Raw genomic sequence first — 576716 nt, forward strand, 5'->3', positions numbered from 1 at the left:
GCACCCAAAAAACTTCTTACCTCTGTTATGGATTTGGGAGTAGGCCACTTCACAATAGCCTCAATCTTAGCAGGATCAATTCTCAAAGCACCTCCTCCTACTAGTGTCCCAAATAAACCAAGGAAGTCTTTCCAAATTCACACTTTGACATTTTAAGAAATAACTGATTATTCTTCAAAACATCAAGTACTTTCCTAACATGCATGACATGATCTTCTCTAGACTTGCTGAAAATTAAGATGTCATCTAAGTAGACAATAACGAAATCATCAAGAAAAGGACGCAAGACATCATCCATTACCCGCATGAAAGTTGCAGGTGCATTGCACAAACCAAACGGCATCACAAGCCACTCAAAGAGTCCTTGTTTGGTTTTAAAGGCTGTCTTCCAAATGTCACTTTCTTCAATTCTTACTTGATGATATCCACTGTGCAAGTCTAACTTAGTGAAATATCGAGCATCTTTCAGCTGGTCTAGCAAATCATCTATCCTTGGGAGTGGGTCACGATTCTTTACCGTTATCTTGTTCAAGGCTCTGAAATCAACATACATACGCCAAGTGCCATCTTTATTTGGAATCAGTACAATAGGTGACCCACATGGTGAAGTACTTGGCCTTATGAAACCCTTGTCCAACAAGTCCTTGATTTGCTTCTTTATTTCAACATTCTCCATAATAGACATGCGGTACATGCCTATGTTTGGAAGAGGACAATCTGGATGCAAATGGATTTCATGTTGAATCTCCCTCTTAGGAGGCAAACCTGTTGGCTCCTGAAACATCTCATGATATGCATCAACTACATCATACAATTCTGACTTAAGTTTTGGATCACAATTGTCAAATGACTCATGATTCACATCAACCTTGGGCTTAATCATAAGAAGAACAAAATTCTTACTTGAATTGACCAGCCTTTTTACCTGTCCTGCATTCACCATCGCTATATTTGTCTTCTTGCGATGAGCTCTAACAATGAACTCCTTGCCATCTTTGAAAAGATGATATTTGTTTTCATGGCGATGAAAGATAGCTTTCTTGTTAAACAAGTAAGGACTTCCCAAAACAATTCCTTCTATATCAAAAGGTACCACATCAAGTTCAACTGTGTCAATAAAATGTGCAGTAATTTCAAAGCGCAATGTGCACTTTCTTGAAACTTGTAAATTTCCATCCTTGCAAATCCATCCAAGTGGATATGGTTTTGGATGTGGAACGGTCTCAAGTTTAAGCTACTTGACCAAGTCCTCTGATATAAGGTTTGCTTGTGACCCACTATCAAAAAGTGTGTCAATTTTAGTATGTTTTGAAATCACCCTCACATGAAATAGTTCAATTCTTTCTTCCTCATTAGGAGCTTGTACATGACAGTTTGAGGTACTAGTGCTGGCTTGAGTTTCAATTTCTTTTCCCTTCAAGTTTTTCAAACCCATGGCTGCAATTTTGGTTTCATCACCTGAATCATCCCCTAAATCCTGTGGTGTAGATGTAGTAGTAGCAGTTTTCTGTTTCCCTTTGGATTTGTTAGATTGAGGTATTTTTTTCAAGATTGTAATTTCCAACAGTTTTTCTCCTCATGGCCTGATTTAGAACAGTGTTTACAGATCACTTTCTCACTCTCCTATTTGACAGATGCATTCTTTTTGCCCTTTCCCTTGGAGGTTTTCTCTTTGTTTTTCCCCTTGGGGGGCTTGTTTCTACCCTCTTCAAATGTGTTTTTTCCCCTTGCCTCTAAATGTGTAGCTTGGACACAAACCTCATCCAGGCTAGTAGGTGTGTCTAAGGTAGCTATGCAAGCCACCAATATATTTCATCAAGGTTTCCTGGGTCTGTAAATCTACCCCTAACAAGAGAGCTCTTCTCCTGAATTCTTGGGTGTAGTCTTAGACACTCTGACCCTTAAGTTGTCTGAAATTTTTCCAGTTCATAATGGCTTTCTGCATGTGAGCAAGAGGATAAAACTGTTTTTTAATGGCTAACAGAAATTCAGGCCATGTTAAGGTAACCTTACCAAATTTCTTGATCTCCTCTTTAGTCTTGGCCTCCCACCAGACCAATGCTGCTCCATCCATTCTCAAAGAAGCCAACTAAATCTTGGTGGCATCCTCATGCATATTTTGGATCCTCAAGTAAACTTCCAACTGCCTAATCCAGTTGTCAAGCTTTTCTGCATTCACTTCACCATTAAACATAGGTAATTCGAATTTTACATCAAGCTTCAAAAAAGGACTTTTTCCAGAGGATCTATGCTTATGCACAGAAGAAGAAGACGAGGATGAAGAGGAAGAAGGTGACGATGGGGGTGGTGGATCACCATTACCTCCATGTCCTTTCTTGGAATGATCGTCATCCTTCTTACCCCCTGAAGAGCCCTCTCCTTCATGTGGATGTTTGGACCCTTCTCCAGCCAATTTCTCATTTCTTTCTTGGTACAATATCCTCACCATTTTAGTGAGGTCCAAGAAAGCCTTTCTGAAGACTCTTTCTTCTTCTTTTGGATCCATGTCTGCAGGAATTTCTCCTTCATGTTCAGACATTCTTGAAGCTTATGCTGAGACTCTTGAGGGTGAAATTGAAGGTGGAGGTGATGGCTCTCTAGCCTTCCTTGACTGAGGATTCTCTCGTTCTCTAGTCAACTGTCCTTCCCCTATTTTAAGTTTCAACCTGGTAAGCATCAATACTTGCAAGACAGTTGGAAGATCTTTGCACAAAAACAATCAAAAGACAACTACACCAGAGATTGATTGAAAGAGCATTTATCTGCTTTGCAATTGTATAACAAGAGCATTTCGAAGGCTTCCTGGCTCATTTCAGGCTTTGTCTATAGTTTATTTGACTGCTTTTGATACAAAGAAACAACAACATAGCTCTGATACCAACTTGATCTGAATTAGAAACTACTTGTAAATGGTTTGCAAGGTATTCAATTCAGAAATATACATGTTTAAAAGATGTCCATGTCTTGCAGAAAAGAAACAAATGAAATTTTCAGCTGTTCATGACCCATTTAAGTATAGCAGATTTATTTCCTTTTACTGTTTAACACACTAAAACGAATTTGTTCTGCAAAATAAATCAACCACAGATGCAAAAGAAGTTGATGAAGCAATTCACCCCTTCTGGGCTACGTCTGCTGGGTCCAAGGCTCCCAAATGGGCTTGTCCTTGTTTTAATTAAATTCTCAAGTTGAATATACAGCTGAATAGAAGCATCTACAGGTGGAATAGATGGTAAAAACGGATTCAGAACACTTGAATCCTTCAGGATTGACTACTGGTTCACCTCCAATGGATACCTGCAACCCTATACAGTTCTCCCAATACTGGGCCCTAGTGGCTCCTAGAACTTCCATGGCTCCAAAACCTCTGCAAATGACCTTAGATGGCTGTAATACCTACACCAATGGCTTCAGAAGGTCGAAAATACCTAAAAAAAAAAAAAAAAATCGTCCAAAACCGCCTTTCCTAGCCAAAGTTATGGCCCATTAAAGATTCCCTCCAGTGTAGCCTAAAAAAACTCCAGCTAACTATAGTTGGGGCCAGTTAGCTCCGCCAATTATGGCGGGACCACCCAAATTTGGTGGTCCGCCAAAAATCCGGCCAACTGGACTGTCAGTTAACTCCGCATTCAACGCGCATGTGACCGCAAATCTCGGCTGGTGGTTTGCGTTGGAGTTTGTGCTGGCGGTTAAGGAAGGAGCCCACGGTCCAAGGGCGGAGGTCACGTGGTATGGGGGCTGGCCTTAGGGGCTGGCCCCCTTCATTTCCCACCCAAACCAAATTTTAAACTCATATAGAGTTGCCGCTGCTTTTCAAACAAGACCTGCAGTGGTGGCGCGTTGGTAAGGCTTTGTATTTGTTGAGAGCAGGTCATGGGTTCAAACCACAACCCAACCAAAATTTTAACATGCGCACATACCTTGCTAACGTCACCTCCTGCCACGTGGAAAGCTGTGATTGGCTGCCCAAAAAGGAATATTCCCTAGAATATTCTGTGGAATATTCTTTTTTAATTTTTTTTGAAAAATTCAAAATTTCAATGTTACTGAGAAATTCTTCTTTTTGCCATAACTTTCTCATACAGTGACCGTTTTTCTAACCGTTTATGGCACCAGAATCAGGAGGACGAGAACTTTCCAGTCGTTCAACTTTGAACTAGTTCTGAGCATTTTAAATTTTGAGCATTTTACGACACTTAGGACATGAGCACCTGATCACCTTCGACCGAAAGATTTTCTGTGGTGTTCGACATCAACTCATGTATTCACACCACGTGAATTGTACTGCAGTACCTTGAGGGTCATCATCATTATCGGTGATTCCTCTCGCACCTGTTAACAGCTTACATCATTGGCTAGTAATCAGGTGATGTCTTTCCATGTTCAACATCAGAACATCTTTTCACATGGATCGACTTGTACTTCGGGCGAAGATTGAACGAGTTTGAAGACCCCGGATCTAGTTTCATCCATCTGGGCTGCGATATATTTAGGAAAATAAAGACATCAAATGTACATCATTGCTGCACAGATAATCATCCAAGCTAAGGGATGATGGCTCTACCAGAATCATCAGTCTACCACACAGACGATTGTCTGTCCTATGTACATGAAAATGAATTTATAAAGTTGAGCATGGGAATGCCCGCCTCAGCTAGATCATGAAAATATTATGAAGATAATGTATTGTATTGTATCTTATTACAGGTCACCCGACATCAGAAGATTTACGACCTCATGCTTTAGGGGGCAACTGTTATAGACATATTTGGGCACTGCAACCCCAATCACATATGTCCATAAACCAAGGGCTTCTAAACCCCTAAAAGTTTTGTTTCATACCCTAAAGGAACAAGGTCAGCTGATTACATCATTTCCCAGAAGTTATCCCTGAAAAACTGCTCAGAACTAGTCAAAACTGGACCGTATAGACTTCTCCATGCTGAGGGTGTGATGCATCTCACCTGCTACACACAAAGGGTGCGATGCATACTCGAAAGCCCTTCTATAGGGTGCGATGAGCGAGAGAAAACAAATGGCAAGGGTAGTTTACTAGGTGGAAACTCAAAGAATCTTCTAGACACTGCTCATATGACACTTGCCTCTCTGAATTCACCCAGGGATGAGTAAGAGATCATGAAATCTCCAAGTGGAACCAAGAACTATCAGTGAAATGACACTAATCAAAATCCTAGAAGCTGACTCACTCTCCTGCAAACACCTATATATGGATCCCTTATCCTAGAGATCCAGAGGCTAGAATTTTGTAATTTGTAAGGAAGTGCTATTGGTGTCTCTTTGAGACATTGTATTGTTGGGTGATCTTGCTTTTTTATGAGGTGAAGAGGGCTTTGATGCTGGGAGGATGATGCCGGATTAGACAACTTGGTTGTAATCCTCTCTTCTACTACTTCTATCAATAATGCTATTTGAGTTTTCCTCCATATACTTATATATCTTTGAATCTTGTATTTGTATATGCATTTGTATGGTTAATGTATATCTGATCCTATATTGATTATGGTTATAGATCTCTATGCTTTGATGGTATTTGTTTCTTTGACTCTACAGGTGTTCTTTGAAGTGGGACAGGTGAGAAAGGAGTGGTGAAATCTCTATCAAGAGAGAGAGGAAACAAGCAAGGAGACTAGCGAAAGACTGAGGTTGGTACTCTCTGCTTCTCTCTCATCTATCTCTCATAAAGGAAAACACAAGTAACTTTGGTTTGTTTGCTTCTAAGATAGCTACCCGTCTTAGTGGGACTAGCAGCTCTAAATAGACACTAGTTTTCCCGATAATAGCGGGAGCACTAGTTGGATGTGGAATTTAATTCCTCATCCAAGGAGTGCCCATGTTGCATACTTTTGATGGAGTCTGCTACAAGAAAAATGAGAAATATATGAAAAACACAATTGCAATCATGTTTTCCATATATTTCTCATTTTTCTTGTAGTAGACTCCATCGAAAGTATGAAACATGGGCACTCCTTGGATAAGGAATTAAATTATGCATCCAACAAGTGCCCCCGCTCGAAATTTGAGTAAAGTCGTAGGGAGATAAGTTGAAAATACAAGTTGAAAAATATGTTTTTTTGTAAATCTTTTTACCTTTTTACTCCAAAAATGATGAATCATCTCCCATGGTTTACATCATCATATTGAATTCTATTGGTTCTTATAAAGTTTACTTTGGTTGTACATTTTTGTTTTGAGGACCATTTTTTACCTCAAAATTTATATAATGATTGGTTCAAACAATTTGGAACCAATGACCACAAGTTATGCAATTCAGATGACTTCTTCTATTATATCCATACTTTGTAACCTCTTATTTCATGGAAATATAACTATTGGAATTGAATAAGAAATAAATAGAACTCAACGCTTCAGTGTGTATCATTCTAATCATCATTGTTGGCAATTTTAAGGCTTGAGCCTTGGGGCTACACGATTGGTTCATAGGCACAATATGTCCCAAATGCAAAGCTTGAGATGAAGGTCCTTTGCCAGTATATAAATAAAATTTCCTCCTTTCACATATGCATCAAAAACCTTGTCAAATTTCTTGTTGAACAAGGAATACACAGAAAACATTTTACTAAGTTTCTCACCTCTTTTGCAACTACTTCCCATGGAGCCATGATCTAGTTTTTGTCCTATGTGTTCTCATTTTTCCTTGATAACTTAGTATGCATTCATGTTTTTATAGATTGTCCAGATTCTTTGTAGAAGATAAAAATTCCCTAAATACCCTGATCAATGTTATGTTCAAACATATGCCCTCTGTGGCCTTGGCATCAATGAAAAACTTCTCAACAAAACCTATAATGAGATAAGCCAAAATACAATTAAAAAAATATAGTTTTCTTCTTTTCCATCCAAAATATTTTCCCCTAGGGATGACATCATCATCTTGAATCATATTGGTTCTTTTAAAGTTAATTTGTTAGTATATTTAAGGCCCTTATTTAACCTGAAAATTCCCCTAATGTCATGCTCTCAAAAGTAACACTCCTTACCGAATGTGTTATGGCCACATTCCTCTGGTAAGGCATCTTAGCATCTTTGGTTCCCCTTGTTATACTTTGATTCCTAGGGAAAAATTAAGCAATATTGATGTAAGGAGTAAAAAATGCATCTTCTTCGGGTCTTCAAATACCATCAAGGCATATCATCTTTACGATGAGGTAAACAAGAAGTTTATTATGTCTAGAGATGTGCTTTTTCTTGAATCTTCCAAGACTAACAAAATTGTTGAGCGGTGGCTTCACTGTTTGGATAGATTCAATCATGAAAAAAATTATCATAAATTTGATAACAAGATTCCACATCTTGAATAGGGAATACCTATCTTAGATCAATCTATGGAATCTCCTTCTGAAGCATTATCTCCCCCTCATAAAGTTTCAATCACTTCTTCACATTGAGAAAACCCTTTATGTGATGTGATTGAGAGGATTGGAAGACTAAATCTTGATGTAGCACCATCTCAATCAATAGATCAACTTGGACCATCACATAAAGGTCCCCCAAAATGGCTCACCAAAATACTTGAAAGTGGCCATCTCAATTAGGTAAAAAAGATAGGAACTAGAGGTTCCACCATACAAGATGAAGGTGATGTAGATAATTCTGATTCAATTGAAGTAGATGATATGGATGTTTCATATAATTGCAAATTGAATTTATCTACTAAATTTGAACCATCTTCCTTTAAAGAAGTTTCTTCTCGTGATGAGTGGAAAGAATCAATGTAGAGGGAGTATTATGCTCTCATAAAGAATGGAACACGGAAGTTGGTGGACCCTCCATTTGGAACCAAACTTATTGGCTACAAGTGGTTCTACAAGAACAAGTATAAAATAGATGGCTCACTTGACAAGAAAAAAGTAAGGCTCGTGGAAAAAGGATTTGCATAGAAATAAGGTGTTGATTATAAATGTACTTTTTCCCTATAGAAAAATGGGCCACCATCTAGACTCTCTTTTCCTTGGTAGCACAGAATGGATGGAAAGTTCATCAAATGGATGTGAAGATTTCTTTATTGAATGGAGACTTGAAATAAATTGTCTTTATGGCTCTAACATGATGTTTTTTTGGTAAAGAGAAGAGAACAAAAGGTATGTAAACTTATCAAACCCTTATATGGCCTAAAGCAAGCAATGTGAGCTTGGTATGAAAAGATAATTGGGCATCTTTTGAAATTGAATTTCAAACACTTCAATATTGATTATGCAACTTTGTTTGTTAATAAAGTTGGAAAAGTTGTTGTATATCTTGTGGTTTATGTAGATGATCTATTAAGAATAGGGAATAATGAAAACTATATACTATCCATAAAGAAAGAATTGAAGAAGGGCTTTGAGATGAAAATTTTGGGACACCTTCACTTCTACTTGGGCATTGAAGTGACCCAACATCCAAAGTATATATTCCGGTCTCAAAAGAAGTAATGTGGAGAATTTTTGAGCATATTTGGCATGGTTGAATTTTATCGTTTATCTACTCTGATGGAAATAATCTGAAGCTCATATCAAAAGAATGGAATGATTTTGAGGATGCAACCAAGTACACACAGCTTGTGGGAAGTCTTATCTACCTTACCACTACTAGACCATATATTTCATTGGTTGTCATAATTCTTTCTAGATTTACACAAAATCCTTGTGAAGGCCATTGGGTTGCTGCAAAAAGAGTTCTAAAGTACTTGAAATGAACTCAAGAATTTGGACTCTAATATGCATAGGTGGATGACTTCAACTTGATTGGATATTATGATTTTGACTTTGACAGAGACAAAGAAAATGGAGTATCTACTTCAGGATATCTTTGTTGGAAAAATAACTAGGTTTGGTCTTAAATGTCTTTCTATTCATGTAAATATATATATATCTATATCTATAGATATATATATATATATATATATATATATATATATATATATATATATATATATATATATATATATATATATATATATATAGATATATATATATAGATAGATATATATATAGATATAGATATATTATGTTATATGTACAAGAAGAAAGAAAAAATATTTTTTTCAAGCATGGGTTTCATGCTTCTTTTGATTGGTCAACTAGGTTAAGCATGTTCTTCATGCTTCTAGGGTTTGTCATTGTCATGAGTCAAGAGAGTCAATATTAATTTGTATAAGGCCCATTTGGACATGTTGTAACATGTAAAGAAATTTATTTTTAAGTCTACAAAGTCAAGGAATCCTCCAAGATCATGTTGGCCTAAGTCAGGAACAAGTCAAAATTGTCATGGTAAAGTCGGCCTAAAATGGGCATGTTCAAAAGTGTATATATAGTAGAAGAGTTTGGCTCATTATGATATGAATGAAGAAGATCCGAAGTTTGATAAGGAATCATCTACAAGAAGTGAAAGTCAAGAAGAGAAGGAAAAATCAGAGTGAAAGAAAAAGATTATGAAATCAAGTCATCTCTGCCTACCCGCACAAGAAGTTAGGGTTTTTTCTGGACAAATTGCAAGGGTCAAATGTCATAGGTTAAATTGCAAACCTAAACTACAAGATCGAGAATTTGACTAGAACAACTTGTGAAGAGCTTATTAAGACTTTGACTAGAGGGTCGATTTGATGCTTGGAGGGAGTTTTGACTTGGGTGTTTAGCTCTTGGAGGTCTCATCTTGATTTGATTATATAAGAAGGAGATTGTTAAGGTTTTCCCCAACTTATGGAATTTTCCCTGGTGTGGAGCCTATATTTTGTGTCTATCGTCTCTTGTGATCTTTATTTTGATAATTTCTTGATGAAAAGAAACATAAATAATCTAATAAGAAGCCAACAAAGTTCACAAGTAACTATCAAGTAAGAAGAATCAAGATTAATCTTGATTCTTTATCTACCTTGATTTTCTAACATGGTATCAGAGCTAAGGTTGAAAGAATGAGGCTAGAAGATCACAAATTCATTGGCATAAATGTAGATACCTTTACAACAATTTAAAAAATGATGAAAAATATGCAAATCTCTGTGACAACATTATATGAGTTTCTTTGGAGCTGAACATACGAATTCTGTGGCATATAATCTAGGATCGGATGCGAGGTTTTATGATTAAAGGAATGAAAAGTTCATGCAACTTACAGGGAGCACTTAATCCTAGGTGCTTCAATTGATACAAGTAACAGTGGTATAACTGATCCGAGATTCTTGTCACATATGCTGGTTTTAGTACAAATTTATGAAAGGCACTATAATGAGAGTTTGAATATCCTGATCAAAATTTGAATAGTGCAAATCTCAAAAATAATTTGAAGATGTCTATAGCATGCATGTCCAGGATAATACAAGCCACTATGAAGACATTAGAAAGATGTACCTAGAATAAAACACCCTTGATCTGAGTTATTTTGGAAGATGATACAAGTTTATGTTAATCCAAGGTTTTGTATAGAAATACGAATTCTCTCCAAAGCATGACAGATTACCAACGTGATACAAACTCCCTTCTCAAACCGTAATGCAAAGGCTGCAATGTGTGATATAACTAACTGATATTTTTCAATGACACAAGTTTATATTGACGGATATAACAAGTATTGTGATGTTATGATGAATCCAACTTTTTGTGACATCTCCTCCAAAGTTTGGCAGTAATACAAATTCTCCTTAAAAACTCTCAAGAAGATCGAGCAGATGTAAGAAGAATTTGAAAATGTAGTCCAAGTGAAGGATGCCATCATCTAATTCATTCCAATATAATCGTTCTAGAAAACTTTAGCCAAGGAAGATTGAGTTCTCAAGGAGATAGTTGAGTTTTGTAATCTAGCCATACTCATGGACAACTTGCTCTTGTAATTAAACAACCTAGAGATCATCTTAATCGAGAGATCTAGTTGAGATATAGTCCTTGTAAAGGCTGTAGTAGGCCTAGTAGGGCTACAAGTATAAAATGTTCACAGGCCCATATTTTTCAAATGAAATTTGAGCACAGGACCTAGGAGAAGACGATCATAGGATAAGAGAAGCTAGACAACCAATTTTGAAGGGATGAGTTAGAAAAGTTGATGACAAAGTTTATTAGCATGATTATGGACATACTTATGGGTAAGATATCTCAAAAATAAGGTCGTTCATGTCCCTTGTAGGAGGGATGAACTAAGATATTGGGTTGATGATTCTAATAGACACAACGAAGAAGGGAGGTGCCAATTCTAAGAGAAATGATACCCTAAATAATGCTAGAAAAAAGGATACAAGGCATGTAGTAAGGCATAAACACGACAATTTTTTTTGTAGAAGACCTTGGGATAGCAAATAAGGGGACCAATAAGTTATATGTGACTAAGGTGACCAATGGAGACTCGAACTTGTGGGCTACAGAGGACTGTGATTTAGGCTGAAATTTTTAGTCAAACTTGTGATTAGAATGGTGAATCCTTAGGAGATGTGTTGAGTTCCCAAAGGAGGTAATTTTATGATCTTATATTTATTAAATTTCTAAGTGGGGAAGACTGCTCATAAGGGGTTTTAATAAGAAGTGTAGATTCTTTTTAAATTATGATTTGATGTAATCATTATTGTGTGAACTTCCTAGTGTGCTCGAGTTATTATGATTTTATATATCAAGTCACTATTGAATGAGTTAAATTTGTAAGCCTTAGAAGGATGTTGTAAGGGCAGTTTATGTAAGCTCTAGGTATGACATTATTGGAGAAACCAAGAGATAATAAGAGGGTTGAGTGTAAAAATCCTAATGATAGTGAAGCAGTTCACCATCAAGAGAGTTGTGTTAAAATGACCTTATGATAAAAGTCTTGAAAATTAGTGCCTTGAGGACTATCATTTTGAAGCAACAATAAGAAAATTAGAGGAATAAGGATAGATCTAGAAGACCCTATGAACAATATTGTCTAGAGCAGCAAAATTATTATTGAAGGAAAGGATTGCAAATCCTAGTTATGTGATTTAGAGCAAAATATCAGAGATAAGAGGGAAGCTAGATGAAAACCCTAAGAGATGGCTATTTTTGAAGAGCATGATAGTAGCTAGAGGGAAAAATTATGAAGCTATATTAATTGATAGAGATTGAATGAAAAGGTCAGACAAGTATTGAACATTGGATTGGCTAACCTTGTAGGAACTGTGTAATGGATCATATTCAAGACAGGTAATAGTGCAGGAATTAGTGGTGGACATAGTTGAGGATGTTGTAGGTGAAGACCTCAAGAACATGATAATGATATTTTAGGAGGAATGTTTGGAGCCTGATGAGTTGCAAGATGATTAATCTCAGTGATAAGAGGGTTGGTTGAGAAAGCTACAATTATAACGGGTAGATGATGTAAGGGAAGTATGAGTACTTCTAACACAAGCTGAGGCTTGTTTATGAATTCTCCCTAGTTGAGAGGGAGTGAACATGATTCTCTCCTCTTAGGTTGAGAGGGAGTAAGGTTGGATAATGGTTTTCCTTGTGTCATGTACTAGGCCAGGACTAACAACCATAAGTTTATTACATGCATCGTGGATAAGAAAAATAATGATTGAGTGAGCTTGTTTCTCCTTGTGTGAGGTACCCTGATATATTAGGACTAAAGCCTAAGTCAAATACATGGACATGGATAAGAATAATGATGGATTGGACAAGCATCTTTGACATACACTCTTTATTCATGTAACATTAGAGAAATTTAGAGGTAAAAAATGAGCCTCAAAACAAAAATGTACAACAAAATAAAACTTTATAAGAACTAATAAGATTCAATATGATGAAGTCAACTATGGGGGATGATTCACCATTTTTGGAGTAAAAAGGTAAAAGGATAAAAAAATAGAAAAACTACTTTTTCAACTCGTATTTTCAACTTAACTCCCTACGATTTTACTCAAATTTCAAGCGGGAGCACTCGTTGGATGCAGAATTTAATTTTTTATCCAAGGAGTACCCATATTGCATAATTTAAATGGACCCTACTACACAAAAAATGTGAAATACATTAACAAACATGATTGCAATCACGTTTTTTCATGTATTTCATTTTTTTGTGTAGTAGGGTCCATCAAAAGTATGCAACATGGGTACTCCTTCGATGCAAAATTAAATTTTGTATCCAACAAGTGCTCCCACTGGAAATTTGAGTAAAATCATAGGGAGATAAGTTGAAAAATTATATTTTTCTTTTTTCCCTCCATAACTTGATGAGGTAATCTAATCTTATTTTATTTTTTCCATTATTATTTTATAATATTCCTTAGGAGGCTCATTTTAGACCTAAAAATTTCTCTAATGTATGATGGACTAGGATGAAGATCTTAAGTCACATGGACTAAGATAAGAATGGTTCGATGGACAAACATTTCCTTAAGGGAAATGGTCGAGTGAAAAATATACTCTAGGTATCCTAGGTGGAGTATGTGCCTTGGTGAGGTGGTGTGGTGGTCCATGAAATGCCTCCCAGCATTGTGTTGTGATCTTGTGAGAGATAATGTGTATCTTTCAAGGCCTTGGTAATGGAAAAATGCTCACTATGATGATATTTTTATGCTTATCAATCTAGATCCCTTCTTATGAGAATATTTCAACTTGAGATGGACTTGTTGAGTCATTATGAATACCAGTTAAGAGGGAGTATTGGAAAAATAACTAGGTTCAGTCTTCATAAATGTTTCTATATTCATGACATTATATACATCTTATGTAATATGTAAAAGAAGAAAGAAAAAATATTCTTTTTCAAGCATGGGTTTCATGCTTCTTTTGATTGTTCAACTGGGTTAAGCATCTTCTTCATGATTCTAGGGTTTTTCATTGTCATGAGTAAAGGAAGTCAATATTAATTTGTATAAAACCCATTTGGGCATGTTGTAACATATAAATAAATTTATTTTTGAGTACTAAAAGTCAAGGAATCCTCCAAGATCAAATCAACCTAAGTCAAGAATACGTCAACCTTGTCATGGTAAAGTCGACCAGAAGAGGTTTGTTCAAAAGTGTATATATAGTAGAAGAGTTTGAATCATTATGATATGAATGAATAAGATTTTAAGTTAGATAAGGAATCATCTACAAGAAGCGAAAGTCAAGAAGAGAAGAAAAAATCAGAGTGAAGGAAAAAGATTTTGAAATCAAGTCATCTCTACCTACTCATACAAGAAGTTAGGGATTTTCTGGACAAGTTGCAGGGGTCGAATGTCACAAGTCGAATTGCAGACCTAAACTACAGGACCAAGAATTTGATTGGAACAGTTTGTGAAGAGCTTATTAAGACTTTGACTAGAGGGTTGATTTGATGCTTGGAGGAAGTTTTGACTTTGGTGTTTGGGTCTTGGAGGTCTCATTTTGATCTGATTCTATAAGAAGGAGATTGTTCAGGTTTTCCATGACATGGAGCCTATATTTTGTGTCTATTGTCTCTTGTGATCTTCATTTTGATAATTGCTTGATGAAAAGGAACACAAATAATTTAATAAGAAGTCAACAAAGTTCACAAGTAACTATCAAGTAAGGAGAATCAAGATTAATCTTCATCTACCTTGATTTTCCAACAATATTATGAGACTTGGATCAATAGCTATCTCCTAGAGGTCACATAAACATCCAGCTCTAGAAGATTCCATGGCAGAGATCGAATATGTGGCAGCTGCAAAAGCAACAAAGAGATATTGTGTGGCTCAGGAAAATTATTGAAGACTTGTAGAAGAAACAATTGAATTCTACTCCCCTTTTGATTAACAATATTTTTACAATCAAGCTGTCCAAGAATCCTAGATTCCATAATCAAACCAAACACATTAACACACAATATCATTTTATTTGATATCATTTAGAGGCCACGAGTATTGATCTAATACACTGTTCCATAAATGAGAAAAGTGCAGACATATTCACTAAAGCACGTGGAAGAGAAAAGTTTGAAATTTTTTAAATGATGTGTGGACTCATTAACACCCTTCAGATTAAGGGGGTAAAATTTGGACACCTAATCCTAAGGGATTTGGTGAAGTGTAAATATGAAAAATATGAATCATTAAAATAAGAAGAGACATTGAAAATTGGAAGTTGAAACCAAATTTCATAACATCTAGTACATATATGTACTATTGTTTAATGGAAAATCAATAAATATTTGGGAGTTACCCAACTTGGCCTAACATTGACATTATAAAAAGTCATTGGTTAAGAATCCTTCAAGGCATACACAGAACAATACAATTCAACGAAAGGAATTTTGGGAGCCACATTAATCATAAGATAAACTCATGTGAGAATAATTACCATTGATTAGAATATGAATGATTCCTAATAATGTTGTCCTTACCCAACCCTCTTAGTGACATGAGAATCCTCTCAACCATTGCTCTTATTAATATATTTTATCCATTTATCAGCCATTACTTTGAGGGGTTATATGTCATCAAGACTTTAATGAAACATATTACCTAAAGTGTATACCTCACAGTCCACATTTTATAAAATATCAGGTTACTAACAATGCATCACAAATCAAATGCATGTATAAGTGAACTATAAGAAACTATAAGAATGGTAATTCATGCCCATCTCATCATATCTTTCATGCTTAATTATTCTTGAAAATGGAGATTAGAATTCATATGCACAAACAAGGTATGTATATTTCAACAAAGGACAACCTAAGAAACCCATTGCATATGAGTAATCTTCAACCAAACCCTTCACATATAGCATGGATACCACCACAAGTGTGGCTATGAGCCCACTATGGTGAAGGAACTAAGATAGATAGACAAAAATCACTTGAACCAACGTAGTTGCTCTTATAGCTCAACAAATTTTCTCACTGCAAAGCACTCAAAATGTAATATCTTGCTTATTAATTTTGATATTATTTCTCAATTTTTTTTTTATGAAAATTATTTTCATAAATTTGTCAACCGAATTACATAATTTGCACCATAAATTAAAAGACAAAACTAAGAAATATCAAATGCAATGTAGAATAGACAAAGATACATACAGTGAATCCTGACCTTATTATATTAATATGAAATATTACATACAATACTAGAAATGGTTGAGAGGATGGCCTCCTAGAATATCTTCTATCATACTAAATCGAGCCTCTAAAATAAATTGAACTTATAAGCACAACGTATGAATTCTGAATTAATTCACTAAGGGATGAGACAGGTTTTCATCCAATCTCACCAGATAACCCAAGGGTTTTCATCCTAGGGCTGACAAAATTTGAGAACTAGGCTCTCCAAACCTCACCAAATATAAATAATCAAATCCAAGATGTCCCAAATGGTTTCTTCCCCACCTTTTATAGAACTTATGGATCCCTCCCCAATCTTCTAAAAACACTTTATTTTATTATTTTATTTCTTGATCTAGAAGCTTCTCCTCTTATCCTTTTCTTAGTGACTTTATTTTAGTCCATTTTAGTCACTTGGCCTTTCTCCTCAACTAATAATTTTCTATTTTATTTAATTAAGTGACTAATTAAAGTCACTTTTAATCTAAGAAAATTTTAAATATGCCTCTATGATCTCTTAGGCCACTGAAATTTACTTTTCACCATCCCATCCTATACATCTTTTCATTATGGTTCCAACAAGCTATTACACTAAGGTGTTTCATCAAATATTGTTCCTGAAATGACACCTTAAGCATATTTAATTAAGTTATGCTCAATAATACCCCCATTTTACAAGAATTGTTAGAATGTAGTGGAACCAAGAATAAGTTGTGCAAAATTGGACTTGATGATGAAATTCTATGAGAGATCCTTGTTAGACCCCATAAAACTCCTCTAAAACCCTCTAGGCCCATTGATAAGGAAATCTCACTCCCATAGTCAAGTTGTCACCAACCTTGGAAATCCATCCTAACCACATCATAAGGGAAACTAAAAATGGGGAAATTACAAGTCCTCCCGCCTCGATATTTCTTTCCCTCAAACAATCCACGTATGTCGACTATAGAGGCATATGTACATTGATACCAGGATCCCATACGAACCACTGTGTCACTTCATGCCTCCATGCTAACTAAACATGAATGGATCCCTCAATTCCTAGATCCCAAACCCATCTCTAACTCCTCCTACTATCAATAGATCTACCTAGATCCCTATGCCACCATTTCCAATCATCCTCCATGCATATGGGCTTCTGTTGTGCTATACCCCTAACCAAAATTGTCCTCCCAAGAATCGTCCCATCAATAGAATACCAACTCATAATCTCCCACCAATCTATCCCATGGGAAGGATCAAATGAATGAACACCTACACATGGAACAAGTCCACTATGCCAATGCTACTCTATGATCAACTCATGATGCTCTGCCTAATCAACCAATAAAATCTATTTATAATATTTCGCCCCTCTCTCTCAAATTGACAAAGGTGGGCTAATAGTGCTATAAGCCCTATCTGCAAACCCCTGAAGAGGGCTACTCTATGTATCTAAAGTATAATCCTCTTGCTATCTCACTATGAACTTAGCCATCCCTTAATGCTAGACAACTTGGTCGTTGACTTGGCACACACCACTCTAAGCTCCTCAATTTTAGCGTTCTATTGCAATATAGTGCCTTGTACTATCTAGATCTTTTGCTTCAATGCCATAAGATCGGTCCTGAAATGCTCAATCCTCCCCTAGTGGTTACTATATGAAAGTACTGCAATCTTGTTGGTTGCCTCTTCATCTATTTGCACCTCATCGATGGGTGGACCCAAATATGGATGCTCTACCACCTCCATCACGACTACAACTTGAGCCCTTAACTAGTTCTCCAAAGATGGTTCATCATGCACATTGTGCATATCATCCTCCTCATATAAATCATGCTCCTCTATGTTCTCTCCATGCTTGATCATCATTAGATGCTTATCCTTCAAGTCATGAATGCCTTCTTCACACATGGGAATAACCTGTTGGTCACTAGGAGTTTCATTTATCTTCTCTTCCTTATGTTGTCCATTTATAGCTATCAAACCTAGATGGATATGTGAACTACTATCAACATCTTCACATGGTTTCTTGTGCTTTCCAAGGGTGTCTTCATGAAAATACATTGACTCAACTATAGTAGAGTACCCCATCTCATCCATTACTATCACCTGAACCTTCAATGGGCTCTCCAAAAGAGTAGACTTGTGATCCTCTTGATGTGATTCGGGAATTTCTAATTCATGCCTCTCTTCGTCATCATGAAAGTTAGATCATTCCACATGTGATGCATGTCCAACCATGTACCCTTCAACCCTTTCCATAATCAACTGACTTGAGTTCCTTGCCATTCTTGCTCTTCTTTAATTTTTGCAGTCTCATATGCTTCTCAGTCTCGTTTACATTCGTGATTTGTTGTCCATGCTTATTGACACGTGAAACAAATCTACTCTCTTTTATTTGATTTATGCTTTTCATGGGGAGTTCTGGAGACCAATTTTGCTTTGAATTCTCATCCTTTCCATATTGGACCCCCCAAAAAACATCCTCATCAAGTTTCTTCTAGCAAGAGAGTTAGCACCAATGGTTGTGAGTTGTCTTAGCGACTCATCCAATCTCTATTGGAATTTAGCCAAGTCACTCCAAATCCTTGATGGATCATCCATAAGACAATAAACTTGTAGATTTTCAATTTCCTCTCAAGATCTTATACTCAACTTACATGGCTTGAAATTAATACAAATACATAACAGAACATAAATGTTATAGCAGCCTGCAAGACTCTATCCTCTTAGTTGCACCTTGAATAATAAATTAGTGTATACATACATGACACATGACTTTGACATAAAAAATCTTATTAACAGACTCACATACCAAAGAAAACTCTTGTCAAACCCTCTTATTATTAACTTCACCAACAATACACAATAATTCTTTGACTCAATACAGAACACAACAATAGACTTTTCTTAGATGACTCAAAACATAGACCACTCAACCTTTACAAGTCACCCTCAACAATTACATATAGGTTCAAATTTGATATGAACACCTCATAGACACATCTCACCAAACCCTAGACACCAACAATACTACACTGAAATACAAACCCTTTTCTCAACACTTCTCCTTATCAACTCTCATCCCATACAACTAGTCATGACAATGTATGCAGAGCTACAATAATATACCCCTTATTTAATGGACAAGAATTTCAAAGGTTTTATTACATCAAGAATCCATATTAAAAATCATAGATAACTATTGCAAATTTTAATGTTATTACTAGAAGTCGTGGGAATGGTTTATGCCGAGAAGGAACTAGACATTGATAACTAGAAGAGATATGAAATCAAACTTGCTGGAAAAATATCGGCCAACTTATGTGACCCCGGAATGCATTTCACTGTAGACCTCTAATCTGCTCCGCTATACCAAAGAGTACAACATCAATGACCCTGCTATAGGTGTCCTTTGTAGCATACAATTTCTCAGAAAATATTTGATCAAATGTAGCTAAGATTTGAGAAATGTAATTTGTTGGACAAACTTATGCTGAGGACAAGGAATTTCTTTCACACCAGTAGCCTCTCCGAGTGCACAAGTAATTCACACTCTAATCTTACATGCACAAGACATGTCTCGGGCATACACACAAGGATAGGAGATAAGTACTTGGACAGTTAACACCTAAGCACACAATAATATTGGCCTCTAATTACATTAACACATAAGTACGTATTACAGACAAGTATTGAGCTTGAAAACCATACCCCTTTCACTTCAATCCATATAATATTCTTCCTACACTCAAATAGAGCTCTTCATTGTGCGTCCAATACAAATCACTATGGTTCCAATCCCTTGCCCACGTGCACTCACACTTCCCTGAACTTCACACTTTAATTCAACACCATGTAACCATTACACAATAGTTCCACATTCCATACAACTCTACCAAAGATACACAGGTTCGTTTAGACAACATTGATTCCATTTGATTTATGTGTGGAAGATATTGGATCCATGAACTACATGTTGTCTCAGTCCCTCCATGAATGATTGAACCCTTAGTTTTGAATCTCCACGTCCATTTGTGATAGTATGGCATAAGGAAGGAAACATGGTTCTAGTTCTAGAAATATGAATGGTCAATAACACAACATTATGGGACAACTTGAACCCTTGACAAAATATGTCTCATTCTTTGATGTGCTTAGCCCAACTGGATAAATAAATAAATGATAGCGAATTAAATCGGACCTCACTTAAGAGTGTTCTTGGTCCTTCTAATATCATTTCTCTGGGACTGGAAATGATTGAGGCTCTCAACTCTTATTCAATGGTGCTCTTGGCTGGAATAGGAAGAAGCTCCCAGCCTGGTTTATGGATAAGGAATTCAACCCTCCAATAAGTAAATCAATCCATTGAGAAATAGTGTAAATTTGACCCAATGTTGAATGAACTTAAGTAATTCACTGTTAATTTTTCACAATGTGCTATGTTGTTATAATCACTTTAAACAATTTCTTCCAATTTCAATCACCTCAATAAAAAATAAGAAATTATGAATATAACAATAAACAATAAATTCATAGTAGAATATAGCCAAGCACAATGATGTAGGTTTTAACCCTGTACATAAATTACTAGCAAATGAATTCTTCAAAAATAGAAAATATACAATGACGAGAAACACAAAATAAATACATATATATTTTACCTTGGATCCCAAAACTGGGACTACCAGATTGACTTTTCATTATTATATTTCTTTCAATGTTACAATACATATATATACATGTCGAAGCATTCAAAAACCCCAATCCATCATCCCTGGATTATAACATAACTATAGTTCCCTTGATCGGATCTACAAAATACCATTGGCAGAAAACCATCATGCCCAAAACCATGTGCAAAACCCATGCAAAAAACCATAGGTAGGTCCTAATATAGGGTCCATACAAGGGGGCTACTGCCCCTCCTATGGCCCCCCTACTACACCCAGTGCAACGAACAAGGGGGAATATTGCCCCCCTGTGCCCCGCGCCCACCCCACCCGTGCGACTAGTCGTGGAAAGAATATAACACACACCCAACAAATGAGACACAAAGATTTGGTCAAAGATCAGGGAAAAACCATTTGATCAATTCGTCTTCTTTTATTAGTTAATCAATGTTCAAAATGCGATACATCAATTCAATAGTACATCCAATAAAAAATCAAAGTCAAGATTTGACTCTCCAAGTCAACCAATCCAAAAACAATAGATAAAGATAGATAAAGTCAAATGTAGTCAAATAGATCAGTCTCCAATTTTTTGGTCTATGAAGGAACAGTCAACAGTGGTCAACAGTATTCCCTAACCATTCAAATTCAATGTTCAACCTTCCAAGAAAAGTTCGGTCAACTCAGTAGTAAATTTGGCCTTCCTTGCTAAGTCAAACCCAGTCAAAAGAGTCTTGAAATTTTGCCTGCAATTTGGTCAACTTCCACAGTCAACCTATGGTCAAACCCAGTCAAAGTGCCCAAAATAGTTCAGTCAACCTAGAAATAAATTCAGTCAAAGTATCCCTCCAAGAACTCGGTCAAATCAACATAAGAAGAGCTCAGTCAATAGAAGTCAACGTAGGTCAAAATATCCCAAAACAAAAGTCAACGCAAGTCAAAACAAAATATTTGTCTACTCTTCACACATGTGAACTTGACCTGTAATTCCATAGACGATTTGATAGTTGATGTGATGTGTCAAATGAGAAGTCAACGAGGTCTATTTATATGATGTCTTGGAGGGTTAATTTCACTCTTGTGGTCGACTTGAATTTTTTTGTTTGACTTGGTCAAGGGTAAAAAATGTGACTTTTTCCCATCGATTTTAATGATGAAATTCAGACCATAACTATCAATTTTCAACATTCACCCCTCATGAAAGACAATAAATTCGTCCTAGATACAATGCCACGTCTCTGCAAAAATTATAACCTTGGCCTCCTGATAAGAGAAAGTTCTCAACCCTCTGTAAATTTGTTTGCATCCTCCTTCAAGAATGATGATGAAATTTTCATTCAACAAGAAGGAGGGTCTCAGATTTAATATGGGTATGAATTTGTCTTAAATGATGCAAAGAAATCGGCCTCCAATCTCATCATTCTCAACCTCAGAGAAATACTCCATCAAATATTATAAGATAACTTGATTTCAATAGACTAATGTCGGGTGAAACAACTCAGTCAAATAGGGAAATGATATTTGGAAAATAGGGATTAAACCCGAAATCACCTGCAAAACTCCAATATATCATCTTCAACAAAAAATATTTGGCAATAGTCCTTCCTTTGAAACTGGAAAATCTTCATAATAATAAGCCAACTAGGGTGGGTCTAGAGAACCACTAAAATTGGAGAGATACTAGCTAGGGTGATTGTGAATAATCACCCAAACTAATTTCTCTTTGGCACTTCAAAAATAATCCCACGAACTTAACTCCAACCGATCTGCAAATAAGAAACCCTCAAGATGGTAGGAAAACCAACTCTGATACCACTGTAATATCCCACTTATTAATTTTGATAATATTTCTCGGGATTTTTGCTTAAGAAAAATATTGTCGTAAATTCATCAATCGAATTACACAAATTTCACCATCAATTAGACGAAAAAAATAAGAAACATCAACTGCAATGCAAAATAGACAAAGATACATGTAATGAATCCCAATCTTATTATATTAATATGAAATATTACATATGATTCTAGAAATGGCTGAGAGGAAGACATCCTAGAAGATATGCTACGATACTAAATTGAGCCTCCAAAATAAACTGAACTGATAGGTACAACATGTGAATTCTGAATGAATTCACCAAGGGATGGGATGGGTTTTTGTCCAACCTCACCGGATAACCCAAGTGTTTTCATCTTGGGGCTGACTAAAGCTGAGAACTAGGTTCACCAAACCTCACCAGAGACAAATACTCAAATCCAAGATGTCCTGAATGGTTTGCTTCCCCTCCTTTTATAGATCTGATGGATCCCTTCCCAATATTCTAGAAGCACTTTATTTTATTATTTTGTTTCCCGCTCTAGAAGCTTATCATCTTATCCTTATCTTAAGTGACTTTATTTTATTCCATTTTATTCACTTGGATTTTTTCCTTAATTAAGCATTTTCCCTTTTAATATAATTTAGTGACTAATTAAAGTCACTTTTAATCTAGGAAAATGGTAAATTTGTTTCTATGATCTTTTAGGCCACTAAAAGTACATTTTCACCATCCCATCTTATACATATTTTCGTCCTGGTTCCAACGAGCTATTACACTAAAGTGTCTCATCAAATATTCTTCCCAAAATGAAACCTTAAGTGTATTTAATTTAGATATGCTCAATAATGACACCAATTTATGGGATTTTCCAGAATGCAACAGAACCAAGAATAAATTGTGTGGAACCGGCCTTGATGATGAAATTATATGAGTGATTCGTGTTGAACCCTTTAAAACTCCTCCAAAACCTTTTAGTCCCACTGATAACAAAATTTCACTCCCATAATCAAGTTGTCACCAACCCTAGAAATCCATCCTAGCCGCATCATAAGGGAAACTAAAAATGGGGACGTTACACAAATAAATGCATCTGACCACCAAATAACCATGGCACTCTCTTCGACTACCCTCCATAACGCAAGGGAATATTTATCCCCTTAAGTGACTTCAAAGTAGATAGAAATAATCCAATTTGTTGCTTTCCCTCCAAGATAACAAGGAAGATTAATGATTTGTCATTAAGCCATTCAATTAGCAACAATTAGCATGGAAAGATAAGGTTTATTAAGAAATACAACATCTATGCTCTATTACAACCATCCATATCCATCTCTCATCCCAGGCCTACAATTCTCTTTTCACATTATTGATTTGGTTATTTTTAAGTTTTGGATATCAATGCAACCAAGAGGAACACATGAGAAAATGGTGAGCATAAGAATGGGAATGACTTCTCATGAAGTAGAAGACTAAAGGAATCTTATGTTTCCCTTTGATGATTGTACTCAACTCTCATTCCTCCAAACTATGTGAGACAGACGTTCCTCACTAGACACTTCATGCATTCATCAATTCACTTCTTAATGCAAAGGTGGTAAATGAGCCTTATTTAAGGCACATGATGGAAATATATGAGTTCTTAAGCTAACCATTGGAAATAGATCATTACTTTCCCTTGCACATCATTTTCTCTTATGCCCTTGTTGACTCAAATCCCCTCCTTTCTACATAACATAATCCTATATTTCAACAATAATACTGGCATATATTTAAGTGCCTAATTATAACTTCATCGCATACCACATCTACATACCTAAAAACAATTCTACTCAAGCCTTGTCTTTGACCATTACTCTAAAAATAAATACAAGCATATTTACATCATTTCATCTTAGAATCATTTTCTAAAATTCATATGACCCAATTTATATCACTATCACCACATATTTACAACATATACATATTCTAATCCAATATGTCTTGAGGATCACAAAAAAAGTAATAAAATGTTACATATGTTTATGCAATTTTATGGATTTGGAAATGAAAGAGAGTGCACAGAAGGTTTGGATGGTAGTAAGGGAGGATGTAAAGATGGATAACATTCCAAAGCTTATGGAAATTATGGCAAACAAAAGGTTTTGTGGCAAGGTCTTGGGGCCAGAGTATTTAAAGTTATGGCTCTCTCAAAATTGAGAGCTAGTGGTTGGGTATAACCTATTTGTCCATGTTGTGACTAGGGGATGTATAGATTTTACTCCAAAGTGTTTTTTTTTTCTTTTAACCTGGTGGATCAGTAACTCATTGGAGTGATCTGGGCAAGGATCAAGATCAAACCTTCTGGCTGCCACTATAATACCAAGGGTATATCCGACCTGCCAGTAAGACGAATATACCAAGAATATATGAATTAGCAAGAAATGAGATGTCTTATATTGACTACGAATGAAGTAACTCCTTAGGGTTGTCTATTCCTCTAGACTCATCACAACAGGATTAACATGTCATTTCGAGGAATCGAAATTGGGTGGAGAAGGAGTTAATGTCCCATCTTAACCACTCAGTTTACATTTCAAATTTAAAAAAGACCTTGCCTCCATTATACAGTCTTTGTGGTGTTGGGGGTCCCTCAGGCCTTCCCTCAAAAGGTAGGAGGTTAGTTTTGACCCCTATAAGGAGCTGATATCTACAATGGATGTCAAGGAGATTTTTCCTGGGCTCCACTTTCCTTTCTAGAATGAAAAATTTTTGAAATGTATTAGCATTAAGTTAGGAAATTTCATCATACTAGAAAATGGCTAGGATACAAAAGCATACTAATATTGGGCATGGTTGCAGGTGGAAGTGGAATTAGCGCAGGGGTGGGGGGTGATTTTATAAGAAATTGATCTCTTTTTCGACCATGTCTTATGGTGATATAAAATTTATTAATGTTGAATTCCTTTATGTTTTTATTAGTTCCATGAGATCAAACACATTCAGGCGCATTGTGATAAGAATTTTTGTTTTCTCCGACCTTTCAGAAAGTTCTAGAAGTCAAAAGTGAGTCTTATGGGGGTTGACTAGTTATGATCATTTTGGTAAGGGGACAATCTCGAATATTTCAGGGTTCTAGGAAAAGGACCATCCTCTTCATGCAAAGTATGTGGGGATCAAGACTGAGGGTGAACCATCAAATGAATGTGACCCCCTTAGTAAGTTCAATTCCTCTCCGGTTATGTTTAATTCAAATGTATTGGATAGATTATCTTTCCTCATTTCTACTCCCCCTTGGTAAGTTCAATTCCTCTCCGGTTATGTTTAATTCAAATGTATTGGATGGATTATCTTTCCGTGTTTATACTCTACCCCTCTCATCTCCTCAAGTGTCGAGGAAGAGCCAATTATTCCATATGGAGCAGTAGAGGGTTCTCCTCCCTCAACCCTTGCCCCTCCTTCCCATTTAGTTTCCCCTCTAGCAATTTAGGGTGCATAATTGTGTATCTCTGAGATAGAGTCCTCTAGTCATTGCGGTTATTGAGAATTCTGACTTACGGCACCAAAGTTTCTTGTAAACTCGACTCTTGGTCCCTCCTAGTCGAGTATAGGCTTGTCCAAATCCTCCATTAAATATGTTTATCTCCTTCATTCCAGACATAAAACTCTGGAAGTAGACACTATTATCATTGGTCTAGTGGAGGATAAGGCCCTCATCTTTAAGATGGATCACAAATATCACCTCTCCCTAGCCCAAATTCAAGCTAAAAAGGATATTCGAAGTGTCAAGCAAGTCATGATTGTCCAGACAATTAGAGAAAGTAATAATCATAGCAAGGGGGAGCCCTGAATTAACTCTCTTTCAATGCTAAGGGGATTGGTGGTGCCATGTTATCCCTCAAGCATTTGGTCAAGACAAATTCTTTGGACATTATTCTGATACAAGAAACTATGTGTATAAGATCTAAAGCCAAGGAATCTTTCTCATCCTAGCTCAAGCATTGGTATTACAAAATGATGGACTCAGATGGTTTGTGTGGGGGGTCTCCTAATGGCTTGGAACCCCAATTTCAAGATGATGTCTTCTTCTTCCTTTAATTCAGGTATCATGGTCGAGCTAGAAGATGATAATCTTTCAACATCTTTCTGGATTTTAAATATTCATAGATGGTGTATCAAGAAGATCTTGTGCCTTTTGGCTTCTTCTTAGGTTGAGCTAAGGGAAGAACTATGGAAGTATTCTACAACTAAAAATCATGTGGAAGGATGAAAGTTCCTTAAGGAAATATGATATGAAGAAGGTAACATAGCATGAAGGAAGACCATATATGGACTAATGGATCACTTTTCAATGAAAGTAATAATGACATGACTGACTCATGGATGGAAGTGATATATGGTATATACCCTATGAAGAAGTCCCAAAAGTTGTAGACTCTATAACAAATAAGAAATTCATGACATCAAACGAAGGATTTCTACAAACAACTAGTTGTCCCATGATATCCACTTGAAGAGATGCTGAAAGCAAGTTCCTGTTCAAGGGGGAACTTGGTCAAGTCCCTAGTTAAGAGGAAGCTTGGGTAAATTCTTGTTTATAGGAATGGGTACATTCCTTTAGTGGATTGGGTATGTCCTCCATAAGTTGAGAGGGAGAGATAGACACATCATTATTTTCTTCACTTGGGAAGATAGAATGGAGGATTGGGTAAACATCTAGCATCTGATACTCTTTGAGGATGAATTAGGGCATCCAAGATAAGAGTAATCGTAGACGACTGATATTCTTTGAGAATTGGGAATCCATGATAATAATAGTATTGATGGAACATACTTTAAGAGAACCCAAGTGGGGTATGTTCCGAGAGAGTCAATGATGAGGGTGTCTTTACATCATTGGTCTCGCTGGCATTGAGCTTTGAACTGTGGAGAGATAAAGTTTTTAGTCAATTCCTTGCTATGTGACAATGTTGGATGATATGATGCTATATGGATGGGTCACTAATCTGACTCTTCTTATGAGAATTATTGAGATTGAGAATGTACAAGTACCATGTATGGACTATGATTACCTCCCTAGTTAAGAGGGAGTGTTGAAAAGTGTAAGTAGGTTCAATCTTCATAATGACATGTGTAATTTTGATTTTATGTAATTGATGTAAAGAGTAAAATAAAATTATTTTTGTAATACTTGAGTCATGGGTTTCATGCTCAAGGAATTTTATTTTATAGTAGAGGCTCCCATTGTGAGCCTTTAGGGTTTGTCATCACCTCATAAAGTCTATTGAGTCAATTTCAAAGTTTGAAGACCCATTTGGGCATGTAATTCATTGTAAAAGAAATTTTGTTAACCCTCCAAGACCTTGTCACAAGTCCTCCTTGAAGTCGGCCTACAAAAATAGAATAATATTATTCCAGAAGGGCATGTCAGCCTAGGCACAAGGTAAATTATACTTATTTTGATGGAAAAACCACTATATATAGGGAATCTCAATCTCACCTTGAGGAGAATTTAGTCAAGCATAAAAGACAAGAAAGGGAGTGCGAAAATCACAAGAATAATAACCTCTTATCCAGCAAAAAGAAAGAGAAAGAGAGTGAAGGAATTTGGCACTATATTTGGGTTAATTCTTCACACGTGTGGCATAAATTAGTGTTTCTACAGTAGGGTCACAACAACCCTTCCAAAATTCAAGTAAAGGATCTTCACATCATCATTTTTGCTAGCCAAAATATCAAGAAGAAGCCCTCAAGCCAAGTGAAGGAGTAGCACATCATGAAAGCCCGTCATTCATCCCACACATGTGATTTTGCATAGATTTCAGGTAGCCAAGAATTTTCGATCTATGGAGGAAGGCCGAAACTTCAGAGAAGCTGAGGTTTTCTATAAGGCAAGTTGAATGGTGTTGACTCGGGAAAGTAGAAGTAGTGAAGAAGGATCTTGTGACTTGGCCTTGGAGAGGTTTTTGTGTTAAGGGTCTTCATCTTGGTATTCATCAATTGAAGTCTCTATAAGAAGACTAATTTGTTTTGGGTTTTCCTCTCAAGTTGGAGAGGTTTTGGCCTAGGCTAATCACCTACATTCTGTGTCTCGTATTTCTATATTGTTTATGCTTTGGTAAATATTTGATGAAGAATAAAAATATAATAATTTAAGCAAAGAAGAATATCCTGATCTAAAGAAGTAAAAATCACTCACAAGCAGTTATCATCAAGGAGGAATATCCTAATCCTAATGCCCTAGATTTCTCAACAATGTATCAGATCTAAGGTGACAAATCAAGGAAATGGAATCTCATCAAGGGACACACAAGCACTCAAGGATAAAATCTCTAAGGACATCAAAGAAAAGTGAAGATCTACAAAGAAGTGTCAAAACCCTAGATCGAAGAATAAGTCTACACCATAAGAAGTATTGGGATCCTCAAAATTCCACAAAGACCCTACTCAAGTTGGGGAGACTAGAAAATCAAAGTATCTTGAAGACTATTCATCCAAGAGAAGAAAGATCAAGGACATTTTCATCGTCTTCAAAGGAAATACCCGTTTCGTTGAATCAAGGTCCTTACCATTGAAGAATATCATCCAAGAAGAATCAAGACATCATCAAGAAGTCATCATTGATCATCATCAACAAGGATATCACCATCAAAGGATATAAAGTGATCTCCCTATTTAAAGAATCAAGGATCATTCTTGAAGAGAACTATCTTCATCAAGGAGAAGTTCTCTATTATCTATATCATTATCAAATTAAAAGAGGAAACAAGTGGAAGAAGCATCTTCTCAAGTAAGTATATTTATGTCTACATCTAAATCTGTCAAAATGTCTTTTTGCAAGGAAAGCAACAAATTAATTGGGGCTTCAACTTTCTTGCATGGAAGAAGAGGACAGATCAGAATCTCATTGAAAATGAGGTCATGGAACATGTCAAAGGCTCAATCACCAAACCATCAAAAGAATATCCTCAAGCACTTGTAAAGTTTATGAAAGGCGAAGTAAGGGCTCAAAGGATTCTCATATAATCCATCAAGGATCCCCACATCCCATATGTATCTAAACTCAAAACTTCAAAAACATTGTGTGACAAACTAGTAGAGTTGTTTTTCGTAAGCACTGCATGAGAAGTTATCTCATTAAGGCAAGAAATCTACAAGATAAGGACATCAAAAGAAGAAGGGATAGCCTCATACTTTATGAGGATATCTGAAATAATGGATCAACTTCAAGATCTGGGAGAAATAATGTCTGACAAGGAGACCACTGTAGTACTAAATGCACTGCCAAAGGAGTGGGGTAACATTACTTTAAGCATTTATTGGAAGAAAGAAGCTACTACATTCTAAGATCTATGGTGACTATGAAAGATTGAAAAAACTAGACTAAAGGAAAAAATTGATGTAGGATAAAATGAGAAAACTCAAGCATATGTTGCTATGGCAAAAAGAAACGAGAAGTTTGGGAAATTTGGTCCTCATAAAATAAAGAAGAACATGGAAAAGGTTCAATGTTATGGATGTCAAGAATACAGGCATTATAAGAGAGATTTTCCTAAGCTCAAGAAGGAAAATAACAAAAGAGGTAGAGAAGAAGCCCATATCACTGAAGAAGTGGAGGAAGCTGAAAGAAATAAATCCAAGATAGAGGAAGTAAAATATCTCTATTATGACTAAGATAGTCTTCCTCACCTAGTTCTTTTCAAGTTTTTCTGTTGTAAGATATGGCTGTCATGGGTCACTTAGAAAGAATGATAGGATGCATCATGGAATCATAGAATAATTAAGAGAAAGATCTTGTGACATCATCATAGATAAGCATGGAAGCTAGCAGAAGTCTATGGTAGTCACTTATGGAAGGATATAGCTCTTGGTAACCTCATTAAAAGCATAAGTGGTACTTATGGAGAAAAAAAAAGTCATCTAGTACTAATATCATCATACATTATTAAGAGGAAACATATTCTAGATGAGGATACTCAAGATCCTCTGTTGGAATATTCATCGAAAGGTTCACTGATAAAAGGAAGAAAGTGGTTCATCAATAATTCCAACTTGTGAGGGTTCATGGAAGGATGGTATGATGTCAAAATAAGTAAATCAGATCAAGGAATTGAATATATTTCAATCAAGGAAGTTGTTGAAGGAATTCTACATGACCTAAAGGAAAAATGAGGTATGTATGCTTGTAATTGATAATGTAGAGTCATGTCATAGTGGTGCAAATAGCATGGCTAAATGTTCTATCTCGAGAGAATGATCAAAAGAAATGATCTCCTCCTTTGAAAGGATGCAGAAAGGCATGGGTCACAAATCGACTAGATGAAATCAACATAATGTGTCTTCATATGAAATATGAGGTGGTTAACAAAAATTGGAGGAACTCTAATTAGAAGTTCCTGGAAAAGAAATGTGTGAAGAAAGAAAGGAAGAGATCATGAAATATGCAACTATGGAAGATGCAATCAACATCCAAGTATTGAAAGATTTAACTATGATATCTCCATGAAAGATATGAATACTTTGACAAAGTCTACAAAAGAAAGAGACCCTTAGCAATATATATCTTTTGGAGATGTGTCAATATATATGTCAGATGTTGATGCAAACAGAAAGATGTCATGATGAAATACCGTCACAAAGGTAATTTTCATTTAATGTTCATTTCTTATTTTTGAACAATATCTAGATGGGCTTATGCAGGGCTTCTAAGGGAAGAACTATGGAAGTCTTCTACAACTGAAAGTCATGTGGCAGGATGAAAGGTCCTTAAAGAAACATGATATGAAGAAGGCAACATGGCATGAAGGAAGACCAGATATGGACTAATGGATCACTTTTCAACAAAATGAATAATTACATGACTAACTCATGGATGAATGTGATGGACGGTCTATGCCCTATGAAGAAGTCCCAAAAGATGTAGACTCTATAACAAAGAACAAATTCATGACATCAAAGGAAGGATTCAACAAGAAGTTGGTTGTCCCATTATCTCCACCTGAAGAGTTGTTGAAAGCAAGTCCTTCGTCAAGAGGGAGTTTGGTTAAGTCCCTAGTTAAGAGGAATCTTTGGTACATTCCTGTTTATAGGAATGGGTACATTACTTCAATGGAATGGGTATGTCCTCCCTAATTTGAGAGGGAGAGATACACACATCATTCTTGTCTTCACTGGGGAATATAGAATGGAGGATTGGGTAAACATCTAGCATCCGATACTCTTTGAGGGTGAGTTAGGGCATCCAAGATAAGAGAAGTTGTAGAGGACTGATATTCTTTGAGGACTGTGAATCTAAGATAAGAATAGTCCTGGTGGAACATACCCTGAGAGAACCTAGGTGGGGTATGTTCCGAGAGAGACAATGATGCTGGCGTCTATACAACATTGGTCTCGCCAATATTGAGCTCTAATCTTGTGGAGGGATAGAGCTAGTAGTCAAGGCCTTGCTATGTGACAATGCTGGATAATATGATGCTATACATATGGGTTACCAATCTGATTCCTTATGAGAATTCTTCAGATTGAGAACGTCCAAGTATCTTGTATGAATTATGAATACCTCCCCAGTTAAGAGGGAGTGTTGAAAATTGTAACTATGTCCATTCTTCATAATGACATGTGTAATTGTGATTTTATGTAATTGATGTCAAGAAGAAAATAAAATTATTTTTGTAATACTTGATTCACGGGTTTAATGCTCAAGGAATTTTATTTTATAGTAGAGGCTCCCATTGTGATCTTGTAGGATTGGTCATCACATCATAAATTCTGTTGAGTAAATGTCAAATTTTGAAGACCCATTTGGGCATGTAACTAATTGTAAAAGAAAAATTTTTAACCCTCCAAGGCATTGTCACAAGCCCTCCTTGAAGTCGGCCTACAAAAAGAGAGCAATATGATTCCAGAAGGGCATGTCGGCCTAGGCAAAATATAAAGTCGGCTTATTTTGATGGAAATACCACTATATATAGCGCAGCTCGGCCTCACCTTGAGGAGCACTCAGTTAAGAATCCAAGACAAGAGAGGAAGTGAAAAAATCACAAGAAGAATAGCCTCTTATCCAGCAAAAAGAAAGAGGAAGAGATCGGAGGAATTTGCGACTGTCTTTGGGTCAATTCTTCACACATGTTGAAGAAACTAGGGTTTCTGTATTATGGTTACAACAACCCTTCAAAATTCAAGTAAAGGATCTTCACATCATATTTTTTCTAGTTGAAATATCAAGAAGAGGCCCTCAAGCCAAGTGAAGGAGTAGCACATCACGAAAGTCCATAATTCACCCCATATGTGTGATTTGTAGAGATTTCTAGTAACCAAGAATTGTTGATCTGAGGAGGAAGGCCAAAACTTCATAGAAGATGAGATTTTCTATAAGGTATGTTGACTTGTGTTGACCTGGGAAAGTAGAAATATTGAAGAAGGATCTTGTGACTTGGTCTTCGAGAGGTTTTTGTGTCAAGGGACTTGGTCTTGGTATTCATCAATTGAAGTCTCTATAAGAAGAAGAATTCATTTTTGGTACTCCTCTCAAGTTGGAGAGGTTTTGGCCTTGGTTGATCACCTACATTATGTGTTCCTTGTCTCTATATTGTTTATGCTTTGGTAACTATTTGATGAAGAAGAACACTATAATATTTTAAGAAAATAAGAAGATCCTAATTTAAAGAAGTAAAAAGCACTCACAAATAGTTATTATCAAGGAAAAATCTCCTAATACTAATGCCCTATATTTCTCAACACCATGTTATCCCTCAAGCATTTGTTTAAGAAAAAATATTTGGACATTATTCTAATACAGGAAACAATGTGTGCAAGATCCAAATCCTAGGAATCTTTCTCATCCTAGCTCAAACATTGGTATTACTACATGATGGACTCAGATGGTTTGTGCGGGGGGGCTCCTCATGGCTTGGAACCCCAATTTCAAGATGATATCTTCTTTTTCCTTTACTTCAAGCATTATGTTCGAGCTAGAATATCATAATCTTTCAACATCTTTCTGTATTTGAAATATTCAAAGATGTTGTATTGGGAATCTCTTGTGTCTCTTAGCTTCTTCTTAGCATCAAATGTGAGATTTTTGGTGGATATTTAAACTTTACCTTTTTATTCAGGGAGGTGTGGGGGGCACACCTTTGGTGGGATGCTCTTGAATATTTTTCTCCAACCCGTTAGAAGATAAGAACTTAGTTGATATGGAACCCATGAAGATTATATGTACATGGAAGAATGGAAGAAAGGGGGTGGAAAGAATTTCTAAGAGGATGGATCACTTTCTCCTATCTGAATTTATGGTAGCATGGATTATTAAATATTTAGTAGACATGGGAGACTACTGGATCACCTCCCTATATTATTGAACGTGATCAAAATAGAGCCAAAGCCTCATTCTCCTTCCAAATTCAACCTTCTTGGATGCCTGAATATTACAGAAATATCATAGCCTTTGTATGGTCTCACTTTCGAGGAGATTTTGAAGCTTCATTTATGAAAAAATTTGTGTCCAATCTATCCAGGGTAAATAAGGTCTCCAAATATTGGACGAAATCATTCAAAAATAAAGCTCGAGAGATGATTCTCGACACAAACAAAATATAAATGTAATTTTGCTAAAAACATGTTCCCATATCCCGCTCTGAGGATGATGAAATTTCCCTTCAAGGTATGTTGTCATTGATAGGATCATTTGGCTAAAGAAGATGAGTCTTGGCATCGAAAAAACTCAGCCATCCAGATCATTGCATGAAATAGAAATAATACCAAAATTTTTCATAATTATGCAAATTTCAGGAAGAATAAGGATACCATTTGGTAAATCAATAATTTGGAAGGTATCATTATCTGTTCCTTTGTGGAGAAGGAATAGGATACAAGGGCCCTTTTTGAAAATTATTCCATAAGATTATCGAGTGCCCGATAACTGAAACCCTAAAGGTAATTATCCTTTACAATAGGGATTCACTATTTTAAAGGGGAAAAGCCCCAACGTCGATGGTATGATAGTAGAATTTTATGTTGGTTTTCACAATCTTCTCAAGGAGGGTCTTCTCAAGGTTGTCTAAGATTCCTAGTGATATTATAAGGTTCTAGGTTCCTTCATCTCAACCATTTTGGCCCTTATTTCCAAGAAGAAAGGCAGTGTCTCTTTTGATGACTCGGGCTAATTTCTTGTTGCAATGTCATATGAAAACTCATCCCTCAGATTATTGCTAACCAGCTCAAACCCTTAGTGAGATTATTTTTGAAGAGAAATTCATATTCCTTTTCAACAAGAAAATCAATGATGCACCCTTGATATGGCTCAAGAAGCCCTTCATTCAATCCAATTAAAGAAGGTTTCCTCTGTGGTTTTGAACTTGGATCTCTCCAAGGCTTATGATAACATTAGATAGGTATATTTTCACGTGGTTATAACAAAAATGGGCATGCACCTTGCAATACTAAATTGGATCATGGATTGGTGGGATCAACATGTTTTTTACTTCTCATTAATCATTCCTCATCCAATTTTGTTTACCCTTCCAAAGGGTTAAGCCAAGGGTTCCCCCTATCTCCTTTCATATTTCTTTTAGTGGATAAGGGGCTCAGTAGAATCCTAGGAAATCAATCCAAGGGTCGAAAAGGGGGGGAATTGAAAGACATAAATGTTTTCCATTAAAAAATTATTACACATTTATTGTTTGTTGAGGATGTTCTCATGTTTGGTGTCATATCTCTACAAGAGATTAATTTAATGTGCAACCTCCAGTGTGGAAATCAATATGTACTAATCTCTTTTGTTATATAATTTTCTTCGAGATGACTTCCAAGGCAAATTGGACACCCTACTCCCTTTTACCCAAAAGAGTTTAGACAATGGGATGAAGTATTTAGGTTTTTCTTTGAAGACAAGTTCCTATTCCTATGAGGATTGGTTGTGACTATATAAAAAATTGGAATCCTGCATTTATTTTTGGGTTCATAGATGGTTGTGCCTGGGTGGAAATTTGATTCTTTTGAAATCAATTATGTAAATAATATTGGTGTATTAGACTTCTATAGTGAAATTCCTACAGAGAATTCTTTGTTCAACTAATTGTTGCACCTTTGGGAATTGATCGTGTGGACTAATTTTCACCTTGGGAATATGGAATGAACTGCACACTCAAGGTAATGGTAAGGGTTTGGAATTTTACTAATGCCTACTAGTTTTGGTGTAAATTAAAACCTCAACATTCTCACCAAGATCAAGAAAGCCAATTTTCACTTTCTTTGGAAAGAGAGAAACTATTAGATGACATTTACCTTATTAAGTGGTCTAGGATAGCTCTTCCAAATTCCCTAGGGGTTTAAGGGATTAAAAATATATATCTATTCACTAAGGAACTTGTTGTGAATAACCTTTGGCATCTAACTTATATCAGATAACTCTGGGGTTGATTGATGATCTCCAAGTATCTAGGAAACCAAGAAATGAAAGATTGACTCCACTTTCCTAGGAAATAAACAAAGAGCAGTTTAATTAGTTGGAGATTTTTTATTGGTGTTTTCCCTTTAATGGGGAAATGGACTATTTCATGCTTTGGAAATGAGAAGAAGTTCCAATTGGGAGAGGATCCATGTTGGATTGTGGTATATTCTTTCCATGACTAGTGCCCCTAGTTAACCAGGGGGCAGGTAGCCCCCCTCTACAAGGTCTGGGGCAGCACCCCGGGGAAAATTTTTGGGACCCTATATTAGGTGGGCGGACCTACCTATGGTTTTGTGCATGGTTTTCGCACATGGTTTTGGGCGCAATGGTTTTTGGTCCATGGTATCGGATGCTTCGGTATGTATAAATATGTATTGTAACATTGAAAGGAACATAATGAAAAATCAAGCTGGTAGTCCTAGTTTTGGGATACAGGGGAAAATCTCTGTATATATGTGTTTTATGTGTTATGCTCTCGCCTTTGTTTATTTTCTGCTTTAGAATTCATATGCAAGTAATTATGTACGGGGTTAAAACCTACATTTGGTATCAGAGTTGTTTTTGCTTCAAGGGGACGCCTTTGTTACTGAGGGGTTTCACTCGGGCCTGTGGTAGACCCTGTTCAATGGGAGATCTGCGAGATCGATTCTAGTGGTGAAAGAAGATGGTGAGCAATGGAAAGATAGAGATCGAGAAATTTAATGGTCATAGTTTTGAGTTGTGGAAACTAAAGATGGAGGATCTATTGGTGGATAAAGATCGGTGGATTGTCGTAGATCCGGGTACTAAACCAACAGGAGTGTCCAATGAAGAATGGAAGAAGTTGGATCGAAAGGCAAAGAGCACAATATGATTGTGTGTCTCAGATTCAGTATTGTTGAATGTATTAGGGGAAGCTACGGCGAAAGCTTTGTGGTTCAAGTTAGGGACTTTGTACCAATCTAAGTCTCTAGTGAATAAATTGTTCCTATAGAAAAAGATGTATAACTTGAGGATGAAAGATGGAGACTCAGTGACAGAGCATCTGAATGAATTTAATACTGTGGTAAGTCAGTTATTGTCTATTGATATTAAAATTTCATATGCAGATAAGTGCATCAGTTTGTTGTGTTCTCTACCAGATTCGTGGGATAGTCTGGTTATTGCAATAGGTAGCAATACAACTGCCTTGCAGTTTGATGAAATAGTCTCATCCTTGCTAACGAAGGAGATGAGACAGAAAAATATGGAGAGCCAGAATGGTGATGTCTTGCCTGTATGAGGATGGTCCTAGAACAGAAACAAAAATAAGTCATCGAGTGGGAGATATAAATCTAGAGGGAGATCTAAATCTCCAGGAAAACCTGTAAAGGTGGTGTGCTGGAAATGCAGAAAGGAAGGGCACTACAAAATGGATTGTAAATCTAAAGCTCCTAACAAAGGAAAGGGATCTGATGATGCTCCTTCTGCAGAGGCGAAAACCACTTCAAATGAAGGTGGGGATGTGTACTTGGCTTCTTCAAGTACACATGTAGATCATGAGGCATGGTTGATTGACTCAGGTGCATCCTTTCACTTCACTACCCATAGAGAGTGGTTTTGCGAGTATGAGAAATATGATGGTGGTGATGTCTTCTTGGGGGATGACAGAAAGGCTAGAATTGTTGGTCGCGAAAAAGTAAAGTTGAAGTTGCAAAGTGGGATGGTTAGAACACTTTCGGGTGTTCTGCATATTCTTGCATTGGTCAGGAATCTGATTTCTGTAAGAAAGTTGGATGATGCAGGGGTGAAAACGGTGTTCGAGAAGGATACCTGCAAGATGGTTCGGGGAGCACTGGTATTGATGCGGGGAGTTCATATTGGAACTTTGTACAAGCTACAAGGTAGCACTTTTGTTGATGGGTGCAATAGTTATGTGTTTCCTAAAAGTGGAGTAGAAAATCTAGTGGTCTCTAGAGAAAATACCATGTTGTGGCATCAAAGGCTTGGACATATTGGAGAGAAGGGCATTTGAATGCTTCATGGTAAAGGTATGGTAGAAGGAATGAGTAATAGGTCTCTTGATTTTAATTTCTGTGAAAATTGTGTATATGGGAAGCAGAATCAGGTGAGTTTCCCTTATGGTGGTCAGAGGGTGAAACAGATATTAGAGCTTGTGCACAGTGATGTGTTTGGACCTATGAAGGTTCCATCACTGGGTAAGTTTGTGTACTATGTATCATTTATAGATGACTTCTCAAGGAATACATGGATATATTTCCTCAAGAAGAAATCTGAAGTCTTTGATAGGTTTAAAGAATTTAAGGCTCTGGTGGAAAACCAGACATAGAAGAAGATAAAGGTGCTGAGGACAGATAACGGTGGAGAGTTTTGCGGCAAGGAGTTTGAAGAATTCTATAAGAAGTGTGGTATAGCATGACAAAAGACTACTCCATACACACCTGAGAAAAATGGAGTTGCAAAAAGAATGAACAAGACGTTGATGGAAAGGTCAAGAAGCATGCTCAGTGGTGTCAGGTTAGGACAAGAATTTTGGGCAGAGGCGATGGAGACAACATGTTACCTAGTCAACAGATCACCTTCATCAGCGTTGGAGGATAAGACTCCACAAGAGGTATAGACTGGTAAGAATATCTCTCTTTCACATCTGAGGGTATTTGGGTGTGATGCATATGTACATGTTCCAAATGAGAAAAGAACAAAGTTGGATAGTAAATCTGAAAAGTGCATCTTTAGTGGGTATAAGGATGGTTTAAAGGGTTATAAGCTTTGGAACCCAGTAACAAGGAAGGTTGTGTACAGCTAAGATGTGGTGTTCGGAGAGGTGAAAAATGTAATTAAACATGAATTCCCATCAAAGGAACCTAAGAAGATAGAGTTTGAGCTAAAGGAGGAAGAATCAGACTCTACAGCAGAAGAGGAATCAGAAGATGAAGAGCCACAAACTCCAGTTGTGAGAAGATCAGTTCGAAAAAGAAGGCAACAAGAAAGGTATAGTCCATATTCTTTCTGTTCAAATTTTTCTTTATCTATTACTGATGATGATCCTAGAACTGTGAAGGAAGCAGTAGATTCAGAGGATGGAAAACTCTGGAAAGAGGCCATGGTTGATGAAATGGCATCCTTGCACAAAAATGAGGCTTGGGATCTGGTGGAGTTGTCGATTGGAAGGAAACCCATTGGAACAAATGGGTGTTCAAGAAGAAGACAAATGCAAAAGGAAAGGTGGAGAAATAAGAAGCTTGGTTGGTAGAAAAAGGTTATTCCCAGGTGCCAGGAATTGATTTTGGTGATATTTTTTCTCTTGTTGCCAAGGTAGCTTCTATTAGATTACTTTTATTTGTTGTTGTTGCTTTTGATTTTGAGGTAGAACAGATAGATGTGAAGACAACATTTCTTCACGAGGAGGATTTGGAAGAAGAGATCTACATGAAGCAACTTGAAGGCTTTGCAATGAAAGGTAAGAAAGAACTGGTATGCAAGTTAAAAAAGTCTCTATATGGGTTAAAACAGTCACCAAGGATGTGGTATCAGAAATTTGATACATTTATATGGGGACTTGGTTTCACCAGAAGCAAAGAAGATCATTGTGCGTATTTTAAATTAATTGGTGACTGTGTTATTTATCTGGTCTTGTATGTGGATGATATGTTGCTGGTTGGAAATGACAAATAAATTATCCAAGATTTGAAGACCCAATTGTCCTCCAAATTCGACATGAAATATTTGGGTGCTGCAAACTATATTTTGGGCATGGAAATTAAAAGAGATTAGGCTAAGAGGAAGCTCCGTTAAACTAGAGGAAGTATGTCAAGACAATACTGCAGAGGTTTAATATGCAGGATAGTAAACCGGTGAAGGTTCCTATTCCTGTAGTTGTGAAGTTATCTATTGAACAGTGTCCCAAGAAACAAGAAGAGGAAGAGGACATGTCTCGTGTTCCATATGCAAGTGCAGTCGGTAGCCTGATGTATGCAATTGTCTGTACTAGAGCAGACATTTCACATGCAGTGGGATTATTGAGCAAGTTTATGTCAAAACTAGGGAAGGAGCACTGGACAGCAGTGAAGCGAGTTTTCAGGTATTTGTGTGGCACTAATGATTACGGTTTGTGCTACCAAGGAAGACCAAGATTGGACAAAGTGTTGGATATTCATGGCTTTGTTGATGCAGACTGGGCTAGAGATCTAGATAAGAGAAGATCTACAAGTGGGTATTTGTTTAACCTATTTGGAGGTGCAATTAGTTGGATGAGTAAGAAACAATCTATAGTGGCACTATCAACTACAGAGGCAGAGTACATGACAGCCACTCATGCAAGCAAGGAAGCAGTTTGGCTGCAGAGATTGTGTTCAAGTATGGGGTTAGTACAGGGAGCTATAAGGATATACTGTGATAGTCGAAGTGCAATTTTCTTGGCAAAGAACCCTGCTTGCCATTTAAAGAAAAAGCACATTGATGTTTAGTATCACTTTGTGAGGCATATGATAGAAGAAAAAAATGTGTTGCTGGTAAAGGTGGACACTTTGAAGAACACTGCGGATGCATGAAAAAATTTGTGAGCTCTAAGAAGTTCTCTTGGTGTAGAGAAACAATGGGCATTGCAGGGCTGGATAAATGACTAAGCTCTCCTATGGCCCTTGTGGAAAGAAAAAAACAAGTGGGAGAACGTTAGTTTGTGTTATATTCTTTCCACAACTGGTGCCCCTAGTTAACGGGGGGTTAGATGGGAGCTCTACCCCCCCTTCGTTGCTCTGATTGCTTGGTGGGGGGGTCACAGGGGGTTTGAGGGGGGCGGTATTGGTTGGAAACCAAGTGGAGGAATGAAAACCATACTTAAGTAAATTTCAATTTTTGTAACATTGGTGGTGCTTTTATCTATGATTCCATCATATATTTGTGTCAAATGGTACTATTTTTCATCTTTGGTACAGAGAAGGATAGGTGCAATCCAGGCATACTAAAGGGAAATGAAAAGGGAGAGTTGAAATTTCGGGAGCTGAAATTTGGAAGTCGGAATCCGAAATGAAAAGGGAGAGCCAAAATTTTGGAACTTGATATCAAAAGGTTGCTCATATTGAAACCCGATATCGGAAAGGGTTGCAGCAGGTGGCATATCAAAAATCGATATTGGAAGGGGATTATCGAAGTAGGAAAATGTTGAAAGGGATAAACATTAGACCCTGAACTTGGAGAGGTCAAACCTCAGAGTAAGAAACATATTGAAACTCGAATTTCAAAAGGTTTTTCATTTTGTAACTTCGGAGATCAGAACCTCGTATCTCCTTAACAATTTAATTCCTATGAAAGCCCTGAGGGTTGCAGAGAATAATTTTTATAAAGGAAATCATTCGCAAAACCAAGGACCAAGGGCCCCTTCTTTATCCTCCAATAGGGTACACAATAACAGGTGATTTGCTTGGGGAAGATGATGAGGCAAATGACATCAGCATGACGTGGCAATACAAAGGACACGTGGCAGTCAGATTCAACATTTTGGGTGGCCTAATGGGGTGAATTAGTGTGACACATCACATCAACATGATGTCATCTCAAAGGTCAATTTTTCATAGGATGTAGATTTCGAAACACCTATGAAAATGACATTTTGAAAAAGTTATGATGAAAGGGGATTCTAATGTCGAGTGGCACTTGGTCATGAAGACCCAAAGAACCAAGGGCACATAGTTGGGCCTAGCACCCAAGTACTGTGGACCATATCGGGGATGTGGATAGCAGAACTCCAACATAAAATCATTTTCAAAAAATTATGATGAAGGGAGCTCCGATGTGACTGTCAATTGGTCGTGGGGACCTAAAGGACTAAGGGAATAGAGTAGGCCTTAGCACCTAGGGCTATAAAGACACCACGTGGAAAGTAATTCAGAGGTTGATTTTTGGAGGTAGGAGACATTGTAACTCCATTCTAATTGCAATATGAATAAGTTATGAAATAGGGAGCTTCCGATGTTGAGTGTCGTTTGGTCAAGAGGAACCAAAAGAACCAGAAGGGTAGAGTGGGGCTAAGCACCCAAGTGATATGAAGCATATCGTGGATATAAATATATGAACTCCAATGTAAAAGCATTTTGGAAAAATTTACAATGGAAGGGGACTCCGATGTTGACTGGCGTTTGGTCATAGAGCTCAGAAAAACCAAAGATGGAGGGGCAATACACTAAGATATAAGCCCCCAAAATACACTAAGATATAAGCCCACAATATGATTCTAAAGGCCTTAGCACCTAAGTGTTATGTCGTCGGTCACAACTCCTAGTCCCTTGGAGGATATGTGATAAGGGGGCTAAGAAAAAGGAGTCAAAGGCCAATCGAGATTTCAAAATATCATAAGCCCATGTTAATAAATGTTATGATATGCGGGGCTCTGAAATCTCCAATGCAGTGGGGTACAAAGCCGTCGGTCACAACACAGGGTCCTATGGTGGATAAACAAAAAGGAGCTAAGCATAAAGGGGCTAAAGGCATTGAAACTTTTTGATTTCATAATGTTTCTTTTAAATAGATTTATAATATGTTAAGGCTATGATACTATAATTCAAAGGAGTATACATGATGAATGGTTCAGTAGCTATTAGCTTTGTTTAACCATCATCCTGTGAAGATCACCTTCCATGCCACCACACCAAATCACGACCAATTCCAAAAAATGGCAATCCAATCGGTTAGAGTTAGAAAATGATAGAAAAATTAGTAAGTAACCATGGGAGGAATATAATGGCATAGACATGGCCTTATCATCAACCCACCACTAACCTAGATCATGGAGCCTGAGTCTGCCCGAGGAAATCAGAGGAATTGATAATGGAGATATTTTTCTTTGTCAATTATGACACCTCATGTTTTTTATGTTTTGTTAATATTGCATTTCAAGAAAAGAATCAAGTCCGTTATGAAATCATTAGGAAAGTTAGGCTACTCACACGCTCAGACAGCTGTGTAGTGCAGACAACTGGAGCATTCCAAGACATTTTGTAAGTTGTTCTTATTTTGGTTCTCCCTATAAAAAGGGAGGAAAAAATCATTAGAAGGGTTACGAATTCTGTTTTCAAAGGTAGGTTCCTTGGTTCAATCTTCCTTTTCCAGAGGTTGTAATTGTTTTCTAATTTCATAATTTTGGGCCTATGACAATTATTTCATTTTGAAGATTAAGGAAGAAGTTTCTGGTTATTCCAAGCATTAGAATATGTAGTATGTGTACTTCCTCTATGTGTCACTTCATGTGTGTTTTTCTTCTTCAGAAATTGTGTAATTGTAGTTGTTATATTCACTCTTAACTCGCAAATTTACTAATGTTATGTTATGAAACCAGCTCACAAAAAGATAGAAAAGAGAGATCCACGCCTTAGAATTCAGCCTCTTCGAGGGGGCAACCTCCTTTACATTACATAAATGAACAATTCTTGGATGATACAAATGACAAAACCTCCTTTCTATATATAGGAGTCTAAGGAGTCACAATATAATCCAGCCGACCTAACAATAATAATATAAAGCCACAAAAATAACAATAGAGGGATTCTATGGGGCACAGAAATAACAATATGGGGGTAATAGGGGCACAACAATATAAATAGGGGGTATAACTACAATAGTAATGGGGTAATCACTAGTATTATAGGGACCCAACATGCCCCTCTCCTTCAAAAAAGTGTTGTCCTCAACGCTTGAGCAGTTCTGGATACTTCTGCATAAAATTCTCATCCTCCCATGTGGAATCTTCAGCGGATAAGTTCTTCCACTTGATAAGATACTCTGAAATTGATCGATTTCGTAGCTGTCGAGTTCTTGTTTCTGTGATTGCTTCCGGTTCCAATATAATTTTTCCTTCCTCGTCAAGTTCTGGCAATATTGTTTGAATTGGGAGCTTGTCACCTATAACCTTCTTTAAACATGAAACATGGAAAACTGGGTGCAATCGAGAAGCTGCAGGAAGCTCCAATTTGTATGCCATAGTACCAATCTTTTCCAACACCTTGTATGGACCATAATACTTTGGTGATAATTTATTATCCTTCTTAGCTTGCTTTAGGGACATTTGCTTATATGGTTGTAGCCGTAGGAATACCCAATCACCTACATCAAAACTTCTTTCACTGCGATGTTGATCTGCCTGTTGTTTCATTCTATTTTGTGCCAACACGAGGTTATCCTTTAAGAGTTGGAGGACTTGTTGTTGATGTTCGATGTGATGTTCCACTGCCTGAACCTTAGAATTTTCTCTTAAATATGATGTGATGGATGGTGGTTGATACCCATAAAGTGCCATAAATGGGGTCATTTTTGTTGCTGTATGGAAGGAAGTGTTATACCACCATTCAGCCAGAGGCAACCATTTGACCCATTGTGTCTGTTTATCAGATACAAAGCAACGAAGATATCCTTCCAAACATTTGTTTACTATCTCAGTTTGCCCATCAGATTGAGGATGATAAGATGAGCTATGAGCTAACTGAGTACCAAGACAAGAAAATAATTCTGTCCAAAAATTTCCAGTGAAAATGGGATCTCTGTCACTTACAATAATCTTTGGGTTTCCATGTAGCTTTTGAACTGTTTCCATAAATGCAGTAGAAACTGTACTGGCTTTAAATGGATGTGATAATGCACAAAAGTGTGCATACTTGGTAAGTCTGTCAACTACCACCATGATGACACTCTTTCCCTCAGACTTGGGTAAACCTGTGATAAAATCCATTGAAACCTCCTCCCAACGTTGGCTTGGAATGGATAAAGGTTGTAATAGACCTGGTGTCTTAATTGTTTCAACTTTATTTTGCTGGCAAACCAAACATTCCGCCACAAACTTTTGAATATCTGATTTAAGGCCATCCCAAAAAAATTCCTTCTTAACCCTGTGGTAAGTTTTTAAAAATCCTGAGTGCCCTCCTAAGGGAGAAGTGTGCAATTCCATAAGAATCTTTTGTTTTAGCTGGGAATTCTTACAGAGGTATAAGCGATCTTTGTACCATAACGAATCATTTTGCCAGCTAAATGTATCAGAAGTACTGGAATCTTGTTGTAGCTTTTGAATAAGTGCCCACACTTCTTCGTCATTCTTCCATTCCTCCCTTGCTTCGTTTATCCAATCTGGTTGGATAATAGAAATGGCACACAACAATGCTTCCACATCCTCATCCTTTCTTGAGAGTGCATCTGCCACCACATTTTGCTTCCCTTTTTTGTAGATGATTTCAAAGTCATAACCCAACATCTTTGTGACCCACTTTTGTTGCTCTTCAGAGGATAATCTTTGTTCTAAAAAGTATTTAAGGCTATCATGATCCGTTTTTACCTTGAAGTGTCTTCCCATTAGGTAGGGTCGCCATTTCTTAAGTGCATGGAGTATTGCCAACATTTCCTTCTCATAAATAGCTTTGCTTAAAAACTTTCCCTTGATTGGACGACTTTCAAAAGCAATGGGTCTTTCATCTTGCATTAGAACAACACCAATTCCATTTCCTGAAGCATCACATTCCACAATAAAGGTTTTTGTGAAGTCCGGTGTAGCTAAGACCGGTGCTTGGCACATTGCCTCTTTAAGATGTTCAAAGGCCTTTGTTGCTTCCGAAGTCCATGAAAATGAATCTTTCTTCAATAATGTTGTTAGAGGTGCTGCTATTCTCCCATAATTCTTAACAAACTTGCGATAATACCCTGTCAACCCAAGAAATCCTCGCAGATGCTTTATGGATGTGGGGATTTTCCATTCCTTAATGGCTTTAATTTTGCTAGGGTCTACCTTAACTCCTTCATGAGATACAATATGACCCAAATATTCCACCTCCTGGACTCCAAAGAAACATTTGGATCTTTTTGCATATAATTGTTTCTCCTCCAATAGTTGTAGCACCCTGTCAACATGTTCAACATGATCCTTCCAAGACTTGCTGTAGATTAGTATATCATCAAAAAATACTAACACAAATTTTCTAAGGAATGGTTTGAAAATTGAATTCATCAAACCTTGAAATGTTGAAGGTGCATTGGTAAGGCCAAAAGGCATGACCAAAAATTCATAATGACCCTCATGAGTTCTAAATGCCGTTTTCGGAATGTCTTCAATCTTCATTCTAATTTGATGATATCCCGAACGAAGATCCAACTTGGTGAAGTAAATTGATCCATGCAATTCATCCAGTAATTCATCAATAACAGGAATGGGGAACTTATCTTTAATAGTGAGCTTGTTGAGCTCCCTATAATCTGGACACATGCGCCATGATCCATCCTTCTTGTGCACCAATACTACTGGAGCTGAGAAAGAACTTTGACTCGGTTGAATTATACCAGCCTCTAGCATTTCTGCAACCATACGTTCAATTTCACTTTTTTGGACATATGGATATCTGTACGGCCTGATGTTTGGAGGAACACTTCCTGGAATCAGATGAATAGCATGATCATGATCACGCATAGGTGGGAGACCTTTGGGAGTCTCAAATACCTTGGAATGATTGTCCAGGACTTTTTGGAGATCTGGAGAAATAGATGATTCCAATGTGGAAACATCTAGCGAACATAATTGTGCAATTACACCTCTTTGCTCCTTTTTTAGAAGCTTTGTCATGCCATTAGAGCTGATTATCTTTCCTGGTTTCCCTGCAATACCCCTTAATTCAACTTCCTTTCCTTCCACAGAAAATTTCATGAAAAGTTCTTGAAAATTAAAAGCTATTGTACCCAAGGATTGTAGCCATTGGACTCCTAGTACAACATCAGCACCTCCCATTGGAATGGAAAGCATTGGGCTAGTCAATACATATTCTCCCATGGATAGCTTGATATTATGGCACTTTCCAGAACAATTTATTGTTCCTCCATTTGCAATCATCACTTGACACTCTGGTGCTGGATATAGGAAGCAATTCAATTCTTTTGCTACCCTACAATGAATAAAATTGTGGGTGCTTCCTGAATCAATCAACACTATTACCTTTTTCTTCTTGATTTGTCCTTCTATCTTGATGGTTTGAGGAGTGGTAATTCCCGCCAATGCATTACAAGATATGGTCGGATTTATTTGTTCTTCATCTAGGCTTTGTTCCTGGAATATATCCTCTTCTTTTGACCTTTCTTGCTCCTTTTCTTCTTCCTCTTCACAATCTATGTAGAATAATTTCTTCTCAGCACACTTATGACCTTTTGTGTATTTGCTATCACAATTGTAACAAAGCCCTTTTGCTCTTTTTTCTTCCAATTGTTGTGGTGTCAACCTTGTAGGTTGTGGAAGACTATGGGCAACAACACTTCCATCTTTATAGTTGTGAATGGTATGCTTCCTTGTTGCCATAATTTTGCTTTCCATTTTTCTTGCTAACCTGAATGCCTTCTCTAATGAATCAGGTTCCCAAAGGCGCACATCATGTTGGATATTATCCTTTAAAGACCCTATGAACACATCAATCCTATGCTCCTCTGGAATATCTTTTACCCTTATGTTCAATTTTTGGAACTCCTCAATGTGCTCCATTATTGAACCCTTTTGTTTGAGACTTATCAATTGGCTAAAAAAAGTGTTGCTTTTTGTATCCTCATAATGTGCTATCAATTCTTCCGTAAAAATTTCCCAAGTGATAAATTGTTTACGAGAACAAAGCCATTGATACCATACAAACTGATTTGGTTCCAAATATAAAGTTGCCATACGTACCTTTTGTGTGTTTTGCACATTATTGAGATCGAAGAATTGCTCCATCTGTAATATCCATGTGGCGGGATCCTTGCCATCAAACTTCCTCATATCGATTTTTGGAACATGGTGAGTCTTCGATCCAACATTAGAGTCTATGGAATCATGATTAACATTTCTTTTGTTCTCATCATGAGTTTCCTTTACTACCTTTTCACCATTAGTGACCCTTTCTTGTAGCAACTTCTTCAATTCTTCCATGTCTATCTTCAAATTTGCCATCGAATCCTCCATCTTAGCTTCCATGCCCTTTATCTTAGATTCCACGCCATTTATCTTAGCATCTGTTAGCTTTTGTGAGCGTGACATTTGTTGCACTTGTTCTTGTAATTTTGATATATCATGTAGCATTTCTTCCTCTTCTTCATGAGTCATGCTAGAGCTTTCAGGTTCCTTACTAGTTGTTTTCATTTTCTTTCCTCGGGGCATCAGTTACCGATAATAATGCTTTACTAGGCCCTTTGAATTCCTTCAAACCAAGCTTATGCAAAAATAACAAATAAAAACTACACACTTTTTTTTTACTTTATAGAAGCCTGATATTGAATCTGATGTATCTCTGTAATTTTGAATCATCCAGTTCTGCAATTGTGACCTGTAGTAGCCTTCTGTGTCCTCTTTCCAATGCCACTAGTCTGAACCAAATTGGATTCTCCAAGAAAGAGTTATGCACAATCTCTCGTAGTGACCTGATTATGGACTAGTTCAGTAGAGCGAACTTGTACGAAGTGCCACGTGTCACTGTTTCACCCTTTGACTCTGAAAAATATATAAAAGAAAACTACAGTCCGTCCTCTTTCTGTACCTTCTTACGAAATTTCAATCCGATGCTCAGAAAGAAAGTTATGACGATTTTCCCCAGGTCACCTATTTTGAGTGTAATTCAAGAGTCTGCAAAAAGACCAACTTCCTGAGATCATATCTCCGAACATATCGCGTGAAAAGCTCTGAAATTCGGACCCAAGGTTCAGCGCGGTTTCCTCTCAAATGGGTTTTTTTTGCGACTTCTGAAACGTCACAGAAAAAAAGTTATAGCGAAAATGCCACGATGACCTGTTTGGAGCAGCGAAACCCTAGAATCCAAAGCTCTGATACCAAATGTTATGAAACCAGCTCACAAAAAGATAGAAAAGAGAGATCCACGCTTTAGAATTCAGCCTCTTTGAGGGGGAAACCTCCTTTACATTACATAAATGAACAATTCTTGGATGATACAAATGACAAAACCTCCTTTCTATATATAGGAGTCTAAGGAGTCACAATATAATCCAGCCGACCTAACAATAATAATATAAAGCCACAAGAATAACAATAGAGGGATTCTATGGGGCACAGAAATAACAATATGGGGGTAGTAGGGGCACAACAATATAAATAGGGGGTATAACTACAATAGTAATGGGGTAATCACTAGTATTATAGGGACCCAACATGTTATGTGATAGCAGACGATACCTATGAGATTCTAGATTTATCAATGTTATGAAATAGCATATGATACCTATGAGATCGCATATTTACTTATGTTATGTTGTAGCAGAAAGTACCTGTGAGATATTGAGTTGAAGGCCTTAAAATGTGCTCCATAATTTTTTCACTTGGTTTCCTTTATCTTTTCATGATTCTACTGAGATTTATTACATAGGAATTTTTGTTTGTCCAACCTCTACACTAGGTTCCTTCCTAATATCTCTCCTCTCCATATTTACTGCAATGACAAATCAAGCTTCATTTTTTGTGTGTAGGCCATCAGACCTAAACATTTACTCTTGGGAATGATATATATTGTTTATGTGCATATTGAATCTTCCTCCGAGAAGGGTAATTCAACTAAATTTAAATATTTTTACATTTATCTCTTGAGTAGCATTGATCCATCTTCAAGAGAGACCAACATGTCATAGGCACTGACCTCTCCTCAACCTGAAGGTTGTCTCTAGGATGTACAATAGGTGGAAGATGATTCTTTATGTTATTCAAAAAAACCAATGAACAAAAACTCTACTGTGAAACTTGGTTATGAAGCTCAGGTAGAGGAGGCCTTCTTGGGTCAAAATTATGGTAGTGGGTTTAAGTGTGGAAATTTTGTCCACTCCTATAGGAAAAAAATATTTTATGGTTGGCTCTTTGCATTAAAATATTAACTTGGGATAACCTTCTAAAAGGGAGTTAAATCGGTCCCAACTGATGTCTCTTATGTAAGCAAGATACAAAGTTTACATATCATTTGTTTATTTCGTGTGATTATACCTCCTAAGTGTGGGCCTCTTTCATTAAATTTGATGCCAAAACTAAATGAATATGTCATTGTTAGACGGATGTGTCAATTCTTGGTTGTTTGATACATCAATGGTTAGTTTCGATTCTCTCCCTTGTATATTTTTCTATTTCATTTGGTGATCATGAAATATGTGTATTTTCCAGGATAAGAGTATATCTATGGAGGTTGTCTCGTTGTTGATTGATCATTCGAGGGAGCACAAATATGATCCAAAGAAAGCAATGTGATGCAATCTCATAATTCCTTATCTAGATTTTGATATACCTTAGGGATTCTTCGATGGGGCTAGCTAAGGAAACCCACCCAAGCGTATAGTTGATGTGGTCATCTATCTAATTATTCAAAGTTGTAGATTCTCAAAGACTCCAAATTTTTTATTGGTTGCGACAAAAACAAGATAAAAATTCGAAACATGTGCATTCAGCCTAGGCTTCTTCAAATTAGAGATTTCATCCAAGATAATTTAGAATGGACTTTTTTTTCCACATTTTCAGGGAACTCAATATAAAAGCAAATCATCTTTCCAAAGAAGTTGTGACTCTCCAAAACGAGTCTTTCACATTGTAGGAGGTTTATGATGCTCAATTGAATGCGAATATGTCCTTTCTCTTATAATAATTTTCTCTTTTATTTAGTTATGAAATGTTGGGCACTTTTTAACAGTTTAATCATATCAAAATTAAACATTAAAGATTAACAACACCATTCAAAAATTCATAACATCATAGATAGTACACGAGGGTTTTTTAGGTGGAAACCCTTCCAGGGGAAAATCCACCAAACACTTTTTAATATATGTCTTAGGACTACATCAACAAGAAGCTCAAACTTCCAAGATTCTCCAGTAAAAACTGGAAGGAGGCTCTAATCCCCTAGTTTTATCATCTCTAACTGAAGTTTACACCAACACCCTAGTTTTTCTAGCTACAACTAGAAGGATGCTCCAATACCCTACTAGCATCAATATTTTGTGCTAGCACCACCTTGCCACCCTGAAGTGTTCTCAAGATCTAACCTGAAGGAGACTTCAATATTTGCCTTGCATCACCCTGCCACCCTTAAGATTGAAGATATTTTCAAGCTCTGAACTGAAGGAGTCATTAGTCTCCTCCATGCACCACCCAACCACCCTTGCAACAAGATATATTTGTTGTTGTATATTATTTTCCATTGTGCTTGATCATTGCCATCACTTCATTATCACTTCTTCCAATAACCCTAGTGTCACTAATATTAATACAAATGTTTTATTGTCACTAAAAAATAAAATCATTGTTGACTATAACCAATCAATATCATATGTGTTCTGAGTACATCTCATTCAATCACCATGTACTGGCTCCACTGCCTTTTCATGAGCATATCATATGACATCAAAAGCTATGACTCACACCATGGACATTAAGGAGTCTCTTACACTTGTATTTCAACAACTTAACAATCATTAATATTCTCAATCAATCATAGAGTAAACTCATTAGCTTCAATAATCAACATTAATCAACAATAACAATTTTTATTGGTAATGTATCAAATCTCTGACATACCCTCTAGACTTCTAATCAAGACTGGTTAATGCACTTCAACAAGTGTATAGCCTCACTCAACCATGCAGATTAATTTCGAAACTTCATCGCAACCCTGCCATCTCAACAATTTCATACTCCATTCCTAAAGCACTTCTGTGTAAAGTTCCCTTCAATACCTGAGCATATATAACATGTCATAATATGCTCTTAAATAACGATTTGAGTAGGCCTTAAAATAATCCCTGCAATTACGACATTGACCTCCTTTTCACTACTACTAGATCTAATCCAACCTTAACCCTTGATCTGCTTCCAGATATCCTTTTAATCAAGTCTCAAGATTTTCTTTTGAACCAAGCCTAAATAGTGGCCAAAATATACTTGACTATAGTCTTGAACTCAACCCTTCAACCAATAGTCTAAACCTTCTTCTTGTGGCCTATACAAGCTTGATTCAACCCTTATTACTAGTTCAATTTTGGCCTCAAGCTGCCTCTATTATACTGTTAGAAGAGATCTGAAATTTGGTCCTTAAGTCTGTATCTCAAATTTACCTTGATAAACCCTATATATTGGCTTATTAACCTTTGAATTTCCTTCAGAAAAAACCACAAACAACTTCTAATCTAACCTCAAATCAGGCTGAGCCTTGCTTTAGGAAGGCAGAAAATTTGCCTCAAGATGGGCCTTAGACCAAGCCAAATTATTCCTTAAAAGGGGTCGAAATTATCACAAAGATGGGCCAAAATCTTCCTCAGGAGATGGGCCTTTGAAATAGGTTGAATTCTACCTCATATCAGCTTTAGACTAGGCCTTAGGAAAGGCCAAATTTTTCTTAGGAGAGGCCTCAGAACTGCTTTAAAAATTTTGTTGCATAGGCTTGTAACAAGCCTGAATCAGTATTCAACAAAACTCATAGATATTTGTTCTATCTAGCAAATTACCACAAGAAAAATGAAATAATAAATTCCAAAAACACCCTCAGAAACTCAGCCTCCTTCATATATGTTTGACTCCTTTTGGCCTCAGAAAATTCAGAGCAATCAAATAAGATAATTTATGAGAAATTTGTTACTTTTGGAAGGAAATCAAGCGCCCTATATATACACATTAGGGGGACTGAAAAGGAGTGGTGACCTTCCCTAAAATTCCCTTAAGATATGGAGCCGATAAGATCTTTTAGCAAAATTAAACTTGATAAATTCACATTTTAATTGAGTCAACCTAACACCCTTTTTTGAACCCATTTCACAATACAAACGCCTCCTTTGTAGGGTTGACTTGGGCAACATTTTGTAATAGCCATGACCCAAATCATTAATCCAAAGATCAACTTTATTTTTCTTAGATTTTAATGCAAAATATTTGGATCAAAATATCATTCATTTTTGGGCACCATGATCACACTTTCGGGGCTTCAACTTTAAGAAGGCATATCCCTTTAGTTGTTAGGAGTTATGTGGCGTGCCACCTACCATTGGAAACGACATGAATAAAACAATCATATGATGATGGTCTTGCTAGAAAAATCGTCGTTCTTCATGTTCATTTACATTAACAAGTACGGGGCATCTAGACTTCGGCTTCCTTTCCTTTTCTATTGGATGTTCTTGTCCATTGGTACTTGCGATTATTGTAATGCAATGACGTATATAAAAAGAATTCAAAGACTAACATTGACATCAATGACAACACCATTCGAAAATGAAATTCATATTCTTTTGGGGGGTTTAGCACATTACTGTACATTTTTTATTACTTTTTGTGTCTATAAAAGAAATTGAAGAATTGGATGGGATAAATAGTAGATGTTATAGGACTTGGTATGGATAGTCAAACATAGTGGAAGTGGCGGTTTATTTGGGGAGGGGGGTGTTGTTATCATTTTTTTAAGTTTGAATGGAACAAAAATATGTATATTCCCATTGTTTGAAAGATAATGATATTTTTCATTTCCAAAAAGAAAATTGTTATTGATCTCATTGATATTAGCATTAAACATAAAAAATAATTTCTATATTATTTGAGCACATAATAAAAAAAATATTATTAGTGAAGGAGATTATTTGTAATAAAGCCATGAAAACTCATAAAGTTGTTTTAAAGGATAGAGTCTTGCTAAATGGAAACAAAACACTTGTTTTGGAAAGAAACTCATCCAAGAAGTGAAATGAATCTTAAGAGTATCAATTACACTAATAAATAAATTATATATACTAGTAGAAATTATAGTAAACCCTTTCCACAATATGAAAAAAATCTTGAAAGATAATACCTTAGACAAGATCCTTTATTTAAAGGACCAATAGCTTGACCAAAACCTCACATATATCCCTTTTTTGAAGTAAAAAATTTTCAAATCATATGCCACCCACCATTAATCAACTTCACACATGCTATCAAACATTGAAAAATATGGATATGAAGATGAACTAATCTGGGAACAATAGTTCAAAAAGAAGTGAATGTCATAAATAAGAGTCACATGCAACAAATTCCCTACCCTATCCTTCTATTTTGTATCGAGAGAATGCATTTATGTTAGGTTATGGATTATTCTATTTTATAGCCAATTAAATTCCATAACACCTATCAAAATGCACATTTAGTATATTTTTTATTTTTGATATTGAACTTCTTTATTTTAGGAAGTCAAAAAATCTTTGTAACGAAAAATACAAGATTGAAATTACAATAGTTCATAGTTTCCCAATGTCATGGTGGTGCAGAAGAGAAGATGAGTTTGAATGCATTTATGTTAGGTTATGGATTATTCTATTTTATAGCCAATTAAATTCCATAACTCCTATTTAGTATATTTTTTATTTTTGATATTGAACTTCTTTATTTTAGGAAGTCAAAAAATCTTTGTAACGAAAAATACAAGATTGAAATTACAATAGTTCATAGTTTCCCAATGTCATGGTGGTGCAGAAGAGAAGATGAGTTTGAAAAATGTTTATGATCTATTTTCATGTATTTTTCCCAAACTTGTCTAAATCGGTTGGTTTAAAATAATAATGATGGAAGACAAGGCTTTGATGAGTAATACATATATGAAACGTTGGAACGAACTATGAAGAGAACACAATTATTTAATTCAAATTAAGAATATTCCATAACTATTAAATAGGAACTTGTTTCCAAAACATTTATTCTCCACTCATGAAATCCCTTTATTATTTCATTAGCATTCACTTTCCAAACCACTATCTTGTAGAATGTGCCTTCTCCAAACCATTGTGTTAAAGTACAATGCATTGAAATCGATATGTTATATATATTCTTAGACAACCTAGTATAGAATTTAACTTTAAACCACTTCGATTTGTAAATGCATGTGAAAAGGAAGAAGTACACATTCTTCACTGAAATATTCAAACGTTTAAACATTGACATCCTTGTGAACAACACGTTTTAGGTGAACGTTTTCAATCAATTGAAAACTACTCTTGAGTTCATGATATAGATACACATACACATGAAAAACAAAAATTATATAAGCCACCAAGCAAAATCATATGCAAATTCCATTTTATTATTAAAATATGAAATAAAATTCAAGAGATGAATTTTCTACTAAACTTTACTGCAAGTGAATTCTTCCTCATCATTAAAGGAAAAATACTATTGAAATTAAAATAAAATAAAATTTGCAATGAACACAAAAATAAGTATTTATCAAATGGTTATGCTTCTATGAGTATGTGGACTTGATGTATATCTTAAAATATGTACAGTGAAATTAAAAGATTTGCTGGTTATAAAATGAAAAATATTTGAATTTTTCAAATTTTGGGATCCCCTCATCAACATGTTTTTGGGTGGGTGGTTTGAATAATTGAAATAATATTTATGGCAGTTTTGAGTTTAATATATATATATATATATATATCAAAACAAAATTTTCATGTAAAATACGTTGTAATTTTGAAATGTGAAATAAAGTCTAAGGAGTAAACTTGTATCAATATATATTGATTTAGTTGAAGGGAATTCTTCATCGCTGCCAAAAAGAAAACGGCTATAAAGATTAAAACTAACATTCACCAAATGGTTATGTTTCGATGACTTCTTGTAGACTTATGCATAACCTATAAACATTTATGGTTAACTTGATGTAGTCTAGAAACTTTTATAATGCATAAAGGGTATTGCTTAATTTAATAGAACTAGGTGGCATAAATGGACACAAACATTATAACCTATTTGTACTTCTTCATAATGAATATAAAGTCCATGTCATAGTTAATGGGCCTCCCAATTACGTAAAGCATAAGGCCCATCTAACTATTCCTAGGAACATAAAAATTATATTAAACCCTCCCTTTTGCATTTTATAACATTCTCCTATTTTAAATGAGTTCTTAGGAAGATTAAAGAGATTTATCATGTTTGATGTGCCTAATGTGGTTATGATGCAAGATATTGAGAAGATTTGGCACAGATCATGAGGATATCTAGTTAGATAAATCTATGGGGCATGTCCCCTACTATAAGAAGATCAAACTCAGCGAGATTGGAGCACTAAATACTCCTCCTGTAATTGTGAGGTCACTCAAGGAGCATGATCCTATTTTTTAGGAGTTTTAGAGGGAAAGAAGTCCTTTCAAGGAGGCTAGCCCTCACTCCTCTTGAATAAATAGAGGGCTTGAGTATCTCATTGGGGAGCTAGCAGATAGTCAAACTAAGTGGAAGTTTTATCAGTAGAAATCTCGAGGAGTTTTAGTTTTGAAATTTTTTGATATACAAGCAAATTTCAATTTAATGAAATACATATTTAGTTCTTAGGTTGTTTTCCTTTAGGCATATGAGCTTCCTTGAGTTAGGGCCCACCCTAGGTGCTCAAGACCCCTTCGTTATTGTTATATTTTATGCCTGTCCGGTCATCGGATGTCCTACCGGGCTTCGGGACATGCCTGACCTTGATCGACCTGGTTTTTCTTTTCTCGATATGGAGCATTGTCCCTTAGTCTTAATTTCTCCAAATTATTTATGAGTATTATTTTATGCAAGATTAATTAGTTAGCTTGTTTGCAGTTTTTTTTTGCATAGTACTTTGAGCACTAGATGGTATCTTTAGTAGTGATTATTTTGTTCAATTAGAATCCCTTTTCATGCATTAGAAGTCACTTTAGTTGTTGATATTTATTTGATGTCTATCATTATTTCTTGTAATTGTATAGTCCCCTCTTTTTACAGAGGTGCAGGAGACTCTATAACCACCCGTTTTCTTAATAAACCTTTCTATTGTTGACATGATGACATGGACATGAATAATTTATCATTCCTTAGCCTTCACTAGCCTCCATTTTCTTTCAAATCACGTCCTTAGCACATTTAATTTCTCTTTGGACTGTCTCATGTAGCAAAATAGGGTCTTTTCTAGCAATTTTCATTTTGCTTTTGAAACTCATCTAAACATGCATCCAATTTGTGTTTCACCTTTATTAATATGTTACAATGTCCTTGGAACTTGAAGATGGAATTTAGGAGCAAAGAGACCAAGTAGATTCCTTGACCTAGTTTGTTGTAAAAATTGTCTTTTTCCTACAAAATTAGGGTTTGTTATTTACATGATTTATTTTTGTTGTAAGTCTGCTTTCATTTCCCAATAGAATAGACATGATTTTATTTCATCATATTTAAGATGGTTTGCCTCATTTTATTGCATTTAAAATAGATTTGTTTATTGCCTCTCATACCCTGCAATTTTGACTTTTGTTTGTAGCATAAAGCAGTTAGTATGGTCTCTGAGTAACTAGATCTCATCTCAGTGTTTTCACCCATATAAAATTTAGCACAAGAAAATGATAATTACATACTACACACATAGTTCCTGCCCCTCCTAGTTGACAATTAAAGTTGAGACCCTTGTGAGTTACAATATTATTGTTGCAATACTGAGGGCCATTACATTTTGGCATTGTTTCTAGGGAGTTGTCAAAGTAGGTACTTTTTTCTTCCTAGTTGATCTACTCTTTTTCTCATTTCACTTTATGCAAAAACAAAAAAAATTGCATTAGGAAATTAGTCATTTTCAAAAATAGAAAAATTGCATTTCATTTTCATTCCAAAAATATTATAAAGACATAAAAATTTAGTTTCTTTTTTTACGCCTTAAAGAGCTAGGGATACATTACAAACGTTCTTATCAAACACCCCCACTTCCAAAATAAGCCAACCATTTTTTGTTGACTTTGAGCCTCCTACCTATCCACAAGGGATATTGAGGCCTTTTTAGTTGAGAAAGCAATGATCTTTGAGCAGCTTGCAGAAGGAGAAAGACCTTCACAACCCATTAAAATCATGGCTAAAAGTAGGAAACCTAAAGAATTTGTATTTCCCATTAGAGAAACAGATGGAAAAGCCAAGATGAAAAACATCAATTCTATTTGAAAAGTAAGTAGGTTCAATCTTCATATTTATCTTTGTACTTGTATCAATTTTTATTTTATTTGAAAGAAGAAAAATAATTTTATTCTAGCATGTGTTTCATGCTCCATTTAATTGGTCAATTAGGTCAAGCATGCATTTTATGCTTCTAGGGTTTGTTAAGTCAAGAAAATGTTTTTCATGAGTCAAGAAAATATTGATCATATGTATAAGACCCATTTGAGAAATTTGTAAGAAGAAAGAAGCATTATTTTTGTGTCTAAAATGTCAAAGTTGACCTCTAAGACTAGGTCGGCCCTGCCAGAGGAAGTCGGCCTAGAAGATCCATAATTTGACCGCATGAGAAGCATCTATATAGAAGAGACTTCGACTCACTTGGAAAACATCATCTCATATTCGATCTACAATAATAAGTAAGAACAAAAAGGAGTAAAGGTCAAGAAGAAGAAATACTTTCAAGAAGAAACCGAAAATCTGATTTTTGTACTCATTTCTTCTCACACGTTCAAGAACACTAGGGTTTTTACGATCTACTAGAGTCTAAAGTTGTAGGTATGAATTTCATACCTGAGGTAGAGGGTTGAGACTATGATTTGAAGCAGATTAATTTTTGTTTGAACTTTGTTGACTTGGTTAACCTTTGACTTGTTTGGAAGCGACTTTGGAGGGATGACTTGGTGCTTGGAGGAATTATTGGTGTTGAAGTTTGGGTCTTGGATTTCTCATTTTGATCTGATTCTTTAAGAAGATGATTGTTTTGATTTTCCCCAATTATGGGGATTTTCCCTAGCTTGAAGCATATATCTTGTGTTATTTTTGTCTTTGTCATCTTCACATTTTGGTAATTTCTTGATGAAGAAGTAAAACTAAATAATATAATGCTAATAAATATCACAAGTAATTATCAAGTAAGGAAAATCAACATAAATCTACAAATGCCTAGATTTTCCAACATGGTTTTAGAGCTAAGGTTGGTAGAAGAAGGTAGATAGAATAAAACTCTTCTTGGCATAGTTGATACCCCTACAATAAGTTCCTTCATCACAGGCTCTTCTTTTTGACTTCCAATTTAATGCAAAATTCTATGGGTAAGGAGGCAAGTGTTTCTGTGGAATGGTACCTATGATGATGGGCACAAAACAAGATCTGAATTTCGGTGATACAAGCATTCCAAGTAAGGTCAAATTCCTTAAGCGTGAAAGACTACTATGAGATATGTAAGGTCTTTGAAGTCACAAACAAGGTATGTGAAGTCATTGTTGAATAGTTCGCATTGTTTGAATGGTCGTTGACACTTGGTTTGTTGGCATTGATGTCAACTAAACTAGTATTAAGGATAGAGGAAATAGTTGTTGGCATTGAGGAGCATGCGGTTCAGGGGGAGTCCCATGGTTTTTGGAGCATTCTGTAGAGAATCATCATAGTATCAGGCCTAGTGGAGAAGCCATAAAAAGATGACTATGTTGGTTGGGGAGTCCCAAACTTTGGAGAGGATTATGTCTCAAGAGTTTGAAGTCAATTTCCATGCAACAAATGAGCTCCAAAACTACATCGAACCTACTCAACTAGAAAGTGATTTGAAAGATATTTCCAATGGTATAAATAAGTCTGTAAATGGCCTCTTGGGTCAAAAGTTAGAGGCAGTCAAAGTGGGCCCAGAAAAGTAAAAACCCCCGGAAGGCCCAAAATACTAGAAGGTTAGAGCCTAGAGGTTTATTTAAAAGAACCACGGGAATACAGTGAGTCACGGAAGAAAGAAGCCCGAAACCCCAAAAACCTAGAAGGCCCAGAATCCCAGAAGATCGGAGCCCGAAGATTTATTTAAAAGGGCCATGGGAATACAATGAGCTAGGGAAGCAGGAAGCCCAGAACCCCAAAAACCTGAAAACTTGGAACCCCATAACCTCTTATTAATTGAATTCCTTAAAAGCATTGGGATTGCGAGGAGATGAGATTTACAAAGGAAATCACTTGCAAAACTAAGTACTAAGGGACCCTTTCTCTCTCATCCAAGAGGATGCATGGCAACATTTGATTGGCTATCAGGTGTTGATAATGGAAGATGACGTCAACATGACATGAATGTACGAGGGACATGTGAAAATCAGATCTAGCATTTTTGGGTTTCCTAATGGGCAAAATTCAGGTGACATGTGTCACCACTTAGGAGACACCACATGGTATTAATGACATAAGCATGATGTCACATTGGTAGTATACCCCAAAGATCAGAAATGTCATAATCACTTGTTAAAAGAACTTTGTGGAGGTGTCGGGACAAGGATCTTCAGGCAATGTGTTGCCATTTGTTCATGTGGTCTAGAGAACTAAGAACGTAGAGCATGTACACAAGGAGATAGGCCCCAAGCAGGACCCTAAAGGACTTAACACCTAAGTTCTCAGTCGTCAGTCATAGGGCCTAGTCCTATGGTGGAAAATCAATAGGAGCTGAAGCAAAAGGTGCTAGAGGGCAAGCCCAAAACCTCGTGAACCCATAAGAGCTTGAGACTCACTATTAGTAAAATCTGTGAGGGTGCAATGATCCAAGACTTCTACTTAGAGTTGGGACTTTTCCCAGATGATAGTAAATTCATGTATAAGATTTGTTTGTCATTGGAGTAATGGCGCCTGTAGAGATCACTAAGTCAAGGCAAAAAGGACTACATTTTGCAGAGAAGATTAATGGGCCTGTAAACAACTGAAGCAATTCATCCCTATTCTTGTTGACACTCTTCATTGAGTTAAATGTATAATAAATCCACTCTAGAGTACCTAGAGAACTTTGATTAAATTAATAATCATGGGGAGCCTTGTTGGAGTGTGTAGGTTGATATGGAATTGGTTCTCAGTATGGGAGAAATTTAGGTCTCCATTCTCTGCATTAAATATAATGAAATTACAATTGTTGACATAAAGAAAACCCTCAAATGCCCATTTTTTGTGTTAATATAGTTGGAGGGGTCAGCAACACGATGTTATGGCAACATGGAGAGCCATGATGAGTATCCCCTCGGGCAATGTGGGAATTACAACAAAGACAACATAATTCCTTGCACTATTGAGGAACAAAATCGTGGAGAGAAATTGAGGAAAAGTGGGATATAGAATTGTTGTGAGAGCCTAAGAGAGAAGTGTTGTGAGTGTAAAAATAGGGTGAGTGGGCTAAGTGTTTAATTTAGATACAGAGTTGTAGAGGGCTGAGTTTAGAGCTTGAGGAGAATCAAGGAGCATAGTTCAAAGGAGATCCACAGAGATAAAGGGAAGAGGTTGGTATTGCAGTGAATTAGATTTATATTACTGTGTATATGTATTTGCCTTTATTTTCAGTTTTAAAATTGTATGAAAAGTATAGCAGTGGCTAGAATAGGCAGTAGCCTACATTCATAAGAGGTTGGTGCCTCTTGGAAAGTGGTGGCTTGCTATTTGAAGGGGGTTGGGGCCTCCTTTGAGTGGGTTCTCACAAAAAAATGATGTAGTTAAGTCAGCACTTAATTTACATTGTAACAACAAACAAATTGGTGGTTTTCCCCTTTTAGGTTTCCACGTAAAAAAAATTACGCGTCAATATGTGTGTGTTTCTCATTTGATGGACTACATGCACATGTGAATGTCTTATCTTGTTGCTCATGTTTAATGCAGTATGAATACTCTCTCAAGTAACTAACCATAGTGAAAAGAATTAAAGTTTTATACTTTAAGATATAATAACTTCACAATTGCTGATTCACCCCTCCTCTTAGTAATTCCTTATTTCAATAGTCACTACAGTTATGTTCCAGTGTAAATGATGTAATATTTTGAGTGGATGCAAGTAACCTATTAATCTGAGTTATTGTGGAAGTTGTCATGCCTTAATTCAAAGTTATGTGCAAGTAAAAACTATGATCCAACTATAATCCAAGTTGTTGAATGCAAGACGAGATACATCTTTTGTAATACACTCTTTCATGATGGCATGAAAGCATAACAGTATGTTATGAGTTCCCTTCTATGTCCATGAATTGAGTTAAGACTGTGAGAAATCCATATACTCTTGAACACTGATATATTTGAAAGAGTGATGGTGATCCGAAGTCATCATGTTTATTTCCCATTTGAAAAAAGATCTGAAGTATAGTTAGAAAAAAATGATGCAAATTCTTTGTAGATTTTCCTATAGATTCACATCTCATTTAGAGTAGACAACAATCTACTCTACTCTTTAAACAGCGAAAACCAATAGATTGATGAAAACAATAATCAACAAGAGGAAGATAATCAAAGGCACATAACACAATTTTTTCTCTGGGGAAATCCACTGCTCAAAACCCCAACTATCTATTGCATTAATCAGAAATCTGAGTGATAATACAAAGCTTGTGCTTACTATAACAATTCTTGCATAAGTATGATCAACTCTCTGCCTCACAAGCCCACATGGACCAACACTTAGCCAATTTCTGATGCATGTTGAACCCCTATTTCCTTGTGCAATTCCTACGAGGAATAACCCATATTTAATTGGGAATTCCTTCTTCCATAACTATGCAATCCAAATCTAGGTCATCTTCTGATTTGCATGCATGATTAGTACAACTCGGATCATTCTACAACTAATAGTACATTGTCCTTGCACTCTAGTCTCAACTGGGTCTTCCTCTGAACTGACATGCATGTGTTTCTCATGATTGAATCTTCACTTAGCTGGAGTAGCATTGAGGATGCACTAGTGCACCAACTCACTACTAGACCTCTACTAGTTCCACAAATAGTTAGAACTAGTTTAACTGTCTATAACTCAGTCAAAATGAGTTATCTAATTACAACTCAAATAAAGTCATCCTGGACCCCTCAAATTTAAGGAGAACATATACACGACTACAGAAAGAATTCCAACTTGATATTCCTAAGCTAATTAAGTTAATTAAATTTACTTAACTATTTACAAGTTGCTATGAGAATAGAATTGAATTTTAATTCACAGTTTAATTCAAGGAAAAATTAAACTAGAATTTCTTGATGCCATTTCTCGACATTCACTCTCAACAAGAAAGGGATTATCAACTACCCTGATCTTGTCTCTGTGAAACTCGAATTTACATCTTGACAATGCCTTTGTCAAAATTCCAGCATCTTGCTCCTTCGTGGGAACGTCCTCCAACAACATAATCCACCTCAATACACAATCCCTGAGATGATGATATCGGATATCAATATGCTTGGACCAATCATGAACAAATAGATTTTCTGTGAGTTCGATAGAACTTTGATTATCATAGTAAATCACAGTTGGATCCATCTGCTGACCAAACAAACCAACCAGAATATTCCTCATCCATATAGCATCACATGTTGGTTGAATTGTAGCCATGTGCTCTGCCTCTGCCAAATTGAGTGCAACTGATCTTTGTTTCCTGTTGTACCAAGAAACTGTCGTTGACCCAATACTGAAGATCCCTCCTGACGTGCTCTTCCTGTCCAATGGAATCCCTGCCCAATCTACATTGGTGAAGCCTTGAAGCTTCACTCCCTCTATCCATATGTACCACAATCCATATTGAGTAGTGCCCTTGAGGTATCTCAACACATGCTTTACCGCCTTCTAATACATCTTGGTAGGCCTAACCATCACTTGAATAAGTTGGTTAACTTCATAGCACATATTCGGTCGTGTGTTCACCAAGTACATGAGTGAACCCACAAGCTACCTGTAAATAGTAGCTTCCACTACTTCCACTAAAGTAGCATCATCCTTCCTCAAGTTACCTACTAGAGGATTCTCCATGGGTTTGCTTCTATCCATGTGAAACCTCCTGAGTATCTCATTGGAATACTTTCCCTGAGACACAAACAATTCCCCATCACCCTGCCATACTTCCATGGCCATAAAGTAATGCATGAGACCCATGTCCTTCATCTCAAACTCTTTTTCAAGGTCCTCCTTGCAAGGCTTGATCAGCTGACCATCACCTGTCAAAATCAAATTGTCAACATATAACACAATGATCAACAATTTACCTTCCACCACTATGTGGTACAAGTTCGCATCAACTTCACTTTTGGTGAAGGCCAACCTGGTGAAGTAGCTATCGATCCCGGTGTACCAAGCATGGGGTACTTACTTCAGCTCATACAATTCCCTCTTGAGCTAGCACACATGCGACTCACAGTCAAAGGTCTCAAAACCTTCAGGTTGCTCTATGTACACCTCTTCATTAATCGTGCCAATAAGGAAGGTTTTATCTACATCCATCTAATGTATCTTCCAACCCATTTTCACTAATAGTGCTAATATAGATCTGATCGATGAGTACCTTGCAACGTGAGCAAAAGTCTCACCATAGTCAATCCCCTCTGCCTGTGAAAAGCCATGGGCCATAAGCCTAGCCTTATTCTTCTCCACACTACCATTTGCAGCTTGCTTTACCTTGTAAAGCCATCAGGAGCTCACCATTGACTTGTCCTCCAATCTCGAGACCACATCCAAAACACTATTACGAACTATGGAGTCATACTCCTCCACCATGGCATCAACTGAAACTGACTAATACATTGCTTCCTCAAAGGAAGATGGCTCCATATCAACACATCTTCTCATAAGATCCATGTATCTAGTGTACCTCTCAGGTGACTTCCTCTACTTGCACTGATATGTGGGTGCTCCCACATTCTCCCGTGCATCATGCAATAACTTTTCAGCCTCTCTAGTGCACTTTCTCCTATATTTGGAATACTCTGCCTGAGTGGATGTCTCCACTCCCAGATCCTCTTCATGTGGCTACTCCACACCAATCTGAGGCTCCTCAACCTTAGGAGCTAAACTCTCCTCAAACGCATGTAGCTCAAAATCCCTCTCAAGGGAAACTCGCATGGCCTTCTCCTCATCGAATCTGACACTCTTGTGAACCACTGTCAACCTATTGGTCAGAAAGTACACCCAATAGTTGTGAGGTGTATCAATGTACCCCAAAAATATCCACAACTTTTTTGTTGGCTCAAGCTTCTTCCATGCATCTTTGGTCACATGGAAATATAACGATGACCCTAAAATCCTAAAGTGACCAACATCTAGTCTCTTACCAGAATAAGCCTCCTTTGGTATCTTCATCCCAAGAATCTGACGTGGGCTATGGTTCTACAAATAAACCATTGTGTTGCATGCCTCAACCCACAAGTGTAGTGGTAGGCCCTAATCATGCCCCCACAATGCTTTTTTTCTTCCTCTCGGCCACCCCATTCTGTTTTGGGTTATGGGGTGTCGGCAACTTCTGTTTAATCCCTTTTGCTGCACAGAAATTCTTAAACTCATTTGAGACATACTCACCATCGTTATCACTCCTCAAATCTTTAAACTTCTTTCCAGACTCTTCCTCGACCAATGCTTTAAATTCACAAAACTTTTTGAAAGTTTGATCCTTCTTCTGCATGAAAAATATCCAACATTTATGAGAAAAGTCGTCAACAAATATAACATAATACCTTTGTTTGTCTGTGGATGCTTTCGAGAATGGTCCACACACATATGAATGGACTCGCTCTAGAATTTCCTTTGCTCAACTGTCTCTATCGTGAAAGGAATCCTTGGTGTATTTTCCCAAAGTACACCCCTTGCATGTATCAACTTTCTCAGGTGTACCTTTGGGAAGACCAGTGGAGATTTGTTGCATGATTTTCAAAGCCCCATGATGCAAGTGGCCCAATCACCTATGACACAACTCACCAACATCTCGGCTCTGCACCTTCTCTACTTTTGTGCTCAAAGCAGCACAATCCTCTACCTCCAACTGACCCATGGCTATGTGTCGAAGGAACACCTTTCCTTTCAAGAATATCACATCATAGCCTCTAACCTCAATCATGGTGATTGATACTAAGTTCTTCTTCAACCCAGGCACATACATAACATCCCTCAAGGTGAGAGGAACACCCTTCTCCCTTTGAAAAGTAACCGTGCCCAATCCAGTAGAACTATACCTCCCATCGTCACCCATCTCGATATGCATCTGGAGATCATTCTCCTCTAGGTCACTGAACAACTCCTTGTCTTCAGTCATGTGGAATTAAGCTCCACTATTAAGGTACCATACACTACCCATCATGATGACACCATGCATGAAATGAGAGTAAATTCCAATTCGAATTGAGTGGCCAAAGCCTCACCCGCTACTCCTCCTAAGGAGTTCTTCTTGGACTTCTTGAATGAACAATTTATAACGAAATGGCCCAGTTCGTGACAATGAAAGCACTTAACTTTCATCATGTCTTTCTTCTTACCTACATGGAAAGAATTTTATTTGGAATGGAACTCCTTCCCTTTCCCTTTCCTTGACTTACCCGCTAAGGCGCAATTTTCCTCATCATCGGTCTTTGATGAGGAACCATCTCTGGTGTTTCTTCTGATCTCATCCTGCATTAAATCCAACCATACTCCCAATCTGGTAGCTTCTCCCTCCCATTAACAAAGTCCTGATAATTATTCCAACTCTTGGGAAGGCCTAGGAGAGCTAGTCTCATCGTATCATCCTTGGAAATGGTTATTCCAACACTTCCAAGCTCATCACCACAATCAGTGAACTTGGTCAAGTATTTTGGAATGGTCTTGCCTTTCTGCATCTTGATTTTACGAAGTTTGTCTTTCAGTGCCAACTTCCTATGTTCACTGATGTTCTGAAATAGGTCCGTCCATGCTTTCCACATAGCATATAGAGTTTCCTTCCCATGGAGACTCGATACAATGTGGTCTCGAACTCCCTTAAGGATTATCCGCCTCGCCTTCGCCACACACTTCTTCCATTCGGCCAAACTCTATGAATCCAATGTTGTTGGCTTATGAATCTCTTGATCAATGAATTCCTTCAAGCCATTATCCTCCAGCACAACCTCCATTTTGTTCTTCTATGCATATAATTCGAGCTGCCTTCCAAGGCATACTCAAGCCGTAAACCATAGAAAACCATCTGTCGATCCTGAAGTAGGTATTGAAAATTCAGATTTCACCTATAACCCAAAACAAAAAACTTCGAAATCTCCTCTAGTATATTGTCTTTAGCTCCAATACCATGTAGAATTTCCTGTAGATTCAAGGCTCATGTAATGTACTAAAACACAAGACAAGAATCTACTATACTCTTTAAACAACGGAAACCAATAGATTGATGAAAAAAATAATCAACAAGAGGAAGATAATCAAAGACACATAACATAATTGTTTCTTTGGGGAAATCCAATGCTCAAACCCCTATCTATTGCATTAATCAGAAATCTGAGTGATAATACAAAGCTTGTTCTCACTAGAATAATTCCTACACAAGTATGATCAACTCTTTGCCTCACAAGCCCTCACTGACCAACACTTAGCCAATTTCAACCGCCTGCTGAGCCCCTATTTCCTTGCACAGTTCATGTGAGTAATAACCCATATTTAATTGGTAATTCTTTCTTCCATAACTACACAATCCAAATCTAGGTCCTCTTTTGATTGCATGCATGATCTATACAACTCAAATCATTCTACAATTGATAGTACACTGTCCCTTCACTCTAGTATCAACTGGATCTTCCTCTGAACTGACATGAATGAGTTTCTCACGAGTGAATCTTCAATTATCTGGAGTAGCAATGAGGATGCACCAATGCACCAACTCAGTACTAGACCTCTACTAGTTCCACAAGCAGTTAGAACTAGTTTAATTGTCTATAACTCAATCAAAATGAGTTATCTAATTACAACTCAAATAAACTCATCCTGGACCCCTCAAATTTAGGGAGAACATATACATGACTATAGAAAGACTTCCAACTCAAAATTCCTAAGCTAATTAAGTTAATTAAACTTAATTAACTATTTACAAGTTGCTATGAGAATAGATTTCGCTTTTAATTCACAGTTTAATTTAAGGAAAGATTAAAATGGAATTTCTTGTTGCCATTTCTCAACATTCTTATTCTTGGTGTACAAGTTTCTCCAAATTTCAGTGAAGCAAATTAATTACAAAGGCATGATCAGATTTATAACTATGATACATTGCTACTCTAACTATATTGCATTGGATATCTGAATTACTTTCTATAAGCAATAATATGACAGCGATATGATGACATGAGTAGAAGGACATCTCCTCCAAGATCTAACAATGATACAAGTTAAGGAGAAGGTTTGTTTTTATTGATTTCTCAATTCTATTTGGGCCACATTAGAAGTAGAAGCAATGAATGAGGAAGAGGAGAAGTTTTGTGTTAATTTTTGTGGTAGATAATCCTTGTGAATTTGTTGAAAACTTCAGTAGGAGTCCTATAGGTGTATTTTTAAGGTCAAAAAAGGTGCAATAGTGGGTTGGAAAGTGTCTTAAGGTCTAGCAAAGGAAGGGGCATGTTAGTGTTGATTAGTGGTTGTCATTGATTTCAACCCAAGCAGCACCAGGGGCTACCTCGATATTTCATGGGTGATTTGACTTGACAACTTACTCTATTCTGAGTCAAGGATCTTCTAGATGGATTCTACTTGTCGATATGTTTCCGTTGATATATGGCACGCCAAGTAATTCTTCACGGTTTGAGAGATATTCATGTTTGAAGTTAGTAACCCTAGTTAGTGGGCTAAAACCCTATGAGATTGTGGCATGGCACTCATAATTGGTTGTGGTCATTGAATAGTCAATAATTAATAATAATAATAAAAATTCTCCTAAAACCTCTCCAACATTCACTTTTTGAGGACTCTCTCAACTCAAGACATTCATATAAATAATGACCCTCATATCCTCCTCTAATAGGGATTTTGTGGCTTCAAACAAGTCATTGTGGAACTTTCACTATAATTTTTTTTGTGAGGCTTCAGAAGCTAATAATAAAAACCATTTGCATGGAAATCTTGATGAACCTCTTGACAAAATTTCAGATCTTGGTTCGCTATAGTTTCGGAGATATGATCTGAGGACGTTACGGTTTTTGCAGGATCTCGAATTCCTTGTCAAAAATGTGACATTGGGAAAATTGTCATACCTTTCTCTCTGAGCATTGGATTCAAATTTCGTAAATATTCATAGAAAGAGGACGGATTTTAGTTTGTTGAGTAGCATTTTCATGGCTAAAGGTCGCAACAATGACACGTGGCACTTCGCACATATCTCTATTGAACCAGTCTATACGTAGGTCATCATGGGAGATTGGGCATAACTCTTTCTTGAAGAATCCAATCTTGATTAGACCAGTGGGGTTGGAAATAGGACTCATAGGGCTACCATAGGACGAAATTTCAAAGCCTGGAGATCCAAAATTACATAGATAAAACAGACTCAATATTGAGCTCATAGAAGGCAAGAAAAAGCATGCATTCAAGGATCATTGTAGTAAGGACCACACATCAATAGGAAAGGGTAAGTCTCCTACAGCAAGGTATGTATGATTAGTGTTTACATTTGAAATATGAGTATCATCTCTGACATATGCTTTTGCAAGACAACGTAAGTACATGCAAGGTCTCGATTATATCTCTATGTCTCTATATTTCACAATTAGTTTTGATACCGCATTTCGGATGTCCTCTTCTTGATACTACACATTTGATGCTACATATTCTTGATGCTGTACCAAGTTTGATAAATCTATATGATGTTGTAAGTTCATGTTACTTGTCTTGTCATAGTTGATATAATGGTCTCTATTGTTGTACTTAGAACTTGTTTCATCACAAGTCTAGGGTCTTGTTGATGGTGTTGGACCCGCCAACATGTCAAGGGGATATCCCTGGTAAGAATTCCCTATTAGACCTCAGAACATTTGGTGTAGGAGTCCCAACAATGGGTCGTAAGGTAATGCCTTGACCCTGGTGTCTCATAGAGGCAAGTAGAATAAATCTAAGTATGGGGGTTTACGCAGTGCATTATATTAGATATCATTTTGGGATTCAACTGCGTTAAGTAAGTCATTCACGTATGACCATTTCCATGAGAGGTAGTCGTAACTGACTAATTTCTCATGATTTTTGAATAGTTCACTTAGCACTCATTGCATCGGGTGATGCTCACAGGTGTGAAGAAGTGGGATTGAAACTAGTGAAATGAATCACATAGCATCAATCATCACTTCCGGGGCTTGCACCGAGTAACCAGGACTTCCCAGGAGGTCACCCATCCCAGAACTCCTCTGGCTCAAGCGCGCTTAACTGTGGAGTTTTCCCCACAATCAAGCCCACTTAGCTTGCTACCCCATTTGCAAAATCTTAGCAAGTATTGTGCCTCATGAACCATTCAAGTAGAGATCCCTTGACTCTTTTTGAATTTAAGTATGGGGGTTTATGCAGTGCATTATATTATATATCATTTTGGGATTCAACTGCGTTAAGTAAGTCATTCACGTATGACCATTTCCATGAGAGGTAGTCGTAACTGACTAATTTCTCATGATTTTTGAATAGTTCACTTAGCACTCATTGCATCGGGTGATGCTCAGCAACAAGGGTGTGACCGATGCAGTGAGTCAAGGAAGGTGTATGAGAGGTTCCAACACTTCAAAATGGGAAGGAGGTGAAGGTGAGTTCCAGGTTTAAAGGGATCAGTCCCAACTCAACTAGGAACACACAACACAAAGGACATGCACAGCTTTTGGCGGAGCAGTCCACTCACATGCAGCAGTCACATCATACAAGGTAAGATAACACGTACAACACTCACAGATCAGTCCAAGATGAGTGTGATAGTTGTTATAACAAGGTTCAAGTGAAAGGTTTGTCTGATGTCCGACAGAGTAGTCGACATGGACGGTGACAACATTAACAACATATGCAACACATTAACAACAAGATTCATATAATTGCATATGAATCAGTTCATACACAAGTACGTAAGTTAAACAACATATATCATTAAAGAAACCAGAGCAATCCAACTACAATAGCAACATATGCATGAAAATGTATTGGCTCTTATTATATAAATAAGTATAAGTCATAATCATAAAATATATCCATGTAAAGCTGCTAGCCCCAACATTGGAACATTACAGCCACATCTGCCTACTCCTCCAAAGAGATGTACTAGTTCCGTGCAGTGGATAAGCCAAGGCGTGTTACAATATTTTCCAAGCCTTATTCAAAATAGTCATAGTAGAAGCTTGGCTGACCAAAAGCCTATACAATGAGTTATGAGGGACTATTTATAGCAAAGGGTGGGGTGACCCTTGACATTCCCTTTTATGATAGTTCAACTACCCTCATGACTCTTCACCTACTCTATGATTGTTACATCCAACCATTGACACTCGACTTACACTTGACATGACTCAACATTACAATGCACATGTACTCATGTGAGACAATATGGCTTGAGCAAGCCTTGCAAGACATCACTGGAACTCAGTCCTCTGTGATGAGACCAAATCTTTGACATGCTTGTGATGGTGAAGGTGGTGAGCTGATGCCAAGCTTGGTCATCTGTGATGGTGTGCATGCACCTCATGTTGACATCTTGCTGAAGCGAACTCTTGCTTCCGTTGCAACTGGTGCATTGGTTCGGCCCCTTCATCCAACTCGTATGATAACATGTACATAGTCTTCTTGGGTACAGTTGAACCGACAACACACTAATGCATAGTGTCCATGCTAATATTCAAGTGTGTGTTGGTGGTCATGCGCATCAACTTGCTGAAGTAAATGTTCAACTCCAGTTGGACTTGCTTCTTGTCTTCGCCTTGGTGAGTGTGTTGAATGGGCTGGATTGCATGTGTGCGCACAATGACATGCATGTTGTTGAATCTCTTGCATGCGATCACCAACACTTCTCACCATGTCTGCTCTGTGTTAGCTGCTAGGATGGATCTTTAACTTGTACGGTCACAGTTTCATTCGTTAGTGCACAATGCGCCCACTAATGTTCCTGATCCTGTTGCAACTCATTTGTCTATCTGCTCAGCTTCATGTTCTTCTTGAGTTGCTGATTCAGCACATGCAACTCCTTCTTTGTTACATATTTTGCCTTCGCGTGATATTCATGTCGCGCTGTCACTCCATAGCCAGAGTCTCCAAAGTTGCTTTCATCGTCAATTGACCTGCTTGATCTTGCAACCTTGTTCCGCCTCCATGTTGTCATCAACCCTCCTCTTACATTCATTGCATTTGGTATGTTGTCTTCAGCTATTGTTCATGATGCTGCCGCTTGATGTCCTTGTCTACGAACATCTTGATTTCTTCATGAGTAGGCAAGTTCACAGACACTTGATCGACTGCATCCCCAAGCGTCCTCTAAACGGTGTCCTCGTCTCTACTCTCCTGGAAACCATTGTACTTATACTGCTGAGGGGAATATGAACACCTACAATACCTAGAGACATGGTAACACTCACAGCAAGCAATATGTCATTCAAAAACCAAAATGAACATGAGAAATGACTTGCAACATACCTGGGTGAATGATCATGAAGTTTGCGCAATTTCGGCCAAGAGGTCGAGAGACCAACTGCCAAGACTACTCAAGGCATAGTCTGGGCTATTGGGAGACTGTCTGACTATTGGAAATGCACAATGCACAGTCCAGTCTGGTTGCTGACTGCTGGGATTGTACAATGCACAATTCCACCTAGGAAGGATTGCTGGCCTAGGGACAGATCTGCGCAATTTCTTGGGCCAAGCAGCCACTGTTCTCCAGAAATGCACAAAACATTCCTAGAGGCTAGTTCCGGGCAGGAATGCGCAATTATAGAGAGGAAGGTGAGCCTTCCTTTCCCATATTGTGCAATGCAGCCTTGGTGAAGGCACAGCCTAGGCCAAGGTTGGCCTGACTCACTGACGGGCAACTGAAAGCAAGTAAGTCAGTGAATGCATGGCAACACTAAGTGATAGAAAAAGTGATTGACAGTGCATGCAAAATATGAATGAAAGATTCATCAAATAGATCAACATGCATGTGGGTGAGGCAGTTCGCTGGTTGGGCAAACGTCCATGCAAAGCAGTTTCATGCATGCGACAGTAATGAGATAGAAACAAAAACTGAAACAGAGCTAAGACAAGCTAATATATATGTAAATGACAGCAAGCATTCAAATAAATCAAGAAAACAATACTCCTACAAGAAAAAACACAAAAAGCGACAGAAATGCAGCACAAGGCATGGGAAGCGGCCTTACCCCAAAATAGCTAGCTGAATGTGCTGACTACTCGATGTGATGTGGGATGTCAGAGCTGCAAGGTTGATGTGAGGAATGAGCTCTGCAATGTCTGGTTGATGAGTTCTTATAAAATCCTAGTTTTGATGCGCATGCCACGAATCTAGTGGAAGCGACACTTGGTGGGAGGTTTCAGAATTGCTCCTTGCATGTAACCTCCAACTGCTAAACGTAGATCCCTGAAACAAGGGATTCCTTTGCATGTTGAATTGGGAGAAGCATCCCATACATGCAAGTCTGTTTTTCTCAGTCTCGGCGGGAGCCGTTCAACTCAGCGACACATGCAAGAGACTGCTCGACTGCTAAAGAAAAATGCGCATTTCTAGCTGGGAGCTGGGTTGGCTGCCCAGGAGATTTGTACAATTTCTGGGTAGAGAAGCTGACTGCTACCTAGATTTGCGAAAATCCTGGGCTGAACAACCTGCTGCTGGGAAAATTTGTGTAAATCCTACTAGGAGGGTTGGCTGGCAAGATTGTGCAATCTTGGAGCCCAGCAGGCTGTTAGAGAGGATTGTGCAATTCCTAGAGGGAAGGATGGTTTCCCTCCAGAAATGCACAATTTTCAAGGGGAAGCTGCTCAACTTGTAGCTGGACCAAGTCTAGGTGAGAAGTCTATAAGGGGAATGGATCAATTGTGATCAACATGCTACCTTTGTGCGAGGAAAACACTTAAAGCTTGAGTACTTGACGAACCAAGACAAAGTGTTGTGTAAGCTTGGTAGGGAGGCTCCAAAATAGGTTAAGGAAAAATTTTAGAGGTGGTTGTAACCACTACAATAGGTATGTCATCAATTTGTATTATATATATCTTTAGGTCAGTTTTGGATATAGTCTTGCATAGAGCCCAGGTCTATATCAAGAGTGGGAGTCTTTGTCTATTGCTACAACAAGTCAACAACAAAAGTGACAAGCACACTTTAAGTATGCATTGTAATTTTAATTTGTATTTGTTCATTATTATGCACTTACATGTGTTTTGCAGGAAAAGGTAAGTTGAAGGGTATTTTTTTTGTTTTGGGATTGGTTTCGCTGAGAAAATTTTGCATGCATGTAGAAGAAGATTCAAGTACAACTTCAAGCAAGAATTCAAGAGCAGAAGTATCAAATCAAAGGAAGCATTGCAGTGGGATATCCTTTGAAGACATGACAATCATCCATATATTGTGAAGAAGTGTCAAGGCCAAGAGTCATCATTGTAAAGTTGTAAAGTGTCATTTGTAAAAGTGTCATCATTGGAAGAGTCATTATTGTAAAAGAGTCAATCTGCCTAGAGTCGAAAAGGCATTATTGGGAGGTATAGGAGTCTCTGTTGGATGATGTCATGGTTGGGTTGCAGGTCATAGTGTGATTGGGTGTTCGGTAAAAAACATTGTAAATCATATTGTATCGTGGATCATTGTCCCTGGTATGAGAATCCACACTCTTGTCTCATTTCAGTCATTATAGGGTGGCAGGGAGGTGCTACGCTGGTGCATGAAGTCACCCACATGTTGGAGCCTGTGAACACTTCAGGGTGGTGGGTTGGTCTTGGATGTTGGGGCATCCAATCAGTTGACTACTAAAGAAACCAAGGCGTTGGGGCGTCCTTCCAGTGGGAGCTGGAGAAGAATGCTTTTCTAGAATTCTAGGAAGTTGTTGCTTTCCTTTCAGGTTGGGCTGAAGATTAAATAATTTACTAGAAAAGTGTTCGGTAGTTTTTGACCCGGAGCAGGTTTCCCACCTAAAATTCTTGTGTCTATTGTGTTATTTTACTTATTTTTATTACTGCATAAACATTAATAATAATTTAAGATTACCTAATGCTTTGAAAATATTTAAAAGTGCTAATTGTTAAGGAATACTGATTCATCCCCCCTCTTAGTATTTCCAACAATTGGTATTAGAGCTTGGTTCTATTATAGACATTTTTGGGCACTGCAACCCCAATCAAATATGTCCATAAACTGAGGGCTCCTAAGTCCCTAAAAGTGTTGTTCCAACCCCTAAAAGAACAAGGTCAACTGATTACACCATCTCCCAGAAGTTCTCCATGAAAACTACTCAGAACTGGTCAAAACTGGACCATCTCACCTCCTCCATGGTCAAAGTGCGTTGCATCCCACCTAAATGCACACAGGAGGTGTGATGCATACTTAAAAGACCTTCTATGGGGTGCAATGGGCGAGAGTGGACAAATGGCAGAGTCAATTTGCGAGGTGGAAGATCATGGAATCTTCCAGAAACTTCTCCTGTGACACTTGCCTCTCTGCATTTGCCAGGGATGACTAAGAGATCATCAATCTCCAAGTGGAATCAAGAACTATCAGAAAGAGGACACTAATCAAATCTCAGAAGCTAACTCACCTCCCTGCAATCATCTATATATGGATCCCTCATCCCAGAGATCCAGAGGCTGGAATTTTGTATCTCATAAGGAAGTGCTGCTGGTTTCTTGGTGTAACATCATAGTGTTGGGTGATCTAAGATTTTCATGAGGTGAAGAAGGTCTTTCTTGCTAAGAGGATGACGCTGGGTCAGAACAATTGGTTGTAATCCTCTTTTCTATTCTTGATATTAATAAATCTATTCAAGTTTTCCTCCACATTCTTGTATGATTGATGATATATGCATTTGTGTGGTCAATATATATCTGGTCCTATATTGTTTATGATAGTAGATCTCTATTCTTGGATAGTGTTATGCTGCTTTGATTCCACAGGTGCTCTTTGAAGCTGGGTAGACGAGGAAGCGAGTGGCAAAGATCTATCAAAAGGGAGAGGAATCAAGCAAGGAACCAAGTGCAAGATAGAGGTCAGTCTCCTTTGTTCCCCTCTTATCTACTTCTCATAAAGGAAAACGAAAGTAGTTTTAGTTTTTTTGTTTCTAATATAGCTACCAGTCTTAGTGGTACTAGCAGCTCTGCATAGACACTAGATTTCCCGATAACAATATGGCAACTCCGCTGGGGAGTGAATAGATTGTTTGTTTGTCTATATTTGTTTGCTTCATAAACTTACAGATAGAGCCTGAAGTAAAGCCAGCTAGCCTTCGAACTACATTTGCTATGCAAGTGCAAAGTAGATCAATGCTGCTTCAGTCTATCTCTGGGTTTTGTTTATAAACTGGACAATCGATTTACAAACTCTCTAATTGCCCTTATGGTGGCTCTAGTAACCTCCTTAGATCTACCCCTGTGATTTATTTATTGATTATCACTTGCTTGGCCTAAATCCCTGAACTGTGCTGCAAACTGTGATAAAAAACTGGATCAAAAGTCTCGCATTGTACCATCGCACCCTCTCTTCAAGGATATCAATATGCATTGCACTTCCCGTGTGCTGTAGGTGGGATGCATACTGGAATCCCTGTGTAACAGGTGCGCTGATCAGAAAAGGATAATTTTACCTCCAGACTTTGGTTTTTCTTCACTCTTTTCAGTTCTATTCAGGAGTTTTGCTGTCTGTAGTCAGTATACCTCTGTTGGAAACCCCCTTCCTTGCCATTATTCTGCCTCCATTGTGCAAAGAACTGTAAATGTTTTTATGTATTGTGAGTCATTTTCAGTTCTCTTTTACAAAGAATTAGCGTAATTGAATTGTCGTTTCTTGATTTGGAAGTGTCGCCAGTGTCATTCTCAATCATAGAAGAGAATTTGATTGTTCTTGATAGTCGATTACACTGTTACTCTTGTATTTGATTTGAATTATTAGTTTTTCAAGTGTCGAAAGAAAGTTTTCAATTCTGAATCACAAAGTGTCGTCATTGTCTTCATTTTGTCTTGAAAAGAAGCTTGTTAGTAATGTTTCTTTGAAAAATAATTCAGATTTGCGCTTAGCTTTCTTTTTATCATTCACACGTTAAGAAGACTGAAAACAAATACATGCATGTGCATTTGCATTTAGACCGTTTGTTGGTTTGATTTAGGATAGTGCATATAGTGTGTGCTTTGAAATAATATCATCTCTCTTTATTTAGTAGCTAGGATTTTCATTGCAAAAAGAAGATTAAATGATTGTTTATCATCTTAGATTGAATTTTAGGAATTGTATATCTACATCATGCGGTGAACCTGAAAGGCAAATTTCTTAAACAAGATCAACTGTAAAATAAATTTAATGAATCTAAAAATGCTTTGGAACCTAACGCACAACATTTAGAAGTCTAGGCTAGAGATGTATTCCGGCGTCGTAAAGCCTGGTAACTTTTGTTTTCATTGTTGGTTGGGTGATTCCTCCACTTTGAGACGACAAGTACTAGTACGGACTTGTGCTCCCACGTACCATCGAGTATATATTGGGATACCAAAATAGGCTATATCCTTTATCCATAGGAAGCCGTGTCTGCCGCCCTATCAATCGCAATGCACTAAACATAGCATTCGGGAAGATTGACTGTCGTACCATAAAAGGTATTCTGCAGTTTTGCGATTGGTTTGGTAGTCCCTCTGTCTAGATTTCTAGAGTAGTCTCTTTCGTTCCTTTTCAGACTCCTTAAAGGAAAAGATCCATCTGAGCACTTGTCACTTCAATCTCATTAAAAATCGAAGGCGACTAGAGTCATCTTTTGTTTTTTCTCGACTCTTAAAAATTGAAAAAACAAGTTGTGTCAAAGTGTCTAAAATTCATTTAATTCGGAAACATATTTCCCCTTGATTTTTAGTTGATCGAGTAATCTGCAATCGTGGAAGAAATTCAATTGAAACCCTGTCGTTCACGGAGGTTTACGAGTCAACCATCTTTGTCTCCAGAATCAAAACTGTTACGGACGAAGCGAACCCGTTTAACCAGTTCAAAATCCCCTGGTAAAGTTGGAACAAGTGTTCCGACATCATCGGAGGCTCCGGTTACTCCAAACATTTCTGGTATCCCTACCTTTATAGAAGAAGTTTTGTAGCCACCAAAGGACAATAGAGATGATCCTAGTGTGAAGGAAAACACTTGTATTACTGAACCATCTCCATCTACAGCTGAGTCGGAAGGTGTTATTCCCCAAACATCTGTCGCTACAAAATCTATACCTTCTTCGACATCGGAAATATTTTACAGACCTGACGGTCTACCTCTTCCACCTGGTCTGATTGCTATAGAAGAGATTGTGGAGGATCCTCCATCTAGTACTCCATCGCAATTTGGAGTCGAGATCACCCTATATCCTTCTTCATCAGAAATTAGTCTACCATTATCGGAAGCTCCTGTAGAATAGGAAATCTTTTGGATAGACTAGAATGTCTGAGCAACCGTCGACATCTAGGAATGTGTCATCTAACACAGCGACGACAGAACTTCCTGATGTCATTCCAACAATGTTTGTCGGCATACCATCTATCCCAACTAGCTCTCAATCGCTAGATGGGGCCCACTCAGGGGCTATTTCGACAGTATGGTCCGTTCCCGTTTGTTCATCCGGAATAATAGCCGAGAGCTCTTATGTTGACTCTCATCAAATTGATCCTTCACGGTGTCAATTTAGGCAGTCCGGTCCTCAAGGGCAAATCATTCCTTTAAGTACCGGATTACCACTGTATAGGGGCAATATACCCTCTCATTGTCTCCTCCAGGAGAACAACCATACGAGAGTTCACAACAAAATTCAGGTTATGCTGGAATTACATCTAGCAGTTGGGTGCCAATACTGCCTCAACAACCAAGAGTTGTATACTCGATGCAACAATGTCTACCTATGTCAAATATACCAACTACGTTGGCTATTGTGACTGTGTCGCAAGTACAAGCGTTGCCCATTGTATGCCAACCTCAGGTTTCTCAGGTTGTAATGCAACAGCCTCTTATCCCTGCAACTCAACCACAATCGCCAACTAGTGGAATGACACAGGCCCAAACAGGTATAATTACCCCTCATCTTGGTCAAACAGCCAGTATTGGACAACAGCACATGGCTTCACAACCATGGCTGGTGCAATATCAACAACCGCAATTCCAACAAGTTTACCAAGGATCTGAGCAACAAATCATTGCAAATAATGGACATCTGTATATTCAAAACGGTCAAAATCAACCATTCTATAATGGTTATGCCCATCAACCTTACCAAAGTTACCAGCATCAAATGAATTATGTTGGTATGCAAAGACAAACTGCTCAGGCAATTCCATCTTATCCTGGGTATGCTTCGCCAAACCTGAATCAGCAATTACCCTTCGTGGTGACTTTAGAGTTACCGAATCTAAATCGGCTAACGAACGATCCAATTGCTTACGCCCCTTGGTGGCCAACAATTCCGCATAAACTTCCGTCAGATATTCCTAAATTTAATGGAAATCTGGGTGAATACATGTCGAATCATGTGATGACCTTTCATCTAAGGTGTTCATCAAACACCCTAAATGATGATTCGATTAGGCTTCACCTTTTTCAGAGAACGTTAACTGGTCCGATAGCAAAATGGTATATCGAATTACCTAGAGCTTCGTTTGCTAACTTTAGTACCCTAGCCATAACCGTTTTAACCCATTTTCAGTTACCCATAAGGTACGAAACAGGAACAGAACTTCTTACCAATTTCAAGCAAACGACGGCCACTCACATATCCGATCATATTCATGAGTGGCGACGTCGTCGTAGAATGGTAAAAATGTACGTTCCTGATCAACTTTTAGCTGAATGGTTTATTAAGTCATTATTACCTTCCATTACAAAAGATGTGGCAAAGGGAGGAGTCATCACCGAAGAGCAAGTTATTGCTCGTGCGCAATATTTGGACTTGATTTATACTCAGTCTGGCATGCTCTACGATAAATTTCCTGACGCTCCCAGACCGGAATTTTCCGTTCCTCCTCCTCCTAAATCGAACAATGACTCTCATGCCGGCAATGGCGTGATTGGTACGACAGACACAAAATCAACAAAGGCTACATCTAAAAAGGCCTGTAATATTTCTAGTCAAAATGCAAAAGAAGAACTTCTCGCCTCGGAAGTAAATGTCGTCTCAACAGACAAAGGCAAAGAAACCAAGAAACCAGGAGGCAAGAAGAAAAACAAAGGGAAGAAGAAGAAACAGGAAGAATCATCGCCTGAAAAATCTTCTACAAACCCTTCTGTAGATAAGAAACCAAATCGTCCATGCCTTATATGTGATGAGGATCATTGGGTAAAAGATTGTCCATATAAAACTGAGCTTAAAAAATTCTTCAAGAATTCAAAAACCTCGGCAGTATTAACTGATCCGTTTCCAAATCCAGGAACAAATCTGGTTTCCAATGAGAATGCTTCCCCGTCCCAAGTGCTGATGTTGTCGGTTTCAAAACAGCAAAATGATGCTTTGATAACGACAAGGAATAAAGATTACGGGAGTCCACAGTTGTCGAACAACAAGGATAAAAATCAACCTAGTAGTTCGACAACAACTTCGACAGAAGTTGTGTCGCCCATCATTCCAGAGCTAACAATAAAACTGCCAAAGGGAGTAGTACACAAGTCAACATTTAATCCTCGTGCCAGAGTAGCACAACATTATAATATAGTGGAAGATCTAGCCCAATCGCCATCCGCTATGTCGACACTTGAGGTACTGCAAAATTGCCCCTCCCAAAAGCAGGTTGTATTATCAGCAATAGGTGGGATTGGCCCAATGGATTCCAATCTTGTGGCCTTTGATCATAAAGGATATGACCCTCAGTTACCATCTCAACTAGCTTTCCTTATTCAAGTGAAATCCCTAAACAAAACTGTTCATCGAACAATTATTGATGAGGGGGCATCTACATGTATTATGTCGATGAGTTGCTAGAAAAATTTAGGCTCACCACCCTTGTCAAGATCGTCAAAGACGTTAAAAGCATTTGATGGACGATCATACACTCCATATGGGATTTTAAGTAACTTGCGAGTTGAACTGGGGGGAAAAACAGTAGAAATTGATGTTGAGGTTATCGATAGAAACCTCGATTACAACATCCTACTGGGAAGGCCCTGGATTTATGCTATGGCTGCAGTTGTGTTGACATACTTCAGAAAGATTGCATTTCCCTTTCAAGGAGGAATTACAATCATTGACCAACAAACATTTCTCCCCAACAGTTCACAAGTTACGAGAAGCATTCCAATGATCCATGGAAGCAATCATTCGCTTCAAAATATCGGAGTAGGCCTCCTAAAATACCCTGCCTTAATGGGTACTTTTGCCCTACCGCCTCCGAGTAATCTGGCAGAAGTGGCCACGATAGGAACCTGCAATATGATATCTTCTATCCAAAAGATCTCACAAAACGATATTAGCATGGACCATCTGCAGGTATTTCCTCCAAGCCCAATAGAAATATTGTAGCAATCAATGTTTTTGGCATGGGAGGAAAACCCAAATCAACGCTTATCAAGCATTTGGATATATAGGTCTAAGGAATATGGCACCCCTTCAGATCCTTGGTCGCAAGTACATTACACAGACGAAGGAATTGTTCAGTCAATGATAATTGATGGCGCGCCATGGGAAGATTACCACCATCGTTCCCATCTTCCAGATTGTCAAGAAGATACTCCTGATGACCTTCATCATCCTTCAGTTTTTGATTTCCTATAAAATACTATAAACACGGTGAATTCCGAGCGAAACTTGTCCAATATCGAAGAGACTATCGCCATGAATATCTCGACCAAAACAGATGTTGTAGAGAATATTTATGTTGGCAAATGTTGTTCTCCTTCAGAACTTGAAATATACAAAGTTCTTTTTCGCGAATTCAAAGATGTCTTTGCTTGGTCATATGATGAAATTCCAAGCATTGACTCGAGTATAGTTGAACACGAAATAAAGATGTATCCAGATGTCAAACCAGTACGACAACGGCTACGGTAGGTGCACCCCAAGAAAGGCGTTGCCATCAAGGCAGAAGTTGAAAAACTTCTCCATGCTAGTTTTATTTACCCGGTTCCTCTAACCGATTGGGTATCGAACATTGTTCCTGTAATGAAAAACAAGGAACGATTAGAGTGTGTGTCGATTATAGGGATGTAAATCAAGCTTGTCCAAAAGACAACTACCCTACACCCTTTATTGACCAGATAATTGATGAATGCGCCGAATGTGAAATCTTTTCATTTATGGATGGATTCTTCGAGTATAATCAAATAAATATCCGCCCACAGGACCAGTCAAATACTGCATTTATTTGTCCGTGGGGCACATTTTCATATCGCAAGTTACCCTTTGGTTTAAAAAACGCAGGGGCAACATTTCAGAGGGCAATGAATTATGCCTTCCATGACATCAAAAACATCGTTCAACCACATCTCGACGATCTTCTGGCTCATTCGCGAAAGCGGACCGATCATCCGCAGCATTTGAGAGCGATATTTCTACGTTTCCGACACTACAAGATACGACTCAATCCAGACAAATGTGTGTTCTATGTCAATTCTGGTCGTTTGCTTGGATTTGTAGTCTCAAAGGACGGGATTCGTCTCGATCCATGTAAGGTTCAGGCAATCATAAATTTGCCTCCACCTTCAAATTTGCTTCAGATTCAGAAACTCCAAGGGAAAGCAAACTTTCTGAGGAGGTTCATTCCAAATTATGTCGAACTTGTTAAAGGTTATACATGTCTATTGAAAAAATAAGTACCCTTCATCTGGGATCAGGTCACGCAAGCTTCCTTTGATGCTTTAAAGGAATCCCTAATAAAAGCATCATTAATATACGCTCCTAATTATCAAAAAGACTTTAACCTGTATCTGGCTGCAGCGGATACAACCATTGCAATGGTTTTAGTTCAAGAAGAAAATGGAATTGAACATCCTATATATTATTTGAGTAGAAACTTAAATGATATAGAAAGCAAGTATTCTTACGTTGAAAAGCTGGCTCTCGCAGCTGTTCAAGCGATATAAAGATTTCGACACTATGTCCTCTTTCGAAAAACTACCATTTTGTCAGATTGCAACCCCATGACTTATATATTGTCGCGACAGTTGCTGGGGGGAAAATATTCAAAATGGATAGCAATTCTTCAAGAGTTTGATCTGGAATTTGTAAAATCCAAATCAAAGAAATCCCTGGTTTTCGCAGAATTAATATGCGATCTCCCATCGTCGTCCAACGATGAAACATCCGAAGAAACCATCGTGGATGAATCTTTGTTTCTGATATCTTCAAGCAATCCGTGGTATGGAGATATAATCATCTATCTCCAAACCCAAAAATATAGGTCTAATACCTCTCGCTTGGAACAAAAACATATTTGATACCAATCAAAAGACTACATGATCGTCAGTGATACACTTTACCGTCGTGGTGTCAATACAGTTCTGAAGAGGTGCCTCACCCATGAGGAGGCCGAAAAAGTCTTGAATGATTGCCATTTAGGCGTGTGTGGGGGGCATCAATCTGGTTACGCTACAGCGCAAAAATTTTTATGAGCAAGATACTTCAGGCCAACAATGTTCAAAGATTGCATAACCGCAGTCAGAAGTTTCCATGCATGTCAAATTTTCGATAGCAAAACCAGAAGACCACCCGCACCCCTGCAACCAATAGTTGTTGTTGGGCCATTCGCCAAATGGGGCATAGATTTCATGACATGTAACCCCGCCTCGACCGGGGGGCATGGGTATATCATAGTCGCGGTAGACTATTTTACCAAATGGGCCGAGGCGATGCCTACATTTAGCAATACCGGCGAAACAACTGCCCTTTTCTTTTTCAATCATGTAGTCGCCAGATTCGGTGTTCCACAGGCCATAGTCACAGATCATGGATCGCATTTTCACAATCACATGATGGTTGAATTGGCTACCAAATTGGGGTTGCCCCACGACAGCTCTACTCCATATTACCAGCAGGCCAATGGACAAGTTGAAGCAATCAACAAAGTCCTGAAGCAGATGCTGCAAAGGATGATTGGAGTCCACAAAAGGAGTTGGCACATGATCCTGTACTCAATCTTGTGGGCATACCGAACATCGGTAAGGAATGCAACCGGGTTTACACCCTTTCAACTGGTGTATGGCCTAGAAGCAATCTTACCAGTTTAGTGTGAAATCTCGTCCCTCAAACTCGCAGTCAACCTTCTCCCCGGAACTTCAGAAGAGGAGGCTCGTTTCTTGGAACTAATCCAATTGGATGAAACCTGTTGTGATGCCGCTTTGGCTAACGAAGCCCATAAGAAACGGGTCAAGGCACAGTTTGACAAGAATGTCAAACCCCGTGTCTTCTCAGAAGGTGACTTGGTCTTACTTTACGACCAAGAATCCGATAAATTGGGAGCAGGTAAATTCAAGTCTTTGTGGATGGGCCCCTATATTGTTAAACATGTATTAGCAAAAGGGGCCTACGAGTTAGTGGATTATGATGGGATTCCACTGGCGCAACCCCATAATGGGTTGTACCTTAAGCGTTACTACGCATGATTCAGTGTAGTAACCCCTATGCTTTTGTTACATTTTTTTTTTCGCTAAGGGTAATTTTTTTGGTCAAGTAATCCACTTTTTACATTTGTTGCAGATGTCGAACCTATTGGAATCATTTGTTGGATATGCCGACGGAGCGAGTCGTAGTTCGCGAAACCTATCTTCTGCGGCCTGGGCCATTTTTGATCCAAGCGACGAGTTAGTAAGTTTCAGAGGGGTATGTATTGGTCGGTCAACAAATAACATCGTTGAATATAGTGCGTTGATAGAACTCCTCTTTGATGCCATCACACATGGCATATGCTGACTTGTCGTCAGGCTAGACTCACAACTCGTCATCCTACAACTCACTGGTACGTACTCCGTCCGAAATCCAGCTATATATCGCATGTTCCTAAGGGTCAAGATTTTGGAAAGGCAGTTTGATTCTATTCAATATCAGCATATTTCCATAAATTTATACACATTAACAGACTCATTAGCAAATTATGTGTTAGATAGACATTTGCAACATTTATAAAAAGAAGCATTTCATCAATATTTGCATCAGGATCATGTAACTTAACCAAAATAAAACTCCGAAAATCAAAAATATATATATAACTGTTTATGGTTTACACATAATGTTCTGTAACCAAGACAAAATTGGTCAGATGACCCAAAACTCAAAACACTAGGGGGCACCCTAGTCTAATGATGTTGGTGATAACAAGTCACCGCCTGTGCAATCATGCGTAAAAGCCTAGTCCATCGACTCGGCACGCCGGTAGTATGTCGCTACAACCTTAGAGGCAGCTCGTCAGTCCTCACATCCGGAATACCAAGAGTGAGGCCCTCAACCTGATCCTGCAATGCTGAAAGAGTCGGCCACATCAAGGTCGCGAAGGATAGCCCTTCCCACAACCTCTCCTGCTGGAGCGGTAGCTGGCACTCTCAGGTGTACTACTGGCTGAATTGGTCCAACATCTGCATGAGCACATGATTTTTTATTAGTCCTGATCGAAGAAAGCACAAGAACATTATAAAAAGAAACGATAAACAGAAATATGGTCAGAGAATTTACCGGTGGCACCCCACTGCTCGCCAGCCGGCAGCACCAAATCCGGGTCACCCTGGAAATCCATACCAGCATATGGATACTCAGAAAAAAACCATCTCCTAATGATTGAACCACTCGAAGAAGGTATTATAAAAGGAAACCTGGGACTGACCAGCATGTCTGGCCATAAGGTTGACCCATCTCTGCATCTGTGGCTCAGTCAGTGGAGGTACACCAAGTGAAACATACTGCGGCTGCATCAGTGAGATATTTTCCAAGGCAAAAGTAGTCAATATAGAACCATAACCAAATTTCTTCAATCTTCTGTTTTTTACCTTGGTCTGTTTTTCTTTCATCACAGAGAGTACTACATCACACCAGTTGAACACCTTTGGTTCAAGGCATTCCAAGGCATACTACATATAAGACCTGTTGGCCACATGAAGATCCGCACTACCAGCGAGTCTAGAAAAAGTGAACAGAATGGTCCTTAAAGACCTGTCAGTGACGTCTCGGATATTGATCTTTTCGTCCTTACTCGGCTGAGATCCCTCTCTGCAGTACTGACGAATATAATCTCTCACGGATTCACCCCCACGGGCCGAACCTGATAATGAGATAGGGGCACCACGCCTTGATAAGCCGGTCAAAAAATAGATGTCCACGATAGTCAAAGGGATCGATTTGCCCCTAATCTGGAACACCTGGTTGGTATGATCCCATGCATCGAGGAAATATTGCAACAAGTTGATTTGTTGCCTTATGCTAGAGATGCAGAAAAACTTGAACAGGCCACAGTTCCGCAGTGCATTTACCGTAACCGGATCATGTAAAGCAAGCATGTCCTCTTCTTCATGCTCACGTTCTTGCCATGTAACAGGCATTTTGCTCCAATGAATCTCTAAAAACAAACAAGAGAAGAGTCAGGATCCTGATTTGGTGAAAGCAGGCAAAACTTTCCATGAAAAACTGTGCACAAGTTTCCCTCCTTGCACCCATCGCACCCCCAGCAGTGTACTGGGTGGGATGCATGCTGACTGGCCAATGGCCAAGCCAGCATGCATCGCACTTTTCGATATAGGAAAGGTACGATGGAGCCAGGACGAATTCTTCAAACCCCAGGGGCTCAGAAAAACTAGGAAACATGCTCAGAATTCAAAAAGGAAAGAATGAAACTGAAGAGCTCAGGTTTAGCTCTTACCTGGTCCAGACGGCACCAAGAATCGTCCACAGAATCTCCCGGAATCAGCTAGTGAAAATAAAGGGGGAAAGCACCTCCAAAGCTCCAACAAACCAAAGTTCAAATGAAATGGTAAAATGAGAGGTAAAAACCACTTTTAAATTACTTTTCACATAATTCAAGTAAAATATTAGTGTTTTGACTCATTTTTCGAGCATATATTATTTGTTTCTAACTAGTTTGATGAAGCAATTGAATAGGCAGTGTAACCTTTGAAGGAACAAAGTTGTCAATGGTAAAATCAAGGTAATCAATGACCATTATATCGAGCAGTTTTATTTGGAGTTCAAGCTTGTTAAAAAATAAACGTAAGCAGTGAGCAAATGTTTCCCCTAGAGTTTAAGCTCATTCATTAAAAAATGAACCAATTTCTAGTAAATAACGATCGTGAATGCATTATCATTAGCCTTTGAAGCCTTGGTCGTGTTCTCATCATCACCTCCACTCTGTATTGGCCGATCATTCACCTCCATTTGATTGTTTACCCCTTTTGAGGAATAGCTGCGAAGAGTGATCCTGTTAGCCATCCTTGTGACACTGTCGTGATTGGAAAATTCCAAACCTTACCTGGAATTAGCTGCTACCCGAATTTATCACTATCACAAAATCAAGCACTGAAGGCTGCCAATCAGCAAGATTATGTGTAACTATTTCAAACCAGGCTTTGGACTAAGGCTTAGCCTCCTTAGTCTGAGAGGGCTCTCTCACAGATTATGAATATTGACTAATGAAAAGAAAAGATGGCTAACTCTTATAAGACACATGAAAAATAAGCTGGCTGGACAACATTGAATTGATTCCCATTGGGCTTATGGAGTCTCTCATATCTCAGCAAACAAAAACACTATCTTTTCATAGAAATCAGGGCACTTTACATCTATATGTTCAAACATAACTTTGAAACCACAGTTTGCCAAGGCATACAGGAAGTCAGAGCATGATTCATGAGTTCTGAGTGATTATGCATTAACAAAACTGTAAAAGAACCTTAAAGAAAGAATACCATCACACATTTGAACAAGAAGATCCATTGTGAATCCTGAGAAGAAAACACAGTCATTTGCATTACTGAAATTTGTTTATACATAAACCAAAAACAGTCTTCTCCAAAACATCCAACCCCCACTACATCAAAGTCTGATCTATATATAGAGATACAATCTTAACCACTATGAGCTTCCTCCTCCAGCATGAGGGGAGCTCGAAGACTATTACTAATTACCCTTATCTACCAATTAACTAATTCATTAAATACATTAAGCACTGACTGTAATTACAAAGAGTGCTAATTAAACTACATATCTAATTCTATCTTCCTCGTATCATTATCTTTCTTTGCTCTTGGACACCTGTCTCCTTTCAGTTTGGCCGAGATAACTGAGAAGTGGATGCAATGAACAAGGTTAGCATTGGATACTGAATGCGCTGATGGTTCATTGATCATAAGAACAAACCCATGTTTTTCCGGTCCTTGTCTCCCACCATCCTTCGAAAGTTAAGCAACATGTTCCCAGCTCTTTAATACCCCAAAATTTATGAGCATCACCATATTTCAGATGTGTTGGAGGCTTCGTTGATGGACATGTGTATAAACCAAAACAATACTCCTCGTATTCCATTTCTGCCAAACCCTAACTGGTCATAAAGTACCTTTATAAAAGTTTTAACTTGAGACAAAATATTTCACCTTTACAAAAAGGCACATTTGTCATTATCTGAATGGCTAGGATAGCCTCATGTGGTCTCCCTTATGTTCCTTAGGCGTTTCCTTCAAAAATTTGCTGATCTTACCATTAAACTGTTTGTCTTCATCCAAAAACGGCAACTACAGCAGTTTCGTAGCGCGCTACAAAACTGCTGTTTTTGCTAAAACAGAGTGTATTTGCAGTAAGGAATTCTTTTCTTGAACTTCTAATTTTTAAAATCTTATTTACAGGTGGCAGAGACCTATATGTCTTCAAAACAATGGAGCTTTAACAAAATTTGCCAAAATTTAGAAAATGACCTCTCTCACCATCAATGAGCAGCTAGTTAACCTAGCTGTGCTTTTAAATTTGCAATCTCCCTCCTCAGGGCTTTGTTTTCAGCTCTTAGAGTCATGTTCATTTTACTGATGAATTTAGCTTGTTTAATAGCTGGAACTGTCCATGTATACACATCAGCCACTGAATCCACTTGACTCACTAGGTTTTTACTACCCTTTAACACAACTCTTCGATAGTTGGCATACCTGACTGCACGCTCTCTAATGACATTCTTTGCTTTGGCAATTTCATCTTTTGCTGTCCCCGCTTGATTCTTTATGGCTATAACATTTCCTCCTTGGGTAATAATAACTTTTCTGTTCTTGTCTTTATGCTTGACTGCCTCCACTGTTTTGGACAATACTTCAATTACCTCTGTTCTGGGCATCTTTACAACTTTCTGTCCTTTATGCACTTTCTCAGCTTCTCTAACTTGTTTCCTTGTAACCGGCCTTCGTGGTTTGAAAATAAACTCCTCACTAGGTTCATCAAACCTTAGTCTCTTCGAAGCTTTGGATTTCTTAGTGCTCTCCGGTGATGATTTAGTCAAATCAATATGCATGGGTTCAACATGCACCGGTTCTACCTGCTCAAAGTCAATGGCCTCAAGCAAATCACTTAAGCTGGCCTTTGATATTGGACTTTCCTCAACAGCTACTGATTTGCCCTTCTCTTTGCTTAATTGACTCCTTGTTTTAACTCTTGATACTCTTTCAGACCCACTTGATCCAGGTACATCTTTCTTGTGCTTAACCTTTTCCTTTGATGATGGCTGAGGTGGCTCTTTAAGAACCAAGGGCTTTACTGGTTTGTTCAACTGAGACTTGGTTTTCTTTTTATCCCTAGCCTCCTTTCTAAGCTCAGCTATTGTAGGTTCCTCCACTGATTCTTCTCTTTCTCTAACCGGCTGTGGGGTGAGGCCTGTCTTACTCTGGAAACCAGCCATATAGATGAAAGAATTCCAATCCCTACCAATTTTCTGAAGACCATCCAGCACTAACAGTTTCACTAAACCATGGTGAAATAATGATTTCTCACAGTCATCCTTCCTTAATTGAACTTTATCACACATCTTGCTGAGACTACGAAACAAGTAAAATGGAATATCTATAGAGGCTTTACCAGTAAAATGCAACAACAACTTAAAGTGATAGGAGTAAACCTTGTTATATCTACCCTCACAGGTTAAATACTTTTGAATACATGTAAGAAGCAGAGCATAGTGCTCCTTAACATAGCTCCTAGGCACAGCCTTGGTTAAATCCTCATTCACATATGCCTCTTTAAGAAATTCTTTGCAGGGGTTCAAATCAAATTTAAAGTTCTTAAACCACTCCTGCCCTCCTCTTGGAATTTTAGTTACATTAGCAATTGCCACTGGAGATACTTGAAATTATAACATAGATACTTTAGAACTTAAACCTGTAAAGTTCAAGGCAAACTCTTTTGTTACCTCAGCATGGCCACCCTGCAGCTTCTCACAGAAATTCCAACAGCCAGCATCCTTGAAAGCTTTCCTGACCCCTTCGTCTCTCAATGCAAGATCCAATCCTTCAGGCTCTGTTCTCTGACATCTTCCAGACCGATGCTCCTTCCTCTCCATTCCGCTTTCGAAATTTTTGCACAGAGAATCACCACCAGCTTCAACTCAAATGGAAAATTCAAATTTTTTTTAAAACGCAGGCTCGCTTGAAAAAGAAACTCGGGCTCATTTGAACTCGGGCTCATTTGCAATTCAAATATCTTATCACACAAGCTGGCCACTTTATGCATCATTTACAAACATCATAAAACATTCATGCATGACAAAACCGTTAGAATGATTTTTATGTGCATGCCTATGGATCTATTGGTGGAGTGATGGCTCATAAGTGTTTGGGAGGTACGCCAACTGACAATAACCGGACGGAGACAATGACTCATCCCCAGATGTGACCCTTTAGGAATCTGCGCTGCAAAATGCCCGAAACTGCGATTTCGTAGCGCAGATAGTTATAAATTAGCAAAATGCGCTGCAAAATGGCTGGATGCTGACGCGCTGCGAAAAGGCTAAAACATCATTGCGCTGCAAAATCAACCAATAAGACTGCGCTGTGAAAATACGGAAAGGACCAGTGACATGTACAAGATAAGACATGGCTTATGCAATCATGATGGAGGATGACCAATAGTATTAGATAATGATTCACATCAAGACCCTTTAGAAACATGACCCCTAAGTAAGAAACATAGGACAAAACCCATTTGACACCAATTTTTGACAGTGAACTTTGGACAAAAATTATATACATGTGACTGTAGTTCTAGGTGATAACACATTCCTCGAAAAACGAGTCTCCTTTAAGCTCTTTTCATCTGACTCGTAAAATATGAAAATATTGTCGAGTAATTGGCCTCTCCAGCTCGTTAAAGTGACCGGAAGTTCTATCCCTCCTTTAGATTTTAATCTTTTTGGACCTGAGGGATTATTACACAAAAAGATCGAGTGCTTCTTTTTTCTGGCTCGTTAAAATTACCGAAAATTCATCCCTTTTGTATTATTTTATACTTTTTCAGACTTAAGGGATTATATGACGAAAAAGGATTTTTGGAGTTTTCTTTACATCCCTTTCAGACTCTCTAAAATTGAAAAGGACCGAGTTATCTTTGTCATTAAACTCGTTAAAACCGAATAGCGACAAACTTGTCCATACCGACAAGAACGAGTTTCACTATCGCTAGGCTCGTTAAAACATAGCGATGGGTTTGCCCGAAGGGAAAATTATAGAACAAGCATAAGTTATCCTCCTCAAGCTTGACAAAAATAAAGAGGTACTGGTCAGCAATGATTGGGGAAAAATTGGGAAGAAAACTTGAAGAAACTTTATTGGTAGCAAGTCGCTCTTGAACATGACACTTTCGCTCCGCATCCGAGTCGGGTTGGGTTTTTCCGTTCACTGGTCATATCACCATTGGTCCATCACACCATCCACATTTGGGGTTAACGCTACCAATCCATCATGTCAGTGTCACCGATATGTTCAAGAGAAGTCGCTCAGAGAATTCACCTGTGTCTCATCCACTACAATACATTCATGCTCCATTCTTTCATGACCGCCACCCTGAACCCTATATCATCAGATCGTTTTCACCTCCAAAATCATTTACTTCGTTCCGTGCCGTATATGTGGGATTTATTAAGGCCCTTCTATGGCGGGTTGCTTCTTGTCGACATCAGCTCATTATCCAAGAAGTCAACTTAGGGACAACCCTTTCAGTACTTTGAAGCTTGCATGCCTCAATGGCAAGTTTCTCACTTTCGGCAACAGGTTTACATCCATGGCCTTCGACCGAAAGATTTTGCGTGTTGTTCGACGCCAAGTCCCTTATTTACACCACGTGAATTTTACCGTAGTACCTTGAGGGTCATCATCATTATCAGTGATTCCTCTCGCGCCTGTTAACAGCTTACATCATTGGTTGGTAATCAGGCAATGTCTTTCCGTGTTCGAATCCAGAACATCTCTCACATGGATCGACTTGTACTTTGAGTGAAGATTGAACGAGATTGAAGACCCCGGATCTAGTTTCATCCATCCAGGTTGCGATATATATTTAGGATAATAAAGACATCAAATGTACATCATTGCTGCACAGATAATCATCCAATCAAAGGGATGATGGCTCTACTAGAATCATCAGTCTGCACTCAGACGATTGTCTGCCTTATGTACATGAAAATGAATTTATAAAGCTGAGCATGGGAATGCCCGCCTCAGCCAGATCATGAAAATATTATGAAGATAATGTATTGTATTATATCTTATTACAGGTCACCTTCTAGCTCGAAAAAACTTCAGATCCTCATGATAAAGCATTTCACCCAACATCAAAAGATTAGCGACCTCATGCTTTAGGGGGCAACTGTTATAGACATTTTTGGGAACTGCAACCCCAATCAAATATGTCCATAAACCGAGGGCTCCTAAGTCCCTAAAAGTGTTGTTCCAACCCCTAAAAGAACAAGGTCAGCTGATTACATCATCTCCCAAAAGTTCTCCATGAAAAACTACTCAGAACTGGTCAAAACTGAACCATCTCACCTGCTCCATGGTCAAAGTGCGATGGGCGAGAGTGGACAAAGGGCAGAGTCAATTTGCGAGGTGGAAGATCATGGAATCTTCCAGAAACTTCTCCTGTGACACTTGCCTCTCTGCATTCGCCCAAGGATGACTAAGAGATCATCAATCTCCAAGTGGAATCAAGAACTATCAGAGAGAGGACACTAATCAAATCTCAGAAGCTGACTCACCTCCCTGCAATCATCTATATATGGATCCCTCATCCCAGAGATCCAGAGGCTAGAATTTTGTATCTTGTAAGGAAGTGTTGCTGGTTTCTTGGTGTAACATCATAGTGTTGGGTGATCTAAGCTTTTCATGAGGTGAAGAAGGGCTTTCTTGCTGAGAGGATGACATTGGGTCAGAACAATTGGTTGTAATCCTCTTTGCTATTCTTGATATTAATAAAGCTATTCAAGTTTTCCTCCACATTCTTGTATGATTGATGATATATGCATTTGTGTGGTCAATATATATCTGGTCCTATATTGTTTATGATAGTAGATCTCTGTTCTTGGATAGTGTTATGTTGCTTTGATTCCACAGGTGCTCTTTGAAGCTGGGTAGACGAGGAAGCGAGTGGCAAAGATCTATCAGAAGGGAGAGGAATCAAGCAAGGAACCAAGTGCAAGATAGAGGTTGGTCTCCTTTGTTCCCCTCTTATCTACTTCTCATAAAAGAAAATGAAAGTAGTTTTAGTTTGTTTGTTTTAAGATAGCTACCAGTCTTAGTGGGACTAGCAGCTCTGCATAGACACTAGATTTCCCGATAACAGGTTCCTTCAATAATAGTCTAACAACTGGAAGGATATCATGGAGTATACTAAGAATAGAGTTCCTTTGTTCAATGGAGATAATTATGCACTTTGGAGTGGAAGAATGCAGGTTCATTTGTTGGCGCAAGGATAAAAAGTATTGGAAATCGTTGACAAAGGCTTCACACCGACCCAGGATGAACAAGGTAAGAAAAATATGGTATATGATGGAAAGGCTAAATATCTTATTATCAATGGGCTTATCGAATATGCTTATCTTAAGGTATTGAGTTTCAAAACTACTAAAGAGGTATGGGGCAAGTTTGAAAATATATATCCAGGTGACTCAAAGGTGAAATAATTTAAGCTTCAATTTTTCAAGGCAAAATTTGAGCAACTCAAAATGATGGAAGATGAAGATATTGCTGCATACTTTCAGTGTGTTGATGAAACAACAAATACATTGGAAGGTTTGGGATAACTTGTTGAAATGAAAATTGTTTTCCAAAAGATCCTCAGAACCTTGCCAGCAAGATTTAACCCTAATGTATATGTCTTGGAAGATAGATCGAATCTAACCAATCTCAGCATAGATGAATTTCATGGAATTCTTACGGAATATGAATGAGGTTTGAAGAAGAGGATGACACATCTCACTTAGAAACAAAATTTGTTGCATCCAAGAAGAATAGTAAGAACAAGCAGACTCCAAAAACAAAACCTTGCAATTGTAAGGATGAGGAAAAGGAAGAAGATGAAGAAGATATCTCAGATAAAGAGTTTTCCTAGTTCACGTGGAAAATGAGAACAAGTACGGGAAAATTCAATGGTAAACTTCCATTAATATGTTTTGATTGTAGTGAGGTTGGGCATTTTGTAGGCAAATTTCCTCACAAAAATGAGGTAGTTACGAAAGGAAAGAAAAATCCTACGGAGTTCAACAAGCAAGGCAAGAAGAAATGGTTTTAAGCAAAGTTCCTTGTCCAAAAAATATATCTCCCCATCCGAAGAAGACGGTGATAATGAATAATAATTCAATGGAAGAGTATTGTTTATGGCCAAACACAATAATCAAGAGGCACCTGATGAAGAAGGAGACGAAGAAGAAGAAATGATTGAGGTTGAATTTCAAAACGAAGTGATCAGGGTTATCAAAGAGCTTAAGGTCGAGAAGAAGTACGTCAACACTCTTGAAGACGAATTAAAGATAGAAAGGGAACATGTCCTAAATCTGAAATCAAGGTTGAAGAATATAAACGAATTGAAGAATTGCTCAGGAAAGAATTAAAGGAAAGAAACAAGGAAAGAGAAGCATTGGAAGCTGAAATCGTTTCTTTACGAAAGGAAGTAAAAAATAGAAAAACTCTTCACAACTACACCAATAGCTCAAAGACTTTGGACGAACTCATCAGCAACCAATGATCATGCAACGACAAGACTGGTCTTGGTTACAAAGAAAATTTCAAAAAGGAATCAAGTCCTTCTATGACAACTAAAGAAGATGGATATGAAAAATCTACCAAGCAAGTAGATCTCCCAGCTGGATCAAGAGATCAAGACTCGCAGGAAGAACCTTGGAAGACAATTACTCAAAGAAGATTTCCTCCCAGATATTAACCTATCTTTTATGGTCATTGTTATTCATGTGGAAGGTTTGGACATAGATCTATAGAATGTCACATGTATGTTTGGAATGAATATAATTCCAGGAGATCTCCCAGAAATGGATATTCCAGAACTCAGCAAAATATCAATAGATTTGATCATTTGAGAGATGATGTTGAATGTTACAAATGTAACAATTTTGGACACATGGCTCAAGATTTTAGGAATAAGAAGGTCTGGAAAAGGAAACAAGTACAAGAAGACAAAGCATATAACAAGGTTTCAACAGTTATGCTTTCAAGATTTATAAAAGCAAAAGGTCATGAGGAATTAGCAGTTGCTTCAGATAATGACTCAAGTCAAGATGGCTCATTAGGTGACTCACTATTTTGAACAATCTGGCTTGTTGACTCCTTAATGTTTGTAGAGGAGGAGTCTATGCAGTAGTATATGGCACAAGTCTACGATTGACAGGAAGGTAGATTGAATAAGATGGAAGTTTCATTACAGGTTCAGGGGAGAAAAACAATTGAAGGATTACAGGTTACCAAGAACAAGGAAATATTGGTCTACAAAGGATATGCACAGGTTGAAGGAATCAATTTTGAAGAAACATTTGCTCTCGTTGCTAAATGGAAGCTATCAGGATGTTTCTCACTTATGCTTGCTCGAGAAAAATCAAGGTCTACCAAATGGATGCTAAGTTAGCTTTTCTAAATGGTGAATTAGGGGAAGAAGTTTACATTGAACAACCCGAAGGTTTTCTCCTCTTTGACAAAGAAGACTACGTCTGCAAATTAAAAAAGACTCTATATGGTCTCAAGCAAGACCCAAGGGCTTGGTATGCTCATCTTGATGGATATCTACATCAACAGGGATTCAAGAAAGGAAGTGTTGAAAACAATCTATATGTGAAAGTGGATAGAGAGAAACTAACAATTATCGAAGTATATATGGATGATAATCTTTAAAAGTAGTGATGACAGATTAAGTAAAGACTTTGCCACAAAAATGCAAAGTGAGTTTTAAATGTTTATGATGGCGAACTGATATACTTTTTAGGGCTTTAGATTTCTCATCAATATAAAGGAATATTCATATATCAAACCAAGTACATCAAATAAATCTCAAGAAATTCCATATGGAAGATTGCAAGCTAGTCCTTACCCCATTCGTAACATGTTGCAAGTTAAGCTTAGAAAATTCGTCAAAGGATGTGGACCAAAGGTTGTATATATCCATGATTGGTAGTCTCTTATATGTGAAAGCCTCCCGGCCTGATGTGATGTAGGTAGTTGGACAAGTAGCAATATTCCAAGCAGCACCAAAAGAATCTCATATTATTGTTGTCAAAAGAATTCTTCGATATCTTAAGGGCACAATGGAATATGGTATATGGTATCCCAAAGGAAATGATCTGGTCATCCAAGCTTATACAGATGTAGATTGGGCAGGACGTTTTGATGATCGTAAGAGTACTAGTGGAGCAACATTCTATCTAGGTAGTTGTCTTGTTTCATGGTTAAGTAAAAAGCAGTGTTCAAGCTCATTATCCACAACAAAAGAAGAATATGTCATGGTAGTAGCTTGTTGTACTCAAGTTCTTTGGATGAAGCAACTTTGTAAGATCTTCAAGTCAAGGTCGATGAGCCTATTCCCATCTTTTTCGATAACACTAGTGCCATCAGCATCTCAAAGAATCCTATGATGCATTCCAAAACGAAGCACATTCTGATTAAATATCATTTTGTTAGAGAGCAGGTCGCTGAAAAGAATATAAAACTTGAATATGTTGGCACAAAGGAACAAATTGCTGACATATTTACCAAAACATTACCTCATGAAGAATTTGAGTATCTTCGCCAAAAGCTTGGGATTCTCCCAAGTTTTCATTAGACTCTTTCTCTTATCTACTCGAGTAGAAAGGGGGAGTGGAGGTGTGTACAGGTCCACAGGATGGTTGTTTGACAGGGGGAGTTACCCTTTGCCATTGATGATAAAGGGGGAGATAAGGCAGTAGGAAGAGGTGTCATGATCGCAGGGGCATTACTTGTGTTGCCATCAATGCCAAAGGGGGAGATTTTTTATCAGTGGTTGTCATTGATGTCAACCCAAGTAGCACTAGGGGCTACCCCAATCTTGCATGGGAATTTTGACTTGAAAACTTACTCTATTCTGAGTCAAGGATCCTCTAGATGGATTCTACTTGTCGATATGTTTCCATTGATATATGGCACACCAAGTAATTCTTCACGGTTTGAGAGATATTCATGTTTTAAGTTAGTAACCTCAGTTAGTGGGCTAAAACCCTATGGTGCTGTGGCATGGAACTCATAATTGGTTGTGGTCATTTAATAGTGAATAATTAATAATAATAAATATCTCCTAAAATCCCTCAAACATTCACTTGTTGAGGACCCTCCCAAATCAAGACATTCATATAAATAATGACCCTCATATCCTCCTCTTGTAGGGATTTTGTGGCTTCAAATAGGTCATCGTGGCATTTTTGCTATAAAAAAATTTCTGCAAAGCTTCAGAAGCTGAAATTAAAACCAATTTGATTTGAAATCTTAATGAACCTCATGACTAAATTTCAAATCTTGGTTCTCTATATTTTTGGATATATGATATGAGGACATTAGGGTTTTTGCAGGCTCCTGAATTCCATGTCAAACAGGTGACATTAGGAAACTCATCATAGATTTCTCTCTAAGAATTGGATTCAAATTTCGTAAATAGTCAAATAAAGAGGATGTACTGTAGTTTTTTTAGTAGCATTTTCAAGACCGAAGGTCGCAACAGTGGCATGTGGAACTTTGTACAAGTTCTCTCTACTGAACGAGTCTATAATCATGTCATCGTGGGAGATTAGGCATAACTCTTTCTTGAAGAATCTAATATTGATTAGACATGTGGGGTTGGAAAGAGGAATCAAAGGGCTACCACAAGACAAAATTTCAGACCTTGGAGATCTGAAATTACATAGATACAACAACTTCAATATCGAGCTCCCAGAAGCCAAGAAAAAGCATGCATTCAAGGGTCATTGTAGTAAGGACCAAACATCAACAGTCAAGGCTAAGTCTCCTATAGTAAGGTATGTATGATTAGTGTTTACATTTGAAATATGATTATCATATTTGACATATTATTTTGCAAGACAATGTAAGTGCATACAGGGTCTCAGTTATATCTCTATGTCTCTATATGTCACAGTTAGTTTTGATACCACATTTCGAATGTCTTAGTCTTGATACTACACATTTGATGCTACACCAAGTCTGATAAATCTATATGATGTTGTAAGTTCATGTTACTTGTCTAGTTGATAAAATGGTCTTTTTTGTTGTACTTATAACTTGGTTCATCAAAAGTCTAGGGTTTGTCATCAATTTTTATTGTATATATCTTTAGGCCAGTTTTGGATATAGTCTGGCATAGAGTCTAGGCTTATATCAAGAGTGGAAGTCTTTGTCTACTACTGCAACAAGTCAACAACAAAAGTGACAAGCACACTTCAGGTACGCATTGTAATTTTTATTTGTATTTGTTCATTATTATGCACTTACATGTGTTTTGCAGGCAAAGGTAAGTTGAAGGGTATTTTGTTTTGTTTTGGGATTGCTTTCACCGAGCAAATTTTGCATGCAGGTAGAAGATGATTCAAGTACAAATTCAAGCAAGAATTCAAGAGCAGAAGTATCAAATCAAAGGAATCATTGCACTGGGACATCCTTTGAAAATATGACAGCCATTCGTATATTGTGAATAAGTGTCAAGGCCAAGAGTCATCATTGTAAAGTTGTAAAAGAGTCATTTGTAAAAGTGTCATCATTGGAAGAGTCATTATTGTAAAAGATTCAATCTGCCTAGAGTTGAAAAGGAAATATTAGGAGGTATAGGAGTCTCTGTTGGGATGATGTCATGGTTGGGTTGTAGGTCATAGTGTGATTGGGTGTTCGTTCAAAATCATTGTAAATCATAGTGTATCGTGGATCGTTGTCCCTAGTACGGGAATCCACACTCTTGTCTCATTTCAGTCATTATAGGGTGGAAGGGTGGCGCTAGGCTAGTGCATGAAGTCACCTACATGTTGGAGCCTGTGAACACTTCAGGGTGGTAGGTTGGTCTAGGATGTTGGGGCATCCATTCAGTTGACTACTGAATAAACCAGGGCATTGGGGTGTCCTTCCAGTGGGAGCTAGAGAAGAATGTTTTTCTATCATTCTTGGAAGTTGTTGCTTTCATTTCATTTGGGGTTGAATATTAAAGAATTTATTCTAAAAGCGTTATGTGGTCTTTGACCTGGAGGGGTTTTTCCACCTAAAATTTTGTGTCTATTGTGTTCTTTTATTTGTTGTTATTACTGCATAAACATTAATAATAATTGAAGATTAACTAATGCTCTGAAAAGATTTAAAAGTTCTAATTGCTAAGGAATATTGATTCACCCCCCCTCAGTATTTCCAACAACTAGAAGAAGGGTATACTCAGTCCTTTGGAGCAACAGAGGTTCAGTTGGAAGGATTGTAGAAATGGTTATAACATGCTTTAACCAGAGGTATGAAATCTAAGATAAGTACATAGAACCAAGTTGCATGAAGACTAAAGAACAAGGTAAGTTAGTCTACTTTTGGTGATGTTTTGCTAGTAGATAGATGGTCCAAGATTGGACAAATTTTTGGAACATCTTGTGGTTTTTAGAGGTTAGAAAGTAGGTGTTCCTTGTATTCCCTAATTAAAGATCTGAATAGGACATTTGGATGAATTCTAGAGGGTTGGTTCTAAGCAAAAGAATGGGGATTATCACATTCAAGAATGAACGATACTTCTGTAAAATTGCAAGTTGAAATACATGCATGTTTTGGAGGTTGAATTACCTAGTAGGGATTCCAAAAAAAGGTCACATCTCTCTATGGAAATTGCGCAAGAAGAGGGTCATTTGGTGAGGATCTTCTGTTGTGTCTTGCAGGTACAAGAAATCCCTAGACAAGGCCAAATGGTGCAAGCTCAGATTTGTGATTATTTAAAGGGTAGACTTGAAGAAGCTCTTTGTACAATGAGTGCACGAGTTGGTTCACCATTGTGATGGAAAATTTGTGAAAACCCTAAGGATAGTGAAGCAGTGGACATTCACTATCAATTCGGTCATGCTTGGAAGACCTTATGATAGTAATATTAGAGCAACTAAGTCACCATTAAAAGGAAGTTTGATTGGTTCCCTAAAGATTATAAATTTGAATAAAAAATAAGACGATTAGAGGGATATTTGAAGGTTTATTTGAAGACCCTAAGAGTTGGCTATTTTGGAAAGATGAGAATAACAACTAGAGAGAAAAATTATTGATGTATATGGAGCAACATTGATTGATAGAGACTGATAGGAAAGGTTGGACAAGTTGTGTTCAAGGTTGAATGAAAAATAGATTGGCTAACCTTGTATTGTGATAATCAGTCAGTTGAAGGTACTGTGTGATGGACTATCTTCAAGGCAGGAAGCAGTGTAGTGCAAGAAGTAGTGTTGGACATAGTACAAGATGAAGTGGGTGAAGACCTCACGTACGTGATAATGATATGTTAGGAAGCAGATTCGGATCCCTAGTTCAAGAACTTACAACATGCGAAAACTCAATGATAAGAGGGTTGATTGAGGAAGCTACAAAAATTACAAGTAGCTAATGTAAGGGAAGTATGAAGCTAAGGCTTGTTGATGAAATCTTCCTATTTTGAGAGTGAGTGAGCATGGATTTTTCCTCTCAGATTGAGAGGGATTAAGGTTAGACACTGGTTCTCCCTATGTCATGTATTAGGCCAGGACTAACCACCACAAGTCTAGTGCATGCATCACGGATAGGGATGATGATGGATTGAATAAGCATGATTCTCCTTGTGTCAAGTACTGTGATGAATTAGGACTGATATGCTAAGTCAAGTACATGGACCCTAATTAGGAGAATGGTGGATTAGATAATAATCTTAGACATGCATTCTTGATTAATGTAATGTGATGTATTAGGATGGATATCCTAAGTAAAGTACATGGAATTAGATAATTAATGGTCCAGTGGATGGATATTTCCTTGAGGAAACTAGTCCAGTGGACAGATATTTCCTTGAGGTAACTGGTCCAATGGAGGGCATACTCTGAGTACCCTAGGTGGAGTATGTACCTCGATGAGGCAGTGTGGTGCGCCATGGAATGCCTCCTATCATTGTGCTCTAATCTTGTGGAGAGATAGAGTGTACTTGTCAAGGCATTAGTAATGTGACAATGTTGGCTATGATGATACTATCGGCATTAATGCTTATCAATACAAATCCCTTCTTATGAGAATATTTCAACTTGAGATAGGCCTATTGAGTCATTATTAATACCTTCCTAGTTAAGAGGGAGTGTTGGAAAAGTAACTAGGTTCAGTCCTCATATTTATCTTTGTACTTGTATCAATTTGTATTTTATGTAAAATAAGAAAAAGAGTTTTATTTTAGCATGAGTTTCATGCTCCATTTAATTGGTCAATTAGGTCAAGCATACATTTTATGCTTCTAGGGTTTGTTAAGTCAAGAAAATATTCATCATGAGTCAAGAAAGTGTTTATCATGTGTATAAGACCCATTTGGGAAATTTGTAACAAGAAAGAAGCATTATTTTTGTGTCTAAAATGTCAAAGTTGACCTCGAAGACCAAGTTGGCCCTGCCAGAGGAAGTCAGCCTAAAATAGGCCTAAATCGACCTCATGAGAATCATATATATATATATATATATATATATATAAGAGACTTCGACTCACTTGGAAAACATCATCTCATATTCGATCTACAATAAGAAGCAAGAAGAAAAAGGAGCAAAGATCAGAAGAAGAAACCAAAAATCAGATTTTTGCACTCATTTCTGCTCACACGTGTAAGAAAATTAGGATTTCTTCGATCTATTAGAGGTCGAAGATGCAGATCTAAATTTTAGACCCGAGGTATAGTGTCAAAACTATGATTTGAACATATTAAAGGTAGTTTGACCTTCGTTGAATTGGTTAACCTTTGACTTGTTTAGAAGTGACTTTGGACAGCTAACTTGGTGTTTGGAGGAATTCTTGGTCTTGAAGTTTGGGTCTTGGATATCTTATTTTGACTAATTATATAAAAAGAGGATTATTCGGGTTTTTCCCTGGATTAGAGCCTATATCGTGTTTTCTTTGTGTCTTTTTGATCTTCATGTTTTGGTAATTTCTTTATGAAGAACTAAAGCTAGATAATAAAAAGCCAACAAATATCACAAGTAATTATCAAGTAAGGGAAATTAACATAAATCTACAAATACATTGATTTTCCAACAAATCCAACTGTCCTTCCACACTTCTATGGATTGACTACTGAAGATCTTAACACTTTTATGTTTGAGTTTGTTTTAGTTTGCAGAAACTTTGACTACAAAACTAATGAGTAGAAGCACAAACTTTTCCCTTCCACTCTTAAGGATGCAACCCTTCGTTGGTTCATGAGCCTGGAATGGGATAACATCACTTTATGGGAGAATATGCAAAAATCTTTCAATAATAAGTACTACGATCATTTTAGAGCAAAAGACACCATAGATGAGATATTCATAATGACTTAGGGAGTAGATGAGTCTCTAGAATATTTTGAGGAAAGATTTCAATTGAGTTATATAAGAGCGCACATTTGCACTCTAGATCTAGATTCCTTGAAGTTAGTCCTACTACAAGGAGTCAGAAAATAATTGATGGAAACAACCTTTTGGCTAATGAAGACATATATCAATTCAACCCATTATGATATCAAAATGATATTCAAAAATCATTCTAAAGCTGCAAGAAAAAGAGGTAAAGCAAGAAAAGGCGTTGTAAGTCCCTCTTCCTCCACAATTACTAAGAATGGTATAGAAGGTATGCAAGAGGACCTAAATACCAAGCTCTTAAACACCTTTTCTATGTAGATGGATACACTATAGATCAACACGAAACAAGAAGAAGTTGAAATGACATTATCTATATTTTTCCCTAAATGCACTAAAAGACATCCTAGGAATGATTGTCCTTTAGATGTCATAGAAATATGTTATGTATGTGAAGAAAATCACTCCACTGACAAATTTCCATCTTTTCTATGTTTGAAAGTATATACCATGGAGTAGAAGGGATCATGGAGTAGTTATGCTTTGTTAATCAGAAGAGGCCACAAGCCCCTGGGAAATTTCAACAAGATGTGAACTACCCCTCTCCTTTCAATACAAATTAAAATTCACATTTTCAACCTTGGTGTCCTCCTAACACTTCACCCTAGTCTATTCCCACTACATGGTCTTATCCTCCCCAAAATGTTATTCCTCCTTTTCAACCATATTCAAACCAATTCATCTTCAATATGGAGAACTCAGGAAGCCCAACCACCTTCCTTAATTCCTCCTCTTCCTCAACCAAAAATACGCTCCTCCAAAAATACCTCAAGTGCTTGTCCAACCAAACCCAAATCCTAACAATAAGCAGCCTCAACCAGTTTTCAGTGGAGAAACTACCTATCAAACTTATGTTGTAGAGATTTAAGAGATAAACCTTAGGTCTGTGAAGGTCCTTCTGGATGCTCACCAACCTTCTCTAACATAAAATATAGAAGAAGATAAGGAATATTTCGCACCTCAAGTCACTAAAACTAAGCCTCCCTATCTTAAAAGGTTTACTACTTACAAAACACACACCCCATAAGAAGTTGAACTTCTGGGAGAATTGAAAAAATTGTGTCAATATCCCTCTCCTTCAAGCCATAATGGATGTTCCTATATACAATAATTTCATCAAAGAGGAGTGTCTTAGAGGGCCAGGGAGGAGAAAATGAGATGCCCCTACTATCAATGTCATAGGGAAGCTAGATAATCTTATACTTGGGAGATTCATCATCCCAAAGTATTTAGATCCTAAGAGCCCAATAGTAGATGTTCACACCAATTATAGTGTAGTTCCTAACACTCTCATTGATTTTGGAGTTGCAAATCTCAACCTCCATGAATATCTAATGAAGACCACCACATTGCTACAACTTCTTGATATATTTATAGTAGTACTAGAAGGCACCATTGAAGATTATGGTCTCCATTGATTCTTTGGAGTACCCCACATATTTCCTTGTCCTTCAGTCCAAGTTAAAGTTTAAGGGATACCCTCTTATCTTAGGAAGACCTTGGTTGGCCACTATTGATGCCTACATCAGTTGTAGGGTTGGAAATATGAATATCACTAATGGGAAATATAAAAAATAGTTGTATTATATCCACCTTCTCAACCCCTCATCGAGCATGATTTTCCTATTTGGGTAGAATACTAATAATAATAATAATAATTCCTTTAGCTATCATCACCCTATCCTATATGTACATTATAAACCCATTATTGTTAGTAGACAAATGAATGAAGATAATCTGATTGACAAATTTCTACAAAATAAATACCTTGTTTCCATGAATGTTGATGGCTTGAAAGATGAACCTACAAGACAACTTGGTTTTTCTCAATACAGTCATGGGAAGATCTGATAATTGTTGGTTATGAGAAAAATAATGTGAAAATCATAGATTCAATCATCGCTTCCAAAACCTTGAAAATTGTCACTTCTCTTTCAACTGATGAATATGACCAAATACTCTCTATCTTGAAACAACATGTTGATGCATTTGCATGGGATTATAAAGGAATGAAGGGATTTCATCCTTCTATGTGAACTTATCATATATACATCAAGTAAGGTCATAAACATGTTCACCAGCCTCAAAGGTGAATTAACCCTGCATTAAAAGACATTGTAAAAGATGAATTGCAAATTTTATGGATGTAGGATTCATCTATCTAATCTTAGAGAGTGAATGGATGTATCCCTTAGTCATTGTCCCTAAAATGAAAAAAAAATGGAGAATACGTGTTGATTACAGGTAACTCAACAACGACACTAGAAAGGATCATTCTCCCTTGTCGTATATTGTTAAATTTCTTGATGTTGTTGTAGGGAAGAAGTTCTTCTCCTTTCTAGATGGGTTTAGTGGGTACAATTAAATCCAAATCAGCCCTAATGATCAAGATAAAACCACCTTCACATGTCCACAGGGGACCTTTTCTTATAGGGTTATTCCATTTGTTATGGGATATGACCCTTCTACCTTCCAAAGGGTTGTGTTGAGTATTTTCTTAGACCTTGTGCATGATTCAGTAGAAATCTATATGGATGATTTTACACCCTACGAGGATGATTTCCAAGAGGTTCCCTCAAATATATGAAAATTCGTGTAGAGGCATAAGGAAATGAACCTCTCCCAAAGCCATGAAAAGTGTCTATTTTTTATGAATGAAGGGATTGTTTTAGGGAACATTCTCTCTTCAAAAGGAATCCAGGTGGATCTTAACAAAATAGTCATCGACGTTTCGAACCAACAACGGTGGTTCATCTTCAGGATGTGAAAGATTAATGAAAAATTGGTCTTTTTATTCAATTTAATAAATAGATATTTGAGATGCATTACCGACAAATATTAGGATTAATTGACTTATTATTGAATTATTATTTTATTAGGGTCATAAATTTATATCTTATTATTTTATTTTAATTCTTTTTTATTATAAATGTTTTACTTTATATTATGTATTTTAATTTATATCTTATTATTTTAATTATATTTTATTATTTTAATAGGTTTAATTTATATCTTATTACTTAATTATATTTTATTAAATTTATTATTATTTTATTAGGGTTATAGTTGTTTTAATTTATATCTTATTATTTTAATTATGTTTTATTATAACTATTTTATTATGTTGAATTTTTTTTAATTAAAATAGTATATCCATATGTATTATTAATAATACATTTTAACAATAAAATTAATATATGTTATGAAATATATTATAGTAATATTATACTAAATTAATATATATTACAGTAATATTAATAATAAAACATTTTAACAATAAATTAAAATATATTATAAAATGTTTATTACACAAATTTCGTGTAGTTATATTAATAATGTTTGAGTTAACTTTTATTAATAATATTAAAGATTTTTATTGTTAATTTTAAGTTATTGTTAATTTTAATTTCTTGTTATATATATTAAGGTCATAATTTATTTTCAATTATAATGGATCAAATTGTTTTTATTTGTTCTAAATTAATTAGAGGAGAATTATAGTTAGGGAGGGGTAAATTTGGATGATAGGGTTGGAATCCAGTTTTCACTTATGGTCCATCCGTCATCTCTATTGAGGTTATTAGGGTGCTTGCTAATTTCTATGGCTTCTCTAAATTTACTTATGAAGTAGTGTTCACTTCTAGCTAAGATGTGGGTATCTTCTATACAAATTTGGTGCTTAGTTTTGCTAGAATGTTCTGCTAAAGTTGATGATTTGGATCGATTATGTTTAATGTCAGTTGAGTGTTCCTGGATTTTTGTGTTAAAGGATCTCCTAGTCTCACCTACATAGGGCTTGCCGCATGAGTAGGGAATTAAGTAGACACCCTTATGACATTTTGGATCAATTTTGTCTTTAACTGGATTAAGGCAGCTATGGATGGTGTTTAATGGTTTGAAGGTGGTTAGAATCCTATTCTTTTTTAGGATGCGGGAGATTTTATCAGTAGTCCCTAGTATGTAAGGGAGGTTAACTTTACCTATTATATTATCAAAATTTTTATTCTTATTTGGTCGAGTGTTTGCTTTGTTTATGGCTTTGATAGCTTGACGTTTGTTGTATCCATTCTTTAGGAAAACTTTAATAAGGTGTTATTTTTCTTTTTCTAGGTGTTCCTTGTCAGATATTCTAAAGGCTCTCATTGCTAATGTGTTGAGGACTCCTAGTTTGTGGGTTGGGTGATGATGGGAGGAGGCATGTAAATATTGTTCGGTGTGAGTATTTTTTCTATATACCTGGTGAGATATAGAGCCATCATCATTCCTAGTGATGAGGATATCAAGAAAGGGGAGGCTCTTGTTGACCCTGACTTCCATAGTGAATTTTATGGAAGGGGATAAACTATTTAGTTGTTGTTTGAAGGTTTCTAGGGTTTCTCTTCCATTAGGTCATATTATGAATGTGTCATCCACATATCTTTTCCACAATTTAGGTTTCAGGGGTGAGGTCTTGAGGTCTTTGTTTTCAAAGTCTTCCATGAATAAATTGGCAATTATAGGAGACAAAGGTGACCCCATGGAAACTCCGCATGTTTTTTCATAAACATCTTCCATGAAGCTAAAAAAGGTGGATCTTTGGCAAATTTCTATGAGCCTTGTTGTGCCAGGATCTGTTAGTTTGCAGATGAATTCCATGGCATCATTGATGGGGATGTTGGTATATAGCGAGGTGACATCAAAACTAACCAAAATGTCATTTTGATCAAGTTTGATGTTCTTAATTTCCTCAATGAATTGGGTCGAGTCTTTGACAAAAGAGTCTGTGTTTCCCACTAGAGGTTTTAGTTTTTTGGCCAGGTGTTTCGCCAGGTGTTTTAGTGAGCAGTTGGTTATGTGGGCGATGGTGTAGGCTGGAGTGGATGTGTAGGCTAGAATAGGGACGTTGCTGGAAAACAACAACGTCCCTATTCCAAAACACCTGGCCAAAAAACTAAAACCTCTAGTGGGAAACACATACTCTTTTGTCAAAGACTCAACCCAATTCATTGAGGAAATTAAGAACATCAAACTTGATCAAAATGACATTTTGGTTAGTTTTGATGTCACCTCACTATATACAAGCATCCCCATCAATGATGCCATGGAAGTCATCTACAAACTAACAGATCCTGACACAGCAAGGCTCATAGAAATTTGCCTAAGATCCACCCTTTTTAGCTTCATGGAAGATGTTTATGAACAAACATGCAGAGTTGCCATGGGGTCGCCTTTGTCTCCTATCATTGCCAATTTATTCATGGAAGACTTTGAAAACAAAGCCCTCAAGATCTCACGCCTGAAACCTAAATTGTGGAAAATATATGTGGATGACACATTCGTAATATGGCCTAATGGAAGAGAAACCCTAGAAACCTTCAAACAACACCTAAATAGTTTATCCCCTTCCATAAAATTCACTATGGAAGTTGAGGTCAACAAGAGCCTCCCCTTTCTTGATATCCTCATCACTAGGAATGATGATGGCTCTATATCTCACCAGGTATATAGAGAAAAGACTCACACTGAACAATATTTACATGCCTCCTCCCATCATCACCCAACCCACAAACTAGGAGTCCTCAACACATTAGCAACGAGAGCCTTCAGAATCTATAAAAAGGAACACCTAGAAAAAGAAAAAGAACACCTTATTAAAGTTTTCTGAAAGAACGGATACAACAAATGTCAAGCTATCAAAGCCATAAACAAAGCAAACACTCGACCAAATAAGAATAAAAAAATTTGATAATATAATAGGTAAAGTTAACCTCCCTTACATACTAGGGACTACTGATAAAATCTCCCGCATCCTAAAAAAGAATAGGATTCTAACCACCTTCAAACCATTAAACACCATCCATAGCTGCCTTAATCCAATTAAAGACAAAATTGATCCAAAATGTCATAAGGGTGTCTACTTAATTCCCTGCTCATGCGGCAAGCCCTATGTAGGTGAGATTGGGAGATCCTTTAACACAAGAATCCAGGAACACTCAGCTGACATTAAACATAATCGATCCAAATCATCAGCTTTAGCAGAACATTCTAACAAAACTAAGCACCAAATTTGTATAGAAGATACCTGCATCTTAGCTAGAAGTGATCACTACTTCATAAGGAAATTCAGAGAAGCCATAGAAATTAGCAAGCACCCTAATAACCTCAATAGAGACGACGGATGGACCATAAGTGAAAACTAGATTCCAACCCTATCATCCAAATTTACCCCTCCCTAACTATAATTCTCCTCTAATTAACCTAGAACAAATAAAAATAATTTGATCCATTATAATTGAAAATAAATTATGACCTTAATATATTTAACAAGAAATTAAAATTAACAATAACTTAAAATTAACAACAAAAATCTTTAATATTATTAATAAAAGTTAACTCAAACATTATTAATATAACTACAAGAAATTTGTGTAACAAACATTTTATAATATATTTTAATTTATTGTTAAAATGTATTATTATTAATATCACTGTAATATATATTTAATAATATATATTAATTTAGTGTAATATTACTATAATATATTTCATAACATATATTAATTTTATTGTTAAAATGTATTATTAATAATACATATGGATATACTAGCCCGCAAGGGTTTGGTCTCGTGGTCAGCGAACGGTCTACTAAGTCGTTCGTGCCACTGTGCAGGTCACGGGTTCAAGTCTTGTCTTACCCTGAGGGGCCATTCCTTGCAGGCTGGGCGGTTCCTCCTAGTTGTTATAGTGGCAGCCGGTGGGATTCGACCCCATGTAACGCGAGTACGATACTACCGCCATTGTCGATTCAGCTAGATATAAAAAAAAAATACATATGGATATACTATTTTAATTTTATATATATATATATATATCTATATATATATATATATATATAAATTATAATAAAACATAATTAAAATAATAAGATATAAATTAAAACAACTATAACCCTAATAAAATAATAATTTATTGAAAAGTAAAATTGGGAGCTTAGGTTACAGGGTGCCGGGTGCGCGCGAAGGAACATCCTAGGGTTTCTGTAGCGCCTGCAACGGCAACTTTTCACAGTGCTCTGCAATCCTGCCATCAACGCCAGCAATACGACCTTCCTTACTCATCAGAAAAGTCACGAGTATCATGAAACCCCCCCAGGGGGAGGACGCAGAGCCTCCCCCCATTGAAAATGGAACTAGGCAAGAGAATGAGGAAGAAGCCAGACCAGAGGAACAAAATGGAGACAGAGCGGATACGAATCCACAACAAGCCAAGACAGCTGACAATGATCATCCCAAAGTCACTTCAACCACCTGCAAACCAGTGGCTGTTGAACGTCCGAAGATAGTACTCCCAAGTCACCGAATCAATGCTCAGATACAGTACATGAAAGACCACACTCTGATCGGCAAGTTTATAGGCTTATGGCCAACCGAGAAAGCTCTGCATGGCTGGATAACAGCTAAATGGAAGCCGAAAGGACACATCACACTTCAGCTAGGACCCAAAGGGTTCTTCACGGCCATCTTCAACTGCTTAGAGGACCGAAACAGGGTTCTAGACGGAGGGCCATATTTCTTCAACGCAGTCGGCCTGTATCTGAGGGAATGGACAACGCGCTTCAACCCAGATAAAGAAGACCTCAGCTGGGCCCCAGTCTGGATTCGTCTTTACTCTCTCCCTGTGGAATACTGGGATGAAGCTTCCCTACAAGACATTGGGAATGGTATTGGAGAATTTATCAAAGTTGCAGAGGAAACAAAGCTTCGAAGATACACCTCCTATGCTCGAATCTGTGTCTACATGCACCTCAGCAAGGCACTACCGGATGCAGTAAGTCTCTATCACGACGATGATGAATGGGTTCAGTTAATAGACTATGAACATGTTCCATTTAGATGTAGAAGATGCCATGCTTTGGGTCACTTATTTAGGGACTGTCCTTTAAATCAAAAACCCTCAAATCCTTCAGCACCTGATAAGCCTGATTCAGATGGCTTCACTAAAGTCGCCAATCATAGGAAAAACCATAAGAAACCAGCTTCAAATCCTAAGATGCCTCAAGCCAGCTCCTCCAAGCCCTCTACGAGCAATAGCTTTGAAGCATTAGCCCGACAAGATGACCAAAACTCTGATAACCCTGATCCCTTAGAGAGGGAGACCAAGAAGGACAAACAAGTTGGCCATGAAGATTCCAAGAAAACCCAAAAAGATCCCCTACCTACAGATCTATCCCTCTCTGCATTGCACAAGGTTTCAGCCTGGAACACTCAAGGAATGGAGGTAGATAACATGCAGCCTAACTCCATAATAGCAACAGAAATAACAGAAGGATTAAATGAATCTCAGCACATGGAAGAGGAACCAGAAAGCATAGATATTGGGGATCTGGACATTCTTGGCCTTGAGCAGGCATGTAAAACAAAAAATTATGACAAAATCCCAAAGCGACAATTGGAGAATCTGGAAGTGATTCTCTCACGAGCACAAAGGCAGAAATCCCTGGGCATTCAGATAGGAGGCCTCTGGGATGGGAAACATATCATCAAAGATAACAAAAAGCATGGAAGGAAAACAGATCTCCAACGAACAATCCGCATTGGGGAGATGCTGGTGGAATCAGGGAGATACTCCAAGCTTACAAAGTTCTACAACTCCCTCCCCAACATTTCTCAATGAAGTTAATATCATGGAATATCAGAGGGCTCAATAGCCCTGGGAAAGGTAGACTAATTAAAAATATGATACAGCAAGAGAAGCCACAAATCTTATTCTTGCAAGAAACCAAATGCAATTCAACCTCTCTGGAATGAACTGCAGCAAAAGCGTGGCCAGGATATCTCACAGCAGCAGTAGATGCCTCTGGTGCTTCGGGAGGCCTTGCCATCATTTGGGACGCTCGAACCATTATGCTCAATAACATCCATGCTAATAAGCACTTTATCCAAGCCACTTTTCACATTATAGGAACTAATATACATGGTCATTTAACCAATGTATATTTTCCCCAGGAAGCTTTGCACAAAATAGAAATTTTGAACATGCTTTCGACAATCAATACTGAACGAGAGCATCCCCTATGGATCACAGGGGGTGACTTCAACATGATAACCAATCTAGAAGAAAAAAGGGGAGGCCGGAACAGGCTGGACAAGGAAAGTTCACATCTAAAAGAATTCATTCAAAACAACTGGCTCATCGACATGCCATTCAACAATGGTCTCTATACCTGGAACAATAAAAGAGTAGGTTTGCATCAAATCGCTTCTCGCCTGGACAGATTCTTACTTTCAGACAACGCAATCCATCTTGGAGGAGATCTCTCAGCTTCTATTTTTTCGATCTCAGGATCAGATCACTGGCCAATCTCACTCCAATGGTCTCGTCCTGGCAATACCACCCGAAGACCATTTCGCTTCGAGGCTTTTTGGATGTCACACCCAGATTTCAGCAACCTAATAAACTCAGAATGGAACAATTTTTCTCCTCCAAATGGCACAAAAATGTTCCAATTTCAGCAGAAGCTTAAGTACCTCAAAAGCAAGATCAAACAATGGAACCACGCTTCTTTTGGCAACATTTTCCAGGCGCAAAATGCCCTTGATCAAGAAATGAAACAACTGCAGCAACGGATCATTTCAGAAGGAAGAACAGATGACCTGTTAGAGCAGGAAAAGTATCTTGAGTCTCAGATTTCAAAAAGGGCAAGTCAGGAGGAAACGCTCTGGAGGAAAAAGTCGAGGATAAGATGGCTTAAAGAAGGAGAAAAAAACACAAAAAATTTCACAGGACTACGATCCAACGAAGAATGAATAACAACATCACTCATATTCAAAATGAGTAAGGGGTAAAGATGGAAACACATGAAGACATTGAGTGCGAACTTCTAAACTACTTCAAGCAGGCACATCAAGAGCCACAGATTGACAGAACGCAAGCCATAGAAAAAATTACTAGAAATATTCCAAAAGTTATTACAGAGGAACATAACCAACTCCTTCTCAGGCCGGTAGACTTACAACAGTTCGTCAATTAAAAGAGGGGAAGGCGCCAGGTCCTGACGGTTTTACTTCAAATTTTTTCCACAATTTCTGGGAGCTGATAAAATTGGAAGTTTGGCAGGTAGTTGAGGAATCAAGAACATTAAGATGGATGCTTCCAGCCATGAACACCACCTTCATTGCTCTTGTTCCCAAGGAAGATCGGCCCAACACCCCTGACAAATATCGGCCCATTGCCCTATGCAACGTAATCTACAAGATTGTCTCCAAAATTATAGCCTCCAGACTCAAATTGTTGCTCCCTCTTCTCATATCACCCGAGCAATCTGGTTATGTGGAAGGCAGACAGATTACGGATGGCATTATCCTCACTCATGAAATAATCCACTCCCTGAAGACTACCAAAAAGTCAGGTATGCTCCTTAAAATAGATCTTTCAAAAGCATTTGATAGCTTAAGCTGGTTGTACATTCAAAAAATTCTAATTGCTTTTGGGTTTGCTCATCCTTGGGTAAGATGGGTCATGAGTCTCATTTCTTCCTCCTTCTTCTCTGTTCTAGTCAATGGCATTCCATCCCCCCCTTTCCATCCCTCCCGAGGCATCAGACAAGGAGACCCTCTCTCCCCCTTCCTCTTTGTTATTATGGCAGAAGGTCTTGGGCGCAGCATTAAAAAAGCCCAACAATCCCAGAAGCTAAGAGGCTTGTCCTTTCAAAACACCCCTGCTTTTACCCACCAGCAATTTGTGGATGACAACATGCTTTATGGTCACCCTTCAGTCCAGGAAGCTCGTCAATTCAAGTCATTACTGTCGGATTTCTCAGAAGCCTCAAGTGCAAAAATCAATAACGCCAAATCCCAAATTTTTTTCTTTCATACCCCTGTTATTACCCAAGCATCCATAGGCCGCATTCTTGGATTCTCCATTGCTATCCTCCCTTCCAAATATCTTGGTGCACCAATGACTGACACGGCCTTGAAGCACTCTTCTTGGAGGGTTCTTTTAGAAAAGATGGAGGCTCGCCTTTCCTCTTGGACTCATAGGACCCTCAATATGGCAAGTCGTCTTATCCTAATTAAAGTTGTCCTCCAATCATTGTCGTTGTACCTCTTCTCGATCCTGGCTGCTCCTAAATGGGTTCTCAAAGAAATCAAACACATCTAGCGATCCTTCCTGTGGGGCAATTCAGGTCAACTCCGCAAATGGGCTCTGGTCAAATGGGACACTGTGTGCTGGCCAAAATCTGCTGGCGGAACGGGATTGCGAGATCCATATCATAGTAATGAGGTCATGGGAGCGCGCATCTGGTGGAAATGGCTCACCGCGCCATTTACCCCGTGGGCAACCCTCTGGACAGCAAAATATGCTAGCAATTGCCCTACAGAAGAACTAATACGACTTTCAGAAGTTAGGCCAGGCTCTCTAATCTGGAACGCGGCCAAGCAACACAGACTGCTAATTCAGCAACACAACTTTTGGGAGATTAAGGATGGCAATACAGCTCGGTTCTGGGAAGATTCGTGGCAGCAGCAACCCAAGTTGAAGGACCTATTATTACCCCTACAATTACTGGAGCAGGATTTGCAGACCTTTGACAAAGTCAAGCTCTGTTGGAACCCCTCTACATCGCAGGGAAACAGACAATGGCTTAATGCGGATCACATCTTAAGACATGGAACGGAACAAGCTCAACAAATCCTAGATACAGAATTAATGAAGAGGAAAATACAACACTCAGATGAAAGGGATATTCTTAGATGGGGCTATGAAGAAAAAGGCTCTTTTACTACCCGGGAGGCTTATAACATCATTATAAAAGATCATATTGTCAAAGATCCTCTCTGGAACAAAGTCTGGGACCCAGCAATATGGCCGAAAGTCTCAACCTTTTTATGGCTTTTATGTCAAAACAAAATCCTTACTTGGGACAATCTAAGGAAAAGGAATTATCACGGGCCCTCCCTATGTCCCAACTGTAAGCAAGAAGAGGAAACCACTCAACATCTTATGCATTATTGTCAGCTAGCACGCAAGCTCTGGGAAAAAGTCAGCTTTCGATGCCAGAGGGAGGGACGGATCCAAGGAGACATCATAGCCATTGTTCGCAATTGGGATAGGAATCCATTCAAAAGCAAGATTTTAAATTTCTTATGGAAGCTCATTCTGGGCTTTCTAATGTGGACGCTATGGAAGGAGAGAAACCGGAGAATCTTCAAGGATCACTCCTTGCCCCTGGAAACTCTATGGAACATGTTCTGTCAAAATATCAAGGAAACCTTACTTCTCCACTCCTGGCATGAGGAGGACTTTCCTTCTCTCCCTCAGGAACAAAATATCTGGGCAAACTGGAACCTCCAATGGAATCAAGATTTGATAATCAAAGGAAAACCAATAATGAGTAGGACTACTGGAAAGTGGATCCCTCCCCCCATTCATATGTTCCAATTAAATTTTGATGGAGCCTCGAAAGGAAATCCAGGCAAAGCAGGTTTTGGAGGAATTTTCAGAGATCACAAGGGAGCTCCACTGTTAACTTTCTTAGGCTCAAAAGGATGGGATACTAATAATTCGGCCGAACTTGAAGGACTATGGCAGGGACTCATTCTGGCTCAAAAAAATGGCTATTTCCCACTTATTATAGAAGGCGATTCTCAGATCCTCATAAACATGGTCAACAAAATTTTGCAAGGAACACCTTCAAGTAAAGTGAGCAACAGCTGGAGAATGGCGAATAGGCTTGAACTCATTGAAATCTGGCTCTCTACTCACAGAGCGATCACTCTCAAGCACATACGTCGGGAAGGAAATAAAGTGGCTGACTTATTGGCTAACATTGGTGTGGAAAGTGGGATGGATCTTCATATAGGCACACTCTCAATGGTGGCCTCAGAAGACCAATCAATGGAATACCAGAATCTTGTAAAGAATGAAATGAAACAGGAAGGCGAAGCGCACCCAGATGCGGGTGAATTTACTATTCATTAATGCAAGGGCGATGGAATGACGACGCTTGGCCCAGCTAGCTGGTGGCCAGCGCACCATCCCAGGCTTGGCCTTGGCACTTGCATATTCACCTCAAGCGAGAGCAGGCCAGCCTGCAAAAATTCATAAATGCTCGCTCTAGCCGAGAAATGTAGATAGATCAATTCATTATTGTGCCTATTAACCCCTTTGCTTGCCCTCTGTCCTTCAGTGTTTGCTCGCTCCAAGCAGAAATCCCTTGCAATAGAACTGTTGTAGGAAAACGTTGTTGCCTGCTCTGCTGTCTTGCCTTTGGCAATGGTTTCCATTATTCCCATTCCCAATTCTACCCTTTGAACCATACCCAGGCACCCTCTGCTCATTCTCAGATTTCTTCCCAAGCCCTCAATTCTCCAGAGCTTCTCATTCGGCGCAGCGTGATGGTTCGACATCGCATGTGGAGTCGCAAAGGAGGGGACCGTGGGGGCAGCGCTCGCTCTCAGGCTGCGCACAATGAGGCTCCGCCTCCGCCTCCTGCTTCTCTGCCTCCTTCTCAGACCAACTCTCTCCCTCCCAGTTTGCCTAGCCGTCACTACCCTCACTCAGCTTTCCACTCGAACCATTTCAGGTTCCAGAGCAACCTGAACCGGCCCATTATTTCGGCTAATGTCACCATTATCTTCTCTGAAGAAGAAAACCAGCTTAGTGCTCCTGCGCGTTTCTCTGTGGACCAAACTCAGAACATCCGCAGAATGGAATTCAGTTTGGGCCCTGAGCAGCCTCCATTGGATGAAGGCGGAGTAGCCTTCCGTGTCGACTTGAATGTTGATTATGCTTCTAGAGGCTACACCCGGCACCCAGGTGGCAGCGCTCAGGGAGCCACTACTTCGTCAGCTTTCATGGGCAGCCTCCGGTTATGGAGATCCCAGGTGGCAATGCTCCTGATGCCATTGTTGGCTGCTCAAGAGGCATACCTTTGGCAATTGGTCCTCCAGCTGGTAGGGCAGATCGTGATGCGGCGACTAAAAGTGAGGTTTGGTATGGAAACAAATGTCCAGTTGTCGAGGAGGCTCCAGACCAGGATTTCCCAATGTGACGACACGTGGCCTCCCAAAAGCCACCTCAGAGTTTTCATGCTGAATGGTCAGGTCTTGTTTTCTGTGGTTTTGTATCTAGTTCTCTGGTTAGGCAGTTCTATCTGGTCTTTCAACTGTTTCAGAATGGTGAATTCTCAAGTCTTCATTCTGGTTTTGTTGTTGTTCTCCCGGTCTTTAGCATGGTTTTTTGAAATTCCAAACTGGTTTCCCCAAATCTGGGGCAGTTATGTTTTCCAGAAGGAACTTAGTTGTTCTATGCTGAGGCTACAGCCTCATTGTAAATATTTTTTTCCTTCCTTTTAATAGAATTAGCTTTTACAGAGAAAAATAATAATAATAATAATAATAATAATTTAATAATAAATTTAATAAAATATAATTAAAGTAATAAAATATAAATTAAAATAATAAAATATAATTAAAATAACAAGATATAAATTAAAATAACAAAATATAAAGTAAAACATTTATAATAAAATAGAATTAAAATAAAATAATAAGATATAAATTTATGACCCTAGTAAAATAATAAGTCAATTAATCCTAATATCTATCGGCAATGCATTTCATATCTCTATTTATTAAATTAAATAAAAAGACCAATTTTTCATTAATATTTCACATCCTGAAGATGAACCACCATTGCTTGTTCGAAACGTTGATCAAAAGAAACCTAATGCGATGAATCCAGAAGATGATCTACAAAATTATGAAGATCGCAGAAACCTAAAAGGCAAAATAGCCATCATCAAAAAGGTTCTTGTTACTCAAAATAAAATATGATAGAAGTTTTTAAGGCCTTACTAGGTATTAGAAAAGATTCATCAAAGATTTTAGAAAGATTTCTTCTCATTTATTTTCTTTACTAACAAAAGATGTAGAATTTTGCTAGATAGATTTATGCCAAAAATAATTTTAAGGAAATTAAAGAGAGATTAATCACTGCACCTGTCCTTAGAGGCCCAAATTGGAATTTTCCCTTCCATATACATACAAATGCATCATATAAAGTGATTGGGGTAGTACTGGGACATCTCGAAGTTAAACTTCCCTATGACATTTATTTTATCAAAATTGTGCCTAAATTTCCATTGCTTTCCAAGAAACAATGTTGCCTCATTAGACTAATTTAATAATGAATAGTGGATTTTCAATTGTTTCATCCATGCCACTCAAAAAATAACACCACCGCCAATGGCAAAGGATTTAGATCTAAAGAGCAGACTTTCTATTGGCTTTGTTGGGGCCAAATTGTAGAGAGCATGGAAAGGATGCAAAGTGAACATAAATATAGGGGCATTAGGACTGATGCATTCTAGCACTACATAGTCCGCGACACATTTTTCCCTATCACCTTCTAACGAATATTTAAAACCCTTGATTCACAACTCTCAGTGGCAATAAATCATAGTGGTGCATATATGTGACTACAATACATGGCAGCCATAACTCTCCAACAATAGTGATACCTCTTCCACTATAGCGATATAATACAACTCTAACATATTAAACAGAGCCATGAAATTGACAATAACATATATGTTGAAAATTCGGCAGCTCATGGACAAATTTCTAAAAATAGAAAGTATAAATTATAGAAAGTCTAAAAATAAAATGCCTAAAAATAGAAAGTACAAAAAAAGTATCAAATATGAATTTCCAAAAATAGTAAATCACCTTTAATAAATTGGTAAATTATGAAGTCTTGTTGATGGAAAATCCCTTCTAATCTTCAATCAATCCTAATAGTTCAATTTTGACTTAATCACCATCATCATCATCATCATCATTATTATTATTACTAAAAAGAAATTCAAGTTGCTCAATCATGGCTCTCAATAATGTTCTCTTACACTCTCATTATTGGCATGGCATATTCCTCTTACACTCTCATCAATGCTTTTACACTCTCTTACACACAATTAAAACAAGTCATAAAATATTTTCTTACACTCAATAAAAGCATGTCATAAAATATTCCTCTTACGCACTCTTTAATGCATATGTTACAGTATCTCTTAAAAGCATAATTTACAAAGACATGCGTACCTCCTTAATGGCATGAGTTACATTTCCTAAATGGGCATGAGTTACTGTAACAACCAAAAGGACATTCCAAATGATGATTCAATAGTCAACTCAACAACAACAACGCCTAAAGGAAATCAAGAAACAACCACTAACATGATAAGGGAAAGTCCACCGAGAAGAACTATTTATCGACATCTGAATCACAAGAGTAGAATTTCCAATCAATCTATGTACTACTATCACTCAGAACATAAACGAAAAATTTATGTTCCCAAGAATACTAAAGTTTGCAGAATCCATTCCTACGATAACTATTCATCACAAATTTCCAGAGATCAAAAGATTCCATAGAATATTACTTTAGGAAGGTCTAATCCATTCTAAGTACGACAATTTTGTCTATAACTCAAATCATCATATCATCTTGTATCAACGAAGATGAAAGTTTAGAGACGAGAAGATATTCTCAGTAAGCTTTGAAGACTACTTCAAGAGAAAGACAATGTTATGAATATAGTTCACATAAAAATAATAAACATAAATAATTAATTAACTAATGATTAGTTAGTTAGTAATGAAGAGGCACGTCTTAGAGACATGCCCAGTCATGAAAGGACATCTGGCTAGGTATATAAGCAGGGCCTCATTGTAACATTCAACATCCTTATACATTTTATATCTATAATAAATTATTATTACAAATGCCTTTGTGTATTTTAACATTAAAAGTCAACAAGCCATAAGTTTTGATGCTTCAGTGGTATCAAAGTCATGCGAGTCTTTGAACGTTATCTGCCGCACAATATAACCATGTGATTCCTTGTGTTAGCGCTTGAAATTTCACCTCAGGCTGAGAAAGGTAAACCTCAAGGCAACATCAAACCATTTAGCCTCGTAGCTAGCCCTACGGGGTAGGAGAAGGCTCTCTCCGGTCTATCTCGTGAAATCTTCAATAAAAGAGATGACCAATAAGGTAACACTGATATTAGGCTAGTAAACTGATCAAAGAGTTTGATTTGGGGTTTTTTGGGTTTTTGGTGGCAAATTGAGGAGAGGGCAATTTTGGGTGCGGGGATTGGACACAGTTTCTGCAGGGGGTTCCTTGGGGCGAGGTAGGAGACAACGTTGATGCCTTTAACTGAGGTGGATGGTCAGGAATGAAAGATAAAGAGCTAAAGAGAGCAAACAATAACTTTGAATTCTCTTTAGACAGAAGAAAACATTGAAATTAAACAAACTTAAAAGCAGAGCATGGCAAGCATGAATTCTTACTTTAACACTTCATTTGTTTAATGTGCAGAAGTAAAAGAAAGGAAATGAATCACATAACAAGCTTACAAGTAAATTGAGAAACACACCATCAACACATGAGTCCACAAGAATCCCAAAGAGGACTGCAAAACCCTGGTCTTCCTTAGCCAAAAATTGCAGAGATACAGTGAATAATACAATGATAGCTTCTCCCTCAAGAGTCCAACCATGAAAATGAGCAAGAAAGTACATAATATAGATGATCTAACCTCTTTCCCTGCCTCCATGGGTCGAGCTCACTATCCTAGGAGCTGTTTCAACCACTTCTAAACTAAGCACTACAATCTAGGCAGTCAAAACAACTTGCCTCTATAAGCTAGGAAACCAATCCATTCATTAAATATTTACCCTTTACATGAATGAATCTTCTAGAAGTGTTAAACAAGAGTAAAAGTGTCTTATAGTTACAATAATTACATCAAATATAATCATCTTCCACCCCAAAAAGTCAAACTGGGTCAAAACTGCGTTTTCTAGGCTGTACAATGCAATCTGGCAAAAACTGCCTGACGGGTTACGCGCCTTTGGAGCGATGTTTGAGGCACTTGCAGGTGTCTAAATTGAGAAAAAGTGGGCTTTTTGGAAAGGTCTGTGAGTCTACTTTCCAACCCAACTGGAATTTTTGAATTTGGAGGTCATTTGCCCTGTGAAAACTTAATTCTCCCAAGATTGGTTTCTGCAACTCAAAAAGGGGCCAGAAAGTCATTTTTTGGTAGTTTTTTGACCTTTTGGGGGACCAAAACTGCACAAAATCTCAAGTCCATCCATGGGCATATGTAACTTTGCATGAAAAATCTAGAAATTCTGAGTTTTCGCCAAAAGGAGTTGCCATGATGAAGGGTCGCGCGCGGGGTGAGACCCGTTAATGGGAAAAACCTGCAAATTGCCTGAAAATGTCAAAATTCACCCAAAATTCTCAAAAAATTTTGGGTTTTGTGCTGTGGCTGGGCTAATTAGTGCCTTGATCTTTGAGGGAAGCCTCAGCCAAGATACGGAGTGGATTGGTCCTCTTTTTCCGTTTAAGGGCCTCGGACAACCGCCTTTGAAACATTTTCATCTTGGCCTTGCACACATGCATTCTTGCCCAGTAATGGTTTTTCATGTTCCTCAGCAATTTCTTCTCTTGGTTGGCCTTAGCCAACAGCCTCTCCAAGTGTGCGTTCTCCTGGATGAGCATGGACTCTCGGTCAGCGGGCAATGGATCACCGGGTCTTCTTCGGTTCAAGACTCGGTCACTACGAATCCTCCATAACTCATCAAGTGCCTGCTCATCTTCCAACTGTTTTTTGTGCTGCTCAAGGTAGGTGATGGTCCATTGTGCCCCCTCTAATCTCCTCTGCAAGGCATCATTTTCAGCTCTGAGATGCTGAATGATCTCCTTTGCCTCTTGGCTAGGAGAACTGGCCTCAAGGTCAACAAACTCAATATCGGGAACTCCTGATGGACCCTCATCAATCATGGGTTGTTTGCCCCTCTCTGGTACCTGTGCTGGTGAAGAAAGCGAGGCCCCTTCCACCTGATGTGGAGATAACACTCGCTAAGCCGATGATGAAGGCGAGACCCCTTCCACCTGTTGTGGAGATAGTACTCGCCGAGCTGCTGCAAACAAGGCCCTCTGGCCTCTCTGATAAGTGAGCTGAGGTGAGGAACTAACATGTCAAGTGACCGGAATATCAGGCTGCTGAGATGGTCCTCCCTCCTCCTGAATGACCTCAGGATGTGGCTGGGGTGGTGCTGTGAAAAACTCACGGGCAATGAACTCCTCCCATGAGATGCCCTGCTGAGCCAACTGATGCAAGACTACGAGCTGAATCAAACCATAATGACATAGGCTCCTGTACTGCTGGGCCGGGCTCTTCCTCTGCATGACGGAGACCATCCTCTCAATGTTCTGATAAAAGAAGACCGGGATGTTCATCATCCGCACTCGAGTGAAGTGCATCAAGAGGCGAATATGATATGAGTATACTTGGGAAAATCTGCCCTCACAGGGGAAATAAAGCATAATGAGTCTCAACATGGGGGCATACTGACTCCGGAGGAACCTGAAAGGAAACACACCGGCCAAATGTCTCATGAATGGTGGTCGGACAAAAGGCTCAAAGTGAACTGTATCCAATACCTTACGCTTATTCCAAATTTCCCCGACATTTGGAATCCCTGTAGCCTGTGCAATGATCTCGGGTGTCAAAATGAAATCCACCCCAGCAAGGTTAACATGTCCCTCATGCAAGTGCAAGACAAAGAGGCGGGCCAACTCTCGGTGGTGTTGAATCCGAGAGATCCTCTCACAAAACTCATAACAGGACATGTATTGAAAGCAAGAAACTGCCAAAGGACAAGCTTGTAGACCTGCCAAAGAAGTAGGCTCCTCTCTCCTGTGATGGCCACCTTTTCCACCTCTATGTGGCCTCCTCTGTACCTCAACCTCTGACACTGATGCTTGGTCATCACTCTACTCATATGTTTCGGTTTCTGACATGTTTGAGGAGCAGAGTGGACAAAATGTACTGCTGTTTCTGCTTGTAAAAGTGTTGAATTCTATGCTGTTTCAAGGGGACAATGACATGAGGGAAATGTTAGGGGAGGGACCTCTTGCACAAGGAATTGGGAATATATGAATAACAGGGAATTTAGGGAATACATTGCAAACAAATATTTTCATATATACAGGCATACATGTACATAACAAGGATATAGGGAATCATTTACAAAATCACTGCATATAGGAATACATGTATAAACAGTGAACATATGGGAATATGAATACATGCATTAACAGGGAAAGATAGGGAAACATATTTACAAAACTCTTTACATATTCACCAACAAATTCTTGTGTTTACACATGCATATGGTGCAGCAAGATTAGGGTTTGAGTTTTTTGATGCTTTGGGAGAGGGGTAGGGTTTGTATTTTTAGTGATTAGGGAGAAGGGAGGGTTTGCATTTTATTTATGAAATAGTATGGGAAAATAGATATGAATGCAAATATGAGTAAAAAGGGAAGGAGGGAAACAATTTACCAAGGGAAATACCTTGAAACAACACAAACCCTAGCACATTTAAACATTAACAATGCAACCATATAGTGTCTTTTCACTTGCATGATTTGAGGTTAAAACACAAGCATGAGGGCTTACATTCATAACCAACCACCAAAATGATGTGTAGAGAGCCTACCTTGAACAAATTCGATGACTTGGAGGAAGATTGAGCAAATTTGAAAGGAGATTGCAGAGAACAGGTTGACGGGTCGCGCGCCCCTCCCAACGGGTCGCGCGCGCTTGACGGGTCGCGCCCGTTCAAAAACTGAACTGCTGGATGGCCTCTGACGGGTCGCGCGCCTGGCCTGACGGGTCGCACGCCTGTCTTGAGCTCGAACCTTGACCAATTTTCGCCCAATGCTCTTGATGTTTGCTCACTCTCTCTCAACCATGCTTTGGATGCACAATGAGACTAATAGGAGGGAAATTGAACTTTTATAAACTCCATTTGAAAAAATTTAATGCTCAAACCCACTTTCTAAAGTTTATCTTTGACACTTTATAAAACTGACTTTTTGGCTTCCTTTTGCCCTGAAATCGACTCTTTTAGTGTTTTTTCTTGATTCTTTTTGCAGGTAGATCATCTGAGGGATCTCGGTAAGGGGACCAGGGTTTTCATGATGTCTACTGCAGTCTTTTGAAATTTCATCACTTTTTACAAAAATTTTAAAAAAATGACCTTGGCTTTAAAAACAGAGTTTTTAAATCCAAGGTGAAAATTCACTGTACAAGATAAAAATATCGAAGAAACATGTTTACAATTCCTCCCTCTGGCTTGCTGAGCACTCATGGACTTTCAGAGACATGACCTTGCAGAGATAAATGACCAAAACCCTAGACCTAGGACTTTGACCTCAAGACAAAACAAGACAAGCTTGAAAGAGCTTAATGACTGATATGACCTGATCCAGCAAAGCCAAGAGGGGTATAAATAGACCAGCTCCTCCATCAGGGTTATGGCATGCCTAACGGGATGCAAAACTTGACACTGATGAGACACCTACCTATGCAAATGCAAAGAGCTTTGATCGCTGATGGAGGGCTTCAAGACCGACACTAACACCTTAAATGTTACCCGCCACACAATATGTCGTTAATTTTTCACCCTGAATTCATTGAGCAGTTTAGAAAAATTCAAGACACAATTCTACGATTAGAAAAATCATGTGCAAAATTTATAGCATGTCTGAAGAAAAATTATGCAGAAATCAACAATATGGAAGATGATAGTGACAGTGAAGAAACAGAACAAGGTGAAGCATGAGAAGAAGATTTTGATCAGAATGATGATAATGAAAATGAAGATTAATAAATAATTATGAATATGAAAATCAAGATGGTGAAGAAGATGAACCAGTAGATTATTATAATCTTGAAGATGAAGATGTAGCAGAAAATGATCAAGATGATCATTCTGATGACGTTGATATAGATCAAGATGATGATCTAGATGAAGATGATATGGATGAGGACTATATTGAGAAACAAGAAGATGAATAATATCATAACAATGAGGAAGATGCAGAAGAAGACATTGATGATGACAAAGAGGAAAATGTGGAAAAGGAGAAAGAAGAAGATATTTTTGAAGATAATTATGAAGATGACATATTTGAAAAAGAAAAAGTGGATTATGGGAAAAAGGAGAAAGAAAACCATGATCAAAATGATGAGAATACTAATTCTTATTCCTCAAATCAATTTGTAAATAAACCTATAGCAAGTGCTTAGGTTCCATTTTGTCCAGCAAAGAAAGCAATGCAGGATTGTTGGTCATTCATTCAACCTTCCACATTCAAGATTCGTGGTGAGAACTATTTCAAGGACAAGAAAAAGACTTTTGCACCAAACTGTGCAGCATTTTGTCCATTTGGCGTAGATGTTTTTGTATGTCCAAGAAAAATAGATAGTGGAATAACTGGTGTAATCAAAGAAGCTACTGAATTGATAGTGGAAGGCTCCATTCTCTGTTGCACTCAGATGAAGTCTTCAAAATTTTCCCAGTTCTGGGAAGCTTCAGGAAACAAGGAAGAACTATCCAAATTTAGACAAAAGTTAATTTCCATGTACACGCATATGAATGCTCAAATGTCTATCTATCTTTGTGATGTCAATGCACCTAGGAAGCCACGACTTTCTTGAGGATATCTGGAACACGCAGTTGGATTGGAGGAGCCTGTGAAAGAAATTCTTGGACTTTTAGAGTGGGGAAGTGAAGAAAAAGCGGTTGCAGTTATGCTACATGGTTTTGGAGGAATGGGGAAAACTACACTTGCAGACGTTGTGTTTTCATTAGCTAATTTTGAAGGATGTAAATATTCAGAGGTTCAATTATTTCAGAATGTAGAATCAAAACCTGATATCATAGAGTTACAGGAATGCATATTAAAAGATTTAATGGGACCTGAAGAGACAATTCCAGATATTAGAAAGTACGAGGATGGTCAGCGAGAGATGGGTTACATGTTAGAGAAGGTGACAACTTTTATTTACATTGACAATGTGTTGGGTGAAAATGAGCTTAGACAACTTTTGCCCAAGGATCTTAGTAAAACAAAAATGTTGAGGTTGCTTATTACTGCTCGTGATATAAATGTGGGTAAGGCGTTCCCAAGAAAAACGTCTCTTAAATTTACAGCGTGATTTTTTTTTCTAATATCACAGCAATGGAGCTTTTACTTATTACCTCTCAAGTTCCAAGGTGTTTAGACAGTGTTGTGTTGGATGTTTTCACGAATTTTATTACCATGTTTATGGCAATTCCACTCTGTGTCAAGAATGCTTATTTGAGGGAAAAAATGGTGGAGGTTTTGGATGCCTGGATTCCAAAAAAAACTACCAACAATGGCTACTCTTTTTAAAGGACATCAACTTGCACAAGAGTGTCTTGTATTCAACCTTTTGAAACTTTTTGTGGACATTGAATTTATTGGGTCACATACTCAGTTCTATGATAAGTTCAACATACGCCATAATATTACAGAACTACTATAGTAACTCTAGCAGGTGCCTAGTCATCATAATGCATGGATAAAGGTTGCAAAGATACATGAAAAGGGAGTGTATTTTAACTTTTTGAATTTTCTCATCAATGATAGTATCTTTCTACTCGATGACTATGTTCGCAAAAGCATGGAAGATGAATCGCATGAAGAGGCCAGGAAGACAGAAGCCAAGTTGTTTAGGTCACATTCTGTGTTGAATAAAATTGATAAATCCATGGTGGGTATACCTATTTTGGCTGAGAAACTTATGCAGATTCAAGCCAAGAACATCAGCCGATATATTCCTGATATATTTAAAAAAATCAATGAAACCCTTTTGCAAAGGCAATCAGAATTGCGTTCCCTGCCACATCATATAACTAATACTTCCAAGGCCATGATTGTTTTTAAGAAGTTGATGGATTCATGGAGGGATTCATTGAACAAGCCTCTCATAGAAGGAGACTACAGAGAATTTTCAAAAGAATCTGAAATGCATTGTGCTGCCCGTTTAAGGGACATTTTTGAGAATTACTACAAGGAGCTGCTGAGCTATAAAATTGTGGAAAATAAGCATTTTCTGGTGCAGGAGACCAAGATGTGGGAAGAAGCAATAGGGGTTGGGCTTCCCAATTTCTTACCTCGTTCGGTCTTTGCAAACTTGTTGGAAAACCCTATAGAGGAGATGTTGAGAAGAAGTCTTGGGTTAACTAGTAAGTCTGGGAGTATGTGGAAAAGGTGGTTGTTAAGGTCATTAACTCGAATTTTCAGAGTTATTCCCATCTTCTCACAGTGGAAACAAGAGTCTCTTGAGCTCTGGTTGCAAAGAGAAAAGAGGAAATGGCAAACAGTGCAGAATGGGAGCAACAACCACCACTGTAAATATGAACCGACACTCCTGCAATTGTTGTTCCATGCCGACCACATTGCTTCATCCATCTTCCGCCATCAACACCTTGGCCATAGTTCCTGTCTGTTGTGCGTATCCTGTCTTCCCACAGTTCCAGCACATACATCTTGTCCTCCACTGCACATACGCTCTCGCAAGCCGAAATATTTTTGTGTTGCCTTTCATTCTTTTGTGTCGCCTTTCATTCTTTTGTGTCGATAGAGTTCTTTTGTGCCTATCTTGTTGTGCCGTGGTTAATCGTTCATGACAGTCGTCAAGATCAAACGACATATGTCATACCCAATCCGTCGTACCGTATATTAATTATATAGTTATATAATTAAAGTATATAATAATATAAATTAATTTAATTAATTAATTAATGATAATAATAATAATAATTTATTTAATTTAATTATATATATATATATATAGAAAAAGGAGAAATTGAAAAAAAAAAAAAAAAACCTTGATTCCAAGACAATAGTGCTGATGACTTATACATACCGGAAAGACATGGGCAAGGAAGGAATTATTAGCAAATAAGCTTTGAGGACACAGTTTTTCGAAGAGGAAGGCAATGTTATGAATATAAATTATATAAAATAAAATAAAAATAAATATTGTAAATATTAAATAATCAAAAATATGATTATATTAAGTAGTCATTAAGTTAAGTGAAAAGGCATATCTAAAAGACATGCCTAGTCATGAAAGGACATCTAGCTAGGTATATAAACAGGACCTCATTGTAACATTCAACATCATTGTACATTTTATATATATAACAAATTATTATTACAAATACCTTTGTGTATTTTTACTGATTAAAAATCAACAAGCCATAAGTTTTGTTGCTTCAGTTACACTCCTCAAGGAATGTGAGTTGCTCCTTTATGGCATGGATTTGTTGCCCCTCCTATATATATGTACCTCATTCTTTCTCCCTTCACTACTTGAACATTGTGAAAAGAGAGTATGAACTTGAAAAAGAGAGAATTAGAGAGTCTAAAGAAGAATTGTGTGAGAGAGAGAAAGTCTTGAAGAGTAAGAGTAAAACTTGGTGAGCCAAGGTTGATTCAATGATTCAATGTTTTAGTGTTGGTTCAGTTGAAGTGAAGGTTGATTCAGTGTGTGCATTTGATGTTGCTACCAATGATCTTCATGCTACAAATTGTTCAGATTTGAGTGAATTTACTCATTCTCTTGATCTCTTATTGTATTATGTATCTCTCTTGAACAATTGATTTATAATAGAAGAAGAATCTGGTTGGGTTTTCCCCTTGTGAGTTTTTCTTTGGTCATTGGACCTAAATTCTCTATGTCTCATTGTATTCTTGGTTGTCTTCTATTGTGAATTTGATTTATGTTCTACCTACAATTGCTAATCTAATATTGTAACATAAAGAAGTTTTGTTACAGCATATAACATCAGAATTTCAACATGGTATCAGAGCTTTGGTGAAGACAAACTCCATTTGAAACTTTCTATATGCTGAAATATCTCTTGTTTTCCGCTCCATTTGCAACTATTTTTCCGCTGAAATATCTCTTTATGTCCACTCCATTTGTAGCTCTCGTTCCATTGAAATGTCTCTTGTTGTTCACTCCATTTGCAACTCACTTTCTATTGAAATATCTCTTGATGTTCACTCCATTTGTAGCTTACTTTCTGTCGAAATATCTCTTCCTATCCACTCTATTTACAACTCTCTTTCTGCTAAAATATATCATGTTGTCCACTCTATTTACAACTCTCATTTTACTGCTAATATCTTATTGTTGGAATTTTACTGTTGAACTTTACTACTGAAATTTCGCTGTTGATGTTTTACTACTACCATTCTTCCAATATTTTAAAGAACCCTAGATATGATAGTAGTTTTGCAAATAGTAATTAAGGTGTTGCATATGTTTAATAGTTGTGATTTTGGTACTTGTTGATGCATACAAAAGTAAAGAGTAGTTTTACCTCTATTTATGCATGTGCAAGAAAGTGTTGTCTTGAAAAGAAGTACAATGCATAGAAGGTTATGAAAGAATAACCAATAGAAATTGAACGTTGAAGATAGGAGGATTTTGACTCTCACATTATATGAGAAAGGTCATAATCTTATGTGTTTTGGTAATTTGATAATAGAGTTTACTAACAATAATGGTTGTAGGTAAGAATCGTGACTTTTGCAAAATCTAGAATGATAGTTTTCTAAACTAGCCTCTTTTGCAACAATCAAAGATGGATTATAACTAATATCATTGCAGGAAATAAAGTTAATATGTATAATTATTATTACATGCCTTCACTCTGGGATCGAGATTTGAAGTTTTTTATAAAATCAACGAAAGACTTATCCATGCATTGATTCATGATAAGTAATCATTAATATAAACCATGGCATCGAAAGTTCACTCATCTTCACTATAAAGCATTACCTCATGTGAGAAAGATGGTTTCTGAAATGCTTGAGATTAGAGTGGATTATGATGGATCTTTCCAAATGGTGTTCAAGAAGATGAATTTCTTCTGCCAATGACATATGATTAATGGATAGTGGTAACTTATAGAGGCCAAATCAAGAGGAGCTAACAACTTCCTTCAATCCCCATTAAAAAGTATGTATTTTCAAGTTTTATGTTGTTTCTTTGTGTTGTTTCTCTTGTTTAAATTTAATATCTTTATGGATCATTGGTTATTCGTCCTAGATGAGTATTTGAACGATTCCTTCACTAACTGCTTGATGAGGATGTGATCAAGAAAAAAAGATATTGAAGATCATTAGGGTGCAAAATAGTGCAGGAAACTCCAAGAGGAAGTTGGTGCAAGGATAATGAAGGAGCCACTATCACATCTAGAAAAGAAAGAAAGACTTGCCTCATCACCAGGTATACTTTCTTTATGTTTATTTATATTTCTCTTGTTCTAGGATAAACAAGTACATTTGATGAATGTGAGAATCAAGTCCTTTGTATCAAGATCAAGGAAGATATCGAGCCATCCCATGACTTGAGTGGACATGAAGTGGACAAGAGATCAAGACTTTTGCAAGGAAGCTAGAATCAAGAAAGAGACCATCATACCATATAACCCAAAAGAAAATGGGCACTTAAGGATCTTTGACTGCCCTGTCTACTTTGTTGGTTATTATGAAAATTCTAAAGCTTACAGAATATATGTACTTGGAAAAATAAATATAGAGTTTAGCAGAGACGTCACATTTGATGAAGATGGAGCTCTTAAAAAGGCAAGATACACTCCCCTTCCTTCTGCTAATGTTGATAGTCAAGATGATGCATTTGAGATACAAGTGTTAAATTTAGCATTAGCATGTTCTGTGCTTAGTTCAGTCACTTCATTAGCTCATTATTAATTCCACTATTCCATTACAAATCATATTAACCATTGGCTTATAACCGTAACTAATGAAAGAACATCCAATGTAAATGTAGAATACAAGCCAAGACAAGAGAACACCGGGATTGGCTCAAGCCAGGGAAAAACCCCAAGATGGGGAAAACCCTTTATCAATTCTTCTTTCATTAATATCAAATGTTCAGCAGAGAAAGAGAGTACAATAAAGATTAAGATCTATTATCCTTTGTGCATCAACAATACTGGTTAGGGCACACCAATAGCCCTAAATCACTATTCAAAACATGGTGAGTCTTCCTCCCATTGCTCTGCTCCCTTGTAGTCCACTTTTAGATATCCATACAGTGATCTAGGGTTTGAGGCTCCTCCTCAATGCACCCTACAGCAACCCAGTATGAACAACTAGATGAAATAAATCCAAAACTAAGGAAGAAGCCTTTAATCAACTGTGTTGTACCTTCTTGTGAATACGACTTAAAGGGAAGAGTCTTCCTAAGCCTTACGACCCCTCAAACAAGTGACCCAACCTGTTGTTGTAGTTGTTCCTTTCATGCAGCCTGAACAAAGACAGAAGATACAAAAACAAGCATAGAGCACCTTATTACCTCTTCTCTTAATTACGGCTTGAGATAGTAAGGCATTCAAAACCCTAAACAACCTTCAAACAGCTCTTCGAGCCTCCTTCTTGGCTACTACAAAACTCAAACAACTACGGCCTCTCTCACACAGGAAAATTGTACCCAAACAAAGACAATCCTCTCACAAACTCGGCTCCTTTCTCTTGGACAACCTAGCCTCATATCTACACCCTATTTCAGAAGAATTTTGCACCTAGATGATGTATCAAATGAGGTTGGAAGCATATATATATTGGAGAGGGCTAAGAGACATGTCGTTTGGAATTTATGGAGGTGAGGCAGACCTTGACAATTTTGCATATGAGTGAGCATAAAATTCTCCTTAACCAAATTTGATGATCTTTAGGTCGATTTTGGTCCTCTCAAAAAGTGGAATTCAATGCCACAAATATCTTCCCCGAAGGAGCTTTCCAAAGTGGAATTTGGCCCTAATTCCCAATTTTAACACTCCCTCTCAACTAGGGAGAATTCCACCTGCCAATCCATCCAGCATCATGTCATCATATACCATCTCTGCATCTCATCTCAACTCTGTTGAACACTGATATAGATAATGAAGAAGAATTGATCAAGAGTGAGTCACAAGACCTTGCCACTCTCCACTAACAAAAGTTAGTTCTCATAACTAGGGGTCGAACTCCAACTGGACTTGATCTAGAGTGATCAAGTTGTGTGAACATCATGCATCCTAGACGTGGGGAGTATGACAGTACACGATGTATCCATCAGTAGTGCTATGGTCCCTATCCGCTTTTCCCAATTCATTGGTCAGATGAGAGGTACTTCCATGTGTCCCAAACTACATGGATAGTATGATACTAACGCAACAACAGGGAAAGAATATATAACATCCTACTGACAACCAAACGTATGGAAAGGATAAACCACATCCTACATTCACATGTCACAGCCAATGTAGGGAAAGGATTAAACCGCTTTCTACATGCATGTGAAACCACCAAGAGTAGGGAAAGGATGAACCGCATCCTACATGCATTGCAACCAACAGTGGTAGGAAGGATCCCACATGTGGGGAAAGGGTGAACCACATCCCACCAACATGTCAACCATCGATCGTAGGGAATTAGCATCATACATGTAGGGAAAGGATGAACCACGTCCCATTGACATGTCCACATGTGTCAACAAGTAGATTCCTATATGTATGTCTCACTAGGGTATCCATAAGAGAAGGTGGACCACTCATCCTGCTCATATGCCATAGGAGAAGCTGAACCACTCATCCTATGCATATATCATCAATCGTAGGGGAAGGTGACCCACTCACCATACATACATAACGACCACCATAGGGGAAGGTGAACCACTCACCCTATGCTTGTTCATAACATCAAGAAGTACCTCAGGCCCCCAGGAGCTCCCAGAGATCATTGTTCAATCAAGATCCTCATAGTAGAGTCTATCCACGACTCCAATCTCTTTCTGAGGAAACTTGATCTTACCAAGAGGCTTTGCAAGGATGTCAGACACATGTGCATCCATCTTAGGATGATGGAACTTGAATGCTTCATGTTGTACCATAAATAAAGTGGTACCTGATGTCAATATGAGAAGCATTGGATTCTCTTAATCCTACTCTTCAATATAAAAAAATGGTGATCAGCATAAATGGTTGTTGAAGAGTTACCTTCAATGGCTTCGTGATAAACCACGCTTGTTTCTTTGTAAATTCTGCTTTAATGGTGCTTTAAGACTTCAGTCTCTGATTTATTCAAGAGATAAAGGTTGACCTCAAGAGATATGACACTTAGATGTGCTCTTACCATTTATCATATTGTCAGATCAACAACTCTCATCAATGTTCTTCAGATCATACTATCTTAATGAGCAACTATCCATAAATTGTCTACGAATCAAGGCATATAATTGATAAATGAGAGGATCATCATCTTGTTGGACAAACAACATCAATATTTGTATCCGATCTTCATAGATCCCTTTGAATATCGAGAATGTAACCATCTGTTATTAATCCAGGGATTTTATAGCTCCCTCTTAAGGTGATCATCTGGATTTCAATCATGATCTTCCCATTTGAGGCAATTGATCCATTATAAGGAAGGTTCTTTCGCATTCAGGCGTTCATATCTATAACATTATTCTTAACGTAACCTGGATGTCAAATTTAGGATCTCCTGCTTACTGTACTTGTTAAGACATGGAATCTGATATGCACCTGCTTATTTAAGGCACCTCTGTTTTCATGCTGATGAGGGTTGCCACAAAACAAATTGTTCCACGGTGCCATGCACTTCTTCTTAGCTGTTTTTCAAAATAAAAGCTTCAAGTGTGTTGCATTCCTTATCAAAGTTGTTTCAATTTCTTTAACTGGAATATCCCTGTAGTTTCTTCATAATAGATAACTTTTCAAAAGATAAGCTATTTGACTTTCTTGTTCACAATTTCGTTTGTGAACAAGACTGCAATACCGTCATTAATTTACGGGAGCCTCTACACATCATTATGGCTACTATTTGTAAAATATCATGAATGATGTTGAGATGTATACGCTGAGTTTCCATACCTAGAGTAGTTCCACATATAATTGTAAGGTAACTAAAAATCATCTATTTTACGATAGCTGCAGGTCTTTTAGGAGAACCATTCCTTCTCGAAAGATCCAATATCTGATCTTACTGATATGACTTCAGCGGAATCTTAGTTCTGCTACTCGAAGCTTTCTATTACAGTATAAAATACTCTGTTATAAATATCAAAAGCTTTCACTGCTTGTAGGTATTGTATGTCAGAAGTTGTCTCAACTGGTATAACAGATAGATGTATTAATGCTATTGAGTAATATGACTGATGAGCAATGTGTACGTGCTCAAACAATGAAAACCTTGTTACAGTGAACCTAGGCTTCTGTAAAATTATTTCTCCTGTAGATATCAATGCCCAGAGATCCAATAATTATGTATCAGCGTAATTCCACAATATGTTTTACTTCTCTTATTTTAGGTCCAAACGACACCAAGGGATGAAACTGATATGTCATCCATATGTGATACGATTATCTTCATAATACAGGTTTCCAAAAACACAGTTTTCATAATTTCATGAACATCACACTGGTTTTTATGAATACAGCTACTGCTTCAGGAATGGTTTTCCCTTTTCTAACTTGGTTACGGATTTAAAGGGCTTCACAATTATTCCAATGTCGAATTTGTGCATCATCAATGAAAGTGAAACTCCTCTTCTTCACTTAGTTGTGTCATTCAACATAGGAAGCACCCCTCTCAATACTCAATATTGTCATATTAATATTCCTATGTCAATATTGTTCCTGTCATCAGCCATAAGAACATCAAGAGATAGAACCTTAAGAGTATATTCAAGAGAAAGGCGAGACATAGTTGATGAACTGAGACCCTTGTAGCAAAAATATGATTGATTCGTCCATTAAACTGCTACAACGTTATAATATACTAGGATTGTGCCATATCGAGTAACTTGACACAGAGCGTCATACAAGAGAGAAAGTGCCATAAAACTGAGCAACGAACCAAAGGTAATGTGAACTGTAAAGCAAATTATAAATCATGTTTGATGTGCCAAGATCATTCCAATTTACTGAGTCATGAGAACCCATATATTCAAGAACGCCGAGAATATATATATATAGCGCGCAGAGATCAACTGAGATCACTGTATATGTATGAAGCTAAGAAAAATGTATACAATAGCATCAGAATTATACTGTCGAGACTATACACTGAGGAGAATTAGATGAACAAAGACCATATAACTATAACTCAAAGATTATAACGCAGATACCATATACAAAGATATGCCAATACAATGAGGCTATACAAAAGTGCGCTAACATTGTCATTATGATTAGACCATTCCAGTAGAGAGAGTCCTCCATCATGTAGAAGTCCACTTATGAGGGATCAAGAGCAGTTCTAAAACATCTGCTTCTACCATGCTTCAATAAGTTTTCAACACTGCTTCAAGATATTCTCCAAGATATCAATTTTCTTCAATAGTCTTCATAATGATGTCTTCAAACCAAAGCTCCAAGGGTGCTTCATGTCTGTTGCAATGCAGAATTCCAGATGGCTCCACAAGGGGTGGAAGATAAAAGTCAATAGTGTGCTTCATGTCTGTTGCAATGCAGAATTCCAGTTGGCTCCACAAGGGGTGGAAGATAAAAGTCAATAGTGTGCTTCCAAGGTCTGCACAATGATGCTACTCCCTTGCTTTCAACTCAACATTGTGCTTCCAAGGTAAACCAGGATTGTGCTTCCAAGATTTCTTCAAGATTTAAGGTCTGCTATAATCGCAGTTACAATGAACAGAGGTCTGGAAGTTTGTAATGATTCAGATAATAATACAGAGAGGTCTGCAAGTCTGCTAGGATTAAAGTGAGATTCTATGATCCTCCTAATGAGACTTGTCTCCATGGTCTTGATTTCAAGAAAATATGTGAATGCCACAGGATCCAAGGTCAAGACAGTGACAGCGAGTTCATCCACAACAGAGGTCACAAGTCTGCAATTGTAGTCACATGATTGCAAGAATGTTACTACAGGTGCGAGTATTCCACAGGTTCGAATGTAGTATTCTTCCACAGGTCTGTAATTGCTACAGGAATATTCTTCAAGTAATAAAAATACAATAGATCCAAAATTAGTATGCACATGTCTTGCAATAATTCCACAGATCTGGGATATCTTTCACACTATCTTTTGTTCACCCGCTCTACGATGACTGCAAAATAATCTTCGAAGATATCTCTTGATGTCAATCAAAACACACCTTATGAATATTGATACATACCTTGATTCATCAGTGAATGATGCCACAAAGAATTGTCAACAAACCTTCTGAGATTGCCTTTTTTTTTCTTTTGCTCTTGCTTGGGCTTGACCTCTCCTGAGCTCTGATACCATGTTATATTTAGCATTAACATGTTTTTTGCTTAGGTCGGTCACTTCATTAGCCCATTATTAATTCCATTATTCCATTACGAATCACATTCAACATTGACTTATAAAGTAACGGATGAAAGAACATCCAATGTAAATGCAAAAGAAAATGCAAAAGACAAGCCAAGAAAAGAGAACACAGGGATTGGCTCAAGCCAGGGAAAAAACTCCAAGATGGGGAAAACCCTTGATCAATTCTTCTTTCCTTAATATCAAATGTTCAACAAAGATATAATACAATAAAGATTAAGATCTACTGTCGTTTATGCATCAACAAGACTAGTTAGGGCACACGAATAGCCCTAAATCAATGTTCAAAACAGGGTGAGTCTTCCTCCCCCTGGTCTGCTCCCTTGTAGTCCACTTCTAGATATCCATACACTGGTCTAGGGTTTGAGGCTCCTCCTTAATGCACCCTACAACAACCATGTACCAACAGCAAGATGAAATAAATTCAAAACTAAGGAAGAAGGCTTTAATCAACTGCGTTGTACCTTCTTGTGACTGCGGCTTGAAGGGAAGATCCTTCCTAGGCCTTACGACCCCTCAAACAAGTGACCCAACCTGCTGTTGTAGTTGTTCCTTTCCTGCAGCCTGAACAGAGACATAGAAGATACAAAAACAAGCATAGAGGGCCTTATTACCTCTTCTCTGAATTTCAGTCTGAGATATTAAGGAATCTGCTGCCCTAAACAACCTTCAAACAGCTCTCCGAGCCTCCTTGCTGGCTACTGCAAACCTCAGACAACTGTGGCCTCTCTCCCACAGGAAAGTTGTACCCAAACAGAGACAATCTTCTCACAAACTTGGCTCCCTACTCTTGGGCGCCGTAGCCTCAAATCTGCACCCTATTTCAGAAGAATTTTGCACCTTGATGATGTATCAAATGAGGTTGGATGCCCCTCTATATATAGGAATTAGAGAGGGTCAAGAGACATGTCGTTTGGACTTCATGGAGGTGAGGCTGACCTTGACAATTTTGCGTGTGAGTGGGCATAAAATCAAAAACACATTTCTCCTTAACCAACTTTGAAGATCTTTAGGTCAAGTTTGGTCCTCTCGGAAAGAGGAATTCAATGCCTCAAATATCTTCGCCAAAGGAGTTGTCCAAGTGGAATTTGGGCCTAGTTCCCAATTTTAACAAGAAAAAAATCCTGAGCCTAAAATTGATCTTGTTGATGAACCCATGGAGCCCATGGATCCTTTGGATCTTCCTCCATGTGATCATCCTGCTAAAAGGAGACCTTTATGGCTTCATGACACCCTTCAGGACGCTGATAAAAATGTTTTTCCCAAAGGAACCTTCAGAGAGAGCAAGAAACCATGTTGGTTCCAAGGATATGTTGTAGCCATGAGCAACATTATTCAAGTTGAACCATGCACTTTTGAAGAAGCTATGAAGAATCAAGTGTGGAAAGATGAAATGGTTGAAGAATATGAGTCCATCATTCATAATGATGTATGGGAAGTGGTTCCAAGACCCCAAGGTAAATCCATTGTGTCTCCGAAATGGTTGCATAAAATTTAACATGATGTTGATGGCAGTATTGAAAAATTTAAAGCTAGATTTGTGGCCAAAGGGTTCTCTAAGAAAGAGGGAAGAGGCTATGATCAAATCTTTTCACCTGTTGCTCATTATACAACCATATGATCTATTATGGCTCTAGTTGCTAGCCAAGGATTCTCTCTTCACCAAATGGATGTGAAGACTACTTTTCTACATAGTTTCCTCAAGGAAGAAGTATTTGTGGGGCAACCACAAGGCTTTGAAGTACATGATCATAAAACTCATGAGTGTAGACCGAATAAATCCCTCTATGGTTTGAAGCAAACTCCAAAAGCTTGGTATGTCGTCATTGATAACTTCTTAATGAAGCTTGGTTTTCCCAGAAGCAATGATGATCCAAATCTCTACTTCAAAACAGACCAAGGTATGCATTTGATTTTGGTATTATATATTGATGACTTATTCTTGACAGTTGGAGAACCCCTTACTCTCCAGTGTAAGAGGGAGTTATCTTATGAATTTGAAATGAAAGATCTTCACTTAACGCACTACTTTCTTGGTCTTGAAGTATGATAGAAACCTAGTGGTATTTTCCTTTCTCAAGGAAACTATGTTGTCAAGTTGCTTGAAACATTTGGTACGACAAAATGTAAATCCATGAATACTCTAATGGAGATGAACTTCAAGAAGCTATGTGGTGAAGCTACATGTCTTGATTTGGCAAGTCCTTCTGAGTATCGTCAATTGATCGGGGCACTGATGTTCTTAGATTAAACCATCTCATGCACACTAGGCTATTGCAAAGCATGTGTTGGTATACTTGCATGGGACCATCAATCTTGGATTGAAATATACTGCCAGAGATGTAAGACTACTTGGGTACTCTAATGTTGATTGGGCTAGTAAGTCTACTGACAGAAAAAGCACATCTGAGTGTTGCTTCAGCTTAGGATCTACCATGATATCATGGATGAACAGGAAGCAAAAGTTTGTAGTACTTAGCACAACTGAAGTTGAGTACAGTGCTACTAGCATGGTTAATTGTGAGGCAGTATGGTTGAGGAAGCTCTTTGGAGAGTTGTTTGAGCATGTTATGGACACAACAGTAATTTACTGTGACAATAAGAATGGGATTTGAATTGCAGAAAACCTTGTGTTCCATGACAAATCCAAATATATTGAGATCAAATATCACTATATCCGGGATATGTTTCACAAAGGAGCAGTAAAACTCCATCATATAATGACTACTGACCAAATTGCTGAAATTCTTATGAAGTCGTTGTCAAAAGGAAAGTTATTGATTTTCATAGAGCAACTTGGAATGACATATGTGACCCTTCCTAGAGAGGGTGGTCATGGATGACAAGCCTTAGATGTATGAGATCTTTGTCATGTGTTGACAAGTGGACCCCCCCAAGCAGTGATGAGCCTTGGATGTGCGAGATCCTTGTCATGTGTTGACAAGTGGATTCCCCCAAGCAGTGATGAGCCTTGGATGTGTGAGATCCTTTTCATGTGTTGACAAGTGGATACCCCCAAGCAGAGATGAGACATTGTTGTGCGAGATCCTTGTCATGTGTTGACAAGTGGATCCCCCCAAGTAGAGATGAGCCTTGGTTGTGTGAGATCCTTGTCATGCGTGGACAAGTGGATCCCCCCAAGTAGTGATGAGCCTTGGATGTGCAATATCTGTCAAGTGTTGACAAGTGGATCCTCCCAAGCAGTGATGAGCCTTGGATGTACGAGATCCTTGTCATGTGTTGAAAAGTGGATTCCCCCCAAGCAGTGATGAGCCTTGGATGTGTGAGATCTTTGTCATGTGTTGACAAGTGGATCCCCCAAGCAAAGATGAGCCTTGGTTGTGCGAGATCCTTGTCATGCGTTCACTAGTGGATCCCCCCAAGTAGTGATGGGCCTTAGATGTGTGAGATCCTTGTCATGTGTTGACAAGTGGATCCCCCCAAACATAGATGAGACTTGGTTGTGTGAGATCCTTTTCAAATGGGTTATTCCCTCAAGAAGAGATGAGACTTGGTTGTGAGATCCTTGTCATATGTTGTCAAGTGGTAATCCTCCCAAGTGAACATAGGGTGGAAGTCGGAGTTCCCCTATGATGATTCTTCTTCATTAGAGTGAGACATCATTGTTTCAGATGATACAGAGCAGAGATGAACAAAGATGAGCAGAGAAAGTGAAGATATTTTGTTGCGAAAAGAAATTCCTCCCTAGCTGAGAGGGAGTGTTGAAAATTTGGCAGCTCATGGTTGAATTTCTAAAACTAAAAAGTCTAAAAATAGAATTTCTAAAAATAGAAAGCCTCAAGTATGACTTTCCAAAAATAATAAATCACCTTGCATCAATTGGTAATTAGATATTATTGATGGAAAACCCATCTTACACACTTTTTAATGCATATGTTACACTCTCTTAAAAGCATAAGTTACAAAGGCATGTGTACCTCCTTAACGGCATGAGTTACATTTCCTAAATGGGCATGAGTTACACTCCTCAAGTCATGCGGGTTACTCCTTTATGGCATGGATTTGTTGCTCCTCATATATATGTGTGTCTCATTCTTCTTTCTCTCACTACTTTTGCATTGTGAAAAGATAGTACAAACTTCAGAAAGAGAGAGTTAGAGAGTCTAGAGAAGAATTGAGAGAGAGAGAGAGAGTCTTGAAGAGTAAGCGCAAAACTTGGTGAGCCAAGGTTGATTCAGTGTTTTAGTGTTGATTTAGTTGAAGGGAAGATCGATTTAGTGTGTGCATCTGTTGTATCAATGATCTGCATGCTACAACTTGTTCAGATTTGGGTGAAATTACTCATTTTCTTAATCTCTCATTTTACTCTATATCTCTGATGAACAATATATTTCTAATAGAAGAAGAATCTAGTTGGGTTTTCCCCTTGTGGGTTTTTCCCTAGTCATTGGACCTAAATTCTTTGTCTCGTTATATTCTTGGTTGTATTCTAATGTGCATTTGATTTATGTTCTATCTACAATTGCTTATCTAATATTGCAGCATAAAGAAGTTCTGTAATAAGTGATTGTTACAGCATAGAACATTAAAACTTCAACAATATATTTGACATGAAAATTTTGGAATATATCACTATATCCAAGATGTCAGTCTAACGAATTATTGGAGCTCATTAATGATGTTGTGAAGGGAAATACATCCATATCTAGCAGATCACTTGCTATGGTATCGCCATTTCTTTGTCAAGGGGTAGATTTGCAAACAGATTGAGGACTTTTCGAACATATTGCAGGGACACTATGATTAAGGTTGGAGGGAAAATAGGCTCAACTCATCCTTGTGCAAACTTCACAAATCTCCAACACAATATGCACACACAATGGACCTCCACTACCAAAAAACAATTGTCACCATCATTGTGGGCCAAGTGTTGTAGGAAGATCATTGTGGCTAATCTGTAAGACACATGAGATCTAAATCGCTTGAACCAATGGACCATTTCTATTGTCAATGGGTCAAAAAAAATTGCACACCATAAAGGAATACATCAGCTGAAAAAAAAATTTGAATCTAAAGCTAAAAAAACCAAATATTAACGAAAAGAGTTTTATGAAACAACGCCATCATTTAAACCACTCAGATCAACGTACCAATTTTGATCACAAACATAAATTTCGCATTTATTTTGACCCATTGGCATTATGGCTAATGTGTTGTCCTTCTTGGTAACTTGCTTGATAAACATTACTTGATGTCAACATTGTGATAATATGATCTCATATAGTTTGGTACAGATACTACAGAGTACATGGACAGAGGCATGATAGGTTAGTGATAGTTGGATGACAAAAGTAAAAGTCTGAGAAAGTATACGCGGATTCTATGAAGAAGGGTTGTGTACACAAACAGGTCTTGTGAGTAAAAGTCTCGTACATAATCCGAACTATGGAATTCTAGATACCATGGGTCATTACCATGGTATTGGCCCATAGTAATTGGAGTGGAAATGGTTATTTGATCCCATCAAAGAATACTAACGAAATTACCAAGGGATTTACCTAAGGTATTGGCTAAGGCTAAAACTATATAAGGAGATGGAGATCAAGGTGTTATGTGTGCAAGCAAATGGGTTATTCATGTGTGATTTGATCTGAAACAGGTATGCACTAGGGAGCAAGGAGAAGACTCAAATCTGAAAGATCTGAAGTATGTTGACATATATGCTTGATTTATTTACTTATTACAGATGTCTGAGTAATTAAAAATGATAGACATATGCATATAATGATGTTGTGATCTAAATGAATTATTCAGAAGTCTGTAGTTTTGAAAATAAAGGTTACGGAGAGTGAAGTTATGTTTGCAGTGAAAGTTTTTAAATATGTGCGCAGGTTTGTCTTTGGATGGTCACGTACATACATGGATCTGTCTCTGTAGGGTCGTGTATATATTCTGATATATAGTTTTCAATATGTTGAGATTTGTACGCAGGTGTTATGCATGGTATTCGCATACATACACTGATATGTTTCATGGATGTCGCGTATATGTTCTAGGGTTTTGTAGTGTGGCTTGATGATGACATTTGATGAGTTCTGTTATGTTTGTTGTTGTCTATCAATGATGTCTCTACCTTGATGATCTATGTTTGGAAATGTTGATTGGGTTGAATGTGGAATGGAACAATAATTGATAATGATGCTACAATATGGTGATCTGTGATTGATCCAGTGATCTGTGATTGGTTCAGTGATCTATGTAGGGTTCAGTGGTTGATTCAGTTTTACAGTGATTCAATGATTTAGTGTTCAGTATCATGAGATTTGTATGTAGGTGTCATACAGAGGAAGCGTACATATACTCGGGTTTTATTCTGAACAATAGCATATACAATTTGAAGTTAAATCTGATCAAGGTTTTTAGTGCTACTAGCTGATGACAGTTGATAGGTTTTGTGTACTTGTTACGATGACTTGATTTGGATAGTTTATATTTGTTATGGATTGGTTTGTTTTGGTTCAGTGATTGGTTTGATGATGTTACAATAATTCAGATGGTTCAGTGATTGGATTATTTGATTCAGTATTTGGTTTCAGAGTTGTTACTTGGTATTGGGCTTAATGTTGGAAGTGGGTCAAGTTTGAAAATTGATGAAAAGTGGCCTACATATTTTAATGTTTTGAGACAGGTGGATCCAGTATGAAATATTATGAAACGTGGTCCACACGAGATTTTGAGGGTTGGAGCCTTCAGTAAGAGATTCGAACCTACCTTCCAGTGGTAGCTGGTAAACTTGTTGAGGGGGTAGGAGCTCCCTTCTGGTAGGAGCCGGTAAATGAAATTAGGGAGTAGTAGCTCCCTTCCGGTGGGTGTTGGAGAATGAGTGGAGGTTGTAGCCTCCTGGAAGTGGGTATATACGTACTGGTAAAGGTCTACGCCAGTACAAGATGTAATGAAGTTTTCCTAATAATAAAATAAGAAGACAAAGATGACGACAACAGTGGTTTTCTCCCACATTGGGTTTGCATCTAAAATCCTGGTGTTCATGTGTATTGATATGTTTCTTGTGTGTTGATGATCTATCTACTGTTTACTATTCATGGTTTCTACTTAATGAATGAATAATGAAGTAATGATGCACTGGTTAAAGATGAAAAGTTGATGAAATATATGAAAAGTTAGTTAACTGGATATACACTTTTTGCTTTCACTGAATTCGCGTACATATGTTGGTTGCATAAATGACAATAACACATATAAATCAAAATATGAAATGAAAAGTTTAAAGTGAATTAAAATACTAATTCACCTCCTGCCCTGCCCCCTCACCTCCCCACACCCCCTCTGTATTTTTCCCAACATACCATAAACAAGTTGATTTATAGCTAACAATGACTAGAACAAGAAATCTCCAAACCATGCAAAAATACACCCAAGAAACTCAATCCACTAGCATTAAAAAATAAAAATCTAGCTAAAAACGACGAGGGCTAACAACAAGGTGATTTGAGGGTTGCTACATCTGCTGGAAGGAATCAGCAACAACAATAAGGTTGATTGAGGGGGATGGTTAAGACCTAGGATATCAATTTGACAAGACTAAACAGTTGTAAGTGTTTTTTATTATTTGTGTTTTGTTTAATGGGTAGATGAGAGCTTAAAGAAATTGGCCTCGGCCCTAGGTTATTGGTCAAAGGACAGACTTGTATTATAACATTGTATTGGGGTTTGTAAAGGGCCATGATCCTTGGTACATGAGTCCTAAAGTTTTCTTATTTAAGGGCTAATAAGGAACATGCTTTGAGCCATAAATATTGTGTATTCTTATTTGTCTCATTGATGTTATATTTCGTTGTGTAAAGTTGTTTAAATTTGGGCTTCTTTAGTGTGTTTATGTTCTTAGCTAAGGCATAGACCAAACCTAGGGTGCATTGGATTTCCAACACCATTCACATGACGTTTGATTTTTGTTTTTACCCATCAGTGAAATATCAGTTTTTTTGTTAATTTTTTGTTGTAAATGTAAAAACATTTTTTTGTTAATGTAAGTTTTGTGTGGAACGAACAAAGTTCGTTCTTAAGTTAAATACTCCAAAGGGCTTGGAATAAGTAGATCTCCATTGAAGATGCAAGAATATATATATATATATTGAAATGTATGAATGATAATGATGATACAATTGAGAGTGAGGGGCTTGCTTATATACCAAGCAAGTGTCCTTTTATGAACGGTCATATCTCCTTAGACATGCTACTTTGTTTAACTAATTATTACTTATTTACATATTATTATGTTTATTATTTAGTATCTATTTTTATTACTTTTACATAGTTATATTCATAACATTGTCTTCCTCTTCAAAAAGCTTTGTCCTCAAAGCTTATTGATGAAAAGGCTTGATCTCTTTTTCTACTTTAGGTGTTTTCTTGTCTCAGAACTGTCATCTTCGTTGATACAAGATGATATGATCCTCTAACTGACAAACAAAAGTGTCGCACTAAGATGGGATCAGACCATGCTAGGTCAATCTTCTGTGGAATCTTGCGGTGACGAGAAACTTGTGATGAATTGTTATTGTAAGACTAAATGGTGCAAACATTAGTTTTCTTTGGGACATAACTCTATTTTTTCTGTTTCTGAGTGATACAGACTCATAGATTCACTGAGATGTTTGTTCTTGTGATTCGGGTGTAGATAAGGAGTTCTTTTGGTTTGTCTTTCCCTTATCATGTGTGTGGCAATATTCTGATTTACTTTGGGTGACGATGTTGTTGAGTTGGTTACAAAACCTTCACTTGGAATGTTCATCGTCTAAACTACAACATCTAAGTGTGTATTTTCTTCAACTTGCTTGTCTTTTACTTGAGTTATGACATTGATGTGGATGGTTACCAAAATTGATGTGGTAGTCTAGAATTAGACTAATGGTTCACTTAAAAACCAATCAGTTGCGCGTTAAACATATTTTGTACGTGTATTCCCTCCCGAGGGTCCCGCGTGCCTGACTGATCATCGTCAGTCCTACTTTGACTTCTTACTCCCCGAGCGCTTCAATCTCCACTGTTGATTTGGCTTCTTTAGATCCAATGGATATCGCGTCGTATCTGTTTGCCAACTAGTCCGGTTGATTTCCATCGTCGATCTGTCCCGTTCGATCCAATGGTTATCGCGCAATCTCGCACGATTACTTGCACGATCGATATCAGGTCGAGAGCACGCGAAATAAGTGGTTTCTCTGTGCTACGTGTCAACACCTTAGGTTAATCATGCAATTTGGAAAAATACCATTTACCATTTATTTTCCACGCGATATACCACTTACTGCTTTCCAAATACTACCCAAGTGCTTAATACAAAACCTTTAAGAAATGCACTTAATAAGATTTAGCATCTAATCTCAGTATTAACGCTTAACGCTATTTGGCTATAATTATCAATAAAACACATAAATGGAAAATAATACTCGATTAGGGTCCAGAATGTCGATACACAAATTCGAGAGAATTTCACACCGGGAATAATACGCAACGCCACACTTAATCAATTATTTCAATAAAATAGAAATTACAGAGTCGTGGCCTTCTCGGCTTGATTACAACAATTTCTCTGACCTATGTTTCACTCACAAACCCTATCTCTCTCTCTCTCAATCTCTCGCTTACGCACTCTCTTATTCCATCCAAAAATCTATCATTACATTTTTTTCCTTTCTTTTATGGATCAAATCCAATCCTAACAACATTGACAACTCAATCTCTATTTTTATCAGCTTAACTATTAAATCTCTATTCTCAAACTCTAATACACACCTATCCTAACACTTATCTCTTATTCTAAAAATAATACAATGATTTAATTGTTACAATAATTGAGTAAAGATCAATTCGAGAGATCCAACCCTCTCTATTAAAATTGATTTTGACCACTCAAGTCAATAAAATTCATCTCTTGTTAGCCACAACATGTGAACATACAATCACATTGCTGGCTAAGTCTGGATGCTCCTGCATCAGACATTCACTAGATCGGTATTTGTTCCCTTATCTTTAACTTGGACTTCTACATTCGATGCTTCTTTCTCGATAAGTTGTTGTACCTTGTTTTCCAATGGCTTTTTGTCCTTTTTAAGCTTCTTAATTTGCGTCAGTAATTTTTCACTATGATCTTTAAGTCACAAAACTTTTTCATTTTTTTCAGTAGTGATCTTGTCAACTTCTCTTTGCATATTTTATAGTACTTTTTTTCTTTCTTGAAAATTTACTTTGGAGATATCTAGTATGTCTTATGGTATTACTAAATTTGGCTTCACTGTAAGATCTTGTAGCGTTATTTTTTTCTTTTTGTAAAAAAATGTAAAAAACTTCTTCTTCGTATTTAGGATGAAGGACCCTAGGGTTTCCATCCAGAGTGAACCTAAAGTAATGTCACCTTGATCGCTCTATAGGGTTTGAACTAAGAATTGTGATATGAATGTATAATCTCCAATGTTTAATTGTAATTTGGTTATGTCATATGTTTTGTTGTTATAATAATCTAATTTTTCGATTATTTTGACTCGAGAACCACTAATTGGTTTGCGATTTTCAGTTTTATATAATTTTATTTTCAGCGGACGAGATAACGATAGTAACATCTTTTCCTGCAGTAGACCCTTTAATTCTAAATAGCACAGAGGCATAGTTATATTTAGTTTATAGAAATCTTCCGGCCTTCATTTATGAATTAGACTCATTTTTTGCCTTAAAAAAATACTCTAATATTGCTTTTAATACCTTTTTATATAGGTATTATAAAAACCACCTTCATTTTTAATAATATTCCTCTTTACTTCTAAGGTATCCTTTTTAAACTCCCTCTCTTCTTTTTTCCTTTTTAATTAGATTTTCTGAGATATATATAATATCTTTTTTGAGAGGGCAAAACAATAAGCTATAATAACTAGACCAAATCGACCCTTCTTATTTGTACCCTTTTTTCCCAATGAATAAATCTATATCGTTAATAGTTTAAATTTATAATTTATATATTTGAAAATATTTAAATCTTTTCCTTTTGCTCTTAATTCACACAAATAGTCAAGGTGCAAGACTTGGCAATATGGTTGGCGTCAGAAAACGAAGGCTTTTATATACTTTTTTGTTATTACTATATGATATAGTATATATTTTTAATATGCATATAAATATATATGACAGGGTTTATTATGATACCAAACGATGTGGGCATAACGGGCGTAATGGGATGAGGTGTAATGTTTTAGGACTTTTAAAAAAATGATAATCAACACGACTTTAGACAGGCGTCGGGGCATTGTTGGTGTACATGCACTTAGACTAGCTGTGTTGGTGTACATGCACCTAGATTAGCTCCACTTAACTTATTGCTTGCATGTGGCACATGTACACATTAACATAAGATAAAGCACACTTAGCTTTAGTTAGCTTTAGTTATTGCATGTACAACTAAGCTTAACTTAGTTGCTTTTATGTATTTATTCTAAAACTAATATTGTAGAATCAATTTTTTTCTCAATTCTTGCTCGCTTCCTTCCTTCTCTTGCAAGCTTGTTTATTGTTTTGCAGATCTAGATCTGTGTATCTCAAAAATCTTACATGGTATCAGAGCACAGGAATTTGTAATCAGTGCACAAGCAATTTTATTTGTAGGTTCAGAAGATTGAAGCAACAACAAAGAATGGAGTCTAAATTGGAGTTTCCACAATCGGCAATTCTCACTCCATATAATTATTTCGAATGGAAGCCAAAGATTCAACTTCATCTCAGAAGTAGAGGCTTATTTCGAATAACCATGGAAACGGAAGTTGAACCAACATCGGCAATGGAGAAAACAAGATATTTCAATCGCATGGACGAGGCCTTCGGCATCCTATGTTTATCTATTTCTCCGGAACTGCTATTTCATGTTGAATCATGTTCAACTCCAAATGAAGTATGGAAAATTTTGGAAGGATTGTTTGGAAAACAGGATGAAATGCAAGGTCACATTCTCGAAAATGAGTTAAACTCATTAGATCCGAGAAACTTTGAGAACATTCAAGATTTTTTCACAAGGTATAAAGCCTTGTTGGTTCAGCTGAAAGGATGCGGGATCGACAAATCCAAGCAAGAAAATCAGTTGATTCTTTCCATTTTATCAAAACTTTGTCCAGAGTATGCAGTATTCGTCTCTACATTCCACACAGTCAGATCTGCAACTGGTGCAGCTTGGAAGATGCCCTCACTGGATTCTTTTATTCAGTCTTTGATGCATGAGCAAGATAAGCTCATCAAAATGGGCACACTTAAAAATTCCAAAGCGCATGCACTTCCTATGCATGCAAAAGGAAAGGCAAATTCCAAAGACCATCAGAAAGGAAAAGGGAAGAAGGATCCTGATCCAAGAAAGGGAGGACATTCCAAACCCCCTAATGGATCATCTGGCTCAAAGGAAAGGAAAGGAACGAAAGGGAAATCAATGTGCAATTATTGCCACCGTGGTTTTCATCCTGAATCTGCATGCATGAAGAAGACTATAGATCTTATGACGCGGACACTCCAGCAACACAATCTTGGAGACCACATTCCTGAGAATGCTAAGAAGTCTGGAGAAAAAGTACCAGATCCAAGAGGTAACGGGCATGCTTTGATTGCTCTTCATTCTGCACCACAAGAATGGATCATCGATTCAGGAGCTTCACATCATATGGATTCTTCAAAGGAATCATTTTCTTCTCTACATGCATACTCAGGACCTCCTATTCTCATGGGGGATAATTCTGCAGTTGAAGCAACTGGACAAGGAAGAGTGCAATTCGAAGATGGAAGTTTTGAAAATGTCTTGCATATTCCAAGGCTTTCTGTGAATCTTCTCTCAGTGTATCAGATGACACACATAGGCAGCGGAAGGAAAGTGGAATTTACCCCAGATTCTGTGAGCATTTATGACATGCAAACCAATTTGAAGATTGCATCTGGCAAGGTAAATGATCAATCTCGTCTGTATACATTTTCTGATTTTGTTCCTCAATCAGATCCTATTTTGCTACTTACGCATGCAAATGAAGAAAGTAGGATTTGGCACGAGAGATTTGGGCACTTGAATTTCAGATATATGCAACAGCTTAGTAAGCAAGGGATGGTCAAAAGATTGCCAACCATTGAATTTTCAGATGGTGTTTGTAATGGATGTGCTCTTGGAAAGCATCCACAAGAAAAATTCGAGAAGGGGCATGCATGGAGACCTCTTCACCTTTGGAACTTGTACACAGTGATCTCATGGGTCCATTTCCGGTGCTTTCAATGAGCAAAGCAAGATATGTGTTGTCATTTATAGATGATTACACGAGATTCACTTGGGTTTACTTCTTGAAACTCAAGTCTGAAGTTTTTCAACATCTAAAGATTTTCAAAGCGCATGCGGAAAATCAGTCTGGAAAACGCATTAAAATACTCCGCACAGATAATGGGACGGAATATGTCAACAAAGATATCAAGAATCTTTGTGATGAAGCAGGCATATAGTTGCAGCATACAGTTCCTTACACTCCACAGCAAAATGGCGTGGCTGAAAGGAAAAATTGATCTTTGAAAGAGATGGCTAATTGCATGTTGCATGCAAGATCTCTTCCGTCGAAATTGTGGGCCAAAGCTATTAATTGTGCCTCATACATCTAGAACAGATCCCCTCATAAATCTGTTACTGGAAAAACACCTTTTGAGGCTTGGACTGGCATGCAACCTGACATTAGTCATTTCCGCATTTTTGGATCTCGAGCATGGGCCCGCATTCCTCCAGAGAAGAGAAAGGTTTTGGAGCCTCAAAGCAAAGCATGCATGTTTGTTGGATATTCTGATGAAGTCAAAGGGTACAGATTGCTTGATATCCACACTGAAGAGCTCTTTATTGAAAGGAGTGTAAAGTTTGACGAAGATATTTCGCATGCACCAGTAGATGAACTTGTTACCAAATTTTCATCACCACTCATTGATGAGTATGCAGATGAAACTTCAGACCAGCATTCTGATGAAGATGAGTCTTTTCCTGTGACCCATGTTAGACCACCAATTGTTGAACATCGAGATCATACTTATGCATGTAGTTCGGAAGATTCTCGACCACCTTCAACACAAAAATGGCGCAGCATGAGTGATATCCTTGATGATCCTGCTTCTATCCCTCTGTTTGAGGAAGATCCGCAAGCACTCTTAGCTATGGAGCCATCCATGCCCATGCATGCTTATATGATGCATGGATCTGATCCACAAACTTATGCAGAAGCAAATGGGCATCCTGAATGGGAAGTCGCCATGGATGAGGAATATAACTCTCTCATTGAGAACCAGATTTGGGATTTGGTTCCGCTACCTTCAAATCGCAAACTTGTGAGATGCAAGTGGGTTTACCGAACCAAGAAAGCATCAAATGGCCAAGTTAGTCAATATAAGGCACGATTGGTAGCAAAAGGTTTTCAGCAAGTACATGGTGTTGACTATGATGAGACTTTTGCTCCAGTGGCAAAAATGGATTCCATTCAGCTAGCTCTCTCCATTGCAGCAGCAAGAGGATGGGAGGTGCATCATATGGATGTGAAGAATGCCTTTCTTCATGGTGATCTCGAGGAGGAAATCTACATGGAGCAGCCACCGGGATACATGCAGAATTCATCTCTGGTATGCAAACTAAAGAAGTCTCTCTATGGCCTCAAGCAGGCACCTAGAGCATGGTATGCAAAGATGGATTCTTATTTGTTATCTCAAAATTTGGTACGCTGCAAATCTGATTCCAATGTTTATTTTCTGAAGAAAATTGACTCCTTGTTGATCATAGTGCTCTACGTAGATGATCTTTTGCTAACGGGTAGTTCAGCTTCTGTCATTACTAACATCAAAACTGCATTGCATAAGCGGTTTTCTATGACAGACATGGGCTTGCTAAATTTCTTCCTTGGACTAGAGATCCATCAGCGTGATTCTGGCATTACCATTTCTCAACCAAATTATGCCAGAGATCTTTTGGCACGATTTCACATGAGTGACTGCAAGCCAGCAGCCACACCTTTCTTATCAGGGATAAAGCTTGAGAATGGCAAAGACACACCATTGGTTGATTGCACATTGTATCGCCAGCTTGTGGGAAGTCTTCTTTATCTCACTCACTCCCGTCCTGATCTCTCCTATGCTGTCGGAGCAGTTTCCAGATACATGCAGGAGCCACATGAGTTACACTGGAATGCTGCAAAGCGCATCCTTCGATATGTCCAGGGGACAATCACTTATGGGATTCATTATGCAGCCAATTGTTCTTTGAATCTCATCGGGTTCACAGATTCAGACTGGGTTGGCGACACCATTGATCGCAAGTCTACTTCCGGTTATGTACTTAGTTTGGGATCCGGCCCAATTTGTTGGTCAAGTAAGAAGCGGCTGCCATTGCTTTATCATCAACAAAGGCCGAGTATAGAGGAGTAGTCAATGCCACTATTCAGGTAATTTGGCTACAACATTTCCTATCTGAGCTTGGGATTAGTGTCCATCATCCAACTGTCATATGGTGCGATAATCAAAGTACGCTAAAGTTTTGCAGAGATCCAGTGCAGCGGCAACATACCAAACACATCGAGATCCACATGCACTTCATTAGAGAACTCATTCATGATGGGATCATCGATCTTCAGTACTGTCCTAGTTCCGAGCAGATTGCTGACATCTTCACCAAGACTTTCACTGAGCAGAAGTTTCGATTCTTGCGAGACCGTCTCGGGGTGAAGGACACGACTGCCTAGCAGTTGTCTTTTCTCTACTTTTGCATTATATTTTGAGTGGGGGGTTTCTTCCCACTGGGTTTTCCCTCTTTCCTCCTTTTTATGCATTGTATATGGGTACCTAAAATGGCCGTGTTGCCGGGACTCATTCATTTTGCATCACACTCACCTAAGTTATGCTTAAGGGGGGGTGTTGTTATACATGCACTTAGACTAGCTGTGTTGGTGTACATGCACCTAGATTAGCTCCAGTTAACGTATTGCTTGCATGTGGCACATGTACACATTAACATAAGATAAAGCATACTTAGCTTTAGTTAGCTTTAGTTATTGCATGTACAACTAAGCTTAACTTAGTTGCTTTTATGTATTTATTCTAAAATTAATATTGTAGAATCAATTTTTTTCTCAATTCTTGCTCGCTTCCTTCCTTCTCTTGCAAGCTTGTTTATTGTTTTGCAGATCTAGATCTGTGTATCTCAAAAATCTTACAGGCACAGAAATAGAGATGGCATATAACAGCGGTTGGCAACTTCAAATTGTTGGTGTTGGCAGTGATGCAGGGCATCGACTTAGTAGGGCAGCAGTGTTGTGTTGTCTTGTGGTGGGGCAGAGTGGAGACTGTCGTTGCTGTGGTTGGCGGGTTGTCGAACGGAAGTCGATGTGATTGCAATCAAATAGGCTAGCGATGGCAGAGGGGAACAAGGTGAGTCAACAAAATCAACAACAACAGTGAAAGCGGCAGGATGGTAGTATGGTTGCGGTGGAGATGCTGTCAGGGTCGGATCGAACGGCGTTATAACATGACAGGTCGAGAGCGATTTGTGTACAGCTTGTGGGACGAAATCAACGTGAAAAGCTAATTGTATGTCGGAGTTTTAGGGTGGTCAACCATTGTTGTCGCTGTAATGACGACGGTTTGGTTGCTCGGGTGTCAATAGCGTTGTTTCTCTAAAGTGTTGATGTGGGTGTGACAACATGGGTAGTAGTCTTTCTCTTCTTTGTTTATAATTTTTTTTTTATTTTTTTTTTCTAATATAGTTCCCCATTTATTCCTGTTTTTAATAATATTTTTTCTTTAAATAATGACTTTTTTATAATAATAAAAAATCTCTTTTATATATATATAGAGGGAGAGATTTTTTTCTTTTTATTGACCAAGGGCCTAATGGAAAGATGGAGAAACTCCAAATTCTTGTAGTGAATACTTCAACACTAACATTGTTGACGAATTTCGATAGCCAATGACCTGAGTCAAATTGGCTCTATGCAGCGGCTGAACGGGCCATAGGATCGAACAGCTTTGATACCACCAAATATAACGAACAAAATTCATTCTCAGGTTAAATGCTCCAATAGACTTGGAATATGTAGATCTCCATTGAAGATGCAATAATATATGTATTGAAATGTATGAATGATAATGATGATACGATTGAGAGTGAGAGGTTTGCTTATATACCAAGCAGGTGTCCATTTATGAATGATCATGTCTCCTTAGACATGTTTCTTTGTTTAACTAATTATTACTTATTTGCATATTATTATTTTTATTATTTTTATCTATATTTATTATATTCATAACATTGTGTTTGTAAATTTTTTAAATTTTGGCTTGACCATAAAATAAGCTTCAAACAATTAATATCATAGATGTATACATTTCATATTGCTTTAAAAAGATCAAACATATTCAACCATGTTCAATCCTAATTTCAAACTAGCCAATGATTTGGTGGAACTATGTATAGTCACTATTTACATAATTTCAAAGATTTTACAAATTATGCTAAACCATTCTTGAAAAAATTTCAAGCAGCTTGGTCAAACCCTTTGACTATAATATATTTTGAACAAAAACAATTGATGATAGCTTTCAATTTGATGAGTTGGACTTAAGGACTTTATAAATAATAAAACGAGTTTGAAGCCACTTTTAAATAAGAATTTGGGAAGATTCTAACATTTCAAACAATAATAATATGAAGGCATGGATTTTGAAAAAATGCTTAATCATCTGACAAGGAAGAAGAATAGAGATTTCCAGCAAATAGGATAACACCTAAAAGGCACAAACCTAGTTGTGTTTAGATTCAAGTTTGATTAGATTCAAGTTTGAATGTATCGAAAGCATCATCGCCTTGGTAACCACATATTTGATATTTTCATATCCAACCACAAAATAGATTTTTTTTCTAATCAAACTGATAAATAGACCTATTTTATAAAAATTGAGATTTATGAAGAGTGTGCCAACACTTAAGAAATTACATTACACTCTCAAAATCAAATGAAAAGCAACCATTTCAACTACATAAACAAAAAAAGTCAACCACGGTTTTATATAGAATACCAATGGCAGATGGGTGTGGACATGTCATGTGAGTCTCAACCTTTATGCTTTAAGCTTCAATGTTCATGTTTTATACTTAAGTGTGTACAATGTAGCATCACATGGTGTGACTAAGAAAAGTGATGAGCCTTTTTCTAAAAAGTCCAAAGATCCACTATAAATAAGTCTATGTTTATATTGAAGTCTCATCTTAAAGTCCAGTATTGTGGGTGTTGCATAAAGTGATAGTTATCTTGGAGTTTCACTCCTTTTGCTTTATATAATTTTATTTGAAATTGCATATATATATTCAACTTCGGTTATCTCGAGAAGGGAAACCTTCCCACCTAGGTTCAAATCTTGTAAGTGACATGATGAATGTTGACAATATTCGATATCGATATATCCCTCTTATCGAATTTACAGCGTTGTACCTCTGAAAGCTTACTTATAAAATATATGTGTGTGGGGGGAGATACAAGTAAGTTTTTAAGTCACTTGTGAAAAATGTGTGTTGATACAAGTAAATTTTCAAGTCACCCATCAAATTGACAGTTTAAAAAATTAGGTAACCATCATTAGTGACATGTAGATTTTAAAATGGTCAATTTTTGACGGTTAAGTAGAGAAAATACGAGTAAATATTCATCAAATTTAACCCGACTGCATAATATTATATAATATAGTTTATTGTGCTACACCTACAAATGTTTATTGTTATTCCTCACCCATGCAACATAGCAGATAACAAAGGGAAAACCAATAATATAATTAAATCAAAGTTTTCTTTTAAATGCATGTCAACTATTCGTGAAAGAACAAATACTCATAAGCGTTGTGCAAAACCTAATAATCACATTTCTCAAACAACTTAGACATCTAATATTTTCCATCTGATAATCCCATTTCTCAAACAACTTGACATCAAGGCACCCTTCCTATTGCGTCATTTTCCACAAGGAGATTGACTTCAACTAGAAACATGTAGAGTGATTTCTCTTCGAAAGGTCGCTTAAGGGAACTTCTCAAATCCTCGAAGTGTCTGCTTTTACTCCCACCACACCCACATATTTTAGATGCATTGTTGGTTTTACCTTGTAGATTTTAAGCAGAGGCTCAAGATCTATCCGATCATCTGCAAATTAACCCATTCACCCAAACGAAAGTCTCGTCCTATGAATGAACATTGAAAACATTATTACAGAGATAATTAGAATGAAACCATAAAAAGCCGCTAGCATAGGAGGATCTCATTTCCTATGCTTCTACTGCTGTGACAAGATAGCAGGGGGGCATACTGCATAAATTAGCAACGTGTTGGTTTGAACCAACAAGTGAGATATTGATATCCAACTCCAACAAACTAATCATTCATTCGAACAATATAAAGTATGGTTGCAAGATAACAGTTGGTGGTAAAATATTTCAAACTTGTCATGGCCAGATCTCTTATCCAAACTTCCACAAAGAGGATGTAAAATTGTATTGAATTCGCCATCACTCTAGAAGTGATATGCTTAACGTTACTCTAGTGTAAATATAAAATCAAGAAGCTATAAATTTCTCGCAGATAAGATGGGTGACACGTTACAACCAACAAAACATAACCGCCCGCCAAAAAGGTTGGACATCCCTAAGTAAAATCAAACATAAAACTTGTCTCTAAAAACAAGAAGATACGCCAGAAGCAATTTCTCAGACATGGAACTTAGTCTAAGCACTCCAAAATTTGAGTTAGCATTTAGGCCATTTTCTTGCTAAACCCAATAAAGTGGACATTCCTAAAAGACTAGAAGTTCAAGTCCTTGCAAAATAATCAAATTGTCAAAACAGCTTTTTGGCAAGCACAAACTCCATGGTACTTAATATTAAATGATAGTTATCCAAATACCTATGATTGTCTGAACATGCTGGATGATCTCAAATGGATTTTGAGTACAATATCTATATGACCATTACAACAGCTTGGCTGATTTTAATAATATCTGGAATCAGTTTGGTAATATTTCCAGATACTTTTTTATTTCCTACAGCTCCAACCAAAAATCAAAAACAGGTTACTTGTGTCAAAATAAGTGATCCATGGTGACAGATATTCTGCTCGGAATAAGTAGCACTGCTAATGCAGATACCATCCCTGTTGTATCATTTTCCCAGCTTCGTGGAGATTATCCTTAACATATTCCTAGGAAAGCCACTGTCCTGAATTGCTTATGTCAGCGAACAAGCAACCTGGATATTGTAACAAACGCTGTTGACAGTACATATTCCTGTTCAAGCCTGAGAATGAGATAGCAATCATTTAATGTTATAATACACTTGAAATTGAAATAAGCAATGCACTTCCGTACTTATTTCAGAGAATATAGACCCATACAATAATTTGCCACATCCAATACTTGACTAACGAGTCATTTGAGAGCAGATGCAAGGGTTATACACTCTTGGATCTGTGCCTGCACTAGCTCTTTTGAGATGTCTTCTGTAGCATTTCAGGCGTAGAAAAATTCAACTTAAAGAACAGGCTTAAACGAATGGGCTTTTCTTCCTGGTAACAAAATTTCTGCCTGAAAAAGGACCTAAGAGGCAAACAATCAAGCCAATCATATTTCCAAAATGAGAAATAGCAAAAGAAGTGACAGTGGAAAATATGCATTTGCAATTTTCCACCTATCATTACACTTGATAACACATATCATAGTGTACCAATAACATGTACACGAAAAGGTGGACCACTGCAGAAAATGGGCTCCTGAGCTGAATCAGTTCTTGCACGAGCTCTCAGAATTTCATTTGCTTGGTGTATAACTGCAGCTCCTAGAAGAGTATATTCACCAGGCACCAAAAAGCACACAGCAAAAGGGTGGATTGCCTCTCCCAGTGGAGGTACTTCCACTTCAATTCCACTCAAAACACCTGTACAGAAAATTACCCATATCAACCATCAAATTCCAACTATCTACAACTTATACATGCCTATAATAACAAGCGTACATGCTTAGAAACATTGATAGTGTTCATCGATGCAAACACCTCTATAACCTACTTAACGGTTATACTACATAATATGACTGGACTTGCAATGCTAAGTTACGAATGGAGTGAGAATCACCAATAATTGGAGATTAAACCTAACAGTGCTAGATTGTGCCTTATCCTATATCACAATAAAGTATTTACAACAATGTCTTCATAAATTAAGTCCGAACATAAAATACATCCATGCAACGGAATATGTGATTAATGAGTATGCAAGACTACCAAAAATGGAGTGCAAGAATAAAGGAAACGTATTACATTTTCGCTACAACAACCACTAGCGACTCAATGCAACAGTAATCTCCTAATAAACACTCTGCAACAAACTTCATTAATATTTGACTCTGATATCATTGTACCGGTACGTTCCCTTATCAACTGCACTGCAGGCACTAAGAAATCACACATATCAAGGCCTAGCTTCAAACAAGAATAAGCATTTTCACAATACACATCTGAAATTGGGGGATAAGGTTTAGCAATTACACATCAAAGTAAAAAACATGACTTTTCATAGCAAATACATTGTTCAAACCTTGGGATAGAGTTTTTATGCCAGAAAGTTGCAACTAAACTGACACAACAGGAACACAACCAATCATTATAGTAACTACCCCTCCACCCTTTTATGATGTCAGTATTAACCCTTCACACAAAATTTGGCTATATATAGTAAAAGGAAAAGCCCTCATTTGCATAGTCATGGACTGTGGCTAGCTCAAAAGCTTAACAGATCTAGGATGAAAACAAGTATCAGGGATTTAGGAAAGTTTCTAAATGACAAGGTAGTTTAAAGTTTAAACACTATATTTGAAACTATCTCTTCACAATCTGGTATTGTCATTTGTCCACATTATTTATTGTCGAATGCAAGCTCCCACAGCTAGGTATACTTCCATTAGGGTAGTGATCTCACTTGCAGGATGGGATGCCAAATTTATCAGATGGATGTCAAGGCAGTGTTCCTGAACGGAGTCATAGAAGAGGAGGTGTACATCGAGCAACCAGAGGGGTTTGAGGCATACAGCAGGGACACACTATGCAGATTGAAGAGAGCACTATACGAGCTCAAGCAAGCTCCCAAGGCATGGTATGGTCATATGGACAACTACTTGCAGACGATGGGCTTTGTGAAGCGTGAGGCAGATGCTAATCTCTACTATATCTTATGGTTGGAGGTGAACCACTCATTCTTGTTTTGTATATGGATGATCTATTTCTGATTGGGTCATCAAGGCTCATAGAAGACTGCAAGAGGGACTTAGCAGCAGAGTTTGAGATGAAGGACTTTGGGTTGATGCATTATTTTCTAGGACTCTGAGGTGTGGCAAACAAATGGGGAAATTTTCCTTGGTCAAGAGAAATATACTCTAAAGAGCTTGAAGAAATTCAGGATGTTGGACTATAGACCCTTGTCTACACCTATGGTAACCAATTGGAGGAAGATTGATGCATCAAAGCAAAAGGCAATGGACTCCACCTTATATAGACAAACTTATTTTCTCTCTTATGTATCTGGTCAGCACAAGGTCGGCTAAGTCACTAAACACGTCCCTCCCCCCGACATGTCGTGAATCTTGTGTGTCCAACACGATTCGAGCCTAACACGTGTAGGACATGAATTTGACTCGTGTCCCATTTGTAGGACACAAGCTTGACACGTGTCGGACATGAGCCCTACCGGCCTTTAGATATTTGGACACATGTCCTATGAAAAAACATCCTGAAATCGATTTATTGCCTCGTTCTCGCGCAATACAATCACAATTTTGGAGCTCTCAAAGGTATTGAAGTGCAACTAAAGCAAATTAAGAAATGGTAGAAGGGATTCCAAGTGTTGGGAAGTGGATTTGTCCAGGCCCTACTAATGTTATTAATTGTAATGTTAAATTCTTAAAGTAAAAAGATGCAAATGAAATATAAAGGAGAATGTCACCATTACCATGAAATGACTCAAAATGTTTGAGAGTGGTTTCAACCTCATTGGATTTCATATGGAGAAAGTAGAATTTTAGATGCCACTGAAAATCCAACAAACCTAATGGTTTTCAAGATTTGAAGATTGGAGGGGGGTTACAACGTTTCCATTGCAGTTTGTCATGTATGAGGGTATGCAACTAGCATTTAATTAAGAGGACCAAACCCTGTATGTACCGTGATGTTGGTGGATTGTTGAACTCCTCTATCATGACCATAGTAAAAATCCACCTTGAACTCAAACAGAATCCTAATTTGACATTCTAAGCTTTTCTCATCTTATTTTAATGCTTAGTGGGTGATGTTCATTAAGAGGATCCCAATATAGGCATTGATTTTGATGATATATAGTACTAGTTATTTGTTGTAACAAGAACTTTTTGGACTATACTGTTGAGTAACCAATAGGCTAGCAAATTATGTTGATTTCTCTTCTTGATAATTGCTTGTGAATATATGTAGGCTTATTATTTCTTTAATTATGTTCTCTTCATCAAACAATTACCAAAACATGAAACATGAATATCACAAAAAGACAATGAACGCAAGGTGTAGGCTCCAAACTAGGGCAAACCCCCACAAGGGGGAAAACCCAACCAACTTCTATTCTTATAGAATCAGAGCAAAGTGAGAAATCCAAGACCTAAAGACCAAGACCAAGACCTCCAACACGACCCAAGTCAACCCTCTTTCAAACCTTCCTCAACCAAGTCAACAATGGTCAAATCTCTTCAAATCTGGTCAACCTCTGCTTTTCAGCCCCTCCAATAACACTATAATTTTCGGCCCTTGCAACAATTTGAAATCTCACATGTGTGACAAAGATTAGGGCAGAAACCTTTGCACATGTCGCAAAATTCTCTCTCCTTTGACTTTCATTCCTCTTCCTTGACTTTTTCGTTGATTTCCTCTCTCTTCTTGGCACAGAAATTGAAGTTGTGAGTGAGCGAACAAATGAGGTTGAGTTGCACGGTATATATACACATCTAGGTGGTCGAATAGGTCCTTTCGAGAGCTGACTTGTCCAGGCAGGGCCGACTTGGTCTTGTGGAGACAAGGTTAACTATTTTGAATCATAAAATTATTTTTCCTCTTTCTTTCAAAATTCCAAATGGAACTTGACTTGAGTACAATAGATTGACTCAATAAACCCTAGAAGCATGAAGAACATGCTTGACTAATAATAATAATAATAACAATAGATGGACTCATGACAAATTTTCTTTTGACTCAATAAACCCTAGAAGCATGAAGAACATGCTTGAAAAATAATAATAATAATAATAATTTTTTTCTTCTTTTGCTTCTTCATGAAATACATAATAATACAAGTACAATGATAATTATGAAGACCGAACCTAGTTACACTTTTCAACACTACCTCTTAACCAGGGAGGTATTCATAATTACACAACAGGATACAAGAATACTCAAATTGAAATAGTCTCGTAAGAAGAGTTTGGATTGATAAGCATCATCAAGCATCATCATCATAACCTTGCAGTATCAATTACAAAATAGCAAGGCCTTGACTAACAAGCTCCATCTCTCCACTAGATCGGAGCACAATGTTGGGAGGCATACATTTGGACACCACGACCACCAACTCTCAAACCACATACCCCATCCAAAAGTTCACCAAGCATGTCTTTATAGGACTATTCTTATCTTGGAAATCTCCCCCCATCCTCAAAGAATATCAATCCTCCTTAGGACTACTCTTATCTTGGATTCCCAATCCTCAAAGAGTATCAGTCCTTGGGACTACTAACTTGGATTCCCAATCCTCAAGAAGTATTGGTCCCATATGCTTATCCAATCCTCCATTATCCCTACCAGTTCCTTCACTAGACTTACGACTGTTAATCCTGGTCTAGCGCATGACACATGGAGAATACAGTGCCCACCATTACTCCCTCTCAACCAGGGAGACATAATCACAATACTCATCAAAGCATCGGCTACATATTCTTTCGTGGAGATCAAGGAGATCTGTTGTAGTTGTGGAGCTGCTTTTTGTAACATATCATAACAAGGTTGGACATTCCTGGAACTTGACAACCTTCATGCAACTTTGTCATCAGATGGTTCATCTATCATTTTAAAGGAGCCAAACTTCCTCACAACTGCTAGCACATGCCTTCTTCATAATAGAATTTTGCCCCCATGCTCTTCCAAGCCATCATCAGTGTTGTCCACTCAACCCAAGTGCTCCCAAATCGAATCAAATTGTTGTCAGTACAATATCATCAAACAAATGTCTCTCAAGTTCTTGTGATAGTTGTTATATACTTCTACAAAGTATTTATTCAGGGTGCCAAATGTTTTCAACGTTGATCACATAACCTTCACATATCCTTTCTTCATGATAGGGTTTCATCCTCACTACCAATCATTAGTAGTATCTCAACAATAGCACCTATCAAACTAAAGTACAGCCAATTATAGCTCCCTCTTTCCATTTGTTAAAAGTGAACTTTTCCTAGATTAGTATCAAATCCATCAAATTATCAAGTGAACAACAAACCATCCATCTCATGACTTCTTATATCAAATTGTTGCCTTTCCTATCTCTATAGTGTACACACTTCTGCTATATACTCTTTCGGAATTCATACCATATCCCAAACATTATGATGTCATCAGAGTTGCCACATAGGTGATGCTGCTCCAAACTGTAAGATTCTTCAAGTCACTTTGTGCTTCTAGCTCCCTCTGAAGTCAAAATTACTTCTTTCCTCATATTCTTCAAGAGACCATGATGATCAATCTTTGATCTGCCTATCTGTTATGCTGCTATCTATCAGAGAATATGAATGAATCCTGACTTTCTTATTTGACAAAGACATATCATGCTTATGTTCCCAAGTATATTTCTGCATCCATATTCATCTTACTTTTCCTTTAACATTTTCTAAAGATATGAATCTATAATGAAGAACCTTTTCCTAAGATAGGCATACTACTTTACTTCATGTTGACTTCCTTTGTACGAACTACTATTTTGACCTTCTTTGAAGATGATGTCCATGAATGACGAGATTCCTTCCTTAAGATGAAAAATGCTTCCTTTATGCTTCCACGTTGCTTCTAGACTACCTTCATACATTCAAATTTCTAGACTTCTTTTGATATTTCTTACTGTTGGAAAATAGACAAGAGCAACATTTTAATTAATCTTTTCCTTACTTGGCAGTTATTTGTGACATTATGTTCATCTTCTTAATTATTCTTATGTTCTTATCATCAAATAAATGCCAAAACTATAAAGATCACATGAACACAAGATATAGGCTCCAAGCCAAGGCAAAACCCCTCCAAGAGGAAAAACCCAAAAAGAACTTCTCTTCTTATAGAATCAACTTCAAAGGAGACTTCCAAGACCAGACCCTAAATCATAGTTGTCTCCAAGGACCAAGTCAACCAGCCAAACTTCCTTTCAAAATACAAGACAAAAATCTCCAAGGGTAGCGAGGCAAGATCCCTCTAAAATGAAGGCACTTCTAGCCTTTTGTCCATGCCAACACAACCTACACCACTTCCGGCAATTCAGACCCGAGGTAATCCTAGAAACCCTAGGGTACTCCCACATATGAACAACAAAAAGCTAAATTTCAGACCTTCGCACTCCTCTTAGGGCTTCCTCATTGTTCGCTAACCTTCTTCCTTGTTTGCTAGGACTTTCACACTTCTCCTTCATTGCAGTTCGAACCAAAAATGTGTATGCTTGTCATATCCACAAATGAGGTCAAAGCTCTCCTTTATATAGCCTTTCTTCAAGCTCGAATAGCCCTCACAAGGCCGAGTTCTTCTTGGCTAGCTGACTTGGTATTTTGGAGCTTTCTAGACAATTCCAAATTCAAAATAATTTTATTTTTCTTCATATAAGTGCCCGCAAGGGCCTTTTACAATATGAGACTCTTAACTCATGACGAACCCTAGGAGCATTCAATGGATGCCTGACCTAGTGACAAATAACTTGAGCATGAAACACATGCTTCACAAATAATTTTTTTTTTGTTCTTTACAACACTTTCCTTCTTCTTTTGATAGATACATAAGAATTAGATCATGACTTCAATCAAATGACAATTATGACGATCGAAACTAGTTACATTCTTCAACACTCCCTATTAACTAGGGAGGTATTCATAATTTTCCAGCCAATACAGGGACAATACTCCTTTTGAAAAGTTCTCATAAAAAAAGTCAGATTGATAAGCCAACTATGAGCATCAATATTATGATCAACCAACACTATCTTTGAGGCCTATCTAGACAAGCTTTACTTTAATAAAGAGCATTATGTTGGGAGGCTTTACATGTGATACCTCACTACCTCTACAAGGCACATACCCTATCCGAATGTCCACAAGGTATGTCCTTTTAGGACTATTCTTATCTTGGATTTCAAAACCCTGAATACTCAAAGAATATCAATCCTCTTCGCCCACTCTTATCTTGGATACCTATCACATCCTCAAAGTGTGTTGGTCCCTTTCCTTTCTTGGATGTTCTATCCTCAAGGAAAGCACAAATGCTTATCCAATCCTCTACCACTCTCTCTCCAAGGCCTTCACTTAGAATTACGATTGTTAGTCCTGGTCAACTACTTGACACATGAGGCGAAGAATGCACATGTGATGTTCAACATCACTTCCTCTCAATCAGAGAGGATATCCCTCTCTTTTTAACTTGAGAATAGATCCTTGCTCCTATTTAAGGAGACTCCTTTACTCCCTCTCAAACCTAGAGGAGATTCCAGACTTCCTTATAATTTTTGGGAAGTCACCATCACAAGCCTTATAGCTTGTCTTCATAGCTGCATGACTCCCTCTTTCCTTTACATCTCATTGTATCGAATTTTCTTCTTTCTGAGGTATCATGGAGCCATCTTCCTTTGATCTTATGACAGATTCCAAGTTATTAATAGATCATTTTCATCTTGTCGTTTTCAATGAGCGCATTATATTGAGCCTTCTCGAGTTTCCAGTTAATCATAGCTTCCTCAAGAAAGTGATCTCATTTGACCTTCGGGTTATCTTCTTGCACTGCTACCTTTCAATCCCAAGATGATCGCTTCTTGACTTCAGAGTTGCTAGGTACCAAATATTGAGCTTCCCTCAACATTCTATATACATTCCATTCACACAGTTGAACTTGCCACAACCGTCATCCTGCAACATCCTTCCAGGTAGCAAAACAATATGTTAACCAGATAACCAACAATAAATATTGACATTAGACTTACGTTATTGTGGCAACTTTCTCATCATCAACATCTTCAAGGTCCATCTCTATACGATTCTTCATGCATCAGAGTGCTCAAGGATCGAACTTGATTACCAAGTTACCATTCTCTTCTAGAGATTATACTAGATATTGATTATTAATAAATATATTCTAGCGAGAAAGTTCTTAGCATTTTATCCATTCTTGAGTAAGTCAAATTCATCTTCATAGGCATCATATAACCAAATGAAAGATTCATTATGCATAATTTATAACCAACTTTTCTTACAAGATTATACGAATCCAACCCAAAAGTTACTTGGAACATGCATTCTTAATCTTTCTCACAATCATCTAGCTATATGTACAATGAGCCTGCAACTTGACCAATTACAATCCTTCATCCTTGTTACCGCTCAATTTAGCAAGGGTCCTAAGAGGGGTTCCAAAGGGACCACTACTAGATCAAGTGGCAACAACGGAGCAAGGACCCACTATCACCTTGGTTGATATCCCCTGCTCTTTACAAACTTTCACTGATGGGAGGAGACCCGGTATGGTGAAAATCACTAGAATGATGAGGTCAATGACGATGCACAATGTGATTTCCAAAGCCCATTCAAAGGAGAGGCTTAGATAATATGTTGCTTGTTTTAGAAGCAAAAGAAAGGCTCTCTAAGAAAGGCTTGAGGGAAGGATAACCTCGGGTTTATGAATATTCAAAAATGATGAATGCCTAAGATCAAAACTTCCAAAATCCCTCACTTGTGATTTATGTGTTTATACTAGGCTTCAAAGTGAGGTAAGGATGGCTCATTCAATGGAAAGATTTAATTAAAGTGTGAGCAATGAGAGAAGCTAGGGTGACGTTCTACGAAAAACCCATTGAGAGAAATACTATAAGATACCAAAGGTTGAGAGATATACTGTGGTAGAGGCCCATCCAATGATCACCTATAGCTAAAAGAAAAGGTTTTGAATGATGAACTACAAAGTGCAAACCTTCAATAAATTCCCAAGTCAAAACAGCTTCAAGGGTTCCCTCTTGGTGTGATAGCTAGGGTATCAATTTATTTGAAATTCCACTGTTGGAATTCGTTCAAAACTAGAGGATGCCTAGAGAAGACATAAACAAAGAAACTTATTTAGACGAAATCCTAAAATTCCTCCTCCCTTAAATTTCGCACTAAGCCCTAAAAAATCTCCTTATCCTTAGGGGACGAAGAAAAGAGGTGAAAGAATGATATTTCGTTAAGTTAATGTGATTACCAAGGATCTAGGACTAGTGCTTGGCTATTGGGAAGAGTGGAGTCAATATGATTAATATTTGGGAACTTTGCTCTTCAAGGAGGCCTAAAGAAGCAACTACGCTCTTTGTCGATGCAGCGTCACAACAACTTTAAGAACTCCTCTTCACGATGTCATGAACTTCTTTTCGTTATCTAGGAGTCTTCATGTTTGGGACTTCTACAAGGGCACTGATCATCCATCACTTTTATCCATGAGTTAGCCATATCATCATCAGAAAGTGATCCATCAATCCATATCTGGTCTTCCTTCATGCCATGTTGCTTTCTTCATGCCATGTTTACTTAAGGATCTTTCGTCCTACTACATGTGCATTGGTGGTGGAAGACACCCATAGATCTTCCCTCGACAGCCCTACATAAACCCATCCATATATTTGTTCAAAAATAAAGGAATCAACATTACCTTTGAGATGGTCTTTCATCATGACATCTTCTAGTTTGCATCAGCATCTTGCATAGATATCGACACTTCTCCCAAAGATATATATTGTCAAGGGTCTCTTTCTTTTTCAGACTCCATCAGAGTCTTCATATCTTCCATGGAGATATCCTAGTCAAATCTTCTTGGTTTATTGGATGTTGATTTCCTTTACCATGGTTGCATATTCCACGATCTCTTCCTTCCTTTCTTCACACATTTCATTTCCATGAGATTCCAATAAGAGTTCCTCAATTGTAGTCAACCACCTCATACTTCATATGAAGACATATTATGTTGATTTCATCTAGTTATGTGTGACCCATGCATTCCTACATCCCTTTGAGGGAGGAGATCCTTTCTTTCGATCATGCTCTTAGGATAAAGCATGATATCTGCAACCATATGACATGACTTCCACAATATCAAAAGTAAGCACACATACCTCATTTTTCCTTTGGGTCATCCAGACTTCCTGCAACAGCTTCTTTGATTGAAAGAGCTTCAATCCCTTGATTTGCTTCACTTTTATGTCATCATACCATCATCCCATGAATTCCACAAGTTTGGAATTCTTGATGAAACACTTGCTTCCCCTCTTGATTGGTGAACCTTTCAATGAATATTCCATCAGAGAATCTTGAGGATCTAAAGTATCCCCATCAGCAAATGTTTCCATTTGACAGATGTATGATGAACCTCGTACTAGATGACCTTGCCACTTGTGTTTTCAATGAGATTCCCAAGAGCTATATCCTTGACTTCCATAGATTCTAACCGTCTTTCATGCTTCTCTATGATGATGTCCCGAGCTCTTGCTTTCAATGCTTCTATGATGCCTTGATGCATCCCATTATTTACTTAGTGAATCATGATAGCCATATCTTAGAAGACTTAGGAACTTGAAAAGAACTTATGTGAGGAAGACTATCTCAATAGTGGAGATCTATTACTTCCTCCTTCTTGGATTTCTTCTTTTCAGCTTCCTCCACTTCCTTGGTGATGTGGGCTTCTTCTCTTTCTCTTTTGTTATTGTCCTTCTTGAGCTTAGGACAATCTATCCTATAGTGCCCATATTCCTGACACCCATAGCATTGTATTTTAGCCTTGTTCTTCTTTTTCTGAGGACCAAACTATCCAAATCGTCCCTTTCTTTTTGTCATCGCAGCATAATCTTGATTTTGCTCACCTGCTCCCAGATCAGATTTGGTCTTTAGTGTAGATTCTTCAATCTTGCACAATGACCATAGATCCTGGAATGGAGTAGCTTCTTTTTTCCCATAAATACTTGAAGTAAAGTTACCCCACTCCTCCGGTAGTGCATTTAATACAACTGTACTCATTTCTCTATCAAACATGACTTCTCCCAGATCCTGTAGTTGATCCCGGATCTCAGTTATCTTCATAAAGTATGAGGCTATTCCATCTTCCCTTGACATCTTCAACTTGTAGAATTCTTGCCTTAATGAGATCACTTCTCCAGTAGTGCTTACAGAATACAACTCTACTAGTTTGTCATACATTTCTTTTGAAGTTTCGAGTTTATATACATATGGGATGAGGGGATCCTTCATGGATTCTATGAGAATCCTTTGAGCCCTAACTTCCCCTTTCATATACTTGTCAAGAACTTAAGCATCTTCCTTTCTTGGTTTAGTGATAGAACCTTTGACATCTTCCATAACCTCATTTTCAATGGGATTCAGATCTGTCATTTTCTTCCATGCAAGATAGTTTGAAGCCCCAACCAATTTGTTGCTTTTCTTGCAAAAAGACATTTTGATAGATTCAAATGTGGACAATATACTTACTTGATAGGATGCTCCTTCTTCTTGTTGCTTCCTTAATGTTGATGATGATAGAAAACTTCTCCTTGATGAAGGTAGTTAATCGCTTTTTGATCTAGCTTATTTTCGATGTTTAGTTTTCAAAACACTTTAACTTGATTAGATGTAGGGTTTTGGCCTTCTTCCTCTTGATGATGATCTTGATACTTCTTTGTAGACTTCTTTGATCTAGGGTCATGACGCTTCTTTTGACTTCAAGACAGTCTTTGCTTTGATGCCTTCCTTGAGATTTGATCCTTGTGTGTCCCTTGATAAGATGCCCTTCCTTGAGTTAGTCACCTTAGCTTTGAAACCATGTTGAAAGGATTGATAGCTATCTTATGAAGCTGGGATTTATAAGGAGCGAAGCTGACCCGAACCTATACTTCAAGGTTGAAAAGGATAGGCCTCTCATTTTGGTCCTTTATGTGGATGATTTCTTTCTGACAGATGATGACCCTCTCATTCACCAATGCAAGAGAGAGTTGGCTTCCAAAATCGAGATGAAGTACCTAGGGCTGATGCACTATTTCCTCGGGCTAGAGTTTGGCAAAATCCAGGTGAGATTTTCCTTTCTCAAGGAAAATACATTGTGAAGTTGCTTGAGAGATGTGAGATGGTGGATTGCAAGTCCGTGTCTACTCCGATGGAACTCGACTTCAAGAAGCAATGTGGAAGTGTTGTTGGGCCCGCATTAGCGAACCCTTCCGAGTATCGACAACTTGTGGGGGGGCTGATGTTCTTGGTAAACTCCTGTCCTGAGATATGCTTCATTGTGAACACGTTGAGTCAATTTATGGTTGAGCCTCATCACATTCATTGGATTGCTACTAAGAATCTCTTGACATATCTTCGGGGCACAATCCACTATGGACTGAGATACACTATCAGGAATTTGAGGCTACATGGATATACAAATGTTGACTGGGTTGGCAGTGTGGTGGATCGTAAGAGCACATCTACGTGTTGCTTCTCTTTGGGGTCTGCTTCAATATCTTGGAGGAACAGGAAGCAGAAATCAGTTGCTTTAAGCACCGTCGAGGTCAAATACATTGCTGCGAATATGGCCTGTTGTGAAGCAATTTGGTTAAGGAAGCTCTTCAGCGAGCTATTTGAGCACATGCTCGATACCACTGTGATCTTTTGCGACAACCAGAGTGGGATTCGCCTTTCAGAGAATCTCGTGTTCCACGACCACTCCAAGCACATTGATATCAAGTACCACTTTATTCAGGATATGGTACAACGAGGAGCAATAAGGCTCCAACACATCAGCACAGATGAGCTGGTCGTAGACATTCTCTCGAAGCCCTTTGGGAAGGTCAAATTCTTAACCTTCCAAGAGAGACATGGAGTCGTGGAAAGACCCTCCTAAGAGGATCCCATATGAGTTGGACACTGAGCTGTGGTAGCTCCTAGGGGCTTGAGGTACTTCTTGGAGCTATGAGCAACCACAGGGTAAGTGGTTCACCTTCCCCTAGTGGTGCGCTATGTACAAGGTGAGTGGTTCACCTTTCCCTGTGATACACCATAATGGTTGACATGTGTGTAGGGTGAGTGGTTCAACTTCCCCTACAATTGTGGACACATGTATGTAGGGTGAGTGGTTCACCTTCCCCTATGATTGACATATGCATAAGATGAGTGGTTCACCTTCTCTTATGGCATATGAGAAGGATGAGTGGTTCACTTTCTCCTATCAATGCCCCAACATACATCCTACCCATCGAGTTCGGGGCTCATAGGAAGTACCTCTCATCTGGCCAATGAGTTGGGAAAAGTGGTGAGGGGCCATAGCACTACTGATGAACGCATCATGTATCGTTGTACTCCTTATGACTAGGATGTATGGTGTTCAACAACTTGATCTAGGATCAAGGACTGACTTTTGTCAGTGGAGAGTGGTAAGGTCTTGTGACTCACTTTCGATCACTTCTTCTTCATTATTACTTCATGGTTCAGCAGAGCAGAGCAATGATGGCAGAGATGGTACATGATGACAGGATGGCATGATGATGACAGATGGATTGGCAGCTGGAATTCTCCCTAGTTGAGAGGGAATGTTAAAATTGGCAACTAGGGCCAAATTCCACCTTGGGATAGCTCATATGATGGAGATGATTATTGCATTGGATTCCTCTTTCCGAGAGGTCCAAATTTGATATAAAGATCATCACATTCAGTCAAGCAAAAGTGGAATTTTGAATTTATTCTCTCTCATGCACAAATTGTTAAGGTCGGACTCAGCATAATGTAGGCTCAAGAAGTCGAATAGATGTGTCCTTTCACCCTCAACGAATTGTATGTTGATTTAGGGTAGCATCAAATGTGCTCTAGCCACGAAATTTGGTGGAGAGGTTGGGGCACATGAGATCTCCAATACCCAGAAAGGGTTTGGGCAGATTCTAAACAGATCAAGAGATATTAAAATAATTAATATTTTTAATGGAGTCCCTAAGTCTAAACTTAGGGAAAATAAAATATTAATGTGTATTAACATGAATCTGTGTTAGAATGATCCAAAAGACATGGATCAAGCCAGATCTAATCTTAGCCATTGATTAGGGACTTAATCTCGGTCGTTGATATGTCAACAGGAAAAGTATAAGAGGAGGCTTGAGGGTCACTTAGAGAATACACCAAAGTGATCAGTCATTCTATTCTCTAGAGCGGAGTTTGCTAAGAGAAATAGAATCAATGATTGGAGAGCAACTGAGGGGCATTGAGTACAGAGAGACAAAGAGGCAGAGATAGTGCTAAGAAAGCAACGGAGTAGCCAGAGAGAGTGACGCAAGAGCAACCAGTGCTCACGCAGGGCCACACAGAGGCAACTAAGTGCTATGCAGAGCACCAGAGAGGCCAGCGTAGCTGACACAGAGGATCAGAGAGCTGATGCAGGGCCTCCTGGGGCTAACTCAAGCCAAGATAGGCTGATGCCGGGCTAGCGTTGGGCTAGGAGAGGCTGACGCAGTCGAAATTGGGCAGACGCTAGGGTTTGGTGCTGAGTAGCTGCCGGAAGGATTACCTGGGGTTTCAGCCAGTAGATTGTCAGAAACTAAGAGGTATTACTGCCAAGGAAATTCTCTGTTGGGTAGGCCAGTTTCGGCACCCAGATTGTACTCTAATATTGCTTAATAAGAAAACCATCGGATAGCTGCACCGGTTTTCCCACATTGGGTTTTTTAAGGGACATTGGTCCAAAAATAAAGGTGTCATATGGCATGTTTGTTTCTGTTTCTTTTAGTTGTTGATCTGTAATGTGTTGAGCATGCACTAGTGTTTATTTTCAATATTTACATTGCAAATAACTTGTTAAGGAAAATAACAAGTAGGTAGAAATAAATGAGATAAAGTGCATGGAGGTTTTCTAACAAAGTAAACTTAGAAACTTCAACATGGTATCAGAGTGTGATTACAAATCACGGTAGGACTAAAGGACATCAGCCGAGTGGAGCAACAGCAGCAAAAAACAGTTGTCCCAAGGTAATAGAAGCTGTTACTAGCAGCGCAACAGCCAAGGAGAGTGATGCAGAGCCAGCCAGGGCCATGCAAAGGCAGCCAGAAGTTGCACAGAGCCTCAGAGAGGCCAGCGTTGCTGACGCAGAGGGCCAGAGGGCTTACACAGACCCATCCGGGGTGACGCAGAGCCAACGTGATGAAGAGAGGGGCTGACGCAGTCCACAGATAGGCAGTTGTTGGGGTTTAGAAGGCTGCAGGAATATTGCAGAGTGGAGTTGGTGAGGTACTGTAGTCAGAACAGTACCTGACAGAGCAAGGCCAGAGGAGTTGCTACCGAGGGTTTCTAGCCGAGGAACCCGGATCAGTGGTGCGGTTGCACAAGACGATCAGAGTAGGGGGCATCTCGACAAGCAGAAAAAGGATTTCCAGGAAGGAAATCAAGACTTAGAGGGAGTCCAGAAAAAAACTTCTGGACGGGAAGTAGAGACTAAGAGGAGTCGAACAGAGAACTTCCAGGAGGGAAGTAGAGGAGCATCATGGCACTACACGGAGTAAGAGACCAGGATAGACTGGACGGAGCATCGAACTTCATTGTCTGGAAGGCCAGAATCTTATCCGTACTCGACAAGAATCGTGTCAAGAACTTCGCCTTAAAGGTAATAGTTGTCCCAGTCGATCCCAATGATAATGATAGGTACGAGGAGGCGATGGGGATGGCCAAGAGCATTATCTTTTATGGGATCAAGGATCATATAGTACCACACATAGTCGAGAAGGAAACGATATTTGAGATGTGGGAGGCTCTCAAAAAGCTATACCATCATACTTTTGTGCAGAGAAGAATGTTTCTTGAGAATCAAATCAGGTCATATCAGATGAAGGGACAATCAATTGACACCTTCCTCGGAGCACTGAATGAGATCCAAGATCAGTGGACTGCTATAGGGGCGACACCGGATCAGGCACTAATGGTGAGGACAGCCCTGAATGTTGTCTCAGAAGACTGGGAAGTATTTGTCCAGAGTATACTTACCACACATAGTCGAGAAGGAAATGACATTTGAGATGTGGGAGGCTCTCAAAAAGCTATACCATCATACTTCTGTGCAGAGAAGAATGTTTCTTGAGAATCAAATCAGGTCATATCAGATGAAGGGACAATCAATTGACACCTTCCTCGGAGGACTGAATGAGATCCAAGATCAGTGGACTGCTATAGGGGCGACACCGGATCAGGCACTAATGGTGAGGACAGCCCTGAATGTTGTCTCAGAAGACTGGGAAGTATTTGTCCAGAGTATACTGGGCAGAGGGACACTTCCACCTTGGCACGATATGTGGACAACTCTTCGCCAGGAAGAGATCAGACGGCAGTCGAAGACTGGTAGCAGCGGCAAGAGGATCAAAGTCAAGCAGGAGGAGGAAGACGTAGCTCTAGTATCTGAGGCAAAGCAGGAAAAGCGAAAGAAGAAAGATCTCTCCAAGATCAAGTGCTTCCACTGTGGGGAGTTGGGTCATTATGCGACCCAGTGTCCAAGGAAGAAGAGTAACAGAGTCTTCCGAGACTAAGGCAACACCAGCATGGGCAGAGAAGGAAGTTTTGACAGAAGATGATTGTACCATGAGTGCACATGCACCACTTGGGCGGGAGTGGGGAGACATCGAGTTGTAGTCAGGCGGACTACAGGGGATGAGGCGCAGGATACTCGAGGTACCCAGCCTCTTGGATTAGACCTTGCTACGAGAGCCCTGAAGAGTAGCAGGACTGGCTAAGTCGAGTAGAGATGGATGCAGATGGAGTGGCAGAGAGAGCTATAGTGCAGGAGTCCCAAGACAACGCGAGGCTAGCAGGCTACAGCAATGCGAGAGGCATAGGAGTGTTGCACCAGTGCAAGATGGCACAGAGAGGTGTGCAACGGTGCAAGATGCAGGGAGTTGTTGCAGCATCGCAGAGGTCAAAGAGGGAGCACTTGTCAGTGGCAGAGGGCGCTTCAGCATCAATGGGTGTCTCTAGCCCAATAGGGAGGTCAGTTGGGAGATCAGTTACTTACTTCTTAGTAACTAAGTTGCAGTGCAACAGTGGGCAGCATGATGCAGCATGATGAGGAGAGGTGCAGTGCAGATGCGGTGCTGGGAGAAAGGACCAGCAGCAACACGGATGCAGAGGGAGCTATCATACAGATGCAGCAGTGGCAGTGGCAGAATCATGGGCAGCAGTACAAGATACAACAGTGCAGAGGATGTTGGGCAAGAAGGCCTAGCATCAGCATAGGTACCGATGCCAGATGATCAAAGTAATACTCAGTGAGGAGTATTGCTAGAGCACAGTCCTCACTAAGAGGGAGTGTTGATTTGTGGTAGCATCGGATGTGCTCTAGCCACGAAATTTGGTGGAGAGGTTGGGGCACATGAGATCTCCAATACCTAGAAAGGGTTTGGGCAAATTCTAAACAAATCAGGAGATATTAAAATCATTAATATTTTTAATGGAGTCCCTAAGTCTAAACTTAGGGAAAATAAAATATTAATGTGTATCAATATGAATCTGTGTTAGAATGGTCCAAAAGACATGGATCAAACCAGACCTAATCTTAGCCATTGATTAGGGACTTAATCTCAGTCATTGATATGTCAACAAGAAAAGTATAAGAAGAGGCTTGAGGGTCACTTGGAGAATACACTAGAGTGATCAGTCATTCTATTCTCTAGAGCGGAGTTTGCTAAGAGAGATAGAATCAGTGATCGGAGAGCAGTTGAGGGGCATTGAGTACTGAGAGACAAAGAGGCAGAGATAGTGCCAGGAGAGCAGCGGAGCAGCCAGAGAGAGTGACACAAGACCAACCAGTGCTCACGCAGGGCCACACAGAGGGAACTAAGTGTTGCGCAGACCACCAGAGAGGCCAGCGTAGCTGACGCAGAGGGTAAGAGAGCTGACGCAGTGCCTCCTGGGGCTAACGCAGGGCCAGCACTGGGCTAGGAGAGGCTGACGCAGTGCAGATTGGGCAGACGCTAGGGTTTTTAGGGTAGATTGGTGCTGAGTAGCTGCCAGAAGGATTATCCAGGGTTTCAGCCAGTAGATTTGTCAGAAACTAAGAGGTATCACTGCCAAGGAAATTCTCTGTTGGGTAGGCCAGTTTCGACAACTGGATTGTACTCTGATATTGCTTAATAAGAAAACCCTCAGATAGTTGCACCGGTTTTCCCACATTGGGTTTTTTCTGGGACATTGGTCCAAAAATAATGGTATCATATGGCGTGTTTGTTTCTGCTTCTTTTAGTTGTTGATCTGTAATATGTTGAGCATGCACTATTGTTTATTTTCAATATTTACATTGTAAATAACTTGTTAAGGAAAATAACAAGTAGGTAGAAATAAATCAAATAAAGTGCATGGAGGGTTTCTAACTAAGTAAACTTAGAAACTTCAACATTGTATAAATAGGAGTGACCTTTCTCCTCATTTGAGCATCATTCATTCACACATTCTTCTCTCTCTTCTTCTGATTGGGTCATACAACTATTGGGCAGCTTCTCTCTCTCACGTGTGGCTGGAGGACGAGTTTTCTGGGACAGATTGCATGCTGAAAATTTCAGAGTTCAGGGACAATTTGACCAACGTTGACCAAGGTGTTCTTAACCAAGTTTGACTTTGATTTTGGGTGGAAAAGTTTGATTTTTGCAAGCCATACAGCTAGGCACAAAAACCAAGAATTTCTGGGCTAAATCACAGAACCGAAGTTGCAGAAATTTCAGATTGTTGACTAGCGTTGACCGAGACCTTCCAAGCATCATTTGACTTCGATCTTTTGGGGAAATTTCTGTCTCAGCAGGCCGCAGCTTTTGGCATAGAAACTGAGGTTTTCTGAGCACTTTGACCATAGATCAAATTGCAAGTTGACTATAGAAAATTACAGCAGTTTTCTCTCTCCTTTAACCAAATTTGACTGGTTTGTTTTGGGCTTATTTTGACCTTCTGATCAGGCCGAGTTTGATTAGAGAAGACCGAGTTGTTTTGACGACATTTTATTGCTTCTTTGACCAGCATTGACTTTCTAATTAGGACAGATTTGACTGCAGTTGACTACAGAATTTGACAGGACTAATTTGACTATGTATTGGGCAAGTGAATTTGATTTTTGTACTCTGTTGTAATATTGAATAATAAGAAGAATATTTGGTCAAAGGGTTTCCCCACTTTGGGGTTTTTCCCTGGCATCCGCTAAATCTGGTGTCCTATTGTCTTGGCTTGTTTTTTGCATATGGTTTTATGTTCTATCTGCATTTACTGTCAATGTGATTAAGTTAATGTGTTTGCTACTGGATATAATTGAAAGTGTTATCGGGCTGATAAAGGAACATTGAAGTAAATTGTGCTAAGCATAAAACATACCATTGTTATCTAATATTAACATTAACCAATGTCAATGATAGCAATATAGAGCACTTATCCACTTCAATGATTCAATATGGAATGTCAATGACAATTACTTGAGACAATTTGAAATCTTCCAAGATATTTCAACAAAGTAAATGCCAATGATGATTCTACAACAAGATTATTAATGGTCTTATGCCAATATTACTCAATGCCAACAATCACAAGATGCTCAATTAGATTAGAAGCCCTTAAGCAAAGAACACCAATTAGATTGTCACTTAAGAGAAACAAGATACTTCAATGCTAATCCAAAGACTTCAAGTAAAGAGCATTTAGATCTTAATGTCAAAATGAGATTATCATTCACCAATGAAACAATAATGAAAACATTATTCACCAAGGTTCTTTTGATGAACCTAAGTTGCACGAAACGGGGAAACGGGTACGAGTTTCCGAAACGGGAAGCCATACGAAACGCGACCTCCCCAAATTTTGGAAACGGGGAAACGCGAATATATATATATATATATATATATATATATATATTGAAAATATTTAAATATATATATATATATATATGTGCAATCATAAAGCATAAATGATACATTATAATTTATTACACTTAAACATTAAGATTTAATTTACATCACATTTACTCATGAATGATCACATAATGAAAATAAAAATATCGGAATATGCAAAAGCAACATTTATTATATATCCAAATCTCAAAATCAGCCTTTATTTATATTAATATATGAGGCTGCAAGTACAATAAAGACTATAAGGCTGCAAAAGAGAGATCCAAATCAAGATTTTCTGCATCCACATCCCATTGTAGGACCACTGTTGTATTGGGAGTCTCCTCCTACATAGTCGAACGACCTTAGTGCTCTTGATTAAATACACGTTTCATACCCTAGTACCCTACATGATCTTGATTATTGGGAGTTTCCCCTGCATAGAGGGCTTGATTCTCTTGATTAAATACAAGTTCCATACCTTAGTACATGATAAAATCCAATGGAAACATTGCAATCCCCCCAATCCTAAAATCCTGAAAAAACAAATAAGTCTGCTGGATTTTGAGTGAGATCTAAAATTCTACTTTCTCCATATGAAATCCAATAAGGGCGAAACGACTCTCAAACATCCTGAGTCATTTCATGGTAATGTTAAAAATTTAAGTAAAAGGATGAAAATGAAAAATAAAGGAGAATATCACTTTTACTTTAAGAATTTAACATTACCATGAACTGCATATGCCTCAAACTTCCTAATGAAATGCATATCAACACTAGGGCAAAAATTCACTTTTATAAATTTAGACACACATCTAGAAGTCACTAACATACCCTAAAAGTAAGTTAAAAAACAAATTTAAAAAAAAAAAAAAATTAAAAAACACAAGTTAATGAGGAAACGTGGGTCGTACGGGCCTGAAACGCGTTTCCGGCCGTACTGGCCACGTTTTCGTTTCGGGAAACGTGGCAGTACGGCCGGAAACACGTTTCACGACTGTACCAAACGTGTTTCCGCGTTTCGTACCCGTTTCCGTACGGAAACGGACCTTTATGCCACGTTTCTTGCAACATAGGTATGAACCAAAAATGAGCAATGAGATACCTAATATCTTGCCAGATGAAAATATAAGCTAACCAACCTTCTTATGGTGTATTTTTCAGTGTTATATCAGACCTGATTACACCTATTTATGCAGAGATAGCAGTGATTAAACAATTAGATTTATGCCAAGAGATTAGTGCCCAAATTGCTTAAATGGTTTCACAATATGCTAGATACCTTATATATGATTTTTATGCCACTTATGTGTGTTTTTTACCACAACTGTGAATGTATTCAGAGAGCTGTAGCAAACAGTGAGGAAAAGTAGGGTTTAGAGATCAAACCCTTGGCCTTTAGGCCTAGAAGAAACGTGCCAAACTTGTCCCAAATTTTTCCCAAAATCTAGAACACCTGCAAACTCCCAAAGATTGAGTCAATTTCTCTACAAAACGCACCAATATTCAGTCCCAAAAAATTGAAAGACCAACCAGAGATGGAAAGAGGGAAACTAAGGGCCAAGATGGGACAACACTAGGCCCTAGAGGGCTAGCATTGAGGCAAGGAATGGTGGAGGGAAGGACGCAAGGGCAGAGAGACCAAGAGGGGAGGAGGAAGAGGGAGGTTGAGGCAGGGAGGAGGCCTGGAAAGGCCCACAGCCAGGCCTTGGAGGCCTAAACAGGCTGACGCTAGGGACTTGGAGGCTGGACGACTAGGAGAATGGAGGACGTTGGGCCCAGGAAGCTTGAAAATTTCAAAACCGTCGCCAGAAAAATTGATTTGCTTTATATCTTCAATTTCGCTGCAAATTTCTTCAGCTGTTGGCCCTCCAAAAATTTTTGAGACGAGATCTTACCCTCAATGGTCTAAATCTAGCTAAACTCCAGCAAATCTTCTTGAGGAACCACCTGCAAAAATGAATTTACAAGTGCCCTAAACCGCAATATATACAAAAAATTTAAAATTTCCCAAAACCCCAGCTACAAACAAGGGTTAGAAAATAAAATTATCTACAAAAAATTATTATACAAATATATTTACAAAATATACAAGTGTACAATGCTTGAAAAATTTTTGAGGAATAATTTTTAAATAAAATTTTGATGATGGCTAGATGTATTTCGAAAAATAAATGCTCAACCATAGCCTTAGCGAAGTTAGAAAACCATATAAAATATTCAGGATCCAAACATGGTCAGCATGTGCCCACGATTTGTGAACTTAGAGCCCAAGGGTCGGGGAACCTGCAAACTCTATATATATTCTCAAGCAGAAATCGTTAGAACACACAATGAATCAGATCACCTAAGATAAGCCCAAAACTTACCAATAGAATGTTCCTATCATCTACAATGAAATAACGATTAATTATTATCTGAAGCACAATATAGGAATGCACATACCCAGCACATACCACAAATCAATGAGACAAAGGCACCATCAACTGCGCCCCAAAATCTTTTATTATGATGATCAAAAATTCCCAGGAGAACAATGGCTTTGCACCAACACTTACAAATTACATCAGACCCAGTTCATCAAAAGATGAAAAATAAAAGCAAATTGTCTTCTATTTATAGAGAAAATCCTCCAAGTGGAAAATAATGCCTAGTTGGCTTAGTCCCCGTCAAAGTAATCTCGGTCGTCAATAAATTTTTGATGATCTTTTAATATCCACCGTCGAAAATAATTATTCTTGAGGAATTTTCCAATTTCTCATTAAAACCATTTTTATTAGCTCTAAATAATTATTTTGAGCTGATTTCCTCAAAATTTTGACTCTGACTTAACCAACAAGGCCCATGAGTCCAAATTTTCTTGAAATTTCAAAAATTCCCTTGGTGGGGAACCTTCAAAAATTAATTTCTTTTAGACCCATGAATTTTTGCACTTGGAGAATTTAATTTCTCTAACATTTTAATTTTTTACTCTAATTAATTAATTTTCTGACTTAGGGTATTTTTCTTTATTTTTGCTAGAAAAATTAATTAATTGACTTATGGGATTAATTATTTTTCCACCTAATATCTTAGCCATGGTGTCTAAGTATGAGGACCATGCACTAAAATATTTTCTTACACAATATTTTACAAAATTCAACCCTCAAAGGGGGAATTCCCCTTCATTATAGACCCTCAAATAAGTAGCTACTTCTGCGACACAATATAATCTAGTAGACCAATTGATCTTTAATAAAATAAATTAGCCAAATAACTTTAATTATTCCCAAATCACATTTACAATAGACTTGACTAAAACACTAGGACTCACCTAAGACTTTGACGATAAATTCCACCCTAGCTTTAGGGCGTGGTTGAAAAGAAAGACCTTGTCGATCATCCGTGTTTAGAAACATAGATGAATCAATGAGACGAAAAACCTCCTAGGATGAAATTCGTTGCCAAAATAGTTGTCTTACCTAGGTTGTTACATAAATACATGGTCTTACTATTATCATTTACATTACAAATTAACAGAATGGGTTTACAATGACATAAGAAAGTTGATGACTGATAATTCTGAATTTTGAAAAATTTCCTTCACGCTTTTGGATCCTACTTCCTTGGAATGTTGAAAAAATGGGTGGGTGCAACAAGATCAATGTAAAATTATAAACGCAAGGCTAAGGAAAGGAGAAAGACACACCATATAAAAACACAAGACATTGTGAGAGGCATCTCGATAGTGAGTGGAAAAGGACTTCCATTCTAATGTGTTGGGTCTGAGGAAGTGCAGAAGTGCAACATTGGAGATCCAAATGAACTAAGGAGATCAAGGACAACTCTAGGGCCTAATCTATTGGATCAGATCTAGTGCATGTTGTATATATGATTTTCTCATTCATGCCATTATCCTAGGACAGGAGTGCAAGTTCAGATTTAGGGAAGAACTGTTGACTAGGAAGATTATGTTTGTGTCACATGTGATTGAGATTCATGTAATTTTTTGCTTTCGTTAAACATGTTAAGAACTTAGTCGTGCATTTACTCAATAGATATGCAATCTGCTACGTTAATGAATTATCAACAGTAAGATTTGGGTAAATTTAACATGGTATCAAAGCACAAAACTCTAAAATCCAATCTCTAAAGAATGTAGGAAGTCATGTTTTTAAAGTGATCGTCAAGGCTAGGTTCAACCAACGTTCATACGAAGCATTAGTTTATTTTTTATTTTTTGGAGGTTGAAGGAAATCATTCATACAACGTACTACAATCAAAGATAATTTTTGGTCTAACAGTGTCTAATAGGATGCCAAGTTTAAGTTTTTTTTAATATTTAAAATAAAATAAAAAGGTGGGTGGCACGACTTATGCGGAGACCTGCTGACAATGTGACATCGATGGCAAGTCATGGTTGAGTAGCGCCAACAACATAGGAGCCAGTATCAAGTCAGAGTAGGCATCACGGCAGATAGTGGTAGGTGTTGAAGAAAGTGTAACTAGGTTCGGTCTTCATAATGACATGTAATTATGACTGATGTAAATGATGTAATAAAGAGAACAAAATTATTTTTGTATGCCTTGTTGCATGGGTTTCATGAGCAAGAGGTTTATTTATTAGTGGCTCCCATTGAGAGCCTTAGGATTTATTATTAAGTCAAAGAGTCAAAGTCATGTATGAAGAGCTCTTCTTGAGCATATATAAAATGTATATGAGTCAACCTAGTGTCTAGATCAGCCCTCCAAGACAAGCACAATCCTCTTGAAGAAGTCGACCAACAAAACGATGTAAAAAGTAGTCATGTCAGCCTCAAAATGTATATAAATATCAAGTCGGCTCACATATGGAGACACATCCTTTCGATGGACATGTTGGCTCAAATATAGGGACAAACAGCTATATAAAGGAGCATGTACCCTCGCATTTAGACAGAGACATCTTCGCATACATCTCTGAAATCTCGAACAAGTACAGTGGTATAGGAATCTCAGATGAGGACAGTAGTTTAGTGTTTCGGATGGAGAAGGATCCCTGTGGTTTTCGGATGGGTATCACAAAGGTAATGTCTCAGCCTCCTCACAGTCTTAATGATTATAGTCTCGGCCTCCTTGATGATCACTGTCTTGGAATATTTGTAATGAAGAAGATCTAGGTGATGTCTCAGTTACACACTCTCAGCATACTCTCACAGTCTCAGCATAATTGTGATAAGAAGGAGCTCAGTGATCCCACAGTGATGCATTCTCAGCTTATTAGACACAGTCATGATCTCAGTAAAGTGGCAATCATGGTCTCAATAAAGACAAGGTCATGATCAATATCTTGGTGCAGCTCCCATACAGTATAGAGACCCTGTTGACATGGTGATGACCTCAGTAAGAGTGCAGCAATGATCTAGGGGATTGTACAACAATGGTGCAACTGTAATGACCTCTGTGGTACTATGATGATGATCTCAGTGAAGCAGCAACAATCATGATGATCTCAACAGTGACAAAGAAGAGGATCGGTGTCTTCGTCTTGGGGGGCCCAATAGGTCAAGGGTCATGGTCTTGGTGTTCGTCAATTGGAATCTATATAAGAAGAATTTTGTGCGGGTTTTTCTCTAAAAGAGTGAGAGGTTTTGGCCCTGGCAGAAAGCCAACATCTTGTGTCCTTGTCTATTTTGTTTTGGTAACTATTTAATGAATTGAGAAGACACACTCTAATAATAACAAGTGAAGAATTGTGCTAATAAGAAAAAGTTAATAACACCTCACAAATAGTTATCATGACTAGAAGAATCTTATCAACCTACATTGCCCTAGATTCTTCAACATGACATTAGAGCTAAGGTGTTGAAGTCAAAGGAAGGACAGCAGAAAGAGACATTCAAGGATCAATGTCAAGAAGGGCATCAAAGCAAGTTGAAGGGCTTTGTCAAAATTGAAGGATCAGTCTACAACAGCAAGGGTTTTTGTCTATATAATCAAGGAGACAGTCTACAACAGCAAGACAATTCAAGATAATTTCGGTGCCAGGATCAAGTAATCTCAGTCAATGTGAAGTCTCAATGTTAGTGTGCAAAACTCAGATCACAGTCAAAAGAAGAAAATGCAATACCTCTCACAGTTTCGGTGCTAGCCACAAATTGGGTGTCATTACAATCTCTTTCATACCACGGAGATCTCAATAACTTATAGTCTGGAGCAGTTTCAGTGCTTGGTGTTGGACAGTGCTAAAAGGTTTCAAAGGAGATTTTTGAAAAAGGGATTTCAGTTGTTCATGCTAGTCAACTCAAGCAAGGATCTACAAGATTCTACACCAGCAAGGAGCATCACAACAAGACCACAAGTATATACAATAAAATCACATCAACTCGAAGATCACCCTGAGGAAGCATCAATGCATCTTCAACATGATCAAGGCAAAGATTTTATCTTCACATATCAAGTAAGTATTTTCATTAATCAATTTGGTTAAATGACTTTGTGTTTGCAAGGAGATCCATAAATTGGTTGGGTCATCAAGATTCCTTGCATAAGAAAGGAGGATAGATATAGTCCTCGGAAGAGATGTCATATGAAATTAATCCTAGGTCCTCTCGTCCCTATGTAGCAGGAGAGGTGCCGTAAAAGAGAGATATGAAATGCTAGAAAATATACTCTCTAAAATGCAGTGAAGAAGGTCATATCACTTAGACCTGATTGAAGGTATCAAAGAATGAAGGGATATCTTCATAAGATCTCAATTGGAAGATCTGGGAGAGATGATAAGAAGATGATCATCATTGATACACTAACTGATAAGGTAACAAATGTCCATAGACAAGGAAGTTACCTCATTCAACAACTTGTGGCCTCTATGCTAGATAGAGAAAGACAAGTTGAGGGAAAAAGTGTTGAAGGTTAAAGGACTCAAACATGTGCAGAAAGGAAAAGGAAGTTCGGTCATCAAACAAAATAGAATAGTATAGCTAATATTATGGAAAGATTATGGAAGCTCATATCACTGGATAAATGGAGGAAGCTGAAGAAAAGGGCTAAGGAAAGAGGGAGTACCAAGATCTCTACTATGATTGAAATTGTATCCCTCACAAAAGGGTCCTACCATAAGCTTTTGTTATAGATATCACCATGGTAATTAGATGCATCATGGCATCATGGAAGCATTTGAAACAAGACCTCAAAACATCAACATGCGAATCATGAAGGACAAAATCCATAGCAGTCAAACATGAAGGATATAGCTCTTGGGAACCTCATTAGACATTGCAGGAAAGGAAGAAGTCATCCCGGACAAGGCTCACCATAAAAAAAGGAAACATTCGTCGGATGGGGATATGCAAGATCCTCAAGATTCTCTAATGGAATCCTCATCGAAGGGTTCACTAATCTAGAGAGGAAGCAAGTGTTTCATCAGAAACTCCAACTTATGGAATTCATGGGATGATGGTATGATGAAGCAGATCAAGGGATTGAAGATATTTTCAATCAAGGAAGTTGTTGGAAGAAGCCTAGATGACCTAAAGGTAAAATGAGGTATGTATGCTTGTGTTTAATATTATAATGTCATGTCATATGGTTGCAGGTAACATGGATCATTACTTCTATCTTGAGAAGCATGATCAAGAGAAAAAGGATCTCCTCCTCTAAAAGGATGCAAGAAGGCATAAAGTCACACTAAGATGAAATCAACATAATATGTCCTCATATGAAGTATGAGGTGGTTGACTACAGTTAAGAAACTTTGATTGAAAGCTCCTGGAATGGAATGTGTGAGGAAGGAAGAGATCGTGAGATATGCAACCATGATGAAGGAAATCAACATCCAAAGGACCAAGAAGACTTGACTAGGAAATCTCCTGGAAAAGATATGAAGACTCTGATGAAAGTCTGAAAAAGATGGAGACCCTTGACAATGGATATCTTTGGGAGATGTGTCAACATGTATAAAGGATGTTGATACCTACAGAAAGATGTCATGATGAAGAGCCATCTCGAAAGGTATGATTTGATTTAATGTTATGATTTCTTGAATAATATCTGGATGAGTTCATGCGGGCTACTGGAACAAGAATTGTAAGTACAAGTACAACTAGCATTCATGTGGTGGATGGAAACTCCTGAAAGAAACATGATGAGGAAGAAGTAGCCACATGACGAAGGTTCCAGATATGTATCAAGAAGGCCACTTTCCATGAAGAAAGGAATGACATGAAAAACCAAGAAGGAAAGTGATCGATGGCTGATGCCCTACAAGGAAGAAGCTCAACTAAATTTCATGACATCAAGGAAAGAAGTTGATCAAGCAACTAGAGGACCCACGAAGAAGAAGATGTTGATTAAAAAGGAGAGTCCCTTGTTAAGAGGGAGTTATGACAGGTCCCTGATCAAGAGGGAGCTTGTATTGAGTCACCCTTGATTAAGAAGGAGTGACAGTTGTGGTTTTCTATTTCATGTGTCATGCACTAGACCAAGACTAAGTGAAGGCCATGAAGAGAAATGTAGACACATGATGGATGTATCCTCCCTAATTTGAGCTAGCAGATTCAACAATTTTTGGCATCAATTGGATCTTATCTTTCGTCATATCGGCACCTACTCTTCGGTTCATTTCTTGTTTGGGTGGCGACTCCATTTCTTTTATTTTTCCTAGGCAAGAAGCCTCCCTCATATCTTCTTGTTTGTTGCTTTTTGGATCCTAGAATTAGATTCATTGCTCAAGTGGCGACTTCACTTCTTTCATCTCTTGATTTTCTTGAGCAAAGATCTCTTTCTATCATCCATTTGGTCCCTCGTTATTCATCATGGATTATTCGTTTAAACCATGTCATTTTACTGATGATCTCCATGATATTCCGGAAGTGGCCATTTCTAGATTACCTTTGTTCTCGAGTGGTGATTCAGTCGCTGTTAGAAGGCATTTATGGAGTTTTTATCGTATAACGTTCATGTATTGTAGAGTTCCTCAATATAATCATGAAGATGTCAAAATGCGTCTATTTGTCCTTTCTTTAGAGGGTGATGCTTTGAATTGGTTTAATAATTGTCCTGAAGACTCTTCACTTCTTTACAAGACAATTTCAATGCTTTTCAAGATAGATATGGTTATCCAGATAGCTCGCCTTGTGCCCCTAAAATTGTGCAACTGAATGAAAGTAATCTTATAAAAGGTCCAGCTGTCGATCAAAGATTTCAAGACAATTCTTCATATCAGAATGTGCCATCCACCTGTACCATTACAGAACAAATTCATGATAGTAGAAGAAAATATGACGACCATGCAAACAAATCATAAGAAAGAGATTAACTCTATGCAGCGTTGCTTGATGACCATAAAGGAAAAGGACGATAAAGTAATAAAAGATATGGAAGCTAATCAGATATGTCTTCAGAATAAGTTATTGATCATGGAAGAAGACCATGCCAGGGAAATCAGTGTTATGAAGGTTGAACACTCTAGTCAGATAGATGCCATTAAAATACAGGTTCAGAAATTTCAACAATGGTCAGAGGATGAAAGAAACCAGGGAACGTCAATAGATCAGGAGCCTCCTTATCTGTTACAACAAGCTCCATCTTATTATGAGGAGGTCATTGGTTCAATTGAAAGGTGGTTAATTGAAGGTGATCCAAATAAAATTAAAAACGATAAAGATCAAATGCAAGACGAAGAAAGACATGTCATGCATATCTTACATACTTCATCTAAGAGCTTTAAAGCAGAAGTTCCACGTCATCAGTGACACAACCTGCCACAAAGAAAAAGCGCAAGAGAAAGAAAATGAGAAAAAGATTTGATGCATCAGACGGCCACGAGCAACTTGATTTTCGGATAGGAAAAAGTCCTACCGTATGCAAAATTGGACATGGCACATCCGACAAGCAGCCGACAGATTTGCCTGAAAGCAGGAAAATGCTTAGTATACACTATATTGAACACATCTGATGCCATGGGGCATCCTCTGTATTTCTAACCCTACTCCTTGTTTTTTCAGCATCTTCATTTCCGTTTTAGGATTAAATTTACTGTTCATGTTACTAGATAGTTAATAAATGAAGAGCTTATATCTTTCCTGTGCTTAATGTTATATGATGATTTTTGGATGGACGCTACTTATGTTTTATTGTGTGTTGCATGGATGCAGATTCTGGATTCTCACATTCCTACAGTGCAGCAACGTGTTCCCAAGTAAAGCCAGATGTTGACCACATGTCAGCTACCCATAGCAGTACACCCCCTTTTTCACAAAAGGGATAGCGCTTGATCGATGTGTCCGTGCCATTCGACTATCATCATCAGCTCGATCATGTTATATTGTAAACCCAGTCTGCTGTGTAAATTGTAAATAATCATAGCAGATCTGAGTCATGTATGTAAATTGCCTAGGCAAACCTAATTTTCTAGTGATAATCTATGTTCCGGAAGGTTTTTTGCCTCACCAATCCATGATCGGCAAAGTTTTCCTTCAGCCTAACCCCAAAGCCGGAATGAATTTTGTCATTAGAATCTTAGGGGAATCCTAGTGTGCTAGGTCGAATCTATGTAAAAGTAATTTGGAAATAATTCTAACTATTTGTTTAGGTTATTACAAATTGCTTGATCTGCTAGATTATATTTGTGTCGCATAACTGGCTGGTCTATGAGGGTCTATGTCAAATGGGTTTTTCCCCTTGAAATGTAAAATTGTGAAAGTCATGATGTAAAGTGTCTTGAGGGTTAGAAAATAATTAATCCCCTCATGGGTCCTAGGTCCTAGGTGATTTTTCCAAAGGCTAAGTTCGAGGATCTAAAAATTAAAAATTAAAAATTAAAAAAAAAATAATAAAAAATAAAAGATATAAATAATAAAAAATAAAATTAAAAATAACTAAAAAATAAAATAAATTAAAATTTGAAAAATAAATTAAAAAATAAAAATTTGAAAAATAAAATAAAATAATAATAAATCAAAAATTTTGAGGAAATAAATGCAAAATTTAAATTTTTAATATATTAAAATGCATTTAAAATTTCGACGGATGAGATTAAAAGAGATTTTGATCCTCATCAACAGTTGAGATCATTTTGACATGGATCACTCGAACTAGCCGTTGGGAAATTTTTCCTTTAAATAAGGTGTCAGGGGTCATTTTAGATCATTGGATCTAGAGTCGTGTGCTAAAGAAAGCTCTCTTGTAGTCATTTTTTGTGCAATAAAGAAAGACTTTGGGGTTGAAAATCTCGCTGGTGTTACTCTTCTGGAAATGTTGTAAGATGTTTTATTTTTCTGCATAATTTTATTTTCAGCCATTGATAATAGCTTGATGAAGATTGATTTAGGCACAGGTATCTTGTCTGATCTCTGGGGTTTGAATGATAGTTTAATTTCTGAAATATAATGGCAGGTATCTCCATTTGATCTAAATTTCTCTGTTGTTTTCTCCCTATGTTAATGGTCGATTTAAGTTGTGCAGGATATACTTAGTTTTGAGTTTACCAGGCGTTAGGGGAAGCTCTCAGCTGAACCAGCCAACTCCCGGATTGCATTTTCTGAAAGAGCCCAGCCAGTTTTGATCCTGGGCTTATCATTTGAAAAAAAAATTATGAATGCATGAAGGGTTTTCTGAAGCACCTCACATTAAATTTAAAAATTCTGAAAATATTTATGTGCCATACCGACAGATCTGGCTATTTAGAGCCTTTAATTTGTAAATATTGTAATTATTTAGCTAGGGTTTTAAGGTTTCATTATTAATTTTGTTTCTTGCACATTTTACTTCTCGGTGTTCTGTTTTTGCCATTACAGGTTGCAGGTACAGATCCTGGAAATTTTTCGGGGTTTTCATTAGACAAATCTGAATGCAAGACAATTTAAAATTTATTGGAGAATTTGGAGGGTTTTCTGATCTATCTATCTGTTGTTCTTGGGGTTTCATTTCGCAAGAAAAATTAAAAAAAAAAAATTGCGCATACGCTAGTCTCAGGCTTAGAAAATCAAAAGAAAAATTTGAGATTATACAGCTGCATCCATCATCGGTTTCCTTTCCTGCGTACTGGCTCCTGTCACTCCATTCTCACACGTTGTTTTCTTCTCCATGCAATTTTTCATTCACACAACCTGTCTTCCTGCATGTTGCTCTTCCTCCCCACGCTCTCCTCGTCCCTTTTCACACAATCTCTCCACTCCAGCGCCCTTCCTCATTTGCGCACACCATTCACCTTTCAGCTCTCCTCAGCAAATCTGCCATCTGCGTTTCTCCACACTGTCGTAGCTCCATTCTCAGCCACCTGCAAAACAAAGAAATCCCTACGCTGACATGTCCTCTCTGCCTACGTAAACAGATCCGTAGCCCCTTGCTCAAGCTCAAAGTTCTGTCTGTCGTCGACCCTTCTCCAAATGTTGCCATCAAAATTCCGCGGACCTGCTCAAAATTCTGCGGACCTGCACACGCCCATGCACAAATGCAAAAACGTTGAAATGATACGAGGTAAGTAAGATTTGGGCTCACACATTATAAAATTCAATTTTTCTTTTATGACGGTTTGGGGTTTTTCATTATGCGTAGGCAGTAAAATCATAAAGGGAATTCGATTTTTTTCTTAGGTTTTGATTTGTATTGAGTTAGCGTTAATATTTTGTTAGGTGTTAATTTAATTTTTAGATTTTATAAATTTTACTTTTTTGCATATATTAGATCACGTTTTGATTTTTATTTTATAGTCTTCAGATATGTTACATTTAGTTTTAGTTTTGTTTTATTTTTTAATAAATCAAAAATCATAAAAAATACAAATATAAAATATAAAAAATCACAAATGGTTTTAAAAAAATAAAGGTTCCTTTTCATTTTTTTTTAGTTTAGAATAGATTTTAGTTTTGTTTTGATTTCATAAATCGGAAGTTATAAAATAATAAAAATCATAAAAAGCCATAAAATGTTAGGGTAGATATTTTATAATCTTTATTTAGTTTTTTAATTAGACTTTTTTTAATAATTTTTAGTTTTAAATTTCATTTTAATTGTAAATATTTATTAAATATTTAGTTTATTTTAGTAATTTTAAGTTTCGTTTACTTTAGTTTTTATAGTTTAGTTTTGTTTTTAAAAAAATTAAAAATTTCTGAAAAACGACTAATTAAATTTTGAAAATTCCTTTTAAAGTCTTTTTCTGTTGTGGTTAAATGAGCCTAAATGTTTATATCTGGAGATTAACTATTTGAATATGGTTAGCATTTAAATTTCGTGGATGCTCATAGTATTTGATTTTTTCTGGAAATTTAATTGTCGGAGCATAGTTAAAGCGTTGTGCATTTATTGAACATCTTGCATCGCTTGGGTTATTCGATGATAAATGATTGTTTTACAAGGTTCATATTTCTGCAACATTTAATAAATAATCATTTAATCATTAACTCCATAAGGCACTGGTACATTAATTTCTAAAATCAATCAGGTGCTAAATTGCCTTGCTGTGTCTCCCAACCCAACTGGTCCACAGTTGGTCTTCGTTCATTCCATAGGGTCTACCCCCCTTAGCCTCGGGAGACGGCTTAAACGGAGAGATCGAGGATCAGGGTGACAGCCCCCGATCTGAGCACTATCGTGACAATCTATGCGCAACAGAACCCAACAACAATTTCTGTAACTTCGACCTTGATGCAGCGTTAATAGCTTCACAACTTCGACCTTGCAGCTTCACAGCTTCAATGCAATTTCAGAATTTCGTCTTGCCCAATAACTGTAGAAACCCTAACAAAAAAGAGAGAGAGAGAGGCCCAAAACTTTAAACTTGTTCTTCTTCTCCTTCTTTGTCCTTTTCTAGCTTCTATCTTGAGGAGGTCAAACTTCCTTGAGTGAGAGTGTCCAAATGAGATCGAGTTCCTTCTTATTTATAGGCTTGTGAGGGGTACAAATTGCTCTCTTTTAGGCCGACTTGTCCTTCATGTAGGCCGACTTGATCTTTGTGCCATGACGAGGTCTTGGAGGTTCTTTTGACTCTATTTTGACTCAAATAAATTTTCTTTGCAATATGTAACATGCCCAAATGGGTCTTCAATATATCACAATGACTCAATTGACTTTATGACAAACCTAAAAGCACTCAATGGGTACTTGACCTAAAAATAAATTATCTTGAGCATGAAACCCATGCCTCAAGAATAACAATAATAAATTTATTTTTCTCTTTTCATTAAATACATAAAATCATGATTACATATGTCATTATGAAGACCGAACCTAGTTACCTATTTCAACAGGGACATGCAAGCGTTCCTTGTCTTTCATGAAATAGCGAAACATTGGCCCACAAACCAGGTGATGGTCGTATGAGTGAGGTAGACCTCATGCTGCGCTTATGCCCACATGCTAATTTGTAAGTCCCGGCCATCTTTTGCATTTAGATTTATCTTGTGTTTTTCTTGTGGTCATATTATGCTTGTTTTTGTTTTTATTAGTCGCATCAACCTCTTGGGCTACATTTCCATGCCTCACCCAAGTATGAGGATGTGTGGATGAAATACCAATGAATTAGTGGTCAACTAAACCCGAATAATGGAGGTGGAAAAGTGGCTTGTAATGTAAGACAGAAAGTGGTAAGTATGGAATAGGGAGAGATGGGGCTACACTATCTCGATCGGGGTTTCTCAAGTAATTCCCTTCCTAAAGTCATTGGCCCATTATAGGAGATCCCACTAGACTAGGATTCAAAATTAACCCCCCATTTAAGGTGCGGGAACAATATCACGGCCAAGACCCTTCTTTCTTCCAAGTTACCCTATAATCCATGTCAAAATGCCCAAATACAGACAAGCCTAAGCACCCTGCTGCAAAATGAATAAAGTAACTTTTGATCAAAATCCCACCATCTAACATGTGCTCTTGGCAAATGGGCAAGGAAACATACGACTGATGCAGGTGGCAGAGATATGAATAGCATGTCACATTAGCTACTAGTGGCTCTAAAGGGCTGCTGGCTGCCAGCTTGAAAAGAAGAATAGGAGAAAAGTTTCTCCTAGGAGTCACCCACTTTTAGTGGGTAACAGGGACATTATCCCAAGATGGAAGCCCAAGAAATTTCATATTTAAGGGAGAACTGTTGATTGGGCTGAATCTGATTGTCACTCATGATTGAGATTGGTGTAATTTTTTCCTTCCAATAGATGTGTTAAGAACTTAATTGTGTATTTATTCACTAGATCTGTGATTGCTAGGTTAATAAATTGTTGAGTGTGAGGTTAAAGGAAATTTAACAACTGAAATGGAATGCACAAAAGATAAACTAAAAAGTATTGAATTTGTAAAATGGAAGAGACAAAACAACTTTCCAAAAAGTATTGACAAAAAGTATCTTATCCTTTACATGACGCAAAAACTATACACTCAAAAATGAAGGAAATTCTGCAAGTATACTAATCACAAAATAAATGAGGAAGATTCATCTATACACTATTCTGCAGCATTCTGAACGCAAACGATTACTCTACTACAGTTTAACTTCTCCAATACGTCCTTGATCATGTAACAGTCCTATCAACCATCAAGCTTAATTAATAAATTCAATCCAATCCTGCATTACTTTGAAGTCTTGGTTCTTCACTTCTTGAAATATCATCTAGGACTCAAAATCTAGATTATCCAAACTACCACACACACTTGTATATGTTGGTAGATCTCCAATGGCGAGCGTACAGGCTATGAGTAGCTCCATAAGCACCAGGTCTAGCATTTTAGTATTTGCCTAAATGGGGTCCTTTACAAACTTGTCAATGGAAAACATTAAGGTTTCTAAGTCAAATAAAAATATATGGCGTGCATATTAGTAGTTGATATAAAGATCCATTTGACTGCTAATCAGTTAACCTTCATATCATCAGCTACATCAGAAGGTAAAAGTTGGGAATCATACCAGCCCAGAGGGCAGTTGCCTTGCTACCATCAAAACAATTTTCTCCAGCTACATCTCGGCAAGTGATACTCAGGATCATCCTGATTGCTTCCTTTGTGTTATTACGAACAAGGATCTCCAAAGGTGTCAACTCATGAGCTAATATAGAACCCTTTCGTTGACCTTTTGCAAGAAAATCAGAATAACTTTCACTTTCAATTATGGGGGTGTTCAAATTAGCTTCCTGTGATGTGTCGGTAATGACATTTGAAGAATGGTTCCTTCCAAGCCTGAAACCAAAAGTTAATGGATCTGGCAACAAAACATCCATAACAGATGTCTGTAATGCTTCTTGAACTGCATCTTTGATGTTCATCTCTCCAAAACTGTTCCTTCCAGACTGCCATTTTACTTTTATTCTAGAAGTCAAATCTTTAATAGCAGCATTTAATTCAGCCTTTGTTTGTTTCTCTGCATTACTTGAAATTTTAACCACAAAGCCTTCCTTCCCTTTGGTTTCCATCCCAAAAAAAGATTTATCAAGAACAGGTAGTTTGAAATGCTCCAATGGTATCAAAACCCTGGCTGCATAATCCCTATCAATTCTTGTGGTTGGATAAAGGCAATCCACTGTTTGCCCATCTTTTACCGTCTCTGTATTTTCATCTTCTCTTTTGTTTCCCTGGATGCAGACCGTTATCTCAAACATGACTTCTGTTGGATTCCGGAACTCTAGTTCAAGAAGACGCAATCCCCAGCTTCCTCTGTATGGATCAATTTTAACTAAGCTATCAGCAATATTCTCTGTTGCTGTGCCACTATCCATGATATATTGACCTGCAGCACTTGGTGCTGGAAGGGTTCTACTGATCTCTGCTGGAATTTCCATTGAAAGCAAGCGGGCCTGCACTAGGCACAGTCCCTGGAGGACACGTACCTGTAATGGAACAGTCAGTCGCCTACCCGGAGGGTATGAACATGAATCATTCTGTATGTCATCTCCTACTTGTGCTAATGTTCCTGTCAAGCAAATAGCAACATTTAGTTTAAAGCCATAAATTAAAACTCCAATCTCTATCCAATTACAATGCACTGGTCATCGCATTAGTATTGGTATCGAATGCACTGCACAAGCATCTCTGCATTATTTGACCACAAAGAGATCGATAGGTAAACCATAGAAACCAAGATAAAAACAAAAAAAAAGTAACAAATTTGTTGGACAGAAATTTCAAAAGACATTTTTGGGAAAAGATCAGGATGGTATTCGACAAAAGTATCTAAATTTCTCAAGGGACTCAACCAATAAGGAAGTAAAATGGCTCTCAAAAAGAGTTGATTCAAGTCACTCCTACCAGTGAATAAATCAAAAATGCCATTGTAAGGGAAACATTGATAAAGCCATAAACGTGAGTGCATGGAAGAATCAATCAAGAGAACCACTCAAAATCCATGCAGTGCCAAAAGAATATAAAATAATGTCCATCACTGGATAAAACAGAAAAATATGGAATTTCCAGTACAGTTCTTTTTCAGTTTTTTCTTTTCTTAGTTCATTGTTTGATTTTGCTATGTTTTTTGGATGGGACCATAGGGTCAATGACTGAACATAGGTCAACACCCAATGATTGGGTATTCACCATGGTTGATGGCCACTGACCGCTGGCCCGCTATTGAGAAAAAAAATGTCTGTTTTTATACAGAGACAATCATGCTTGACAAACTCTGCCAAACCCCTCTCCAAGGATGGACTCTGCAATTGATATAAAACAAAAATAAATTTCTGATTGATAAAAGTGTCAATTTAACCACTAAAAGTTTGAATGGAAGGCTCAATAACCTATATAAAACTTGACCACTTAATAGTAAATATATAACATTGGTCTCATAGTCAAACCATGACATCTAAATATCTATCAAGAACATGTTACAGGTATCTAACATAACAAAAAGCCTATTATGATATCTACTTTAGAGATATCCAAACTTCCATGGTTCATCTATATCGTGCACAACTCGTCTATGATTAAGCTTTCTATTGTGATAGGAAGTATCATATGAAAGTACAAATGTCATGATTCACAAACACCAATATTCCAACAAGACTCTGGAATGGGGGGACGCGGGTGCAGGGAGACACACAGGGGGGTGTTATGAATAAAATATATATAAAAGTAATATAAATATAAATAATGATGATAATGGTAATAATGATTAGTTTATTAGTAATTAGTATTGAAGAGGCATGTCTAAAAGGGACATGACCTTCCATGAAGAGGTACCTACCTAGGGTATATAAACAGGCCCTCACTCTCATTGGCATAATCATTCTTATTCATACATTTTAATATATTCTTGTATCTTCAATGGAGATCTATATATTCCAAGTCTTCTAGAGTATTTAACTTAAGTATGAACTTTGTCTGTCACATTGGTATCAAAGCATTCCTCTGAGTACACGAACTTTGTTCGTTACAATGGCATCAGAGCAATTCGATCCTCTAGCCGCTCAATCGCTGCAGAGAGCCCCGTCTTCCGATCCAGGTCTTTGGTCGACAAAATTCGTCAACCTTGTTGTCGTTCAAGCATTTTGCTACACAGTGTGGAGGTTATACATTTTGTAGGTTTCATCCACAAGCCTTTGGCCATTTAAGAAAAAAGGCAAAAAAAAAAATTATATATATATATATATATATATAATAAATAAATAAAAAAAGGACCATATATATTCATAAAAAAAGAAGATATATCTATTAATGTGAAAAAAATACCGAAATACAAAAAAAAAATATTAAAAATAAATAAATCAATCAATCAAAGTTCTATATTGAAAGTAAATAAATCAAATTTCTATATTGAAAGTAAATAAATAAAACCAAAAAAAAAAATCAATTTACCTAGCCGTTGAATGGACAACAGATTCTTGAGTCACCGATGTTTGATTGGACTGTCCCCCATTCCGCCACAAGTACCTGGTCGCTTCAATACACCACCATGGCTCACTACTGTCACCACTAGTCAAATTCGACACAAACCAAAGTGTCATATATCCTACTTCTGAAAACGTCGCTCAAACTCATCCAACATCTCGTTAATCCAGCCGCTCAAACCGTTAGTACAACCACGCAACAGTCAACACCATCAATTCAGTGAGAACAGCCGCAGTCCTGCTTGTTGTCGGGGTTCTTTTTTCCTGTTCATTACATAGTAATATATGTAAATAAAAAGAAAGCCAAAATTAAATTAAAAAATCAGTGTTGTCGTGGTCTATCCCTATCAGTGAAGATCTGTTCTGCCACCAAACCCTATCCATCGTCACCACCGCCACTGCTTCTGGAACCCACCCGCTGACACAAACCTTCGAGAACTCACAACTCAGTAATCGACCACACTCCCAGTTGTTCTCCCTTTTAGTTCCGACAACCTGATATATCCTTACATCCGCCTACTCTATCGCCCCCCTTTTTCGATCCTTTGTCAATCTGTTCCAAATCAAAACACCTTCGTGTATCGTTTCAATTCCACCCATTCGTATAGTCACACCTCCGCATATAGTTTTGATTCCACCCATTCACAAAGTCACACCTCAACATTTGGAACTTTTAATTTTGGAGGAAATATTTCAGGCTTAAAGGTTTAAGAGGTTTAAAAAAATAACATTATTGTGAAAGCCAATTCTTCTTTTCTTCAATATTTATGAATATATATATACATATAGCCAGAAAGTTTATATATATATATAAAGGAAAAGACATCATTTAAATTAAAAGTATTGAAGTTTAAATTAACGAAAAAATAAAAGTATTGTTATAAAGGATAGAAGGGTTATTTTTAAAAAAACCCTAAGTTCATCATGACAAAGCAAAATGGAGACCATCATTGACGAGAAAGAAATTGAGTCTAATTCATAAATGAAAAAGGGAAGATTTCCTAAAACTTTTAATATATGCGCTATTTAAAATCGAAGGATCACTTGTGGGAAATGATGTTATCATCTCTATTGATCCTACTCAAAATAATAATTATGTTAGTACTAAATATGCTAACCAATTAGTAATTCTTAAATCAAATATAATCAAAACGAATTTTGTTGACACAAGTGACAAGCATTACGACATAATCAATCTACAACTAAGTATTGGAGACTATACTTTTGTTTCACAATTCACCATTAAAACCTTATTTTGTGACAATAGTGATATAATTCTAGGTTCACCCTGGATCGATGACTAGGATCTATTATCCTAAATATGAAGAAGTTTTTGACATTTTCATACAAAAAGAAAAGGATAACATTACAAGATATTACAGTGAAACCAGATTTCATAACACCAGAAGATATACAAGAAATTTCAAAAGTCATTCTTCGAGAATGTAAAAAAGAGATTAAAAATATGCAAAAGGAAATTGACAAAATCAGCGTTGACAAGAATGAAGAAGTTACTTGCCTCAAGGACCACAACGAGAAATTATTGACGCAAATTGAGAAACTTAAAATGACAAGAAATCCTTGAAAAACAAGCTAGAAGAATTCCACATGAAAGACATATCGAAGTCTTCAGACATAACCGTCCAAGTTGAAGAAAAAGGAACAAATACCAAACTTGTGAATATTAGAACTCAAGAAGATGACAACCCAGTTGAAAGGAGAACACATTCAGAAGTTGCAGTTCAAACGATGAAAAACCAAGTGAATATTTTGTAACCAACTCGATGACATCAGAACCTGAAGTAAAACAGAATCTTGCCACACACATGATAAAGGAAGGACAAACCAAAAGAACTCCTTATCTACCTCTGAATACAAGAATAGACATCTCAATCAATCTACGAACCCGTATCACTTAGAACATAAATAACAAACTTATGTTCAAAAGTATACTGAATGCGCAAAACTCAATCAAGTGATAATAATTCATCACAAGTTTCAAGTAATCGAAAGATTCCACAGAAGATTAATTTAGGATGGTCAGATCCTTCCTTTGTGGGACAATTTTATATATCATTCCAAGGGTAATATCATCATGTATCGACGAAGATGACAGTTTCGAGACAAGAAGACATTCGAAACAAAAACAAAACAAAACAAAAAAAAAAGATCAAGCCTTTCATCAACAAGCTTTGAGGACAAAGCTTTTTTGAAGAGGAAGGCAATGTTATGAATAAAATATATATATATATAAATAATATAAATATAAATAATGATGATAATTTTAATAATGACTAGTTTATTAGTAATTAGTATTGAAGAGGCATGTCTAAATGAGACATGACCTTCCATGAGGAGGTATATGCCTAGGGTATATAAGCAGGCCCTCACTATCATTGGCATAATCATTATTATTCATACATTTTAATATATATTTTTGTATCTTCAATGGAGATCTATATATTCCAAGTCTTCTGGAGTATTTAACTTAAGTACGAACTTTGTCTGTAACATTGGTATCAGAGCATTCCTCTAAGTGAACGAACTTTGTTCCTTACAGGGGACATGCGGGGCAACTCTCAAATTTTAGAGAAATTTAGGGGGGGATAGGGAGAAGTCGACGTATGTAATTTTTTTAATATATATATATATATATAATTCAAATTCATATACAATAATGAAAGCATAAATATATTGAACCATACATAATTGAATTAAATAATGAAATATATTGATCCATATTCACCCTTCATATCATTCATCCATACACCACAAGATTCAATAATGAAATACATAAATCCATATTCTTCATTCATCATTCTAGAATCTACATTGATTTGAAAATTAAATTTATCATTCATCATTCTAGAATGTAAATTGATTTAAAATTTAAATTCATCACTAATCATTCTAGAATTAGATTAGTATTAAGCAAAATATACTATAGTAGATACCAATGTTATTGGAACTGACCAGTCATTGAACTGAAAAACCCTCTGAACCGAGAACTGGACGAAACCGGATCAGTGCCCATTAAAATACCTAACCAAAACACATTTGACCAAAAACACCAAAAATATTCAAAATTTAAAGAAAAACATATATATTCATGTGCATCCATATGAACCCAAACCATTTATGCACCAAATAAGCAAGCGTTCTCATTTATATAGCATGTAAGGGTACATATAACCAAAATAGCACAGAGTGCAATCCATCTCTGAACCGAAAATACATCAACAAACAAGTTCTAGATGGCCTCTAGAATCAATCCATCTCTGAACCGAAAATACATCAACAAGCAAGCTCTAGACAACCTCAAACATCCTGTTACCCACCATTTTGTGGGTAATATCCCTAGGAGAAAAAAATTCTCCAAGATGGTCCTCAGCGGGCAGCGAGCAGCCCATTACAAGCATCAACGATCTCATTGTGCCGTTTCTCCGCCACCTGAGCTAGCCATGTGGTCCCTCACCCATCTGCCATGATCGTATGTTTGAAGGTGAGCCTCCCGAATCTAAAGGTATGCCTTGTCATTTTGAAATTGAGTATTGTAGTTTGCTTATCATGGACACTTCTGGGCGTGGATTAATGGGGGGATTCAGTAGAAAGGATGGGCTAGGTTTGTGCTTCTGTCCCCTAGACCCCTATTAGAAATTAACCATTGATTCTAGTCCTGTGGGATCTCTTTTACTGACCATTTGGTTTCAAGGATGGTATTTCACAGGAAACCCCGATTTTGGTTGCGTGGTCTCGCTCCCTTATCCGCTTATATTGCCCTCTTTCCATTCATTATTACCCCATCCATCATTTCTCCCACTTGGGTCCACATCCCTCCATCAGGTCCACATAGGGTTAGCTCACCCCTTCCCCTTGCCCACACCTTGGGTCATGGCCTGGAATGAAGCCCAGAGGTTGATGCAGCTAAAAAGAAAGTTAAAAGCATATATGGCCACATTCAACAGGAAAAGTACCACAAAATGCAAAAGATGGTCGGGACAAAAACATTTAGCACGTGGGCAAAAGCCAATACATGAGCTCTACCCCACCATCATGGCCATCACCCTGGTTCCTACAGGTTCTATGAGCCTTCTTCATCATATAGGAACCCATGATTGTCCCAACCCCTGGTGGGCGATGAACCGTCTCACCTTAAAAGCGGGAATTCACTACTATATCTTATCCATCGTGCTCTAACCCTTCAGCCCCGAGTCATTAATCAAAGAAAATCATAAAAAGGCAAAAGGCATATCAAGAAGGGTGGAAGAATCAAGGCCTGGGCACCTCATGTACCACAATTGTTCTATCCTACACATTATAAACCCAAGTGTGGGTTTTCCTCTTATTAGCTACCCTTGTACCCCAACATGTGACCCAGGGCTGCCCCTTCTCATCCCCTACTTCATCCACCTACCTGTCACATGCCACCACCTTTTGACAGATGTACCTTGACTATATTATCCCCTTTAGAGGTAGAAACCACCTAATAGGATACTTGGTTAACCCCATTAGGAGTTTAGGAGACATTGGCACATCCCGAAGCCCATTATGGAAGGGTAGGCCATTATGAAGTCCCCACCTGTGGTCCATGATTAGGTAAGCTCATTTACTCGATTTCTCTAATGACTTGTTGTACTAGAAGGCTAGGGGATGCATTGGATCTTATACAGGATTGCAGATGGTTTCCATTTGGGTTTGGTCTCCCTATACGGGATCCTAATCCTCCAGACGGCTACCTTAGCACATATAGGGTGAGCATTGAGAGCCATGGGCCTCCACAGCAATAGATTGCACTTAATGGAACCCCACAGTCATTCAAAGATTGTTCGTGGTTCATTTATTGGACAAGGAGGATGCACTTAATCAATCATGCCCAGTTGGCCCTAGGTCTAAACCATACACTTGGCAGATGATCCAAAACTTATATGATGATGTGTCATCACCTACATTATCATCCTAGCCCTTACGGGCAACCTATAGGCATCTTCGCTTTGTTTGGAGACCCATCAGGACACTTGTGTGCCCCCACATGTCATTTGGAGCACCACGGGTTATTACAAGGGGCCAACCCCTTATCCACTGCTTTTGAGGGTCATATTCTTCATTGTGGCACCCATGGACCTCATTAGGCCTCTTAGAGGGCCCTACGACATGCACAGATTATTATTTGACCTCTTGAGAGGCTTCCCTTTTTCATTTATGACCTAGTTTGGTGGGCTTGTCACCAAAAGGTTGTATTATTCACACATTATTTTATTTGTGGGGCTTATGTAGGCCAAGGAGGCTAATTTGAACTCCTAATATTTGTATAAATACAAGTGAGGTGAGATCATTTCTCATCATCACTTTGGATTGGATCCCTCTCTTCTTTAGAGAATTTCGCACTTTTTCTGGAGGATGAATTGGAGCATTTATGGATGAATTTTGATGTATGGTTATTGGTCTATATTCTCTCGGAGCTTCTCTATTATCATTTGTGAATGGTTGGATAGACTCTACTACATATAAGTACGAAATTTTGATGTTATTCTTGTTACTTTTGTCATATATGCTAGATTGGGATTTTCGTTGTTTTAGGGCTAATTGTTGCATGCAAATTATTTCTTAATATTGTGGGAATGTCTCTATTATAACGTTCTCTCCATGTATGGGCCATGTAATGTGAGCGAAATCTCCTAGGGGTAAAATTTGACCTTGATAAGCCATTCCTCTTGTGCATTTCAAGTATAAAAGCTACAAGATTTCTTTCACTTGACCTAGAGGGTTTGTGAAGTGAGGCCTCCTTCACTGGGAACCAAGAAATCTTACACATAATCAACATAGACTCCATTCTACCAAGGATTAAGGCATTGATCTACCAAGGGTGGTCAACAAAACTCTTATTCTTTCACCTTCTCCCAAGTCTAGCCATATTAGGGCGCCTAGGGCATCAATTTCCCAAAAAGCTAGCCACTGAAAAAATTCAATCTAGGGACTCTTGCATTGGCTTTCCTCTAGCCCTCCTCCAAATTTGAAGACATTATGGCAGTGGAGTTGGGAGAAAATCCAAGCCCTAGCTTCGGGACCAAAACTTGCCCTGCCATCCCCAAGGCTAGCACTTCCGAGGGTCAAACCAACATCTTTGAGTAATTATATTTTATTTTTTCCTCTCCCCACCTTGTCTAGGATAAGAATATCATTGGTTGCCACATTCCTTCCTCATACCCTAGACTGGGTCCACTTGGCCCCATGTGGTCCCACTCCTTTGAAAGATCATTCTTCAATAACCATCCGGCATACCAATCAGAACCAGGATTTTAGGGACTGGGAAACTCCTTCACGAGTCTTATCCCATAAACCTAACCCCCAAAGTCCTCTCTTCCTTTCTCTAGAATCTATACTACCTTGTTTAGTGAGAAAGCAAGCTCCATCTTTCAAACTTTTCTGGGAAAGGGTCAGTTTCGGTCACTCATATCCATTGACTTATCATTCATTAGGGACAGTGGGCTAAGTCTCCATTCATTGCCCTTGGCCTAGCATTTTCCCTTTAGGGATCCCCTTTACGTCCCCTGCTAGTTTGAGTGGTAACACATCCAAAAAAAATCATGCTACAACAAATACCTACATATCATCAAAATCATTACCTATATTGGTATCTTCGCCATCAATATCAACCTCTAAGCATTAAAATAAGATAGAAAAAACGTAGCATGTCCAAACAAGATTTTGTCTGAGTGTTGGGTACATTTTTAGTAGGGTCATGATAGAGGAGTTCGATGGCTAATGCCACTAACATCAAGGTACATAGAGGGCTTGGTGATCTTGATTAAATACTAGTTCCATACCCTCATACATGACAAAATCCAACGGAAATGTAGTAATCCCCCCAATCCTAAAATCTTGGAAAAGTATTAAGTCTGCTAGATTTAGAGTGAGATCTAAAATTCTACTTTCTCCATATGAAATCCAATGAGTTCAAAACCACTCTCAAACATCCTGAATCATTTCATGGTAATGTTAACGGCCACTGGCTTGAATATTAAGCTTCCCCACACAAAAGTCCTTGAAACTCAAAATGGGTGCTTTTGGGTGTCCCCCATCAAAAGGGGTGCTTTTGGGCATCCCCCTTTTGAGGGGGTGTGCCCAGAAGCACCCCTTTTAAGGAGACGTGTCCCCAACACTAGGGAAATGTTTCCCCTGCGTCTCCACGCGTCTCCCCAAAAGGGGGACGTGAGTAAATGTTTCCCCAAGCACCCCTCCATCCCAGGGGTGTGTGAAGCGTGGGGTGCGTGCACCCACCCTGGGTGACATGTCCTTGTGGGACACTAACAAACACTAGTGCGAAAACTGCAACGGGATGCCTGTTTCACATTTTCGTATTACTTGTCAAAATGGGATTTACATTACAACAGATGTGTTCACAACAATGGATTTTTCAACTACCAAAAACCTTGCAATTGACCTTTTTTGAAGTACACATGGAATCTCCGTTTTCAAAAATAGCACCAGGCCCCATAAAGTACCAAACTCCAGGCTAAGAAGAAAAGAACCCAACATTCCAAAACAATACTAAGCAATCAGATTCCATTTCTGTGACATCCAATTGTTGATTTATTCAAATCATGATATTGTCGCCACTAGCACAAAACCCTTATTAACATACACTCCACAGATTACATTTCTTCAGCCTATATGAAGCTTTATGTCTAGAAAAGGTAGTCCTAGGAGAGAAGAGTGCACTTAAAATATTTCCAGTTCTTATAGAGAGACTCCTCACACAAGAAGAAACATGTAAGTTTCTAGTATATAACAAAACAATCTTCATTCCCCATTATACACAGTCATTGCAAGGGTTTGGTGAAAAAGATTGAGTCTCTTCTAAAGGAAAATGATACAAAAAGCTTGATTAGTTTTCAATAAAACCTATCCTCCTTTTTAGGGTTCTCCCCTTTCCTCTCATATAGGACGTTTGGATTTTTTCTACATATTCACCCACTTTTAGAGGATCATATCCATTTAATATGGAGAAGCACTGTTGTGGCAAAACAGCTCCTCACCTTGGTAAAAAGTATCACATATTTTTGTAATCCTTTCTATTTTCTAGACAAGCATTTCAATATCTTTGATCAATCATTATTTTACATGCTTGTGGTGATCATATATCAACATTAATAGATTATGTGTTTCTCTAAACCTTCAGAAAGAAAACTAGCCATACCATGATATTTTTCGTTTCCAACATATTTGATCTCAGGGCAATGAGGGAGGGAACTCAAGCAAGTAATAATGAAATATGAGCTCCCTTCCCTTCTTTACCTTACATTTTCAAACTTTGGAATTTACAGTAATTTTTCTCTTCCAAGTCTTAGTCCTTTGGGTTTCCAGGAGTCCATTTATTTTCCATGGTTTCCCTACCAAGGATAAAAAAAATCTTTAGCAATTTTGATAGACCTATTTAGAGCCTTCCCTGGTTTTGAGATCATTTAGTTTTTTATTAGTTTAATTATTACAATTCACAATAGACACCACCAAGAAAACATAATAGTGCAGTAAGATTTCCAACTATATTTTCTCCTTTCCGCCATTGATTTTATTCTTTGTCCAAACATGTTCAAACGTTTTTTGTTGGTCACAATCATCTTTTCAAATTTAGGGATCAACATCATAGTTACCAGGTTTGGTCAGGCCCTGAACTTTTCTGACTAACCAACCTATGAAACTTAGAAAATCCTAAAGAGAAATACCTAAAATACGCTTTAAAGGCCAAAAAGATACTTTACATCCCCGTGGGCACGCAGGTCATATTTATGCACCTATACATTTATTTTCCTGCGGTAATTTGAATGACTTAGTAATATGTAGTTTTTTATGTAATTTGGTATGGTGCATATAAAGAAAATTATAGGGGCTAATATTCACCAATTCGTTATTTTCCCAATTTTTTCCAATATTATTCATTATTTCAAAATGAATATTCACCCAAATTTCTATAATATAAAATTATTTTACTAGAATAATTGTCGAATATTTTTTGTAAATTATATAAAATCTTTGGGAAATTAGAAAAATTGGCATAAAAAGCCAAATCTTCATAGATAGCATTTGGAGGATTCTAAATATTCACCAAAGTTTCTACACCTGCAACAAAAATTATTTTCCCTACAATTTTCCTTGGTTCTGTTTTCCCGAACCTCTCAAATATTTTTCAAAATGCTTAACTTTTGTCTCCAATCGCACGCACTCTCGAACCTAGCCCACACCTAGACCATCTAGGCTTTCTCTTTCGTGCTTACCCTGAAGGTCCCGGACTTCCATACTTCCCATTTAAATCTACCCCGCACTAAATTTAGCTGCGAGGGCCCCACGTTGGACTTCTATCCAGTCCCGGCTTGTGACGGAGTCCAGCCCCAAACCCCACATGAAACTAACCCCAAAGGGCCCCACGTCAATTACACCATATTTGGTCCACCTATTATGAAAATTCCACAAACTGGAATCCTATTGCAGCAACTGTGATTATTTCCTCTAAATGATAAATTAATTATTCAGTCTATTGCTAGGGAAACATTGAAATAAACACACTGCAACCTTCACAAATAAAGCAACGGAAAATAAATAGCACTGGCACTGCGAAAATACTAGCACACACACAAGAAATTAACACCGTTGTTTTTGGACAAAAGTCCCTGGAAAAACCCGATGCGAGAAAATCGGTGCAGCAAATGAGGGTTTTATTAGTATGCAACAATGAAAGTCTAAGTACAATCTATGGATGCCCAACTAGCAATTCAATTAGCAAGTATCTGACAAAAAAAATTAGAGAGAAAAATTCTCTCACCTCACAAGAAATCCCGACACTAGATTTTATAGAAAACTAGTCGTCCAAACCCCAGCGTGAACCCTTTTGCATTGCCTTTGTGTTGTCGTGTGGCTCGATTCTGCCTCTGAGCAAGTCGTCTAGCCTGTCTCTGCTGCTGGAAGTGACCCTCTAGCCCTCTGGAAACTGAATTGACCTCCTCAGCTAAATCAAACTGCTCTACGTCAGCTTCTTCACAGTCTTTGCACTGCTTCGGCGTGGATCACGTTTGTCACTTGTTGTTGCCTCTCCGAATCTGGAAAACTTCCTCCAGGTCACTATCCCTGCCCCTCACTCATTGCTTCGATCTCTGGCCCTCCGGCAATTGGCTGCTACTACTCTGGAATTCGATCTGCTAGGAAAATCGAACTTTTGGTGTTCTCAAATGTATTATCCAAGTGCCCATCGACTTCCTCTTATAATCCACTGTTGGAGCACCAACGGCCAAGATTAAAACTTAATCAATGGCTAGGATCATCTTGAAGTCGATCCGTGTGAGTTTCTAGATGATTCTCACCTTATCTCAATTAATATTGATTAACTAACTATATTCCCTAAGCTTAGACTTAGGAAATATGTAAAAAAATGGTTAATAATCTAATTGAGTCACTTCTAAGTGGAATTTTCAGAAACGGTTTATGGGTTTTGGATATCTCATGTATTCTAGCCTCTCCACCAAATTTCGTGGCTAGAACACATTTGATGCTACAAAAACTAACACTCCCTCTTAGCTAAGAATGTGTTCTAGCGCTGCACACCCTGTCACAACACTTTGTTTCTGTATCATTTCCTATCACGTTGTTAATGTCTAGTTGTTGCCACCCACCAACCACTACGCAACTCTGATGTTCCATATGTGTTGTTGCTGACACTACCATACTGTTGCCAACACTGCATTTGCACTGCAACTCCCTCTCATCCAAGGTTGCACGAAACGGGGAAACGGGTACGAGTTTCCGAAACGGGAAGCGATACGAAACGCGACCTCCCCAAATTTTGGAAACGGGGAAACGCGAATATATCTATATATATATATATATATATATATATATATATATATATATATATATATTAGGAATTTATGAAATATGTGCAATCATAAAGCATATATGATACATTCTAATTTATTACATTATGATAAAATTGTCAATTGTCAATGCATAGACTATAAGTATCTAAATTTACATCACATTTACTCATGAATAATCACATAATGAAAATAGAAATATCCAAAATCAGCCACGAGAAATTTCTAATTTTTTGTCTCGTGGTTGATTGGGAGTCTCCTCCTACATAGTCGAATGACCTTAGTGCTCTTGATTAAATACAAGTTTCATACCCTAGTACCCTACATTCTCTTGATTATTGGGAGTCTCCCCTGCATAGAGGGCTTTGTTCTCTCGATTAAATACAAGTTCCATACCCTAGTACATGATAAAATCCAATGGAAACATTGAAATCCCCCCAATCCTGAAATCCTGAAAAACAGATAAGTCTGCTGGATTTTGAGTAAGATCTAAAATTCTACTTTCTCCATATGAAATCCAACGAGGGCGAAACCACTCTCAAACATCCTGAGTCATTTCATGGTAATGTTAAAAATTTAAGTAAAAGGATGAGAATGAAAAATAAAGGAGAATATCACTTTTACTTTAAGAATTTAACATTACCATGAACTGCATATCAACACTAGGGCAAACAAATGTAAGAGATCTACATTAGAAAAAAAAAATTAAAAAACAAATGTTTTTTTGGGGGAAACGTGGCCCGTACGGCCTGGAAACGCGTTTCCGGCCGTACGGCCACGTTTTCGTTTCGGGAAACGTGGCCGTACGGCCGGAAACGCGTTTCCAGGCCGTACGGTACGGGGAAACGCGTTTCGTTTCGTTTCCCCTGGCGAAACGCCCCCTAGGGCCACGTTTCTTGCAACTTAGCTCTCATCTGTTGTTGCAACAACTGCAACATCTGCAACTGAAAGGCATCCAAAATATTGAATCAACTGTGTTCAGTATGATGCATCTGTCTCTCGAGTCTCTGACTGCTACTAGCATCTGCACTGTCACTGAAGAATTTGTGTTGCTGCCAACTCTGCATTGAGCCACCTGCTCTGTTGTCAACACTGCACTGCACTCCTCAATATCTGACTGCTACTAGTTTTCAACTGTCACACTGGTTCTAACTACATCAACTACCATTGATCCATCCTGCTACTGAATATTGTGGGACCCTCATGCCAGGTAATGATCCATGAGGTGGAGTCCTCAAGGACCCTGCCCAATCTGTATAGCTCTCTGAGGCTACAACTCCAAGTCACCCCACCTCACTCCTGGAGGTATGGCAGCCATAAACGCGAATTTTTCCTCCAATGTGGAGTACAACAGGTCGATCTCAGTTGACGCTACCTGTTGGTCCTGCTTCTCCAACTTATCCTTCTTCCTGAGAGGACACTACATGTTGTAGTGACCGAGCTCACCACACCTAAAGCACTTGACCTTCGACAGGCCCTTCTTCTTCTTTCTCTACTCCCTCTGCCCCTGACTAGGACCCTTTGATGCAAGTGCCACATTCTCCTCTTCCTTCACTACCTTCAATCCGTTGTTGTCGCTGCCACTGATGGAGCTCTTTAACAAAGCTTGTCTCAACTCCTCCTATTGCAGATCGGCCCACATCCTTAACAAAGCTCGTCTCAACTCCTCCTATTGCAGATCGGCCCACATCCTATCCTATCCTGGTAGCGAGTCTTTGCCCAATATACTCTGGACGAAGACTATCCAATCCTCTGATACATTGTTGAGTGCTAATCGTACTAACTCTGAAGGTTGAGATGCTGCCCCAACAGCTGACAGTTGGTCTCGGACCTCCCGAATCCTGGTGAAAAAGGGATCTATGCCTTCCCACTTCTGCATCTTGATGCATCCAGCTTCTCCTCTAGGAACATCTTTCGCTGCTCAAAAGTGTGAAGAGAGCATCCCACATTCCTTTGAATGTTCCCTTGGCCGCTATATGTGAAACTATATGATCCCGAACTCCATTCAAGATCAATCGCTTCGCCCTCGCCATTTCCTTCTTGTATTCTTTCCGTTGATCTAAATTTTGGGAAAATGCAACTACATTATCAATGTACGCTTTCAGGCCATATTCATCTACAAGGAAGGACATTCTAGCCTTCCAGATGACATAGTTGGATGATCCATCCAACCTATCCTGATCTCTAAGCCCAGCAGTGACCATCTTTAAAACTATCGAAAACTCCCTATTTCCTTGTGCTCAGCTGCTACTCTACTATTTGCAGTCCCTCCTGGAATGCATGGCCCTGCTAGCTACTACTGTGAATATGCAACTGGAAATTCGAACTTTTGAGACTTGAAGTACCCTGAGAGAAAATTTCCCTTTGTTGTGTGTGCTTTTCTCTTTCACCCAACATTGATTCTACAACTGCAAACTACTGCAAAACCCTCTGCGGTCAACCAAGGAATCCGCTCAATGAAAATCTAAGCTGCAAATGCTCCCTCTCATTGTTGGAATCACTAACCAGGACAACTCGACATTTTTTGCAACTTTGCAACTAAAAATCAAATTCATGTGCCAGCAATTCGGCCTATCTGTCTGGATACAATGTTTCCTCTGAAAATTTCAGCCGGCTACTCCCTTTGAGCAGCGAAATTTTCTCCTCCACTTCTAAGCTTCTCGATTGACCACTCACGCTTTGTTACCATGTGAAAATTCCACAAATTGAAATCCTTTTGCAGCGATTGGTATTATTTCTTCTAACTGGTATTGCTACGGCAACAGCGAAATAGACACACTGCAACCTTCACAAATAAAATTGCAAAAAATAAATAGCGCTAGAACTAAGAAAATACTAACACACACATAAAAAATTAACACCATTGTTTTTGGACAAAAGTCCCCGGAAAAACCCAATGCGAGAAAACTGGGGCAACAAATGAGGGTTTTATTATTATGTAGCAATGAAAATTTGAGTACAATCTATGGATGCCCAACTGGCAATCCAATCAACAAGTATCCGACATAAATAATTAGAGAGAAAAATCCTCTCACCCCACAAGCAATCCTGGTACTAGCTTCTACAGAAAATTGGTCGTCCAAACCCCAGCGTGAGCCCTTCTACGCTGCCTTTGTGTTGTCATGTGGCTCTGAGCAAGTCGTTTAGCCTATCTTTGGTACTGGAAGTGACTCTCTAACCCTCTGGAAGACTTTCCCAACCTTTGGAAACTGAATCGACCTCCTCCTTTGCCAAATCGAATTGCTTTGCGTCAGCTTCTACGTAGTCTCCGCGATGCTTCTGCGTGGATCACTTTTGTCGCTTGTTCTTGTCTCTCCAGATCTGGAAAACTTCCTCTGAATCATTGTCTCTGCCTTTCACTCACTGCTTCGATCTTTGGCCCTCCGGCAACTAACTGCGGTTACTCTGGAATTCGATTTGCCAAGAAAATCGAACTTCTGGTGTTCTCAAATGTATTCTCCAGGTGCCCATCGACTTCCTCTTATAATCCACTATTGGAGCACCAACGACCAAGATTAAAACTTAGTCAATGGCTAGGATCATCTTGAGGTCGATCCATGTGAGTTTCTAGATGATTCTCACCTTATGTCAATCAGTGTTGATTAATTAACCATATTCCCTAAGTTTAGACTTAGGAAATATTAAAAAAACGGTTAATAATCCAATTGAGACTCTTCGAGGTGGAATTTCCATAAACGATTTCTGGGTTTTGGAGATCTCATGTATTCAAGCCTCTCCACCAAATTTCTTGGCTAGAACACATTTGCTACAAATACTAAGCCCGTCCTATTTGACATCTAAACTCGTGAGGATATAGCTCTTGCCTTTCCTCTCGAGCTCCCGAACCTACCCAAACTAAGCCAAGTTCTTCCTTGCACACAAGTTAAATTCTGCCTTAGCAACTTAGAACGACTCTCTAGGTTTTCTTTGAACATTTCAAAGAAATTAACCAAGCATTCCACAAGAACTTGGTTCTACCCAAAACACGCATAACCACAAGAATTCACATTCAACATCAACACAATGACCTTCACGTACCAGTTTTAATAGAATACATTCATAAAGATATGAACCTACCTTACGCATAGGCATTGTAGCCAAGCCAAAACATGGCTACTGTACTCTGGAATTTCAACACAGTAATGCTCTAACGACCCTTATTGGGTCCAGATAAGATCGTATCGAGTTTACCAGTAATCATACCAAGCACATCCAACAATCTTAACAAAGAGATCCACACAAGCCATATTCTGCTTTTGACAACAAATTTCTCATCACAGAGACCGTATGATATTTATAGCATGCAGAGTATGGAATATTCATGTCATAGCAGTTTAACTAACTTCCTAAATAGTCATCAAAAATCATGCACATAGTCAAGAATATATCAACAGCGACAAGATCTACAAGTCCTTCATATTCTAACCACAATCATGCAATACATCTCATTGCAAACACATATAGGAATACCCATTCCTTCATTAACAGCGTTGATGCATTCATCATATAACAACAACATTTGCCATTCAAGTGCAACAAACATATAGGTAGCAACTTATCGTATCAGTTAAATCACTGGCAAGTGAGAGAGGGACTTCAACTCTCCTCCCAATCATAGGCCAACTACATTGTTGTTCCTTCTTGTAGTTAATGGCCCCCGAGCTAAATTCAAACTTTGAGGAGTGAAATGCTAAAGGGAAATTCAAACCAATCATTCACAACTCATGGGAATCCAAAGCACACAATGTCTCCACCTATAATCCAACGAGAGTCCATAGAACACAGAATCTCCATCCAAAACTATCACTTTAGGAAATCCAGAGCACACAGTGCCTCCACTCGTAATCCAGCGAGAGCCCAGATCACACAATGTCTCCACCCAACAATCACATACAAGAATTCAAGGCCCATAGTGCCTCAACCTACAACCCGACAGGAATCCAAAGCACACCGTGCCTCCACTTGATAGCTTTCATGAGAATCTAGAGCCCACCTTCAAGCCCTCCCCCTGTGAAAACACCAGGACAAGTCCCAGAGTACCCAGTGTCTCCACCTATTGAGCAGGAATCTAGAGTCCACAATCGCTCGACCTTCTCAACACTACAACTTCAGCCTGAGCTTCCACTGAATTGGAAGTTGCACATGCATTGCTGCTAATGCAATCTTCTTGTTGCGGCACTACCACTGCACCTCAATCTCTTGTGCCTTTCTAATCGTGCTTGTTGATAATGCACACACACAGCTCGTTTTTCCTGAGTGCCTTCACCTAAGTGTTTTAGCTTGTTTGTCTCAGTAATGATTGAATTGCCCCGTGTTCTTGCTGCTCTATCAGCCTTCTTTTCTTTTTCATCTCCCAACATACTCTCGTATTCCATTTTTAGTAACGTGTTGACTAAGCCAACACATCTAACAAGGGAAGGATTGGCTCGTCTTCTTTCCCATACACATATTAATGTTTGTACCAGTTTTACATTCAATTCATCAGGGAGATTGGTGGCCAATTAAATGCCATTTCGGAGCTTGGTTATTTACCCCAGACAATTTCCAAGCAACTTCTCCTCCCAAGACTCTAAATCCGTGTCCTCGCTCTCAGCCTAATCATTTTGATATTCACAATTATTTAGAATTGTACATAAAAATATTTACAAGAGGGGTAACCAAAAAGGGTTGTCACAACGCAAGGCTAAGTATGTCTATCGCTCCAAGACCATTCTGGAGGTTGCATTTGACTCTTATCCCCACACTCGTCTGTTCCAATGCCTGACACTTACCCCACAAACTAACAAAACGACAAAGAGTGTGGACCTTGAGGAGTCATCCTCCAAATTGTTCTTTCTCACAACCACCCCTCCAACCCTTCCACTCGTAGAGCTTATTAATGCCTTCTTTGTCACAAAAAATGGAGTTTTCTTGCTACAAGAAGATGTGAGCTTCTAGAAGCCCATTCCACCCAAATGACATTAACTATTGTTCCATGTTCTCCCATACCACATCTCTTTATGATATATTTGCACAACCTCCATTCCACATCTCCTCCCACCCCTCTGCCTATTATTTATTTACCCTAGGAGACATCAAGAAAGAAATCAAAATTATGAGCACAAGTAAGGTCTTGGAAATGTTGCTAATAAAGAAGCCCATTAGGAAGTATTGGTTAAAATTTTGAGTATTAGACTTGGTGCACATACACATCAAATCTGGTAATAGCTTCCTATTAACTTTACACAATTGACGAACTAAAATACACCAATGTGTCTAACCAAAAACAAATTTAGCACAACGAAACTCATAAAACCAACAATTAGATCATGCACAAGAAACATATTACACACAAGTTTTTCCCAATCAACAGTGCTTCATTAAACTCTTCTCAAAACCTACTCAAGCTCCCCTACTGGGATAATAGCCCTTGAGGAAATTACATATACAACAATTACCATAGATTTGATCTAGCAGATCAAGCCATAGATTTGTCCTCAATCTAGTTAATCTGGATCTCCTTTGTTGCCTCGTGCTCTTTCGTAGGACCCGATACAACTGAGTATCTCACTCACAGCAAACCTGCAATATTGCAAATGCACATCTCTTGCTTACTTAAGAGAATCTCTCTCTCAAAGTTTGATGCCCCTACATGTCTTTGTGCTTTCTTGCCAACAACATGCCCACTCGACCCTCTTTGCCAACAATAGGCCCTTGTTGCCAACAATTAGCCCTCTTGGCCCTGTTTTCCAACAACAATCCCTCTTGGCCCTCTTTTCCAACAACAATCCCTCTTGGCCCTCTTTGTTATCAACCAGCCCTCTACAATAGGCCCTCTTTGCTATCAACCGGCCCTCTACAACAGGACCTCTCGACCATCGTTTCTATCAATAGGCCCTCTCAACCCTACTCAGCGTTCTCCTCCACAAGATGCTCTCTTTTCAACCACAAGAATGAATCACTCACCCTCATACTTATACTTTTCCAAAGGGTGCAATACCATAGGTTATTAGAACACAATGGTCATTAGAATACCATGGGTTTATGGCTGCAAAGCCCCATCACTTAGCCCACTTGCCCCACATGTGAGAATACTCTCAATACTACCGAAAATATCAACACACTCTCTTAGCGAGGGATGTATTCTCATAGCACCACCTAGAAGTAGTTTCGCCTTCAAACCTAGAACACATTTCCACCCTTGATCTGTTACCACAACTCCACATGACACAGAAGTAATAATCGTTGTATGACAAGGAACATTCGTTGAAGACACCTTGCTCCTAGAAGCCTCCTGCACCTGAGCATCCTACATGGCCATCTTATACCATGACTCTCTGAACCCGAAGGTTGTCTTCCTTTGAATTTTTGACTCCCTCTGATTCCAAATCACAAGCCTTCTCGGCCCTCAAGGTCTCCACTTGACGTTCATTCCAAGTTTCTCACTTCTCCAATGGCTATCTCAATGCTCTAACCATCTTAGTCCTGCCTTCCCAGCCCCTCTCCTATCGCATGAACAAATTTGGCCCTTACTTGGCCTCTCCAAGCTTAGATCTCTTCACAATACCTTCACACCTAGATCATAATGAATCTCTCGTTCACTTGTGTTGATCTCCTCTCAAGATCCTAGCACATTTGATGAATGAATCTCACATTCATTTCTCCATGTCCACACACCAGGCTGCAACTATCCACAACTCCTCATGTGAACAATCTGCTCCACATCTCACTAGGCCTGTTGATCCTGGCCTTCATGGCCCATACAAGCAATCTTAGCCAATTCTTTTGGCATGGGTCTTCAAGACACTATTGCTACATGCAACAATTCTTACAGCTCCCTCTCAAAGTTGTCACCGGTGCAAATCTCAAATCCAACTGTCATTCTCAAAGACCTTGCTCTGATACCATGTTAGAATTTTGGGCACTAGACTTGGTGTGCACACACATCAGATCTAGTAACATCTTGCTACTAACTTACATAGCTAATGAACTAAATCATACTCATGTGTTTAACCAGAAACAAATTTAGCACAGGGAACTTATAAAACCAACATTTATATCATGCACAATAATCATATTACACACACGTTTTGCTCAATCAACAGTTCTACATTAAATTCTTCTTAGAACTTACTCCAGCTCCCTTACTAGGATAATGGCCCTCAAGGAAATTACATATACAACAATTACCCTAGATCTGATCCAACGGATCAATCCCTAGATCCATCCTCGATCTGGATCTCCTTTGCTACTTTGTGCTCTTTCCACGAACCCAACACAACAGAGTATCTCACACACATGAAACCTACATTATTACTCATGCATATCTCTTGCTTAATTGAGAGAATATCTCTCTTAATGTCTCGTGCCCCTGTACAACTCAGAGCTCTCTTGCCAACAACAGACCCTCTCAACCCTCTTTGAGAACAACAGGCCCTATCAGCGCTCTTTTCCAACAAAGCCCTCTCGACCTTTTTGTTGTCAACAAGCCACTTGGTCCTCACGACCCTCTTTCCTGTCAACAGGCCCTCTCGACCCTCCTTACTGTCAATAGGCCCTCTTCGCCCCCTTTGCTATCAGCAGGCCCTCTCAACCCTTTATGTTGGGAATAGGCCCTTTCAGCCCTCTTTGCCAGCAACACGCCCTCTCAGCCCTCCTTGCTGCCAACAAGCCCTCTAGTCCCCCTTTGCTATCAATAGGTCCTCTCGACCTTCTTTGTTGACAACAGGCCCTTTCAACCCTCTTTGACAACAACAAGCCCTCTCGGCCCTCTTTGCTATCAACAAGCACTCTCAACCCTACTCGGCCATCTCTTCCACAAGATGCTCTCTTGCCAGCCACAAGAATGAATCACTCACCCTCATACTTATATCTTTCCAAAGGGTGCAATACCATAGAACTATTGTTAAATATCCTAATACTAACCCGGATTTATTTTCTCAACAATTATTTATTGCCAGCGATTTATTTAATTAACCAAAATAAATCATGAATTGTCTTAAAATAAAATCATTGGTATTTTAACTTCTAGACATTATATGTAGGAGAAAATTAAAAATTGGAGAGATAATCACATGTTGCAATAAATAAATATCCACAACAATTCTCCATCATTCATTAATCACGAAAATCAGGGTTTTCAACCCACAAATAATTACAAGTAAAAATACATATATTGGCACCTATAACTCGGCCCCCACTAGATGAATTTGACCCAAGGAATTTAGCCTTTTGGAAATCAACCTCTGAAGGAACTCATCATGGAGAATTTTGACCAAGCAATTCGCCAGCAAATCGACCTTGTGCCTTCCCTTCAAGCTACCTTTGCGCCTCAAAAAATTCCACCTTGGCAAATCAGCCTCTCCAATCAAATCGACCTCCCTCTCACTTTAACGACTCGGCCCTATAATCTCCAATAGTGCAGCCTTTTGGATACGCCCTCGAATCCTCCTGCACTCTTATTCCTCTGCACTTCAATCTATTAAGCCACTTGCACTAGAGAAAATCACTTTCTCTTGTTGTGTATCCTCTCTTGTGTCTTCACCTTTCCCTTAGGCTTCTTTTTATAATCTTCATTATGCCCAAATCCCTAACCCTAATCTCCCTTCTAGAAGATCTTGCAGATCAATAGTTGAGAATATTTCTAAGTCACATAAATAATTAAATTATTTATCCTTAGAAAATCACTTAATAGTCCACAATAATTAATTAAATTTAATTATTGTACTTTTCCTAAGTTAGACCTAGGAAAGAAGACATAAGTCACTTACTCCACAAAGCAAGCACATAATGAGGCAACAAATCATTTTCCACATGCTAAGACAGCAAGCTTATGCAGAAGACCTTTTGCAGCTACTATAAGCCTCAATACTCCCTCCTAGCAAGGAAGGGATTCTCCACTACCTCCAGCTTATCTCAGTACTTCACAAACTTCCCATTCACTAGAGGCTTCGTGATAATATTTGTCCCCTGCTCCTTTGTAGAAATGCACTGCAATCTCACACTTCTCTGGCCCCGATCTCTGATGAAGTGATATTTGATCTCAATATGCTTGGACCTATCATGAAACACAGGATTTTCAGAGAACTTAATGCAACTTTGTTATCACAGTGAATCACTGATGGCCCCATCTCCAGAGCAAATATTCATGCAAGCATCCTATGAAACCATACTACCTCACAACTTACCATACTTGCTACCATGTATTCTACCTCTATTGAATTAAGTGCCACTAACAATTACTTCCTATTGTACCACAAGATCATGGCCAATACCAAGATAACACAACATCTAGACATGGATTTTCTATCCACAATGTTAATTTTTCTTAGGGCTATATTGTTCTTTGCTTTAGATAATTCTGTTTCTTCATTTGCATATTAACCCCACAACATCATATCATTATTCAATTTTACAACATTATTCAACAACATATGCAATTATATAAAAAGAACAACATCATCATCAACACAGTAGAACATAAAGGAACAATAGAAGAAACGCATTCACACATAGAGACACCAAGATTGGTCCAAAGAAAAACCAAATATGGGGAAAACCCTTTCAAATTCTTCTTCTTATAGATTGACATTGAATGATTCAGCAAAAGGGAGTACAACAATCCATATCTTCAACCATAATCCTATCCAGTAAAATCAACTAAGCAACATCCATGAGGATGATCCCAGCAAATCAACCAAACAAAAGATGATTCTAGCAAAAGTATTGATCAGATATCACTTCACCAGACTATAATCAATTTTAGTCATCTCCGATCAATTGTGCCAGTTGACAAAAACAAACCCTACTTTCCAACTACAGGGAAGACGTGATGTGTGTGCGGTTGAGAGGCTTCAGTTGCACTGATGAGTCGGCCTACATGCGGTTGCAGCCAAAATTTCATCATGGCAAGCCCCTGGTTGAGGCTCAAAAACAATAAAACAAAAATGTGAACTTTGAACCCTGCAATCTCCACTTCGTGCAAACCAATTCTCCATAGACCTGCAGCAATCCTGTGTGAGCCAAAACCAAAGAGGAGAATAGAAGAATGCTTCATGATAATGTCCAAATGTGTGTCACTTGACTTGTATTTATAGCCTTCAATGGGTGTCCAATTTCTCTTTTGTGCCAACCTGACCTTTTGAACACATGTGGGCTTTAATTCAAAAATACATTTTCCCTTGTCCAAATTGATAACTTCAATAGTAAAAATTGGTCTTCTCGAAAAGCAGAATCTATTCCCATGATTGGAATTTGTCACTGAGCTACCAAATTAACACAGAACACAACCATCCCAACCAGAATATGTGTACCCTTGTACCTCCACTCCACCAACTCTGACAGATCTCAATCCAAAGTCCATCATACCACGTAGGTACCTCAATACATCCTTCGCTACCACCCAGTGAACCTATCTCGGCTCCAACATGCACTCACTGAGTGTGTTCACAACAAAATAAATATTTGGCTTAGTGCTGACCAGATACATCAAGGAACTTGTCAATTGCCTATACAGTGTAGGATCCACCAACTCGCCTTCAAAAGCACTTAGCTTATTCACGTTAGTAATCATCGATGTAGACATGGCTCTGCAATCCTCCATCTTGAACCTCCTCAAGACTTAAACTGCATACTTGCCCTGTCGAAGGAAAATCTCTCATGCATGGTGCCACACCTCTAATCCCAAAAAGTAGTGCATCAAGCCAATGTCCATTTTGAACTCCAAAGCAAGGTCCTCCTTGGACATCCCTTTGAACTTCGACAATCCTATCAAGAAGAGATCATCCACATAAAGTACAAAGATGAGTGGCTCACACTCAATAAGAACATAGTACAAGTTAGATTTGCCTTGCTCTTGGTGAGGCCCAAACCAAGAAGATATCCATCTATCCTAGCATACCATGAGCGCAGAGCCCGCTTCAGAGCATAAAGGGCCTTCTGCAACTTACATACATGAGACTCTCTGCCATGCACCTCAAAGCCTTAAGGCTTCTCAATATACACCTCCCCCTCAATCACTCCATTGAGGAAAGCAAACTTCACATCCATCTTATGTATCCTCCACCACATCTCTGAAGCAATGCACATAACTGATCTAATAGATGCATATCTGGTGGCAGCTGCCAATGTCTCCTCATAATCAACACCCTCCTGCTATGAAAACCCTCTCGCCACAAACCTCACTTTGTACTTTTTGACACTACCGTCAGCTGCATGTTTGATGTTGTAAATCCATCAAGAAGTGAGCACAAATTTTCCCTCTAGACTGTACACTATGTCCCATACATCATTCCTCATGATGAAGCTATACTACTCCACCATGGCATCCCTACAGACCTGCTCATCTGAAGCAACCTCAAAAGTGGAAGGCTAAGACTCACTGATGCTACTCAACAAGGCCAAAAATGGAAAACTTGTTGGTTGGTTGCTCTGTCTAAAAGTGTTGTTAGGAGCCTCCACATGCTCTTCAACATCCTTCAAGTTCGACCCATCTCAATCTCCTCCTGGTAGTGCTCAAAGGAATATCTCACTCCAAATCTACGAGATGTGTCCATGCTTCTAGTGTTGTTGGTCCCTGCTCAACCTTAAGAGACTCTCACTCCTGATCCTCTACCCCTGCTAGGTCTCTCTCATGAGACCTCCTGAAGGTCTTGCCCTCATCAAATCTGACATCCCGACCATTTATCACTTTCTTCTATCCTAGAATGGAGACTCAGTAGGCCTTTGAGACCTCACAATGGCACACAAATACACCCCTTTCTGACCAGGGCTCCAACCTATTCCTCTTCTTTGTGGGAACTTAGACATAAGCTGGACTACCGACGATGCACAAATGGCTCACATCCTGTTTCATCCCTATAAACATCTCCTCAGGAGTCACGTCCTCCAATATCCTGTAATGACTCTTGTTTTGCACATAAACAGTTGTATTGCAGGTTTCTGCGCACAAGAACTTAGGCAATTCCTAGTCATAAGTCATTGCCCCCACTACCTCCATTATGGTCATGTTCTTCCTCTCAACAACCCCATTCTATTGAGGCTTGTAAGGTGCCATGAGCTCCTTCTTCACCCCTGCTGCCCTGCAAAGATCTCAAAACTTGTTGGAGGTATACTCGCCCCCATTATTTGATCTCAGCACCTTAATCTTCTTCTTGATCTAGTTCTCCACAAGCGCTTTGAACTCTTGAAACTGGTCAGTGACCTCACCCTTGGTCTTCAGGAAGTAGATCCAATTCTTCCTGAAAAAATCATCGATGAATGTCACAAAGTACAAAGACCCTATGATTGATTCCACTAGCAAAGGACCACAAATGTCTTAGTGCACCAAGTCTACCACTCCCTTATAGACCTGGTCTCGTTGTTAGGAAACACAGCCTTGGCCTACTTGCCAAGCGCAAACCCGTTTGCACACTCTATCCTGCTCCACCCTAATCTCTGGAAAGCCTGTAACTATTATCCGCAACATAGGAAGAGTTATGTAGTGTAGGTGCCCCATCCTCTTATGCCAAATCTCACTCTAGTTATCACTCTAATGTATGAGAGTCTTCACTAGTTGTCCTCTAAAGAGATAGAGATTCTTCTCCCTTCTCCCAATTAGTTGCTTCTTACTGGGAAGAGTTGCTTTTGGCCCAAAAGCCACTTCACCTCCCGTGAAGTTAACTTTTAGTCCTTTGTCTTCTATGGTCGAAACTGAAAGGATATTTTTTTCCAACACCAATACAAACAACACTTCATTCACCTCCATGATGCCACTTGAGTCCATCTGAAACTCAATGTTGCCAATGTGTTCTACTACATACTTGGCATTATCACCAAGTTCACCATCTAAAACTCAATGTTGTCATACTAGGCTCTATCTCTAAAACCCAGCATGTGATGAGATGCTCCGCTGTGCACAAATCAGGCACCTCTCATGACAGTTCTAGAACGGCATTAAACCAAGGCAAAGTTCTTCTCAAACTTTTCATCCATTTCGTCCATTTAAGTAGTCGTTATTGTGGTTGCCTTTCCCTTCGTCTTCCTCCTATTTACACACTGATTGGTGATGTCCTGAACTTGTGACATGCAAAGCACTTGACTTTGCTCATGTCCTTCTTGTTAGGAAAACAAACGTAAAGTAGATTTTCTTACTGGTAATTACTTGTGAGAGTTAATCTTCTTTCTTTTGTTATTTATGTTTCTTCTTCATCAAGAAATTACACAAACTATTCTTCCAAGATCACAAAGAAGTAAGAGACATAGAAATGTATGCTTTCAAGCCAAGGAAAAACCCTACCCAACAATCCTCTTCTTATTTAATCATGTCAAGGCTCAAAATGAGATATCCAACCCAAGACCATAGACTCCCTCAAAGGTTCCAATTCAAAGTCAAATGTAGATAATTCTAAAGTTTGTCCTAGCCAATAAATATTTGCTCTGTTATAGACTTCAAGCATTTTTTTGTCCTATTGCAAACTTCAGCTCCTGTCACAGTACTTCAGTTCCTCTTGCAGACCCTGGTCCCTATCACAGTACTTCAGGAAAACTTCACAATTTCGGTCTTGTTATAGACTGCAATTACCTTCAAACTTCGGCCCTTTTTGCACACTTTAAACAGCTTCGGTTCAGTTTCAGACTTCGCCTACTACAGATTACAAGTAGTCTCTTTATTCCGACTTCTTCAGATAGTTTTAGATATTCGTATAACAAGTATAGACCATGAAAGAGTTTGGTTCCTCCCTTATGTAGATTTCTTCTATACCTTAGCTTTTGTTCAATTGCAAAGATCAAATCCTTTTCGACTTCTTGCTTGTTAACCAAATGATCTTGACCGGAAGGCTTTAAATAGTTGTTCAAGAGATGTCCAATAACCACATAGGTCGACATGACTGAGAGAGGGTCGAATTGAACCTTTTGGACACTTATAGACAACAACAACAAAAAAAACCTTTTATTTTTCTTGCAAAATGCCAAACATGATAAGACTCAATTACAAATGTCTCTTTTTGACAACTAAAGCATGAAGAACATGCTTGAATAAGAATAGAATAATAAAAATAAATTCATTAATAATTTTCCTTTCATTATGAAGACTGGCACTAGTTACATTTTCCAACCCTCCCTCTTAATTAGGGAGGTATTCATAATGACTCAACAAGTCTATCTCAAGTTGAAATATTCACATAAGAAGGGATCCAAATTAATAAACATCAATAATGATATTATCATCATAGCCAACATTCTCACATTACCAAAGCCTCGACAGGTACACTCTATCTTTAACTCTACCTCTCAAGATATCAATGACTATTTTCATGATCCTTCACACACTTTGACACAATTACATTCAATAATAAAACTTTATTCTATAATAAGACCAATAGCTTGATATCTAGAAGATCAAAGCCTAAGCTTTTACACATTTTCCAAATAATTTGAAAGACAAAGCTTGTTTTCTGACTACTATGACTATAGGATACTAACAGATTCTACCGTCCATAAGAAGTTCCAATCTAGATGCTTATCCAATCCTTTGGACTCCATTCTTTCTTTATGGCCTTCACTAAGACTTACAGTTGTTAGTCCTAGTCTAGTGCTTGACCCATAAAGACAAGAACTATCTGATATCACTCCCTCTCAATCAGGGAAGAGATATCCACCAAACCAAGCTTACCTCTCAGGTACTCAAGCTTCTTGTTTGGTAATGCTTTAGTTAGTATGTCTGCTACCTGTTCATCTGTAGGTAGATAGTGCAGCTCCACGACCCTATCTCATACCAAGCTTCTGATGTAGTGGTACTTGTTGTTTATATGCTTCATCTTAGCATGAAACACTAGGTCTTTCATCAATTTTATGCAACTCACATTATCACAATGTATCCACGTAGGGATAAGCGGTCCTTCAAACAAGTCTAATAGCAACTTCCTATGTCAAACTGCTTCCCAACATAACTCACTTGCAGCGATATATTCAACTTCAGCACTACTCAAAGCAATTGTATCTTGCTTTATGTTCGTCCATGAGACCATGGAAGATCCTAGGCTAAAGCATCCACCTGTCATGCTTTTTGCATCTGTATCACTACCACCCCAATCTAAATCTGTATATCCCATGAGTTGGATTTCATTACCAGTGTATCAGAGGAAGCAATGTATAGTCCCACACAAATATCTTAGAATATGCTAGGTTGCAATCCAACGATCATGTTTTGGCTCCATCTAAAACTTACTTAGGACATTTGCTGCAAAACAAATGTCCAGACTTGTGTTTACCAGATACATCAAGGACCTAATCAACTGTCAGTAGCAAGTAGGATCCACTGAACTAGATTTTGAACTCCTTACCTTCATCAAATTGGTAATCATAGCAGCCATCATAGGCTTGCAATCCATCATGCCAAGCTTTCGAAGTATCTCAATCACATACTTACCATGACCAAGATATATCTCTCCTGGCTTCTCCCATTCTTCTAGTCCCAAGTAATAATGCATATTTCCAAGATCCTTCATATCAAACTCCGCTGCTAATGTCTTCTTGCATTCCTAAATCCGATGCTCTACACCTGTGACTAGTAAATTATCCACATACAAGAGTTTGAAAATTGGTTCACCCTGGACCACCCTTACATATAGGTTAGGATCTGAAGTACTCTTTGTAAAACCAAGTCTCAATAGGTATGCATCCATTCTTGCATACCAAGCCCTACGTGCTTGCTCTAAGGCATATAGAGCCTTCTTCAATCTGCAAACATGAGTCTCCCTCTGATTTGAGATCTCCCTCTAATTTATCTCAAATCCTTTAGGTTGCTCAATGTAAATCTCCCCATCAATGGTCCCATTCAAGAAACTTGTCTTGACATCCATTTAATGGATGTTCCAACCCATAGTAGTAGCCAACAAAACCAATGCTCTTATTGTTGTAGACCTAGTTGTGGGAGCGAAGGTTTCTTCGTAATCAATTCCTTCTTTCTATGAGAAACCTCTTGCTACAAACCTTGCTTTGTATTTGTCTATGCTCCCATCTGTAGTGTGCTTTATCTTGTAAATCCATTTTGAAGTGACTATAGATTTGTCACTTGGCCTAGGGACAATCTCCCAAACATCATTCTTCATTATCGACTGGTATTCTTCCTGCATAGCATTCCTCCATTCTTGATGTTTAGATGCATCTTCATTGGAAGAAGGTTCCGCTTTAATAAGCCTTGTCATTTATGCAGCATATCCTTAATACCTTTTCGGTCTTTTACTTTCCTTGGAGGTCCCTGATGTTGCATGTCCTTCTACTTCTTGAAGAGTAGTTTTCAACCAAACAGGTTTCTTCCGATTTTCTAGAATAATTGCTTGTTGTATAGGCTCACAAGGACCTTCAACATTTTCTTAAGTAAACGTTTGCTCTTGACCATCATTGTCCCTAAAGATATCCTCAAAGATATGTATCTCTTCTTCGTCAAAGTCAATTGGAACATCCTTTGATTTCTTGTAAGTTATGCTCTCAACAAAGATGACATCCTTGCTTACTTTAATTTGGTGATCCTCCTTTATATAAATTCTATATGATTTTTATGAAGCACTATATCCCACAAAGATGCCCTTTAAATTAGTAAAATCTAAATTCTTCCTTTTGTCCTTGGGTATATAGACAGGACACCCAAATATTCGAAGATGATCCACACTTGGCTTCTTTCTTGTAAATGCTTCTTTCGGAGTCATGTTGTTGAGAATCTTGTAAGGACTTTGATTTTGTAAGTAAATAGTTGTCATTCATGCCCCTCATAAGAATTGAAGGACATCTTGATCATGTTGCATAGCCCTAACACATTCCTAAATAGTTTTATTCTTCCTTTCCGCCATGCCATTCTATTCAAGATTATAAGGAACAACGAGCTCCCTCGTAATCCTGCCTTCCTTATAGAAAGTTATCAACTCCATGGAACTGTATTCTCCACCATTGTCGAACCTCAAAGTTTTGATCTTTATTTCAGTTAGGTTTTCCACTTCATTCTTGAACTCCTGAAACTTTTTTAATACCTCATCCTTATTCTTGAGAAGGTATAACCAAGTCTTCCTTCAGTAATCATCAATGAAGGTCACATAATATTGATGTCCACCAAGAGACTTTATTGCCACAGGTCCACATACATACAGGTGTATGAGATCCAAAATTTTCTTAGATTTAGTGTCACTACTTACAAATGGTTTCTTAACGTTCTTTCCTAAAGCACATCCCTTATAGATCCCTTCATGTTCATCCTTCAATTCGAGGATGCCATTGACCATCTGACTTAGAGATAGCAAAACCTTAAAATGAAGATGTCCATACCTTCTATGCCATAGTTCGGAAGGACTCACTTCCAAGTGGTCTAGGGCTTTAGAGAGAAGTGTATCCCCTCACGAATCCCAATTACCCTAGCATTATCAAAACTTGAGACCTTACCCCAAACCAAAACCTTTCCATCAACAAAAGCAATGTGATCACCTTTATCCTCTAGACAAGAAATAGAAAGTAAGTTTTTCTTCAAACCTGGAACGTATAAGATGTTGTTGAGGTGAATGCTTCCACCTGGCTCGAGCTCCAATGGTGTAGATACAATGCCTTTTACTAGATAGTTGTTGTTGTATCCAAGTTCGGTTGAGTGAGATGAGTTACCCTTAGATAGGGTTTGGAATTGACTACATTCTCCCGCCATATGTCTAGAGGCACTACTGTCACTAACCCATACATTCTCATCCTTAAATGTGTCGAATAAAGTGGAGAACAAACTTCGATCTACTACTTCCTTTTCCAGCTTGGAGATGATATGCAACAGAGAATTTTTTATAGATGTAGCGAGATTTCCAAGAACCTTGAAACCCTTCCTTATAACCCTTGCCATAGTGCCAACAAAGATGTGATCTTCAGTCTCCTTCGTGAACCATAGCTCTGATACCATTTTGGAAAATCTGGAGGCTTGTAGATTATAACTTATTTTCCTTTTCTTGATAATTACTTATGATGTTTGTTGGTCTTTTATTAATTATTTTAATTTTGTTCATCAAGCAATTACCAAAACAATGAAGATCGCAAAGAGACAGAGTACACAAGATATAGGTTCCTGTTGAAAAATATAACTAGTGTCGGTCTTCATAATTGTATTTAAAGTCATGATGTAATGTATTTATCAAAAGAAAAAAAGAAAAAAGAAATGTTATTGTAAAAGAAATTGACTTATTAAAGCATGGGTTTCATGCTTGTGTCAATGTTTTTAGGTCAAAGCCTCCATTGTAGGCTTCTAGGGTCTATGTCAAGAGTCCTTGTCCTTGTCATAATGTAATAGACCCTTCTTGGGCTTTGTCAATCAAGAAAGAAAACTATTTTTATGTAAAATAGGTCATTTATGCCTCCTCCACCAAGTCGGCTTCAACCTAGACCAGACGGCCTAATTAGAGAGGCAGAAACCATTATAAAAGGGTAGCAACTCGACTCATTTGGGACACATCCACAAGAAATTTGATCCGCAGTTGTTGGAGGAAGAAAAAGGGTGTGAAATTCAAGGAAGAGGAAAGAAACCCTAGCGAAGGAAAAGGAAGCCTTTGTCACACATAAAAAGTCAAATTTTCTCTCCTTGTCTCATGTGGGCGAAGTTGTTGGGCTGTTGGAAGGGCCGAAATTGGAGTATTGTAGTTGGGCCAAAATTCTGAAGTAGCTAACGGTCGAAATTATGGATTGTTGTTGGGTTGAAGTTATTTGACAAGAAGAAATTACTGCAAGTCGTTGAATCATCTTGGAAGGCTAACTTGGTGGAGGAGGAAGGTCTTTTGGGTCTAAGGTCTTGGTCTACCTAAATTTGATTTACTAGTGGAAGACTTTGACTGGGTTTTCCCCTATAGAGGGGTTTTAGCCCTGGCTGAGTGCCTACATCTGGTGTCATTGATCTTCATGTTTTGATTTGATGATTGCTTGATGAAACTAAGATAAAAGAAAATAATAAAACTACAAGAATATAACAAGTAATTATCAACATAAGAAAAAAAAAATTGTCTTTCCAATTTTCTAACATGGTATCAAAGCTAAGGTGAAGAAGGAAGGAAAAGGCAGTGTGAAGGTCATTAAGGTAAGGATCATATAAGAAGACAAACCTATTATCTATAGAGATTATGTCAACCTCAATGAAAACAAAAAATAAGTTAGAAGGAGCCTCCAACTACAGGGCATGGAAGAAAAGGATAGATCTAATTCTTGCTAAGCATAAAGTTTTGGATCTTGTTCAAAGAAAAGTTAAGAAACCTATAAATGATGCAGGAAAGGAGAAGTTCAAGGAAACCGACATCTTGGACATGAATATAATAATAGATGGAGTGAAGGAAAATCTAATCCCATACATATCCAATACAGATTCCGCTCAAGAAATGTATGAAGCCCTCTCCAAATTGTTCACCATCAAGAATATTGGTCAAAGAGCTAGTCTCAAGAATGAACTAAGAACAATTAAGATGACAAAGATGATATTGTTTCATCATATTTTGTAAGGAACTCTAGGATAAGAGATGAACTCCAAGCTATAGATGAAATTGTATTAGAGAAAGAACTTGTGATTTGTTAAAATTGGAAACTAGGGCCAAACCACATGTGGGTCATCTTATTTATGGCAGCTAATATTTTTCTTGGACTCCTCTCATCGAGAGGTGTAGGTCAAGGTCGGTCAGCAACCAAATAACCCCCTCATGTGCTCAACGTTTTAGTATAACAGGAGGTGACTTGATAGTCATTTCTACTTCACTCTTGATTACACTCCACTTGTTTTGGGTTTTAGTGGCAAGAGAAATCTAAGAGGGGGAAGCCCTAGCCGCAGTCATGATGGCCTAACCGCAGTCCTAAGGAGGATGCCCTAGCCGCAGTCCTAAGGAGGATAATCTAGCCACAATTCAAGGGAGGACACCCCTACTTCTATATGTTGCCCAACCTTCCCTCTACGCTGCCTAAAGGAGAGATATAGTAGGCCTATTCATGTTGCCCAAATACGCAAGTGCCCTAGCTGCAGTTAGGAAGACAGGCCAACGAGTTTGAAGGGGCGTTTTCAGGTAACCAAGCACTGGAAGGAGGGCCGAAGTACCATGCTGGAGGGCTGAAATAGTAAGGGATTGATCTGGGCTAGGAGACGTAGGGATTCCTCCAGAAACAGTCCGAGTAAGGGACTGTTCTGTTGTGATTAGGACGCAAGCCTGTAGGCACTGTTTTGAGGGTCAAACAAAGAGTTGTAGGTGCCTCAAGCAGCAAGGTCACATAACTTGAAGAGGAAAGGAGGCCGCATAATTTAAGGTGTGTTTTGGGCATGACTGTTGGGTTGTTGTAGGTTACAGTGGGAGCCCTAACCAGTGACCAAAACACTGCCTATAAACTTATGTGCAGAAGTATGGTTCATAATGCAACAAGATACATGGGACAGCAAGGTTTCAGAGTGCAGCAAGATACAATGAGACAACAACAATGACATGTGGCAGCAATGGCACAATGGGACAGCAGCAATGACATGTGCAACAATGGCACAATGGGACAGCAGCAACAGCAAGGTGCAGCAAGCACATGGTGGCAAGCATGGTGCTGCAAGCACATTGGGACAATAGTATGGTAAGCAAGGTGCAGCAAGCACATGGTGACAAGCATGGTGCAGCAAGCACATGGTGACAAGCATGGTGTAGCAAGCACATGGGATAATATGGCAACATGGTGCAACATGCCACATGGGACAGCAGTGTGGCAACATGGTGCAGCGATGACACATGATGCAGTATAGTGATGGGTATAGTCATGATTGGTGAAGCATGATGAGATGCAGCATGGTGCAGCATGATGATGAGCAACAACACAATGATAGATGCAGCATGGTGATGGAGTCACCTGGGAGAATCAGTTGAAGCATCATGTCTTCAATTGAGTTCATTTACCTCATGCATCATCTACTTAGAGATGATCTATGCTCTTATTTAGATAAGTCAAAGAGTTGACTTCTGTTGTATATGTACTCTCTCTCTCTCTCTCTCTCTCTCTCTCTCTCTCTTTTGAACTATTGAAGAACATATAAGAAGAATTGATAAAGGGTTTCCCCACATTGGGGTTTGTCCCTGGCCAGTGCCACATCTTGTGTCCTCTTGCTTTGGCTTGTCTTTTGTGATCTATGTTTATGTTCAATTTGCAATTTACTTTAATGCTTATGTGATTGCTAATCTGGAAAAGATATTGAACTAACTACAAAAATTGAAATAAATTGCTCTAATCATAGTACATACCTAAAATTAACATGAATGTTGCACTACTAGGTCTATCAAAATCTTGGAGCTCTTTTGCATTAAGAATTAGCAGTTAGAAAGATATTCCAACCTTTGAACAAATGTGGAATGCATGCAATCAAGAAGAACTTCGCATCTCATTAGTAAGTGACAAAAAGGAAGGTGAAGAAAACAACACCTCAAATGCCTACTCTGCTCATCACAAGAGGGAGTATACAAGAAGTTCAAAGGACCAAAGAATTAGGTTGATCTATCAAAGATTGAGTGCTACAATTGTCATAAGATAGAACACTACAAAAGTCAATGTCCTCAGAATCTAAGAAATAAAAACGGAGAAAGAGAAAATGCAAATATTGTCAATGAAGCTCCACCCAAGAAGAAAAACACTGAAGAATCCGAAGTCAAAGACTTATTTGCTAAAGTCTCTTAGGAATACTATCCCTTGCATATCCTTCTACTTTAAATGTTTTCTTTCATGTTTTGATTTCTAGAGTTCATAAATATATCTTGATAAAACTTTTTGAATTGTTTAAGTTGCAGGTATCCCTCAGAAAGATTGGATTAAGAGGGAGCCTTCACCATATTACCAAAAGATAAATATATTGTTCTCCGTTTTATCTTTCATGCTTCGTTTCCTCCTCACTTCGAGATTTGTTTGTATTATATACTCATAAATTTTTTCTTTATATTTTTCTCGGTAGGAAAAGCTTGCAGAGTACACAAATGTTATGGAAGAGACTTCAAAAAAAAATCATAGAAGTTTTGTTGCAAAGGAAGCTTTTCAAGGATTGATGTCCTACAAGGTTAGTTAAAGAACAACTCAAGGTATGTCTTAGATTACAAGTTTATTATAAGGTTCTCTTCATACAAAAGGTATGATCATTCTCTTTTGAAATTTGTTTTATTAACATCTTTACTTCTAGGTTTTGAATCATAAAGATTCTTGTTAGGGTGATTAATCATGAGATTGAATCTACCCTCGTTATACTATCTCTTGTCATTTGATTATTCATGTGAAACCCTAACCTTTAGGGTTCACTGTAAAACCATAGCCTCTTGAGGCTAAGGGTGTATCAATATTGATTATGAAACCCTAGTTCTCTAAGGGTTTGTTGATAAAGTCTAGAACATATGATGAAATCCAATTCTTTTGAATTTTAGGGTTTTGATAATGTCATGATAAGAACCGTAGTCAATTTGGGTTTACTGTTAATATCTAGATTACATAATGAAGCCCTAGATTTTTAGGGTTTGGTGAATTAGGGTTTATGGAAAAAACCCTTGTAATAACTAAAGTAAGATCCTAGGAATGAAACCCTAGGTGTATATTCGTTTGTTTGATCGAAACCCTAGCCTAGTCAAAATTGTTGTATATCTAACTTCGTTGTATTGATGATATTGATATGAAATGCTAGTGCATTCTAGATATGTATATACGAGTATGCTAACTTAATTGTTGATACTCATGTTTTAAACTAGGGTTTTGTAACAAAACCCTAGTAGAGATTGTTATTCTAGGACATGATGATATTGTTTTTTATTATTGATATGATTTAGGTTTGATGATAAAATCTAGGGTTTGCAACAAACCCTAGTAGTAGAATTTGACATGTATATCTAAAAGCATATTGTTGAAACCTTAGATGTATGGTACTATGATTGGATTATTATTGTTGATATCTAAGGCTTTGTGTCTCAAAGATGGAGTCTAGGGTTTATTACAAAACCCTAGCAAGTTGTTGAAGTTTAGAATATAAAAGATAAGGACCTTGCTAAATATGAACCTATCTAGGTTTAGGTATTTGATGTCTAAAGTTGATTATTTTGATGCTTCCATTGTAATGACATAGTTGACTTCATGCTTTTGTATATTTGTATTTGGTTGTACTTGTTATTAAAAATTTTAAAGGTACATAATCTTCAAGATGTTGAAGATGTGCATAATCGAAGATGATAATAATGATGAGCATGATGAAGGAAGCTATAAGAATGATAATGATCAAGATGACCTTGATGACATGAGAAAGAATGAAGTATATCTGATGTTGTTGTTCTCCCTAAGTTGAGAGGGAGATTGGATAGAAGAAAAGGTACATCTCCCCAGTTGAGAGGGAGGGCATATTATGACAGTCATAGTAAATACCTTGAAGAAAGAATGAAACCAATGAATGAATATTGATGGATTTGCAAACAAAAGACTTGAGAAGTATTGAGGCTATATTTGGTGCTACTGAAGAAATGAAAGAAGAAAGCTTCTGACAAGTTGTATCTAGATAACTTGATGATGATATGAGTAGCATCAGAATGATTGAGGACCCCGAAGGTTTTTGTTTACTTATATAAATATTTTAAGGTTTATCACTGATTGGGGTTGTGATTGTGCAAGATCTCTCCGTAAAAAGATTGAACGTTTGAAGCATGATTGGAGTGGTCAATATATATATGATTTAGTTGATAAGGAGAGATGAAGCATCTTCTGGCAATAAGATGCATGGGAGGACATTTGGCAGGCCTATGTGTTGATGTCTAGATCCCGAGGTAGGGAGGGTGGCATTGGTCATGGAGCTTCGACCTTGGATACACACCTAGATCCATGGGTTGGTGTTACAGCTTAAAAGCCTGACAATACCTAAAGTGGCTAAAGCTTCAGTACACCTTAGTCCCACTCAATTAGAGTACCCTGGCCAGGTACCTAATCCATAAAACTATGTGTTGTGACTCTTCAGAGTATACCATTTGAGATCTTCCATGTACCTCTGTATATATGTAATTATGAATACCTCCCTAGTTAAGAGGTAGTGTTGAAAAATGTAGCTAGTGTCGGTCTTCATAATTGTATTTAAAGTCATGATGTAATGTATTTGTCAAAAGAAAAAGAAAAAAGAAAAAAATTATTGTAAAAGAAATTGACTTATTAAAGCATGGGCTTCATGCTTGGGTCAACGTCTATAGGTCAAAGCCTCCATTGTAGGCTTCTAGGGTTTATGTCAACAGTCCTTATCCTTGTCATAATGTAAAAGACCCTTCTTGGGCTTTGTCAATCAAGAAAGAAATTTATTTTTATGTAAAATAGGTCATTTAGGCCTCCTCCACCAAGTCAGCCTCAACTTGGACAAGTCAACCTAATTAGAGAGGCAGAAACCACTATAAAAGGGTAGCAACTTGACTCATTTGGAACACATCCACAACAAGTTCGATCTGCAATTGCTGGAGGCAGAAAAAGGGTGTGAAATTCAAGGAAGAGGAAGGAAACCCTAGCGAAGGAGAAAGAAGTCTTTGTCAAGCATAAGAAGTCGAATTTTCTCTCTCCTTGTCTCACACATGTGAAGTTGTTGGGTTGTTAGAAGGGTCGAAATTGCAGTATTGTAGTTGGGCCGAAATTCTAAAGTAGTTGGGAGTCAAAAATTCTAGTTCGTTGTTGGGCTGAAGCTACTAGACAAGAAGAAACTATTGGAGGTTTTTGAATCATCTTGGAAAGTTGACTTGGTGGAGGAAGGTATTTTGGGTCTAAGGTTGTGGTCTATCTCAATTTGATTTACTAGTGGAAGAGTTTGACTAGGTTTTCCCTATAGAGAGTTTTAGCTCTGGTTGAGTGCCTACATTTGGTGTCGTTGATATTCATGTTTTGATCCAATGATTGCTTAATGAAACTAAGATAAAAGAAGATAATAAAACAATAAGAATATCACAAGTAATTATCAACGTAAGAAGATCTTTCTACCTTTCCGATTTTCTAACAGCTCCATGCAAGGGCAAAACCCCTCCAAGGGGAAAACCCAGAAAATGCCCCTTCTTCTTTAGACTTTACTTACAAAAGAGACTTCCAAGAAAGCTAGCCCCCAGCAAACTTTTCCTTGAGACAGCTTCCAGAACTTCGATATTGTTTCTTTGATGTCGCAACTTCGGCCCCTGCAACAAAATTTCAGTCTTGCCATTTCGGTCTTCTAAAAACTGCTTTAGAATTTCGGCCTCCTGCAACTGGCAGTGTCACAAACCCTAGCGAGACAAGGAAATAGATACTTTGACAAACTTTGACTTTCTTCTCTCCAAGACAAGTATCTCCCTTCAAGTTGGTTGCAAAAGGAATAATTATATCTCTCCAAGGGACAAGTTGGCTCATCTCCAAGTCATGTCGGCTTATTACAGGCTCCAACAACTATAAATAGGGTCGTGTGGATTTCATTTAAGCACAGAATTTTAGAGAAGTATTTTCGGTGATCTGTGATTAGAAGTAGTGCAAAGAAACAAGGAGAGCAGCACTATAATCAGCGAGAAGCTCAAGAAAGAAGCCTCCTCACCAGCGAAGAAGGGAAGATATCTAAATCTGTTTTGGGGTTGTCTCCTATTACTCATGCGAGAAGAAAGGCAGAATTAGTTGTTGAAGAAGCCAAGAAGAGATCTAGAAGGGTCAAGGCTAGTAGGGTCACTTGGGAAGCCAAATCAAGGGAAAAGATTCATCAAGACAAAGTATGTAAGGAAAGTGATAACAAGGTAGCGGGTCTAATCTAAGAAGTCGAGATCTCAAAGATAGCAGAGAAGGAAGGAGAAGCAAATAGTTTCACCATTGAAGAAAGGAGTTAAACTAAGAGGTCTTGTGGCTTGGTCTTGGAGTGGAAAAAACGTTTAGGGTCTTGGTCTTGGTATTCGTCAATTGGAATCTCTATAGAAGAAGAATTTGTTCGCGTTTTCCTCTCAAGAAGGAGAGGTTTGGCCCTAGATGATAGCCTACATTATGTGTCTCTTGTCTCTTTATGATTTATGCATTGTCAACTCTTTGATGAATAAGAACACTAATAATCTAAGTAAAAGAAGATCCTAATCTAAGAAGTAAAAAGCTCTCACAAGCAGTGACTAATAGAACAGAAATCCCTTAATCTCGATGCACTACATTTCTCAACACCATTGTGGCGGCAATGGGTAGCCTTATTCAATTACACAAACTAACACCTTGATCTTGGGAATTTACACTTCAAGAGTTGTTATGCAACCAGCTCACAAAATAGAAAAAAAGATAGATCAACAACTTAAAAATCAATGTCTTCAAGGAGGCAACCTCCTTTACATTACACAAATGAACAATTATTGGATGATACAAATGACAAGACCTCCTCTCTATATACAGGAGTATAAGGGGTCACAATATAATAAGAGCTGACATAACAATAATAATGTAAGGGCACAACAATAACAATAGTGGGTTTCGATGGGGCACAATAATAACAATATGGGGACAACATGGGCACAACAATAACAACAAGGGGCTACAATGACAACAATAATAAGGGAATACACTAGTATTAGAGGGACCTAACATGCCCCTCTCTTTCAGAAAAGTGTTGTCCTCAACGCTTGAGTAGTTTTGGATGCTTCTGTATAAAATTTTCATCCTCCCAAGTGGAATCTTCAACAGGTAAGTTCTTCCACTTTATGAGATACTCTGAAATTGATCAATTTCGCAGCTGTCAAGTTCTTGTTCCTATGACTGCTTCAAGTTCCAATATGATTTTTCCTTCCTCATCAAGTTTTGGCAATATTGTTTGAACTGGGAGGTTGTCACCTATAACCTTCTTTAAGCATGAAACATGGAAAACTGGGCACACTCGGGAAGCTGCAGGAAGCTCCAATTTGTATGCCATAGTATCAATCTTTTGCAACACCTTGTACGGACCATAATACTTTGGAGATAATTTATTATCCTTCTTATCTTGCTTGAAGAACATTTGTTTGTATGGTTGCTGTAGAGATACCCAGTGACCTACATCAAAACTTCTTTCGATGCAATGGTGATCTGCCTGTTGTTTCACTCTATTTTGCGCCAAAGTGAGGTTATCCTTTAAAAGTTGGAGAACTTGTTGTTGATGCTCAATGTGATCTTCCACTGCTTGAACCATAGAATTTTCTCTTAAATATGATGTGATGGACGATGGATAATATCCATAAAGTGCCATAAATGGGGTCATTTTTGCTACAGTATGGAAGGAAGTGTTATACCACCATTCAGTCAAAGGCAACCATTTGACCCATTGTATCTGTTTATCAAATACAAAAAAACGAAGCTATCCTTCCAAACATTTCTTCACTATCTCAATTTGCCCATCACATTGAGGACGATAAGATGAGCTATGAGCTAATTGAGTACCCAAACAAGAAAATAATTTTGTCCTAAAATTTCCAATGAAAATGGAATCTTTGTCGCTTACAATAATCTTTGGGTTCCCATATAGCTTTTGAATTGTTTCCATAAATGCAGTAGCAATTGTACTGCCTTTAAAGGGATGAGATAATTCACAAAAGTGTGCATACTTGGTAAGTCTATCAACTACCACCATGTTGACACTCTTTCCTTCGGACTTGGGTGAACCTGTCATAAAATCCATTGAAACCTCCTACCAACCTTGACTTGGAATGGATAAAGGTTGTAATAGGTCCGGGGACTTAATTGATCCAACTTTATTTTGTTGGCAAACCAAACATTCCACAACAAACTTTTCAATATGGCCATCCCAAAAAAATTCCTTCTTAACCCTGTGGTAAGTTTTTAAAAATCCTGAGTGCCCTCCTAAGGGAGAGGTATGCAATTCCATAACAATCTTTTGTTTGAGTTTGGAATTCTTACAGAGGTATAAGCAATCTTTGTACCTTAACGAATCATTTTTCCAGCTAAATGTATCAGATGTATTAGGATCTTGTTGTAACTTTTGAATGAGTGCCCACACTTCTTCGTCATTCTTCAATTCATCCCTTGCTTCGTTTATCTAACCTGGTTGGATAATAGAAATGACGCAAAGCAATGTTTCCACATCCTCATCATTTCTTGAGAGTGCATCTGCAACAACATTTTGCTTCCCTTTTTTGTAGATGATTTCAAAGTCATAACCCAATATCTTTGTGACCCATTTTTGTTGCTCTTCTAAAAATAATCTTTGCTCTAAAAAGTATTTAAGACTATCATGATCCGTTTTTACCTTGAAGTGTCTTCCCATTAGGTAAGGTCGCCATTTCTTAAGTGCATGTAGTATTGTTAGCATTTCCTTCTCATAAATAGCTTTGTGTAAATACTTTCCTTTGATTGGACAACTTTCGAAAGCAATGGATCTTTCTTCTTGCATTAAAATAACACCAATTTCATTTCTTGAGGCATCACATTCCACAATAAAGGTTTATGTGGAGTTCGGCATATCTAAGACCAATGCTTGCCACATTGCCTCTTTAAGATGGTCAAAGGCCTTCGTTGCTTCTGCAGTCCACGAAAATGCATCTTTCTTCAATAATGTTGTTAGAGGTGTTGCTATTCTCCCATAATTCTTAACAAATTTGCTATAATACCTGTCAAGTGTCAACCCATGAAATTCTCGCAGATGTTTTATGGATGTGGGGATTTTTCATTTCTTAATGGCTTTAATTTTGCTAAGGTCTACCTTAACACCTTCATGAGATACAATATGACCCAGATATTCCACCTCTTGTACTCAAAAGAAACATTTGGAGGTATTTTCATATAATTGTTTCTCCTCCAATAGTTTGAGCACACTGTCAACATGTTGAACATGACCCTTCCAAGACATGTTGTAGATTAGTATATCATCAAAAAATACTAACACAAATTTTCTAAGGAAGGGTTTGAAAATGGAATTCATCAAACCTTGAAATGTAGAAGGTGCATTAGTAAGGCCAAAAGGCATGACCAAAAATTCATAATGACCCTCATGAGTTCCAAATGTTGTTTTTGGAATGTCTTCAGTCTTCATTCTTATTTGATGATATCCTTGACGAAGATCCAACTTGGTGAAGTAAATTGCTCCATGTAATTCATCTAATAATTCATCAATGACAGGAATGGAAAATTTATCTTTAATAGTGAGCTTGTTGAGCTCCCTATACTCCGAACACATGTGCCATGATCCATCCTTCTTTTGCACCAATACCACAGGAGCAGAGAAAGAACTTTGACTACGTTGAATTATACCAGCCTCTAGCATTTTTGCAACCATACGTTCAATTTCACTCTTTTGAGCATAGGGATATCTGTAAGGCCTGATGTTTGGAGGAACACTTCCTGGAATCAAATGAATAACATTATCATAATCACGAATAGGTGGGAGGCCTTTGGGAGTCTCAAATACCTTGGAATGATTGTCCAAGAATTTTTGGAGATCTAGAGAAAAAGATGATTTCGATGTTTGAACCTCTAGTGAACATTCTTGTGCAATTACACCCCGTTGTTCTTTCTTTAGAAGCTTTGTCATGCCATTAGAGCAAATTATATTTCCTGGCTTCCCTGCAATACCCCTTAATTCAACTTCCTTCCTAAAAAAATTTCAAGAAAAGTTCTTGAAAATTAAAAGTTATCGTACCTAAAGATTGTAACCATTGGACTCTCAGTACAACATCTACACCACCCATTGGAATGAAAAGCATTGGACTATTCAATACATATTCTCCCATGGATAGTTTGATATTATGGCACTTTCCAAAGCAATGTATGGTTCCTCCATTTGCAACCATCACTTGACACTTTGGTGCTGGATATAGGAAGCAATTCAATTCCTTGGCTATCTTACAATGAATAAAATTATGGGTACTACCTGAATCAATCAACACTATTACCTTTTTCTTTTTGATATGTCCTTCTATCTTGAGAGTTTGAGGAGTGGTAACTCCTGCTAATGCATTACAAGATATGGTCATATTCATTTCGTTTTTCCCTGGGGTTGGTTCCTGGTGTATATCCTCTTCTTTTGACGTTTCTTGTTCATTTTCTTCCTCCTCTTCACAATCTATGTAAAATAATTTCTTCTCAACACACTTATGACCTTTAGTGTATTTGCTATCACAACTATAACAAATCCCTTTTGCTCTTTTTTCTTCCAATTGTTTTGGTGTCAACCTTGTAGGTTGTGGAAGGCTAGGGGCAACAACACTTCCATCTTTATAGGTGTGAGTGGTAGGTTTCCTTGTTGCCATAATTTTGCTTTCAATTTTTCTTGCCAACCTGAATGCCTTCTCCAATGAATCAGGTTCCCAAAGGTGAACCTCATAATCGATGTTATCCCTTAATGTCCCTATGAACACATCAATCCATTGATCTAACTTGTCATTGATGTCAGTATGGCAATATTCTGGGATAGTAAATGAGGATGTGAAGCCAAGCAGAGCAACTCCAACAACATTACATGCAGAGCAAATTCGTGAAGCAATAGGAGCATTATCTCGAAAGAGTAGCAACATCGGAAGGAGCAAAGAGGAACACCCAGCGGAGAAAGAGATAAAGGGAAGAAGTAAGAACCCAATCGGAAGATTAAACCATGGAAAACTCTTTAAAAGTCCCTAGCGCATCGAATTTTACAATATCGGCAGCTTTATCGGCAGGCTTTATCATATGTCACATTAAAATCTACGATTGCAATTTAAGTTGCGGACCCGACTGCTTCAATAAAACACGCCCTAATGTAATATCGTGTCCGCCTCGTCGAAAGTCATATCGTCAGTCTTAAAGAAATGTCACACCAAAATTCCCCAATTGCGATATAAGGTGCGAACCCGATCACTCCATTATAACACGCCATAAAGAAATATTGCATCTATCGTATCGGAACTTTCATATCGCAAGACTTAAAAGGATGTTACTTTAAAACCCCCGATTGCGATATATATTACAGACCCGACTGCATCACAATAATATGACTTAATGCAATATCGCATGCGTTGAATCGCAAGTTTCAAAGGATGACAAACCTCCGATTGTGATAGTATTGCGGACCACCAATTGCGATAGAGTGGTGGACCCCGGACCGTCGATTACGATAGTGTGGTGGACCCAACGGAGTTATCAAAACAGTTTAACATAATATCGCATCCAGTAGAGGCAATCGGCTATGTTATGAGCACGACTTCTAAAAGACCTCTAAAAGTTGCGATTGTGATTGAGGTGATGACGTGGATGTGGGACCTCATGTGGGTATGGCCTCTCCTATGATATTTTCTATAAATAAACAAGTCTATGAATAATTGGATGAATATTCATAAGTTGGCCTCTCCCTCCAATGAACATGTCTCTTGGTTATTGGTGAGACTCGTATAAATATGGGTTAAAACGCCTCACCTCAAGCATCGATCTCAGCATCGAGCACAGAGAAGAATTGACAGTTCACAACTCGTGAACTTGAAGAAACAGAGAGAGCTAAAGGTCGAAAACAGAAGTCGAAGGTCCAAGTCGAAGGTCCAATGTGAAGAAGGAAGCCGAATGTCCAGCAAAAAGGAAGGAAGTCGAAGGTCAAGCAAGTTTGTTGGTTGGGTTAATCTCTAAAAGGGCTCGAACCTATAATCTGTGGAAGAAGTACAGAACGTAATCTGGAGAACAATTTTGTAAACAAAATAAGGGTTCATCAGTCATCGTTTGAAGGAAGCAATAGATTACATCAGCATTGAAGTATGTATAAGTATATTCCTTGGAAGTAAGACAGTGAGAAGCAGTCACTCCTGAAGCAGTTATAAAGATCATAAGGGCAGGGAGCAGTGTAATACAATCAAAACATTTCTTTACAAAGCAAAACTATAGGGTCGGAGCCCTTGGGATTGGTGCCTTAGAATTGGAAGGATTGGTGTACTTGGAGTTGGTGCTCCTAAATCCAATGATGGTGCCTTGACAAGATAGGGTCGAAGCCCTAAAGGTCGGAGCCTCATCAAAGTCCAAGTTGGTGCTTGGCAAAATTCATCAAATATTGTATTCAATCTTTTTCTATATTTAATTAAAATAATCATTTCTTTCATTAAAATTGTAAAGAATCTAAACTGGTAATAATAACAATTGAAAAGAAATACAAATTCACCCCCCTCTCAGTATTTCCAACAATTGGTTTCAAAGCCAGCTTCTTCAGAATTAGCCTAACAACTGGAAGAAGGATTCTTAGTTACAATGAAGAATCAAGAAATGACAGGAAGGCTTCCCTTGTTCGATGGTACAAATTTTGGTTTTTGGAAAAAGAGAATGTCTTACTACTTAATGTCCCTTGGACCTGAAGTTTGGAACTCTATTTTGAATGGGTACAATGCCCCTCCCACTCTTCCTACTGATCAAGATGAAAGGAAAGCATACATTGCAAATGCCAAAGCTCTAAATTCCATTACCAGTGGAATTACTGATTCTGAGTTTACAAAAGTCTTGAATTGTGACTCGGCCAAAGAAGTATGGGATAAGCTGGTTAGCTTATATGATGGGGACTCCAAAGTTAAGAAGGCAAAGCTTCAAACTCATAGGAGGCAGTTCGAAAGTCTGAAAATGGATGATGAAGAAGATATTGCATCATACTTCCTCCGAGTAGCTGAAGTAGTCAACTCTCTTAAAGGATTGGAAGAAAAGATTGAAGAAAGCATTGTTGTTCAAAAAGTCTTAAGATCTCTCCCAAATAGATTTGACTCCAAAGTAAGTGCTATAGAAGAAATGACAGACCTAGACACTCTCAAGATGGATGAACTTCATGGAATCCTCAATGCCTATGAGATGAGAAAAGGAATCCCAAGTTCCAAAGATGCAGCATTCAAGGCCTCAAAATCAAAAAGGGGGAAAGGATGGAATACCAGCGATGATGACTCCAATGTTGAATCCGAATTGGCGCAATTTGTATGAAGTGGAACAATAGGTCATTATGCTGCAAAATGTCCTCATAAGCATGACAGTGATGATGAGGAAGATTCAAAAAGCAGGATATACAAAAAGAAAGGATTTACTAAGAAAAATTTCCTCTCTAAACAAGATGAATTTGATGAGGATGAATATGTGGTCATCAAAAAGAAATCATCCAAAGAAAGTAATGATGAATCAGATGAAGAAAAAACTCTATCGGAAGCAAGGAAATACTGTTTATGGCATTCACGGAAGATGATGAACCAAGACAGGAAAACGAAGAAGATACAAATGAATTACTAATAAGTGTCGTTGAAGAAAATGAGAAGTTAAAAAAGAAGGTTATCTCTCTTAAAATGGAAAAAGAGGAAGCTAAAAGAAGGGAGGACATCATATGTGAAAGACATGAAGCTGAAATAGTATCTCTCAAGGAAGAATTGGAACAAATCAAAAGAAGTTGGCAAAGTTATCAAACACTTGATCACATTCTCAACACTCAGAAATCTCAAAGTGACAAGTCTAGGATTGGTTTTAAAAGAGAATCATCGAGTGCTAAGGATAATGCAAGAAGTTATGTCGACGTACTTTCCCGCAATCCAAAAGAAGAAGAATCATCTCATCAAAGGCCCGCCTCCAAGAAAGAAGGTTGATTCAAATCATGGCTATTACAACAGGTACCAAACCATCCTTCTTGGGCACTATTATTATTGTAAAAAAATGGGTCATCAAGCTAAACATTGCATGGCTCGTAAGAATGAAGCACCAAGATTGAAGGATCAAACAACCAAACCATGTAGTCTCAAAGGGCAAAGACAGATCAAGGCCTTCAACTCTTTTGATCCTTTGGCCAAATTTGATCCAATTTGCTCATTATGTAATGATAATGGACATAGTGAACAAAATTGCCCCCTCAAAAGAAGAGAAGAAAAAGATGAAAATCCCAATACGGATAAATGTGGTCTAGCTCTATGTGCTCACGGTGATGAAAATCATTAGTTTGTGGATAGTAGGTGCTCTAGACATATGACAGGTGACAAAAGGAAGTTTGTCTCATTGAACAAAAAGGAAGGAAATGTATCCTTTGGGAGTGGATCTGCCAAAATTGTTGGAAAAGGAACCATTACCCTTATTAATGGAAAAGGAAAGGCTCAAAATGCTTTGTTGGTAGATGGGCTCAAATACAATCTCTTGAGTGTTAGCCAGATCTGTGATCAAGGACATAATGTTGTCTTCAGCACTAAAAATTGTGAAATAAGGAACTCTTCCTCAAGAGAACTTGTAGCGAAAGGAGTTAGAACATCAAATAACGTCTACATTCTAAAAAAAATTCAAGAAGATAAATGTTATCTAAGTCAAATAAATGAAAGCTGGTTGTGGCATAAGCGACTGGGGCATACAAGTTTTGATAACTTGGTCAATATCAGCAAAATCAATGAAGTAAGGGACATTCTGAAGATGTTCAAACCAAATCAAGTTGTATGTGGCCCATGTCAACATGGCAAGCAAACTAGAACCAGCCACAAGACTAAGGAGTTCTCCACATTAAAACCTTCGGAGATCATTCATGCAAATCTATGTGGACCAACCAAAACTCCAGCACTCCAAGGAGAAAGGTACTTTGCTTTATTTGTTGATGACTATACTAAACTGATCTGGGTATATTTCATAAAATATAAATCTGAAGCATTTGAATGTTTTAAGAATCTTAAAGCTCTTGTAGAAAGTAAAAAGGATTCCAAAATTATATGTCTTAGAACGAATAGGGGGGAGAATTCACATCAAAATAATTTGATGATTTCTGTAACGAACCAATGTTCCACCAAGGTTCCGAGACGAGGGGGCGAGTGAGCAAGGATACACAAGAGCAGCCTATGCAAAAGCTCCCCACCAATTTTTAGGAAACATGGGGGTACGTCAGGGTCTTAAAAACTTATAAATATAAAATATAATTTATAAATTGAGTCCACTATGACAATTGGGTTTGAATTGAAAAGCTGCAAAGCATGATCATTGATATGAATATCATTATCTAATATCATATAAATTTAAAATTCTAATTTATAATCATACATCATACATTATGATTAAAGTTTAAACCATATTGATGTTCCACTTCCTACTATGAACATTGAATACTAAACAGTGAATATTGACATAAAATTATAAAAGTCAAGTCTGATACATCATACATCAAGAGTCAAAATTTTATAGAATTATAAAAGACTAAAGTCAAGTCTGATACATCAAGAGTCAAAATTTTATAGAGTCAAAATAACATAAGAACATCAACATATCAAAAGATAAACGAGCATAGTTTTGCTCAAGCCTCAAGGTAATGCCTGCTAGTCTCTGCATCCAGCTGCTGTATGAATAAATCAAGATCAACCATATCACCATCTGAATCTGAATCACTAGCATTCTCAAACATGTTAAGTGGCCCAACCCCATTTGTCTCTCATCAAGTCTCTCCTCCATATCTACCTGTGCATCATCCTCTGGATCAACATCCCATCGTGTTGCTGGTCCCTTCAAACACTCAGGTGTCTTCCTATGCTCAAGACGTAGGGCATTGTGCACAGCAACTAACTTCTCCGCTCTTTTAGAGGTAAGCTTGTTCCTCTTGATAGAGTGGATGAAGCTATATGTGGACCAATTCCTCTCTGCTACAGAGGAACTAGGAACGTCTTGCGAATGGAGTGAGGGGCCAGGGAAAATAATGAATTAAATTTATAAAAAAACGAACTGAAACCCTAAAGTATTAAAACTAATGTTAAATTTTAATTATAAACAAAAGTTTATTTAAAAAAATTGGGCCCCTCGACCTCCCACATCCCCCCTTGACCCCCCACACGACCCCTCACGACCCCCTTTTCGGAAACGACCCTTCAGCACAAGGAAACAACCCCCCAACACGTCCCCCTGCATACCTTGTTTTTTGGGAGCGTGGGGAAACGACCTTTTCTCGTCCGCAAGTCCTTGGAGCGCAGGGGAGCTAGGAAACTAGACGCCTAGGCGGGGGGGCCTAAGCCCCCGTGGAACACTGTAACGAACATGGAATCGAAAGAGAATTCTCCGCTGCTAGAACACCTAAGCAAAAGGGGTAGTTGAAAGGAGAAACCAAACTGTTCAAGAATTGGCAAGAACAATGTTACTAGCAGCTGACTTGCAGCCAAAATTTTGGAGGGAAGCAGTCGGGACAGCAGTTTATACCTTGAATCGAACTCAACTAAGACCAAATAATGAGAAGAATCCTTATGAATTATGGAAAGGAAGACCTGCTTCAGTAAAATACTTCAGGAATTTTGGAAGCAAATGCTTCATAAAGATCAATGATGACTCGGCAGGAAAATTTGATTCTCAGGTTGACAAAGGAATATTTCTTGGATATTCTACCAAAAGCAAAGCTTACAAGTGCTACAATAATCGACTATGGAAAACAGTGCAAAGTATTGATGTGAAGATTGATGAAGGCCTTCCAAAAAAGAAAATTGAAGATCATGAAGTTGACCCTTTTATTGAAGAAAGCGAAGACGAACCTGAAAAGGAGGAAAAAGATCAAGAAAAACAAAAGGAAAAAGAACCATCTCAAACTCCTTCAAAGTGAAATTCCTCCAAAAACATCACCCGAAACAACAGATTATTGGCAATGTAGATGAAGGAATACAAACTCGAAGAAGGATGACAAGTACACCAAAGAAAAGTGATGTCGCTCTCCTATCTATGATAGAACCATAAACGTTTACTCAAGCAAGGATCCTCATTGAGTGGAAGCCATGGAAGAAGAAATGTCTCAAATCGAGAAAAATGAGACATGGGAGCCGGTACCTCGTCCAGAGGATAAAAATATAATTGGAACTAAGTGGGTGTTCAAAAAAAAAATGAATGAAGATTGACAAATCATCAGAAATGAGGCAAGACTTGTCTGTAAGGGTTATTCACAAATTGAAGGAATCGATTTTAAAGAAACCTATGCACCGGTAGCTCGTATGGAAGCTATAAGGATGTTCTTGGCATTTGCTTGCTCAAAAGGATTCAAAGTCTATCAAATGGACGTAAAGTTAGCATTTCTGGGTGGGGAACTCAAGGAAGAAGTCTACATGGAGCAACCAGAAGGTTTTGATCTAGCGAAAGGAAAGGACTTTGTATGTAAGTTGAAAAAAGCATTATACGGTTTGAAACAAGCTCCTAGAGCGTGGTACGCAAGATTGGATCACTATATCCGACAACAAAACTTCAAAAAGGGGGTGGCAGGAAGTAATCTCTACATGAACATGCATAAGGATAAATTACTAATCCTTGTATATGTTGATGATCTGATTTTTGCTAGCAATAATGATGAAATGAGCCATGAGTTTGCTCAAAATATGTCAAAGAACTTGAAATGTCAATGATTGGTGAGCCATCCTACTTCCTTGGACTACAAGTATCGCAAACCACAGCAACTATGTTTATCTCTCAAACAAAATATCTCAAAGACATTCTTAAAAGATATGGAATGGAAGAATGTGCACCTATGAGCACACCGATGACCACAAACTACAAATTAAGCAAAGATGATGAATCCCCCCGGTAGATGCAACTCTTTACAGGTCAATAATTGGAGCTCTCTTATACTTAACTGCTACAAGACCCGACATTATGCAAGCAGTGGGAATGGTGGGAAGATTTCAATCAGCTCCTAAGCAATCCCACATGTTGGCTGTGAAAATAATTCTCAGATACTTGAAAGGAACTCCTGACTTTGGTCTTTGGTATCCCAAAAGCACAAATATTACAGTGATAGCTTATACCGATGTTGATTGGGCTGGAAGCATGGATGATCGTAAAAGCACCAATGGAAATGCATTTTTTATGGGAGATTGCCTGGTAGCTTGGCTCAACAAAAAACAATCATCTATATCTCTCTCTACAGCTGAAGCCGAATATATAGCCGCAGCTGACTGTTGTACACAAATACTATGGATGAAGGAAGCTTTGAAGGATGTCAACATAGAAACTAAATAGCCAATCACCATCTATTATGACAACACAAGTGCTATCAGTCTCAGTAAAATTCCAGTGATGCACTCAAAGACCAAACATATACCAATCAAGTATCATTTTCTCCGTGAACAAGTGGCCGAACAAAACATCAAAATGGAATATATCAATACTAAAGAACAAATTGTAGATATTTTCACCAAAACCTCTTCCTCGAGAAGCATTTGAACATCTCCGTCAAAAGATGGGCGTTATTGCTTTAGCATCACACTAAACTGATTCTTAAGATGTTTGACAGGGGGATCACGTAAACAGGGAGAGTCCTTGTGCACTCCTTTGCCATTGATGTCAAAGGGGGAGAGAAGAATATTGCCATCAATGACAAAGGCGGATATTGTTGATCTAGATTGTCATTGATGTCAATATGGCAATATTCTGGAATACTAAATGATGATGTGAAGCCAAGCAAAGCAGATCCAACAACATTATGTGCAGAGCAGATCCGTGAAACAATAGGAGCATTACGTCGAAAGAGTAACGACATCGGAAGGAGCACAGAGGAACACGTAGGGGAGAAAGAGATAAAGGGAAGAACTAAGAACCCAATCAGAAGATTAAACCATGGAAAACCCTTTAAAAGTCCATAGCGCATCGAAGTTTAACATATCGGCAGTATAACATATCGGCGGGCTTTATCATATGTCACATTAAAATCTGTGATTGCAATTTGAGTTGCGGACCCGACTGCTTCAATAAAACACGCCCTAATGTAATATCGTGTCCGCCTCGTTGGAAGTCATATCACCAGTCTTAAAGAAATGCGACACCAAAATTCTCTAATTGCGATATGAGGTGCGGACCCGATCGCTCCATTATAACACACCTTAAAGAAATATTGCATCTGTCGTATCGAAACTTTCATATCGCAAGACTTAAAGGGATGTTACGTTAAAACCCCCAAATGTGATATATATTACGGACACGACTGCATCACTATAATATGACTTAATGTAATATCGCATATGTTGAATCGCAAGTTTCAAAGGGATGACAAACCTCTGATTGCGATAGTATTGTGGACCGCCGATTGCGATAGAGTGGTGGACATCGGATCGTCCATTGCGATAGTGTCGTCGACCCAACGGAGTTATCAAAACAGTTTAATATAATATCACATCCAGTAGGGGCAATCGGCAATCGACTATGTTATGAGCACGACTTGTAAAAGACCTCTGAAAGTTGCGATTGTGATTGAGGTGATGACGTAGATGTGGGACCTCATGTGGGTATGGCCTCTCCTATGAAATTTTCTGTAAATAAACAAGTTTGTGAATAATTGGATGAATATTCATAAGTCAGCCTCTCCCTCCAATGAACGTGTCTCTTGGTTATTGGTGAGACTCATATAAATACAGGTTAAAACGCCTCACCTCAAGCATTGATATTAGCATCGGGCACAGAGAAAAATTGACAGTTCACAACTCGTGAACTTGAAGAAACAAAGAGTCGAAGGTCGAAAACAGAAGCTGAAGGTCTAGTGTGAAGAAGGAAGCCGAAGGTCCAGCAAAAAGGAAGTCGAAGGTTGTTAAAATTGGCAACCAGGGCAAAACTTCATGTGGGTCATCTTATTCATGGCTAATAATATTTTTATTAGATTCCTCTCATCGAGAGGAATCTAAAGATCATCCAATTCCGATAAGTATTCATGGAGATATGAATTTATTTTGATTATGGAATTATTATCAAGCCGACCTACAACTCATGTAGACTCAGAAGCCCAACAGTCGCATCTATTCACCCACCAACGTTGTGTATTAATATAAGAGGACTTTTCCTCATTTAGACTCACTCATCTCATCACATCTCTCTCTCTCTACTGCGCAGATATGAGTCTCTTCTCTACTGCGCTGAAATGGGTCTCTCTCTCTCACACATGTGAAGCCGGAAGCTGTTGAATTTGAAGCTGCAATTGCAGAAGTAAAGATTGACTTGCGTGGCCTAGAAGATCTCCTCTTTGGAACTGCGTTGTAGGTTCATCTGAACCTCCTCTGAAAGCCGCAACTTTTGGTTGTGTAATGAAGTCAATCAGACGAACGGTTTGCAAGATATCGACTGACCTAGTTTGAAGCCGGAAACTGCTGAAACTGAAGCTGCAACTGCAGAAGCAAAGATTGACTTGCGTGGCCTAGAAGATCTCCTCATCTGAACTGCGTTGTAGGTTCATCTGAACCTCCTCTGGAAGCCGAAACTTTTGGTGGTGGAATGAAGTCAATCCGACTGTCGGTTTGTGAGATATGGTCTGCCCTAGTTTGATAATGAAGCCGCTAATGCTGATGCTACTGATCTAGGGTTTGCTACTGCTGATATGAATCAGATTTATTGTACTATTTCTCTCTGCTGAATTATTGAAGATAAAAGAAGATTTGATTAAAGGGTTTCCCCACACATTGTGGGGTTTGTCCCTGGCTAGCCGCCACATCTTGTGTCCCTTGTCTTGGCTTGTTTTCTGTCGATCGTTTAATGTTCTATCTACACTTTACTTTATGTACATGTGATTGCTAATCAGTGGAATATAATAAGAAAAAGAAGTAAACTGTTATAAGCATAGAACATACCATAACTTAACATGGTATCAGAGCTGAGGTGAAGACAAAGCCCGAGCAAGAGCAAGAGCAATCATTGAAGAGAATATTGGCAAGGCTATCGTAAAAGAACTATGGGGTCCTCAACACTCTCTCCTGCCGAAGACAAGCTCCGTGAGAAAGCTGACTATCACGGATGGAAGATGTCTATCGATCTAACCCTTGAAGATCAAGGAGTGCTGGACCATGTAAGAGGCAATATTGTTGAGCCTTCATCAAATGCATATGCTGCTGCCTGGAACAAATGGAAAAATGGAGAAGTCAAAACAAAGAAGATCATCCGGGACTCTATCGACAAGCGCTTAGTGGCCTACATCTCTGATCTAGACACCTCCAAGGAAATCTACGACAAACTGGACTACTATTCTGAACAATAATGTAATTCCTAGTTTCGAGGAATTAATGGCTAGATGCATTCAAGAACAAACAAGGGTAGAAGAGCAGGAAATGCCCTTGCCTAAAGGTCCTCCTGCTGCTTTTGGAAAAATAATGTTAAAGATGCTTTCACTCTTGGGTTTCGAGTTGATTCTTTATATCAAGTCGGTGGAAGTCCGCTAGGTGTCATGTCTTGTGACACAACGCTTCAGTCCGAACTTTGGCATCGGAGGTTTGCCCACCTTCATTATAAAGCTCTACCCGATGTAAGACAGATGGTAATAGGGATGCCCGAATTCCAAGTAGAGAAAGAAGGTGTATGTCCGAGATGTGCCGAAGGAAAGCTCAAAAGGGGACCATTCCCCTCAAGCCAAAGCAAGACCTTCGATATATTACAGTTGGTTCACTCAGGCATATCTGAGGTTGGCATTAAGAGGGAGACTTCTACACCACATACTCCTGAGCAGAATGGTGTGGTGGGAAGGAAGAACCACATGATGATGGAAGTTGTCCGGGCCATGCTACATGATCAAAGACTTCCAAAGTTTCTATGGGCTGAAACTACAACACTGCCGTATATGTACAAAATCGATGCCCTCATCAAGCATTGGGTTCCAAGACTCCTGAAGAAAAATTCACCGGTAAGAAACCTGATGTTTCTCATTTTAAAATTTTTGGAAGCCCTATATACTTTCATGTGACGAAAGAGAAAAGAAATAAATTGGGAGCATCTGGAAAGAAGGGAATTTTCGTGGGCTATGGTGAAAATACTAAAGGCTATAGAATCTATGTAGCCGGTCAAAGGGAAGTCATAATTAGTCATGATGTCACCTTTGACGAAGATATGGCCCTCAGCAAGGTGGACAATTTGCTGACTTTGAGTAGCTCTCAAGAAGCCGACACAGGGAACCAAAAGAAAAGGATGATGAATCAATGCCTGATGTAGAAGAACCCATGGATCCGATTGATCCTCATCCTCATGAGCCTTCCTCTTCTAGGAAGAGGCCTTCATGGCTTAGGGGGATACTTAATGACGCTGAAGGACATGTTGCACCCTGAGGAACCTTCCATCAAAGTAAGAAACTTAACAGGTATCAGGGATACCTGACCATCATGAGCACGATCATACAAAATGAACCTTCATCATTCTCAGATGTCATCAAGCATTAACTATGGAAGGATGCTATGACCATAGAATATGGGTCTATTATGGAGAATGATGTCTAGGAAGTAGTTCCCAGACCCTGGACAAGACAATTGTTACTTCAAAATGGCTTTACAAGATAAAGCATGCAGCAAATGGAAGTATGGAAAAGTATAAGGCTCGTTTTGTTGCTCATGGTTTCTCCCAGAAGGAAGGTATAGACTATGATGTGATATTTGCACCTGTTTCCGGATATACGACCATCTGCTCGATCATAGCCCTTGCCACTTCACAAGGAAGGAACCTACATCAGATGGATGTCAAGACAGCATTCTTGCACGGTTTGATCAAAGAAGAGGTCTACGTGGAGCAACCCGAAGGATTTGAGATTTATGATTGAAAATCTCATGTATGCAGGTTGAAGAAGGCTCTCTATGGGCTGAAGCAAGCACCCCGAGCATGGTATGAGAGGATCGATAGCTACTTGATGAAGTTGGGATTCACTAGGAGTGAAGCCGTTCCTAACCTTTACTTTAAGGTTGAAGATGACAAGCCTCTCATATTGGTGTTGTATGTGGATGACCTCTTTCTAACAGGTGTAGACCCTCTCATTCACAAATGTAAGAGGGAGCTGGCTTCTGAATTTGAAATAAAGGACCAAGGACTTGAAGTATGGCAGAAGCCAAGGGAAATTTTCCTATCTCAAGGAAAATATGTGGTAAAGATATTAGAAAGATTTGGTATGATGGACTGCAAGCCTGTGACTACCTCGAGGATCTTAACTTTTAGAAGTTATATGGTAGTGATGTCGGACCAGACTTGGGAAATGCCTCTGAGTTTCAAAAACTCATTCGCATTGATGTTCTTGGTGAACCTCCGTCCGAACATATGTTTTGCAATTAGCATTGTGACCTCATATTTGGTTGAGCCTCACTGGATTGATGCCAGGAATCTTCTGAGATGTCTTCAGGACACAATCTCTCATGGATTAAGATACACTGCCGGAGATGTGAGACTACTTGGATATACTGATGTTGATTGGGCAGGCAGTGTGGTGGACCGTAAGAGCACTTCCGGGTGCCGTTTCACCTTGGGATCGGCTTCGATATCCCGGATGAGCAGGAAGCAGAAGTCGGTGGCTTTGAGCACCGCCAAAGCAGGATATATTGTTGCTAGCATGACCTCGTGTGAGGCAGTCTGGTTGCGAAAGCTCTTCAGTGAGTTGTTTGGATTTACATTGGATACCACTGTGATTCTCTATAACAACCAGAGGTGGGATTCGATTATTGAGGAATCCCGTATTCGTCGATTGCTCCAGCAGATAGACATCATCTGGGATATGGTAATTTGATGAGCAAGGATGCTCCATCGCATTAAGATGATGTACAGGTTGATACACCTTGTCAAAGCCCTGGGGAAAGATCTAATCTATGATTTTCCCAAATGACTTGAAGTCGGCAAGAAACCCTTGTACAAGGGTCCTGCTTGTTGCATACATTGAGCTCTGGGAGCTTTGAGGGCTTGCGGTTATTACTGGAGCAACATACGACCAAAGGGTGACTCACCCTCCCCTGGTGGTGCGCACTGGAACAAGATGATTCGCTCTCTTGTGGGACAAGATGATTCGCTCTCTTGTGGAACAGGATGATTTGCTCTCCTGTGTAGCAGGATGATTAGTTCTCCTGTGAGGCCTGGATTGATGTGTTCTCCATGGCAGCCTAGATTGATGTGTTCCCACGGTGATTGTAGCAGGATTGATGTGTTCTTCTGTGAGGCCTGGATTGATGTGTTCTCCATGGCAATTGTAGCAGGATTAATGTGTTCTCCTATGAGGACAGGATTGATTAGTTCTCCTGTCGAGGCATCCTACCCATGCAGTCTGGGACTCATGGGAAGTACCTCTCATCTTATCAATGAGCAGGGAAATGAAGTTAGGGACCATAGTAGTACCGATGGACGCATCGTTGTAACTACCGTACTCCCTACGCTAGGATGACCTCCATTGATCTGTGATAAATGATACTGGTCTGGGACCAGTGGTAGGACTTGTACCATACTATGACGCTGACTTCGGGTCGGTTGAGGCTGGTCTGGGATCAGTGGTACATACTCTGAGACTGACTTTGAGTCAATGGAGGATGATATTGGTCTGGGACCATTGGAGTTGTACTCACTATGACGCTGACTTTGGGTTGGTTGAGACTGGTCTGGGACCAGTGGTACATACTCTGAGACTGACTTTGAGTCAGTATGATACATCCTCGATCATTTCTTCTTCTTCATAATTCGAAGAAAAGCAGAGTAGAACAAAACAATGCAAGAGCAGAGCAGAACAGAACAAAACAGTACAGATCAGTGCAAGGCAAAACAAGACAAAGCAGAACAGGCAAAATAGAGCAGAGCGGGGCAAGGGTCAGGCTGTACAAGGCAGTGCATTTGATGGATGAATAGTAACGACTGATAGACAGATTGCAGATGAAGTTCTCCATGGTTGAGAGGGAGTGTTAAAATTGGCAACCAGGGCAAAACTTCATGTGGGTCATCTTATTCATGGCTAATAATATTTTTATTAGATTCCTCTCGTCGAGAGGTGTAGGATTGATATAAAGATCATCCAATTTCGATAAGTATTCATGGAGATATGAATTTATTTTGATTATGGAATTATTATCAAGCCGGCCTACAACTCATGTAGGCTCAGAAGCCCAACAATCGCATCTATTCACCCACCAACGTTGTGTATAAATATAAGAGGACTTTTCCTCATTTAGACTCGCTCATCTCATCACATCTCTCTCTCTCTCTACTGCGCAGATATGAGTCTCTTCTCTACTGCGCTGAAATGGGTCTCTCTCTCTCACACATGTGAAGCCGAAAGCTGTTGAATTTGAAGCTGCAACTGCAGAAGTAAAGATTGACTTGCGTGGCCTAGAAGATCTCCTCTTTGGAACTGCGTTGTAGGTTCATCTGAACCTCCTCTGAAAGCCGCAACTTTTGGTGGTGGAATGAAGTCAATCCGACGAACGGTTTGCAAGATATCGACTGACCTAGTTTGAAGCCGGAAACTGCTGAAACTGAAGCTGCAACTGCAGAAGCAAAGATTGACTTGCGTGGCCTAGAAGATCTCCTCATCTGAACTGCGATGTAGGTTCATTTGAACCTCCTCTGGAAGCCGAAACTTTTGGTGGTGGAATGAAGTCAATCCGACAGTCGGTTTGTGAGATATGGTCTGCCCTAGTTTGATAATGAAGCCGCTAATGCTGATGCTACTGATCTAGGGTTTGCTACTGCTGATATGAATCAGATTTATTGTACTATTTCTCTCTGCTGAATTATTGAAGATAAAAGAAGATTTGATCAAAGGGTTTCCCCACACATTGTGGGGTTTGTTCCTAGCTAGCCGCCACATCTTGTGTCTCTTGTCTTGGCTTGTTTTCTGTCGATCGTTTAATGTTCTATCTGCACTTTACTTTATGTACATGTGATTGCTAATCGGTGGAATATAATAAGAAAAAGAAGTAAATTGTTATAAGCATTGAACATACCATAACTTAACAAAGGTCAAGCAAGACTGTTGGTTGGGTTAATCTCTAAAAGGGCTTGAACCTGTAATCTGTGGAAGAAGTACAGAATGCAATCTGGAGAATAGTTTTGTAAACGAAATAAGGGTTCATCGGTCATCGTTTAAAGGAAGCAACAGACTACATCAGCATTATGTATAAGTTTATTCCTTGGAAGTAAGACAGTGAGAAGCAATCACTCCTGAAGCATTTATAAAGATCACAAGGACAGGAAGCAGTGTAATACAATCAAAACATTTATTGACAAAACAAAACTATAGGGTCGAAGCCCTTGGGGTTGGTGCCTCAGAATTGGAAGGATTGGTGTCCTTGGAGTTGGTGCTCCTGAATCCAAGGTTGGTGCCTTGATAAGCTAAGGTCGAATCCCTAGAGGTTGGAGCCTCATCAAAGTCCAAGTTGGTGCCTGGCAAAATTCATCAAATATTGTATTCAATCTTTTTCTATATTTAATAAAATCATTTCTTTGATTAAAATTGTAAAGAATCTAAATTGGTAATAATAACAATTGAAAATAAACATTGATTCACCCCCCTCTCAGTATTTCCGACACAATCCTATGCTCCTCAAGTATATCTTTTACCCTTATATTCAATTTTTGAACGTTCTCAATGTGCTCCACCATTGAACCCTTCTGTTTAAGATTTATCAATTAGCTAAAAAAAATGTTGCTTTTTGTATCCTGATAATGTGCTATCATTTCTTCCGTAAAAATTTCCCAAGTGACAATTTATTTACAAAAGCAAAGCCATCGATACCATACAAACTAATTGGGTTCCAAATATAAAGTTGCAATGCGTACCTTTCGTGTGTTTTGCACATTATGGAGATCGAAATATTGCTCCATCTGTAGTATCCATGTTACGAGATCCTTGCCCTCAAACTTCAACATATCGATCTTTGGAACATGGTGGGTCTTCAATCCAATGTTAGAGTCTATGAAATTTTGATTAACATTTCTTTTTTTCTCATTATGAGTTTCCTTTACTACCCTTTCACCATTAGTAAGCGTTTCTTGTAGCAACTTTGTCAAATATATCTTCAAATCTTCCATGTTGCTTAATTTTTGCTTCTATACCATCCATCTTATTAGCTTCCATGCCATCCATCTTAGCTTCCACGACATACATCTTAGCTTCCATGCCTTTCTTTAAACCATCCATCTTAGCTTCTGTTACTTTTTGTGAGAGTGAAATTTGATGCATTTGGTCTCGTAATTTTGATATATCATGTTGCATTTCTTCCTCTTCTTCATGAGTCATGGTAGAGCTTTCATGTTGCTTACTAGGTGTTTCCATTTTCTTTCTTCGAGGCAATAATTAATGATAATTATGCTTCACTATGTCCTTTGAATTCCTTCAAACTAATTTTCCAAATCAAACTTAAGCAAAAAAAATTTGAGATATAATTCGGGACCCTGCAAAAACCCTAACTTTCTTGGATCATATCTCGAAAAATATAGCAAGACAAGATCTGAAATTCATACCCGAGGTTTATCAAGGTTTCGGCTCAAACGGGTTTTAATTTCTGATTTTGAAACGTCGTAAAAAAAAAGTTATAGTGAAACTGCTACGATGACCTATTTGAAGCAGTGAAACCCTAAAATCCAAAGCTCTGATATCAATTGTTATGCAACCAGCTCACAAAGTAGAAGAAAAGATAGATCAACGACTTCAAAATCAGACTCTTCGAGGGGGCAACCTCCTTTACATTACACGAACAATTATTGGATCATACAAATGACAAAACCTCATTTCTATATATAGGACTAAGGGGTCACAATATAATGAGAGCCGACATAACAATAATAATGTAAGGGCACAACAATAACAATAATGGGCTTCTATGGGGCACAGTAATAATAATATGGGGACAACATGGGCACAACAATAACAATAAGGGGCTAAAATGACAATAATAATAAGGGAATACACTAGTATTATAGGGACCTAACAAGGGTGCTAAATTTTGTTATAACACAACCATTATAGCAACAAAGTCAAAATGGTTTACTCAGACATTATAGGAGGCATAAAAGCAAGGAGTGTCGAAGTCTACTTTTCGAATGAGATATCCCCTTAAAACTTTCCCATTCAAGTTGCATGAATACCTTCCATTCTTGAGAAAAAAACCTTCCGGCTTTAAGGAGGTAGATATAGAGCATGGCAAGATCCTATGACGAAAGAGTCCATCTCCATAACCAAGAATAATATGCGAGAGATTCTTCCAAGACCAATCAGGAACTCAATGATTGATTCTTCATGGTTGTTCAAGATAAAGCCTACAATAATGGAAGCATCCAGAAGTTCAAGGCCAGATTTGTAGCAAGAGGCTTGCATCCGAAATAGGGAGTCAGTTATGATGCAATCTTGCTCACATTGCCATGTATACTTCTATCTGTACCATCATGTCTATTGCATTTTGTTTTGATTGCCCTCTTTACTAGATGAACATAAATACTGCTTTCTAAATGCAGTAATTCAAGAGGAAGTATATATAACTCAGTTGAGAGGGTCTGAGGTGCATGGGTTATATACCTTTGTGTGCATATTGAAGAAGGCCCATTATGAGTTGAAGCAGGCAGCACAAGTTTGGTACTCTAGGATAGATGAGTACTTGCTGAATTTGGGCTTCTCCAAGACTTGTGCTGGTTTGGACCTTTATAATTCGTACAATGAGATTTTACTACTGGTCTCGGAGCAATATGTTGATGATTTGATATTTACAGGGAATTCAAGAAAGCTTATTGTATGGTGCATGCAGAATCTAGCCAACATATTTGATATGAGGAACAATGGTCTTTTGCAATAATTTTTTACGCTAGACATGTGGCAAGGTGCTAGTGAAGTCTTTCTTGGGCAAGGGATGTGTATTGTGGAGATTTTGAAAAGATTTCAAATTCTTGACCGTAAACCATTGGCTACTGCTCTGGTACCAAATCTTAACTAAACTTGTGTTAAATATACTAATTTGGTTGATCCTATTTTGTACAAGTAGCTGATTGGGTCCTGGATGTACTTGCTGAATACTAAGTTGAACAGTTGCCACTCGATGAATACATTAACCTAGTTTACGGTTGAGCCTCACTCAACTCTATGGAAAATCGGTAAATGTCCAGAAACACATGGAGAACTCAATCCATTATGGCATGAAATATTTTGGAGATGGTGAGATCCTGCTACATGGACTTGTAGATTCCGATCAGGTTAGAGACACTGGTACTTGGAATAGTACTTCTGGGTATTAATTCAGTTTGGAATATGTATGATTCCCTAGTTTAGAAGGAAGCAACCAGAAGTTGCTTTCAGTTCACCAGATGGAAGTGTTTGGCAGCTTCAAAGTTCATTTGCTTCTAGTGAAGGCATCTAGCTGTACGAGTTGATTGTAGAATTGACCCAACAATTGTTAGGGCCAAGGGTTGTTTACTGTGACAAATTACAATCAAAGATGCAACAGGCTATCTGAGAATCCAGTACTTCATTATCACTCCTAACATATTGATATCCAGTACCATTTCCCAAGAGACTGAGTTTTAAAGGGAGTTGTATTGTTGGACTACATTCATATATATTTGCAGGTGACTTACAATTTGATGAAGCCCCTAGTTAAGGGGAAGTTTGAGATATCAAGGACGACAAAAAGACATTACAAGGAGTTTTTTAAGCATAATTTGACTAAATTCAGTTTTTACAATGAAGATGTTGACTCCCTACCTATTGAGGCAATGGCTCAAATGTTAGTGTTTTAGGCTTTTTAGGAAGGGAACATCCGTGTAATCCTGTTAATGGATCAATATACCTCTACATTCCATTGAGTAATTCATGATGCATTTCATTTTAAAAGAAAGTTATAACTGAATTATATGCACTCTCTAGTTATAACTTATTAGCACATACCTGCGTAATGAATCACCAATGAAGGACTGTTTCCTTCCTTGAATATCCTTCCAACATTCCCAGGACCATTTCTATTACCAACATTATCCAATTCCAAATTCAGTTGCCCAGCTTGTAGCCTAACAGGGATAACCACTGATGCACCAGGCTGCAAAGGAAGAGCTGACTGTAACATTTCATGCCCAATAGAAATTACGTTTTCCTGTTGCTTCCCAGAAAGTGAAATATTTGCCTCCACCACAGGAACAGCACCAGCATTTGCAAGACTTATCTGGATATCCCGGATCTCTCCTTCATATAAGACTGTTGATCCATCTCCTCCAACCACATGAGGAATCAAGAGTGGCAATGATGGCACTACCGATATATTTGGATTGGGAACGTTTCTTAACTTGGGTAATCCAGAACTTCGAAAAGGATCAACCAAGACAAGACCTTGTCCTGCTCCAAGTAAAAGATCATCAACATCTCTAAAAAGATGTTCAGTTATTACACCAAAACAATGAACAATGCATCCTTCAACTGTCAATGGACCAACAGAGGTGGGAATCCCAGACAATGATATTATTTGGGATGTATTGGGTAGAAGAGTCACACTCGTAGGAAATGCCTCAAAATTCTCAGAATTAACAGAAAGATATATGCTTTCAACTGACAACTCAAATGTGCATGGGTTTGCTAGCTCCACTAATACTTGAACAGGTTCGCCGACTATCCAGATAATTTCCTGCTTCTTGTCATCACTAGTATCTCCTTTGCCAAAAGGTGTGTAAATAAATGGACCTGAGGGAGCAGATCCTGCCCACCAATCTTCCTTTCCAGGAATGCGCTTTACAATCTCCATTTGTGAAGGAAGTGAGGGGATTGAATATAACCTACAGTAAAATTGTCAAGAGGAAAAGTTCAATGTGTGCAAAGTTTCTAATGCCCATAAAACATTAGTAAAATAAGTGTGCCCCAGATGATAATAAATAGGCAGACAATTTTGCATAATTCAAAATTGCTAGCCACAGCTGTGTGACTTTCCAGTTTCTGAAAGCTCTCATTTTTCCATTTAAAGTTGAAGCCTCTTATTACCTATCCAAATATTCAAATTCCTTTCAGAAGGTAGTGACACTCCTTGAAGAAATTAATGCTAGTTACCAATGACACATTAGTAAGATGAAGAATTACAAGTAATCGTAGCAGTCATGGTATCATATCACAAAATAATATGAAATATAAGCACGAAAACATTTCCAAGACTGAAGATAAGATTGTTATCAATGGTAAAATAAAAGGATGAGGAATTACAGTAATCACAACGAACATCACACTCTATTGACTGATTAAGAAGAGAGTAAACAATGCACTCATAGCCATAAAACATGAACATTAACGGCAGAATCTAGAAAGTATTCCTGAATTTTTATCATAGCTAGTCCAGCAATTAGAAATTACAGCAGGTAGTGCCAAATAGACAAGCAGCATCCAGCCGTCAGTTTGAATACAATAACTTGCTTATGCAGGATGAGAATGGTAGTATTATAAAAACTATGCTATTCTGTGCATATCAACCAGAGATGTTCTCATGTGATTGGGAAAACATAGTAACTTATCATGTGATGTGATGTTCCCATGTATGTTTTTTAATAAGCTTCTCAGATCACCAGAAAGACTAATATTAAGAGAATATAGTGGATTCCAAATATAAACATTATTCCTACTGAGAGAAAAATTTATCTGACATAAAAGTACTAAATAAGGGAACACTAATATCTCTCAGTTGGATATAGTAGAGATAAAATTTATACCTTACAAAAGGCAGAGCAGGATCTGCACACCGTGTTCCACAAGGAAGTCTTTCAGCAGAAGTTGTCAGTGCATTAGCTAGGCCACTCTGACCAGCCGGTGTTATAAGTGGATAGTGCAATCTCAACAGTCGAGCTGCTGCACTCCATGCAGCCAAAGGATCACCAGCACGTATAGCGGACAACAATATTTCTTTCAGGACAACCATTTGCAGTGTGCTCCACTGGCTTTCAAACAATGCAGCTATTGACTGGGTTTGTGATCTGACTCCATCACTACAAGCTGATTGGACTTCCTTTCATACAGGAAAAAAAAAACTTCATAATCAGATTTTTCTCTCAGGATGATTAACCAATATCAGCTAAAAATGAAAAGACTCTATTCTTTCTATATGAACAGTTTTTCCTGTAGTAAAAACCTTTCCTGATCATGTAAAACCTACTTTAATTTCCTTGATTCCCAGTAAAACATATTGATACATCTTGACGTCCTAAAAGAACTACATCCTCAATTTTATTATTGGGATGAACGACCAATATGAGTTAGAAATGAGTGAATCACTGAATTATGTACTCCATATAATCGTAGATATTTTGTTCTCACAAACGTTTTTCCTGGTTAAGTGAAACTTATATGGCTATGTCTATTCCTAGTACAACCACTTTTCACATCTCTGATTAGGAAACACCACATTCCGCTTTATATACCAGTACAAGTAGAGACTGACCTCTCCTCAGGGCATGCATAGGTCAACTATAGGATTTTACTGTCTATCTTCTCATTATAAAGGACAATTGGGAGCATACCCCGAATCAGCAGGAGCACCTCTTGTTACACAGCAGGTATAGACCTCCCAAGCCAAGGAGAGAATGTGAGAACCTAAAAAAGTGCAGAGTTATGTTTGATCACTCAGGTTCACCTACTCAAAATCAAATCAAATCAGTCATTTCACAAATGAGGCATATGCAACAGAATATTTCAAAGCCTCTCCTACCAGTAAATTTTGGGTAAGAATGAACCAGAATAGGTTGCATGCTACAGATTGCTTGGAAGTTCTTTGTTCAAAGCCAATTAATAGGCATGCATATAAGTGTAATTCAAACTAATCTCCTATTTAAAGTTTTCAGTGATTTATCAATGGTTGGATTCTGGGACATAAACCAACATAGATCCATCTTAACTCCGGATCTACCAAGCGCCGAGAGGGATCAAGCTTCTTTTTGAGTGCAAAGCTTGAGGAAAGGTTTGCACCTTGAGAGATTCCATTCCTCTCATCCTTGGTAGATCCTTAGTTAAGATGGATCTATGTTGGTTCTTAATAATATTATCTATATTATATAAATTTCACATCTCTATATATAAACTTATTCTCATTTTTAATTTATTAAACCCATGATTTAATATCTATGGAATATCAACAAAATAGTTTTAGTAGTACTGAGGATAGAGGGTTTAGATATATCTCAAAAGTAATTATAGTCTTTTTTGCTTTTAGATTTAATTAAAAATGTTATAAAATAAAATTATATAAAATATTTTGATTGTGAAATGAGTTATGGTTTTTGGGCATATGTTATTGATTGTTGGAAACTCTGAGAAGGGGGTGAATCAGTATTTCACTTACAATTAGTTAATTATAAAATTTTAGAGCATGAACAATAGAACAGTAATCAACAACACATCACAAGAGCAGTACACAACAAATTTTTAGGTGGAAATCCTTTCGGGATAAAACTACCAAACGTTTTTCTAATATTTTTATCAGTACAAAAACATGCTTCAGCTCCAACTGAAAGGGAAGCCCCAACTCCCTAGTACTCTAAAAAAGCATTTAAATTTATCAAGTAGCTCCAACTCTTGAAAGGATTCTCATGCAACCTGGTTTACCAGCGCCAACTAGGACACTCCAACACCCTAGTTTTATCAACTACAACTGATAGGGTGTTTCAAAACCCTGCAAGCTCCAACTTTCCCTAGCACTACCCTACGACCCTAAAGTGTTTTTAGGCTACAACCTGATGGAGACTTCACTCTCCTGCCTTGCACCACCCAACCACCTTGAAAGAAGATGAAATAAATTGTGGTCTCCCATACCAAGGACAATGACCCACTTACAAAGAAATTCAATGAAGACCCTTACTGATTATACATGCTTCATTTTTTAATGAAACCAAACTACTTCAATGTTGCTGCCAAGTGATGAACAAACTGAACAAAAGTAACTCTATTCTTCTGATCTGTTGATGCCTTAATCCCTGGCGTTGTTGGCTTATCCAAGTTACCATCGAATTTTGCTTCCGTACTGTCAAATTCTACTCAGTGTACAGGTGTACCGATTCGTACGGTTACATCCTCTATGAACCAACTTATTAAGTGTACTAACATTATTTTTGAGTTATTAAAAAAAATATAATATTAAATTAAAAAGTTATATTATTAAATTAAAAATAAAAATAAACAAATAAAAAACTAGAGACATATAATACAAAAGGGCAAGGGACTAAGAATATATATATATATATGTTGCCAGGAAACGTGGGTGCGGGGACGAGGACGAGGACGGGGACGGGGACGGCATTTTTGGAAACAGAGTGCGTGGGTTCGTCGGGTAATATAATAATATTAAATTTTAATAATTATATTTTATAAATTATAAATTTATAATTAATAATATATATTAAATTTGAATTTGTATATTTTTTCAACTTTAAACAAGAAAACTTTAATGACAATCATTTAAACATGTTTAATCTCTCCCATATAAAAACACAATTTTTTCATAGGAGATTCTTCTCAACCTGATAGTGGTCTAGACTTTTCTTGATGTCTAATCATCCACCTGCCCCATGCATGGTGTGCTCTGTGGTAAAGCAATCCCAAAAAGTTAAAACAGTGGCAGCCTTACCCTTTCACAAAACACGCTAATTCTTTTAGGCATATTTTCCTAGTTTTAATCTTAACATGATGTTATCAGAACGCTGTGAGAAATTGGCAGATTTTGATACTTAATTTAGCCATTTTCCAAAATAGCCCTTCGCCATTTAACAGCATCAGCTTATTACAGCTTATGGTTGGTCCCAATCCTACTTTCTATTTGACCAAAAATGTCTGAACCTGTATGTGTGAATTTACAGTTTATAATTTGATGGTTATTAACTTATTTGGCTCGGAAATGAATGTTTCATAAATTCATTCCAAATTGATTTACAAGAATCTGCAGGCTCAAATTACAGAGTAAGAGGTCTCTTTTCCAGTTCTGGTTTCGATGCCATATAATATTAAAGGCATTGAAGATCCACAAATACAGGAGATTCATAATTTACATTGAGACTCTAACAAACCTTGGGCATAAGTTTTGAAATTGTTTTTATAAATTTATAGCATAAGACTAATGGAGAGACTGATCATAAGAGTCTCCTGCGGTAGGAAGGGACTCATGAATGTGCAAACAGCTACCCTTTTTTTTCCAACTATGGTCATCACCTTATTAAATATTTCCACAAAGCTACAGCCAATATGATATGATATTCTGCTTGTGGGATTGTACACCCATAATGTTCCTTTTATAATATTGAGATATCATAATCATATATGATTTCAGAATACTGTGTCGCTCATAAGTTTTGAAAAACTTATCACTGTTGATAAATTTTTACAATGATTCATTACCCTTGAGCAGCACGTCATGCCCACAGAGCAATGATAAGGCATGTGAACAAAGACAGACTTTGGAAACTGTAATCTTTGGAAATGATGGCAGAAAATTTCCTTGAGAAACATTCAAAAGACCTTACAACCATCTCTGAAGGACAATCCAGACCAATGACCATCAATGACTCCAAAAATGATATCATTCGTTTATGGCATATATTCTTATATTCTATGGCATATCATTCGTTTATGGCATATCATTTTTTAAATTTCAATAAAAAAAAATTATTTGAAAATTAAATTTTTAATATAGTTTTTTTATGAAGAACCCAAAGAACCCAACCCGAAGAACCCGAAAAACCCAAGAACCCAAGCACACGAAGAACCCGAAGAACCCAAGCACCCGAAGAACCCAAGAACCCGTTAAAGGAAAAGAACCCAAATTTTTTTTTTGAAGAACCCGGTTCTTCATGGAAGAACCCAGTTCTTCTGGGTTTGTCTGGGAAGAACCCGTACCCGAATCCAGTACTTGGGTGCGGGAACCCGGGATGGGTTCGAGAACCCCACCCCCGGGTGCGGGTACCCGTGCAACACAGATATATATATATATATATATATATATATATATATATATATATATATATATATATATATATATATATATATATATATATATATTTTGAGGTTTTCGACATTATAGAAGTGATACATGAATATTAAAAAGGAGTATTTCAACAAAATATATATATATATATATATATTCATTCTAAAGACATTTGAGAAGTGAATTTGTGTGCAAAGAAAGGATTATAAAGGATTCAATACTAAGCTTGAAGGAATAATTAAGTTAAAAAAAGGGTAATATTTATTTAAAAAAAAGCATTCTTATAAAGATTAGAAAGGGTTATTTTTAAAAATCCTAAATTCATCTAGGAAAAAAAGAAAAATGGGGACCCGTAATGAAAGATTTCTTAAAACTTTTAGCAAATGTGTTAGTACACTATTTAAAATCAAAGGATCACTCACAGGAAGAGATATTATAATCTCTATCAATCCTACTGAAGATAGCAATTATGTTAGTATTAAATGTACTAGCCAATTAGTGATTCATAAATCGAATATAGTATAAACGAATTTTGTTAACACAAATGACAAACAATACGACATAAGCAATCTACAACTAAGTATTGGGGATTATACTTTTATCTCGCAATTCACCATGAAAAACTTATTTTTTGACGATAGTGACATTGTTTTGAGCTCACCCTGGATGGAAATTCTAAGGTCCTTTATCCTAAATACGAAAAAGAAGTTTTTGACTTTTTCCCACAAAAAGAAAAAAATAACACTACAGGATGTTACTTTGAAGCCATATTCAATGACGTCGTAAGACATACAAGAAATCTCAAAAGTAATTCTTCGAAAAAATAAAAAAGCGATACAAAATATGCGAATGGATTTGACAAAATCACCGCGACAAAAACGAAGAAATTACTCATCTTAAGGACCATACCGAGAAATTACTCACTCAAATTACGAAACTTAAAAATGATAAGCAATCATTGAAAAATAAATTAGAAGAACTCATCATGAAAGATGTTTTGAAGTCGTCAGATGTAACCATCCAAACTGAAGATAAGGGAATAAATACCGATCCAATCAATATCACAACTCAGATAGAGGGCAAACCAGTTGAAGGAAAAACATATTCAGATGTTGCAGTTCAAATGATGAAAAATCCAAATGCAGATTTTGTAACCAACTCAACAACATCAGTATTTGAAGTAAATTAGGAAGTTGTCACACACAAGATAAAGGAAAATCAAACCACAAGAGCTCCCTATCTATATCTGATCACAACAGCAGACAACTCAATCAATTTGCATATCTGTATCACTCAGATCAGAAACAACAAACTTTTGTTCCGAAGACTACTAATGTCAGTGCAATTCAGTCTTGTGATAAAAGTTCACACGAAGTATCCAATAACTGCAAGATTCTGCAAAAGATTGATTTAGGATGGTCAGATCCTTTCTTAGTTCGACAATTTTGTTTATCACTCAGAGGATCATATCATCTTACTATCAATGAAGAAGACAGTTCTGAGACGAGAAGACATTCAAATAAACTAAAAGAGGAAAAAAAAAAAAAATCAAGCCTTTTCATCAGTAAGCTTTGAGGACAAAGCTTTTTGAAGAGGAAGGCAATGTTATGAATAACATATATATAAAATAATACAAATAATGTAAACAATAATAATAATAAATAATCTATGTAACTGGATTCGTCCTACAGGGACCATGTGTCGCGAATCCATCGAATATGACACGATTTGTACGGATTCGAGTACGGAAATCGTGACACGTAGTGTCCAATCCTTACACGATCGAATCTGGACTGTGTATCGATCGGACACTACGTGTCACGATTTCCGGACTCAAATCCGACAAAACAGCGACCTACGTGACTTTTAAAAAGGCTTTTCCTCGTTTCTTTTGGCACATTCACTCATTTACTTTGTTGTGGGTTTGTTGTGGGTGTTTAGGAGTTAGGAGCAAAGGGTGTGGGAGCATTTTCAAGGAGATTCAAGCAACAGGTAAGTGCATTTTCTCTCTAATATTTTTGCATTTTTATTAGAACAATTTACAAATGCATTTCTTTTACAAATTTGTGCATATTTTTGTTTATTTTTTTACAGTATTCATGGCTCAATCAAGGGCAGCAGGCAAGGGGCAAAGCAAAGGGAAGAATATCCCCATTGGAGATGCCCCTCCTCTCCCAATTTCATCAAGGTCTACTGCAAGTAATGTTGAGGGAAGACTTCCTCCTCAATGTAACATTGACAAATATTCCTTGTGGATATATGCAATGTTCCACCAAGACTCCGATGCGGGGAGACGCACAGGGGGGACGTGTGGGAGTACCCTCAAATTTTAGGGAAATTTAGGGGGTGCGGGGAGTCGTCGAGGTATATATATATATATATATATATATATATATATATATATATAATTCAAGTTCATATTCATTGTTCACTATTCAATAACGAAAGCATAAAAATATTAAATAGACAATTGAAATTTGAATCATTGATCCATCCTCATCATTCATTTTGATACATACATCATTCATATGACATACTCAAGTGACAAGTCTCATTATTGAATTAATTATTATTCATACATACCATGAGATTCGAAAAGCAAAAATAAAAATCAATAATAAAATATTCAAATACATTGATCGATATCATTCATCATTCAATGGTTCATCATTCTACAATCTACATTGATTTAAAAACTAAATTCATCATTCATCATTCTAGAATCTAAATTGAAAGCAAAACATACTAGTATATTTTCAAAGTTTGAACACTAAATCTATATAACTCAAAGTTTCAAAGTTCAAACTCAAAAATAGTTAAGAGTGAAATGGAAATGACTTTGGGTTGAAATGAAATGAGCTTTTAACTTTAAGGTTTAGGCTTTTAAGTTTTAGTTATTTAGTTTTAATTTTAATTTTTTTTTAGACTTTTAAGTTTTAGTTATTTAGTTTTAATTTTAGTTTAAAAAAAAAAATTAATGGTTTTGATTTTTGAATTTTTGATTTTTAATTTTTAATTTTTAAGTCTTATTAGACAAATTTAAAGGGGGACGCCCAGGCGCACCCTTTTTGGGGAGTCTAGACTCCCACACTGAAGGGGGACGCCCAGAAGCACCCTTTTTGGGGAGTCTTGGGGAGTCTAGACTCCCACACTGGGGAAACGCACCCCCTTGTGTCTCCCCAAGACTCCCCAAAAAGGGTGCATGGGGAAACGCACCCCCAAGAGACTCCCCGTCCCGAGTGCGTGGGGTGCGAGGGGTGCGCGCACCCGACCCTGGGGGACGCGTCCCCGTGGAACACTGGATATATGTCACAAGAGAGCAAGGGCCAAGCAGCAAGGTGAAGGGAGGAGGCAATGTGAGTTGGAAATGCACCTATTGCCACAATACTTTCACAAGCACATATTTCCGTGTGAAAGGTCATTTGTTGGCTTTACCAGATTGTGGGATTGGAACTTGTACAAAGGTGCCTTTATCAAAGAGGAAAGAAACGGAAAGAGAGTCCAATGTTGGTATCGCAAATGTCGCTGCAAAATCAAAAAATCCAAGAATGATGACCCCCTTCCATTCTTGAGGAAAGGCAGCAACAAATTCCCATTTGAGAGTTCTAATGGGGGCCAAGCAGCAAAAAAAAAGGCAATTTCACTTGATCCAATGAACAAGATTTTTCAAAATGAAAAACGAGAAGAGTTTGATCTCACCATTGCCTTTTTTTCTATCAAAACTTCATATCCTTCAATGTTGCACGCTCACCTCTATTTATTGAGATGTGTCGAGCTCTAACTCAAGGGGCTCCATCAGGGTATGTGCCTCCTGGGTCAGAGAAGCTTAGAACCACATTGTTGACGAAGGCAAAAAAAGAGGTGGAAAAAATGTTTGAGCCGATTAAAGCATCATGGCCAACATCTGGCGTCAGCATTGTTTCTAGTGGATGGACCAGTGTTGCAGGAATCGCCCCCCCCCCCGGATCCAAAGGCAGAATCGCGAATCGTACGGAATCGATCCGGAATCCCCACAGGAAGCGCGATTCCGTTTTTGAGGTGGCGCGATTCCGGGTTAAAAAAACGATTCCTGCCATTTGAAGTTGCGGCCCCCCGGAATCGCGGTTCGGGAGGCGATTCGGGCAAGGGGTGGCGCCACGCAACCTGCCCGGAAGCGCACGCCACCCGCACGCCACCCAGGCGCAACCCGCACGCAACCCGCGGAGGCAGCGAATTAAACATATTTTTTTTTTAATTTCTTTTAAAATTTAACTTAACTAGCATGAGGGGGTGGGTTAGGGTGACTTTAGGGTGACTTTAGAAAAGAATAAAGCCCCCATTCTCTTCTCATTTTCTCACTTTGAGTTTATGAGAGTTGGAGAAGAGAAGAGAGGAGAGGAGAAGAGAAGAGAGGAAAGGAGAGGAGAAGAGAGGAGAGCTTGGAGGAGTGAAGAAGGAGGAGCTAGGAGAAGGAGGAGGAGCTTGGAGCAAGAGCTTGGAGGACTTCATCTACAAGAGCTAAAGAGGTAAGTTCAAACCCCAAACTCCCTTGTTTTTTTGAAAAAAAAATTGTATTTTTCTCCTCCCTCTCCTACTCTTTCCCATTGTTTCTACTTGCTCCTTTATTTACAGGTTGTCCACCACCTATATCCATATTCCAAGATGGTGTTCTTTTGGCTTCTATGTATCATTCCACTCTTGGTTTTAATGATGGCAAGGGTGAGGAATAGAGGGGAAGACGAAGGGGATGAACTTGGTCCTAATAGTAGTGACCCAATGTATGATGAGGAGAAAGGGTTTGAAGAGGAAGGGGATGAACTTGAAGAGGACACTGAAGCACAAGATGGGAAAGGTACATCAAATCCCTTGTGGAACTATGTGACCAAACTTGAAGGGGGAAAGGGTGGTGGATCTTACAAATGGATGTGCCCTCATGGTTGTCATGGAGGAAAACCATATACGGGTTCATATACCCGTCTGAGGAGGCATCTTTGTGGGGTGCTAGACAGTGATGAAAAAAAGGGTTCTGTGGGGGTAACCATTTGCCCAAACATTTCAAGTGAACAAAGACAAAAATACATCAAAATAGAGATGGTTGCACAACGAAAAAACAAGAAACAAAAAACTCATTCTGAATCAAGTGCAACCTCTAAATTTGGTAGTTGCCCATCTCCTCATGGTACTTTTGCAACCTCTGGAGGTAGAAAAACAATAGGGGATTTCCTTAATGTTGCTGGGAGGGATGATGTGGATGGAAAGATAGTCCGTTTTCTTTGTGCTTGCGGTGTACCATTCAATGTGCTTCGCTCTCCCTATTGGCATGAAATGGTAAAGGCCATCAATGAAGCCCCAAAAGGATACAAGGCCCCCAACTATGAGAAAGCTAGAACAGTGTTATTAGAAAGAGAAAAAGCTAAGGTTCAAAGAGCTTTGACACGTTTTACACATGAGTGGGTGGATTCTGGGGTATCCATTGTATCAGATGGGTGGACAAATATTAGAAACCAACATTTGATAAATGTTCTTGGTGTTTCTTCTAGTGGTGCAGTATTTATTGCATCTCATGACTCCTCCTCCATCAGTGCAACTGCACCAAACATTGCAGATCTCCTATTGAAATCAATCAAAGATGTTGGTCCGAATAATGTGGTTCAAGTGATCACAGATAATGCAGCAAATTGTAAGTTAGCAGGAAAAATTATTGAGCGTACTCATCCACACATCTTTTGGTCTGGGTGCCTGGTTCACACATTGAACCTTTTGATGCATGATATTGTGAAACACAAAGATTGTGGGTGGATTGCTGAGGTTTACAGGAAAGGGAAGCAGCTCATGAAATTCATCACAGGGCATACAAGGGTAAACTACTTCTATGGCACTTACTCCAAGTTGCAATTGCTTAAAATTGCAAAGACAAGATTTGCTAGTTATTACCTCACCTTTAGGCGGCTAGTGAGGGTGAGACAAGCTTTAACTAATCTGGTGTGTGCTGAAACATGGGATGAAATTAACACTGACACAGATGGTGCTAATGAAGTCAAGGACACTGTTCTTGACAGTTACTTTTGGTCACAGGTTAAATATGTTTTGCAATTCACCAAACCAATTTATTACATGATCAAGTTTGCAGATTCAGATCGACCAGTAATTGGGGAGGTGTATGAGCAAATGGATAGCATGTTGGGGCAGATTAAAGACATTGTTGAGCCTAGAGATACCACCTTGTACAATTATATTCGTGAAGAGGTGGAAAAACGATGGGATATGCTAAATGTTCCATTGCATGCATTAGCATATGTTTTGACACCTAAATACTATCATCCATCATGGCTTTCAAAACCAGCACCTGGGGGGGGAGTCAGGAAAAAACCACACCAAGATAAAGAGGTTCACGAAAAATATATGGCTGCATTGAGTAGATTAATCCCTGATAATGAGGAGGCTGCATTGGTACGGAGACAGGTGAGCAACTATACGAGCAACACTGGTCCATTTGGGAGCATGCATGCAATTCAAGATCGAGAGCATTTTTCTGCTCTTGAGTGGTGGAACATGCATGGAGGGCCTACTCCACTTCTACAGAGTTTGGCATTGCGGGTGCTATCACAGGTGGCAAACACTTCTTCTGCAGAGAGGTGTTGGAGCTCTTATTCTTTCATCCACAGTGTTAAAAGGAACAGGTTGAATTTAGACCGGGCAGAGAGCTTGGTTTATGTTCATTACAACTTGCGATTGTTGTCCCATTACTGTGAAGACGCAAAGTCTAATAAAGACTTGTTGACTTGGGACAAGAATCCAGAGGAGCCCAATTTGGAGGATGGAGTGTTGCGACTAGAGCAATTAGAGGATTCTCTTATCCAGGTATGTCCATTGTGGTATGAATTTTCCAATTTTCCCTTATAAAGCATTTCTCTAATTCATGTTTTTAATTTTTTTGTTAACTAGTGTTTTTTTTTTTTGCATGAATTTTTTGAGCGATTCTAGGATGATGACACGGGTGTTGATATGCCACCACCCCCACCCCCATCTGGTCCCTTGGTTTCTAGGTTCCATGGTTCAACACCAACGGCAGGGGGTTCTTCTTCATCAGTTCCAGCGCCACGACTTACACAGGGACCATCTTCTTCATTGCCACCACGTGGAGGCCCGCCATCACGTTCTATTCGTGGTGGAAGGAGGAGAGATTAGTAGATATATTCACAATCTACTTCTTTTTGTCATAGATTACTCATTAGACTTGTAGACTTGTGAATTTGAATTTTGAACCTTTTTGGCTTGGCGGTGACCAAGTGACATATTTTGTAAACATTATTATTTGAATTTTGGACATGACAAATGTTGACAGTTGCTCACTTGCTAGATAAATCATAATATGCTCTATGTTTTATGTTTTATAATATGCTTAAATGTTTTATGTTTTATAATATGCTTAAAAATTTGATGTATGTTTGTAATAGCTAGAATATAGATGATTGTTGTACATACTAGTAACTACAATGGAATCATGGATGCCATATCTATCTTGATTTATGCAAAAATATGCATGTTTTCATGTCTTCTACAATTAATTTGGTATTTGGGATGTTTGGTTTGAGTATAAATGCAAAAAAATATAAAAAAAATATATATATATAGCAGACGCTTCCGCGGACGCTTCGCTTCCTAGATTTTTGGAAAATGACGCTTCCGCGCTCCGCGCTTCCGCTTCGCTCCCGCTTCGTGCAACATTGGGATGGACAGATCCAGCACAACACGCACTCATCAACTTCATGGTGTCTTCCTTGAATGGTCTAGTTTTCTTGAAAGTAGTGGATGCACTTGGACAATACAAGGATGCACAATATATGGTTGAGTTGTTTATTAAAGTTATTGAAGATGTAGGTGTTGATTCTTGTGTGCAAATCATTACAAATAATGCACTTGTTTGCAAGGTTGTTGGCATGATTGTTGAAGCTAAATATCCACAATTGTTTTGGACACCTTGCATTGTCCATTCATTGATCTTAGCACTGAAATCCATTGCTTTTGATGTGCTTTGGATTGGTAACATTATTGAGGATGCACGGCATATTCGTAACTTTGTACAAAATCATACAAATACCCTCACTATCTACAAGGAGTACAGCAATCTATTATTGTTGAAGATTGCAAATACACGGTTTGCCTCTTCAATCATCATGTTGAAGAGGTTGAGGGAAGTCAAGACCGCTCTTGGGGCCATGGTTATTTCATATTTTTGGTCTTTTTGGAGAAAGACAGATCAGATAGCCTTTAAAAGAGTGAAGGACACAGTGTCAAATGATGCTTGGTGGGAGAGGGTAGATCTAGTTATTCAGATCATGAACCCTATCATTTCCTTGCTTCGATTTGTAGATACAGACTAACCCATCCTAGGAGAGCTTTATGAGGGTTGGAATTCCATGATTGAGTCTGTGAGGAGCATCATTTTACAGAGTGGGCGCCCCGAGTATGAGACATCATCAGAGGCCTTCTTCACCACTATACAGGGTATTCTTGTCAGCGGATGGGACAAGAATTGCACACCTTTACATTGTTTGGCTCACTCATTGAACCCAAAATACTACAGCCATGAGAGGCTGAATGGTGGACCTTCCCGCAGATTCTCTCCTCACATGGATGGTGAAATCTCACAGGGGAGGAAAGATACATTCAGGCAGGTTTTTCAGGATCGAGTATCCCTTGATGAGGTGGAGGATGCCTTTGCAGATTTTTCCACTGGCACTGGTCGATTTACAGGATATGATCTGATTAGAGACATTGGGACTAAGAAGCCCTATTCTTGGTGGGCAAACCATGGGGCAACAAACCCTCCTCTACAACAATTAGCCATGAGGCTCCTCTCTCAGGTGACTTCATCCTCTTGTTGTAAGAGGAATTGGAGCACATATGGGAATTCGTATGGTGTCAAGAAGAGCAGGCTTGAGCAGTCCAGGGCAGAGACAATGGTGTATGTGCACACCAACCTTCATCTTATTTACAAGCAGAGGGAAGAGTGGTTGAAGGGAAAGACAAAGATGTGGGATGTCTTTCCTGATGATACAGGTCTGGACAACAGTGTTGAGTTGGCATTGGCCAACATGGATCTCAATGATCCAGTGCTAGAGCCTGTCAGATTTGATGATGGTGATACTCTACAGGGATCATCCTCCATACCAGCAGACGCAGAGATGACTTTGGATACAGAGGAGGAGGATGCAGCAGAGGAGAGCAGTGGTACTGGTGCCCATGATGATCAGGACAGTGATGCTGATTTTGATGATGTCTATTAGTATTGATAACTCATGAGTCATGAGCTACCTACTGCCTTGACGCTTGTATACTTGTAGTTGTTTTGTATTTGCTATTTGCCATTGGCATCGCACTACCTATGTAACACATTTTGATTTTGACTTAATGAGAAAACTACAGTTGTCAGTATCTTTATCTTACTATCTTGTCTTTCTCCTATTGGATCATTGATGAATTGAATATGTATTATGAATCATGATTTATCATTTATGTCACAATTGTAGTTGTATGTACTATGTACTATGCATGATGTTACTTAATACTTTGTAAACTGTAAAACTTACATGTACATGAAGATCTATGTTTGAAATCAATGAATTTGTATCATGAATGAGAATTTGCAGCCAAAAATATCGCGATATTTCCAAAATATCGCCGATATTTCGGCAAAATATCGCACAACGATGCAATTTATCGCCGGGAGACAGTAGAAAATATCTGCGCGGGTTATAAAATTCGGATTTTGGTTTTTTATGAATCACTTTTATTGTTGATTGCCGGAGAAGGAAGGGGAGAGCTATGTGCTTGCTGCCAAGGAGTGTTTGAGCGTTCCATAGCTATTATCGCAACCAACAACGAAGATTTCATTGATCTAAGCTTCAAGAACAGTGAGACAATTTCATTTCTTCCATTAACAGGTATGTTCAAATAAACCCCAATTTAATGAATTTTTTGTTAGTTTTAGGATTGTTCTTGCTTGCCTATTTGCCTACAATCATTTCACTTGATTTTTTTTTCCATTTGAAAAGATTTTCATGCCCATGAGCAAATGCAAGGGTTTTAAGTTTTTAAGTTTTCAAGATTTTTCCATATTTAGAGAGCAAACTCCATTTTTTTGAGTTCATAGTTGCAGAGGCTGTTTATTAATTTTATTATATATTAGGGGTTCATCTCTATAAAATTTCTTCACCTTAGAAATTAGTTTCTTATTGTGCAATGTGAACAGTGAGGTAGGTTTACTGTTTGCCTATTTCTATGTATGAATTTATGAAATGATGTGCTCAATATTGGATGTTGTGTAATGCCTTCGAAGTGAAACGTATTCCTCCTCTTATTGACAGTGTTGTTTATTCATGTAGCCATGATTATCTACTTGGTGTTTCCCTTAAAGATTTCTCTGATATTCGAGAGCAAACTGCTTTTTTTTAAACTTTCAAATACACCCTCTTATTGTCATTTATGGTTTTTCATTGAATTTTCAATTTTCAATTCACATTGCAAAATTGCAAATAATGTAGCAAAAAAACTGTTTTGTAACATGTTGTGGTTATTACTTATTAGGTTACTAATTCCAATTGTTTTTGGTGCCCTAGGTTTGAGTTAGCCCACTACAAAATACAAATATGCCAAAAGCCTTGGACCCATTTTGGGAGTATGGGAACCCTGATGGTGGGACAAATCGTGCATATCTTACATGCAAATTGTGTGGGACCAGGATGATAGGTGGGGATACACAACTGAAATACCATCTTGCTAGACTCAGTGGACATGATGTTGGGATTTGTACAGTTTCTAGTCCGGAACTTATACAAAAAGCTCTTGAGGCAATTGATGAAAAAGACACAAAGAAGGAAGAGGCAGAAAGAAACAAAGTTGAACGTGCAAGTAGATCTTTCGGGATATCTTCTCTTGATTTTGATGTTGAGGGTAGTGGGAGGGGCTCCACAGCTGGCACTGGCACATCATCACCTGCTACTGCTAGTGCGAGGTCATCATTTTTTGTTCCACGAACAGGACCTGGAGCACAACATGGCATAAAATCACTTGTTAAAAAAAGGAGAAGCAAGAAGCAGATAGAGTCATGGGGAGGTGTATTTTTTGGAGCGACTTACCTCTCAACATCACCAAAACCAATCCATTTTGGCAACCAATGTGTGATGCTATTGCTGTTGTGGGCCCAGGGTACAAAACTGCCACATATGAGGAGTTGCGGGGGCCAATTCTTCAAGCAAAAAAGCAGGACATCAACTCTAGATTGGCAGAGTTGAAAAAGACATGGGAAGTTACTGGATGCATAGTGATGTCTGATGGTTGGACAGATAGGAAGGGTAGGACCATTCTAAATTTCTTGGTACATTGTCCTAAAGGTACCATGTTTATTAAATCGTTGGATGCATCAGAACATATCAAAGATGCAGCAACGATATATGAGTTGTTAGATGGGTTCATTCGGGAGATTGGTGTGCAGAATGTGGTTCAAGTCATAACAGACAATGCAGCTAATTATGTGTCTGTCGGCAAAATGCTTATGGAGAGGCATCCCACATTGTTCTGGACTCCGTGTGCAGCACATTGTCTCGATTTGTTGCTTGAGGATATGGGGAAACTCTCCTTCATCAAGGAGGCAGTTGATATGGCTAGGAGCGTCCCCAAGTTTATTTATAACCATGCTTTTGTTCTTAGCCTCATGAGGAGGCTCACTAGAAACAAGGAGTTGCGACGTCCTGCAATCACACGTTTTGCCACAAACTTTATTACTCTTCAGTCTTTGTTTCGATGTCAGTTCGAGTTGAAGCAAATGTTTGTGTCTGATGATTAGCGCAATTGTAGATACAACAGGAGACAGGACGGGAAAGCCATTGCAAAAATGGTGTACTCTGAGACGTTTTGGCATGGAGTAGAAGAAGCATGCGCAGTTAGTGAACCTATAGTAAAGGTTCTCAGATTGGTGGATGGGGAGAAGCCTGCAATGGCTTATTTGTATGAGAGTGTGGATAGCGCCAAGGAAGCCATTCGTTCTTATTATGCAGACAAGGGTTTTGTTGGCCTTGATAGGCAGATGATGTTATGGGATGTGATTGATAGTCGATGGACAAGGATGCTTCATCGACCCATTCATGCAGCAACACTCTTCCTCAACCCCGCATTTTCATACAAATGTGGCTTTGATTTTGATGGCGAGGTGATGGAAGGGCTCCATTCCTGTATTCAGAGGATGGTACCTGATCCTGAGCTTCATAGCAAAATCAATCGCGAGATACAGTCTTATCGGGATTGTGTTGGCCTATTTGGCTTTGATGATGCTATTAGGGAAAGGACCCTCTTCATGCCACGTAAGTGACAAGTCATCACTCATTAGAAATTAGAATTTTCAATTTAGAATTTCCTTACTTATAATTCTATTTTTTTTAAATTCAATTATGTAACTTTTATTTGAAAGTTTAATTATGTTTTAAGTTTTTGAATTTTTTATTTCATTATTTTGTTGTAAATATTTGGTGGCGAAGCTATGGTGCAAGGGCACCAAATTTGGAGAAATTGGCCATACGAATCTTGAGTCAAACATGTAGCTCTTCAGGGTGTGAACGCAAATGGAGTGTATTTGAGAAAATACACACAAAAAAGCACAACAAGTATAACTTTGAGCTCCAGCCTTCAGTTGAGCAATTACACTTATTGTAATTTTTAATTTTTAATTTATGACCTTCAAGTGTCAAGAGTCAAGACTCATTACTTTTTTTGACACTCTTACAGGTTGGAGTTCGCACGCCTCAATGATTTGGTGTATGTGCATTATAACATCCGACTTCGAGTGAGGCAAATAGAATCACCAATGGATCCAGATGCCATTTCCTTAGACAATATTGATGTATTGTCTCAGTGGAGGGTGGAGTCTGAGGAGCCCATCTTGGAGGAGTCACCTATGGTTACAGCCAATGGCAGATGATCCATTAGAACAGGGGCAGCAAGAGCAGGAGGACTTGGAGCAGCAATAGCACTCAGAGGAGGAGGAGGAGGAGGACACTGCGGGAGCATCAGAGTCAACACCATCTGCTATAGATATAGGAGAGCATAGCCCCATACCTAGCACTCATTATTTGACATTAGGTGCAGAGGTAGGTCAAGGCCTTCTACTACTAGGGGCAGGCCTGGCAAATAGCCCATCATGTTTTCCCGTAAAAGGGGGAGAGGGCAGTGATTTCAGATAGATAGTTGCTAGCCTGCTAGTTTTATTTGTTATGCTACATATAACTCATGATGATGAGATACTTTTATATATGTGATGTTATTTTATATTGGTTATCCACATTTGAGTCCTTGAATGGACAATTATCAGGGATCAGCAGGATTTGGTATCGCCTTTGATGTATCATTTCTATTTGACATCATATATATCAATGCTTTCTTCATATTTATGTGCCAATGTGTTTATTTCATGTTGTTATTGCTTTATATGTTTAGAAATATGAAAAAAATGAATATATTATGCATTTTTTATGCTTGCCGATATTTTCGCCGATATTGCCGATAAGATATTTTCTGGACCCTAGCAGATATTTTCCCGATACCGATATTATCAACACTGAGAATTTGTGTAACATATACTTTTTAATATATATATATATATATATATATATATATATATATATATATATATATATATAACGTATCCGAATGTGTCCTGTTTCAGGGGGTCAATGTGTCCATATCCAGCACTTGAATCATCGTATCCGTCGAATCCTGAATCCCCGTGTGTGGTTACTTAGCTTTCAGTACAATGCACAGCTTACATCAATATACAACTCCTTTCTTCATACAAGTTCCAAGATAATCCAACACATTCCAACGCTTACTAAATCTTATTACAACATTCTTATAGACTTCTTATTGAACTAATTTCATATTCCAAAAAGGAACTAATTACAAAATAATATCTAGCAATTTATGGAAAAAATCTAAACAGTAAACTAAAGATAAAAACAATCAATGGAAAACTGCAGGAGATCTGGAACTGCTGGAAAATTTTCCGCCTTCAAATCTGGAAATTGGTTCATTAATGTTGATCCTTTGCCTTGGAATCTGGAATGGTTGAAGTTGTTTTCACAAAACCTGCTAGCTTCCCTTTCAACCCTGATTAACTCTGCCACCTGTATCAACAAGTCGTCCTTTTGACCGTTATTTCTAAGCCAAAAATCTGAAAATAATTGCATATATGTTAATGTTTTCCACCTAGATGATCAATAAATTATTGGTATTTGGTAGTTAAATCAAATTTATGGGTTGAACCTTTTTCCCATAGTTTTTGCCTTCATCATCTTTAAATACTTCATCATTGTCGCAAAATATTTGGGAAGAAAATATTTTGAATAATATTTCCAAATATTTTGCTTAAATTTGTAAATGAATTTCATAAAATAAAATTTCAAAATATTTCTTTGAATGATTTAATAAACCATCCTCTTGTTTTGAAATCCATGTCTTGTTTTTAAATCCATGCCTTTTTAAATCCATGCCTTGTTTTTCCTTCCCATGGATTTTAAAAACCATATCCTGTTTTGCCATGGTTGGTAAAGTATTTTTATTTTTTTACTTTCCCCTTTTACTCGTAAAAATTTTGGATAAGTATTTATCCAAATTTCATTTTCTGTGCATTTCTCCTCTTTATACCATAGCAAAAAACATGTCTTTCTTCTCTGTAAAAATTTTGGTTTTACTTGGCCTCCTTTTGCTTTCACCTGTAACCTCATTTCATAAATATATCACATGTAAAAATCTCCTTTCACCTCAATCACATTTTACTCAACCCCCCATCCGTAAACTCATTTCATAAACATATGAAATTTCCCTTATTTCCTTTCCCGCCACATTTTTATAAAAATTGAATCAATACGGATAATAGTTTTCAGGGGGGTAGGTAGTAAGAGGTTTAGGGGGGGGGGTCCGAAATGAGTGAGAATGGTAAAGTGAAACCACTTTTTCTGGGGGGAGGTTAAAATTCGAATAGGCAACCCCCCCCCCCCCCCCCCCGAAATTCATCGATAATCGTTGATTAATTAATCACACATCTCGAGGTATGAAAGTTTTGAGGTATGAAGCGCAGGGTGGGGTCATAAATTAATTTTGACTTCAATATTTTGACTTGAGAATTTATTATTGGCTAATGCATGAAAGTAAATGTGGTTCTAATGGTTTAGAGATTGGGTTGCTAAGTTATTTTTAAATTAATTTTAATATTTCAAATAAATAATTTCACACTTAGGCATTTTTCCTTTGTTTTCTGGTTTTGAGGAGCAAACTTCAACTTGCTCTATCTTTTGATCTGGAAGTCGGTTTGAAGCACTGGATGTCGTTGGAAAGTTGCTTCTGAGCACTTTACCATGAATGTTGGAATTTCTAAGTCTAACTGTTAGAAATCCTTCCTGTACTTTCTGATTTATTTCTTCCTACTTGTTATGTTAATTAACAAGTTATTTACCATGTAATACTGAAAATAAATACAAGTACAGTCTCAACACATACAGATCATTAACTGAAGGAAAAAACAAGCACACAAGTGACACCATTATTTTTGGACTAAAGTCCCTCGAAAAACCCAATGCAGGAAAACCGGTGTAGCTATCCGAGGGTTTTATTATTAAGCAGTTTCTAAATACAATTTAGGTGCCAAAAATGGCTCACCCAACATAGAATGCCCTCGGCAGTAATGCCTCTCAGTCAGAGACAGATATCCGCCCCAATCTGCTCCACGAAATATTCCAGTGTCAGCCTCTAGAGTCTGCATTAGCCTCTCTGGCCTAGCGTTAGCCTATTTGGCCCAGCGTTAGCCCCTGGAGGCTCTGCATCAGCCTCTTGAGCCTCTATGTCTCCCATGCTAGCCCTCCTCTAGCTCTGCGTAGCTCCTCGCTGCCTCTGTGTCTCCCATGCTAGCCCTCCTCAAGCTCTGCGTAGCTCCTTGCTGCCTCTGCGTGGCCTCTCACTGCCTCTGCATGGCCTCCAGCTGGCTCTGCATCAACCCTCTCCCGGCTTATGCGCTAATGCTCCCAGTACTATTTTTGCCTCTCTGCTACTGCATTCACTGCCCCTCAGCTACAACTCATATCACTCCTTCGATTTCCTCCGCAAGCCCTACCCCAGAAAATTGAATTCTTGATCAACTCGGTGTGTTCTCCAAGTGACCCTTAAGCCACCTTTTATGCTTTTCTCGTTGACATTTCAACAGTCGATATTAAGTCCCTAATCAACAGCTAAGATTAGATCTGGCTTGATCCATGACTTTTGGACCATTCCATCTCAGTTTTATATTAATTCACATTCATATTTTACTTTCCCTATGTTTAGACTTAGGGACTCCATTAAAAATATTAATTATTTTAATATCTCCCAAACTGGTTAGATTCTGCCCAAACCATTTCTAGGTGTTGGAGATCTCATGTGCTTTAGCCTCTCCACCAATTTTCGTGGCTAGAGCACATCCGATGCTACCCCAAATCAACAATGAAAACACCTGCAACATGATATGACTCGGACTTTATATGCAAAAAAATATCCCAAACATTCAGATTTGTCTTAACCACAGGACTTCAAGAACTAAATGGTTCCTTGGACAAGCAAACCTTTAAGCTATGACACCTAGTGATTCATAGGCTAAACTGACCAAAATGAATAGTAAGAGGCCAACACCACTGATTCCTATTATAGGACCCTAGCACTACCTATTCTCCATGTTTGGTGGGCATCCACTTTAATTTCATCCACAAAATCTCTTGCCCTAGGTGTTGCTCCAAGAGGGAAACCCTAGTTCTTTTCCCCTCAACTTGAAGACTTACTTGAAAGTTGTATGAGCTTAGTACTTGTTGAAGTAGATCATAAGAAGCCTTTTCTCCTGGGCCTTGATCTTGAGAATACCTATCACCATCGAAAAACGTCAAAATCCTAGGTCTTGTGTCTTCTTTTCTAGGGCTTTTCTTAGAGAGCGATTTGCTTCTTTGAAGCCTTGTACCTTTATTGAGCCTCTCTTTCGAATGAGCTCTAGCTTGATCACTTCATGCCCTATACCTAACCTATCTATTCTAAGTGATCTCCTTCCTACTGGGACTCCTCCCATCAGTGAAAGTCCGTAAAGAGCAGGGGGTTTTGGTTGAAGTGACATTGGGCCTCTACCCCATTGTTAGCACTGTATCTAGCTTTTGTCTTGTACGGTTTCCCTCTCCAAGGCCTGCTAGATTTTGTGGTAACAAGGCACATAAGGCTAAGATGGATGATATAGGCCATGGTAGCAAATGCTTGTTCCTTTGATCTGACATCTTCCTTTGCCTTAAGTCTAGTTTCCTCTGTTCTGCATACAGAGCACATTTCACTGAGAGTGCTTGCTTCCTTCTTGGCACATATGCTTGATGTGAAGTTTCCCCACTCCTTAGGTAGAGCATTGAGTACTACAGTTGTCATCTCTCTGTCAGACATGACTTCCCCAAGCTCTTGAAGTTGATCTCTCATTTCAGAGATTTTCATGAAGTAGGGAGTTATTCCTTCCTTTTTTATCTTCATCTTGTATAATTCATTCCTCAGAGATATTACTTCTCCAATTGTGGATACCGAGAATAGCTCTACTAGCTTATCATAAATTTCTTTTGATGTCTCAAACTTGGAGACATAAGGAATGAGAGAGTCTTTGATTGATTCTATCAGAATCCTTTGAGCTCTTGTCTCATCCTTATTGTACTTGGCTAAGGCTTGAGTTTGTTCCTTAGCAGGGATAGTGATATTCCCTTTGACATGCTCTAGGAGTTCATTCTCCTTGAGTAGTAGATCAATCCTCTTCTTCCATGCAAGAAAGTTATTGGTACCTACCAATTTATTGCTTTCCTTGCAAAAAGACATTGATGTATATTCAGAAGGGGACATGTACTTATAGATTGAGATGTAATGGATTTGCTTCCTCCTTGAAGGCTTGATGGCTTGTCTTCCCTGGATCTTGATGTTCTTCAAGTTGGTGATGAGGTTTGCTTGAAGACTTCTAGCTTGATGTAGGTCCTGCTTCAACCTGCTCTTCTTTGTAGGTGCCTTTATGTAAGGCTCTTCTTCTAGCTTTGTAGACCTCCTTGATGAATGATGGATTGTATATCCTTCTTGACCTTGAAGTGATGGAGACTTCTAGGCTTGATGCTTCAACTTTGTAGATGCTTCTCCTTGATGAGTGTTCTTGAGTTGCCCTTTCCTTGATGTGTTACCTTAGCTCTGATACCATGTTGAAGAATCTACGAAAAGTAGTGTAAAGTGATTCTTCGTTACTTGATAACAATTTGTGATGCACTTTGACAATTTATCTTCTTCTTCTTATTAGTGTGTGTGTTTCATCAAACTGCTACCAAAACAAAATAACAAGAACACAAAGTTTGGCTCTCTGCCAGGGACAAAACCTCTCCACTCTTGAGAGGAAAACCCTTTGTAATTTTTCTCTTATTGAAGCTTCTTATTTGAATAACTGCCAAACCCTAGTTCCATGACTAGGATATCCTCCAAGCATAAGTCAAATCCTTCCTCTTTTTGCACTATAACTTCTAGCACATGGACCTTTGTCTTCCGGCACTTTGTCCTTCTTTCGGCACTTCGTTCTTCCTTCTATAGTAAGTAGGTCTTCTAGGAGAGATACTTTTACTTAGTGATATCCTTCACCTAAGGATACTCACTCCTTCTGTAGATCATCCGAGTTCCTTTTGATGTATGGTAGTAGGCTGAGTGTAACAACGCTGCAGCCCTAATATTTGCACATGTGATGGTCCTAGTTGTAGATAGATGCCAATAGATGGCTCCTTCTAACTTAGCTTGAGGTCCTTCTCTCTTCGCTTGGATAGGAGGTTTAGTAAGTCTATTTAAAAGCCCAAACGATGATGGATTTGAGACTGTTATTTTACTGTTATTGTGACCGCAGAGGTGACTTTGTTTCTCACACATGTGCCTGTTTTTCACCCTAAAAATAGTCCCTTTGACTTCGGCTTTGACTTCTTCTCCTTCGCTACACTAGAGGCTCCTCAAACTTATCTTCTTTCCACCTTTTCACGGCTATACTTCTTCGCTGATTTCAGATCTCAATGATGTGTTGTATGAGGAGTGGACAGCCTCTATAAATAGAGGTATGTCCCTCCTTTTCAAGCCGACTTGATAATTTCATCATAATTCATCTTTTATTCATTATGCAGTTGGTTGGAGAATTTGTTGAGGCTAGGAGAGGATTTGACCTTGCTTGGAGGTGTTCCCATGACCTTGTATGTTGACATACATGATGTAACATGCCCTCAAAGGGTCTCATCATAATTACATTTTGACTTTGACTCTCTAGAAGCACTTTAAAATGTGCTTGACCTATTTTCAATGACAAGAAACTCATTAACAAATAATATCAAAATAATTTCTCTTTTCTTGAATAAATACAAATAACAAAATTACATTTATGAAGACCTAGCCTAGTTACATTTCCTTCAACAATGAAAACCCTAGAAGCCATAGTTAAATTTTCAATACTCCATCTTAACTAGGGAGGTATTCATAATTTTTACAAACAGGTACAAGGATGAACTCAAATTGACTTGTTCTCAAAAGAGTATCAACATACGCAATGCTAGGGATCTAGATACCATAACTGTCGAGCTATCCTCCCAACTGGCACTAAGGTGTCATCAAGGCAACTTGCCACTATAGGTACCATCAAGCCACAACCCTGGTATTAATCCAAGAGGATATAGATACCATCTAGGCCTCCATATCAAGACACCAACACTCACAGGGATCTAGGTACTATCAAGGTCAAATCACTAAAACGGAGCTCCACATCAAGACCAAGATACCCTCCCACACAGGGATATAAGCATCATCAAGGCCAAACTATAACTGAGATCTCAATACCAACTAGACCAAGATGTCCTCCCAAGTACCATCATACGGGCACGCAGCCTATGGTACTAATCTCTACCTCTCAACCAAATCAGAGATATCCACCAATCCAAGCATGCTTCTAAAGTATACAACCTTCTTGTTGGAGAGAGATTTCATCAACACATCAGCTACTTGTTCATCTATAGGAACATATTGTAGCTTCACGACCCCATGATGTACCAAACTTCTAATATAGTGGTACTTATTATTAATATGATTAGTCTTAGCATGGAACATGAGGTCTTCAAACATTATGATGCTACTTTGATTATCACAATTTATAACTGTGGGATCCTTCGGCCCTCCAAACAAATTTGACAGAAGCTTCCTTAGCGAAACTTGACAAGTAGCAACATATTCAGCGTCAACACTACTCAAAGCAATCGAATCTTGTTTACGACTTATCTAAGAAATTATTGCGGACCCCAGACTAAAACAACCACTGGTAGTGCTTCTTCCATTCATCTCACTCCCACCCCAATCAAAATTAGGGAAACTTGTTAATCGGATTTCCTTACCATCATACTTTCGGCAGTGATGAACAGTCCCACACAAATACCTCAAGATATGCTTGGCAGGCTATTAAAGATCATGAAGTGGATCCAACTGAAATAGACTTAGAACATTCCTGCATAACATATATCAGGTCTAGTATTCACCAAATACATCAACGAGCCAACCAACTGACGATAACATGTGGGATCAACGAGGCTAGAGTCTGAACTTCTCAACTTCTTTAAGTTAGTGATCATTGGAGTTGTCATGGGCTTGGAATCCATCATACCAAACTTTTGTAGAATCTTGATAATATATTTTCCTTAACCAAGATATATCTCTCCAGGTTTCTGCCAAACTTCCAAGCCCAAATAATAATGCATAAGTCCTAGATCTTTCATTTCAAATTCTGCTGCCAACATCTTCTTACATTCTTGAATTCTATGCTCCACACCTGTAAGAAGTAAATCATCCACATATAATAGAATAATTATTGGTTCATTCTTTACTATTTTGATGTAGAGGTTTGAGTCTGCAGAGCTTTTGACAAATCCAATCCTTAAAAGATAGGCATCCATTCTAGCATACCAAGCTCTAGGTGCTTCTTTCAACTCATATTGAGCTTTCTTCAATCTGCATACATGAGATTCCATGTTATGTATCTCAAAACCTTCTAGTTGTTCAATGCACACTTCTTCATCTATGGTTCCATTCAAAAAAGTTGTTTTGACATCCATCTGGTCGATGTTCCATCCTGTAGTAATTGTTAAAGAAATGAAGGATCTAATGGTAGTGTACCTAGCAATAGGAGCAAATGTTTCTTCATAGCCCAATCCTTCCTTTTGAGAGAAACCCCTTGCTACAAATCTTGCCTTGTATTTATCTATGCTTCCATCAATAGCATGTTTGATTTTATAAATCCATTTATAAGTGACAACAAATTTGTCACTAGGTCTAGGAACAATTTCCCAAACCTCGTTCTTCACGATTGATTGACATTCTTCTTGCATGGCTTTCTTCCAATCATCATTATTAGTGGCTTGTTCAAATGTGGTTGGTTTTGCTTCAATTAGTTTTGTCATATATGTTGCATATTCGAAGTACCTTTTTGGCCTTTTACTTTCTCTGAGAGTACCTTTTGTAGGTTTTAACCCCGTACAGAAATTACCTGCATACGAATTCTAAAACACATAAAATAAAAAATGCAAGAGCATAACACATAAAACACATATACACAGAGATTTTCCCCTGGATCCCAAAATCGGGACTACCAGTTTGATTTTTCATTATATTCCTTTCAATGTTACAATACATATTTATATATGCCGAAGCATCCAATACCATGCACCGAAATCCATCGCGTCCAAAACCATGGGCCAAAAAACCATAGGTAGGTTCATCCAACCTAATATAGGGTCCCAAAAAAAAAAATTCCCGGGGTGCTGCCCCGAACCCCGTAGAGGGGGGCTACCCGCCCCCTTCAAACCCCCCAGACAGGGGGGGCTACCACCCCCTGCTGCGCAATCGACGCAACAAAGGGGGGGCACCGCCCCCCCTCTAACCCCTTGGTTCACTACGTAGGTTAGTCGTGGAAAGCATATAACACAACCCAGCACCTTTTGTTGCTCCATGTCCTTCAGCATCTTCAAGTGTAGCTTTTAACCAATTTGGCCTCTTCTTTACTTCGAGAATGGTTGTAGGTTGAATGGGTTCACTTGGTCCTCCTTAATTTGTAGGTACTTTGCCATGTTGCTCTTCTTTTTCAAAGAGTGGTATATCTTCTTCATCGGACTCAACGGGAATACCTTTGGACTTCTTGTATGCAAAGTTTTCATCAAATATGACATCTCTGCTAACTTCAATTTTACGATCTGATTTTACGTAAACTTTATAAGCCTTTGATGAAAGGATATAACCGACAAAGATACCCTTTATACTAGTAGAATCTAACTTCTTTCTCTTATCTTTAGGAATATGAATGTAGGCAGGGCATCCAAAGATACGAAGATGATCTACATATGGCTTCTTCCCTAAGAATGCTTCTTCTGATGTCATATTCTCAAGAATTCTATGAGGACTTCTATTTTGTATGTATATTGTCGTCATAGTTACTTCTCCCCATAATAATTTTGGAAGGTCTTGGTCATATATCATGGTTCTTATGCATTCTTCAATGGTCCTATTCTTTTTCTTTGCTACTCCATTTTGTTGAGGATTATAGGGAACTATGAACTCCCTCTTAATACCTGCTTCCTTGCAAAAGGCTATGAGTTCCTTAGATGTATACTCACCATTGTCGGATCTAAGGGTCTTTATCTTCCTTTTTGTTAAGATCTCCACTTCTAATTTGAATTCTTTGAACTTTTCAAAGACTTCATCCTTAGATTTGAGAAGATAAATCCAAGTTTTTCTAGAGTGATCATCAATGAAGGTCACATAATATAGATGGCCTCCAAGAGATTTATCTGCCATTGGTCCACACACATCGGAATGAATGAGGTCTAATATTTCTTTAGACCTTGTGTCACTGCTTGAAAATGGTTTCTTTGTATTCTTTCCCAAGGCACATCCCTTGCATACTCCTTCATGATCCTCCTTCAGGTTGGGGATGTCTTTCACCATTTGACTTAGGGAGGGCCATATTTTATAATGAAGGTGCCCATATCTTCTATGCCAAAGCTCAGAGGGACTAATATCCATATGAATAAGAGCTTGAGGAGAAGGTGTTAGAAGTCTATACAACCTTCCTTCACAAATCCCAATAACCCTTGCTTTTTCAATACTAGAGTCCCTTCCCCAAACAAGAATTTTTCCATCTACAAAGGCAATCCTATCTCCTCTATCTTCTAGAGAAATTAAATTATTTTTCAAACCTGGGACATAAAGAATATTGTTGAGATGAAGCTTTCCACCATCTTCTAGCTTCAATGAAGTAGTTCCAAGACCTTTGACTGCATAGTTATTTTTATCTTCAAACTCCACTGAATGAGATGATGATTCTTTTGATAAGGTTTGAAGTTGTCCACTTTCTCCTATCATGTGTCTTGAGGCTCCACTATCAATGATCCAAGCATTGTCATCATCAAATGTACCTATAAGTGCAGCCAAGAATCCTCCATTTTTTACTCTCCTAGATAGATTGTAAATGATCTTGATACCAAAGCTTCTTGCAACTTTCAAGAGATCTTTAAGGGTCTTGAGTCCCATCTTCAAATAGCTTGCCATTGATGAGAGAGATCTTCCTTCCAAGAGTGCTTTCCTTCCTTCAAATGATAGTCAACAAAGTGATCTTCAAATAGTTCTTCCTTCACCTTAGCTCTGATACCATGTTGAGAAATCAATGCATGTAGTTACTAGGGTTTTGATTCCTCTTTTCTTGATAATTACTTGTCATATTTGTTGGCTTCTTTACTTCTTTATTATGTTATCTTTCATCAAGCAATTATCAAATCAAAAAAGCATGAAGATCACAAGAACAAGAGACACAAGATGTAGGCACTCAGCCAGGGCAAAACCCCTCTCTTAAGGGAAAACCTAGTCAAACTCTTCTTCTATAATAGAATCAAGTCAAAGTGAGACAATCCTAGACCTTTCGACCAAGACAAAGACCTCCTCCAATCACCAAGTCGGCCCTCCTTCCAAGTAGACAAATGTTGCCAAAGTCAACCTCCAAAACTGCTTCAATCTTAAATCTCGGTCCCCTGCAACTCAAAATTTCAGCTCTGCAGTCACTGCAGAAAATTCGGCCCCTGCAACTTGCCCAGAAACCCTAGAAAGCTTGCACATGTGAGAGAGAAGATGCCTCAAAACTTTAATTTTTGTTCTTCCTTTGATTTGACCTTCTTGTCGTTGACTTCGCACTTATTTTTCTCTTCCTGCACTGCAGGTCGAACTTGTTGATGAATGAATGCCAAATAGGTCGAATTCTCCTTCTATTTATACTACTTCCACAGGGTCGAATTGCCCCAAACTGAGCTGACTTCATCAAGGTAGGGCCGACTTAGTGAGGAGGCGAAATATGATTGTTTTGACTCAAAATATTTTTTCTTTACATGATACAAGAGCCCAAGAAGGGTCTAATAAATATGACAATGACTCTTATAACTCAAGAAAACCCTAGAAGACTACAATGGAGGATTTCACCTAAAAAATAAGTAAAAGGAGCATGAAACCCATGCTTCAAAATAATTTTCTTTAACATGTTTTTCACTTTTACAATAAATACATAATGGTAAAGTACAATAGCAATTATGAAGACCGACCATAGTTACATTTTCAACAGCAACAGCGCCCTGACAACCACAATTTGACAATGATATGCCATGTGCCTCTGACATCTACATCAACCGCATGCCTCTCACCATCCAGCAACTACCACTTAAATGAAGGTGGGCTACTATTCAAAAGGTACTTTGCTAATTTTTCAATTGGGTGCTTATGCTTGTTTGTTTTAGGTTCTTAGTATGGATAAAGGGGTGATCTAGAAGATTGACTGATCTTGACCAAAGGGTTAATCTTTAACCCTAGTCCAGTGGGACCTCCCTTCAAGCCTTAGGGTTATAGGAGGGGCACTACTTGGAAAACCATGATTAAGATAGCATGTTCATTATCCCCTATACCATACTTGACAATTTCCATAACACATTACAAGCCCCATATACCAGCCCCATTCCTTGGGTCTAACTTGTCATTGGTTCTTTGGGATTTGGCACACGCGTCCCCACATTCCTTGCGTAGGGCCAAAAAGCTATTTCCCTTGATGTTGATGAAACTAAAAATGTTAAAAAAAAGGGTACCAAGGAAGTGTTTCCTAGTGCATTAGCCTTTTTGCCTAGGAAAACACTTTAATTACCTTTTTGGCATGTGGCTTTATGGGTTATATTAAAGTCATAATGAAAAGTCACATTATGTGGTACATGTATTAGGTACTTTATATTAATGTGACTTTATGAGAAAAAGTACTAAAGTACCTTTTTAATATTAAAGTTACTCTCTATTTTTAAGTTAGCTTTATATGGAGAGAAAGGTACAAGGTACAAAACATTAAAGTGACTAGGGAGTTCATTACATGAGGGGGATGATCCAAGTGGATCCTAGAAACCCTCTAAGTCTTCAAACACTTGAAACTATTGCATAAGAAGAACTTGTTAAAAAGTCGGACTACACTACCGGGAGGCAAAAACATGAAGAAATCGCAATCAACAGTCCAGATCCGATCAGCAAATCGCAATTAGCAATGGCAAGCAGAGGCAATCGAGGACTATCACATGACAGTGGCGATCACGATCAGCGCGGCTCAATGAGGACCGTCGATCAAGCGCGCAGATCAACGGCCCATGTTAACCCGCACTGATGCAATTGGCAAACACAGAGGAGCGATTATAATCAGCCCGGGGTATGTGCGATATGCGATTGCGATCAATCGCATCGCAATATCGCATAGGCACATTTCAATGGAGCGGGGCCGATAATAACGATGACAGCGATAGTCAGACTCGATAAGATTATAGACGATATTCTATATATTTTGAAATCCGGAAAGCGGCAATTTCCTTTGTATTTCGCATTTCCGCCAAATGAATGGATTACAAAGGAAATGCACCCGATGCGATATTACGGACCCAAAAGGGTTTATTAATGTTGTTGAATACTATTTCAAGTCTGATATGAGCGGGGTTTCACATTTTAATGTATTTTTTTATATAAAAGGGAAATCACAAAACAGGCAAGATTTCGGGAGGACCAAAGGTGGTAAATGGTTTGGGCCTGCTCCGCCCAATCCCATACAATGTCTGCCACGTATCCCGGCTGAGGATGGAGAAAACCACCCTTATCGGGCGGTTAACCCCCGCACGAAAGGGCCACCCAAAATGAACCACAGCTGTTGGATCTGGATCTCCCAGATCAACGGTGGAGATGCGATGTTGGTATACAGGCGGACCCGATAGGAGTATAAGGCGGATTTATGGATATTTGAAGTCCGATAAATAGTGTTTGGCAGACTTTTCCTGTGTTTGAACGTATTTCTCTATGTAAATAGAGAACGGTGATTTCGAAGGATTTCAAAGGCCCAATGACCCATTCCGTTACAGAATAGGTGGCCACCATCCTTGAAAGCCAGATCAACGGTGGAGATGCGATGTAGGTATACAGGCGGACCCGATAGGAGTATAAGGCGGATTTATGGATATTTGAAGTCCGATAAATAGTGTTTGGCAGACTTTTCCTGTGTTTGAACGTATTTCTCTATGTAAATAGAGAACGGTGATTTCGAAGGATTTCAAAGGCCCAATGACCCATTCCGTTACAGAATAGGTGGCCACCATCCTTGAAAGCGTTTAGCAATGATTGCTAACGCTCAGAGGGGGATCTGAGCGAACAGAGGTCGAGAAGCCAGAGAGCCCAAGAAGGTGAAATGAGCAAACAGCGCCGATTGGCTTTAAAGCCACAGGCAAAGAGCAAACAGGACAAGCAGTGCTGAGACAGAGTAACAGAGACAGAGAGTCTGTGAGGAAAGTCTGTGTACTCAGAAGAGACTTGGGGGATCCAAGTAAAGCCTTATTGTTTTGTATCTGTTGTGTGAGGCTCAAATTGAGCTCATTGTTGTAAAACTTTGTTTTGAAGACATAATAGAGAGGTCACCACTGAAGGCTAAACCAAGAGATGTAGCCCGGAGTGTTGGGTGAACTCCTTATTAAACTTGTTGTGTTTAAGTGTGTTGTCTATTATGTTTCTTTTACTACTTCATTGTCTATGTATTTCGCAATCTTATCGATCCATTGCACAAAATACAATAGGAAAATCCATGCACCTGAGTCTATAATACATTAATAATTGTTTAAGACCTCATTATCAGATTAAGTGGTATCAGAGCTTTAGGTTGCTAAGGTTAGACAAGCTTGTGCTGGATTGTTGAATGCTAACTAGGTCAAAGTTCAAATTACGAGAAAGAGAACTGGTTGAGACTAACCCAGAAATAGGAAGAGTCTATCCTAGGAGGAAAATGTCAGAAGAAGTTCCCTTCGAATCAGACTCTCAATTCATGGACAGTTTCATGACCATGAGAGACATGGTAGAAGAGATGTATCGAGAATTTAAGAAAGGTCGAGGTGAAGATACCTCAACCTCCAAACAAGACAAAGAAACAGAGAGACCTCTTCTAGATGGCCATTCAGAAGGCAAAGGGAAAGGGAAAGAGCCTCCTCTATCAACACCTCCTTCTAGCCCTTTGATTAAATTATATGTAAAATTTGATTTGCCAATATATGATGGAGAATTAAATGCAGAAAAGCTAGATAACTGGATTAGACAGATTGATGTATATTGCAGGGTGCAGAACATCGATTCAGAAAGGAGAAAGATTCAGCTAGCCAGCCTTTGCCTTGGAGGAACTGCCCTAGTGTGGTGGGAAGGCAGGACACAAGCTGATTTGAAGAAGCATGGTAAAATTCTTTCTACCTGGAGTGAATTTGTTTCTGCCATTAAAAAACAATTCTTTCTACAAGCAATGATGAGTTGGCAAACTCTTCGCCAGCTAAAGGGGCAAAGTGTACAAAGCTATACCCAGGAATTTAGAAAAAGAGCTTTAATTCTAGGCATTTCTCTAGACTCACCTAAAACTTTGCTAAAGTATATAGGTGGTCTACACAGCTATTTGAGGCACACCATTCTCATGTTTAACCCCACTAGCATAGATGAGATATCCGTTCAGGCTACACATCTAGAGGCTAGAGCCAAGAATGTGAACCCAGAGATTGGAGGATCATCAAAACCCACTGCAAGCAAGAACAAGGAAAAGAGGAAGCGGAAATGGAAAGAGAGGAAGGCAAACGCTGTACAGAAAGACAAACCTTCATGCATTCGCTACAAGAAGGTTGGACATGATGATGAACACTGCTGGTCTTTGTATCTGGAGCTAAAACCCAAGAAGTTCGATGGCAAGAAGAAGATGACTGTTGCTGCTATTCAAAAAGATTTGGGGTCAGAATCAGGTGATGAAACAACAGTCACAGCGACAGGTATAAAAGGTAAAAATTCTGAAGCATCTACTAGTAATGTTGCACAATCTATTGATAATGAAGAAAATGAGAGGAAAAGACATGAGTTTTTTCATATTAGAGTTATTTCCAAGCATAAAAAGATTGATACTTTATTTGATAGTGGTTCACAAGTAAACTTGATTTCTAAAGCAATTGTAAAGTTGGGACTACTAACCACACCTCACAAGAAGCCATATCCATTAGGTTGGATATGTGATAAAGCAAAGCTACAAGTGACTAGACAATATAAACTTAGGTTTTCTTTTGGGTCAACTTTTGTAGATGAGGTTGAGTTAGATATAGTTCCCCTGGATATATGTGGTATTCTTTTAGAAAGTCCTTACTTGTATAATAGAAAAGCCATTTTCTATAGAACTGAATATAAGTATCAACTCACAAAAGATGGAATAGAATATATTGTAAGAGCTCATCAGCTCAAAAATAACTACACTCTCATAAACTCAAGGCAGATGAAAAGAATTGTAAATTTATGCAAGCAACTTTTACCAATGGTTGTAAAGGAAAAGACCCCTGATAAAACCAATGTATTTGAAGGCTGTGATGCTAAACAGAAAGGTGATTTAGAAAAAGTTGTTTCAGAATATGATATCCTATTTCAAGAACCTAAGGGTCTGCCACCCAAAAGGGAAATAGTACATGATATTCATTTGCAGCAAGATGCTCCATTGCCTAACATTGGAATGTACAGGTTATCCGCTTTAGAGAATGTAGAGATCAAGAAGCAGGTACAGGAGCTGCTCGACAAAGGGTTCATAAGGCCAAACACATCACCATGTGGATGTTCAATCATATTGGTGAGAAAGAAAGATGGTTCGTGGAGGATGTGCAATGATTACAGAGCACTGAATAAAGTAACGATCAAGAATCATTATCCTCTTCCTCGCATAGATGATCTATTAGATCAGTTGAAAGAAGTTGTTTACTTTTCCAAGTTGGACTTGCGTAGTGGCTACCATCAGGTCAGAGTTACAGAACAAGATGCATGGAAAACTGTTTTCAAAACAAAGCAAGGGTTGTATGAATGGCTAGTTATGCCTCTTGTCTTAACTAATGCTCCTGCCACTTTCATGAGAGTAATGAATGATGTACACAGGCCTTTTATTGATGATTTTGTAATTGTATATTTAGATGACATTCTTGTTTTCAGTAAAACATGGGAAGAACATTTGAAGCATATAAAGCAAACTCTAGATGTTTTGAAAAAATAAAATCTCTATGTTAAATTATCAAAATGTGAATTTGGCAAAACATCTTTTAATTATTTGGGTCATATTGTAGGGGGTGGTGAATTGAAGATAAATCCCTCTAAGGTTGAAGACATTGTGAACTGGCCTAAACCCAAATCTGCTACAAAAGTTAGGAGTTTCCTAGGAGCAGCACAACAATGGAGAAAATTTATTGCTAACTTTTCCTTGATTGCAGCTCCCTTACATGCTTTAACAGGATTGAACAAGGTGTTTCAGTGGGGAGGCAAACAGCAGAAAAGATTAGTACAGCACCAGTACTAGCATTGCCAGATCTTCAAAGACCATTTGAGATTGAAACAGATGCCAGTGACTATGCCATGGGAGCAGTGTTGATGCAACATGGTAAACCCATAAGTTATCATTCTAAGACATTTAATTCTACAGTAGTTAATTATCCCGCATATGATAAAGAATTGTATGCATTAGTATAGAATGTGAAAAAGTGGAAGCATTACCTAATGGGCAAAGAAACAGTTATACATATTGATCATCAATCACTTCAATATTTACACTCACAAACTAAATTGCAGCAATCAAGACACTATAGGTGGATGGGTTTTCTACAACAGTTTCATCCTGTCATCAGATATAAGAAAGGCATACACAATAAGGTTGCAGATATGTTATCCAGACCAATCATAAATGCATCTACTATACTTAAGCATAATTCAGTATTGCATGAAAGCTACATTGAAAAATATGCTCAAGATGTAGAATTTAAAGATGTATATGCAACTTTAAGTCATGGCAAACAAGTAGAAGAATTGGATTATCATGTTAAGGACCAACTCTTGTATCATTTGAGAAATTTATGCATTCCTCAAACTGAAAGAGTTAACATAATCCGAGAAGCACATACTTCTCTAATATCAAATCATTTTGGTGTAAGTAAAACAGTTGCACAGCTACAAAGATTCTGTTATTGGCCAAGAATGCATGAAACAGCTTCTAGATATATTAAAGGGTGTACCATGTGTGCTAAGAGAAAGCCCAGCAATAGAAAACTAGGCTTGTACACTCTACTTCCAGTTCCTTCTCATCCTTGGGAAAGTGTTTCCATGGACTTTGTTGGGGGACTACCAAAATCTAGAAAAGGTCATGACTATTTATATGTTATTGTGGACAAGTTCAGCAAAATGTGTATTTTAATACCTTGTAACAAGCAGATTACAATTGAACAAACAGCAAAGTTGTTCTTTCAACATGTATGGGTTCATTTTCGGTTACCCACTTCTATTGTCTCTGATCGAGATTCCCGATTTGTTGGGAAGTTTTGGTCAAGTCTATGGGAATTAATGGACACCAGATTGAAGAAGAGCACAGCATTTCATCCACAAACAGATGGCCAAACAGAGGTGGTCAACAGGACAGTGATCCAGTTGCTAAGGGGCTATTGCAGCAAGCATCCCAAGCTTTGGAATAAACATTTATGTTATGTGCAACATGCTTACAACAGTGCTAAACATTCCTCTACATAGAGATCTCCTTTTGAGACTTGTTTTGGTTTTATACCAAGGTCTCCCTTGGATTTTGTCTTTAGTAAAGACATAGCAATTGATGGACACAGTGATGTGGACAAAGCAACCAAGTTCATTGAACAGATCCAAGAAATTCACCAGGTAGTGCAAGAACAGCTGGAAAAGAGCCAAGCCAAGTACAAGGAAAGGCATGATAAGCATCGAATTGAATATAGCTTCCAAGTTGGTGATCAAATCTGGTTGTACATCAGCAAAGACAGAGTGCAAGGTGAAGGTAAAAAGCTGAAACCAATAAGGTATGGGCCTCTCAAGATACTTGAGAAAATTGGTGAGAATGCTTTTCGCCTTGATTTGCCAACTTACATGCACATCTATTCAATAGTTAATGCAGAAAACTTGAGACTATTTGAACCTTCATTGATTGAATATCCCGAAAAGCAAAGTCAGTTGCCTTCTATTGATGATCTGTTGCCTGAGTATCTCAATGAGTTACAGGAAGATACAGTTCTTGACAGGAAGGTGAGAACTACATGCAGAGGGGATGTTGAGTACCTCAGAATTGGACTCAAAAGTTCAAAACCAAGCAGTGCAAGATGGATAGAGATTGAACAAGTGAGGAAGTTGTATCCTCACTTGATTGATGCTTAAAAACCAACTTTTGGTGGTCCAAAAGCCTTTTTCAGTGGGAAGGCGTGATCCAAATGGATCCTAGAAACCCTCTAAGTCTTCAAACACTCAAAACTATCACATAAGAAGAACTTGTTAAAAAGTCGGATTACACTATCGGGAGGCAAAAACATGAAGAAATCAGTGAAAAAAGGTTTATCGGAGGCTTAAAGCAACTTTGCATAAGTGCCGACAGATCTAGCCGATCAACAGTCTAGATCTGATCGGCAAATCGCAATCAGCGATGACAAGCGAAGGCAATCGGGGGCTATCACATGACAATTGCGATCGCGATCAGCACAGGTCAACGAGGACCGTCGATCTATGCATGATCAAATGCATAGATCGACGACCCATGTTAACGCGCAATATCGCAATCTGCAAACACAGAGGAGCGATTATAATCAACCCGGGGTATGTGCGATATGCAATTGCGATCAATCGCATCGCAACATCGCGTCAACACATTTCAATGGAGCGGGGCCGATAATAACGATGACAGCAATAGCCGAACCCGATAAGATATAGACGATATTCTATATATTTTGAAATCCGGAAAGCGGCAATTTCCTTTGTATTTCGCATTTCCGCCAAATGAATGGATTACAAAGGAAATGTGCCCAATGCGATATTATGGACCCGAAAGAGTTTATTAATGTTGTTGAATACTATTTCAAGTCCGATATGAGCAGGGTTTCACGTTTTAATGTATTTTTTTATATAAAAGAGAAATCACAAAATAGGCAAGATTTCGGGAGGACCAAAGGCAGTAAATGGTTTGGGCTGGACTCTGCCCGATCTCACACAATGGCTGCCACGTATCCCGACTGAGGAGGGAGAAAACCACTCTTATCGGGTGGTTAACCCCTGTACGAAAGGGCCGCCCGAAATGAACCACAGTGGTTGGATCTAGATCTCCCAGATCAACGGTGGAGATGTGATGTCGGTATACAGGCGGACCCGATAGGATTATAAAGCGGATTTATGGATATCTGAAGTCCAATAAACAGTGTTTGGCGGACTTTTCCTGTGTTTGAACGTATTTATCTGTGTAAACAGAGAACGACGATTTCAAAGGATTTCAAAGGCTCTATGACCCATTCTGTTACAGAACAGGTGGCCACCATCCTTGAAAGCGTTTAGCAATGATTGCTATCGCTCAAAGGGGGATCTAAGCGAACAAAGGTCGAGAAGCCAGAGAGCCCGAGAAGGTGAAATGAACAAATAGTGCCAATTGGCTTTAGAACCACAAACATAGAGAAAACAGGACAAGCAGTGCTGAGACAAAGTAACAGAGACAGAGAGTCAGTGAGGAGAGTCTGTGTACTCAGAAGAGACTTGGGGGATCCAAGTAAAGCCTTATTGTTTTGTATCTATTGTGTGAGGCTCAAATTGAGCTCACTGTTGTAAAACTCTATTTTGAAGACATAATAGAGAGGTCACCACTAAAGGCTGGACCAGGAGATGTAGCCCAGGAGTGTTGGGTGAACTCCTTATTAAACTTGTTGTGTTTAAGTGTGTTGTCTATTATGTTTCTTTTACTGCTTCATTGTCTATGTATTTCGCAATCTTATCAATCCATTGCACAAAGTAACATAGGCAAATCCATGCACATGAGTCTACAATACCTTAATTATTGTTTAAGATCTCATTATCAGTTCAGGGGACCACAGGAGAGAGGAGGTCAAGTGAGGGAAATGATCTCCACCACTGGTCTCATGGGCTAAGTTCTAATCTCAGCCCTTGATCAATAAGGTTAGGGTTCTCCTATCTAATGAGAAACAAAAAGAAGAAAACACAAGAGAAGCTTATTCATTCTTCACAAGAGCATTTGGAGGACAGCAAGGAAGAAGAGGAGGCTGAAGGAGGAGAAGAGATTTACAGCTGAGAAGATTGCTACAGCAGGCACAAGTCCCTAGGAGGCCAAGTTCAAGCATAAGGGAGGGCACAAATTTCAAGGAAGGCAGCCAGTTTAGTAAAGCACAAATTTTGAGACTGTAGGAGAGAAATGGCACATTTTTCGAGGCTCCTGACAGTGGCCTGAATTTCTACGAGAAATTCTGGGCAAATTGGCACAAATCCCAAGGCTGATTTCCTGAGTGGGCAGCATGTTTTTCTAGGCAGCAGAAACAGGTCTGCAACAGCATTTAATGTTGGGTTTGACTGCACAGAATTCGAGGCAGTCAACAGCAAGTTGTGGCATGCTTTTCTAGGAAAGAACAGTCAACTGCAGGCACAAATGTCTAAGCTGTGAAGGTTGTACAGAGGTCTGAAAATTTCTTAACAGTGAGGATAGTCTGTGGCCCATAATTCTAGGAGAATGCACTCTTTCCAAGGGAGAGATAAGTACAATTTTTGTTATATCAATGGCTGTAATAATTTTCTTGAGAAGCTAATAAATCCCCTTTGAATACTCGTTTCCCCTTGTTGGGTTTTTCCAGGGTCTAGTTCATCAAAAACATTTGTCTCCTGAGTGTTAAATGCTTGCATAGATTTTTATATCAGCTGAAAGTGGAATGGAAGTAGAGTAGCCTGTGTATGTTTCAAGTTAATTATCATTTTGTTTTACATATCAGCTAACTCTTTGGGGCTGTAAGCATTAAACATTATGCTAAAACCTTGAAACTAGGAGGGCTACAAAACTCAGAAAATTTCTACAAAAAGAACAGAAAAGCATATCATAGCCAGGAAGAAAATCAAAATGCAAAAGATGATCAGGACATATGTTAGCACGTGGGAAAAACACCAGTTTTCCACAACGACAGGTCCCCCAAGGTGGGGGAAGCACTTCCTCGCTCCCCCACGCTCCTAGGACGAGGAAACGTTTCCCCACGTCCCATTTTTTGGGGAAACACAGGGAAACTTTTGGGGAGATTTTTCCTAGTGACGAAAAGCATCCCCTGTGCCCCCCCCCCCCCAAAAAATTATTTTTGCTAATAACAATTAAAAACATAAAAAAATTACAAATTTTAATATAATTTTAAAAAAATGAAAATAAAAACTAAAGGATAAATTAAAACTTTAAAACATAATCATTCACATTTCTCATTCATTTCTCATTAACCCTACAATTTTACCTTGCCGCTCGACATTTTCCTTCTATTGTCGCTCAACATTTTACCCTGCCGCCCGAGATTTTCCTACTGCCACTACTCGACATTTTCCATCTGCAATTTGTTGTGATTCAGATTTACCATTAGCCAGGGGCCTGAGACATTTGGAGTTGTCGGATTGGAGTTGCGATTTTCATTTTGTGACTTGGAGCCACCGGATTGGAGTTGTGATTTATTATTTAGTACTTTTTGAGAAATTTACTAGTATTTCACTGCTTTCTATGTTTACTTTTAGTTTAGTATTCTATGGCTATTTTAGACTTCAGCATGATGTCATTGTCATATAATGAATTTACTTTCGATGTGCATTGTGTAATTTCAATTGTCAAATGATTAATTTAATTTAGATGTACCTTTCATAATATTAATGCCCATTGCCAAATGATAAATTTAGATGGAACATTTCATAATGTCAAACGATGAATGCAATTAAGTAATTTCCTTTCAGATTTACAATTTTACATTGATGATTGCCGAAATGTCAAATGATAATTATGATTCATAATAGTCTAATACGAAATGATGATCATATTTAGATGTACATTTCATAATTATTAAGAATTATTATTTACTAACTTAGTTATTGACATATTGTTGGGATTTTATTTTTTATTTTTATATATTAATTTTTTTATAATTTTATAATTTTCATGACTATGACGTCCCCATGTTTCCCCGAAATTTCCCTAAATTTTGGGGTTGCTTATATATGTCCCCCTTGTGCGTATCCCCGCTCTCGCGTTTCCCCGTCCCTAAAACTCAATGGAACATTGCAAAACTCTAACATGAGCTCTACCCTTTTCATTGGTCATCACCCAGTTCCTAGGCACATGATGCTCCTTTACATCAAAAGGAACCCTTGCATGTCCCAACCCTAATGAGCTATAAACTATCTCATCTTAAGGGGTAATATAAATGCTACATCATAAAGAACAAGCTCTAACCCTTGACCTATGCACCATAATACAAAGCATCATCAAGAAGAATTAAAAGGCACACTAGAGGGGTGGAAAAAGCAAGCCAAGCAGGGTAACTCATGCCTCCACGATTGCTCCCGCCTTTGCATTCATACACTCAAGATGTCGACTTCACATCAATCGATCCCCTTAACCATGGCACTTGGCCATGAAGCCCTTTTCCCCTTCATTACCACATATTTACACTAGCGCTTATTGATTGAGGGTTTGACCTTGGAACAGTGACTTCCACTTGAAGTCTGGGAGCACCTAATAGGGTTGACCAGTAGCCAAGTCTATCAATATAGGGAATGCCTTTACGAGACTTGGTCTAGTTAGATATCAAAAGGTGATCCTTGTTTGAAGTATTAATACCCCCTAAATATTCAAATTTGGTCCACTTAGATGCATATATGATCTTAGTTTCTAATGGGTGGTTGCTTTTATTTGAGTTCACGTTGTTTTTGTCAGGTGGTCCACAATAGCGACTCCTTGAGGGCACCCATTCCACAAGTACCCAAGCCTCTTCAAAGAGATAAATAATTTAGCAAATGCAGCATTGAGAGTTCAATCTCCTGATGAATTTAGCAAATGTTGCATGTCCCAAAGCACCCTCAAGAAACAGGACATTGGTCTACTTTGACCTAGCATAAAGGATTTTTGATCCTTCATGATGACACCACCTACTAGGCAAGACTTGATTCAGAGCCCAGATGAGGATGGTTTCCCATTGAAAGACTTCAAGGTGGGGCTTGTTGCACTTAGAGAAGTTGTAATGCTAGAGAGAGGATGCCCTGTTTGGACAGTTGGAAACCCATGGAGATAACATGATGGCACACCAACTAGCCTTGGGACCCTAGAGAAGGATTTGAGGTGGATTTAAGGGAGTTTCCTCAAATTTTGGATGATTCTAGCATTATGGCACTTTTTCAGACCACACGTCACCATGACATGGCATTTGGAGCCCTAAAAGGGCATGACATCAACGTTTTAGAGGCTACAGCTCACAAGTGTGGGAAATTATGGTTTGTTTTATCATTTAGCTAGTGAGTTGGCTTGTAACACAAGGTCATTTCATGTCAAACTTGTCTTAACGACTTCATTAGTCAAAAATTAGTGAGGTAGACCTCATTTAAATAGAGGTTACCTCATTTGTCTTTTCAACACCACTTGTGGATCAATTCAGCCTCTTTGAGAATTTCAACCTAGCTGAAATAGTCTTGTATCTTTATGGAGATGTGATCTTTTGTGGAGATTTTGCTTTGGAGACATTCTCTTGTTGTACAAACATCATTTTGGGATAATAAAGCATTGGTTCATGTATCTCTTGTAATGTTTCTATATTGTTGATTGTCTTTATGGCTATTGCATGGAATGGTTATTGCTAGGGTCTCTATGTGCATGTTTTGTTGAATATTTTTCTATGAAACCTTGGCAAAGTATTGTATGCATTTACCCATAAGAATGTGTAACAATCCCTTGACAGAATCTAAATGTTAAGCTCTCTTCAATGATTTTATCCCCTCATAAAATGATAGCTAAGGTTTTCAAAACTAGGGTTTTTCTGCCCTTACTCCGTTCTACGGTTTGATTCTTCCATGAGTAGATCTCCCTCTAGACTCCATCACCCAAGATCAAGCACTAGCCTTTCCACATAGGTGATCACACCATAAAAAAATTCATAATCCTAAATTTCTCTCTCTTCTTCAATTTTTGACCCATTTAAGGCAAGTTGTAGGCTAGGTTTAGGGCCAAATTCAACTAAGAGGAGTGTGTTTTCTTGTGGGAGTGTTCTACACATGGTTCCTACCTCATTGCCTCAAAAGCATCCCTTTCCCATGGTAAATTCTTCCATTATAGGGCTAACGTCACAAGCCCTAGGTAAGTTTTCCTTAGGGCAAACCCTAACCTAGCCCTAGGCTTCAACTTGGTGCTTTTTGAAGGCTTTTTGTTCCAATTATTGATCATATCTATCTTGTCGTGCCTTTTATTGGCCTTGTGTACCTTGGTAATGCATTTATCCTTGCTTATTCACTAAACCCTAGGCCATTTGTGCCCTAGATAGGTCTCTACAAGGCATGCCTTGCTTTTTCCTTGTTGGTTTGAGCCTTGTCCTTAAGTTGAGTGTCATTCCATAGCCTATCCTTATCACCTCCAAGCCTTAGACTTTGAATATCCATTAGGTGACCTACATAGGGAAGCCTCCTTTGTGATGGTTGTGGTGATAGTGGACCTCCACCTCATAGTGTTGTCCCTTGGTCTAGTCATTGTCTCATGAGGCCTCTCACGAGACCTACTAGATTTTGAGGCAACATCCTCTGACGTCATTATTGAGGAGGATTTGAGTCGACCTCCTCAATATCTAGCTTCATTCCCTTGAAGAAAACATTCAAGATGACAAAATAGCTTCTCTTCTAGCGACTCTTGATAATAATCCCATTAAGACTCCTAGTAGCTCTTTTGACGATACCACAACTCCAAGAAAGAAGAAAACTACCCAAAAAACCTCTGAAGCAGTTACATCCCCTGTGATCCCAAACGCTATCGTGGTTAGGAGTCTATTTATAGACAACACCACCCCTAACACCATGGACAAGCCATGGCTCATAGTTGCATTTGGGCCATTGGATGTTAGCAATTTCTCCCTTGCTATAGAACTATTGATAATGGTTTCCTAAATTCAATGGTACAAATGCCATCACTGCAGAAAAAAAACATGCATGAGTTTTATTGGGCAGTGAGTGCTAAGCTGATCATGCATGAGGATGTGGTCATGATGCTCTTTGCCTCAACTTTAGAAGGAAGTGTTATGGATTTGTATCTTAGTGTTATGGATTTGTATCTTAGTTTAGCCAAATGTGATATCACTAATTGGGATACCTTTCACCAAGCCTTCAACAAGAGAAGGGGCACAATCAAAGAGTCATCCTTCTTGAGAAATTCCTTGAAGCCAGGAAAACCGAGAATGAAACTATTAAGGAATTTACTCAGTGTTTTGAAAATTTAATCAAGGAACTCCCTGATTAGTATAGGCCATCCAATGATATAATCCTTAATAAATCAACGATGGAGATTAGATCTAAGTCACTTAAACAATTTAATATTTATCCTTAGACAAGCATTAGCCCAAAGTCAACATTAATTAAATAATTAATTGTTAATTTTTGGTATGTTCTATGCTAGAGCAATTTATTTAATTTCTTTTCCATATTAGCAATCACATCAGCATAAAGTAAATTGTAGATAGAACATAAATATAAATCGTAGAAGACAAGCCAAGACAAGAGGACACAAGATGTGGCGCGAGCCAGGGACAAACCCCACAATGTGTGGGGAAACCCTTTGATCAAATCTTCTTTTATCTTCAAAGTTCAACAGAGAAAGAGAGAGAGAGATAGTACATTTACAACAGAAGTCAACACTTTGACTTGTCTAGATCTAAGCATAGATCATCTCCTATAACGATGAGATCAGTTGAAGACATTCTGCTTCAACTGATACCTATCATCACGCTGCATCTGGTCCTCTAGTTGCACCACTGCATACTGCACCATACTGCTGCCCATGTCCATGATCGTATCCATCATAATGCTGCTCAAACTAATGTGCATCATCATCATACTGATGCCCTTGCTAATGTATCATTGTAGTGCCCATGCACATGATCTCATAGTGTTGCTCGTCATGTTGATGCCACTGCCTTCTCGTTGCTTCATCATGCTGCAACAATTTGCTTCTGTTGATATCAGCCCTAGCTGCTTGCTATGGCTTGCAGCCTAGCAAAGCAGCTAGGCTATAGATTCTATTCGCAGACTTCTTAACCTATCCTTCTTTCTGTGTTAACAGGTCTCCATGTGTTAACAGTTTTCCATTATAGCGTTGACAGGTCTCGATTACAGCGTATAGGGTTTCTCCATGAACCAGTGTATCATGTTGTTACCATGACAGCATATGAACAGCGTGTATGATTCTTCAAGGTGCGTATAGACCCTTTATGTGATTCCATGGACTGCGCAGTGCCCCTCATACCAACGTATCAGAATTTCTATGACTGCGTTAACCTCTGAGAACAGCGCGTAACATCCAACGTATTTGTACAGCAGATTAAGGCACTCACTTCACATACCTGCGGTTACCCTTCATATTATCTATGCTGCGAGATCCACATATATCAAGAGGGCAACGATTGTTGCGTGCCATACATATATGTGATTGCGTTCTCATTTATATATCGCGTTGACATACATATGAGTTGCGTGGCGTATTAACCTGCGTGGCATATTATCCTGCGTTCCATTATATATTACATTGACTTACATATGATTCTGCGTGGCATATTAACCTGCATAACTTACATATGATTCTGCGTGGCATATTAACCTGCGAATGGGTGCTTCAGCGTATCTATGTCTTCCATGAACTGCGTATCGGATAATTGCTCCATTGATTGCGGTGCTCCCTTTGACTGTGTTCATTACAGCGTGTTAGGGTTTAGGGACATCGGTGTTAGCATACCATAAACAGTTGTTGTGGTTCCATAATATATGATTGTTTTCATACAGCGTATGTATATACATCTGACTGCCCAACGTATAACCATTAGTTGTTGCGTACCATGAATCCACCTGTGTTCATCCCTTGACTGCGTTGCATGTTGATGCTTCTGGACATCATATGATGTTGCGTTCCCTGTGTTATATGACCAGCGTATACCATCCTCAAAGAACAACGTATAACTCCATCACGTGGCTATAGTTTAGGGCTGTGATTAATTAGGGAATCATCTTTTGGATCTTTTCTTCATCAAACCCAAAACAGGATGAAGAGAGATCTCAAGAGAGTAAGTGTGTAGAATGACTTAAAGTCTCTTTCTATTTATACTAAAAACGTGGATGATGAATAGACATGACGTTTGGGCTTCTAGAGCCTACATAAGAGCTGGTTGGCTTGGTAATAATTACATAAACAAAATAAATTCATGTCTCCATAAATACTTATCGGAATTTGATGATCTTTGGATCAATCCTACACCTCTCGACGAGAGGGATCCAATAAAAATATTAGCTGCCATAAATAAGCTGACCCACATGGAGTTTGGCCCTAGTTGCCAATTTAACATTAATCAATGTACTTTTTCCCAATTTAAAAATTTAGGAAGGAGATCATCTTAGTTGCTCCGCTCAAACAACCACCTAAAGAGGACTTCTTCTCCTGCATTGTAGATACAAGCCTATGCAAAAGACCTTCAAAAGCCACAAAATCAACAATGTACTCAAACATTGGGACCAAATAATGATGTGCAAGCCCTCCTCTATCATCTTAAGCATAAGCATCATCATTTGGGCTCTAGAACAAGCAACATCCATCAAACAGTGTCAAGGCCAACCTAGGTACATCTTGGGTCAATTGGGCAAATCACTTATAAGCCCAACACCAAGTTCCATGGGCTCAATGCTTCAACATCTGAGTGTACTTCAAATTGTCAAGTACCATGTGGAATCATCATAAAGCCCAACCCTCTACTCTGAGTGTACTTCAAATTTTCATATCTGCTCTTTGGAATGGGTAAAACGACCTCTAGCATGTTGATGAATGGAATAATAATCATGTCTCCAAAATCCTCCACTCTTGTGACAATACCACCTAACAAAACCCTCCCAAGATCAAGTGAAATCATCAATCATTAGGGACAATAACCATAAATGTATCATAGTGGACCGTACCTAATGCTTTGGACATAGTAACTCTTCACAGAGCTCACATTCAAATGTCTAACTAGATCAAGCCCGTCAATAGGTTACCTCCATATGTTAGGGATGGTTAGATGGATAACCCTATTAGGTGTTTCCAACCCCCAAGGGGAAGTGACATGTCCCAAGTTAGCCCATCAATTCATTGTTGTGAATGAAAATAGTGGTTGCAAAGTGGGAAGGAGAAGACTTCAAGGCAGGATACCATAGCAAAGTGACCAACTAATGGAGATCCAACATCTTGAGTGTATATATGTAATGAGGGGACAATCGTAGAGGCATGAGTTACCCTTTTCCTTGGCTTGCTTTTTCACCCCTCTAGTGCGCCTTTTACTTCTTTATGATTTGCTTTGAATTGGGTGCAAAGCTCTGGAGCCTAGACCTACTTTTGAAATTTTCCATCATCCCATAAGCAAGAGTCAGTTTATTGCTCATTAGGATTGGTACCATACAAGAGTTCCTTTAATAGTTGAAGTATCATATGCTTAAGGAACTAGGTGGTGGCTAATGAGATGGGTACAACTCATGCTAGGCTTTTGTCCACGCACTAATCAAATGTCCCAACCATCATTTGCATTTTATCTTTTTCTTTTATTCTAGCTTTATTATGCTTTTATCTCTCTTTTAGTTGGATCAACCTTCAAGGCAAATGATGAAAAGTGCCAATCCCAATGACTGATGACCACCAACCGAAAAAATGGAGATGAATGAAAGGGAAATATGGAAAGCAATAAGTATGGAGTATCATGGACACACTACTTCAATCAAAGCATCCCTAAAATTGCCCTTCCTAAAACCCTAAGGTCTCAGAGGAGGTCCCATTCGACTAGAGTCAAAGACTAACCTCCCAGGGGAAGTGATGGAACAGGAATACAATCAAAATTAGTCAATCATCAAAATTTCCTCTTGATCCATATATGCCCATAACATTAATGAAAGCACATGATTACAAAATGGTTAAAATACCTACCGACAGATAAACCACCTTCTTTCAAGAAGGAATGTCAGATGGGAGAGAGAGATATGACCGAAGCAAGAATTCGACAATCCTGGCATTATATTTGTATTGGTCAAAAAAGGTTTGTTGAAAATGTAGCGAGCAAGGTCTTTTGGCATGTACCTTAGCTAGTGAAGACCTTGAATTGTCCTTCTCCCAGTATGAGTGTGAGCTCATGAGTTAGACATCAGTTAGGATGAGTTACTTCCATTTTACTAGAATAATCATCAAGTTAGCATGCGTAGAGTTTGACTACAAAACGAGGTGGAAGTTAGAAGTTCAGTTAGAGCAATTTAGTATTCAATCTTCATTGAAGGAAGGACGAGTTAAGAACTCTAATGTTGATTGGAGAGAGAAAGAGTGTTACTCTCAATTAACTTGTCAATCAGAACTCAAGTTCTAAATTTGAACTAGGTCTCCTTGCATGTTGGAATTGGGCCTATATAGAGGAGGACGAAGGCACAAGGAAATTCAATTGTTTTGTGCACAAAGGCTTGTGACAAGACAAAGCTCACGAATTTGTGAGAAAGCCTTGATTGTGGATGTTGAGAAATCTAGGAGCAACATGAGTAGGTGATTTCTCTTACTTTAATAAGTGCTTGTGATGTGTTTTTACTTAACTTGATTAGCTTCTTCTTTCACTTGATTATAATTAGTGTTCTTATCAAACAGCTACCAAACTATAAAACAATGAGACAAGAGGACACAAGATCAAGATGTAGGCTATCAGCCAAGGCCAAAACCTCTCTTCTTGAGAGGACAACCCACGAGAACTCTTCTCTTCTTATAGAATTCCAAATGACAAATTCCAAGACCTATGACCCTTGACAAATATCCCTCCAAGACCAAGTCAACCTTTTCCTTTTATAGAGAAGTCAAACGAAGTCAATCTTGCCTTGTAGCAATTGCAGTCTCTCCTTCGACCTAGACTTTGAGCCTGCAACCTTGGACTATAATTTCAATCTGCAATTCTTGGCCCCTGTTGTAGAAATCCTAGATGGCACGTGTGAGGTTTTATGGTGATTTTGTCCTCCTCTCTCCTTCGCTTGAATAGCAGCTTCTTCTCCTGCAACTCGGCTTACTCAATAATACCTCTTTTACTTGTTTTTGGCCTCCTATTACGACCACAATAATTCGGCCTCTGCTACAGCAAATAGTACCTAAGCTTCTTCGCACGTGTGAGGAATTTTAGCCCTAAAACCGGCCTCAAATTTCGGTTTCTCTCTCCTTGAAGTCTTCTCTTCCTTCGCTGACTTTTTAGATCACCTTTTCTTCTTTTGATCAAACTTCTTCATGCTTGAATAGACGATTTTTAAATGAGGTCGAATACTTCTATTTATAGGCTTCTTAGAATGCCCTAATAGGTCGACTTGTCCTTCTAGGTAGGTCGACTTGTTCCTTTTGTAGGTTGACTTGTTCCTTTTAAAAGTCGACCTGTTGTAGCACTATGACAAGATCTTGGAGGGTCTCTAACTCTACATCGACCCAAATAAATTTTCTTTACAATATGTAACATGCCCAAAAGGGTCTTCCATACATGACAATGACTCAATGACAAACCTAGAAGCACTCAATGGGTGCTTGACCTATAAATCAAATAACCTTGAGCATGACACTCATGCATCAAGAATAAAAATAATAAATTTATTTCTCTTTTCATTAAATACATAAAATCATGATTACATATGTCATTGTGAAGACAGAACCTAGTTACACATTTCAACACTCCCTCTTAACTAGGGAGGTATTCATAATCCATACAAGTACTTAGACATTCTCAAACTAAAGAATTCTCATAAGAAGAGTCGGATTGGTAAACCATCTCATAAGTTACTTACTTATCTTATCCCAGAGCATCTCATCATACCAATCAACATTGTCACATACCAAGGCCTTGACTAATAGCTCTATCTCTCCACAAGATCAAAACACAATGTTGGCGAGACCAATGACTGATAAACACCATCATCATTGTCTCTCAAGGCACATACCCAACCTGGGTGTTCACAGGGTATGTCATTTTAGGACAATTCCTATCTTAAAATAACACATCCTTAAGGAATTTCCTCTTTGACTACTCTTACCTATTGGATGTCCTACCTCGTCCTCAAAGAGTGTCGGAATCAATCTCAGTTGCTTACCCAATCCTCCATTCTTTCTTCACAATATGAAGACAATAACGATGTGTCTATCTTTCCCTCTCAACTAGGGAACATATACTCATTCCTATAAAAGGAATATACCCAAGCTCCCTCTTACCCAAGGACTTGTCCAAGCTCCCTCTTAACTAAGGACCTGTTACCAACAGCAATTATCTGATCTTTAGTGGAGATCATGGTATTATTAGCTGCTTGTAGAGCTCCTCCTTTCTATGTCATGAACTTCATCTTCTTCATTATGCAGCCTTTATCTTCTAGATCTTCTTCGTAGGGCATCGACCATTCATCACTTTCCTTCAACGAACCATAGGATTGAACCAATAGTCACGTCATCCTTCTTTTCATCGAAAAATGATCTTCTAGTCCACATCTTGCTTTCCTTCATACGGCTACCTTTTCCAAGTCATGTTTCTTTCAGGATCTTCCATCCAATCACGAGTATTAGATGTAGGTGATATCCACAACTTTCTTTCGGTAGCCCTATTTCAACCTAACAAGAGATTGTTCAAAAATAAAAAATGAACATCAATCAAGGTTACCTTTTATGATGGCCTTTCATCATGACATTTGTTTGCTTGCAATATCAACATCCCAGATGTAACAGAACAGGTGGAGTCGGGCCACGTGGCGGCGATCCGACGGCACTTGAAGCCAGTCCTTTGGAGAGAAGTAGCGATGACGGGAGGTGGTTTTGTGCACAGTTGATCACGTAAGATCAACAGCAGAGATCTAACCCAACGGCACCCCTCCCAAATCCACAACCGCTAAGGAGTGGTGTCGAAGACAACTTTTTGAACTCGGTGGTTTTTTCGAATAACAAAGGAAATGGTCATAAAACAAGACCCTCGAGGATCTTTTCTCTCTCCTCCAAGAGGACAAGTGGCAGCTCATGATTTGCTCAACAGACAACAAAGGATGGCGTCATCACCAGGCAATAAGAGGTGGACACGTGGCATGTAGATATGGCATTTTTGGGTACCCAAGTGGGTTGTTTCCAGGTGACACAAGTCACCACACCAAAGGCATTAGGTGTCCCTGATGATGTCAGCATGAAGTCATCCCGGAGGGATTAGCCCGAAAGATTGGTGGCAATGTCGAGTTGTAGAGCACAGGACACGGTGGCAGTGGACAGAGCAGCAACCAATGAACAGAGGGTCAGGTGGACCCTACCAGCCAGCTCATACTGGATCCTGGAATCTCGTAACTCTTAAAGAATTGAATTAAAAAGAAGAGTCGGGAGCCAGCAAAGGGGGCTTAGGCCCAAATTCGGCAAAACTGATAGTTTAGCAATAAATTTGGCAGTTAAGCCAACTTAACTACAACCAAAGATAGAAAAAGCACTGCTAAAACTTGTAAAAGTCCAGATTAGCTAAAAACTGCAAAAAACGCATTTTAACTTGCAGAGAATGGTTGTTGAGGTCAGATAACTTGGAGAACAAGTCCAGAGAACTAATCTAAACAGGACAAAGACAAAAAATTAAAAGCACATGCATAGATCTAATGTAAGATGCATGCCAAAATTAGCAAACCAAAAAATATTTATAAGCAAGCTTGTGTAAACTATTTGAGACAAAGATCACGAGAGTTTGTATGGAGAATTGTGGGTAAGGTGAAGTTGCTGGTGTTTTCACACTAATCAGAGATTGTTGTAGGTGTTTTTTTCCCGAAGTAGTGACAAAGATTTAATTGTTTTTTAAGCGGAGAAGGCAGTGATTGATTGATCCTAGTGTGAAAATGGATGAAAGATGGAACAGTAATTGTCAAAGCAAGATGTAGCTTACTGATCAAGAGTTGGTACTCCTTCCAATGGGTGTTGGAGAATAGGTGGGGTTTTAGCTCCATTTAGTTGGAGCTGATAAACTAGGAAGTTATAGCTTCCTGCTGGTTGTAGCTAGAACATTGTATTTGCAAGTTGTAGCTTGCCCTATTAATAAAATGGAGAAGCAGTTTGTGAAGTTATTTGTTCCTTGAATATTCCATTGATTGTTGAAGTAGTTGTTTATCATATTTATTGTTGAAAGTGCTCTTTATTGTCTTATTGTTCTCACACAAAGTAAAATGAAATTTGAATTGGTAAAATTGCTAAAATATTGATGATTCACCCCCTCCCCCCCCCCCCCACTCTCAATATTGTCCTGGTTTCCAACAATTGGTATCAGAATCGGTTACTTCTAATCAGTCTAACAGTTGGAAGAAAGATCAAGGACCATGGCAAACTAGGAAGGAGGTTTTATCAATAAGGCACCTATGTTTAATGGAACAAACTATGTGTTTTGGAAAGTGAGGATGAAGACCTACATTCAATCACTTGGAGTTGATGTGTGGGATATTGTGGAAGAAGAATATCAAAGACCACCGAAATTGGCTATGAAAGATCATAAGTTTGAGTTCACATGCAATGCTAAAGCAATGCATGCCTTGCTTGCTGGCCTACTTGAATCAGAACTTGTCAAGGTGATGAATTGCACATCTGCCAAAGTTATCTGGGAGAAGATGAGCAACTACTATGAAGGAGATAACAAGGTAAAGAAAGCTAAACTCCAAGGTTTTAGGATGCAATTTGAATCTTTAAGCATGCACGATGATGAAGAGATTGCAAAGTATTTTTTAAGAGTTGATGAAGTTGTGAACACCATAAGAGGGCTTGATGAGAAGCTAGATGAAGACGTGGTAGTTCAAAAAGTGCTAAGATCTCTTCCTGAGAGGTTTAATCCCAAGGTGTCAGCCATTGAAGAAATGGCAAATCTGAACACTCTCACTCTAGATCAACTCCTTGGAATACTCACTGCCTATGAGATGAGGAGTTCTAAAGGAAAGTCTACAGCCAAAGAATCAACCTTCAAAGCAAAAAAGAAGTGCAAGGATGAACATGCTGACACATGTTGCTAATTAGATGAAGAAGAAGCTAATTTTGTGAGGAGGCTCAAGCGAGGATCAGGCAAGTATAAAGGTAAGTTGCCCTTTAAATGTTTTAATTGTGGCAAAGTTGGTCATTATGCATCAAAGTGCCCTGAAAAGAAGAAAAAGGATTATGATCCTAAAGGCTAAGAAGAGAGGTTTCTATGCTCAAGATGAGAGCTCTTTAGAAACTGAAACTAGCCAATCCTCAAATGAGGACAAAGATGATGAGAGCCCTAAGGAATTCATGCTAATGGCCATTGAAAATCTGCAAGTCGAGGTTATTAACTCTGATAATGAAGAAGGAGAAGTCGACCTTGAAGGAGAACTAGTAAGTGCTCTTGAAGAAATAGAAAGGTTGAGGAAGAAAAACAAAACCCAAAAGGAGTCTTTATTAAAGGATAAGGTTGAGGTTGTTGAGCCATTGCTTCTGCAATTAGAAGAAAGTAAGAAAATACAAGATTCCTTGAACCAGCAGTTGATTGAAAAGGCTCAAATCTGTGAGAAGTTGGAAGGAGAAATTGTGTTGTTGAAGAAGGAGCTTGAAAAGGCTAAAACACAGCTCAGCTTCAATCAGAAATTCAGCAAAGGGACAAAATTTAAATGAAATTCTGGAGGCTCAACGCATCTCCAAAGATCAAACTAGTCTTGGTTTTGATGGTGAGTCCAGCGCAGCAGTTGAACTAAAGGGTAAAAAGACAATTACCTTCGTTCCCCCAGCAAAAGAAGGGCCCACACAGCAGCTAAAAGACAATACTCAGTCAAAGAAAAATCAGCAAAAGGAGCACTTTGTCCATGCAAATCGATTTGCTCAAAATTCTGCTCAGCGCAGAAGGCAGCCATCCAAGTACAACGATGTCTTCCCTGGATATTGTTTTACGTGCACAAATTATGGCCACAAAGTTGCAAACTGCAGAGTTAATTTATCATACAGACAACTCAAATCCAAGAGAATAATTCAGCAGAGAAGAAGCAAACCCAGGTATAATAATTCATTTGCTCCCCTGAATTATCAAGTGCAATGTTTTAAATGCCAAAATTTTGGGCATATAGCAGTTAATTGCAAGCTTAAAGAAAAGAAGATAGAGCCAGTTATTGAACAAACTGAATAGAAGCCCAAAGTATGGAAAGAAAAAGAAAAATCAGAGCAATGTGATATTGCACTGTATGCACACAATGGTGGGAGCCATTGGTATGTGGATAGTGGTTGTTCTAGGCACATGACAGGAGACAAAAGCAATTTTCTCACTTGGAAGCTAGTTGACAAAGGTAATGTTACTTTTGGTAACAATGCTCCAAGCAAAATAATTGCAAAAGGAATGGTCAGTCTCTCAAATGGCAAAGGTAAAGCTAAGAACGTTTTGTATGTTGATGGGCTGAAACATAATATGTTGAGTGTGTCTCAGATGTGTGATCAAGGTTATGATGTGATTTTCAAAGCTAAAAATTGTCAAATCAAGTCCACAAGCATAGGTGAAAAAGTTGTTGAAGCTGTAAGAACAAACAATAACGTCTATGTGCTCAAAAAAATAGACAGAACAGTGTTGCTTATCCCAAACAGATGAGAGTTGGTTGTGGCACAAAAGGCTTGGACATCTGAACTTTGACCAGATTTTCAAGCTTAGCAAGAAAAATGCAGTCAAGGACCTGCCCAGGCTTTCAAAACCAGAAAACATTATTTGCAAATCTTGTCAACTAGGAAAGCAAGCTCGAGTTCCTTTCAAGGCAAAGGAAAACTCTTCAACAAAGCCATTGCAGCTGGTGCACATGGATTTGTGTGGACCATCCAGAATGCAATCAACCACAGGTAAGTTATATTTTATGCTAATAATTGATGACTTCAGCAGGATGATGTGGGTTTCCTTTCTCAAAGAGAAATTTGAGGCTTTTGAGAAGTTTAAAGAATTCAAAGTTATGGCTGAGAATGAAACCAATTGCAAAATCAAAAGCATCAGGTCAAACAATGGAGGTGAGTTCACTTCAAAGGAGTTTGATGAATTATGTAAGACAAATAGCATCAAAAGGCAGTTTACCATAGCAGAGTCTCCCCAACAAAATGGTGTGGCAGAGAGTAGACAGGTCAATGCAGCAGTTGGCCAAAGCAATGATGACAGAAAAGAATGTCCAACAAAGGTTTTGGGCAGAGGCAATTCATACAATAGTGGTCATCCTCAACAAAGCTCATTTTCGACCCAACAGTGACAAAACTCCTTATGAGTTGTGGTGTGGTAGACAAGCAACAATCAAACACTTCAAAAATTTTGGCAGCAGATGTTACATTAAGAAAAATGATGAGAAACTTGGGAAATTCAATGCCAGAGCAAATGAAGGCCTTTTTTGGGTTATTCAAATAAAAGCAAGGGTACAGATGTTACAATAAAGTCAGCAAGAGAATCATTGATTGTATAGATGTGAAAGTAGATGAGCACGATGATCAAGAATTGCAACAGCTCGAAAAATCCAGCGCTAATGACTCAGTAAGCATTGGTGATGAGAATGATGAGGTAGTTGCAAAAGAAAGCTAGGAAGAGCCCCTACTTCAAAAGCCAGAGATCCCCGAGGGTATGTACAAAAACATCGCCCAGCTAATCAAATAGTTGGAGAATTAAACTATGGAGTGCAGACAAGAACGAGGTTGCAGGATTCCCTCACACGGGCACATGCTACATTGTTGTCCATGGAGGAACCAAGGAATATTGTTCAAGCCAGTCAATATCAACATTGGCTAAAGGTCATGAATGAAGAATTGGACCAGATAGAGAAAAATCAGACTTGGGAACTTGTTCCAAGACCTGCAAACAAGAATGTCATTGGCACAAAGTGGGTTTTCATAAATAAGTTAAATGATTGTGGAAAAGTGGTAAGGAACAAGGCCAGATTGGTATGCAAAGGCTATGCTCAAGTAGAAGGATTGGATTTTGATGAGACTTTTTCTCCTGTTGCTAGATTAGAAGCAATAAGAATGTTTTTGGCATATGCTTGTTTCAAGAAATTCAAAATCTATCAAATGGATGTCAAATATGCTTTTCTTAATGGAGAGCTACAGGAAGAAGTTTACATAGAGCAGCCAGAAGGCTTTCAGCTGACAGACAACCCAGATTATGTTTGCAAACTTAAGAAGGCTTTGTATGGTCTCAAGCAAGCCCTTAGAGTTTGGTATTCCAAGCTAGACAGCTACCTGATCAAGTGTGGATTTAAAAGAGTAGCTGATAGCAATTTATACGTAAAGAAAATGATGGCAAACTCATTATGGTTGTAGTATATATTCATGATCATGATATCATCTTTACAAGTAATTCAGATTTGTTGAACAATGAATTTGCAGCTGATATGAAGGCAGAATTCGAGATGTCCATGCTTGGAGAGCTATCATATTTCCTTGGATTGCAGATGAGTAGACCCCTAAAGGCGTTTTTATTTCTCAGAGCAAGTATCTCAAGGAAGTGCTAAAGAAATATGGCATGGAAGAATGCTCTTTAGTGAGCACTCCAATGGTGACAGGTTGCAAGCTTAGTAAGATGTATGAATCTCCATCATTGGCAACCTTTTGTATTTGACAGCTTCAAGGCCAAACATCATGCAAGTTGTTGCAATAGTTGGAAGATTTCAAGCAACTCCTAGACAAAGTCATCTCCTTACAGCCAAAAGAATTCTCAGATATCTCAGAGCAACAATGGACTATGGATTGTGGTACCCAAGAGGTAATGATTTTTCATTTACTGTTTATATTGATGTTGATTGGGCAGGTGATATAGATGATCGAAAAAGCACAAGTGGTGGTGGTTTCTTTCTTGGAGAAGGTCTAGTTTCATGGTTGTGCAAGAAGCAAGCTTCCATCTCCTTATCTACAGTTGAAGCATAATATATTGCAGTAGCTTCTTGTTGTAGTCAACTTCTGTGGATGAAGCAAACTTTGCAAGATGTACAAGTGTTTTATGATCAGCCGATCCCCATTATTTGTGACAACACAAGTGCAATCAACATGTCAAAGAATCTAGACTTTCACTCTAAGACCAAGCATATCCCCATCAAGTATCATTTCTTGAGAGAGCAAGTTGCAGCTCAGATTGTGAAACTGGAGAATGTACCTACCAAGCAGCAAGTTGCTAATATCTTCACTAAGCCCCTTCCTAGAGAACAGTTTAAGTATTTCAGGCAAAGATTGGGAGTCATTCCTTTTGCCTCCCTTCACTAGCTTTTCCTTCAAGAGGAAGCAAGGCAGCTGGTACATTTTTCAACATATCAAAGTGAAGCTGCCAGGTCCACAAGGATCAACATGATAGAGGAAGATTTGTTGACTAGAGAAGCATGGTGACAGGGGGAGCATGTTGGAGAGATCTAGTGAAATCAAACAAAATTAAAACTGAGGGAGAGATATATGGAAGGAGAAATCTAAAGTGGGAGAAATCTATCAAGCATAGTAGCAGAAGCTTATCTCAAGGGGAGCAGCACTCATGTTTTGCTAAGGGTGTTCCTAGAAGGGCAAGAGGTGCTTTGTACGATTCTGGTGTTGCCATCAATGCCAAAGCAGGAGAATGTTGGAAATATGTTGTCATTGATGTCAACAAGTGTCAGCAGGTGGCAGTAGGAGGCACAAATGTCAAAAGATAGCGCAGGTTCTAGGCACAAAAAGAGAGAACCACGTGCAAAGAATAGTAGAGAGATTGAAGTCATTTTTTATGTATTATATGAGCTCAAAGGCCACATCAGACCCACTCAACTGGAAAGTACTCTTAAAGAGATTTCCAACAATATAAGGAAGTTTGAAAATAGACTCCTGAATCAAAAGTTAGAGCCAGTCAAAATGGATAGTTAGCAGAGGTTTTGGAGGAGCTTTGGCACGCAGCGAAAGTTGGCACAACAGCGAAGACTGGCGGAGCCTCTAAGCAAGAGCTCCGCGAAAACATGGCAGCAACAAGTTGGCAGGCAAGTGGAGCCCACCCAGCAGTGATCTCCCGGAAATCCTGCATGTAACAGAGCAGGTGGAGTCGAGCCACATGGCAACGATCTAACAGCACTTGAAGTCAGCCCTTTGGAGAGAGGTAATGATCACAGGAGGTGGTTTTGTTCACAGTTGATCTTGTAAGATCAACAGCGGAGATCTACCCCGACAACACCCCTCCCAAAACCACAATCCGCTCAAGAATGATGTTAAGGACAGTTTTTTGTACTCAGTGGTTTTTCCGAATAACAAAGGAAATGGTCGCAAAACAAGACCCCGGAGGATCCTTCCTCTATCCTCCAAGAGAACCTGTGGGAGCTCATGATTGGCTCGACAAACAGTAGAGGATGATGTCATCACCAGCCAATAAGAGGTGGACATGTGGCATGCAGATATGGCATTTTTGGGTACCCAAGTGGGTTGTTTCCGGGTGACATGTGTCACCACTCCAGAGGCGCCAAGTGTCCCTAATGATGTCAGCGTGAAATCATCCCAGAGGGATCATCCGGGATGGGTCATCCCGGAAGATTGATGGCGGATGCGATATCGGTGGACAGAGCGGTAGCCAATGAACAGAGGGTCGAGCAGATCCTACTGGCCAACTCATCCCGTATCTCGGAATCCCGTAACTCTTAAGGAATTGAATTAAAAAGAAGAGTCAGGAGCCATTAACAAAGGAAAAAAGGCCCCAACAGGATTTAAAAGGGTTTAGTGCCCGAGACCTAAGTCGATGGTCATGAACACTGGTCTTATGGCTAAGAAGCAAGAAAAGGAGCCAGCGAAGGGGGCTTAAGCCCAAATTCGGTGAAACTGACAGTTTAGCAGTAAATTTGGCAGTTAAGCCAACTTAACTGCAGCTAAAGATAGAAAAAGCACTGTTAAAACCTGTAAAAGTCTAGATTAGCTAAAAACTGCAGTAAAACTCAATTTAACTTGCAGAGAATGGTTGTTGAGGTCAAATAACTTGGAGAACAAGTCCAAAGGACTAATCTAAACAAGACAAAGGCAAAAAATTAAAGGCACATGCATAGATCTAATGCAAGATGCATGCCAAAATTAGCAAGCCAAAAATTATTTATAAGCAGGCTTGTGTAAACAATTTGAGACAGAGATCACGAGAGTTTTTATGGAGAATTGTGGGTAAGGTGAAGTTGCTGGTGTTTTCACAGTAATCAGAGATTGGTGTAGGTGTTTTTATTTAAGTAGTGGCAAATATTTAATTGATTTTGAAAGTTGAGAAGGCAATCATTGATCCTAATGTGAAAATGGATGAAAGATGGAATAGTGAGTGTCAAAGCAAGTTGTAGCTAATTGATCAGGGATTGGTGCTCCTTCCACTGGGTGCTGGATAATAGGTGGGGTTGTAGCTCCATTCAGTTGCAGTTGATAAACTAGGAAGTTGTAGGTTCCTACTAGTTGTAGCCAGAACATTGCATTTGCAAGTTGTAGCTTACCCTATTAATAAAATGGAGAAGCAGTTTATGAAGTTATTTGTTCCTTGAATATTCCATTGATTGCTTAAGTAGTTGTTTATCATACTTATTGTTGAAAGTGCTCTTTACTGTCTCATTTTTCTCACACAAAGTAAAAAGAAATTTTGAATTAGTAAAATTGCTACAACACTGATTCACCACCCCCCTCAGTATTGTCCTGGTTTCTAACAGAAATCTAGGTGGCACATGTGAGGTTTTATGGTGATTTTGTCCTCCTCTCTCCTTCGCTTGAATAGCAACTTCTTCTCCTGAAACTTGGCTTAATAGTACCTCTTTTACTTGTTTTTGGCCCCCTATTGTGACTACAATAAGTCGGCCTTTGCTGCAACAAATAGTACCTAAGCGACTTTGCACGTGCGAGGAATTTTAGCCCTAAAACCGTCTTCAAATTTTGGATTCTCTCTCCTTGAAGTCTCTTCTTCATTTGCTGAATTTTTAGGTCACCTTTTCTTGCTTTAATCGAACTTCTTGATGCTTGAATAGATGATCGTTCAATGAGGTCGAATACTTCTATTTATAGGCTTCTTAGAGTTCCCTAATAGGTCAACTTGTCCTTCTAGGTAGGACGACTTGTTCCTTTTGAAGGCCAACTTGTTGTAGCACTATGACAAGGTCTTGGAGGGCCTTTGACATCTAGATTGACTCAAATAAATTTTCTTTACAATATGTAACATGCCCAAAAGGGTCTTCCATACATGACAATGACTCAATGACAAACCTAGAAGCACTCAATGGGTGCTTGACCTATAAATCAAATAACCTTGAGCATGAAACTCATGCATCAAGAGTAACAATAATAAATTTCTTTTTCCATTTTCATTAAATACATAAAATTATGATTACATATGTCATTATGAAGACCAAACCTAGTTACATATTTCAACAGTGAAGAGCACGGGAATTGTGTCCTAAGAAACAGGAGGCACAAGTGTGCTAGGATTTAGGAGTTGGTTGTATGCATAGGAGAGGAGCTAGATCCTAAGAAATAGGAGGCAAGAAGTGCCCAAGGATATAGGATTTTCCCTATAAATAGGAGAAATTGCGCTAGGATTTAGGGACCTCCTGTGCGCTATGGAATGGAGACCTAATGCGCAAGGACTTAGGAGGCTTCTAGTGCGTAGAAGTGAGCAGGTTTAGCAGAGCAAGTCAAGGAGGCAACAAAGGAACAATTGTGTGCTAGAGGGCTGAGATCAAGCAAGATCGAGGTCAGCCAAGATCAATTGTATCGATTGAGATTTGTGTGAGAATCAGAACACTTTCTCAAGGCAGACAAATTGCTCTGTAACAGATCCAAGTGCTCAAGAACAATCAATAAAATAGCCACATGAAGCAAGCAAGTTTTCCCTATTGGATTTCCAGAGAAAAATAAGTGTGTCAATTTGTGCATGTGCTTTTATCTCTATGTTTTATTCCGCTACTTATGAATTATTAAAAGACTTTGTATCTTGGTGAAAGTTGACTAGGTTTCAGTTTTCAATTATTCATCTAAGTAGTTGCAGAGTTTCACGGAAATTTAACAGGGTTGATAGTTGGTTGGCTATCCAAGGAGGAGAAAATTTTTCTCCTAGGGGTTACCCACTTTTTGGTGGGTAACACGTCCCAAACTGATCTTCAGCCAATTCTAGCTCTAATACTAGTGCATACAAGCCTCATGATAGTAAAAATTACAAACTCATATGCCAATTTCTTGAAATGCTTCAAACAAGATTTCCCTTGGAACTTAACCAAAACCATTAGGAAGTCTACAAAACAACACAAGACTCTAGATGACCATTTCCTAGCCCATTGAAAAATAGCCCAAAGTGTGAGTATGTGGTTCAAGGTATTGTAGCCATTCCTAAAACCTACTTTTCCTTTAGCTATAAGTTTGTTCATCCTCAGATGCTCTAAAAGCCACATGTTGAACATAGTGGCATAAAGTTTGTGTTAAATTATGGTATGTTCTATGCTTAGAGCAGTTTATTTATTTTTCTTCTTATTACCCACACATTAGCAATCACATATGCATTAAGTGCAAATAGAACATTAAATGATCAACAGAAAACAAGCCAAGACAAGAGACACAAGATGTGGTGGCTAGCTAGGGACAAACCCCAATGCGGGGAAACCTTTTGATCAAATCTTCTTTTATCTTCAATAGTTCAACAGAGAGAAATAGTACAAAATCTGAATTCTGTAATTTTATATCAGCAGCAGCAAACCCTAAATCAGCAAAGTCAAACTTGGCCAAACTAGTTGAAATTGACCTCTAAAATGCTTGGTCAATTTCCGGTCAACTTGTCCTTGAACAGCCTGAAGAAACATCCCTTGAACAGGCCCAAAAGTATAGTCAATTTGCAGATTTCTGAAGTCAATTTGCAGCCCTAAACTAGGGCAGTCAACACCGGTCAAACCAGAGGTCAGATCACCTCGATTTTCGTGCCAAAAATTGCGGCCTGCCTAGGAGAGGCAACCACACCCAATCCGCACTTCTGGATGGTCAACGCTTGGTCAACGTTGGCCAAAGAGATGACCTGCTGCCCTAGCTTCCTTCTTTCTGTGTCTTCCTTGCCCTAGGACGTCTTCCTTCCAACCACACGTGTGAGAGAGAGAGAGAGGCCCTTTTAATGCGTAGGAGAGAGAGAGAGAGAGAGAGAGAAGATGAGTGAATGAATTGTCCAAATGAGGAGGAGGCTCCTTGTATTTATATGCAAACGTTGAGGATGAATAGACGTGACTGTTGGGCTTCTGAGCCTACATAAGTTTGCTGGCCGACCTTGACAATTTGTCCATAATCAAAATAAATTCATATCTCCATAAATACATATCGGAATCGGATGATCTTTAGATCAATCCTACACCTCTCAATGAAAGGAATCTAGGAAAAATATCAGAAGCCATAAATAAGGTGATCCACATGGAGTTTGGCCCTAGTTGCCAATTTTAACACTCCCTCTCAACTAGGGAGAACTTCATCTGCAATCCGTCAGACCGTCACTGCTATCCATCCATCAAATGCACTGTCCTATACAGCTTGACCCCACTCTTCTCTTCTCTGCTCTGCTTTGCTCTACTCTACTTTGCTCGACTTTGCTCTGCTCTGCTTTGCTCGAACTATGACGAAGAAGAAATTATCGAGGATGTATCATACCATCCTCCATTGACCCGAAGTCGGTCTCAGAGTGTGAACCACTCTCATTGATCCCAGATCAGTATCATTGATCCCAGATCAATGGAGGTCATCCTAGCATAGGGAGTACGGTAGATACAGCGATGCGTCCATCGATAGTACTACTATGGTCCCTATCCTCATTTCCCTGCTCATTGATCAGATGAGAGGTACTTCCCATGAGTCCCAGACTGCATGGGTAGGATGCCTCGACAGGAGAACTAATCATCCTGTCCACAGGAAAACGAATCATCTTGTCTAGTAGATGCCACGAAGAACTAATCATCCTGGCTTACAAGAGAACTAATCATCCTGTTCCACAGTCGCCACAGAGAACGAATCATCCTGGCCCACAAGAGAACTAATCATCCTGTTCCACAGTCGCCACGGGGTGTCACAGGGGAAGGTTGAACCTTTACCCTGTACATAGTGCACCACCAGGGGATGGTGAGTCGCCCTGTGGTCACATGTTGCTCCAAGAAGTACCCCGCGCCCCCTGGAGCTCCCAGAGCTCAATACATCATACTCGACCCTCATAAGAGGGTCTCTGAACGACACCAAGTCGTTCTCGGAAAGTCAGGAATTTGACCTTTCCTAGGGGCTTTGTCAAAATGTCGACGACTTGTTCATCTGTACCGATATGTTGGAGTCTTATTGCTCCTCGCTGCACCATATCTCAAATAGAGTGGTACTTGATATCGATATGCTTGCAGCAATCATGAAATACGAGATTCTATGATAAACGCATCCCGCTCTAGTTGTCACACAGGATCACGATGGTATCCAATGTAAATCCAAACAGCTCACTGAAGAGCTTTCGCAACCAAACTGCCTCACAGGAGGCCATGCTAGCAGTAATGTACTCTGCCTCGGTGGTGCTCAAAGCCACCGACTTCTGCTTCCTGCTCATCTAGGATATCGAGGCAGATCCCAAAGAGAAACAGCACCCAGAAGTGCTCTTTCGGTCCACCACACTGCCTGCCCAATCAACATCAGTATACCCAAGTAGTCTCACATCTCCGGCAGTGTATCTCAACCCATGAGTGATTGTGCCACGAAGATATCTCAACAGATTCTTGGCACCAATCCAATGTGAGTGGTGAGGTTCAACCATATGTTGACCCAATGTGTTGACTGCAAAGCATATATCCAAAGGGGAGTTCACCAAGAACATTAATGCTCCGACGAGTTGACGATACTCGGTAGCATTTCGTAAAACAATTCCGGCAGCACTACCACTTAACTTCTTGAAGTCAAGCACCATCAGGGTAGTTACGAGTTTGCATTCCACCATGCCGAATCTCTCCAATATCTTCACCACATATTTTCCTTGAGATAGGAAAATCTCCCCTGGTTTCTATCAGACTTCCAATCCTAGGAAATATTGCATAAGTCCTAGGTCTTTCATCTCGAACTCAGGAGCCAGCTCCCTCTTACATTCGTGAATGAGAGGGTTTGCACCTGTTAGAAAGAGGTCATCAACATATAGCACCAGTATGAGAGGCTTGTCATCTATAACCTTAAAGTAAAGGTTGGGGTCGGCTTCACTCCTAGTGAATCCCAGCTTCATCAAGTAGCTATCGATCCTCTCATACCATGCTCGAGGTGCTTGCTTAGCCCATAGAGGGCCTTCTTCAACCTGCACACATGAGATTCTCGATCATAAATCTCAAATCCTTCGGTTTGCTCCACATAGACCTCCTCTTTGATCAAACCATGTAAGAACGCAGTCTTGACATCCATCTGATGTAGGTTCCATCCTTGCGAAGCAGCAAGGGCTATGATCGAGCGGATGGTGGTATATCGGGCAACAGGTGCAAATATTTCATCATAGTCTATACCTTCCTTCTGGAAGAAGCCACAAGTGAAAAACGAGCCTTGTACTTTTCTGCACTTCCATCAACTGCATGTTTTATCTTGTAAAGCCATTTTAAAGTGACAACTGCTTTGTCCTGGGGTATGGGGACCACATCCCAAACATCGTTTTTCATAATGGACTCATATTCCTCGGTCATAGCATCTTTCCATACTTGCTGCTTGACAGCATTTGTGAATGACGAAGGCTCATTTTGGATGGTCGTGCTCATGACGGTCAGGTATCCCTGATACCTGTTAGGCTTCTTACTTTCACGGAAGGTTCCTCTGGGTGCAATGTGTCCTTCAGCATCATCAAGTGTCCCCCTAAGCCATCGGGCATCGTCTCATCTTCCTTTTCATTCAGTTCCCTGGTGTCAACTTCTTTAGATCCCCTTAAAGTAGGAAGATTGTCTACTTTGCTAAGAGCCATATCTTCGTCAAAGGTGACATCATGACTAATCTCGACTTCCCTTTGACCAGCTACATAGATTCTATAGCCCTTAGTATTTTCGCTATAGCCCACGAAGATTCCTTTCTTTCCAGATGCACCCAATTTATTCCTTTTCTCTTTAGGCACATGAAAATATACAGGGCTTCCAAAAATTCTAAAATGAGATACGTCAGATTTCTTACCGGTGAACATTTCTTCGGGTACCTTGGAACCCAATGCTTGATGAGGGCATCGGTTTTTTACATATACAACAGTATTTTCAGCTTCGTCCCATGGAAACTTTGGAAGTCTTTGATCATGGAGCATAGCACGGACAGCTTCCACAATTGTACGATTCTTCCTTTCTGCCACACCATTCTGCTCAAGAGTATATGGTGTAGTAGTCTCCCTCTTAATGCCAGCCTCTTTGCAAAAGTCATGAAACTCATTGGATTCATATTCAGTCCCATTATCAATCCTTAAGGTCTTGATCTTCTTTTCGGTTTGATTCTCGATCAAGGCTTTGAAGTGTCAAAACCAGGAGAACACTTCATCCTTCTTTTTCAAGAAGTATATCCAAGTCTTGCGAGAATAATCATCTGTAAAAGTGAGGTAATATAAATATCCTCCCAAGGAGTTCACAGGCATCATACCGGATATGTCTGAGTGAACCAACTGCAATATATCGGAGGTCTTGCTTTGGCTTGAGGGGAATGGTCCCCTTTTGAGCTTTCCTTCGGCACATCCTGGACATACACCTTCTTGCTCTAATCTGAACTCGGGCATCCTGGTCACCATTTTTCTTACATCAGGTAGAGCTTTATAATGAAGGTGAGCAAACCTCTGATGCCATAGTTTGGACTGAAGAGATGTGTCACAAGACATGACACCCAGCGGACTTCCTCCGACCTAATATAATGAATCAACTCGAAACCCAAGAGTAAAAGCATCTTTAAAGTTCTTTTTCCATACACGTACCTTGCCATCGCTGAAGGCCACCTTGTAGCCTTTGTCTTCCATTGCCGAAATGGACACCAAGTTCTTTTTGAGATCAAGTACATATAATACATCTTGTAAGTGGATGGTGTTACCCTGATTCAATTGAAGAGTGACATTTCCTACGCCTTTCACGGGATATTTTGAATTATCTCCAAGAGCAATTTCCAGGTTGGTTTCCTTCTCTATCAAATTATAGAGAGCTTCTTTGTAACCAGTGAAGTGCCTTGAGGCACCACCATCAATAAGCCAATTTCCCAGCGAGTCCGGGGGAGCAGTAGTAGATAGAGCTACTGGTAGATAATATTCATCTTGCTTATTGTTAACAGTGTTAGATTCATACTTGGAATTTCTTGCCTTCTTGAATGGTTGTCCTCTTCCTTGATTTCCGGCACTTCTTTTACCTCTGCCATTTGACCTACAATTCTTTTGATTGCCTTGAGAGGGATTTTGATCATCGTCCCAGTGTGAGTCCCTTTTATCAGGGTACTCCATTGCATGGTGATCCGTTTTATTGCAATTGTAACATCGTTCTTTTCTTCCACCCTTTGGTCCAGCCTTTCTTTTGAATTTAGCCCTGGAATTGTTTCTTCTTTTAGTATGAGAAGAAAAGGCAGAGGGATGACCTTTAAATATGGGCATTTCTTGCTCTTCCATCATTGTTTCTTCTTGAATGCATCTGGCCATTAATTCCTCAAATCCAGGAATTACATTATTGTTGAGAAGAGTAGTCCTGAATATATACCATTCAGATGGCAGTCCTCCAAGAGTTGTGAGTGTCATTTCCCTGTCAGGAATTACTTCCCCAATAGATACGAGATCATTCATGACCTCGGTGATCCTTAAGAAATATGCTTGCATACTCTCACCTTTGCCCTTCTTAATTTCCTTCAGCTTATTTCTAAGGAACAAGACTTGATTTGCATCATTAACTTTAAATAAACTCACCAGTCTATCGTAGATTTCCTTGGATGTGTTCAGCTCGGAAACATAGGCCACCAAGCACTTGTCGATAGAGTCCCGAATGATCTTCCTTGCTTTGACTTCTCCCTTGATCCATTTGTTCCTAGCAGCAGCGGATGCATTTGATGGAGGGTCAACAATTCCACCTCTCACATGGTCCAACACTTCATGTTCTTCTAATGTTAGATCGAGAGACATCTTCCATCCATGATAGTCAGACTTCTCACGTAGTTTGTCTTTAGCACGGAAGTGCGTTGAGGACCCCATGATTTCTTTAAGATAGCCTTACCAACCTTCTATTCCGTAATTGCTCTTGCTCTTGCTTGGGCTTTGTCTTCACCTCAGCTCTGATACCATGTTAAATTATGGTATGTTCTATGCTTCGAGCAGTTTACTTATTTTTCTTCTTATTACCCACAGATTAGCAATCACATATACATTAAGTAAAGTGCAGATAGAACATTAAATGATCAACAGAAAACAAGCCAAGACAAGAGACACAAGAAGGGGCGGCTAGCCAGGGACAAACCCCAATGCGGGGAAACCCTTTGATCAAAGCTTCTTTTATCTTCAATAGTTCAGCAGAGAGAAATAGTACAAAATCTGAATTTTGTAATTTTATATCAGCAGCAGTAAACCCTAGATCAGCAAAGTCAAACTTGATCAAACCAATGTTTTAAGACTCTGACTCCGACTCCGACTCGGTCGAGAATCGACTCCGACTCCGACTCCGAAACGGTAATGACTCGGCCGGCTCGATTTCAATGACTCGGTCGTTGTAAAAAATCATTAAATATTTATTTTTTTTATAAAAAAACATAATTTTAAAGATTTTAAACATAATTTTAGAGATTTTCATTCATGTTTCCAAACACACCTACAACTGGAGTCCTTCCTGGCTGTGAGACTGAGGATGGTGGATTGGGATCTGCATTCAACTGAACAGCATGTTCAAGTTCAACTGATGTCTCGATATCTAAATCTAAATCAAGATCCTCATCAAGATCAAACTCTGCTGGACGACCCTCCACTACCCAATCTCATGTTGGATCAATGTCTTCCAACACAATGGGATCTGAATCAGGTCTTTTGTTCAGCAAATGGTTTCGTCTGAACCGGAGGTTGTATTGGACATAAACTAGAACATTTAACCGTTTTTTATCCAAACGGTTTCTCTTCTTTGTGTTACTTGGGAGCAGGAGCGAAAATGGGAGCGGGAGCGACATTTTCAGAAGCTCCTGGTTTGGGAGCGAATCCCAGAGGAGTTCGACAACCAATGTCACTAACATCAAGGTACATAGAGGGATTGGTGCTCTTGATTAAATAAGAGTTCCATACCCTAATACATGACAAAATTCAATGGAAACATTGCAATCCTCCAATCCTGAAATCCTGAAAAACTGATAAGTCCGCTGGATTTTGAATGAAATCTAAAATTCTACTTTCTCCATATGAAATCCAATGAGGCCGAAACCACTCTCAAACATCCTGAGTCATTTCATGGTAATGTTAAAAATTTAAGTAAAAGGATGAAAATGAAGATTAAGGAGAATGTCACTTTTACTTTAGTAATTTAACATTACCATGAAATTTGAGTAGCATATCAATAGTAGAGAGCATTTGAGTGTGTTAAATAGGGTTTGGGAGGGGGAATGGACCCCAAATGACATTTAGCAAATTCATATAACACCTTGGAGTCCAAACCAATCAGAAATCACCTTAAAAATCCATTAAAAAAATATTAAATTGCTGTTTAACGTGTTCTGGGCTGGCTTTTTGTGACTCGGCCGAGTCATAACAGAAACGGCCGAGTTGGCCGAGTCATGGCTGACTCGGCCAAACGTACCGTTTCAAAGGCCGAGTCATGGCTGAGGGTATCGGCTCGGATCAACTCGGCCGTTTCGGTATTGAAACGGCCGTTTTTTAAAACAATGGATCAAACTTGTTGAAATTGACCTCTAAAATGCTTGGTCAATTTCCAATCAACTTGTCCTCGAACAGCTTGAAGAAACATCGCTTGAACAGTCACAAAAGTACAGTCAATTTGCAGCCCTAAACTAGGGCAGTCAACACCAGCCAAACCAGAGGTTAGATCACCTCGGTTTTTGTGCCAAAAATTGCAGCCTGCCTAGGAGAGGCAACCACACCCAATCCACACTTCTAGATGGTCAACGCTTGGACAACACTGGTCAAAAAGATGACCTGCTGCCCTAGCGTCCTTTCAGCGTCTTCCTTGCCCTAGGACATCTTCCTTTCAGCCACACGTGGGAGAGAGAGAGAGGCTCCTTTTATGCGTAGGAGAGAGAGAGAGAAGATGAGTGAATGATTTTTTCCAAATGTAGAGGAGGCTCCTTGTATTTATATGCAAACGTTGAGGATGAATAGACGTGATTGTTGGGTTTGTGAGCCTACATAAGTTTGTTGGCCGACCTTGACAATTTGCCCATAATCAAAATAAATTCATATCTCCATAAATACTTATCGGAATCGGATGATCATAAGATCAATCCTACACCTCTCGATGAGAGGAATCTAGGAAAAATATCAGAACCCATAAATAAGGTGATCCACATGGAGTTTGGCCCTAGTTGCCAATTTTAAAAGTTTGGCACAATTCTGTCCAATTAGGGTAGTCTTGTAGTTGTTTGGATCAGAGATATTAGTGTATTTTCATGTGGATGACAAATCTTTTGTTCACCCTTGACTTCATCATAATATAGAAAGTCAAATGAAATTCTCACTTTAGTAGATTAAGAGACTTGATAAAGGCTTTCATAGATATTTGTCTTGTGATTTTACACAGTAAATCAACTCTGAAGGATTGACTTGTTTATTATCGTTTTGATAACTAGAGATGAAACAAAGAGAACATGACCCAAAATGATATTTATGTGGACTTTGATCTTATGGGGATATCTTTTAAGTAATAACACATACAATGGCGATAATTGAAGATCACATAACGAGAAGACAAAACTCAATGGAATGTAACATCCTTAACTATACTCTAACTTTACAAGTGACCTCTTTTAAGTAGTGACTCATATCATGTTATCAATTAGATAGATGATAAAGAAGAATAGCTCCTTATGATATTTACGTAGGCTACTAATACATGACAGATCTGTTTTACGTCATGAATCATATCACATTGGTAACTAGAGATAGCATAAAGAGCAGTTGTGACCACGAACAAGAGAAAACCCACCAAACTGTGAAAAGCAAGGGATCAATAACATGCTTCAGAACGTCCGCTTAGACAACTTCCCCTTTGGCTCATCTACTAGCGCTCAAGGTCAGGATGGCTCTCTTATTATCTCCCCATGAGATAACAAACATACCTCTTTCTCAAAATAGAAAGGTTGATTTCATTCCAGACTTTGACTGCAATTAACACGGATCAGGGCTAACTTGAGCATAGAGACAATGTATAAGTGCTAATTAAGCATAGAGACAATGCTTGAGAGAAAACATGCTTAACTATATTAAGGATATTATCAGCATCCACAACAGAGGATTTCCAGGCCATGTTTTTAATTTCAACTGCAAAGAAAAACCTTTTTCCCTAAATCAAATGAAACTATGCAATCAATGCCACACTTTATTCATAACAACACTGCCAAAAGTTTTCAATGAAATTTTACTTTAAATAGCAACACCATAAATAGAATATTTTTTTAATCGACCTATCTAATTCAAAATCTGGTTTTAATTCTGGAACCATACAGTCAATTACCTAACTCACTATATGCTGAGTTGGAATGAAACGAATAGGAAGAAAGGATATGCTTCAGACAGTCTGATGTATCACAGTTATAACTACAATCGGATCACATTTAGAGCAACCTTACCTACATGGCAATGGAAAAGGAATTGAATAAAAAGAGCTATTGTTATCTAATTAAAATCACATGCAGCATATCCAACAACAAACACCAGGACTACCTAATTAAAGTCATCAATGAGTTTTCCTTAAAATAACACTCACTTGATATGCTTTACAAGCCATCCCCTTACGTTAAGCCATTTATAATAGAAAACATGTCAGAGACTTTTATAGCTATACTCAAAACCAGAACAACTAAATATAGAAATCAAAATACCTGATTAACACCCTGGACATACGTCTATAAGAATCAAAAGCAACCACTGCATGCAAAAATAAACAAAGGAGCACTCACATCTGAAGAATGACGGGACTTATTCATGGCTGCTTTACTTTCAACACGATAAGACTTGGATGTCATCGCTAAGACTTGCAAAGCACTGATAGCAGCCCAACAATTGTCCTGCTGCAAATATAGCTGAGCTACTTGCCTGGAAAAAAAAGCAGCCTTTCGCTCATAGCCCAAAGCACCAAACAAACGAGCAATTTCCACATTCAACACCAAGCGATCACTAGCATCTATGAGAGCTTTTGCCCCGTCAGCAGCACCCATCAGCAATTCCACTACTTCCTTAGCAATCTCCCTTCTGCTGATTTGCAATTCATAGAACAGAGTCTTGTCAATTATCCATAGAATGTACTTTTAAATATAGTAATGAATTCAAATCACCTCCAAAAAAATGCTCAATCATGTCATAGCTAGTGCTGACTGTAAACATAAACAGAAAATCAGAGGTATTCATTAAAATACAGCACCCAGCTTGACAAATTCTCAGGTAAAAAATTTATAAAATATAATGGCAGACTGAGATCATGAGAAAGTAGAGCATCATTTCCGAAATCACGGGGTTAGAAAGTTAGAAAGATCAATAGAGCAGGTTTGCACACTAAAATTTTGGACATCATTAGAAGCAAGAAATTCTCCATAGAATAAATGTAATAGACATAAATTTCAGAACCACATAACATCACTTGTAGACTTACTCAAAATAGCATAATGCTACCTGACAACAGCTAAATAGTTGTTGCCCAAGAGTGAATGTAACTGTTTTAAGAAATTGGAAAAAGAATACAGGCCCTTCATTTCCAGCAAGGCAAACTTTCCTCAAAAGGATTGATACAGCTCAAGATACGGATGGAATGTCTAGCATGGTTAGAGTGATGAGGAGACAAGCAAGGGAGTTGCGCTACTTACCTCCATCAAGGACAAGCCTCAACTTCGGGTATTATAATAGGAGCAGGGCTGGATACAGTTGCATTGACGTGAAGAAATTTCAACCCCCACTCTGGTTATCAGTTTTCCTTGTCACTCCATGCATTTAGTTTTAAATCCAAGCATGATAAAAATTCTAAACTCTTGAAATGACAATAATTTTCTGAAAACAAAAATTTAGAGATTTCACAACTGCTGAAATTGCAGAAATAAAACACAGCAAAATTATGACAGCGGCACACAAAAAATAACACAGTGATTTTTGGTCAATGTGACCCTGAAAAAACCCCGTACAACTCTTGGGGAAAACCAGTTTGAAAGCTCTTCTTTATTTCTGAAAACGCTTTTACAGAGAAACTGAATTACACAGTAAAAATTCCAGCAACCACAAATTACAACTTATCTCAATTTCAGTGCTTGAACTCCACTTCGAAAATCGTGCCAATTAGCGAATAGCCAAAACAGAAATTTTTACAGCAATAAAACAGCATTAAATGTTGTACGGCCAATAAATGTTGCTGCCAATAAATGTTGCTGCCCAGATTTGTTGAAATGTCTTCTTGCTGCTCTCCTTCACTTCCTCACTGCTCAGAAATTTTCTCCTTGCTCTCTCTTCTCTTTCTCTCAAATGCTCATGAAAGAATGAATTGATCTTTTCCTCTTCTCTTCTCCTTTTATTCTCTAAATGACCTTTTGGGTTACCCTAAGATCTAATGGCTGAAATTCATTTAGATCTAGGGATGAGAATAAATGTGCATTTAATTCTCACTTTCTATTTTTTAACTCAGTCACTTAAATAAAGACCCACTTAGCCTCTTATTTCCATAGTCACTTTTTCACTTTCTAATTCTTCATTCACTTTAATAAAGTCACCTTTAAATTAGAATGTAACTTTACCACTTATAAAGTCACTTTTAAATTATAATGTAACTTTACCACTTATAAAGTCACTTTTAAATTAAATTGACTTTACCACTTATAAAGTCACTTTAGGAAAAAAAAAGTAAAAAATAAATTTGGACACTTTTCCCTAGGCCAAAGATCAAAGCCTTAGGGAACCACTTGTCCTTTGGTACCCAAATTTTAACACTCCCTCCTACCAAGGAAAGTGTTCCTCACCACTTCCATCTTGTCTCTGAAGTAGACATGCTTGCCCCGTGGTAAGGCTTTGGTGAAAATGTTTGCTACCTGCTCATTTGTGGAAATGTACTCAAGCTTGACAGCTCCCTTTTGGACATAGTCTCTAATGAAGTGATACTTGATCTCAATATGCTTTGACCTGTCATGAAAAACTGGATTCTCCATGAGTTTTATGCAACTCTGATTATCACAGTAAATTACTAAAGGTGTCAATGCCTGACCAAATAGACCAAACAACATCTTGCGAAGCCATATGGCCTCACAACTAGCCAAACTAGCAGCCATATACTCTGCCTCAGTTGAACTCAATGCAACTGACTGTTGTTTCTAACTGATCCACGACATAACTGCCAAACCCAACCCAAAACAACACTCGGAAGTACTCTTCCTATCTGAAGCACAACCTGCCTAATATGAATCCGTGTACCCTGACAGTCTCACTCCATCACCCTGTCTATAATCCAGACCAAAACCCACAATCCCCTACAAGTAACGAAGAATGTGTTTTGCAGCCACCCAATGCACTCTCCTAGGCTCACACATGAACTGACTCATAATGTTAATTGCAAAACATATATCTGGTCGAGTGTTGACCAAATACATCAAACAACCAATCAACTGTCTGTATAGAGTAGGATCCACCAACTCAGAATCAAAAGCGTGAGACTTCTTCCAATTAGTGATCATAGGTGTAGACATGGGTTTGCAGTCCTCCATGTGAAATCTACTAAGAATATCCACAATGTACTTCCCTTGTCCCAGGAAGAAATGCCCCTCCTCCTGCCACACCTCCAATCCCAGAAAATAATGCATCAAGTCGATATCCTTCATCTCAAACTCTGAAGCAAGATCTCTCTTGCAGCCCTCAATGAGTCTCTCTGCACCAGTGATGATCAAGTCATCAACATACAACACCAGAATGAGCGGCTCCTCACCCACCACAATAAAGTATATGTTCGGATCAGCCTCACTCTTTGTGAAACCCAACTGCTGCAAGTATGTACCAATCCTAGAGTACCAAGCTCTAGGAGCTTGCTTCAAGCCATAGAGTGCCATTTTCAATCTACATACATGGGACTCCTTCCCATGCACCTCAAATCCCTTCGGCTACTCAATATAAGCCTCCTCCTAAATGAAGCCATTGAGAAATGCAGTCTTCACATCCATCTAGTGGATCTTCCAACCCATCTCTGTTGCAATCAATATAATCGAGTGAATAGATGTATACCGAGCTATGGGAACAAAGGTCTCCTCATAGTCAACTCCATCTACCTGTGAGAACCCTCTCGCCACAAATCGAGCCTTGAACTTCTCGATGTTGCGATCTGCAGCATGCTTTATCTTGTAGATCCATCTAGAAGTAACAACTGATTTACCTTCAGGCCTCGGCACTACTTCCCAAACATTGTTCTTCATAATAGAAGAATACTCCTCCATCATGGCCTCTCTCCAAACCTGCTAGCTGGCTGCCTCCTCATAACTAGAAGGCTCGGAGTCAACAATGCTTGTTACCAATGCCATGCAACTACAAAATTGCTCAGGTGGTTTACTCTCTCTAACCTGTCTCTTTGGCCCAGCAACTGATGTGGCCTCGCGCAAGGTATCTTGAAGCCACTTGGGCTTCCTCTTCCCTGAGCATACTTCTCCCACTGCAGTGAAAGAATCTTCATCATCATCACAAGCCTGAACTCCTGGAGGCCTATCAACTGACCTCATGCCTGAACCTGTCCCTGTAGATGTTGAAGTACCGTGCGAACTATCCATTAGTGGACTACCTTGCGAACTACTCTGCGAACTACCTTGCATGCTACCCGAAGAACCACCCACCTGACTCTAAGAACCATTGCTCATTGATGGACCTGACACTGTAATTGATGTACCTCCTGATCCCTGACCACTGGATCCCTGTGACTGACTCAGCTGCTCCTGAGGGTCTAGTGACTCTGGATACTCTAACTCCCATAACCTCCTGAAAGCTCTCTCCTCCTCGAACTTCACATCCCGCTTGACAACCACTTTCCTCTACACAGGAATATAAATCCAATAAGCTTTCGAGGTCTCGCTATAACCCACAAAGATGCCCTTGTCTGCAGTGGGCTCTCGCTTGGTCCTATTCTCCTTGGGGACATAGGAATACGTAAGGCACCCAAAGATACGAAAGTGCCCAACATCAGGCTTCTTCTCAAAAAAAACCTCCTCCGAGGTCACATTCCCCAAGGCACGATGTGGACTCCTATTCTGCAAGTACACAGCAGGGTTGCAGGCCTCTGCCCACAAAAACAAAGGTAACCCCTAATCATGAAGCATGGCTTTGGCAGCCCCTGCAATGGATCTGTTCTTCTTCTCTGCAACCCCATTCTGTTGGGGGTAATAAGGAACTGTGAACTCCCTCCTAATGCCTGCCTCATCACAAAAATCAACAAACTCACCAAGGGTATACTCCCCTCCATTGTCCTACCTAAGGACCTTGATCTTCCTACCTGTCTGGGTCTCCACAAGAGCTTTGAACTCTTGAAACCGCTTGAAGACCTCACTCTTGGTCTTCAAGAAATAAATCCAGGTCTTCCTGGAGTGGTCATCAATGAATAAAATATAGTACTCATAGCCACTCAAGGATACATCAGACATCCAACCACTCACATCGATATCAATCAAGTCAAGGATCCCGGTCGCTCTGTTGTCACTGCTGGGAAAAGGGGACCTGGCAAACTTCCCCATAGCACATCCTCTGCATACATCAAGGTGATCAGAACTGAAATCTAGCACACCAGTGGTGATCTCCCACAATGTACTCGAGGCCCCATGATACATGTGCCCCATCCTGCGGTGCCAAATCTCACACAACTCTAAACTGCTAGATCTGTTGTCGGTCCTGTCCCGGGTGCTGCTACTCAATGCCATCAGGGGTCGAAATGAGAACTTGTACACCTTGGCATGGCGCAGACCAATCTCTCTAGCTGAAGAAGTTGGAGTTCACCTAAGATATATAAGCACATGCCCTCTCCTGAACAACACATCATACCATCTATCCTCAAGTGCTGAGACGGATATCAGGTTCTTTTTCATTCCAAACACATATAGAACATCTGACACTTTCAAGGGAGGTTTGGGTCCCCTATCAAATGTCAATGTCCCCACACCGACTACTCTAACAATGTTGACATCACCAAGTACTACCTCCAAATCAATATCACCCTCTGAAAGCTCTGAGAAGTACTCTCTGACTCATGTCATGTGGCAGAGAATGCACACTCCCTCTGAACCTGTATGGCAGGGGATCATGCACTAGTGGTCTCACAAGCTATGAACCCAAACTCCCGATCAAATCTCTCTGAGAAGCTCTCTATCTCTGCAGAAGCTACCATGGGTTTGTCTTTCCCTTTCTTGTTCTTCTCCTCCGGACACACAACAGCATAGTGTCCTAACTTTTGACAATTCCAACATTTGACTTTGGAATAGTCCTTCTCCTTTTTATGTTGCTTGCCTTTACCTTTGCTTTTGCCTCCACTATTGGAAGCTTGCTTCTTTGCTCTGCCCTTCTTGCCTCTTGCTAACAATGCCACATTGTCATCCTCCTCCACCTGTTTGGCTGCCCCATGATGGTTCTTTCTGATCTCATTCTAAATGCAATCATCCCACAACCTCTCCCAATTGGAAAGGTTTTCCCGTGCAACAATGTCATCCACAAAATTCTCCCAAGTCTTGTGAATACCATTCAAAGCAATCCTCACCAACTCAGTGGGTGCAATGATCTCACCTATAGCTGCCAACTCATCTCTCACTGAAGTGATTTTTGTGAGGTATGTTGTAGCATTGTCAGTCTTAGCCATTTTAATGGCCTTCAATTTCTCCTTTAGGACCATTTTTCTGTTTTCATTTGAGCTCTGGTAAAGACTGGTCAAGGTTGTCCACATCTCACGTGCATAAGTCTTTCCTCTCACACGAGGAACGACATGGACTTTGATTCCTTCCAGAATCAATCTTTTTGCCTTACCATTCTTTTTGTTGAACTTTGCCAACTGTACAAGGTCAGCAGGTACCACTACTGGGTTTTGTGTGGTATTTAACATAATGCCCCAAACTTCTGCTTCCTCAAAGATGCTCTAGATTCTCCCTTCTATGCATTGTTGTTATTCTGCCCATCCAACCTGTCTTCAACTCTCAAACCCAAAGACATGTTTCACTGTCCTACCAAACTGAAATTTTCAAATCTGTGGTAAAGGTTTATGTTTTCTGTGTAAAAATCAGTTTGCTGTAATTTTCACTTTGTTGTCCCAAACTGCACTTTTCAGCCAACCAAGCTCTAATACCATGAAGAAATTTCAACCCCCACTCCAATTATCAGTTTCCTTATCACTCCATGCATTTAGTTTTAAATCCAAGCATAGTAAAAATTCTAAAATCTGGAAACGACAATAATTTTCTGAAAACACAAATTTAGAGATTTCACAATTGCTGAAATTGCATAAATAGAACACAGCAAAATTATGACAGCGACACACAGAAAATAACATAGTGATTTTTGGTCAATGTGACCCTGGAAAACCCCCCTACAACACTTGGGGAAAACCAGTTTGAGAGCTCTTCTTTATTTCTGAAAATGCTTTTACAGAGAAACTGAATTACACAGTAAAAATTCCAACAACCACAAATTACAAGTTATCTCGATTTCCGTACTTGAACTCCACCTCGAAAATCGTGCCAATCGGCAAACAGCCAAAACAGAAATTTTTACAGCAATAAAACAGCATTAAATGTTGTACAACCAGCCTCGAAAAACATGCCGAAAACTTCTTGCCCCTCTTCCTTGATTTCTGTGCATTCCTCCTACTATACGATTTTTCCTTGGGACGCGTGCCGATAAATGTTGCTGCCCAGATTTGTTGAAATGTCTTCTTGCTGCTCTCCTTCACTTCCTCACTGCTCAGAAATTTTCTCCTTGCTCTCTATTCTCTTTATCTCAAATGCTCATGAAAGAATGAATTGATATTTTCCTCTTCTCTTCTCCTTTTATTCTCTAAATGACCTTTTGGGTTACCCTAAGATCTAATAGCTGAAATTCATTTAGATCTAGGGATGAGAATAAATGTGCATTTAATTCTCACTTTCTATTTGTTGACCACTACCGGTCAACTACCCCTGCAGTACACACCCCCTTTTCTTCGCAAAAAGGGGTGGTGCTTGATCAACAAGTCCGTGCCATTCTGCAGTCATCGACAGCTTGATCAATCTATGTTGCAAACCCAGTCTGCATGTATAAATTGTAAATAATCTTAGCAGATATGAGTCATGTATGTAAATTGCCTAGGTGGACCTAATTTTCTAGGTGATAATCTACGTCCCGGAAGGTTTTTCGTCTCACCGATCCATGATCGGCAGAGTTTTCCTTCAGCCTAACCCCAAAGCCGGGATGGATTTTGTCACTAGAATCTTAGGAGAATCCTAGTGTGTTAATCTGCTAGATTATAGTTGTGTCGCAGAACTGGGTGGTTTATGAGGGTCTATGTCAAATGGGTTTTTCCCCTTAAGATGTAAAATTGTAAAAGTCATGATGTAAAGTGTCTTGAGGGTTGGAAAATGTTTTAAATCCCCTCATGAGTCCTAAGTCCTAGGTCCTAGGTGATTTTTCCAAAGGCTAAGTTCGAGGATGTATTTAAAAATGAATTAAAAATTAAAAATAAATAATTGAAAAATAAAATAATAAATAAAAAATAAAAATCATAATAAAAAAATAAAAAATTATAAAATAAAACAAAAACCCTAAAAAATAATAAAATAATAATATTTTGAGTAAATACATGCAAAATTTCATTTTTTAATGTATTATCAAATTCGACGGATGAGATTAAGAGATGTCTTGATCCTCATCGACGGTCGAGATCATTTCGACATGGATCACTCGAACTAGCCGTTGGGATTTTTCCTTTAAATAGGGTCCTAGGGGGTCATTTGAGATCAGATTGGATCTGTGAGTCTTGTACTGAAGAAGCTCTCTTGTAATTTGTTTTTTGGTTAATAAAAGAAGACTTTGGGGTCCAAATCTTGCTGGTGTTACTCTCTGGAAGTGCTGTGAGCTGTCTTATTTTCTGCATATTTTACTTTTCAGCCATTAATAATAGCTTATTGTAGAGTATTGTGAGCACATGTATCTTGTTCACTTGCTAGGGTTTGAGTGGTGTTAGGGTTTCTGAAGTAATGGCAGGTATCTCCATTACTTTTTGAGATCTAGCAGCATTTTTGCCCTCTTTACTGATGGTTGTTTTGAGCTGTGCAGAAAACCCTTACTGAAGAAGATTGGTGGGCGTTTGGGGAAGTTCTCGGCTGAACCAGCCAACTCCCGCAAGCATTTTTTGCTGAGCCCAGTTGGATTTGATCCTGGGTCTATCATTCAGTTTATTTTTCCTAATTTGCATGAGAGATTTTCTGAAGTTCTTCATAGTGAAAATCTGAAATTTTTGTTCTTTAAAATACTTCTGTTCTTATTGCTGAATCTGGCTGTTAAGGGGCCAAAATCTGTAAATTAATCAAGCTGATCTAGGGTTTCAAATTTTTGCTTTATACAGTTTTCATTAGGGTTTTGTTTTCTTGTACAGGGTTTTCATCAAGATCAAATTTTCAGAAGGAGTTCGCGGCTGCCCAGATTATAGCAATCCTCTGCTTAAAATCGTGGCCATCTTTCACTGCTTTCACACCATTGTACTCTGCGAACAAGCATCAAAATTCTGCTCCCTTTACGTTCAGAATAAAAGGAAATGCAGTAAAATATTGCTTGCTGGCCGGTGAAGAAAAAGGTTTTAGGCTCTGGTTATTAAATCCGTGTATGCCCACGCACAGAGAGCAAAAGTTTAAAAAGATACAGCGTGGGGAACAACGAAATTTAGGGACGACTGGCGAGATAACTACGAACAGGTTCACCACACACCGCTACAGCATGCCACGATAGTGCGCTTTTTGCGTGGGCATCAGCATTAGAAAGATGTTACAGTTGGTATGAACTCATGTTTGGTCAGCAACCTCAGACCCATCCATGCATTCTTCCTCAGAAATCCGCTGTCACCTGTACGCTTTGCAGGAAATCATGTTTTGTTGAGCCAGGTAAATCACGGGTCAGATTTCAATATTCGTTGATTTTTTTTAACGTTGGAGGGTTTACGTAATAGCTGGAGCTCCAAATCTGCAAACGCTGTCATAAACACAACTCCAAATCTGCAAATGCACTTGCAAAAAACATAAAAAACAGCAACAGCTCACTGCCATCCATCATCTGCCGTCAAGATCCGTCAAGATCTCCAGACCTGTATGCATCAATCGCACAAAAAACTTCGATTTCAATTTTGTACATGCGTAGGTAAGTTTTCATTTTGCTGTAGCGTAAGCACGTTTTTACGATTTAAAAAAAAATATAGGGCTGTGTTCATTGTAAATACGTTTAAGGTTAGCGTAGATAGTTTTTTTTTATTTTTTTTATTTATGCTTGGAATGTAATATAGTCTTAGTTGTATTTAGGATTCGAATTTAGTTTATTTTCTTTTAGTCATAGTTTAAAATTTTATTAATTTTTAGATTTTAGTTTTATTTTAAATCGTTTCAACTTTTTTTTAGATTTTATTCTATTTAAATGCTTAAAAAAATATATATCATAAAAAATATAAAAAAATAAAAATAAAGAGGCTTTCTTTTTTTTTCCTTTGAGTTAGATTTTAGATGTAGAATAAGCTTTTCTTTTTATTTTTTTATTTTTATTTTTATTTTTAAATAGTCATGTTTTAGTTTAGGAGTTAAATTTTTAGCTTAGTTTAATAATTTAAATTTTATTACTTGTTAATTTTTAGTTTTTTTTTTTAATTTTAAATAGTTTCTTTTTTTTAGATTTTATTATTAAAAAAAAATAAAAATTGGATTTTATTTGGCTTTTAGCTTAAATTTTTTTTGCCAGTTTCAGAGTTATTATTCTCAGGAAATTATCATGTTGAATTTTTATGCTGAGATTTAATTTTTCGAATATGGATGTAATATCTGGTTAATGATTCATGATTCGAGTAGTTGTGTAAAGCATTCATCTCTTCAAGATTCTCAGTTACTGGATATCGTTATTGAGCTCTGGTCATTATAAGAACTCTGTGTGTTTATCGAATATCCTGCATCTGTTCTAGTCGTTTGATGATGAATGATTGCTACACATGGTTTACATTTCTGAAATATTTACTAAGTGATCATTTAAAATTTAATCCCATAAGGCACTGGTCTTTAAACTTCTAAATCCTTTTAGTGCTTATCATATCGTGTCTCCCAACCAACTGATCAACAGTTGGTCTTCGTCATATCATAGGGTCTACCCCCCTTAGCCGTGGGAGACAGGCTTAAACGGAGAGATCGGGGATCACAGTGACAGCCCCCGGTCTGAGCGTTGTCGTGTCAATCTGTGCGACAACACTATTTTTTAACTCACCCACTTAAATAAAGACCCACTTAGCCTTTTATTTCCATAGTCACTTTTTCACTTTCTAATTCTTCATTCACTTTAATAAAGTCACCTTTAAATTAGAATGTAACTTTACCACTTATAAAGTCACTTTTAAATTAGAAAGTAACTTTACCACCTATAAAGTCACTTTTAAATTAAATTGACTTTACCACTTATAAAGTCACTTTAGGAGAAAAGTAAAAAATAAATTTGGACACTTTTCCCTAGGCCAAAGATCAAAGCCTTAGGGAGCCACTTGTCCTTTGGTACCCAAATTTTAACATGACGATGGTTTGAACTTTACAGCAGGAAAACAGGTACTCAAGATGAAAAGTGTGTCTAGTAGACTCTGAAGGGATATGGTTATATGTTCTGAAGGTTATAGGTTTATCTGCTCACAAGGCTGGTCGATAGTCTCGTTATCTGCCATTTGAATTTTGGTCTCGACCCACTGTTACCGCTCATTTTGCATGAGGCCTACACTAATGAATTTTTTACTAAACTTGTGACTTTTACCACAAAGAAAGGGTTACAACTTGATGGCATAGGAGTTGCACTTTCACTTGATGAGATTATTGGTGATGGATATCTTGATGAAGTTGATATTTTGGTTATCGTGGTGATTGTTTTCCTTTCATATCGTTAGAGTTGGTTATGGAACCCCTATGATCCTCAGATAGTTAATGATACATGTTAATATGTGACTCTATGGGAAGAACACCCTAGCACTTTGGACTGAGCTAACATCGTATTTGGCTTCATCATGGCATAAAGCGCTTGGCATTACATATGGTTTATTACTTTGATGAGTGGGTATAACCATGGTTAGAGGCCCATTTCTTCAACCATCTTACAAATGTTTTCTACGCATCTATGGGCTAGTTATGGATCATGGTCTTGTGTTGAGCACTCCCCTCCCTTGGCTTATATGTGACAGCACATACTTATCATCATTTTATGTTGAAAATAGTAGCGAGAAATGTTCTTATTTGGCTTGTGCCTTAGTCAAAGAGACCAAAAGTAGTTTTTCCTAAGCATGCACAAGTTCCTATAAGTTAGGAACCAATTCCAATAAGTTAGGAGCTAATTCCTAAAAATTAGGATGAGTTTGTTGGTTAATAATTGTCATTGATGAAATATAAGCTCCATTGATGGAAATATAAGCACGATGGATGCTACACTATTAGAGGATTATAATTGATAACACACCTAATGACATATCATATTAAATCAAAATTAAATTAGAGAAATATCATATCGGCCTTTTTTATTGTGTGTCACGACTCCGATCTTTGATATGCAATATGGAACTCCGATCTCCGATATGCGATATGGACCTCTGATCTCCGATATGCGATATGGACCTCCGATCTCCGATATGCGATAACCTCCAATTTGCTCTGACTTCCAATATGCAGACCTGACTTGATTTAATGATGATTTAATTATCAAATCGCATCCGCCATTTTATCGGAACTTTGGCATGTGCACAACCTAAAAATTCTCGATATCCATGTGGTCCCGAATCAATCAGCACTATTACCTTTTTCTTCTTGATATGTCCTTCTATCTTGATAGTTTGAGGAGTGGTAATTCCAGCCAATGCATTACAAAATATGGTCGGCTTCATTTCTTCTTTATCTAGGTTTGTTCCTGGAGTATATTCTCTTCTTTTGACATTTCTTGTTCCTTTCCTTCCTCCTCTTCACAATCTATGTAGAATAATTTCTTCTCAGCACACTTATGACCTTTAGTGTATTTGCTATCACAATTGTAACAAAGCCCTTTTGCTCTTTTTTCTTCCCACTGTTGTGGACCTTGTAGGTTGTGGAAGGCTAGGGGCAACAACACTTCCATCTTTATAGTTGTGAGTGGTAGGCTTCCTGGTTGCCATAATTTTGTTTTCCATTTTTCTTGCTAACCTGAATGCATTTTCCAATGAATTAGGTTCCCAAAGGCAAACCTCGTTGGATATTATCCTTTAAAGTCCCTATGAACGCATCAATCCTATGCTCCTCTAAAATATCCTTTATCCTTATGTTCAATTTTTGAAAGTCCTCAATGTGCTCTCTCATTGAACTCTTTTGTTTGAGATTTATCAATTGGCTAAAAAAGGTGTTACTTTTTGTATCATCATAATGTGCTATCATTTCTCCCATAAAAATTGCCCAAGTGACAATTTGTTTACAAGAGCAAAGCCATTGATACCATACAAACTAATTTGGTTCCAAATATAAAGTTGCAATACGTACCTTTTGTGTGTTTTGCACATTATGGAGATTGAAAAATTGCTCCATCTGTAGTATCCATGTTCCGAGATCCTTGCCATCAAACTTCCTCATATCGATTTTTGGAACATGATGGTCTTCAATCCAACATTAGAGTCCATGAAATCATGATTAACATTTCTTTTGTTCTCATCATGAGTTTCCTTTACTACCGTTTCACCATTAGTGACCAATTATTGTAGCAACTTATTCAAATTTATCTTCAATTCTTCCATCTTATTGTCCATGCCATTCATCTTAGCGTCCATGTCATTCACTTAGCTTCCACACCATCCATATTAACTTGCATGCCATTCATATTAGCTTCCACGCCATTCATCTTGGCTTCATTTACCTTTAGTGTGAGTGAAATTTGTTGTACTTGGTCTTGTAATTTTGATATATCATGTTGCATTTCTTCCTCTTCTTCATGAGTCATGCTAGAGCTTTCAGGTTGCTTACTAGGTGTTTCCATCTTCTTTCTTCGGGGCATTAATTAATGCTAATAATTCTTTATTATTCCCTTTGAATTCTTTCAAACCAATTTTTCAAATCAATCTTATGTAAAATTTAAAATAAAACTAGACACCTCTTTTTCACTTTGTAAGAGCTCGATATTGAATCTGTTGTATCTTTGTAACTGCAGATCTCGAATATCTGAAATCTTGTCCTGCGGTGTCCCTTTGAGTCCTCTTTCTAACCTCGCAAGTCTTATCAAGATTGGATTCTCCAAGGAAGAGTTATGCCAAATCTCCCACGGTGACCTGATTATAGACTAGTTCAATAGAGCGAACTTGTATGACGTGCCACATGTCATTGTTTCGACCTTAGTACTTGAAACTGATACACAGAAAACTACAGGCCGTCCTCTTTCTGAAACTTCTTACGAAATTTCAATTTGATGCTCAAAACAAAAGTTATGACTATTTTCCCCAGGTCACCTGTTTGGAATGTAATTCAGGAGTCTGCAAAAACCCTAACTTCCTCAGATCATATCTCCGCAAATATAGCAAGACAAGCTCTAAAATTTGGACCTGAAGTTCAAAATGATTTCGACTCAAATGGGTTTTTTTGTAGCATCTGAAACGTCACAGAAAAAATTTATAGCAAAAATGTCGTGATGACCTGTTTGGAGCAGCGAAACCCTCGATTCCAAAGCTCTGATACCAAATGTTAAGAAACCAGCTCACAAAAAGATAGAAAAGATAGATCAACGCCTTAGAATTCAGCCTCTTCAAAGGGGCAACCTCCTTTACATTACATAAATGAACAATTCTTGGATGACACAAATGACTAAACCTCCCTTTTATATATAGAAGTCTAAGGGGTCACAATATAATCAAGCCGACATAACAGTAATAACATAAGGGCACAAAAATAACAATAGTGGGTTTCTATGGGGCATACTAATAACAATATGGGGACAATAGGGGCACAATAATAACAATAAGGGATACAATGACAATAGTAATGGGGGAATCACTAGTATTATAGGGGCCTAACAACTTGAGTCTCAAAATTTTGAAGGTATTCTGCCCTAATATGCCCCAATTCTGCCAATGTCACTTGCTCTAGATAACATCCACTTCCATTCATTTAATAAGTCAAAATCAAAGTGGCAAAATACTTGTTATGCCTAGGTCTAAGTATCTCAAAGGTGAATGTCAAGTCAAAGTCAAATTGTCAATTGGTATACTAAATGTCATTTCATAATATTAAGTCATAGATGAGACATAAAACAAAAATCAAAGTCACAATTAAGTGAGGTCAAGGTCAAGCATCACTTGTTGTTCATTAGATGTCAATGTCACTGTTAATGTCATAGTCAACAAGTTAAGTCAAGGCAAGCAACAACTATCAAGTTCATGCAATAGTTTTGTTAGGATATTCCGACACATAGGAAATAGTTAAGTATAACTTGGTCTAGTGTAGAGTTAGGTAATGTGTGTTTCTCTACTATGTACTTTTGTAACTTACAATCCGACAGTCACGATATGTTCTACACATGTAGTGATCTGACGATTCATTCTCTCCTTGGTATTACCAACACTTGACTCGTGGCTTAACACCTGATTGGTCCACGATCTCTATTTAAAGAGAATGGAGGGTCATTTGTAAGGTGACCGTTCATGAGAAAAGCTTATGTAAATTTTCTTTCTTTTACATTAATAAATTGCCTGAAGTGGCCATGTTGGCTCAGGCCATGGATTGTTTCCCTCTTTGAGGGTTTTAACCACGTCAAGAATATTGGTGTACTGATCTGTGATATGTTTGTGAGCAGTGTCCTTTGGTGTTCTATCTAAGGAACTTACCTTGTAAATTCCTACATGGTATCAGAGCTATATGAGTGGTCGTGTTGGCTTAGGTTGTGCATTGTTTCCCTCTTTGAGGGTTTTAACCACGTCAAGAATACTGGTGTACTGATTTGTGATCTGTTTGTGAGCAGTGTCCTTTGGTGTTCTATCTAGGGAACTTACCCTGTAAATTCCTATATGGTATCTCTTAGGTCCTTAATTTTTGGGCGGAAGCAATTAACTATGCAAATTACATACTAAATCACAGTCCTACTAAGGTTTTAAAGAATATCACTCCAGAAGAAGCATGGAGCTCAATTAAACCAAATGCAAGTCACTTTCATGTTTTTGGAAGTGAAGCATGGGCCCATATTCCAGATGAAAAACATAAAACCTTAGAAGCTAAGAGTGAAAAATGTATTTTTATTATATTCTGAAGATGTCAAAGGATATAGACTTCTTCCACCTAAATCCAAAAATGTTATCATTAGAAGAGATGTAAAGTTTGTTGAAAATATATCGGCCTACAAGCCTAGTTCGGCGGATGCGCCACCTCTCTCTAACCCTTCTACTTCTGAAAATATTTCTTCTTTAGATGATCATAGCGAGGATGACAATCCTCCCCCACCTTCTTGGGATCCTCCTTTAGCTCCTCAACTTCTAAAATGGGTCCGCGCTACTCGAGATGCAGTAGGTGCTCTTGCAGGTGATCCTACAGATCAGCGTCGCACACGTTCTCAGATTGATAGAGCATTTTCTTCACTGGCTCAAGCTTCAATGAATTATGATCCTGACACCTTTGCAGAAGCTTTAGGCCATCCAGATTGGGGTGCGGCTATGAATGAAGAATATTGTTCATTATTGGCAAATGATACATGGGATCTTGTTCCTCTTCCAAAAGGACGAAAACTCGTTAGATGCAAATGGGTTTACATAACCAAGTTTGGACCAGATGGAAAAGTTGATAAACATAAATCTCGTCTTGTTGCTAAGGGTTTTTCACAAGTTGAAGGCATTGCCTATACTGAAACCTTCTCCCTTGTTACCAAAATGAACTCTATCCGCCTTGTTCTTTCCCTTGCTGCCTCTTTCAAATGGGAAGTCCATCAGATAGATGTTAAATTTGCCTTCTTGCATGGGGACTTGCATGAAGAAATCTATATGGAACAACCTCCTGGCTTTATACAAGTAGACTCCAGCGTTGTATGTCAGCTTAAGAAATCCCTTTATGGTCTCAAGCAAGCCCCTCGGGCTTGGTATGCCAAAATGGATAGCTTTCTTTTAGATATTGGCTTTTCTAGGTGTCATTCTAACAATACTGTCTACACCAAAAAAGTGGGTAAGTCTCTTATCATTCTTGTTCTTTATGTTAATGATCTTATCCTCACTGGTAGTGATCCCAACCTTATAAACCATGTGAAGTTCAACCTTAAAAAGGAGTTTGAAATCACAGACTTAGGACACTTGCATTATTTTCTTGGTCTTCAACTCTTGCAATCCAAGGAAGGTATTTCCCTTTCCCACTCCAAGTATGCATGTGATATTCTACGCCACTTTCACATGGAAGACCGTAAGCCAGCCCCTTATCCCTTTTAGTCTGGAGCCAAATTTTCAGTCACTTGTACTTCCCTTAAAGTTGATGATACCTTATACTGTCAGCTTGTAGGATAACTTTTGTATCTGACCCATACGCATCTTGACCTTTCCTTATTGTTGGCCATATTGCTCGGTTTATGCAAAACCCACATGAAAGTCATTTGAAAGCAACTAAAAGAATACTTCGTTATGTTCGAGGTACAATTCAGTTTGGGATTCATTACAGTGCAGAAGCATCTCCTCTATTGGTTGGTTTCACTGATTCCGATTGGGTTGGTGACCCTGATGATCGAGAGTCTACTGCAAGTTATGTCTTCACTCTTTGTTCTGGACCTATTACATGGGCTTGCAAGAAACAAAGTGCCATTTCTCTTTCTTCAGCAAAAGCAGAGTATCGTGGCGCCATAGAAGCTAGTAAGGAAGCCTTGTGGCTTCGTCAGATCCTGACAGAGTTTAACTTTCAGTAGCAGCATCCAACTACACTTTGGCGTGATAATCAAAGTGCCATTCAACTATGCAAAGATCCAGTCCAACATTAGCGCAGCAAGCACATTGAACTATACATGCACTTCATCAAAAAGCTCATTCATGACCATGTCCTTGAAGTGCAATATTGTTCAACCGATGATCAAGTTGCAGACATCTTTACAAAGGATCTCACAGAGGCGAAGTTTACTTAACTTCAATTTATGGTTGGAGTTCAAGAAGTTTTCACTAAGGGGGGATAGGCTCTAATGCCTCCTTCCTTCTCCTATTGTGTCATATTTGTACATCCTTCAATCCTATCCCAAGTTGTTCTTAAGGGGGGATGTTAGAATATTCTGACACATACGAAATAGTTAAGTATAACTTGGTCTAGTGTAGAGTTAGGTAAAGTGTGTTTCTTTACTATGTACTTTTGTAACTTACAATCCGACAGTCACGATATGTTTTAGACATAAAGTGATCTGACGGTTCATTCTCTCCTCGGTATTACCTACACTTGATTTGTGGCTTAACACCTGATTGCTCCTTGATCTCTATTTAAAGAGCATGGAGGGTCATTTGTAAGGTGAGCATTCATGAGAGAAGCTTATGTAAATTTTCTTTCTTTTACATTAAGAAATTCCCTGAAGTGGTCGAGTTGGCTCAGGCCATGGACCGTTTCCCTCTTTGAGGGTTTTAACCACGTCAAGAACACTGGTGTATTGATTTGTGATCTGTTTGTGAGCGGTGTCCTTTGGTGTTCTATCTGAGGAACTTACCCTGTAAATTCCCACAAGTATCATTAATGTGCCAAGTCCTGGTCACTTGCTATAGATTGCCTTCTCACTATATAAAGTATTACAGTCTTCTTACTGTCATCGAATTCTAAGAAAGTGATACCTTGTAACTTTACGTTAATTAAAGGTGTTGTTCTTTAAATGTTATGTCATGGTCATATTCAAATAATTCATTGGAATAACTTACAATCATTGCACAATTCATATTAGTGTTGTTACAGTCCACTCAAAATTTCAAGGACTTTTATTTTTCATGAAACGTCATTTATACAAGTCATGAAGGATGTCAAGTTTTGTAGGGAGATCAAAAGAGACGTTTGCAAGAAGAACTAGAGGACAGATTGTTGTCATGCCCTAGCGCTCAAGAGAGATGCTACTTGTAATAAAACTGTCAGATTATTCTGCTCCCCCTGAACCTGTTATGAAACAGCCATCTTGTTCAAACTATCTGTCTGTCAATCATAGACTTGTGCCATATACCGTTGCATAGACTCCCCCTCTACAAACTTCAAGGAGAACAAGTCGGATTGTTCAAAATAGTGAGTCACCTAACGGGCCATCTTGCAAGAGTCATTATCTAAAGCAAATGCCAATTCCTCATGACCTAAAACCTTCTTATTTGCTTGGTCTTCTTGTACCTGTTTCCTTTTCTAGAACTTCTTGTTCTTGCAATCTCAAGCCATCTGCCCATAGTTGTGACACTTGAAGCATTCAATGTTGTCCATAGGTGATTCCATCTGATGTCTGCAATCGTGAGCGCTATGGCCATAGTTATGGCATTTGAAACATTCAATGTTTGGCCCATCTAGCACTTATTCTCTTCTGACAAAATCATCATGGAACCTGTCTCGTGATCCTGCAAACTTGCTTCTATGGTTTTGCAGATAATTATTGTACCTGTCAAAAACTTCATAATCCCTAGCCATATGTCCATCGTTAGCACACAAAAAGCAATAACCATCAAATGAACGTTTGTACCTGGATAATTCATTCGAAGGCAGTGGTCTTTGATAATTGTACTTGTCAACAACTTGACAATCCCTAGCCATATGTTCAAAGTTAGCACACAAAAAACATAACCATTACTTCATTTGGTGATCCACATGACTTTACATGGCCTCCTATCCCAGCCAAGTGTTGCTTGAACCTGTTAATACCCCCTCCTTCAATGGATTTTTGGAAATATGTGTAGATCATTTTTCCATCAATCATATCACAATGAGTCCATGTAGTATCCTTGGTTTTTGGAAGCATGGTGGCTACTACTTAGCTCAAACTCTTTGTTGTTCCACTACTCCAGCAAAAATTCAACACTCTCCAAGCTCCCAATGAAACTCACAAAAACCACAAATGATATGTGTGAGGCAAATGAGGGGGTTGAGCTCCTTTTAAAGGCTTGGAGAGGGTATTTTTGGAGGGAAACAACCCTTACTTTCCCTCTAAAACACCCAGGAAGCTTCCAAAAAGAGTCTATGTGGGTTTGTCGCCGTCCACCACGCCCTTGGCAATGAACCGGTTGGTTTATGATAGAACGGACCGGCTTGACCATAAACCGGACAGTTTATGACGGAACGGGCCGGTTTGACCGGTTTTTGTGATTTTTTGGCAAAATCGATGCTTAAATGGGTTTTTTCCTGATTCGACCTAGTTGCCTAATGAACCGACCAGTTTGACCGATTTCCTGTTCATGCCAACTGGTTTTTAAAACTATGGGTATGATTACACACCAAGGTTCTCCACTGCATTCTGAATCCAATGGTGTTGTTCCCATCCAAACTTGAGAACCATCTAATTTTAGCAGTCGGAGACAAGCAACGGTGATTACATATTCAAACTCCCCATTGAGTTTTGAGTCTGATGGTAGTGATTTTGTATGATTTTGAGAACTTCTATTTTTAACAGTCTTAGCATGGTCGTACTGACAGCGTACCCAGGTTCCCCATCAGAGTCTTACACCAATTGAGTATAATATTGTGGACACATGGTAACAGTGGAGGACGCACAAGTGGCATAGAAAGGATGAGTCAATAATGACATGGCACTTGAGAAAAATTATTTTATCTCTTACAGTTTTGCTCTCTTCCTCCCCCTAAAATCTATCCTAGTTTCCCTCCACTCGTTCCCCTGATTTTCTCCTCCATTACCTCACATTTTCCTTTCTTTCACTCCTTAAAACTCTCCCTATTTTCCCTCTTTTCTTCCCTAAAATTCTCCTTCACTTTCTTCAAGAATTCGATTTCTTAACTCAATCGATAAAAAGGGAAATTATAAGTTAACTCAAGTTGTCATTCAAAAATTGGAAATACAAAGGAGAAAAAAGAGAATTCAAATTGGTTAAGGAAAATTACCGCTAGATATGTGCTAAAAAAAGAAATTTGAGAGAAAATTCAGCCAAGTCGAATTTATTGAGAGAAAATAGACGAAAAAAACACTCAAGTTTATATGCCAAAATTATCAGAGAGTGATGTTTTGTCTCGTGTTAACTCAAAGAGAGAGTCAGCTAACTCATTTTTTCTTCCCTCAAGTGAACTAAGGCCCAATAATAGCCATTTGACCTCTTATAAACTTGGGTCAAATTTGCGATGGGAGTTATTATTTAAGCAAGTGAAAGGCCAACTCTCCAACTTGAATTGTCTTGAGCGAGAAAAAACAGCCATACTTTCTTCTCTCCATTATTCTTCTCTCTCTCTTTTCTAGCTCTTGGGACTTTGTGTTTGGGTATCATTCTCTCAAGTTCTGTGAAATTCATCTTGGTGCAGCCAACCTTTTGACTCTTGCAGAATAAAAATTAGTTTTGATCCACTCACTCTGGTTTGTTTGGTTCAAAGTTATCTTGCATAAATAATTAAGAATACTTAGTTGTTTCTTTGGGCAATTTGATACTTAAATATGCTTCCTTCATACATCATCTTTCCATATTAGAGACTGATTTGTGAAGGATTGTTCCACATTCACTTTATGTCATATGAATTTTCCCATAATTGTTTGAACTTTGGACACTAACTTGCATGTCAAACAGCCTTAACCTTGCTGTTTTTTAGTCTTTATTGTGGATTTACAGGTCTGGGCAGCAAGTACACTAGCCAGGGACACCCCCCTGAGGTTGACACACACCAACCCAAACAGAGAAGAGGATTTGCCAGTGACATATAAGGCACATAAGGCTGATTCCCTTATATCCGCTGAATTTTTAGACTGTCTTTTGAAGATTGTATCAGCTGTTAAGGCGTAAATTAGTGCTAACATGTCAACTACATGTTGATTACAGAAGGAATTACACATCTCCCTCATACTGGGCTGTAGAGAGCGCCTTTTGACACAAGGAGGGAAATGAAATAGGAGCAATGGTAAATTTTTCTGCATGAAAACAACCCTAAAGCCAACACTCAAGACATCTAACAGAGCAGTATCACACCAACTCAAAGATCATTGTCAAAACATTGAAAATAAATAAGCTAGAAAAAATGACCACATCCAAACATGAGTTGGGAGCATTTTCACCTGCAAAGAAAACGAGCCAGTTTCAAAGTGGCTTCAAGTTCAAAGCTGATAGTTGATACCCTGGGGAAAAAAGAAGTCAAGCATTTAAAGAATAATCTCTTGAAATAACCTCAAAATAAATCAACACTTCAAGAGCTATATAAATATGTAGTAATCAAAATACTCTGATATATAACAAAATGCTAGTAACACTACTTCACCACAATAGAATTTAATAATTTAAAATCATACTTTTGTTTCATATATGGCTCTATTATTGGAACAAAGCATCTTTTGACATTTTAAAAACTGAATGTTTTCCTTGCACGCATCTTAATGACCAAGACGACAATATAACTGAATTGGAGAATACTCGCATAACTCATAAGTCCTGACTATATTCAAATATTCACAAGCATGAAATATTTCTAAAAGCTAAGATGGTACATATCCAGAAGCCCTATTCATAAGAAAAAGGAGAAATGATGTCAATTTTGGTCAAAACAAACCTCTGTATCATGACTAATCAAATATGTTTCAGTATTCTGCGAATTCTGATGCACAGATAATTTGTTGGGAGACAAATTCCATGCGATTGAAGATTATTAAGAAGGTAATTGTCTTGCTACAAATATAGCTCCACAAAAACAGTATTTTGCCTGACAAATAGCCACCAAGAAAAAGAGCAGAATCCACAAGAAAAGTCAATCCTTAAAAGCGGTTGACAGATTGCCCACAAGTTTTTCATCTACCAAGCTCCCTGAACAAGAGCTTGGAATGTGCCAGCTTGCAGTTGACCACTTCTCCAAACAATGGTTATGTGTGATTGGCAAAGAAGACTATCAATGAGATCGGGGCAACCCTTCTCTAGGCAAAGATCTCATTATTATTCTGCATCTTGATTATTAAATGAGTCTCTGGTTTTAGGTTTCCATCCATTTTGTGATGGTATCTCAAAGCCTATATGTATTTTGACATAAGTCTCTGCTATTTATATTTATGACATAGACCATAGCTTTTTCTGTATTTGGACCTAAGTTGCATGAAATGTGGAAATGTTTGGAAGTTTCTGAAATGGGTACAGCTGAAAATGTGAACCCCCATCCCCAAATGGAAACATTTTGGCCATAGAAAGGCCCCACCCTTATTGGGAGTTTGAATGAGCCCGTACATGCAAAGAATTTCACGGAAACGTTTCGGTGGCATTTTGGCAGTGCCTCCAAATCAGCAAATGCCATACCTGTGTTTCAGTGATGTTTCGACATTTCCACGCATTTGCAGTACGAGTACACAAGGTTGGGGGGCGTTTCCTACAACATAGACTTGGAATGGTGAAAACATAGCTTTTTCTCCCAACTGAAGATGCATGCTATCAATAACTAGAGGGAATGTTGTGGAAATAATCAATTCATGTGTCCTCTGTAAACAAGAAAAATACAGTCACACCCAAAGGAAGACAATTTCATAAGAAATAAGGCCACATATTGTCAATCGGGTCTAGCTGAATGTGTATTGAACAGTGAAGCACCACTCGCATAAGACCTGCGAGTACCCGCGGGTCTTGGCGGGAAAATAGTGAGCCAGGTCACTCACATTTAAGGCCCTTACTCGGCCAAACTCGCATTAAACCCGTGTACTCACATAAGACCTGCAGGTTTGGCATAAGACTCACATCGGACCCTTGTAAAACCCGTCGAACCTCAAATTGCAAATTTTTGTTCTCTTCTTTTTTTTCTTTTCTTTTTTGGAAATGAGGTGGAAGAAAAGGGAAATTGGAGGCAAGAAAATGCTTTATAAGCACCTCTCTCCCTTCCATTAGTCATTCACTTGTCATTAGAGTGTTTGGCTCATTTCTATGAGTGTTGAGTGACTCCATTGCATATTGAAGGAGCTCTTGGAGGAAGCTAAAGGAGGCTTCATAAGATCAAACGCAGCTTCAGGTAGGCATCATGAACCTTGTTTGAATGCTTTCCATGTAAAAAAAATTTAAATTGTGTACTCAATTTATTTTTTTTAGTTTTCAATTTTGTTTTAATTTGCAATTTTTTTGGGCTTCCGATCTTATTCTATAATGAGGGGTCTAACATTCAAAGAGATCCCGAGGTGATGAGAGGTGTCATGATATGCATTGAGAATATGTTCCTGAATCAAGATATTCAAGACAAAATCAACATACAACGACATATGTACAAGGAAGCATCTGACATGTTTGGATTCAGCTCAAGCCAACATCTCAAGGACAAGAAAATGCCTTGTAAGTGCAAATTGTTAGAACTTAGCTTGTAAGTTTGCTAGTTCTCTTTTATATGTTTGGCATTGCTAACTGATAATCTTTGTTGTTAATTTTTTTACATCTCATTAGTGGATAGATTGTGGCACTGAGGCACCACAATTACAAGAATTCGCCATCAGAGTTATGAGTCAACCCTGCAGTACTTCTTCTTGTGAGCGCAATTCGTCAATGTTTAAGCACATCCATAACAAAAAGAGAAACAGGTCGGTGCATGAGATGTTGGGGAAGTTGGTTTTCATTTACAACAACCTTCGAATGCTCACAAAACAAGTGCAACCAAAGGATACAGATTCAATTTTATTGGATACTATTGATATAGAGTCTGATTGGGTTATGGAGGAGGAGTCCCGTGATTTGAATTGGCTCGATGAAAAGACTAAGGATCTCTCTAGTTTGCCATCTCAAACGGAGACTCCAAATAAAGCTGCCTCACAGTTGCTTCAGCCTTCCGATGTTAGCATTAGCTCCACGAGGGCTTATTGTAGGCATGGTCGTCCATGAGTGATGAGACTCAAGATTGTTATGAAACAATCATTTATCATTTATGACATATGTATTTGAATTTTGACTTGCTAACATTTTTATTTTAATTATGGAATCATAATTCCTTTTCTTATTCAGTATCTAAATGTCTTGCTTACAAAAATCGAACATGTTATGCTGTACTTTTATAGATATGAGATGATATTATAATTTATTGCATATATTGTGCTTACTTATAAGGATTGGAATTGTCATTAGTTTCTTTTTTGTCCTGGGAGCACCAATTCCCAGGACACCAATCCTTCCAGTTCTGAGGCACCAACCTCAAGGGCTCCAACCCTCTGCTGTCAAGGCACCAACCTTGGATATAGGAGCACCAACTCCAAGGACACCAATCCTTCCAACTTCTGAGGCACCAACTCCAAGGACACCAATCCTTCCAACTTCTGAGGCACCAACCCCAAGGACTCCGACCCAATCTTGTCAAGGCATGTTTGATAGTAATGTTTTGCTCCCAAAACTCTTCTTTACTGAATTCTGTAAACAGACAGAATTCAAGTGATCAAGTGGAAAACATCTTCAACACTAGTCCAAAGAATAGTTAAGAGATCAAGTTCTTCAATGGAGTGCTCCTGAGAAATGTTCTTTATTAATGAATGATTTTTAATATAGCTCAACAAGGATTTCATAAGGACCCTTTCACTAATAGCTTCTGCAATAATGATCAAGAATCACAGGCTCCCCTTAACTATATGCATCTTCTCTTTTGGCAGAATCTTCCTATCAAATGTTCAGATTGTCGAAGATCAGGGCAACAACATGTGTTGTTGGCTGGAGAGTTCAAGGGACTTTGGGATTGTATTTGCTTCCTTCTCCATACTTGTGTAACTTTCTTCTTTTGCATGGTTCTAGCTTGTGTAAGAGCTGAAGTTATGTTACAATCACGTGCCATATGACCAATGTTATGACACTTGAAGCATTCTACATTGTTCATGAATAAGAATTCATGATTTCTTCCTGCAAAATTGTTCCTTGGAGATTGTTGGGGACCATTACATCTATCTTTATGATATGCTTTACAATCTTTGACCATGTGTCCAAAGTTTGTACAGGAATAACAATAGCCAAGAAATAAACTTTGGTACCTGGGAGATGGAGATTTCCTTGATGTACCTCTGATGTATTTCTGTCTTGGGATCCTTTGATGATAACCATTGCTTCTAGCATCCTTGACATTATCTACATTTCTTCTTGGAGTAGGATTTCTTCCATTGTTGCCTTGAGTTTTCTCTTTGCCTTTGTTGGAACTGGGAGCATCACCATTTCTTTCTGGCTTCTTCACATCCCTTTTGTTTGAAGCATTATCATTATTGTTTGAGGATTCACTTGCATACCTAAGACCTGATTTATCAAATGGACATCTTTGATGGTTGAGCATGTCATCCAAGGCTTGAGAGCTCTTCAAGGTTTTGTTCATCCCTTCAACCTTTTTCCTCAGGAAGACAATCTCTTCTTCCAATCTTTCACACTCATTAATCTTCTTAGCAAGTTGTTTCTCAGTTTCTTCCTTGATACGAGCAGCTTCATTTGCTTCTATTTTAAGGGAGATGATATCTGACTTCATTTTGAAGATTTCTTTATTTTCCTTTGCTAGACTGCTCTCCATTTCTTCCTTGATCCTTGTAGCTTTACATGTTTCAGCCTTGAGAAGTTTGATGTTAGATTTTAATTTGAAGATTTCTTCATCCTTTACTTTTAGTTGACATTTCATGGTGTTTCTCTCCTTTTTTGCTTCATCGACCTGTTCTTATATGATTGCTAATGCTTCCATTGTCTTCTCAGCTCCTTGTGCTAACTTTCTTGCTTCTTGTAGTTGACTTGACAAGGTATCTTCCCGTTTCTTTGCTTTATCCACTTGATTTGTCATGGATATGACTTCTTCATGATGCTTTCTTTTGTTTTGATGAATTTACTTCTTAAGCAAAGCTCTTCATCACTTTCTTGTACTTGAAGCTTGACAAGGTCAACTTTCTTCCTTGTTTGGTCTTGGTCACCAGCTAGTGCTTTCTTCTTAAGTTCCTCGTTTTCCTTTTTCAAATTGATAATCTTTTCCATGGCATCGATAAGTCGAGCAAGGAAATCTTCTAGAAAATATTTTTCATTCTCTTCATCTTCTAGATCTTCTTTAGCCTTGATATCATCATTCTCATTTTCAGCTTCTGTTATGGGTTCTGGATTTCCTTCTTGATTTCCATCATCTTCTTGACTGATGGCCATGAAGTTTGTCCCATATACCCATTGTTGACGAACATTTTCCTAAATTGTTCTTTATAGAATCAGGTAGCCCATTCAAGATTGCCTTCATTGCTTTTGCATTGTACTCCTTGGATTCTCCATCCATCATGCTGTCAACAATTACTGATTTCCAAATTTCAATGCCTTGAGTCTTTAAGAAATTCCTCATTCTTGCTTCCCATATATTAAAGTTCCCATTGAACCATGGAGCCTCCTCAAATTGATTCTCTTCTATTTTTGTGGTAGAGGGAGACGCATCCTTAGGAGGATTGGAGACTTTCTTCCTTGACTTCGCCATTTTTGTTCTAAAGATAAACCTTCAAGTTGTTAGGCTTTGAATGAAGGTATTGGCTCTGATACCAATTGTTGGAAATACTGAGGGGGGCGAGGGGGTGAATCAGGATTTCTTTTCAATTGTTATTTTTTCTAGTCAAAACATTTATATTCAAAACACAAGATGAACAACAAGAATAAATGTTTTTATTAATATAATCTTTGCAATAAAATAGATACAATATATATGGTTCCAATCTGTTGCCAAGCACTAACTTGGACTTTTGTGAGGCTCCAACCTCTAGAGCACCAGCTCTGTTTTGTCAAGGCACCAACCTTGGACTTAGGAGCACCAATTCCCAGGACACCAATCCTTCCAGTTCTGAGGCACCAACCTCAAGGGCTCCAACCCTCTCTTGTCAAGGCACCAACCTTGGATATAGGAGCACCAACTCCAAGGACACCAATCCTTCCAACTTTTGAGGCACCAACCCCAAGGACTTCGACCCAACCGTGTCCAGGCATGTTTGATAGTAACGTTCTGCTCCCAAAACTCTTCTTTACTGAATTCTGTCTATTTACAGCTTCACTCTAGTCTTCATGCTACAGCATCAATGGCAACCAGTCTTCATATGAAGAAGTCTTTACAACTCTTCATACTGTCCACACAGAGTCTGCAAAAGTTATCTCATGATGATATCAAATAGCCATCATGATCTCTGATAATGTCTCCACACAACTTTAGTGAGTCTACTATTAGTTGCACTAAGCTCTGCACAAGAACCAACTCTCTGTTTCAAGCCTTTGTTCTCACTGTCATGGTGAATGCTTCCAGCGTGACTACTGCGCATTGTTCTTGCTATTGCAATCTCTTACTTCCCATAAATACATTCACATATGCTTCAATACTGGTGCTGGCTACTGTTCCCTTCAAGCGATATCAAATGAAACTTTATTTATTATATCACAAAATTGTTCTTCAGTATGCATTATGTACCTGATTAATTCATCACAGGTCTGAGTCTTTCACAAGGTAACACGATCAACAGAGTTGCTCGTCCTTTGACTGCCTCCTGTCCGGCTGGACCTTCGTCTTCCTTTTGTCCTGCTAGACCTACGGCTTGCTCCTTTCTTCCAGTTTGCCAACCACCACTCATAAAGGCAATTCTCTGTTTTCTTATATTGATACGCCTGACCTTTGGCTTCCCTTGCTCGCTTGAACTTCCGCTTCCTTTGTGCTTGCTCGACCTTTTGGCTTCCCTCCTCCGGTCGCTTTAGCTTCCTCTGTGCTCGCTCGTCCATCTACGCTCGCTTGATTCTTCGACTTCCCGGTCCATGGCTTCCTCTGTCTATTCGAGTGTTCCAATACTCACAGGACACGTAAATTCAGAAGAGAGGCCGAATTACAAAAAAATGTTGCATATTAAGAAATATCAGAGTGGCCCTTTTTTCTTTAATATTTATACAATAGACTCAATCATTATTTACGAAGGATTTCATTGGAGAGGCTTGTACCAACAGGGAGGTCCCACATACCACGTCACTATCTCAATCGCAATCAGCAATACAACAACGACAACCCTTATGATTTGCGTGACTTCCTCGATACCCGGACACGATATTACATAAAGGTATATTTTATAGAGTTATCAGGTCCGTGTAGTATATCGCATTCGGCGTTTTGACATAGCTACAATTCTTCACGGCTTGCGATATGTGACGGATGTGATATAACAATAAACAGAAGTTAATATACCTGTCGGGTCCGTATATATATATATATATATATATATATATATATATATATATATATATATATATATATCGATATCGCAATCGCAGTTTATAGTGTACCATCCCTTTATAACTTGCGATACGTAACTTCCGACACGACGGACACGATATAACATTAAGGCGTGTTCGCACCGTCGATTTCTTTTGTATTAGATCCGACGATCAACACTCAATCCGATCAACACAATCCATCGGAAGCTTGCTGTGCCGTAGATCTCTTCTCTCCAGATCTAACGGTCCCGACTTAACCCGATCAACCCAAAACCGTCCGTTGATCCTTCGCCGTCGATCAACCCGCGCTAGATCCAACAGCCTACATGCATTTCGATTGAGCTACTTGCACGAGTTACCTGCCAGAAATGAGCGGTTTTTCTCTCTCCTCTAGTTGCTACATGTCAACCATTGAATGGAATCGGGTGCTCTCCTCTAAATACCACTTACCATTTTGCATCTACCCGAAAACCACTGCCACTACTACAAACCCGACTTTTGGAATATAACCACATGCATTAATCAATCACTTAAATAAAGCGCTTAATCGTTTAACCATGAGATTAACACTTAATCACAAGATAATCATGATTTGTGAATAAAAACATTAACAACTGAGATTTATGTTTTTCAGTGGGAATACAAAGAAATACCCGGTTAACTGTTGAATGCGGATACACAGAGTAACGAGAGTCCACACCAGGCATGAGTCTTGCCCTCTCGGCTCAATTACAGCTATAAATTGACCTTTGTCTCAAACCCCCTCTAACACTCAACCTCTCGCTTCTCACTCAAAACCTAATCATCTCAGCTCCCTTGACTTTCTGCTCTTCTCTAGTTTGATATGGCTCCTTTGTTAACTCCTCTGATACTCTGCAGTTCTTCTTTGGCATATATTACATGCGATACTCCCAATATGGCTCCTCCTCAATCTCTTGCTCTTATGCTAACTTGGCTTTCCTGTGGCTTCCGATACCGCTCCAATACCTCTTCTCTGCTCTGATAGCTCTACTCTGATAGCTCCTATGACTTCCGATATTCTCTCCAATGGCTTGACTGTCTTGGCTTTCCTCTGGTTTCTCCTCATGGCTTCTTGCTCCTGTTTCTTCACGAAGCTGCTCTACTTCTCCTTGGCTTCATATCATCATTTAGTATCCTCGAATATTGCCATATTGACATACTCCTGTAACCTGTTGCTTCATGGATCTGCTCTACTTGGCTTCACATCATTGTTTACTGTCCAGAATATTGCCATATTGACATCAATGACAACCTAGATTAACAGTGTTTACCCTAAGAAAACCCACATGGGGGAAAAAGACAGCAACCCTTTCCTTATAGAATCAATTCAACAAGAGACATCAAAGTCATAAATACACTGACCAGCATAGGATCAAGATGACCATCCGCCAAGAACCAAGCCAGCCCTCCACAAATCCCAAGACAAGTGTCCTCAAATCAGTTCACAAGATGTTTGCAACAAGGTTTGCTTCAGGTCTACAAGAGGGCTGAAATTTGACCTTCAACTCAACCTCAAACTTCACATTATACCACAGAAAGTATGCCACAAAAACTCGCCCAGACTCATCCTCCTTTGCCTACAAGAACGAGGACAGTGTTGTCCACAAAATTGCACACCTAGGAAGTGGGAAAATTCTTCAACCCAACAAGGTGTGTTCTTTGTAGCAACGCTTAGTGAAGGGGTTGTCACCTAATCCCAAATCTCTTTGTTTAAGCTCTTTCCTAGCTAAGCTAAGGGGGATGATCCCTATGGAAGATTCTAAGGATAACTTGTTAGAGATAACAAATTCTAGGAGATGGTTAATAAGGCAATCACCATTCAATATAACTTGAAATGAAATTAGAGATTGATTTAGCAAGTACAAATGTTTATCATCATATAAACATTAACAATATCGATTCAATTAATTTAATACGATATCTTGCAAGACAAATTAGAAGAGACGAGTGCAAAAGAAATATACTTGCAAGAAATATATGCTCAAAAGTAAAATCACAATACTTGCAATGAAATAATGATTTCGAAGATACAAGAATGGGAATGTTGTAAGACAAGTGTTAGTGAATCAAGATAAAAGATTATATACAACTTTAGGAAATGAGCAACAATATGAAAATGAAGCTTACAAGAGATAAAACTTGTACTTAAAGAAAGAATGCTCAACATTAAAGGACAATTAACATGAGCATAAAAATGAAATAGACAAGTACAAGAATATAAAGTGCAATGCTTGCAACTGAATGAGATGTTCACAACCCAACTTGTACAATAATCAATCAATTATATGCAAGATGAGGCAAATGTGATCAATGAATGTGTGAAATCAAGTGGTCTTGGTAAATTTTAATTAAATGTCTAATCTAAAATTTGACGTCCACTCAATTCCTTCGACTTGGTAAGGACTGAGGTGGTCGCAAGAAGGCTAAGTGAGGAAGCTAAGGCCTCATTAATGATACCCCCTTACTTCTCCAATACAAGCTACATGCCTTCGTTCCTACAAAGGACTTGGCCACAAGAGAACTGCGAGGTCATACTTTTTAAGCTTTGCTCTAAACTCAAATCCAGGGAGATTGAATGATAGTTGAGCAAGTTTGTCCTAAATATCTATCAACCAAGCTTATGCTTGCAGTTTAATTTTTGAAAATCTAAAATGCAAATAGGAATAAGATCTAAAACAAGAACAAGTGCTTCAATGAGATGTAAATTTGACAATTGAAAATGAAATACTTTAAGTGTAAAATGCCTTAAAATATATCAATAGAGAAATATCATTCCACTTTAATGATCAATTTAGCACAAATTATGATATCAAAGTGAGAAAAGCTTATGCCAATGATCAATGAAACAAGCAAAATACTCTATGAAGCAAATGCAAATTAGATCAAGAAGCTAGTGAAACTACTCAATGAGAATTAGCAAATTAGTCCAAGAGAATTATGAGTGATGCAAAATGACCAAGAAATTAGATCTAGCAAGGCTAATGCAACTAGATAGTGAAATAAGCAAGAAAATTAATCTAAGCTAAAAATGCAAAATGAACAAGTTATTCACCAACCATCAAAGAGATTCTCCTTCCAAATGAGGAGGCGGGATACCAAGGGGATAAACACCAAGCTCCCTTAAGACAAGATTTATTTTATTATTATTACAAGTGAGACCCTCTTGTAGAGAAGTGCGGGCTTAGAATCTTGAGGAGGGTTTACAAAATATACCTTCAAGAGCAAGTACCCTTCCTTAAGATGCAAGAGAGAAATAGAAATTATTTACAATGATTATGGTGAAATTACAATGATAAAGTCCTCCAAAGAAGAGAATTTGCCTTCCTCCAAATGGATCTCCCTTAAAGAAATTAGACAGCCAAGCTTTAGGAGCAATATATGCACAAAAGATGAAGAGAACTCCTCCTATACGTTCACGGCCAAGGGAAAAGGGAGCTCAAAAATACGGATCTATGATACGTAAAGGCTCCAACCGTAAATCCCCTCAAATTCATCCTCAAACCCTAGTCGTCTAGCCTCCAAGAGGAACTACACAAGAGAGAAAAGATGAAGGTGATCACTTGATCACCAAACTAGAGTAGGCATTAGCTTCCAAAAAATATCACTTATGTCATTTGATCTTCAAGCATCCACCTACAAGCAAAAATTTTAAGAAAATATCCAAGCCAAACCCTCCTTCAAATTTGCGCAAGAATCGAAAGAAGATCCAAATATTATATACAAGAGAAATGTGTGGTCTATATACAAGAAAAAAAATACGTACAAGATGGATAGGATATATACATAAAAATTACAAGTTTGCAAGCAACAAGAGTATGAGCTCTAGATAGCAAGATTATTCAATAAAAGCGCATCAATAGAGAAGTAGGTCTTAAAATTGATTATGTTTTCAAGCTATAGCAAGGAAACTCCCTTCAAAAAAAGCCATTTGATAAGCCTTTGAGAGAAATCGATGTGGGTTCTTCTACTTCTATCGCTTGAGAGTTGGTTGGTTCAACTTCAAACTTCCCCAAATGCTCAAGATTTGATTCAAAAAATTATAGATCTCTACACACTTTAAAAGATTTTGTTAGATCCACAAAGGATTAGATCGTACAATGAAAAAGAAGACTAGGGGTTCAACCGAAAACCCATTAGCACTTCCAAGTCCAGTGTGTTTCTCTAATCCAAAAAATTACACAAGATAACTTGCATAGATTAATCCCAAAGGCATATGAAATTAACAAATTAAAGACCAATTCACGTTAGAGCATTAACGTATAATTACCAAGTGTTTCACTCAAACCACTAGTGAAAGTATAATTACCAAGTGTTACACTCAAACTTGGGATCATCTGTGAGCAATCCAAGTTGTACCCATCTGCTACTATTACATCAAGGCCTTTGAATTCTTCTGTGGGAAGCCCTCTCTTTGCAACTAAAGCTGCATCAATGAAATTATGTGTAGCTCCCCCATCAATCAAGGTTGTGATATGTTGTCCCTTGACAACTCCCCTAACCCTGAAGGTGTAATATCTGGGTGTTCTTGAAAGAGTCGCAATCTTAACTTGTGGTCGGGATTTCTTTTCTTCACGAGGTTTTTCCTCCTCTTTAGCTTCTTCTCGTGGGTGTTCTTCCTTGGGACTGTTAGGCTCAGCAAGTCCATGATTGCTAGGTGTGGGTTCTTCTCCTTCTTCTTCGTCGTCAAAGAGTACTTCAATGTAGCGAATCTTCCCCTTTCCTAAATAGTGATGTCCGGGTTCTCATTGTTCCCGACAAGTAAAACATAGCTTCTTCCTCCTTAGTTCACTTCGGGTTTCCTCGTCTAACCTGTCCCTTTTGGGCCAATCACGTCGAGGGGCCCTCTTCTCTTTACTTTTTGGAGGAATCAAACGTTTGGGAGGGGCTTTAGATTTGACTATTGTGTTTCACATATCACGAGTGTTCTTGATAGCCTCTTGAAGAGTTGTGGGATTGAATGCTTTCACCCAGCATTGTAGTGGTTTGGATAAAGCCTCTGTAAAAGGCATGACTAATCTTTATTCAAAGATATTTGTTACCATGACAGCGATACGTTCAAATTCTACAATGAACTCTTCATGCGATCTTGTCTTCATGAGAAGTGTCAATTCTCTGAAGTGGATGTCTACGTTCTTTTGGTCAAAACTTTCTATCAACCTTTCATAAAATCTTCATAAGAAGTAATGTTGGCATGCCCCAATGTTATGAGACCATGATACCACCATTCATGTGCTTCCCCTTCTAGATGCAATGTGCTGACAGGGAGCTCACTCTCGTTGCCCTTGGAGGTCTTCCTCGTGAATGGCATGTGTTCAACACCACTATCCTCAACCTATGTCACAAGGTTTGTCAAACTTTAACCTTCAGGTTCGAATTTTGGCGAACCTTAAAATAATTTTGAGGTTCGGCGAACCTCATCAAACCTCATAGCCACTTACCAAGGCCATAGATCGAAACTAATAACTTCATGTCACAAGTCAAGCTTGTAATTTATCCTTGTAGTTTCCATGTCTGTGATAACATTTTTGATGTTTACTTATGTTGATTTCTTACCAGTTTACCCTATAATTCATTTTATAATATATATAGATATATATATATATATAGAGAGAGAGAGAGAGACGAACCTAATGGCGAACATCATCCGAACCTCATCAAAAAATTTAAACTCAAACTGAAACTTATCATTGTCGAACCCAAACTCAAACCTGAACCCTCTGACATTGTCCTCAACAATGACAGGATTCCAAGTTTTGATGAACTGTTAACTAGATGTACTCAAGAAGAAACAAGGATGATAGAAAGAGATGTGCCTTCAAATAGGAATGATCCTACTACATTCTTCGCTCGTGCTAAAAGAAAGAACAATGCAAGTTCAAAGAAGCAATGTCAAGGAAGACCGGGATTCAAAGATGGAACGAATGGAAGATACTTCATTTGTAACAGGTTTGGCCACTATGCTAGGGAGTGTCCTAATAGAAGGGATACACCTCGGGATGATGACAACAACTACCACAACAATTTCTGGGGCAACAACAATCAAAGGAATGGCAGATTCAACAACCAAGGAAAAAGGAATGCTCCCGCTACTCAACATGGAAATAGTAGACCTCCCAAAAGATCAAAAAACTCCAGGTATGATGAATCTAATGTTGTAGATAACAAGCAAAAAAAATTTGTCTTATATCTGCCCTCTATACTGCCTCCCCTCTGGATACCTTGGGAAATTGGCTAATTGATAGTGGTGCCTCAAGGCACTTCATTGGGTATAAGGAAGCTCTTTCAAATCTGATAGAAAAGGATACAAATTTGTAAATCATTCTTGGAGACAATGTCACCTATCCCGTGAAGGGAGTTGGGAATGTTACTCTTCAATTGAATCAAGGTAACACCATTCATCTACAAGAAGTACTATATGTACCCGATCTAAAGAAGAACCTAGTATCTATCTCAGCGATGGAAGACAAAGGACTCGAGGTGGCATTCATTGATGGAAAGGTACGTATTTGGAAAAGAAATTTCAAAGAAACATTTGCTCTTGGATTCAAGGTTGATAGCCTATATCAAGTTGGAGGGAGTCCATTAGGAGTTATGTCTTGCAACACATCTCTTCAATCCGAACTATGGCACCAGAGGTATGCTCATCAGCATTATAAGGCTCTACCCGATGCAAGGAAGATGGTAACAGGTATGCCCGAATTTAAAGTAGAACATGAAGGTGTTTGTCAGGGATGTGCCGAAGGAAAACATACAAGGGGACCATTCCCCTCAAGTGATAGCAAGACTACTGACATTGTGCAACTGGTTCATTCTGATCTATCTGGTATGTTGCCCGTGACATCTTTGGGAGGATACTTATATTGTGCTATCTTTGTGGATGACTTCTCTCGCAAAACTTGGATTTATTTCTTTCAAAGCCTTGGTTGAAAATCAAACAGGGAAGAAGATCAAAATATTGAGGACCGATAGTGGAACCGAGTATAAATAAAATGAATGCAATGACTATTGTAGAGAAGCTGGCATTAAGAGGGAGACTACTACCGCATATACTCCTGAGCAAAATGGTGTTGTCGAAAGGAAGAACCGTTCCATTATAGAAGCCACTCATGCCATGCTACATGATCAAAGCCTTCCGAAATTCCTATGGGGAGAAGCTACTGACACTACTGTGTACGTTCAAAATAGATTCCCTCATCAAGCGTTGGACTCCAAAACTCATGGAGAAGTTTTCACTTGTAAGAAACCTGATGTTTCTCATTTCAGAATTTTTGGTAGCCCTGTGTATTTTTCATGTGCCGAAAGAAAAGAGAAGCAAATTGGATGCATTTGGGAAGAAAGGAACATTTGTGGGATACAATGAAACTTCTAAGACATATAGAATCTATGCGCCTAGACAAAGAGAAGTGGAGATAAGTCATGATGTCACCTTCGATGAAGATGCTGCCCTTGGGAAGATTAGGAACCTTCCTATTCCAAGAAAGGACAAAGAAGCAGATATAGGAAACCAGGGAGAACCGCAGGATGAGCCGATGCCCGATGTTGAAGGACTAATGGATCCCATTGATCCAACTCTTCATGAGCCCTCCTCCTCAAAAAGGAGACTCTCATGGCTTAGGGAAACTCTCGAAGCCGAATAGGTACCAAGGGTACTTAACTGCCATGAGCACCGTCATTCAAACTGAGTCGTGCACATTCGAAGACGCTGTGAAGCACCAAGTATGGAAGGATTCTATGAACGAAGAATATGAGTCGATTATAAAGAATGATGTCTGGGATGTGATTCCTAGACCCAAGGACAAATTTGTTGTCACCTCTAAATGGCTCTACAAGATCAAGCATGGAGCTGATGGAAGTGCTGAAAAGTTTAAAGCCAAGTTTGTTGCTCGAGGCTTCTCTCAAAAGGAAGGTGTGGACTATGATGAGATATTTGCACCAGTTGCCTGATATATCACCAATTGTTTGATTATAGCCCTTGTTGCCTCGCAAGGATGGAACCTACACCAGATGGATGTCAAAACCTCCTTCTTGCATGGTTCACTTAAGGAGGAAGTCTATGTTCAAGATCGTAAGACACATGTATGCAAGTTGAAGAAAGCCCTCTATGGGTTGAAGCAAGCTCCCCGGGCTTGGTATGAGAGGATCAACAACTATCTGATGAAGTTGGGATTTACAAGAAGTGAAGTTGATCTGAACCTTTACTTTAAGGTTGAAAATAATAGACCTCTCATCTTGGTACTTTATGTGGATGATCTCTTTCTGACAGGTGCAGACCCTCTTATTCATCAATGCAAGAGGGAGTTGGCTTCTGAATTCGAGATGAAGGACCTAGGATTGATGCACTACTTCCTAGGCTTGGAGGTCTAGCAAAAGCTAGGTGAGATTTTCCTTTCCCAAAGAAAATATATTGTGAAGGTACTTGAAAGATTTGGGATGGTGGATTGTAAGTCTGTGACTACTCCGATGGAACTTAACTTCAAAAAGTTATGCGGAAGTGTTGCTGGGCCCAATTTGGGAAATCCTTCCTAGTATCGTCAACTCGTGGGGGCCATGATGTTCTTGGTGAACTCCCGTCTGGACATATGCTTTGCAATGAATACGTTGAGTCAATTTATGGTCGAGCCTCATCACATACATTGGATTGCTGCCAAGAATCTTCTGAGATATCTTCAAGGCACAATCACCTATGGACTTAGATACACTACCGAGAATGTGAGGCTCCAGAGTCCATGGTTATTCTAATGCTGACTAGGCTGGCAGTGTGGTGGATCGTAAGAACACATCGAGATGTTGCTTCTCACTAGGTTCTGCTTCGATATCCTGGATGAGCAGGAAGCAGAAATCGATTGCTTTGAGCACCGGTGAGGCCGAATATGTTGCTACTAGTATGGCCTCCTATGAAGTTGTTTCGTTGAAGAAGCTCTTTAGTGAGCTGTTTGGACATGTGTTGGATACCACCGTGATCTTCTGCAACAACCAAAGTGGGATTCGTTTTTCGGAGAATCCCGTGTTTCATGACCGCTCCAAGCATATTGATACCAGGTACCACTTTATCTGAGATATGGTACAACAGGGAGCAATAAGGCTCCATCACATTGGGACTGATGATCAGGTCGCAGATATTCTTACGAAGCCCCTGGGAAGGTCAAATTCTTAACCTTCCGTGAACGACATGGAGTCGTGGAGAGACCCTCTTATGATGGTCCCGATTGAGTTGGATATTGAGCTTTGGGAGCTCCAGGGATCTTGGGGTACTTCTTGGAGCAATGAGCGACCATAGGGTGAGTGGTTCACCTTCCCCTGCGATACCCCATGATGATTTATATATGCATAGGATGAGTGGTTCACCTTCTCCTATTGCATATGAGCAGGATGAGTGGTTCACCTTCTCCTGTAGATACATCCTACCCATGCAATTCGAGACTCATGGGAAGTACCTCTCATCTAGCCATTGAGTAGGGAAATGAAGATAGGGACCATAATACTACCGATGGACCAGCGTTTTAAAAACCAGCCGATTTGAACCGATAACCGGTCAAACCGGCCAGTTAGTTAGCCCATCAGGTCAAACTGGCAAAAAAAACCCGGTTTAACCCTTCATTTCGCCCAAAAAAGAGACAAAGTAAGGGTTCTTTCCCTCCAAAAACACCCTCTCCAAGTCTTTAAAAGGCCCTTCTCCCTCTCATTTGTCTCACACATCTCAATTGGAGTATCTGTGAGTTTGATTGGGAGCTTGGAGAGTGTTGAATTTTTGCTGGAGTAGTCATCTTGGAGGCTTGGAGTTAGAGTTGGAGCTATTTTGGAGATAGTTTGGAGTTGTCAATGGAGTTGGCATCTTCAAGAGGAGGCTAAGGAAGCTAATTTGCATTTCCAGGTAAAGATTTTTACTTGAAAATTCCTCATTTGATTGTTGTCCATGTATTAAATTTTTTAATGTGTTCTAAACTTCTAACTTTTATCATTTATCTTATCAAATCTCTAGTTCTATGCTATCAAATTTTGTAGGCTACATGTGCATTTGTTTTCGTAAATTTAGGTTTGGTTTTCCATGTTTCTTAACTGCAAATTTTTTTTAAATGGCAGATTTCTTTGCAAATTTTAATTATTTCAATCCAACATGGCTCCAAAAGGCAAGGACAATGCAAGGGCTCATTATGATGTGATTGATGGAAAAATGGTATGCAAATTATGCCATAAACCTATTGGAGGTGGGGGTATTCTCAGATTGAAACAACACTTGGCTAGGGTAAGAGGCCAAGTAAAGCCATGTGATGCACCAAATGAAGTGTTAGGTCCTATTAAGGCAGAATACCTTTCCAAGCTTGAAAAGTTTCATGAGGATAAGGCTAGGGAGAAGGTCGTCCAAGATGACATTGCAAGGAAGAGGGAATTAGTAGAAGCCATGAAAGAGAGTGGGTATGATGATTATGAGATTCAAGAATCCTATTCTATCCCTTCCACCAATGACCCCTTTCACTATGTTCATCCTTCTTTTGGCCAACTATCAAAAGGAACAAAGAGAACAAACATTCAGAGTTATTTCTCATCCTCTGCCAACATTGCCTCTTCTAATCCCACTTCCTCCAAGCCAAATCGTCAACCCGCTTTGGATCAACATTGGAAAAAACAATACAAAGAAACTTCTCATCAATACATCGCTAGATGGTGGTATGATGCAGATATACCATTTAAAGTTGCTCGCTCATCTTATTACCAAGCTACATGGAACTTTGTTATCGCTGCAAGAAAGGGCTTCAAAGTCCCTAGTATGCATGACTTGAGGGGAGCTCTTTTGCAAAAAGAGATTTCTTCCATTGATGAGTATTTGGCTAGGTATAAAGATTCATGGATCAAAATAGGTTGTTCCATAATGTTAGATGGATGGACCAATGGAAAGAACCGCATGATCATTAATTTCCTTATTTCTTGCCATCAAGGAACCATGTTTTTGAGATCAGTTGATGCATCTGATAAGGTGAAGGATGCAAACCTTTTATTTGAGCTTTTGGATGACATTATTCAAGAAGTTGGGGTGCAAAATGTTGTGCAGGTCGTCACCGATAATGCCTCAAACTATGTTCCTGCTAGAAAGATGCTTGGGTCCAAATATAGGAATATATTTTGGACTCCATGTGCTACACATTGCATAGACCTCATGCTTGAGGACATAGGCAAAGTGGAGTGGGTAAAAAACACTGTAGAGCATGCCAAGTGAATTACAAAATACATTTACAACCACTCATGGGTATTGAACCTAATGAGGAAAAACATTGGGGGCAAAAAGCTTGTTAGGCCTGCAATTACAAGATTTGCAACTCACTTCCTCACATTGCAATGTCTCAATGCTCAACATAAAAACCTGCAAAAATGTTTTCTTCAGATAATTGGACTGAAACTCGGTGGGCTCATAGACAGGATGGCAAAGACACCAAAAAGAAAGTGTTTGACAATTATTTTTGGAAAAGATCTGCAAAGCTTGTGAAAATTATCGAGCACCTTGTTAAGGTGCTAAGGATGGTGGATGGGGAAAATTTGGCCATGCGCTACATTTATGAGGCTATGGATCAGGCAAAGGAGCAGATACGGACAGCATACAAGGACAGGTTAGCAAAATATGGTCGTATATGGGATATCATTGATAACAGATGGAACAATCAACTCCATCGTCCTATACATGTAGCTGGGTATTTTTTGAACCCAAAGTATCATTATAAAACTCGACTAGGAGATCTGCGGAATGGGGAGGTCAGAGCTGGATTGATTGATTGCTTGGAGCGCATGGTCCTTAGCCATGCAGACCAATTGGAAATACATAGACAACTTACTCTTTTCAATACAGCAGCTGGTACCTTTGGCAAAAACTTAGCAAAGATGGCAAGAGATGTGGATCAACCAGGTAAGCAATTCGAATTTCCAATTTGTTTTTCTTTTCAAGTTAAATTGTTTACAAATTTACAATTCAAATTATCTATAAATACTTGTAATTTGTAAATAAGTAATGAAATGAACTTTGTAAATAAGTAATGAAATGAACTAAGTTACTAATTAACGTATTTTTCTTTGCAACACATTGGTGGAAGTCATTTGGCAGCCAATGTCCTCAATTACAAAAGTTTGCAATTAGAGTCCACAGCCAAACTTGCAGTGCTTCAGGTTGTGAGCGCAATTGGTCTGTTTTTGAGCGCATACACACGAAGAAGAGAAACCGTTTGGAACAAAAAATGGTTAAATGATCTTGTCTTCATGCAATACAACATGTTGTAGCATTTTTTGGTTTTGGTAAGTTAAAATAAATTAGTCCAAAAAATGAAAATATTTTCAAAAAAATGTTAAGCTAGGATATGGCCAAAAAGAATACTGAATAAAAATGTTAGGAAATGTTTTGATAAATATGTCCATATCAAAGAAAATGTTAGAATAGATGCCCTAAAAAATGAAGGCAAAAATAAAATGTTAAGTTAGAGAAAAAAGCAAAAAGCATAGACTCTGAAAGTGTGCAAGTCCAAGTGTCACTATTTTTTACTTTATTATGCAAAATAATGGTTGTGCAGCTTGTCATAAATGCCACAACCCATGATAGTAAAATAGTTTAATCTTGACTAGTTCATGCTTTAAATTTCATGTTTATAGTTAGAGAATAAATATCTAGCCAAACTATTTAATCTTGGCAGATCAATAGTTGGGTAGAGAATAATAAGGAGCTCATTAATTTAATCTGAGCCCTTGGATGTTATAAAGTTAGAATTAGATAGTTTGATTTTCAAAAGAAAAAGGAAAGAAAAGGGTCTACTAGCCTAAATGCACCCAATTAAGTGATGAAAAAATGTTAGGATAAGTAAAGGGTAGGTAAAATAAAGGTTGCAGAAGTACAAAGTTGATTGAAGCATAAGCACATTTATCATGCTTAATCCAATATTTCAGTGTGCGAAAGAAGTTATGGAAGTGAAAAGATGTTCACAAGTTGATTTGGTTAACTTCCCCTCATTTCATTTCATCCCCCACTATATACTTACTAATTTCCTCATTATCCCATCATTTCCTAAGAAAATACCCTTTCCCTTCATTTTCACCCTTGCCACACATTTTTCTAGCAGTTTACCCTCCAAACTTATTCCCCTACACGAAAACCCCTTTTTCCTCGTGTGAAACCCTTTTCCATTGAAAAATTCACCTAAAAACCCATAAAAACCCCTTATCTTAACTTTTATTCCCCCCTCCGCTTTATTTAACTTTAACTCCGCCACTCATATTTTTCCCGACAAAACCCTTTTAACCTATAAATACCCCTTTAGCCTAAGTTTTGTTTCACCACGCATTATTTAACTTTAACTCCGCAAATTAACATTTTCCCGATATAAGACCTTTTAACCCACCCTTGGTGTGGTTAATAAACCCCCCGCCACTTTTAACCCTGGTCCCACTGTATTGAACCCGCACATTATACTTTTAACCCCGCTTCATTCATTAATTAATTACAGTTAAATGTAATTAATCCCCCCGGGCCTCGCTAATCTCTGCCTGATTCACTTCCGTGCAACTTCACAACACGATAGCCGTTAGATCTTTCACCCCCAGATCTAACGGCGCACATCCATATCACGTGCTCCCTATCTCTGACCTTTACCAGCCCAAAGGCACGCGAGATTCGTGGTTTTGCTCAGGCCACTTGCAGTTACATGGCAGCTTTATTTTAACTCGTGTGCTCTTCAAAAAATACCACCGTTCACTCAAAAACGGTGTGATGGCCTCCAAAACCACCTCCTCACGTAGGCCAAAACCATCCACTATTCACGTATCGAATTTCACGCCAAATTTTAAACTTTACCCGTTAAAACGCCGAAGACCCTCATTTTCGCTCGTTTACACAGTGAAATTTGCCTAATACTTCCTACGCCACCCTAAGCATCTGCAATCCAATTTCACTCTGATTACCTTCGAAACACTGCCAGGACTCCGTCCACAAACCTCTCACCTCAAATAAAGCAATTTATCACCTCCCTATCAACCTATGTTTTTCTTAACAACTGTTGTATTTTGCAGGGGATTAGAAGACCAGGGGACTGGGTAAATAGTTTTGATACTAGTCACAAAACTTGTTTACTCCAAGATTCACAAGGAAATGAATTCAAAAGCCTTTATTCAGAAGAAAAAGACAATTATCACAGAGCAGAAGGAAACATTTACACAGTAAATGTTAAAACAGAAAATTTACACTGTAAATGACTAAACAAAGGAGGCAGATAAAGAAATACAAGTCAAAGACAAACATATGAAAGTGTATCAAACGAAAGGTCATCATTAAATATGACATCCAACGTGAAAATCAAACAGCATTCAGCTTTTGGAGGAACAATCAACCAGCTTCAACAATTTTCAGTTTTTCAGTGATAGTCACCAATAGCGCAGCATCAAAATAGTGCCAGATCAACTAGCTGTCTTTATTTTGATTTTAAAATGATCTATTTTTGTAAAAACAGTTTAGGATATTTTCTGAGTTCTACTGTTGTATAAATAACTCTCTTCACAAGTTATGAAGAAGAGTAGCACCCTTGAAGAAGGGTTGCACCCTTGAAGAAGAGCGGCACCCTTGAAAAAGGGTTGCACCCTTGATGAAGCATTTCTAAACATTTGATGTACTTGGCTTTTCGGGAACCTTAATACAAAGCAAAGGATTCTGAATTCTATTTTACACAGTTTGTGTTTCCTGTAAGTTTTTCCAGTATTACTCATTATGTTTTTCCTCATATTCTTATGTCTTACAAAGATAACCAGGTAGGAATAATTGTGTTTCAATCTATTCCTATAAGCTTCTGAAGTGAATCTATAAATAGAATGAATTAATGAACTGTATGTTTAATTAATTCCCTCTGAATCAATAAATTATCAGCATCTTTTGTAAGCTTAAGCATATTCTCTTAAACCTTCTGAATATAGGTCAGAGGTTTTCATACTTATGATTATTTAATTTTCAGTTTGAAAATTGTGATAATCATATTATTTATTGGTTTTTGCTCACCACCATACAAGCTATTTCACTGTGTGAAATTTTATAGCAGCCCTCTGCTTTGGTATTAATATTATTCAAAAGGTTAGGCATTACAATGTTACATCTGTTTCATTCATTGGTCCTCCAAATTAAAACAAAACCCCCAAAACAATTATCTTAGATGCTCTAGCATGATAGCTGACCATTATCATCTCAAAGGTACAACATCAATCTGGCGTCGTTGTCGGGGATTCGAATTCCATTAAGTTTTCCTGGGGCAACGATATTCATTCTATTCCTTTAAGGTGATTAAAGGTCTAGAAAGGTTAAAATCCTTCACTTGGCGACTCCACTAGCCCAAACTGGCACCTTTTAAGCACACCAGATCTCATTCAGAATCTGACTTAGTTAATCCTCTGTCAGATCCTGAAAAAATTCTAAGAAAAGCCAGTTCTAAAAGGAGACATCAACCATCTTCTTCTTCCTCTTCAACCTTGCAGTCTGAAGATTTAGTATCATTTGATCCTTTTAGTAATATTCCATCTGATCCTGATTGGACACAAATACCTCCTAGGGTTTCTGAACTATTAGATAGGGGAGTTGATTTAGATTCAGCTTTCCTCATTCATTCTTTTGAAACGCATCAAGAACCCCCACTACCACCAGGATCACCTAAAACTGAGTTTGACTTGGGTGTTCATTTACCTGAATACAAACCCACAGATTTCATATCCCCTACCACTTATTCATTTCCTTCCACTTCTGAACGACCTAAAGCTTCTACTTCTGAACAACCTGAAGAGACCCTCTCTGTATATTCAAATCCACTCTTTGAAACAAAAGAGGGTATTCATTCACAGGTCCCAAAGTTAGTTCTTAAGACTCCTTTAAAGTTATTCAGGAGATCCCCTCCTTCTTCACCTCCACATAGTCACACACCCCCTCAATCACCTTCTTCTACCTCTTCTTCATCTTCTTCTTCTTCATCCACACAAACACCTCATACACCACCTTCTACTATGGCATTCCAACCTATTGTACAGGCTAGATATGCAGCTTTAGTCTTACTTGCTAACCTCGATGCATTCCCAACTAGGTACTTGAAATACCTTCCCAAGTATAATGGAGAAACTGGTCCCTCGGTTGAGGACCATCTTCAAGCTTTTCTAGACTTTGCAAACAACATGAATATCGAACAAGAAAATGTTTACATGAGATTGTTTGTACAGTCACTTGAAGGAAATGTAAGAATCTGGTTTAGGCAATTACCTGTAAATTCCATTAGAAATTGGGAAGAGCTTACAAACATATTTAAAAATCAATGGGGTGTAAAGAAAGATCCTCTTTACTTTCTGACTGAGTTTGAAGAACTTAAAAGAAACTTTGGTGACCCTGTATCAGATTTGATCAAAAGGTTCAATAAACATTATCATAAGATGCCCCTGATTGTAAACCCCTTGTAGCAGCAAGTCTAGGTTTTCTAAAGCTTTTGACGATGATTTTGCTGTAATGCTAAGAGAGAGAACTTCAAGAACTCTTGAAGATATGCAAACAAATGCTATAGAGGTGGAAGCAAATAGGGTTGCTTCGACTTCTTTGAAAGCTAAAAAGGAAAAGGCCCAAAGAAAACTCAAATCTATTCAAGAGGCCTCTAGTTCCTCTAGTTCTTCTAAGGCTAAAACAGAAGACTCTAAAATAGATGAAATAACTTCTCTTCTTAGAAATATATCTAATAGAATTTCCAAGATTAAGACTCAACCTAGGACAGTTCAACAAACAGTTACTAGACCCCAAAATCAAAATCAAGGTCAATATAAAAGGAATCCACAATTACAAATTCTTCAAAGACCTAGTAGTGATCAGCGGGTTCCCACTCCTCTACTGATAGATGACCAACAACCTGATGAAAATACTATGACTATTAGTGAAGATATCAATAACATGGATACTTCTAATCAAACAGTTATTATTCCTCTCTCACAACAAAATCAGGTTCAAGAAGATCAAGAATCCTCATAGGTTTCTAAATACCATGCCTTCTCTGAGTTTTTAATTGCAAAGTTGAACAAGAGATATGATGTTAGGCCTAGATCTGGCCCTGGAAGACCTCCTAAGGAGACTCCAATAATTGAACCTCGTACCAAAGTTGTTGAAACTCAAACAACTGTTATTCGACCATTATATCAGTCAACTGGCACTGCTCAAAATGATAAAAATGCTTTGACTACATTTAATGTTGAAAAAGAGTTAGAAAGAGTTAAAATCCCACTTCCACTTTCAGAACTTTCCAAAAACCCTAGGTATAAAAATCAAGTCTCCAAATGGATACAAAACACCTCGGTTGTTAGTCTACAAGATGAAAAACCAGCAGTTGTTTTTGGTCCTAGCTCAGATATGATAGATGAAATAGTGCCTCCTTTCTATGTAAATCTTAAGACAAATGATTACATGTTATATAATTGTATGCTTGATTCTGGAGCATCACATAACCTCATGCCAAAAACTATCATGGACAATTTGAAACTTGACATAACTAGATCCTGTCATGACTTGTACACCTTTGATTCTAAAAGGGTGCCCTGCTTAGGATTGATTATGGATTTAGTAGTCACCCTTGCCCAAATTCCAGTGAAAAGTGTAGTGCTTGATATAGTTGTCACAGATATTCCTCCCAAATTTGGAATGCTCCTTTCTAGGTCTTGTTGTGCTAAATTAGGGGGAACTCTTCAGATGGATATGTCTTATGTCACTATTCCAGTTTATGGGGGAGAACAACTAAGGTTATATAGAGAGGTAAGATTTGTGCACATTGTTTGCAAAACAGATCAGTCAAAGAACCATCCCATTTATGCAATTGATCAAGATTTTGGTTGCTTTCAACTCTCTTCAAACCAAATACATGAAACTCAAGTTAAAATAGAAGATGTAATTGAAAGTCCTGTACCAAATCAAACTGATGTATGGAAACTATTTTTTTATGGTTCTTGTACAAAAGATGGAGCAGGAGCTGAAAAACCAAGAACAAAATATTAAAGAACAAAAAAAAAAATCACCCAATCATGCAAACTTGACTTCGAAGTTACAAATAATGTGGTTGAATATGAAGCTTTCCTTTTGGGACTGCAATTAGCCAAAAGCTTAAAGGTTCAAAACTTAAGTGTTTTTACTGATTCAGAACTTATTGTCAAATAAGTGAGAAATATTTGCCAGACTAAGCATCCTAGACTTAGGTCTTATCAAAATGAAGTTTGGGATTCAGTTGAAAACTTCTTTGATGCTTTTAATTTGACTTATATTCCAAGAAATCATAATATTCATGCAGATGCCTTAGCTGTTTCTGCTAGTTCATTTAAAATTCCTGATCAGACCAATGTACTCTATCAAATACAAGTCAAGTACAGACCATCCATCCCAGACAATCTAAAACACTGGCAGATATTTGAAGATGATGAACATTTGAAATCTTTTCTGCAGGTTATAGATGAATTTTCAGTTCTACAAATTGATGAAGATAGAACAAAAATAAATGAAAATACAAATGGAAATGATACTTCAAATTTCAATTCAAAAATTGTTGATCATGACATTATTCAATTGTCTAACAATTTTATTCCCAAATGCCTCATTCTTTTAGAGAAATTGTTTGATCAAAATGATGTCCTCCGAAACCCTCAATCCATATCTTCACAAGATGACATAAAAGAAATTAATATTGGAACAAATGATGATATTAAAAACATCAAAAACTGTGCATCTCTAGATCCTAAGATCAAAGCTCAATATCTTAAGTTACTTCAAAATTATAAGGATGTTTTTGCATGGACCTATGCTAATCTAAAAACCTATGATACTTCATTAATACAGCATAAGATTCCTTTAAAGCCAGAAGCAGTTCCTTATCAACAGAAACTTAGGAGGATCAATCCAGCTCTTCTACCAACTATAGAAAAGGAAATTAAGAAAATGCTAGATGCCCAAATCATTCTCCCTCTTAGATATTCTAATTGGGTTGCAAATTTAGTTCCTGTTAGAAAGAAGAATGGAGAAATTAGACTCTGTGTGGACTTTAGAAATTTGAACAAAGCATCATTAAAGGATAACTATCCTTTGCCCAAAATGGATCAGTTACTTCAAATGGTTTCAGGAGCACAAAGACTTTCTATGCTTGATGGTTTTTCAAGCTATAATCAGGTAAATGTTGATTCAGCAGACAGAGAGAAGACAACCTTTACTACACCCTCGGGTACATTCATGTATGCTAGAATGCCATTTGGCTTATCCAATGCTAGAGCAACATTTCAGAGAGCTATGGATGTAGCTTTTGTGGGTCAGGTAAATAAATTTATGGTCATTTATCTTGATGACATAACTGTTTTTTCTAAATCTAATCAGAAAAATCTAAAGCACTTGATGAAGGTGTTTGACAGATGTAGAAAATTCGGAATATCATTGAATCCTAAAAACTATCTGTTTGCTATCAAAGAAGGAAAACTGTTGGACCGTATAATTTCAAAAGAAGGAGTGGTGATTGATCCTGAGCGTGTGTCTGCCATTGAAACATTGACCTTACCTAGAAACAAGAAGGAGATTCAAGCTTTTCTAGGCAAGATTAATTTTTTAAGGAGATTCATCCCAAATTATGCTGAGATTGTAAAAGATATAACTGACATGCTCCGAAAGGATCATGAAGTTAAATGGACTGTCTCTTCCAGGCATGCATTTGATCAAATCAAGAAAGCTATCTCTGAAGCTCCCACCTTGGCTAGCCCTGATTACACTAAACCATTCAGTATCTTTTCCTTTGCCTCAGAAACAACCCTTGTTGTTGTTCTACTACAAAAGAATGAAGATTCCCATGACCAACCCATAGCCTTTTTCAGTAAGGTTATGAGAGATGTCGAGCTTAAGTATGACATAATTGAGAAGCAAGCCTATGCCCTTATTCAAGCCCTGAAATCATTCAGGATGTATGTCCTACATTCTCCTATTACTGCTTATGTTCCTAACAGTGCTATGAAAATCATTTAACTCAACCAGACACTGATGGAAAGAGAGGTAGATGGATCACTCAAATACTGGAGTTTGATCTAACTATCAAAACTACAAAGCTAGTAAAAGGCCAAGGATTAGCTAAGCTTCTAGCTGAATCCAACTGTAAAGTGCTCAGAATCAATTCTGTTTTAGAGATACAAGGGAAGAATCCACAAGAACCTTCTCAAACTTCAGATGGGAAGAATCCACAAGAACCTTCTCAAACTTTAGATGGGAAGAATCCACAAGAACCTTCTCAAACTTCAGATAAGAAGAATACACAAGAACCTTCTATCCTTGCAGAAGGGGAGAATCCACAAGAACCTTCCCTTCATCCTGAAGAAAAGAATCCATAAGAACCTTTACCTTCAGATCAGATCCGCCCTTTATACATTGATGACAAATTTCTGTTGTCAGATTGGTACCAATACATTGTAAATTTCTTGATCCATTTTAAATGTCCAGCATCATTCTCCAAAAGCCAGTGTAAAACTCTCAAACTGAAAGCAGTCAAGTACTATATCATAAATGCAAATTTGTACTGGAAAGACCCACTAAATATTTTGTTATTATGTTTAACAGAATCAGAAACTGAAGGAATCATTGACCAGTTTCATACAGGATTTTGTGGAGGACATTATGCTTGGAGAGCAACAACATATAAGATATTAAGGGGAGGATTTTATTGGCCAACATTGTTCTTACAAGTAGGAGCAAAGGTCAGAGGTTGTGTTCCTTGTCAAATGTTTGTTGGTAAGCAAAAATTAGCAGCTCTTCCACTGGTTCCATCAATAGTCTCAAAACCTTTTCTCCAATGGGGATTAGATTTTGTTGGAGAGATTCATCCCACTTCAAGTAATCAACATAGATGGATCCTCACTGCAACAGACTACTTCACTAAATGGGTGGAAGCAATTCCAGTGAGAAATGCTACTGATTCAGTAGTAATCAAATTTATTGAAGAGAACATCTTATCTAGATTTGGTTGCCCAACTCAAATTGTCACTGATAATGCAGCAGCTTTTTCTAGTGTTAAAATGATTGAGTTTTGCCAGAAATATCAGATTCTGTTACATCATTCAACTCCATATTACCCACAAGGTAATGGCCTTGCAGAATCCTCCAACAAAAGTCTCGTAAAGGTAATCAAAAGGACTCTAGCAGATCATAAAAAGAGTTGGGACTCTCATTTAATTTATGCAGTCTGGGCAAACAGAATTATTCCAAAGAGATCTACTGGAAAAACTCCGTTCCAGTTAGTTTATGGGAAAAATGCAATCTTCCCTACCAATTTGGCCTTCCTTGTTTTAAAATTCCTACAGGATTCAACAGATGAACCTGATGATTTTTCAAGGAGAATAAATCATATTATTGAACTAAATGAAAACAGAGATGAAGTTCAATATAAATTGAAAAAGTATCAGAATAAGATGAAGAGCCTGTTTGACAGAAAAGCCAGGGAAAGGGACTTCAAGGAAGGTAATTTAGTTCTAAGATGGGATTCCAGGAGAGAAGAAAAAGGAAAACATGGCAAGTTTGACAATCTGTTGTTTGGGCCTTTAGAAATTGTTGAAGTGAAGGGAAACAACACTTTTGTGCTACAAAATCTTGAGGGGATATATTCCACTTATCCTGTAAATGGAAGGTTTCTCAAACATTACATTCAATACTGAGAAGTTGAAGTAGATTTCATTACTACCATTATAAAAGCTCCAGTTTCTTTCACCCCGCATTATTTAACTTTAACTCTGCAAATTAACATTTTCCAAATATAAGACCTTTTAACCCACCCTTGGTGCGGTTAATAAACCCCCGCCGCTTTTAACCCTAGTCCCACTGTATTGAACCGATGCATTATACTTTTAACCCCGCTTCATTCATTAATTAATTACAGTTAAATGTAATTAACCCCCCCGGGCCCCGCTCAACTCCGCCTGATTCACTTCCGTGCAACTTCACTGCGCTATAGCCGTTAGATCTTTCACCCCCAGATCTAACAACACGCATCTATATTGCGCGCTCTTGATCTCCAACCTTTACCAGCCCGAGAGCACGCGAGATTTGTGGTTTTGCTCGGGCTCCTTGCGGTTACGTGGTAGCTTTACGTTAACTCGCATGTTCTTCAAAAAATACCACCCTTCATTCAAAAGCGATGCGATGGCCTCCGAAACTGCCTCCCCGCATAGGTCGAAACCATCCACTGTTCACTTATCAAATTCCACGCCAAATTTTAAACTTCACTCGTTAAAACGCCGAAGACCCTCGTTTTTGCCCGTTTACACAGTGAAACTTGCCTAACCCTTCCTGCGCCACCTTGAGCATCTGCAACCCAATTTCACTCCGATTACCTTCCAAACACTGCCAGGACTCTGTCCACAGACCTCTCAGCTCAAATAAAACCATTTATCACCTCCCTGTCAGCCTGTGTTTTTCTTAACAACTGTTGTATTTTGCAGGTGATTAGAAGACCAGGAGACTGGATAAACAGTTTTGATACTAGTCACAAAACTTGTTTACTCCAAGATTCACAAGGAAATGAATTCAAAAGCCTTTATTCAGAAGAAAAAGACAATTATCACAGAGCAGAAGGAAACATTTACACAGTAAATGTTAAAACAGACAATTTACACAGTAAATGACTAAACAGAGGAGGCAGATAAAGAAATACAAGTCAAAGACAAACAGATGAAAGTGTATCAGATGAAAGGTCATAAGTAAATATGACATCCAGCGTGAAAATCAAACAACATTCAGCTTTTGGAGGAACAATCAGCCAGCTTCAACAATTTTCAGTTTTTTCAGTTATAGTCACCAACAGCGTAGCATCAAAATAATGCCAGATCAACTAGCAGTCTTTATTTTGATTTTAAAATAATCTATTTTTGTAAAAACAGTTTAGGATATTTTCTTAGTTCTATTGTTGTATAAATAACTCTCTTAACGAGTTATTAGGGATTGCACCCTCGAAGAAGAGTGGCACCCTTGAAGAAGGGTTGCACCCTTGATGAAGAATTTCTAAACATTTGATGTACTTCGCTTTTATGGAACCTTAATACAAAGCAAAGGATTCTGAATTTTGTTTTACATAGTTTGTGTTTCCTGTAAGTTTTTCCAGTATTACTCATTATGTTTTTTTTCATATTCTTATGTCTTACAAAGATAACCAGGTAGGAATAATTGTGTTTCAATCTATTCCTATAAGCTTCTGCAGTGATAATCTATAAAGAGAATGAATTAATGGACTGTATGTTTAATTAATTCCCTTCGAATCAATAAATCATCGGCATCTTTTGTAAGCTTAAGCATATTCTCTTAAACCTTCTGAACATAGGTCAGAGGTTTTCATACTTATGATTATTTAATTTTCAATTTGAAAATTGTGATAATCATATTATTTCTTTGTTTCTGCTCACCACCATACAAGTTATTTCACAGTGTGAAATTTTATAGCAGCCCTCTACTTTGGTATTAATATTATTCAAAAGGTTAGGCATTACAGCGTTACATCTGTTTCATTCATTGGTCCTCCAAATTAAAACAAAACCCCCAAAACAATTATCTTAGATGCTCTGGCATGATAGCTGGCCATTATCATCTCAGAGGTACAACACAACCTTCGACTAAGGAGGAACCAAATGATGAACAAAACAACTGATCTAGATCCCATTGTGTTAGACGATATTGATCCAACATTAAAATGGGTGGAGGAGACTGAAGATCCCATGTTTGATGTTGATTTTGATATTTACATGGCATTGGATGAAGTAGATTTGGTGGCGCCATCGGAACTAGGATTAGTAACAGCATAAATGAAAGGCAAACAACCAATGGAAGGCACTAGTCATGCAGCTCGACCAACTCGTGCTTCCATTAGGTCCACTTCAACTATTATTGGTGGTGTTGCTACTGAGGTTGCAGATGAGGCTGAGGCATCCTTAGACTCTGGTCCAGATGATGTCTATGTGGCTCTTGCTGATGATAATGATCATGTGTCTAGTTGTGGTGATGAATTTGATGACTTATCATGTGTAGACTCTAGAGTCTAGAGTCAAGACTTGTAGTCTTGTAGTAGGCCAATGGCCTCATAGCTTGTAGCATTGTTTTTGGACTTTATAAGCCATTTAGAGCCTCATTGCTTATGTATTTTGTTGATTGTATGTATTGAACTCGGTGCCATTGTGATATATTCACCTTTACATGGTATATAAATGAGCAAACTTTGCATATTTTGTCTCTATCGGGTTGGAATCATGGTTTTAAATCTTAAAAATAGTTTTTCATTAAAAGTTAATTATTTAATGTCTTTTTTTAAAACCGGTTCGTTTAGACCTAACCAATCCTAGTACCGGTTCAAAACCTGGTTCATTATAGGTGGACCGGTCCAGTCACTAGTTCCGATTTTTAAAACATTGTGATGGACGCATCATGTACTACCGTATTCCCTATGCTAGGAAGTTTGATATTGATCTGAGATCAATGGAGACTAACTTTGGGTCAATGGAGAGTGGTATGATACACTCTCAATCATTTCTTCTTCATTATTTCTTCATGGTTCAACAGAGCATAGCAGAGCAGGGATGACAGGGATGGTACAGATTGTCAGATGGTTTGGCAGGTGGAGTTCTCCCTAGTTGAGAGGGAGTGTTAAATTTGGCAATTAGGGCCAAACTCCACCTTGGACAGCTCATATGATGGAGATGATTTTTGTTGGATTCCTCTTTCCGAGAGGTATAGGGTTGATCTAAAGATCATCTCATTCTAACATGTATAAACGGAATTATGAATTTATTTCTTCTATGGACAAATTGTCAAGGTCGACCAGCAATCTAATGTAGGCTCAAGAAGCCCAAAAGGCATGTCTCTTCACCCTCAATGTTGTGTATATATAGAGGAGTCATCTTCCTCATTTGGTCACTCATCATCACTCATCTTTCTCTCTCCTCTCCTCACTGGTTCATACAGTAAACAGGAGCAGTTCTTCTTCTCTATGCGTTGACTTGGGTTGACTAAAATTGCAGGCCGAAATTTCAGATCTGTTTTTGGGCTATTACAAGAACGTTGACCAGCGTTGACTAAGGGTCAAACTTCATCTTTTGACTGCGTTTTTCAGGCAAGAAATTCGTTTTTCTTAGGCTGCAGCTCCTGGCACAAAAATTGAGGTATTTGCAGCTGTTTGACCAGCATTGACTGCAGAAGTTGACTGTGCGGCGACCAAGTTTGACCGATTTCTTCAAGACTGCTTTGGCCTGATTTGGACTGTTTTTGGAGGCCGAATTGACCGGGTATGACCGAGCTGATTTGGAGGAGTAATTCTGCTGATTTGTCAGCGTTGACTTTCTGGTTAGGGCATCCTGTTGACTGCAGTTTGACTGGACAGATTTCACTGTGTTTGGGCAAGAATATTTTGTATATTGTACTCTCTCTCTCTGCTGAACTTTTGAAGAATAATAAGAAGATTTGATCAAAGGGTTTTCCCCACACATTGGGGTTTTTCCCTGGCATCCGCCAAATATTGTGTCCTCTTGTATTGCCTTGTCTTCTGGTTATTGTTTATGTTCTATCTGCATTTACTATTGAGGTTAATGTGATTGTTAAATTGGAAATCGATATTGGGCTAATAAGAAAATTGAAATAAATTGCTCTTAAGCATATAGAACATACCATTGTCATCTAAAATTAACACTCGTCCAATAATAACGCCATATTTAATATGCTATGACTAAGGTCTAAAAGCAATAAAGAATACAAAAAATGAATGCAACATTCACACACACATACACATATATCAAACTTTCAAAAGTGCTTGGCATGTACCCTACTACCCAGTTCAATGCACCATAATGATATTAATCAAAAAGAAATTTGTCCATTAGTAGATGAACCAGAGCTGCATAGCAAAAGCCCTTTGGACGCGCCTAATCAATATTAAACCTATTACATATAAACAAAACATAACAAGTTTTCATTAAGATAATCAACCCTTTCCATCCTACAAACTCGAAATTTAAAGGACGCCCAGTTAATTGAGCAAGAGAAAAAAGACAATACACCCATAATGATCAACAGAAACCCACTATCAGACCATCCAACATCTTTGTCAGTATTGTCTTTTTTAAGCAAAGACATTCTTCAAACCCAAATAGCAATACTGTCAAATGACCAACATCCTACTACATGACAAGCAATAGTTTTGAACAGCTAAAAAAAATAGAAGAACTAGGCAGAATGCATTCATGGATAAGAAATCAACAGGAATTCATTGCAAATAACACCCATGAAAAGCAATAAGTGCATTGGACTAATAAATAACCATCTTTCCCAGAAATATCTTTAGGTGGTCAAAACTGAATCCCAAGCCAGTGTACATCAGCATAAACGAACTGTAGACCAAGGAAGTCATGTCATACTATCTTGAATATATTTATAATTTTTGTTCCAGCAAAATAAGTCAAAAAACCCAAACAAATATTTATGTCTGTTGGTAACCATCAACTCACCTTCTATAAAGTTGTATGACTTCATAGTAGCGATATTTCACTTCCTCCTCTAACATTTGATCCTTCTGCCCCATCCTATCTATCTAGACACGCAAAAAACATTCCAATTCGAGATTCACATTCAGAAAATAGCCTTCCTTGATAAATGCCACTGTATAATTGGTTAATTTTATCGTGAGAAGCAGATAGGAGAAAAAGAAATAAATATTCATAGGTTAGAGATACCAAGCATGCACGCACCCCATACAATTTAATATTTACAACCTAGAAATAAGAAAATTATTTTAAACCTAACAAATAATGTACAAACTGATAGAAATGAATGAATTACTGAAATATATCTGCATAAAATCATTCGCCAATTTGTAATTTTTTATTTAGCAACCCCCACGGTTATCAATAGGCATACATTTGCAAGATCAACATACCACTAAAGCACATACACTGCCCTCGATAGCCCCAGCATGCCAAAATTGGTCCCCTGTTAGCCGTGCAAGTTCAATTGCTGTAGAATAATGGGCATTTGCGTCAACTGGTGAACCAGCCAAAAGACAATAGTCTCCAATTGTCTTTTGTGCCCGTCCAAGCCTCCGTTTCTTTGCTTTGATCACCTACAAAGTTACCATTCGTCTTCAAAACAGCTTTGTAAAACATAAATCAACAAATGCAGCAATATTGGCATAACAGATCCATATCTTGGCACATTCCTCCCGTGACGTTTAACTCCACCCTTCTACATCAAACTTTGAATTATATCAGGACATAGATATTTTCGAAACGTGAGATTATCCGAAAACAAACCTCTTCTGAGCTTAGACTAGCATTAGAATCCAATGGAGTCTTGAGAATGGTGCCCGCAGATTCTGCATGCAGGACCCATTTTTCAAAATCCATCAATAAAGAAGCTGCTAGATCCTGCATCAATGTCTGCATGTGAAATTCCAATGTTTTCCAATCTGTAGGTGGGAACATAATTAAATGCTGCCGCCTTTTGTCATCTCCTTCCAGCTGCTTGAGCATAACCATGACCCCGTTAGAATTTCACTGTTAAAAATGCATGAATTAACATAATAGAGATGAATGATTATCTCAGATCCACTTTTTATTCTTGCATTCGGACTTAAAATCCAACTTTTTTGTATACTGCGACTGATCAAATAAAAAAATTGCAATTTAGTTTATCTTGGTACACTGCTCATCAAGAGGTAAAACAAAAAAAGAGAATGAAATTGAAATAATGTGTGTTGCATTTGGCCTGATTAAGAAGAAGTCTATTGTGCAAAGGATTGTTGTTCTTTCTTCGTTTTATACAGCATTTTGATAGGTGATGATTGCAAGTGTGTCTTCTTGCTTGCTGTGGATATTTTATCTGCCCTTTTTTCTGAATAAACTTCTTCTCTGTATGAATCTTTCAGTGCAAAGAATTCCTTTTAAAACCAGGGCATAGTCGCTGGCAAATCGCTTACTCCAGAAGGCTGCCATATCTTATGCTCGAGCCGAACTGCAACATGTACATAACAATATTCTTATATAACAGAGGGACTGCAACTAAATCTAGCTTATGCCTTGGGGCCACAACACTTATATAATAGCAAGTTCGCTTCCAGTGAATATCGGATTCCTTAAGCTTGAATGCGAAGTTTTTGGTTTCCGCATGCCTTAAGCAAGCAATCATTATGGACGAGGTTCAATAAAGAAGCAGGGAACGAATGTGCCGATTTAAATCGGCCTGTGCTGTTTACCTTTTTTTATTACTTCCATTACTATCAAGTGTAATCTATGTTAAACTCCAGGCATCACTGACTGCTTAATTCAATCTAAATTTTTAATTCATTCAATTCTACAGCCACCGTGCAATGATTTGAAAGGATAAACTTAAATTGTCTCACAAGCTGTGGTCTAGCGGTAACCGGGTCCACTTACCAACAAGGTTTGAGTCCCAGCGGGCATTCCCTCCCAATAAAGGGCTGTGTTAAAGCAGAAAAGGTATTTATGTTTGCATGGTTGTTGTGCCCATTGTACATTATACAGAATTTCATGGCCCTTCATCTATAAACAGAGATGTTTGACTAAGGAAAAAAAGTTACTTTTTCAAAATTAGAAAAGATCAAGATATGCATACCTGCAAATCGCTAGGATGGAATGCAAAGCATCTCGTAATCAAAGCAAGTGGATAAGCTTTGCAAATCGTCATAAACTGATCGTGAACGATCCCCAAATCCGGCGACGACGGGCAGTGGCACAAACCTATAACTCCGAGAATCTTCCGATGAGCTTGAAAATCCTCCCAGGGGCTTGGCTGAGCTCCTCCAACCATGAACTTGAACCTCAGGCTCCCTGTGTCCCATGGCTGGTGAGCAAAAGGACTCTTTTGATGCTCCGTATAGAAAGAACTTATATTTGAGAGATCGACTTTGGTGTGCCGTACAACCATGGACACATAATCCCTCATGTGACTGCCCGGAATGTGACCAACGGGAAGCACTACAATGCGAATCGTGCAACCTCCTTCTATGCTTACATCTGGCTCCATTGTCTCAAAATCATACACCTTAAAAAAACCTAACCCTAGCCTGTTCAAGATAATGTCAATAACTCCAATATTGCATAATTCATTCAATTATTTGTAACTCTGTGTAAATTTCATCTCCAATTATTTTTGGAATTTATGAAAACAGTAACAACATGGAATAGAATCCGTGCATTTCCATTCATGTCCATGGCTATGGCTCCACAGTAACTAAATGGACGTCATATCGATCCCCGAAACACTCGAAATGCAGCAGAGAATGTAATTGACATAACGACAATTACCGTAGAAATGAATGTTTTAGATCGAGCCTGATGAAAGATCCAATCGTCTATGGCTATGATGTTTTGTGCAAGTCTCAATTCATGCTGTTTGCCGTCAGAACCCTCCCAGAACTCTTCTGGCACTCTGTAAACTTCAAATTGTATATTTTCATTTCGTCGGCATGGTCGTAATTAAGACAGAACGTGTCCTTTTCTCGGCGTAGCAAGCACCTTTTAACGAATAAAATGTTTTTAAGAAATAAAAATTTATGCTGTTGGTTTATATGAAGCGGATGGAATAATGGTCTGTTATGTTTTTTTGTAGTTTTGTGTTAATTTTTGTAAGGGACATTTAGTTTCGAGTTATGAATTTAATTTTTTTGTAAGGGATATATTAGCTCTATGTGGGGTTCAAAGAGGAGAGATTTGGAGAACTCAAACTCTTTATTAGTATATTTGATTTAAATTATTAGTATAGCTTTGTAATTAGTTTTTAGATCAATTATATTGGTAATGTTTAGTATATTTACTTTAAATTATTAATATATTTTTGTAATTAATTTTCAGATAAATTATATTATTAAATTAGATACCATTTTGAGATTTAACTATGTTAAGTAAGTCATTCATGTATGATCATTTCTATGAGAGGTAGTCGTAACTGACTAATTTCTCATGATTTTTTAATAGTCCATTTAGCACTCATTACATCGGGTCATGTATGACCATTTCCATGAGAGGTAGTCGTAACTGACTAATTTCTCAAGATTTTTGAATAGTCCACTTAGCACTCATTGCATCGGGTGAAGAAGTGGGATTGAAACTAGTGAAATGAATCACATAGTATCAATCATCACTTCCAAGGCTTGCACCAAGTAACCAGAACTTCCCAGGAGGTCACCCATCCCAGATCGCCTCTGGCTCAAGCACACTTAATTGTGGAGTTTTCCCCACAATCAAGCCCACTGAGCTTGCTACCCCATTTGTAAAACCTTAGCAAGTATTGTGCCTCATGAACCATTCAAGTAGAGTTCCCTTCACTCTTTTGAATTTAAGTATTAAGGAGTTTTCGCAGTGCATTATATTAGATATCATTTTGGGATTCAACTGCGTTAAGTAAGTCATTCATGTATGACCATTTCCATGAGAGGTAGTCGTAACTGACTAATTTCTCATGATTTTTTAATAGTCCACTTAGCACTCATTGCATTGGGTGATGCTCACATGGGTGAAGAAGTGGGATTGAAACTAGTGAAATGAATCACATAGCGTCAATCATCACTTCTGGGGCTTGCACCCAGTAACCAGGACTTCCCGGGAGATCACCCATCCCAGATCGCCTCTGGCTCAAACGCGCTTAATTGTGGAGTTTTCCCCACAATCAAGCCCACTTAGCTTGCTACCCCATCTGCAAAACCTTAGCAAGTATTGTGCCTCATGAACAATTCAAAAGAGGCAAGGGAACTCTACTTGAATGGTTCATGAGGCACAATACTTGCTAAGGTTTTGCAGATGGGGTAGCAAGTTAAGTGGGCTTGATTGTGGGGAAAACTCCACAATTAAGCGCGCTTGAGCCAGAGGCGATCTGGGATGGTTGACCTCCCGGGAAGTCCTGGTTACCGAATGCAAACCCCGGAAGTGATGATTGACGCTATGTGATTCATTTCACTAGTTTCAATCCCACTTCTTCACCCCTGTGAGCATCACCCAATGCAATGAGTGCTAAGTGGACTATTCAAAAATCATGAGAAATTAGTTAGTTATTAATGTCTGATGGTCAAAGTTTAGAACCTATTAATAAGGTTCCTAAAGAACTTACTAATGAACCTCATTAGTAAGTTTGAAACTTCCGTGATTTATCCAAAAACTAGTTAAAAAATAAATATGGATCACAAAAGTGATTAAATATTAATATATTTTTTATTTTTATAAAATATATTATATTTTTTCATATTTTTATAAAATAAAAAGATAAAGTAATTTGTACATTATATTTTTTTGTTTTCAAAATAATTTTTATAGAAAATTATTATTTTAAATACTTGGTTAAGAGCTTGAGTTTGTCTTTCTCAAATGTAAAGATATTCGTTAACTGCCCAGAACCTAGAGGTATTTGGTAGGAGGGAAAGTCTACCCCCTTATTGACCACCAGTGGGTAATTCTAGGTGGCATGGTTTTTCTTGAACAACACTGATTAGTCACTATGCATTTGCATATAGCAAGTAGTCATGGTTGTCCTCACTACTAGTTTGATAACAACTAAGTTATGATCATTTTTTCCACTATTTAAAAAAAAAACCTCGGTATTATTTATATTAAATATTTTAATAATGTATAGAGTGTTTTGAAAGTAAATTGTGTATTAAATTTGAAACGTTGAGTGATATTGTATTTATTGTAAGAATATAAAAAGGTTTGGAAGGGTTTTGTGCCTCTTATAATTGGTAGAATGTTTATTCAAAATTTCAAATGTTTTGAATTTAAAACTCGAATTATTTTTTAATTATGATTATTATTAATGTCTATTAAGACTAGATATGGTTTATTAAACCTTAAGAACGTAAAAGATTACTCGAGATTCTTTAAAATTCTATTTCTATACTCAAAAAACATTATGAAAAGCATTCCAAGATCTCCATAGTTTTGTCTAGTTAAAAAGTCGAGAAGGTTGGTAGTGTAGCAAATATTTTGAAATTTGATATAATCTAAGTTGGACAATATAAGTGAAGTAGTTTCCATCTTCAACCCTCTTAGTGTCACAAAGATGATAGATTATTTTAGAATGTTTCATCCCATGGTGTTTTGGGAATTGACAAATGTCCAATTTCATTATGGAGCTCATGAGAAATTGGTCTTATTTTAGCAGTGCTTATTTTTTTCTTTGCACTACTCAAGACAAAGAGATACGTTTGACTTTTGAAATTTGGGTTGATCTATCTTAGTTTTCTTTTTCCAATAAACTCTTTATCACCCCACAATTCCTCCTTAAATTTTAATGTAATAATTTTCATAGATAAATATCCATATATTCCATATGAGAAATATACATATTATGTCAACTACATCAAAGTTCATCATGTCACTGGCAGGAATTGAACTTGGGTGGGGAGGGTTCCAATCATTCCTCCCAACCACCCAAGATAAATCCAATTGACAAATTTCAATGTAATAACATTTTTAATATTATCCTTATCCTACAAAATGGTTTCCTCCTTTATCCCCCAATGGTCTAGCCAAGAGTAAGTGTCCTTATGCCATCCATGTTGGACTCAAGGGTGGTTTTGGCTAGAATTAAAAGCAATTTTAGAAAACCTTGTGTCTTAAAAATTGTTTAACCTCTTCTAACACATGAGATACCTAATCCTAGCCATGTTTTCATTGGGGGAAAGACTTGTTCCAATGATGAGGATAGAATAGGGTGTATTTCCTTTAATCGTGAGGATATAAGTCATAAAGTGATGTTCAATTTGTTCTATCTTCCTCCATGCCTCTCTATAGATATTACATCCCCAACCTCACATCCATATATAAAAAGGGGCGACAAGAGTCGTGAAAAGGAGTTTTTTTCAAATCCCATATCTAAATATTTTTCTGACTTATAATTGTTTTCAAGTCCATAGTAAGCTTTCCATCCTCAATTTATCATGTCCTCAATGTTATAATTACAGTTGAGCTTTTAATGGTTATAAATTCCAAGATATTTATATGAAGGAGCTATGTCCAAGTTGTTGTTGTGAAGCCAACGTGCCTTTGGATTGATAGGGCATGAGTGCATTGTTAAGTCACTCCTTGCAATATGTCATCGGTTCAAATCTTCCATTGGTTAGTCGACCCCAAAAAAAATTGTTGTCATGACAGTATCATACATGATCTTTTGGGATTTTGGAGGATTCTTGGTTGCTTGCTAAGATCGTAAGGACTTATAGCTAAAAGAACAATATCATCAACATAAAGAAAAAGAGTGATGATTATAAGAGTAAGATAGGGGCCAACAATTATAGCTCAAAATGTTACCATCTGAATCCTCCATAGCTCAAAGTAACACCCCCTCGGGTCCATTAGAGAAAGACATCAAAATGAAGACTAAAATGCAAAAAATAGTCCATAGAAACCCTACAAAAACTAAGGTTTTGCAATTTCAATGCACCTAGAACACTAGAAAAGGAGAGTTGTTTGGGCCAACAATGCTTATGTTGGATTGCTAGGGAGAGTTGAAGGCACGGGGGCTTCACTGACGAAGCAATACTATATCACGTGCGTTCATATTGGGGTAAAAAAATTAAAAAATCAAAAAACATTATATTGACTATATAACTAGGGGATTTCAGGTTTCTATATACCATAGAGAAATATGAGTATTTTAATGTTTTTTTATTAAATATTATGGCCAAGCGCATAAAAAAACAGTTAAAACAAAATTACAGTATGTTGAGTGCACGCATTATTTGTGATTTTTTAGCAGTGGAGGCACAGTGAAGGCTGCACGCAGGTTGAGCAACCAGGGTTTGTGTTTTTTTTTGCAGTGAAGGCACAATGAAGGTCACAGAGGCACACAGGTTGAGCATCCACGGTCGCAGAGGCACGCAAGTTGAGAAGCCAAGGTTTGTGATTTTCTCGCAGTGATGGCACAATGAAGGTCATAGAGGCACGCACGTTGAGAAGCCAAGGTTTGTGATTTTCTCGCAGTGATGGCACAATGAAGGTCATAGAGGCACGCAGGTTGAGAATCCAGGGTTACAGAGGCATGCAGGTTGAGCAGCCATAGGCACAGTCAAGGTAGCAAAGGCAAGCAAGTTGAGCATCCAGGGTCGCAGTGAAGGCACAGTGAAGGTCGCAGAGGCACGCAGGTTGAGCAGCTAGGGTCGCAGAGGCACGTAGGTTGAGCAACATTTCCTGGCAGTGAAGGTCGCAGAGGCACGTAGGTTGAGAAACATTTCCAAAGGGGCCATTCGTTCTGTCAGCTAAGTCGGTCATTCAGCCAGTCCAGTTCCATATGTGAATGATAGTGACTAATGAATCAGTCTTTCCTTCCCTTGCCAGAGTAGTAGTTCCAGTGATGAGGTCCATTCCTTGTTCTGTAGATTGGGTAGGAGAGGTGAGCAGGGGAGGACAAGTTTCACACCAAGTGTAGTGAAGGTCACAGAGGGTGATTTTTTGGCAATGGAGGTTAGAGAAGGTTCATAGTGAAGGTCGCAGAGGGCATGTCATGATTATTTAGTAGTGAAGGTTGTAGAGGGTTCGTAGTGAAGGTCGTAGAGGGCATTTCGTGATTATTTCACAGTGAAGGTCGCAGAGGGTTCACCAAGGGTTCCGACTCATGCTGCTCATAGGCTGGGAAGCTTCCTAAGTGTTGGACTGGTAAGCATCTTCTCGTACTTCTTTTGATGGGTCTAGGATATCGTTGTAGGCCTTGGACAATTTTAGAGCAAGTGAGAGCCTATTTTGTTTTACTTAGTGCAACTAATTTGAAGATTTTTGGCCAGAGGCACTACCCTTTTCAGATTTGTTTCTTTTTTTAGGGTTTCTGAGGGTTTTCCCTATGGTAAAAACCCTCTCCCAAGGTTCACTTCAGTGGATGAATTAGATTTTTTTTACTAGTGGCAATTGCTTATGAGTTGTTGAACCTTTTTTTTTATCATCCCTTATTTCTAGTTTTTTTGGAATTGAGAATTAGTGATGCCTAGGACAATTTTTAAAGCACATGATACCTAGCTTCAAGTTTCTTATTTTTCCTTTTCCAATTTTTCACAATCTCTTTTTGTTGAAAAGTTTGCAACAAGAAATGCTAAATTTAGAATGTGCTAAAAATAGAACTCCTAAAAATAGCATGTCTAAAAATAGCAGTTTGGCCAGTAAGGTCATTGGTCACCTTGGGTGAGAGGTGAAATTGCTAAAAATAGAAAGTTCTAAAAATAGAATTTCTGGGTCCCTTCCTATTTATAGCAGTCCCTAGTCTATCTATAGGAAGTAAAATTGAATTTGGTCTTAACAGCAGTTTAAAATATTCATTGATTAATCTCCATGAGTTAATTAGTTGTAAAAATTAAACTTGAAGTCTTTATGAGAACATGCAATTAGTTGTCCCACTGATTAAGGAATTTATCCTTTATTCTCTCCACTGATTGAGGAATTAAGTATGAGTTCTATAATGAAAGAATTAGTTGACTTAGTGCTAACTAGTCAAGCATAGTTAGATTATTTTAACAAGCTGTTAAAATAATAAAATATAGTTTGTTAATGCCTGCATGCATGTGACAACTATTATTTTAGATAGCTGAGTATTTTCTCATGGATAATTGATGCATGGCAGTTCAGACAGAGACCCAGTTGAGATTAGATGAGGGAAGTGTACTATCAGATGCTTGGATCTTCCCATGGAATATTCTTTGCATGCAGGAGGAACTAGTGTCCTCAAGGATTATGTAGTTGGACCTGAGGTTGACAACAGGTATGATCTGGGGCCAATCCCCATATGTTTTGTAATTGGACCCCAATCAAAATTGCGCAAGGAAATAGGGGATTGGAGGACTGGTGGCCAATATATTGAGGCCTAGTGAGTCTATGATCTTCATCTTTTGATTACAGAGAGTACAGGATAGCTCTTCAGCTAATATTTTTTGTAACCAGAAGAGGGTTTCCACTTGATTGATAATACAGTGTTGGGGGTTTTATGCTGGTGCTTTCCCCAGTGATACATCTTGTGTTATGTTTGATTATTTCTCTTGATCAGTTATATGTGTTTATGCTTGATGTTGCTCATGAAATTGATTTTGCTTCCGCTTAATGTTTTGTAGAAGTAGATCAAGTATTGTGCTTTAGGAAATTGCATATATCAGTTTGATCTACAGGTGAAATTTCTACATGGTATTGGAGCATAGTTAGTCAAGCAAGGAATGATATACAAGCAAGAGAAAGAAAGTCGAAGTTTATTATTCGAGATATAGAGATCTAGTTCTCATCACAGTTTAAATTTCATCCAGATGGCCTTCACTGGGTTAAGGCTTGAGTATGCCCTTGATGGCAGCTCAAACTACATAGCTTGGAAGGATCGCATGGAGGCAGTATTGGAAGATAATGGCATTAAGGACTTCATTGATCAAGATGTCCCTAAGCCTACCGATGCTACTCAGGTTGTAGATTGGAAGAAGAACGTGGCTAGAGCTAGGAGAATCATCCTAGAGGGAGTTTGAGATCACATAGTCTCAAGCCTCCATGGGAAGGAAACTCTGTTTGCAATGTGGAAAACATTAAGAGATTTATATTAGAATAGCAGAGATTAAAGGAAGTTGGCACTGAAGGACAAGCTTTGAAAGATCAAGTGTGAAAAGGGTGACATGATCACTACTTTCTTGAACAAGCTCACCAACTGCAGAGATGAGCTTGCAAGTGTAGGGGTCACTACCACTGATGATGATATGGTGAGTCTAGCACTCCTTGGCCTTCCTAAGAGTTGGCATAGTTACCAGGACTCAGTGAATGGAAGGGACAAACTACCCAACTATGGTCGGATTTGATGCATGAGGAGATCAGATGGAACACCAGAGATGGAGCTTCTTCATCAAAGCATGATGATGAAGAGAACTTGGCTTTAGCATCTAAAGCTAAGAAAGGGAAAGGGAAGGCATCCCAATCCAAGTCTTCTCAAGGAGGGAAGAAGTTTGACAAGTCGAAGGTGAGATGCTTTCATTGTTGTAAGTTGGGTCACTATGCTACTAGTTGCCCAAAGAGGAAGAAGTCCAAGAAAGGTTCCTCCAAGGAATCTGATGGTGATGCTCTAGCTTCACAATTTGAGATGGATTTCTCACTTATTGCATGCATGGTTTCATCCAGCATGGGATATGTTTGGTACTTAGACAATGGAGCTTCTTTCCACATGTCAGGTGACAAGACTATTTTCAGCACTTTGGAGGAGAAGGATCTCCAGATACGGATTGATATGGGCGATGGCGAAAAGTACCTTGTCTCAGGTGAAGGTACGGTTGTGTTTCAGAGGGAACATGGTTCTCCCCTCTCTCTTTCTAATGTTATGTATGTACCAGGGTTGAAAAAGAATCTTGTATCTGTTGTTATGCTTGAGGATAAAGGCTATGACGTAGTCTTTAGTTTGGGAAAGGTTTTCCTAAGGCATATAGGCACTAGACAGACCAAACAGATAGGGATTCGAGTTAAGAATCTCTATAAGTTACAGGTAGAAGACTATGCTACTTTGAGTTCCAAAGCAAAGGTGATGCATGGCCAAGATATTGGCGAGTTTTGGCATAAGAGACTGGACCACTTGCATCATGGGGCCTTGAAGATCATGCAGCGAATTTCTACTGAATTACCGAAGTGCAAGCTGGAGCAAGTGAGCACATGCAAAGGTTTCACTTTAGGTAAGTATGCAAAATCTTCCTTTCATGATCGGGATGGTAGAGCAAGAGCAGTTCTGGAGCGAGTTCATTCAGATGTACGCGGGCCCTTCTCTACAACCTCCATCGAAAAGCAAAGGTATTATGTTATTTTTGTTGATGATTTTTCTCGTAGATGTTGGATCTACTTCATGCAAAAGAAGGATTGACGCAGGGCTGACCTTGCAAACCCAGAATCATACTTCAATTGATGCATATAAAATGCATCTCAAAAATTAGCTCTTAAAATCTCAAATCCTAGCAATTTCACAAACACTTTTACACACTAGTTCAGTCATATTCTCCTTAAAACAATCGCACCCTCCATAAGATCGACTCATCATGCTAATGTTCTAACACTGATTCTAATCGAACTTTCGATTCAATCCTTTCTCTTTAAAGGATCGATACATATACAGACTTCAGAAATTCACATTAACTGAAGTCAATTGCAAAACTCTATTGCTAATTAGAACTTACCAAATCGATCACCAGAAATACACTTTTTATCCCATTTGTGCACTGCGCCTTCACTCATACAGAATCTCCATCTTCAATCGATTTCTAGAGTTAGGCATCTGGTCCTTCAGCATTCTATTTCAATTAATACTGCTCTCTCTAGTTTTTGGAATTGAAATCTGCTTCAACCTCGAACTCACTTGTTTTAATTCCAACGCTCCTACAGCATACATTCATCTCAAGCTGTGACACTTGTTTATGCCCTTCAAATAAACCCAGATCTCATCGGTCCTGAAGTTGCCCCGCATTTAAATCTCCAGTTAACGAATTCATATATAACCATTTAAAACAGTGCTAAATACTGTTCATAACAGTTTCATAAATATTGTTATATCAAAACATTCAATGCAACCCAGATCTATTCAACCAATGCTCGAATCAATTCACAATTAGCTGAATTGTAATAAACCACAGGAATTTGGTGTTTTCCCCATGATTTGATGAGATATCAATCGTTGTTTTTAAGGTACTCCAACTCTGTCAAACACTGATATAATATCAATCACTATTCTACGCGCTCCAAGCTTGCAATCCGATCCAAATCTCTATACTCCGTTGCAATTACAATCGGCACTCGCAAGTCACCACGTTTTAGAAGCCAAAACTGTTAATAACACACACAATTCAGATGTGATATAGTTGGAAATCGCCAATCGTTGGGTTTGGTGTCATTTCTTTGTGAGAAATGCGATATCTATTGGATCTAATTTCCTATAAACTTAATAAACCTTCCACATCCATTCCATTGTCATATAATGCGATTTTTTTTTAAACACAGTCAATCCGTTCCCATGGATTATTGGACCCGATATATCATACCAATCAACTGAATGTAATTTAAATCTGCACAAAAGTTACAATAAATGATTTTCTTGCGCCCATTCTCTGTGTTAACAGATTTCTTCCTGCTCGCAGATTCAACGATGCCACGATCACTTTAAACACAGGAATTTCTACAATATAATATACAAATACACAGACCATCAACAATTCAAGCGATTTTAAACAGAAGACCAGTATTCAAACTCCACGACGCACTATATAAAGAGACACAATATTTATTTTTTTATTCTTAACGAACAGAAAAAACAGAGTCTCGCATTGTCTCAATTACATAAGAAAAATCCTCTGTCAAATAAAACACAGTTCACACACAACAACTTCTGAGCTTTCGCTCCATAAAAAAAAACCCCACACTCACTCCCTGCAAATTTGAGCTTTCGCTCCACACAATAACACCCCACACTGCAAAGATCTCCTCGCTTATTACAATTTCCTCTCATTAATCCTTCCAGTAATTCTGCTAACAAATTGATACATAATCTTCTATTTTTAAAACTCTAACAGAATTCCCTATTTACTAGTTCGTGTGCACACTTATTTAACAAATCTTATCTCTAATTTAAAATAAGGCAATCTCATACTTATTTCAATAACAAACTGTTTGAGAAGTTTTATCCTTCTCAGTAATCCCGAATTCGACCAAACAGTTAATGAATTTTACTGTGATTAGCCACAACATGTGGACAATCCTCCACATTGCTGGCTAATGTCGATGCTCCTGCATCAGACTCCCGAAGTTTAAACTAACCATGATCTCCTGATCATGCAATTCTGTTCTATGTCCTCCTGGATCCCATACTTGGTTTGATAGTCTGTCCTTGGTTACTGCTGTTGTTGTTTGTCCCTCAAGTCTTCCGCCTTTGTGCTGTAATTCCTCACTATCTGCTGCTGTCCTTTTCACATATTTTGCTGCTACTTTGCTCACTTTAATTTGCAATTTTCCATTCCCTTCACCTGTACCATTTCTTCCAGCCAATCTTCCTTTCTTCTTTTGTCCTGCATTTGTTTTACTGGAATGTTGTAGTATGAGTTTCCACAACTCATCCAATTCATTGTCCATTTCACTCCTCGTGTGCTGAATACTTTTCTGCTGCAACTGATTGTGTTCTTGAATTAGAACATCATAATCTTTGTGCCAATACATTTCTGAAATGTACAAATGCCTTTTCCCAGGTTCTTCTTCTGGTTTCTCATTCATGACTTCATCATTCCTTGCTTCAAATTCCAGCATACCTTCCATTAATCCGATCTGTTCTTCTTGGTTCAGATTGACTTCACACTGCCCTTTTCCTGCATATAAATCTTCATCAAAATTAATCAACTCAATAAACACAAATGCTTTACCTAGCTTCCTCACCAAAAGGCTCAACTTATACAAATATGCCATCTCATCTGGAAGTTCTCTCAAAAGTTTTGTACCATCTTTACTAACTGCATTGTCCGCAATATCTGTCCTTAATCCTCCTTCACTCTGGCTTGCTTCAAGATCAATGATCTTCAATGACTCAGTGTATCCTTTGAATTCAAAAATTCTTTTATCATCCTCCTTATTCTGCATATGACTATGAGTAGTCATTTCTTCAACAGTCTTCAATAACTGTTTGTCTTTCTTCAAGTCGATATGACCTGCAAACACACAACAACCTTCAGTTTTCAAAATACAATACCTTCCATTTTCTTTTGATGCTTCAAGCACCAATCCTCCATCATAGATCTTTTGGATTTCAGTGGATCCTTCTTGCGGTGACTTCAAATCAATATGAATTTGTTCTAGTTTCCTGAACTCGTTCATCAGTTTGCCATTCAACCTCTGTTGCAATAGCTTCCATTTCACCCTTTTCTTCAGTCTCCATCTGTATCTTCGGTCTTCACTTATCTTTCTTTGTACTGCCAGACCAATTTCTGGTTCTTCATTCTGCTGCCAGCTTCTATGCTTCTGCAATTTAATGCTTCCCTCAAATTCATTCTCATGTAGCTGATCATTCTTTCCAAATTTCTGGTTACTTCCATATTCATCTTGCTGAGTTAATATTTCTGTCTCCTTCATGCGTTTGAGGACATAACTCCTTTGTTGCTCCTGATCTTTCATCTCACCTTCAAATAATCGCTGCTCGATTTCTCTGATTTCAGCATCATATTTATTAATGTTGTCTTCGACACCTTTTCCTCCATCAGGTTCTGTAAGCTTCGTTTCTCCTTTGGGTTCCTTGAGTAATCTTTCCAAGAATTTTATTTCCTTGTGAAATCTCTCCAGCAGTTCATCACAATTTCCATTCTCAGCTTCATTCTTTTCCTGACAATCCTCTTGAGTTGACCTATTTTCCACATCATCATATTGCAAGCATCTTTCATCAATTCCATTAAACAAATTCATTGGTTTACCTTCTTGTAGTCCCACTATGGAATTGTCATTAGACTTCTGGCCTATATCAACCTCATCTGACTGTTTCACACCAAACAGGATTTCATCTATGAACTCCTTCTGTTTCAATAGATCAACGCCTTCTTCCTCTAAAAGGGATTCACCATCATACTTTACCTCAAGATCTTCATTCCTGGTTGTGACAATTTCATCAGGCTGTCCATCATCCTCTGCATATCCTGCAAACATACACAAACTATAAGAATCAAAATCACAAGGCTTCGTTGCCTCATCTGCTTCCTTTGTCAACATATCTTCGAATTGTTCTGAATTCTGCCAGTAGTCCAGAAGATCTTCAGCTGACCTCTCATTATCTTCTTCCCCCAACATTTCACCTTGTTCTGGTTTGCAAATGGAGACTTCCAATTCTACCTTTGCTTCTCTGAGTTTCTCTGATTCCTCTTGAGCACTCAATATCTGCTCAATCTTTTTCCATTCTTCTACTATCTCTAACTTCACTTGCTAATTTCTCCTTTCCCGTAGTCTTTGCCATTTTACTCTTTTCCTCATGGTCCAAACACTTTTCTGCAGCATCTTCATCAATATTCCAATATGGAAATATATCTAAGCTTTCTCTCGGTCAAAGTCTTCTTGATTCATCCTCACGCCATTTGCTTTGGCATCTTCCCTTCTGTTGTGGCTTCTTTGTGAACTTCTGCTATGACTATCTGTAGTCATTTTCTGCTCCTCTCTTTCCATGAGCTCCTCGCACCTCTGCAACAAACCTCTGCAACAGTAAGTCCTCCTTACTGCAATCTTACCTCACTAAGCTCTCCTCACTCAGTCTTTTGGTAAGCACGATCCCCTATCTGGAATCTTCTCTTGAGCAACACCTTTGCTCCCTCTAGGCTTCTGCAATCTCTCACTTTCTCTTTCCAGAACACTTCAATTGTCCTCTGTCCAATCCCTTGTTGAATTCTACAGGTTCACAGCCACTTCTAAGGACTTTCCTTATTCTTCTTTTAAGAACACATCTGGTTCTTCTCTCACAACTTCTCTCAGTCTAGATTGTTGCAGTCTTCATTCTTTCTTAAGCTGTCACCTGTATTTTGAACGAATTTCCTCTCTGTTGTAATCTGGTACTAAACTTCATTCAGAAAACAAACATATTCAATTTCAACAGAGCCAAGCTCTGATACCAAAATTGACGCAGGGCTGACCCTGCAAACCCATAATCATACTTCAATTGATGCATATAAAATGCATCTCAAAAATTAGCTCTTAAAATCTCAAATCCTGGCAATTTCACAAACACTTTTACACACTAGTTCAGTCAGATTCTCCTTAAAACAATCGCGCCCTCCATAAGATCGACTCATCATGCTAATGTTCTAACACTGATTCTAATCGAACTTTCGATTCAATCCTTTCTCCTTAAAGGATCGATACATGTAAAGACTTCAGAAATTCACATTAACTGAAGTCGATTGCAAAACCTCTGTTGCTAATTAGAACTTACCAAATCGATCACCAGAAATACACTTTTTCTCCCATTTGTGCACTGCGCCTTCACTCATGCAGAATCTCCATCTTCAATCGATTTCTAGAGTTAGGCCTCTGGTCCTTCAGCATTCTATTTCAATTAATACTGCTCTCTCCAGTGTTTGGAATTGAAATCTGCTTCAACCTCGAACTCGCTTGTTTTAATTTCAACGCTCCTATAGCATACATTCATCTCAAGTTGTGACACTTGTTTATGCCCTTCAAATAAACCCAGATCTCATCGGTCCTGAAGTTGCCCCACATTTAAATCTCCAGCTAACGAATTCATATATAACCATTTAAAAAAGTGCTAAATACTGTTCATAACAGTTTCATAAATATTGTTATATCAAAACATTCAATGCAACCCAGATCTATTCAACCAATGCTCGAATCAATTCACAATTAGCTGAATTGTAATAAACCACAGGAATTTGGTGTTTTCCCCATGATTTGATGAGATATCAATCGTTGTTTTTAAGGTACTCCAACTCCGTCAAACACTGATATAATATCAATCACTGTTCTACGCGCTCCAAGCTTGCGATCCGATCCAAATCTCTATACTCCGTTGCAATTACAATCGGCACTCTCAAGTCACCACGTTTTGGAAGCCAAAACTGTTAATAACACCCACAGTTCAGATGTGATATAGTTGGAAATCGCCAATCGTTGGGTTTGGTGTCATTTCTTTGTGAGAAATGCGATATCTATTGGATCTGATTTCCCATAAACTTAATAAACCTTCCACATCCATTCCATTGTCATATAATGCGATTTTTTTTTAAACACAGTCAATCCGTTCCCATGGATGATTGGACCCGATATATCATACCAATCAACTGAATGTAATTTAAATATGCTCAAAAGTTACACTAAATGATTTTCTTGCGCCCATTCTCTGTGTTAACAGATTTCTTCCTGCTCGCAGATTCAACGATGCCACGATCACTTTAAACACAGGAATTTCTACAATATAATATACAAATACACAGACCATCAACAATTCAAGTGATTTAAACAGAAGACCAGTATTCGAACTCCACGGCGCACTATATAAAGAGACACAATATTTATTATTTTTATTCTTAACGAACAGAAAAAACAGAGTCTCGCATTGTCTCAATTACATAAGAAAAATCCTCTGTCAAATAAAACACAGTTCACACACAACAACTTCTGAGCTTTCGCTCCATAAAAAAAACCCCACACTCACTCCCTGCAAATTTGAGCTTTCGCTCCACACAATAACACCCCCAACACTGCAAAGATCTCCTCGCTTATTACAATTTCCTCTCATTAATCCTTCCAGTAATTCTGCTAACAAATTGATACATAATCTTCTATTTTTAAAACTCTAACAGAATTCCCTATTTACTAGTTCTCGTGCACACTTATTTAACAAATCTTATCTCTAATTTAAAATAAGGCAATCTCATACTTATTTCAATAACAAACTGTTTGAGAAGTTTTATCCTTCTCAGTAATCCCGATTTCGACCAAATAGTTAATGAATTTTACTGTGATTAGCCACAACATGTGTACAATCCTCCACGTTGCTGGCTAATGCCGATGCTCTTGCATCAAGGATCAAACCTTCTTAAAGTTTTGTGAGTCCAAAGCTTTGGCAAAGAAAGAATCAGGGATTTCCTAGCAGTTTAAGGACTTTGTGCTTCAGAAGGAATTAAATGGGAACTCACGGCTCCTCATAACCCACAACAAAATGGGGTGGCCGAAAGGAAGAACAGATCTATTGTGGGTGAAACTCAATCAATGTTGCATGACCAAGGCCTACCACTTCATCTGTGGGCTGAGGCATGCAATACAATAGTATATCTTCAGAACATAAGTCCTCATCGTATTTTGGGGATGAAGACACCTATGGAGGCTTTTTTGGGGAAGAGACTAGACGTGAGTCACTTCCGCATCTTTGGATCACCAATCTTCTGTCATGTGACCAAAGATGCTTGGAAGAAGCTAGACCCAACAGCTAAGTTGGGAATACTTGTGGGGTACACGGATACACCTCACAACTATCGTGTGTTTTGCCTGCCAGTCAGAGGACCGTAATGCGCAAGGATCTGAAGTTCGATGAGCAGCAAGCCATGCGAGTATCTCTTGAGAAGGAGGTCAAGTTGCATGATGATGATGATGAACTATTAGTTCCTAAGGAGGAGGAGCCTCTTGATCATGCGGATCAGCCGCATGCAGAGATTCTAGTAGTGGAGATCACCACTGCTGGAGAGTCTTCCAGAGATGGGTGGAAACGCTCACGGGAAGCTGATAGATTGATGCAGGATGCGAGAGAGAATGTGGGGTAGCCATCCTCTCAGCGCAGACAGAGGAGATCTCCCGATAGATACACTGGTTACATGGCCCTGGTTAGGGAATGTGTAGCAACTGAGCCTTCTTCTTTTGAGGAGGCAGTGCAGTAGCCAGTTTCGGTGGATGCGATGGTAGAAGAGTATGATTCTATCATGTGGAACAATGTATGGGATGTTGTTCCTAGACCAAGGGACAAGTCAGTGGTTACTTCCTGATGGCTTTACAATGTAAAGCAAGCAGTTGATGGTAGTATTGAGAAACACAAGGCAAGGTTTGTTGCCCGTGGTTTCTCACAGGTTGAAGGGATTGACTATGATGAGACCTTTGCTCCTATTGCAAGGTACTCATCGATTAGATCGATTCTAGCACTATCAGCACAGATGGGTTGGCAGATCCATCAGATGGATGTGAAGACAACATTCCTCAATGGGGAGATTGAGGAAGAGGTATACATAGAGCAGCCAAAGGGATTTGAGACCTTCGATCATGAGTCACATGTGTGTTGGCTCAAGCGAGCATTGTATGGGCTGAAGCAAGCACCCTGTGCTTGGTATACCAGGATCGACAACTATTTCACTAGGTTGGGCTTCACCAAGATTGAAGCGGATGCAAACCTCTACCACATCATTGTAGATGGTAAGCTATTGATTATTGTACTTTATGTCGATGATCTGATTTTGACAAGTGATGATCAATTGTTCAAGTCTTGCAAGGAGGATCTTGAAAGAGAGTTTGAGATGAAGGACATGGGCCTCATGCACTACTTTCTAGGCATGGAGGTGTAGTAGAGAGATGGGGAAGTATTTGTGTCTCAAGGCAAGTATGCCAATGAGATACTCAGGCGCTTGGAGATGTGCAAGCCCATGGAGATTCCTCTAGCAAGTAACTGGAGGAAGGAGGATGCTACTTCAGGTGAGGTAGTAACTGCTACTGTTTATAGGCAGCTTGTGGGTTCACTCATGTATTTGGTGAACACACGACTGGATTTGTGCTTTGCAGTGAACCAGTTGAGTCAAGCTATGGTTCATCCAACCAAGTTGTTTTGGAAGGCGGCAAAGCATGTGCTGAGATATCTCAGAGGCACTACACAGTATGGATTATGGTACAGGCAGACAGAGGGAGTGAAGCTCCAAGGCTTCACGGATGCAGATTGGGCAGGTAGTCCATCAGACAGGAAGAGCACTTCTGGAGGAATCTTCAACCTTGGGTCAACTGCAGTTTCTTGGTATAGCCAGAAACAGAGATCAGTTGCACTTAGCACAGCGGAGGCAGAGTACATGGTAGCTAGTCAGGCTGCATGTGAGGCCATCTGGATGCGGAAGATTCTAGTGGGATTGTTTGGTCAGATGATGGATCCTACAGTGATATATTGTGATAATCAGAGTTGCATTAAACTCTCTGAGAATCCAGTGTTTCATGACAGGTCCAAGCATATAGATATCCGCTATCATCATCTACGGGATTGTGTGGTCAAGAGGATCATGATGTTGCAGTACATTTTGACCGAGAAACAAGATGCAGATATTTTAACAAAGGAAATTTTGAGTTCCACAGAGACAGGATCGGGGTTGTTGATAATCCCTTTCTTTGTTGGGTTGTGTTATATTCTTTCCACGACTAGCCCACGTAGTTAACTGGGGGTTAGAGGGGGGGAGGTCACTAGGGGTTTGAGGGGCATCCGTAACCCCACTTTATGGGGTCCGAGGCAGCGCCCCAAATTTTTTTGGTTTTGGAACCTATGTTAGGTTGGGCGGACCCACCTACGGTTTTGTGCATGATTTTCGCACATGTTTTTTGGACACGATGGTTTTTCGGTCCATGGTATTGGACGTGATGGTTTTCGGTCCATGGTATTGGATGCTTCAGCATGTATAAATATGTATTGTAACATTGAAAGGAACATAATGAAAAATCAAGCTGGTAGTCCCGGTTTTGGGATCCAGTGGAAAATCTCTGTGTATATGTGTTTTATGTGTTATGCTCTTGCATTGTTTATTTTCGATGTTTTAGAATTCATATGCAGGTAATTTTCTGTACGGGGTTAAAACCTACATTTGGTATAAGAGCCAGGTTTGGCTACAAGGGGACGCCTTTGTTGCTTAGGGGTTTCGCTCGGGCCTGTGGTAGACCCTGTTCAGTGGGAGATCTGTGAGATCGATTCTGGTGGTGAAAGAAGATGGCGAGCAGTGGAAAGATAGAGATCGAGAAATTTAATGGTCAGTTTTGAGTTGTGGAAATTCAAGATGGAGGATCTGTTGGTGGATAAAGATCAGTGGATCGCGATAAATCCATATACTAAACCAACGGGAGTGTCTGATGAAGAATGGAAGAAGTTGGATTGGAAGGCAAAGAGCACAATAGGATTGTGTGTCTCAGATTCAGTGTTGTTGAATGTATCAAGGGAAGCTACGACGAAGGCTTTGTGGGACAAGTTAGGGACTTTGTACCAATCTAAGTCTCTGGTGAATAAACTGTTCCTATGGAAAAAGTTGTATAACCTCAGGATGAAAGATCGAGACTCGGTGACAGAGCATCTGAATACATTTAATATTGTGGTAAGTCAGTTAGCATCTGTTGATATTAAAATTTCAGATGAAGATAAGTGCATTAGTTTGTTATGTTCTTTACCAGATTCGTGGGATAGTCTGGTTATTGCAATAGGTAGCAATGCAACTACCTTGCAGTTCGATGAAATAGTCTCAGCCTTGCTGACAGAGGAGATGAGACAGAAATATATGGAGAGCCAGAATGGTGATGCCTTGTCTGTACGAGGACGGTCCCATAACAGAAACAAAAATAAGTCATCGAGTGGGAGATCTAAATCTAGAGGGAGATCTAAATCTCTAGGAAAACCTGTAAAGGTGGTGTGCTGGAAATGTGGAAAGGAATGCCACTTCAAAAGGGACTGTAAATGTAAAGCTCCTGACAAAGGAAAGGGATCTGATGAGGCTCCTTCTGCAGAGGCAAAAACCACCTCAGATGAAGGTGGGGATGTGTACTTGGCTTCTTCAAGTACACATGTAGATCATAAGGCATGGTTGATTGACTCAGGTGCATCCTTTCACTTCAATCCCCATAAAGAGAGGTTCTGCAAGTATGAGAAATATGATGGTGGTGATGTATTCTTGGGGGATGACAGGAAGGCTAGAATCATTGGTCGCGGAAAAGTAAAGTTGGAGTTGCAAGGTGGAAGGGTTAGAACGCTTCCAGGTGTTCTACATATTCCTGCATTAGCCAGAAATTTGATTTCTATAAGCAAGCTAGATGATGCAGGTGTAAAAACAATGTTCGAGAAGGATACCTGCAAAATGGTTCGGGGAGCACTGGTATTGATGCAGGGAGTTCGGATTGGAACTCTGTACAAGCTGCAAGGTAGCATTGTTATTGATGGGTGCAACACTTCTGTGGTTCTTGAAAGTGGAGCATAAAATCTAGTGGTCTTTGGAGAGAATACCAAGTTGTGGCATCAAAGGCTTGGACATATTGGATAGAAAGGCCTTCGAATACTTCATGGTAAAGGTATGGTAGAAGGTATGAGTAGTAGCTCTCTAGATTTTGATTTCTGTGAAAATTGTGTATATGGGAAGCAAAATTGAGTGAGTTTCCCCTCTAGTGGTAAGAGGGCGAAACAGAGATTAGAGCTTGTGCACAGTGATGTGTTTGGACTTGTGAAGGTTCCATCACTGGGTAAGTCTATGTACTATGTATCATTTATAGATGACTTCTCAAGGAATACATGGATATATTTCCTTAAGAAGAAATCTAAAGTCTTTGACAGTTTTAAAGAATTTAAGACTCTCGTGGAAAATCAGACAGAGAAGAAGATAAAGGTACTAAGGACAGATAATGGTGGAGAGTTTTGCAGCAAGGAATTTGAAGAATTCTATAAGAAGTGTGGTATAGCACGGCATAAGACTACTCCATATACACCTCAGCAAAATGGAGTTGCAGAAAGAATGAACAAGACGTTGATGGAAAGGGCAAGAAGCATGCTGAGTGGTGCCGGGTTAGGACAGGATTTCTGGGCAGAGGCAGTGGATACTGCATGTTACCTGGTCAACAGGTCACCTTCATCAGCGTTGGAGGATAAGACTCCACAAGAGGTATTGTTATAGACATTTTTGTGCCTTACAGCATACAGCATGAAATGTCAATAATCTGAGGGATCCAAAGTCCCTCAACATGTTGTTCTTACCCTTAGAGGAACAAGGTCAGCAAACCACAGCACTGCAAATCAGTTCTCCACTGAAAAACACTCAAAAACAGGTCAATTTTGGATCAAAGCAGCTGCTCCACTAAGCATCTGCGCTGAATGACAAAAGCTCCATGGTGTACCTGTGCTGCATAGCAAGTGCAACAAAGGCTACCTGCGCTGGGCGTACTTTGACATGTGGAGGAATCTTTTCTCAATGTGCCAGTGCCCAGGAAGCTTCCAAAATGACACTTGGATCAGAAGATTCGCCTAATGATGAGTAAAGAGGTTCTAAAACTCCAAGTGGAAGGTAGAAACTCCGAGTGGACTCAAGGACTGAAGAACAACTGGAGTTGAAGAGGACAACAAGTCACACATCAAGCTGACTTATCTTCACTCCAAAACTCTATATAAGGATCTCATCCCATGGGATCTGGAGGCGGGAATTTTGTGCAAAGAATTGTTGTTGGTTTACAGTTGTGAGTATTGGGTGATTGCTTGAGGGAGGTGAAGAGGAGATTTCTTTCCGTCGGGAAGGTGATGCTGGATTGGACCTCTCACGGTTGTATCACCGCCTGAACCTTACTTCCTTATATTAATAAAGCATTTGAGGTTCTTCTATTCGCATGTGTTTCAATGGTGTATTGTCTTACTTGCGTATTTGATTTATGCTAATCCTTGAATCAATTATGAATGCATGCTTCTTGCAGTTTCCTTTTCTTGTCTTGTTCGCAGGATCTCGTGTAGCTGGGCCCGTGAGAAGACTTGGAGCTGGGAGCAAGCGACAAATAGAGGAGATTGGATCGACCATTTGCGCAAGACATCGGTAAGTGGATCTCTTCCTTTCATCTCTTGCATGTCATAAAGAAGTAACTTTAGATAGCTTTGCTTCAGCTGTTGCTAAGGAACTATCACCCTTAGAGTGGGATAGGGTCATTCCGTGTTGGATACTTTTCCCCACAACAGGTATGGACTGGTAAGAAACCCTCTCTTTCACATCTAAGGGTATTTGGATGTGACGCATATGTACATGTTCCAAAGGAGAAACGAACCAAGTTGGATAGTAAATCTGAAAAGTTCATCTTTATTGGGTATAAGGATGGTTTAAAGGGTTATAAGCTTTGGAACCCAGTAACAAGGAAGGTTGCGTACAGCTGAGATGTGGTGTTCAGAGAGGTGAAAGATGTTATTAAACATGAAGTCCAACCAAAGGAATCTGAGAAGATAGAGTTTGAGCTAAAGGAGGAAGAATCAGACTCTACAGTAGAGGAGGAATCAGAAGATGAAGAGCCACAAACTCCAGGTGTGAGAAGATCAATTCAAGAAAGAAGGCAGCCAGAGAGGTATAATCCATCTGCTTTCTATTCAAATTTTGCTTTGTCTGTTACTGATGATGATCCCAGAACTGTGAAGGAAGCAGTGGATTCAGAGGATGGAAAACTCTGGAAAGAGGCCATGGTTGATGAAATGGCATCTTTGCACAAAAATGAGGCTTGGGATCTAGTGGAGTTGCCGGCTGGAAGGAAACCCATTGGTAACAAATGGGTGTTCAAAAAGAAGACAAATGCAGAAGGAAAAGTGGAGAAATACAAAGCTCGGTTGGTAGCAAAAGGTTATTCCCAGGTGTCGGGAATTGATTTTGGTGATATTTTTTCTCCTGTTGCCAAGGTAACTTCTATTAGATTACTTTTATCTATTATTGATGCTTTTGATTTTGAGTTAGAACAGATGGATGTGAAGACACATTTCTTCACGGGGATTTGGAAGAGGATATCTACATGAAGCAACCTGAAGGCTTTGCAGTGAAGGGTAAGAAAGAACTAGTATGCAAGTTAAAGAAGTCTCTGTATGGGTTAAAACAGTCACCAAGGATGTGGCATCATAAATTTGATACATTTATACGGGGACTTGGCTTCACCATAAGCAAAGCAGATCACTGTGTGCATTTTAAATTAATTGGTGACCGTGTTATTTATATGGTCTTGTATGTGGATGATATGTTGTTGGTTGGAAATGACAAAGAAATTATCCAGGATTTGAAGACCCAATTGTCCTCCAAATTCGACATGAAAGATCTTGGTGCTGCAAACTATATTTTGGGCATGGAAATTAAAAGATATCGGGAAAAGAGGAAGCTCTGGTTAAACCAGAGGAAGTATGTCGAGACAATACTGCAGAGGTTTAATATGCAGGATAGTAAACCAGTGAAGGTTCTTATTCTTGTAGGTGTGAGGTTTATCTGCTGAACAGTGTCCCAAGACACAAGAAGAGGAAGAGGACATGTCCCGTGTTCCATATACAAGTGCAGTCGGTAGCCTGATGTATGCAACGGTCTGTACTAGACCAGACATTGCACATGCAGTGGGAGTATTGAGCAGGTTTATGTCAAAACCAGGGAAGGAGCATTGGACAACAATGAACCGGGTTTTCAGGTATTTGCATGGCACTAGTGATTATGGTTTGTGCTACCAAGGAAGACCAGGATTGGACAGAGTGTTGGATATTCGTGGCTTTGTTGATGCAGACTGGGCTGGAGATCTGGATCAGAGAAGATCTACAATTGGGTATGTGTTTAACCTATTTGGAGGTACAGTCAGTTGGATGAGTAAGAAACATTCTGTAGTGGCACTATTAACTACAGAGGCAGAATACATGGCAGCCACTCATGCAAGCAAGGGAGCAGTTTGGTTGCAAAGATTGTGTTCAAGTATGGGGTTAGTACAGGAAGCTATAAGGATAGACTGTGATAGCCAAAGTGCAATTTTCTTAGCAAAGAACCCTGCATATCATTCAAAGACAATGCACATTGATGTTCAATATCACTTTGTGAGGGATATGATAGAAGACAAAAAGGTGTTGCTGGTAAAGGTGGACACTTTGAAGAATACTACAGATGCATTGACAAAATCTGTGAGCTCTGAGAAGTTCTCTTGGTGTAGAGAAACAATGGGTATTGTAAGGCTGGATAAATGACTAAGCTCTCCTATGGCCCCCTGTGGAAAGAAAACAATAAGTGGGAGAATGTTGGGTTGTGTTATATTCTTTCCACGACTAGCCCACGTAGTTAACCGGGGGTTAGAGGGGGGGAGGTCACAAGGGGTTTGAGGGGCACCTGTAACCCCATTGGTTTTGGAACCTATGTTAGGTTGGGCGGACCCACCTATCGTTTTGTGAATGATTTTCGCACATGTTTTTTGGATGCGATGGTTTTTTAGTCCATGGTATTGGACGCGATGGTTTTTGTTCCATGGTATTGGATGCTTCGACATGTATAAATATGTATTGTAACATTGAAAGGAACATAATGAAAAATCAAGCTGGTAGTCCCAGTTTTGGGATCCAGGGGAAAATATCTGTGTATATGTGTTTTATGTGTCATGCTCTCGCATTGTTTATTTTCGGTGTTTTCAAATTCGTATGCAGGGAATTTTCTGTACGGGGTTAAAACCTACATTCTTATTGAGAGGGAGTGTTGAAAAGTGTGCAACAAGAAATGCTAAATTTAGAATGTGCTAAAGATAGAACTCCTAAAAATAGCATGTCTAAAAATAGCAGTTTGGCCAGTAAGGTCATTGGCCACCTTGGGTGAGAGGTGAAAATGCTAAAAATAGCATTTCTGGGTCCCTTCCTATTTATAGCAGTCCCTAGTCTATCTATAGGAAGTAAAATCGAATTTGGTCTTAACAACAGTTTAAAATATTAACTAATTAATCTCCATGAGTTAATTAGTTGTGAAAATTAAACTTGAAGTCTTTATGAGAACATGCAATTAGTTGTCCCACTGATTGAGGAATTTATCCTTTATTCTCTCCACTGATTGAGGAATTAAGTATGAGTTCTATAATGAGAGAATCAGTTGACTTAGTGCTAACTAGTCAAGTCCAGTTATATTATTTTAACAAGTTGTTAAAATAATAAAATATAGTTTGTCAATGCTTGCATGCATGTGACAACTATTATTTTAGATAATTGAGTATTTTCTCATGGATAACTGATGCATGGCAGTTCAGACAGAGACCCAGTTGAGATTAGATGAGGGATAGTGTACTATCAGATGCTTGGATCTTCCCATGGAATATTCCTTGCATGCAGGAGGAACTAGTGTCCTCAAGGATTGCGTAGTTGGACCTGAGGTTGACAACAGGTATGATCTGGGGCCAATTCACATATGTTTTGTAATTGGACCCCAATCAAAATTGCGCAAGGAAATAGGGGATTGGAGGACTGGTGGCCAATATATTGAGGCCAAGTGAGTCTATGATCTTCATCTTTTGATTGCAGAGAGTACAGGATAGCTCTTGAGCTGATATTTTTTGTAACCAGAAGAGGATTTCCACTTGATTGATAATATAGTGTTGGGGGTTTTATGCTGGTGCTTTCCCCTGTGATACATCTTGTGTTATGTGTGATTATTTCTCTTGATCAATTATATGTGTTTATGCTTGATGTTGCTCATGAAATTGATTTTGCTTCCGCTTAATGTTTTGTAGAAGTAGATCAAGTATTATGCTTTAGGAAATTGCATATATCAGTTTGATCTACAGGTGAAATTTCTAGACATTTAATTATGCATGTTTGGAGTTTTGAGCTTCAACTTCATCAAAATTATATTATTCATATTTGAGATAGGTACCTAATTGTAAACAAGGAGATATTCATTCTGTGTCAAAGCATGATGTGAATCTGATGGCTTAGATGAAAAGCACTGACTCGGGTCACTCTTCCCGGCCATCCTCCAAACCCTCCATGCTTTTCATGACATGATCTTGAAAAGGCACAAATCTAGACTTGAAATGATGCTCTATTACATAATTATGGACCCCATATTTAGAATAAAGTATGCCAAAACACAGGCATAGAAAAAATATTAATGAAACATCAAAATAGAAGTTGAAGGGAAGGGTCTGGTCTCTGGAAGCCACTATCATCCTTGAAACCAACACATTCCATAACAAAACAAACCAAAATAATTGCACTTATAATATCTAGAAACATTTTATGCCATTAAGGTCCTACAATGTCATTGCAAGTGATATGTGAGAGAGTACTCGGGCATTGTGGTTTATTAATACCCATGATTTCAGATTGAATGCACTACACCACCTTGTCTCTATTTTTGTCCTTCATTGCAATTTGACATTTTCTATTGAATTATAGATAATATCAATTATGTTATGGGATATGGGATGAAGATATTATCCCCCCTTTTGTCTTTAATTTTTCCTCATCTAGAAGAGCCAAATGATTAGCTAATTGGTCCACTTGGCTATTTTGTGCCCTTAGGACATGAAAAAACTATATTGAATGGAACCTCCTTGCTTCCTTTTCATTTTTGAGCATGAGCCTTGGTAATTTTCAATCCTGACATTGGGAGAGAGGATGATTTCCCTTAAAAAAATTGGTAGCCACCATTCAACAAAACCTTGATTCTCAACCCATCGTAAACATTATCATGTTGATGGGCACATAGGGCAAATGTTGGAAATTGCATCCAAAATTCATATACAACACCATAAGCAATAGAAAAAGAAGGCTATATTAATAGTTGAAAATTGAAGCTAAATTTAGAGCAATTTCATTGTTGTTGGAAGAATAATTTGTAAATCCACTCACAAAGAGGTAAGCTTGAATATTTTTAGTCTTGAATTGAAAGGTAGATGTCCAAATTATTCCATGCAAAAATTTAGCTTGATAAAATGAAGGTTGATTGTCTCTTTCATCCTGGATTACAATCAAATTCTGTATTATCCTATCTAGTAGAAAAACTTGGACTATAAGTGCAAGACCATCTCCAACCTTATTCTTCGCTATGGGTAATTCAAGATATGGAAGTGGGAGTCACCAAGTAGTGCAAGTTTATATTTTCCATTGACGCAAATTATATTGATGATGTGGTTTTGGATGCCATACCACTTGATGTATGTAGGGTAATACTTGGGAGCCCATACATGAAGGGAAAATTAGTACTACTTGGTAAAGGATGGACATTTTTCATTGTCAACATTCACAAAATAAAATAAAAAAATATCTTTGATAAGCACACAATAAGAAAGTAGGTTGATAAGTACAAACAAGAAATTTAGATTACTATTCTTGGGATAGAATCAAAATGAAGGTAAAATGGAGGTTGAAGAATCCATAAAATTTTGTAATAATGAGCATAATAACAACTAGAGAAACTTGTGGAAGCATATGATGAAGTGTTTGAAGAACTCAAAGGGTTTCCAATGAAGACGAATGTTGAACATGGGATTCAGTTTCTCCTCAAATCTCCATTTCCTAACATTGAATTGTATCATTAGTCATTGTTGGAAGTAAATGAAGTGACAATTGAACAATTATTAGAGAAGGGATTCATAACGCCAAGCACTTGATCTTGTTAGTGACCAATAGTCACCATTTCAAAGAAGGATGGGAGTTGGAGAAAGAATCAAACTGAGATATTTTGAAGAGTCAAAAGTGAATATTAGCAAGGCACCAGGATTGGCAATTTCTAATTTACAACAGCCATTTGAAATTCAGATTGGTGTACGTTAGGTATGCCAAGGGTGTTGTCCTTATTGAAGGAGGAAAACCCATCAATGATAACCTTGAAATGTTTCATAGAGTTGTTTTGAATAATCCCACATATGAATGAGAGTTTTATATGCTAAAGCAAGTTGTGAAGGAATGGCAAGTGGAAGTGGCCTCATGGAACTCTTGGTCATTAATAGCCAGGCGAGCAGCCACCACCATCGTTGATCTTCACTTTACTTTCTTTAAGTTTACACCCAACTCAGATACTGTTATTTTTCCATAAGACACCATATATCAACATCTCATAACAAGGGTGGTTCAATATCGATGGGGAAGAAGATAACGAGGAAGCTAACCATCACTGACAGATCGAGGCCATCACTTGATCGCTTCATCCACAGATCAGGACAGTAATAGACAACACCATTAAAGAATGTTGCCCGAGAAGAAAAGTTCAGGATAGCACCACTCTTAACGTTGGATGAAAAATAATTACAATGTGAAGCTTAAGAGACATGAAAAGAAGCATATCTTGATCACTTTCGCTGCGTAGTTGTTTCAAACTCTTTCTCTCTTCGAAAGAGGTTGTTCATGGTGTCATTACAAACTTCAACCATAAGTTGAATATTACAAAGAGTTTCAGTAAGGGGAATTAAGTGCATTTGGTCTGATTTAGTCATAGAATTTAGTTCTATACAGAGGTATGGTAGATTCCATTTCATAGGATTTTAGTGTTCAGAATTATATCTCTGAGATAGTTGCAAGTTTACCCAAACAGCCAAGGTCAGTGTCCGTTTAAAAAACAAAACATGCGATTTATTAGAGAAAATTTACTGATCTCATATGAGGTGAGAGAGAATTTATTTGGGACTCTGATACAGAGTATAATATATGTTGTTTTCCATTTTCAGCTGTACTGGTGTGAGAAATGGGTTTTTGATGTACCGAATGTTCTACAATTTTTAGTTATGTTCGCTTGAAAATGTATTGTCTTCCAATTACTTTGATGTCTGTCAGATTGTTTCTACGCTTGGAAACTAATCATTACGCAACTGGACTAGTTCTTCCAATCATAATTTGAATTCAGACTTGAATTCAATACATTAGTTGTGAAAGGTAAATTAGTTGAATTTATTTAATCTACATGAAGAAGTGAAAGGAAAATTAGTTGAATTTATTTAATCTACATGAATAAGTGAAAGGACATTTAGTTGAATTTATTATATTTGTTGTTTCCTAGGGTCCAAGATATTGTTGTAGGCCTTGGACACTTTTTGGCACAAAGAACAACTGAAGCTAAAGAATTTCCAGAGCATGTAGTTGTATAAGTGCATTATCTACATAATCACATATATAATGTAGAATGTCGTGCATCTTATTGATACGCTAGTAGAGGTCTTGATTGAGCTCAAAACTCAAGGGAAAAAGACGAAAGGATTTCTCATATCTAAGAAATGTATAAAGCCATAATACAATGGCTATTGGATCTAATCCACATTCGTGAATGCAACCAATGCGTGCTCATATGTGCCAAAGACTCATATGCTCCACCCAAAACCATTCATATCAAGCCCCCATTCCTTGGAGGATATAGTGGTATAAACATTGGAATTCAAGTCCAATTCTGCAACCAGTTTGACATTTTATTACACTCGTTGGAACATGTTTTATCTTAATTCATATAAAATTTTCTTGCCTAAGGCATTTGACTATTTTCGTGCACATATAGAGCATTATAAAAGGCTGGCCATTTTTATGCAGAGATAGAGCACTAGAAAAGGCTAATGTTGTTGGCATGGATTGAAGAACAAGCACTCCATTCATTCACATGCTTCCTTTTCTTCCCAAATAAACAATTGCCATTTTATTATGTTTGTACTATGTCACTAGTAGCCTTCTCATTCAAAATGGTCAAAGAGTCCTTGGTCCTTAAAACAATGGAAGAAATACTTTACTTTCTTCTCCTAAAAATTCTTATAACTTCGTATTTTTTTTATTTTTATTTTCTACAAAAACTACACTATTGTATGCCATATGCATATCTTGACTATTTTTTGTAGGAATCTTCATTGAACTCTCATTCGAAGTGAGGGAAATATATCCAAACAAGTCTGCAACCTAGAATTATTGACCGAAAATTTCAGATTCTTGAAATAGACCTGATATTTTAGTCAAAGTAGGGAAATTCAAAATAGAAATTGTAAACACTTTTTAGTCTTGAGGCCTTCCCAAAATTTTTTGAACAAGCAACTTTCAATCCAATTGACCCCAAGTTTTAACTTGCGAGAGTTTCCTCACTTTCTCTAGAATTGACTGCAAAACTTTCTCTGTGCTTCCATACGAAGTTGCAAGTGTCTATGGACCTGCTCAAAAGAGAGGCACACAATCAATGTGACATTTTAAGTTCATTATTCTCTATAGCATCACAAAGTCATGTACAATGAATGAAAGACAAGATGGGAATTATAGCCCTTAACTCTAGTGGTTTGCAGGACATTCTTTGTACCTCCATCTGCATCCACAAGGACTGTATGATTTGCAATGTGCTAAGATACAAAAAAATAATTTTAGCTAGATATTCCCTCTCTTATTACATCATTAGTCTTATAAAATAAAACATCATTTGGAGAGGCTAAAATGGTCTAGGGACCATAAACCTGAGGCATAGTCTCTAACAGAAATAAACTAAAGCACATAGTTGTGACTCTCCTCAGTCCTGACAGAATTGAAAACCCTTTTTTACAAAAACACCTTGGAGACTTTGTCAAATCCTAACGGTGTTGTTTAAACTGATTTTCTTCTGTAACTTGGGCATTTCAAGGCCTCCTCCTTGTTTGGGTTGTGGTGTTATATGTTTATCAAACTAGTTATGTCGAATATAACAATATGTATCTCAAAATGTGATTGATGACAATACCTAGGTAGATTTGACATGACACAATGCAAACATTCTTGCTGGAAGGAAGGACACTTTACCAAAGAAGAAATATATGAAGAAAATTTGCAGAAACCTTTTGTCGAAATTCCACCATTGCTTATATGGAATTGGAAGTACATAATGTTGTGTTGTGTTATATTCTTTCCACGACTAGCCCACGTAGTTAACCGGGAGGTTAGAGGGGGGGGAGCGGAGCCCCCCTTCGTTGCGCTAATTATGTAGCGATGGGGTCACAGGGGGTTTGAGGGGTGCAGGTAACCCCACGCTATGGGGTCCGGGGCAGCACCCTAGAAAATTTTGGTTTTGGAACCTATGTTAGGTTGGGCGGACCCACCTATGGTTTTGTGCATGATTTTCGCACATGTTTTTGGACGCGATGGTTTTTCAGTCCATGGTTTTGGACGCGATGGTTTTCGGTCCATGGTATTGGATGCTTCGACATGTATAAATATGTATTATAACATTGAAAGGAACATAATGAAAAATGAAGCTGGTAGTCCCGGTTTTGGGATCTAGGGGAAAATCTCTGTGTATATGTGTTTTATGTGTTATGCTCTCGCATTGTTTATTTTATGTGTTTTAGAATTCTTATGCAGGTAATTTCTGTACGGGGTTAAAAACTACATTTGGTATCAGAGCTGTTTTGGCTTCAAGGGGACGCCTTTGTTGCTAAGGGATTTCGCTCGGGCCTGTGGTAGACCCTGTTCAGTGGGAGATCTATGAGATCGATTCTGGTGGTGAAAGAAGATGGCGAGCAGTGGAAAGATAAAGATCAAGAAATTTAATGGTCAGAGTTTTGAGTTGTGGAAACTCAAGATGGAGGATCTGTTGGTGGATAAAGATCAGTGGATCGCGGTAGATCCAGGTACTAAACCAACGGGAGTGTCCGATGAAGAATGGAAGAAGTTGGATCGGAAGGCAAATAACACAATACGATTATGTGTCTCAAATTCAGTATTGCTGAATGTATCAGGGGAAGCTATGACAAAGGCTTTGTGGGACAAGTTAGGGACTTTGTACCAATCTAAGTCTCTGGTGAATAAACTGTTCCTATGGAAAAAGCTGTATAACCTGAGGATGAAAGATGGAGACTCGGTGACAGAGCATATGAATGCATTTAATACTATGGTAAGTCAGTTAGCATCTGTTGATATTAAAATTTCAGATGAAGATAAGTGCATCAATTTGTTGTGTTCTCTACCAGATTCGTGGGATAGTCTGGTTATTGCAATAGGTAGCAATGCAATTGCCTTGCAGTTTGATGAAATAGTCTCATCCTTGCTGATGGAGGAGATGAGATGGAAAAATATGGAGAGCCAGAATGGTGATGCCTTGTCTGTACGAGGATGGTCCCAGAACAGAAACAAAAATAAATCATCGAGTGGGAGATCAAAATCTAGAGGGAGATCTAAATCTCTAGGAGAACTTTTAAAGGTGGTGTGCTGGAAATGTGGAAAGGAAGGGCACTACAAAAGGGACTGTAAATTTAAAGCTTCTAATAAAGGAAATGGATCTAATGATACTCCTTCTGCAGAGGCAAAACCACCTCAGATGAAGGTGGGGATGTGTACTTGGCTTCTTCAAGTACACATGTAGATCATGAGGCATGGTTGATTGACTTAGGTGCATCCTTTCACTTCACTCCCCATAGAGAGTGGTTCTGCGAGCATGATAAATACGATGGTGGTGATGTCTTCTTAGGAGATGATAAGAAGGCTAGAATCGTTGGTCGTGGAAAAGTAAAGTTGAAGTTGCAAGGTGGAAGGGTTAGAACACTTCTGGGTGTTTTGCGTATTCCTGCATTGGCCAGAAATCTGAATTCTGTAAGCAAGTTGGATGATGCAGGTGTAAAAATAGTGTTCGAGAAGGATACCTGCAAGATGGTTCGGGGAGCACTGGTATTGATGCGGGGAGTTCGGATTGGAACTCTGTACAAGCTGCAAGGTAGCATGGTTGTTAATGGGTGCAACAATTCTGTGGTTCTTGAAAGTGGAGCAAAAAATCTAGTGGTCTCTGGAGAGAATACCATGTTGTGGCATCAAAGGCTTGGACATATTGGAGAGAAGGGCCTTCAAATACTTCATGGTAAAGGTATGGTATGTTAGGATATTCCGACACATAGGAAATAGTTAAGTACACCTTGGTCTAGTATAGAGTTAGGTAAAGTGTTTTTCTTTACCTTGTACATTTTGTAACTTATAATCCGACGGTCATGATATGTAGTGATCTGACGGTTCATTCTCTCCTCGGTACTACCGACACTTGATCCGTGGCTTGACACCCGATTGGTCCATGATTTCTGTTTAAATCGCATGGAGGGTCATTTGTAGGGTAATCCATTTATGAGAGAAGCTTATGTAAATTTTCATTCTTTTATTAATAAATTTCCTAAAGTGGCCGCGTTGGCTCAGGCTGTGGACTGTCTCCCTCTTTGAGGGTTTTAACCACGTCAAAAATATTGGTGTATTGATCTACAATCTGGTTGTGAGCGGTGTCCTTTGGTGTTTTGTCTGAGGAACTTACCCTGTAAATTCCTACATGGTATCAGAGCTATTTGAGGGCCGCGTCCGTTGGTGATCCAAATCTGAAGCTGGTAAAACTGCATTCGACTGCCGTTTCCTAGATCTACTATTTCTGACTGCTTTCGGGCCGAGAGGACTGCTCTGTTGTGTTGGGAGAATCTTTTCCAGTGAGGAACCCCTTTCGTTTCACGCAAAAAGGTTTCCGGTAGCCCTAGCTGTGTTATTTTTAAGATTTGGAGGTATACAATGTTTATTTACAGTTTACAGTTATTTTCTCTCTGCTTATTTCGGTTTCGGTTTATTTAGTTTTTTTTTTTACCGGGTCTATACCTTTCATTTCTGCGTATGCTCTTTGCCCTATGACTCTGTGCGATCTAGGCAAATCAGAAACAGAAAGGAAGGATTTTTCTCATGCGTATGCTCTTTTCCGCTGCGCCTTAGTGTGATCTCGGAAAATCATAAACATTGAGGCAAATATTTAGTTTCCGGCTAAAGCTAACTTTGAGCCGCAAGGTTCATTTTTGAAAATATTTAGTTTTTCGGCTAAAGCTAACTTTGAGCCGCAAGGTTCGTTTTTTTGTATGTCCGTGTTCGGTTTTGTGTTTTTTGTTTTGTAGGGAAAAAGAGCCTTCTCAAAGCAAGCACGCAACCCAAAGCATCAACCGCCCCCCTCTCTCTCTCTCTCAAATTTTTTGTATAGCTCAATTGGTTCAAAGCTATATTAAGAGAGTAGAGGTCTTGGGTTCAAGTCTCCATTTTTTGGGGGCGGATTTTTTTCATTTCCGCACATTCCCGCACTTCGTCGACGACTTCATCGACTTTTTTTCAAAAAGCCATAACTTCTTCATCCGGAAGCCGTTTTCAGAGCCGTTTTTTTAAACCAGCCTAATTTTTTGAGATCTATCCATTGGAAAACTTAGTTTCAACATCTTTAGCTTCAGTTTCCGTTGAAATGGAAAGTCAATACCAAGTTACCCTTGACAGCACCAACTACTTCCAATGGTTGTCCTACATGGAGGATTTACTTAGAAGTAAAGGTCTCTACAGAATAGCCTCAGGCCAAGAAAAGAAACCGAAGGACGAAGATAAGGCTGCTAAATGGGAAAATAGGCAAGATCAAGCACGTGGATTGATAGGGATGTCTATTTCTCAAGATCTTAGATTCCATATTGCAGAACTTGATACTCCTGATGAAGCAATGAAACAAATCAATAAAGTTTTTGGGATTAAAAATGAACTTAGAGCCCATCAACTTGAAAATGAGTTGCTTACATTGGACCCTAATAATTTTTCTTGCATTGAAGATTTCTTATCCAAGTTCAAGACCCTTAGATATCTCTTGGAAGGTGTTAAGGTTAAGAAAGAAGATAGTAACCTTATCTATTCCATTCTTACTAATTTGGGACCAGCCTACTCTCTGTTTGTTTCCAACTTCCATTCTACAAGAGAAGCCTTCATTTCTCAAGGAACAGACTACAAGTCCCCTTCCTTTGACTCTTTTTGTGATTCTTTAATAATAGAACAAGAAAAACTCTTACACCTTGGTCTTCTTAATCTTGGAAACTCTTCCAAGAAAGCGTTAGCCGCCCAGCAACAACCAAATTCAAAGAATCCTAAGAAGTCATATCCTAAAAAGAATGGTCCTAAACCAAACAAGGGTCCTAAGCATTCTCAGCCTCAAAATGAAAAATCATTTCAACAAAATGATAAGACAAATAAAAACAAATGGAAGAAGACTGATAGACATTGCAACTTTTGTAATCGAGATGGCCACTTAGAATCCAAATGCTTTAAGAAGATGGAAGCCTTGGAAGCAACGATGAAGAAACATAACATCCATTTGGAGCAATCTTCAACTTCAACTTCATCTTCAGGAATGGCACTTTCTGCATGTGGTTGTCAAGCATCTCGGTCTGGCTATGCACTAAATGTATCTTCTTCTTCTCATTCTCATGAGTGACTCATTGATTCTGGAGCTTCTTATCACATGGCCAAAAACAAAGCCATGTTTTCTTCTTTAAATGATTATAACACCAAAAATATACATGTTGGTGATGATAGATCTCTTAGTGTTGTAGGGGCTGGAACTATTCATCTAGACAATGGTCAGTTTAATGATGTATTATGTGTTCCAACCTTATCCTGCAACCTTCTATCAGTATATCAGATAACTCATTCAGGTGAAGGTAAAATCGTTGAATTTTCACCTCATGATGTTGTAATCAAGGACCTAAGAGATCCTAAACAGATTTTAGCTACTGGCATCGCTGATGATTCTACAAGGTTGTATAAGTTTCACAACTTTGGGTCATCAAATCTTCCCTCAGTATTTGTTGCTCATAACGATGAAGTGAGCAAACTTTGGCATGAGCGATTTGGTCACTTAAAGTATCGCTCCCTTCAGCATCTATGTAAAGAAAATATGGTGATAGGTCTTCCTATGGTATCTTGCAGAGATGGTGTTTGTTCCGGATGTGTACTCGGAAAACATCACCGGGACAGTTTTGAAAAACGTGCCTCTTGGCATGCCTCAGCCCCTTTACAGCTTGTGCATAGTGATTTATGTGGTCCACTTCCAGTTGTTTCATTCTCTGGCTGCAATTATTTCTTAACTTTCATTGATGATTTCTCCAGACGCACTTGGGTATACTTCTTAAAACTCAAGAGTGAAGTATTTAACACATTTTTGGCCTTCAAGGCCTTTGTTGAAAAACAATCTGGACATCAAATTCTTAAGCTAAGATCTAATAATGGCAGAGAATATGTTAAAAACACATTCATCAACTTTTGCACTGAGAATGGAATTCAAATGCAACATACTGTTCCATATACTCCACAACAAAATGGTGTAGCTGAAAGGAAGAATCGCACCTTAAAGGAAATGGCTAATTGTATGCTACAATCTAAAGGACTTGGTCTTAGTTTTTGGGCAGAAGCAATTAACTGTGCAAATTACATAATAAATCGCACTCCTGCTAAGGATTTAAAGAATATCACTCCAGAAGAAGCATGGAGCTCAATTAAACCAGATGTAAGTCACTTTCGTGTTTTTGGAAGTGAAGCGTGGGCCCATATTCTAGATGAAAAGCATAAAGCTTTAGAACCTAAGAGTGAAAAATGTACTTTTGTTGGATATTTTGAAGAGTCAAAGCTATAGACTTATTCCATTTAAGTCCAAAAATGTTATCATTAGAGGAGAAGTAAAATTTGATATAAATATATCGGCCTGCGAGCCTAGTCCGGCGGATGTGCCACCTCTCCCTATCTCTTCTACTTTTGAAAACATTTCTTCTTCAGATGATGAAAGTGAGGATGACAATCCTCCCCCACCATCTTAGGATCCTCCTTTAGCTCTTCAGCTTCCAAAATGGGTTCGTGCTACTCGAGATGCAGCAGGTGATCTTGCCGATGATCCTACAGATCAGCGACGCACACGTTCTCAGTTTGACAGAGCCTCTTCTTTACTGGCTCAAGCTCCAGTAAATTATGATCCTGACACCTTTGCAGAAGCTTCAGGCCATCCAGATTGGGAAGCAGCTATGAATGAATAATATCATTCATTATTGGAAAATGATACATGGGATCTTGTTCCTCTACCAAAGGGACGAAAACTTGTTAGATGCAAATGGGTTTACAGAACCAAGTATGGACCAGATGGGAAAGTTGATAAACATAAAGCTCGTCTTGTTGCTAAAGGTTTTTCATAGGTTGAAGGCATTGACTACATTGAAACCTTCTCCCCTGTTGCCAAAATGAACTCTATCTGCCTTGTTCTTTCCCTTGCTGCCTGTTCAAATGGGAAGTCCATCAGATGGATGTTAAATCTGCCTTCTTGCATGGGGACTTGCATGAAGAAATCTACATGGAACAACCCATTGGCTTCATAAAAACAGACTCCAGCCTTGTATGTCGGCTTAAGAAATCCCTTTATGGTCTCAAGCAAGCTCCTCGAGCTTGGTCTGCCAAGGATAGCTTTCTTTTAGAATCTGGCTGTTCTAGGTGTCATTCTAACAATACTGTCTACACCAAGAAAGTGGGCAAGTCTCTTATCATTCTTGTTCCTTATGTTGATGATCTCATCCTTACCGATAGTGATCCCAACCTTATAAACCATGTGAAGTCTAGCCTTAAAAAGAAATTTGAAATGACAGACTTAGGACACTTACATTATTTTCTCGGTCTTCAAGTCTTGCAATCCAAGGAGGGTATTTCCCTTTCCTAGTCCAAGTATGCCTGTGATATTCTACGCTGTTTTCACATGGAAGACTATAAGCCAGCCCCTTCTCCCTTCCAGTCTGGAGTCAAACTTTCAGTCACTTGTACTTCTCCTGAAGTTGATGCTACCTTATACCGTCAACTTGTAGGAAAACCTTTGTATCTAACCCATACTCGACCTGACCTTTCCTTTGCCATTGGCCTTGTTGCTCGGTTTATGAAAAACCACGTGAAATTCATTGGAAAGCAGCTAAAAGAATACTTTTTTATGTTCGAGGTACAGTTCAATTTGGTATTCATTACAGTGCCGAAGCATCTCCTCTATTGGTTGGTTTCACTGATTCTGATTGGGCTTGTGACCCTGATGATCGGAAGTCTACTGCAGGTTATGTGTTCACTCTTGGTTCAGGACCTATTACATGGGCCTGCAAGAAACAAGGTGCCATTTCTCTTTCTTCAGCAGAAGCAGAATATCGTGGTGCCGTAGAAGCTAGTAAGGAAGCCTTGTGGCTTCGTCAGATCCTATCAGAATTTGGCTTTCAGCAGCAGCATCCGACTACACTTTGGTGTGATAATCAAAGTGCCATTCAGCTATGCAACGATCCAGTCCAACATCAGCGCAACAAACACATTGAACTACACATGCACTTCATCAGAAAGCTCATTCATGACCATGTTCTTGAAGTGCAATATTGTTCAACAGATGATCAAGTTGCAGACATCTTTACAAAGGCTCTCACAGAGGCGAAGTTCACTAAACTTCGATTTATGGTTGGAGTTCAGGAAGTTGTCATTAAGGGGGGATAGGCTCTAGTGCCTCCTTCCTTCTCCTATTGTGTCATATTTGTAAATCCTTCAATCCTATCCCAAGTTGTTCTTAAGGGGGTATGTTAGGATATTCCAATATTCCGACACATAGGAAATAATTAAGTACAACTTGGTCTAGTATAGAGTTAGGTATAGAGTTAGGTAAAGTGTGTTTCTTTACCTTGTACATTTTGTAACTTACAATCCGACGGTCATGATATGTAGTGATCCGACGGTTCATTCTCTCCTTGGTATTACCGACACTTGATACGCGGCTTGACATCCGATTGGTCCATGATTTCTATTTAAAGCGCATGGAGGGTCATTTGTAGGGTAATCCGTCTATGAGAGAAGCTTATGTAAATTTCATTCTTTTATTAATAAATTGCCTGAAGTGGCCACGTTGGCTCAGGCCGTGGACTGTTTCCCTCTTTGAGGGTTTTAACCACGTCAAAAATACTGGTGTATTGATCTGCGATCTGGTTGTGAGTGGTGTCCTTTGGTGTTCTGTCTGAGGAACTTACCCTGTAAATTCCTACATGGTAGAAGGTATGAGTAATAACTCTCTGGATTTTGATTTCTGTGAAAATTGTGTATATGGGAAGCAGAATCAGGTGAGTTTCCCCTTTGGTGGTAAGAGGGCGAAACATATATTAGAGCTTGTGCATAGTGATGTGTTTGGACCTGTGAAGGTTCCATCACTGGGTAAGTCTATGTACTATGTATCATTTATAGATGACTTCACAAGGAATACATGGATGTATTTCCTTAAGAAGAAATCTGAAGTCTTTGATAGGTTTAAAGAATTCAAGGCTCTGGTGGAAAACCAGACAGAGAAGAAGATAAAGGTGCTGAGGACAGATAACGGTGGAGAGTTTTGTAATAAGGAATTTGAAGAATTTTGTAAGAAGTGTGGTATAGCACGACAGAAGACTACTCCATATACACCTCAGCAAAATGGAGTTGTAGAAAGAATGAACAAGACATTGATGGAAATGGCAAGAAGCATGCTTAGTGGTGCCGGGTTAGGACAAGAATTTTGGGCAGAGGCGGTGGAGACAGCATGTTACCTGGTCAACAAATCTCCTTCATCAGCGTTGGAGGATAAAACTCCACAAGAGGTATGGACTGGTAAGAAACCCTCTCTTTCACATCTGAGGGTATTTGGATGTGATGCATATGTACATGTTCCAAAGGAGAAACGAACCAAGTTGGATAGTAAATCTAAAAAGTGCATCTTTATTGGGTATAAGGATGGTTTAAAGGGTTATAAGCTTTGGAACCCAGTAACAAGGAAGGTTGTGTACAACTGAGATGTGGTGTTCAAAGAGGTGAAAGATGTTATTAAACATGAAGTCCAACCAAAGGAACCTGAGAAGATAGAGTTTGAGCTAAAGGAGGAAGAATCAGACTCTACAGTAGAGGAGGAATCAGAAGATGGAGAGCCACAAACTCTGGGTGTGAGAAGATCAGTTCGAGAAAGAAGGCAGCGAGAAAGGTATAGTCCATGTGCATTTGGTTCAAATTTTGCTTTATCTATTACTAATGATGATCCTAGAACTGTGAAGGAAGCAATAGATTTAGAGGATGGAAAACTCTGGAAAGACGCCATGGTTGATGAAATGGCATCTTTGCACAAAAATGAGGCTTGGGATCTGGTGGAGTTTCTAGTTGGAAGGAAACCCATTGGCAGCAAATGGGTGTTCAAGAAGAAGACAAATGCAGAAGGAAAGGTGGAGAAATAAAAAGATCGGTTGGTAGCAAAATGTTATTCCTAGGTGCCGGGAATTGATTTTGGTGATTTTTTTTCTCCTATTGCCAAGGTAGCTTCTATTAGATTACTTTTATCTATTATTGCTGCTTTTGATTTTGAGGTAGAATAGATGGATGTGAAGACATCATTTCTTCACGGGGATCTGGAAGAGGAGATCTACATGAAGCAACCTGAAGGCTTTGCGGTGAAGGGTAAGAAAGAACTGATATGCAAGTTAAAGAAGTCTCTGTATGGGTTAAAACAGTCACCAAGGATGTGGTATCAGAAATTTGATACATTTATATGGGGACTTGGCTTCACGAGAAGCAAAGAAGATCATTGTGTGTATTTTAAATTAATTGGTGACCGTGTTATTTATCTGGTCTTGTATGTGGATGATATGTTGCTGGTTGGAAATGACAAAGAAATTATCCAGGATTTGAAGACCCATTTGTCCTCCAAATTTGACATGAAAGATCTTGGTGCTGCAAACTATATTTTGGGCATATAAATTAAAAGAGATCGGACAAACATGAAGCTCTGGTTAAACCAGAGTAAGTATGTTGAGACAATATTACAGAGGCTTAATATGCAGGATAGTAAACCAGTGAAGGTTCCTATTCCTGTAGGTGTAAAGTTATCTGTTGAACAGTGTCCCAAGACACAAGAAGAGGAAGAGGACATGTCCCGTGTTCCATATGCAAGTGCAGTCGGTAGCTTGGTGTATGCGATGGTATGTACTAGACCAGACATTGCACATGAAGTGGGAGTATTGAGCAGGTTTATGTCAAAACCAGGGAAGGAGCACTGGATAACAGTGAAGCGGGTTTTCAGGCATTTGCGTGGCACTAGTGATTATGGTTTGTGATACCAAGAAAGACAGGATTGGACAGAGTGTTGGATATTTGTTGCTTTTTTGATGCAGACTAGGTTAGAGATCTGGATTAGAGAAGATCTACAAGTGGGTATGTGTTTAACCTATTTGGAGGTGCAGTTAGTTGGATGAGTAAGAAACAATCTGTAGTGGCACTATCAACTACAAAGGCGGAATACATGGCAGCCACTCATGCAAGCAAGGAAGCAGTTTGGTTGCAAAGATTGTGCTCAAGTATGGGATCAGTACAGGGAGCTATAAGGATAGACTGTGACAGCCAAAGTGAAATTTTCTTGGCAAAGAACCTTACATATCATTCAAAGACAAAGCACATTGATGTTCAATATCACTTTGTGAGGGATATCATAGAAAACAAAAAGGTGTTGTTGGTAAAGGTGAACACTTTGAAGAATACTGCAGATGCATTGACAAAATTTGTGAGCTCTGAGAAGTTCTCTTGGTGTAGAGAAACAATGGGCTTTGTAGGGATGGATAAATGACTAAGCTCTCTTGTGGCCCCTTGTGGAAAGAAAACAACAAGCGGGAGATGGTTGGGTTGTGTTATATTCTTTCCACAACTAGACCACGTAGTTAACTGCGTAGCGAGGGGGTCACAGAGGGTTTGAGGGGTGCAGGTAACCCCACAAAAATTTTGGTTTTGGAACCTATGTTAGGTTGCGTGGAGCCACCTATGGTTTTGTGCATGATTTTTGCACATGTTTTTGGATGCGATGGTTTTTCGGTCCATGGTTTTAGACGCGATGGTTTTCGGTCCATGGTATTGGATGCTTCAACATTTATAAATATGTATTATAACATTGAAAGGAACAAAATGAAAAATCAAGCTGGTAGTCCCGGTTTTGGGATCCAAGGGAAAATCTCTGTGTATATGTGTTTTATGTGTTATGCTCTCACATTGTTTATTTTATGTGTTTTAGAATTCGTATGCAAGTAATTTCTATATGGGTTTAAAACCTACACATAATCCATTTGTTAATAGTTTCTTTCACCCTATAAAGTGATGTTTTCTTAGTTTGAAAATTCTTCTATCTCCTTTGCGCTTACATGTCAATAATATACGTTTGTGATGAATATTTATGTTAACCCTACAACTTCTCTCATATCGTGATCATTGACATGGAAAACAGTGTTCCTATAAATGTCCTAAGTTGCCAGTGCAGACTTAAAGGAGAATGTCGGTGTGTAATAACCATTGAGTGAGTGTCTAATAAGGATGAAGTAAATTTTTGAACCATTAGCTTCACAAACTCAAACTTGAGAACTTTTTGTTATCTGTTGGTCAACCATTTTATAGTGACTCTGCAGACATAGATTAATAATAAGCTATGATTAAATAGGAAACAACTTGCCCATGTTAAGTACACATAATGCCTTCCATTATCGAATCAATATTTTCATTAGGTCAATTCAACCTCTTTCTTTTTAGGTAAAGGCTAGGGAGAGAGACTGGTGTGTATGTTCATGCTAAACAAAAATATTTGTTTCACGAGAATTTGAATATTGAGTTTCAGCAACACAAGATTCAAAAAAAGTACGGGAGATTCTTTACAAATACAATATTAGTTAGTAGATACATAAATTCTGTCATGCTAACATGAATTTTTTTTATTTGGAAGATGGAGCAAACCAAACCTCTCAGGCATGTAGTGTAATTTATATGAACTTTTCAATGTTAAAAGTAGTCTTGACCCAACTCAGTCGTACAAAGAACAATCGAAGACAAATAATTTCCAGAGTATATAGTTGTATATATTTGTGTTATTTACATCATCATACATCTATAGAATGGTTCCTATCTTATTGGTACACTAGAAAAGGACTTGATCAGGGTTGAAACTTAAGGGGAAAAGAAGAAAAGATCTCTCATCTCCCAGCAATGTACAAAGCCATAATGCAATGACCATTGGCTTTGAATCTCATTCATTAATGCAATTACAGCTTGCTCATATGTACCAAATCCTAAGCTACATTGATATAGAATGCTCATGTAATTCACCCAAAACCAATCACATCAATTCCCCTTTCCATGGAGGATATGGTGGTACAACCATTGGAATTCAAGTCCAATTCGACTGCCATTTTGAAAATTTATTATTCCCATTTGAGAATTTTTAAACTTGATTCATATAAAATTTTCATGCGGAGATAGAGAAAAGGTTGATTATATTTATGTAGAGATAGAGCACTAGAGAAGGCTAATTATTTTTATGGGGAGATAGAGCACTAGAAAAGGTTGATTATTTGTATGGAGAGATAGAACACTAGAAAACGCTAATGTTGTTTCCATGGGTTGAACAAAAAGCATGCCATTCATTCACAAGCTTCCTTTTTCTTCAGATAAAGGATTTCCATTTTATTATGCGTGTACTATGTCATTAGTAGACTTTTCATGCAAAATAATTGAAGACTCCTTTGTCCCAGAGAAAGAAGAAGAAACATTTCCTTCTCCTGCCAATTCTCGAAGCCTCATACCTTTTCTTATTTCTTCCTGCTAAAACTACACCACTGCATCATATGCATACCTTGACTGTTTTCTACAACCAACCTGCAAATGTTTTGTACAGATCTTCTTTGAACTCTCATTCTTTTAATTATGTTACTGTTGTACACATGTTTCACCCAGATACAATTGGTCAATGTAGACAAGAATGAATATGTGGCCCCTTTATCTTGTCATGGCGAGTGGTCTTTATTCCTTGACTATGTTATCTATTCTTTTTTCTTTCCTCATTCCTTACTGAAGTTTTCATTCTCAAGCCTTCAAGGTAAATGAGAGTTGTGAAATTCCATCTTACTTGCTAGATAGGGAGGTTACATCTACCAAATTAGCAAGTGGATGTTTTCAGCCATTGCTACAAATTAAATTTTAGGCAATTATATCAGTGGGACATGGTAAAAATCATGACCTTACTGATGGATGATGGGGCCTTTTAACTCATTATAGATACTCAATTATCTCTAATATAGGTTTTCCTACAACTAAATTGGCATATTATGAATGTTTATATCCCTTTTTCTCCTCATGCATAGATTTTTGGCATAAATTTGTTTATTTCTTACTACAAGGAAGCCCCTCTTCCTTTCAAATGTAAAAACCTTACATCAGTAAATAGTTGGGGCCTTTCATCTCTTACTCGACCTTGTTGTGCTTTCTATTACCATTTTCCTATACATAAATGGCTATTAGTAATTGGCATATTGTGAATGTTTATGTTTTGTCTTTAACAATACATATATTTTTGGCATGCTTTGGTTTCTTCAGCACTGCAAGAAAGTCCCTTTTCCTTTCATCTCCTCAATGCTAGAATTAAAGGTGCAAAGTTTCGATTAGTCTTCAATTTAAAAAATGTAAAACCCCAACATCCTGGACAATGGTGAAAATTGCATGTAGGTTGTTATATTTCGAGTTTCTCAGGATAAGTTAATATGGTTTTTGTTAGGCATAAATTTTTGTGATGCTTTCCATTTTGAAGTGGATCTTCATACATAAATACATATATATCTTGTGTTACAGGCTAAAAACGAGAAGCTTCCACCCGTGGTGATAAATGAAATTTCAAAGGGGTTGAAGAGTGTTAATGAATCACCTCATGGAGGTACAAAAGTGGTGGTAAATGATGACAACTTTTTCAATCACAGTTGCGGACATTGAAGGACCAGGTACATTCTAAAAGAATAATCCAGAACAATGTAGCATATTTTGGATGTTTTATGCTTGAGAAAGGGATTATTTCTTATATTGCATTTACTGAAGAATCTGAATTCAATTTTTTTCATGGTTATTACTAGATTTTTGGAACATGAGCTATATTTACATTTATTGATGTTTTTTCTTGCAGCTGGCACTCCATATGAATTTGTCGTTTTTCGAATGAAACTGGTTCTAACTCCTAATTTTCCAAAATCTCCTCCCAAAGGTAATTGTTGATCCTTATAATGATGCTTCATTTAATTTACATTCTCTTAAATGGAAATCATGTTTGCTTTATATGTTTAGTTGCCTATAAGACATTCTTTTTGTTTTTCTACTTACTGCTTATCTAAATCATCAAGTATATAAGGGGGATGCATGAATTGTAAAAACTAAGAAATAAACTTTGGCGTCTTTCAATAGTAATGATTGGCTTGGACTGCAAGGTATTTTTTCACAAAATTCTTCCACCCTAATATTGCAAGCAATGGAGAGATATGTGTCAATACTCTGAAGAAGGATTGGAATCTAACCCTTAGACTGTGACACATTCTTCTTGTATGTGTTCATCCACTTATCAATTTAGCTTATTTATGGGTACGATGTGATTATGTTACAAGAGGTACGATGTGCTTATGTTATAAACAAAATATATTGATATGGGTTTATTTTGTAGGCTCTATACAAGCATTCATGCTTTGAAGCCCAAATTGAAGAGTAAAGTGGCAATTTCAGAGTCTGTTTCTTTAAATGAAGGCCCAAGAAATACCCTTGTGACCTCTCCTACCCCACTTGTACCATGCCGAACAAATATGAGAATAATAATCAAGATCCAAGCATAAATTTCACTTCAACAGAAGCTATAGGAGTTGGTGCGTCAACATTTCATAAGAAGAAGGATCTAGCTTCTACCAGAGTGCACATTAATAAGAAAAAGCTCGATTCAATTTAGGAGGGCATGGTAGACTGTGAATTGTATGGTATGTACTTTTCAACTAACAGATGAATATTCTAACACCAGGCTTTGTAATGTGTCTTAACAATGGTCATATTTTTTTCACAGTAGTCATAGGTTTTATGTAGTGCTTTTACAAAGCTTTTTCTGACCAATTCTTAACACGTTGACTTGGCTCTAGGTCTATGGAGTTGTTTCATAGATTCAACTTATTCTAGCATGAAGCACGATCCTAAACATGCAAGATTTGAGTTTGTAGAAGTGGACATTTCTAGAGTTGGATGCACAAATCTACTGTTGGTTGTATTGTCATCCCATAAACAATTGTTTGATGGAGATGTTTTTTAAAAGATATATCATAATATTTTCAGGCCTTGACATATATTCATTGTTTAGATTTAAACTGTGGAATGGTTGGCAATTTGGAATTTGGTTTTTGATGGTGCACAACCTAGATATTTTGACTTTATGCTATATAGTTGGGAACTTTCAAGTGCAATATGGTCAGATAAAGAAACTTTTTCTTCATTATGGGGTAGATATACAAATTTTGGTCTTGTTTATAGTGGATACTATGTTTTTTCACATTATTTCATGTTGTTGTTATTTAGTTTGTGTTTTGAGTCTTGACAGTATGATTTTTGTTTACACCATTGTGTTTAAAGTAATTTTGCTTGGCTGGTCCAAGAGCTTGATTCTTCTCAGGGCTCTTACACTAGAGCGGACATTGTAGGTGGCACAATTTTTATGAAAAATCCTTGTATGACTATTGGTTGTGTTGCTACAAAAGTGCTTGAATTTTAGTGGAAGGTCAACCACTTGCATTTGTTGTTAATTGTAAGAATATCATAGTTTTATACTTTAGTATATTGTTTTATGTATATTTATATTTTTCTAGGTACACCTTACTAGTGCAAAAAAAAACAATCCAAAGCTTTCTGAAAGTTTGTTCCTGTGAAGGCTTTCGAGAAATGATTTTCTTCATAGTCTACATGCAACTGTGTATTGTTGAGGTCAGTCTACGATATGTAATGAGAAATACTGGATATGGTTGTATTGCACATCTGTTAACTTGTTAATGCTTTTTCATTATGTTAGAACTAATAAGTGAGTGTATCTTTAATAATAAGTGAGTGTTTTTTTTGTTTTTTATCATTTAGTTCTCCTTAATAATGAATTTAATTACTGTCCTTTTTAGCAACTAGGAAAAAATTGATTGCTGATGTTGTCTATGTAAAATGCTAACTTATGTCTTGTGCACTTATTTCCTTTCTGAAGTTTGGAAGCTTTGTTAAATAAATAGAAATTTGGACGATTTTGAATGTACATTTAATTATATTGTTTTTTACTTACCATGTCATTATTAAAGATTCTTCCTCCATATTACATTTGCCTGAAGATCTTGAAAAATATATATTCGAGAATTGAAATGCATTGAAATTTAGCAAGGAGTAGTACTTGTTAACCTGTGCCCACCATCCATATGTTCTCTATTAGCATGAATTATATATTCTCGGAAGATTTTGTCACATGTGCCCCTTGGCCTGTGCAACCAAAGGTTTGATTTTTATCACTCTTTCCAAAGCTCGGGTCCCAAGTGCAAGTTTGTAAGCAGAGGTCCATTCTTATTCTCCCATCCTCTAGGGGTCTATTTTACAGTTACAACGAAATTAAATTAGAGTTGTGAGAATCTATTAGCTCATAATTATGTTTTTAACTTTTGTTTGAATTAGAGGCAACTAAGTTGGATTAAATCCTGCATTTTATAGGCAACTAAGTTAGACTAGAGTTGATCAAAATCTTCTTAGCGTGGAATTTTGTTTCCAACTTCTGTTTTTATTAGATACAACAAAGTTTGATCAAATGTTTCATATTTCTGTTGTCTCAAAGTAAGTTCAGAGGTACTGAAAGAAAATTGTGTGCCTTCTCTTCAACTGATTCTGCCATAGCTATTTATTGCAATTTATTGTGACATATTGGTAAAATGACCATTATTCTGATAAAGAAGTTGTGTTTTTAGAATCACTAGCTACTGTAAAATTATCTTTGGACATGTGAGTAGCTTAACAGTTTCATGTATCAAAATCAAGGACAACTGGTTTAGATTTGAAGATTCTATAATATATGTCGTGGAAGGTGATGTGAGTTCTACTAGTCCTACCCAACTTGAGCTTCCAAGGTAATAAGCAAATTCCTACACTTGTTCTTTTAGAAGTGCTCAAACCTTGTTGGCCTTTTATAACCTCTGGTTTGCAGGTTTTGCATAGAAGCTTTGGGATATTTGTAATCATGGTTGTATATAACAAAAATGGTTGTTCTCTATTCTAATCTTGACATTGAGAAGACAATATTTATTGAAGTGTTATACAACAATATTAAAGTGTTTATATAAACAACTGGTTTAGTCCCTTGGGAAAGAACAGGGAAAGGATTATTTTCAATTTCTGGCAAATCTTTTCTCCTATCATTTCCTCCTTGGACATCTAAGTATGTCTCACGAGCACCTTCATTTAGACAATCATTATATAAAAACTTGGAAGTCTGATCCCATGCTTCTCAACTGGTTTTTGAATTTGAAAGTCTCATATCATGCTTTTCAACTGATTTTGGCATTATAGATGTTTTCTCTGGAAGAATTGTGTACATGGATGTTCTCTGGCAGGTATTTTTTGTAAATTTGATCTTGCATAGTTTGCTTCGTTATAGGGTGATAAGGTTTTTGGTTCTTGGTGTTCAAGGCATTACTTTAATATTGTTTAGCTTAATTTTTCAAGTGACTCTCTAATTATAGAAATGCCAGGGTCATTCCTATTTCAAGGAAGTGATATTAGTTCTTAATATTGTTTCGAGGTTCGTTTCTATTTTCTATATGATGTTAGTTCCAATGTAATCGCTTATTATGTAAAAGAGACCTTAAGGAGAATTCCATTATATCTAGCTTGAGTGGGCCTAATGGTTAAGAGCATGTGTGTCCTCCTAAGAGGTCACAGGTTCAAAACCAGAGGGGGTAGAGTATGTATGCCTTCGTTGACTTAGCAGTCAAATCATTGTGCGGAGGTGGGTCCCTTGTCCCACAAGTAAGGGGGTATCATACACCAATGTGGTGTCTGGCTTGGTTGTGACCTTAAAATTGGATAATCAAAATATCCTCTAGAAATTTTAGAATTGTATTTCAAAGGTATGAGAGTGCAAGGAAGCCTTGTCTTTAGTGAGGTGCATGATAAGGTAATGCTTGCCTTCAACATGTAGAAAATCTTGTAGATGTTTGGAGGTTTGTTTTGGAATAAACCATTGTTTTGAGCTAGCCAAATGGAGCAGATCACCTCTACAACCAAAATTTTGTCTTTTGCTCTAGTTGTAGTCCATTCATTTAATGCCTCTGTGTTATCTCCAATCCATTGTTGCATTTTACATAGTCTATGAGTGATAGCCCATATCTCATTGGTGAGATGACAGTGAATCAAAAGGTGATTTCATGCTTTCGTGTTATTCCCTTAAGAGTGCGGGACTTGGTCCATCCTCTTCTTCTAAGCATGTCTAGGTTGGGATTGCACCCTTGATTTGAGATTTGGGGCCCCAACGTTGGTTGTAGATAGTTGTCTTGCATCTAGAGGGTCTAGAATTGTGCTTGAACACCTTATTTGGTGCAAACCTATTCATAAAGATTCATCAATTGATTTTTCATCATCGTATAGATCAATTTATATGTTATTTTATATACATGCATATAATAAATCTTCCTAAAACACGGTTGATCTTTGTGTTCCTTAGACCATTAAATGCCACAAATCACAGTGAGACGTGCTTCAGTGTGGGTTAAGTAATTGCATTGTGGGAGAACTAATATGCATTGACAATGTATATCAAAAGAAGAAAGGTGCAATTAATATGTATTTACAATGTATATCAAAAGAAGAAAGGTGCATTGTAGAATGCATGTGGAGTCATAAGAGAGGCACCATGTCACTATAGCAGGGATATAAAAATAAAAGGGTATAAAAAATGTGAATAAAAAAATGGATACATACACTATTTAGTGATAATAGGGGTTTTTTTAACTGGGAAGGTGTATTGGATTTATATTGGTAGAGGGTTAAATAATGTGATTTTTAGAGGTATTTTCAAATATGTAGTCAAATTAAGGGTATTATTGAGTATGCCACGAACACACGTTCTATGTCAGAGGTTTAGTGAGTGAAGCCCCCGTGGTTGAAGGGCTCAATAACTCTCTAGTTACACATCAAAGGAGAGTTGAAGTGATAGTGTGAATGGATAAGAGCATAAAACGTCAATGTTGATCGATTCTAGAAGATAAGGATGAAAGGACCATATCAAACATGGTTAACAAAGTGTCTAGACACATCTGATCACTCCTCCAAGCCATTTATAAAAACAATGTTCCCCATGGAACAAAATGAGAAAAGTTCATACAACTAAATGTTGTCGAATTGAGGACTAATGTCCCCCTTGTGATAACTTGTGAAATGTTGTGTGCCTTAACAATGAGCTATGGTGAGACGAGGGACATGGATAAGAGTTGAAGTGATAGTGTGAATGGATAAGAGCATAAAACGTCAATGTTGATCGATTCTAGAAGATAAGGATGAAAGGACCATATCAAACATGGTTAACAAAGTGTCTAGACACATCTGATCACTCCTCCAAGCCATTTATAAAAACAATGTTCCCCATGGAACAAAATGAGAAAAGTTCATACAACTAAATGTTGTCGAATTGAGGACTAATGTCCCCCTTGTGATAACTTGTGAAATGTTGTGTGCCTTAACAATGAGCTATGGTGAGACGAGGGACATGGATTTAGGACTGTGAAAGGAACAAGTTCTATATACTTTCATGGTATAATAAAAACATGTACATCCCCTCAACAACATGTTTTTCATTAATGTTAATTGTATTTGTATTCGAGATTTATGTTTCTAATGCTATTAGGTATTACTTGAGAATAGATATTGTGGTTATTATTGTTTCTGTGTAGGTAATAGGAGCAGTGTTGGGTGTGTGTTATATTCTTTCCATAAATAGTCGCACACTCGCGCAACAGGGGGGGGGGGGCGCATAGCAGGGGGGGCATAGCCCCCCCCTGTCCGGGGGTTTCAAGGGGGCGGTAGCCCCCCTGCACGAGGTTCGGAGCAACCTTTTATGCTAAGGGGTTTTTCTTGGGCCTGTGGTAGACCCTATTAAGTGGGAGATCTGAGTGATTGATTCTTGTGGTGAAAGAAGATGGAAGGCAGTGGAAAGATAAAGATTGAGAAATCTAATAGTCAGAGTTTTGAGTTGTGGAAACTCAAGATGGAGGATCTACTGGTGGATAAAGATCAGTGGATCACGGTAGATCCAGGTACTAAACCAATGAAAATGTCTGCAGAAGACTAGGCGAAGTTGGATCAAAAGGTAAAGAGCACAATACGGTTGTGTATCTTAGATTCAATATTGTTGAATGTATTAGGGGAAGCTACAATGAAGGATTTGTGGGTCAAGTTAGGGACTTTGTACCAATCTAAGTCTCTGGTGAACATATTGTTCCTGTGAGAAAAGTTGTATAACCTAAGGACGAAGGATGGAGACTTGGTGATAGAGCATCTGAATGCCTTTAATACTATGGTGAGTCAGTTGTTATCTATTGATATAAAAATTTCAGATCAAGATAAGTGCATCAGTTTGTTGTGTTCTCTACCATATTCATGGGATAGTCTAGTTGTTGCTATAGGTATTAATACAAATACCTTGAAGTTTAATGAAATAGTCTCATCCTTGTTGTCGGAGGAGATGAGACGTAAAAATATGGAGAGCTAGAATGGAGATGCCTTGTCTATACGAGGATGGTCCCAAAATAGAAACAAAAATAAGTCCTTGAGTGGGAGATCTAAATCTAGAGGGAGATCTAAATCTCCAGGAAAACACAAAAAGGTATGTTGGAAATGCAGAAAGGAAGGGCACTACAAAAAGGACTGTAGATCTAAAGCTCTTGAGAAAGGAAAGAGATTTAATGATGCTCCTTTTGCGGAGGCGAAAAACACCTCAAATGAAGGTGGGCATGTGTACTTAGCTTCTTCTTCAAGTACAGATGTAGATCATGAGGCATGGCTGATTAAATCAGGTGCATCCTTTCACTTCACTCCCCATAGGGAGTGGTTCTGCGAGTATGAAAAATATGATGGTGGTGATTTATTCTTAGGGGATGATACGAAGGATAGAATAGTCGGACGTGGAAAAGTCAAGTTGAAGTTGCAAGGTGGAAGGATTAGAACACTTCCAAGTGTTCTACATATTCCTGCATTGGCTAGAAATCTGATTTCTGTAAGCAAGATGGATGATGCATGTGTAAAAACAGTGTTCGAGAAAGATACATGCAAGATGGTTCGAGGAGCATTGGTATTTATGTGGGGAGTTTGGATTGGAACTCTGTACAAGCTTTTGGGTAGTACTGTTATTGATGGGTGCAACAGTTTTGTGGTTCCTGAAAGTGGAGTAGAAAATCTAGTGGTCTCTGGAGAAAAGACCATGCTATGGCATCAAAGACTTGGACATATTGGAGAGAAGGGCCTTTGAATACTTCATGGTAATGGTATGGTAGAAGGTATGTCTAATTTCTCTCTGGATTTCAATTTCTGTGAACATTGTGTATATGGGAAGTAGAATTGGGTGAGTTTCCACCCTAGTGGTAAGAGGGCGAAAGGGATATTAGAGCTTATGCATAGTGATGTGTTTGGACCTGTGTCGGTTCCATCACTGGGTAAGTGTGTGTAATATGTATCCTTTATACATGACTTCTCAAGGAACACATGGATATATTTCCTCAAGAAGAAATCTAAAGTATTTGACAGGTTTAAAGCACTAAGGCTCTGGTGGAAAACCAGACAGAGAAGAAGATAAAGGTGTTAAGGACAGATAATTGTGGAGAGTTCTGCAAGAAGGAATTTGAAGAGTTTTCTAAGAAGTGTGGTATAGCACGACATAAGACTACTCCATACACACCTCAGTAAAATGGAGTTGCAGAAAGAATGAACAAGATGTTGATGGAAAAGGCAAGAAGCATGCTCAGTGGTGCTTGGTTAGGACAAGAATAATGAGCAGAGGTGGTGGAGACTGCATGTTACCTGGTCAGCAGATCACCTTCATCAGCATTGGAGGATAAGAATCCACATGAGGTATGGATTGGTAAGAAACCCTGTTTTTCACATATGAGGGTATTTGGTTGTGATGCATATGTACATGTTCCAAAGGAGAAAAGAACCAAGTTGGATAGTAAATCTGAAAGGTGCATCTTTATTGGATATAAGAATGGTTTAAAAGTTCATAAGCTCTGGAACCCAGAAACAATGAAGGTTGTGCACAACTGAGATGTGGTGTTTAGAGAGATGAAAGATGTTATTAAACATGAAGTCCTACTGAAGGAACATGAGAAGATAGACTTTGAGTTAAAGGAGGAAGAATAAGATTCTACAACAGAATAGGAACCAGAAGATGAAGAGCCACAAACTCCAATTGTGAGAAGATCAATTCGAGAAAAATGGCAGCCAAAAAGGTATAGTCCATCTGCTTTTTTTTTCAAATTTTGTTTTATCTATTATTGATGATGATCCTAGAACTGTCAGGGAGGTAGTAGATTCAAAGGATGGCAAACTCTGGAAAGAGGCCATGGTTAATGAAATGGCATATTTGGACAAAAATGATGCTTGGGATCTAGTGGAGTTGTCGGTTGGAAGGAAACCCATTGGAAGAAAATGGGTGTTTAAAAAGAAGATGAATGCAGAAGGCAAGGTGGAGAAATACAAAGCTCGGTTGGTAGCAAAAGGATATTCCCAAGTGTAAGGAATTTATTTTGTTGATATTTTTTCTCTTGTTGCCAAGGTAGCTTCTATTATATTACTTTTACTTGTTGTTGCTGCTTTTGATTTTGAGGTTGAACAGATGGATGTGAAGACAACATTTCTTCACACGGATCTGGAAGAATAGATCTATATGAAGCACCTGAAGACTTTACGGTGAAGGGAAAGAAAGAAATAGTCTGTAGGTTAAAAAAGTCTTTGTATGGGTTAAAACAGTCACCAAGGATGTGGTATCAAAAAATTGATCATTGTGTGTATTTTAAATTAATTGGTGATCATGTTATTTATCTAGTCTTATATGTGGATGATATGTTGTTGATTAGAAATGACAAATAAATTATCCAGGATTTGAAGACCCAATCGTCCTCCAAATTTGACATGAAGGATCTTGGTGCTGCAAACTATATTTTGGGCATGGAAATTAAACGAGATCAGGCAAAGAGGAGGCTTTGGTTAAACCAAAGGAAGTATGTCGAGACAATACTGCAGAGGTTTAATATGTAGGATAGTAAACTAGTGAAGGTTCTTATTCATGTAGGTGTAAAGTTATTTGTTGAACAGTATCCCAAGACATAAGTAGAGGAAGAAGACATGTCTCGTGTTCCACACGCAAGTGCAGTCGGTAGCATGATGTATGCAATGGTCTATACTAGACCAGACATTGCACATGCAGTGGGAGTATTGAGTAAGTTTATGTCAAAACCAGGGAAGGAGAATTGGACAACAATGAAACGGGTTTTCAGGTATTTGCGTGGCACTAGTAATTATGTTCTCTGCTACCAAGGAATACTAGGACTAGATAGAGTTTTGGACATCCGTGGCTTTGTTGATGCAGATTGGGATGGAGATCTGGATCAGAGAAGACCTACAAGTGGGTATGTGTTTAACCTATTTGGAGGTGTAGTCAATTGGATGAGCAAAAGACAGTCTATAGTGGCACTTTCAACTACAGAGACAGAATACATGGCAACCACTCATGCAAGCAAGGAAGTAGTTTGGTCGCGGAGATTGTGTTTAAGTATGGGGTTAGTAAAATGAGCTATAAGGATAGACTATGACAACCAAAGTGTAATTTTCTTGGCAAAGAACCATGCTTATCATTCAAAGACAAAGCACATTTATGTTTAATATCACTTTGTGAGGGATATGGTTGAGGACAAAAAGGTGTTGTTGGTAAAGGTGGACACTTTGAAGAATGTTGCAGATGCATTGCCGAAGTTTGTGAGCACTAAGAAGTTTTCTTGGTGTACAGAAACAATGGGAATTGTAGGGATGGACCAATGACTAACCTCTCTTGTGACCCCTTGTGTGGAAAAGAAAACAAAAAGTGGGAGAATGTTAGGTGTGTGTTATATTCTTTCCACAATTAATCGCACGCATGTGCAGCAGGGGAGCGCAGCCCCCTCTGTCAAGGGATTTCAGGGGGGTGGTAGCCCACTTGCATGGGGTCCGAGGTAGTGCCCTGAGAGTTTTTTTAGACCCTATATATTAGGTGGACGAACCTACCTATGGTTTTGCACATGGTTTTGGGCATGATGGTTTTCTGCCCATGGTATTTTTTAGATCCGGTCAAGGGAACTACGATTATGTTCTAATCTAGGGTTTATGGATTGGGGTTTATGAATGATTCGACATGTATATGTATTGTAACATTGAAAGGAACATAATGAAAAATCAATCTGGTAGTCTCAGTTTTGGGATCCAGGGAAAATTTTTGTGTGTTTGCTTTATATTATCGTCATTGTTTATTTTTTGTTTTTAGAATTCGTCTGTAGGTAATTTCTATATAGGGTTAAAACCTATAGCAGGAAACTTAGGAGCAAAGATCTATGGATCAACTACCATATGCATCACCAAACATCCACCTTCTAGAATAAGGTGCACATCAAATCTCTTTCTTGCTTATTTCATGAAATCCATGTGTGTGATATGTCAAGGGTTAAGTAGGTTCAGAACTTTCTATCTAGGACAAGCCCTGGCCAGTCTTGTGGGTTTAAAGTACCTTGCCACTACAAGGGAAATTCTATAAAAAAAGGGGAGTCCCAGTAATCCTTTTCGTAAACTTTGTATGTTCATTTAATATATTTTGTTTACTTTTTATCGCTTTTGAGTGGTCACTAAGAATCTTAGGGAAAAAAAAATTTAAGCATTTTGCTTGAATTTTTTTATAACAGAGCCAAAATCCTTCCAACTCTCCTCTATAATCAAAATAAAGCATTGTTGGGATCATCAACACTCTATTTTACACTGTGATAGAGTGTTGTTTGCCTCTTCAACTCTCTGTTTTCTCACAAACAGAGCATTGTTTTCCTCTTCAACTCTATGTTTGCTCATAGACAGAGCATTGAAGTACTCAATCAGTAGATTTGATAGCAATTTCATTAAGTGTTTTCTGTAATTTTCTCACACTGATCTAAGCCCAGACTTGGGCCATTTTCAAATCTAATTTCCTTGGTCTTCTTCTCAATTAAACACTCTCAAATCCACTTCAAATAAGTGGTTTTGTCATCTTGTGTAAGGTTTTGAATTCTCTTGGGTTTGATTCTTGACTGTGACATTTGAGGTTGGGTATTTCTCTTTTGCCATTGTCTTATAACCCTCTTAATTTTTTGTTTGCTTGTAAGGTGTTCTAATCTCTAAATCCTTTCTTTGATGCATGCTTGCTTGCAAATAGGGTCTTAGGTTTTGGTTGTATTTTTCTTTGTTTCTTTTGTGTTTTTCATTGTTTGTTTGCATTTTTCGATTCTAATTTGTTAGTACATGTTAGAGTTGTTAACACCCAGGTTGTTCCCTTTGACTCCTGAGGGAATACGGCCGGGGTAACCACTAACCAATCTTTGGATCACAGGTTCTAGCCAACCTATAATCAGAGAGGGCTCTCTCTTTTAGTTCTAATTTTCTTCTTGAGGATTTTAGGCTAGTTATGAGGTATGGGTTCTGATTTGAATTTTTTGGTTGAATGAGGTCTTTCAGTGCCTAAGATGAGATCTTCAGATAGTTTCAGTCCATTGGGCAATGGAGTCTATGATTGTGGGTTGTTAGAGGTGTTGAGTGAGATTGTTTGGAAACTGCAGGGCCTTTGGATATGTCATGAAACAACCGTAAAATTGGGATGATGAAATGGGATTAGTCAGTGAAAGGCAATTAAGGGTTTTTCACTAAGCTGATGACTTGAGAAAGAGATATATCGCACAGGAGCAGGTTTGAATTCCTGAACAATGACCACTGTGACAATTATAGTTTGAAGGTGCAGCAATTAAGAATTACACTATCATAGCTATAACTGAGGAAAACATTCATAACAGGATAGATTGAGTTCAGGGTATTCCATGAATAAATCCTGAAGCTATTCTTTTTCTTTGCTATCAAACTGTGAAACATAGAATATGAATGGATGATGAAAGAATGAAATACATAACGAAGAGGTTAAAGAAAACTTATTGTGTCATGACATATACAGGAATCCTGTAGCATTCTGCAAACACACCACAACGCATCAAACAACCTAGAACTTTGGAAATTCCGTCAACTCTTTGTATTAAAACTCTGAGTAATTACAGCATAAGATGTCTTGAAAAGAAAATCAACAACCCCTGCAAGCTTATGCGAGGGGGAATATATACAATCGGTTTTACAAAAATATCTGAACCGCTGAGTCATTTGATTAATAAATACGTCCACCAACTTTCAGAAAGCAGATAAGGAAGTTATTGCTGCTCTAAATACAAAATAAATACTCTTCAGTTCTGTCAGAAGTCTTTTTGACCTTTGGAGGCCACTGAGTCGGTTGAGCGTTTCTGCATTAATGCTGAATGATATGTCTTTATGGCTTTGTCGTGCTGTAGCTTTCTTGGCCCGGTTGTATGTAGCTGTCAGTGTTGCTTTAGTGGCCGAATTGGTTTGCTGAGTTGGCTCAGTCCATTCTTTTCAGTCATACTGAATGCATTAACTCTCTGAACCTGCTGATTATATATTTTTATGCAAAAATTTGGTGAATACCTGCTGGTTTACAGCAATAGCTGTATCGTGCTGGTCCACCATTCCTGTGTAGGCAACTGATGCCTCAAAATTGCGCCTAATATTTCATCTGCCTCTGTATATTTGAAGTAATTTGGAGGTACTTCGAACAGATGTCCGATTTCATTCATAATAAAAAACAAATTTTCTACTTTTTCATAAAGGCTCTGCCCAGATGTAGGCCCTGCTTCCTCTGGAGTGCTTGATCCTGCAGTGATCTGACTAGAGGCAAATGTATTTACCCTTTTTGCATAACTCTCATGTGATAGGAGCCTTCCTGCGCTATTCAGTAAGCTGGGAAGGCCCCGGCTGTGTAATGCTGTGAATTTAACTATGAACTTATTTACTTCTGTTTGCATCTCCTGGCACCTTCTATCCAATGTCTGCACCAGATTTATCAAAGTTAGGACCCTCTTTATCATCAGGATGGTGTCAGTTCTATTGGTGATTCCTATTGCTGCTAGCTGAGGGCCTGTGCGGTTATTAAGGACATTTATCATTCTGTTGGCTATCTCAGGCATATTGCCTAGAGATGCCCTTGCTCTTTGGACTTCCTTGTGTGCTCTGCTTATGAGCTCCATATGCTCATGAATGGTTTCTATGTACTGCCATTGATCTGTTATTGATTGGCCAATATTGGCCCATAGGACTTTCTTGATCTCGGCCACTACTTTCTCAAGGGTGAGTTCTTTCTCTAGCTCTTTTATTTTCTCCTTAAGAGCTTTCACCTCTCTTGCCTTTTCAGCTACACTTTGCTTTGATTTGTCATATCTCTCATTGAGTGTGGCCAATTTCTCCTTGGCTTCATTCAGCTCTGCCATTTGTGCTTCCAGAATCTGAATTTCTTTCATCATCTTCTGCATGTCAAGGCTTTGAGCATGTTCTGATGTTGGTGTTGGTGCCGATGTTGATGGAGCTGTCTCAACTGTCTGCCCTGTGGGAGGAGTGACAATTTGCGGGGGTTCCTCAAGGTTGATTACTTGCTGAGGGGGCTGAGATGTTTGGCCTCCTTCTTTCTGCTGTAGGGCTGCCTGTAATGCAGCCTCTGTCTCTACCAATTTTCCCTCTGTTTGTACCAGCTGCTTGTGGAGTGTTACCAGCAATGCTGCTACATCCTGGTCCTTTCTTTGCTGGGCAACCTCTTCCGTTTGAGGGTGAAGGGTTGTTGGGATCTTCACCATCTTTCTTAAAGCTGCAATGTCTGAATCTCTTATCTTTAGCAACTCCTTTATAGCTTTGGGATCTTTTGGGTCATGCCCAAGCTCTATGATTATATCCTCCAAAGACCTGATCCTGTTGTCTTTGGCCTGAGAGGATGCCTTCTCCAACTCAAGTTGGGCAGTTGTATTGTTCAGGCTATTTTCCAACCTATGTGCCAAGAAGGTCTTGTCTTCAAGTGTCGAATAGACCATCTCACTCGTCTGCTTGTGAAGTTCTATTTGGTGCATAGGGTGGATGTCTTTTGCAAGAACCTCAAGGTTGGTTCTTATATAGTCTGCAGCTGACTGTGGCTGCAACATGGTGGGCATGAAATGACTCATGGTCATCTTCCCCTCTGTTATGTCATAAGCTGACATAAGCCTCTGCTGGTTGGTAGGGGCCATCTTAAGCAACTGATTGTAGAGCTGGAGCCTGACTGGCTCATTTCTCTTCTTGATGTCAATGAATTGTTGCTTAATGCCTGATTCAGCTCTCCTTTGCTGACTTGAGGAGCTGATCTCTCCTCCAAGGGTTCGTTCTTGTTCCTGCTGAAAGGAACTGGCAGATGCCTCCATGCTAGGAGGGCCCATGCCCAAGGATTGCCCAATAGGCATCTCCTCATCAGAAAAAGGATTTAGTCTCTGCCTTTTCTCCCCTTGATTTGTGGAAGTGGTGAGGGGAGTTTCCTGTTGTCTATCCCTTTTCCTGCTTCGTTCTTCGTTGAGTGGAGTTTGGAGCACCGAGGTATCCACTATTGTTTCTTGCCTTGGAGGCACATTTGGTTGAGCCTGCTGCTCTTTGGAAATTGGGGCCTCGGCTATTTGTTCTTGCTGCTTTGGCTGCTCTTTTTGCTGTTCCGCTGTAGGGGGTGGCTGTTCCTGCTCCATCTCCTTTTCTTTACCCTTGCTTGATACCTGATGAACAGCTTTAGCTGCTTGCTGGTGGGCTGTAGAGGATGAGGCAGCTGCTCCTAGTTGCCTTTGATAGGAAGAGGAAACCTGCCCACAAGTTTCCAAGTCAGCCTCTTTCTCAATATTCTTTGCCTCTCTTTGTAGTATTTCCTCTCTAGTACTTGCCTCTTCTAGAGTGCCCTCTTTCCAACTTAACAAATTGGCATATTGCTCAATATGAGGCAATCTGATGTGATTATAGGTGGCCATTTTATATTTAACACTTCTGAGGCTAATGAAATGATTAGGGTCATAGGGTGACCATAGGAAACTGGTTTGCAATCGGAGGGCCTCTAAGATCCTATCTGCTTCCTTCCATCCCTCCTCCCTTTTGTTGTAAAGAAATGGGCCTAGCTGGTTTCTGATTTTTAGTTGCACCTTCTTGTTTTTACTGTGGAAATGGACTTGGTCCGCATTTCCAAACTGCCTGAAATACTCTAAGGCAAAGAGTCTCATAGGGACATATCTTGGCAGCCTATAAGGGTTCAAATCACATCCATATATTCTGATTACTGTGTGGTGTTGGTAAAAGTACCAATCACCAATACTATAGGCCTTTGAGAGCTGGAGTATCCTTTGCATCTCATCTGTCAATCTTGGAGGAGGAACACCCAATAACAAGGTCATAGTTGGATGGATAAATAGGTCTATGAATTCACAGTAGCTGTATGGTGAAAAAGAGATGTGATGAAAGACTGAAGTCTAGAATACCACAGACCTTGGGTTTCCCTGAGCATCAAACTTCTTGATAGGAATAGGGAAAGCATCAGGTTGATAGAATAAGAATAAGTGATAGATGTATGAAGTGTATCTAAACACCTTTTCCCTTTCTAGATTCATCAATTGTTCATGAATCTTGTTGGCAATGTATGCAGCATAATCATAGTGCACAACAGGAGGCATCCCAGGGGAAAATATGGACAGCATAGCCATAATGGTATCATCAACATCCTCACATGACCTGTACCCCAGGACATAACTAATCAAGTCCACAAGCATTTTGCCCAAGTCATTGAGATATTGATTCCCTATAGGAGGGGTTCTCACAGCTTCAGAGCTTGGTTGAACGAATAACTGATTAATTTTGATGATTTGGGCACTGGATAGCTTGCCACCTTTCTTTAGCAAGTCCATCATAGAGAGAGGAGTTAGAGGCTTTGCAGTTTGAAAGTACAGCATCTCATTTATGGCCTCAGGGGTGATATGGAACAGAACTGATCCTGAGGGGCTGAGAACAGCTCTTTGACATGGGTCATAGTTGGAACAGCATCGACGGATCAAGTCTGGAAGGACATTGACTTGAGGAAGGTTAAAAATGGGTAAATTGGAATCCCAAATTCCTAGAATATCAGTCCCACTGAGGTGCTGGGCCTTCAGCTCATTGAGCATATGAATATTATATTTGGTGCGCATTGAGAGTGTTTCCGTCATCTGGTAATCTACATCACCCAGGGCCTGCCATTCCAGCTCTCTATGTGGGGCATTAAGAGGTGCAACATTCAATGCAACTGGGGTCTCCATGTTTCGATAGCACTTGGAAATGGATTTGAGCTTAATTTTGTAGGCACAACAACACAGGGCGGTGAATTTGCAAGAACAGGGCGATTTGCAGAGGAAAACAGGGGAATTATAGCGAAAAGAGGTCACAATGCCCCTGAAAAGGTTCACTGGGCAGACATTTGCGATATCACAGGTGGCTTTCCCGGTGAATTTAGTGCAACAAAGGTTCTAAGTTCACGAATGCGCGAACTGACTGTAAATTTGCGGAGACTTGGCTCAATTTAGATTTTTGTAGGTGAAATTTCGACCCAACAACCGAAGAAACGCTGGCCACCGGGGATTTGCTGGTAATTACACTGTTTTTTCACTCTTTTTAAGCTAGCTTTGGTGAATTATGCACGAAACCAGGTGCGGAGGGGAAATTTCGGAGAAATACCTGGTGGATGCTGGCAATGGTGACAAATGGAGGTGAGTTGGAAGCGCCCACGGTCTTCAGGTCGATTTCTGCAGGTTGGCAGCGAAATGGTCGTAATATGCATGCAGAGAGCAGAAACAGTTCTTTTGGCAAAAGTGACAAAAAACGCGAATTGTAGCGAAAATATGGACTTTTTGGGTTATTGGCGCCTTTTTGGATGACGTCAGCATGACGTCATTGGGTGGGGCCGGGTACAGCAGGGTGACGTGGCGGTTTGTGAATGGTCCACGGGGACTGCTGAGGTGGCGGACAACTCGGATCCATGGCGGGCGGGGCGGCGATGCGATGATGAGTTGGCATGACGTGGACGTGACGTTGGTAGGCGGTATACGGAGGGCGGTAAGCGGTTCCATCGGACCGCTTATGGTACGGTGGAGGTATTGGCAGGCGGCCTCCCGATAAGATTTGGGAGCGACGCGTGGCAGAGGCCTGACGTCACCCTCTGACACTTTTCGGGAGGTAACGTCCGGTCATCGGGGGCCGCCCGATATTGATATGGGCCGTCGGATGGGAAAGCCCAGATCCGACGGTTGACGGGTCAATAAGATGGAAGTACGATACGGCAGCGGGCGAGGGATATTTTATTGTATTTTTTGAAATATGCGCCCAGGCGGGATCTTGGAAACTTTGGCGGATTTGGCGTTGTTTTAATGTTTTATGCAAAATGCGCTTTTTAACCCAAAACTTTGGATTAGGCGGAAAAATGGGTTTTTTAGTGTTTATTGCAAATAGCGCGGGTCAGGGGTAATAGTGGGTCTTTACAAGGCCTTTTTTAGTAAGTAAAGTGGGTACATGATTTCAAAGGGTTGTAAAGGGAAAAAGGGGTAGGATTTAGGTTATTAAACCAATGTGGGGTTAGTTTAATCCCTGATTTTGCACAACCACATGCAGCCAGACTCTATTTCTGCATGGCTTTCCAATACTTGAGCATATGGCTATAATGCCAAAGGGGAGGGAATATACATTTCTTGGGGTTTTATACACCATGGTGTTATAATAATAGGGAAAGGGAAACATAGGGAATTAAGTGTAGATAGAGTTAGTAGTTAGTACTTGGAGGGGAATAGGAATGGGAAGTGATAGATACTAAGTTTTAGGGAAACAAACTTAGTTAGGAAGTAGATCAAAATGAAAAGAATTTTACACAAGAAATGTGGCTCTTAATGCAACTAGGATTAACAAAAGAGTTTGACTTCTTTCATGAACAGAGGTGGTGTTGGGATGTTAGCAAGGAATGTAATGGGGAATGATTGGGAAGTTAGACATGCTTCATCTTGCTGCTACAATATTGTTGAAAAAGGAAGAGCTGCACTGACACCATGTTTTTCCTTTGCTTAGGCCAGTGAACAATCATAAATCATGCTTCTGCAACCCCATCTACCTGCCCACTCTATTGCCTAGCATTTTTTGTTACTTCAAGGAGGGTGCATTTGGACTTGCAAACCCTTTATGTGCCTTTTCTTTTCCTTTGGCTTTTTCTTTTGGTTTTCTATCTAAGGCTAGCCTTATCACTTCCAAGGCCCCAGATTAAACAGTTGGGAACCTTCATTCTCTACCTAACTACTTTATCTGCCAAGATTGAACAGTTTGGACAGATTTCTTTCTCTAATCTACAACAAAAAAATTGAAACATGGCATGACCCGGCTTAGACTGTTGGATCACCCATTCAGAAGCAGGACAACATCAACCAACTGCAGATATGTGTCTTCCACAAGAATATGAGATCTTTGCATCATCAAAGTAGATCATATTGGCATTTCCCCTGCCAATCATGAAAAATGAAACCTATTGGTATAGGTAGCTAACAGTGGCTCCACTTGGGGATGGTTTTTCTTCTTGAAAGACCAAGAACAGCAGGTCAGACTGCCTTGGCTTGTGACTTCTTCTCAGAACTTGGAAACTTCCTCTTTGGACTTCAAAACTGGAATCTGCCACCATTGTGGAACTTGCTGAAATAAAGGCCCTTTTCCTGCTTATATACAATATTTCTTAAACTGAGCTATTTATACGCTGAAAGAAAATAGTATATACAACTGATTATGTACAGGGAAGAAGCTATGCTATATATATGGAAAGTAATCAAAGTAGTGCTTTAACATCCGGCCATTCACAGGGCCCTCTTCAGCTTCAGTGCCATCCAGATTTTCCAAGAAATAAGTGTTATTTCCTTGTACTGCTTGAATAATAAAGGGTCCTCTCCAAAGGGAGTCAAACTTGCCATGCTTACCCTTGTCTTCTCTTCTTGAATCCCATTTAAGCACTTTGTCACCAATAAAGAAATCTTCAGCCTTGGTTCTTCTATCAAAGGCTTTCTTCAGCTTCTCTTGTAGGACTTGAACTCTGTTAAACACTTGGTCTCTGGTTTGCTGCAAGCATATAATTTGGTTTACTCTTCTTTGCATGTCATTTGGTTCAGCTTGGCTTTCTTGAAGTAGTTTCATGACAGGAATCCCTAGGGATGAAGGGAATTTGGCTTCCATTCCATAAACCAATTCATATGGGCTGACCCCTATAGATCTCTTGGTTGTTAGCCTGTCTGCCCATAAGGCATTTACCAGCTTCTTGTGCCAATTTTTCTTATTCTCTTCTAGTACCTTCTTGATGATGTTGATAAGACTTTTGTTAGATGATTCAGCTAACCCATTGCCTTGAGGATAGTATGCAGTTGAATGGCCCAAAGTAATGTGGAATTTGTGGCAAAAGTTCACCATTTTCTTGGATCTAAAAGCAGCAGCATTGTCTGTTATAATCTTGTCAGGACAACCAAATCTAGAAAGGATATTGGTCTCAAGGAACTGAATGATAGTGGAATCATTTGCTTGTCTACATGGAACAGCCTCAATCCATTTAGTAAAGTAATCTGTGGCTGTTAGAATCCATCTATGTTGGCCTGAGGATGAAGGATGTATTTCCCCAATGAAGTCCAAGCCCCATTGCTGAAAGGGCTTTTCTGTTGCAACAGGCTTTAAGGGAAGTGGTAGTAACTTTCTTTTTCCCTCAAACACCTGACATTTGTGACATGAAGTGGTAAATTTTTTGACATCAGAAAACAGAGTGGGCCAATAGTAACCTGCTCTTAATATTTTGTCCACAGTGGACTTCCAGTACAAATGTCCACCACAATCACCTGCATGAAATTCTTTCATCACATTGTTAGTTTCATCCATATTCAGACAGTTCAGCAGTATACCTTCATGATTTTTCCATAGTAAATTACCATCTATAACACAGAATTTTGAAGCTTTCATTTTTAGAAATCTAGATTTGGTTCTGGACAATCCTGGGGGAGCACACAGGTTTTGCAATATATAACAGATATCAGAGTACCACAGGGATTGTTCGAAGGCTACATTGATCTTTGGAGTCGCCAGCTCCGATTCATTGTCCAGTTGGTTGATGTCCAGGGCTTGAAAGTTTGCTTCAGACATCAATTTAGCCAAACCTTGCCCTTTTATCAGTTTTGTAGGTCTTATCTCAATGTCAAATTCCAAAATGTTAGCAATCCATTTTCCTCTCCTACCCTCTAAGTTTTCTTGAGTGAGTATGTCTTTCACAATGGGACTTGGTACATAAGCTATAACATGGGAGTATAAGATGTAGATCCTAAAGTCTTTGATGGCTTTGACCAAAGCATAAGCTTGCTTCTCCATGATTTGATATTTCAGAGGTGCATCTCTAAGAGCTCTACTAAAGAAAGCAATAGGTTTTTCATTTCCTTGGTCATCTTTCTGCAGTAAAACAGCAGCAATGGTATGTTGGGAGGCAAAAGAGAAAATGATAAATTCTCTGTCAAATTGAGGATTTGTTAAGACTGGGGTTTGGGTAAGGGCCAATTTTATACCCTCAAAAGCCTGATTTGCTTCTACTGTCCATTTTACTTTTGAATCCTTCTTTAGCATGTTGTTTAGTAATCTGATCAATTCTGCTAAGTTTGGGATAAATCTCCTTAAAAAGTTAATCTTTCCCAAGAAAGCTTGTAATTCTTTGATGTTTCTTGGATGGGGCATTTGCAAGATGGCCTGTATTCTGTCTGGGTCAATTCTAATGCCATCCTTAGAAATGATATGACCCAACAGCTTACCTTCTTCCAAACCAAATAGAGACTTCTTAGGATTTAAAGAGATCCCATACTTCCTACATGTTATGAATATTTGTCTCAAGTGTTTCAGATGTTCTTGGTCAGATTTTGAGAAAGGTGTGAGATAATCTAAGTAAATAACAAGGAACTCATGGATCTCTTTGGCAAAAGCAATATCCATTGCTCTCTGAAATGTAGCTCCTGCATTTTTCAAGCCAAAAGGAATTTTGACATATTTGAAAGTTCCCCATGGGGTTGTGAATTTTGTTTTATCTTGATCATCAGGGTGGACTAGGATCTGATTAAAGCCTAAGAACCCATCAAGTAATGAGATCCTTGAAGCTCCTACCACTCTTTGGAGAATATGATCCATTTTAGGTAAGGGATAATTGTCTTTAAGGGACACTTGATTCAAATTCCTTAGATCAACGCAAAGCCTAATCTCCCCAGTTTTCTTTCTTGTGGGGACTAAGTTTGAAATCCAGTCTGAAAACCTGATTGGTGCTATGATGCCAGCTTTAAACATTTTTTGTACCTCTTTCTCGATTGAAGGGAGGAGCATAGGATTGATTCTTCTCAATTTTTGCTTGAATGGCTTTTGGTTGGGCTTGAGAGGGATTGTGTGCTGAATAACAGAGGTGTCATAGGATTTCAAATCCTCATAACTCCATGCAAACACATCTTGGAACTCTTTAAAGAGATCAATGTATTTAGGCCTCTGGTCAGGAGGTAAAGATGCAGATAATTTTATTATTTTGGGTTTTTCATTAGTTCCAATGTTGCATTCTTCAATGGCAGCATTAAGGGGCTGCATTTTTGGTTTTCTAGGAACGTCATTTGAGTCAAAAATGTCTTCCAATGGAGTTAGGCCTGTTGGTAGAAAGTTGTCTTTTAGCTCTATGATTTCGGCCTCTATGACAGCTGCTTCATCGAAATGCAACTGTTCTAGTTCTTGTATTTTCTCCTCGTCAAAGTTTGTTGGACAAAGTATTTGATTTGCTGTTTTAGGTGATATTGTTGTTTGGTCCTCTTCACTCACTGGCTGTGTGTCTTTGACAATGTCAACATCGATGTTCGAGCTTGAAAATTCATGTTGCAAGGTTAGGAAACTGTTTATCTGTGTGTCGTCCTCAAATACTTGCCAATCTTTGACATTATCTGGGACAGAAGGTCTGTGTTTTATCTCAGCCGTAAAGCAGTGATTGGGTTCAAAAGGCAATTTGCATGTACTGGCAAATGTAGCTAAACTGTGAGCATGAAGGTTGTGAGTCCTGGGTATTTTGGTTATTTGAAATTCAGTGAAAGCTTTGAGTATTTCAATAGTAGCAGCCCTGTATGATCTTAGTCTTTTGTCGTTGGTGACAAAATTGCCCTTTACTTGTTGGATAATAAGATCTGAATCTCCCATGATTGAAAGTTTTGTGGCCTGTAAAGATTTTACCAGTTTGAGGCCTAACAGAAGAGCCTCATATTCTGCCATATTGTTAGTACATCTGAAATTAAGCCTATAGGCTCTACCCTCTGCGTGATTGCTTTGTTTGTTATGAATCCACACTCCAGCTCCTGCCCCTAATTTGTTGACTGATCCATCAAACTCAAGAAACCACAAGGTCCCTTGATCTGGGGGAGTTACAACTTTTTCTCTATGACTTGGGATTATAAGTTGGAGCTCTTGTTTTTTGCCTGGTTTGCCTTCTAGAACAGTTTCATGACTTGATGGTACCACCTTGATTTCTTGAGGACAGGATTCCTCATTCATATGTAGGTTTTGTTCAAGTATGATAGATTGATTACCACTCATTGGACTTGTAGCATCATTGAAGAGAATAAAGGAATCCATATCTGAATGGACTGCATAAATGGGGAAATTTTGAGGTTTTTCTTCACTGCTGACCATGTATTTCATGAGTGACTCTCTGTATAGCCTCTTGGGTTGCCCAAAGACAGAGATAGTGGCATATGACATGTCTAATTGCAGGGAACCTTGGAGTTTAGCCCCCCATGATCTTGATAACAACATTCCATACTTGGGTGGGATGTCAGCAACTACAACATCCATCAAGATTGTCTTGTTTGGGTATTGGACAAGTGACACACATAGATCCTTTATGAGGCCTAAACACTTAACTTGGCTGGAGTCAAATGAAAATAGGTCCTTATATGGTCTGGTAATATCCAGATTTAGCCTTTCCATGACTGATTTGGGCATCAGGTTGTGAGAGGCGCCTGAGTCAAACATTGCATTGTGTAATATCTTATCATGAACATGCAAGCTGACATAAAATGGTAAGATCCCTGTAACTGCTGTCTTTCCATCAACCTCTGGACCAAAAAGCAGTTCTGGGGTATCATCCAACACATTGACATCATCTTTATTATGAGTAAGTTGAAGGGATTTCTTGATTTGTTGATTGTAAATGTCATGCTTAGCTAGCTCTGAAAGAGGAATGGCTATCTTCAATTTTCCAATCTCAGCTTCTAGATCAAAAGGTCTTTCAGATTGGGTCTTGGTGTCTTGCTTAACAACCTTTTCTTTGTTAATTAAGTTTTCTTCATGACTCTCCCTCGGATCTTGAGGTTTGTCTTTTCTGTTCACCTTCTGAAATGTGTTGCTTGGATTATGCTGTGACGGAGGTGTAACCATTGGTTGTTTATCCAAGGGAAATGGTTCGGTTACCTCTTCAACTGTTATTTCATCTGTAATTGAATCCATGCTGTTAATAGGCTCAGCGACTATAGCCTCCTTAGGTTGCCGGCCATCCTTTGTTTTCTCAGGCTGTGTCACATTTATAGTTCTGCTCCTTAGCTTGTATTGCTTATGAACTTCATAAACGACTGTGTCGTAGCCTTGTTTAAAGTCAAATGACTCACCTGACTTGGTTTGGAACTGCTTGATGTCTTGATCTTCATGATCCTCTTGACTCAGAAAGACTTGCTGATCATTGTTGAGTCCCATCAAATTTATGTGGGTGTCATCCGCCTGCTCATTAGCAGTGGATGTTTCGGCATAGTTTTCTTGGAACGGGGGTCTAATTTCTGGTTCGGGGCTGGCCCTGCCAACATTAGGATTTTGGTTTCTTCTAAAATTGGGATTCCTGATGGGATTATTCTGTGGTGCTTCCCATGATGATTTCCTCTCAACTGATTCTACTCTGTCACCTAACCTATGCATGCCAGTGATTATTGCATCCAATTTCTGATCCCAGCCTGAAGGCTCTTCTTTGAAGGTAGTCTTTCTTTCAGTTCTGGTCCTATTTCTCCTAGCTATCAAGTTGGCTTCTACACTTACTGCTATGTCTTGCATTTCAGTTAGAGTTCGAGGAGCTCTTTCTCTTAATTGGTATGCCATATCCGAATCAAACCCATCAGGAAAAGTGTATAAAGCTAGGTCAGGTGGAGGTCTTAGATTTTGGGGAATGGCATTGTAGACATTGTTAAACCGAGCACAATAGTCCAAGACAGTTTCTTGAGGACCTCTTTTGATGGTATTGTATTCAGATAAAATATGAAGTGGATCCTTTTTCTTCTCCCATCTGTCGATAAAGGTTTGGTATAGGGCTTCAGGGTCAGCTATGGAATTTACCGCGAGTCCTCTAAACCATGTTCTTACATCACCTGTTAGGCTTTGCACAAAGATTTTCATCCTAACCCCATCATCATCTATCTCATAGTTTTCAAAGTAGTCCTGCATTTTCTTAGTATGTTGAAGGGCTGGATAAGAGCCAGTACCATCAAAATATGAGATCTTGCTTTGGTAATCTTGAGGCATAGGCCCTGGATTGGCAGGTAACTGCAGTGGAGCATATCTATTGGCCATGATTGGTGGAACAATAGGGATAACAGGAATGAATGGGACAAGTGGAGGGAAGGGGATGAGCGGAGTATGTGTAGTTGGTGGAGTGGCTGAAAGGCTACCTTGTGAAGTGGATGAAGAACTAGGAGGTTGTGGTGCAGTGGTGTGAGGATGTGGAGAAACCTTAGCAGGGGTTGGAATGTCAGTTTGAAAACCTGCTTCAGAACTTGAATCTGATAGGGTCCCTTCTGATTTGTGTCTCTTGAGGATTCTTGGAATCAAGTTTGGGTTTTGGAATTCAGGTGATGGATCAGGATCTGGGTTTGACCTGGTGTAGCGAGTTTTCTTCTTAGGAGCCAGTTTCTGAAATTTCTTCTAGGAGGATATTCTAAGAGATAGTAATATTTGACAAGGACTGATCAAGCATAGCACATCTGTATGGAACTTAAGACCGAATAAAGGCTGACTGAGGCAGCTGCCTGGCTGTCACTCAGGCTTTATCTACAGTTTTAAGGATCAGACAGGGGTTGTAAAGTTCACTCAGGTCCCCAGCGGAGTCGCCATTTATGTTAACACCCAGGTTGTTCCCTTTGACTCCTGAGGGAATACGGCCGGGGTAACCACTAACCAATCTTTGGATCACAGGTTCTAGCCAACCTGTAATCAGAGAGGGCTCTCTCTTTTAGTTCTAATTTTCTTCTTGAGGATTTTAGGCTAGTTGTGAGGTATGGGTTCTGATTTGAATTTTTTGGTTGAATGATGTCTTTCAGTGCCTAAGATGAGATCTTCAGATAGTTTCAGTCCATTGGGCAATGGAGTCTGTGATTGTGGGTTGTTAGAGGTGTTGAGTGAGATTGTTTGGAAACTGCAGGGCCTTTGGATATGTCATGAAACAAACGTAAAATTGGGATGATGAAATGGGATTAGTCAGTGAAAGGCAATTAAGGGTTTTTCACTAAGCTGGTGACTTGAGAAAGAGATATATCGCACAGGAGCAGGCTTGAATTCCTGAACAATGATCACTGTGAAAATTATAGTCTGAAGGTGCAGCAATTAAGAATTACACTATCATAGCTATAACTGAGGAAAACATTCATAACAACATAGATTGAGTTCAGGGTATTCCATGAATAAATCCTGAAGCTATTCTTTTTCTTTGCTATCAAACTGTGAAACATAGAATATGAATGGATGATGAAAGAATGAAATACATAACGAAGAGGTTAAAGAAAACTTATTGTGTCATGACATATACAGGAATCCTGTAGCATTCTGCAAACACACCACAACGCATCAAACAACCCAGAACTTTGGAAATTCCATCAGCTCTTTGTATTAAAACTCTGAGTAATTACAACATAAGATGTCTTGAAAAGAAAATCAACAACCCCTGCAAGCTTATGCGAGGGGGAATATATACAATCGGTTTTACAAAAATATCTGAACCGCTGAGTCATTTGATTAATAAATACGTCCACCAACTTTCAGAAAGCAGATAAGGAAGTTATTGCTGCTCTAAATACAAAATAAATACTCTTCAGTTCTGTCAGAAGTCTTTTTGACCTTTGGAGGCCACTGAGTTGGTTGAGCGTTTCTGCATTAATGCTGAATGATATGTCTTTATGGCTTTGTCGTGTTGTAGCTTTCTCGGCCCGGTTGTATGTAGCTGTCAGTGTTGCTTTAGTGGCCGAATTGGTTTGCTGAGTTGGCTCAGTCCATTCTTTTCAGTCATACTGAATGCATTAACTCTCTGAACCTGCTGATTATATATTTTTATGCAAAAATTTGGTGAATACCTGCTGGTTTACAGCAATAGCTGTATCGTGCTGGTCCACCATTCCTGTGTAGGCAACTGATGCCTCAAAATTGCGCCTAATGTTTCATCTGCCTCTGTATATTTGAAGTAATTTGGAGGTACTTCGAACAGATGTCCGATTTCATTCATAATAAAAAACAAATTTTCTACTTTTTCATAAAGGCTCTGCCCAGATGCAGGCCCTGCTTCCTCTGGAGTGCTTGATCCTGCAGTGATCTGACTAGAGGCAAATGTATTTACCCTTTTTGCATAATTTTCATGTGATAGGAGCCTTCCTGCGCTGTTCAGTAAGCTGGGAGGCCCCGGCTGTGTAATGCTGTGAATTTAACTATGAACTTATTTACTTCTGTTTGCATCTCCTGGCACCTTCTATCCAATGTCTGCACCAGATTTCTCAAAGTTAGGACCCTCTTTATCATCAGGATGGTGTCAGTTCTATTGGTGATTCCTATTGCTGCTAGCTGAGGGCCTGTGCGGTTATTAAGGACATTTATCATTATGTTGGCTATCTCAGGCATATTGCCTAGAGATGCCCTTGCTCTTTGGACTTCCTTGTGTGCTCTGCTTATGAGCTCCATATGCTCATGAATGGTTTCTATGTACTGCCATTGATCTGTTATTGATTGGCCAATATTGGCCCATAGGACTTTCTTGATCTCGGCCACTACTTTCTCAAGGGTGAGTTCTTTCTCTAGCTCTTTTATTTTCTCCTTAAGAGCTTTCACCTCTCTTGCCTTTTCAGCTACACTTTGCTTTGATTTGTCATATCTCTCATTGAGTGTGGCCAATTTCTCCTTGGCTTCATTCAGCTCTGCCATTTGTGCTTCCAGAATCTGAATTTCTTTCATCATCTTCTGCATGTCAAGGCTTTGAGCATGTTCTGATGTTGGTGCTGGTGCCGATGTTGATGGAGCTGTCTCAACTGTCTGCCCTGTGGGAGGAGTGACAATTTGCGGGGGTTCCTCAAGGTTGATTACTTGCTGAGGGGGCTGAGATGTTTGGCCTCCTTCTTTCTGTTGTAGGGCTGCCTGTAATGCAGCCTCTATCTCTACGAATTTTCCCTCTGTTTGTACTAGCTGCTTGTGGAGTGTTACCAGCAATGCTACTACATCCTGGTCCTTTCTTTGCTGGGCAACCTCTTCCGTTTGAGGGTGAAGGGTTGCTGGGATCTTCACCATCTTTCTTAAAGCTGCAATGTCTGAATCTCTTATCTTTAGCAGCTCCTTTATAGCTTTGGGATCTTTTGGGTCATGCCCAAGCTCTATGATTATATCCTCCAAAGACCTGATCCTGTTGTCTTTGGCCTGAGAGGATGCCTTCTCCAACTCAAGTTGGGCAGTTGTATTGTTCAGGCTATTTTCCAACCTATGTGCCAAGAAGGTCTTGTCTGCAAGTGTCGAATAGACCATCTCACCCGTCTGCTTGTGAAGTTCTATTTGGTCCATAGGGTGGATGTCTTTTGCAAGAACCTCAAGGTTGGTTCTTATATAGTCTGCAGCTGACTGTGGCTGCAGCATGGTGGGCATGAAATGACTCATGGTCATCTTCCCCTCTGTTATGTCATAAGCTGACATAAGCCTCTGCTGGTTGGTAGGGGCCATCTTAAGCAACTGATTGTAGAGCTGGAGCCTGACTGGCTCATTTCTCTTCTTGATGTCAATGAATTGTTGCTTAATGCCTGATTCAGCTCTCCTTTGCTGACTTGAGGAGCTGACCTCTCCTCCAAGGGTTCGTTCTTGTTCCTGCTGAAAGGAACTGGCAGATGCCTCCATGCTAGGAGGGCCCATGCCCAAGGATTGCCCAATAGGCATCTCCTCATCAGAAAAAGGATTTAGTCTCTGCCTTTTCTCCCCTTGATTTGTGGAAGTGGTGAGGGGAGTTTCCTGTTCTCTATCCCTTTTCCTGCTTCGTTCTTCGTTGAGTGGAGTTTGGAGCACCGAGGTATCCACTATTGTTTCTTGCCTTGGAGGCACATTTGGTTGAGCCTGCTGCTCTGTGGAAATTGGGGCCTCAGCTGTTTGTTCTTGCTGCTTTGGCTGCTCTTTTTGCTGTTCCGCTGTAGGGGGTGGCTGTTCCTGCTCCATCTCCTTTTCTTTACCCTTGCTTGATACCTGATGAACAGCTTTAGCTGCTTGCTGGTGGGCTGTAGAGGATGAGGCAGCTGCTCCTAGTTGCCTTTGATAGGAAGAGGAAACCTGCCCACAAGTTTCCAAGTCAGCCTCTTTCTCAATATTCTTTGCCTCTCTTTGTAGTATTTCCTCTCTAGTACTTGCCTCTTCTAGAGTGCCCTCTTTCCAACTTAACAAATTGGCATATTGCTCAATATGAGGCAATCTGATGTGATCATAGGTGGCCATTTTATATTTAACCCTTCTGAGGCTAATGAAATGATTAGGGTCATAGGGTGACCATAGGAAACTGGTTTGCAATCGGAGGGCCTCTAGGATCCTATCTGCTTCCTTCCATCCCTCCTCCCTTTTGTTGTAAAGAAATGGGCCTAGCTGGTTCCTGATTTTTAGTTGCACCTTCTTGTTTTTACTGTGGAAATGGACCTGGTCCGCATTTCCAAACTGCCTGAAATACTCTAAGGCAAAGAGTCTCATAGGGACATATCTTGGCAGCCTATAAGGGTTCAACTCACAGCCATATATTCTGATTACTGTGTGGTGTTGGTAAAAGTACCAATCACCAATACTGTAGGCCTTTGAGAGCTGGAGTATCCTTTGCATCTCATCTGTCAATCTTGGAGGAGGAACACCCAATAACAAGGTCATAGCTGGATGGATAAATAGGTCTATGAATTCACAGTAGCTGTATGGTGAAAAAGAGATGTGATGAAAGACTGAAGTCCAGAATACCACAGACCTTGGGTTTCCCTGAGCATCAAACTTCTTGAGAGGAATAGGGAAAGCATCAGGTTGATAGAATAAGAATAAGTGATAGATGTATGAAGTGTATCTAAACACCTTTTCCCTTTCTAGATTCATCAATTGTTCATGAATCTTGTTGGCAATGTATGCAGCATAATCATAGTGCACAGCAGGAGGCATCCCAGGGGAAAATATGGACAGCATAGCCATAATGGTATCATCAACATCCTCACATGACCTGTACCCCAGGACATAACTGATCAAGTCCACAAGCATTTTGCCCAAGTCATTGAGATATTGATTCCCTATAGGAGGGGTTCTCACAGCTTCAGAGCTTGGTTGAACGAATAACTGATTAATTTTGATGATTTGGGCACTGGACAGCTTGCCACCTTTCTTTAGCAAGTCCATCATAGAGAGAGGAGTTAGAGGCTTTGCAGTTTGAAAGTGCAGCATCTCATTTATGGCCTCAGGGGTGATATGGAACAGAACTGATCCTGAGGGGCTGAGAACAGCTCTTTGACATGGGTCATAGTTGGAACAGCATCGACGGATCAAGTCTGGAAGGACATTGACTTGAGGAAGGTTAAAAATGGGTAAATTGGAATCCCAAATTCCTAGAATATCAGTCCCACTGAGGTGCTGGGCCTTCAGCTCATTGAGCATATGAATATTATATTTGGTGCGCATTGAGAGTGTTTCCGTCATCTGGTAATCTACATCACCCAGGGCCTGCCATTCCAGCTCTCTATGTGGGGCATTAAGAGGTGCAACATTCAATGCAACTGGGGTCTCCATGTTTCGCTAGCACTTGGAAATGGATTTGAGCTTAATTTTGTAGGCACAGCAACACAGGGCGGTGAATTTGCAAGAACAGGGCGATTTGCAGAGGAAAACAGGGGAATTATAGCGAAAAGAGGTCACAATGCCCCTGAAAAGGTTCACTGGGCAGACATTTGAGATATCACAGGTGGCTTTCCCGGTGAATTTAGTGCAGCAAAGGTTCTAAGTTCACGAATGCGCGAACTGACTGTAAATTTGCGGAGACTTGGCTCAATTTAGATTTTTGTAGGTGAAATTCCGACCCAACAACCGAAGAAATGCTGGCCACCGGGGATTTGCTGGTAATTACACTATTTTTTCACTCTTTTAAAGATAGCTTTGGTGAATTATGCACGAAACCAGGTGCGGAGGGGAAATTTCGGAGAAATACCTGGTGGATGCTGGCAATGGTGACAAATGGAGGTGAGTTGGAAGCGCCCACGGTCTTCAGGTCGATTTCTGCAGGTTGGCGGCAAAATGGTCGTAATATGCATGCAGAGAGCAGAAACAGTTCTTTTGGAAAAAGTGACAAAAAACGCGAATTGTAGCGAAAATATGGACTTTTTGGGTTATTTGCGCCTTTTTGGATGACGTCAGCATGACGTCATTGGGTGGGGCCGGGTACAGCAGGGTGACGTGGCGGTTTGTGAATGGTCCACGGGGACTGCTGAGGTGGTAGACAACTCGGATCCATGGCGGGCGGGGCGGCGATGCGATGATGAGTTGGCATGACGTGGATGTGATGTTGGTAGGCAGTATACGGAGGGCGGTAAGCGGTTCCATCGGACCGCTTATGGTACGGTGAAGGTATTGGTAGGCGGCCTCCCGATAAGATTTGGGAGCGACGCGTGGCAGAGGCCTGACGTCACCCTCTGACACTTTTCGAGAGGTAACGTCCGGTCATCGGGGGCCGCCCGATATTGATATGGGCCGTTGGATGGGAAAGCCCAGATCCGACAGTTGACGGGTCAATAAGATGGAAGTACGATACGACAGCGGGCGAGGGATATTTCATTGTATTTTTTGAAATATGCGCCCAGGCGGGATCTTGGAAACTTTGGCGGATTTGGCATTGTTTTAATGTTTTATGCAAAATGCGCTTTTTAACCCAAAACTTTGGATTAGGCAGAAAAATGGGTTTTTTAGTGTTTATTGCAAATAGCGCGGGTCAGGGGTAATAGTGGGTCTTTACAAGGCCTTTTTTAGTAAGTAAAGTGGGTACATGATTTCAAAGGGTTGTAAAGGGAAAAAGGGGTAGGATTTAGGTTATTAAACCAACGTGGGGTTAGTTTAATCCCTGATTTTGCACAACCACATGCAGCCAGACTCTATTTCTGAATGGCTTTCCAATACTTGAGCATATGGCTATAATGCCAAAGGGGAGGGAATATACATTTCTTGGGGTTTTATACACCATGGTGTTATAATAATAGGGAAAGGGAAACATAGGGAATTAAGTGTAGATAGAGTTAGTAGTTAGTACTTGGAGGGGAATAGGAATGGGAAGTGATAGATACTAAGTTTTAGGGAAACAAACTTAGTTAGGAAGTAGATCAAAATGAAAAGAATTTTACACAAGAAATGTGGCTCTTAATGCAACCAGGATTAACAAAAGAGTTTGACTTCTTTCATGAACAGAGGTGGTGTTGGGATGTTAGCAAGGAATGTAATGGGGAATGATTGGGAAGTTAGACATGCTTCATCTTGCTGCTACAATATTGCTGAAAAAGGAAGAGCTGCACTGACACCATGTTTTTCCTTTGCTTAGGCCAGTGAACAATCATAAATCATGCTTCTGCAACCCCATCTACCTACCCACTCTATTGCCTAGCATTTTTTGTTACTTCAAGGAGGGTGCATTTGGACTTGCAAACCCTTTATGTGCCTTTTCTTTTCCTTTGGCTTTTTCTTTTGGTTTTCTATCTAAGGCTAGCCTTATCACTTCCAAGGCCCCAGATTAAACAGTTGGGAACCTTCATTCTCTACCTAACTACTTTATCTGCCAAGATTGAACAGTTTGGACAGATTTCTTTCTCTAATCTACAACAAAAAATTGAAACATGGCATGACCCAGCTTAGACTGTTGGATCACCCATTCAGAAGCAGGACAACATCAACCAACTGCAGATATGTGTCTTCCACAAGAATATGAGATCTTTGCATCATCAAAGTAGATCATATTGGCATTTTCCCTGCCAATCATGAAAAATGAAACCTATTGGTATAGGTAGCTAACAAGAGTGACAAAGGAGAGGGTTGTAAGGATTGTTTTCATGTTGCATTGTGAATGATCTAACTCTCTCACAAATAGAATTAATCGAAATTAAAAGTTGCATGTGCATATTCTACATATCTTTCTTTGAATCAAGTCATTACACCATTTGAGTTTCAGGCCATATACCCCTCACATAAAAAACAACCATTAAAATTAACACTTGAAAAAATTGACCAAGCATATTTTCATTTCTCTGGTAGCACAACAACATTAGCTTAGTTTTTTAAGGCATTGGAATAGGTTGGTGAGGTAAACTGCCAAAAGTTATCAAAACAAACATTAAAATCCTAAGTTAGAGTGAGTAAATCCAATTACGATAAAATTGTGACAACCCCAGTCTAATTCCCCTTCATGGTAAATATTTAATATATTTTGATTATAATTAAAAAGGCTTGAGAATTGGGACACAAATTCCAAAGTTTAAGGAAGGAGGTTGCTTGGGACTTGAAGGAAGCTTGACTTGTTTTATAGCCATGACTGGCTGGCAGGTATGCTTTAAATTGGGTTGATCAAATCAATTAATGGAGCTGGAGAAGAGGGAAAAAGATCCATGCTAGCCTTGGAAGGCTGAAAGGACAAATTTAAGAGGCAACATGGGTTGCGAAAGTAGTACTGATAGCCTAAAGTCAACCAATAGGAGAGTGGGGTAGAGAGTTGGTACAACAACATTGCCACCATCACTTAGATACGACAAAACCAATTTTAAATCAATTCATCTGAGAAAGGAGTAGTTGGGAACCATACGCAACCATCTAAAAAATATCTACAAGAGAGAAGAAGTCAAATTTAATGAAGTTGAGTTGCATGGGCATAGAGAGGCGGTGGAACAACTTTTAGTGGCTGGAGTAAATGCGAGAATCCCCTTTGCATAATCTGAAGAGGCAAGTATATTCATGCCCAAAAGAGTCACGATGGTGCATAACCTGAAGGGACAATCAATGGAATTAGAGAAGCCTGAAACATAATCACTTAAGAGAGGGATGTGTAGGGGAGAGGGAGAGCTCTTTCTTGGTTCTATCTAGATCAAGTTTTGTTTTTGACTAAAAGGGTTCCCTCTGTAGCAATGTCATTCATGAACCTTCCTCTAAATTGAAAATAACTCTTCTCTTGTTAGTGAACTCTAGTGGGTGAAGGCAAAATGGCCTTAGCACACCCTGTTGCATACTCTTGAATTGTTGCTTTGGAAGCACTCTTCCTCAAGCTCTGAAATATGGATGGAGGGTGGAAATTGCAAGAAAGATTGGTTGCAACTCATTCAAGGTTGGGTCGAGAGTTAGAGACCCAATCTCAGTTGCTAGGTTTCTTCATTATCAAATAAGTTATCATATAACTTTGAATGCATAACCTCGCTTACAGAACTGTGTGTATGCCATTATGAATGTGTGGACTGATTCCTGCATGATTTTGGGAAAATGGAGTGGTTATGTGTGAATCAAGATAAATAGTTACATTATTGATCTCTATATATGTTATGGATTTACAACTTAGTATGTTTGTTCGGTGCATGGGTTGGTTATACCTCTGCATCTAAGTTAATCATGTGCACTTAAACGTATAATACCAATAGCTCAATGTTGTGTTCTTATTGTGAGGAATGAGCCATCTACTCATTTCATCACATTTATGGATGGTTGGGTGTATAAACCCCGTACATAAATTACCTGCACACGACTTCTTAAAACATAAAAATATACAATGGTGAGAACATAAAAAAATATACACAGAGATTTTCTCCTAAAACTAAGAAAACCATATTGATTTTTAATCGCATTCCTTTTAGTGTTACAATACATTATACACATGTTGAAGCATTAATAAACCCTAATCCATTAACCCTAGATTAGAACATAATCTTAGTTCCCTTGACCAGATCTACAAAATACCATGGGAAAAACCATCATGCCCAAAAAACCATGTGCAAAAACCACGCTCAAAACCATGGGTAGCTATGCCCACCATCCTTGGGTCTGCCCAACCATTATTGGGTCCGCATAAAAAAAATACCACATGCAAGGGGGCGCCCCCACTGTGCCTGACGCAACATAACACCACCTAGAGCTAGTCGTGGAAATAATATAATACATATCCAATAGGGTGTCTATGTTGGAATCAATACCTAAATGCAAGCACTTATTTGTATGCATGATGTTGGTCTGCTTGCTTGAATGCAACAAATGTGTTTTCTTTGTCTTTGAGAGCTTGAAATTAATCTATTTACCAAAGTATGGAAGATGGGCAAAATCCTTGTGTTGAAATGATCTCTGCATTTTTAAATGATTTACATAAGTGGCCTTTACATGATTGATACAACTTAGGAAGGATGATGTTGTTTTATGTGTGTGTACACACACACACACATATATATTATATCGTGGAATAATGGCTTGGTGGGGTGTGCATCACATGGGCATGGTTTCAATAGTGAAAAGCATGCAAAGCTAGTCTTTCCTTTTTTAATGAGATTATATGCAAATTGTGCCACACTGGGTGTATTCGAACCCACAACGCAGATGACATGGAGGGAGTGATGAAGAATGATGTCACCCTAGAACCTCGGAGAATTTGGACGAAGAACTTGTCGAGATCAATTTTCCTTGGTGACCTTAGCGCGTGGGGGCCCATTTGGTGGGGAAAAGGATCGTGTGGCATGAATGAACTTGCTTATCAGTCAATGGGGAGGTTAAACCTTAGCGCCAAGTTTGCAATGCCAGCAACCTGGAAGGTTGTTCTTGACGTTTTAGTGGGGAACAATATTGGATCTCGTTGAGATTTTATTCACAAGGTGAGGTGGTCAGGGAGGGACCTGCACCCGTATAACTTGTAAACTTAAGTTTATGGGAACTCATTGTATGGAAGGATCCTGCAGTATGAATGAGTTGAAAGCCAAGAAATGTTGCCACGTGGGTGCCATCGTGGCCATGAAGAGGGCACACACTTATTTAATATATAGATGTATATTACACATTGTATGTTGGCCTTGCAAGGGGTTTAATGCATATGAAAGGGTCAATAGCCACCATGTGGTCTGTGACATGGACATCCATGTGGGTTCCATGTGGCAGACTTGATGATGTGGCACAATCTCATTGGCCGAGACTCTAATTGGCCATATCTTTTAATCTTGGAGTTGGATTGGAGAAAAAATTATATCATTGGAAAGGTCACTATGAGACGAACATAATGATATTATCCAATTTAAAATTATGGTATGGTTGAAAAAGATAGAAAATTTTAGACCCCATTTCCATAATTAGACATTGGGAGTTGGGTCAACATAATGCCTACCTCCTTCTACCCATTGTTTGGGCTAGGATTAGTGGGGGGTATGTTACAAAGTGTCTTCATAACTTCTAGGTTCAATGCTTGGACTAGATGGGCTCTATCATAGAAGATGTGTAGACAAAGTTTCAACTCTAGGCCTTTGGGAATAGATTGGTGCCCTAATATAAACTTAATAAAGTAGTAGATCTAGTGCTCGGTCTTTGTAGCTAGGATGGAGATTTAACTTTGAATGTTGTAGTTGAATGTGGATATGATTGCATGTTATTTATAACATTTGATTGTGATTTTTATGTAGGTTGCAAGGATGATCTTATATTATTGATTTTATTGGAAAATGCAATGGCACTAGATGTGTTTGTTTTAGGCATATTGAAGGTGTGGACGATCTATCATTGTGACCATTAGAATGCTTGTTGTGTCCTTAGTTATGCAGAACTACCTGCATGGTATGTGTATGATTGTTTAAGTGGTGTGTTCTTACACACTTGGGAAGAAGGTGCGTGTGAATGATCATATGATACGAGGGATTGGGGAAATCCATGTGTTGTTTTTATTATGTCGCATAATTGTGTGTGTGTGTGTGTGTGTTTGTGTGTGTGTGTATAGATATAGATATGCCAATTAGATGGTAAAATCCCATGGTCTGTATGCAATATGATAGAGAGCATCGATGGGATGAAGGTATAGTGTTTGTGACTCTATTAGGGAGTCAAGTGGTTGATAATTGCTTATTTTGGGTGCTGGTAATAACACTATGACCATGGCTTGTTTATTGATAATGTGCATGAGCAAGGTGAATGTTAGTGCAATAGGGTAATGAATGGGTATGTATTAACTTGGGATTGCATGCAGGTCCTATGGTGCATTTTGTAAATGTGAAAAATTATAAATACGATAACTGCATGTGGTTTCCTAATTGCCCCCTTGAGGTTTCATATACCATTATTACTGGCCTTGGCAAAGAGACTGAAATTAATGGCTATTGCTAGCGGCCTCGACAAGAAGATCGATCATTGGAATTGATAATGTTGGTTAAAATTTTAAAACTTTTGAAATTCTTTAAAATTATGGAAATAGTGGTCTTCGTAAAGAGGTTGATTTAGTTAATATTGATGGTCTTCATAAAGAGACTGATTTCCTAAATTTGTGATGGAACGATGGTACACATGTCGATATATACATGTATGTGTATTCCTGATTTTCAAAACCATGTTGATGTATGTGTTTAGTTGAGATATGTGATTGATAAAATTTTGCAGATGTGCGCACAGTTGTAGGGTAGTATGCTTGGCTTAGCTTGGAAATGGGATAAATGGTGTATTATTTATCGTATTTCATTACTGCACTAGTAATTGAGTGTGTGTGGCAACACATAGGAAGATTCAATGGAAATGAGAGGAAACATATCTAATGGCATGGTGCAGCGGTGTATGGACCAAGTCCATCAAGAATGAGAAAGAGGAAAAGGGACCTTTAGGAATTTGGAGGTTGAGCTTAGGGACTTGGAAGATGAGTTAAAGATTTGCAAGGTCGAAATTAGGAAGCTTGTCAGGAAACAACAAGAACTAGTTGAGTGAACTCTGAATTGTTAAAGCATTTACAGGAATTGGCATCTCAAACTAGATTCTCACAAAGGGAAAATCATTTTGGCATGAAAAGGAAAAGAAATATTTATGTGTTGGCATTGAAAAGGGGAACACATAAGAAAGGATTGTCCCCATAGGAAGAAAAAGAAGGATTGCAACCCCTGTAAGCCTGTCAGGCCAGGGTAACTCCACATTGAACAGAAGAAAACTGAGATGATATTTCATTAAGAGAACTATTGTTTATATACAAGAAGGAGACGGAACAGTTCATCTTCTTGATGACTGTTCACGTTCTAGTTCACCCATCCGTTGAGGATTAGGTGTCAACATTCCCCCCTTAATCTGAAGGGATGTTGGTGAGTCCAAGCATCGTTCTGAATCTTTCAAGCTTTTCTCTTCCAAGCGCTTTGGTGAAGATGTCTGCAATTTGCTCGTTTGTGGAACAATGACGGAGATGGATTGTTTTGGCCTCAACATGATGTCGGATCAGATGATATTTAGTATTGATGTGCTTAGTACGATCATGGAACTTTGGGTTCTTGGCCAACTTTATTGCAGAGGTGTTATCAATCATGAGTGGAGTTGATTGTGTTTGTTTTACCTGCAAGTCTTCAAGAATTTTCCTGAGCCACACAATTTCTTTCGTTGCTTCAGCTGCTGCCACATATTCTGCTTCTGTTGTGGAATCTGCTGGAACTGATTGTTTGCGTGATCTCCAGGAGACAGCTCCTGATCCAAGACTCATAGCATATCCTGAAGTAGATACCCCAGTTTCTTTGTCTCCATCGAAGTCTGAATCAGAGTATCCAATCAAGCTGAAGTCGTCCACCTGTGTATACTTAATTCCAAGGTCTTGAGTTCCCTTCAAGTACCTTAGAACTCTTTTTGCAGCAGACCAATGTCCCTCACAAGGTTTTTGCATAAACCTGGAGAGGATTCCAATAGCAAATGAAATGTCTGGTCTGGTAGTAGTGAGGTAGATGAGACTTCCTACAAGATGTCTATACTTTGTTGCATCCTCAAATTCCTTTCCTTCAATAGATGTGAGCTTCAAGTTTTGTTCCATTGGAGTACAAAGGGGATTGCACTCTGTCATGCCAAATCTGTTTAACAAATCTCCAATGTATTTCTTTTGAGAAAGAAATATGGACTTTGGATGTTGGGTTACTTCAATGCCAAGATAGTAATGAACATAGCCCAAATCAGTCATTTCAAATTTTTTTCCTAATTCTTTCTTTATGGATGCAATATAGCTTTCATTGTTCCCTGTCATTAAAAGATCATCTACATATACCACAAGATATACAACTGTTTTTCCAACTTTCTTGACAAATAAAGTTGCATCATCAAGATCAAAATGTTTGAAGTTGAGTTTCAGAAGATGCTCTGTTAGTTTTTCATACCAGGCTTGTGGTGCTTGTTTGAGGCCATACAAGGACTTCACAAGTTTGCATACTTTATGTTCATGTCCTTTCACAACAAATCCTTCAGGCTGGGACATAAAAACATTCTCTTTTAGGTCTCCATTCAAGAATGCAGTTTTTACATCCATTTGATGGACTTTCCAACCGTTCTGAGCAGCTAGTGCAAAGAGTGTCCGGATGGTGGCCCATTTTGCTGTGGGAGCAAAAGTTTCCTCATAATCGACCCCTTCCTTCTGTGCAAAACCTTTTGCCACAAGCCTAGCTTTGTACTTGTCAAGTGAGCCATCAGCTTTGTACTTGTTCTTGTAGACCCACTTGCAGCCAATTGGTTTGGTTCCAAATGGAGGATCAACCAGCTTCCAAGTGCCATTCTTTATGAGGGCATCATACTCCTTCTGCATCGCTTCTTTCCATTCATCATGAGAAGCAACTTCTTTGAAGGAAGTTGGTACAAAATCTGTAGACAAGTTCAATTCACAATCATAAGTAACATCCATATCAACAGGTGAATTAGAGTTATCTACATCACCTCCATCTTGTCGGTTTGTATTTCTGGTTCCTGTTTTTCCAATTTCATCAGGATGAACACTTTCAAGTGTCTTTGTCAGCCACTTTGGGGGACCTTTCTGAGATGGTCCAGGCTGTTCTGTTGATTGAGTTGGGACTGAATCAAGATTAAGTCTCCCAATTCTATCAATTACATCACTTAAAGCATCATCCGTTGTTGGAGTGTCATGCAGGGGAGATTGTTCTTCAGAAGGAGATTCCACATGTTGATCTAGTATAGGAATCCCCCCTTCAAGATGTGGAATCTGATTATCAAACTCTTGGAATGATTTCGGTTTTGTGAATCTATCCAAGCGATCAAGTTGCCGCTCAACAACACTGTTAGATTTGGATGATTCAAGAAAAATGACATCTTTAGATAAAACAAACTTTTTATTTTCTTCATCATAGAGGCGGTATGCTTTAGATGTGTTTGAATACCCCAGGAAGATACACTTACGACTTCTAGCACCAAGTTTGTTTCTATGTACCTTTGGTATTAAAGCATAACAGGTGGAACCAAAAATCCTGAGATGTTTTACCGAAGGAACATGTCCATACCACAATTCATAAGGAGTCTTGTTTCTTATAGCACTAGATGGACATCTATTCTTTATATATGCAACACATAGAACAGCATCAGCCCAAAACATTGTCTTACATTTTTGAAGAAAAGCATGGATCGTACCATATTCAAAATTGTTCTGTTCATTCTTTCAGCTACACCATTCTGTTGAGGATTATAAGGCACAGTTGTTTGATGTTTAATCCCATGTTGGCGAAGATAGTGTTCAAATTCATTTGATGTATATTCTTTTCCATTATCAGTGCGAATAGACCCAATATGAGATTGTGCATCATTTTCAATCCATTTATGAAAATTCTTGAATGTTTGAAAAGCATCAGATTTGTTCTTCAAAAAATAAACCCAACACATTCTGGTGTAATCATCAATAAATGTCATGATATATTTATTTCCATTTGCAGAAGAAACAGGCATTGGACCACATAAATCTGAATGAATGAGTTCAAGCTTCCTATGTGCTCTTGAATGTGAATCATGAAAATACTGTTTGCTATGCTTTCCTAGAATGCAAGCATCACATTGCTTATGTTTTCTAGGAATTGTAGGCAAACCAGCAACACCATTTTTCTTCAACAAGCGGAGACTATCATAGTTTAAATGTCCAAATCTAGCATGCCATAATAAACTTTATGGAAGTGCACCTTCTTCATGATGAGAAATATATGAGAAATGTTGTGCATGAGCAGAGGTTCCTTGCAGTTTAAGAAGTATTTCTTCTTCTATACCCCTCATGACAAGTGAGTGGTCAGATGCCTTTCTTACCTCAAGCTTGCCATCAAACATGTGAATGGAGTGACCTTGCTGGCGGATGTGGATCAGGGACAACAAGTTTCTCTTGAGCTGTGGGAGATATAGAACATGATCCAGAAGAAAGTCTGGAAGACCAGGCAGTTTAAGCCTCATTGTGCCAAGCCCTGATGGCTTGATTTTTGACTGATCTGCAAAGTATACTGCTCCTTCAACATTGTCAGTGAAATCTTCAAAGAAATCTTTCCTATGAGTCATATGACAGGTTGCTCCTGAATCAAGCAACCAGTCATTTTTCGAAGAAGCAAGTGAAGCATTAAACAAGTCTTCATTTACTCCAATGTTACATTGTGCCTCAATATAGTGAGCGGATTCAGGTGCTTTACCTTTGTCTGTGTCATCAGTTTTACCTTCTACTGATTTCTTCTCTGCTCAATCTTGTCCCATGGTAGCTTGCATGTAGAAGCATCATGTGATCCATTTCGTTTGCAGCGAATGCAATGCAGATCTACCTTTTCTGCTTGAGAATGTCTGCCCCCCCCTTCCTCTGAAGTATCTTCCTCTTCCTCTTCGTCCACCTCTTCCTCTTGTAGAATCTTGAGCAGGATGCTTTTCTTTATGAGCAAGGCAAACAGTCTCTTCAGAAGATTCAGGGACTGTCTTCTTTCCAAAGGCTTTCTCTCTTTCAGCAAACTTTTTCACAAGGGAGTCAAAGGTTATATCTTTAAGATTTCCATTTGCTTGTAATGACTCAAGATAATTGGAGTAGGTAGGATAGAGTGCTTTGAGAAAGGCAATAAGAGAGATATCCAACTCAACCTTAGTGGATTTAATATCATGCATTATAGACTTTATTTCAGATGCAAGAGCAAGAGGATCATTATTTTTTAGTTCAAGAGTGAAGAGTTTAATCATGAGCTGAATAACTTCAAGTGCAGAATGTGTATCATAGAGTTCTTTCAGCTTTTGTAAAGCTTCAAAGGCAGTGGAATATGATGAAATATGACGACTTACTTCTTCATTTACAGATGCTGCGATCAATGCATAGGCTTTGCTGTTCTTGTTTTCCCAAATGACAAGCTCTTTATCTGATGTAGGCTGCACAGGGTCTTTGTCTTCTTCTCCGACACACACTCCTTTCCACAACTCATTGTAGATGAGGGTGTGTTTTACCATCCGGGACCATTCAGAATAGTTCTCCTTGCCAGTGAGAACTATTCCTACCATAGAGATGATTGAATGCATTCTGTAAAAAAAAATACTTCTGCTGCTGATAAAAAACTTCTGCTGATAAAAAAATACTTCTGCTGATATACAGTGAATTTGTACTCAAAAGGGCATTCTCAAAGGGTATTATCATCCACTAAAATTTCTAACATAAGATTTTCATGTACCCATTGAATCACTTTCAAAAAATGTACACAGCTACCAATAAAAATCATTTCATGCATGCGCAACAGTATACAGCATGGGATGCTCAATCTTTTCACATGAGTTTAAAATTCAACAAAAGATCTGTGGTGCTCAAATATCTCAGTGGTCTCCCCAATCGCCAACTCCACAATTTTAAACTGTCAGAGACTCCATGTCAGGCCAATATAACAAAATTCAACATCGGGACCAAGAATAAAATTTCAGGCATTCTTGCGCTCACAGCTTCTAAATACCTTTCTCATGGGCCGGTGACTGCACAAACTAATATTTATGCCGTAGGCAATACCATGTCACACCATGGATTAAGGTTCGTTTGGTGACAAAATAATATATCGTTTGAGTTTAAACCCCACAGCTTCCAAAGCCTGACGGCCGAATTAGTGAACGTTAATAATGCATCCTCTCTTGCATATAACTATATGCATCGAATATTTTGCACAGAATTAATTAAAGGAATTTTAACTATAACATAATGGAGGACAAACTTCAAAACACGCGATTCGGTATGGAGGACAAACTTCAAAACACGCGATTCGGTAGCAGCAGTTTGCTTGTGTTGAATGTCGGACAGAACTAGTATCATCGACCTCGGGCCTCGTTTAGTCGTTTCCATTCCAGGTAGTAAGTCGTTGCCATTCTTGGTAATTCATATCCTGTTGGTAAGGAATCAATTCCTTCGGTAAATCCCTGATGCCCGAGCTGCAGCAGATTGGAGAAGATTCGGTGGCGCTTGAGAAAATGACTGCAATTGAGAGCAGGCTAAATATCGCTGCCACAAATTATCCTACAGCGTTTCAATGGATTGAAAAAAGGGTAGCACAACGTTCACGTTTGAGATGGAATGAAAAAGCAGCACAACGTTTCAATAATGTCAAAACAATGTTTAGTAATGAGGTGTAGTAAGTGAGTTTGCAGTGTGTTTCATGAACCAAAAAACGATGCCAGAGCACTAGAGCGTTGGTAGAGAGGACAGAGAGAGATAATGTAGCAGAAAATCATGTTAGGGCACAGAGAGCGTTTAACATAGCAGAGAACTTTGGGACTGCAAAAACGTTTGAGCCAGAACAAGAAATCCGACAAGCTGAGCGGAGGGCAGATGCGTTATGAATAGAGGCAGCGCTGGAAAGGAATATGGCAGAGGGGATATGGCAGACAAAGGAGTTACATCTATTTTTAGAACCTGGGACTTGTGCTCTGATGCCATGTCAGGCCAGGGTAACTCCACATTGAACAGAAGAAAACTGAGATGATATTTCATTAAGAGAACTATTGTTTATATACAAGAAGGAGACGGAACAGTTCATCTTCTTGATGACTGTTCACGTTCCAGTTCACCCATCCATTGAGGATTAGGTGTCAACAAAGCCCAAGGGACATGAATTAGTAATGCAAAATGTTGAGAAAGAGGAGGGAGCACTCCCTCAAGCTCCTTGAAAGACGCAAACATACATTGGAAAATACTTGTTTGTACAATGTTTTTGGGAATGTAAGACTTCAAGGTTGTTATGAACCTTGTAAAGAAGCCTTGAATTGATTTTGGTGTGTGAATATACATATATGTACATATGCACACTTGTATGATGGCTATAAGTGCCATGAATGTTGGACTCATGGGGATTAAATTGACTTTTGGGGATTGTTTTATTTTAATAATTATGTGTTGTGGTTTTAGTTTTTTTGGCTTCATGGATTGATATCATTTTGATTATACATTTGCTTCTAGCCATGTCATTCTGTTGAATTTTTTATAATTTTTGTTGTGATTGCATTTTTGTATTGGTTATCCTTTCTTTCCTTTTCAATTTTTCTGCCTTTCGAATGTCATGCTTGGGGCCTCATACGCTGGTCAAATTCAACCCAAATTAGTCCAAAATACCTAGTCACACTCAGACAAAGGTGAGAGAAAGTCTGCAATCAAACTCTGTAATTTCCTGCGGTCAACCTTGGTCAAACAACCCAGGAAAAATCGGTTCTTGTGCCAGTCAACGCGGCCTCTCAAAAACAAAATTTTCCCACTCAAAGTAAGTCAAAATATGAAGTGAAACTTAGTCAAACTGTGGTCAAAATGTCCAACTGCAGAAAGTCAACACAAAGATTTAAACTAACCTCAAAGACCCTCACATGTGTGAGAAGAATTCTGTTTCCTCAGACCTGTATGAGCCATCCAAAAAAAGAGAGAGAAGAATAATGTGTGTTGTGTGATGTCCAAATGAGCTTGAGGTCAATTGTATTTATATGCAACTTTGGAGGGGGAGTTCGTCCTTAGGCCAACCTTGACAATTTGTGCAACTATGAGCTTCACTTCAAAAATACACTTTCCCATGTCCGAATCAAGTGCTTCAAAGGTCAAATTGGTCCTCTCAGAAAGAGGAATCTAGTCCCGTGATTGGAATTTGTCACTAAGCTGCAAAACTAAAAAAAGCGCAGGGCTCTAGTAAGAGAGATGAAGAGAACGAACAAGAATGTGACCTGAAAGGGCCTCTGCAAATAATTAAAGAGCATTAACAAAAATAAGGAAGGTTGGGTTTGGGTGATGGGTCAAGAGAAATCATCACTAGTGTATGTTGGAACATCGCTCCTTAATAAAACAACCAATGGAATGGTTTAATCCGTGGGATAATAAACAATGATATAGTAGTAATGGAAATACCACAAAGGAGGTTGCCTGGGATGATATTGGGAAGGTAGACTACCCAGGATTGGGGGTTTCACGAGCTTAGAAGTTGTAATGGGAGTTTTGATGATGGGGAAGGCATGATGTCATGTATATGTGTAAAGGTTGTATTGTGCCATGTGTATATGTGTGTTTTATGTAATGTACCACGACAGGCAGGTACAGGACTATCTAGGCCTGTGTGTTGTGTGATGTGTTGGGACAGGTAGGTTTGGGACTGTTTGTGCCTATGTGTTGTGTTTATATTTCATATAAATGTGATGTGGAAGGTAGGATGATAACTGGGTTGTGATGGGAGTTGTGGGGGTAAATGATATTTATGTCGACAAAAGACTACCAACATTGATAGTGCACACACTCGTAGGGAAGCGAATGGGGGGGTGGGTGGAGGGGGCGTGCTTATTTATATCTATTTGTTACTAATTGCATGCCTTGGGGGATGATAAACCACTCAGTAAAATTGAATTTGAATCGAAGAGAAGAGAAGGCACTGGGTGCTTTCCAGGTTTGGAAATTGATTAAGTGTGTGTATGAGGTCGAAGAGAAGAGAAGGCATTGTGTTACACTCTCCTCCCACGTTTACCCAAGTTAACCGGTCTGCTCGGGCAAACATGTGACGAGAGGCTATTATGATGTGATTCAACTCCCCATTTACAATTAAGGAAGTGGAACCAACAAAACCAACCCAATTTGACCTTCCATATGCCACAAAACCTTCGGGAGCCAACCAACCCATGAGACAACTTGAAATTTCACTGATCTGGACTCTCAGCCGCCCCCATGACAATCCATGCATGCGACTGAGGCCTTCCAATTTCTCCCACAACAAGGCATGCTAGCGACAATTGACTTTTCTGCTAGTTCTAAGCCAATGACTTCGAATTATGTGCCACTTTTTCAGGGCCAAGAATCAGGCCACTCCCCAGAACTTCATGACAATTTTAGAATGATAAATAACAATGGAATAGTGATACTAATGTGGGTAGTGGTACAAGTACTTGATATGACCCCTACTAACCATGACATGCATTTCGTCAAACATGTCACAAATATGTAATCTACAAGTCACAACAACATATATGAGTATAGGGGTATCATACTTATCTAAGATTTGTAAAGAAGCATTGTTGCCTTATCACAATAACTTCATTATCATCTATTAGGTCATATATTTGTAGTACACCCATTTGATAATCAAAACATGATGAGAGCCATATATCAAGTCTTTCATAAAACATACTCATAATTAACATATAACCAACAAAAACAACAAGGATATAACAGACATAAGAATCACATATGAACTAGTACATTTACACATGAAATACCAAGGAGAATGAGCTCTTACTAATGAATGCAAAATCCAACCAGGTTCTGGACTTCCATGAACCACTCGACCATAGATTAGTTGAACCAAATCTTTCTTTCAGCCAATCACCCTCGTGCCATATTCCAAACATGAATGTGGGACTCAAAACCAAACCAAACTAGGTTTCCGTAGGTTTACCACAATCCCCACCGGATGATGAGGCCTAAACAAGCATGGATGTCACCAAATTTCTCCACCTACATCGTGAGGAATTTTCTTGTGTCATAGTCTCTAGGATTTACTGTATAACTTGCCATACATACAACGGTCGAGGATTCCTAAGCCTAATCAAGACTCCACCCTCCAATCTTTATCGTATATCACACCATTCACCGATTGAGGATTCCTAGGCCTCATCGAGGGAACACACCTCTAACCTCTACCATGTATCTCTCCATTCACTGGACAAGGATTCCTAGGCCCACCGAGGCAAACAAAATCCCCCTTTACTATAATCCCACCTTTGGTCTAGGAATTCCTAGGCCTTGTGTTCTTTCTTTTAGAGACCATCTCACTTGGTTTCGAAACCATCTGGAAATCCATCTCAACCAAATATAAGAGAACCCATTAGACCATGGTTATATGAAAATGGAAAGACAAGGACGAAGAACACTATCACACCTGGAAAAACCCATGCCAATGACAACAAGAGAACCAAATATACACATGCATGCCAAATCTAGCAAGGAAATTACACATGCAAATCAATACCTGCAAATAATTCTGTTTTAGCTGCTAGATGTTGCCCTTCCTTGCTTGATCTTTACTTTCCTTTGCCTTCTTGGTCCTTCCTTTGCTTTCCTTGATCTAATGTTAGAGTGCTCCAAGAAAACTCCAAGTGTCCAAGAGTGTGAGAGAGATAGAATCACGATAGAATAGAGAGAGAGCTCCAAAACTAAATTGACAAAAGGTTACCAACTGATCCTCAGAAGCCTTTTTATTAATGAGGCCTCTGTTTTCATCAATTTTCCATTTTCCTTCATTTTCTTCCTCACATGCAACCTGTGACCGTTCACCTTCCTTTTCTCCTAATTTCCATTATTTTCATAAATAAAATGCCAATTAATGTCTCATGCCTTTCCAAAGCCTTTGCCATTGCCTTTTCCAATTTCCTTAGCTATAATAAACCAAATGAACACCCACACTAGAATGTTTTGCCCAACATTCAACTTGGAATACATGTCCCATGACCTTGGTTATTATTTTACCTTTATTAACTTTATTACATGGATTTTTGACCAAGGTTGTTATCGAACCCTCCCCCCTGGGGGAACATCATCCTTCGTGTTCAATGACACCTACAAACCAGCAAACCGCTAAAAACAAAACATACTGCCCATGGAGCTTTATAACATAGCTTGTTTCAATATTTACAATGACCATCTACTAAGAACATGACAATCATACCGTTTACTAGAGCTTTATAACATAGCTCATTACGCTATTTGAAATAACGACCACATATACTTATGCACATTTGCTTCAACCAACAAATAACCATACTGTCTACGGAGATTTATAAATCTATCTCGATACAATATTTACAATACTATACACATATGCACATTTTCTCAACCAACAAATAGAAGGATACGATGCCCATATTAGTAACAATGGAATCTAGAGTCTCACATCTACACCCTCAAAGTAATATCAGGATTCACTTCCTTCCCAGGAAGTCTAGAATCTAGTGTCTAAGTCAAATTTGCATCCAATGTCCATCGCCATAATCCTACGCTACTTGTCCTCTCATTGAACAGTTACCAGTTCATTGTTCCAAGGAAAGCTCCCAATGTCCACCTAATTCCATCTGGCAATTCTAATGACCAATAAAATCCATCCCCGACCCTCCATTCTCTACTACACAGGCCCTCAGGAAATCCGATCATGCCCTTCTGTATAGTCACTCACCTTCCAAGTTCCTTGGCATCCCCAATCCTGGGGATCTGCCCCTTGGCAAGGCTTCCTCACATCAGAAGGTCAAACAACCAAGGAATATACCTACCTCAAAACCATCATATGGGTCATAGAATGCTCGTGGAAATCAATGGACACTATTGGGTACCAATGTCCCACAATGGCCCTGCTCCTGAATTCTCTACCAGCATAGTGTTGCCTATTCCAATTCCTTTTGTTGTTGCTAATTCCTTGACATCCAATTCCAACCACCCAAACTAGGCATTTTCCCATGCTTTCCTGTACCAAGCACATAATTTTCATTAGACTCAAATGAATTCAAATAAATCCAAATGATACCTCATTGGTAACTTGTCAACAAGGTACAATTGCAATTATGTTCACTTCCTGTCACAACAATTCAAACTAACATCTTTAACCAAATCATCATGTATAAACATATGACATCTAGTTAGCTCAAAATTTAACCATCATAATCAAAATCATAGATCACATGTAACCATCTTAAACCAGAATCATAGATCACATACATAATAAAACTGAAATAAAATACTGATACTTATCCTTTAATCAATCCTTAGCTTCCACCTTTATCCTTTGTCCTTTTCATACACACAGCGGATTGGTTGCCACACCCAGCAAACACCCAATGCCTTTTTCTTTTCTTCAATCATGCACACATACACAATGTACATCACAACACATCCATCCACACACATCGTATGACACCACACAATGCATACACCTACACCTGATATACATCACGACACATACACATACACCTAATGTACAACACAACAAAATACATACTCCTACATCCGATGTAAAACACAACACAATACATACTCCTACATTCGGTGTACAACACAATACACATATGTACACATAGTACAACACAACGAATAAAATGTCACGATGCCACACTACACCATGCACATACGTAGTACAACATGTACACAACACAACATGTACGAGATGCACACAATACCACATGTACAACATGTACATAGTACCACTTGTATACAACACCACCTACACAACGTGTACCCAACATCAAATGTAAATTGCACCATTTGCACAATGTGTACACAATGCCACATGTACACTGCACAACCTGTACAACGTGTACACAATACCACATGTACACAACACCACATGTATGACATGTACACGACAACACATGTACAAGGCGCCACATGCACGATATGTGCACAACACCACCTGCACACAACACCACTTGTACAACATGTACACAACACCACTTGCACACAACACCACATTTACAATCATACAGACAACACAATACATAACACCACATGTACAATATGCACATAACACCATATGTACATAACACTACATATACAACATGTACATAACACCATATGTACACATCACCACATATCCAACATGTGCAAAACTCCATATACACACAACACCGCATATCCAACATGTACATAGTACCATCTATACCCAACACTGCATATGAAATATACACACAACACCATATATACTACATGCATATAAAATCATATGTACATAATACTACATATGCTGCATGTACACAACACCAGTACTGCACATCTTAAGACCACATTGTCCTTACCAAACGACCTTGCTTCTATTGTCTTATCCATGCTTATCTTAACATGGCGCAAATCACACTGCTTTCATTGCGTCGATGTATCCCTCAAAATAGTTCATCCATAACATAGACATAGTATAATCACATAATATCAACTCATAACCACATGATACTGACCTCGTAGATTTGTCAAGACTACTCTTCCCACTTGATTCCCCATAAGACCATGAACCTCTTTCATGCCATTCACCTGCATAAGCAATCATTCCTCCGCAAGAATGATCCTTGACAACCATGTCAGATAGTGACATACATGCATACATGTATACATATATAGACATCGACATAATCATGATCACAACATAATTACCAAATAACATAAGGTCAAGGTTAAGAGATGTCCCTTTATTCATGCAGAACATTGAGAACAACAGTTCCCAACATAGCCAAGGCATCTGACACCTCAAATCCATTTACTTTACATTTCTGGTTACCTTTCTCATGATTTTCCTACCACTGTCCATTTACACCAATGGACCCAACCAATCCAATACATTATCATACTCTTGCCTTCAACTGTCCTTACTCATGCACTGAGCTTTGTCTTAATCTTGCATCACCTGTTGGGTTTCATTAAAATCTTCCTGAGCTCCATTAACTTTCCTCTTTCACAAACTATTTCCCAAGGCCCTCAAAACATAAAAGCAAGAACAAGAAACAAACAAGAAGAAGACCATGAAGCACCAATAGCAACACAACACCACAAACAAAGTGGCAAGGCCTTGCACCAGACATAATCAAAAACTATAAATCAAGCTCAAACAAATCACAAAATACAAAAGGCACAAAACTCCCAACAAACACCATGACTCAACCCCATGGGTTCCCAATGCCTCGAAGGGAAATTCAACCTGAGCCTCCTTCAATATTTCATGGCAGTCTATTTTTCCTGCAATCCCTACATCATATTATCATAAACACATAATTTTCAGTGTATAAATAAATATAACAATACACTGGTTACCTTACCTTTTTGTGCCAAGCACGTTGCCTTGCAACTGAACACATCCATGCCATCTCTTAAGGGACTCCAATACTTTGACGAATCTATCCATAGATCGAAACTAGCTTAATATACCAGCCAAATACATGTTTAGGAATATAACATATATCCACATAATGTCAGACAAAATTTAGGTTAAGAAGACTTCATGTACTCAAATCATTCATTCATTTGGAATTACGGTTTCCAAACATAGCCAAAGAAATTCTCACCCAATTCCCTTCTTTTACCTTTTACCTTTTTGCAATTGAATTATTATATTCTATCACATCACCCAATTATTAGTTATATAAACAAATCAACTATTACTTTGTCATGCTAATACAAAACACGTTTCCCTACAATTGTTCACACATGTCAGTCACAAATTCCAAAGGTCAATACATCATGTCTATTAATTTGAAATCAACATTTTCTAAGACTAACAACCATGTCATAATTTTAAATCAACTTACAATAATTAATCATAATACTACAACTAGCACTTGCTTACATTCTAGTGCATATCAGCTGTCTCAACACATAATGTGTTAGTACCACCATCTCAAAACAAGATCATTCCTTCATGCAATCTTATAGATAGATACTCATATCATTCAATTATTCAAACATTCAAGCAACAAATAAACGACATAATAGACACCAAACACTCAAACACCAAATATATGACATATTCAAACATTCAAACACGAAATAGACAACACAAGCAAACTCACACCTTAACATATCTCAAGGGAGGCTATCTTGTTTGCACAATCAATTTAGACTAGCATGTTATAACTTCACAACAAATCAACTCACATATAGTAACTAGCTAACATGTTTACATCAGAAGCTCATAAACGATTTCCATTCATGCATAACAATCACAAATGCACAGTCAGTCAAAATTAGTATGACATAATATCACAATATATTAAATCATACTTGAATGTCATAACTATAATCATCTGCACAGGTCAATCTAGGCTAGCACAAAACATAATAACATTAAGACCTTAGTTGCAATGACCATAATTGTTAGGCATATGACCACAATGCATACAACAGGAGGTTACTATCGTTCATGACTATCCGACACACGTGCATATGACTACACTGATCAACTAGCATTTATCATATATGTAACCATAACAACAATATAATGGCAAGCACATAAGTAACCCTAATGCTTATAACAACCATTATCCACATACTTGCATGCCAAACATACAAACCTATATGACGATCTACTCTTACCCTGAGGTCCAGTGCTGCAATCTCACTTTGATTATCTACATCTCTTGCTTCATCTAAGCCAGCACATCAACATCATGATGACACAATACCACAAAAATGACCATCACAATGCATCTCTTACCTATTATATATGCATAACCATGACCATGACAATGGATGCATAACAACATATAGACATTGACATGCATAAAAAATGCATATCCAACTCACATGCATTCATGACAAACACATCCTAACAACAACAACAACAACTCCCACATGTCAACATGACTATAACAATGACTACTAGAATGCATACATAACAAGCACATATACAACCTACATGCATGCATTACAAACACAATCTTCCCATCCAACCTAAGTGTTGAACCATGCTTTGATACCACTCTGTAACACTCTCCTCCCACATTTACCCAAGTTAACTAGTTCGTTGGGGTAAACATGTGATAAGAGGATACTATGATGTGATTCAACTCACCATTTATAATTAAGGAAGTGGAACCGACAAAACCAACCCAATTTGACCTTCCACAAATGGTACAAAACCTTCAAGATCCAACTAACCCTTCTAGGTGACCAACCCCTGAGACAACTTGAAATTTCACTTATATGGACCCTCAGTTGCTCCCATTCAAGCCATGCATGCGACTGATGCCTTCCAATCACTCACACAACAAGGCATGCCAACGACTGTGGACTTTTATAGCTAGTTCTGAGTGAGAGACCCCAAATTTTGTGCCACTTTTTCAGGGCCAGTAATCATGCCACTGCCCAGAACTTCATGAAACTTTCATAAATGATAAATAACAATGGAATAAGGCTACTAATGTAGTCATTGGTACAAAAAATTGATCTCACCCCTACTAGCCATGACAAACATTTCGTCAAACATGTCACAAATATGTAATCTATAGGTCATAACAACAGATCTAAGCATAGGGGTCTCATACTTATTTAAGATTTGTAAAGAAGCATTGTTGCCTTATCACAATAGTGACATTATCATCTATTAGGTCATATATTCATAGTACACTCATTTTATAATAAAAAATGATGAGAGCCATACATAAAGTCTTTCATAAAACATACTCATAACCAACATATAACCAACAAAAATAACAAGGATATAAAAACTATAAGAATCACATATGAACTAGCACATCTACAAAAAAAATACCAAGGAGAAGGAGCTCTTATTAATGAATGCAAAATCCAACCTGGAACCACCCGACCATAGATTGGCCGAACCAAATATTTCTTTCAGTCAATCAACCCCGTGCCATATTCCAAGCATGGATGTGGGACTCAAAACCAAACCAAACTAGGTTTTCGCAGGCTTTACCACAATCCCCACTAGATCACTAGGCCCTAAACAAGCATGGATGCCACCAGATTTCTCCACCTACACCGTGAGGAATTTTCCCGTCTCCTAGTCTCTAGGATTTACGTATAGCCTGCTATACAATGGTCAAGGATTCCTAGGCCTATTGAAGACTCCACCCTCCAAGATTTACCGTATATCACGCCATTCACTGGTCAAGGATTCCTAGTCTTGATCGATGACACACACCTCTAGGATTTACTGTATATCCTGCCATTCACCGGTCGAGGATTCCTAGGCCCACCAAGGCAAACAAAATCCCCCTTTACCACAATCCCACCTTCTCCAGTCTAGGGATTCCTAGGCCTTGTGTTCTTTTTTTCAAATACCACCTCACTCAGTTTCAAAACCATCCAGAAATCTAGCTCAACCAAATACAAGAGAACCCATCACACCATGGTTATCTGAAAATGACAAGGCAAGGCTGATGAACATTGTCACACCTGGAAAAACCCATGTCAATGATAACAAGAGAACCAAATATAACAATGCATGTACCATGCATGCCAAATCTAGCAAGGAAATCACACATGCAAATTGATACCTGCAAATAATACTGTTGTAGTTGCTAGATGTTGCTCTTCCTTGCTTGATCTTTGCTTTCCCTTGCCTTCTTGGTCCTTCCTTTTCTCTCCTTGATCCAATGCTATAGTGCTCCAAGAAAACTCTAAGTTTCCAAGAGTGCATGAGAGAGAGAATAGAGAGAGACCTCCAAAATTGAACTGACAAAAGGTTACCAACTGATCCTCAGAAGCCTTTTTATTAATGAGGCCTCTATTTTCTTCAAATTTCCATTATTTTCCTTCATTTTCCTCCTCAAATGCAACTAGTGACATTTTACCTTGCTTTTCTCCTAGTTTCCATTATTTTCATAAATAAAATGCCAATTAATGTCTCATGCCTTTCCAAAGCCTTTATCATTGCCTTTTCTAATTTCCTTAGCCATAATAAACCATGACCTTTTCTAATTTCCTTGGAATATGTGTCCCATGACCTTGGTTATTATTTTACCTTTATTAACTTTATTACATGTATTTTTGACTAGGGTTGTTACAGAACCCTCCCCCTTTGGGGAACACCGTCCTCGGTGTTAAATGGCACCTATAAACCAACAAATCACTGAAAACAAAACATACTATCCATGGAGCTTTATAATACAACTCGTTGTAGTATTTACAATGACCACCTGCTAAAAACATGACAATTATACCATTTATTGGAGCTTTATAACACAACTCATTACAATATTTACAATAACAACCACATATAGTTATGCACATTTGCTTCAACCAACAAATAACCATACTGTCTATGGAGCTCTATAAATCCAACCAGATACAATATTTACAATAATATACACATATGCACATTTGCTAAACCAACAAATAAAAGGATATGATTCTCGTACCAGCAATAAGGGAATCCAGAGGCTCACACCTCCACCCTCAAAGTAATACCAGGATTCAATTCCTTCCCAGGAAGTCCATAATCCATTGTCAAAGTCAAAGTTGCATCCAATGTCTAGTGCTACAATCCTCCGCCACTTGTCCTCTCAATGAACAGTTACCGACTCATTATTCTAGGGCACACTCGCAATGTGCATCTGATTCCATTTGGCAATGTTAATGACCAAACAAATCTATCCTCGACCTTCCCTTCTCTACTACACAGTCCCTCAGGCAATCCGTTCACCCCCTTCCATGTAGTCACTCACCTTCCAAGTTCCCTGACATCCCCTATCACGGGCAATTCATCCCTTGGCAAGGCTTCCTTGCATCAGAAGGTCAAACAACCAAGGCATATACCTACCTCAAAACCATCATACTAGTCATAGCATGCTTGTGGCAATAAATGGACACTATTGGGTACCAGTGTCCCACAATGACCCTGCTCCTGAATGCTCTACCAACATATTGCTGCCTCTTCCAATTCCTTTTGTTGTTGCTAATTCCTTGACAACCAATTCCAACCACCAAAACCATGAATTTTTCCTTGTTTTCCTATACCAAGCACCACATAATTTCCATTAGACTCAAAACGAATTGAAATAAAGCCAAATCATACCTCATTGGTAGCTTGTCAAAAAGGTACACTTGCAATTTTGTTCACTATCTATCACAACAAGTCAAGATAAAATCCTTGAACAAATCATCATGTATAAACATATCACATATGATAAGCTCAAAATGCAACCATCATAATCAAAAGCATAGATCACTTGTAACCATCATAAACCATAATCATAGATAACATACGTAATAAAACTGAAATGAAATATTGATACTTATCCTTTAATCAATCTTTAGCTTTTACCTTTATCGTTTTTACTTTTCTTACACACATCAGATTGGATGCCACACCCAACAAACACCCAGCGCCTTTTCTTTTTCTTCAATCATGTACACATAAACAATGTACATCACAACACATACATCCACACACAACGTATGACACCACACAATGCATACACCTACACCTGATATACATCACGACATATACACCTACACCCAATGTACAACACAACACAATACATAATCCTACATCTGGTGTACAACACAACACAATACATAATCTTACATCCAGTGTAGAACACAATACACATACATACACATAGTACAAGATAACAAGTACACATGTCACAATGCCACGACTACACAATGCACATACGTAGTACCGCATGTACACAACACAACATGTACATCATGCACACAATACCACATGTACAACATGTACACAGTACCACCTGTACACAACACCACCTGCACAATGTGTGCAGAACATCACATGTACATGGCACCATCTGCACAATGTGTACACAACGCCACATGTGCACAACCTATATAATGTGTGCACAATACCACATGTACACAACACCACATACACAACATGTACACGACACCACATGTACACAATGCCACATGCACGACATGTACACAACACCACCTCAACACAACACCACATGTACAACATGTACACAACACCACATGTACAATCATACACAGAACACCATATGTGCATAGCACCATATGTACAATATGCACATAACATCGTATGTACATAACACTACATATACAACATGTACATAGCACCATATGTACACAACACCGCATATCCAACATGTGCACAACACTATATGCACACGACACTGCATATCCAACATGCGCACAATACGATATGTACACAACACCGCATATCCAACATGAACTTAGTACCATCTATACCCAACACTACATATGCAATATAAACACAACACCATATATACAACATGCACACAACATCATATGTACACAATACTACATATGCTACATGCACACAACACCAATACTGCACATCCTAAGACCACATTGTCCTTACAAATAACCTTGCTTCTATTGTCTTATCCATCCTTGTCCCAGCATGCCGTAAAGCACATTGCTTTCATTCCGTTGATGTATTTCGTAGCATAGCTTGTCCATAACATACACATAATATAATCACATAATATCAACTCATAACCACATGATATTGACCTTGTAAATTTTTCAAGACTACTCTTCCCACTTGATTCCCCAAAAGACCATGAACCTATTTCATGCCATTCACCTGCATAAGAAATATTTCCTCCACAAGAATGATCCCTGACAACCCTGTCAGACAGTGACATACATGCATACATGTATACATATATAGACATCAACATAATCATAATCACAACATAATTACCAAATAGCATAATGTCAAGGTTAAGAGAACTCCCTTTATCCATGCACAACATTGAGAACAACAGTTCCCAACATAACCAAGGCATCTGACACCTCAAATACATTTACTTTACCTTTCAAGTTACCTTTCTCATGATTCTCCTACCACCATCCATTTACACCAATGGACCCAACCAATCTGATTCACTTATCATACTCTTGCCTTCGATTTCCTTTACTCATGCACCGAGCTTCATTTGAGTCTTGCATCACCCGTTGGGTTTCATTCACCTCTCTTCGAGCTCCATTAACTTTCCTCCTTCCCAAACTAATTCCCAAGACCCTCAAAACATAAAGGCAAGAACTAGACACAAACAAGAAGAAAAACATGAAACACCAATAGCAAAATGACACCACAAACAAAGTGGTAAGGACTTGCACCATACACAATCAAAACCCATAAACCAAGCTCAAACAAATCACAAAATACCAAAGGCACAAAATTACCAACAAACACCATGACTCAACCCCATGGGTTCCCAATGTCTCCAAGGGAAATTCAACCTGAGCCTTTTTCGAGATTTCATGGCAATCTCTTTTTCCATGCAATCCCTACATCATACTGTCATAAACACATAATTATCAATGTATAAATAAATAAAACAATACACTGATTATGTTACCTTGTTATGCCAATCACGTTGCCTTGCAACTGAGCACATCCACGCCATCTCTCAAGGGACTCCAATCCTTTGACGAATCTAGCCATAACTTGAATCGAGCTTAATATACCTGTCAAATAGATGTTTAGGAATATAACATATATTCACATAATGTCAGAAAAAAATCTAGGTTAAGAAGACTTCTTGTATTCGAAGCATTCATTCATTTGGAATTATGGTTTCCAAACATAGCCAAAGGAATTCTCACCTAATTCCCTTCTTTTATCTTTTACCTTTCTGCAATTGAGTCTTGCTATATTCTATCACATCACCTATTAGTTATATAAACAAATCAACTGTTACCTTGTCATGCTAATACCAAACACGTTTCCTTACAATTGTTCACACATGTCAGTCACACATTCCAAAGATCAATACATCATGTCTATTAATTTGAAATCAACCTTTACCAAGACTAACAACCATGTCATAATTTCAAATCAACTTACAGTCATTAATCATAATACTACAACTAGCACTCGCTTGCATTCAAGTGCATATCAACTGTCTCAGCATATAATGTGTTAGTTCTAGCATCTTGAATAAGATCATTCCTTCATGCAATCTCACGAACACATATTCATATCATGCAATTAATCAAACATTCAAGTAACAGATAGACGACATAATATACAACAAACACCAAATAAACGACATAATCAGACATTCAAACACCAAATAAATGATATAAGCAAACTCATAACTTAATGTATCTCAGGGGAGGCTATCTTGTCACACAATCAATTTAGATTAGAACGATATAACTTCACAACAAATCAAATCAAACATAGTAATTAGATAACATGTTCACATCATAAGCTCATAAACAATTATCATTCATGCATAACAATCACACATGCACAGTTAGTCTAAATTAGTATGACATAATATCACAATATATTAACTCATACTTGAATGTCATAACCATAATCATTTGCATAGGTCAATCCAAGCTAGCACAAAACATAATAACATTAATACCTCAACTACAATGACCATAATTGTTAGGCATATGACCACAATGCATACAACAACATGTTACTATCATTCATGACTATCCGACACAGGTGCATATGACTACATTGATCAAGTAGCATTTATTATATATGTAACAATAACAACAATAGAATGACAAGCATATAAGTAACCCTAATGCTTATAACAACCATTAACCACATACTTGCATGCCAAACATACAAACCTATATGATGATCTACTCTTACCCCAAGGTCCAGTGCTGCAACCTCACTTTGATGATCTGCATCTCTTGCTTCATCTCAACTAGCACATCAACATCATAACATACCAATAGCATCATGATGACACAAGACCACAACAATGACCATCACAATGCATCTCTTACCTACTATACATGCATAACCATGACCATGAAAATGCATGCATAACAACATATAGACATTGACATGCATAACAAATGCATATACAACTGACATGCATTCATGACAAACACATCCTAACAACAACAACATCAACTCCTACATATCAACACAACTGTAACAATGACCACTACCATGCATACATAACAAGCACATATACAACCTACATGCATGCATGACAAACACATTCCGCCCATCCAGTCCAAGTGTTGAACCATGCTCTGATACCACTCTGTAACAATCTCCTCCCACATTTACCCAAGTTAATATATCCGATAGGGTAAACATGTGATGAGAGGCTACTATGATGTGTTTCAAATCCCCATTTACAGTGAAGGAAGTGGAATTGATAAAACCAACCCAATTTGACCTTCCACACTTGGTACAAAACCTTTAGGAGCCAACCAACTCTTTCAAGTGGCCAACTCTTGAGACAACTTGACATATCGCTGATCTAAATCCTCAGCCACTCCCATGACAAGCCATTCATGCGAATTAGGCCTTCCAGTCGCTCCCACAACAAGGCATACCAACAACTATGGACTTTTTTAGTTAGTTCTATGCCAGCGACCCCAGATTCTGTGCCACTTTTTCAGGGCCAGGACTCAGGCCACTGGCCATAACTTCATGAAAGTTTCAAAAATGATAAATAACAATGGAATAAGGCTAATAATTAAGTCATTGGTACAAGTACTTGATTTGAACCCTACTAGCCATGACAGGAATTTTGTCAAACATGTCACAAATTGTTGGAAGAATCACCACACCTCTATAGAATCTGTAATTTCCACCTTGGGGATCCTAGTTATTGGTTTGGAACGTTTACCAACACCTGCGGGTTTTGGTGTGACGACAAACCTCCACATGGTATCAGAGCTTGGACCCAAGTTCAATCCCCTCGAGTTGCGTTTGAGGGGGGGTGTTGGGAGAATCACCACACCTCTATGGAATCCGTAATTTCCACCCTGGGGATCCTAGTTACTGGTTTGGAACGTTTACCAACACCTGCGGGTTTTGGTGTAACGACAAACCTCCACACAAATATGTAATCTACAAGTCATAACAACAGATTTGAACATAGTGGTCTCATACTTATCTGAATTCGTAAAGAAGAATTGTTGCCTTATCACAATAGTTGCATAATAATCTATTAGTTCATATATTCATTGTACATTCATTTGCTAATCAAAACATGATGAGAACCATACATCAAGTCTGTCGTAAAACATACTCATAAACTAGCATATAGCTAAAAAAAATAACAAGGATATAATAGCCATAAGAATCACATATGAACCAATACATTTACACAAAAAAATACCAAGGAGAAGGAGCTCTTATTAATGAATGCAAAAGCCAACTAGGTTTGAGACTTCCATGAACCAGCTAACCATAGATTAGATGAACCAAATATTTCTTTTAGCTAATTAACCCCATGCAATATTGCAAGCATGAATGTGGGACTCAAAACCAAACCAAACCAGGTTTCCGCAATCTTTAACACAATCCCCACCAGATCAATAGGCCCTAAATAACCATGGATGCCACCGGATTTCTCCACCTACACCATGAGGAATTTTCCGGTCTCCTAGTCTCTATGCTTTACCGTATATCCCACCATACAATGGTCGAGGATTCCTAAGCCTAATCAAGACTCCATCCTCCATGCTTTACCGTATATCCCGCCATTCATCGGTCGAGGATTCCTAGGCCTGATTGAGGGCACACACCTCTAGGATTTACCATATATCCCGCCATTCACTGATCAAGGATTCCTAGGACCACCGAGGCACATAAAATCCATCTTTACCACAATCCCACCTTCTCCGGTTCAGGGATTCCTAGGCCTTGTGTTCTTTCTTTCAAAGACTACCTCACTCAATTTCGGAACCATCCGACAATCCAACTCAACCAAATACAGGAGAACCCATCAAACCATGGCTATCTGAAAATGGAAAGGTAAGGTTGAAGAACACTGTCACACCTGGCAAAGCCCATGCAAATGACAACAGGAGAACTAAATACGCACGTGCATGTACCATGCATGCCAAATATAGCAAGGAAACCACACATACAAATTGATACCTGCAAATAATCCCGCTGTAGCTGTTAGATGATGCTCTTCCTTGCTTGATATTTTCTTTCCTTTGCCTTCTTGGTCCTTCCTTTGCTTTCCTTGGTCCAATGCTGGAGTTCTCTAAGAAAACTCTAAGTGTCCAGGAGTGTGAGAGATAGAGAATAGAGAGAGAGCTCCAAAACTGAATTGACAAAAGGTTACCAATTGATCATCATAAGATTTTTTTATTAATGAGGCCTCTATTTTCTTCAATTTTCCATTAGTTTCCTTCATTCTCCTCCTCACATGCAACCTGTGACCTTTCCCCTTCTTTTTCTCCTCATTTCTGTTACTTTCATAGATAAAATGCCAATTAATGCCTCATGCCTTTCCAAAGCCATTGCCATTACCTTTTCCAATTTCCTTAGCCATAATAAACCAAATGAACACCCACACTAGGATGTTTTCCCCAACATTAACTTGGAATACATGTCCCATGACCTCGGTTATTATTTTACCTTTATTAATTTCATTACATGGATTTTTTACCAGTGTTGTTACACACTGGGTGCTTATTGGGTTTGGCAATCGATCCAATGTGTGTACGAGGTCAAGTAGAAGAGAGGGCATTGTGTCTTTGTTGGGTTCAACAACAGACCCAATGTGTGTACAAGAAGAGAAAAGGCAACTAGATGTTTGGCAGGTTAGGCCACCTATCCATTGTGTATAAAGAAAGAAGCAGAGAGGAGTTCAAAGATAAGTATTAAGATCTCATTTGATTTCATGAAATTCACAAACTAAGAACATGATTTGATATTTTTATTTATGATGATTTCATCTATGAGCTAATTTGACTCATTTTGATAGGAACCAAAATAAATAAGTTCTTAACAAGGTATGGTTTAAATTATTGCAATTTCTTTATTATGAAACTCATGGAGATTGACGTGTGATGATGTAGGAAACCATGGAATTTCCTAGTTTGGGTTGATGGAGCTAGATGCAAGGTGATAGTAGCAACAACAAAAGGAATTAAAGTATGCAATAATAGGTTGGAAGAGATTTCAGGAACAAAGCCATTGTTGGACACTAACACCCATGGTGCCAATTTATTACCATGAAGCATGTTATGACTGATATGAAAATGTTGAGGCAGGGACTTGCCTTGGTTATGAATTCCTTCCGATGCGAGGAATCTTTTCCAAGGAACAGATTACTCGAGGGATTGAGAAGCAGAGAAGGTGATGCCTGAACTTGGAAGGTGACTGAATGCATGGAAGGGGATCAGGTTGCCCAAGGGACTGGGAAGTAGTGAAGGGTAAGTCGAAAAATAATTTTGGTTTTGAAAAAGAGTCATGAGCATGGCTATTAGGAGCACATTGAGTTTGTTCCATGAATCAATGGGTCGAGAATTGTTTGCTAAAGGAACAAGAGCACAAGAGAAAACAACGTTGGATGATGGGGTTGGGAAGCACTCCAAGAAAAGGGCAAGCTGGCAAGTTTAAATTAGGTGCGCCAACAACACCACAAAAACTGTGAAGAAGCTACATAAAGCGGCTAATACAAGGAAAATTTTCATGTCTACTTAAATGATGAGAAAGCAAACTGTGTATACATATAAAATGTAATTGTAAGTGAGCTACATTATAAAGCTCACAATTGATTGATGCTGAGATTAAGCATGTTTTGCATTGTGCTCAAGATTAGAACATCAAGGATGGTGTTCCTCCAAGGGGGAGGAGACTGTGACAGCCCCAGGATAATTCATCTTCATTGTAAATATTTAATATATTTTGATTATAATTAAAAAGGCTTGAGAATTGGGACTTAGATTCCATAGTTTGAGACAGGAGGTTGCTTGGGATTTGAAGGAAGATTGACTTGTTTTATAGCCATGAATGATTGGAATTTATGTTTTAAAATGGGTTGATAGAATTAGTTAATGGAGCTAGATAAGAAGACAAAAGAGCCCCGCTAGCATTGGATAAATTCACAAGGCAAAAAGGACAAAATTAACAGGTAGCATGGGCTGCGCAGGTAGGACTGATAGCCTGAAGTCAACCAACATGAGAGTGGGGCAGAGAGTTGGCACAACAACATCTCCAACATCACTTAGATATAGAAAAACAAATTTCAAATAACTTTAGATGAGAAAGGAGTGGTTGGGAACCATAAACAATCATCTGAAAGTATATGCAAGAGAGAGGGAGTCAAATTTAATGAAGTCAAGTTGGACTGGCAAAGAGAGGCCATAGAATGCAACATTTAATGGATGTAGTAAATGAAGAGAATACCCTCTCCATAACCCGAAGAGGCAAGTATATTCATGCCCAAAAGAGTCTTGACAATATTTAACTTGAAGGGAAAATTGATGGAATTAAAGAAGCATGAAACATAATTACTTAAGAGAGGGATGCACAAGGGAGAGGGAGAGGTCTTTCTTGGTTCTATCTGGATAGTTTTCAACTCATTTAAGGTTGAGTGGAGAGTTAGAATCCCATTCTCAGTTTCTAGGTTTCTTCATTGTCAGATAAGAACTCATATAACTTTGAATGCATAACCTCGCTTATTGAACTGTTTGTATGCCATTACGAATGCGTGGAATGATTCTTGCATGATTTTGCGAAAATGGAGTGGTTTTGCATGACTGAAGAGAAATAGTTACATTCTTGATCTCTATATGTGTTTTGGACTTATAACTTAGTATATTTGTTGGGTGCACAGGGTTTTTGTATCTCTGCACATGAGTTAGTCATGTGCACTTAAACTTTATAATACTAATAGTCCTATGGTGTGTGCTTATTGTGAGGAATGAACCTTATACTCATTGCATCACATTTACGGATAGCATGGTGTCTATGCTGGAATAAAGGGCTAAATTCCCCCAATTATTTCTATGCATGAAGTTGGTATGCTTGCTTGAAAGCAACCAATGCGCTTTCTTTGTCTTTGAGAGCTTGAAACTAATCTATTTACCTGAGTATGGAAATTTGTTAGAATCATTATGTTAAAATGATATCTGCATTTTTAAATGATTTACATAAGTGGCCTTTACATGACTGATACAACTGAAGAAGGATATATATATATATATAGTTCAATTGTTTATCTACATATTTGCATGACTGGGTGAAGTCATATACTTTCTTAATATGTTAAGTAGGCAAGGAGAAGGATCTTCCGGTTTGTACACCTATATATGTAAAGTATATCTATTTCTATCTGAGGCTTGAAATGTTGTCTAAGTCTACCGAGTTTTGAATTGCTGTTTAAACTGTTAAGTAACTAGAAATGGGTGGAATTATGTCTTATGAGTGATTTTATTATAGACTTGTATATCAACATTTTGTTTTTTCTTTAATTAATTAAGCTTAGGAGAGATAACATAACTTCTATCTCTCTCTCTCTCTCTATATATATATATATATATATATCTTGGAATAATGGCTTGCGCTGGATATCTATAAGCTCGGGAGGGATAGTCCAAAGGAGTTGTATAACTCTCATATATTCATCTTCACATATGTAAGTGCATGTCATAACCTTAATACCTTAGAGAAAGAGGCTTGAATCCTTTGTAAACATGTGATGAGGCGTGGTGACCAAGCGCATAGGCAGGAAAAATCTAGATCGTTGATGATTACAGTGTGTTCTCCACCATTGGATGGCCCCGAGACTTTTACCCCAAAGGTTTCAAAGGGAGGCCCATGGGAAACTTTTGGAATTAAATACTTGAGAGGACTTGGCTTGGTGGGGGCTACCAATCAAGTGTGTCACATGGGGATGGTGTCATCGACAAAAAACACACAAAGCCATTCTTTCCTTTTTCAATGAGATTTTAAGCAAATTGTGCTACACTAGGTGTAGTGGAACACATAATGCACATGACGTGGAGGAAATGACGAGGATGATGTCACCTGGACCCCAAAATCCAAATAATTTGGATAAATAACTCGTCGGGATCAATTTTATGGGGTGACTTAACGTGTAGAGGCATGTTTGGCGAGGACAAGTGTCATGTGGAGTGAATGAACTCGCTTATCGGTTAATGGGGAGGTTAAGCCTTAACACAAAGTTTGCAATTCCACGTAGCCCAAAAGGTTGTCCTTGGCGTTTCAGCAAGGAACTGTATTGGATCCCATTAGGATTTTATTATCATGGTGAGGTGGCTAGGGAGGGGCCCACAGTTGTATAACTCATAAACTTAAGTTTATGGACACTCATTTATATGGAAGGGTCCTGCATTATGAACGAGTCATCAACCAGGAAACACTTCCATATGGGTGGCTTCATAGCCATGAAGAGGGACCGTGCATGTGTAATATATATATATATATATATATATATATATATATATATATATATATATATATATATATACATTTTGCATTTCATGTTGGACTTGTAAATTGTTTAATGTGTATGAATGGGTCAGAAGCTACCATGTCATCTATGGTGTGTACAACCACGTTGGCACCACATGGTAAACCTAATTATGTGGCACAATCTGATTGGCCAAGGCTTTAACTGGCCATATCTTTTGATCTGAGAGTTGGATTGGAGCAAATATTATATCATTGGAAAGGTATCGGCGTGATGAAAACAACAATGCTATCCATTTTAAGTTATGGGATGGTTGAAAAACACCAAAAAATTAGACCTAATTTCCATAATGGGACATTAGGAGTTGAGTTAGCATAGTAACTACCTCCTTATACCCATAGTTTGGGGTAGGGTTGGTAAGGGGCATCTTACAAAAACGTTGCCTGGGAAGCCGTTCTAGCACAATAGTGAAGCAAAAGGTCACATCGAGGCCAATGGAGTGATGCGCCCCACTTTAATTGGTTTTGATGGTGAGGTCTACACGCATGTAATAGTTTGCTTTGTGGGGTTGTGGGCTCAACACCCTGCATTTGTGTGTGGAATCAACTTACAACTATACACCTAGGTCGGTTGGTTGTATGTGGAAACCATAGTGGCCATAATCTTAGGGATCTTAGACAAGTGGCGATGAGTGGGATGCACTTGCTATACCTAGTACAAACATTGGTTTGTACTCACTTAGATCCCTTGGAGGGTGTCCATGTATAATTAAGGGTACTTGCACCACGTGTTGACATGTTAAGAAGGAGGCCAATATGATTACCCCAACCATGTCTTCATAGTTGACTTGGGCCCTTATCAACCAAGCTTTGGATATGGTAATATCCCTTTGATCTATCGGTTTACGTGCTTGCTCATCAAATTTGATAAGTATATGTTGTTTGGTCATGTCTAGTGGCCTTAGATGCCATTCATTTCATCTTTGTTGTGTACATCCTTTATCACTATTATAATTGGGATTAGTATATATCATTCTTGTCATCTTGAGAGCATTTTTCCTAATGAGGAGGTTCCACTTCCTTGTAGACGTGGGCTTAACCCTACCATTACCATAGACATACTTACTTTAGTGGCCACTTTGGATGATCCTCAAGGGGCCAAACCATTCTTTGTTGAAGTGGTTGACAAAAGTCCTCCACCTCATTATAATTCCCATATGACCGATATGACATAATCCATCTTCTTAGGTAGGGGTGTATACTTGAATGGATCTCTCCATTCACACTATCCTTAACAAGAGTCATTTGTGGCTAGTTCACTTCGATGGTAGAGCCTAGTGTGTCGACACTTGGTGTCATTAGAGGTGTCCTTGAGACAACTTCCATAGCTTCTAGCACCACCACATGTTCTATCGACATAACATTCACTGAGACTTTCTTCTCTTTTTTGGAGAATATCCCGAGATTGCATCTCCCTCCATTTAGTACATCCACTATGGGTGCCTTCACATCATCAACCACACTCCCTCCATTCACTTTTATTGGAGATTGTAGTTCCACTATGAGTAGCATAGTTATGTCACATGTAGAAGGTTCAAACTATGCATCCAAATTTGCATCTATAGGGCCCTCTGTTGGTCTCGACATATATATAGGTAGTTCATTCACACCTAGTGTTGGATTTCCATTGGTTGGAATAATCATACTAGGTCCATGTTTTTCCCTAACATAGTTGGAGGCACTTATGTTTCTGGTGGGTTTATATTTCCTTGCAGTAATCAATCATCAAGGGGCTCTGCTTTCCAAGGAAACAATTTGTTTCTTTGGAATTTTTGAGAGGTTGGGGGCATTATCCTTGGTATTGCATTTAATCCTTAGGGTGCCAACTCCTTTGGTAAACCTTTTGGTCCAATAACATTTCCTCTTAGTGCATCCTTTGGACCTGGAGGTCAACGACCTTTTGGGAATCCTTTTTCCATTGGGGGCACTAACCTTTATAATACACACATGGGCACTAGAGATAACTCCTCCAGTGACCCTACTTCCTTGAGCATCCCTTCCACTCCTAGAGACCATACTATCGACAGATCACAGGGGCCACCAACTCCCCCACATGCCTCATTCAACTCACCCTTCTTAGTAACCCTTATGTCACCTAATCTCTCAAAGTTAATGAATGATCCCATCAAGCATAACCCTGCATGGTCGACGGTCCCATGGAAACTACCAAATGACATTCATGAGTTCGATAATAAAACTAACGAAGACCATGTAGCTCACATTACCACTTACCACTTATGGTGCTCATCCAACTCTTTCATGGATGATAGCATCAAGTTTCATCTTTTCCAACTAACTCTTACCAACAATTCTGCAAAATTGTAAATTGATCTAGAAAGTATTTCTTATAATAACTTTATGTCTTTAGTATAGGCATTCGTTAACCATTACAATTACCTGTTAGGTATGAAACTAAAACCGATATAGTCACTGACTTCCACCGGGACCTCCACCCATCTCTCAGATCACATCCACGAGTGGAGGTGGAGACAAATCTTATTCAAAACCAAGTTCCCTAATGAGTTAGTATGTGAGTAGTTTACCAAGTCTCTCTTACCTACGATTATTGAATATGTAGCAAAGGTAGGAGTCCAAATTGAAAAACAATCCATCATTCATGCCCATCAATTGGACTTGTCTATTCTCAAACAAGTACTCTATATGAAACCATTGCCAACACTCCTTGCTCATCCAATGATGTATCATAACCCAAGCCCAAATCCCATGTTAATGGTGTGGTGGGGTCCATATCCCCAAGAAAAGTAGGCCAATTAGCCACTCAAATGGGCCAAATGAACATCTCTTCTAGTGCCTCGACTGCTAATCCTACCAAACAAACTCCTAGTGCTCTTTTTGAAACCTCCAAGGTGATTTTTTTGCAATCGACACCTTTGTAGAATCTGCAACAACTTGCAGGCAAGAAGAAGGGAAAAAAGTGCAATAAAAATTTGACATTGAATAAGGAGCACCTCAAACCCATGAGACACTAGGAACAACACAAAAGAGAAAAAATAAGTGAATTATTTTCCTTATAAGTTATGTAGGGAGGACCATCTTACTCATGAGTGTCCCTAGATGGATGTGATCCATTGTTATTTCATTAATCTACTATCTTGATGAATCCATTTTCACCCTAGCAATAGCATATGGTTGTGAACCCTCCACTTCCTCAACAAGGGGGAAGTGGGGGAAATTATTCTAATAATGCCTCATCATCCATGCAAGATATCTTTATGGTGGATCAACCATTCCATGCCACCACCAGAGCGCATAACTAGGACAATCTCGAGAGTGGTGCTTCCACATTTGAACCCATGATGCCTAGTCAACCTAGTGGTCTTCTTCATTTTGATAAACCATCATTAAGAAGTGTTACACATCCTTATAAAGGTGCACTTCATAAGACTACACATAATCCCAATGAAAGGGTTGCTCACAACTAAAACACTATTGAGGATTTGGCCCAAGCTCCTACTGTTATGCCCACACTCGAATTTTTGCTAAGGTTCCCCATGCAACACAAGGCACTTCTAATTAGAATTGGTGGACTAGACCGCTTTGATTCCAATCTCATCACCTTTGATCCATCCTCATGGAAACCCTGTCTTCCACATGATCTAGCCTAACAAGACAAAAGAAGTTTGGGGAAAGACGAACTCGGCCATATCCACTTGATGATTCTCGGTGATGTACTGATACCAAGATTGGTACTGTGCTATGGTGTCCCCAAACTGCTTAATAACATCTTTCTGATAGCAGACTCTTTCCTCCATAGCTTCTATGTATATGGTCTTGGAACCCTTGTCCAAATTATCCTAAAGCGTGTGCAACATGGTCTTGACTACGATAGGACCACCAATGTACTTCTACATGTTTTCTGCGCTTAGTTGCAAGTCATCGTTGGTGGCCTCTCACCTTAGTTGCTCCATGTACCTGTCGACCTCTAACCGAACTTGGTTCTTCTCGTTAGCTTTGGTGAGGTAACCGATTTACAGGATCCTGTGCGTTCTTACCATGACCTCCAGACTCTTATACAACCGTGCATATGAATCCTATATGTTGGTGACAAATGGGGTGATATACTCATAGTTCTGGATCATCATCCAAATCTGTGCTTTGTTTAGCTCTGCCCGCAACTTCATCATCTTATGCAAGTAAAGAGAAACTCCCTTGTACCTCATTGTCCATTCCTGCACTTGGGCAATAGCAACATATTTGTCTTTGAGAGTTTGGAAAACCTTTATGCTCCGTTGTTGAAAACCATGTAGATGGACAACCACCATATGCATGGTGACGAATCCGTCATAGAGTTTCCGCATGGTGGCCTCAAGATTTGATATTTCAACAAGTATCACTTTCCTCATCTCTACCATTGCAGATCCCGCAGATTGTTCTTCCTTCTGCCTGGCCACTTGCAATTTCTTTGCCATCTGTTCATTCTCTGCTAACATGAACTTGACATTTGAGCTCATGGCTCCTGCATAAGCCATAGTAGTATAAACCACAATGACTAGATGCTTTCTGACATCTTACATTATCACCCTTTCCTTCATAATGCAGGTGACGTGTGATCATCCGACAAATGATTTCTCTGCGCCTGTACAGTCTTCTACTGCAACTTGTAAAATGATATATTGTACACATCCATCACCGTATCATCATCAAGGACAACAACCTCTCCTTGCTCGCTCGAGATTGGTTCTAATACTGGAGGTGGTGGAGACTGAGGGGCAAACTCAGGTGCTCTTGGCATGAGGTCGGTATCTTGGTCTTGTGGCTCCTATCGTAACTCCATGTCCATTGCTTCAACCATTTGCTTAATTTGCTGAGCAAGCTCCCAATCCTACATATGCTCACCCTCTTCTTCATATGCTAGTTGTTCTAATTCCTCAACCTATATGGGCGTAATTTTCTCTGTCATCGCGCCTTGCCCTTCTTCTTGTTCCCGTTTCTGCTTCTCTTCCCTCTCTCTCCTTCTTAACTCTTGTCCTTCCTTCAACTGCTTCTTAGTTTCCTGCAACTTCCTTTCTACTTCTGTTGTAGTGTTTTCTTCTCAGAGATGTATGAAAAGAACCCACTTAAGATTGTGGATGACTAACAATCTCACCAATATAAATGGTTGCTAAACATTGTAGATCTGCAGCAACTAATAGAAACAAAACCTGCCAAAGTCCGGATCTATGCTACAATCATAGTTAAACAACAAAGAAAAAGAGTAATAACTCCAATCATCCAATGGAAACCAAATATACAAAAAATGATTTTATTATAACACATGTGAAGGGAACAAATAGGTGTTACCAGTCTCCCTCTATGGGATAGGTTCTTGGCTATTCTCAAACGTCTTCAGCTTGTGTAGAGTCTGTCTCCTCTATAATGTATAAACCCAACAAAAATATGGTGTGCAACAATGAAAATAATCAGAGTTACAACAATGAAAATAATCAAAAGTGAATAATGAATGGAAAAACCTTCTATTTATAACAAAATATTCAGTTATACTCGAATAATGAGAAATAATAAAAGATTATTGATCCCATTCTTGGAATAAACACCTGGAATATTTTATTATATTTGTTTAGGAGGGAAAAAGTATTTAAACTTTTATTTAGAAATAATACATAAATAAACGATTTATTTATCATCTCAAGGAATCAGTTAAGGAATAATAAGTAAATAAGGATTTATTTAATTATTCCTAAGCAATTTAGTCAAATTTAACAAAGAATAATAATTAATTATTCTTAGATAAAAATATGATAAATAAGGATTTATCTGTTTATTTTTCATGATTGGGTCAAATATGACAAGGAATAATAATTGAACAATGGTTTAATTAATTATTCCTAGAAGAAAATCAAATAAATAGTGATTTATTTAATTATTCTTCATGGGTTTAACTATAAATTACTTAACAAAAGTGGTTTATTAAGTAATTTCTCACAGTGAAAGCAATTTTACCATGGTAAAATTGGCTTTACATGGTGTACTTCAATCCATCTAGTAAATTAGGCTAGATGATAAATTTTTTGGTGATAACAGATTGCCCCTTAACGTACGAGTGTTAGGAGAAAAACGTATGACCGAAGTAGGTTGTAAAGACACAATCACTAGACAACACAGGGGAGAGAGAGAGAGAGAGAGAGAGAGAGAGAGAGAGAGAGAGAGACCAATGAAGCTGAATTTGAAAGAGGATAGGGACAGAGGGGGTGAGACTAATGCAAGTATCCTTTTATGTTGTGGTACTGGACCTCAATGAGGCGGGGGAGGCATACCCATACTCGCTGAGATAACTTAGTACAAAAATAATGGTTCGCCCAGAAATATAAAACTGAGCAATGAAGTACATGCGGAATGGTACATGACATGCTGACATAACAGAGCTAAAGAATAATACAATGTGTCCCATATATATAATGCACCTGGAAAAATATGAGCAAAGACTAAATACAATAATATCTAAGTACATGAGATACAAAGGCCCTTCCCTCAAGAAATGGGTGGGAGGGAGGGTAAAACAATCGAAGAAGCCCCACTGAATAGGGAAGGGCTCTGCAAAACTGAATGGACCATCTAAAGGAGACGTGCATGTTATGAACACTATGATTGGTAGGAATAGACCCATCAAATCTGCGGAACTGCATATGAGGCTATAACGTAATGGTAATGCATCTGGGCATGTGCGGGGCTACCTGAAGGACCACCTCCTCGTGAGGTCTAAAACATCTCACACACACCCGGGAATCACTGGTACAATCTGTTGCATCACTGGACCATCAAGTGTATGAATCACGAACATGAAACAACCAAGTCAAAGGGCAATACTAAGACCCTCTTCTCGATCCAAGGTGCTGAACAAGAATGGAAGCTGGAACCAAGATACATCACCCTCTAGGCTGTTCTTCTGGAATAAATGAGCTGATGTCGACAGAATAAGGTCCACGATAGATGAGGAAATAAGGATCCTCATCTAAGGCACAAGGGAAAATAGTAATGTGACTGATTTACTGACACCAAAGATAATGGGGAAAAGTGGGACTGAGGGGCAAACATACGACTTCCCTTGTCAGAGCATAAAGTGCATGGTTGAGGGGATGGGGATAGTATGAATGGAGGTCAAAATGGGCAACACAGGATGAATGACATGCAATGATGGATGGAATGTTGTTTCATGATATAATGGGACATGAAATAGACTCCAAGAATGCAAGGGTGACTCATCATGGATGCTTTGAACAAGGGTGACTTGATGACGCTGCCACACAGACTAGGCCTGGTGGGGACCATCAAAACATGAGTAAGCAATGGTTACTCATGGAAAAAATCAACACATGGTACGACAAGTATTCAGAGGAGGAGGACCTCAAAGTACAAGTGTTGCTTTGTGATGAAATTCGATTTTGAGAGGCGACGAAGTGACCCTTCTTGAAAAAATGGCTTCCTGGTGAAGTGTGAAATCATAAAAACGGAGGAAGACCCATTATAGAGCTCGATGAGAGTTTTCCAATGGTGTTGACGGTTCACCAAAATAAGCTACGGTTTAGGCACAATATGTGACAGAAAAACTGTGGGTTTTCCTATAAAAGGGCATTTTCCCTCTAATTTGAGAGGAGGAGAAGGCCCTAAATCTTGTGGAGATCGTAGTGGAAAAACCAACCATCGGAATCGGGATCTGAGAATTTTGGGCAAGTGGCCTTACTTGTCTAAATATGGCCTTAATGCTTCTTGGAATGATGGTTCTTGGTGAAGAATTAAGGAAAGAGGAAAACAAGAATGAACTACTAGAGGGGGTCTAGAATCATCCTCACCCATGAAGTCAAACATGGGGAATATGTGGACATAGAGTAGAATATTTGAAGATGTGATATCAAACATCTATGGTATGCGATGTGCATATGGCTTGCTGGAGATGCCGGTAGGACAAACTATCCAAGGAATGGGAGGATAATTAACCATACCTAAATTTGGTTGGATCTAGGTCGAGAGTTATGTTAATTAATTGATAATATGGCCAGGGGAAAACCATCATGCCCCCTAGCATAGGATACTACCCGCAAACATATGTGATGGAGGGGACTGGTCTGGTATGAAAAGGTGGGAATGATGCCCCCTAGTAGGAGGAATTTGTGGAGCGCCATTGTGTTCCGAGTGCTCGAAAAATGGATTCAAGTAGCTCGACCCAACTTGGCATGAGATCCTCCAAAGGATGATAATGAGATGTAGGGGACTATGTGCCCCCTAGTATGCTATGGGTGTACTGGGTGTATTTAGAGCTACAAGCTCAAAACACTTATATGATACATAATATGATTATGCATTTTGATATGACGATGATGGTTCACCATTTGTTTTGTTTATGTTTGTCTTCTGTGGTATACATGCGATAAATGCCAATCTAGAATGTTATTTGCAATGGTATCTACATAGTGATTTTGGGCTCTAGGGACATGACTAAAAGTAATGGTTTCAAATTCACGAACCAATAGCTTAACTTGTAGATATTTTCTAAATAGGACTTGGTTATGCACATGATACACAGCATTCAATTGCATGACAAGTAGCAAGGAATTCGAACGAACATGAAGATGAAGGATGCGATGAGCAAGGGCATCGACTAACAAACCTATCACTGCATCATATTCGGCTTGGTTATTGGTGGCATATCTAATGCACATGCTGTTTGAAAGTACTAACGTATGCAAGGGGGTAAAAATGGCCTAGGTTGCCGAGGCTAGATTCCGGGAGAAGCGACTCGCACCGTCGGCATGACCAATATACGATGTGGATGATGGATCCATCTAAAAGGTGTAAAAGACAACAGATGAGATGATGTAATCTACCCAACTTCATGGCAGAAATAAAGACACACAAATCAAAGGGACGTGCTATGAGCGAAATTTCTTGAGGTAGAATGCATGGGGAGAATTAGGAAGGAAATGGCCCTCAAAATCCTCCATAGAAATGCCCCCTTGCCTAAGTGCAATGGTAATCAGGGGTAGACATAGCTTCCATGGTGTCCTCATCATGCTGGGAGATGGGCAGACGGGAGGAGGAATGACTACATGATGTGGTGACGTTACATAGTGCATCAACCTGAGAAAGAAGGTTCACATACGCATCATCTGGAATGGTAGACGATGGGGTAGTAGATGGACGATCTCTGGATGTTGAGACCCGGGATTCTGTCGAGAGAGATTCGATAGAAGCATACACAAAAACCTCAGAAAGGTTTTCCTGCGAGGAACTCAAGGATGACGACAGGTAAAGGATATGGCATGTGGTGTCTGTCATCTCGACATCAGTGGGAGGGATCCCAATGGTAGGACCAGAGTCCCCTTGTTCTAGCTGACTAGTGGTACCAGAATCCATAGTTAGAGGAGTAGATGATCCACTACGGGCGGCCTCGTAATCGCGAAGCGCTTCAAGGCATATGTGAAATTCATCGAGACAAGGGCAACAATGGGAATAGTGACCATGATGATCAAACAGGGCACAAGGGTGATTTGTGTGTATCGTTTTGAGTTTCTTGGGTGGGATCAACAAGTTAACATGGACTTCCAGGATATAGGACTCAGGGAACTCTTCATGAACCAAAGGTTTAAGTTGAGGAAGTTCAAGACAATTGTTGGTGGCACGCCCAACAACTATACACAAAGTGCATGAGGGTGTCGACTTTGGGGCCTTAGGGGCTGGAGGAGCTTGGAGAGCCTTGTCCTTAGGTTCTTTCCTCTTAGCTTTGCCCCCCTATCTGGATGCTTTCACAACAGGAGCTGTTTCCTGTTGAGGTTATGATGGAACTAAAGCAGTGACAGGGGCCGTAGGGACCAGTTGAACCGAGGTCAAAGCATGATAAGGTCTTAGCTAACCAAGCAGAATGTTTGCAGGGGGATAGATGTACCATACTGGGATCCCTAGAGTCATGTTAGGGAGGACCAGTGAAGCCATGACAGGGACATAAAATACTCCTAGAGGGGGGAATAAGAAAGGTATTTGGCTTACAGGGTAATATCCCGACAGAATAACTCCTGGATGGTTGAGACCTGGAGGAACAGTTCCTGGTGGAAACATCAAAGAGACACCCACAAACGAAGGGGGTCCTGGGGGAGTGGATCTAGAGGGCTCAACTGGAAGGACAACAACAAGGTGCTAAGGAGCTGGCTGTTGATCAAGTGTACTGGACTACTTAAGGGTAGCCCGTGACGCTTGTAACATGCAAACACTCATAGAGTTAGGCTCTGAGATGGGAGGGGGAGGACCAAGGAAAGCACCCAATAATGAGGAATATTTATAGACTCTGGGTGAAACACTGGTGGGAGGAGTTGAAGACTGTTTGTTGGACATTGATGAGATAATGGACTCGAGGGAGGTCACAGATGCCAGCTCGTAGTAAGTCAGTTGATCGATGGTAACGATCTTCCCTTCGTGGGGGAAGCACATCTTGCAGAACACCATAGACATGACAACTGACATGGCATATGTGTAACTACAACCTAAGAGAATATTGTAATCCAAAAGGGCATCAATGAATTCGATGTTGACATGGACAGTCTTGCTCGCAAGGGTTACTGGATAGTTGTGGTACATGCCAAGGGGATAGGAGGAGTATCCATCCCAAGCACACAAAGTGATGGTGGAGGAGGACAACTCAGGTGACTTAAGTTGTTTCCAAACAGCAGCGGACATCACACAGGTGGATGCACCTTCATCAATAATGCATCGGGAGATGATGGCATTACAGACTCTAACTGGTATCTGGAAAGCAACAGATGAAGGCAACAGGGGATGTTCTAATGTATGAACCGGGAAGACAATCAAATGACCGTCAGAAGGATCTACTGCACCCAAGGCAGTTAGTAGAGATTTCTTTTGAGATGGGCACGACTGAATGACTTCTAGTGTCGACATTGGAGCAGGTGATTACGCCAAGTCGTCTACTATACTATATGTATGGGCAACTCTGTTATAAGCCTCATTATAGCGTAATGGTCCCTTTGGGATATTGGGAATGGCATCAACTTTAGGTTGAGGGATCTGTAATGGACCATTTGGTGTCGTAAGAGGCTCAACAAATGCTTTGGTTTTGGACTGAGTGGCAGATGAAGTCGAGGGCTTGTCATATTGACACAACCAAGTTTGCAGGTTGATATTGGAGGGGTTAAACTCATCAAAGTTCATCATAAGGATATGGTAGTCACTAGGACCAAAAGGTTGGGGGGATGGGCTGCTTGACCTGGATGAGGTTGAGAAAAAACAAATCCTTGCTGAGGGAAAGGATTTGTGAGCACTGCCAGTTGAGATGGCACAAGATTCTAAGGCGATTGTTGACCTCTAGAAGCTACTTGAGCTTCCCACATTTGGTGCATCTGGGGTAAGAGAGGACACTCATGTGTATAATGGCCATGTACACCACAACATGCACAAGGCTTGTTCATATGAATAACCTTGTTCTGCTTGGGTTGGCTGCCCTGTTGCTGGTTGTTGGTGTTAGGTTGGTTCCCCTGGGGTTCACTAGGTTGATTACCTTGATTACCTTGGTTACCCTTGTTACCCTTCCCCTTATTATTTTTCTTCAAATTTTGGGGATTGATCGCACTCTGTTGCGTAAAAACCTGGCCCTGAGGGGCGGTGGTTGTTGGGGCTGAGGATGCATGGGAGGCTGCGACGCTAATGCTTGAGGGGCTGGAGCATTAGTTTGTGCATAAGGAGGAGAAACAATTTGGTAGATGGGTTGGGGCCTTGAAAACATGTTGCTAGCAGGAGGGGCGTGAGGGTTAGAGGAATTGATGCCCCCCTACAGATAGCCATAACTTTGCTGAGTATATGACGAAGGGTGTGAAAGGTTTCCAATGATACTGTCGGCAGCGTGAGATGCCCCCAGTGCATTGGCACTTCCAGGATGAGGGAGGTCTGGAATGATGATATAGACATAACCGGATTGCGCATAAATTATGCCATATCTTAGAGCGATTTAGAGAGCTTCTTCCTTGGTCTGAGGAAAATGGGACACGACATCTTTTCCAATGGATGCTAGAAGGCTCCTGAGAAACCAATCTAGATAGACACAGTCTTTGAAAGGTGGGGCATGGAATGTGCTCCTCCTTCGACGCCACTCTTGAACATGGTCGGATAGGCAAGTGGCAGAGGACTGATGAAATGAGGTCAATAGCTCCGTACCAGTGTTGTATCAGAGAGGTAACTAGAAATATGAAAGGAACGCTTTAGCAAGCATAGCGAAAACAGAATGAGATGCAGAGGGCTGGTCTACATACCATTTTGTAGCGTCTCTAGTAAGTGTGCGTTGGAATAGCCAAAGACGAATGGAGTCATCAGTTATGGAGTTGGGTGAACACCACATGTGGAAGGATCAGACATGGTTGGTAGGATTCTCTCTAGCATTACCCCCAAACTTTTGGATGTCTGAGGGAAGCTTAGTTGGCATAGAAGGTCAACCATCATCATGGTGTATGGCGTCATTTATGAACTGGTTAAAATCTGGTAGACTTAACCCAGCCATAAAGGGGAGCATGGGGGTTGCCAGAACAATTCTTGAGACTGTTCTGCTTGATGTGATCACTAGGATAGAATTGCAGCCAACACCAGGTTGGGTTCCTGCACCAGCTATGGGTCCAGACATGGTGATGATATGTGGTGAAGGAAGCTCGGACTCAGATGAGGAATCAGATGAACCAGGAAAAGAGTCGGTATGGGGACTCAGAGTGTTATGAACTCGAACTCGACGGGGAGGGGTAATATGCCCAAGTGGAAATTGGGGGTGAAGGCCTAATAGTCTCCACGACAAATGCCTTGGTGGCGCAATGGTGGTAAGATACATGTGATAGGGAAATGGTGAAGGGAGAAAAACAATATGCCTTTGTCTCGATGAGGGGAGATAAATTTATTATGTTAAGTCTTGGCTTGGCAGTGTAAACCAAGCGCCCTTCGCTTAAGGTGTGCTTGTGTGTGCAAGTGTATTTATTGATTAAGCCCAGATTGTGTTTGTAAAAAGGAAATTTTTTTTGCTGAAAATAAACTGAAATTAATAATAAAAAATTAACAACAAAACAATTAAATAAACCCCACCCAAACTAGGTTTTCAAACATTATGCTGGTTGGTGGCTAAATCGACGGAAAATACACTGAAATGGTCGAGAGATCTAAATGTCAGTATGACTGGGATCAAGTGACACTAAGCTGCTGGAAAGTGGTGTAGCAACAAAAAAAACCAGAGAGGCAGATCGTTGCAAAAAGAGAGGGAGATGGGTGAAACACCTAGGGCAACTGATGGGACCTTACGGCCAATGACCAAACAAGTTGTAATGTGAAACTCTGAATGGTGACAACCTATCTTTACAGATCTGAAACAAAAGGGTACAAATCTGGAAAATGTGGCTGAAATCGCTGTAACAAATCAGACTACTCACTCAGCTAAACTCCTCCTATAAAGGTGGAAGCGTACTAAAAACCCTAGGGGGCTAAATTCCACTTTGACGAGTAAATCAGAGTAGATCAAGGCATAAGCAGGATGAGACAGAGGTCAGACAACCCAACAAACAACTCTCTACAAAACCCATAAACAGATCTGAGAAAAACTCAAAAACCTAGAAATCATAGGTACTATCTTGTTTTTTAGGTGGGATCGCAGTTTTTGGGCCAAAAAGTGTTATTTCTACTCCATGGATCCCGGTCGGCAAATCTCAGAAAAAACTGTTGCCTTTGTCGCGGCTAGTTCCTGTGACCTGCGGAAAAGACCAAAAAGCTTGCGGAAGTAAAAAATTTAACAGATCTAGGGTTAGAAAACTAGGAAACATTAAGAGAATTGAAAAAGAAGAAACCCTAAGCTAAAAATCGAAGGTCACCCAGGTTTTTGGATATGAAGTATAAAACCTAGCGGAGTCAAAAATTTTGTTGTACTGTTTTCTTCTCAAAGACGTACGAAAAGAACCCACTTAAGATTGTGGATGAAACAAATTCTCAACAATATAAATGGTTGCTAAACATTGTAGATCTGCAGTAACTGATAGAAACAAAACCCGCCAAAGTCTGGATCTATGCCATAATCATAGTTAAATAGCAAAAATAAAGAGTAATAACTCCAATCATCTAATGGAAACCAGATATACAAAGAATAATTTTATTATAACACATGTGAAGGGAGTAAATAGATGTTACGAGTCCCCTCCATGGGATGAGTTCTTAGCTATCCTCAAACGTCTTCAGCTTGTGTAGAGTCTCTCTCCTCTATAATGTATGAACCCAACAAAAATATGGTGTGCGACAATGAAAATAATCAAAAGTGAATAATGAATGGAAAACCATTCTCTTTATAACAAAATATTAAGCTATCCTCGAATAATGAGCAATAACAAAATATTATTGATCCCATTCATGGAATAACCGCCTGGAATATTTTATTATATTTGTTTAGGAGTGAAAAAGTATTTAAATTTTTATTTAGAAATAATAAATAAATAAATGATTTATTTATCATCTCAAGGAATTAGTTGAGGAATAATAAGTAAATAAGGATTTATTTAATGAGTCCTAAGGGATTTAGTCAAATTTAACAAAGAATAATAATTAATTAGTGCTTAATTAATTATTCTTAGAGAAAAATAAGATAAATAATGATTTATTTGTTTATTTTTCATGATTGGGTCAAATATGACAAGGAATAATAATTGAACAATGGTTTAATTAATTATTTTTAGAATAAAATCAAATAAATAGTGATTTATTTAGTTATTCTTCTTGAGTTTAACTATAAATTACTTAACAAAGGTGGTTTATTAAGTAATTTCTCACAGTGAAAGCAATTTTACTATGGTAAAATTGGCTTTACATGGTGTACTTCGATCCATCTAGTAAATTAGGCTAGATGATCAATTTTTTGGTGATAATAGCTTTCTCCAACCTTTTATTTTCTCCCCCCTTTCGCTCTTCTCCCTTTACGCGTTATTGCCTCTTTGCCTCTGTTTCCAAAGCTACTTTCTCAATGAGAGGATCTTCTTTGAACTTGTAGCTTTGCTCAGCCTCTGGGTTCTCGACAATCTTCCTCTTACCCTTGCCTTGCATTGGTTTGCTGCTTATTGTTGTTGTTGTTGTTGTTGTTGCTTCCTATGGTGTTGTTGCCTGTAGAGCAACTTTCCATGTTGTGGCTATACTGACTGGTTCATTGAGCTTGGAGTAGTTGTAACAATACCTCCAAGGGTCCTCCTCTGCCGAATGACATTTCCCGTGGATCCATGGATAATACACCTTTGCACAGTGGTCCTTGCAAATACTGTGGGGATCATACGGATTGAAGTCTTTGGTGCCGAAGTCAAACTTCACTATCTACTTAGCTTCATCATTCGCATCCTTCAAGCTCTTAATCTCATACAATTCGATCCGCAAAGGAAGAGCGGGCGATGGTGCCTTCTTCCTCCTATCTAGCCCTGCTGATAACCTTGTGGAGATGCGATATGAGACCTCTTGCATGACCAAATTTTCCATGTCATACCTTCGTAGAAAATGTGGAGGCTTCTCTCCGTCAAACATGCTGACAAAGGTGCCAACATATGAGGCATACCAATCTGCAATGTTAAGTATTGCCTCCATCGCTTCTTAGGACATGCAAGGTGGATCCTTCTCAAAGATCAACTTGTACATCGGGATAATGAAATGGTCAGCTAGCCTCGCCATAACTCCTCAGTAGCTGCACTCAGAAAGAAACTTGCAATAAATATTGACGACATTCTCTTTGGGTGTCCATGTCCAACCCATGCCAGGAAATTGATGTTGGGCACAAATTGCATCAAGTAAATACGTGGACATGTAGAATCTCGCTTGCTCATCCTTGGGTGGATTCCGGGTGTTAGTCACATGGACTTTCAATTGAAGAGCCAATAGATTTGACCAGTTGAATGGCCTTCCGTCATTCACCAACTGGTCCAACACAACCACCCAATTCTCCAGAAAGGTCTCCATGCTCTCTTGACCGTATAATCTGTTAGGGTCCTACAATTTATAGGATCTCAAGGAAATTGAGTATTGTATCTCAGGAATCTTATTTTGTAAATACTTGTCAATCTTCCAATGATTTCCAAATAAAAGAACAAAGAATTAAAAAATGAAAATAGGGTATAAATAAGAAAAAGAGAAAAACAAAAAATATTGAAAAAAGAAGAAAAATTGAACCCCACCAAAAGAAAGAAAAGTAAAAAAGGAATAATACTGAAAGTGTTGCAAGTCTAAATGCCACTACTCATAGATAGTTTTGCTTCATTACTAAAAAATAAAAGGTTGTGTGCAACTTGTTCAAAATGCCACAATCACTAGCTTTTAGTTTAATCATACAGTGTAATCATGATTAAACTCCTTTAAATTTATGTAAATTAAGTTAGAGAATAAAGACTTACCCAACAATTTAATCTGGGTAAATCACTAGTTAGGTAGAAAATGACATTGATCCAACTATTTAATCTGGATCGATAGAAGAAATAAGGGATAGGTTAGGTAGTTTTTCATTATGTATAAAAGAAAATAAAGTGGGTCTGCTAGTCTAAGTGCACCCTAGAGGAAAGAATTAAAAAATGCTAGTTTAGTCATGGGTAGGTAGATTAGATCATTTTTGCAAATATATGCATATGTAATTTTTATCCTAAGTTTTAAGGATATGGTGAAAAGGCCAAATATACGCCAAAGGATAAAGTGCTCCTACATATTTTTCATATTTCTTTATCCTAAGTCGGGAATGCAAAAAGGTAAAGGCACAAGCGGACAAAGCTTTTTGTCGCTTATGGTTAAAGTGCATTTCACTTAGCAGCCTCGGGATCTGTTCCCGCTCATGATCAATGCACCTCATCCGCCTTTGGCCCCCCCTCTCCATCCTGCCTTTACCGCCTGGGGCCGGGGGGTCTGAAAAATTGTTTCTCCAACCAGGCCCCATCCCCTACGTGTCGCCTTCTCGCGATTTCGCACCCCCTCACCAAAACCGTATACCGCCCACTACCCCCTCCGAAAACTACTTTTCCTCGCCCACTCTACCATGCCCCACCACGACTCCTCCACCACTCTCCGCCTGCCACATGGCATAACCATTGGCCTATTAAATGATTTCCCAACCAAAATGACCATTCTGCATTAAATTCGATTTCTCTCGGGTAACTGTTTAGGCCTAACGGTCCCGCGCCATTTCAACGAAACGATTTGTTGCAGCATTTAAAACCTTCTGAACCCATCACGATCATTTCTTCTGCTCAACCTATCGCTCTCATCCCTTTTTCACTCATGTTTTTCTGTTATTGACAGTTTTGCACAGTGATCACTCTCAGAGCTATTCTGCGACCAGATCACGACAAAAACTGACATTTCCTTTTCCTTTTCACCTGACAATTCATTATTCAACTGTGCTCGGTAAGCTCCTCTGTAAATTCATCCTGTTCTCAGATTTTTATAGTCATGCCTCCAAAGACTAAGACTCAAGATAAGCCTATTAATCCTTTGATTCCCCTTCTGTGGATTTATATCATATACCTTTAGCCGATAGGGATTACAGGATTAACGAAGCCCAATGTGACTGTGATTTTCTTGAGTTATATTGTTGGCTGGAAGATAAACACATAGACAAAACTAATGAAATTGGGCTCTGGGAGTCCAAACTCTCCCATTATATTTTCCCCTTGACATTCCAAGCCCCATAGTTTACCACAAGATGTCAAGCACGCTATGTTCCTGCCCAAAGAGCTATTATTGCCCCTACAGGTGACGTTCTCTTCACAATTACTGCGAAGACCATTGAGCAAATGATGTTGGCCCCCACTATGGAAAATATTGTTCCTTTCTCCCTAGAAGCCCTCACTCAGCTTTATCAAAAGCTGGATTTTGCCACCAGAGCCAAAATCTTTGAGATTTTCTTGCCAGAGAATGCCCAATTACCCAAAAAGAATCTTCCATATCCTTACTCCATCTTCCCTGATCAGGCCAAACAAATTATATCCATGATTTCCTACATTTTAGGTTATTTTCTGATTAGTGGGTAGATGAGCCCATTTTACGATTCCTCTCCATATTTTCCACAAACAACAAGCCTTCCATTATGTTCAAATTTAGTCATTGATTCTTGGCTGGAAATATTCATGAACAATTTATAAAGTTTCCCACATAACAGGTGTTCAATTACACCTCTATTTTGATTTATATGTTCCTTTATTATCAGGCAGAAAAATTTAGTTTTGCATTGCAGAAGCTTGATGATGCAGGAAACCAACAACCAATAATATTTTGGACCTCATTGGTCATGAGAGAACAACATGAATTCACTTATAAGCAGTTCATTGAAGATTTTGTTCATCCAGCCATGAACATTTTGAATAGTGCAGTACAACCCAGGATCAGTGAGGAAATCAAGAGAATTTTGCACTTGACAGATCAGGAAAAGACTGGGATTGGTATTTATACCAAAATTACACAGAAATTAGGGTGTATGGTTGTGAATTGGCACCCTATAAACTCCCCAAATACCTCCCAATGAGGATTTTTTCCCTGGAGTATATTAGACAGATGCTGAATTCGGATGACATCCACTTTGTAGTGGCCAAGAAGAAGTCACAGTTCAGAATAAAGACACAGGTGGGCCCATTTATGTGCAACAAAAGGACAATAGGTGAAGAGGCATATATAATGCTTAAAGAAATGAAGTTCATTATGAGATTTACATGGTCTTATGACCCATGTGGCATTATTTCAAAGCTCATAGTGGAGAACAAAAGCACTCCTTACATTCATACTTCAAGGCTAGAAATAGAGCAGTATGCCAATCAACTGGAATGGACAGAAAACAACTTACAGGAAGTTGAAGAACAACTTGTTTCTACTTCCAGTTTATAGAAGCCCATTCCTTAGGAAAAATCAAGCAAAAGACAGAGGGAGGAAGGATCATCATCAACATCTGGGAGTGAAGCCAAAGAATTTAGGATCAGCTACAAGAAGAGAACAAAGTTAACTCCTAGAGTAGAATTGGACAAAGAAACTAAAGATTAGGCTGCCATCATCATCACAAATTCACCACCTGCAATTAGAAAATTCACAACATATACTACTAGACCTTCATCTTCACAAGGTCACAAGGAAACAGAGCTAGAATCACAAAATGTCCAAACAGAAAAGAGAAGACAGTTTTTGATAGGTACACAGAGACTAAGCTCAGAAATGGGATTTTAAAAAATAACACCTATAACCAATTCTGGAAGCAGGCCTCCAGATCACACAGTAGGTTGCTGTTAGTCTTTGACACAGAGCATGGAAAAATGCATATGGCCTTTCTTGAGGTCCAGGTTTCATAGCCAAAATCAACGACAAACTACAAGAGCAGTACTTTTGAATTCAACACAAAGGACATACATCCCATTGATCAAATGGAGATGCACAAGCAAACTAGTGAAATGATATCCTCCACCTTGACTAACACTGCTATGTCACTATCTAAATTGCAGGTTTCTTTTGCAAATTTCCAGTCACAGTTGAAGATGGAGAAAGTGTCCTCCTTGGCAAAGGATAATAGGATCAAGTCTTTGGAAGACTTGGTACTAAAAATAGGATATGATCCCAAAGATGTCAATGCTGCTGAGGAGATTATTAAAAAGAAGAACCTGGACATTGCAGCCTTGAGAAAGCAGCTCAAGCTGCCAGCCACAGAGGATCCATTAGCTAAGGACTTTGAACAAGGTGAAGCACAAAAAGCAGACATGATGAAACTGATCATAAAACATAATATACAGATTAGGTAGATGGAGGCAGAGATGGAGAAAATGATAAAGGAGAAAGAAGAGAGTAAGAAGATGGCCATTGTCCCCTTGGATGCCATACCTATTTCTCAGCTTCTAGCAACAGGGACAACTACTGCAACCACTTCTTCCACTCAGACTGTGAGTGATGAACAAGTAACAAAGACACTGGAGAACATGTCACTCCATTCCAAGGAAATTGGGACTTTGCAGGGCCAACTCAAAAATTTAGAAGTGAAAAAGGCCAAAGATGAAGCTGCTCGGATTATTGAAATGCAGAAATCCTAAAGACTGTTGGAGAAGTTGCAGAAGGTAGAGAGAGACACTTCAATTGGTAAGACCTTGGTCCAAGCCACGTAAACCATTTGGATGAATATACTGGACTCTGTGAATGAAATTTGGCCTTCTATCCAAATCATATTTGAGCAGAAAGATATGATAGAAAAGGCTACATAAACTATAGTGCAAGGAAGAGAAAATCTGGGAGAGATGCCCACATAAGCCTCTAACATAATCAAGTTCTTGAACTCAAAGTCCAAGTATGAGCTTGAAGAAATAGGGATCAATGATAGAATTGCCACAATTCTAGAAGTCAAGAAAGTCTTGATAAAGAGAAATCTCATTGATCAGTTGGAAGAAAGATGTGAAACCTTGGAGTTGCAAGTAAACATGTTTACTAACAGAATTGAAGCTTTGATCCAGAAAGGACTGCCAAGCATTTATGTGATAAATGAAAAATTGATCACTCAAGAAGACTATGTCCTGAAGATGAAATAAATGGCTAGAAGCAACATCAAGGTCAGTGGGATTAAGGGCAGTATGATAGCAAAGGCCTTTTTGGAAACCATGTCAAATGATTTCTATGTACAGAATGAAGTAAAACACATTTTTACTGTGAAGCCGACCTTTGCCAAATACACAGAGGTAGATGAAATTTACTACAGGGTAACAAAATTGACAATACCAAATGAAATCAGATGGGAAGAATTGGTCGATTTACTGGATTGAAGGATAATTCAGGAGTAGTAAAACAAGTTTCCAGTGCAATAGCCAACACGAAAGTCAGTTCAGCAACACAACATAGTTTCGGGTCAACTCAACAACCAAAACCGTCAAAACAAGGACACCTTTCCGTTCAGCTGCCTATGTGGCGTATTTGTCTGCCAAGATTAGATCATATTGTTTGTAATTAGGATAATAAGACACTGTCGGTTTGACATCGATTTTGTGAATGATTTTTGTAATTTTCATTATAAATACTTCACTGTTTGAAGTATTAAGGGTTGATTTCTGAATGTAATTTCCTCTGCATATTGTATATTTTCAAGTACTGGAGCATCAATAATACAAGGACCTTTCACAAGATTCATGTGGTGTACTAAATGGTGATGTTTCTCTTCTGTCTATTTGTTTAAACATTGTTTTCCCTGTCTCTGTTATTCTAAATTTCTAAATTAATCAACAGAAATTGTGATAAATAGGATTTGCTATTTAGAGCACTCTATTTTGGCTTTTGATAATTTTAACGTTTTCCACTGAAGTAAGATCAAGGAATTATTAATTGCTCCTTGGTTTCTACTGAACCTTACACTTATGCTATTCCACAATTCATTTAATTTATGAAAAGATCCAAATAATGCAACCTAGCTTGCCCTGTGAGAACTCCTCTAAAAATTGATGCAAAACTCCAGTTTAGTTTATAGACTCCATAGCCAAATGGAATTATAACACTCAAATCAACCAAATCTTTCAAAGAAAACAAACAAGTACAATCATAACTAGCCTAAAATTTACACTAAAACAAAGCTAAATTAAACAAAGATATCTCGCTTTGAAGCTGGCAGGGCTAGATCCCATCTTCCAAAGTGGTTTTGATGATGTCCAATGTGTTTACAACCTCAACCTCAAAATACAGAACGATAACATAGTGGCGACCATACTGGGGACCAAAAACTCTTTAGAGTGAAAAATCATTATTCCTTTGTATCTAATCAATATTTATATAAATCAAGACTTATATATCATTATGAAATACATGATTTGAGGTTGTTATTTGGTAAATATTCTAGTGTGTCATTGATTTGATTTTATTTGTGTGATGATTTTTAATAGACCTGGTTGCCAAAAAAATTTTCACCCAAGATCACCCTGATCCCAACCCTGCTGAATTTATAGACAATCCAGAAAAATTGTTGACAAACAGAAGTCTTACAGAGAGTTAATGTAGTAATAGTCCTTTGTCTAGACTCAATTCTCTTCCCGAGAATATTCCTTTGTCAAGGTCTAACTCTCTTCCAGAGAAATTTGAAACTATTCAAGATATAGATTTTGATTTGCCTTTCCAGCATAGTTTGTTTAGATCAAAATCTGAGGCTTTTGTAGATCAGACTGTCATTGATAAAGCCCTACTGCAACCATACATACCCCAAACCCAACTTCTTGAAATAGATCCTGATCTTGAATCCCTACAACAATTTGACAAATTACAAGGTCTAGTTTCAGTTTTGGACCAAGCTATTGAAGAAGCTTATATTCAACAATCTGTTGAATTTTCTGCTTTAACAATTGCAACAACCTCTTTTTCTACCCAATCTTCCCAGTATGTTCATCTACAACCTCCCAGTCCTACTCATTCCATAGTCTCAACTTCCTCACCTGTGATATCTCAAACTATTATTTCTATTGTCCATGTAGTTATCACAACTACACCTACATCAATTCCATTTTCTAGTCAACCTTCCAGACCTGTTATGGCAGGTAGGTATCCACCTTTGGTGTTACCAGGCCAGCTAAATGCTATGCCTGGAGATTACCAATCTAAAATTATGACCTTTGATAACACTGGTGCTTATACTGCTTAGCAGCATGTGGATAGAATGAATGATGTGTTTTACCTTGAATAAGTAGATGAAGTCGATGTTAAAATGAGATTGTTTTCTCAAAGTTTAGGAGGTGATGTCAAGAAATGGTTTAGGAGTTTACCTACAGGAATTATAGCCAATCTTGAGGCTTTCCATCAAACTTTCTTAGCTAGATGGGAGATAAAGAAACATCCACTTTAACTCCTAAATGAATATAAAAGACTCAAAATAAAACCAAATGAAAGTGTGGAAGAATACTGTGAATGCTTTAATACTATTTACAATGCCATTCCAAAAGACATCAAGCCCTCCCTTGGCCTAGCTCTAATTGATTTTCTTGATGGTTTTGATGTAGATATGGAATATCAACTTAGAGAGAGAGACCCGACAACTTTGGAAGAAATGCAAGCTAATGCTATTAATGTTGAAGCTAAAATCTTAGCCAAGAAGGCCAAATTAAAATCTGAACGCATGGTTACCATAAAACAAGAACCTTCTACTTCTGCCGTTGATCATAAAATTCATAACCTAGTGAGAGTAGTAAATCAGATGATGCAAAGAGTAAACCTAAATGACCAAACTCAAGTGAGAGAGAACCAAAATGCTCCTCAAAATAGAAACCAAAACTTTAGAAGGAATGTTCCCCAAATTAAACAAAGAGAATAGAAAGGTCCAAACCAATAGGTTCGACCTCCTCTTCAGGAAAATTATAAAAATGACGAGGGGAATATTGTTGAAGATTTGGATGATAATCAAATAAATCTGATGGGGATAAACGATGATGAAACAATTTTCCTCACTCAAGAGGAGCAAGAACTTTTTCTCCTAGCTCAAATTGAACTAGATTCTGAAGAATCAGATGAATATAAACAAGGGTTTGAAAATGCCATAAAGGCATTATAACCTTAGGAGCAAAAAGAATCTAGACACTCTCAACACCAAAAACTCAGATAATCCTACTAAAAATTCATCTAAAATTGAACCTAGGAAAACCACAGATAGTCTTCCTAAGAAAACTGTGGATAATTCTGGTAAGAAAAAAGTAGAAATCCCTGTCAAGAAGATAGTTGACAATGTTTCTAAAACTACTCAAATAGATATCCCAACCACCAGTCAACAAAAAGAGCCTATGAAAAAACAAATCACAGATCAATCTGAACTTCCCAACTTGATTAAGATTCAAATATCGTTCAACATTGAGAATGAACTAGCGAAATTGAAAATCCCTATTCCTCTCATAGAGTTAATGAGAAAAAATATGTACAGACCCCAAGTAATGAAAGATTTAAACATAGGGGAAAACACTGACTCTGTAAATATGAATGATGACTAGCCTGAACTCTTATTTGGACTGGAAGTTGAGGGAAAACCACAAGGAGGGGGTGTTCCTCCATTCTACATTAGCCTAAATATTCTTGATAAAACGTTCCATAAAGCTATTTTAGATATAGGAGCTTCCCACAACTTAATGCCTAAAGCTGTTATGGAGAAATTAGGACTTGATATTACGAGGCCTTATAAAGACTTATACTCCTTTGATTGCAATAAAGTAAGATGTCCGGATCTCATCAAAGACCTGTGTGTTACTTTAGGACAAATCCCAGCTAACAGTTTGGTAATGGATATAGTGGTTGCATATATTCCCCCTAATTATGGCATGTTGTTGTCATGCTCACGGGGAGAAAAATTACAAGGAACCCTACAAATGGATATGACCTTTGCCACCATACCAGCTTTTGGGTAGCAAAGAAGATTATATAGGGAAACCTTGATGAAGTTCATGGTGAGTAGTCAAGAGAAACCTCACAACTATCCTCTTTATTTTGTTCACTTAGATTTGGATTCTTTCATTCTTTACAATGATGGGGATATCAACACTCAGGTGATCAATGCTGAAACTAAAATTTTAAAAAAGGACCCAACCCAAACATAAATAACAGGATTGAATACTCCTCGTGAACCTCCTTGGAACATGAGTTTTGATGGCTCTTGTAGTAAGGATGGTTCTAGAGTAGGAATTTGGGTGGTTAACATAGGAAATAATCATGCTGAGGGTAACTCATACAGGCTTGATTTTCAATGTACCAATTGTTGGAAATAATACTGAGAGGGGGGTGAATCAGTATTATCTAATCAAGAAAACTTTTTCATTTTCATACTTCAGAATCATATACGCTACTTCAATTAAGTATACCCGCGTATATACACGACTGTGTCTATTGCAACTAGCGTATAACCATTAAACTCATGATTCAATTATGTGATCTTCAATGGATGCATCAGAACATTATTAGCCATATTAACAGTCAATAGTAGCAGTAAAAAAGATAGATGAACACACATAAGCAACACACATGAACACCATGATATAAGGTGGAAACCCAATGTGGGTGAAAACCACCTGCTGCAATTCGTTTCTATCTTCCTTTATTAAGAAACTTCTTTTACAATGTACTGGTACAGTCCTTTACCAGCACGCAAGCTACAACCTGCAGAAGGCTACAACCTTCTCTTGTTCTCCAGATTCTCCTGGAAGGGAGCTCCAACCCCCTTTGCTCTTGTACTAGCTAAGATACTAGTACGTAGGCGTTGGCCTACAATCTTTTCTCCTCCGGGTACCACATTTCATACATTTTCAGACTGGATACTCCTGAAGCACAAAACATAATCTGAAAGGCCACGTTTCATCAAATTTTCATACTGGACCCATAACTATCATTGAAGCTCAAAACAATCACTACTAGCATCATCAATTTCTGAATCACTGAAGCACTGAAACCCTGTCAACAACACAGTCACCAGAACACAGAGCAGACAACAGAACTCTGCAATTACAATCAGACCCAACTGCAACTTCAAACATCAAACTTCAAAATGTATACGCTACTATGATGAATCAAACCCGCATACATACGCGCCTTTTCCAAGGCCAACCTGCGTACAGATCTAAAAATATTTCTTATAACTTTGCAGCTGTACCAGACATCAGTCATACTCATAACATTTATAGAACATGTGTCAGTATGCAGATCTAGAATAAGCATAATCAACCATATAAAGATAGTTCATTTCAAACCATTTGATCCCGATCTCTCCTTAGATCTTGTTCTCCATCAACCGGTGAGATCCCTCCTTAGCTCAGATCAAGCAATGCATCATCAACCCATAACCTGCATACTGGATCTCATACTTCCTCAGATCTTCAAGACTTTTCAGATACATTTGCCTAATGATCTTCCTCTCCTTTTATAGTCTTAGGCCTTGCTCAATACCACAGACCAAAACCATAATAAAACAATACCATCGACCCAATACTTGGGATCAACACTTATGGGTGCAATACCACAGACCAAAACCATAGGTCTAAATACCACGGACCCAAAAATAAGCTTTCCGACATGTACGCGCTTTTCCGTGCATGAAACTGCGTGTATACCCTACTTGGTATATAGCGAACCTGCGTATACGCGACTTGGTATATAGTGAACCTGCGTGTATACCCTACTTGGTATATAGCGAACCTGCGTATACACGACTTGGTATATAGTGAACCTACGTGTATACCCTACTTGGTATATAGTGAACCTGCATATATACTCTTCTTTCTTTATTCTTTGTAGTCTGATCATCAATTCTTTGCTACTGACCTGCTGCACTATGATATGTCATTTTGTGTGATTTGCCATCAAGGACAACACTTGTCTCATAATGCCAACACCAATAAGGTAGCAGAGTATGAAGCCCTTATACTAGGATTGTAGTTGTTGAAAAAATTAGGTGCTAAAATAATCTCCATTCAAGGGGATGCAAAATTAATTATCAAACAAATTAAAGGAGAGTATTCCTATAAACACCCTAGAATGACAGCATACATAAATTTTGTGCTTGACTTTCTAGAAAGTTTTCTTGAATATGACCTTTCTGCAATTGCTAGAGAGAAAAATGTCATTCCAAATAACCTGGTTTTTTAGCCAACTGCTGTAAAATGCCTTATCCTAATCAAGAATATGTACTGGAGGTGAAACATCGACCAGCTGTACCAGATAACATGAGGTATTGGTAGGTGTTTGGAAATGAAAAACAGATTGAAAGTTTTCTGCAATCCAAAGATGAATTTCAAGATGATAGTATTGATTTGGAATCTGAAGTAGATACTCAAATTGTTGTACATTCTAATCTAGAAAGGCAATTAGAAAATCCAGATGTAAATATACCCATAGATAAAGTTGTAAATAAATTAGAATTGCTTGAGATAGATCCTAAAAAAAGAATTTGAAACACTCCAGTTAAAGATAATGTTTTGCCTAGAGGTCTATTTCCATTAGAACAATTATTTGATTTCAATGATGTGGCTAAAAAGCCTAAGATTGAGCCCTCAGGAACAACAGTCGAAGATTGTAATTTAGGTATTGAAAAAGACCCAAAAATCACAAAACTGTCTAAATCAATCCCATCTGCTGAAAAACAAAAATATATGACTTTATTCTAGGAATTTAGGGACGTTTTTGCCTGGAGCTATGAAGATCTTAAAACATGCGATACAAATATTATACAACACAATATTCCAATTAAAGAAGATTGGAAACCCTTTAAACAAAATATTCATAGAATAAATCCGGTTCTGATGCCTTTAATTGAGAAGGAAATCAAAAGAATGTATGACTCTAAAATCATAGTTCCTCTTAGGTACTCTAAATGGGTTTCCAACATTGTGCCAACTAGGAATAAAACAAGTGAAATAAGATTGTGCATAGATTTCAGGAACCTTAATAAAGTCTCTTTAAAGGACAACTATCCTTTACCTAAAATGGATCATATTCGGCAAAAGGTAGTTGGATCTTCTAGGATTTCTTTATTAGATGGTTTCTTAGGTTATAATCAGGTCTTAGTCCACCCATAGGAACAAGATAAAACAACCTTTACTACTCCATGGGGTACCTTCATGTATGTGAAGATTCCTTTTGGATTAACTAATGTTGGAGCCACATTTCAAAGAGCAATGGATATTGCTTTTGTTGATGAAATTGGTAGATTTATTGTGATCTATCTAGATGACATAACTGTATAATCTAAAACTGATGAAGAACATTTGTTACATCTGAGAAGAGTATTTGAAAAATGTCGAAGGTTTGGGATTTCATTAGATCCTAAGAAAACAGTTTTGGCCTTGAAGAGGGAAAACTTCTTGGTCATATCATATCTAAGGAAGGTATTAAAATTGATCCTAAAAGGATTGAAGCTATTCTAAAAATCAATCATCCAAGAAACATTAAGGAACTTCAATCATTTATTGGTAGAATAAACTTCCTGAGAAGATTTATCCCTAACCTTGCAGAACTTCTCAGAAACATAACAAACATGCTAAAACGAGATTCTAAAATCAAATGGAACATTGAAGCTAGGCAATCATTTGACCAAGTTAAACAAGCATTAACAAAAGCACCAATCCTTATCAGTCCAGATTTTACTAAGGATTTTATAATTTTTTCATTTGCTTCTGAACATACTGTTGCAACTGTCCTTTTGCAGAAAAATGATGATGGATATGAACAACCCATTGCTTTCTTTAGCAAGTCTTTAAGGGATGCTGCACTCAAGTACAATATAATGGAAAAACAGGCTTTCACACTGATAAAATAAATTAAAGATTTCAGAGTATATATCCTTCATTCTCACATAATTGCTTATGTATCGAATGCTGTAGTTAAAAATATCTTGACACAAAATGGACCAGATGAAAAAATAGGCAAATGGATTGCCATAATCCTAGAATATGATATGGAAATAAAGCCAACAAAGCTTATCAAAGGACAAGGGTTAGGCAAATTTATGACTGAATCTCATTTTAATGCTTTAGATATCAACTTTGTAGCTGAATTGGATGATTAAGAGGAACATACGACTCCACGACTAGATGAGGCTTTCATGACCTCACCTTGGTATGCAGACCTTATTTATGTTTTATTTAATTTAAATGCTCCTCCTGGTCTAAAAAAGACAAAAGCTAAAAGCAGTTAAATTTTGCATCATAGAAAATGTTTTATATTGGAAAGATGCTAGTGGTATTCTACTAAAGTTTCTGTTGAGAGATGATGCAGAAAGAACAATGCAGGAATTCCGCGAAGGTGACTGTGGTGGCCATCTGTATTGGAAAACCACTACCAATAAGATCCTTAGAGCTGGTTTTTACTAGCCTACACTTTTCCCAGATGTTCATAAGAAGGTAACCTCTTGCCACAAGTGTCAAATATTTGAGGGGAAAAGAAAGCTTTTGCCTCTACCTTTGAAGCCCATATCTATTGAAAGCCCTTTCCAAAAGTGGGGATTGGATTTCATTGGAGAAATCCATCCACCATCCTCTGCTCAACATAAATGGATCCTTACCGCTACTGACTACTTCACCAAATGGATTGATGCCACTCCTTCTAGACTAGCCACAGATGTTGTTATCATCAAATTATTAGAAACCAATATCCTGTCTAGATTTGGCCGCCTAAACAAGCTTATTACAGACAATGTTGCAGCCTTTAGGTCTAAGAAAATGATAGATTTCTGCAACAAATACCATATCACTTTGGGGCATTCAACTGCTTATTACCCACAGGGTAATGGGTTGGCTGAATCTTCAGATAAAAGTCTGGTAAATATTATTAAGAAGCTGTTACTAGATAACAAAAAGTCATGGCATAATAAGATGATAAATGCACTTCGGGCTGATAGGCTCACCACAAAGAAATCAATTGGCATGTCGTCATACCAATTGGTTTATGGATTGGATGTTTTTTTTCCATCCTCTTTAGGAGTTCCAGTCATGAAGTTAATTCAAGAATTGCAGGCTAAGCCAAATGAAATTCAAAGGAGAATTGATCAGACAATCCAGTTGCAACAATCTAGGGAAGAAGTTTATAATAAGGCTCAGGTCATCCATGAGAATATCAAGAAGGTTTTTGACAAAAGGACAAAAGAAGATGATTTCACCTTGGGCGATAAAGTCTTAAAGTGGGATTCCAGAAGAGAAGACAACGGGAAGCATGGGAAATTTGACAATTTATGGATGGGACCTTATGTTATTTATGCTTTCAAAGGGCATAATGCATTTTTTCTCAGAAATGTAGATGGGACAAACTTACCTGGTGGCCTCGTCAATGGTAGGATGCTCAAGCACTATTTCTCTGAGCCATAGAGATTTTTCTATTATTTATCATTGTAAATATCATTGTCTTTGTTATTTGGATTGGGTGACTTATTAACAAAAGTTGAAGGCCACAGAGAAGGCCCTAAGCTTCTATTGATGTGTTACCATAAGTACTGCAACAAAGAAATCAAGGGTGGTTATTGCTGAAATAGAACACTCAAGGCTACTGATCAAATGTTCTTGGCACCTCACAGGGAGAGTGCCATCCCCAGATGGAGCCACTGTTAGGGTCCTATAATTTATAGGATCTCAAGGTAATTGAGTATTGTATCTCAAGAATCTTATTTTGTAAATACTTGTCAATCTACCAATGATTTCCAAATAAAAGAAAAAAGAATTAAAAAATGAAAAGAGGGTATAAATAAGAAAAAGAGAAAAACAAAAAATATTGAAAAAAGAAGAAAAGATTGAACCCCACCAAAAGAAAGAAAAGTAAAAAAGGAATAATACTGAAAGTGTTGCAAGTCTAAATGCCACTACTCATAGATAGTTTTGCTTCATTACTGAAAAATAAAAGGTTGTGTGCAACTTGTTCAAAATGCCACAATCACTAGCTTTTAGTTTAATCATACAGTGTAATCATGATTAAACTCCTTTAAATTTCTGTAAATTAAGTTAGAGAATTGTTGAGCCTCAAAACTGCTCTTTCCCTAGCAACTCTTCTCATCCCTTTTTCTTTGTTTTTCCATGAAGAAATTCATTCCTATCATCAATGACCAATATATATTTCCTTAAGGAGGACATTTAGTGATTTACATGTTATGCTTTTATGTTTTTCTATTTGAATAAATTTTTGTCTTTTAGCTACGGAACACAGCCTATTCTGCATCTAATCGGCTGTTCCGCAGTTACTTCCATGCTTTAATAGGTTCCAGGTGTCAGGAGGAGAAACTAACTACATGGGCAACTTGGAAATCATCATGACATGGACCGTGTCCTATTCACCTAGCCCAGGTCGACAAGGAAGATGGTACAAGACTCCGGTCAATGGAGAAGTCAAATGTAGAGACCGAAGGCAACAAGACTCTGTTTCGTGGATAATCAACACATTTCACAGTGATGGGAAGCGTTATCCGAAACAACTTCCTGAACCCACAGACTCCAACAACCATCTGTGCAACCGAATCCAACAACCATCATCTTGGATTTATGTCTCCAGCAGCCGAGGAAGAAAATTCCGTGTGCCTGTCTTCTACGTGTTTTTGGCTGTAGCTTATTTTTCTCCACAAACAGTTGCATAATTTTCTTATAAATACCTGTGTAAAGAACTCAGAAGGAGTTCGAATTTCCTCATGTATTAAGCTCAGACTTACTGTTTTGTAATTTTGAAAAACTCATTTCCTGTTTTTAATATGAAGACCGCAAGTTTTATGGATATGTGAAAGAGTTGCTTGGAGATTGATTAAGCACACATAACCTGATCAGTTGTAGAGGGCCCCTGCGCTGACTGAGGTTTTATTTCATTTTGTTTTGTCTTTTCTAGCTAAACTGTAAATTCATCATTTCTTCTCACAGTGTTCATAATCATTTTCATACTAACCTTGTTTATAATGCAATCTTTATCATTTCATTACTAATGTAGAATAACTTCTTTTAGTACATAATAGTTTCTTTTTGTTTAATTTCTTTCTAGTTTTTATCAACAGTTAGAAGTTGAAATTCAATAGTATAACGTAGTTTGTTTCATTTATTGTTTCACTAGTCTTTAGTTTTCCATTAGACTGATGAGTGCCATTACATTTCTTGCCATTCTATGACTAGTTTATCAACTCATGGTGTTAATGAATGTTTCTAAAGAGCCCTTCTGGTTGATAAATAATATTAAACTAAGTGGTTGAATACTTCATTCATGCAATGAGTCTTTTCTGCATTTTTGCATTTATCTTCTCTTAGAATAGTGAAGTACATAATTCCTCAAAATGTCATCACAAGGAGGTTTTTCTCCCAAAACTGAGAGGTAGAGTAACTAAGCACTTCATTTAGTTTTGTTTCCATAATAGATTAGACATTTAGTTGCAATTTCACTTTCAGTTTTAGTATTTCATTTAGTTCTGTTTTTACAATAGATTAGACATTAGTTGCAATTTCACTTTCAGTTTTAGTATTTCATTTAGTTTTGTTTTTACAAGAGATTAGACATTAGTTGCAATTTCACTTTTAGTTTTTAGTATTTCATTTAGTTTTGATTCTGTAATTGATTAGATAGTAGTTGCAATTTTAGTTTTTAGTTTTTAGTTCATGATTTGGAAATAATGATAAGAGCAGAAATAGAAACTCTGTTTTCATTTCTTAATTAAACTTTTCTTCCAAATCTTACTTAAGCTCTTTTAATTCTCATTTCTTTAAGTTCTTAACAGTCTTTACAGAAGTTAGATTTAAGATTTTGTTAGTTACCATTAGGGATTAAAGGACCAAAAACCCCCAAAACAACATAAAACACAAAAACAATGAAGTAAGAAGGGTCATCTAGCACAAACAGTGCACTACACTTCATCAGTTTACGATACCCGGATTGATAATTTATGTAGAGCAATTTAGGGCACTAAATCAACTAAACATTTTGGCGCCATTGCCGCGGAAGTGTAACTAGGTAGCCTTATTTCTTACATTCAAAAAAAAAAACAATGACATGCATAGAGAAAGAGACTCTAGGGGTAGATTTATAGCTAGGGGCAGAAGTTCGATTCCTACAACACCACCTACTCCACCAAGAGCAAGAAAAGACACACCTCCATCCCAAACTCATACTCCCAGCCATAGGATTCCTGAAATTCTAAGGGAAGAAATCCAATAAAAGAATATCCTACTTCTTGTACCAAGACTGTCTTAGGGGAGAAAAATTTCGAATCTCCAACAGTAGGAATAGTTTTTCTTACCTCCACAAGAGAGCCCATTTTAGTTAAAGAATTAGGAATACCTGGTCGAGAAGAAGAAGTAGAATCTCCCTCCCATAGTCCATTAATAGAAGAACCAGAGGAGGAGGGAATAACCTTACATGTTTAACCCTATACTGACTCTGAAGAAACTATAATGGTAGAAGAGGAACAAGATGGAGAATTCTCACTGTTTGGAGGAGGGGGTAGAGGGAGAGGTAGAGGAGATAATGGAGGAGGCAGAGGAAATAGGGAAGTAGATAACTCTTTTGGATTCCCTATAGTGGATGAGGAAACACATACCACAATGAAAAATATCTCACCATCTGTCCTCCCAAACTTCTATGGGTTGAGAAGTGAAGACCCTGAAACATTTTTGTTTGAGTTTGAAGTCTTGTGCAGAACTTATGACTATCTAGAAGACTCTCAAAAAATTAAATTGTTTCCTTGAACACTGAAACGGGTTGCTTTGAAATGGTTCATGGGGTTAGTCACTCAATCCATTAGAACATGGAATGACATGAAAAAGGCATTTTTGGATAGATACTTGGATTATTGCATGCCTACCAATCATAAAGATGTGGTGTTCAAAATGATGCAAAGAGAGGATGAAAAATTAGAATATTTGATTGAGAGATTCAACTATAATCTGAAAAGAGCAAAGATGAACAATTTAGATGAAGAAACTTTGAAAGTTTTTTTGTTAAAGGCCATTAGAGATGAGTGGATAGGTATCCTTAACTTGATGGGGAAGGGAGATATCTCTCAACTTCCATTAAGTGATATAGGAGAACTATGTGTTCATCTCTCAAGAGGAAAATCTAAAATAGGGAAAGGGCTGAGAGATACTTCGCTTGTTAGAGCAAACAAATATGCAACTGGTTTTGTAAGCAGGGCAGAAATTGGCAATATGCTTGATAAGTTTAAAACTGACATTCTAGGGAGCCTTAGTGAGCAACTAGACACCCTTAAAATTCAAAACAAGCAGAAAACAGAGGCTAATGCTCTAGCCATTTTTTGTCCAAAATGTAGAAAGAAACATGCTCTAAGGGAATGCCCTTTAGATGCAAAAATTGTAGAAACTTGTATGATCTGTTCAGAAAGCCATGAAACCAAGGGTTGTCCTTCAATCCCAGGTCTTAAGGCTGTCTTTCAAGAGGAAACAGTCCCAAATTTTGCAGAATCTCTTTGTTTTGTTACAAGAAGACCTTGGTTGGGGCCACAAAATCAGGGATTTAATAATCAAATGTATCTTCAACCCCCACCAAACTGGAATTCTTGGCAGCAACCTTGGCCTCAACCTCAACCTCAATCTCAGTATCAATCTCAACTGTGGGCACAAGGGGTACAAAATCCTTATGGGAGATTTTCTCAATATTATCAATATCCTCCATCCTATCAGAATTATCCTCCCCCACAAAATCAACAACAAAATCAGCAGCCACAACTTCAAAATCAGAATCCTCAACTTTCATTGCCATTTCCACAACAACCTCCACAACAAAGTCAAAATCCTCAACTCTTGCTGCCATTTCAGTAGAAACCAAATCAGCTACCTGCCCAACCATTACCAAAACCAAACAATAAAAGCCCTCAGAATGCTTACATGGTAGAAGGACAACAATTTCCAACTTACATGATTACTCGTATAGATCTTAATGATGTTCAACTAAGATCTGGTAGGATATTAGAAAAGGAAAGACCTTCTGTAGTTATTCAAGAACAAGGCACTTCTGAGGAAGATTCTCTAAAAGTGAATATATTTTTTGAGGAAACATCTCTCCAAAACTAAAACATTGAAAAAGAAAAACAAAAAGAACCAGTGAATACAACTCCTATAATTGAGCAACCAACATCTACTTCTACACCTCCTTTTCCTAAGAGACTACAAATTGATAGAGGTGTATAAAAACTGATCTTGTTGCCCAATTATGATTTTCTAGATGAATTGAAGAATGTCTGTATCAAAATTCCTTTGCTACAAGCCATTTGAGAAATTCCAATTCTAGCCAAGACAATAAAGGAGTTAAGCATAAAAAGACCAGGGATAAAAGAAAAAGAAACAAAAAGAATTCACCTGGTAGGAAAGATAGCAGACATAATGATGGGAAAAATTACCATACAGAAATATGTGGATCCAGGAAGTCGAATTGTCAAGACACATATAAATGGAATTGAAATTCTAAATACATTGATTGACTTAGGGGTAGCAATAAACATCATGAGTAGACAAACTATGGAGCAACTTAAACTTCCCAATCTTCTTTACACACCTACCTTACTGCAACTTGCAGATAGATCAGTAATCAAACTAGATGGTGTGCTAGAATACATTTCAGTATCATTAGATTCTTGGGAATATCCTGTTGATTTCATGATCTTAACTCCCAAGAATAATTTAGGAGGACACTAAATTGACCAAACAAGAATAAAGACTTACCCAACAATTTAATCTGGGTAAATCACTAGTTAGGTAGAAAATAACATTGATCCAACTATTTAATCTGGATTGATAGAAGAAAAAAGGGATAGGTTAGGCAGTTTTTCATTATGTATAAAAGAAAATAAAGTGGGTCTGCTAGTCTAAGTGCACCCTAGATGAAAGTGTATAAATTTCACCGTAGATTAACCTGATAATGCAATATACTAAAGAAAAATACTTAATCTACTTCTACCATCAAACTTGTCGGAAGCTTAATTGATTTTGAGCAAGATCAAATAGAACACATATAACAGAGAAGAAGATTCAATCACACATGAAACACAAAAGAATACTCTGGGGAAAGCCTCAGCTAAAAACCCCACTATCTGTATTATCATACAAGTGGAAATATCTCAGGATTACACAAAGCTTTAGCTCACATGCTATCCAGCTCTCAGTACAATCCCTCAATGCTTCTCATAGACAGTCAAAGGCTTCTCACAAACCTTCTCCTCTGCCCTCCAAGCCTCCTATTTCCTTGCGCAGTTTCTCCTAGGTCCTCAAGCTGCCAACTGTGTGTAATTACCTCTCACACTACTCACTAACCTCTGAAATATCTGCGCAAACCTGAAGGAGATAATTCCTTCTGAATGGATGAGTTTCCTATATAGGAAAAATCCTCCAACTGATAGTATATTGTCCCTTCCTCTAATCTCAACTAGGTCTCTGACTGAATTGACATGCATGAGTTATTTATGAGAGAATATTCATTTATTTGAAGTGCAACAGTTGCATGCAAGCATTAACTAACTGAACTCACAATTAATTCAACAAACTGTTTGAATTAATCTAACTGGACTTGACTCAGTTAACTGAGCCAACTAATTACAACTCAATATTACAACTCATCCTTATCTTTTTAACTGATGGATAAATTCCTCAATTAATGGAGAAACTGTTGCATGTCCCCACATAGACTTCATGTTTGATTTTCTACAACTAATTAACATAAGATGAATTAATTAATTATTTACAAACAACTGCTAAGATCAAATTCGAATTTTACTTCACTATTTTAGTTTAGGGACAGACTAAAATGGGAATCCATCCCAAAATGCTATTTATAGCAATGCTATTTTTAGCACTTCCATTTTTCATTCCTTGTTGCTATGTCCAACACTGGTACCCAAACTGCTATTTATAGCAGTGCTATTTTTAGCATTTCTCGTTTCCATTTTCAACACTCCCTCTTAACGAGAAAGGCATTCAACTCAAACCCGATCCTGAACCTTTGGAATGTTCTGCATGCAACCCTTCTTCCAAGTGTTGTTACTCCAACAACTCTAGAAAAAAACTCCCAACTGACCTTCCCGTTGGGCTAGAAACATCCTTTGATGCTGAAGCTCCATCTGCTGCTAACAAGTGCTCCTTCTCTGACCTCTAAGCTGTTGCAACACTCCATGCATCTCGTATTGTTGCACACCTCTCTGTGCCATCCTGCACTGGTACAACACTCCTGTGCCTCTCGCATTGTTGCAGCCTGCTAGATCTGCACTGCCTTGGGATTCCTGCACTGTAGATCTCTCTGCGCTCCATCCGTATCTGTCTCTACCCACTCAGGCAGTCCTGCTACTCCTCATCAGGGCTCCTGTATCAAGGTCTAATCAAAGAGGTTGGGTACCTCAATGGATCCTACCCCTATTTTAGCCTTCTTGGGACTATCACTCCACATTGCCCCACCTCTGACCTGGAGGTATGGATGCATGTGATCCCTCTACCCACTTGGCTTGAAATTTCCCCCTACTGGAGGTATCTGCATGTGTAGATGTCTCTACTTGATCTCCTCTCGGCTTCTCTAGTTGTAGCTGCTCCACAACCTCCTGAAGCTGCTTCACCAATTGTGGCTCCTCTATAATTGTCTAAGACATATTCTGGCACTGCATGTTGAGAGGTAATGTACTCTCCCTCTCAACCACCAAGTCTCCAACAGTTGCCTTGCTCCTCAAGGCTTTGCATGCATCTTGAGCGTCAAGTGCATACAGGTTCTTGACTTGTGAACCGATCTAGTTCACCTGTCTCGTGGTGATGTGTTGAAGGAAAACCTTTCCCTTACTAAAGAATACATCATAGCCTTTGCCTTCTAGCATTGCGATTGACACCAAATTTCTCTTCAGTCTTGGTACATACTTGACATCAGTAAAGGTAATGCGAGCTCCATGCTCCCTCTAAAAAAAAACTGTGCCTACACCTGAGACACTATACTTTTCATCATTACCCATCGCTATGAGTATCTGGAGATCTTTCTCCTCTAAGGTACTAAACAAACTCTTATCGCCGGTCATGTGGAAAGAAGCTCCACTGTCCAGAAACCAACTGCATCCCACCATGGATGAAACCATGCATGCGAAGAGGGTGAAATCCAACTTGAACTATGAGGCCAATGCCTCACCTTTAGATCCTTCCTTGGATCCCATCTTGGATTTCTTCAGTGGACAATTTGTAGCAAAATGGCCCGCCTCATGAAAATGAAAGCATCTCACTTTCAATTTGTCAGACTTCTTCCCACCATAGGAAGAACTCGATTTGGGATGAGAATCCTTATCCTTCCCTTTCTTTTCCTTACTCACTAAGGCAGAGTTTTCTTCATCCTCCTTGGATGAAGAACTGTCTCTGGTGCTTCTTCTTATCTCCTCTTGCATCAGATCTGACCAAAGTCGTTGCCAATCTAGCAGTTTCTCTCTTCCATTTACCGAGTCTTGGTAGCTATGCCAACTCTTAGGAAGACTGAGGAGAGAAAGACTCACCATGTCATCATCGGCTGTCGTGATCCTTACACTTCCAAGCTCATCCCTGCAGGTGGTGAGCTTGTTCAAATATGTAGAGATCGTGTCTCCCTTTTCACACTTGATCTTACGAAGCTTGTCTTTCAGCGCCAGCTTCCTCTGATTGCTGCTGTTCTGATATAAATCTTTCAATGTTTTCTACATCAAAAACAATGTCTCCTTCCCATGGAGGATTGAGACAATGTGGTCTCGAACTCCCTCCAGGAGGATTCTCCTTGATCTAGCCACACATTTCTTCCATTCTGCCAGTTGAGTAGCATCAGTCGGCTTGGGGACTTCTTGATCAATGAAGTCCTTTAGACTGTTATCCTCTAATACTACTTCCATGCGATCCTTCCATGCTATATAATTAGAGCTGCCATCAAGGGCATACTCGAGTCTTCAACCACTGAACGCCATCGGTGAAATTGAGATGTGATAAGAACTCGATTTCCATATTCAGGAACCACAAACTTCAAACTTCTCCCTTCTTTTATACTGTTCTTCTCCTTTGATCACCTTTGCTCCGATACCATGTAAAAATTTCACCATAGATTAACCTGATAATGCAATATACTAAAGGAAAATACTTAATCTACTTCTACCATCAAACTTGCGGAAGCTTAATTGATTTTGAGCAAGATCAAATAGAACACATAATAGAGAAGAAGATTCAATCACACATGAAACACAGAAGAATACTCTGGGGAAAGCCTCAGCTAAAAACCCTGCTATCTGTATTATCATATAAGTGGAAATATCTCAGGATTACACAAAGCTTTAGCTCACAAGCTATCCAACTCTCAGTACAATCCCTCACTGCTGCTCATAGACAGTCAAAGGCTTCTCACAAACCTTCTCCTCTGCCCTCCAAGCCTCCTATCTCCTTGCGCAGTTTCTCCTGGGTCCTAAAGCTGCCACCTGTGTGTAATTACCTCACACACTGCTCACTAACCTCTGAAATAACTGCACAAACCTGAAGGAGATAGTTCCTTCTGCATGGATGAGTTTCCTATATAGGAAAAATCCTCCAACTGATAGTACACTGTCCCTTCCTCTAATATCAACTGGGTCTCTGACTGAATTGACATGCATGAGTTATTTATGAGAGAATATTCAGTTATCTGAAGTCCAACAGTTACATGCATGCAAGCATTAACTAACTAAACTCACAATTAATTCAACAAACTGTTTGAATTAATCTAATTGGACTTGACTCAGTTAATTGAGCCAACTAATTACAACTCAATATTACAACTCATCCTTATCTCTTTAACTGATGGATAAATTCCTCAATTAATGGAGAAACTATTACATGTCCCCACATAGACTTCATGTTTGATTTTCTACAACTAATTAATTCAAGATGAATTAATTAATTATTTTACAAACAACTGCTAAGATCAAATTCGAATTTTAATCTTAGTTTAGGGACCGACTAAAATAGGAATCCATCCTGAAATGCTATTTATAGCAATGCTATTTTTAGCACTTCCATTTCTCATTCCTTGTTGCTATGTCCAACAGTGGTACCCGAACTACTATTTATAGTAGTGCTATTTTTAGCATTTCTTGTTGCCATTTTCAATAAAAATTATAAAAAAATGCTAGTTTAGTCATGGGTAGGTAGATTAGATCATTTTTGCAAATATATGCATATGTAATTTTATCCTAAGTTTTAAGGATATGGTGAAAATGCTAAATATACTCCAAAGGATAAAGTGCTCCTACATATTTTTCATATTTCTTTATCCTAAGTCGGGAACGCAAAAAGGTAAAGGCATAAGCGGACAAAGCTTTTTGTCGCTTATGGTTAAAGTGCATTTCACTTAGCAGCCTTGGGATCTATTCTCGCTCATGATCAACGCACCTCATCCGCCTTCGGTCCCCCCCTCTCCGTCCTGTATTTACCGCCGAGGGGAGGGGGGGGGTTCGAAGTTGTTTCTCCCGCCGGTCTCCATCCCCAACATGTCGCCTTCTCGCGATTTCACACCCCCTCACCAAAACCGTATATCGACCACTACCCCCTTCGAAAACTAATTTTCCCTTGCCCGCTCTACCGCGCCCAGCCATGACTCTTCCACCACTCTCCGCCCGCCACGTGGCATAATCGTTGGCCTATTATATGCTTTCCCAACCAAAATGACCATTCTGCATTAAATTTGATTTCTCTTGGGTAACCGTTTAGGCCTAACGGTCTCGCGCCATTTCAAAAAAACGATTTGTTGTGGCATTTAAAACCTTATAAACCTATCACGATCATTTCTTCTGCTCAACCTATCGCTCTCATCCCTTTTTCACTCTTGTTTTTCTGTTATTAACAATTTTGCACAACGATCATTCTCAGAGCTATTCTGCGACTAGATCACGACAAAAACTGACATTTCCTTTTCCTTTTCATCTGTTAGTTCGTTATTCAACTGTGCTCGGTAAGCTCCTCTGTAAGTTCATCATGTTCTAAGATTTTTACAGTCACACCTCCAAAGACTAAGACTCAAGATAAGCGTATTAATCCTTTGATTCTCCCTTATGTGGATTTAGATCATATACCTTTAGCTGAAACGGATTACATGATTAACGAAGCCCAATGCAACTGTGATTTTCTTGAGTTATATTGCTGGATGGAAGATAAACACACAGACAAAACCGATGAAATTGGACTTTGGGAGCCCAGCCTCCCCCATTATATTTTCCCCTTGATATTCCAGGCCCTAGAGTTTACCAGAAGATGTCAAGCATGCTATGTTCCTGCCCAAAGAGCTATTATTGCCCCTATAGGTGACATTCTCTTCACAATTACTTCCTAGACCATTGACCAAATGATGCTGGTCCCCACTATGGAAAATATTATTTCTTTATCCCTAGAAGCCCTCACCCAGCTTTATCAAAAGCTGGATTTTTCCACCAGAGCCAAAATCTTTGAGATTTTCTTGCCTGAGAATGCCCAATTACCGAAAAGGAATCCTCCATATCCTTCCTCCCTCTTCCCTAATAAGGCAAAACAAATTATATCCATGATTTCCTACATTTTAGGTTATTTTCATGATCAGTGGGTAAATGAGCCCATTTTAGGATTCCTCTCCATATTTTCCACAGACAACAAGCCTTCCATTGTGTTCAATTTCAGTCAATTCTTGGTTGACAATATTCATGAACAATTTATAAAGTTTCCCACAGAACAGGTGTTCAATTACACCTCTATTTTGATTTATATGTCCCTTTATTACTAGGCAGACAAATTTAGTTTTGCATTGCAGAAGCTTGATGATGCAGGAAATCAACAACCAATAATCTTTTGGACCTCATTGGTCATGAGAGAACAACAGGAATTCACTTATAAGAAGTTCATTGAAGATTTTGTTCATCTAGCCATGAACATTCTGAATAGTGCAGTACAACCCAGGATCAGTGAGGAAATCAAGAGAATTTTGCACTTGATAGATCAGGAAAAGACTGGGGATTGGTATTTATACCAAAATTACACAGAAATTAGGGTGTATGGTTGTGAATTAGCACCCTATAAGCTCCCCAAATACCTCCCAATGAGGATTTTTTCCCTGGAGTATATTAGACAAATGCTGAATTCAGATGACATCCACTTTGTAGTGGCCAAGAAGAAGTCACAGTTCAGAATAAAGACATAGGTGGGCCCATTTTTGTGCAACACAAGGATAGTAGGTGAAGAGGCAGATATAATGCTTAAAGAAATGAAGTTTAGTCTGAGCTTTACATGGTCTTATGACCCCTGTGGCATTATTTCAAAGCTCAGAGTGGAGAACAAAAGCACTCCTTACATTCATACTTCAAGGCCAGAAATAGAGCAGTATGCCAATCAATTGGAGTGGACAGAAAACACCTTACAGGAAGCTGAAGAACAACTTGTTTCTACTTCCAGTTTGTAGACTCCTATTCCTCAGGAAAAATAAAGCAAAAGACAGAGGGAGGAAGGATCATCATCAACAACTGGGAGTGAAGCCAAAGAATTCAGGATCAACTACAAGAAGAGAACAAAGTTAATTCCTAGAGTAGAATTGGACAAAGAAACTGAAGAGCAGGCTGCCATCATCATCACAGATTCACCACCTACAATTAGAAAATTCACAACATCTCTTACTGGACCTTCATCTTCACAAGGTCATAAGGAAACTGAGCTAGAATCACAAAATGTCCAAACAGAAAAGAGAAGACAGTTTTGGACAGGTATTGGGAGATTAAGCTCATAAATGAGATTTAAAAAAGTAACACCTATAACCAATTCTGCAAGCAGACCTCCAGCTCGCAGAGTAGGTTGTTGTCAGTCTTTGACACAGGGCATGGCAAAACGCATATGGCCTTTCTTGAGGCCCAGATTCCACAGCCAAAATCAGCAGCAAACTACAAGAGCGCTACTTTTGAATTCAGCACAAAGGACATACATCCTATTGATCAAATGGAGATGCACAAGCAAACTGGTGAAATGATATCCTCCACCTTGACAAACACTGCTATGTCACTATATAAATTTTAGGTTTCTTTTGCAAATGTCCAGTCACAGTTGAAGATGGAGAAAGTTTCCTCCTTGGCAAAGGATAACATGATCAAGTCTTTGGAAGAATTGGTAATAAAAATAGGGTATGATCCCAAAGATGCTAATGCTACTGAGGAGATTATTAAAAAGAAGAACCTGGACATTGTAGCCTTGAGAAAGCAGATCAAGCTGCCAGCCATAGAGGATCCATAGACCAAGGACATTGAAGAAGGTGAAACACAGAAACCAAACATTATGAAACTGATCATAGAACATAATATACAAATTAGGTAGATGGAGGCGGAGATGGAGAAAATGATAAAGGAGAAAGAAGAGAGTAAGAAGATGGACATTGTACCCTTGGATGCCATACCTATTTCTCAGCTTCCAGCAACGGGAACAACTACTGCAACCACTTCTTCCACTCAGACTGTGACTGTTGAACAAGTAATAAGGACACTCGAGAACATGTCACTCCAGTCCAAGGAAATTGAGACTTTGGAGGGCCAACTCAAAGCTTTAGAAGTGCAAAAGGCCAAAGCTGAAGCTACTCGGATTACTGAAATGCAGAAATCCCAGAGACTGTTGGAGAAGTTTCATAAGGTAGAGAGAGACACTTCAATTCGCCAGACATTGGCCCAAGCCACAAAAACCATTTGGATGAATATACTAGACTCTATGAATGAAATTTGGCCTTCTATTCAAATCATATTTGAGCAGAAAGAGCTGATAGAAAAGGCTACAGAAACTATAGTGTGGGTGTAGGAATTTACAGGGTAAGTTCCTCAGAAAGAACACCAAAAGGACACCGCTCACAACCAGATCACAGATCAATACACCAGTATTTTTGACGTGGTTAAAACCCTCAAAGAGGGAAACAATCCACGGCCTGCGCCAACGTGGCTACTACAGGCGATTTATTAATCAAAGAATGAAAATTTACATAAGCTTCTCTCATGCACGGATTACCCGAACAATGACCCTCCATGCGCTTTAAATAGAACTCATGGACCAATCGGGTGTCAAGCCACGGATCAAGTGTCGGTAATACCGAGGAGAGAGTGAACCGTCGGATCACTACATATCGTGACCGTCGGATTGTAAGTTACAAAATGTACAATGGTAAAGAAACACACTTTACCTAACTCTATACCTAACTCTATACTAGACCAAGTTGAACTTAACTATTTCCTATGTGTCGGAATATCCTAACATCCCCCCTTAAGAACAACTTGGGATAGGATTGAAGGATTTACAAATATGACACAATAGGAGAAGGAAGGAGGCACTAGAGCCTATCCCCCCTTAGTGACAACTTTCTGAACTCCAAGCATATATCGAAGTTTAGTGAACTTCGCCTCTGTGAGAGCCTTTGCGAAGATGTCTGCAACCTGATCATCTGTTGAACAATATTGCACTTCAAGAACATGGTCATGAATGAGCTTTCTGATGAAGTGCATGTGTAGTTCAATGTGTTTGTTGCGCTGATGCTGGACTGGATCTTTGCATAGCTGAATGGCACTTTGATTATCACACCAAAGTGTGGTTGGATGCTGCTGCTCAAAGCCAAACTCTGATAGGATCTGACGAAGCCACAAGGCTTCCTTACTAGCTTCCATGGCACCACGATACTCTGCTTCTACTGACGAAAGAGAAATGGCAGCCTGTTTCTTACAAGCCCATGTAATAGGTCCTGAACCAAGAGTGAAGACATAACCGGCAGTAGACTTCCGATCATCAAGGTCACCAGCCCAATCAGAATCAGTGAAACCAACTAATAGAGGAGCTGCTTTGGCACTGTAATGAATCCCAAACTGTACTGTACCTCGAACATAACGAAGTATTCTTTTGGCTGCTTTCCAATGACTTTCACGGGGGTTTTGCATAAAACGAGCAACAAGGCCAACAGCAAAGGAAAGATCAGGACGAGTATGGGTTAAATACAAGAGTTTTCCTACAAGTTGACGGTATAAGGTAGCATCAACTTCAGGAGAAGTACAAGAGACTGAAAGTTTGACTCCAGACTGAAAGGGAGAAGGGGCTGGCTTACAGTCTTCCATGTGAAAATGACGAAGAATATCACAAGCATACTTGGACTGGGAAAGGGAAATACCCTCCTTGGATTGCAAGACTTGAAGACCGAGAAAATAGTGTAAGTGTCCTAAGTCTGTCATTTCAAATTTCTTTTTAAGGCTGGACTTCACATGGTTGATAAGGTTGGGATCACTACCAGTAAGAATAAGATCATCAACATAAAGAACAAGGATGATAAGAGAGTTGCCCACTTTCTTGGTGTAGACAGTATTGTCAGAATAACACCTAGAAAAGCCAGATTCTAAAAGAAAGCTATCAATTTTGGCATACCAAGCCCGAGGAGCTTGCTTGAGACCATAAAGAGACTTCTTAAGTCGACATACAAGGCTGGAGTCTGTTTGGATGAAGCCAATGGGTTGTTCCATATAGATTTCTTCATGCAAGTCCCCATGCAAGAAGGCAGATTTAACATCCATCTGATGGACTTCCCATTTTAAAGAGGCAGCAAGGGAAAGAACAAGGCGGATAGAGTTCATTTTGGCAACAGGGGAGAAGGTTTCAGTGTAGTCAATGCCTTCAACCTGTGAAAAGCCCTTAGCAACAAGACAAGCTTTATGTTTATCAACTTTCCCATCTGGTCCATACTTGGTTCTGTAAACCCATTTACATCTAACAAGTTTGCGTCCCTTTGGTAGAGGAACAAGATCCCATGTATCATTTGCCAACAATGAATGATATTCTTCATTCATAGCTACTTCCCAATGTGGATGGCCTGAAGCTTCTGAAAAGTGTCAGGATCATGATTTACTGGAGCTTGAACCAGTAAAGAAGAGGCTCTTTCAAACTGAGAACGTGTACGTCGCTGATCTGTAGGATCACCGGCAAGATCACCTGCTGCATCCCGAGTAGCACGGACCCATCTTGGAAGTTGAGGATCCTGAGAAGGTGGGGGAGGATTGTCATCCTCACTTTCATCATCTGAAGAAGAAATGTTTTCAAAAGTAAAGAGATAGGAAGAGGTGGCACATCCGCCGGACTAGGCTCGCAGGCCGATTTATTTTCATCAAATTTTACATCTCTTCTAATGATAACATTTTTGGACTTAAATGGAATAAGTCTATAACCTTTTACATCTTCAGAATATCCAACAAAAGTACATTTCTCACTCTTAGGTTCTAAAGCTTTATGCTTTTCATCTGGAATATGGGCCCATGCTTCACTTCCAAAAACACGAAAGTGACTTACATCTGGTTTAATGGAACTCCAAGCTTCTTCTGGAGTGATATTCTTTAGAACCTTAGTAGGAGTGCGATTGATTATATAATTTGCACAATTAATTGCTTCGGCCCAAAAACTAAGACTGAGTCCTTTAGATTGCAGCATACAATTAGCCATTTCCTTTAAGGTGCGATTTTTCCTTTCAGCTACACCATTTTGTTGTGGAGTGTATGGAACAGTATGTTGCATTTGAATTCCATTTTCGGTGCAAAAGTTGATGAAGGTGTTTTTAACATATTCTCCACCATTATCAGTTCTTAGCTTAAGAATTTGATGTCCAGATTGTTTTTCAACAAAGGCTTTGAAGGCCAAAAATGTGTTAAATACTTCGCTCTTGAGTTTTAAGAAGTATACCCAAGTGCGTCTGGAGAAATCATCAATGAAAGTTAAGAAATACTTGCAGCCAGAGAATGAAGCAACAGGAAGTGGACCACATAAATCACTGTGCACAAGCTGTAAAGGGGCTGAGGCGTGCCAAGAGGCACGTTTTTCAAAACTGTCCCGATGATGTTTTCCGAGTACACATCCGGAACAAACACCATCTCTGCAAGATACCATAGGAAGACCTGTCACCATATTTTCTTTACATAGATGCTGAAGGGAGCGATAGTTTAAGTGACCAAATCGCTCATGCCAAAGTTTGCTCACTTCATCATTATGAGCAACAAATACTGAGGGAAGATTTGATGACCCAAAGTTGTGAAACTTATACAACCTTGTGGAATCATCAGCAATACCAGTAGCTAGAATCTGTTTAGGATCTCTTAGATCCTTGATTACAACATCATGAGGTGAAAATTCAACAATTTTACCTTCACCTGAATGAGTTATCTGATATACAGATAGAAGGTTGCAGGATAAGGTTGGAACACATAATACATCATTAAACTGACCATTGTCTAGATGAACAGTTCCAGTCCCTACAACATTAAGAGATCTATCATCACCAACATATATATTTTTGGTGTTACAATCATTTAAAGAAGAAAACATGGCTTGGTTTTTGGCCATGTGATAAGAGGCTCCAGAATCAATGAGCCACTCATGAGAATGGGAAGAAGAAGATACATTTAATGCATAACCAGACTGAGATGATTGACAACGACATGCAGAAAGTGCCATTCCTGAAGTTGAAGTTGAAGTATGCTCCACATGGATGTTATGTTTCTTCATTGCGGCTTCCAAGGCTTCCATCTTCTTAAAGCATTTAGATTCTAAGTGGCCATCTCGATTACAAAAGTTACAATGTCTATCAGTCTTCTTCCATTTGTTTTTATTGGTCTTATCATTTTGCTGAAATGATCTTTCAGTTTGAGGTTGAGTTTGCTTAGGACCCTTGTTTGGTTTAGGACCATTCTTTTTAGGATAGGACTTCTTAGGATTCTTTGAATTTGGTTGCTGCTGGGCGGCTAACGCTTTCTTGGAAGAGTTTCCAAGATTAAGAAGACCAAGGTGTAAGAGTTTTTCTTGTTCTCTTATTAAAGAATCACAAAAAGAGTCAAAGGAAGGGGTCTTGTAGTCTTTTCCTTGACAAATGAAAGCTTCCCTTGTAGAATGGAAAGTGGAAACAAATACAGAGTAGGCTGGTCCCAACTTAGTAAGGATGGAATAAATAAGGTTACTATCTTCTTTCTTAACCTTAACACCTTCCAAGAGATATCTAAGGGTCTTGAATTTGGACAAGAAATCTTCAATGCAAGAAAAATTATTAGGATCCAATGTAAGCAACTCATTTTCAAGTTGATGGGCTCTAATTTCATTTTTAATCCCAAAAACTTTAGTGATTTGTTCCAATGCTTCATGAGGAGTATCAAGTTCTGCAATATGGAATCTAAGATCAGGAGAAATAGACATCCCTATCAAACCACGTGCTTGATCTTGTCTATTTTCCCATTTTGCAGCCTTGTCTTCATCTTTTGGTTTCTTCTCTTGGCCTGTGGCTATTCTGTAGAGACCTTTACTTCTAAGTAAATCTTCCATGTAGGATATCCATTGGAAGTAGTTAGTACTGTCAAGAATGACTTGGCATGGACTTTCCATCCTTTTTTTAAAAAAAACTGAAGCTGAAGATGCTGAAAGTAAGTGTTCCAATGGATAGATCTCGAAAAATTAGGCTGTTTTAAAAAAAACGGCTCTGAAAAAGGCTTCCAGATGAAGAAGTTATGGCTTTTTGAAAAAAAATTGTTGAAGTTGCCGGCAAAGTGCGCGAATGTGCGGAAATGAAAAAATCCGCCCCCACAAAATGGAGACTTGAACCCAAGACCTCTACTCTCTTAAAATAGCTTTGAACCAATTGATCTATACAAAAAATTTGAGAGAGAGAGAGAGAGAGAGAGAGAGAGAGAGGGGGGAGCCTTGGTTGGCGTGCTTGCCTTGAGAAAGCTCTTTTTCCCTACAAAACACAAAACTCAAAACCCAACACGGACATGCAAAGAAAACGAACCTTATGGCTCGAAGTTAGCTTTAGCCAAAAAACTAGATATTTTAAAAAATGAACCTTGCGGCTCAAAGTTAGCTTTAGCCGAAAAACTAAATATTTTTCTCAATGTTTCTGATTTTCCGAGATCACACGAAGGCGCAGGGAAAAGAGCATATGCATGAGAAAAATCCTTCCTTTCTGTTTTTGATTTGCCCAGATCATACAGAGTCGCAGGGCAAAGAGCATACGCAGAAATGAAAGGTATAGATCCAGTTAAAAAAAAGCTAAATAAACCGAAACCGAAATAAGCAGAGAGAAAATAACAGTAAACTGCAAATAAAGACTGTATACCTCCAGATCTTAAAAATGACGCAGCTAGGGCTACCGGAAACCTTTTCGCATGAAACGAAAGGGGTTCCTCACTGGAACAGATGCTCCGAACACAACAGAGCAGTCCTCTCGGCCCGAAAGCAGTCAGAAACAACAGATCTAGGAAACGGCAGTCGGATGCAGTTCTACCGGCTTCAGATTTGGATCACCAATGGACGCGGCCCTCAAATAGCTCCGATACCATGTAGGAATTTACAGGGTAAGTTCCTCAGAAAGAACACCAAAAGGACACCCCTCACAACCAGATCACAGATCAATACACCAGTATTTTTGACGTGGTTAAAACCCTCAAAGAGGGAAACAGTCCACGGCCTGCGCCAACGTGGCTACTACAGGCAATTTATTAATCAAAGAATGAAAATTTACATAAGCTTCTCTCATGCACGGATTACCCAAACAATGACCCTCCATGCGCTTTAAATAGAACTCATGGACCAATCGGGTGTCAAGCCACGGATCAAGTGTCGGTAATACCGAGGAGAGAGTGAACCGTCGGATCACTACATATCGTGACCTTCGGATTGTAAGTTACAAAATGTACAACGGTAAAGAAACACACTTTACCTAACTCTATACCTAACTCTATACTAGACCAAGTTGAACTTAACTATTTCCTATGTGTCAGAATATCCTAACAGTGGGGAAGAGAAAAGGTGGGAGATATGCCCACAGAAGCCTCTAACATAATCAAGTTCTTGAACTCAAAGATCAAGTTTGAGCCTGAAGAAGTAGGGATCAATGATAAAACTGCCACCATTCTAGAAGTCAAGAAAGTCTTGGCAAAGAGAAATCTCATTGATCAATTGGAAGAAAGATGTGAAACCTTGGAGCTGCAAGTAAACATGTTTACTAACAAAATTGAAGCTTTGATCCAAAAAGGACTGCCAAGCATTTATGTGATAAATGACAAATTGATCACTCAGGAAGACTATGTCCTGAAGATGAAAGAAATGGCTAGAAGCAACATCAAGGTTAGTGGGATTAAGGGTAGTATGATAACAAAGGGATTTTTGGAAACCATGTCAAATGATTTCTATGTACATAATGAAGTAATTTTTTTTTGCTGTGAAGCCGACCTTTGCCAAATACATAGAGGTAGATGAAATTTACCGTAGGGTAACAAAAGTGACAATACCAGATGAAAGCAGATGGGAAGAATTGGTTGATTTACTAGATTGAAGGATATTTCAGAATAATAAAACAAGTTGCCAGTGCAGTAGCCAGCACGACGGTCAATTCAGCGACGTAGCATAGTTTTGGGTCGACTTAGCAACCGAAACCATCAAAACAGGGACACCTTTCCTTTCAAGTGCCTACTCGGCCTATTTCTCTGCTAGGATTAGATCATATTGTTTGTAATTAGGAGAATAATACATTGTCGATTTGACAATGATTTGGTAAAGGATTTTTGTAATTTTCATTATAAATACTTCACTATTTGAAGTATTAAGGGTTGATTTTCAAATGTAATTTCCTATGCATATTGTATATTTTCAAGTACTGGAGCCTCAAGAGTACAAGGACCTTTCACAGGATTCATGTGGTGTACTAAATGGTGATGCGTCTCTTATGTCTATTTGTTTAAACATGGTTTTTGCTTTCTTCGTTATTCTAAATTTATGAATTAATCAATAGAAACTGTGATAAATAGGATTTTTTATTTAGAGCACCCTATTTTGGCTGTTGATAATTTTAATGTTTTGCACTGAAGTCAGATCAAGGAATTCTTAATTTCTCCTTGGTTTCTATTGAACCGTACACTTTTGCTATTCCACAATTCAATTTATGAAAAGGTTCAAATAGTGCAACCTAGCTTGCCTTGTGAGAAATCCTCTAAAAATTGATGCAAAAATCCAGTTTAGTTTATAGACTCCATATACCAATGGAATTATAACACTCAAATCAACCAAATCTTTCAAACAAAACAAACAATTACAATCATAACTAGCCTAAAACTTATACTAAAACAAAGCTAAATTAAACAGAGAGATCCCTCTTTGAAGCTGGCAAGGCTAGATCCTAGCTTCCAAAGTGGTTTTAATGATGTTTAATGTGTTTACTCCCTCAACCTCAAAAATACAAAACGACAACATAATCGGCATTCAAATATGATCAAGAACTAGTAGGAATTTCTGAGTGACTTTGTCTTGTAAACATGAGTGGGCGACAACTCTTTCACTCAATGCTTTATAATATCTCTGATGTTTACAAAGTTATGGGTGGCATAGAAAAGTGTATCCATGCGGTTCACCGGCTGAGGTAAGTGATACATATGATGATAGTTATTGTCCTGAAGGTAGCAAGTTGTGTCCCACTAGCACTGCTTAATGTCATAGTCTCTGGATCTATGTGTGAGACAATACAATGGATGATTTTCGCACAAGGGAAGGCGGGGTACCTGCATGCAACCTTATGTAAGCCTGACTAGTGGATATTAACATACACCTATCGATCCTCTAGATCTTCCTTGAAGTGCCCTTCGAAGATATCCTTTATTTCTTTCTATGTTAACTTCATGCCCTTCTCAATGAACAACTGAGTGTCTACATAAACTATCAAATTCACTGAAACCTACTCAACTGCTTCCCCGATGCTACTCTCCACAATATCCTTTGATGCAACTCTCTTGGAAGCCATGTTGCTTGTAACTATTGGAGAGTTTCCCAACAAATGTTATACCTGGAGACATATGTTAGGATATTCCGACACAGAGGAAATAGTTAAGTACAACTTGGTCTATTTAGAGTTAGGTATAGAGTTAGGTAAAGTGTGTTTCTTTACCGTTGTACATTTTGTAACTTACAATCCGACGATCACGATATGTAGTGATCCGACGGTTCATTCTCTCCTCGGTATTACCGACACTTGATCTGTGGCTTGACAACCGATTGGTCCATGAGTTCTATTTAAAGCGCATGGAGGGTCATTGTTCGGGTAATCCGTGCATGAGAGAAGCTTATGTAAATTTTCATTCTTTGATTAATAAATTTCCTATAGTAGCCACGTTGGCGCAGGCCATGGACTGTTTCCCTCTTTGAGGGTTTTAACCACGTCAAAAATACTGGTGTATTGATCTATGATCTGGTTGTGAGCGGTGTCCTTTTGGTGTTCTTTCTGAGGAACTTACCCTGTAAATTACTACATGGTATCGGAGCTATTTGAGGGCCGCGTCTGTTGGTGATCCAAATCTGAAGCCGGTAGAACTGCATGCGACTGTCGTTTCCTAGATCTGCTGTTTTTGACTGCTTTCGGCCGAGAGGATTGCTCTGTTGCGTTCGGAGCATCTGTTCCAGTGAGGAACCCCTTTCGTTTCACGCGAAAAGGTTTCCGGTAGCCCTAGCTGCGTCATTTTTCAGATCGGGAGGTATACAGTGTTTATTTGCAGTTTACTGTTATTTTCTCTCTGCTTATTTCGGTTTCGGTTTATTTAGCCTTTTTTAACCGGATCTATACCTTTCATTTCTGCGTATGCTCTTTGCCCTGCGACTCTGTGCGATCTGGGCAAATCAGAAACAGAAAGGAAGGATTTTTCTCATGCGTATGCTCTTTTCCCTGCACCTTAGTGTGATCTCGGAAAATCAGAAACATTGAGAAAAATATTTAGTTTTTCGGCTAAAGCTAACTTTGAGCCGCAAGGTTCATTTTTTTAATATATCTAGTTTTTTGGCTAAAGCTAACTTCGAGCCGCAAGGTTCGTTTTTCTTTGCATATTCGTGTTGGGTTTTGTGTTTTGTGTTTTGTAGGGAAAAAGAGCTTTCTCAAGGCAAGCACGCAAACCAAGGCCCCCCCCCCTCTCTCTCTCTCTCTCTCTCTCTCAAATTTTTTGTATAGATCAATTGGTTCAAAGCTATTTTAAGAGAGTAGAGGTCTTGGGTTCAAGTCTCCATTTTGTGGGGGCGGATTTTTTCATTCCCGCACATTCGCGCACTTTGCCGGCAACTTCAACAATTTTTTTTCAAAAAGCCATAACTTCTTCATCCGGAAGCCTTTTTCAGAGCCGTTTTTTTTAAAATAGCCTAATTTTTCGAGATCTATCCATTGGAACACTTACTTTCAGCATCTTCAGCTTCAGTTTAAAAAAAAAAATGGAAAGTCCATGCCAAGTCATTCTTGACAGCACTAACTACTTCCAATGGATAGCCTACATGGAAGATTTACTTAGAAGTAAAGGTCTCTACAGAATAGCCACAGACCAAGAGAAGAAACCAAAAGATGAAGACAAGGCTGCAAAATGGGAAAATAGACAAGATCAAGCACGTGGTTTGATAGGGATGTCTATTTCTCCTGATCTTAGATTCCATATTGCAGAACTTGAGACTCCTCATGAAGCATTGGAAAAACTCACTAAAGTTTTTGGGATTAAAAATGAAATTAGAGCCCATCAACTTGAAAATGAGTTGCTTACATTGGATCCTAATAATTTTTCTTGCATTGAAGATTTCTTGTCCAAATTCAAGACCCTTAGATATCTCTTGGAAGGTGTTAAGGTTAAGAAAGAAGATAGTAACCTTATTTATTCCATCCTTACTAAGTTGGGACCAACCTACTCTGTATTTGTTTCCACCTTCCATTCTACAAGGGAAGCTTTCATTTGTCAAGGAAAAGACTACAAGGCCCCTTCCTTTGACTCTTTTTGTGATTCTTTAATAAGAGAACAAGAAAAACTCTTACACCTTGGTCTTCTTAATCTTGGAAACTCTTCCACGAAAGCGTTAGCCGCCCAGCAGCAACCAAATTCAAAGAATCCTAAGAAGTCATATCCTCAAAAGAATGGTCCTAAACCAAATCAGCCTCAAAATGAAAGATCATTTCAGCAAAATGATAAGACCAATAAAAACAAATGGAAGAAGACTGATAGACATTGTAACTTTTGTAATCGAGATGGCCACTTAGAATCTAAATGCTTTAAGAAGATGGAAGCCTTGGAAGCCGCAATGAAGAAACATAACATCCATGTGGAGCATACTTCAACTTCAACTTCAGGAATGGCACTTTCTGCATGTCGTTGTCAATCATCTCAGTCTGGTTATGCATTAAATGTATCTTCTTCTTCCCATTCTCATGAGTGGCTCATTGATTCTGGAGCCTCTTATCACATGGCCAAAAACCAAGCCATGTTTTCTTCTTTAAATGATTGTAACACCAAAAATATATATGTTGGTGATGATAGATCTCTTAATGTTGTAGGGACTGGAACTGTTCATCTAGACAATGGTCAGTTTAATGATGTATTATGTGTTCCAACCTTATCCTGCAACCTTCTATCTGTATATCAGATAACTCATTCAGGTGAAGGTAAAATTGTTGAATTTTCACCTCATGATGTTGTAATCAAGGATCTAAGAGATCCTAAACAGATTCTAGCTACTGGTATTGCTGATGATTCCACAAGGTTGTATAAGTTTCACAACTTTGGGTCATCAAATCTTCCCTCAGTATTTGTTGCTCATAATGATGAAGTGAGCAAACTTTGGCATGAGCGATTTGGTCACTTAAACTATCGCTCCCTTCAGCATCTATGTAAAGAAAATATGGTGACAGGTCTTCCTATGGTATCTTGCAGAGATGGTGTTTGTTCCGGATGTGTACTCGGAAAACATCATCGGGACAGTTTTGAAAAACGTGCCTCTTGGCACGCCTCAGCCCCTTTACAGCTTGTGCACAGTGATTTATGTGGTCCACTTCCTGTTGCTTCATTCTCTGGCTGCAAGTATTTCTTAACTTTCATTGATGATTTCTCCAGACGCACTTGGGTATACTTCTTAAAACTCAAGAGCGAAGTATTTAACACATTTTTGGCCTTCAAAGCCTTTGTTGAAAAACAATCTGGACATCAAATTCTTAAGCTAAGAACTGATAATGGTGGAGAATATGTTAAAAACACATTCATCAACTTTTGCACCGAAAATGGAATTCAAATGCAACATACTGTTCCATACACTCCACAACAAAATGGTGTAGCTGAAAGGAAAAATCGCACCTTAAAGGAAATGGCTAATTGTATGCTGCAATCTAAAGGACTCAGTCTTAGTTTTTGGGCCGAAGCAATTAATTGTGCAAATTATATAATCAATCGCACTCCTACTAAGGTTCTAGAGAATATCACTCCAGAAGAAGCTTGGAGTTCCATTAAACCAGATGTAAGTCACTTTCGTGTTTTTGGAAGTGAAGCATGGGCCCATATTCCAGATGAAAAGCATAAAGCTTTAGAACCTAAGAGTGAGAAATGTACTTTTGTTGGATATTCTGAAGATGTAAAAGGTTATAGACTTATTCCATTTAAGTCCAAAAATGTTATCATTAGAAGAGATGTAAAATTTGATGAAAATAAATCGGCCTGCGAGCCTAGTCCGGCGGATGTGCCACCTCTTCCTATCTCTTCTACTTTTGAAAACATTTCTTCTTCAGATGATGAAAGTGAGGATGATAATCCTCCCCCACCTTCTCAGGATCCTCAACTTCCAAGATGGGTCCGTGCTACTCGGGATGCAGCAGGTGATCTTGCCGGTGATCCTACAGATCAGCGACGTACACGTTCTCAGTTTGAAAGAGCCTCTTCTTTACTGGCTCAAGCTCCAGTAAATCATGATCCTGACACTTTTGCAGAAGCTTCAGGCCATCCACATTGGGAAGCAGCTATGAATGAAGAATATCATTCATTGTTGACAAATGATACATGGGATCTTGTTCCTCTACCAAAGGGACGCAAACTTGTTAGATGTAAATGGGTTTACAGAACCAAGTATGGACCAGATGGGAAAGTTGATAAACATAAAGCTCGTCTTGTTGCTAAGGGCTTTTCACAGGTTGAAGGCATTGACTACACTGAAACCTTCTCCCCTGTTGCCAAAATGAACTCTATCCGCCTTGTTCTTTCCCTTGCTGCCTCTTTAAAATGGGAAGTCCATCAGATGGATGTTAAATCTGCCTTCTTGCATGGGGACTTGCAGGAAGAAATCTATATGGAACAACCCATTGGCTTCATACAAACAGACTCCAGCCTTGTTTGTCGACTTAAGAAATCCCTTTATGGTCTCAAGCAAGCTCCTCGGGCTTGGTATGCCAAAATGGATAGCTTTCTTTTAGAATCTGGCTTTTCTAGGTGTCATTCTGACAATACTGTCTACACCAAGAAAGTGGGCAACTCTCTTATCATCCTTGTTCTTTATGTTGATGATCTTATTCTTACTGGTAGTGATCCCAACCTTATAAACCATGTGAAGTCCAGCCTTAAAAAGAAATTTGAAATGACAGACTTAGGACACTTACACTATTTTCTCGGTCTTCAAGTCTTGCAATCCAAGGAGGGTATTTTCCTTTCCCAGTCCAAGTATGCTTGTGATATTCTTCGTCATTTTCACATGGAAGACTGTAAGCCAGCCCCTTCTCCCTTTCAGTCTGGAGTCAAACTTTCAGTCTCTTGTACTTCTCCTGAAGTTGATGCTACCTTATACCGTCAACTTGTAGGAAAACTCTTGTATTTAACCCATACTCGTCCTGACCTTTCCTTTGCTGTTGGCCTTGTTGCTCGTTTTATGCAAAACCCCCGTGAAAGTCATTGGAAAGCAGCTAAAAGAATACTTCGTTATGTTCGAGGTACAGTACAGTTTGGGATTCATTACAGTGCCAAAGCAGCTCCTCTATTAGTTGGTTTCACTGATTCTGATTGGGCTGGTGACCCTGATGATCGGAAGTCTACTGCCGGTTATGTCTTCACTCTTGGTTCAGGACCTATTACATGGGCTTGTAAGAAACAGGCTGCCATTTCTCTTTCGTCAGCAGAAGCAGAGTATCGTGGTGCCGTGGAAGCTAGTAAGGAAGCCTTGTGGCTTCGTCAGATCCTATCAGAGTTTGGCTTTGAGCAGCAGCATCCAACCACACTTTGGTGTGATAATCAAAGTGCCATTCAGCTATGCAAAGATCCAGTCCAGCATCAGCGCAGCAAACACATTGAACTACACATGCACTTCATCAGAAAGCTCATTCATGACCATGTTCTTGAAGTGCAATATTGTTCAACAGATGATCAGGTTGCAGACATCTTCACAAAGGCTCTCACAGAGGCGAAGTTCACTAAACTTCGATATATGCTTGGAGTTCAGGAAGTTGTCACTAAGGGGGGATAGGCTCTAGTGCCTCCTTCCTTCTCCTATTGTGTCATATTTGTAAATCCTTCAATCCTATCCCAAGTTGTTCTTAAGGGGGGATGTTAGGATATTCCGACACATAGGAAATAGTTAAGTTCAACTTGGTCTAGTTTAGAGTTAGGTATAGAGTTAGGTAAAGTGTGTTTCTTTACCGTTGTACATTTTGTAACTTACAATCCGACGGTCACGATATGTAGTGATCCGACGGTTCATTCTCTCCTCGGTATTACCGACACTTGATCCGTGGCTTGACACCCGATTGGTCCATGAGTTCTATTTAAAGCGCATGGAGGGTCATTGTTCGGGTAATCCGTGCATGAGAGAAGCTTATGTAAATTTTCATTCTTTGATTAATAAATTGCCTGTAGTAGCCACGTTGGCGCAGGCCGTGGACTGTTTCCCTCTTTGAGGGTTTTAACCACGTCAAAAATACTGGTGTATTGATCTGTGATCTGGTTGTGAGCGGTGTCCTTTTGGTGTTCTTTCTGAGGAACTTACCCTGTAAATTCCTACAACATAGAAGACCTCATAGCATGAAAATGTTAGTTTGAAACCAAAAGCACTTCAAGAACAGACCAAACAACAAATTGGGAAAATGTTGGGAAGAATTGTGCAATATGGCTCTCAAAGGTAATTGAATTTCAGTTGGTTCTGTGCATTGCATAGTCCCAACTTCTAGTGGGGAGGTCTTGCTAACTAGAACTATGCAATGCGCAGTTTAGTCAGGCTTAGGCCAGGTGAGACTATGCATTGTGCAATCCCAGTGACCAAGGCTCATGATTGGATCTTGGAACTGTGCAATGTGCAGTTGCAGCTAGGCCTTGAAGAGGGTGGTTGTAGCCGCTACAACATTGGAGACACATTGGTAGAACTCCAACTCTCTGTATGGACCTTGTCTCGTGTAAAGCAAGTCTAACTCTTCCAAAAGTATTTTTTGATTCTTTAATCGTCATGGTTTCCTCACTAGCTTGAGTTAAAGATGTAGTTCCTACCATTCTCTTTATCAGTAGCACACATACCAAGCCAAGTAAATTGAGTTGTTTCAATTGGGGATGAGAGGTATATTGATGCACAAGTAATATAGAATGTTAGAGTTTTAGTTTCATCTCTGTTTTTGCTCCACTTCCAGCAGGCTTGGACAGTACCCCAACAGAATCACTTCAGGAACACAAGCATTGCTTCGCTACCAGTGTGCCTGGACAGTGCCCCAACGGACTTACTTGCTTCACCTCCCTACATAAGAAGCCTTTCTCTTCTTTCACATTTATTATTTTATTTTCATTTCATTTTATTTTCATTTTCAAAGAACTGTGCATAGGCAATTATTTATTTCATGAGGCGGAAGAGGGATCCCGACTTATTGAGAGCAGAAGAGGTTGTCACTTCAAAGAAAGGATGTTTATATATACCTCTGACATACTTGTTAAAGTTTCCCTCTCACCTTACTCTACTTGACTGAGTTGAAAAGGGTTAGCAGAATATAGAAAATTGATTAGAGTAGATGGTACTAGTTAAGAGTGCAAACTTCATGATTTCACCATGACTCACTCTGAAAGGAATGTATTTTCCATCAGGATATCATTGAATGGAAGAAACACAAGATCTTGATAAAGAGAGGGAATAAGCAGATACCCAAATGTTGATAGTTGTACAAGTCCTATTTTATTTCACCCTGCTTTTTTAAGAAGCCAAACACGGTTTCATGGGAAAACAAATCCTACGGGTGCATAAACAAAGAAGCAAAAGAAAGAAATAAAACAGAGTAAGCAAACAAAATAGAAAGAAAACACTACTCCTACTCCTAAGATAAGTAGATCATGGGCCAACTCACGTGAAGTGATGTTTCCAATGCAGCCACCAACACATTGGTTGACCCATGTAGGTGATGGCATAGCTAACAAGAAAGATATTCAAGAAAATCAATAAACAATAAAGCTAAAGCAATGCATACCAAAACGTTCGAAGTTTGAATGTGTCTACAGAAATGAAACAATTGAAATCACATGAAAGGCACCCTGCAGACGTATCATGGTGTTGTGTCACATTGCGCATGGACGACAAGGATGTACAATCTTTTGAATGTGACAAACGAGCAAACATGAAGAAGGAAGAAATTTTTCATTTTGCAATAGTTCTTGCTACGTATGACTCCTCCAATGCATGAGTGATAAGATCGTGTGATTCTGGTGGAGGATGTGAAAATTGTAAACTATATTGATTTTTAATGTGAACAAGAGAGTGATGAGGAGCCTAGGGTGATTCAACAAATTTCTAATCGGAAGTGGAACTGACCTCAAGGCTACAAGAACCTGACATAACAATCAGTTTGGGCTGAAGTGCCTCGACATTTTGAGGGGTTTCCACTTCGTCAGAATATGGATCATCAAAGACTGGTGGCTTGAAAAGATCAATGGTAGGTGAATTAGAATCATGATCAAATGAACGAGTGAAAAGATCATGACAACCATGATCAGAAAATTCAAGATGGACATGGACATCCTCATGATCTGACAAATGATGAAAAACAAAAAAATTCACCCTCTGAATTTCCAGAAATGAAAGATGAGAGATCGGGTAGATTCGAGAAGAGAGATTTGTCCTCTCCACAATCAAATGATAGACTGACACCCTGTGTGTTTTGTGAATGATCAGAAGTGGAAACATTAGGGGATAAATTTTCATAAGAAAAATCAGAAATGGAAGAAGATGTCAAGATAAAGTGGACGAGGTGCGGGCAGAAGGAGATCATCCTTCACCGCAACTTCTTGTTCAGATTCCCACACATACTCATAAAAAATGATAGCGCAGGTTGGCTGCCCAACACCAACTCTGTCCATAACTTGATCCTTGTGAACATCACATGTGAAGTTCGAAACGGATGAACACAACACACCAAAATCTGGAGGATCAAAGGAACCAGTGGACGGAGGTTGAAGGGATGAGACCACGTGACAACCATCAGGCTTGCAGTCCAACTCTACGCAGAAATCTAGAGTAGGTGGGGTGGTAGGAGGTGATAGTTCAATAGGCAGGTTCACAACTTCTCCCACCATGTCTTGCAAAGCTATAGTTGTTTGATGAGAAGGGGATGAAGGTTCACTTGGGAGAGCGACCTTGTTCGTCTCAGATTTAGAAGCTCTAACACCGAGGTATGTTGGGAGGGGTTTGAAAGATTCTAACTCATGTGGATTTTTCAATATGTGAACAAGATACTGAAATCTTTCAGTCAGAAATTTCTAGTCAAATTCATCTTCTGGAAATTCAAAACAATAATGACAGAAACGATCATAAAAGTGCACAATAGATTCATCAGGTGCTTTTCGTAATTTTAAAATTTTGTGATTAAGTTCTTTATGGTCATAAAAGAAGAAAGCATGGCCTAACTCTTTGAACATGTGGTTGAAAGAGTGTATAGAGGTTGTGGGCAATGTGAGACACCATTGCTTAACGTGCCCTTCAAATGTGTAAGCAAACAACCCACAGGCAATGTCATTCGAGGGACTTCATTCCTATCACAAAAACCCAAAAAGGAAATTTCATTAATTAATATGGATGTTCCATTTTCACCATCATGTTTAAGTTGTGACAAGTCATCTATAACATCCATTGGCACATTGAAATCAGAGGCGTGAGAAAAACATGTTGGGGTTGAGATTGTGATGTAAGTCATGAATGATGTGTAGAGATTTAAAACAGACTTTGAGGGTTGAACTTGTCATCTGGTCCTCTTTCTAGCACCAAAAATGTTGACGGTGCTGGACCTGCCAGCATTCAAGGGGTTATCCCCGGTAAGAAGTCCCACTAGACCTCAGACCATTTGGAGTAGGAGTCCCAGCAGTGGTGATGTACTGCCTCGACTACCATAGCGCGCAGATGTAAGTATGATGAATTTGATCGAAAGAAAGTGTGTGACCTTGCAACGAGTCAAGTGAGATGCATGGGGGTTCTAACACATGTAGGGGAAAAGGAAGTGTGCCCCTTAGAAATCTGTAATAGTACACAACTTGAAAGGAACACATGAGCTGAATGACATCACAAGATGAAATGCATAATATTCCACAAAACAAAGTGATAGGTTAATCCAACAACACATATTCAACAAGATTCATACAATTGCATACAAATTAGTTCATAAGAAAATGCGTAAGTTAAACAACTTACATTGCTAAAGCAACTAGAATAGTCCAAATACAATTAAAACATATGCATGGAAGCGTGCTGGCTCAGTTATTATTATTATAAGTGAAATTTCCATCCATACATACACCATTGATAGCCACTAGCCCCAATAATGGAACATTACAGTCAAGAACACCAACTCCTCCAAAGAAGTATACTTGCTCTGCGTTGTGGAGAAGCTAATGCTCGTCGCTGTTGGGTTGTGTTATATTCTTTCCACGTAGTTAATAGGGGGTTTGAAGGGCACCCGTAACCCCACTTTATGGGGTCTTGGTTTTAGACGATATGTTAGGTTGGGCGGACCCACCTATGGTTTTGTGCATGATTTTCACACATGTTTTTTGGACGCGATGGTTTTCGGTCCATTTTATTGGACGCAATGGTTTTCGGTCCATGGTATTGGATGCTTCGGCATGTATAAATATGTATTGTAACATTGAAAGGAACATAATGAAAAGTCAAGCTGGTAGTCCCGGTTTTGGGATCCAGGGAAAAATCTCTGTGCATATGTGTTTTATGGGTTATGCTCTCGCATTGTTTATTTTATTTTTTTAAGAATTCGTATGCAGGTAATTTCTGTACAGGGTTAAAACCTACATTTGGTATCGGAGCTGTTTTGGCTTCAAGGGGACGCCTTTATTGCTGAGGGGTTTTGCTCGGGCCTGTGGTAGACCCTGTTCAGTGGGAGATCTGCGAGATCGATTCTGGTGGTGAAAGAAGATGGCGAGCAGTGGAAAGATAGAGATTGAGAAGTTCAATGGTCAGAATTTTGAGTTGTGGAAACTCAAGATGGAGGGTCTGTTGGTGGATAAAGATCAGTGGATCGCGGTAGATCCGGGTACTAAACCATCGAGAGTGACCGATGAAGAATGGAAGAAGTTGGATCGGAAGGCAAAGAGCACAATACGATTGTGTGTCTCGGATTCAGTATTGCTGAATGTATCAGGGGAAGCTACGGCAAAGTCTTTGTGGGTCAAGTTAGGGACTTTGTACCAATATAAGTCTCTGGTGAATAAACTGTTCCTGCGGAAAAAGCTGTATAACCTGAGGATGAAAGATGGAGACTCGGTGACAGAGCATCTGAATGCGTTTAATATTGTGGTAAGTCAGTTATTATCTATTGATATTAAAATTTCAGATGAAGATAAGTGCATCAGTCTGTTGTGTTCTCTACCAGATTCATGGGATAGTTTGGTTATTTCAATAGGTAGCAATGCAACTGCTTTTCAGTTTGATGAAATAGTATCAGCCTTGCTGACGGAGGAGATGAGACGGAAAAATATGGACAACCAGAATGGTGATGCCTTGTCTGTACGAGGACGGTCCCAGAACAGAAACAAAAATAAGTCATCGAGTGGGAGATCTAAATCTAGAGGGAGATCTAAATCTCCAGGAAAACCTGCAAAGGTGGCGTGCTAGAAATGCGGAAAGGAATGGCAATTCAGAAGGGATTGTAAATCTAAAGCTCCTGATAAAGGAAAGGGATCTGATGATGCTCCTTCTGCAGAGGCGAAAACCACCTCACATGAAGGTGGGGATGTGTACTTGGCTTCTTCAAGTACACATGTAGATCATGAGGCATGGTTGATTGACTCAGGTGCAACCTTTCACTTCACTCCCCATAGAGAGTGGTTCTGCGAGTATGAGAAATACGATGGTGGTGATGTCTTCTTAGGAGATGATATGAAGGCTAGAATCATTGGTCAGGGAAAAGTAAAGTTGAAGTTGCAAGGTGGAAGGGTTAGAACACTTCCAGGTGTTCTACATATTCCTGCATTGGCCAGAAATCTGATTTCTGTAAGCAAGTTGGATGATGCAGGTGTAAAGACGGTGTTCGAGAAAGATACCTGCAAGATGGTTCGAGGAGCACTGATATTAATGCGGGGAGTTCGGATTGGAACTCTGTACAAGCTGCAAGGTAGCACTGTTGTTGATGGGTGCAATAGTTTTATGGTTCCTGAAAATGGAGTAGAGAATCTAGTGGTCTTTGGAGAGAAGACCATGTTGTGGCATCAAAGGCTTGGACATATTGGAGAGAAGGGCCTTCGAATACTTCATGGTAAAGGTATGAATAATAGCTCTCTGGATTTTGATTTCTGTGAAAATTGTGTATATGGGAAGCAGAATCGGGTTTGTTTCCCCTCTGGTGGTAAGAGGACGAAACATATATTAGAGCTTGTGCACAGTGATGTGTTTGGACCTGTGAAGGTTCCATCACTGGGTAAGTCTGTGTACTATGTATCATTCACAGATGACTTCTCAAGGAATACATGGATATATTTTCTTAAGAAGAAATCTGAAGTCTTTGACAGGTTTAAAGAATTTAAGGCTCTTGTGGAAAATCAGACAGAGAAGAAGATAAAGGTGTTGAGGATAGATAATGGTGGAGAATTTTGCAGCAAGGAATTTGAAGAATTTTGTAAGAAGTGTGGTATAGCATGGCAGAAGACTACTCCATATACACCTCATCAAAATGGAGTCGCAGAAAGAATGAACAAGACGTTGATGGAAAGGGCAAGAAGCATGCTCAGTGGTGCCGGGTTAGGACAGGAATTCTGGGCAGAGGCGGTGGATACTGCATGTTACCTGATCAACAGATCACCTTCATCAGCGTTGGAGGATAAGACTCCACAAGAAGTATGGACTGGTAAGAAACCCTCTCTTTCACATCTAAGGGTATTTGGATGCGATGCATATGTACATGTTCTAAAGGAGAAACGAACCAAGTTGGATAGTAAATCTGAAAAGTGCATCTTTATTGGGTATAAGGATGGTTTAAAGGGTTATAAGCTTTGGAACCCAGTCACACAGAAGGTTGTGCATAGCCGATATGTGTTTTTCAGAGAGGTAAAAGATGTTATTCAACATGAAGTCCAACCAAAGGAACCTGAGAAGATAGAGTTTGAGCCAAAGGAGGAAGAATCAGACTCTGCAGCAGAGGAGGAATCAGAAGATGAAGAGCCACAAACTCTGGCTGTGAGAAGATCAATTCGAGAAAGAAGGCAGCCAGAAAGGTATAGTCCATCTGCTTTCAGTTCAAATTTTGCTTTGTCTGTTACTGATAATGATCCCAAAACTGTGAAGGAAGCAGTGGATTTAGAGGATGGAAAACTCTGGAAAGAGGCCATGGTTGATGAAATGGCATCTTTGCACAAAAATGAGGCTTGGGATCTGGTGGAGTTGCCGGCTTGAAGGAAACCCATTGGCAACAAATGGGTGTTCAAGAAGAAGAGAAATGCAGAAGGAAAGGTGGAGAAATACAAAGCTCGGTTGGTAGAAAAAGGTTATTCCCAGGTGTCAGGAATTGATTTTGGTGATATTTTTTCTCCTGTTGCCAAGGTAACTTCTATTAGATTACTTTTATCTGTTGCTGCTGCTTTTGATTTTGAGGTAGAACAGATGGATGTGAAGACAACATTTCTTCGCGGGGATTTGGATGAGGAAATCTACATGAAACAACCTGAAGGCTTTGCGGTGAAGGGTAAGAAAGAACTGGTATGCAAGTTAAAGAAGTCTCTGTATGGGTTAAAACAGTCACCAAGGATGTGGTATTAGAAATTTGATACATTTATACGGGGACTTGGCTTCACCAGAAGAAAAGCAGATCATTGTGTGTATTTTAAATTAGTTGGTAACCATATTATTTATCTGGTCTTGTATGTGGATGATATGTTGCTGGTTGGAAATGACAAAGAAATTATCTAGGATTTGAAGACCCAATTGTCCTCCAAATTCGACATGAAAGATCTTGGTGCTGCAAACTATATTTTGGGCATGGAAATTAAAAGAGATCGGTCAAAGAGGAAGCTCTGGTTAAACCAGAGGAAGTATGTCGAGACAATACTCCAGAGGTTTAATATGCAGGATAGTAAACCGGTGAAGGTTCCTATTCCTGTAGGTGTGAGGTTATCTGCTGAACAGTGTCCCAAGACACAAGAAGAGGAAGAGGACATGCCCCGTGTTCCATATGCAAGTGCAGTGGGTAGCCTGATGTATGCAATGGTCTGTACTAGACTAGACATTGCACATGTAGTGGGAGTATTGAGCAGGTTTATGTCAAAACCTGGGAAGGAGCACTGGACAGCAGTGAAGCGGGTTTTCAGGTATTTGCGTGGCACTAGTGATTATGGTTTGTGCTACCAAGGAAGACCAGGATTGGACAGAGTGTTGGATATTCATGGCTTTGTTGATGCAGACTGGGCTGGAGATATGGATCAGAGAAGATCTACAAGTGGGTATGTGTTTAACCTATTTGGAGGTGCAGTCAGTTGGATGAGTAAGAAACAATCTGTAGTGGCACTATCAACTACAGAGGCAGAATACATGGCAGCCACTCATGCAAGCAAGGAAGCAGTTTGGTTGCAGAGATTATGTTCAAGTATGGGGTTAGTACAGGGAGCTATAAGAATAGACTGTGACAGCCAAAGTGCAATTTTCTTGGCAAAGAACCCTGCTTATCATTCAAAGACAAATCACATTGATGTTCAATATCACTTTGTGAGGGATATGATAGAAGACAGAAAGGTGTTGCTGGTAAAGGTGGACACTTTGAAGAATACTGCAGATGCATTGACAAAATCTGTGAGCTCTGAGAAGTTCTCTTGGTGTAGAGAATCAATGGGAATCTCAGGGCTGAAAAATGAGTAAGCTCTCCTGTGGCCCCCTGTGGAAAGAAAACAACAAGTGGGAGATTGTTGGGTTGTGTTATATTCTTTCCACGTAGTTAATAGGGGGTTTGAAGGGCACCTGTAACCCCACTTTATGCGGTCCAAAATTTTGGTTTTGGACCATATGTTAGGTTGGGCAAACCCACCTATGGTTTTGTGCATGATTTTTGCACATGTTTTTTGGACGCGATGGTTTTCGGTCCATGGTATTGGACGCAATGGTTTTCGGTCCATGGTATTGGATGCTTCGGCATGTATAAATATGTATTGTAACATTAAAAGGAACATAATGAAAAATCAAGCTGGTAGTCCCGGTTTTGGGATCCAGGGAAAAATCTCTGTGCATATGTGTTTTATGGGTTATGCTCTCGCATTGTTTATTTTCTTTGTTTAAGAATTCGTATGCAGGTAATTTCTGTACAGGGTTAAAACCTACAGTCGCAATACTCCCAAGCCTTCTTTAAGCCTAAGCCTAGCCAAAAGTTTGGCTCCCAAAAGCCTGTTCTATGAGTTATGAGGTTCTATTTATAACAAAGGGTGGTGTGACCTTTGACATTCCCCTTTGTGACTCTTTGACTACCCTCATGACTCTTCAACTTCTTTACAAATAAATCATTACATTAGACAATCACTGTTCGCATTCCACTAATGACACTTGGAATTTCACTTATAACATATTTACAAATAATGTACATTTCCACATGTACCCATGTGACACAAAATAGGCTAGAGACATCCTAACAAGACAAAACACTATGACTCAGAAGTTTGGGGAAATACCAATGGTGGGCTCCAGTATTGTAGCAATAATGCTACAACTCCTGGAACTCCCTTCTTTAATTTTATCAACCCGGTAGTTTGTAACAAACTTGGAAGCGACGGTGCTGTATGCACAAGTACTAGCTCTTGCTGCAACTGTCACTTGGTCAGCTGGCACAAGTCCGCTAGGAGCTTAAGCCAACTTCTATGAGCTCTTAGAAGAAGCTTTTTAATTGATGGATGAAAGCTAACTCGAAGGAAGCTAATCTAATTTAAAAAAGAAACTGAAAGCCAAAAAGAAACGCAAACCCTAGCAAACCCTAATTCTACCAGCTAGTCCTACTGACGCAAAGGAGAGCATGAAAACTACTGAAAGAGATGCCATTATTTCTATGAAGGTAAAATACATGTGTCTAGACTACCTCTATATGAAGAAAACATATTTTTGTATTTTTGATTAAGTTGTTGGAATTATCATGCATGTGCTTTTAACTATTTTTGACTGTGCAGAGGTGGATCAAGGAGGAGAAATGCTTGGAAGAGGTCGGGAAGGTTCAGAGAGGGTCTAAGGAGTCCCTAACACCCTTCCAGAGAGTTCCACAGAGTTTGGCTATCAAGAAACCTCATTCGTGAGCTTCTACAGGAAGTCTGCAGGGGTTCTACAAGATGTTTAGGATTTCTACAGGATGTTCTGTAATTTTTCTACAGGATGTTCAGAAATGGGGTTTTGAAGCATGGATGGAGGAAAAAAGGTGGAGGAATGAGTATGGAGGTGAAATAAGGGTGTAGGGGAGTTCAAGAGTTGTAGGATGGAGTCGAGGAGTGGCGTAGATGCTGAGATCCGTTCAAGGAGGGATGAAACGATGTTGCACAAGAATATGAGAATCATGGAAAAGTAAGCGAATGAGGCAAATGTAAGGTAAGGGCTCTAAGTGAAGGGTGAAGCAGGTAGTTTGGATGGAGTATGGGCAGGTAAGGAAGGATAACAGGTACTCTGCAAGTAGTTTTTCAAACTAAGCAAACAAACACTTATAAAACCTATGACCTAGTTACTTCACTCTAATCTGACCTAACAACAAAAGGAAATGAACAGAAGTTTATTTGCAAGGAAACCATGTGAAACAACTATGCAACTAAGCAATCATAAACCTAAACATGCATCCAAAACTGATATCAAGTTCTGCAAATGAGATTCGAACACTAATAATTGCATGGTGAAGCAAAGAATGTGTTTTTGTGGGCAGCAAGGTTACATTGGTCCCAGCTCATGATTCCACTGAAGGGGAGGTGAGATCCAAAGTACTTGGTAGCCTTTTTCTGAATATATTCCCTGTGATTAACCTATCAAGTAAATCTGAACATGAAGAACCTTTTTAATCATCGAAAGCAACCTAAATAACAACACAATATTTAAATCTAAATAGCAGATTTTATTCTAAGAATGCAACAAAAACACATAAAGATAAACAAAGGAGGCACTGGGCACTTGAGATGGGCCCAACCCCAAGAGCTACAACCTCCTAAGAGAGATTTAGAGCTGGTGCAAAGCTGGATTCATCTTTATTGAGCAAGAAAAGAAGAGTTACATCAAAACTATCCCCAAGGAGAACTTGAAAACGAGCTGAAAGAAAAGCTAATCTATTGCCTCAAAATCGAAATACAAACTAGCTAACTTCTGCCTACAAAATGACTAACCATTGGCTAACTACTAGCTAACCAAAATGAGGCCCTAAGCCTTCTTATTTATACAAATTGAGGACCCCAACAGTCCTCCTAAACTTTAGGGACTTGGCTGCCCAAAACTTGTAGTTAACAGCAGTCCTACTTGACTTGCTTGGCTGCCCTTGTGCTAATTGATTTGGTGGCCCTTGAACTCCGAGATGATGGTGGAGAATTCGAGGTAAGGGCCCATAAATGAAGGGGACACATTCCTACAAATCCTCTCCCTTGTTCTCCCACGAATTTGGCTGCCAAGTGCTCATTAAGACCTTCAATTTTGTCTCCAAATTGACCAAAAAGGCTACACAAAGCACCCATTAGACTTGTTGGCATAATGACTAACCCAATTCACTCTATTAGCATAAATTTAATAAAAAACATGCAATAAACTAATGAGAATGGTGGATTAAGTCGAATTAGGAGGTTGAATGAGCCCAAATAATTATCCATTTTTGGGGCTCATCAACCAACTCGGCAACCTCCACTTGACAATTCTCGGTAATGTATTGATACCAAGCTTGGTACTGTGCTATGGTGTCCCCAAACTTCTTGATATCATCTTTCTGATAGAGGAATCTTGCCTCCATAGCTTCTGGGTATATGGTCTTGTAACCCTTGTCCAATTGATCCTGAAGCATGCGCAACATAGTCTTCACTACGACAGGACCACCAATGTACTTCTGCATGTTTTCTGTGCTTAGCTCCAAGTCATCATTGGTGGCCTCTCGCCTTAGTTGTTCCATGTACCTATCGACCTCTAGTAAGATTGGTTCTTATCGTTAGATTTGGTGAGGGAACCGATTGACGAGATCTTGTGCATTCTTACCATGACCTCCAGACTCTTATACAATCATGCATATGAAGCCTATATGTTGGTGACGAATGGGGTGAGCTGCTCATAGTTCTGGATCATCATCCGGATCCATGCTTTGTCTAGCTCTACCTGCAGCTTCATCATCTTATGCAAGTAAAGAGGGGCTCCCTTGTACCTCATTGTCCATTCCTGCACATGGACGATAACAACATGTATGTCCTTGAGAGTTTGGACAACCTTTCTGCTCCACTACTGAAAATCATGTAGATGGACAACCTCCTTATGCATGGTGACAAATCCGTCATAGAATTTTCGCGTGGTGGCCTCAAGAGTTTATACTTCAACAACTATCACTTTCCTCATCTCTGCCATTGCGGATCCTACGGATTGTTCTGCCTTATGCCTTTCTGCTTTCAAGTTCTTTGCCATCTGTTCATTCTCTACTAATAAGAACTTGACATTTGAGCTCGTAGCTTCTGCATAAGCCATAGTGGCATTGACCATGGTGACTGGATTCTTTCTAACATATGACACTATCACCCGTTCCTTCATAAATGTAGGTGACACATGATCATCTGAGAAATTATTTATCCGTGCCTATACAATCTTCTGATACAACTCGTCGAATGATAGATTGTACACATCCATCACTGGATCATCATTAAGGAGAACATCCTTTCCTTGCTCGCTCGGGACTGGTTCTGTACTGAGGGTGGTGGAGACTGAGGGGAAACCTCAGGTGCTCTCAGCATGAGGTTAGTATCTTGGTCCTGTGGCTCCTGTCTCAACTCCATGTCCATTTCTTCAACCATTTGCTCAATTTGCTAAGCAAGCTCCCGATCCTGCATCTGCTCACCCTCTTCTTCATATGCTGGCTGTTCTAACTCCTCAACCTGTATGGGCGTAGTTTGCTTTGTCATCATGCCTTGCCTTTCTTCTTGCTCCTGTTTCTGCTTCTCTTCCCTCTCTCTCCTTCTTAACTCTTGTTCTTCCTTCAACTTCTTCTCTGTTTCCTGCAACTCCTTTCTTCTTCCTCCAACCTTTTCATTTCTCTCTTCCTTCTCTTTTCTCTCTTTATGCGTTGTTTCCTCTACTACCAAATATAATTTCTCAATGAGAGGATCTTCTTTGAAATTGTAGCTTTGCTCAGCCTCTGTGTTCTCAACAATCTTCCTCTTACCCTTGTCCTGTGCCAGTTTGCTGTTTATTGCTTCATGTGGCGTTGCTGCCTGCAGAGTAACTTTCCATGTTGTGGCTATACTGACTGATTCATTGAGCTTGGAGTAGTTGTAACAATACCTCCAAGGGTCCTCCTCTGCCCAATGACATGTCTCGTGGATCCATGGATAGTACACCTTCGCACAATGGTCCTTAAAAATACCACGGGGATCATACAGATTGAAGTCTTTGGTGCCGAACTCAAAATTCACTATCTCCTTAGCTTCGACATCCGCATCTTTCAAGCTCTTAATCTCATACAATCCGATCCACAAAGGAAGAGCGGGCCATGGTGCCTTCTTCCTCCTATGCAACCCTGCTGATAACCTTGTGGAGATGTGATATGAGACCTCTTGCATGACCAAATTTTCCATGGCATACCCTTGTAGAACATGCAAAGGCTTCTCTTCGAAAAACATCTTGATGAAGGCACCACCGGGTGAGGCATACCAATATGCACTGTTAAGTATTGTCTCCATCGCTTCTTGGGACATGTAAGGTGGATCCTGCACAAAGATCAACTTGTACACTGGGATAATGAAATGGTCATCTAGCCTCACCATAACTACTCGGTAGCTACACTCGGAAAGCAACTTGAAATAAATATTGATGACATTCTATTTGGGTGTCCATGTCCAACCCATGCTAGGAAACTGATGTTGTGCATAGAATGCATCAAGTAAATACGTGGACATGTAGAATCTCGCTTTCTCATCCTTGGGTGGATTCTGGGTGTTAGTCACATGGACTTTCAACTAAAGAGCCAACAAATTCAACTAGTTGAATGACCTTCCGTCATTCACCAACTGGTCCAACACAACCACCCAATTCTTCGGAAAGGTCTCCGTGCTCTCTTGACCGTATAATCGACATGCAAAGATGATCAAGAACTGGTAGGCCTTTATGAGTGACTTTTTCTTGTAAACATGAGTGGGTGTCACTCTAAATTTTGACGACTCTTTCACCCAATGATTTATAATATATTTGGTGTTTACAAAGCTTTGGGTGGCATAGAAAAGTGTATCCATGTGGTTTACCTGTTGAGGTAAGTGATACATCCGATGATAATTCTCTGTCCTGAAGGTAGAAAGTTGTGTTCCATTGGAACTGCTCAATGTAATAGTCTCTAGATCTGTGTGTGAGATAATCTAATGGATTATTTCCGCACAAGGGAAGGTGGGGTACTTGCATGCAACCTTATGTAAGCTTGACTGATGGATATTGATATACACCTGCCAATCCTCTAGTCTTCCTTGATGTTCCGTGTGATGATATCCTTTATTTCTTGCCATGTTAACTTCATGCCCTTCTCAATGAAAAACTGAGTGTCGACATAAACTGGAAAGTTCACTGACACCTGCTCAATTGCGTCCCCAGTTCTACTCTCGACAATATCCTTTGATGTAACTCTCTTGGTGATCCGGGTTCCTTTAGCTACTTGAATCATGCAAGGTATTTTAATTAAGTGATGTTATTAGAATTGCATTTAAAAGAGCATAAAAGAACACATATGCATGCTTAAGTAAGAGGAAACATGTCAACGATCAACAAGTCAAAACACACGACATTTGATAACAAAGTTCATCCAATGTGGACTATGTCTCCAGGCTCGGTGTCAAGATGGTGGATGCCGCTTCATATAATGCTGAAATGATGATGATGTACATGGACAACAATTTGTCATAGCAAGGTCATATGCCCTCAAATAAGAGTGGCTTGCCTCTCCACGAGACATTCCCCTTATAGGAATTCTCACTCAAGAAGGCCTCCTCTACGCATCACAAACTGAAAGGATCTCACACAATGTGGCAATGAGAATCCTTTCAACATAGTTACATAGGGATCTCCACAATAATACATAGCATGACAAGCTAAATACATCTAACATTATGTGGAAAAATCGATCCCACAACATAACATCAAACAAGGATCTCAAAAAATAATACATCATCTTAGCAATTATGAAGGAAAACATGGCATGAATTTTTCATGTACCTTCACCTCTGAAGTTGGCCGAAAAATGGAAGGCCTAGTAGTAAAAATTGAGTGCACCACTGAATTTCTGTCATCAAGAGGTGTAAAATCCACTATCCATTTGTCGAATTCCGACACCGTCAAAATATGGGCATGTAGGAATCTTTTAGATTCCCCGTGATTCTCAATAGATTTCGTCCTCTAGGTTGGCTAGAGATCTGCTGCTCAGAGCAAAAAATATGATCTCGCCATCATGATCCTTGCTATATTATGAGACTTTTGAGTATAAAGTTGGCTGCATTACGATTCTCACAAATTTCAGCCTCCAAGGAATCTGGAAGATTCCTTCAAGATTCTGCTCTGCTGGGAATATGCAAATTTGCTGCTCAGATGGTGATTCTGATTTCACCATCGTGTTCCCTGCATAATTCTGGTTAAAATGGCTGTAAACTTCATATCATTATGAAAAAATGAGAATTTACCTCCCAAGGAATCTTTTAGATTCCTCTCTGCATCAGGGAATATTTTGTCTCGAAATCTGTGCCAAGAAAGGTTCCACCTCGGGCACTGTGTCAAGGTTCCGATCTGGTCACAGTTCTTCTATCACTACAACGCATGGTTCAGCCTGTCTCCATTCCATCGTTCGACCACAGGCGCTCCTCCGTTGCCCCCCCCACCGGTCGAATGTAATGCATAACCCTTATGCAATTTTCTGGGCAGATAAAACAATAGGTAGAACTGGTTCATTGGTTAAAGCACTAAGTATGTTGGGGGTAGTCAGGGGTTCCACCCCCACTGACCCCCAAAATGGTGAGCCTTTTATAATTTTGGATTTGGGCAGTTTCAGTCGGAGTCGTTTTAACTGATTAATATTTGTTGTGTTTGTGTTTTGTGGAACCGCAGCGTGGCCCACTGGTGGTGGGTTCAACTCCCACTGGTTTCTGTTTAATAATATGTGGTTGTTGATACAATATGACATGACCTCTCGGGGTGGTAGGGATGGTAGACCGCCACCCCCACCTTTTTTTTAACAATAATGGTCATTTTCAAATTTGTCTAAAATAAGGGTTATTAGACAAATTAAGTAGGCCACAATTTCACCTATTCCGGTGGCAAGATTCCGGTGACCGCTACTAGTGCAATTTGTAGGTCCATTAATCATGCCACTTGGCCAAGTCAACCCTGAACTTTGACTGGCACTATCTCCTCCATACGAGCTCGGATTTGAGTGTCGTTCACACCGTTGGAATCAGGGCGACAAGTAATTCGATCAAATGCTGAGTTTGTTGAAATTTGAACACTTTGAATTTGGACCATTTCTGAGCCCTCTTGGACTTTTGCATGTGTCTAGCGCCACCCAGATCAATCCTCCCCACTGAGGAGCTTTTGGTCCTCCAAAAGCATGAAAATAATCTGCAGCTTCTTTGTACCTTGTCTTCACTACAGGTGTCCTAATAGGTCACCCTTCCTTCTCCTTCACTTTTGTTCTTCGGAGCCATAAGTGATGAGATGACACCTACATCCCCTGCAAACCTGTAGTACATTTTTTTGCAAATTACATGCTTATCAACATGACCAACTAATGTCCCAAGCATCCCATACTTGCCATGAGTTTATAACACATACTCCATGGTCAAGTTTACATAAAAAATGGAAACAATACCCCAACTATCAATACAAGGCCAAAACATCATTTTTTCTTCAACAAGTGATGGAAGACACATCATCACTTTTACATTTTAATTGCAACAAACAATTTACAAAAATATGGCCATGACAAGCTAACACATCTAGAAAAACCATCTCTCGCTTATCAAAGTGAATGGGTCATCTCCCTATGGTTGATTCGCTTGTCGAACAACTTTTTCAATTGGTTCATGCATGAGCACTTTATCCTTAAGGCGCTGCTCCGGATGGAGCCTCCAACATGTGGCTCTTTTATGACCACCTCTGTTGCAATCACTGCAATAAGCCTTCTTCCTCCAGATCTGATTAACCTGCTTCTTTTCTCGCTGTGTAGAAGGCCTTTCATGCCTCATCCTCTTTCGTGCTACCATTCTCTTCTAGCACTCATCAAACGCATGGTTATGTAAACCACAAAAAATACATGTTTTTCGATGCCATGATTTATGTTCATCATAAACAACATTATTGTAATCAAATGAACTTTAGAATATTGAAACTTCTTATACCTTTCGTGGTTGTCTCTAGTGCAATTATAGCGATGAGAGCTTGCCTCAGCTCTTTCTTTGCAATGGGAACTTCCATGGGATGATGGTGATATGTTTCCATCATTCTCTTTCCTTGACATTTTCAACAATATCTCGGAAGCTTCTGACACCTTTGAGAATTCTCCTTCGGTGTATCCCAAACCTGCGAATCGAGGGCTTTTCATGACTTCCAATGGCTGAGTCATGCCTTGGCCATTAACACCAAGTCCTCCTCCTTTGTACCCCATCAAGGTAAGGAGCCTCATGCCAATTCCCGTAATCAGTATCTCCATATTTCCAACAGAAATAAAATCATGTGAAGCTGAATCTGAAGAAAAACCAACATTGTTTACCTCAACTGTTGATTCTAAAACAGGTGATGACGACTTCTTTAAGCCTTCTTTGCGCATCAACTCCTACAAGGCCTCTTCTGTGGCTCGTAGCTGTAGCTGTAGTCTCTATTCCTCCTCTTTCTATTCTTGTAGAAGCCTCCTTAATTCAACATGCTCTACTTGAAGACTCTGGTTTTTGCGCTTCAATTCTTCCAGGGCCTCTTTCGTGGCTCACAACTGAACATGCAATCATTGCTTCTCCTCTTTCTCTTCTCGTAGAAGCATCTTCAATTCAAATTTATTTTGTTGAGGGCTCTGGTTGATCTCCTCATTCGTATGATGAGAAGACGATGAAGGAGATGAATGTACACTATAAGGTGTGGATGGAGCATCATTCTATGCTCTTTCTTTCTCCTGTCCCTCATACACTTCATACATTATGTCCACCATTTTGGACATCCTCAAGATGCCCTTATACATTTCTTTGTCATCCTCCATTGACGCACATTCAATTGTTCACGCTCGCAATTCACATCAGCGAGAAGACCGCTCCGATAACAAACTTGATCTAGGTTCCTTCAGCGACTAGAATCATCCAAGATATTTTACTTTTGTGTTGTTGTTAGAATTTCATTTAAAAGAGCATAAGAGAACACATATGCATGCTTAAGTAAGAGGAAACATGACAACAATCAACAAGTCAAAACATAAGACATTTGATAATGGAGTTCGTCCAGTGTGGACGATGTCTCCGGGCCGGGTGTCAAGATGGTGGAGGTCGCTTCATATAATGCTGAAATGATGATGATGTACATGGACAAAAATTTGTCATAGAAAGGTCATATGCCCTCAAACAAGAGTGTCTTGTCTCTCCATGAGACGTTCCACTTATAGGAATTATCACTCAAGAAGGCTTCCTCTCAACATGACAAACTAAAAGGATCTCACACAATGTGGCAATGAACATCCCTTCAACATAGTTACATAGGGATCTCCAAAACAATACATAACATGACAATCTAAATACATCTCACATAATGTGGCAAAATCAATCCCACAACATAACATCAAACAGGGATCTCAAAACACAATACGTCATTTCAACAATTATGAAGGAAAACATGACATGATTAATTCATGTACCTTCACCTTTGAAGTTGGCCGAAAAATGGAAGCCTCAGATGAAAACAAATAACTACACCACTAAATTTCTATCGTCGAGAGGTGTAAAATCAACTATCCATTTTTCGAATTCCGACATCGTCAAAATCTGGGCCTGTAGGAATCTTTTAGATTCCCTGTGATTCTCCAAAGATTTTGTCCTTGGCGCTGAGTGCATATCTAATTCTCAGATGACAAATATGATCTCGCCATCGTGATTCTTGCTATATTCTGAGGCTTTTGAGTATACAATTGGCTGCATTCTAATTCTGGCGAATTTTAGCCTCCAAGGAATCTAGAAGATTCCCTCAACATTCTTCAAAGATTCTGCTCTATTGGGAATCTGCAAATCTACTGCTCAGATGGTGATTTTGAAATCACCATTGTGTTCCATGTGAAATTCTAGTTAAAATGACTATAAAATTCATATCATTCTAACAAAATGAAAATTTACCTCCCAGGGAATCTTTTAGATTCCTCTCCGCGTCAGGGAATATTTTGTCTCGAAATCCATGCCAAGAAAGCTTCCACCTCAGGCACTACGTGAAGATTCCGGTCTGGCCACAGTTCCACCTTCGCTGCATCACATTGTTTCGCCTGTCTCCGTTCTATCGTTTAGCCACCCCACTCCTTCGTTGTCCCCCAGGTCGAATATAATGCATAACCCTTATGTAATTTTCTAGGCAGATAAAACAACAAGTACAATTGGTGCATTTGTTAAAGCACTGAGTATGGTGTGAGTGGTCATGGGTTCCAACCCCACCGACCCCCAAAATGGAAACTCTTTTATAATTTTGGAGTTGGGCAGTTTCAGTTGGAGCCATTTGAACGAATTAATATTTGTTATGTTTGTGTTTTGTGGAACCATCGCATGGGTGGGGCCGGTGGACCCGCCAATGGTGGGTTCAAATCCCATAGGTTTCGGTTTAATAATATGTGGTTATTAATACAATATGACATAACCTCTGGGGGTGGCAAGGGTGGCAGCCCTTCACCCCTAATTTTTATTTATTTATTTATAACAATAATGGTCATTTTCGAATTTGTCTAAAAAAAAGGTTATTAGATAAATTAAGTAGGACATAGTTTTGCCCGTTCCAGTGGTCGGATTCTGATGATCACTGCCGGTGCAATTTGTAGGTCCATTAACCCTGCTACTTGGCCAAGTCAACCCTAAAATTTTTCTGGCCCTATCTCCTCTATACGAGCTCGAATTCGAGTTCCATTCACACTGTTGGAATCAGGGCGACGAGCAATTCGTTCTGATGCTGAGTTTTTTGGAATTTGAACACTTTGAATTTAGACCATTTCTGAGCCCTCTTGGACTTTTGGATGTGTCTGGGCCACCTGAATCAATCCTCCACATTGAGGAGATTTTGGTACTCCAATCGAATGAAAAAAATCTACAACTTCTTTATACCACTTCTTCATTACAAGTGTCCTAATAGGCCACCCTTCCTTCTCCTTCACTTTTGTTCTTCAGAGCCATAAGTGATGAGCCAACACCTGCATCCCCTGCAAACATGTAATACTTTTTTTTGCAAATTACATGCTTATCAACATGACCAACTAATGACCCATGCATCCCATACTTGCCACGAGTTTATAACACATACTCTGTGGTCAAGTTTACATCAAAAATGGAAACAATACCCCAACTATCAATACAAGGCCAAAACATCATTTTTGCTTCAATAAGTGATGGAAGACACATCATCACTTTTACATTTTAAATTGCAACAAATGATTTACAAAAATATGGCCATGACAAGCTAACACATCTAGAAAAACCATGTCTCACTTATCAAAGTGAATGGGTCATCTCCCTGTGGTTGATTCGCTTGTTGATTTTTTTTTTCAATTGGTTCATGCATGGACGCTTTTTCCTCAAGATGATGCTCTGGATGGAGCCTCCAACATGTGGCTCTTTGATGACCACCTCTGTTGTAATCACTGCAATAAGTCTTCTTCCTCTAGATTTGATTAACCTACTTCTTTTCCCGCTGTGGAGAAGGCCTTTCATGCCTCATCCTCTTTCGTGCTACCATTCTCTTCCAACACTCAAAAAACACATGGTTATGTAAACCAAAAAAAATACATGTTTTTCGATGCCATGATTTATGTTCATCATTAACAACATTATTGTAATCAAAATGAACTTTAGAATATTGAGACTTGTTATACCTTTCTTGGTTGTCTTTAGTGCAATTATGGCGATGAGAGTTTGCCTAAGCTCTTTCTCTGCAATGTGCACTGCCATGGGATGATGGTGATATGTTCCCATCATTATCTTTCCTTGACGGTTTCAACAATGTCTCGGAAGCTTCTGACACCTTTGAGCATTCTCCTTCGGTGTATCCCAAACCTGCGAATCGAGGTCTTTGCACGACTTCCAATGGCTGAGTCATGCCTTGGCCATTAACATCAAGTCCTCCTCCTTTGTACCCCATCAAGGTAAGGAGCCTCATGCCAGTTCCTGTAATCAGTATCTCCATATTTCCAACAGAAATAAAATCACGTGAAGATGAATCTGAAGAAAAACCAACATTGTTTACCTCAACTGTTGATTTTGAAATAGGTGATGACGACTTCTTTAAGCCTTCATTTCACATATACACTTGCAAGGCCTCTTCTGTGGCTCGTAGTTGTAGCTATAGTCTCTATTCCTCCTCTTTCTATTCTTGTAGAAGCCTCCTTAACTCAACATGATCTACTTGAAGACTCTAGTCGTTGTGCTTCAATTCTTCTAGGGCCTCTTACGTGGCTTGCAACTGAAGATGCAATTGTTGCTTCTCCTCTTTCTCTTCTCATAGAAGCATCTTCAATTCAACATTATTTTCCTGAAGACTCTAGTTGATCTCCTCATTCGAATGATGAGAAGACGACGAAGGAGATGAATGTACACTTGAAGGCATGTATGGAGCATCATTCTCTTCTCTTTCTTTCTCTCGTCCCTCATAAGCTTCATACATTATGTCCACCATTTTGTACATCCTCAAGACAACCTCGTACATTTCTTTGTCATCCTCCATTGGCGCACTTTCAATTGTTCACGCTCACAATTCACATCAGTGAGAAGACCGCTATGATAACAAACTTGATCCGGGTTCCTTCAGTTACTGGAATCATCCAAGATCTTTTACTTTTGTGATGTTGTTAGAATTTCATTTAAAAGAGCATAAAAGAACACATATGCATGCTTAAGTAAGAGGAAACATGACAACGATCAACAAGTCAAAACATGAGACATTTGATAACGGAGTTCGTCCAATGTGGATTACGTCTCCAGGGCCACTGTCAAGATGGTGGAGGTCGATTCATATAATGCTGAAATGACGATGATGTACATTGAAATTTTTTTGTCATAGCAAGGTCATATGCCCTCAAATAAGAGTGTCTTGTCTCTCCACGAGATGTTCCGCTTACAAGAATTCTCACTCAAGAAGGCTTCATCTCAACATGACAAACTAAAAGGATCTCAGCAATGTGGCAATGAGCATCCCTTCAACATAGTTACATAGGGATCTCCACAAAAATACATAGCATGATAAGCTAAATACATCTCACATAATGTGGCAGAATCTATCCCACAACATAACATCAAACAAGGATCTCAAAACATAATACATCATCTCAGCAATTATGAAGGAAAACATGACATGACTGATTCATATACCTTCACCTTTGAAGTTGGTCGAAAAACGGAAGCCTCAGCTGCAAAAAATGACTGCACCACTGAATTTCTGTTGTCGAGAGGTGTAAAATCGACTATGCATTTGTCAAATTCTGACAATGTCAAAATCTGGGCCTGCATGAATCTTTTAGATTCCTCGTGATTCTCCAAAGATTCTGTCCTCTGGGCTGACTGGAGATCTGATGCTCAGATGAAAAATATGATCTCACCATCATGATTCTTGATATATTATGAGACTTTTGAGTATAAAGTTGGCTGCATTCTGATTCTGGCGAATTTCAGCCTCCAAGGAATCTGGAAGATTCCCTCAACTTTCTTCAAAGATTCTGCTTTGCTGGGAATTTGCAAATCTGCTGCCTAGATGGTGATTCTAATTTCACCATCACGTTCCGTGTGAAATTCTGGTTAAAATGACTATAAACTTCATAACATTCTAACAAAATGAAAATTTACCTCCTAGGGAATGATTTAGATTCCTCTCAACATCAGGGAATATTTTGTCTCGAAATACGTGTCAATAAAGGTTCCACCTTGGGCACTGCATCAAGGTTCCGGTCTAGTCACGGTTCCACCATCGCTGCATCACATGGTTCCACCTGTCTCCATTCCATCGTTTGACCACACGCGCTCCTCCGTTGCCCCCCCGGGTCGAATGTAATGCATAACCCTTATGTAATTTTCTGGGCAGATAAACCAATAAGTACAATTGGTGCATTGGTTAAAGCACTGAGTATGGTGTGAGTGGTTATGGTTCCCAACCCCACCAACCCCCAAAATGGAAACTCTTGTATAATTTTGGAGTTGGAAGATTTCAGTTGGATCCATTTGAATGGATTAATATTTGATGCGTTTGTGTTTTGTGGAATTGCCGTGTGGGTGGGGCCGACGGACCCGTCGGTGGTGGGTTTAACTCCCACTGGTTTCGGTTTAATAATATGCATTTGTTAATACAATATGACATGACAACTGGGGGTGGCAGCCTGCGACACATATTTTTTATTTTTTATTTTTAAACAGTAATGGTCATTTTCGAATTTGTCTAAAATAAGGGTTACTAGATAAATTAAGTAGGCCACAATTTCGCCCATTCCGGCAGCTGGATTCTGGTGATCGCTTCCGGTGCAATTTGTAGGTCCATTAACCTTGCCACTTGGCCAACTAAACCCTGAAATTTGACTGGCCCTATCTCCTCCATACGAGCTCGGATTTGAGTGTTGTTTGCACTGTTGGAATCAGGGCGACAAACAATTTGATCTGATGCTGAGTTTGTTGAAATTTGAACACTTTGAATTTGGACCATTTCTGAGTCCTCTTGGACTTCTGCATGTGTCTGGAGCCACCTAGATAAATCCTCCCCACTAAGGAGGTTTGGTACTCCAAAAGCATGAAAATAATCTGCAACTTTTTTGTGCCTTCACTACAGGTGTCCTAATAGGTCACCCTTCCTTCTCCTTCACTTTTGTTCTTTAGAGCCATGAGTGATGAGCCGACACCTGCATCCCCTATAAACATGTAGTACATTTTTTTGCAAATTACATGCTTATCAACATGACCAACTAATGACCTAATCATCCTATACTTGCCACAAGTTTATAACACATACTCTGTGGTCAAGTTTACATAAAAAATGGAAGCAATACCCTAGCTATCAATACAAGGCCAAAACATCAATTTTACTTCAACAAGTGATGGAAGACACATCATCACTTTTACATTTTAAATTGAAACAAATGATTTACAAAAAGACAAGCATGACAAGCTAACACATCTAGAAAAACCATCTCTCACTTATCAAAGTGAATGGGTCATCTCCCTATAGTCGATTTGCTTGTCGAACAACTTTTTCAACTGTGCATGCATGGGCGCTTTGTCCTTAAGACATTGCTTTGGATGGAGCCTCTAACATGTGGCTCTCTAATGACCACCTCTATTGCAATGACTGTAATATGTCTTCTTCCTCTAGATCCGATTAACCGGCTTCTTTTCCCGCTGTGGAGAAGGCCTTTCATGCCTCATCCTCTTTCGTGCTGCCATTCTCTTCTAGCACTCAACAAACACATGATTATGTAAACTAGAAAAACTACATGTTTTTC

The 576716-nt window shown here is 38.7% G+C and overlaps 1 protein-coding gene across 2 annotated transcripts; it reads right to left on the minus strand.

The window, feature by feature from the left end:
• Positions 1-155422: 155422 nt before the first annotated feature.
• On the minus strand, positions 155423-386238 carry TRS120 (transport protein TRS120). Of its 2 annotated transcripts, XM_089450070.1 has the most exons (11): positions 385339-386238; positions 384018-384224; positions 383645-383827; positions 383217-383299; positions 349577-349636; positions 328135-328426; positions 258115-258407; positions 256322-257196; positions 197975-198043; positions 192094-193092; positions 155423-156990 (listed from the first exon to the last, which is right to left on the minus strand). In XM_089450070.1, exons 1-11 carry the CDS (start codon positions 385747-385749, stop codon positions 156770-156772), a joined length of 3693 nt encoding a protein of 1230 aa, XP_089306196.1. In that variant the 5' UTR covers positions 385750-386238; the 3' UTR covers positions 155423-156769. The 2 variants fall into 2 exon arrangements, with proteins under 2 accessions (XP_089306196.1, XP_089306197.1); XM_089450071.1 differs by lacking the exon at positions 197975-198043 and having other exon boundaries at positions 385339-386236.
• Between the last annotated feature and the right edge of the window lie 190478 nt (positions 386239-576716).

Source organism: Pinus tabuliformis, chromosome X (genome assembly GCF_031772625.1).
Source record: "Pinus tabuliformis cultivar Carrire ecotype Pingquan chromosome X, CPIR1, whole genome shotgun sequence".
NCBI classification, from domain to species: domain Eukaryota; kingdom Viridiplantae; phylum Streptophyta; class Pinopsida; order Pinales; family Pinaceae; genus Pinus; species Pinus tabuliformis.

Bases quoted from the DNA above. Each gene is read 5' to 3' on its own strand.
- TRS120 (XM_089450070.1), bottom strand. From the start codon at position 385,749: ATGGAGCCAGATGTAAGCATAGAAGGAGGTTGCACGATTCGCATTGTA. The intron at 383,300-383,644 runs GTATGTTGATCT...TTGCGTGTCTAG, and splicing joins GCAGTGTATGTGCTTTAGTG to ATAGATAGGATGGGGCAGAA. The intron at 349,637-383,216 runs GTGAGTTGATGG...TTTTTTCCCCAG, and splicing joins GTCATACAACTTTATAGAAG to GGTATCAACTATCAGCTTTG.